Source organism: Armigeres subalbatus, chromosome 1 (genome assembly GCF_024139115.2).
Source record: "Armigeres subalbatus isolate Guangzhou_Male chromosome 1, GZ_Asu_2, whole genome shotgun sequence".
NCBI classification, from domain to species: Eukaryota; Metazoa; Arthropoda; class Insecta; order Diptera; family Culicidae; genus Armigeres; species Armigeres subalbatus.
Genome location: NC_085139.1, coordinates 296,165,952 through 296,649,404, shown reverse-complemented (window position 1 = coordinate 296,649,404; position 483,453 = coordinate 296,165,952). Strand labels below are relative to the sequence as shown.

Sequence of the window (483,453 nt, the reverse complement as noted above, 5' to 3'; positions counted from 1 at the left end):
AGCATTTTCTTTCATCACCCACCCGCCACCCAACCCACCCACTTGCTCAATGAGCTGGTTGATGTTGGATGGCTCTCTTCAAACAGCTATGCGAGGCGCACGCTAGAAATAATTAACACAAACGAAAATGCGTTGGTAAAATGATTCTAAATCAATTGATCCTATAAATAGCAATATTACCGGAACTTAAGTATTCACAATTAAAATTCTTTGGTTTAAATCGCAATACATACAGTCATACAAGCTGTTATTCAGATTGAGTTCGGATCGAACACCCTAATAAATGCTTCAACCGGCAAGACTGCGTCGCCGAGAGCGAAGAGTGTGAAAATTCGATAAAGCTCTCCGTTTTTCATGGAACACACTCACACCACTGCACCCTCGTTATCGTATTTTGATTTTGACAGAATCACATCGCAACAAAACAACAAAGGCCGCAAACGCAAGTTGAAAGTCAGAACATTTTAATTTTATTCCGCATCGTTCGTTCGTCGTCCAGTTTATCGCGTTCGTGATCCGGAAAAGTGTCACCAAATTATGAAAATTGTGATTGATCCAGTCCAGTGGGAAAACCGTATCAATTAGGGTTGATGGAAAGTGCAATTACGTCGGATAAAATCTCGGCCTCCGCTTTGTGCAGTAGAATAGTGCGGTGAAAATTGTGTGTGCCTCCCTCGCCCGCCGTTCCAGGAGGAGACGATTATCGTCACCTTGGTATCCCTTCCGTCGAAACGATTCGCGTTTGTCCGGGAACCCTCTTCCATCGTTCATCTTCATTCGGTCACCACCATCTAGCGGGCCAGATTCTGACCCGGTCAACGTTAGGTCCTGTTTTGGAAAATCACTCCATCGATCTGGTAAGTGTGTTGATTTTACTCAGCATAGGAAAATTGGTTCAAGCATTCAAAACAAAACAATAATCAAGCAAACGGAGAGAAGGGTGGGGAATGTGGTCGTGACCGCCTGAATCATTTTTGTGTCACGGTCACCGAATTTTCATCAGCCTCCTACGATGCAGACCGCGCTGACGTGAATTTGGATTAGGAATTTTAAATCGTTTACAGGGCTGGTAGCGGACGCATTGTTATGGCTCTGGTTGCCTTTTCTAGTTTGAAAAAGTTTTTATACATGATTTTTTTTTATTTAATGGATTATAAGGTTTGTTTTATTTTAATTCAAAGAATTTATTTCAAAATTTGGAGAAGTTCTTTTAAAATTTTGAGAATTTCTATCAAAATTCAAAGAATTCCTTTCGAAATTAGGGAAATTTATTTTAAATTTTGGAATTTTAATTCGAAATTCTCTAAATTTGCCATACAACAATTCTCTGGATTCATGTATACGTTCTTCCAAAGTATAGTGTAGAGCGTCTGGCTTATCCCTCAAACTGCCGGGATGAATCTTGAACCTCGCTTTTAGAGGGAGAGTTTTGAAGTGTGACGTAAGTCATTATTTGAGCAAATGCTAAGTATTTTGAATATGTTAACGTCATAACAGGTATTTTAGTATAAGTAATTAAGAGTTAATGTCAATGGTTGACAACTCAAATCAAATAGACATAAATTGGCCTCTGGATGACCACCGGAACAGGAAAATCGTCCGCATCCTTGGACATCGATCGCTGATTAACCTTCGTTCCACACTTCCGGGCTGTTAAGGTGGCCTGTAAGTTCCGTATCAGTCTGATGAAAACCTGGCAAAAAACATCGGACCAACAACAGACACACCAGGTTGGGTAGGCCAGGTGATTATGTCGCTCACTTTATGGCCTGAGCTAACCAGCTCCACGCGGAACGATTTGATGACCGTCCTCTCCCCGGTTTTCAATAGTTATACTCAGCTGGCCTCTGGACTCCTTCCCTCCACGCCAGCAGAAGTCGCTTGCATTGACGTCGGTATCCTCCCCTTTCAACATTGAGTCCTAATGGCTATCTGCAGCAAAGCTGCCTCTTTTGCGGTTTCCACTTCAGGGGAGTACAGGATCCCTCTTCTCGACGAGGCTGACCGGATCTTGCGAAACGTGGCGGGCACCAGTCTCCCCCCAGTGGCGAGGGTCCACTGGCACGGAGCAAAAAGCTGACTAATGCATCCCTCCAGGTTCGACCACACCATAGCCACCCGCTTTGAAAGTGGGGAAAACACCGACGAATTGAGAAGATCTTTCCTAGAACTGTTAGGAACACAATTCTAGAACCATGAAATCCGATACACCGATGGTTCAGTCTCCAGCCACGATGTCGGTTTTGGAGTTTCCGTGGTTTAAATATATCGGACAGTCTAGCTAGTCAGTGCAACATTTTCTCGGCTGAAGATGCTGCCATCCCCGTCACCGCCACAGTTCCGGCCAACAAACCGATTGCAATCTTCACAGCCAGCGTCATCGCTGCTCTTCAGAGCGACACGACATCCAAGGAATACTTGTGGCTATGGCACCAAATACTTGTCTTATCTGGATCCCTGGCCATTGTGGCATCAGGGAAACGAAGCCGATGCCCCTAGCAGCGTGGGCACCAAGGTCTTCTACACCGCCTGTCCGCTGGCCGACGTTAAAAGTAGACAAAGGTCGTCGGTCAGAACTGGGCGCGGATTTGGAGCAGCAACCACACACTATCCCTGACAAAGATTAAAGGCTCTACCGGCCCATGGAGGGGACTGACTTCCCAGAAAAGCAGGAGATCGCATCGAGATTACGGACCGGCCATACAAGGGTCTCCCACAACTTTGGTGGAGGCCCTTTCCGATCTCAATGTGACCTGTTCGGAGTCGATGTGCAGTGACAATGTAAAAGGATTTCCAAGCATTCAAATGGGAATACTTTCGAATGCATTTTTATTTCTCAATAAAATGCGTCAAAAATAAAACATGGCACCGCTGCCTGTTTGGTTGGGTACTACCAGCCCTGCGTGTGGACTTGTGTACAAAATCAATTAGACGACACCTTTTTCGTGCGAACGTCAATTTCCGCCGACTCACGTTTTCAGCTCGGTTTGTGTATTGCGGCACTTGTGCTGATAGAATGGTGCCAATGTCCCCATCAGCAAACTGCGCCAGAACGCGGAGGATCATTTTTTGGAAGTCCCACCGCGACCGAGGACACGATGTTGTTTGGGTTCCGATCCATGTCGGGCGCAAAGATGAAAAATGACCCCTCCCCCCATAGAGTGAAACCAACTCGAGTGGAGCACTTACGCACGAACGACTCTAAAGTCTATAGCCGATCCGGTGGTCGATTATAGCCACTTTTGGATTATCGCACGGTGCGGGCTGGTGCTGGGTTCTGATTAGTGGCCTGGTTCAAAGCTGATAAAGAGACTTGGCGAGGGTTAATGGATTCGTCTATAAGTGTGCCACTCTACTGGCTGCATTCGTAGACGGGTATTCATAATTGGCCGTCACTTTCGCGTGTTATCTTATCTGACATGGAGATAGGATGGAGCACTGATTCACTTGTCTGATGGCTACCCGTGCGAGTACACGTAAAAAAATAACCTTATGTGTTATGGCAAAAAACCATTCGAAAATACTTATACTCTTCATTATGCCACCTAATGAATGATCCCGCATCAAAAAGCTAATAACATTCATAAGTTAATGAAAAGTATAAGTTTCGAATGTATGTGAATAATGCGATGTATAAGTTTTTCTATACATGTCATTAGCGCCTGCTTTAGCAAAAAAGTATAGAAATATTAATAATAAACAACATTCATTTTTTTTACGTGTAGGTGATATGTGCTTAAGCGCCGGAAACTCGCTGCGTTGTAGGACGTGCCTCACCGAAATCGCACGCCTGCTATTAACGAAATGAGTTGCACCCATAATCTTGCAAGTCTACCGGAAAGTTAATTTCAAATCTCTGTTCACCCATAAATGGCTGAGTGTGTCACTAATCAATGTTACACACCTTGTTTGTTTTTCAACAGAATGGCGAAAATGATTTAAGCTCGTAGTGGGATGTTCTTCTTGTTGTCATACGTTGTCATACTATCGTTATCTAACTCCATTTGATTCCACCACTTTGTATTCTTTACTGGTGATATTGACTGAACTGTTCCGTTTCCATTCCATCGCAAAACATAGAAATACAGCACCATACTTGTCGCTTCTTTTGCTAACATGGGCCCTTGGAAACAACAACGATTTTCAATAATTCGAAATGCAATGTCCGATCAGGGCAATTTTCAATAGCAAACAATGGGACCGCATTTTCCGTCTAAGCAACTTGTTGCGAGTAAATCAGGTAATGCAAAGTTCCAAAAGTGTGTCTACAAAATTTGTACACATACACACACATACAGACATCACCTCGATTCGTCGAACTGAGTCGATCGGTATACAACACTATGGGTCTCCAAGCCTTCTATCAAAAGTTGTTTTTTGAGTAGTCCTATAGTCTTTCGGTACAACTTTGTTGTACGAGAAAGGAAAAACCCTGCGAATGAATAGGACTGCATGTGTATAAACAGCTGCTAGCGTTGACTCTCGAGTCTCGGTATCAGCATTGTTGCGTGCGGTGTCGAAATTGAACTTCAGCGTGGCATCATTTCATATTGCGATGAATGGATTTCACATTTTGAATTCAGGTTTCTTAATAATATGCATGGGTAGACACCTTTGCGTGATGTGTTACGGTGTAAGATCTACCTCGGTCACATTGTCAGCTACAGGCAAATCCTGACCCAACGAATACTTACTTGATATTTGATGGGCTATAGCTCTTCAATGAACCTACGCCGAATGGAGTATCCTTCTCCACTGGACTCGATCCTGGGCCAATCGCTTCCAGTCGCCCTGAAAATTGAGCGCCCTATGGTCCTCTTCAACTGCAAAAAGCCATGTCGCGGCCTTCCACGAAGCCTGCGGCCTCTTCCGGTTTCTCTACTAAATATTATCTTCGCTTGACGTTCTTCCGACCCAACGAATACCTTCCTCAATATCCAACTCCGTGGTACTTAAGTATGAGGGTACCACTGAGTCGCCTCTCGTTAAGTACTACATCACTACCTTCCCTCCCAAGTTACAGTGAAGATGGGCGTGGCAGGTAGTAATCCTCATGTTTTGTGATTTTATCCTAGATTGAAATCAAGGACCACATCCACCTTGATCTCTGATAGCAATCTGGATAAGGATTTCAAAATAAAAACATGAGTATCACTAGTGTTCAATCTATGAAGTACACCGTAACTATGCTATGCTATGCTATGCTTAATAATATGCATCTGCTTAAATAATCATCATTTATCGGTACAATTCAATCACAATTCAAAATATGAATTTCAGCTCCAGTCAATATTTAATTTTTAACGTTTGACTAGAAATACTAGAATAAGAGATCGGCGAAGACGCCATCTTCCAATCGAACCGTCAAAAGCGGTTCCAATTCGATTGTTTACTTTTTGCTTCCATAAGAAGCAAGCAAAAGTTCAAGTGCTGCCAGTATTATTTCACGATTTCATGCATTTTCATACGCTTGCCATTTCGACAGTTTTTCACTCCGCCGGTCTCTGGTTATAGGGTTGCTACGTTTGACTATCTATTGGCTATTGAGCATCAGGCGGCAAATTTTGTTATGGAGTTTGACAGCATGCTACGAGATGAGCTTGTCTGAATTCCCGATCGTCTGATCAAAACAAACACGAGTCAATGATGATGCTGTCTGTCTGCTGAGTGTCGATGCAAGTGATAGTAAAATGAAATTTTTCGTCCTTGACGAAGAATGGGTATTACGACTCGTAAATTGGATTCGGAGTTTTTGTCTACAGAATTTGGAAAATTACCAAAAGCTCTCTAGTTCGTATAATTCTGACAAAATTTCCCGACAGATTACTCGAATTTTCTAAAAAGGCCTTTTACCGTTTAAAAACATACTTCAAGATTTGCCAATTTCTCCAAGTTAGATAGTATCAGATTAGAAATTTCAAAATTCTATGGAACAATTTCCGAATCGAAAAAAACTTCTTCTTATTGGCATTACATACCCACACTGGGACAGAGCCGCCTCGCAGCTTAGTGTTCATTAAGCACTTCCACAGTTATTAACTGCGAGGTTTCTAAACCAGGTTACCATTTTTCATTGTATATCATGAGGCTAGCACGATGATACTTTATGCCAGGGAAGTCGAGACAATTTCCAATCCGAAAATTGCCAGACCGGCACCGGAATCGAACCCAGCCACCCTCAGCATGGTCTTGCTTTGTAGCCGCACGTTTTACCGCACGGCTAAGGAGGGCCCACAATCGAAAAAAAAACGAACAGTGGGTAATGTCTGTGACATAACCGCTAAATGGACGTAGGACTTGACTTGACCATGCCTTTAAGATACATAATATGTCCAAATTTCTCACATCAACTATTTTGGATAAATAATCGGCGTCGCACCAAGTACCAAGGAATGGTACTTGGCAAAATCTTCTCATTAAACCGACACAGAAATCAAATCTACCTCGAACAAGAATCATCAAAAAATATTCAGGAAGTATATGTCTGGTCACGAAATATTAGCTCGACAGTGGAAACCTTGCCACTGAAGGACTGCCTGAAATCAAATAATATATTAACAATATGATTCACTCTCACGAAATTTTGCGACCCCGCATGTGGCGCCATCCTTAAAAGGATCGATACACGCTGAAACGAAACTACCCAAAATATGAGGATCGGTAAACACACACACTTCAAAATGTCATCACATCAAAAATAGGGATGTCTTGTTTTTGTGCACATAATCGATTAAAGTTAATCGAATACCAACGGAAAATCAAATGTTGTAGCAAAATTTGATAGACATTTTTATTGGTTACAAGGTTGATGATATCTGGAAAATATTGCACGGGAAGGAAGTTTTTTCTCTCTTCTAAATTTAATTGTTTTTCTAGCAGTACAGGTTGGACTTTCCTTCTACTGCATAATTAACGCAATTTTCGATTTCAAATTTTATGATATCATACTTGATACAGTATAAGAAAAGTCCAACCCGTACTGCTTTCGTTTTAATTAAATTGCTTCTAGAATTTTTGAGAAGAGTTTTAAAAATTTCCGTAACCTTCCCCGTGCAATATTTTTCTAATATCATCCTTCGACTTCTTCTTCTTCTTCATGCAACCTTTAATCGCCAATAACAAATTAGATGTTGCGCGTTGAACCGCCGGTGCACCATATCGATACACGGTGAAACATTTGAAAAGCAAAGAGGTTGCTGTTGAAGTTACTTAATATTCTGCATTCTCATCTCGTTTTATACTCGCTCTCTGTTCTCACACTTTTTGCGGTTTTCATCTATATTGGCCCAATTCTGAGCTCGTTTGGCTGCCATATATTTTCATTTTGTGTTTTAATTTTAAAATATTTAGACAGAGGCATCAAATAATACGGTTTGGGAATTTGACAAAAAAGTCAAAGAATCGACTGAGAAAAAACAAGGTTATACTCAAGGACGAAAATCTTCGTTTACTATCAGTTGCATAGACGTTTTGATCAGACGATCGACAATGCAGGCACGAATATCTCGCAGCATGCTTCCAACTTCCATACCAAATTATCCACCGATACTTAACAGTCGATTGATAATCGAACGTAAAAATGTATATCTATCAGGGTTGAAATGAATATTTGAAATTCCGGTTGATTTGACTCGATGAATGATTATTATTTTACTTTATATACTAAACAGATTTATGTCTTTTAAGAATCTGGCTTCAAAATGTTAAATCCATGCACTACAGTATGAAATGATATTCATATTTTGAGATTTCAAATTGAATATCAATGTATTAAACTGAGATTGATTTTGACACGAGATTCGACGCTTCCGCTGTTCGTGTACATACCGTCCTATTCATTCGCACATTTAAATTTGTGAAATACTTGCGACTAGATTGTGTGTTGGATGTCAACTATTTGAGGTAGTTAAAATGACTTTTCTGTCTCTGGTTATACTTTTGGGAAGTATCAATTTGAAAAGACATTTTTATATTATATCGTACAGGAGCTCATGCATTTTACTATTTACATATATGGATTTTCGAGCATTTAGTTCAGATTACGAGCTTGTGACATGTCTTGTATTTTCTTGTCGACATTTCACGTGTCGAAAACATAATTTTCTAACTACTGCCAAAGGTAGTGTTATCATGATAGTCGAATGACATTTTGTCTGTACGGCTTATCATCCGTTTATCAACTCCCGATGAACATTTTGTTTAACTTAGTGACAAGCTAAGAAAATAATTATTTATTATTAATTTTTACTGAAAAATGATATCACGCTCTGAAATTTTCTCTTTCTATTCTATATAATAAAAATCAGATGGTCTGTGTTCGTATCCGCATAACTCGAAAACGGCCAGATGGATTTCTTCTCATTCTCTTCAGCAGTTACGTTCTTTATAGTTTCCGATTCGTATATGATATTTCTTCATGTGAAAATCATGAAAGTTAGTAAATCGTGAAAACTAAAAGAAGATTCATGAAAACTTCACATGGAGTTCACAAGCGCATTTTCGCTACTATGCAGGACAACGTCTGCCGGTCAACTAGTAACTCAATAAATTTACAAATATGAAACATTTTGAATCTATTTATTCATCTGTTTCTTCACAAAATTTTGAAATATCCTATAACTTACCTTTCAAAGGTTGTTTTCTGATTGAATCATGGTAGGATATGAAACAAAATCCAACAGCCGTGAAAACCAACACAATCGCACTCAAATTTATATAGAATGTGGCAGTAATCCAATTTGAAATTTGACAGTAGGACAGTAAAACCTAAATGAAAAAACGAGGCTAGATCTAAAACGCAATATGAAAATTCGGAATTTGGTTGACTGCAAACTAGCTATTCAGTTTGCAGTCAACCAAATGATTACACGTTTAAACATATACGAACGTAGAAAATAATTCAACATTTGGGGAATTCGTTAATGAATCAAATTGATTTTGATAGGGTAATTGTACCGGTTTCACCACCTTAGTGCTTAAATGACCAATCCTGAAAAAGCATATTTTCCAAAAAATCGATCAGTTTGAACAGTTAAGCAAAGCCCTCTAAATTGCTTTAATTGCAGTAAATAATGCGATATGTAAATGAAACTAAGTTTGGCCACAAGTCCATATGATTTCTTTTAAAGCCGATACAAATTTTTAAGGACATTTTGTCTCCCCCTCGGATTTTTTGCCAAAACATAATAATTCCAGGGAGCAACCAAATAAAATTCGTATAATTTTGAGGTTTTAAAACATTCTTTAGCAATCGAGGAGTTTTTTGATTTTTTCATCTTAATTTTTATTTTATTATACCCCCCTGACCTTTCGGAGACCAGTAGGACAAAATGTTAATTAAATATTTGTATACCATTTTGTACACCACGTCAAAGTATAAAGCCTATAAACATCCTTTTTTTGTGGTATGCCATATTGTGGACCTTATCTCAATATGGCTATCTTATCTGCAAAAAATCTGCACTTTATTATGTCATACAAAAGTTGAACAAAAAGAGGGGGGGTGGAGGCAACACTTTATCAAAATTCAAATGACCATAACTCGTGAAATATCAATAGATTTCTTTGGTTCTGCCAGGTTCGAAAAGAAAACTCATCTTGTTTTGGAAAATTTATGTTCAAAGCACTGGCAAGGATGTTATCGATCATTTAGTAATCTGCGTTCGATCACTATTAGTTTGTCATCTATCTCCAGAGGCTAATCAAGTTGTATGGTGGACTTCTAGTGCGAAGGTTTTCTACAACTAACAAGTCGATGCATGAATTTATAACGGAGCTATAGCGCTAGTAGGTAAGTTATACTAAATGATAAAAAATGTCAACAAAATTTCAATCATTTAGTATAAGTTACGCTACTAGAGCTATAGCTCCGTTAAGTGAAATTAATTGAACGAACTGTAGCCGAGTTGTAGATAAACCTTGCTCTAGAACCACCATACAACATATATTGAAATTTAGCTCTGAAGAGTTATTGACAACATTAAATGATCAAACGCATATAACTAAATGATTGATAACATCCTGGATACGGAGAAGATCAAAATTTTAGTCACATTCTTGTTGGATTCACTGCTAATTGATGATTGGGAAGCCGCTAGGCCTGTGGCAAATTAATCGCGAAAATCTTGCAAATCCGTTAAATCACTGCAGAGGATGCAGAGAAAAGCTCGACTAATTTTATTATTTTGCCTTCGTGAAACCATGGATACAAACCCATCCATAGATATAAAACTGAAATTCTAACTCAAAGGAAATTTAAGACTTTTAAGAAAGGCACTAGAAATATTAGTTCTGAAATCAATATCGATAACATATATTGATTATATTTTTAATATCAAACAAATTTAGGAAAAATATTTGGCAGGTGAAGTTGCGAATACCTTCCTGCTTAACTAACATCAAATACATTTTCGAGAAAAGTAAGAACTGCTGAGAACACCCGCATGATGCAAATTTCTGGTGATTTACTAAAAACTAAACTTGCTTTCCACGCATATGTGTTAGCACCTGGATGCTGGCAACTGGATAAAAATCTTGCGAAAAACAGCTAATGCTTGCAATTATTTTCGCTCCAAAAGAAATTGAATCAATATTTTCTAACGCACGCAAGCATTTCTTGTATGCGGAACAGTTCTATTGGAGCAGTCGGATCACAATTTATTTTCTGTATTATCGAAAGTGTGAAAAAAATCGATCTGTTGATGATCGATTTATTCAGAAAAGTATGGACATCCTACAGTCGTATGAAAACTTTTCAACAATAAGAATGTACTGTAAATTGGCAGGAAGATAAGCTGAATAAATAAGAAGAAAACACGTTTTGATTCCTCTTTGCTCGCTAGATGATGTTGTTATCACCGGCAAATGATTCGCCATTTCGTTGTATGGAAAAGCTCGAAGTGAACCATATTGTTAATATAATATATTTGCTGAAATAAACCACAAGTTGGTCTAGCAGGATGTAGACTGTATCTCAGTCCTTCCACTGAAGAGCCTCTAATCCGAGATAGCGACTGAAGGAGAACATTATTTCTAACTCTTAGAGCCTTGAAAAGGCTGTTTGTTTGGCTAACTGCAAAAGTAAGAAAAACGATCTTTTCAAATAACCCGAATTCTAGTAATGGTATAAAAGACTGAATGCTCTGCGAGCGAACATCTTTCTTTTTATACTACTTAATTTTGAATCTTCTCTGCTTCCCAATTGGTGGGCCAATCATAGTGTCTTGTATCCCGCTTCTTTGTCAGCCAAAGCGTCATCACTCATCAACGCGTTCGAGAAGGGCTTCTTTTTACGCTTGTTGCTCGCTGCTGGCGTCTATTTCCTAACGGACTTTTCGCAGATACAGGCCAATAAGCCGGGCAAGTGAGCTTAGAATTGCAGTTCAGGTGAGAAGTACGTTCTTTTCTGAGACAACATTGTTAGTAGTAGAAGGAAGAACACCTGGACATGGGATTTCGGGTGATAAGATTTAGAATTGGGACAGCAATACGCAACCGGAACGGAAGTATACTGACACATTTTTCTATCTAGGAGAAGATAACAAAGGGGGTGAAATGGCCGTTGAGAAAGAGGAAGGGTAAAGGGAAAGCGGTTGTCTTTAGAAAACGGGCAATTCAGTGTAACTCCTGACCCCCAGGACCAATTCTAAGCAGATTAAATGATTAAATCATTCAACTCTATGATTAAAGATTATGATTAATGAATTATAATTTTTGAAAATGATGACTGATAATGATTAATGATTAAATTCATTTTTGACAATAATTAACGATTATGAATAATAGATGAAAAAACCGTTGGATTATGATTAACGATTACCGATCGTGATTAAATGTTGACACACTATGTGTATGGTTAATGATTAACGATCGATATGATTAATGATTGATGATTATGAATGATCAAATTGCATAGTGATCCATAATCGAGTAACCTTTATTCCAAATTTTAAAAGGTATGATAATTATATGATAATGATTCAAGATTAATAAATAAAAGCAAGGTATGCAATGATCCAATGTTCCAGCATAACTTCTGTACCTTGCCCGATTTCAACCAAATTTGGAACAAACATTCTTTTTCTTAAGAAGGCGAAGATGACAGGGATCCGATCAACTCAAAACTTCATCGAAATCATGGTTTGCCAGTGAAAAGCAATGATTAATGTGTATCCTTCTGGATTGTGAATGTGATCCTTTCTTTAAAATAGACGTTTTTCCGGAATAAGGCATCGGTGTATGTTTTTCCTTCTTTAGAAATAGACGTTTGCCCGGAATAAAGCGATTTTGGGTTTGATCCATTTTCAAAATCAGTCAATGTTTTCAAATGTAATCTACCTTCTTTTAATCAAATGATGAAATATCAATAAGAAAACACAATTATCCTTTTGACCTATTCAATTCCGATGGTGAAAAAACTGCGAATTAAACTGGCAACTCCGAGCAAGGCCGGGTACATAAAGCTAGTAAAGAATAAATCATCAGAAGAGTTTCCCTACGGTTCTATGAAGGATTTCTAGATTAAATTTGCAAAAAAAATGTAGATGACATTAAATATTCGTTGCTTGTACCGTCTATCACCAGATTCGAACAAAAGCATAGAATTGTCATTCACTCGGACAGGGCATATTGCCCTCACTCCCACCTTCAAAAATATTTGATGACGACAGAAAACAACAGCAGAAGAAAAAAAGCTTACTCTGCCCCACGGCACCAGCTCGATGCACCATCCCCGCAAGCGACACTTCTGCCACTGAGCGTCGTCAGTTTGGCCGGCAACGGTTCCACAGCCGAATCGCACCGCTCGCACTTGTCCATCAGGGTGCGCAAATATTGGATCTCCTGCTCCATGTCCTTGGCCACTGAAATGGAAAAGACAACGACAAGTGTCAAGTGTTGGTTGAACAAGCGGAGGATGAATTTTGATTGACGGTTGTTCAAACGGAACGAATAAGAACGAAATGACAAATTTTGACTACGAAGAAATCCAGAAGTAGGAAAATGGTCTTCAACTCAAATTTGAAAATCTGATGCATTGGAAATTATTAGGAGAACGTAAAACATTTCAACGTGATTTATTGCTGATTTTCCACAATTCCACTTGAAGCATTGACCTTCAACATTTTATCCACCAACAATCAATCCATCTTTCCACCACTGACAAACGATACTCACGTCGACACTTATCCGCAGCTAGGAAAGGAAATCGTCCTCCACTAAATTTTCGGCGTCCTCGTACGCATTGGTACCGTACCGGAAAGGCCGTCCGGAAGTAATGATCGAGCGTCTCCGTATCGGCAGTACCGCAGCGTCGTCGTTCCGATAGCCTGGGCCGGACGAGGCAGATAATGGTTGTTGGCAGATCCACTTGAGGCGGGAAACGCAAAGAAGACGACCGCAACCACTAGAACTAGAGAGAAGTAGGCCATCATGGGGATAGCGCGAATCGGTCGTAGTTGGCTGTGCGAGTGGGCAGAACTGTTTCACTGACTGGGGGTTCGATGAAGGAAATTCTGCACCAGAATCGAACGGCGGAATTCGATATTGGAAGGAAATGATAAGCGAGTTTATGATGTTTTAGTGGTTTGGTTGGGACTGGATGGATAAAAAAAAACTACACTCGACAGAGCCAACCGAGAGATGCAAGCATCGGTTTGGGGGCGTTCGATTCCGGCTAAATCACATTGAAAAAAAATATGGAAAAGAAATGGGGTTTTAGTGCCAATTTGAGCATTGCCAACAAGTTCCATTAAAACTGTTTTATCCCTCATCAATAAAAAAGAAATCAATCATGGTTTTAACCCAGATGAAAAATACCTTATTAAAAAAACATGTTACTTTGGGGGTAAATTAGTTGTGTCGCCTGGTGGTAAAGTAAGCAAAGTTCTGTTAGAGCTCAAATAAATAGGGTAGAAGGGGTTGAAAGGAGGGATCTGGACATTTACACTCCAAACACATTTTCGTACAGTTTCTACATTTCTGAGCGAATATTCCCATACAACGCACTACGTTCACGGAAACGGTCATATCTCAGACGTTTGTCATTCGATCTACACTCAAAGAAAACCGCATATTGCTAATAAATGCCCTGCACTTAGAAAATGATCCAGTTAGTTTCACGCATGAAAACTATATTGCAATGCTTATGTCTTATAGTCGATTCAATCATAATTAATTTTATGTGCAACTTTATTGATTCATATGGAGAAGCTAATAATTTGTATTTTTTCACGCAAATGGATTACATTAATAAAAATATTTAAAATAATGGTAACAAAACTGCTTTTCGTTCGGACGATTGTAAATTTGGAAGTAATAAATCAAATCAATCATGTTCTAAAAGATATTGGCATAATTTATCATTTTATTGATCGTTTTCGGGAAAACTAATTTTATCGCCGTCACTGCTTATTGTGGCTTCCGTTTTTAATATTTAAAAAATGGCCATACGTCTCCATGAACACGGCTTTCGTTGAGTATTACACTCTGTGCAACTGTTGAGGGAACCGTGCAGATTCCGGACTATGGGTAGAAATTCATCCAGGATGTTTCCTGAAATCAAACGAAATTCTAGACCGAACTAAATGGAATCTGTTGCTACGGTGCTTCCTCGGATGCTACACAGCAGCTGTTAAATATCCGGTCGAAAGCTTTGGTCCAGCCGAATGACCTCCAACTTAGTCGTCTTCCGTCATTGGTGCGATCCACTAATCTGCAAAACATACATGTGCAATGCAGAAATATAATAAATTCACGATAAAATTGTTTGCAATAGTTACTTACCTTTTATAATGGGAATTGATTTTGCCGGAGATTATTCTACTGTAGAATGTTTCGCCTGGAGAGCCTGAAGATCGGTTGAAAATCGAGCGATGGTGCGAATGTCGTTACACATCGATTTTATTTTATGCATAATGCAGTTTAAAAATACCACTTATAAACTTTATCACCCGCGCATATTTTCATAACACGCACATGAAATGAAGATTCTTTGTTAATCCTGCAATCTATGTACTTTGTGCACATAAAATTTATCAGTAGTTTTAGTTTGAGTGATAATATCAATATATCAATCAACTCAGTGAAAGGTCTAGTTTCAGTTAAAAAATATATATAAATAGGGTCAATAAGTCTTTAGGCCGAACTTGTCATTAAATTGGTCGAAAATGTTAACCATAATAGACGTTTAACAGAATGAGTCGTTCGGCATAAAATGTTATTTGGTCGAACGGATCATACAGTCACATTTCACTGTGAAAAAGGAAAAGTGCGAATTGATAGATAAGAAATGAGAAGTAGAAAGTGTGGTGGCTTCTTCAATTACTAACCACTCTCGATGATGGTTGGATAGTTGAAGACGCCACCACATGACGACCGTGACTGGACCCGGCTTATTCAAGTTTGCAACCATCATTGAGTGTGATCAACAATTGAAGTTGCTACCTCAGAAGTTAAGAGACAACTCAATTCCCAGTTCTCATTAGCCGAACTATTACCAAGCATACTCTTATAGCCTATTCAGATTGGGCTATTTATGACTTTGTTAAGTGAGAGGGTATCCAATTATTACGAGGTGTTCAGACTGCAGCAAGATAATATATCTTGACGTTTTCTTGATGTTTCCTCATTTGCACGCTAATACAGGGTTGAATTCAAGGAGAGTTTTAAAATTTAATTTGCGAAATCAAACATTTGTGTGGCGACAATCGAACATTTTTTCTGAACAAATATAAAAAAAATATAAAAATATAAAAAATATTAAAAAAATATGAAAAGGGATTTTCGAAGAATATTTAAAGCTCTCATTAAGGATAATGAGCGAAGCTACATTCATTAGTTGGGTGCGCCGTTCTTCGGGGAATCAGACTATTCCTCAATTTATTTTCAAGTTTAAAAAGTATTTTGATTCTGTACTATGATCGAACGGAGATTTGATAGAAAAATTGGGAATTCTCACAAATAAATAAAAAAGGACGATTGGACCAATTTTCAAGAAATATTATCGAACTAAAATGTATTTCCACCAGTATCTCCATGTATGAAGAGCAACTCAGCAATTTAATTTTTTTTCAAAAATGGAAACTGAACCATTGCGTTCTACTCGACAATCAATGATACAGCTTCTAACAAAATCGAATCGTGTGAATGTGATATAATTTAAACTGGATTTTGGATGAATTAATGCATTACCAATCCATGTTTTATTTAAGGTTACTCTACTTTATATATACATCCCATTCAAATCGTACAGTTGTCCAACGTGAACAATTTTGAAATCCAAAGTATATTAAGCCATTCAAGGAGCAGAATTGAAACAATTTATGAAATCATGTTTATTCATCAAATATATTCGTTTTACAACCATTCCTACGTTTTAAATTGTCTTCCGCATTGGCCCTTGAACTTTGAAAATTTATTCGATTTGTTCTATTAAATCTAGGTTTAAGTTAAATACTTCATGTTAATTCTAGAGACCATCTGTTTTTTAAACAATTCATGTTGAATAAGTGGAGAATAAATAATTATCATCATTATTTTTCATCATATAAAATGCTTTCCACAAAACCATCACAATCCGAGTTATTCTTCAGCGCTCAGAAGATTTCCATCTGACTTGCATTCGACCCTGCTGCGACAGAAGTGGGCATGACTGTCAACTTCTGAAACGAAATGAAAACAGAGAGAATTTTCTCTCTGGCAAAGAGAACGTGACGCTTGTCAGTTTTGTTTTGTTGAATTTCTCCTGCATTCCAGTTAGAACGAAAGCTCTCTGGTAATAATTGTTCGTATTAAATTCTTTATGACTCTTTTAGCGGGTATCTTTTGACAGCGCAAAATGTATGGAATATTACGTAAATAATGACATCATAAAGCGTATTTACCCTGAAACGCCAATTATTATGTCATTAATGGCGTAATCTGAATAGGCTATTAGTTTAATATCTGCACTCTAACTTTCAACTATTCAGTGACTGATTGAAACTGTATTGGCGTCTTCTTTTTTCCCATGAGAATTTAATCAACTTCCGTCAAAAGCAAGATTATTCATTGTTTTGAGAAGTCCTGCTTTTGACGGAAATTGAGTAGAATTTCGGTGGGAAAGAAAAAGAGGGCAATGCAATTTTACTCAGTCACTAAGTAGATGAAAGATGGCGCGTACCTATACTCATGATGATCGTAGACTTCGTGTTGTCCGGAGCAAAACCAAATATAACATCATATTCCGCGTGCATTTTCCGCGATTGGACACTGCCAGCGAGGGCTTGGTGAACCCCGGAACCGCTACACATCACTTTTGCTGTCCTCCAAATCCAAATCCAATCCAAATCCAATCCAAATCCAATCCAAATTCAATCCAAATCCAATCCAAATCCAATCCAAATCCAATCCAAATCAATCCAAATCCAAATCAATCAAATCAATCAAATCCAATCCAAATCAATCAAATCCAATCCAAATCAATCAAATCCAATCCAAATCCAATCCAAATCAAATCCAATCCAAATCAATCAAATCCAATCAAATCAATCAAATCAATCCAAATCAATCCAAATCAAGTCAAATCAATCCAAATCAATCCAAATCCAATCCAAATCAATCCAAATCAATCCAAATCAATCCAAATCAATCCAAATCAATCAAATCAATCCAAATCAATCCAAATCAATCCAAATCAATCCAAATCCAGTCAAATCAATCCAAATCAATCAAATCAATCCAGATCCAGTCCAAATCCAGTCCAATCCAGTCCAGATCCAGATCCAGTCCAGTCCAGTCAATCAATCCAAATCAGTCAGAATCCAGTCCAGGTCAGTCAAGATCCAGTCAATCCAGGTCGATCCAGTCAAGATTGATCCAGATCCAGTCCAGATCCAGATCAGATCCAGTCCAGTCCGGTCAGGTCCAAGTCAGGTCAGTCCAGATCCAGTCAGGTCAGTCAGATCCCAGATCCAGATCAGTCCAGATCCAGTCAGGTCCAGTCCAGATCAGTCCAGGTCAGTCGATCCAGATCCAGATCCAGGTCAGTCCAGGTCAGTCCAGATCAGGTCCAGATCCAGTCCAGATCCAGTCCAGGTCGATCCAGGTCAGTCAGGTCCAGTCCAAGATCAGTCCAGATCCAGTCCAGAGTCAGTCCAGATCAGTCCAGATCGGTCAGATCCAGTCCAGGTCCAGTCAGGTCAGTCCAGGTCAGTCCAGATCAGTCCAGATCAGTCCAGATCGGTCAGATCCAGTCCAGATCGGTCAGGTCAGTCCAGATCCAGTCAGGTCAGTCCAGATCAGTCCAGATCCAGTCAAGTCAGTCCAGATCGGTCAGATCAGTCCAGGTCCAGTCAGATCGATCCAGATCAGTCCAGATCCAGTCCAGATCCGGTCAGATCCAGTCCAGGTCCCAGTCCAGGTCAGATCCAGATCAGTCCAGTCCAGTCCAGATCAGTCCAGGTCAGTCCAGATCCAGTCAGATCCAGTCCAGATCCAGTCAGATCAGTCAGGTCGGTCCAAGATCAGTCCAGATCCAGTCAGGTCCAGTCAGGTCAGTCAGATCGGTCAGTCAAATTCAGTCAGTCAGATCCAGTCCAGATCCAGTCCAGATCCAGTCCAGATCCAGTCCAGATCCAGTCAGATCGATCCAGTCAGGTCAGTCAGTCCAGTCCAGTCCAGATCAGTCCAGGTCAGTCGGTCAGATCCAGTCCAGGTCAGTCCAGATCAGTCCAGGTCAGTCAGGTCAGTCAGGTCCAGTCCAGATCGGTCAGATCCAGTCCAGATCAGTCCAGGTCCAGTCAGATCCAGTCAGATCCAGTCCAGATCCAGTCCGATCAGTCAGGTCCAGTCCAGATCCAGTCCAAGTCAGTCCAGATCCAGTCAAATCCAGTCAGAGTCAGATCAAGTCAGTCCAGATCCAGTCAAGATCCAGTCCAGATCCAGTCCAGATCCAGTCAAATCCAATCCAAATCAGTCCAGATCCAGTCCGATCCAGTCAAATCAGTCCAAGTCAGTCAGATCAGTCCAGATCCAGTCCAGATCCAGTCGATCCAGTCAGGTCAAATCCAGTCAGATCGATCAATCCAGGTCCAAATCCAGTCAAGATCCAGTCAAATCCAGTCCAAATCCAGTCAAATCAATCAAATCGATCAAATCAAGTCCAAATCCGATCGATCAAGATCCAAATCCAGTCAAATCAATCCAAATCCAGTCCAAATCAGTCAGATCCAGTCAAATCCAGTCAATCAGATCAAATCCAGTCAAATCAATCAAATCCAGATCAAATTCAGTCCAAGTCCAGTCCAGTCCAGATCCAGTCAAATCCAGTCAAATCAATCCAAATCCAGTCAGTCCAGATCAAATCCAATCAAGTCAATCGATCCAATCAAGTCAGATCCAAATCCAGTCCAAATCCAGTCAAATCAGTCAGGTCAAATCAATCAGTCCAGATCAAATCAATCCAAATCAATCAGATCCAATCCAGGTCAGTCCAAATCAGATCCAGGTCAGGTCGAGTCAGTCAAATCCAGATCAAATCAAGTCAGTCAATCCAGGTCAAATCCGGTCAATCAGTCAAATCCAGTCAGTCAAATCGGTCCAGAGTCAATCCAGATCCAGTCAAGATCCAGTCAATCAAGTCAGTCCAGTCCAGATCCAGTCCAGATCCAGTCGATCAGTCCAATCAAATCCAATCCAGTCAGGTCAATCCAAGTCAGTCAAGTCAGTCCAGATCGATCCAGTCAGATCAGTCCAAGATCCAGGTCAGATCCAGTCCAGATCCAGTCAAGATCGGTCAGATCGGTCAAGTCAGTCAAATCGATCCAGTCAAATCAGTCAGATCAGTCCAGATCAATCAAGATCCAGTCCAAGTCAGTCCAAATCAATCAAATCCAGTCCAAATCCAGTCCAGATCCAGTCAAATCAATCCAAATCAATCCAAATCAATCCAAATCCAGTCAAGATCCAGTCAAATCCAGTCCAAATCAATCCAAATCAGTCCAAATCCAGTCCAGATCAATCAAATCAGATCCAAATCCAGTCAAATCAGTCCAAATCAATCCAAATCCAGTCAAATCCAGTCCAGATCAGTCCAGATCAGTCAAATCAGTCAAATCAGTCAAGATCCAGTCAAATCAATCCAAGATCAATCAAATCCAGTCAAATCCAGTCCAAATCCAGTCAAATCAGTCAAATCAGTCCAGATCCAGTCCAAATCAGTCCAGATCAGTCAAATCCAGTCAAGATCCAGTCAGATCAATCCAGATCAATCAAATCCAGTCAAATCCAGTCAATCAATCCAAATCAGTCCAGATCCAGTCAAATCAGTCAGTCAAATCCAGTCCAGATCCAGTCCAGATCAGTCAGATCAGTCCAGATCCAGTCAGATCCAGTCCAGATCCAGTCAGATCCAGTCCAGAATCCAGTCAGATCAGTCAAGTCGGTCAAATCCAGTCAGATCCAGTCCAGATCGATCCGATCCAGTCAGATCAGTCCAGTCAAGATCCAGTCCAGATCCAGTCAAGTCAGATCCAGATCAGTCCAGATCCAGTCCAGATCCAATCCAGATCAGTCAAGATCAGTCCAGATCAGTCCAGATCCAGTCAGATCCAGTCCAGATCAGTCCAAATCGATCCAGATCCAGTCAGATCAGTCCAGATCGGTCAGGTCAGTCCAGATCCAGTCAGGTCAGTCCAGGTCAGTCAGGTCCAGTCAAATCCAGTCCAGATCCAGTCAGGTCAGTCCAAGTCGATCCAGATCCAGTCCAGGTCCAGTCAGAGTCTGATCAGATCCAGTCCAAAGTCAGTCAAGATCCAGTCAAATCGGTCAAATCCAGTCCAATCGATCCAGATCCAGTCAGATCAGTCAAATCAATCCAGATCCAGTCCAGATCAATCCAAATCGGTCAGATCAGTCCAAATCCAGTCCAGATCAGTCCAGATCCAGTCCAGATCCAGTCAAAGTCGATCAGATCCAGTCAAGTCAGTCCAAGATCCAGTCAAATCCAATCCAAATCCAATCAAATCGTCAATCCAAATCCAATCCAAATCAATCCAGGTCAATCCAATCAATCCAAATCCAATCAAATCAATCAAATCCAGTCAATCGATCCAATCAAATCCAATCAAATCAGTCCAAATCCAATCCAATCAATCCAAATCAATCCAGTCCAATCCAAATCCAATCAAATCAATCCAAATCAATCCAATCAATCAAATCCAGTCCAAATCCAGTCAAATCAATCAAATCAATCCAAATCCAATCCAAGTCAATCCCAAATCCAGTCAAATCAATCCAAATCAATCCAAATCCAGTCAAATCAATCAAACCAATCCAAATCAGTCCAAATCAATCCAAAGTCAGTCAGATCAAGTCGATCCAGTCCAGATCAAATCAATCCAAATCCAGTCCAAATCCAGTCAAATCCATCAAATCCAGTCAAATCAGTCAAAGTCGGTCAAGATCCAATCCAATCCAGTCCAAATCCAGTCAATCCAGATCAATCAAATCGGTCCATCAAATCAATCCAAAGTCAATCCAAATCAATCCAAATCAGTCAAATCCAGTCAAATCAATCCAAATCCAATCCAAATCCAGTCCAAATCAGTCCAAATCAATCTAAATCCAATCCGATCAATCCAATCCAGTCAAAGTCAGTCAAATCAATCAAATCCAAATCCAGGTCAATCCAAATCAATCAGTCAAACCAGATCAGTCAAATCAGTCCAATCCAAATCCAGTCAAGTCAATCCAAATCCAGTCCAGGTCAGTCAGATCCAATCCAAATCCAGTCAAATCAGTCCAAATCCAGTCAATCCAGTCAGATCCAGTCGATCCAGTCCAGATCCAGTCAATCAGTCAAATCAGTCAAATCCAGTCAGATCCAATCCAAATCCAGTCAATCAATCAAATCAGTCCAGTCAATCCAAATCAATCGATCCAGTCCAATCAATCCAAATCCAATCCAAATCAGTCCAGATCAATCCAAATCCAGTCCAGATCCAGTCAAATCCAGTCAAATCAATCAAATCAGTCCAGGTCAATCCAAATCCAATCCAAATCCAATCAAATCAGTCAAATCAATCCAAATCAATCAAATCAATCCAAATCCAGTCAATCCAAATCAATCAAATCAATCCAAATCAATCAAATCAATCCAAATCAATCAAATCAATCAAATCAATCCAAATCAATCAAATCAATCCAAAATCAATCCAAATCAATCCAAATCCAATCAAATCAATCAAATCAATCCAAATCAATCAAATCAATCCAAATCAATCCAAATCCAATCAAATCAATCCAAATCAAGTCAAATCCAATCCAAATCAATCAAATCAATCCAAATCAATCCAAATCAATCAAATCCAAATCCAATCCAAATCCAAATCCAATCCAAATCCAATCCAAATCCAATCCAAATCCAAATCCAATCCAAATCCAATCCAAATCCAATCCAATCCAAATCCAATCCAAATCCAAATCCAAATCCAATCCAAATCCAAATCCAATCCAATCCAATCCAAATCCAATCCAAATCCAATCCAAATCCAATCCAAATCCAATCCAAATCCAATCCAAATCCAATCCAAATCCAATCCAAATCCAATCCAAATCCAATCCAAATCCAATCCAAATCCAATCCAAATCCAATCCAAATCCAATCCAAATCCAATCCAATCCAAATCCAATCCAAATCCAATCCAAATCCAATCCAATCCAAATCCAATCCAAATCCAATCCAAATCCAATCCAAATCCAATCCAAATCCAATCCAAATCCAATCCAAATCCAATCCAAATCCAATCCAAATCCAATCGAAATTCAATTCAAACCCAATTTAAATTTCATTTAAATCAAATTGAGTGTGAGAAGTAAGTTCTTCCTTTTTACTTTTGTCATTATCTTTCTTCCTTCCTCCTAAATTATTTCTAACTTCATTTTTGTTCTTTCGTCCTTCTTGCTTTTTCCTTCATTCTTTTAAATTTTCATTTTCCCTTCCTCCTTTGTTCTTCCTTCTTCCTTTTTCGTTATGATTTTTATTTTTTATTTTTTCTTCTTACATCTTTACTCTTTTTCACTTTTTTGTTTTATTTTCAATATTTCTTCTTCCTCCTATCTTCCTCTTTCATTCTTCTTCTTTTTCTTTCCCCTTCTTTTGTCTTCCATTCTGAATTTAACTTCGTTCATTTTACTTCTTTTTTTTTTCTACCTTTTATTTTTTCCCTTTTATTTATTTATATTTTTCCTGCTTTCTTCCTTCAGTCTTTTTCTTCATCCTTTTTCAATTTAAGTTTTTTTCTTAAATTTATCATGTCTTCATGCTCTCTTTTTCAATATGGTTTTGCTTTTTTAATCATTTTTTCTTCCTTCTTCTTTACTCTTTTTTCATTCTTCCTTCTTCATTCTTTCTTCTTTTTTACTCCGTCTATCTTCTTCCTCCTTCCTTTTTGATTATTTCTTATTTTTTTCCTTCTTTTTTCTTTCTCCTTCCTTTTTTCTTTTTTTTCTACTTCCTTCTTCCTTCTTCTTTATTCCTTCTTCGTTCTTTTTCCTTCTTTCTACTTTTTTCTTTTTTCTTCCTACTTCTTTTTTTTCTTCTTTTGCCTTATTTCTTTCTCCTTCCTCCTTCCTAATAAAGAAGAAGAAGAGGAAGAAATGTCGAATGCGTTTCGTTCTCCATTCTTTCTTCTTTTTTCCCTTCTTAATTTTTTCTTCATCCTTTTTCCTTCTTCCTGCTTCCATGTTCCTTCTTTGTTCTTCTTCCTTTTCATGCATTTTCCTTCTCCCTTTCTCCTATTTCCTTTTCCTTCTTCTTCCTACTTCCTGTTCCATCTCCCTTCACTCATCTTACTTCTCACTTCTGCCTTCTCACTTGTTGCTTCTTTCTTCTCACTTTTCACTTCTCATGATTATTTTCTCACTTCTCGTTTCTTAATTCCCACTAGTCATCCATCCTAATAACCATTCGGCTTAATGACCGTTCGATGATTATTTGGCCTGATGACTTTCGGTGTAATGGCCTTCAGCCTAATGACCCAGCATCCAAGAAATCTCAATTAAACATTCAACATCTAAAACGCAATGTACATACAATAATAAATCTCAACCAATCATTCGCTCAACTCACATATTGCCATTGCCTTGACCATCGAGGTTGAAGGTCCGGTAAAGCTCCTCCACGACGTTGTAGAGTGTGTCAACGACTCCATTCCACATTGTCTAATGAAATTACCAATAAAACTCAATCCTTGTCACATTCCACAGGAGCAGCAAAATCCTTCTCGGTTTGATCCGGTCTCCTGGTAACACCATCCCGAGCGATCGATTTGCCGCGAGCGAGCGGCGTTAATCTTCAGTGACAGTAAAAGGATTTACCCAGACCCTGTTGAACTGCATTCGAATCTGTCTCCTTCCCAGTTCGTGGGTTTTTTTTCAGTTGGAAACTCTTCTCCCACTCTTCTTGTGTCGTCGACCATTGATACAGCCGGTGGTGTGGCGGCAGGGAGGAACTAGAAAAGCTCACGAGCTTATTTCGGATCACCCGGTTCCTGATGATTCGTTCGTTTCACAGAAGCGAGATTTTCTAATCCAGACAGTCAGTCAGTCAGTCAGTTAGTCAGCCGGATGCTGTCTTTGGATTGGAAAGTTCACCCTTTTCGGGTATGTTTTTTCGCCGGCTATTTATTTATTTAGTGAGAAACGAAGCAATCGAGACTGGAATTATGGCACTCGTTTGGTTTAGATTGTACGGCTTTTTCTGTACGAGTTTGATGGGTGAGATTGTCGGGGTTTTGGGGATATAAATATTTGTGAAGCCTATAAGGCATGCTAAGGAAATTGAGAATGTTATATCCTAAATAATTGTCAAGATAGTCATCCGTGATTGTGTTTTCATTCACTTTTATTACCTATTCTACCATACCACCTGTAGACTTATCACAAGACAAAAAGTAAAACATCGATGCAAATTACTTGGAGTCTGTGCAGGAGCTCTGAATTTAATTGATCGAAAGCGTGGTCTCTACAGGAGTCAGCTGCAGCACAGCATCAACACTGCTAATCTGAGCAAATTAATTAATTCAATTTTCTCATTTCCTCACAAAAAAGGAATCTACACTGAGGTCACTTTTCACGCTGTTTGCTTTTGGTTGATTAGAGCCTTTGGGTTTATTAAAACATTTAGTTAAAATCCAAGTAGTATTTGAAAAGGTATGGAAATTGATGTAGACCGAGAAATTGGTGAGATCTATTCACGTAGAAAGCAACCCCAGTGTATACACAATAGTAGACTATTCTATTTGTCTTGCTTTTTTATTTGCCACAACATCAGAAACCAAAACGAAACAAATAAGCTCCCGTATTTGATTTTCTCCCTCCGTGTATTTATTGTGAAACGACCGACAGACGACTGACGATTTACTGTTTGCATTTTGGTTTCCGTCCATTGCAGGACATCCCGCTGCACGTCGCCATGATTTCCCATTTGTTGATAGCGTGGGACCGGAAGCGCTGGCTAACGGACCCGCTCAAGGCCCGGCTGCCGGCGTTCGTGTGCAGCTGCGCCTCCTGGCTGGCGGGGATGGTGATTGCGCTGCCGTATCCGATCTACACCACATATCTGGATCTGGGGGTAAGTATCCGCTTCTTGGCGGGGAAGACGATTCGAAAATTGATTGTATATTAGAAACGGAAACGTTCCTGCCGTTATGTCGGTGCAGCAGTTGGCAACGAGTCCAATAGATACACATTTGCGATAAATTCAATCCGTTTCCTTTTTAGTTTGCCATATAAGAGTTTGCACATGTCCTTAAATCCCATTCAATTGGTTTTGAACATTCTTTTTGCAACAGTTAGGTATTAGATATACGAATTTTTCTTCTTTTTCACATAACACGAAAGGGCTTTAGGGACATGTATGAACATGCTGGGTTAATTTTGGTTTGACACCAGGTGGAGTTGCCCTAGTAACAAATCAATTGGTCATTTGTTAATTTATTTAATAAAATGGATGAGATTAAATTTGCGTTAAAATTTAGTCACAAGATAATACACCGTACGAATGTACCATGCGTCTCCATATACTTGGTTGATTCGGCAGAACATTTGATTCAAACTCCAGGACAATGTGGAGATCTTGCAACATCTCATATGTCTGGATTTAAAATTAAAGATTAGGCAAATTAAAGACAAATATCCGGAGGACATAATTAGGCTGATACCATGCCTGAGGACGTCTTGGTTGATTCGACAGACCATTTGATTCACACTCAAGTGCAATTTGGAGATCTTAGAACACCTCATATGCCTGGATTTGAGACGCGAGCAAAAGACAAATACTCGGAGGACATAATTGGGTTGATACCGCGGCTGGGGACATCAGGAAAGACTTGGTTGATTCAATCTCCAGGACGATTTGGAGATCTCATATGCCTACATGAGAAGAACTCATTGGACTACATTTAAGACGCAAGTGAAAGACAAATACTCGGAGGACATATTTGGGATGAAACCGCGGCTGAGGAGTCTAGTACATTCTTGGATGACCTGGAAAGAAATGGCTGCTTAAGGCATATTGAGTTTGGTTTAACAGATCATATAGGGCATAAACCATTTTTAAAAAGAGATAACAGCCCTTCGGTTACGCAGGTAGACCTCAAGACCTATACTCCAGGAAATTCTTGGATGACCTGGAATGGAACAATTGTTGAAGGCAAATGATTAATATATAAAGCATCTAATTTGTTCTTTGGGTTTCTAAGAGTGCCTTCTTATTAAAAAAAACACATTAATAAAGTTTAAAAAAAAATAGTGCCTTGTTATAGGCTTACTTTTGGGTGTCAATAATGTTTCAAATTCTTTTTACGTCGCGTGGCAGGAGGCAGTGAAACAAAGTGACGTATAAAAAACTGCCGAGGGTTGAGTGTATATCCTGCTGAATAGTTTTCAAAATCCCTATCTGTCGTTTCCCCTGAGAGTTCCATTTTTGCCTGAAAAACATTTATGGGACATTCAAGTATCGTAATAACTTAGTATTTTAATTTATTTATATGAACATTAGAGTAGGGCGCAGTTGTATGGGAAAAGGCAAACTTGGTCCGATCAAGTGAAATCAAGGTTTTTCTGAATCGTTTTGGGACCCCAATCAACTTTGCAAGATATGGGCTCGATTGGTTGCGACCTCGCATGCCGCATCACGTTTTAAAATTTACATGGAGATTAGTATGGGAAATCAGACTTTTCACATTTTGCTATTAGCGGCTTCAATTTAACATCAATCACGTGACTCAATAAGTTAGCATATAGTCTGGAAGATGTCGAAAGACTTTGCCGAAGAAGGTACGTAGCTAGAAGGTCTACAAGAAAATTATTACGTTTCGAAAATTGATTGTTCAAACCATATGCAAGAAACCAATGTTTCTGCCAGCACTACCGGACGACCTATGGTTATCGAAGGGCAAAACCCATCTTCCTTCTTGTCGTTTTTTTTCTTTGTGAAATGATTCAGGATAGCTCCCATGAGCTCTAAAACCCTATAAGAACAATTATTTTAAAATAACACCCAGTTAAATTATTGGTCTATGTAGTTCAGCAGTGCTGGCAGAATAAACGATTTTTTGCATATGGTTTGAACACTCAATCTTCGAAACGTTATGATTTTTTTCGTGGACGTTCCAGCAACGTGCCTTCTTCAGCAAAGTTTTTCGGCATCCTTTAGGTTATACTTTAACGCAATGTGCCACTTAGTTTACGATGAACTGAAACCTCTAGTAGTGGAAATGTAAAAATATACGTTTTCCCATACTAATTTCCATACAAACTTCAAACACAATGCGGAAAGCGAGGAAACAACCAATCGGTCCCGAATTCTGCACAGTTGTTCAGGACCCAGAATGGCTTCGAAAAACCATTGATTTGAAAAAATGACCATGACGCCCCACTCTAATGAACATGCAATCATGCAAGCATGCAAGTGACTTCAATGCCGTTAAATCGCCGATCCCTCACTTGTCATAAGACGAGTTTGTACAATTCCATTTAATTCCACTACTTTATTGTACCTTTGACAGATACGTATGTCGACCTCAACAGTAAGGTCGTCTTCAGTGTCTCGTACTTGACTCGACGCTGATCCATTGGCTATTCTGTGACCAAATAACCACGGATTTTTTTTTTGACGAGCTCGGTGGTCTAGTGGCTTCTGCCTTATAAGCAGGAGGTCATGTGTTCAATTCCAAGCTTGTCCATTTCCTTCTTTGTATTTCTATCTTAGTAATTTTTGTGTTTCACGTTCTACCAAAACGATTCCTACTGTTATAACCTTCCACACAATCCCAAAACCTCCTGTGGCACCTATGAGAGGTCGTAGAGTTCTCTGCATCTTTTTTTTTAAGTAGGTGTCCAACTAACAATCCTTCCCCTTCCTCAGCATTCGCAAGGACGTGGCCAGGACAGATCTGGGCTATTAGAGAATGCATTGTTTCCATCTAAGAGATAGTGATTAGTCCCAAATTAATATCTGTGGTAACGGATGAAAGTGATGTTACTCTCATACAAATAATCTTGGTTTGTGCCACCTACGAATTTGTGCGAATTGCTCAATGCTAATGCTAATGCTAAATAATCATGGATTTTTTTTTTCTTGTTTTATTTGCTAATTACCTAATACGTGCATTCATCTCTTAGACTAGGTGTTCCGTGTTTTCTCAACACTATCATCCTTATTTGCTATGTTACATTTTTAGTTATTATTAATACATTTCAGTTGCCTCTGGCAGTTTGAATTTTTCCTCTGGTTTAATTGAACCATGTAGGAATTACAATGTTTTGCCTTTCTCGTATACAAAGTATACGGTAAAGGCTATATGTTCGCTCCAAAAAAAAACAAACTTTTTATAGAAGGCCCGGAGACCCATAGTGTTATATACCAATCGACTCAGTTCGACGAATTGAGGTGATGTCTGTGTGTGTGTGTGTGTGTGTGTGTGTGTGTGTGTGTGTGTGTGTGTGTGTGTGTGTGTGTGTGTGTGTGTGTGTGTGTGTGTGTGTGTGTGTGTGTGTGCGCAAAACTACTCAAAAAATGTCACTCATTTTTCGGGCACTTACCCTCAACCGATTTGCTCGCAACAAGTTGCATTCGACGCAGAATCCTGTCCCATTGTTTCCTATTTGAAATTGGCCAGATCGGACTATGGGATCAAAAGTTATGGCCAAAATACAAATTCATACGAAAAAATCGCGTAAAAAATGTCACTCATTTTTCGGGCACTTATCCTCAACCAATTTCTTGCAACAAGTTGCATTCGACGCAGAATCCTGTCCAATTGTTTCCTATTTGAAATTGGCCAGATCGGACTATGGGATCAGAAGTTATGGCCAAAATACAAATTCATACGAAAAAATCGCGTAAAAAATGTCACTCATTTTTCGGGCACATATCCTTAACCGATTTGCTCACAACAAGTTGCATTCGACGTAGAATCCTATCCCGTTGTTTCCTATTGAAAATTGGCCATATCGGACTATGGGATCGAAAATTATACCATTTTTTATGGAAAAATCGCTAAAAAAACTCACTCATTTTTCAGGCACTTTTCCTCAACCGATTTGCTCGCATTAAATTGCATTCGACGCAGAATGTCTCATATTTTCTTATTGAAAATTGGCCAGATCGGACTATGGGCTTAGATGTTATGGTCAAATTACTATTTATTGTGAAAAAGAGTTCGAAAAAGTCTAGCTCACTTTTTAGCACTTAGACTTCATCTATTCCCCAAGCAACACAAGTTCAACAAATCTGGTGGCAGTAACCATATTGTTACTGAATCCGGTCATATATAAGTTACTGTGATTGATGTGCAATATGTGTGCTTCTCAGGTCGCTCGCCTAAGTTTCATTCGACGCAGAATCTTGTCCCATTGTTTTCTATTGAAAATTGGCTAGATCGGACTATGGGATCGGAAGTTATGGCCGAAACACCATTTTTGCCTTTTTATACGAAAAGGTTGAATGTTCGCTCCAAAACCAAACTTTTACAGAAAACCTGGAGACTCATAGTGTTATATACGTATAAGCTCGACGAACTGCGATGATGTCTATATGTGTGTGCGCGTGTGCGCACCAAAAGTGCGAAAAGTTTAGCTCACTTTTTTGGAACTTATCCTTAACGCACGGTGCTTCATTCACCGTTATTATGAAAATAAATATACCATTCAATCTGCAGCCGCCATTCGATTCCTACTATAATTCTACGTTTCTGGACAAATTTTCAAAAAAATCGTTGGCTAGATTTTTGAGTTATGCCATTTTTAAGTTTTTTGATGAAAAATGCCTTGTAAATCAATTAAAAATCCATAGCACAACGTAATAAATTGCAAACGAGTTTTTTTAATGCAAAATCAATTAAATATCTATCTGCCTGTATATAATGGTCGTACACTCCATGTTATCCGGAGCAAAACCGACTGTAATATCTTGTTCTAGGTCGCTCGTTCTAGGGCCGCCAGTCACAGATCCCCCGGCACGCCTACAACACACGCATTTTACGCGCATCTTCCAGGATTGCACACAGCCAGCGAGTGCATGGTCTACCCTGGAGCCAATGTCCTCTTCCAGGTTCTATGCTAAACATGACTTTTGCTGGTCTCTCTTTCGGCATACGTGCATTATGTCCACCCCACTGTAATATGCCGTATTTTAAAAGCCTGCCAATGTCTGCACTTGGCGGCTGGTGTACACTTGGCGCAATTGATTCAAGCGTCTGAGCCATTCTTAATTTTCCACCGCACTGCCAAGTATTTTCCACTCAAATACTCCTAAAATTCGATGTTCTGCATCTTTTAACGACCATGCTTCATGGTCGTACATGGCTACTGGACGAAACAACGATGTATACAGAGCTAGCTTTGTCCGTGTTTGTAGGCTCCGAGACTCTAGCTGGCTACGAAAATCATAGAAAGTTCTACTTGCAGCTGCAACACGTGACAGCTGCAACAGGTGAAAACCTCGCGGATAACGTCATTATCACATATAATGAGTATTCCAAGATATATGAATTCGTCGACAACCTCAAATCGCATCCAACCCATTCAACCTCGGGAGTAACACCGTTTGGGCTGCAACGCTCACTGCCAGCCACCAGGTACATAGTTTTGACAAAGTTCATGATCAGTCAGTCCTATTCTTCCACTCTTCCGTTTAAAAGATTCTTCCATTGCACTGCAATCTACACCAATGATGTCGATGTCATACGCAAAACCAAGGAGCATGTAAGACTTATTGATGATGGTTGCCTTTCTTTGCACACAAGATCTTCGAATTGCACCTTCCAGAGCTACGCACAGTTGTTCCACTATAGGGACAGGGGAGTAAATTTCATTGAGAAAAATCATTTGGTTTCAATCAAAATTTTATGAAAAGTTGTAATTAACATCATATTTTTACCATAATGTATCAACTGAAACTATAGTAGAGTGTATAATTACAAAACAAAATCATACTACCTCCACAATTGGTGTTACCTCCACTAAAGGTACAGTTACCCTATTACTTCAAAAGAAAATGTTCATTTTTATGTGGGTATAGAGATTTAATTGATTTTGCACAATAAAAAACTTGTTTGTTTTTAAGTTATTACGTTGTGCTATGGATTTTTAATCGCTTTTTTGGGCGTTTTTCCTCGAAAAACTTAAAAATGGCGTAACTCAAAAATCCCACCAACGATTTTTTTGAAAATTTGTCCAGAAGCGTAGAATTATAATAGGAATCGAATGGCGGCTGCCGATTGAATGGTATATTTATTTTTATAATAACGGTAAATGAAGCACCGTGAACCGATTTAATTCCAACTATAGATAGTAGACTATATAGATGAGCGAAAGCATGGCTGAGTCGATTTTTCTGCCCGTGCACTCGCGCACTCACAGCCCTTAACGTTTCCATTGAAATCGTGACGTCATGCTCGTTTGGAGACACGTTTGACAGTTCGTTTGGAGACAGAGGATTTATCTTCACTCATCTATATATTCCACTATCTATAATTCCAACAAGTTTCATTCGACGCGGAATCCTGTCGTATTGTTTCTATTAAAAATTTGGACCATGGGCACAGAAATTATGGCCAAAATATACTATGCGCTATAAAAAGCGAGTAAAAAGTCTAGCTGACTTGTAATGGACTTACCCTCAACCGATTTACTCACAACAAATTGCTTTAGACGCGGAATCCTGTTCTATTATTTTCTATTGAAAGTTGGCCAGATTGGACTATTACCTTAGAAATTATGGCCAAAATACTTTTTGCCTTTCTTGTGACAACAAAGTTGAACCGAAAGGCTATAATTTCTTTCCGAAAACGAACTATCGGATGCTTCCACACTAATACACTTCCCTCCCTCTTCATACGGGAGTTTGGCAGAAAGACGGTCATGAGATTTATATCATAACAAATATTGCCCTCCGCTCGCTTGATGGGAATGACATTTTCGTTTTCTTTTTGTGTAGTCGGAGCTTCGGTTCAATTTACATCCAAAAGTGATATCCTTAAAATATATGACTTGGTAAAATAAAACAGGGGTATGTACGTCAAAAAGTTTGGAAAGGAAACAAAAATGTCGAAATTCTTATTAGCATATTGTAGATCAAGCTGAAAACCGAACCGAGGTTTCGCGACAATCGCATTTTCTCGCATTTCCGGATGTTGCAACTGCATCGCGAGTAGTGCGCAACTGTGCCATAGTCGGGTACCACTCGCGATGCAGTCGCGACATCCGGGAATGGGACAAAATATGATTTTCGGGTTTCAACTGGATCTACAATATCTTTGCCATAAATAATCTGATTTTCATAGAACGGACAAAGAAATTTGTCTTTTTTACTCCTAGCTACTAGCTCATCTATTTTCAAGCACACACATTTTACGAAGGTCGAGAAAGGCACCATCACCGCTAGGTGGATTAATCTGGGCTTAAACTAAACTTAACCTAATTTATGCTAAGGGTACAAGGAGCTAATCGTTGCAATAGAAGATTGCAACGATTTTTGTAGAAAATTGGAAATTATTTTGTTGGACATTTGTTGCAATGTCTCAATATTAGAAATCCTATGACATTCATTGGTACTATACCAGAATCGTTTTTAAAATTTATTTTGAATCCTCTGAAGTGGCTTCTTTCTGGTATTGCAGTAACAAGTCCATATTGGCACATCATACAACATGGCTGGTCTAAAACTTTGTTTGTAAATCAAAAGTTTGTTCTTAAGACAAAGTTTTGAATTTCTGTTTATAAGCGGAAATAGACACTTGGAACATTTGTTACATTTGGCTTGAACGCCTTCAATATGACTTTTAAAAGTTAATTTTTGATCTAGCAGAAGTCCTAAATATTTAGCTTCGCTAGACCAATTAATTGGAATTCCATTCATAGTGACAATATGTCTGCTAGAAGGTTTCAAATTGAAGAAAGCAAACTGATTGGGCGATAACTAGAAGCCTCAGCTGGATTTTTGTCCGGCTTCAATATTGGAACAACTTTGGCGTTTTTCTATTTATCTGGAAAGTATGCCAATTGAAATCATTTGTTAGATAAATTAACCAAAAAGGATAAAGAGCTCTCAGGAAGTTTTTTGATAAGTATGTAGAAAATACCTTCATCAGCCTTCTTCTTCTCACTTCATCCAAATTAGTTCCCAACGAAGGGTCAAACACATTCTTTGATTGATTGAGAATGTCTTCGAAGCTCCGTGTAACCTGATCCTCAATTGGACTAGTGAGACCTAGACTACAATTATGGGCACTCTCGAACTGCTGAACAAGTTTTTGACCCTTTTCGCCATTTGTTAATAAAAATTTATTTCCCTCTTTAAGCGCTGGAATTGACTTTTAAGGTTTTTTTTAAAAGAATTTTCGTTAATTTCCAAAAGGGTTTCGCGCTAGGATCCAACTTCGAGACATTATTCTCAAAGTTGGTATTTCTCAGACTAGCGAAACGTTTTTTAATTTCATTTTGCAAATCTCGCCAAATAACTTTCAACGCGGGATCACGAGTTGTTTGGTATTGCCCTCGCCTCAAATTTTTAAGACGGATCAGTAGCTGAAGATCGTCGTCAATAATAATGGAGTTGAATGTAATTTCACATTTAGGAATTGCAATGCCTCTGGCTTCTACAATTAAATTTGTCAAAGATACGAGAGCATTATCAATATCACTTTTGGTATCGAGAGGAATATCAAAGTCAAAATTCATATCGATATATGTTTTATATAAATCCCAGTCTGCTCTATGACAATTAAAAGTAGAGCTGATTGGATTATAAATGGCTTCTTGTGAGATTTCAAATGTCACAGGAAGGTGATCAGAGTCAAAGTCAGCATGAGTTTCCAATTGGCCACACAGCTGACTTGAATCCGTCAAAACCAAATCAATTGTCGAAGGATTTAGAGTGGATGAAAAACAAGTTGGGCCATTGGGATATTGAGTAGTATAATATCCTGCAGAACAATCTTCAAATACAATCTTACCATTGGAATTGCTTGGAGCATTATTCTATGAACGGTGTTGGCATTGAAGTCACCAATTATGAAAAGTTTGGATTTGTTGCGCGTTAGAATTTGAAGATCAGCTCTCAACAAATTCCTTTGCTGCCCATTGCACTGGAAAGGCAAGTAGGCAGCAATAAAAGAGAGTTGTCCAAAAGGAGAATGGGCAAAATGTATGGACTGTGGGCCATCGGTGTACACAGATGACCCATACCTTAGTTAAAAGATCTCGAAAAAGCAAGAAAAAGTGTCTATGGGGTCAAAGTTGTACATGCTGGGAGAAAAAAGTTATGAAGCGAGTAAAATGTGGTTATTTGAGGCTTTTGTGTGGTTTTTCCAGCTCCCTCACATGAACCTAGATGGCTTTAAACGGTACACTATTGGTTAGCTGTCTCTAGTAGAGTTATGGAGGAATTCCATGGAAAAGGTTAGACTACAGAATGGAGAATTGTACATGTTGCAAAGAGCATCGCCACTTGCTGAAGAGGAGGGGTGAGGGTTGTAAATATAATTAAAGCTGTTTGCAATGATGTCAAACTCGTTATAACTCTGTGCATCATCTGTCTAGACGATTTCAATATCTTTTCAACCAATTATATTCAGAGCAAACTGGTTTTTAAGCGGTATACTAGAAATGTGTCCAGCCCATCGTATATTTCCAACTTTTCATATATTGAGTACATAATCGAGAATTTTTAAGAATCTTTATTTTAATGATTTTTTGTCTAATATAATAAGTTCATTACTCACATGATCGACTAGCCATAACAAGGTCGTAACTCCACCTTTGCACGCGCCGCCGTTCCCATTATCTTTTCGTTGTGGGTAAGTATTAATATGCTACCATTTTTGAAAAAAATCTGCTCTACTAAAATATTTAGTTATCATGCAAGACATATTGCCTTACACTACAACCCAATTCAAGAAGTGGAGTAGGGTTGGGCATACCACTGGATATCCTGCTTCACATGGATTACTGGAACTCATATGTGACCAGTTGTAGTTGTAGTTGTAGTTGAAACAATATTTTGCCTGACTTGTTCTGCTCGGGACATTGTTTCCGAATAGACGAAAAGAGGTGCACTGGCACAGGCGATACTATCTCACGGAGAGGGAACAAACGGAAGCCTTTGACAAGAACATGTTTGCGAAAGCAGTTAGATTTGGGCACAGTCTGCTGAATCCAAGTCCGGGCGAGTTGTTTCCAGTATTAACTCGAGCCTGTGATGTAACTATAACGAGAAAAGTACAGCTACAGAGAAACAGACGTCCCACTCAACACGTGTACTATCGTTCACCTTTTCAACGGTGGATTCATTTTTTTGTAGGTGGTCAATCGGCCACCGATGGCGCTTCCATCGAATTCGCTTGTGTTTGACATTTGTCCACTACCGCCATCTGGTTGCCACTTATCCACTCACAGTGCATTTAGCATTGCGAGATAATGTTTCCGTGACGATGATTTTGATTGCATTTTGTTCATAGTGAGACGTCTGTTTCTCTGTGGTACAGCCATGGCATACTTACCGTCCAATCTGATGGTGGAATAGGATGATCACCAAACTCCGTCGCAGCTATATTTGAGCAGGTAGTGGGATACATAGAGTTTAAATACAACGATATTTAAAGAGAAGATCATAGACCTATATTTCGTGGATGACAGGAGCTGCTCCCGCAAATCAGGGTTAACAAGGCTATTTGAATGCAAGAGCAAACTCATTGGTAGATGCATATAAGGTCACTATGACAATGATTGGTAGCCCAACGAAACCGCCAGAGATGTGCCCAAAAGAGCTAAGGACAATAATCGAAAGACTGTTTCCGCGCCATGAATCAACTGCCTGGCTGCCTACATCGAATGGCGAAGTTAACACTACTACGAAAGAAGACCATGTTCATGGCGCAGGAAGAGTCCTTCGATGATTGTATACCATCAGGAATTATCATGAGCTTCGTTATGACTATATCAGCTGTTCTTGCTAAGAGAATCAACAGATTTTTGCTTAGGACACGCACTGTCTTTCGCATTTTTGAATAATCTCTGGCCCGTTGGCGAGCGACCTTCAACGAAGCTGGCTTATAATCTTCCCATGACCTTATTCACTATTGGTGACAGGCGATGGAAGATCATCTGGAATATTATTTTGTAGGCGGTATTAAAAGTGGTGATCGCTCGAATATTCTCACACTCCAGCTTGTCGCCTGTTTTATAGATGGGGCGTATGACCCCTTCTTTCCACTCCTCCGGTAGCGATTCAGTTTTCTAGATTCTGATCATCAGTTTGTGCAAGCATGTGGTCAGTTGTTTCCAATCTTGATGAGCTCAGCTCTGATACCATCCTTACCAGCTTTATTATTTATTAGCTGTTGGATGTGACATGATGTGGGGGCTGGTTGGCTTCCACCGTCCGATGAACTGACGCAAACATCTCCTCTGCAGCCTTGACTATCATTGCCTGTTCTCTCAGCGTCATTTAAGTGTTCCTCGGAGTGCTGCCTTCGATAACCACAAGTTCGTTCGTCAAGATTTCTCATTCTTACACATTTTGGCTCACGGCACGAAGCCTTTGCGGGATGCGTTGAGTTTCTGATAGAATTTGCGGGTTTCCTGAGAACGGCAAAGCTGTTCCATCTCTTCGGACTCCACTTCTTCCAGGCGGTTTTTTTTTCTGAAAAAGGTGGGTCTGCTGTCTCCGTCTATAGCGTTCCTCGATCTGCCGGGTCCATTGATGCAGCACGACCGCTTCAAGTGTACCCATACGAAAATGTGTTGGAAGTAGGTGCTGCGACCCGAGTAGCACACATGTTTCAATTTAGTAGCCGGAACTTGTTTGTGACCGAATTTGTTCACAATCATGTTGTTGTAACCCGATTTGATTGTAGTAGTAGTAGTAGTAGTAGTAGTAGTAGTAGTAGTAGTAGTAGTAGTAGTAGTAGTAGTAGTAGTAGTAGTAGTAGTAGTAGTAGTAGTAGTAGTAGTATTCCTGATCTCTCGAAAATGGTACCTGTATTATACCCCTTTAGTTGGATATATACGATGGGCTGGACACATTTCTAGTACGCTGCTTAAAAAAACCCGTTTGCTCTAAATCTAATTGGTTGAAAAAGTATTGAAATCGTCTAGACAGATGATGCACAGAGTTATAACGAGTGTGACATCATTGCAAGTTGAAACTATTCGCTAAACAGCTTGAATTATATTTACAACCCTCACCCCCTCCTATTCAGAAAGTGGCGATGCCCTTTGCAACATGTACATTTCTCCATTCTGTAGTCTAACCTTTTCCATGGAATTCCCTCATAACTCTACTAGAGACAGCTAACCAAGACTGTACCGTTTAAGCCATCTAGGTTCATGTGAGGGAACTGGAAAAACCATACAAAAGCCTCAAATAATCACATTTTACTCGCTTCATAACTTTTTACTTTACTTTTTTTACTTTTTGCCACGTCCTTACGGTCATACAGGAAGGGAAGGATTGTTAGTCCGACTCTCGTTGCTACTAGAGACCGAGTATACCTCTGCATCTTCACGATTGTCTTGGGATGGATATCGTTTTAGTTACAAAGGATAATTTATCTGGATTCACTTCGGTAAGTGATGCGATCTATGGGATGGGAAATAGCACTCTCGCTGTCTGAAACTTTCACTTTCTGATTTATTCACTCACCCGGGCAAAGCTGAACAAAATAACGACGACCGGTCGATCGTTTTGCCTTTTGCCGCACAAAGCAAAACTGAATTTCGACGACCGGCCGATCCGCTTACTGGAATAACACGTCCGGATAAGAAACAAACTTTCACTTTCTCTATATCGTCATGTAAAAGTGTCTCTCAATAAACTGACCAGTCCTTGTACTGCCCATGATCGCATATTTGTAACATTTGCATTTTGGTTGATTTTGTAAATCGTTTGTCAATCCTACCCAAGCAAGATAGTAAAGCCTATTTTATTGTCGTGGGATTAGATGTAGTCAATTTTTTGGGGCTTTTTAAAACGCGTGTTTTGCTATAAGAATATCGTCTGTATCTTCTTCCGTTGTCGAGTTATATCAATTTATTTGAAAAAAAACATGATTTTAGTAAAATTGATGAAACTTGAGATAAAAAAAATAACATATCTCCAATTTTTTGACATAATAAAGAATATTAATTTCTCTTTCAGATGCCGTATGAATATATTTTTTTGGTCTGCCCTAACCGGAGATATCAACTCATGAAAAAAATGTGATTTTGACAGAAAAACGATTATAACTTTTGATCGGAAAAAGATATTGAGCGTATTTACCATTCAAAAGTTGCATTTTTTTGAGCTCTAAAAGTCACCTGAAGACGACTTTTTCAAAAAATGTAAAACAAAAAAAGGAGATAAAAAATACTGTTTTTGTGAGGTACACCCTAATCCAATTAGGTAAAATTGCTCTAAATAAGCCAACTTAAGAGCTACAGAAAAAGTTTTTTTAGCAAAATTGATTGGAATAAGCTGCGCTACAACCTTATAGAACACAACATGTCAATACTCTGAGAAATAAAAAAAATATTTTCTAATTTTTTTTATATGATGGGCCACCCTATTTTTTGGTAGAACCATAATGATGGCCTTACTATTTCGAACAATTTTGTAGAACAACAGTTTTTCCTAAAAAATATAGTTTTGGCGTAAAATTCATCTTTCCGCGTAAATCTGTATCCTGGACCATAGTGCAGTGTACACATAAAAAAAATATGAAAAATAAAGAGCACGTAAAACTCCGTTATTATAAACTGAAATGGCCCACTTTCTAACAAGATTGCTTACAACTTGTATGCAATATTTGCTATTCACGTCAAATATTGTATACATTAAGGCTAAATCCCGTGTGGAATTACGCTTATAATGGCGTTCCATTTATGTGTACGATTGCGTAAATTTCAGTAAATTTTTCTATATGTGTAATACAAAATTAATTTAATTCACCAATTTCTCGGTCCTCTTTAATCTCCTCTTTTTTTTAAACCAGTTGATTTTTCCTTCGTTTTTGCCTTTCTCATATACGTATACTCTATAGAACTGCTCCAAAACCGAACTTTTTATAGAAGGTTCGGAGGCCCATAGTGATATATACCAATCGACTCAGCTCGACGAATTGAGGTGATGTCTGTATGTGTGTGTGTGTGTGTTTTTTTTTCTTCCTAAGCAATGGAGGGGGAATCTGCTCAGTGTGGATGGAAGGTGTCGTGTGTCCCATCTACAAAAAGGGGGATAAGCTGGATTGTAGCAACTACCGTGCAATCACATTGCTGAACGCCGCCTACAAGGTACACTGGATTTTGTTTTTACACGATTTACATTTTCTCAATTTTCCGCTCATCCTAGATGTTTAACGTATATTAACTATCATGTATTTTTTCTTTGATTTATTCTGGATTTTTTAAAACATGTTGCGAAGAGTTTGGTGGCAAATTGAAGTCACACGATCAAAAATACGAGCGAAAAAAAATCGTGTAAAAACAAAATCCTGTGTACTCTCCTAAATTTTATGCCGCCAACTAAAACCAATTGCAAGAGAGTTCGTGGGGCAGTACCAAGCGGGATTTATGGGTGTTGCATAAGGGTATGCGATAACACACTTTTTCCTAACGAAACGAAACGAAACGAAATTTAAAGTGTCTATGTTGATTCGGATCGAAACGAAACGAAATATAGATTTACTTTCGAGACTTCGAAACGATACGAAATCAAGGTTCATTTAATTCGAAATTTTTCGAAACGAAACGAAATTTTAATTTTTTTTCCGCGGAATTTTTATTAAATTGGTTTTACATTATATTTACAATTCGGATTTCACCTTTTCGAAGTCAAATAACTGTTTTGCGACCAATAGAGTTATGATAACAGAAGAGGCAGTCTATGATAAATCACCGCATTTTCGCCGCATATACCATTGACGATAAGGCAATACCCCAGAATTTGTGCCGCTTTCAAAGGAATGGCTGATTTTCTACCCGCCGCTTCCACATCCAGGCGCTATCTTCTTCTTCTTATTGGCATTACATCCCCACACTGGGACAGAGCCGCCTCGCAGCTTAGTGTTCATTAAGCACTTCCACAGTTATTAACTGCGAGGTTTCTAAGCTTTTCTAAGGTTGCATTCGTATATCATAAGGCTAACACGATGATACTTTTATGCCCTGGGAAGTCGAGACAATTTCCAATCCGAAAATTGCCTAGACCGGAACCGGGAATCGAACCCAGCCACCCTCAGCATGGTCTTGCTTTGTAGCCGCGCGTCTTACCGCACGGCTAAGGAGGGCCCCAGGCGCTATCGTATATGCGCAAATAGCCAGCATGAGTTAACCGCCAGAAATTTGTATGGCGAAAGACATCTAACGCGGGTTTTCTCAAAATTAGGAACCTTTCATGAAAAACTATTTGGTACCGGTTATGAAGGATGGTGTCTGCTACTACGTCTACCAAATATTTTTTTCGATGAAGGTGCTTATTTTTGAGAAATCGAACCTTAGATGCTTTTCGCCATACTGATTTCAGAAAGTTAACTCCTAGTGTGCCGCTGTAAGCACGCTCAAAGCAGGCGATTCATTCATCGTAGAGTGTGTGCTCCCGAATATGATCAATTTTATATCAGTTTTATATCATTAAGTATACTAAAACATAGAAATTGTGGGATTTTTCATATACGGATTCAAATTTCGTGTAAAACCTTAGTTCACTTAAGAATAATGTAATTATTCTGAAGCATACCTCATATTGTCTTGTCAGCATGGTTTTATAGTATTCAGCTAAGTCAAAATTAGAAAGTGAATGCCTAAAAGAGTCCTGTGCACTTTCTTTCAACCCGTTCTGGATTTTTTTTTTGCAAATTCCATGCGAAGATGTAGAAATGCCCACAAATATTCAATGTTCCTTACATATTGTGCAAATAGTCAAAGAAGAGCTTAGCTTAATTAACTGTACACATCATACACATGATTGACCGAGAAACATTAAATATGCACAGCTCACCAATTAAATAATATTCTTGGGCTACAAAAAAGTTATTCTTATTTTATACTTGCTTCGGAGTTTCCAATTCATGTCCAATAACGATGCTGGTCACGTCCTTACAGTCAATTTAGGATTAGGAGAGGAAAATTAGTTTAACACTCATTGTTATAAAAGACCGAGGAATGCTCTGCATCTCCGTGAGCGCTACGGGAAAGGAATCGTTAGTTTAGCCCCTTGGTAAGCTACTAAATCTTTATTGTAAACGAAGATATTTTGAAAACAAGTGTTTCAAATCAATCCAAGATCAATGCGATTCGTTTAATAAGCTTCTACAATATGATCGATTCCGCACTAAATAATTTTGTGCTCTTCGATGCAGACATTAGTTTTATCACTTCACGTTCTCCTACACTAGCTGGCGTGATCTGCAACAACACCATCGATTGTACACTGGTTAAACAAATTTCTGCTACGCGATGAAGATTTTTTCAACTTCGTGTTCTCCCAGACTAGCTGCCGTCCCATGACCAGCAGCTACACGATAGATTCCGCAATCATATTGTACAAATAATAAGAAATATCACAAAATATAAATTTGAATCTTGGAAACACTGAAGACGTTTCATAGAAGAAAACTACATACGTATTTGTCGACTAAGAATAGGGTTATGTAGTAAGCGTTAAAAGAAAAAAATGTATAACCTAAAGTTTTGAAAACAACTTACCGATTTTGTTCAGCGGCGCAGCCAAAATTTTTGATTATATAAAGTCTGGTTTAAGTTCAAATTTGTTTCGAAATTCCGCGGAATTCCGTTAAATTTCGTTAGAAACTTATTTTTTTAGCGAAATTTTTGCAATTTTACGAAACGAAATCAAGAAATCAGATTTCGCAATGCTCAAATTCCGCGGAATTTCGTTTCGAACCACCTAAAACGAATGTTTTCGAAATACCGCATATGATTAGTGTTGCAGAAATGCCGGAATACAACGTGCCCACACATCATCTATTTATCGACTTCAAAGCCGCATATGATACAATCGATCGGGACCAGCTATGGCAGCTAATGCACGAACACGTACTTCCGGAAAAACTGACACGGTTGATCAAAGCGACGATGGATCAGGTGATGTGCGTAGTTCGAGTTTCAGGGGCATTCTCAAGTCCCTTCGAAACGCGCAGAGGGCTACGGCAAGGTGATGGTATTTCTTGTCTGTGGAAGGGGCAATACGAAGAGCAGGGATTAATACGAGTGGTACAATTTTCAATAAGTCCGTCCAGCTATTTGTCTTCGCCGACGACATAGATATTATGGCACGTTACTTTGAGAAGATGGAGGAAGCCTACATCAGACTGAAAAGGGAAGCTAAGCGGATCGGACTAGTCATCAACACGTCGAAGACGAAGTACATGATACTCAATAATGGCGGTTTTCCTACCTATGGATTTGCCGACGACTATCTAACATTGATAGTGGGTTTGTGCATTACTACCTTATTCGATCTGATGCAAAATGCTCTTCAGGTAGTTGAAAGTTGGTGTCGCCAATATGGTCAATCCGAATAAAACATCTATTGTTCTTTTCACGGAAAAACGTAATCGTAATGGTATTCGTCCATTACATCTCTTTGGTTCTGAAATCAATGTAACTGATCAAGTAAAGTAGGGGGAAAGACGGCTTTGGCAGGTTTTGTTCTATTATTGGCAGGGGGGTTTTTGTCGACCAAATTTTATGAAGTTTGGCCACAATATTCTTTGATATACAAAGAATGTTTAGGCCAAATTTGAGCCAAGTCAGTCATGAAAAACCCCCCTGCCAATAATAGAACAAAACCTGCCAAAGCCGTCATTCCCCCTATGTGGGTCTAATTTTGGATTCAAAGCTTTCCTGGACTCCTAACGTTGAGTTCAGAATCAAAAAGTCGTGTATGGCTTTCGGCCAATGCCGACGAACCTTTGGTAAAACTTGGGGTCTTAAACCCAAATATATCAAATGGATTTACACAACAGTTGTACGACCAATTTTGGCTTATGGATGTCTTGTGTGGTGGCAAAGGGGAAGTGAGGACAATTTAGTCTAAATTAGGCCATCTTCAAAGGATGTACCTAATGGCCATGACTGGTGCGTTCTCTTCAACTCCCACGGCTGCTCCACACTGATATTCTTCCCTCCCCCTTCATACGGGAGCTTGGCAGAAGGAAGGTCGTGTGATATGTGCCATCACAAATATTGCCCTCCGCTCGCTTTCAAATCGACTTCTATAAAAACATTCTTCATGCCTGCCGTATCCTAACGGAACTATCAATTCTATACTTTCGCCTCTAATGCTATCATGAACATGTACGTCCAAGTTTGGAAGATGATATTAGCATTTCCCGATTACAGATATCTTCCGAGCAATTACCGACGCGTTCGTCTAAATACATGGTTGACGGAAAATTGTCTGATTTTAATTTTGATTTTACGTAATTGAAGAAGTTCTTTGGACATGACTTTATTTCGTTTTCTGTTTTCGTGTTGTGTTCTTCAAATGCTACATCAATTGCTAATTTTAATTGATCGCAGATGTTCAAATATTTTTCCAAATTTTCATTCTTCTTGTCTAGCTTGTAAGTTTTATGTAATTTTTGTTTGCGATTCTTTAAATTTTTTATTTGCCTATTGTACCAAATTGGATATTTTGAATTTCCGCTCCGTCGTTTTCTTCTTTTTGGGACCTCGCCAATAATAATATCAAAAATAATGTTATAAAAGACATCAACGGAAGATTCAATATTACCTTCATTCTCTAAAATTTGCTTCCAGTTAAATCTACTTAGCTTATGTCTTATGTTGTCATAGTTTGCTTTGTTGTATTCAAGGACTTTTTCAAAGTCACAGTCGCTGGGTTTTTTTATATTCATGAACGAACACAGAGTATTCGATTGCCGTATGGAATGTTTCGTTTTTCCATAAGGGATTCAATGATTTAGTCACACAGAAATCTTCTTGAATATTCGTAGTAGGAGATCAAGGTAACAGTTCTGTTGATTTTAATGTGATTGATTTGGTTAATTCCTAGGCTACCAGTTTTGTCAAATATAAAAATTAGTGTTTCATTTGCCCCAGCGACTGGAAGTAGAATTCGTTCGTTCTCTGAATCTGGAATAAAGTCAACGGTGCGTTGGTTAAAGTCTCCGTAAATATGTACTTTGACTTCAGGTGGAAGTCCTGATAAAATTTCTTCTGCAGTTTTTAAAACTTTCATAAGATGTTGTTTGCGCATGTTCCGGTGGGAAATACACAGAGGAGAAAACATGGGTTTCTCCTGCAATGTTAGATTTCACCCAAACATGCTCAAAGTTCTTATATTTTTGGTAGTTATTATTTCTGAATCAAAATTGCTAGAGATTGCGATTAGAACTCCACCGCCAGACTTTTTTGATTCTAAGAAATCGCGATCGTCCATGAATACGTTAAAGCTGCTTCCAAAAGTTCTTCACTCTTCACGCTTTCATCCCAGCTGGTTTCAGTTGCCAAAATAACCGAGAAGGACGAGCTTAAGATGTTATTATGAATTTCCTTCATTTTAGCTGGGCTTTTCATGCGATTGAAATTTTGACAGTAAATCAAAACTTCAGTCGCATTCTGTTTTGATGAAGAAATTGTTGGAAGCACGTTGGTTGTTAAAATATTTACCCCGTTGGTCGATAAGCTAGTGCTACTTTCTTCAGCCGAAGAAGGCGTCCTTACTTGCGAAAATTTCCGGGGGAAGGAGAGTGGTACCTCGTTGTGCTCTCCCGTAGTTGTTGCAGGCGATGTGTCCGCTCGCTGGACAGGTATTGTCGGTATGACTGTAGATCAGCTGCAGCTTCTGCTGGCCCAATTCCGTATTCCTGATGTACTTGGATGAATATTTGATGTAGATGTTCTGGTGCAGTCGGCAGTCCTTCAGATGCAAGGAGCATCCTGATGCTCGTTGGAGTCATTCCTCGACGCATACATTAGCAGACTGGTCCTTCATGTATGCCAAAAACAACCAGACAACCTTCATAGTCCTCGGGTCACGTAGTCTGGCCGTCTCCTTCGATGGATTGCTGAGTCAGACGAACGATGGATGGTCTCATCGGATCTAGCTTAAATTGGTTGTCAGGATTCGGTAGTTGTATTTCCTGATGTTGTTGTTGTTGATGATGATTTTGTTCTTGTTGTTGTCGTAGATGTTGTTGTTGTTGCTGGTGCTGTTGTTGAAGGCTTTGCAGATTTCCGATATTTGGTTCACTCTGTTTTGTTTTTTTGGCCGGGTTTATCGTTTCACCTTTTTTGAAATTGATGAACGATTTTGCAGCAGGAGCAGAGAGAGCTGCAATTGGGTGGTCTGTAGATGCTGGGGGTCCAGAAAATTGATGCTTTGCCATTACGAGCAGCTGTTTGTCTGTAGATTTGTTGTTATTGTTGTGATTTTTGCTGGTCTTGTTTTTGCTTCTTATTGGTGGAGCTTTTTGTTTATGATGTCTTTCACTGTTAGTCGCCTTTTCAGTCAATGGATTATTGGTGAGGGTCTTCTTCTTCTTCTACTTCTTATTGGCATTACATCCCCACACTGGGATAGAGCCGCCTCGCAGCTTAGTGTTCATTAAGCACTTCCACAGTTATTAACTGCGGGGTTTCTAAGCCAAATTACCATTTTGGCATTCGTATATCATGAGGCTAACACGACGATACTTTTATGCCCAGGAAGTCGAGACAATTTCCAATCCGAAAATTGCCTAGACAGGCATTGGGAATCGAACCCAGCCACCCTCAGCATGGTCTTGCTTTGTAACCGCGCGTCTTACCGCACGGCTAAGGAGGGCCCAGAATTGGTGAGGGTGTTTCTGGAAATTTCATGATGCCGGTATTCTTCCAGTTTTTTCCAGTCTGGGCTCCAGCTACATTTTTTCCTGGTAGAAAGCATTTCCAACCAGCTTTATTGAGGTGTCTAACACAACTTCCCTTGACTTGCGCCATTTTTGCGCGTCGCTTAGCGAAAAGCTCTGCAATGGCATCACGTGAAATTTTCTGCCGGGCAGGAGATGGGTTTGGTTGGTGCTGTTTTACTTTGATGTTGAGTGGAGATTGTGGATTGTGAGCCCCAGCAACTAAATTATTTTCAGTGGAGTTTTGTCTTGGGATTCCTCTGCTAGTTCATCCGCCAAAGTCTTGTTTGCGAGCGTTGAGATTTTATCAGTACTGCAGTCAATATTGGAAATAGCAGCAGAAACTGACCTGACCTCCTCTAAAAGTTGCTCACTCAAATAAATTAAGTGAGGGAAGTCTCCAGTTGTGCTTCGTTTTGCTACTGCTGATGTAATTTCAGTTATTGCCGCAGTCACAGCTGACTTGATTAAAGTTACCAAGTCGCTCTTGACTGCATTCATGAGGTCCGGCAGCAAGTATGTTGAGTGTTCTGCTTCCGTTGTTGTTGTTGTTGTTGCAGCTGCTGCCGAATTGGCGGTCTTTTCCACAGTCGTACAGGTGAATGTTGAAGGTGTGTCAAGTAGGGCTGATAATTTATTTTTTATTTCCGTAGCACTATTTTTGCTGCTGTTGGCGACGTTTGAAATGTTTTGCTTAATAGTAGCAAACATTTTTTCTACGCGTTCAAGCGTTCGTCATGAGTGGCAGCGTGGCAGCTAAGCTTTCGTAGTTAGAAAGCAGTTTATGGTTTGCAGAAAAAGTGCGCTCAATGTCTTCTTGAATATTGAAGAAGGATTCTGATAAATGTTGCAGGTTTTGTTCAAAGGTGAACTTTTCCTGACAGTCTTGACATAGTGGGAACATGAAAGTCCGCAATACTTCCTCGTGATTGCGCTGTACTCCTACGCATGCTGCGTGAAATGTACGTCTGCAACTGCCGTTACAGATAAGTTGAGTGTCTTCATGTTTAATTTAGCATCGTTCAACGTTTTGACAACTAACATTTTTTTCCGGTGATGATGCAGATCAAGTAACAGGAAACCCGAGTACGAAACTTTAGAATCGTATGGTTTTAATGCTAAGTTAACATGCAGTCCCTTCGAAGTGTTGAATGGTGCTGTGGTAGAGTGAAGGACTGTCAATCACAAGATCCATAAATCGAATCCAGTTTTATATTTTTATTTTATTTTTTTTTCGCTGTAGTATTTTGCAACATTATTGCAATTTTACTGCAATCGAAGGATGTTTCCGTAAGCTCCACCTCTTGCGCTTTTTAGATTGCAAGAGAGTTATATTTGATGGCACATACGCAAAGATTGTTTCTTTCCGAATAGTTGCAACACAGTTGAATGTTCAGTAGTGAAACAAGTTGTGCTGCTTGGGTAACCTACAATGTACTTGCGTCTCCACGCACTATCCATACCAGAATGCTGATTCGCCGACGCGTGGTGCTTTGTTCCCTAGGAGCTGCCAGCTAAAAGGCGTTTTGCCTCATGAGTTTTTCGGCAACAGAAAATCACCACTTTTTTGAAATGTGAATAGTATCAATATGATTGAAATTTTTGACAATTTTTGAATGGCATCAACTAGCTATTTTGACCTAGCATAATGTAAAAATACCCACGAATAGCGTTACAAATTAGACAATAAAGCGGTGTTTGCTTAGCTAGGGCATATTGACCCCTTCCCCTACAACTTTGACTCCGCCCCCAGGAAATTTTGTTCGGTCGTAGTAAAGTCAGACCATCTGTGGGCAATTTTACGACTGTTGGACAGTACAATTTTCCCACAGACTGTTCGACTTTATTACGACCGAACCAAATTTCCTGGGGGCGGAGTAAAAGTATGGACAGTGCGTGGAGACGCGTAGTACATTGTAGGGAAGCCCCAATACGGCGTTTTGCCTAATATTATTTTGCGAAATATTAGATGTTTCATCAGAATGTGGATAATTTGTGTTTCTACCTTCCTATTTATTATTTCGACACTTTTTTCGCGTAGCCTACATCATTTTAGGTCTAGTTTTGTTTCGGCCATCTCAAACACGGTAAATATGAACGAATACCCAAAAGGCGTGTTGAATCCAGAGATCGTTTTGGGACCTTTGCCCCTACTGGTGACCTAATCAATGAAGTTTCTGTATTGTTCCTCAGCTCATGGTTGACAGCTTGTTGCGTCACACTGATTGTGGCACTCTCATGCTATTTAGATTTCCATCCAGCCCGCAGAAGCTTTAATCGTTTGCTTAATTGCATCATATTGATCTCCATTTTTCACAGTAGCATGAGTAAACAGACCTCTCAAATCAAGTGGACGGCTGCCAAGTGCCGAGCAATGTACAATAGGAAAATACGACCTTTAACCATTCTCATTTAGATGATGTTAGTTGAGAAGTTTGCAAAACATCTTACAACGTAAAATACCGAAAGAGTCGATGTCGTGGTCCAATTGGTGAGAGATGTGGAAAATTTCTTTCAAAATTGATGTAAAAAGTTACCGCTCTTCATCTCATAGTTCCTATGTCACCAAGCAATGAAAAGGAAATTCCTTATGGAAAACGGGACATCGGCATACCAATATGTTTTGCCTTCAAAACAAATGTTGCTCACACATTAGTAAATCAACAGAGTAATATAAACTTTTGAAGTATCTGATTGTCGTATAAGCATAGCAAATATTTCTCATTTACATGGAAAAAGTTTCTCATTACATGTTTCTGAATCAAAATCACGGGCCCGTCTTTCGTCCACTACGCGTGATACGGATTTTTCCTTCGTGTCCACAGCAACGTCTAGACGTGGCTGAAAATGAATAATGGCGTTACCCGCAGTAACAGACTGATGATACGGTTTGCATCCACAGATGATATCGCTTCAATCTTCATTATAGGAACGTTGCGTTGCTGACAACAACGAGATGGTCCTCTGCTCCGAGTCCGAAACGAACCATACAAGAGAGCTTGTCTCGGAATGTGCCGTAATTTATGGGAATCGATTTCACAGCGCCACACCACGCGCCGTCGTCGTCACGTTGCGTCTCAAACCAGATGGCCCTCGACATGGAACAGCTCGAGCGTCAAGTTTGATTATTCGGTCTAGCAACTCATTCGGTGTGTGCATTAGTTACTTCTGATCAAAATGGACGGAATGTGGCTGTTCATTAGAAGCAAGGTCTGGAGCGGAATTGCCGAAACAGCGTATTACATTTGTGCAAATTCGGTTCACAGGAATGCGTTCTTATCAAGTCTAACTTAGTGATTGAGTATTTTCTAATGACTGGATACCTGCTTGGATACATCCCTCAGACCCATAGTTCTCGTTCCATCTTTGTATAGAGAAAAGTTGACATTATTGGGGTAGTACAATTTACAAATATGAAAAAAGGCAAAATGGTCAACACTTTCTACTGGCTTTTTTCTTTGCTGAAAAGATGTGGAAGATTATGATTTGAAAAATGTATTGGAGGTAACTTATTTCCTTCGATGGGACTCGAACCCACGACCCTTAGTACGCTAGACTGGTGCTTTAACCAACTAAGCTACGAAGGACCTCCGTCGGCCTTCGCAACTTAGCGGCTACTAAATGAGCCCAAGATTTTCAAATTGGACGCAGAGTCGAATCACTCACAATCCATTTGTGTGTTCATTTCTCGCAATTGCGAGATATCTTGTTTTTCACTTTTTAAACGAATTAACATCGACTTTAACGATTTCTCCTATACAGATCAATAAGTTGTAGGCAAGTCTCTACGCCCGGAGGTGCTTTCAGCTTGAAAACTGTAGCCAATGCTCCATAATTGCACTTTAAAGTGCAATTAAAATTTTTAATGAAACATTGTTTATGAGATTATTTCTTCTCCGAGATACTGATACTGTGCGTGCCATGATACAAACCTCGTCTGACCTACATCGGATCGAACTTAACAAGAACCCAGTGCTGACGAGAGTGTCTAAATAAACGACAGGCGTGTCGCCCACAGACGTGCCAAAGCTACCAACCAACGGCAAACGTACTTTTCCAATCGCCTCGGTCGATGGCAGAACGACAGGACGTTGTCTTCGTTTGTTTGTCGTTTTCGTCTTGCATGTAAAACGCTTTCCATAACGGGTTTTCTCCATGAGGATGCTGCTCCGTACGTATTTCGTGGATGGCACCCTCTCACCCACTTTGCACGGGAGGCAACCACTGGAGAAGATCCACTTGGCTTTTCCGACCGCTACCGGCGACAATGGATTGAATGGATGAGTTTCTGACCCCGGGGGGTTGATATCTTTCGATAGTTTTGTTTTTCTTTCGATTTCGGTGAAAAATATCAAAATTTTATACAAACAGCAAAATACAAAACAGCTTTGACCCAATTGCGAAATTCTACCGACAATACCTTTAACAGTTCACTCGATTATTAACAGATGCATGGGATGTGAAAACCCTGTTTACCCAAACCTAAAGTACCATAAGCGTTAGAAGCTAGATAGGCGATGTACCTACCAAGCTCGACAGCCTCTTGGCTCTGACACTGACGCTCACCGCCTTCTCACCAGAACGATGGGTTGGCATAGGCCAGACCAGCTCGGTTACAAACAGCCAAAATGCCGACCGAATGATGATTTCCGTTGATTGCGTAAAGACATGAATTGTGGCCCTACTTGACTGGTAAATAATCGAGGCTTATGGGTGAAGTACTCGTTATTGAAATGGGCGTCTTGATGACTTCCCAGCGCCGACTGGTAATAGCAGTAATTGGATATCTTCATCTTATGTCTAGTGGTTGGTGCGGGAGCCAACAAGGCAATGAGGTATGGACTGGAGCAATCTTGGCGTAAATTGCGAGAGTGGAATGTAGGAATATTGAAAAGGATGAATTATGTTGGAATTTGTCGTGGAACGAATTAAAAATGTGTTTCTTGCATTTCAAGGACACATTTTTAAAATGACTTTTCCGCTTTAATGACCGAAGATTCTTTTTTTTCCTTTCTCGAATACTAAGTATAAACTACCCGCCAAAGGTACGGAAACGCAAAGATAAGTATTGCAACACCTGCTACGAATATTGCAACACCTCGAAAAGTTTAGCTCACTCGAGAACTCCCATATTCAGGATGATGTATCATCGCATCTATTCCACTTACAATGACGGAACCTTCAACAAAATCTTTAAAGATGACAAATCCATTAGAGAGGAGGACAATTTAGCTTTCTGGGATGCGTCTGCCACTGAATGGACATCCGTGTGATCCGGATTCCGGAACAGGTGTGAAGTCAGGATTTAATAAAAGCCTTTATCGTCGCGATATTTTCATCAGCTTTCAAAAACGTAATATGACATAGAAATCAAAGTAAGCACCATTCATTGATCCCTGAGGGCCATCTAGTGTAACATACGGAATTCCTTTGGAGGTTCTTCCAGGAATTATTTCACAAATTCCACTGGAGTCTAGAAATTACAAGTCGAGACAAGTACGAGACACTGAAGACGACCTTACTATTGAGGTCGAAATACGTATCTGTCAAGGTACAATCAAGTGGTGGAATTGAATGGGAAGGTACAAACTCGTCTTATGACAAGTGAAGACATTCCACTAAAAAGCTCAAAATAATTTTCTTAACAAATATCATAAAATTAGTTGATTTTCTCCGGAAGTTCCTCCTGGAAGAACTTCTGGAGGAATTCCCGGAGAAACTTCTGGAGGAATTCCCGGAGCAACTTCAGGAGGAATTCCGGGAGCAACTTCCGGAGGAATTCCGGGAGCAACTTCCGGAGGAGTTCCCGGGGGAACGAACGGAGGAATTCCCGGGGGAACTGCCGGAGGAATTTGCGGAGGAACTTCCGAAGGAATTCCCGGAGGAACTTCAGGTGAATTCGGAGGAACTTCCGGAGGAATTCCCGGGGGAACTTCAGGAGGAATTCCCGGGGGAACTTCCGGAGGAATTGCCGGGGGAACTTCCGGAGGATTTCCCGGAGGATCTTGAGGAGGATTTCCCGGGGGAACTTCCGGAGGAATTCTCAGGGTAACTTCCGGAGGAATTCCCGGGGAAATTTCCGGAGGAATTCCTGGGGGAACTTCCGGAGGAATTCCCAGAGGAACTTCCGGAGGAATTCTCGGAGAAACTTCCGGAGGAATACCCGGAGGAACTTCCGGAGGAATACCCGGAGGAACTCCCGGAGGAGTTCCCGGGGGAACTTCCGGAGGAATTCCCGGAGAAACTTCCGGAGGAATTCCCGGAGGACCTTCCGAAGGAATTCCCGGAGGACCTTCCGGAAGAATTCCAGGAGGAACTTCCGGAGGAATTCCCGGAGGAACTTCCGAAGAAATTCCCGGAGGAATTCCCAAAAGAACTTCTGGAGGAATTTCCGAAGGAACTTCTGGAGGAATTCCCGGAGGAGCTTCCGGAGGAATTCGCGGAGGAACTTCCGGAGGAGTTCCCGGAGGAACTTCCGGAGGAGTTCCCGGAGGAACTTCCGGAGGAGTTCCCGGAGGAACTTCCGGAGGAATTCCCGGAGGAACTTCCGGAGGAATTCCCGGAGGAACTTCGGAGGAATTCCTGGAGGAACTACCGGAGGAATTCGGAGGAACTTCCGGAGGAATTCGGAGGAACTTCCGGAGGAATTCCCGGAGGAACTTCCGGAGGAATTCCCGGAGGAACTTCCGGAGGAATTCGGAGGAACTTCCGGAGGAATTCGGAGGAACTTCGGAGGAATTCCCGGAGGAACTTCGGAAGAATTCCCGGAGGAACTTCCGGAGGAATTCGGAGGAACTTCGGAGGAATTCCCGGAGGAACTTCCGGAGGAATTGGAGGAACTTCCGGAGGAATTCGGAGGAACTTCGGAGGAATTCCCGGAGGAACTTCGGAGGAATTCCCGGAGGAACTTCGGAGGAATTCGGAGGAACTTCGGAGGAATTCCCGGAGGAACTTCGGAGGAATTCCCGGAGGAACTTCCGGAGGAATTCGGAGGAACTTCCGGAGGAATTCCCGGAGGAACTTCGGAGGAATTCGGAGGAACTTCGGAGGAATTCGGAGGAACTTCCGGAGGAATTCCCGGAGGAACTTCCGGAGGAATTCGGAGGAACTTCCGGAGGAATTCCCGGAGGAACTTCGGAGGAATTCCCGGAGGAACTTCGGAGGAATTCCCGGAGGAACTTCCGGAGGAATTACGGAGGAACTTCGGAGGAATTCCCGGAGGAACTTCCGGAGGAATTCGGAGGAACTTCCGGAGGAATTCCCGGAGGAACTTCGGAGGAATTCGGAGGAATTCGGAGGAATTTGGAGGAACTTCGGAGGAATTCGGAGGAACTTCGGAAGAATTCCGGAGGAATTCCCGGAGGAACTTCCGGAGGAATTTTGGAGGAACTTTCGGAGGAATTCGGAGGAACTTCCGGAGGAATTCCCGGAGGAACTTTCGGAGGAATTCCCGGAGGAATTCGGAGGAACTTCCGGAGGAATTGTTCTTCGGAGGAATTCCCGGAGGAACTTCCGGAGGAATTACCGGAGGAACTTCCGGAGGAATTCGGAGGAACTTTCGGAGGAATTGGAGGAACTTCCGGAGGAATTCCCGGAGGAACTTCCGGAGGAATTCCTGGAGGAACTTCCGGAGGAATTCCGGAGAAACTTCGGGAGGAATTCCCGGAGGAATTCCTGGAGGAACTTTCGGAGGAATTCCGGAGGAACTTTCGGAGGAATTCCCGGAGGAACTTTCGGAGGAATTCCCGGAGGAACTTTCGGAGTAATTCTGGAGGAACTTTCGGAGGAATTCGGAGGAACTTCCGGAGGAATTCCCGGAGGAACTTCCGGAGGAATTCCCGGAGGAACTTCCGGAGGAATTCCCGGAGGAACTTCCGGAGGAATTCCCGGAGGAACTTCCGGAGGAATTCCCGGAGGAACTTCCGGGGGAATTCCCGGAGGAACTTCCGGAGGAATTCCCGGAGGAACTTCCGGAGGAATTCCCGGAGGAACTTCCGGAGGAATTCCCGGAGGAACTTCCGGAGGAATAGCCGGGGGGACTTCCGGAGGAATTCCCGGAGGAACTTCCGGAGGAATTCCCGGAGGAACTTCCGGAGGAATTCCCGGAGGAACTTCCGGAGGAATTCCCGGAGGAACTTCCGGAGGAATTCCCGGAGGAACTTCCGGAGGAATTCCCGGAGGAACTTCCGGAGGAATTCCCGGAGGAACTTCCGGAGGAATTCCCGGAGGAACTTCCGGAGGAATTCGGAGGAACTTCCGGAGGAATTCCGGAGGAACTTCCGGAGGAATTCCCGGAGGAACTTCGGAGGAATTCCAGAGGAACTTCGGAAGAATTCCCGGAGGAACTTCCGGAGGAATTCGGAGGAACTTCCGGAGGAATTCCCGGAGGAACTTCGGAGGAATTCCCGGAGGAACTTCCGGAGGAATTCCCGGAGGAACTTCCGGAGGAATTCGGAGGAACTTCCGGAGGAATTCCCGGAGGAACTTCGGAGGAATTCGGAGGAACTTCCGGAGGAATTCCCGGAGGAACTTCCGGAGGAATTCCCGGAGGAACATCCGGAGGAATTCGGAGGAACTTCGGAGGAATTCCCGGAGGAACTTCGGAGGAATTCCCGGAGGAACTTCGGAGGAATTCCCGGAGGAACTTCCGGAGGAATTCGGAGGAACTTCCGGAGGAATTCGGAGGAACTTCCGGAGGAATTCCCGGAGGAACTTCCGGAGGAATTCCCGGAGGTTCTACCGGTGCGGCTCCCGGCGGGACCTCCGGAGGAATCCCCCGCGGAGCTCCCGGGGGAATTCCCGGAGGAACTTCCGGAGGAATTCCCGGAGGAACTTCCGGAGGAATTCCCGGAGGAACTTCGGAGGAATTCGGAGGAACTTCGGAGGAATTCGGAGGAACTTCCGGAGGAATTCGGAGGAACTTCCGGAGGAATTCCCGGAGGAACTTCCGGAGGAATTCCGGAGGAACTTCCGGTGGAATTCCAGGAGGAACTTCCGGAGGAATTCCCGGAGGAACTTCCGGAGGAATTCCCGGAGGAACTTCCGGAGGAATTCGGAGGAACTTCCGGAGGAATTCGGAGGAACTTCCGGAGGAATTCCCGGAGGAACTTCGGAGGAATTCGGAGGAACTTCCGGAGGAATTCGGAGTAACTTCGGAGGAATTCCCGGAGTAACTTCGGAGGAATTCCCGGAGGAACTTCCGGAGGAACTTCCGGAGGAATTCCCGGAGGAACTTCGGAGGAATTTGGAGGAACTTCCGGAGGAATTCCGGAGGAACTTCCGGAGGAATTCCAGGAGGAACTTCCGGAGGAATTCGGAGGAACTTCGGAGGAATTCCCGGAGGAACTTCCGGAGGAATTCCCGGAGGAACTTTCGGAGGAATTCCGGAGAAACTTCCGGAGGAATTCGGAGGAACTTCTGGAGGAATTCCAGAAGGAACTTCCGGAGGAAATCGGAGGAACTTTCGGAGGAATTCGAAGGAACTTCCGGAGGAATTCGGAGGAACTTCGAAGAAATTCCCGGAGAAACTTCCGGAGGAATTCGGAGGAACTTCCGCAGGAATTCCCGGAGGAACTTCCGCAGGAATTCCCGGAGGAACTTCCGGAGGAATTCCCGGAGGAACTTCCGGAGGAACTTTCAGAGGAACTTCTGGAGGAATTTCCGGAGGAACTTCCGGAGGAATTGGAGGAACTTCCGGAGGAATTCGGAGGAACTTCCGGAGGAATTCGGAGGAACTTCGGAGGAATTCGGAGGAATTTGGAGGAACTTCCGGAGGAATTCCCGGAGGAACTTCCGGAGGAATTCCCGGAGGAACTTCCGGAGGAATTCCCGGAGGAACTTCCGGAGGAATTCCCGGAGGAACTTCCGGAGGAATTCCCGGAGGAACTTCCGGAGGAATTCCCGGAGGAACTTCCGGAGGAATTCGGAGGAACTTCGGAGGAATTCCAGTGGAACTTCCGGAGGAATTCCCGGAGGAACTTCCGGAGGAATTCCCGGAGGAACTTTCGGAGGAATTCCCGGAGGAACTTTCGGAGGAATTCCCGGAGGAACTTTCGGAGGAATTCCCGGAGGAACTTTCGGAGGAATTCCCGGAGGAACTTTCGGAGGAATTCCCGGAGGAACTTCCGGAGGAATTCCCGGAGGAACTTCCGGAGGAATTCCCGGAGGAACTTCCGGAGGAATTCCCGGAGGAACTTCCGGAGGAACTTCCGGAGGAATTCCCGGAGGAACTTCCGGAGGAATTCCCGGAGGAACTTTCGGAGGAACTTTCGGAGGAATTCCCGGAGGAACTTTCGGAGGAATTCCCGGAGGAACTTCCGGAGGAATTCCCGGAGGAACTTCCGGAGGAATTCCCGGAGGAACTTCCGGAGGAATTTTCGGAAAAACTTCGGAGGAGTTCCCGGAAAAATTTCGGAAGAGTTCCCGGAAGAATTTCCGGAAGAGTTCCCGGAGCTTTTGTTTCGATCTTTTGCTCCTTCGAACTTTTTACCCCTCGACCTTTGTACTTTCCGACCTTTTGTCCTTTGGCTTAGAAGAAAAAGGGAGAAGGGTAAAAGAAGCAGGAAGAAGGGAAAAGATGACGAATGAAGAAGAAAAAAGAAGAAAAAAGGAAGAAGAAAGAAGAGGAAAGAAGGAAGAAGGAAGATTGAAACAGGAAGAAGGAAGAAGGAAGAAAAAAGAAGGAAGAAGGAAGAAGGAAACAAGAAGAAGGAAGATTAAAACAGGAAGAAGAAAGAAGGAAGAAAGAAGAAGGAAGAAGGAAGAAGGAAGAAGGAAGAAAGAAGGAGGAAGAAGGAAGAATAACGAAGAAAGAAAAAAGAAAGAATAAAGAAGTAGGTAGAAGGAAGAAGGAGGTCGGAAGAAGGGAGAAGAAAAAAGGAAGGAGGAAGCAGGAAGAAAAGAGAAAGAAGAAAGCAGAAGCAAGCAGGAAAAAGGAAGAAGGCAGAAGTTAGAAGGAAAATGAAAGTAGAAAGAAGGAAGAAGGAAGAAGGAAGAAGGAAGAAAGAAGAAAGAAGAAGGAAGAGGGAAGAAGGCAGAAGTTAGAAGGAAAAATAAAGTAGAAAGAAGGAAAAACAAAGCATAAAGGAGGAAGAAGGAATAGGGAATCAGGAAGAAGAAATAAGGGAAAAGGACGAGGAAAAAGAAGAAAGGAAAAACGAAGAAGTATGAAAGGAGAAAAAAGAAGGAAGGGAGAAAAAGGAAGAAGAAAGGACTAAGAAGGTAGAAAGAAGAAGGAGGAAAGAAGTAAGTAGAAGGAGGAAAGTTACCCTTTTTGACGTTTTGCCACTTTTTACTTCTTGTATTTTTCGACCTTTTGTCTTTCGACGTTTTGTCACTTCGACCTTATCTAACCCCTAGTAGTTCGATTCTGCCAATTGACCTTAGAGCTACCATTCCATAGAAGGCTAGGAAGTTAACGCATCGTTCGCCGTAGTTATTTGATACTATATACCAGAGCTTTGAATATTCGATTATTTTTAATGAATTTTTTGATTTTTTATGCTCTGCAGTAAATTTGTATATACCTTCAGGGGCCGCCTGTAAAATACATCACAATTAATAGTGGCAGGGAAAGCTTGATAAGCGTGATGACGAATAAAAAAAATCAAGGGAGTGTTAAAATATTAATTGAAAATATAAATTTTTCGTGAAACACATAGGAAAACAAAATAAATCAAGATTATTTCCTAACCAAAACACTAATTTTATGAAGATCTCACAATTTCTCGCGTGGATAGCGCGAGGGATGCTTATCGTATCATGGTCGTGCAAATGCCGGCAAGTACTTATGTGGCATTACAGTTGGCTAACCGTCGTCAGTTAGGTGATGATTCATGTGTGCATGTGGAGCATTCACGGGAGCTTTTGGTGCCCTACAAATTGTTGACTGGAGTGCGCACCAAGGCCTGGGTGGCATTTCCATACACGCACACGACGGCATTCATGTTTGCCTAATTGTTGAGCGAGCCGTCAACATTCGATAATTTATTGGGAACTTTGTCACAGAGTAATGGCACCGACCAGCTTAGTGAGGCGTATTTCCGCGTAATGTGTCGTGATTGCTGGCTTCCGCAATTTTTGGAATGCTTGACAATGTAATCATGTTTGGCAAAATGTATGATTTATTATTTTCATGTTATTTATTAAGTTCTACGAGGAAATTCAAATTTGCCTATGAATGGATGAAGTGGAAACTCAACCACAAATTTGTTGTTATACATTTCCTGGAAATTTGAAGAAAATACGACCCAAAATTAATGTTTGGTGACTGTTTTCATGTGTCTCACTTCTTTCGCGTTCAATTATTGTGATATCTAGTAATACAACAAGATTATATCGTTTAGCGTTTCAGTCTGGTCTGACATAGTCAAATGCAGGATCCGATCGTAATGGAAGGTCAAGGTTGCGCACCACTCCGCTACATCAAATTAATTATGAGATTTTTATTAGTGATTAAATTTTAATATTTTACGACGCATGTTTTTCTATCACAGATAATTATACAATTTAAATTTTCGTAATACGGAATCGATTTTGTTTCCAGTGTATGTAAATATGGAGTGAACCTGGAGCGAACTAGCGTTGAGTTGTCCAACTTTGATGTTCGGTAATTAGGTTCTGCAGCATCTGTACCTAACCTCAATCTGGTGAAAGATCGTAGTACTTCTTGTTGGACTCAGGGGCAGCCAACCAATCACGAGCTCGGCCGTTGTCGGAGTCAGTCGAAAGTACTACTGAACTGTCAAAAAAGTTCATTCGACGAGGACCGAATTCATTCGTGACGTCATGCTGCAGAACCTAATGGCGGCTGGCATGTGCGTAAAAATCCATAAATTATTTTATTTTTTGACATTTCTTGATATTAATTTAATTTTCCTTTTCCGGCTGTTTATGCAAGAAGTGAAAATCTGGACAAAACTACCTTTCACGAATGATAAAAATGGATTTCAGTACTTCCACAAGTGTCCTTTATCAAACGTGCTGGACGGGCCACCGAAGTAACACATCCGTTTGTGTGAGACGCCACCATTAGAAGCAATCATTTTAGCACGCATTAAAAAGCAAACAACTCCATTAGCAGCAAGAGGACTACTTTATCGCATTATCGCAGCAGAAGAGCGTCTCATTACCAGCGTGCTTCCACGCCGATTATGGACAGCTGTTATCGGCTCTAAAAATCCCCACCTACTACCGACCATGGACCGCCCCCCTGCGACGGGATGTGCCGGTTGTCTGCCCGTAGGTTACGCCCCGCAACGTGCTGTGGTTTGGTCGATTCATCACGCCGACCTAGGTTCACTTTAGCTTGATTGTGCTCCATTAGGTGCAGAGCTGGGCGGCCGTCGGACCATGGACCGACCATTCGTCAAACATTCACCCCACCCACCAGGCGGGCCAGAGCGGTCGTCCATCATTCGCCTGAAGGGGGCACCACCTGTCTCGTTTTCCAGCCCAGCTCCCTCAAGGACTCGAAGGTACGGATGGGCTCATCTCATGTCATTACACAGTAGGATAGGTTCAGTCGAAAGCTTCCATTCTATTTTTTTTTGCTATTTATTTATCTCCACCGTGTTTCATTTTTATTTCTTTTAGGTAACTTTTCGGCCACTTTGTGTCCTTCTGCGTGGACAGATAGACAGACAAAAGCAACCGTGCGTAGGTACAATGCATTGATGGAGAGGCGTAGATCCGATGTGGAGGCAGGTTTCAAGTTCCCTTCCAAGAACTTTAGTTCAAAACACTTGATTCCTGCCCTGCCTTAACGGTTTTATTTTCGCCTGAAAGGGATGCTCCCTCCGTAACAGGACAGGGAAAGGTGGAAGTGTCGTTACTCGTCATTTGTTATTTCTGAAGTTTGCTTCCAGCATTGAGCTGGACGGGACATAAATAGTCGTCAATTACTGTTTTCGGTCGTTTCGCATTGACCGAAAAACCATTAGGATTTGTCACTTTTCGGTGTCCCGTAGGGCGCCATATATCATTGTGTCGGTTCCCCCGGGAATCATGCGGTGGGAAAATGTCCAAATGGTGTTTATTGTCAAAGGTTGTGATTGGACGTGGGTTACGTGCATTGTAACATGAAAATAACAGGGTTGTAAATGCCACCAAAATTCCGCACTCTGTTTTCCTTATCAATGTCCTTATTATCAGCAAGTTCCATTATAATATGTACAATAATGTAATGGAAATTCGTATTCGAACCATGGTGAAATGTAGATGCATCAGTAGCAGACTGATAAGGTCGCTGAAAACATTGCGACTGCTATTTAATATTTGTGATATTTTACATATTATGCATTCCTTGTCCATACCAACTGTTGTTATCGAGGTCGTCGCTCCTGCTCGGGAAGCGGAACAAAAGTGAATGCAATGATGCCTGTGAAAAATTCGTATAATCGATACATATGGTGAGCTGAAACGGAGCAGGCATAATTTGCTTAGGATTTGATACAACTCGGACGTTAAAACAGAAGCTCCATCATTGTAGGAGATACAAACTATGTATCACTCAAAGCAAGAAATTTAAAAAAATCCCTTTTCCTCGAAATGCAGATTATGAATTTCGAATGAATTTAATTTGCAAATTCGAATGAATGTTCAATGGCAATCCAAATGATTCTCCATTAGAAATTCGGATTTCTAATTTAAATTCTCTCGAACTCACTGTTCAACCGCTTGAGGTAGGCGTGCAAAGAAGCGGTATCATTGTCACAAGATCGCTTATGCTCCTGGGCTTTGCGGATTCATCCATTTATTTAGTTTACATCTAAACAGATAACACTGAACCAACAATTTCACGCCACAATACACAGTTCGATGCCGTATCTCTCCATCCTCGAATGCGCCCACGCTTGCCAAGTCGTTTTGCACCTGGTGTGCCGGCCACCTCAATCGCTGCGCTCCACGCCGTCTCGTACCTGCAGGTTCGGAAGCGAACACCATCTTTGCAGGGTTGCTGTCCGACATTCTTGCAACAAGCCATGCCCATCGTACCCTTCCGGCTCTCTGCATACTGGATTCGCCGTAGAGCTGGGCGAGCTCGTGGTTCATTCTTCGCCGCCACACACCGTCTTCTTGCACATCGCCAAAGATGGTCATAAGCACCCGTTTCTCGAACACTCCGAGTGCTTGCAAGTCCACTTTGAGCATTGTCCATGTTTCATGTCCGTAGAGTACAACCGGTCTTATTGGCGTCTTATACATGACATATTTGGTGCGGTGGTGAATCTGTTTTGACCGCAGTTTCTTCTGGAGCCTGTAGTAGGCACGACTAATATGGATATCAGCCGTTAGCAAGGATCCAAGGTAGACGAATTCCTCGATCACCTCGAAGGTAACCCCGTCTATCGTAACATCAAAGACTAATTAAGAAGTTCATTTCCCATACAAGAGACCACTTTTTTAGTGCTCATGAAGTACTACAGTAGCATATTGAATAACCACATTATGATATCACCTTAATTCAAGTACGGCGCTAAGTAACTGATGCTACTTCATATGTTGCTACGGCGACTTACCAAATGTTATGTAAATCACAACAACTGAGAACAATCAGTTCATGGAGTCTGTTTTTAAACACAACGCAAATAATTTCGTTATACTGATGCTGTTCCTTGCATTGGCCTGGTTCCTGATGATTATCCCACGGCCAGCTAAGTTTGTCTTTGAGTCCTGATGCTTCTTAAGATTTTTTTTGTCGAAAATCTAAACCATCTATTGTAGCAAGGCACCTGCCGATAGCACTGGCAATATCTGACAAATGATTTGATCATGATTATAATATTGATTGTATTTCATCAAACTCCTGTATGAAGGGCCAAAAATGGGTTGGGTGGTTCCATAAGCAGATACACTTATGCGAATCCACGGGATGAATAGAGAATTTCCTTCCAGAAGAAATTTCGTACATACAATAATATAATCTAGCCCTCGTCTCCCAGATTGACCCAATAGATTTAGATTTCATTTTTTAGGGTCTCAAATTTGAAAAAGGCAAGTGCCAATAATTAGTGTTAATTTTTAATATTTGAATGAGGGACGCTCCGATACTTCCGATACATCGAAATATCGATATTTTTGTTTCGATATCCGATATTTTTGTATCGATATTTTGCTTTCAATATATCGGTCATATCGATATTTTTGCTTTCGATATCGATATATTGAATCAGAACAAAGTAAAATAAAAATAACAATTGCATTGTATTTTATGAAAAAAAAAAACTTCAAAATGGATCTGAAATGCCGTATTTTTATTGGTTAAGGTTATTTTTCTCGGTAACGCGGATGATGTGAGATGTCCGCTGCCATTCCAAATAGTTTTGGCAACTTGCACTGTGCATTGAAACATCTGTCAAGCAGCTTGCCCTTAAATCCTTACGCGAGTTCAATTATTTAATTATTTGACGTGTTCCTATGATAAATTAGATAAATTTCCTTCAAAAATTGGGGATAGATTTTTGGAAATGAGACCTTAGAATAATTTTAAAACATGATTTTTTCCAAAATTCATAAGAATTTCTCTTAGGAATTAAAGTAAAATTTCCTGAAAATATTGTGTAAATTTTGAAGAATGCCCGTGAAAATCGAATAAAATTTCCTAATAAAAAGAGCTTAATTTTTTTTCTGAGAATTTCCTGTTAAAAGTCCAGGGAATTTCATGTATGAAAAAGGGCCGGGTTTAAAAGATCTTATCTTTTTTAGTTAAGAATATTTCAATTGATTTTTCCGTAAAAATTCTGAAATTTCTGAAAATTTATTTAAAAAAAACTTCCGAGGAAATTTTGAAAATAGTTTTTTTTTGTTTTTAAGAATCAAAGTAACCCGAGCATAAATACGGAAAACTGTCGGTTGAATTTTAGCAAATTTGTTGAAGCTTCGTTGATTTTTTCGAGCGAACGGATAATAGTGAGTATCATGCCGAAAACGCCGCCGCCGATTATTGTTGGACTGGCAAATTGGATAAAGTAATAGAAAAAAGTAATTTATAATCATTATTGTAAAGGGGTAATACGGTAATACGATAGTAATTGAAAAACTACAACAAATATATTCTAAATAGTCTCATTTCTGAAATATCATATGATTTTCCGATATATCGATATTTTTATTTCAATATATCGGTGATATCGATACTTTGATTCGATTATCGTATCGAATCAAATATCGATATTTTGAAGTATCGGAACGTCCCTAATTTGAATGGAACTTGTAATGTCTGTCAGCACTCCATAATCCATTATTGCTGAAATCAATGATTATTCATCTGGAACTGATGGCGAATGTCACTCCCTATGATGTTTCGCGTGCTAGAGTTCCAGATCGTGCTCACTGAAGGTTGGATCGGATCAATTCACGTAAGGGCCATGTGCCACAGCCTGATATGTGTAAGGACATAAACGGGAACCTTCTCAAATTTTATGCAGTCGACTAGCACCAATTGCAAGGGAGTTCGTGGGGCAGTACCAGGCGGGTTTTACGGGCGAACGATCCACCACGGATCAGGTGTTCGCCATTCGCCAAATACTGCAGAATGCCGCGAATACAACGTGCCCACACATCATCTATTCATCGACTTCAAAGCAGCATATGATACAAACGATCGGGACCAGCTATGGCAGCTAATGCACGAACACGGATTTCCGGATAAATTGACACCGTTGATCAAAGTGACCATGGATCGGATGATGTGCACAGTTCGAGTTTCAGGGCATTCTCGAGTCCCTTCGAAACCCGCAGAGGGTTACGGCAAGGTGATGGTCTTTCGTGTCTGCTATTCAACATCGCTTTGGAAGGGGTAATACGAAGAGCAGAGATTAACACGAGTGGTACAATTTTCAATAAGTCCGTTCAGCTATTTGGCTTCGCCGACGATATAGATATTATGGCACATAACTTTGAGAAAATGAAGAAAGCGTACATCAGACTGAAGAGGGAAGCCAAGGAATCGGATTAGTCATCAACACGTCGAAGACGAAGTACATGATAGGAAGAGGTTCAAGAGAAGACAATGTGAGCCACCCACCGCGAGTTTGCATCGGTGGTGACGAAATCGAGGTGGTAGAAGAATTTGTGTACTTGGGCTCATTGGTGACTGCCGAAAATGATACCAGCAGAGAAATTCGGAGACGCATAATGGCTGGAAATCGTACGTACTTTGGACTCCGCAAGACGCTCCGATCGAATAGAGTTCGCCGCCGTACCAAACTGACAATCTACAAAACGCTCATTAGACCGGTAGTCCTCTACGGACACGAGAGCTGGACGTGGCTCGTGGAGGACCAACGCGCACTGGGAGTTTTCGAAAGGAAAGTTCTGCGTACCATCTATGGTGAGGTACAGATGGCGGACGGTACGTGGAGGAGGCGATTGAACCACGAGTTGCATGAGCTGCTGGGAGAACCATCCATCGTTCACACCGCGAAAATCGGACGACTGCGGTGGGCCGGGCACGTAGCCAGAATGTCGGACAGTAACCCGGTTCTCGACAACGATCCGACGGGCACAAGAAGGCGAGGTGCGCAGCGGACAAGGTGGATCGATCAGGTGGGAGATGACTTGCGGACCCTCCGTAGACTGCGTGGTTGGCGACGTGTAGCCATGGACCGAGCCGAATGGAGAAGACTCTTATATACCGCACAGGGCACTTCGGCCTTAGTCTGAATAAATAAATAAATAATTCAACTACTAAAAACGCTGCATACGCGCGAAACTGCTTTCAGTATTTTGTGTTCTAGTAAAAATCACGGTCGCTTGTTCTTCCGGGAGTTCCTCCAGGAATTCCTCCCTAAGTTCCTTCAGGAATTCCTCCAGGAATTCATCAGAGAGTTCCTCCAGGAATTCCTCAGGAAGCTCCTCCAGGAATTCCTCAGGAAGCTCCTCCAGGAATTCATCTGTGAGTTCCTCCAGGAATTCCTCTGGGAGTTCTTCCAAGAATTCCTCTGGAAATTCCTCCACGAACTTCATTGGAAGTTCTTTCAGATATTCCTCCGGGACTTCTTACTAGACTTCCTACAGGAATTCTCACGGGAGTTCCATCAGGGATTGCTACGGGAGTTTGATCAGGAATTCCTCCGGGTGTTCATCTAAGAATTCTTCCAGGAATTCCTCCGGAAGTTCCTCCAGGAATTCCTCCGGAAGTTCCTCCGGAAGTTCCTCCGGGAGTTCCTCCGGAAGTTCCTCCGGGAGTTCCTCCAGAAGTTCCTCCAGGGATTCCCCCAGAAGTTCCTCCAGGAATTCCTGCGGAAGTTCTTCCAGGAATTCCTCCGGAAGCTCCATCAGGAATTTCTGCGGAAGTTCCTCTAGGAATTCCTGCGGAAGTTCCTCCAGGAATTCCTGCGGAAGTTCCTCCAGGAATTCCTGCGGAAGTTCCTCCAGGAATTCCTGCGGAAGTTCCTCCAGGAATTCCTGCGGAAGTTCCTCCAGGAATTCCTCCGGAAGTTCCTCCAGGAATTCCTCCAGAAGTTCCTCCAGGAATTCCTCCGGAAGTTCCTCCAGAAATTCCTCCGGAAGTTCCTCCAGGAATTCCTGCGGCAGTGCCTCCAGGAATTCCTGCGGAAGTCCCTCCTGGAATTCCTCCGTAGTTCCTCCAGGAATTCCTGCGGAAGTTCCTTCCGGAGGAATTCCTGCGAAAGATCCTCCGGGAATTCCTGCGGAAGTTCCTCCAGGAATTCCTGCGGAAGTTCCTCCAGGAATTCCTGCGGAAGTTCCTCCAGGAATTCCTGCGGAAGTTCCTCCAGGAATTCCTGCGGAAGTTCCTCCAGGAATTCCTGCGGAAGTTCCTCCAGGAATTCCTTTGGAAGTTCCTCCAGGAATTCCTTTGGAAGTTCCTCCAGGAATTCCTGCGGAAGTTCCTCCAGGAATTCCTCCGGAAGTTCCTCCAGGAATTCCTGCGGAAGTTCCTCCAGGAATTCCTCCGGAAGTTCCTCCAGGAATTCCTGCGGAAGTTCCTCCGGAAGTTCCTCCAGGAATTCCTGCGAAAGTTCCTTCAGGAATTCCTGCGAAAGTTCCTTCAGGAACCTCTCCGGAAGTTCCTCCAGGAATTCCTGCGGAAGTTCCTCCAGGAATTCCTGCGGAAGTTCCTCCAGGAATTCCTTTGGAAGTTCCTCCAGGAATTCCTTTGGAAGTTCCTCCAGGAATTCCTCTGGAAGTTCCTCCAGGAATTCCTTAGGAAGTTCCTCCAGAAATTCCTCCGGAAGTTCCTCCAGGAATTCCTCCGGAAGTTCCTCCAGGCATTCCTGCGGAAGTTCCTCCAGAAATTCCTAGGGAAGTTTCTACAGGAATTCCTGCGGAAGTTCCTTCAGGAATTCCTGCGGAAGTTCCTTCAGGAATTCCTGCGGAAGTTCCTCCAGGAATTCCTGCGGAAGTTCCTCCAGAAATTCCTCCGGAAGTTCCTCCAGGAATTTCTCCGGAAGTTCCTCCAGGAATTCCTGCGGAAGTTCCTCCACGAATTCCTGCGGAAGTTCCTCCAGGAATTCCTCCGGAAGTTCCTTCGGTAATTCCTGCGGAAGTTTCTCCAGGAATTCCCGCGAAAGTTTTTCCAGGAATTCCTGCGGAAGTTCCTCCAGAATTTGCTTTGGACGTTCCTCCAGGAATTTCTGCGGAAGTTCCTCCAGAATTTGCTTTGGACGTTCCTCCAGGAATTCCTGCGGAAGTTCCTCCAGGAATTCCTGCGGAAGTTCCTCCAGGAATTCCTGCGAAAGTTCCTCCAGGAATTCCTCCGGAAGTTCCTCCAGGAATTCCTGCGGAAGTTCCTCCAGGAATTCCTCCGGAAGTTCCTCCAGGAATTCCAGCGGAAGTTTCTCCAGGAATTCCAGCGGAAGTTCCTCCAAGAATTCCTGCTGAAGTTCCTCCAGGAATTCCTGCGGAAGTTCCTCCAGGAATTCCTGCGGAAGTTCCTCCAGGAATTCCTGCGGAAGTTCCTCCAGGAATTCCTGCGGAAGTTCCTCCAGGAATTCCTGCGGAAGTTCCTCCAGGAATTCCTGCGGAAGTTCCTCCAAGAATTCCTGCGGAAGTTCCTCCAGGAATTCCTGCGGAAGTTCCTCCAGGAATTCCTGCGGAAGTTTCTCCAAGAATTCCTGCGGAAGTTCCTCCAGTAATTCCTGCGGAAGTTCCTCCAGGAATTCCTGCGGAAGTTCCTCCAGGAATTCCTGCGGAAGTTCCTCCAGGAATTCCTGCGGAAGTTCCTCCAGGAATTCCTGCGGAAGTTCCTCCAGGAATTCCTGCGGAAGTTCCTCCAGGAATTCCTGCGGAAGTTCCTCCAGCAATTCCTGCGGAAGTTCCTCCAGGAATTCCTGCGGAAGTTCCTCCAGGAATTCCTCCGGAAGTTCATCCAGGAATTCCTGCGGAAGTTCCTCCAGGAATTCCTTTGGAAGTTCCTCCAGGAATGCCTTTGGAAGTTCCTCCAGGAATTCCTCCCGAAGTTCCTCCGGGAATTCCTCTTCAAGTTCCTCCAGGAAATCCTCCGGAAGTTACTAAAAGAATTCGTTCCTCCGGAATTCCTCCGGAAGTTCCTTCAGGAATTCCCCTGGAAGTCCTCTAAAAATTCCTCCGGAAGTTGCTCCAGGAATTTCTGCGGAAGTTCCTCCAGGAATTTCTGCGGAAGTTCCTCTAGGAATTTCTGCGGAAGTTCCTCCATGAATTCCTCCGGAAGTTCCTCTAGGAATTCCTGCGGAAGTTCCTCTAGGAATTCCTGCGGAAGTTCCTCTAGGAATTCCTGCGGAAGTTCCTCCAGGAATTCCTGCGGAAGTTTCTCCACGAGTTCCTGCGGAAGTTCCTCCACGAATTCCTCCGGAAGTTCCTCCAGGAATTCCTCCGGAGGTTCCTCCAGGAATTCCTCCGGAGGTTCCTCTAGGAATTCCTCCGGAGGTTCCTCCAGGAATTCCTCCGGAAGTTCCTCCAGGAATTCCTATGGAAGTTCCTCCAGGAATTCCTCCGGAAGTTCCTCCAGGAATTCCTCCGGAAGTTCTTCCAGGAATTTCTCCGGAAGTTCCTCATGGAATTTCTCCGGAAGTTCCTCCAGGAATTCCTCCGGAAGTTTCTCCAGGAATTCCTCCGGAAGTTTCTCCAGGAATTCCTCCGAAAGTTTCTCCAGGAATTCCTCCAGAAGTTCCTCCAGGAATTCCTCCGGAAGTTCCTCCAGGAATTCCTCCGGAAGTTCCTCCAGGAATTCCTCCGGAAGTTCCTCCAGGAATTCCTCCGGAAGTTACTCCAGGAATTCCTCCGGAAGTTCCTCCAGGAATTCCTCCGGAAGTTCCTCCAGGAATTCCTCCGGAAGTTCCTCCAGGAACTCCTCCGGAAGTTCCTCCAGGAATTCCTCCGGAAGTTCCTCCAGGAATTCCTCCGGAAGTTCCTCCAGGAATACCTCGGAAGTTCCTCCAGGAATTCCTCCGGAAGTTCCTCCAGGAATTCCTCCGGAAGTTCCTCCAGGAATTCCTCCGGAAGTTCCTCCAGGAATTCCTCCGGAAGTTCCTCCAGGAATTCCTCCGGAAGTTCCTCCAGGAATTCCTCCGGAAGTTCCTCCAGGAATTCCTCCGGAAGTTCCTCCAGGAATTCCGTCGGAAGTTCCTCCGGAAGTTCCTCCAGGAATTCCTCCGGAAGTTCCTCCAGGAATTCCTCCGGAAGTTCCTCCAGGAATTCCTCCGGAAGTTCCTCCAGGAATTCCTCCGGAAGTTCCTCCAGGAATTCCTCCGGAAGTTCCTCCAGGAATTCCTCCGGAAGTTCCTCCAGGAATTCCTCCGGAAGTTCCTCCAGGAATTCCTCCGGAAGTTCCTCCAGGAATTCCTCCGGAAGTTCCTCCAGGAATTCCTCCGGAAGTTCCTCCAGGAATTCCTCCGGAAGTTCCTCTAGGAATTCCTCCGGAAGTTCCTCCAGAATTCCTCCGGAAGTTCTCCAGGAATTCCTCCGGAAGTTCCTCCTTCCAGGAATTCCTCCGGAAGTTCCTCCAGGAATTCCTCCGAAGTTCCTCCAGGAATTCCTCCGGAAGTTCCTCCAGGAATTCCTCCGGAAGTTCCTCCAGAATTCCTCCGGAAGTTACTCCAGGAATTCCTCCGGAAGTTCCTCCAGGAATTCCTCCGAAGTTCCTCCAGGAATTCCTCCGAAGTTCCTCCAGGAATTCCTCCGGAAGTTCCTCCAGGAATTCCTCCGGAAGTTCCTCCAGGAATTCCTCCGGAAGTTCCTCCAGGAATTCCTCCGGAAGTTCCTCCAGGAATTCCTCCGGAAGTTCCTCCAGGAATTCCTCCGGAAGTTCCTCCAGGAATTCCTCCGGAAGTTCCTCCAGGAATTCCTCCGGAAGTTCCTCCAGGAATTCCTCCGGAAGTTCCTCCAGGAATTCCTCCGGAAGTTCCTCCAGGAATTCCCCTGAAGTTCCTCCAGGAATTCCTCCGGAAGTTCCTCCAGGAATTCCTCCGGAAGTTCCTCCAGGAATTCCTCCGGAAGTTCCTCCAGGAATTCCTCCGGAAGTTCCTCCAGGAATTCCTCCGGAAGTTCCTCCAGGAATTCCTCCGGAAGTTCCTCCAGAAAATTCCTCCGGAAGTTCCTCCAGGAATTCCTCCGGAAGTTCCTCCAGGAATTCCTCCGGAAGTTCCTCCAGGAATTCCTCCGGAAGTTCCTCCAGGAATTCCTCCGGAAGTTCCTCCAGGAATTCCTCCGGAAGTTCCTCCAGGGATTCCTCCGGAAATTCGCCAAGGATTTTTCCGGAAGTTCTTCCTCCTCACTCGATGGAGAAACAGGCTTGTCTAATCTGTTTCTTCGTTCCTATTTCACAGCTTTCTCCTTCTTCTTCTTATTGGCATTACATCCCCCACTGGGACATTGCGTCTCGCAGCTTAGTGTTCATTCCGCATTTTCACAGTTACTAACCGCGAGGTTTCTAAGCCAAGTTACCATTTCTGCATTCATATATCATGAGGCTAACACGATGATAGTTTCATGTCAGGCAAGTCAAGACATTTTCCTAACCGTAAATTGCGTAGACCGGGACTGGGATTCGAACCCAGCCACCCTCAACATGGTCTTGCTTTATAGCCGCGCATCTTACCGCTAGGCTAAGGCCCCCACAGCTTTCTAGTACGTTAAAAAAGACGCAACTTTTCAGTGTGAATTTCTAGAATTGATTTCATTTCCAGATTTTCCAGAGTTTCTGAAGCACCACTTAGTGGCCTCCCGGGGTCAATGGATAGTTTTTGCCATAAGATGTTGCTCTGTTGTTTTGTGAACCAGTCGCTTTTTTTTAAATTCTTCTTCTACTCTGGATATTCCGGAGTTCCTGGAGGACCACTTAGTGGAATTTGGCTCTCACGTTGCTAGAGCAAATGGTGTATAAAAAGTCACAGCAGTCTAGGACGATTTCCGATTTGGTCACTACTCCGGGTGCTCCGGAACTTCCTAGAACCACTTGATGCCTATTCGGGTTCAATTTGTTGTCCTTGCAATGATTTTGCTCTCACAATGCTACAATAAGGGATCTTTGAAGTCGTGGTTTTCTAGGACGGAATTTCACAATTTTTCACTTCTCCGGATGTTCTGAAACTTCTGGATGGCCACTTTCGGAGTGGATGAATGTTCTATGCATTGATTTTGTTCTCACATTACGTTAACAATCGATTTATAAAAACCGCAGCTTTGAACGACGAACTTGTTCAACTGACCATTTCTCCGGATGTTCCAGAACTTTCTAAGAATCACTTAGTGGCTATCCGAAATGAATGATATAATTAACATCGTCCATATACTGGTTTTGCTCGCTCATGGCTACATCATTCAGTTTCTAAAAAGTCACAGCTTTGTAAGACAAATTATTGGAATCGGCCACTTCTTTGGGTGATCCGGAGCTTCCGTAAGACCACTTGTTGTGGGTGGTCCTTGAAAATGATTTTGCCTTCATATTGCTATTCAAAAAATAAAGACTGGTACGCTTTACCCAGCATTTGCCAACCAATAATACGTTTTATTTTAGATTGATTTTAGATTGTGAGACACGTGTCCATGCTTTAACTGTCATAGCTGACCTCGGGGAATTCTTTTAAATATTCTCAAGAAATGCCTTTGAATTTTGAAGGTATGTGCGTGTTAGGCTGATCGTAGTGCAGTTTGATCTGAGTGTTGTCGACTTGTCAAGATCGCTTTATATTCAAAAACTGTTTCGGTTGTCACTTTTACTGATTTGATAACTCAATTTTTCTCGGTAAAAGAAAAAGTCCTAGTATGGTATATGCACTGACAAACGCAACCACTTTTCCTGCATGCCATTCCCTCTGTTACAAAATGCACATCGAATCCACTTCATCGAATAGTTGCACAACGCAAACAGGTAAACAATACTCTGCTCGGTATAAGTACGGGATCGATTTCCTTATAAATTTATTTGTCGTCTTCGTTCTCGGGCGCGCCCACCGGTTGCCACCCGCAAGCAACAGCGAAAACGGAAACTGATGGTCCTCGCAATGGCAACGGTAATGGGATTCGATGCACAATTTGAGTCGTTGTACACTGAGAGAAATAGTCAAACTTTCTGTTTGTCGCACCATGTTCTGAAGTTGGTTATGGATTTTTTTTCGCTCTGGATATCAATGTATGTTTTATTTCATCTGTCGCTAACCTTACCTCAGAGGAACAGAAAAATAATTCAGTGGAAAGAATTCGAGACACTTATTGCGCGCAGTCAATATGTTCGTTCGTGTAAACTGCACCGGATCAACAACTAGTTGCCATCAGTTGAGCTCTCCATCTCCATTACTGCATTATTGGCTTTTGCTCAAGGAAATTGAAATCGTCGTCGAAGATGAAAACGAAACGGAAAAGTGGCTAGGGCATGAGAAGAAACGACGAAAAACGATTTTTCTTCCGACATTCGCCCCACGTTTATATGGTGGAAGGGTTACGCTTCGATCTTCAATTGCGCAACGTTACAAATTCGAAAATAATTTTCTGATGAATTTGCTTCAATATCCAAAACCAGAATGCGAACAATGCAGGGCTTGATGCAAAAATGGAAAATTATTGCATGCGGCATCGCCGATGAATGTCAATGGGATTGACGGCCGTGTTACCGATATCTTCTTCTTCAACAATAGTTCTACATTACAACTGGAACTTGCCCTGCTTTTCAACTTCCGCCAACTGCATGAATATTTATCTCATACAGCAAGAATAATTGGATAAACTGTGTTCAGGGGTGCACAAGAATCGAACTCGCCATTTTCGCCTTTGCAATCTTACGGTTTTACTCGCAGGGCTAACTGGAGGGAGACCCCAATATACTTATGCCGAAATATGTATTCAATTTTTCAACAAACCGAACAATTTTAAGATTCATACATGCCATGATTGCTGTAATTTCCAGTTGCCTTTCTCTCGCCATATAATAAATGGAACATTGAACATTGGTAAAGCGAAAGCAGGGCACTGGATTCAACATAAGATTTTTTTTCTCCATGATGCGAGGAGAATGCGAGCTCGTTTTTTTCATTCCACCATATTTCAACTCTCGTTACCTGGGCCAGGTAGCAGAGCGTAGATGATATCTACAGGTCCAAGTTCCAAGTATAGAAGCAAGTGCCGGTCGGGGAACACTTTTATCCTTTCATGAAGCCCGCGATTTGCATAAAGATCCGGCCGCTTTGGCCGTGGGTAGTCGTCGCCAACGCATTTTTATTTAGCAAAGGGTAATAACATTTTTTCCCTGTTGTTTCGTTCGGTTGAACAAGCCATCTTTTAGGAACTAAGTAGCGCAAAAAAGGACCTTCCACTTCAATGGGATCCATAAAAAGTAATTTCGTCTGGTCAGGACGCACAGCTGTTTGGAATTGTTTGTATGTGCAGTTTTTTTTGTTACCGTTGTGGAGGACCGTTTTTCGATCCATCCGCAAAGCGTCCTCATGGGGCTGTCCCCGATGTATGCGAGATGGTGATTATTCATATATTTTCCTCTCTCGTACAATTATGCACATGAAAGTTCGGAATTTTATGCTTGAAACAAATGTATGATAGGAGACACAACATTCAAATTTGAATATTGCTGCAATCTGGTTATGTGCGCAAACAACTCGTTTTTACAGCAGTAGTTTTAAATGCATTCACATTTATTTTTGTAGAAATTTTCTATTTTGCTCTGTCTAGTCAAACTGGGGAGCTAATATGTAAAACTGTCAATGTTCATCATCAATTATTCATGTATCTACGAATTGGAATTGGAATTTTTGATTGATTAGAGAAACTCCGAAATAATTTGGGCACACAATATTAATTTATTGAACTTGGCATTCGGTACATATGAATTTCTATTTTTTTTTACAGAAACCGATGCAATGCACTCAAAAGACCGCAAATAGACATATATTGAAGAAAAAAATAAAATCTATCCCCCTAAAGTGCAAATTCGACCTCTCTTGTATGTTTTTCTCATTTTTATAATGCGCGAGAAAGGTACCACCAACGCTAAGTGGATTAATTTGGGTTTGTATATAGTCATTTCTTCATATTTTTATACTTGCATAATTTCATTTTTTTTATTTTAATATTTTTATGGTTTAGCAATGTGGACAGACATTGCAGAGGATGCATGAGCATTACTAGTATCCAGTCTACGAAGTACACAGTTTTCATATTTCTCTGTATTCAAAATTCTTTTTAATATTTTAGTATTTTTAATTCCTAACATTATTATATTTTTATACTTTCATATTTTTATATTTTTATTTCAAAGCGCATCCCGGAAGGATTCCGTAGGGTTTATCCAATTATTCCGACAGGATTCTGAAGGAAACTCTGACCGGACTCCGAAGGGAATCCCGACCGGATTCCGATGAAAATCCCGACTGAACCGAAGGGAATCCCGACAGGATTCCGAAGGGAATCCCGACAGGATTCCGAAGGGAATCCCGACAGGATTCCGAAGGGAATCCCGACAGGATTCCGAAGGGAATCCCGACAGGATTCCGAAGGGAATCCCGACAGGATTCGAAGGAATCCTGACAGGATTCCGAAGGAATCCTGACAGGATTCGAAGGGAATCCCGACAGGATTCGAAGGAATCCCGACAGGATTCCGAAGGGAACCGACAGGATTCCGAAGGAATCCGACAGGATTCCGAAGGAATCCTGACAGGATTCCGAAGGGAATCCGACAGGATTCGAAGGGAATCCTGACAGGATTCCGAAGGAATCCGACAGGATTCCGAAGGGAATCCTGACAGGATTCCGAAGGAATCCTGACAGGATTCCGAAGGAATCCTGACAGGATTCCGAAGGAATCCCGACAGGATTCCGAAGGAATCCTGACAGGATTCCGAAGGAATCCTGACAGGATTCGAAGGAACCTGACAGGATTCCGAAGGAATCCTGACAGGATTCCGAAGGGAATCCTGACAGGATTCCGAAAGGAATCCTGACAGGATTCGAAGGGAATCCTGACAGGATTCGAAGGGAATCCCGACAGGATTCGAAGGGAATCCGACAGGATTCAAAGGAATCCTGACAGGATTCCGAAGGAATCCGACAGGATTCCGAAGGAATCCTGACAGGATTCGAAGGAATCCGACAGGATTCCGAAGGAATCCTGACAGGATTCCGAAGGGAATCCTGACAGGATTCCGAAGGAATCCTGACAGGATTCCGAAGGGAATCCCGACAGGATTCCGAAGGAATCTGACAGGATTCCGAAGGAATCCTGACAGGATTCGAAGGAATCCTGACAGGATTCCGAAGGGAATCCTGACAGGATTCCGAAGGAATCCCGACAGGATTCGAAGGAATCCTGACAGGATTCCGAAGGGAATCCGACAGGATTCCGAAGGAATCCTGACAGGATTCCGAAGGGAATCCTGACAGGATTCGAAGGAATCCTGACAGGATTCCGAAGGGAATCCGACAGGATTCCGAAGGAATCCGACAGGATTCGAAGGAATCCCGACAGGATTCCGAAGGGAATCTGACAGGATTCCGAAGGAATCCCGACAGGATTCGAAGGGAATCCGACAGGATTCCGAAGGGAATCCCGACAGGATTCCGAAGGAATCCTGACAGGATTCGAAGGAATCCGACAGGATTCGAAGGGAATCCCGACAGGATTCAGAGGAATCCGACAGGATTCCGAAGGAATCCTGACAGGATTCGAAGGAATCCTGACAGGATTCCGAAGGGAATCCGACAGGATTCCGAAGGAATCCTGACAGGATTCCGAAGGGAATCGACAGGATTCGAAGGAATCCGACAGGATTCGAAGGAATCCCGACAGGATTCGAAGGGAATCCCGACAGGATTCAGAGGAATCCTGACAGGATTCGAAGGAATCCTGACAGGATTCCGAAGGAATCCCGACAGGATTCGAAGGAATCCCGACAGGATTCCGAAGGGAATCCTGACAGGATTCCGAAGGAATCCCGACAGGATTCGAAGGGAATCCCGACAGGATTCAAAGGAATCCCGACAGGATTCCGAAGGGAATCTGACAGGATTCGAAGGAATCCGACAGGATTCGAAGGGAATCCGACAGGATTCGAAGGAATCCCGACAGGATTCCGAAGGAATCCCGACAGGATTCCGAAGGAATCCTGACAGGATTCGAAGGGAATCCCGACAGGATTCCGAAGGGAATCCCGAGAGGGTTCCGAAGGCAAACCCGACAGGATTCCGAAGGGAATCCCGACAGGAATCCGACGGGAAGACCGCCAGGATTCCGAAGGGAATCCCGACAGGATTCCGAAGGGAATCGACAGGATTCGAAGGAATCCTGACAGGATTCGAAGGAATCTGACAGGATTCCGAAGGGAATCCCGACAGGATTCGAAGGGAATCCCGACAGGATTCCGAAGGGAATCCCGACAGGATTCCGAAGGGAAGCCCGACAGGATTCCGAAGGGAAACCCGACAGGATTCCGAAGGGAATCCCGACAGGATTCCGAAGGGAATCCCGACAGGATTCCGAAGGGAATCCCGACAGGATTCCGAAGGGAATCCCGACAGGATTCCGAAGGGAATCCCGACAGGATTCCGAAGGGAATCCCGACAGGATTCCGAAGGGAATCCCGACAGGATTCCGAAGGGAATCCCGACAGGATTGCGAAGGAATCCGACAGGATTCGAAGGGAATCCTGACAGGATTCGAAGGAATCCCGACAGGATTCCGAAGGGGGATCCCGACAGGATTCCGAAGAGGAATCCCGACAGGATTCCGAAGGGAATCCCGACAGGATTCCGAAGGGAATCCCGACAGGATTCCGAAGGGAATCCCGACAGGATTCCGAAGGGAATCCCGACAGGATTCCGAAGGGAATCCCGACAGGATTCCGAAGGGAATCCCGACAGGATTCCGAAGGGAATCCCGACAGGATTCCGAAGGAATCCCGACAGGATTCCGAAGGGGAATCGCGACAGGATTCGAAGGGAATCCTGACAGGATTCGAAGGAATCCGACAGGATTCCGAAGGAATCCCGACAGGATTCGAAGGAATCCTGACAGGATTCCGAAGGAATCCGACAGGATTCCGAAGGAATCCCGACAGGATTCCGAAGGAATCCTGACAGGATTCCGAGGGAATCCGACAGGATTCAGAAGGGAATCCCGACAGGATTCGAAGGAATCTGACAGGATTCAGAAGGAATCCCGACAGGATTCAGAAGGGAATCCGACAGGATTCCGAAGGAATCCGACAGGATTCGAAGGGAATCCTGACAGGATTCCGAAGGAATCCCGACAGGATTCGAAGGGAATCCGACAGGATTCGAAGGGAATCCTGACAGGATTCGAAGGAATCCTGACAGGATTCGAAGGAATCCCGACAGGATTCCGAAGGGATCCCGACAGGATTCGAAGGGAATCGACAGGATTCCGAAGGAATCCTGACAGGATTCGAAGGGAATCCCGACAGGATTCGAAGGGAATCCCGACAGGATTCCGAAGGAATCCCGACAGGATTCGAAGGAATCCGACAGGATTCGAAGGGAATCCCGACAGGATTCCGAAGGAACTCGACAGGATTCGAAGGGAATCCGACAGGATTCGAAGGAATCCCGACAGGATTCCGAAGGGAATCCGACAGGATTCCGAAGGAATCCGACAGGATTCGAAGGGAATCCGACAGGATTCGAAGGGAATCGACAGGATTCGAAGGGAATCCGACAGGATTCCGAAGGAATCCGACAGGATTCGAAGGAATCCGACAGGATTCCGAAGGAATCCCGACAGGATTCGAAGGAATCCGACAGGATTCCGAAGGGAATCCCGACAGGATTCCGAAGGAATCCTGACAGGATTCCGAAGGAATCCCGACAGGATTCCGAAGGAATCCTGACAGGATTCCGAAGGAATCCGACAGGATTCGAAGGGAATCCGACAGGATTCCGAAGGAATCCGACAGGATTCAGAAGGAATCCGACAGGATTCGAAGGGAATCCGACAGGATTCCGAAGGGAATCCGACAGGATTCGAAGGGAATCCTGACAGGATTCCGAAGGAATCCTGACAGGATTCCGAAGGAATCCGACAGGATTCGAAGGAATCCTGACAGGATTCAGAGGAATCCCGACAGGATTCCGAAGGGAATCCGACAGGATTCGAAGGGAATCCGACAGGATTCGAAGGAATCCCGACAGGATTCGAAGGAATCCTGACAGGATTCCGAAGGAATCCTGACAGGATTCAGAGGAATCGACAGGATTCCGAAGGGAATCCGACAGGATTCCGAAGGAATCCCGACAGGATTCGAAGGATCCCGACAGGATTCGAAGGGAATCCCGACAGGATTCGAAGGGAATCCCGACAGGATTCGAAGGAATCCGACAGGATTCGAAGGGAATCCCGACAGGATTCAGAAGGAATCCCGACAGGATTCGAAGGGAATCCGACAGGATTCGAAGGAATCCCGACAGGATTCGAAGGGAATCCCGACAGGATTCGAAGGAATCCGACAGGATTCGAAGGGAATTGACAGGATTCCGAAGGGAATCCGACAGGATTCGAAGGAATCCCGACAGGATTCCGAAGGGAATCGACAGGATTCGAAGGGAATCCCGACAGGATTCCGAAGGAATCCCGACAGGATTCGAAGGGAATCGACAGGATTCCGAAGGAATCCTGACAGGATTCGAAGGGAATCCTGACAGGATTCCGAAGGAATCCTGACAGGATTCGAAGGGAATCCTGACAGGATTCGAAGGAATCCGACAGGATTCCGAAGGGAATCCGACAGGATTCAGAAGGAATCCCGACAGGATTCCGAAGGAATCCGACAGGATTCGAAGGGAATCCGACAGGATTCCGAAGGAATCCTGACAGGATTCGAAGGAATCCCGACAGGATTCCGAAGGAATCCTGACAGGATTCGAAGGGAATCCCGACAGGATTCGAAGGAATCCGACAGGATTCCGAAGGAACTGACAGGATTCGAAGGAATCCCGACAGGATTCCGAAGGGAATCCCGACAGGATTCCGAAGGGAGTGGCGACAGGAGTCGGGGGGGAATCTCGACAGGATTCCGAAGGGAATCCCGACAGGATTCGGAAGGGAATCCCGACAGGATTCCGAAGGAATCCTGACAGGATTCCGAAGGAATCCCGACAGGATTCGAAGGGAATCCTGACAGGATTCCGAAGGAATCTGACAGGATTCGAAGGGAATCCGACAGGATTCCGAAGGGAATCCCGACAGGATTCCGAAGGGAATCCGACAGGATTCGAAGGAATCCGACAGGATTCCGAAGGAATCCCGACAGGATTCCGAAGGAATCCGACAGGATTCCGAAGGAATCCCGACAGGATTCCGAAGGAATCCGACAGGATTCCGAAGGAATCCTGACAGGATTCGAAGGAATCCGACAGGATTTGAAGGAATCCTGACAGGATTCCGAAGGAATCCTGACAGGATTCGAAGGAATCCCGACAGGATTCGAAGGGAATCCGACAGGATTCCGAAGGAATCCCGACAGGATTCGAAGGAATCCGACAGGATTCCGAAGGGAATCCGACAGGATTCCGAAGGGAATGACAGGATTCGAAGGAATCCTGACAGGATTCCGAAGGGAATCCCGACAGGATTCGAAGGGAATCCGACAGGATTCCGAAGGAATCCCGACAGGATTCCGAAGGGAATCCCGACAGGATTCGAAGGGAATCCGACAGGATTCGAAGGAATCCTGACAGGATTCGAAGGGAATCCCGACAGGATTCGAAGGAATCCGACAGGATTCCGAAGGGAATCCCGACAGGATTCCGAAGGAATCCCGACAGGATTCGAAGGGAATCCCGACAGGATTCGAAGGGAATCCGACAGGATTCCGAAGGAATCCGACAGGATTCGAAGGAATCCTGACAGGATTCCGAAGGAATCCCGACAGGATTCCGAAGGAATCCGACAGGATTCCGAAGGGAATCCGACAGGATTCGAAGGAATCCTGACAGGATTCCGAAGGGAATCCCGACAGGATTCGAAGGAACTCCGACAGGATTCGAAGGAATCCGACAGGATTCAGAAGGAATCCGACAGGATTCCGAAGGAACTGACAGGATTCGAAGGAATCCGACAGGATTCCGAAGGGAATCCTGACAGGATTCCGAAGGAATCCCGACAGGATTCAGAAGGAATCCCGACAGGATTCGAAGGGAATCCGACAGGATTCGAAGGAATCCTGACAGGATTCGAAGGGAATCCCGACAGGATTCGAAGGAATCCCGACAGGATTTTGAAGGGAATCCGGACAGGATTCCGAAGGGAATCCAGACAGGATTCAGAAGGAATTGACAGGATTCGAAGGGAATCCTGACAGGATTCGAAGGAATCCGACAGGATTCCGAAGGAATCCCGACAGGATTCGAAGGAATCCTGACAGGATTCCGAAGGAATCCTGACAGGATTCCGAAGCGAATCCCAACAGGATTCCGAAGGAATCCCGACAGGATTCCGAAGAAATCCGACAGGATTCCGAAGGGAATCCCGACAGGATTCCGAAGGAATCCCAACAGGATTCGAAGGAATCCTGACAGGATTCCGAAGGGAATCCTGACAGGATTCCGAAGGAATCCCGACAGGATTCGAAGGAATCCGACAGGATTCGAAGGAATCCTGACAGGATTCGAAGGGAATCCCGACAGGATTCCGAAGGAATCCCGACAGGATTCCGAAGGGAATCCCGACAGGATTCCGAAGGGAATCCCGACAGGATTCCGAAGGGAATCCCGACAGGATTCCGAAGGGAATCCCGACAGGATTCCGAAGGGAATCCCGACAGGATTCCGAAGGGAATCCCGACAGGATTCCGAAGGGAATCCCGACCGGATTCCGAATGGAATCCCGACCGGATTCCGAATGGAATCCCGACAGGATTCCGAATGGAATTCCCACAGGATACTGGAGGGAATCCCGCCCGGGATCCGAAGGGAATCCCGACCGGATTGCGAAGGGAATTCCGACCGGATTCCGAAAAGAATTCCGACCGGATTCCGAAGGGAATCCCGACAGGATTCCGAAGGGAATTCCCACAGGATTCTGGAGGGAATCCCGACCGGAATCCGAAGGGAATCCCGACAGGACTCCGAAGGGAATCTCGACTTTTTTTTTTTATTTCCATGTTTTCATAACAACATAGGTATTTGCATATTATCATGTTTTTTAATTTTTTTGGTATTTTTGTATTTTTATCTTTTTATTTTAATATATTTTTTATTAAAAAAAATTGCTGTGATGATGAATTTTCGTATTTTAATATTTCAATATTTTCGAAACAGCATATCGTGTTCTTATGCTTCTAAAATTTCATATTTTATATTTTTATATCATCATATTTTTAAGTTTATATTTTAAAATTTACGATTTTCCATATTTTACGTCTTTGTTTTATTGTATTTTTTATTTTTATTTTTTCCTAAATTAACATTTTTCCAGCTTACTACGATTTTCAAATTTTTAGAACAAAGCATATTATTTAATCTGTTTTTCTCAAAGATGGAGCCATTTTAAGTTTATTTCTGGAAGAAAATAAAAAAGGTCCAAAATCGACATAGGACGCTCTTGTGAATCGCGGCAGTGTACATGCTTACCTTATCTTGACCCCTACTTGTTGTACAAATTAATATCAACATCGGAATAATTTTCAGTTATATTGCTATTCTTTCCTCTAACTACAAAAATAGGAACTTAAAGATTGAGGGCGTATGATTCGAAAGTTGTATCATGTTGAAGTAACTGTTTGAGCACGATACATTTCGAAGAATCATCTCTGTGGCGAACATCACGTAGGGGACCAGGCCGCTTTGACGTTTATGTTATACCACTGGTATGCTATATAAGTCTCAATATTGACAAGAAAGATATTTGGACGTCATCTAGCCCAATCAATTTCCAGGATGCTTTCTTTGTACTGGCTGCTTTTGGATTCGATTGGATTAGAATTCCAATACATTAAAATTTCGATTTTGTTTCCATTGAAAAATCGAATGAATTTCTTTTTAAAGGTTGAATGAATTCCTATTACAGAACCCAATGATTTTCCATTGCAAAATCAATGAGTTCCCATTGGAAAATTTCATGAATTCCTGTTCAAGTTTCAAATGACTTACAATAATTTCAAATGAATTGGAATGTTGAATGAATTTTAATTAAATTTTGAATAACTTTTAATTTGAATTTTAATAAATTTCCATTGCAAAATGAAATGAATTTTCATTTGATTTTGTAATGAATTTTAATTGTAGAATCGAATGATTTTCCAATTAATCCAATCTACTGAAATTCCGCCGGAGAATCGTATAAATATCCTAATTTAATTTTGGGTGGATTTCAATTTTGAGCTTTTCCATTTGAACGTTGTTTTGTTTTTAAATTTTGTTTGCATTTTCTTGGGAAATTGAATAACTTTACTTGTCAACAGTAAATTCGTATTCGCTATGTTCATGTACAGCACTGGTATCTGGCGTAAATTGATTGATTGGGTTAGAAAGAAAGAGGGAGTTCGTCGCTTTAACGGCTTGGAAGTTATTTTTAACTGGTCTTCTATAGGTTAACTACGCCTAGTATCAAACCAAAGTCTACTTAGCATGTCCAAGTCATTTAAGTCAATGTGTGTCATGTGCAGTTTAAATTAGTTTGATGCGCATGACAAACAGATTTTTACTGTACGTGATATGCAAGGGCTTTAGGGACTTTTATGGACATGCTGGACAGACTTTGGTTTGACCTGGTGGACCAACTGATCAGAGCTGCACTGCCGCTAACCGCAAGTCGAGCACATCTGTATATGGAGGCCCATATACAGATGTGCTCGACTTGCGGTTAGCGGCAGTGCAGGAGCGTACAACATCTGTATCAAGCCAATTTGAACTGCACATTATGTGCAAGTTTATGTTGGATTTCCGTTATGAAGTTCTTCAGAATCTGTAAAGTTTACTCATATTGAAGTTGGAGAGCATCCCTAGAAACAAAACAAACTACCAAACTATAATGATTCAATGATCGCAGTTTTCGACACGTTAACCAACAACATGTATTTCACAACATGTAGTTTAGACACAAGATGAATCATTGTGCAAATGTACCATGCGTCTCCATATGTTTTTATGCTTATATGCGGCTGGACAGTTTTGAATATCCCAACCTATCGTTTCTTCTGACAGGCGCATTTTTGCCTGAAAAATACTCATGGGGACATACAGATTTTGTAATAACTATTTTGTATTTTAACTTATATGAACATGCAGTCTTACACTCATGCAAACATGCCATTAATTTCAACACCGTTAAAGCGACAAACCCTCTTTGTAGCCAAATTGGAATTGGAATTTTCCCAACCAATCAACTAAGGGCTGTCACCAGTCGGCTTTAGAGGTCGAGAACTACAAATGCAACACATGAGCATCGCGAAAACATTTTTTTTTCGTCCAGTGTTACCAGTGAATACTCCACAACAACGCTGTTTGAAAGCAACACTCCTTAGGCCTTATCCCATCCTATTTTCTTGTTTTCCTTAATCTTGGCAAAGCCGTGAGTTTTCGGCTCTTCAGGAACTAACCGCTAAAACTATGATGAAGTATATGAAATTTTAAAAATATTTCAAAACAAAAGCGACACCGTTGAGCCGACTCGTCTTATAGTGAGGTGTATAAATATGATCATTCCGTCCCGAGACATTCCCTCGCTTTCAATGATGCAGAATTTTGATTCATCACTGCACAAACTGTTTACCACTTCTGAATACTCCAACTAATATGAGGTTGAGCAACCTGATGTGTTCAATTTTTATTTTTCAACGATATCAGAATTTTCAGGATTTTTGAAAATAAATCTTTTGTAGAGATTTGTATGTTAAGTAGTCAACAGTTGCATATGTTTTGTCTAAAACTGTAGTTGTAGTTGCTTGCTTTTCATGTCAGCTCTTTATCTTCTTTATAATAAAAATGAGTTGAGATTTCCTTCCTGACGAATTAATTCGCCATCGGGTTGACCGATTTGCAAGATTTTTTCCCCAATAGATTCGTTTTGGGAACCGCAAGGTTTGTATATATAAAAAGTTGGTGAATTTAAGGGGGAAATGTAAAAAATCATTAGGATACTATTTTGGGTCAGCTGTTGAGAAAAAAAAACAAACGCACGGAAATTGATCTAGAGTGCAGTGCTGCTAATAGCTCATTGTGACATTTTCAACACCCGGGCAAAGCTGGGTTTCTTTCGCTAGTATGAAATGAAAATTCATAAATTATTGGCTGGAAACTTGTGGGGATTAAACATATTTTGAAAGTTTTACTCCTCACATTTCTCATTTATAAAATACTGAAGGCATAATCACAATTCTTGAGATCTTTCGCATCTAAGTATTTCTTATCATGAAATCTATTTCAAGTTGAGACAGAAAAACTTTCCGACTCCTTCCCATGCCTTAAGGAATATGAACGCACAACTTCCAATCTAGCAACGAAAAGTCAAATGAACAGATTTCTTTATAATTGGGAAACTACTTCCGCCTATCCACTTATCCAGAGAGTCGTCCGTTTGGCAAAAAGGCACTCAAATAAACTCACCAAAAATATTTTTTGGGAGAAATTCAAGGTATTTAATTTTGTAACAATACCAAAAAAATTTCATGTAATAGAATTGTAATTATTGATGAAAAAATTTCCAAGAATGGTTTTAGTAGCTATTTTGACAAAAAATGGCATTTTTTTATTGCTTTAGAAGATTTTTTTTGTAAATTATTGAAGCGTTTCTTCGGAAGTAATTTTACGAGTAACTCATCAATATTCCACCGCCATCCACCATCCACTACGGAAACTCGCAGCATCCAATGATGTCGAACGCCACTAATCCCAAGAAACAATCACCCCTCGTCGTAATCTCTTCCATCGAATCTCTCCAGTTTGCCTGCTGGCTTATTCCTGACTTTTTTTTCTTCTCTTGTTCCTTTATTGCAGAAATACCTTCCCGACTTCGAAGGCGTCGGGCTTTGCGCCCTGAATCTGATCGACGACATGCAGGAGTACATGCGGGGATTATTCCTCATTATGTAAGTATCCACGGCTTCAACTTTCCCTCCCGGACGGGAGGCGCACGTCTACACAAAAAACGCTTTATTGAATTAATCATCCATAAGCTGCACACCGCAGGAGGTCATTTAGGAAAATTGTCCTTATTTAGAGTGGAATTTTTTAATTTAACAGCATGTGACAAGGGAGAAGATGGGCGAGGTTAAATTGTTAGGCGTTGAAGAAAACGGAAATTTGGAAAAGAAATGACGGAAGAAGTTTTTCGGCTACCATTACTGCCTCATTCATGGAAGAAACGTGTTCCTTTCCTATTATTAAGTGTTACAGTTGCTTTAACTTTTCTTGCGATTTCTATTTTCTTAGTATTCGATCAGCACAGTATTCAGATTAAATAACAATTCAACGCTTCCATTAGTGAAATTTTAAAGAAGCGTTGCACATAAATTAACTAATGGTATGCCACACAGGTGCTATCTATTTATTTCATACAGCGAATCTAGCATCTTTACTATCACCGAAACTGTAACAAAAATCCAATCTCCATCGTCAATGAACAAATTCCGTTTTTGAATGATTTATTTTTATTTGTACTGCGGAAAAGCATCCAACCGCAGGACTATCCCTTTCGTTCGTGGAATTGATTTTCGGGAAAACTCAATTCGAATTGTCTTCGGTTCAGTTAGATTGTATGACGATATCGGTTCGAACCGATCGACCGATTTTGCCTTCGAGGCAGAGCTAACTGTGAACCATCGCGGCGGCGAGTCCTGTCTTGTTGCCCAGTTTGGTTCCGGAATCTCGAATGCTATTATCTTCGGTTTTTTTTTTCCGAATCGGTTTTATTTGCACATCGCGCGGACCAATCGAGCGTGGCCTAACGGGATAGCATTCCACGGCCGCACAGCTGCGTTTCAAATTTTCCTTCTGCGGGCGATTATATCGAGAGGAAGCAGATTGGGCAACCAGGCCAGGAAAGGGTTTTGTTTGTTTCGGCTGCTTCTGATCCAGATTGAAAAGTAGCCTGGAGGCGATGGCAATGATTCGAGCTGGAAGCTGGAAATGTGGTGTGAAATCCGAGGAAGATGACATTTTTATTTTCAAATGTTGCGTGATGAAGAGCTCGGATTTCTTTGTCAGATCAGTGTGGCAGGTTTCGGTTTTATTTTGGATCTGCTCCTACAGTGACGTAGGACAGCTCTCTGGTACTTTTCAAGGTCGCTTAAACTTTTTCTTTCATTTGATGAAGGGCTTCATTTCTGTCTCTATTCATTAAACTGGACTCCCAACGATGAAGAAGAATATTAAATTGAAGTGTAGTGTTACCTTTCGTTATGGGTTGAAACGATTGTAAATAATTATCTCATCTGAAATAGAAATCTGAAATAGATTGACCACCTTTTCACACCACTCCCATGATAGAGACAGTCATTTATTGCAGTTTTTTTTACAAATGGGTAAGTGAGTTAGTTTGGTTTTGATTGGAGTCTGGTATTCCGTAATATGATTATATTTGGAGAAATTGGTCACTGCATTTATTATATTTATTTATTCAGACTAAGGCCGAAGTGGCCTGTGCGGTATATAAGAGTCTTCTCCATTCGGCTCGGTCCATGGCTACACGTCGCCAATCACGCAGTCTACGGAGGGTCCGCAAGTCATCTTCCACCTGATCGATCCACCTTGCCCGCTGCGCACCTCGCCTTCTTGTGCCCGTCGGATCGTTGTCGAGAACCATTTTCACCGGGTTATTGTCCGACATTGTGGCTACGTGCCCGGCCCACCGCAGTCGTCCGATTTTCGCGGTGTGAACGATGGATGGTTCTCCCAACAGCTGATGCAATTCCTGCACGTACCACGTACTCCTCCACGTACCGTCCGCCATCTGCACCCCACCATAGATGGTACGCAGCACTTTCCTTTCGAAAACTCCGAGTGCGCGTTGGTCCTCCACTAGCATCGTCCAGGTCTCGTGTCCGTAGAGGACTACCGGTCTAATGAGCGTTTTGTAGATTGTCAGTTTGGTACGGCGACGAACTCTATTCCATCGGAGCGTCTTGCGGAGTTCAAAGTATGTACGATTTCCAGCCACTATTTCTCTGCTGGTATCATTTTCGGCAGTCATCAGTGAGCCCAAGTACACAAATTCTTCTACCACCTCGATTTCGTCACCACCGATGCCAACTCGCGGTGGGTGGCTCACATTTTCTTCTCTTGAACCTCTTCCTATCATGTACTTCGTCTTCGACGTGTTGATGACTAGTCCGATCCGCTTGGCTTCCCTCTTCAGTCTGATGTAGGCTTCCTCCATCTTCTCAAAATTACGTGCTGTGAATCTTAATATGTTCCTACACAGAAAATAATAATAAAAATTAAACAGCGCGTAAAACTTGACATGCAAAAATTTACGCTATTCTACGCTGAAATGGTCCTCTTGCCAACAAGATTGCTTACAACTTGTATGCAATATTGACGATTCACGTCGAATATTGTATACATTCAGGCTATATCCCGTATGGAATTACGCTAATAATGGCGTTCCATTTATGTGCATGAATTTTAGCGTAAATTTCAGTGGATTTTTCTATCTGTGTACTTTATTATCATTGTAATTCCAGTGGTGATTGGACTAATATAAATGAGAAAATGCCTGATTAATCCACCTATCGGTATTGATGCTTTTCACATGTTTTACATATGAAAAAAATGTATAAGAAAGTTAAAAATTAGCACTGATAGGTAAATATATTCTATAATTCACATTAAATTTTATTCATAACAAGTTTAGCCGTTGAATGCAATTTTTTTGCGAACAAATTGGTTAAGGACAAGTGCTTAAGAATTACTGATAGTTTTGTACATGCTTTGCGCACACACATACATACAAATACGCATATACAGACATCATCTCAATTCGTTAAACTAAGTTGATTAGTTCATAATTCTGTAAGTCCCATTTTCCTTTAAAAAGTTCATCTTTGGGGCGAACATATAGATTTTACGTACACTTAGTGTTCGAGAAGGCAAAACCAGCCCTCCCCTAGCTATTAAGAGAATTTCTTGGGGATCTATTCCGTTAAGGTAATGAAATTATTCCACAAAAGATACTCAGAGCAATTATCGTATGAATTTGAGTTATATGTAACTACTCATCAATAACGAAGGTCAAGGTAACATGGATTTTCCACTTACCCCATCCCACTAGGGTAAGTGGAAAAAACAACTCCTAATTTTAAAATCTATTTCCATAAATTTCAAGCGACCAAAATGGTATGAATTACCGCACAGTTGGTGCAAAATAGACTTTTTTCGATAGCCCATTCTTATTGAACGCATTTAGATCTTTTAAACTGGTTTTACACTAATTCAAACATGCACTATCGATTTTTCCTTTTCCACTTCCCCCAGTGTACCTTATCATTATTTACATACTACGTGTCATATTTTTTTTATCTCAAAAAAGGGATTATATCTAAACCGTACCACACAATGTGTGTGTGTGTGTGTGTTATTACAATCCAACTCCCACTGTCTGGCAGTGGCATTATGGATAGAATATTCGTGCAACTATCAAAATTTAATATAATTGCAAGAATCTTAGATCCGGGAGCTAGAAGGTGATAGCTCTATTGTAACTCCTATAGCCCATTTCAAGAACGCAAGGATTCCGAAGCTATAGTCGTTTGCAATAAGCCCCGCGTGATTACACCCACATATCATAAGGATATCTGAAGTGCATTCACACTTCCTGGACCAAAATTAAACTTTCTGATCCTGGCGCATAATTAGTAATAAAATTAATCAATATAAAAAAAGGCATTTATGATTTATCAAAAATTACTTACCATTTTTCCAACAGTAATAGTACACTAACCATGTTTGTACATTTACATTTCTTGATCACATTATTAGTAAGGGCATTGCCCGTGCTAAAAATCGATCACTCAGAAAATGAGAAAAGTTTAGTTATAGTAAAAAGAAGAAACTAAACAGACTAAACAAACTAAATGACTTTCGGTCACCACACTCCTAAAAATAGTGCAAAAACTATACCCAATACAACTTACGACTCAACACTGAAACACGGTAAAAACCAACATGAAACTTCACCATCACCAGATTAACATCTGCATCCACAAAGTTCAAAGCCAGCAGGAACAGTGCTTTGAATTTGTTGCGCATCATTGTTTACATAAAGAGTTCACACGCATATGAGGACATTTTACAGTCGTTATCACTTTCCACGGTATCCAATAAACTCACGAGAAAGTCACTATCCAGCTGGGTGGCGTAGCCCGAAACATTACCCGCCGAATCTCACAAAACGCAGAAAAATTGGCAAACCGACGCGAAAACAACAACACGTACGTTCATAACCATGACACACTTGGATCTCTTCCTAAACCGTACCACACAATGTGAAGCAAAAATAATGTATAGAAAAATGTCGATTTTTTTACTATAATTTGGGTTGGGCGTCATGGTCATTTTTTTCAAATCAAGCGCGAAGCTGTCAAGCTTCGGCTCTCCTCAAAAGCCCAAGAAAGCAGCGAAAGGGGTTGTAAGGTAAAAAGATTCGTTTGGTCGGTCTCTTCCTTCTCGACTACCACCGGCAATAGTAGTGCGCGCCGATCCAGGAATAAATTTTTAGATTCTTTGCCAGTGTTCAGAATTATATAACCAAAAAGGTGTGTGATAGTGAATTTGGGCAATAGTGCCGCAGCCAGTGTAAAGTAAGGCTCTATATTCTCGTAACTAGTTAGTGTATTAACTGTTTTTCTTTGTTAAAATTATATTAGTTAATAGTTAACAAAAGAACAAACCAGCCCGCACCGATAGCCGGCGATTACTCAAACGTTAGAAAAGGTAATTGTTTTATCCTATTGTATGGTTAGAAGAAAATGGTGGAGTATAGGGCAAGTGAGAGAGAGACAATGTGGTATTAATCCAGTGGAACAGGCCCGTGTCTGATTCCGGGCCTTTTCTCTTTTTTGGTGGCCTCGGGAGCGATTCCCGGAGGGCCTCTACCCGTTTCCAGTGACCACGACAACCATTCGAAGCTCGACGGACGGTCTGGAGCTGCTGTTCCCCGACGTACGTAGCGCAGAGCGTAGGGTATCGGCAATCCGAGAACTGGCTACTCCGCGAACGGACACGATGCCATTGATCAAGCCGGATCCGACCTCTTCCCATCATTCGAAGCGACGAGGGTGGTGTTCCAGCGGAATCGTGCTCCTTGTGTTCAGCAAAATACCGGTAGTATCCCGCTTCAAAACCGCTCGACGCTGTTCCGTAGAAAGCCCATACCGGCATCGTACCGCTTCCAACGCCTTAGACCGGTCCGTGCGTAGCCTCCATACCGTTCAACTCGGTGGAGCCTCCCGCTATGACGCGCCTCCGGACTGTGGTGACACCATCTCGCCGTTGGTCGTCCAGCGACTAGCCTCGGTCCGTGAGTAACCGCCACAACCCAGATCCCGTTGGAGGGCCCTCCTCATCAAGCAGCATGCCAGCCAACGAGATACATCATCATCAAACCATACGCAAGTACCCTTGTCCCTCTCACCATAGAAAGGCCTAATGGCCCAATAAAACCAATAATGTTAAGCTAGTTATTGCGTATCAGAATTTCTTTCACGAACGCACTCCCTGCTTGGTTATATTTTGGATTTTGCTTTCGATTCGTGCCCTAAAACGGGTATTCAAGCCTCGGTCTGTTGTAGTCCACTTTGGAAAACGACCATTTTTTGTCCTTTCATCCTCTTTCGTCAGTGAAATCGGTTGACTTTCTCCTCCGTGACGTTACGCGGCAATAGATGCTCCTGCTAAGGTAAGTGCTAGATGGCGTAGTGAATATAGCGGTGCTAATTAGCTTACGACCCAGTGCTCAACAATTTCCTATCAAATTCTCCTTCGGAGCAGCCGAGAGGCTACACACGAAAAAAGTTATAACGCTTCGAAGAATGAGTGTTCAAACCATATGCAAAAAACCGTTTATTCTGCCAGCACTGCCGAACTACGTAGACCAATAACACAGACAAACAGACGTAACACTAGAGAAATTTCCATCGACCATGACTTCAACGACCAATTTGAATTTGATCGATTGCGCGTTTCACAACTAGAGGCGCTTGCGTCGTAATCCTTCGAGTTTAACATTTCACTCCAGCGCCTTCTGGTGACAATGTCATACGAAACCTTGTTTCGTGCAACATGCTCGCAAGATGGTGGTAGAGGAGTTGGGGATGGATTTTTCTGAAAAATGTTCAAACTGTTACGTCTGTTTGTCTGTGCCAATAATTTAACTGAGTGGTATTTCAAAATTATTGATCTTATAGGGCTTTAGGGCTAATGGGAGCTATCCGGAATCATTTCACAAAGAAAAAAATCCGACAAGAAGGAAGATGGGTTTTGCCCTTCGATAACCATAGGTCGTCCGCTAGTGCTGGCAGAAACATTGATTTCTTGCATATGGTTTGAACAATCAATTTTCGAAACGTATTAACATTTTTTTTGTAGACCTTCCAGTTATGTACCTTCTTCGGCGAAGTCTTTCGGCATCTTCCAGACTATATGCTAACGTATTAAGTCACGTGATTGATGATAAATTGAAGCCGCTAATAGCAAAAATGTAAAAAAGTACGTTTTCCCATACTAATCTCCATGTAAATTTAAAACTCGATGCGGCATGCGAGGTCGCAACCAATCGAGCCCATATTGTGCACAGTTGATTGGGGTCGCAAAACGATTCAGAAAAACCTTGATCTCACTTGATCGGACGAAGTTTGCGTTTTTCCATACAACTGCGCCCCACTCTAATAGGACAGGGTGGATTGTTTGTCTCCTCTGCCCGTGCCATTTTTTTTTCAAAATTTATCTAATTATTTGTGGATTGTGAATTGTGATGAAAATGTGAATTTTGTTTTGAAGAAATTGAACTCTGTGTTGTGAAGATGTTCAAGATTTGAAGGGCATTCTTTGGACGATTGATGGTCTGCAAAACATTCAAATGCGATCAGTGGTAGCGGCAGAACTGAAGCGGGCCCAGGCAGAATATGTGGCGACGACAATTCAAAAAGGATTACGCACAGATGGTATTTGGAAATACTTCGAATCGGGTGAGATTTTATGTTTTTTAAGTATTGTATAAGAATCTAACAATTTTGTAAGCTTTTCTGTTTTATAGCTTACATTTTTTGTATAAGAATCTAACAATTTCGCATATGCCCAGTTCTTATACTACAGGTTTTGTTAGATTCTTATACAGAATTGCTAGAAAATCTAACCACCGCCGGTTGGGTGTATACATCTTGCATGATTCATTAATTTATAAATTATTAATTCATGCTTTCATGTTTCACCAAGAGCGATTTTGAAGGGAAAAGAGGTCACATACCGTTTTTGTCGTAGATTCGGTGGATTCGGTAGATTGCGGTGCAGCCCATCGATCTGTGGCATGGTCACGGTCGGACGCGCACCCACATGAGTGCAACATTCTTTAAAAGTAGGGGTCTAAAAGCGCAGGACTTTCGGAGATGACGGGATGCGGGATGGCAAGGTACGCCGGTGTCGTCGGATTCCACAGGGAATGTGTTGTTCGCCGACTGGACCAAAATCGAGCACTCCTTGCTTTCGGATTGGCTTGCTTCACTAATCTCGTCACGCTCCAACGGGCTGGAGTGGCACGCCGGTGACGATTTTTACGATAGCGGACCCAAAGCAAACTCCACGCTTGGTATGATCGCGGGTACAACACGAGGTCCACTTAGAATTTTGTGCAGCAATTCACTTGAAACACCCCACCGGGTCAATGGTAGCACTCCGGTGACGCTTGCGGCGATTGCGGGCACTAAACGAGGCTTTCCAGTATCAATGGCGGACACAAAACGTGGATCACTTGGTACTTTCGTGAGGGTTCACCCGATCCGATGGTCAGTGCCGACTTTTTTCCCGTTGTCGCCTTATCGACGGTCACACACTTCACAATCCGGCAATTATTAGCGCACACTTGTCCGGGAATGAAAGTACACCCAGGTTTTTTTTACACGGTTTGGTTTTGGTCTTTTAAGACCTTCAGCGTCAATGAACCAATGAGTTAACCCAACGAAAAAAATCACAAAAAATCAAAGAAAATTCAGTGGGTATTTAAAAAACTGTGAAAGTTCAGGTTAACCGAGAATTAAATGAAATCCAACCGTGTTAAAAAAAACCTGGGTGTAGTCGGTTCACTAATAAGCAGACCCCACACGAGGCATATATTGACAATACTTTTTTCGTCAAACTTTTCATCAAACTTTTCTTCAATATTTTCACTGATTAGCTGGCATGGCCGTAGCTGAAGAAAAACTCAATTTTTCTTGACCTAATACGAATCAAATAGCGGTATAACGCACAAAACACGCACACACTCAACCGTCATCGACTCCTGTGGGCAAACTGCGGGGGGAGGAAATATTGAAAGGAATATCAAACTTTTCTGATTTCCCTCAATATTTACTTCAATATTTTGGGTTCGCACTCACACCATCAATCTTTTTCTTCAATAATCAAGAGTTTGTCAAACTTTTTCCGTAGTGTGGGGTCTGCTATAGAGAGCTCGCTCCTTGTTCGTCCGTTGATCTTAATAATTCTCTCCGGTTCGTGCTGATCTGAGAGTGCTGATGGACCAGTGAGACCCTGAGAGAGAGAAGCCAGCTCACTGACAGGTCGTTTATTTACTATGTCTTCTTCTTCTTTATTTGTGTGGAAACCGTTGAAACTCAACTTATCAAAGTAACATTTCATAACGTCGGAATCAACATTTTTCACTCCAATAAAAGCTGATTTTAATGATTATGAACTTCCTAACATGGAACAAAATTGATTCCTCACAAAACGGGATCATTTACATGGATAATTATAGGTTCAATTCACTGTAGCAGATATAAGAAAATTTGCTAACATAAATAATTAATTTTGGTTACGACCATTTGAAGTTGCATCGCAGTGTTTACTTTTTCGGTTCGCAGTGACTGGATCGCGGTGACATTAGGATGAACGTAAATAAAGCGAGCTGTCTTCTCTCTCTCAGGTGAGACCGTGTTGGTGAACAGGGATGCCAGAGAATATTTTCAAATGTCTTCACAGTCGTTTAAATATGTCTTCAAATGTCTTCAATATAAAAATTCCGGACTGATTTGCGATTTGGGCGTACATGCTTTTGTAAACAAACATTTGAAAGCGAATTCCTGCTAAAGCAAGCATTTCCTGAGGACACTACGATATGTATCCGACAGAATAAGCTTTCCTCTAGCATGTAGCGGTATTAGTTTTGGAGAAAAACGCTTGCATTTTACAGAATTCGTAAAACAATGTTTGTTTACAAAATAAGTTACGCCCAAATCACAAAGCGGTCCCGAATTATGATTATTAGCGAGAAATATCAAAATCCAATAGGTTTGTAAATTCAATCATGTCCTTGCTTTATTGATGTGGAATAATGTTTATTTTTTTAAACATTCAAATTGATGGAATTCAAGAGAATATTCTATCAAATTTTCACGAGATAGTGTATAACGAATTTCCCCTGGATTTTATACTGAGTCTGGTTCCAATAGGAACTGCGGGATGAATTCCGGAGGGATTTTCTGGAGAAATTTCTGAACGATATTCCTGAGGAATTACTGAAGGAATAGGGAGTGAGTGCTAGTAATGGACCCCTTAAGGACGGAAACTTACTCCAATCGCTTCGCTAGAGTAAGACTCATGACAAATTGTCATTCTGCAGCACTAGATGACAAGCAACAGGTATCAGCATCGCGTTTCGTACATAACACATGGTGAAACATTCATTTTTACTACTAAAATATGTATTTTAAAATTATGTAGCCAGGTTGCCTATTATGGCCACCCCCCGGTCCATAATACGCAACATCGAGTTTGTTTACATACGTATTATGGTCCCCCCATTTGATTTGCATGTTCCATTTCCACATGTTTCTGTTGCCTATTATGGACCCACCCTTCTGTGCTAGTAATGGACCCTCTAGCGCGTTTACATTCATAAATTAATTAATATAACTAAATTTCAGTCTCCCAGTGCAAAACATTTGTATGGAACTACTACCCTGATAAGTGAAGCAACTTTATCCTATGGAAGTTTGCAGGAAATTGTAGATTCAAGCGTAAACTCTCGGTTTTTGTTCAGGGGGTCCATTATACGCACGGGGTCCATTACTAGCACTCACTCCCTATCCGGTGGAATTCCTGAAGAAATATCTGAAGAAATTTCCGGAGAAATTCTTGGAGGTAGTTCTGGATGAATTCATGGAGAAACTTCTTGAGATATTGTTTCAGAAATTTCATAAAGAAAACCTGGAGAAAATACCGGAGAAATTCCATAGTATACTTTCGGAGGCATTCTTGGAGAAGTAGGGATCACTGGAGGAGCTTAAGCGGGAATTTTTGAAAATTCTGGGGGAACTTTCGGAGAAATTCTGGAGGAGTAGTTCAGGAGGATCTTCCGAAAGAAATCTTGGATGTTCTTTCGCTGGAATTCTCGGACGACCTTACAGAGGAGCTCCTAGAAGAAAATCCAAAGGTATTTTTTTGACGTAAACTACGTCTAAGGGGAAGACTCTGATACAGGGTGTAAAACGGAAATTTCCAAATTCGAGACCGTCACGAAATTAGGATAGATTTCAAACGCTAGTAGCTCCTTTATCTTTTAATGGATTTTCGAGATTTTATTATCAATCGAATCGGCAACTCTCCAGCAATTTTTTAAGCCTATTGGAACTATTAATTATCAACGTAAAATCATTAAAAATTCCAAATCTATTTCAAGCCAGTAAAATTTCACAGTTTCGTTACGACCGCCGTCTGCGGTTGGTTCTTGCGCTCTACTTTTGTGCGGTGATTCGCAAAAAAAGTGCAAAATAGAACCACGGCAATGATCGCGGTCGGAGCAAAAAAGTAGTGTTTATGAAAAATTGCTACAGATGCTGGACATGTGCATGAAAGCAAGAGGTGAATATTAAAATTGATTACCAGCTTTAAACAAGGTTACACTCTAACTTTTTTGACGGAAATTGAGTGAAATTTCTGTGGGATAGTAAGAGAGAGCAATGCAATTTTGCTTAGTCACTGAGTAGGTGAAAGTTAGCGTGTATCCTACTATTTAGGCAGCATGGATTGGTGTCCGATCGAACATGATTTGCGGAAAAACTACACATTACACGCGGCAAAACGTTTACCAAAACAAACCTCGTTACCTCCTGACCCCAAATATCCAACATCTCAATGGTTGTAATTTGACTAAGCACGCACGCGCGGTTTGAAGTTTGTATGAGAATTACTAGGAAAACAGTAAATTTTTCGGAAAACCGTTTTGCAACGTTGGTCATTAATATCTAAAAATATACGAGTACGTTGGCAACATAGGAAACTTATCAAGTGAATAAATCGTCTTTATTACGAAACAATTCGCTGCTTGCAAAAAAAAATATTAAGGAAATACTAAATCGTGGGAAATTCAATTGAGCACGTAAAAGAATAACATATCAATAATGAGCATTTTTATTTTCTTTATAACTTTGCTTACGAAAATCCGATCGATTCGGAACAAAAATCGTCTCACAGATTTAGCAATATTCTATAATCTTCGGGTTGATTATATTTAGGGGGAGATCCTCCAGTGCCGGATACATAAGCCATTTAACTAAAATACTTTAACTATCCAGATTATGTTTTCTTTTACACCATATTAGCAGAACGTACCCTGCGTTGCTTGGGTTTTACGTTCAACGTTCGAAATGTCATTTTTGCATTGATTGCGAGCGACGCCGCACTCTAGATCATTTTTCGAACATTAGGTTTTCCAAACTCGCCCTAATATTGTATTTGGCAATTTACTAAGCTTTTGCATATAGAAACACAGCTGATCCCAATACGAATCGATTAGTGAGGAAATCTCGCAAATCGGTCATCCTCTTCGTGAGTTCTTCTTCTTTTTTGCATTACATCCCCACACTGGGACAGAGCCCCCTCGCAGCTTAGTGTTCATTAAGCATTTCTCGCTTAACTTTTCAAAAGGACCTAAGTAACATTTTTTTCATGAATTAATTTGAATAGCGCAATCAACAGAACAACATGAAAGCTTTTGATTGCAGTACTCAAATTAATTCATGAAAAAAATGTTACTTAGGTCCTTTTGAAAAGTTAAGCGAGATTTCCACAGTTATTAACTGCGAGGTTTCTAAGCCAGGTTACCATTTTTGCATTCGTATATCATGAGGCTAGCACGATGATACTTTTATGCCCAAGGAAATCGAGACAATTTCCAATCCGAAAATTGCCTAGACCGGCACCGGGAATCGAACCCAGCCACCCTCAGCATGGTCTTGCTTTGTAGCCGCGCGTCTTACCGCACGACTAAAGAGGGCCCCTTCGTGAGTTATATTGCCTCAAAGGAAGAATAGATAGAAGAAAGAAACACAAAATATGAGTATTGACCATTGATGATTCATACAAACTATATTTGATCATTTGAACACGTTTTTCGACGATGAATTTTGGTAAAAATTTTCACGGTTCAGAAAAATGTCTCCTAGTACCGGACACTATTGCATCATGTACAAATGTGACTAAGTTCCTGTTACATGAGTAAAGACATCATTCAGAATAGTAATATTATTCACGTGCTTTAAGTTGTGAATAGTAAAATTGTTAGTGGAGCTTATTTCAGCATTTTTTACATCCTAATCCAAATTCCCACCTTTTTCAATGTCCTCTTCAATTTTCGTTTCTGCTAATTTCTGTGGCTTTCTTAGCAAGAAGAAACAATTGAACTAAAGTAAGTGTAACAAAACAGGTGTGAAGAATTTTTATTCAACTTCAAATTTTGTACAAAATTTATCACATGAAGATCTGATATTCCTTGCCGTTAGAAGCCTTTCCAATAGCTTCCTTTTGTACTTAATAAGATGAAGGAGGGACCTCTGCAAGTAGTGTCGTTTTAAGAAGTGTCCGGTATTGGGAGGTTTCCGGCGCTGGGAGATCTCTCCCTAAATAGTTAATGATCCGCCTCACGAAACGATCTCTCACATACGGGGCGATTTCTATAGTAATTTCCATACAAACTTAAAACTGCTCGTACTCAGTTATATTATAACCAATTCAGTTAAATATTTAGGTGGTACACCAAAACAGCAAATGTTATCGTTCAAGCATAAGGGAGCGCAAAAGTCAAAATTTCAATCACTCTAGGCTCTAACCAAAATAATTATCTTATGATCTGTGTTGCTAAACTAGTTCTCCGGATTCGTGAGAATCACGCGCGCAGTGTATTTTGATGTGGTTTGACCACCGAATTGAAAACGCGCCGTTTTTTATCTAAACGTGGTACACTAGACCGTTTATACTCGATTCTTTATTGAAGCGATATAGAATACGACGTACACAGTGGATGGCTTTATTCGTACTGAATTTACTCTAGACTCCGAAACTAGTGAGTAGTGTTTTGTGTCTTGCGATACTCTTCTCCGCTTTGGTGAAGCCGAAAGATAGAATTGAGAGTGAGTGTTTAAATGCAACTAACGAAATTCATTTAAGGTAATTCTAGCAATTGTGGTCTGTGCCCTAACATACCGCCCACCATTGAAATATAGATTTCAATATAATTACTTGGCCATGGTGGGTATGCTTAACTTATCTACTATTAAATAACAAAATGTTGTATAAATTCAATAATATTCCTCCTGCTGTCTTCGTTGGCTTCGTCCTCTCGATCTCGGTTGGAACTCGCACGTCAACCAATGATTGGCAGTTGCCGGGTCGGAACTCGCACGTCGACATTGATTGGCAGTTGCCGGGTCGGAACTCGCACGTCGACCAACGATTTAGATGTACAGGGTCAATTAAACATTCGACTTTAGGACGGAGAAGACAAGGTGCAGCAAACTGAAGAAATACTTAACTTGTGAGGGGACCATGAGGTCCCCTCCCATCCGACATTGCCTGTGTTGCTGGCACCTCGAACGGCTGAAGATTTAATTCTTCACAGTCAGCTGACTGTTTCTCGGGAATAGGCAAAACGCAGACTCGAGAGATGGCCCGCTTGTAGACGCCGTCCTTGGTCCGAATGCTAACAACTCGGATGAGTCCATCACTGCCGGGAAATACTTCGATGATCCGACCGAATCGCCACTTTAGTGGCGGCAGATGATCTTCACGAACAAGGACCATCGTTCCGATGCGTATATTGTCACGTTCACGGGTCCAACGGGTGCGCTGTTGTAGTCCCGACAGATATTCCATCGACCACCGCTTCCAGAGGCGGCGGAGAAACTCTTGAACCATTTGCCACTGCGACAACCTGTTGCAAGGTACTTCGTCGTAGGATGGTTCGGGGATCGCGGTCAGAGGTCTGTGCGCCAAAAAATGGCCTGGAGTGAGGACGTCCAAGTCCTCTGGTGAGTTGCTAAGCTGCGTCAAAGGCCGAGAGTTGAGAAGCGCTTCGACCTGCGTTAAGAGCGTGTGAAATTGCTCGGTGGTAACCAAGGCGTTGGCTAATGTTCGTCGAAGGTGTGTCTTGAGGGATTTGACTGCGGCTTCCCAGATACCCCCGAAGTGCGGTGACCTTGGAGGTATGAAAGAGAATTGGATGCCCTCAGTGGAACACTGACGTGTGACATCCAAACGGTTCTGCAACTCAAGATGTACTGCTTTGGTTGATAGGCAGACGAAAACTGCCACAAATGTCTTCAGTGGGGCAGCCTTCCGCGAAGGCGGGCGAAGGTAAAATGGACCGCAAAAATCTACTCCAGCGTTCAGGAACGGAAATGTTGGTGATACTCGCACGGAAGGAAGATCTGCCATTATTTGCTCGCTTGTACTGGGTCGGGTGCGAAAACATGTGATGCATTCATGAGTGACTTTTCGCACGAGATCACGTAAGCGAAGAGGCCAAAATTTTGACCGAACGATGGCGCTGAGTAGTGTTGGTCCCGCGTGTAGTCGACTCAGATGATAATACCGAACAACTAACAGCGTGAAAGGATGTTTGTTGTCAAGGATCATTGGCTGCTTTTGAGCGTACGGTATAGCTGCATTATTGAGCCGACCTCGTGTGCGAAGAACACCATCAATGAGTACGGGGGAGAGACCCTTCACCTTAGACGATTGCTTCACTTGTCCGGTTGCACGGATCGAACGCAACTCCTCGACAAAAGATTCTTGTTGGGCGAGTTTAACAAGATTGACTAACGCTTCGTCGAGTTCAACCGTTGACAGAGGTCCGTTGTGTCTTGTTGTATGATCCTTCTTCCTTGCATTGTTGAAGAATCTGCGCATATGGCCGACCATGCGAACTAGGTCCGATAGGGAAGATTTCATTGTAAAAATAGTGCTTCGGACGACTGCAGGAAAAGAAACTGACGGTTTTTCCTCTAGCTGATTATGATCGAAGTGATCATCTAATGTCGTAACGGGACCTGGCCAAAATCTGTTCGCCTGCTGCAACCATTGAGGTCCTTGCCACCATAGCGAGTAATCAACGAGCTCCTTTGCTGACATCCCACGAGAGATGACGTCCGCCGGATTTTCAATACCTGGTACATGTCTCCAAACTCCGGCAGCCGTGATTTGCTGGATTTCCGCTACTCGATTTCCAACAAACTTCTTCCAGCGAGCAGGTGAAGCTGCTAACCAATGAACGACAATCGTGGAATCTGTCCAAAAGAATGGACGACCTTGAATCTGCAAACTGCTTTCCACCTTTTCGAACAGGTGGCTTAAAAGAAGCGCTCCGCAGAGTTCCAGGCGAGGCAAGCGTACAGCAGTAGGAGTAAGTTTCTCGGTGCCTTTTGGAGCCACTTTTGATTTCGCTGTAAGTAAATGAACCGAAACACTACCATTTGACGATATGGTTCTGATGTAGATGCAAGCTCCGTATGCGCTTTCTGAAGCGTCGCTAAAACCATGAAGTTCAACTTGGGCACCATCCAATCCAGAAGCCGCCCACCGTGGAGCGGTGAACAAATCAAGTATATCGAGATCACTACGAAATTCTCTCCAACATAGATGTTGTTTTTCGGTCAGTGGAGCGTCCCAGGATACCTTTGCCTACCATAACTCCTGCATAAAAAGCTTGGCCCGTAGAACGATAGGACCCAGTAGTCCCAAAGGATCGAACAAGCGCGCCGCTTCTGATAGAACTAAACGTTTGGTAATCGTAGCGTCGAAAGACCAAACCGGAATCTTGAACCGAAAAGCGTCCTCGGCTGGCTGCCACAATAATCCCAGAGTTTTTACTGACGATGATGACGAATCAAGTTCAAGAAGATTTCGATGTTCACGGAGGTCGACAGGGATATTTTGAAGAATTTCGGGGCTGTTGGATGCCCACTTGTGCAGCTTGAATCCAGCCGACTGCAGGAGATCGATCAATTGTCGGCACATTTCGTTTCCTTCTTCCTCTGATTCTACCCCGGACAGCAGGTCGTCGATGTAGAAACTTTTGGATAGCACTTTGGAGGCTACTGGGTGAGTCAATTCACCGTCAGATGCAAGTTGCTGAAGACAACGGGTCGCAAGGTACGGTGCAGCCGCAGTACCATAAGTGATCGTCTGTAACTCATAGGTTTCAATAGGATCTACTAGCGAGGAACGAAAAACGATGCGTTGCAACATATGATCCGATGGATGCACCAACACTTGCCTATACATTTTTTGCAAATCGGCAACGATGACAAAACGAGGGATTCGAAAGCGTAGAAGAATGCTGTACAGCTAGTCTTGAACGTCGGGACCCACCATTAAAGCGTCGTTTAGCGAGACGCCGCTCTCGGTGGCGCAAGATGCGTCGAATACGACGCGAAGTTTCGTTGTAACACTGTCCGGGCGAACGATGCAGTGATGCGGCATGTAGTATGTTTTCTTGCCAGGTGGCAAGACTTCGTTGCTAGGGTTAATCAGAGCCATATGCCCTAGTTGAAGGTATTCCTGAATGAACGCCTTGTAGTCTTCCTTCAGCGGCGGGTTCGAATTAAGGCGGCGTTCTAGTGACATGAAACGCCGAATAGCGATGCTTCGAGACTCTCCAAGTTTATCGAGAACATCAAGCTTCTTAGGAAGCGAAACTACAAACCGTCCTGAAGGATCGCGAGTCGTATTTGCTGCAAAGTGAGTTTCGCATTTCCGCTCTTCTACTGAGAGCGATTCGTTCGAGTGACATGACTCTACCTCCCAAAAACGAGCAAGCTGCCTTTCCAAATCAGCATTGGTGCAGATGAGAGTGACGGCAGAGCGATTTGTCTCCGTCGTGTCGCATTTACCGGAAACTATCCAGCCAAAGACTGTTTCTTTCAGCTGAGGAAACTTTGGACCAAGATCCACAAATCCTGTTAGTAGCAGGCGATAGTAAACTTCAGCTCCAATGATGATGTCTATTTGGTTGGGCTCGAAGAAGCGAGGATCGGCGAGTTGAACAAAAGATGGAATATTCCAGTTACCTGTGTGCAACTGGCTTGAAGGTACGATGGGCTTGAATTCTGGTAATATGTGGAACTTGAGATCGACAGTATATTCCGTAAAACGTGAACGGATAGTTGCCATCGTCGATTGTTTTGATGTTGCAGCACTAGGTCCCACGCCTTGAAATGCTAGGTGATCGTGCTGCCGTTGCAGATCTAGTCTCTGTGCCAAGCGTTCGCTGAGTAAGTTGCGTTCAGAGCAACAATCCAGCAGTGCCTCGCAAACTGAATGTTTCCATTGTTGTCTTCTATCTTAATGACAGCAGTCGAGAGGAGAACGATACTACTATTTTTTGGTGCACTGGTAGGAAGAGCGACTGAAGGATGACCGAACGCGGACGATTCGATCGAAGCGGTGGCAGTGGGGGTGGTAGCGAAAACTTGCGATTGAGATGTGGAGGTATTGTCTAAAGCTGGTGCGATTGGTGGCTGACCTTGCGGAATAGCGGGTTTATTGAATTGCGATTGCGAATGATCTTGTCCCTGGCTGGATGCATTGTTGGAAACGCGCAAATGCAGCATCGTATGGTGCTTTTGGCCGCAAACACGACAAGCTGAGCTAGGACAAGCCCTTACCAAATGAGAGGAAGAAAGGCAATTAATACACAGGCCAGCTTTTTTGACTGATTCTAGCCGTTGGGAAGGAGTCATGTTGTTGAAGGAACTGCATTTAAAAGGAGAATGGAGAGGGTTTTGACAGTGTGGACAAGCTTTTCTCGGCACGGTTGTGGTAGTGAGTGTAGAGCCAAATTCGAACTTCTGCGCAGGTCTTCCATGGTCTTGGCGACACTCGGACCCAAGCAGCACGCGCAACATCTTTCAAATAGGTGTTTGTTCCTTATAAATTGCATTGAAGACACTGGCAATACATCGAGTCACATTAAAGCCACTTCCCAGTTTCAGAAAATCACAATGTTTCATTTCCGTTTACGTGGCGTCGCAATATTCTACCCATCTGACTTCTTGGGTGGTTTAAAATTCGATGTGTTTCATATCAGAAACAAAACAGATAAGTTGCAGAATTAATAACACTTCGGTTCATTGCTGTTACGACAATGTTTCTGATATGTTGCAAAACACTTTGAGCTCAGCTGAGCAGTATTTTATTTTTGACAGTCCCTGCATGTTCCGTATAAGGTACAATGAAGTTACAAATGACTTTGTTGTTTATGTAGTGCACTTGTAGCAGAATCTCCAAATAGAATTGTTGGTGTGATGGTTATAGTAGAAGGTTGCAAATCTCAAGGTCCATGGTTCGATTCCCGGTTGGTGTTTGTGTTTTTATTTTCATTGTAGCCGCAAGATGTTGCAAATAGGCTCCACCTCTTGCGCTTTTTGTGTCACAAAGGAGTTTCAAATACGACGCGTTGTGCATAAGTCAGACCTTCAGTAAGTCACATCACAGTTGTTGTTACTCACTGAGAAACAAAAGGTGTTGCTTGGGGAAGGTCGAGGCTTACAAACTGCTAAAGGTTGCAGGGTGGGCAAATGGTCGCGCAGAACCTTCAGCATATCTTCGTAGGTCGGTACTTCTCAGGAATTGTGTGTCCGCTCCCAGTGCCTTTGAGTATCGGCATCGAGCCGAGTATAGAGTATGTGAGCCAATAGATGCGACCACCCTTTCGTAGGTAGTCCAATTTTCCTCAGTTGCAGTAGGTTGCGCTCATACGAGTCGATGAGATTCACTAGACCATCGTAAGATTCCCGCTTAATAGGTTCGGAATCCAAAAAACTGTTTATCAGCGTACGGGAGATCATCTTCTTGTTTTCGAACCGTTGTTCGAGCATTTGCCACGCCACTTCAAAGTTTATAGCCGTCACTTCGATTGACTCCACCAACGTTCTAGTTTCCTTGGTGAGCACGGAAAGCAGATAATTGAACTTGTCGATCGGTGACAACGAGATATCTTAGCCGATCATATTCTGGAAAGCATCGCGAAAGCTTAACCAGTCTTTCACACTACCATCAAACGAAGGTATCTTGAAAACCGGAAGGTTAATGCGAGAGGAAGAGGTTTGGCCGGGTGAAGAGGAAGAAGAGGAGGCTGTAGCTGTCGTGTTGCTTTGGTGTGACACCAAAAAATCACGTCGAAATACCGATTTTCGAAATCTAACCGTGTCGTTCGATTCGCTGTATCCACGTCTTTCTTCACTTGCGCTTCCTTTTCTTCGGCACTTGTGCCCGTTGCTCCCAATTCTTGATCTTGTCGTGCTTCAATTTTTACCCGATTGTCGCGAAACTCTTTAAACAGAGATTCCACATGCTCCAGACGTGACGAAATTTTAAGCCGGTCGCGTTGCTCGGTGTAATTTGCAACGAACGACTCCATATTGCCTAAGGAATCAAAAAAGCCACGTTCGGCTTTTGTCAATTCACGTAATGGCACCATGCTTCTATTGTGTCAGGTACTATTCTTAATCGCCACAAATAAAGTTGAACTCACGTCGCCAGCTATTGTTCTTCTACACAAGCCACGCTGGCTTCACCACGAACAGGACGAAAAGGAAGAAGTGCGTCTCGTGACGCCGATAAGGCTCCGTGTCCGTGCGGGAAGATTCGTAGGCCGTAGATATTCCGTTAGCTTTCGTCAGCAATGGGAAATTTTCAACTATCAATGTCGATGGATGGCTGCTCTTCTAGAAGCACCAACGCTGTCGATTGTGGTATTATCACACACCATAAATCACTATCGCGACACAATAGCCACTAAACACGCACAAACCCGGTTCCTCGAAAGACCATTAAAATGTTGCTAAACTAGTTCTCCGGATTCGTGAGAATCACGCGCGCAGTGTATTTTTGATGTGGTTTGACCACCGAATTGAAAACGCGCCGTTTTTTATCTAAACGTGGTACACTAGACCGTTTATACTCGATTCTTTATTGAAGCGATATAGAATACGACGTACACAGTGGATGGCTTTATTCGTACTGAATTTACTCTAGACTCCGAAACTAGTGAGTAGTGTTTTGTGTCTTGCGATACTCTTCTCCGCTTTGGTGAAGCCGAAAGATAGAATTGAGAGTGAGTGTTTAAATGCAACTAACGAAATTCATTTAAGGTAATTCTAGCAATTGTGGTCTGTGCCCTAACAATCTGTTTTACGTAGTTTACGTCGGGCGGTCGTATCTTGCATATAACCCTTCTGATTTTTTTTATTGAAGGATTTTTCGGAGAAATTCCTGAAACTTCCGGACAAATTCGTGTTTTTGGAGGAATTCATAAAGGAATTCTCAGAAAAAAAAACTGGAAGAATGTCCAGAGGTATTTCTTGAAGAATTACCAAAGGAATTCAAGGAAGAATTTAGCGAAGGTGTGTAATAAGTTTCCTCCGGATTTCTTTTAAGAACATTTTCCTGTAGTAATTTACTATGGGATATCTGAGAAATATCTATTCAAGACACTTTCAATTTCTTGTCGACATTCGTAAGAATTTTCTATGGGAATTAATTGAGGCAAATTCCTTGTGGAAATCAAAAGGGATTTTTTTTTGGGGGCTTAGTAGAATTTCCCGTTTAATATTTGGAGTGTTTCCTTTATTTTTTCTTAACGGAAATTATTATAAATTTCCACGATAATTTTAACTGAATTTTTAATTTCAATTCTCCTAAATTTAGACACGAAATTCCTCATCGGAAATTCTCCTTATAAAATTCACGATTTTAATTTTCACTGAAGTCTTTTAAAAATCCACGGGAAATTCAAAGAGTTCTGGTTCTAGCTCAACGGTTGAATAGATTAAATCTAGTCATAGAAAAATTCAGTCAATGTTTGCCGCAAATTAGATAGGTCATTGCGTTCCGAAATGATCGAAATACCTTTTTAAAGACGCCGCCAAGAAAAATTCAAACGAATGCTACCATCGGGACCAGCGCACAGCTCAAAGTTAAGTGTGTATGAGGTTTAAAATGCGTTGCAGTTATCAACCGGCTAGTGTGAATGTATTTTATGTTTGAGATTCTAAGCTCGAGAACAGTGGCGCCGGGAGTTGGTGGGACAAGTAGGACATGTCCTACGCATGGATTTTCTTGGGTGGGACAGCCAAAGCATTGTCCTACCCATGATTATGGTAGGATGAAGTCAAGGCTGGCAAGAATCTGCGTGTTAGCGAATGGTGGTTTCAAATTTAATTAAAATATCAACCCAAGTAACCACCAGGCATTAATTATTGCATCTAATTAATCACAAATCAGCATACTAAATGCTAATGGCATTAGATCAGTTTTAACGCTGTAAGATGCATTTATTCATCAACTGTCAAGCAACGATAAACTACTTCAGCATTACGAATGCAGCAATGCATCACTTATGCTTTATTTCAACATGTCAAAGTAATTAAGCATTATTTTGGTCGTAAAAGGGCCTTTTTCCACTTTAAGTCAACTTTAATGGCTGTATTATTTGCAAGTATATATAGCTTCATTGTTACTTGGGAAAATTCCAATTATCTAGTCTAACTGACTGCAACTTTGTTGTAAATGGCATTCAAACAAAGAACTATTAGATAAAGTTGTTGCGAACCTTCGCACAAGAAGTCCACCATAAACACATTTTAGAATTCAGCTTCCGGAATGAACTGCTAAAAGATCGAGCCAAGTTTAATAAATGATCAAAAACATCCTTGGTCTAAAGGTATAATAGAAATTGTTGAAATCGGCAAATACGATTGATTAAAATTATCAAAAGTTATGATAAATAAAGAACGTTTTAACGAATTATTAGAAGCCCACTATTTTTTTTTATACAAACCTCAAAAGATTAATTGAAAATCTGAAATCTGAGTAACCACAAACTTCCCAAATCCCTGGTTGAAATCTGGACCGTAAAGGATTCTGAGTTCCCGAAAAGCTTTTTTGACAATCATGCGATTTCTCGGTAATTTGCTTTGAATCGCTAGATCAATAATCATGTTAGAAAGTTATTTTTAAAATCCTAGCATACGGCAATAATTGATAGAACCCATTGATAATTTATACCAATTTATGTGATCCGTGACATATGCTGAAAGCTCGTGAAAATTTTCGATAATCATAGGAATTCGAAGATGTATGTCTTCCCTTCATGCCTTTCCACCTAATTTTGGAAAAGCAATATTTGCAATGAAAATCGTAGAAATTTTTTCAAGTTATGTGAGTGCCGCGATAACTTTTCAAGTCCTGATTAATTATTTTTAGAATCGATTATACAGCGGTAGTATAGGTTTAACGCGCATCGATTTCTCAACACCAGAACTGTCGGAGACAAGCTCGGTGTTCTAGTGGCTATACCGCTTCTGCCTAGGGAAGGAAGTCGTGGGTTCGGTCGCAGGTTCATTCCTTTCTTATTCTGTATGGCTTAGTTCTTCATGTGTTTCTTGTTAGTTCTCTATACCTTTCTTCACTAGGTGCCCATCCTTTCCCCTAAACAGTCGCAGGCACGTGGCCAGGACAGATATCGACTGTTGGATAGTGCATCTGTGGTAACGGATGGTAGAGATGCTATTCTCATGCAACAGTTTAGGGTGGTTTAGGCTTGTTACACGCACGAATTTGTTCGAAACGCTTAATGCTAATGATTTATATTTGTCCTACCCACGACTCGGAACGTGGATGCGCCTCTGCTCGAGACAAAGACTATTATAACTTTTGTAATATTTATATACCTAGTTTACATAGAGGTCGCAGAATTTATAAGCTTATGAGTAAGTAGTGAAATTGTATTTTCTATTCGCTGGCTTATTGATTGTCTTCAAGTGTCTTCAAATAAGTAGATAAGTCTTCAAATATTTTGAAAAGTCTTCAAAATGTCTTCACGAAATAAATGTCTTCACAGAAATTCAAATGTCTTCAAATTGAAGACATGTCTTCAAATCTGGCATCTCTGTTGGTGAACTGTCGCGTTGACAGTCGCCGTCAACGGTGCGTTACGGGTGTGATTCGGGATGGGTGAAGGGATGTGCAGGATAATTTTCGTATTCCAATATTCGATGTTTCAATGTTCAGTTTTATTTTAATTCAATTCCATTACTTTTAAGTTACATAATTTTTAAGAGTAATAATAAGTAGTAGTTTATGTAAATAGTAAGTTTTTATAAATAATTTATTATGTATCGTAAATTTAGGTAAATTTCTAATGTAAACAATTTGGCAGGTTACAGGTAGACGAACCAACTACAAAATCACTTGGTTAGTGTGAGTCGCAACCGAGAATGGAGAGATGTGGCCTGATAGACACAAAATGATAATTAAACTTCAATCATTTAGTATGACTACTGCAACTAGCGCTTTGAATCCACAACAAGTGGGATTACAACATGTTCGGCAGAGTTGTAGAAAAAAACATCGTGCTTAAAATCCATATTGAATGATATCAGCCTCTGAAACGAGTTATTGATCAACTTTAGCTGAATCGAACCTAAATTAGCAATGATTGAAACCATCCTTGGTAAGAGGTGATTTTTAATTTTTGATTCGTTTCTAGTTTCGAAAGCTGCTAGATAATTTATATCATTAATATAAAGACTACCTCATTATTTTTCTTTGACTAGCTGCTATCCAATACTTGGTTTCATGGGCGTAGCCTTGATTTCGATTAGGGGGGGGACAAAATTTTTTAGGTCTTCTGAATCGTACTTTTATAAAAACACATGAATATTAGTTCTTGGTACTTTTTCGTTCTAAGCTCCAAACACTTTGAAACCAAATCCACAACCAACAGTAAAGGCTGAATCACAAGAGCGCGTTGCGCGTCAGCGTTTTGTACTAAAACGTAATGCCAATAAACGTGACGCATTCACGCCCCGATTCTTCAGGAATGCCTCCAGCAATTTCTTCGGCAATGTCTTCAGGAATTCCACCATCAATTTCGCCGGGAATTGACCAAAAATTCCACCATTATTTACTCCAAGAAATCCTCCACGAATTCCTTTATAAGTTCTGCAGGGAATCCTTCAGATAATTCTCTCGTGCTGTTTATCATAAAAAAATCTGAAAAATTGTACCTTGGAATAAACATTCCCTTCCTGTGTAAATTCCATATTTTTTTACGTGAAAGTTTCGAATAATTTCTTGGGAAAATTTCAAAGAATTTCTCCAGGAATTCCACCGAAAATTTATGCAGAAATTATACCGAAATTAAAATCAACAATGGAATTTTTGGAGGAATTGCTAGATTAATTCCTTAAGAAATCCTGGAAGAATTCCGGTGGAAACTTCAAGATTTCCACTGGACATCCTCCAGAAATTTATTCGAAAATTCCTCCGGGAGTTCTTCCGGGAATTCTTCCAGGAGTTCAACCGGCAGATCCTCCAAGAATGCCTCCAGGATTACCTCCGAGAATTATTCCGGTAGTTCTATCGGCAGTTCCTTCGGGGGCTCTCTAAAAATTCTGCCGGGAATTTTCCCAGAATTTCCTCCGGGAATTGTACAGAAATTCCTTCAGAAGCTCCTCAAGAAATTCTCCGGGAGGTCCTCTGATGATGATGATGGTCCTGCTACATACCCCTACAAAGGTTTCAGCTAGACGAGATTTGTCTATAAGATGAATTCTCCAAGATTTTTTTCCGAGAAGTCTTCTGGTAGATTCACTGGCAGTTCCTCCGGGGGTTCATTTAAAAATTCTCCCGGGAGTTTCTTCAGAAATTCCTCCGGATGTTCCACCAGTAGCTCTTCCAGGAAATCATTCAGGCTTTTTTTAGGAAATGGTTTAGGCTTTCTTCAGAAAATTAGCTAGAAATTCCTCCCGAAGTTCATCCGATAGTTTTTCTGGGAGTTCCTCCGGGAGGTCCTCTAGGAATTTTTCTCGGAGTTTCTCCTGAAATTCCTCCAGGAGTTCTTACGGGAGCTCCTCCAGCAGTTCCTACGTGAATTCCTCCGGGAGATCCACCAGCAGTTTTTATGAGCATTTCACCGGGAGTTTCACCGGCAGTTTCTCCGGGTGTTCCTTCGAGAAGTGTTCCAGAGGAATTTCTGTAGGAATTCCCAGAGAAATTATCAGAGGAATTTTCGGAAGAACTGCCGGAGGAACTTCTAGATGAATTTATTGAAGAACTAGAGGAAGAAATTCCGGAGGAAATCCTGGAGGAACTCTCGTAAGAACTTCTGGATGAACTTCCGTAAGAATTCCAGGAGAAACTCCTGGAAGAATTCTTAAATGGCCTCCCGGAGGAGCTTTTTCGCCCAGAGCCCAGAGAAATTTTTCGAGGAACTTCTGAAGGAATTTGTAGATAAATTCCCAAAGAAAGCCTAAATGAATTCCTGAAAGAAAGTCTGAATGAATTTCCGGAGGAACTACTAGTGGAACTCCCGGAGAAATTTGAGGAACAGCCGATGGAATACCCGGAGTTGAATTTCTAAAGGAACTTACGAAATCCCATTTCCTTTGATATTTCTGCCAAATATCCTCAAAGAATTCCCTCGAAAAAATCCCATAGAAATTCCTGAAGGAAGGGAAGTATTTCCGAGGAAATACTTGGACGAATTCCTGGAGAAATTCTTAGAGAAATTTCTAGAGGAATTCTTGAAGGATATTCTGAAATAATTGCGGAAAGAATTCCAGAATGTAATTCTAGAGGATTTCGCTATTGAATTTATAGAGGTATTCCCGGAAAAATTCCTGGAAGTTATCCCGGAGGAATTTAAGGAAGAGTTCCTGGAGGAATGCCCGAAGCAGTTTCTAGAAGAATTTCCGAAGAATTTTTTTATAGATTAGCAGATGAAATTATGGAGCGAAATCGGAGGATTTCCGTCATAAATTACTGAAGAAACTTCTAGCGGAATTTTGGGAGGAAATTCCGTATGTATTCTTGGAGGAACTCTAGAATGCATTCCTGAAGGAAATGCCGGAGATTTTCCTGGAAGAATAGCCGAAGAAATGTCTAGAAATAAAACTTGAAGGGAAGAAAAGAAATCTTCAAGAAACTTCCTCATGAATTTCCTAAAAAAATTAGTTGGGGGTTTCTAGATAAGGAGAAATTACAATTACAGGAGAAGGATTTTCAAACGATTTTCAGAGGAATTTGTGGATAACTTTCCGGAGGAATTTAGAAGTTCCCAGGGGAGCTTCTAGAAGGATTTCTAGGAGAATTCTTGAGCCCGAAATGTTTCGAGTTGTTTTGAACTTTCATATAGTATGGATCCTGGATACCCTTATAAGTTTTTTGGGAATCTTTTGAATTTCAAAAACCTATTTCTGAATATGATTGGATTGTAAAGTGCACATGTTTAAGCGAATTCATTTCAGTACCCGTTCAATCATTCCACCATTTAGGGGGGCGACGGCCCCCCTCTGGCTACGCCCTTCATTGGTTTTCAGTAAATCCTTTTTAAAGAAAGCATATTTTTTTGGATTCCTGATAATCGATCCAATATTCACGGTTAATTAAATCACAAATAATTGTCGAGTAATAATATAATCGAGTCCGACCGATTTAGCAAATATAATATATGTTTTTATCGCATATTAGGAAGTAGGTCATCAAGTAGATTAACTCCAAAGAAGCGCATCAGCTTAGTAATAAAACGTCTGAAAGGCACCATTACGCTGAATCGCATAATAAAGGTACTATTCCCAAAAGCGCAGCAAAAACACGATTTCAGCCACTATGCCTTGGAACTTTGCGCCCATCGTTTCATATTGTCTATCCGGTAGACGACATTTTCTATCAAAGATTGATTTTTCTCGAGATCCCACCAACAATCAATATGAAACTGGTGATTTTTTCGTGGTTCCAGTTTCGCATGATATGAACGGTCTTCGGTACCCAGACATGAAGGCGTCGCTTCAGTACGTAATCTATTGATGGCCCTTAGAACAAAATTTAGCACTGCTGTCATAGCAACATTTTCGGAAGTTTTTCTTCAAACAATAACAAACTTCGAAAACGAAAGCTGGCGGTAGGTAACTATGTCTGAAACTTGATTATGCATATGTACAACATGTGATAGATTTAGTTCGGAAAAGGTATTGGAGGGTAACCGCCCCTTCGGTGGGGTTTGATCCCACGACCCCAGTTCGCATGACAGGTGCTTTCCCTACTAAGCTACGAAGGACCTCCGTCGTCCACCGCAGCTTAGCGGGTACTGATGAAACCAAATTCCCAGCACCAGGTACCAGCCGATCTCTCGCAATACATTTTCAGAACTAACTCTCTCAAATGTATTTTTGTACACATCATGTCAACCAAGTAGGATGAGTATTTAGTATTGTCCGGCTCCTACACACTTGCTTCATCAGCAACGGCGCTCAATGAAGTAGGGTTGTGTGAGGTTGTGCCAGTTTGGTCGTCAGATCCCAACACGACCACACAAGCTGGTACCTGGTGCTGGGAATTTGGTTTCATCAGTACCCGCTAAGCTGCGGTGGACGACGGAGGTCCTTCGTAGCTTAGTAGGGAAAGCACCTGTCATGCGAACTGGGGTCGTGGGATCAAACCCCACCGAAGGGGCGGTTACCCTCCAATACCTTTTCCGAACTAAATCTATCACATGTTGTACATATGCATAATCAAGTTTCAGACATAGTAATTAATTTCCACTCCGGGTGGCTTAATACCCGGCATATAGGCAATTAACTTTGAATGTACTGGTAGGTAACTGTTAGAATGTATATTTAAATGAAGCCCTTGTGATATATTCAAATAAACTTCTTTAGGCATGCAGGGAAGCAGTGCCACATCGGCTGTTGTTTCTCTGAGAAACTGGAAAAAAATTCGCCCGGGAGCAAATACTCGAGGGATAAAAGAAATATCCTTTTAGGACCAAACACTGGTAGGAGTACCTGAATACAAATCTATGAAAGGTACACTATGCTTTTTCCGTTTTTTAAATAAAATATATAAATATATATAAATAAATTTTTGGACATTTTATCATATAGTTCCGGGAGTGATGTCGTGAAGGTTTCTCACAGGCGTTTGTCATCGGGCTTGATTTTCCGTTCCATGCACTCATCACTGGGGTCTACCAGATGCAACAGACTATCCAAGCCTCTAGAATGGGTTGTTCCGGCAGCCAGGCAATGCGCGAATAACTGACGAGATTAAGAAAGACCAACACCGACACTTTTCACATCACGAGAAGTTCGGTCTGAACAGAAAAGCATGATACAAGTTTTCTAAGTCGAAAAATCCCACAATATATGTATGTCGTGTATGTTTCGGAATATTTGGACTTGCAAAGACTTGCGTCATTCTTCTCGACCGTAAGAAGATGTTAAAAGTGTTAATTCAGCAAATGCGAGAATGGACTTTTCCAGTTTTTATATTCCTTTGAATACTGAAAGAATTAATCAATTCATCCTTTCAGATTGTTTCTATTTTGAATTGAATAATCAGAACTATTTGTAGCGATTGTAGCGAAGATATATAAATATGATACATAAATGTTATTAGACATCTCGTTTTCAAAAGTGATAAATGCCAGAAATAAACTTTATTTATTCCGTGTCATAAAGGTTACAGTCCCACACATATTATAATAGGAACACGCAAGGGGACACGGCAGGTATTTCCGTCCGTTGTCGTAGGGGCTAAAACCGACGAAAGAAACGTCCATCTGATAGAACTCCACTATAGCAGAATGTTTCTCCCGAGCTTACTATTTGGTACAGACGAGTTTGGCAAAAAGTGTCTGGTTTTCGAAACTATGATAAAGAGATGAAAATACCTGCCTTAACCCTATACATAATATTGAATCTTTGACATCTCCAAAAATCTTATTGTATCTTTTTTCACCCATCATCATTGATATCGACAAATGGACAGCAAATTAAAGTTATTCTTCATTTGGTGTGATTCCCACTCGTATTTTTGCTCCTATGCAAGTTTCCGACAACAATCAGGACAAGATGCCCAAAGTAAGTTTCCGTTCTAGCAACAGTTCTAGGCCTCTCCGGACAGTGTTCAGCAACACTTCATAAACCGGAACGTTCGCCCGATGGTTTGAAGGAGGTTGCAAAATCGTTGACCAATTCCACCATCTAGCGGCTGCAAATGCTTCAGAATTTCAAAGCCAGGCGCGACCGCATGGCCAAATCTGATGTCGACATCGATTCAGGAATGGATGATGATAGAATAATGGCGGTAGCCCGATTTGAACCGTCATCCAAGCGAATCATCAACTCAAGAGTAATTTTGCAGTTAGTTAATTCTTGGAGTTAGTTAATTAATCAATAAGGGCTCTCACAAGGTGATGATGAAGACAACAAATTTTCCTATCATACTGCGGAGGAGACGGCTCGGCATCAGAGGGTGGATTTGTTGACCTCGAACTATGACGTCCAACGCTAAGACGCAACGGAACTGGCCATTACTAAAGTTAGGTGATTATGAGGGTAAGAATGTATGTGCATTTGCAGACCAATATGACGAGGGTAAAGATAGAAATCTGAAGCGGGAAGATGAAAAATTGTGGAAGATCAAGTGCCGAAATGGATCTCTGCTGCCAAACACAAAGCTATTATCGATGCACGTGTTGATGTACTGGTGTTGGATGCTCGCTGTTTAATAGTAGAATTATATTGGATTGGATTCATCAAATACTTAAACGAGGGACAGGCGACCCATAGAAAGGCCATGACGAGTAAAAATGTTTGCAAACAAAAGTGTAGCACACTAATGATAAGATTTTTCACAGTCGATTGTCCTAGAGTGGTTTATCCGACGGCGGATAATGATGCCGAGGAAGTTCTGGAAGGACATCGGACGTCGGACTTCTGAGCTTTCAGAAGAAATTCTACTAAATTTCCCTGCAGACTAAATTTCCCTGCAGAAAATCCTCATTTCCACGGGAACCTTGACGAGAACACTTTTTTGTATTTCCATGGGAAAAACGATCAAAGACTCGCCCATTAACCTCTGCCTGACCATGCAGTTCCTGAATCCGCAAAACAGTAGGTTTACATTAGCGATGGGCTGACCATACGTACCGTTTTTAACGGGACAGTCCCGTTTTTTAGACCTTTTTGTGATGTCCCGTCGTAATCTAAAAAATCCCCAATTTGTCCCGTTTTTTCATTGATTTTACATTGATCATAGGGACACGGCAGGTATTTCCGTCCATCGTCGTAGGGACTAAAACCAACGAAAGCAACGTACATTTTCTAGAACTCCACTATAGCAGAACGTTTCTCCTGAGCTTACGATTTGGTACGTTTTACAAAGTTTTACAAAAAAGCGTCTCTTTTATTGGTTTTCGAGACTATGACGAACAGACGAAAATACCTGCCGTGTCCCTACATAGAAAGTTTTTTTCGTCCTTATTAGAGAGATTTACAGCCCTCGTCAGGCTCATCTCTCACCAAAGAAAGTGGACGAAACCCATAAAAAAGTTTGAGATGTTGTGTCATTAGTGTTGCTTTTAAAAGAATGCTATATATGCCGTTTTGTATTTTCCATATATCGATTTTACTTAAGGATTTTAACATTTAATGACAGATGCTTCTCCGGGAGATTTTTGACACAATTAATGATTTCTTCTGCTTATTCTGGAGGCATTAAAATTTGGCCAATTTCATCAGTTGATTGAACGGAATTAGTAACTTGGTGAACAAGTATTTCCTTAAAATCAGGTCACGCCTCAACGTCAATAAAATGAAGCGCAGGGACAGACATTCTTATTTTCAGAATAAGTTTATTTTGAGGGGTTAGACAAAAAGGTTTAAATAGGTAAAATTATGTCGTAATTCAAATCATCAAAACTTTGCGTAGAATAATCCGATTTTGATAAAACCAGGACCATCAGAAGCGGACACTCTCCTAGTATACAGTCCCCTTGAAGATCCTGAGATTGGTTCTTGGCCCCCGGAGATGTTCCGGGTTTTCCGAGAGTATGTTCAAGATGCATTTTTTCCATTGCTTGTTATTTTATGCGACGTTTTCTTCCATCATGTTTTATGCTTTCTCCAAAAACTAGAACTGATATGCCGACCAATTGTGGCTGTAGATCAAGAATCCATCAAAACTTCGCAGAGATATAACCATTTCCGTAAAAACGGTTCCGGGAACATAATGAAATGGTAACAGATAGGAATAATGCAAACATGAGTATCTAGCCTTCCAGGAGGGGCCGGTTTTGGCTCCGTCTGGAACTATGCATATATGGGTGTCAAAATTGATGTTTTCCTAGGACGATGCGTATAGGATATTTATTAACCCTTATGCGGCCGACGGGGTACCCGTGTTCCTTTTTCAAATTCAAGTGGTGATATTTCAATGAATTTTTATAGCTGAAAGCTGAAACTCAGTGACATCTAAGAACTCCATAAAATGTAGCATCTGTGAGAAAATCACGTTGATACAGTGAGGAGGGACGTGGGGAGGGGCATCTGATTTTTTTTACCACGTGGATGGCCGACAGGGTACCCGTGTTCCACTAAATTGATATTTTCATAACTTTACCAATTTTCAACCGATTTAGATAATTTTGACAGTTTTGGAAACAGAAACTCATATACTTTTTGCCCATTGTCAAGGTTTACAGCTTTTGTCCATGGTTATACAAGAAATCTTTGAAGTAAGGCTTAAGAGTCTACACACGTAACCGAAGGACTATCAACCAGTTTCAAATATATTACATGCTCATTGCGCTTCTTAGAATAGTCGGTGTTCACAGTATATATTCTGGGTCTCCAAAAACCCCTGGAGTAAGGCCTAAGTCATCCAAAAAATCCCTGGAATAAGATCTTATGGTCTGCTAACGTAACCAAAGGTCTATCGTGTAAATTCAAAAACGGTACATGCTCTTTATGGTGCTTAGCATATAATGCTTTCACAGTATATGTTCCGGGTCATTTGCATTCCAAGTAGTTCTTGTTGCTGTCATTGATTCCAGGTGGTCTACGAACTCCATACAGTCAAGGTCTTCGGATCAATCTCCGTAATGGAGGCAGTTATCGAAGAATAAACAAGTTGTGTGACCCCTTCTTGGTATATGTGTGTATTCCAAGTAGTTCTTGTTGTTGTCGAGGACTTCAGATAGCCTACGAACTCCATAGAGTCAAGGTCTGGGGATCAACCTCGGTAACGGAGGCAGCGTTTGAAGAATAAACAAGTTTTGTGACCCCTTCTTGGTATATGTTTGTATTCCAAGTAGTTCTTGTTGTTGTCGTGGGCTCCATGTAGTCTACGATTTGCATAGATTCAAGGTCGGTGGATCAACCTCCGTAATGGAGGCAGTTATTGAAGAATAAACATGTTGCGTGACCCCTTTTTGGTATATGTTTGTATTTCATGTAGTTCTTGTTGTTGTCGTGAGTTCCAGGTAGTCTACGAACTCCATACAGTCAAGATCTTCGGATCTATCTCCGTAATGGAGGCAGTTATCGAAGAATAAACATGTTGCGTGACCCCTTCTTGGTATATGTGTGTATTCCAAGTAGTTCTTGTTGTTGTCGAGGACTCCAGGTAGTCTACGAACTCCATAGAGTCAAGGTATGGGGTTCGACCTTGGTAACGGAGGCAGTTATTGAAGAATAAACAAGTTGTGTGACGCCTTCATGATATTTGTTTGTTTTCTAAGTAGTTCTTGTTGTCATTGGTTCCAGGTAGTCTACGAACTCCATAGAGTCAAGGTCTGTGGATCAATCTTCGTAATTGAGGGAGTTATTGAAGAATAAACAAGTTTTGTGACCCCTTCTTGGTATATGTTTGTATTCCAAGTAGTTCTTGTTGTCGTGGGCTCCAGGTAGTCTACGAACTCCATAGATTCAAGGTCTGTGGATCAACCTCCGTAATGGAGGCAGTTATTGAATAATAGACAAATTGTGTGACCCCTTCTTGGTATATGTTTGTATTCCATGTAGTTTTTGTTGTTGTCGTGAGTTCCAGGTAGTCTACGAACTCCATGCAGTCAAGATCTTCGGATCAATTGTTTGTATTCCAAGTAGTTTTTGTTGTTGTCGTGGGCTCCAGGTAGTCTACGAACTCCATAGAGCCAAGGTCGGTGGATCAACCTCCGTAATGGATGCAGTTATTGAAGAACAACTGGGAGGGACGGAAGGTAGCGGTTTTCCTCCAATACCTTTTCCGAACTTAATCTATCACATGTTGTGCATATGCATAATCGAGTTTCAGACATAGTAATTAATTTCCACTCCGGGTGGCTCAATACCCGGAACATAGTCAATTAACTTTGAATGTACTAAACTCGAAAGGCGATCTCTCTTTGCTTATGTGGTTGGGTTGGGATCTGACGACCAACTGGCACAATCTCACACAACCCTACTTCATCGAGCGCCGTTCGTGATGAAGCAAGTGTGTAGGAGCCAGATAATACTAAATACTCATCTTACGTGGTTGGCATTGTACAAGAACATATATGAGAGAGTTAGTTCTGAGAATGTATTGCGAGAGTTCGCCTACATGCCCGGTGCTGTGAATTTGATTTCATCAGTACCCGCCAAGCTGCAGAGGACGACGGAGGTCCTTCGTAGCTTAGTAGGGAAAACACCTCTCTAGCGCACTAGTTTCGTGGGCTCAAACGCCACCGAAGTTCTGTAGATCAATCTCCGTAATGGAGGCAGTTATCGAAGAATAAACCAGTTTTGTGACCCCATCTTGGTATATGTTTGTATTCAAGTAGTTCTTGTTGTCGTCGTGAGCTCCAGGTAGTCTATGAAATAGAGCCAAGGTCGATAGATCAACCTCCTTTATGGAGGCAGTTATTTGAAAATAAACAAGTTGTGAGACCCCTTCTAACAAACATACATGTATTTTAAGTAGTTGTTTTCATTGTCGTGGGCTCCGTAATGAAGGCAAGGCAAAATACGTGAATGGAATCCGTATTTTTTGTCGAAGATTATATGTCGAACTTATTAACAGGTACTCATAAATGATTCATAATAAGCTACAGGCAGTGAAAGTTATTTCATGAAAATCTCTATTGTTTGCGGTAGTGATGAGCTTTGTATCTTACTTAAAAATCACTCAAATAAAGAAATAAATAAAAAAAAAATATTGTTTGCGGCAAATTGGGTCGAAAACGTAATAAAATCGGGTTAGGCAAAATCAGGGGTAGACAAAATCTGGGAGTGACAAAATCAGGTCAACCTCATCTGAGTGAATGTACGCAATCCTAGTACAGTAGCCGTTCGATAACTGCAAAATATTTACTTTTCAGTTATCAAATGCCGTTCGATAACTGCAACGCACTCTAGACGTCAAACGGTTGTCAATCGACGTCAGATGTAATAAAGGTGCATCTAAATGTGCAGCGCAATGCAGCTGTCATTGAGTCTGACATCGGTTTGAAGTTTAGCGGTCCGATAACTGTAAAACTGTTGAAACTATCGAATTGCAGTTAAAAAGCATTGCAGTTAAATGGCTTGCAGTTATCGAACGTCTGCTGTAGTTTTTGTTTTTGCCATGGTACTAGGTAGTCTATGAACTCCATATAGGAATGATCTGCAGATCAACCCACGAATGGAAGGCTATTGGTATATGTTTGCATTTCAAGTACTTCAAGTTGTTGTCATTAGCTCTGGGTAGTTATTGAAGAATAAACAAGATGTGAAACCTCATCTTGATATATTAGCATTCCAAGTAGTTATTTTTGTCGTGTTGTTGTTGGTTCCAGGTAGTATACAAACTTCATTATATCACTAATATGAAGTTGTCTATTCTTTGAAAATGCAAATTGTAAATAAATTGGAACGATGCAACTTCACGCCGAGAACGTGAGGGAAAAAAACGGACTAATATCGCAAAGATCATGTACCATATTAAAATTAGATTAAGGACACTCCTCACGGTATCCAAGTTTCAAAGTGCTCGCGTTTTCGGGGGCACACCAATCGATACGTAGGCGGCGCAAGGAGTGACCTTAAAGAACCTCTAGATATTCGTGTAAGCCTAGAAGTCTTACTCCATTAATTTCAAGGATGACCATCAGCATATGCCATGAACGCATTTTATTCATGGACCCCAAAGGCATGTACCAAATTTAAAACAAGGTGATATATCTCTGGTGTGGATCCTAATGCCTTACTCCAGGGTTTTCTTGGATGACCATGAACATTTGAAATGGGTGCATTGTATTCTACGTACCATAAAATGCATGTATATAATAGGCCGAAAGAACTCTGGTTACGCGTGAAGTTCTTGAGGATTGTTCAAGTGTTCTCTTGGATAGCCATGAACATATGTAATGAAAGCGGTATATTCTATGTACCACAGATATCTGGTTACGTGTGAAGATCCTGAGGCCTATTCTAGCATTTGCTTGGAAGACCATAAACATATGCTATGGACGTATTCTATTCTATGTACCACAAAGGGCATGTAACACTTTTGAAAAAATCTGAAAGATCTTTGGTTACGCGTGTAGATCTTAAGGCCTTTTCCAGGGTTTTCTTGGATGACCATGAACATATGCAATGAAAGCGCTCTTTTCTATGTACCACAAAGGGCATGTACCACTTTTGAAACAATCTAAAAGATCTCTGGTTACGCGTGTAGACCTGAAGGCCTTTTCCAGGGTTTTCTTGAATGACCATGAACATATGCAAGCAAGGCGCCAGAGGACTTATCCGAGAGATTTCTTCGATAGCGCAGAACATATGTAGTGATCACATTTAATTTCAAGATGCGCAAAGAGCATGTACCACTTTTGAGACAAGTTCATAGACCCATGGTTACGAGTGTAGACCTTAAGGCCTTACTCCAGAGATTTCTTGGATGACTCGGTACATATACTGTTATCGCATTCTATGCTAAGTACCACAAAGAGCATGTACCGTATTTGAATTTGCATTATAGGCCTTTGGTTACGCGAGTAGATCTTTAGGCTTTACTCCAGAGATTTCTCGGATGACTAAGACCTCATTTCAGGGATTTTGCATTACCGAAGCATATACTGTGAACACCTTCAGTTCTAAGAAGCGTAAAGAGCTTGTAGCATATTTGAAACTGGTTGAATGGCCTTTGGTTACGCGTGTAGACTCTTAAGCCTTACTTCAAAGATTTCTTGTATAACCATGGGCATAAGCTGTAAACCTTGACAATGGCCAAAAAGTATATGAGTTTCTGTTTCCAAAACTGTCAAAATTATCCAAATCGGTTGAAAATTGTTGAAATTATGAGAATATCAATTTAGTGGAACACGGGTACCCTGTCGGCCATCCACGTGTGTTTTTTTTGTTGGCCGCATAAGGGTTAAAGATACATTTTGATGACTGTAAGACTCTCTGGCCAATTTGTAACAGGCTCCGGGTGTTCTGCGAAAGTGACATTTGTCCAGGGTGTATGACCAATCCCGTTCCGTTTTCACGAAAATGGCCATATCTCTGCGTATACCTAACGGATTTTCAATCTGTAGCCAGCATTGGTCAGCATATTAGTTCTAGTTTCTTAGGAAAGGATAAAACATTATGACAGTGAACGTCACATAAAATTACAAGCAGAAGAAAAAAAAGCATTTTAACATACCCTCGGAAAACCCGGAACATCTTCGGTGGCCAAGAGTCATTCTGAGATTTTGCAAAGGGACAGTATATTAGGAGAGTTTCCGCGTCCGATGGTCCCGGTTTCATCAAAATCGAATCATTCTACGCAAAGTTATGCTGATTTGAGCTTCGACAAAATTTTGCCTATCTCAACCTTTTTGACTAACCCCTGTACATTATTCTGTTTTGAATCTTCCGAAGCAGGTACTGTTGTTCAATCATTTGATTCTTTTCGAATCGTTCAAAGTTTTGCTGAATAATTCTGACTATTTCGAAATCATCCACTGTAAAAAACAACGGCATAAAAAAATATTAAATATCAACTGAATAAAATCGAGTTTATGGCAGTTTGAAACCGAGGGAAAATTTGGCCGGCTTAAGGGCTAGATCTAAAGTCCCCACGTAGTTGTGATTTTCACATATCCGGAACTTGTCTGCAAATTTCGCTCCCATGTGTGTGGACGAGATTTATGGGATTCCGTAATGAAAAATTAGAAATTCGGCTCCATTTAAAATACAATCCGGCGGAAATCTCCGAGAGGCCGAGCTATAAACCAGGCTATAAATTGGCCAAGATTTTTTACCTTACCGCGTCGAAATTGCATGAGCACCGCTTTTTTGGGAGCACATGGTGTGGTAATAGATACGAAATATAAATTGACAAATAAAATAATAATTATTTATAGAAGAGATTAGAGCAATTGGAACACAACCCCTTTACAGATGATACTCTATACAAACAAAATGTGATCTAGATCACTATCCTTGATAAGCTTTGGTAGAAATTCTTCCTGACTTTTATCTAGATAAGTTCTCTTTAGACCTGGTGATAGTTGAAGGGCTCTTTGGAGAGTTCTTGTAGAGTCAAAGGAAATAGAGGAAAAGATGAGTCAGTCTTTTGAGGATAGCTAACAGCGACGGACGCGAAATGGAGCACCAGGAGGAACATTCGGCTGCTATGGTTTCGGCTGGTGCATACGTTAGCATGGCCAGCCATGAAGAACGTCTTCTAGTAGAAGATGGCGTCACTTTGTCCATTCAATCCGGTTCTTCGGTCGGCGGTTACGACATTGGCTCAGCCGGTAGCGCAACCGAACCACCGAAAGCGTAAGTATTTCCAATGAGGAATAAGATTAATCTAGAAACTAAAAAACGGAGTGATTGAAAATAATTACCGGCCGGTAGTTGAAGGCCGGAAGAGGTAGAAAAAAAAGAGAAATGGGAAAATGATTGATCGGAAAATAAATGGCCGAAAAAAATAATTGTTGAAAAAAATAAATGATCAAAAATAATTGTTGAAAAAAAAAATAGTTGATTGAAAAAATACATGAAAATGTGAGAATTTGGTTGGTGTAAGCCGTGAGAGTTAAAGAGAAATGAAAAAAATTGAAAGGAAAATAAATGGTCAAAAAAATAATTGTTGGAAAAAATAGTTGATCGAAAAAATAATTGATTAAAAAAATACATGATTCAGCTGAAAACATAAGAAACAAAAAAATTGAAGTCAAGTTTTCTGAAGTATGAAAAAAAATCATAAGAAATGCGGATAATGGTAAATGTAAAAAAAAGTGAGAACGAAACGACAAAGTAAATGAAATAGGTGCACAGAAACAAACATAATTGAATTGCAACCCTTCCAAAGAAAATATATTTATCTAGAAATTTTGCTTGTTTCAGAAAAATTTCAAAAAGAAATTAATTAAAGAGTTGAAGGAGGCGGTGGAGAAGAACAATTTCCTCCGAGAACAAGTGACGAGACTATCCGCTGATCAAAGTGTGAGTAATGGTTCTATCGGCACTACTAGAGAAGAAATGACAGATGCCAGGCAAGGATCCTTGTTTCTTGCAACTATGAATAGTTGGACTCTAGGTACACTCAACGTTCCGGAGTGTGTACCAACTGAAGGCGAAACTGAAATTGATAAGCGAGCATATGAATTTTGGAAAGAGACTTTGATTGCTTCACTGCAACTCGTCAACTCAGCTGATGAGATGGCTAAATTTGGAGTTTTCAAGATAAAAGCGGGAACGAAACTGCGAGAAATTTTCAGCACAACGGTTTCAGCCCCAGGAATGCCTGATGAGAAATCAGAGCCGTTCTCGAATGCTTTGGCACGGCTGGATGATTATTTCGGTTCCAGAGCTTATATCTTGTCCCAACGCGGTAAGCTGATGAACTTGTCTCAGGCATTAAACGAAAGTAGCATAGAGTTCGTCCGACGAGTGGCTACTACAGCCAAGTTATGTAGCTATGGTAGAGAGGAAGAAATGGAGGCCGTTGTTCGCGTAGTAACTAAGGGTGCAAGCGATAGCAGGGTTCGCATACTTGCTCACAGGAATTGGGTGAAGCAAGGAACCATGAAAGATCTGATCGACTTGGTACGAGATCGGGAATTGGAGAAAGCAAATGAAGAGGAGTTCCAAAGAATCCATCGCCGAGACGAACCAGCGGTCATAGCCGCAGTTTCGCAGAATGTTTCGGAGTTTCAAACACAACGACCAACAAACTTCCAAGCCAACTGGAGAGGGAGAGGAGTGCCTCGCGGTTATCGTGGTGTCAGAAGCGCTGCCAGGATTTAACACAGGAGTACTACGTAATCAAAGCGGATCTAGTTGTTGGAGATGTGGTAGTTTCTCCCATCGATCCTTCACTTGCCCAGCAGCTGGTAAAGTGTGTCACACGTGTGGTCGTATGGGCCACATTGCTCGCTTGTGCACATCGTCGAATCAGCAAATCCAACGTAGATCTTGGAAACGACCAGCAGAATCCGAAGAGCAAGGAAGGATCAAACAAATCGCAGCTGTAGATAGCAAAGCTGAGCATCTTGAACCAGTCACCAAGGTACATGAGATTGATGAGGAACCAGAGTAATTCAGTAATAACTCATTTTGATAAATAACTGTTGAATTTCCTGCATTTGAATTTATTTTGTCATTTTATCGTTTCGCAATTTCTGAAATAAATAAAATATTCAATATTAATAAATGAACAAACTGACTTATTTAGAAACGAAATACGCTATTTTATAAAACCTGTAAAAAAAAAAACAATCCATAAATGTAGTTGTATTAACGTCGCAATGAGTTTGATCATATTAAACTGAATTACGTTGCTCCAAGGCAATCAATGGTCGAATATATGGAAACACGAAATAAAATACATAATTTGATTGCTTACAGAAAGTGCGTTTTGAAAGCCAACAAGAAGCTAGTCATGAGATAGATAGCGTACAACCACACTCGTCGATCTTCTCATTTGATGACGCTATTGTGACCGGTCGAGTAGCAGGAGTCGAAGTCCAGTTCGTAATAGATTCAGGTGTGTCATGCATTTCTACACTTTACAAAAAAAATGTTTGACCTCTTTTCTGTTATTTATCCAGGCGCTCAGGTGAACACTATAACGAAAAAGTCGTTTGATCAAATTATGACCGACCAACAAGCTGCTTCTAATATTATAGCCCTAGCATACACCACTGACAAGCCTTTGAAAGCTGCTTCTAATATTATAGCCCTAGCATACACCACTGACAAGCCTTTGAAAGCATACGCCTCGGTCAATTATATAAAAGTATTGGCCACATTTTCAGCCGAACTTTTTATTTCGGAAGAGCGACCAATCACCATTGAGAAATTCTACGTTGTCGATGAAAAGCGAGCACTACTTGGGTTTAATACAGCGATCAGGTACAGTGTGCTTGACATTGGGTTGAAAGTACCAATACAGTGTAATCAATTGATGCAAACCCAGTGTAACTCGGAAGCCGCTAGAGTCGAGCGAACGGTTCAATGCAAGGAATTCCCGAAGTTCAATGTTCCTCCGGTAACGTTAAGATATGACCCAAGTATTCCACCATCGAGGAACGTGTATACCAACATTCCAATGGCATTCAAGGAGTTGACTAAACAGAAGCTAAATGATCTGTTAACATCGGGGATAATAGAGGAAGTGACTACAGAGATGGACAGATCATTCTGTTCATCCTTGCTCGTAGTCCCCAAAGGCAAGGACGATGTTCGACTTGTGATTGATTTAAGGGTCCAAATCAAAGCATCCATAGAACCCTTTTAAGATGCCTACATTTGAATCCATTCTAATGGAACTCCACGGTGCGAAATGGTTTTCAACCATTGATTTGAGAAGTGCCTTTTCCACATAGAGTTGGATGAAAATTCCGTCACCTGACGAATTTCTTTTCGGGGATGGACTCTACCGATATAAAAGACTTCCTTTCGGACTATGTAATGCCCTGACATTTTTCAGGAGGTATTGCAAACTATTGTTCTTGCCGACTGTGAAGGGAAAGTGAATTATTTGGATGACATAATGGTTTTGGAAAAACGAAGGACGAACACGATAGGAACTTGGCGAAAGTGTTGGCTTGTTTGAAGAACCATAATGTATGCATCAACGAAGAAAAATCCATGTTTGGACAGCAGGAAGTATCGTTTCTAGGATTCGTGGTATCGTCCGATGGTTGGAAACTAGAGGAAGGGAAGATCACCGCACTTCAGAACTTCAGGAGCCCAGAGACTCTTGCTGAAGTGAAAAGCTTCTTGGGGCTCATTAACTTCATCGAGAAATTCATTCCCAACAGAGCTCAAAGGACGTGGAAGTTGCGACAATTGGCCAAGTCCGAAAGCTTCTATTGGAATGCCGAATTGGAGGAAGAATTCTTGTTCTTGAAAAACGATGCATGGAAAACTGTTACTACCTTAGGCTACTACAGCAGGCTTGATAAAACGGAGCTTTATGTGGACGCCTCTCCGTACGGTCTGGGAGCTGTCCTAGTTCAGCTGGATAAGGAAAGCAATCCTCGAGTTATAGCTTGTGCCTCAAAGGCCCTTACTCTTCCTGAACAGAAATACCCCCAGACACAGAAAGAAGCGTTGGCTATGGTCTGGGGTGTGGAAAAATTTTCGATGTACTTAATGAGTACATCCTTCACTATCTGGACTGATTCGGAGGCCAACGAATTTATTTTCAATGGTTCTCATCGTATTGGTCGCAGAGCAGTCACCAGGGCGGAGTCTTGGGCTTTAAGATTGCAGCCATATAGCTTTACGGTGAAAAGGATACCAGGAAATTCAAACCTTGCAGATTCTCTCTCCCGTCTGGTCAAGCAGAATGTGCCAGATAGATCCTTCGATGATGATGCAGATGACAAACATTTGCTGTACTACCTCGATTGCGGAGCAATGGAGATTTCATGGAATGAAATAGAAGCGCTTTCCGAAAATGATGAAGAGATTTGCAAAGTCAAAACAGCTATGGATACTGGAGAGTGGATAAACGAGTTGAAGATGTACCAGCTTCAAGCGAAGGAGCTTAGAATCATCGGAAGTATAATATTCAAAAATGACAGAATCGTTCTTCCTATAACACTGCGCCGGAAGGCAATAGTTTCCGCCCACCAGGGGCATATGGGAGTATCGTCGACAAAACGCATAATGCGTGAATATTTCTGGTGGCCAGGAATGAGCACCGAAATAGAGCTGTATGTGAAAGCTTGCGAAACGTGTCTTCTACTGTCAAAAAGAAACCCTCCGGTTCCTTTGATTAGTAGAGAACTTCCGCGCAACCCATGGGAAGTTCTGCAAATCGATTTTTACACCGACAAGGAGTTTGGTTACGGCGAGTTCCTAGTTATTGTGGACATTTACTCCAGGTATCTACATGTCATTGAGATGAAGTCGATAAATGCAGAAGCTACTGTTCAAGCCTTAAACAAAGTTTTCATGATTTGGGGGTATCCGTTGGTCATTCAGAGTGACAATGGGCCCCCATTTCAAAGTGACAATTTCATTAAGATATGGGAGAATAGAGGAATCAAGATTCAAAAATCAATCCCATTGAGCCCTCAGTCCAACGGGGCAATCGAACGTCAAAATCAAGGGATCAAGAAGGTTTTGGCGGCGTCTAAGTTGGATAAAACGGATTGGAGAAAGGAACTTGAAAAATACGTTCACTCCCATAATAAAGTGCGGCCCCTTTCACGTTTTGGTGTAACGCCATTCGAACTATTAGTAGGATGGAAACATCGTGGCACATTCCCATGTCTATGGGAAAATAATTCGTCTTCCCGACTTGACCGTGAAGACATAAGAGAAAGAGATGTTTTGGCAAAACATGAGAGCAAAATGTATGCCGATGCTAGACGTGGTGCTAAGACATCCGATTTACAGGTTGGAGATAGAATCGTTTTAGCACAATCAAAACGACTTAAATCAGATCCTAACTTTGGTCCGGGAAGGTATACTATTCTTGCTAGAGATGGTGCAAAAATAGTTGTTCGGAGTGACCAAGGCGTAGTATATTCCCGCAACATTGGAGATGCGAAACGAGTTGTGGAAACTGCTGAACCTATCTCGGCGAATCCAGAGCATACTGACGACATTGCAGCTGAGTGTATTGCACCAGATAATAATCCATCTAACAGTGAAGCTGGGAATACAAAGGATATTAAATTAGATTCCGACAATCAGGTAGCTGATGAAGCGCTTCGACTGAGACGAAACACAAAAATGCCGAGTAAGTACAAGGACATGGTGCTGTATAATGTTTACGATTAACAAATGATTAATTCAAGTTTCACACTAAAATGGTCAAATAAAATGTCATAATACTGGTGATATTGTGGTCTTATTATTACTAACCGAAACGGCGATTTACCTACTTGTACCAGACATGAGTTGAATAAAATGATGTTCCACCGAAAGCCTATTTTAAAGTGCATTTTAAACAACTACGTGATGACTGATGAATGTAAACGAAGTAAAGCAGGTAAGCTACTGATAGCCAGTTGAACCGTGAATGTCTGATGGAATGGAGATGTCGTTTACCTTGTTCTTACATATTCCACACTGTTTTTTTCGGTACGATGTTCACGTATTCCCATATTTTTCATACAGTTTTTCACGATTATTTTAAAACCGTCCCGGATGGAAAAGTCGTGCTAAAAAAAAAAAAAAACAAAAAGGGGAAAATCGTGACGTTGACCTGATTTTGACAGCGTGTGAAACGATGTGAAACGTTTGAGAGCATTCGCAAAAAGGCCTATTGGGAAAACAAATAATACACGGAAACGAATCTATAAATACACAGTGATTGATTTTTACTCACTTAAATACAATGATAACGCATAGTCACGCAAAGAACATTGCAGTCGAAACCTTGGTCGAAAGTACCATTCCGAATGGTAAAATTTACTGAAATTTCATTGTAGTATTAAAAACAGAGAAGTCTACAAAATAGTAGCTTTACCACGGATTTTTTTTCCTGTGTGTGCACACATTTTTTATTTTTCATATAGTCTCAACATGCATGTTTCTGAAGTAAACTCAAAAGCAGTATATGCTTGTAACGATTTGTTGAACAGGTTTTTACAATTTGTAATACTACATGATTTTCTTGCGCAGCATTTTCGTTAATGATGTTGTTATATAAAACACTCCACAATGATGTAGCAAGCACATGTTATCAAGTGCTACATGCTATCTGTGATGTTATCAATTTTATTTAATTTGTCTCACCCAAAACTGATCAATTTGGTGATATATTTTTTTACGTACACATTTTTTTCTAAACAAAAAAACAAACCAATTATTCAAAATACTTATATAGATGAATCATGTTATTTCCGAATATTTAGGTCTCGAGGAAATTTTTACCCAGAGTAGAGGAGAGGGGGATTGTGGTAATAGATACGAAATATAAATTGACAAATAAAATAATAATTATTTATAGAAGAGATTAGAGCAATTGGAACACAACCCCTTTACAGATGATACTCTATACAAACAAAATGTGATCTAGATCACTATCCTTGATAAGCTTTGGTAGAAATTCTTCCTGACTTTTATCTAGATAAGTTCTCTTTAGACCTGGTGATAGTTGAAGGGCTCTTTGGAGAGTTCTTGTAGAGTCAAAGGAAATAGAGGAAAAGATGAGTCAGTCTTTTGAGGATAGCTAACAGCGACGGACGCGAAATGGAGCACCAAGAGGAACATTCGGCTGCTATGGTTTCGGCTGGTGCATACGTTAGCATGGCCAGCCATGAAGAACGTCTTCTAGTAGAAGATGGCGTCACTTTGTCCATTCAATCCGGTTCTTCGGTCGGCGGTTACGACACATGGGAACAAAATCAATTGACAAGATTCCCGAAGTGTGAGGCTACTTTTAGCGTCATTGAAAATCAATTTCGATCAAAAAGGACTGTGAATTGATTAGATTGGTACTTTGACTATTGTTTGTTATTTTCAAATGTTCAGAATTGGAAAAGTTTTCGATATTGGTCCATAACAATACCATAATGCATGCAAAAAAAATCCCATTTTTTATACTGAAAGATGCGTGATTTTCTATTCCTTCGTGTTTTTGTCTGCTTTCCATTGAAGAGTGAAATATTTTTAGTTTAGTATTTTTCCACAACTAACTTAATACAATAGAAAGTTATAGTGGTGAATGATTCACTCTAAAATATTTCTAAATTCTTACAAGGAAATGAAAATTGGTACGGGAGGTCCACGCTTTCTTCTTATCCCCTCGATTCCAAGCTATTAAGTGACTTATGGTATTATGGTATTCCTGAATTCACTCAATATCTAGGAGTCATCTCTGCGGTACATACTACGTAGTTGGCCTGGTCATATGAAAAGAAAAATGACGGAATTCAGAAACCGTTATTTTCCAGGATGCGTTCAAGTAATGGCTACGAAAATTAAGCCCATACATTTTGAAATTTCCCCAGCTCTCGAATTTTTTGACATGTCCCGTTTTGCAAGCGCGTTTGTCCCGTTTTTTCACCGAAATGATCTGGTCAGCCTAATTAGCGATGATCTGGAAAACAAATAAAATATTTTAGTTTAGGAAAACCTAAAGAATCTTATTCCTTGAACATCCGCAAACCATTGGAAAATAATAAATAAACAGTCAGGTTGATAACCTTGACAACAGTATGAAATTAGAACAATGAAAATTTATGTTGATGCGTTGCCTCATTTTACTGGGTACCGAAATATTAGTACATGGAACCATAAAATGAGTACTAATTTGCTCTAAATCCAACATCTTGATAATTATATCTATGATCCCACCCTCGAAAGCAGTGCGCTAGATTCACATAAAAATGCGCTAAACAACGCATTCTTTAGTTTAACAGATGAAACTTCGCTGCCGTAATCTGAAAAAGTGACTGTAGAGTTATGAATAAGGTTGTAAGACTGCTGACTACATCCCTGAGGCAAGGATGTTATCGATCATTTAGTAATCTGCCTTCGATCATTTAGTAGTTCGTCAATAACTCATTCCAGAGACTAAATTTCCAAATATTTTGTATGGTGGACTTCTAGTGCGAAGGTTTATCTACAACTCTGCCTAACAGTTCGTTGTTTGAATTTCGCTAATAACGGAGCTATAGCGCTAGTAGCAGTAACTTAGACTAAATGATTGCATATTTTGTTATCATTTAGTATAAGTATAAAAACTAGCACCGTAACTCCTTTAATAGTGGAATTCGAACATCGACCTGTTAAGGAGAGTTGTAGAAAAACCTTCGGACTAAAAGCCCACCATACAATACATTTTGAAATTAGGCCTCTGGAATGAGTTATTGACAAATTACTAAATGATTGAACGCAGATTACTAAATGATCGATAACATCCTTGCCCTGAGGAATAAGTATGAGTATTGGTGTCGTATAGGGGTTAACGGGTTTTAATATAATGAGAGGCGGGCAGTCGTTGAAGAATACTTGAGAAGTGAGGTTGCAACTAAGTGCTTGAGACGGTAACGCGACAGTGACGTATACGCCATTTTCCAAAAATGGTGTTAACGAGTACTACTCATCGACCTCTTTAACAGAAATATGGAAAACATGCATGTTGTAACATGGATGTTACGTCACCTTTCCAGATTACGGCAGTTCGGAAAAAAGTTCGGTTCGGAAGTCCGGAAGGAAGTTCGGTTCCGAATTCTAATTTGGTGCTACGCCGACAATATAGCAACGTATGTGATAACACCTCCCGTCCACCCATTTCTCAGCACATAGGTATTTCCAACGACGTATTTTTCTTTCTGGCGTTTTTCACAAATTTATGACACCTTTGTCTCGGTGCGATTCATTTCCAATTTATTCGTGCCTTCGGGCTGCTTTCGGGTGTGATTTGCGGCCGCTGTTTGTTGGGCGTGGGACCCGGCCGGCTGGTCTGATGAATAATTCAAAGTCACGGGAAAGCATTTCCAACCGTTTAAAAGTTCAACAAGAGATCCGTCGGGAAAGTTTATATCTTTGAGTGGAGATTTGAATGGGTAATGAGTATGAAAGAGTTCAATCCAGGCTTAGCACGGATAAGTCTCTACCGTCAAAACAAATTTTCACTTTATCATATTTTGCTAGACTAGGATTAGTTGTAGACTTTCTCATAGACTAAAAAAAGAAAACTTTCCAAAAGTGTAATGGAAAAATCATGGAGGTTAATGATTGTCAACGTTTTCTTCGGATTTTACCGCCTTTGACTTCAATTAGAAATTAGCATCCATTAATTACCATTTTTAAGAAGGATGATCCCTCGTTTTAAACTTCTTTTTTACCTGCCAATGAGAGGATCCAAAATGTGAAGTACTAAAAGAGGTGGGTTGCCAACAGAGCTGTTGTATGAATTGGAATTAAATTTTAACCGTTTCTTACGGAACTATAACAACATTTTTCTTTCACTTTTATTTTCGAAACATTGGCGGTCACATTATCTAATTTTTCATATTTATTACATATGGTGCGAACTTAAGTAAACTCGAGTAAGGTCAATACGAGTCCAATGTAGGATGATGATAATCATGGAATATATTTCGATTTTCAAGGCTATACAACTAATAACGAAGCACAATTTCAATAATGCTCCCATTCTAACTTAATTTCATTTTTATTCCTTTCAATCGAGCCTAACAAGCCATCGCACATTGTCTTTCCGTTTCCTGACATTCTCATGAAATATTTAGTGGAAAATCTCATTTTTTGTCGGTGGCACTAACGACATAAAAGCGGAAATCATTCCGCTCATGGCCATAATCGCGCTGTGTCCGTTACTGGGCGGCTGTCTCTCCCCGCCGACCGATAGCCACCAACGGTAATAAATTGCGCCGGTCATAATTCACCGATTTAGAGAGCAACAACCGCCTCTCGTCTGCGATGCGAGTCTCTATTTACGCAAGGTTGGGTCCTTTCCACGCGTGCCAAATATCCGATGCCAGCGACGACGACAATGTCCTCTGGCTCGGAGGCACTTGCTCACAAACTCGAAATGATGATGAAACGAGGGAGGTTGGATTACCTTCGAGATTTATAGAGCGGGTGGGAATGCACACGTGGGTTGAGCGTTTTGGTTTGTCTTCACAACTCACACAGGAAAAAAGAAAATAGGAAACTCAAACACGATCCAACAAATGTCAAGGAAACATTTCACTGAAGCCTCTCCGAAGCAATCCGAAACGCTAAGTAATTCTTACGCCAACAGCATTTCACGCGCACACACAGAAGTTAGCTCCGGATCGATGTAAATCCGGATCCCGGAAAGCCCGGTGTGTTGTGTTGGCCATGTGTGATGCACATCACGTGGCACAGTCGTCTATTTACACACATCCCATCTTATGCGATGAGATTATCCCGAACAGTTATTTTCATCATCATAAACATGCCTTCCCGACGCGTTGCTGGAGTTCTCTCGGATTTGACATGCATTGTAACCAGGGAGGACGTGCTCAGCCGATCCGTGCGGACTCAATGTTATGCTTTTTAGGGAGTGGATGACGTTTGATGTGAATAACAAAATGCATTAACATCTTCTTTACGATTGTTGAACGAGACTTTGTGTCTTGCTGAAAAAAAAATTAATTCCAACGAAAAACTTTCACCTTAAGAATCACTATAAAAAAGGACATTACCCCATAGTCGGGATTACGTAGAATAAAGATGCAGATTGCATATTTATTCCACGTAATCTCGACCGGGATAACATCCTTCTTGGAAGCTTTCAGTTTTTCAGGAGCTTCTTATCTTTATTCAGCATTGATGATTCCACAACTCAACTGTCTGCTGTTTCGGTGGAAAAAGTCATCTTTCAATGGGCAACTTGTTGAAGCATGTTATTTTTCTGACAGCATTTTTTTCTTGATGATTTAGTAGAATTTTTAATTTAGCTGGTGCAACGCCACAGAGTTTTCCCCGATGCAGATTTCGGATATCACCCTCACCGGATATATAGCTGTAGAATTGTGCAGAATGTTGAAAGTTTGAATTAAAGCGATTGGTTTCGTGGAAACTAGGAAAGTTTCTACTTTCATCAGCTCTGTGTGGCCTCGAAATGGCCATGGAAGAATCCAACGGTGTAGAGCTTCGCACTATGGGGCGGCCCCATACAAAGTGGTGGCCAAAAATTTTTTTTTGTTTTTTCTGCATTTTTTTTATAGTATTCTAGTAAGATTAGCATACAATTAATCATATTTATGTATTTTTATCGCATCCGGAGGGTGTCACTAGTATTTAACCCAGTAATGAGCTGCGTATTCCTGAACAATAATCTTGAACGATTGTTTTTAATTTTAGGGGTAGGAATCAGGTTACTATGTATAAGAATAAATATGAGAGGTGGAGGGGGAAGTCCCCCCTCCTAGCCAAGATTTGACCCCTTCCCCATTTTTTTAAATTATGTTGTATAAGAGTATTGTTTTATCAATCAGGTATTTTGATGATGAATTATTTGTCTTCCAAACCTCCAGCTCCACCCCCCCCCCTCCTACAAACTTATCTGACCCCCTCCCCTGGAAATTTTTATTCCGATCGAAATATGGCATCAATTTCGTCGTTTTCTTTTTGTCAACATGCGTGCTCACTGCTGAAAAAAATCACAAAAATAAGAAATAAAAATCATTGCTTCGTAAAAAAGAAAACATAATTTTTATTGATAAATTGTCATAATAAATTTTATTTATTAACTTTCTATTAAAACTAAATCAAATTCATAAGCAATTCTACTCATTTTCTACATTTTCATCAAGAGCAAAATCATCATCAAGTTGGTCAACATCATTCATTAGTTCGTCTAGTGCATTGCCTTCGGTGTTTACATTTTCAGAGCTGTCAAAATATTCGAATACTAAAAGTGATTTTACAACATCTGGATATTCAATTGATACCTTCTTTCGCATTCTGCTTTCTAGATTTATTGAACTTATCGAAGGTTCAGATGAGTTCATAGCTCGAATAAAGACGTCATGGAGATTATCAACTCGTGACCTTTTTCTAGCATGATGGGTACGACATTTTTTTAATAGTTTATGTTGGCATTCTGCTGCTTCTTCAGCTAACATGCCAAGAGGAGCCTGTGAATGGATTATTATGCTTCCAGCGTGAGCGAGTACTTGATGCACTGTTGCTGGAATTTTATACCAACCATACAATTTAATATATCGTCGATATGTTTCTTTACAATAGTCATCCATTTTTTTTTAGGATTGATCGGATCTTGGCAATTGATTACTATTAAAATATTACGAAATCTAACAATAAGATCCATAAGATAAGAAACCATTGAAAACTTCTTAGTCCAGTTGGGTAGATAAAGTTTCTATATGGAATGATAATTTTCGGTTTGTTTTTACCCATTTTTATCAAAAATAATAATAAAGTGTGTAACATTTCTAAGACTTAATTTAACATTAAACAGTTCCACCAAGCAGTATTTGATTGGTACGATTTTTTTTCTTATGCTCGATAATTAGTAATTACAAAAAAATCCTTTTTGTTCGAATTCGTGCCAAAATGACGCTCATTCGCAGCTATCCGCAGCTGGATTCTCGTTCCGCAGATAGTATGGATCCTAAACTAAACTGGTGGTCTCTTGAGACAGCTCGGCCCTGCTTACTAGATATAGTCCAACCAAGGCAAAAAAAAACACATTTTTTTCAATAATTACTCATTTTTCACTAATTATAATCACGCCTGTAAGCTCAACAACATACCCATTTTAAAGTTTAGACAATTATCTTTCCAACGGTGTATTAATTCCCCAAAATTGGACCATTATTCGCTGATCGCTGAGAAATTTGCATTTGTTTGAAATGCATTTTTTCCACAATTTTCACAATTTTCATGAATATATGACAAAAGGTCGAAAGACAAAAGGTCGAAAGACAAAAGGTCGAAAAGACAAAAGGTCGAAAGGACAAAAGGTCGAAAGGGGCAAAAGGTCGAAAGGACAAAAGGTCGAAAGGCACAAAAGGTCGAAAAGGACAAAAAGTCGATCAAGAACAAGTTGATAACAAGTTGGGTGTATTCCGAAAAAAAAAAATGAAATGCATTTAACTTCGACTTCAACTTTAATCAAAGTTGAAGAATAAGCAATTTTCAAAGAAGGAGTAATTACTATGAAACAATATTATGAATATCTAGATAGTTCTGTTAGAGATAAAAATATTGTTGATTTAGGAAATGAATAAAACTTGTATTGCGCGAGACAGAGTTGTCCTATACAGTTGGCAAAAAAGTTGCTCTTTTATTTAAACTATTTTTAGCAATAAAATAAAATTCATTCAATGAGTGCAAATAATAGATGAAAATCTTGGTTTTCTGAATGTCGCTTCGATTTGTCAAAATAGTGCACTCCGCAGCCACGCAGGCGCACGCATTGAAAATACACCGGCGTGTAATATACGCCGGTGTATTTGATGTGCGGCGTGCACCGAAGTGACATTTAGAAAACTCAACATCCATCTATTAGTTGTACTCACTGAATGAATTTTATTTAACTGTGTAGGGCAACTCTGATGCTAGATTGACTCTCTCCGTTTCAGTTCCTTGTCCATTTCGACCTTTTGATCTTATTGATCTTTAGTTTCATTCGACCTTTTGTCCGGTTCGACGTTCTGTTCGTTTCGACCTTTTGTCCCTTTCGACCTTTTGTCCTTTTTGACCATTTCATTTTTTCAGGAGGTGTAATAGATACAATGGAATGCATATTGAAGCTTTGAGCGTTGAAAAAAGATTTTCTTGTAGCTGTAGATCTCAAGTCCTGAACTCCAGGACAGTTTGGATGACCACAATATCCCAAAACTATCTCACAATATCTGTTGACTACTCAGAAGATGTAATGAATATAATTGTATGTATATTGAAGCTTTGAGTACTGAAGAAAGATGTTCTTGTAGCTGTAGATCTTAAGACCCGAAGTCAAGGACAGTTTGGATGACCCCAATATCTCAAAATTTTCTCGCGACATCCGTTGACTTCCAAGGAGGTGTAATGGATATAATTGAATGTATATTGAAGCTTTGAGTACAGCAAAAATATTTTCTCGTAGCTGTAGATCTTATCTCCAAAACTCAAGGAAAGTTTGGATGACTCAGAATGTCCATAGAATGCCTATCGAAGCTTTGAGTAACAAAAATAGCTTCTAACTAGCTGTAGATCTCAAGTCTTGAACTCAAAGGCAGTTTGGATGATCAGAATATCTCAAAGCTGTCTTACGACATATGTAGCTTACGATTCTTTTAAGACAATAGTACGAATAGTTTTGCTTAGTATAGTGCAGTAAAAAAAAAGAAAGTCCAAAGTCAAACTGGTTGAACAGGATTAAAGCAAATTTCATTTTGAACTCACCAGTTGATACCCATGATCAGATTTAATAAGATTCCACAAGTTGGAATTGATGATTTGATCACAATAGTTGGGCTTCTTCTGTTGTCTGGATCGAATTAAAAACGATGCTCTCCAGTTATCTAGCACCGTTGTCCATGGAGCATCGTTGTGCATTAGCCAATCGTAAGCATTCCTGGAAGTGCTGGACTCCGCTTCGCATATTTCTTTTTCAGATGAATTTTTATTACACAGTCCCAGTTCGTGCTGCTCGTCCTGCAGCTTGCGTTTTCTTGCCTTATTTTTTAACGTGTTGATTTTGTTCGCAATTTTTCCTCCGGGATTGCGTTTATCGCCTCCTCTTGGCAAGAAATAGGAATCCTGGAAAACATCAAGTTTTGATTTTTATTGGAATTGATTCTAATGAATAATGGGTTTGAATTCGAGAAACAAATATGGGTTCTTCTGATATGTTTTCATTACTTAATCGTAAAAATCAACTGGACCCATAAAACGATGCACAACTTATGATGAGGAAGGTCCCTTCTTTTGCGCCACTAACCCGAGCAGCACAAGCCAGACAAAAATGGTTGCAACAACTTAATTGTGACTGAATCCGGTCGCATATGAGTTGCAGTAACCTATGTGAAATATGTGTGCTGCTAGGGAAGCGGAATAATTCCAACTTGTCCGTTAGATATCACCCAGGTAACCATTAACACTATATTTCGCCTTTTCGGCTATATAGGGCTATTACAGAGCCAGTATAAAGTTTGCTAGTTCTGTGCTAGAATTATAGTTGCACGTACGGCTTATTTTAGGGCTTACGGTTACCTGGGCAGTTAAGTTTGAAATTTAACCACTAGACGGCCGCAATGTTCAAGAAAATAATATTGGGTTAGGTATGTCAGGCAGATTCAAGAATTCGCCATATTTAAACGGAGTCGATTTTCAAAATTTATACCAAATTCCGAGATATCCCACCTCACAAGTAATTCCTTACAAATAAGCGTCACCAAGCGGTTGTTTTCTAACTAGGCTTGCCTCCATCACAATGGCTTTTACTACCTGAACGACATTGTATAAGATGGCAACTTTCACCATTCTCAAGCACCGCCAAGCTTTCTGAAAATTCTTCCATGTATGCTTAAATGTAAGCTTTGGAAAGAGTCGCTAAATATGCCATCTCTTTGTGTACTGTTCACTTTCACGAGATTTACATATATATGATGTATGCTCATCGAAAAACCAAACTCAAAGTTAAAATGCATAAAACTATTTATGTCCTTTACAAGTGGCGGAAAGTAAAATATAGTCACTTTGGGACAATCACATTATATACAAATAAATAAGTTACCTGTTTCTCATTTATGAGCAACAACATTATTACATGGGAATACAGCTCCAAGTCACTTTCGTGAACCTTCTTGCAGGGTAATATATGCCAATCCGCAACTATTTCCGCCAATTCCAGTTGTCTTCTTTCCGATAGGATGCCTTTTTCCGCTTGCTGGAGTATGTTTTTTCCCGTGACGGTTTCGTTGAGCAACAATTTCAATATATTAGGTGAAAACTCCAGAAATCCACTGGTCGTCCCGGCGTTTTCTTTATTCTGCTCACTACAGACGGACGAGGCCTGAAAATAACTATCGTAAACTATCGTAATATATGAATAAAGCACTTTACTTACATTCAATATTGCTGGTTGTTTATTCGGTGATATCACTCGGTGCGCTTGTGTCGTTGGTGATAAAACTGCTGGGGTCACTTCGGTTTTCGTTGCCTGTAAACAAAACCCTTTAATAAACTCATAATAAAAAACATTAAGTTAGTCTTACCGTTAGACCGAAAGCACAGTTTTGTTCTCCAGAATATGGAGGATACACGGAATCGTCACGGCTGTTCGGAACTAGTAGCTGGTCAGCAGATTCAAAACTGTTTGGATGCAGTTCACCGATAACTACGCCTGATACCCCGCCTTGGTCCAAGATTCCTGCAGGTTTGCATTCAAAAATATTGCTGTCCTCATTTCCATCCAATGGGACATGTGTTTCGGGATGGTTGTAGACAACGATGATTTGGTCATCGGTTTCCTCCACCGTTGCAACGCCCAACTCAGTGAGAAGCTTGATTGCTGCCGCCGGGTTAGATGGATCAATTCCGTGGCCTGAAAAAAACCTTTTTCATGCGCTTGTCATTAAAGATCAGTAACAATCAGTACTTACGGATAAGAATGCTCAATATTTCGGCTGGAAACGGTGATCCTTCCTGCTGCGATTCCTGATGGGAGCTTGAATTTGGGTTATTCATTTTCACGCGCGATGAGTTTACTCGTGTTGACTATTATGACGCGTAGTTTTGACGTTTACACGCAGAAGCAAAACATTTCAAAATCAATGGATGAAAACAGTGGTGCCAATCCGAAACAAATTCATTATAGGAATAAGTGATTTCACTTTGAAAATTTTCGAACGATAACTCATTATGATCGGCATCAGAATTCTGTCCAAAATCAATAACAAATCACTTCAATTGGTAGTGTGGCTTAACAAATTGGGTTGAATGCAAAAACATTTGGATTAGACGTGACAATTTTTTATCGTGTAAGTCTGATGTCTGTGGCACAATGAGTTTTCATCGCAGAGGGCTGAAAATTTGGGAATCTAGGTTTGAACTATCTGTCTATTAAATGGTATACAAAACAAGTCATTCAAAGCAAGTCAATTTTTCTATTTTTGGCCACCACTTTCCCCATAGTGCTTCGGTCGCGCCAGCACGCTTTGATTGTTCGATAGGGTAAGGGTCGAGTCATGGTGTAGTCATAGGTTTGACCATATTTTTTTCCGTAATACGGTAGATTAATGCTGGAACCATACCTCCTTGGTGAACAGACGCTCGATCAGTCGGGTCAAATTTGTTTAACACTGCAAGTACCAACCCCTGCAAAAAGCGTGGAACGACAACTTTGCTCCTATATATCTCAGGTGTTTTTAGTCCAATTGAGGTGATTCTTTCCAGTTACAAACTGTAGGATAGCAGGATTTCGCAAGTGATTACAGATTGAAAATCCGTTCATTGGCCGCTAAGAAGCAGCCGGAATGTTCCGTTCCACGCTTTTTGAAACACTTACAAGACACAATATGTTGCTTGCAAGTCATTCCGCACTGCTTGCATGAAAGCCGTTCGAGTTGAAACCAGGGATGCCAGGGGATATTTTCAAATGTCTTCACAGTTGAGTAAAAATGTCTTCAAATGTCTTCAATATCAAAATTATGATTATCAGTGAAAAAATTTCAAAATCCAATAGATTTGTAATTTCAATCATCTTCTTTTTTTTGTATCGTTTATTTTTACACACTCAAATTGTTAGAATTCAAGAGAATATTCTTTTAAATCTTCATGAGTAAGCGAAATGACTTTCCCTTGGATTTCCTAATGAGTCTTTAAATATAATTCCAACGGATTTTTCTAACTGAATTTCCTTGTGGAATTCTTCTGAATTTATTTTTGAAGAATTGCCTGTAGGGATTCGAAAAAACTCACCGTGAAATGGCCAATACCGACTTCCATAATGACCTGAAAAAAACTTCCATAAGATTTTCTGAAGAAATTTCCGGAAGAATTTCTGGAGAAACTTCAGGATAAACTCTGGTGGATTTTTCGTAGACTTCCTAAAGGATTCCCTGAAGGAATTTCCGGAGGAATTGCTGTTGGAACATCCAAAGGATTTTCTGAAGGAACTTTCAGATAAATTTCTGAAAGAACTTCCGGATGAAATGCTAATGGAACTTCTGGAGGAATTACAGGAGAAATTCCGGAGGGATTTTCTGGAAGAATTTCTGAAGGATTTTTCTGAACAATTCCAGGAGGATTTTCCTGTGGACTTCCTGAAGTATTTTCCTGATCAATTACTGAAAGGGTTTCTGAAGAAATATCTGAAGAAACTTCCGGAAGAACTTTTTGGAGGAACTTCCTGAGGTATTGCTCAGGAATATTGCGCAGGAATTTCCGGAGGAAATATCAGAGAAATTCCAGAGTATAGTTCAAGAAGTATTATTGGAGAATCTTTCGGCAACATTCTCAGAGCATCATCAAGAGGAATTCCTGGAGAAACTACCGAAAGGATTCTTAGAGGAATTTCCGAACGAATGCCTGCAGGAGCTTCGAGAGCAATTTCTGAAAGATCTGCTGAAGGAAGTCGTGAAAGAAACAAACTGAGGAATTTCTGAAGGAGTGACTGAAGGAATTTCCGACAGAATTCTTGGAGGATCTAACGGAGAAATTTCTGGACGAACTTATGGAGGAGCTGCTAGAGGTACTTCCAAAGGAAACTCTGGAGAAATTGTCTGAAAAATCTCTAAGAAATTGCTGGACGAATTCCAGGAGGAATTTCATGGGAAATTTCAGAAAGAATTCCAGAGATGTATTTACTGGAGAAATTCTTAGAGGGATTCCCAGTTAAAGTACTGGAAGAGTGCCCATAAATATTTCTTGAAAAAATATCAAAGGAATTCAAGGAAGAATTCAACCATGAACTGTAACGAGTTTACGCTGAACTTTCTACTGAGTCTTTAATAAAAACTCTGGCGGTTTTTTTAGGAAATTCCTCTGATTTTTTTTCAGAATTTTCTTCTGAACAAATAAAAATAATTTACGGTGGCTATTCTGAGAAATATCCATTTAATTCCAGAACAATTTCAATTTCTTGTAGACATTCGTAAGAATTTTCTATGAGAACTAAAGAAAATTTTCTGAAAATTTTCGTTTAAATGTGGTACATTGAAAATCCGAAGAAACATCCCTTAACTTCCAAATACAAATGATACTCCGGATTTGTATTTGAAAGACAGACAGACAGACAAATTTAGACAAATTTCTTCTAGAAATAAACATGAATTCTTTGTAGGAGTTCAGATGATTTTGCTGCAAGAACTTGAAAATAATTTTGTGGAAATAAAGATGAATTTCTCGTTTAAATTTTGGGGGAATTCCTTTACTGCCCATACTGAAATTATTATAAATTTCCAATATAAATTGAAAAGAATTTCCAATTTCAATTCTCTTGAAATTTTATGAGAAATTCCTCGGACTATTGATGGGAAATTCTCTTTATTTTACACGATTTTTTGGGCCCCAAAATGTTTCCATTTGACTCATTTGACTCGAAAGGTACATTGTATAATTTGAAATTAAAAAATAGATGACAAATGCTTCCTCGACATTTTCGGTCTTGCTTGACGTACGGAATAATATGATTCAAACGCACTATCAAAACACCGCAGGGCACTTGACTCAACCTTTGATAGTTAAAATATGAGCCTGAAGTTTTGGGCTGATGGTTCATTCGTTCTGAAATGTTGCACAGCCCAAAATTTGCCTTAATATGTCTTAAAATTATATTAATATTATTAATAATATAAAATAAAAATAATTAATATTAAAAGATTATTTTTACTGATTTAGACTTTGACCAGAATTTTTATAACTTCGGTTCAAGTATTCCTGACTATCGTTTGCAATCATAAACTGAGGTAGGGCTTTAGGACCCAATTCTCCTTATTTTACACGAATTATTTTTTCAAAAGAGTTTCATTAATTTTTTAAATCCACTGAAAAGCATCGAGTTCTTTAAAATTTATTCTTCTTCTCGACGGGTATTCTGGGAATCAGAGCTTTAAATAATCGAATATTTTTGGTGAAGCCCATCGGCCTTCTTTGTCACCCTCACTTCGTACATATTCATATTCCACTGAATATTGACAATTTCCGATCAAATATCAGTCAGTGAGTATTTATTTAGATTTCGTAAACTAATAAATTACTGTAAAACTAAACACTTAAATGATAATTTTAACAATTACTCACATAGATCTGACCCCGACGTTAAACTGAGGGGCATTTTTAGTGTAAAAGTCAACATAATCAAGGCCAATTATGTTTCCTTTAAATGCAGTGACCATTCTCAGTACCAATCAAATGAATGAATATGTCAAAATGAAAACTCAGTAAGTCATTCTACGTTTTGAATAGTCATGCGACGTTTGTCTGAAGTTGCTTCGTGAAGGTGATTATTTTATGCTCTGCTGGGAATATCGAAAAGATCAGATGAATTATAAATAAATTTAAAAAAAATGGTTCCAGCCCAACAACTCATAATAAAATTCTGTCTTTTTTTGCCGTTTGAAATAAATTAGATTGGTCATTGCGTTCTGATACAATGATCGAAATACCTTTTTAGCAGACACGTCGAAAACGCCACCGCTACCAAGGAAAATTTAAACGAATGCTGCCATCGGGAATTTTTTAACCAGCACATAACAAAAATGTGTTGCAATTGTCAACCTTATCAACCGGCTAGTGTAAATGTGTTTTTACGTTTGAAATTTTAAGAAACATTAGTCTATTATGTATAACTTTTGAAATATTTATATGATCTGCATATAGAAGTCACAAAATTTATAAGTTAGTCATCAAATTATATTTTCTATTCGCTGGCTTATTGATTGTCTTCAACACGGTCACCGCAAAATACTCTTTTTATGTGTACATTTTACGCATTTTTAGTTTATACTGTATACGTCACAAAATGATTTCTTTTTACTTGGGAGGGAGTAGAAAATACGCATTTTCATAAATTTACCATCAACTTTAAATGCGTAAAAAATAGTACCAAGCTATTTTTCATTCGTTTGCTCGCCATTTTACATTTGCGTTATCAAACATTCGAGAATCTTAAGCTAAGGTAAGGATTATTACCTTGAATATGAATTTTCCGTTGTTTTTGACAGATTATCTATGCATTAATAGGTATCTATTGCCTGGTGACCGGCTGCTCATCTTAAATTACAGGTTACGTGGATTAAGTAAAAATCCATGCCTAGGAATCCGGTTCCTCGCGGATGATCCGAATGTAAATCATTCCTTCGTGCTTCAAGCGTCTGAAACACATAAAAAATGACACCTGCCAAAACTCCAGCCACGATCGGGCGTTGATTATACTTCAAATCCGGAAGACAAAGGTTTGGAATTTAAAGACAACGTTTTTACAACGAAGGATGAAGGAGTCACGAATCCGAAGTATTTTATCTATTTAAGAATAAAGAATACAATGTTAACTTGTTTTGTTTCCTTTTACGTCTAAGATAGTTGGCCTGAAAGAAATTTATCATTTTGATGAATCAAGAATCCCGCTTATATATTTGTTTACTAAAATTGCGTTAATTTCACTCATGAGCATATTTCATGAAGGAATTAAAAGTACACAATTTATGACATATAGCTACAATACGCAATTATGAGTAAAAGAGTTTTAACCATTTATTTGGTCGTCCCAGTTAGTCACGGAAATGCGTATTTTGTACTAATTATTGGGTATTTTGCGGTTACCATGTAGTATCTTTAAATAAGAAGGTAAGTCTTCAAATATTTTGAAAAGTCTTCAAATATTTTGAAAAGTCTTCAAATATTTTGAAAAGTCTTCAAATATTTTGAAAAGTCTTCAAATATTTTGAAAAGTCTTCAAAATGTCTTCATGAAATAAATGTCTTCACAGAGATTCAAATGTCTTCAAATCGAAGACATGTCTTCAAATCTGGCATCCCTGGTTGAAACCATCTAACATTTTATGCCGAATGAAAATTAACATTATGTGTCATCAATAGTTAGTTTCATCTGTGTTTCTAAAAATCCAGTTTGTGAAAAATGAGCAAGAAAAATAAATAATTTTCTTATACCGAGAAAACGGGATTAGAATTTGGATGATTTGTGCAGTTGATAAGATTATGGTCACTGGGGGAAACGAAGTTGTATCGCGGCGCAAGTGCGCTGGACTGGCTGAAAACTGCAACCTAAACTGGTAAGTAATGACGATATATGACATTTTGGAATGTAGGGATTTGAAATTTAGGATTTTTTTTTGAGATTTGTTTTGATTTATTTAGTATGAGGGATAATCGATAAATAATAGTTATTATTTGAAAATCAACAGATTGAAAGCCGTTCGCTGGGGTACGATCTTGTATGAAGCGACAGAATATGAATGGAAGCCATAGATACCATCGATTGAAAAGCACGCAATCGAGGCTTGCCTAACGTCCGGGTTGTGAAGAATTTAGGAATTCATGAATCTAGAAACTTGGGAATTCACGATTTTAGAAATTTAGAAATTTGGGAATTGAGCAATTTATTACATCAGAGATTTAGGAATTCAAGAATTTGGGAATTTAGGAATTTGTGAGTTTAGGAGCTTATGAATTTGGGAATTCAGGAACCCTCGTTGAATACCTTTTAGACTTGTCATAAGACGAGTTTGTACAATCTCATTTAATTCCACCACTTAATTGTACCTTGACAGATACGTATTTCGACCTCAACAGTAAGATCGTCTTCAGTGTCTCGTACTTAACTCGACTTGAGACACTGTGAGACACTACGAGACACTGAAGACGACCTTACTTTCGAGGTCGAAATACGTATCTGTCAAAGTACAATTAAGTGGTGGAATTAAATGGAATTGTACAAACTTGTCTTATGACAAGTGAAGACATTCCACTAAAAAGCTCGAAATAATTTTCTTACTTTTTAGAGTTCTTCCAGAAACCCATCGTGGAGATCCTCTAGGATTCCATTCAGGAGAATCCTACAGAAATTACTGCTGCAGTTCTTAAATGAATTCTTTCAGGAGTTGAACCAGGAATTCCTCCTGGAAATCCTGAAAACATCTTTGAGAATTTACACATAAACTTCTGCTGCAGTTCCTCCATGAATAACTCCTGAAGTTCAGCCAGAAATTCCCCCATGAGGAGCCCATAGCAATTTCTCCTGCAGTTCCTGCACAATTCCACTCTGAAGTTCTTCCACAAAGGTGTCATGAAGTTCTTCAAAGATTTCCTTCTGGAATTCTACCAGAAATTCTTTTTGGAGTTCCTACGACAACTCCTGCTAGATATTTTTAAGAGTTTCTTCATAAAATCATCCTTTGGTTCCATCAGAAATTTCTCCTTTTTCCAAATTTAAAATATCGATGCCGATTGATTTTTTTTCTCACATGTATCACTAAAAGATGTAACCGATGTGAGTTATTCCAAGAATTCCTGGAATAAGAATTTCTGGAGGAACCCCAGGTAGAATTCTTAAAGGAACTCCAAGAAAAAATCCTGAAAGAACTTCACAAGGAAACCGTGGAAAAGCTCCTGAAAAATCAAAGGAGAAATATTTGGAAGAACAACAGGAGGATCTACAAGAGTAATTTCTGGAGGAGCTCCAAGAAGAATTTTTGAAGAAACTCCAGGAAAGAATCCTAGAGGAGCTCCAAGAATTCTGAATTCCCCAGGAATTCATTCTAAATTTCCCCAAGAATTCATTCTGAATTCCCCCGGAATTTATTCTGAATTCCCCCGGGAGCTCAACCTGAATTTTCCCAGGCATTCATTCTGAATTCCCCCAGGAATTCATTCTGAATTTCCCCAGAAATTAATTTTGCTTCCCGCCCGGAATCCATCCTGAATATTCCAGGAATTCACTCTAATTCCCCCTAGAAATTTAATAATTTCCCCGTGGTAATAATTCTGTTCCCCCCAGGATTATTTCTGAATTCCCCGAAGAATTCATTCAGAACTCCTCCAGGAATTCAGTCAGAATTCCACCAGGAATTCATTTTGAATTCCCCCAGGAAATCATTATGAATTTCCCTAGGAATTTATTCTGAATTCCGAAAGGAATTTTTCCAGGAGTTACTTCAAGAATGCCTTGTTGGAGATCCTTCAAGAAATCGCACCGGAATTTCTCCAAAAAATCTTCTTGAAGCTCCACCAGAAATTCCTCCTGAGTTCACCCAGAGATTCCTCCTGGGATTCCTGCAGGGGTTCTATATGGGTTCATCTAGGATATCTTTTTGGAATTCCTATTGGAATCCTTCCTGGAGTTACTTCAAAAAATCTTCTTAGAGCAGAAATTACTCCTGGAGTTCCTCCAGGATTTCCTCCTGGAGTCTTTCCAGAAATCACTCCTGAAGTTCCTCCGGGAATTCTTCCTAGAGTTCTTGCAGGGATTCCTCCAGGAGATCCTTAAGGATTTTTTAGGGATCCCGCTAAGCGTCTCTTCAGAAACTCTTCTTCGTTTTCCCTAGGAAATTATTTTTGAAGTTCCCCCAGGATTTCCTTCTGGGATTTCTTCCAAATATTACTCCTTTGATTTCCAGGAGCTCTTTCAGGAATTGCTTCTAAAGGTCTTAGAGTTTCTTTTTGGAGTTCCTCCAACAATTTATCTCGGATTTGATCCAGTAATTCCTCGTGAAGCTCCTCATGGAGTTTCTTCAAAAGTTCATCTCTGGTTTCTTTAGAATTTATTTTGTTTTTTAATTCAGAATTAATTCATGGAGGAATTCAGAAAGATTTTTTTGGGGGGAATTCAGAATTAATTCTTGGGGAGATTCAGAATAAATTCCTGGGGGAATTATGAATGAATTTATGAATGAATTTTTGGAGAAAATCATGGCGATTTCCTGGATGAGATCTTCAAAAGTAATTTCTGGAGGAGCACCAAGTAGAATTTTAGAAAATTCATCCTAAACTTTTTCCTTAAAATCCTCCAACTGTTCTTCTTTAAATTTCTCTGCTATAGGAGTTATTCTTGGACTTTAGCATTAGCATTCAGCAATTCGCACAAATTCGTAGGTGGTACAAGCCAAGACTATTGTATGACAGTGGCACTGCTTTCATCCGTTACCTCAGATATTGATTTGGAACTAATCACTATCTCTTAGATGGAAGCATTGCGCACTCTCTAATAGTCGAGATCTGTCCTGGTCACGTCCTTACGAATGCTGAGGAAGGGAAAGGATGGTTAGTTGGACACCTACTTAAGAAAGATGCTTTTGGAATTGTGTGGAAGGTTATAAACAGTAGGAACCGTTTTGGTAGAACGTGAAACACAGAAAGAACTAAGATAGAAATACAAAGTAGGAAAGGGTCGAGCCTGGAATTGAACCCACGACCTCCTGCCACCGAGCTCGCCGAGCTCGTACACTATAGGAGTTATTCTTGTACTTTCTCCAAATATTCCTACTGGAATTCCTGAAGAAACTTCTCATGGAAATCCTCCTGGAATTTCTTTTGGAATTGCTGCAGGAATTCACATATTTTTCCTGGAATTTCTTCAGGTATTCATCAACAAGTTCCTGCGCGGTAATTACTTCACCAACATCTCCCAGGAATTCCTTTTAGAATTCTACTAGGTTTCAGGAGCATCACTGAAAAATCATCCTGCATCAAAAATTCAACTGAAAACTGTTTTGAATCTTCACTGGAAGCCCATCCAGTCTCAATAGAATAAATTCCCCATAATTTCAAGAGCATCACTCTCAGATCATCAGAACAAACAATAAACTCGACAGAATTCTAGAAGGAACCCCTCGGCTCTTAGAATTTACTCAGAAGATTCTAAAGTCTAAAATTACTTCACGATTTCCGTGAATTTTTTTAAAGCTTTTTAAATTTGGATTTTTCCGTGTTTTCAGTTATTTGGGGAGTTTTGAGATAGGTACGCTCGAAGCAAAATTAACCGATTCAATCCGGGTTTTTTTTTTGTCGTATTTCAACATAAATTTTGGACATTCTGCTTCAAAAACGTATGCAGACCATGAAAAAGTAGAAATATGGGGTAATTTTTTTTTGAGATCTTCTAGGGCTTCCAAACCTTCCTTGAGTTCAGATCTTAATGATCTACATAAACAACAAAGCGTTTTACGGGGCCTCAATTCTTGTTTGAAGTTGGCATTGCTACTTGAGACATAATTAAACTATTTTTATCAAATTTCAGTGTTACCAAAACATAAACGGTACTCCAAACTATTCTTGAGTTCGGATCTTGGAGGTCTACAAGATCAACAGAGCAATTCATAGGTTCCCGAGCTTGTGTGATAGTTGGAGGAGCCCCATGGAACATTATTACAGTACATTACAAAATACAAGGCTCCCAGAATATCTACGGTACTCCAAACAATTCTTTAGGTCAGATCTTGGAGGCCTACAAGAGCAACAGAGTGATTGATAGGTTCCTGAGCTTGTGTGTTAGTTGTAAAAACCCCACGGGACGTGATTATGTCAATATATAAAAACATCCACATTCCCAGAATATCTACGGTACTCCAAACCTTTCTTGAGTTCGGATCTTGAAGTTCTACAACACCAACAGAGTGATTCATAGGGTCCTGAGCTTGTACGTTAGTTGGAGCAGGCCCTTGGGACATCATTACACCAGAAGATGCAAATCACAGCATTCTCAGAGTTCCTTGGGTAATCCAAGTCATTCTTGAGTTCAGATACTGAAGGTCTTCAAGACCAACAGAGTGATTCATTGATTTCCGAGCTTGTGTGTTAGCTGGAGAAGCCTCATGGAACATCATTACACCAGTATATACAAAACACAATATTCCCAGAGTATCTACGGTACTCCAAACCACCATCATGAGATGACAGTCTAACCAATAAATGAGGATTGCGTACCAAGAGCTGAATAAGGCTCGCAATACATTCAATCGACAATATAATTCGTTTCAGTATTGGACGGAAGTGGATGTTACTAAGACTAACATTTATATGTAAGAGTAAAGTAATTTACGTACGAATAATATCACAAAATTTCATTTCGAATGCTTTTCTCCATACTTATCCCAATATGAATTAAATGTAATAGCTAAATCATGTTGCTTAAAAAATCTCTCTCTCTCAGTTCCTCTGCAACCATTTGATGTGATTATGCGAGATCGTCAACAGAAGGCGCTTCAGTAAAACTTTCGAATCGACACGTTAAGCTCTGGTGCACTGCTGAAAACATGCAGCACACTAGGAGTAAACTTTTTGGAAGCAGTGTACCAAAAGGTATCAATAGTTAAGTTTCTCAATAATAATCTTCTTCATCGAAAAAATATTTAGTAGACGTACTGGTAACTGGTGATTGTTTTTTTCGAGAAATGCTCCTATTTTTGATGAAATTTATGTAAGATGGTCATTCACAAAGTGCGTGAAAAACTAGAGGTTCATTACAAGAAGTGGCGAAGGGTAGATTGGTGTTGAAAATAGTAATTGTACGTACTATATCGATCTTCCCTAGATGTCCTTCACCATACAATTTTTTGGCGGTAAATTCATGCTAGACCATCGTACATCTTCTTGTTGATCGATTTGAATATAAAGAATTGATCTCATGGACAATTTGTATTGTCGTACATGTTCAACGAATTCTACAATGTGTCTATAATGGTGTAACGAAGTCCAGTAGAGCTATTCCAACTCATAAAAATAGATGGGATGACGTAGATCTTCATGTTGATCGATTTGAGTATTGAGATCTGTACTCATGGATAGTTTGGAGTGTCGTCGATGTTCAACGAGTTCTGTAATGTATCTATAATGGTGTATCGAAGTCCCGTGGAGCTATTTCCACTCATAAAAATAGTGGAGCCCTCAAAGATCATCGTGTTGATAGATTTGAATATTGGAATCTGAGCTCAAAGACAGTTTGGAGTGTCGTAGATGTCGAGCGAATTTCGTGGCGAGTCTCTAATAGTGTAACCAAATCCCGTGGAGCTATTACAACTCATAAAAAAGTTGAGACATCGAAGATCTCTATGTGGATCGTTTTGAATATTCTGATCTGTACTCATGAATAGTTTGGAGTATAATACATGTTCAACGAATTCTGTTATGTATTTATAATGGTGTAATGAAGTCTCATGGAGCTATTCCAACTCATAAAAATAGTGGGGACATCAAAGATCTTCTAGTTGATCGATTTGTAAATAGGGATCTGAGCTTGTTTGGAGTTTGGAGTGTCGTACATGTTCAACGAATTCTGTGGTATGTACCGAAGTTCCGTGGAGCTATTCCATCTCGTAAAAATAGTTTAGACATCGGAGATCTTCATATTGATCGTTTTGAATATTAGGATCTGCGCTCAAAGACAGTTTGGAGTGTCATAGATGTCAAACGAATTCTGTGATGTGTCTATAATGGTGTCACGAAATCCCGTGGAGCTATTCCAACTCATAAAACTAGTGGGGACATCGAAGATCTTCATGTTGATCGATTTGAATATTAAGACCTGTACTCAAGGATAGTTTGGAGTGCCATAGATGTCGAACGAACTCTGGTGTGCCTGTAATGGTGTTACGAGGTATCGCGGAGCTATTCCACCTCATAAAATTAGTGGGGACATCGAGGATCTCTATGTTGATTGATTTGAATATCAAGATCTGATCTCAAGGAGAGTTTGGAGTGTCGTAAATATCGAACGAATTCTGTGGAGTGTCTGTAATGATGTTACGAGGTATCCTGGAGCTATTCCAACTCATAAAACTAGTGGGGACATCGAAGATCTGCATGTTGATCGATTTGAACATTAGGATCTGTACTCAAGGATAGTTTGGAGTGCCGTAGATGCCGAACGAATTCTGTGGTGTGTCTGTAATGGTGTAATGAAGAACCGTGGAGCTGTCCCAACTCATAAAAATAGTGGGGACATCGTAGATCTTTTTGTTGACCGATTTGAATATTAAGATCTGAGTTCAAGAACTGTTTGGAGTATCTTAGGTATTGAAAAAGATCTGTTATACTGCAGGACAGGTGCGGGATATTATCATAAAGCATTTCAATTTTAATTATTTAATCAGAATGTGGTAAAAAATGGTGTTGATTCCTTAGAACATCAAAATTAGAACTCAAGGATAGTTTGGATGCTCTAGATCATCCTAGTGACCATAACCTGACCTGGGCAATATTTTTCCTGGATGGAACAGTTAATTTTGAATATTTTTGCTGAAGAAAGCAAGGCTCTATCTCTTAAAACTGATTTTTGACAACTGATTTTCGTCTTGGGTCATATATGACCCATCCGGATTGAATCGGTTAATGAACGTGAGTGGAATTACAACAAGAACCCTTCTAATTTATCCCAGACTGATTATTTATGTGCAAATTGTGGTGTCTGGTAGCTTTCAACAAATTATGTGCGTAACAGCTGTTTGCTGTTTGCAATCGAGAACTTTAGTGCAGGAATAGACACGACATTACACTTGGCTTCATTCGCGCGATGTTACTAAACGTAAGGTTACGATGACATCCATTACAAAAATTGGTTCTGCTCATAAAATGATGGCTCCAGAAAGAAACTATTGGACAAGCTATTGGAAACTATTGTGGCCCGAGGTAAACAACTTTTGAGAGAAATGTGAGGTGATGTGGTCTATATGCAAGCTATTTATGCTTTTTATTTATATACTTTACTAGCAGATCCGACCCTTCGTTACCTGGCATCGACACTCGACACGTAAAATCGTATTGAATTTCTTCACAACTCAACAACTTTTAGCATATTATTGATTTTTGAATTATCCCCGTTAAAATTCATGTATTCCTACATATAAACCTAGCACATTCTAGAACGAATCGAACTGTGCATAAATCATACTAATCGGTGCATCCATTCGTGAGTTATATTGCCTCAAAGGAAATGTAAACTCATTTTTATATATACAAGAAAAAGAAAGAAAAGAATAAGAAGAAAGAAAAGAAGAAGATAGAAGAGAAGAGATTATACATTTTTGCATTTCCCAACATTTCTAAAATTGCTTGTTTGATGTTCGATCAGCACTTACACAGTTATTAACTGCAAGGTTTCTAAGAAAAGTTATCATTTTTGCCTTCATGATGTGTTAGATGATACTTTTATGCCCAGGGAAGTCGAGAAAATTTCCAAGACCGGACCGGGAATCGAACCCAGCCACCCTCAGCATGACCTTGCTTTGTAGCTGTACATCTCACTGGACGGCTAAGGAAGACCTTGTAACGAAATGTTGGTACCGAAATAAACAAATATTTTTCAATTTTCATTAGATTTTTGATTCTGTAAGCAATGCAAAATTGAATAGCTTGATGAACTAATTGTGTACCTTCTTTCCACAATTTCAATTATAATAAAAGATTTTATTCACTTTTTTGTCGGTTGTTTGCTATTGGCAATATTCAAACCGCCGCTTCCCTTCGTCACGATCTTTGCATTGATCATCTAAAATCGGCATACTTTTAGAAACGCTTGAGGCTTTGTTTTGGAAGGATCCTGGATTGAATTTTTCGGAATTTTAGTTTTAGAAATAATCCTCAGACTTTCATGGCTGAACTATAATTCATCCAAACGTTTCTCCTGCACCATATAATTTTGCATACAAGCAGTGTGACACGACTTGCATGCAACATGCTGGATTACCACAAACAGACTGCAAAAAGCGTGGAACGGAACTATCCGGGTGGTTCTCAGTTCCCGTTACTTGAAAATGTAATCTGTCTTCAGTGGCCGATTTTTGAAATCCCATTTGGTTGAAAAACGGCTGAGATCTGGGTGCTCAAAGTTGCCGTTCCACGTTTTTTGCGAGCTTGGTACTTTACGTTACAAATCTTGGCTTGGTAGTGTTAAAGTCCCACCCATGATTATGGAACGACATTCTACATTTCTTCTGTGATATATTTGCCTGCTCTTTCATGAATCATAATTTGATAAGCCGACTTTCCTAATTATTTTCCGGCTTATAATTTAATTAAAGTATTTTTTTAATTGTGTTAATTGTTAGGGAATCCGTAACCAACTAGCAGAGATTCATTTCAGCTCACATCCTCTTTGAATGCATAACATTCGTCTACATAAACTAACCCATCCATCGAGACAGCACTCCCCTCGAATCCGTCTGGAAGACACGATACGGACGACTGTGATCTGCATAACCCGACGGCAAACCTGTGAATGGAATGCACACCACATAAGGGTGGTCTTGACTATCCTGCCTGCTGCCATGCACTACACTGACTGGCAGGTGAGATTGGTGGCGACAGATAATAAACAATGCGAATCCGAATCTGATCTTCGTTCGTTTTGTTGGCAGGCATCGCTTGTCTTCTGTTGGCATCCATCGTCAATCTTGAGTCTGGGCAACATGTAAATTGAATGTATGTGCATTCCAGAGTGAAATCTGATAGTGAGTGAGTTAAACGTTGAGTGAAGCGTTTGGTTTATTGTAACTAATGATGTTAGTCCCTTGAGAAATTGTCATTGGGTGTTCCATTAGAGATGCCTGCGATTGTTCAACAAGGTAGGTATAGGGCGGCTTTCAGACTTACAGTTGACTATATTGACTATTCTTCAATTATTCTTCAATTTTCCACGAAAACATTATCGCATTTCCATCTGACATTCTTCCGAAATTCTCTCTGATTTCCTCCAAATTTTCGTCGTGGGAAACTCTTTCGAATTTCTACCGATTGTATCTTGAAATTTTCACAAAAAAAATAAAATTTTCACTGGATATTATTTCGAATTTCTACGCGGAATTGTTTTGAATTCCATTTTCCTAGAGAATCGAAAGCATCCGCTGTGGAAGTACTAACTAATTTTCTGTAAAGCTCAAACAAATCGCCCTGGATTTACGAATTAATTTTATGTATCAACTCGAAAGAAGTTGTCACGAAAATTTGTATAGAAAAAGCACTGTGGAAATTTGAAATTATGTCTCTTAAAAAGTCTCAAATTTGATACCATGAATCTCGCCTGGAGCAGTAACCAGGCGAGATTCATGGGCGAACGCTCTACCACGGACCAGGTGTTCGCCGTACGTCAAGTATTGCAGAAATGCCGCCTATTCATCGACTTTAAAGTCGCATGTGATACAATCTATCGAGATCAGCTATGGCAACTAAAGCACGAACACGGATTCCCGGATAACCTGATACGGTTGGTGATGGTCTTTCGTGTCTGCTATTCATTGCTTTGGAGGAAGTAACATGAAGGGCAGGGATTGACACGAGTGGTGCAATGTTCACAAAGTTATGTGAACATTCAAAAAGATTTTGTTTTAGAAACTTCAGAATAATGTCGTGTCAATTTTCAAGAAAATTTGTTGCAATTAAAATGAAATTCTGTGTCAAATGCACATCCGCTTTCAGCCAAAATATTCATCAGCACAACGAACCCTGCAGCAAGGCCATTTCTGCTAATTCCACCAGCATTACAGCGCGCAACTTTAAGTCCAAACAATATAACTAGGATCCTTCAAAAACTTTTTCCATTTATTCCGAGGAAGTGGACATCCAAGCAATCACCTTCCGCCGCCCAAACTTATTCTTCTTCGTCACAACACTCGACCATCATCGTTTGCTTTGATGTGTAATTTATTTATCATTCCTCCTTTGCGTTGCGAGTGCTTCTGGTTCCATCGCCGCAGAGCCCGGCAGAGAAAATTGAGCTGATGGCAACCCGAGCCGTGCCGTGATGTGGCCCACTTTATCTCTTATCTCCCGGTGTGGTGCGGCGGTGGCGGTGTCTCTGTGGGGTCCTGCATGAACGGTGGATCGGTCCCATTGCCCAGCTACTCCAGGCATGAATCACGCGTGGTTTATGAACGTTCTCCTGCGACCGAGCAGCAGCCGGGCGAAATGTCTAGCTTTAATACCATTTCCTGACGAGATGGAATTTTTGCTCCCATCAACTGCTGTAGTTTTGTAGACGTTTCCATGCATGCGAGCACATACTCCGAGAAGCGGTAATATCATTTGAGTTAATGACTTTTATCATGTAATTATTTACAGAAGCAAATGAGTTGTAAAGCTGATTTTGTTATTTTAATCCAGTTTCCGCCCTCGGTGACGGCGGCATGGGAACGCACCTTTGATTCTTTGAACTCAGAAGTTTTTGACCTTTCCAGAGATTCGCCTACTACACCTTATTCTATCGAAAAATGAAAGCAGCTTATGGCGGATGTCTGGAAAACTTGGAAATTCATAATTGATGATGACATTTTTCGTCAAATGAACCATTCCCAGAAAAATATGTATCGGTGTGTCAAATGTCATGGCAACTAAGATGCGGATTGTAACGCACTGCAACGTGAGTCAGTCTCTTTTTACTGTTTTGTACTTATGAAGGTTTTTCTCTAAGCAATGTTTTCCTTTCTTTCTAGCACTTGCAATAAAACAATCGTCTATTCTCTCGGCACTAGCTAAGCATTTTGAGGAATTTAATATGGGGGGAATGTGGAAAGAACTGACAACAAGAGGAACATCGTCTAGCCATTTGCATGAACTAAACACATTTTTTGTCAAACGATGTGCGTTTTACCCACTTCCTCTTTTACGTTTTTTTTGTGATAAGCATCTTTTGTTATAAACAACATAGAAACATTTCCGTTTCCGTCTGCAAAGATGGATCATAGCAATATGCAGAGGGAATGTTGAAGTGATATTCAAATATGATAACCAACAGGCACTATCTGGAGCCAGTGAGTGTGAGACTTGTGGCAATTTAAAACCATGCCATAGTTGATGAGCGTCGTACACGCAGTTACGATCAGATTCTTTCTCAATTTTAGAAATGAGCTCAAAATTAACCTACAAGTAACACTTCACAAATTTGTATACTCAGATGAAAAATGTCTGCTACCGTAGGTCCCAGCCCATGTGATGAGACGTCTTTCTGACTTCGTTGAATGTCATTCTGGGCAGCTGCTCGCTTTGGCCTTATCGGAATTCCATAAGACATTCTCCAAATGCTGCAATAGATTCTTCGAGGTTCAGCCGAAACTTCATCCACATTTCGAATTTTGTTTTCCGAAATTCGGAAATTTTCTTACAAAATTCGGAGCTTTCTTCCAACTCCAAACACGGAGATTTTCTTCCGAAGATTTTTTCGCACCCCGAAGATTTCAGAGCTTTCCTCCAAAATTCAAGAATATTCTTTAAAAAAATATAGGAAAAATTATTTCGGAATTGGGTTGTCTAGTGGTATCGATGGTTTACATATTGTAGATCTGCAGCAAAAACTAAGCCGAACTCCAATTTTTCAGAATTTTTGGAACCCCGAAACTATTTTAATTTGCATTTTAAATTTATCTGGGTGTTTGAGGTTATGGCTTTCAGTCTTCTTATGCTCAAAAACGGGTTTTTCGTTTTTATAAAAACGTAAAACCCGTTTTTGAGCATAAGAAGACTGAAAGCCATAACCTCAAATATCACCATCATAGTCGATCTCTCCTAGAAAGATTTATCTGGGTGTAAAAATTTGTTCTTATGCTGCATGGGCTAACGAGCCAACTGCCATTCTATGAATGTTAGTGTCAATTTCGGAGATTTTCTTTCGACATTCTGAGAACTTCTCTCAAAATTCGGAAAATTTCTCTCAAAATTCGGAGAATTTCTCACAAAATTTGGATAATTTCTCTCTCAAAATTTGAAGATTTTTTTTGAAACTCGTAGAATTTCTTTCGAAATTCGTAGAATTTCTTTCAATTTCGTAGAATTTCTTTCGAAATTCGTAGAATTTCTTTCGAAGAATTTCTTTCAAAATTCGTAGAATTTCTTTCAAAACTCGGAGAATTTTTTTCGAAATTCGGAGAATTTCTTTCGACATTCTGAGAACTTCTCTCAAAATTCGGAGAATTTCTCTCAAAATTAATTTATTTTTATTTCTCTCTCAAAATTCTCTCTCAAAATTTGAAGATTTTTTTTTGAAATTCGAAGAATTTCTTTCGAAATTCGTAGAATTTCTTTCAAAATTCGTAGAATTTCTTTCGAAATTCGTAGAATTTCTTTCGAAATTCGTAGAATTTCTTTCGAAATTCGTAGAATTTCTTTCGAAATTCGTAGAATTTCTTTCGAAATTCGTAGAATTTCTTTCGAAATTCGTAGAATTTCTTTCGAAATTCGTAGAATTTCTTTCGAAAAATTTCTTTCGAAAATCGAAAAATTTCTTTCGAAATTCGGGGAATCTCTTTTGAAATTCGGAGAATTTCTTTCGAAATTCGAAAAATTTCTTTCGAAATTCGGGGAATCTCTTTTGAAATTCGGAGAATTTCTTTCGAAATTCGGAGAATTTCTTTCGCAGAATTTCTTTCAAAATTCGTAAATTTCTTTCGAAATTCGTAGAATTTCTTTCGAAATTCGTAGAATTTCTTTCGAAATTCGTAGAATTTCTTTCGAAATCGTAGAATTTCTTTCGAAATTCGTAGAATTTCTTTCGAAATTGCAGAATTTCTTTCGAAATTCGTAGAATTTCTTTCGAAATTCATAGAATTTCTTTCGAAATTCATAGAATTTCTTTCGAAATTCATAGAATTTCTTTCGAAATTCATAGAATTTCTTTCGAAAATTTCTTTCAAAATTCGAATAATTTCTTTCAAAATTCGAATAATTTCTTTCGAAATCGCAGAATTTCTTTCGAAACTGCAGAATTTCTTTCGAAATTCGTAGAATTTCTTTCGAAATCGTAGAATTTCTTTCGAAATTGCAGAATTTCTTTCGAAATTCGTAGAATTTCTTTCGAAATTCGTAGAATTTCTTTCGAAATTCGCAGAATTTCTTTCGAAATTCGCAGAATTTCTTTCGAAATTGCAGAATTTCTTTCGAAATTCGTAGAATTTCTTTCGAAATTGCAGAATTTCTTTCGAAATTGCAGAATTTCTTTCGAAATTCGTAGAATTTCTTTCGAAATTGCAGAATTTCTTTCGAAATTCGTAGAATTTCTTTCGAAATTCGTAGAATTTCTTTCGAAATTCGTAGAATTTCTTTCGAAATCGTAGAATTTCTTTCGAAATTCGTAGAATTTCTTTCGAAATTCGTAGAATTTCTTTCGAAATCGTAAATTTCTTTCGAAATTCGTAGAATTTCTTTCGAAATTCGTAGAATTTCTTTCGAAATCGTAGAATTTCTTTCGAAATTCGTAGAATTTCTTTCGAAATCGGAGAATTTCTTTCGAAATTCGTAGAATTTCTTTCGAAATTCGTAGAATTTCTTTCGAAATTCGTAGAATTTCTTTCGAAATTCGTAGAATTTCTTTCGAAATTCGTAGAATTTCTTTCGAAATTCGTAGAATTTCTTTCGAAATTCGTAGAATTTCTTTCGAAATTCGTAGAATTTCTTTCGAAATTCGTAGAATTTCTTTCGAAATTCGTAGAATTTCTTTCGAAATTCGTAGAATTTCTTTCGAAATTCGTAAGTTTTCTTTCGAAATTCGTAGAATTTCTTTCGAAATTCGTAGAATTTCTTTCGAAATTCGTAGAATTTCTTTCGAAATTCGTAGAATTTCTTTCAAAATTCGTAGAATTTCTTTCGAAAGTCGTAGAATTTCTTTCAAAATTCGTAGAATTTCATTCGAAATTCGTAGAATTTCTTTCGAAATTCGTAGAATTTCTTTCGAAATTCGTAGAATTTCTTTCGAAATTCGTAGAATTTCTTTCGAAATTCGTAGAATTTCTTTCGAAATTCGTAGAATTTCTTTCGAAATTCGTAGAATTTCTTTCGAAATTCGTAGAATTTCTTTCGAAATTCGTAGAATTTCTTTCGAAATTCGTAGAATTTCTTTCGAAATTCGTAGAATTTCTTTCGAAATTCGTAGAATTTCTTTCGAAATTCGTAGAATTTCTTTCGAAATTCGTAGAATTTCTTTCGAAATTCGTAGAATTTCTTTCGAAATTCGTAGAATTTCTTTCGAAATTCGTAGAATTTCTTTCGAAATTCGTAGAATTTCTTTCGAAATTCGTAGAATTTCTTTCGAAATTCGTAGAATTTCTTTCGAAATTCGTAGAATTTCTTTCGAAATTCGTAGAATTTCTTTCGAAATTCGTAGAATTTCTTTCGAAATTCGTAGAATTTCTTTCGAAATTCGTAGAACTTCTTTCGAAATTCGTAGAATTTCTTTCGAACATCGTAGAATTTCATTCGAAATTCGTAGAATTTCTTTCGAAATTCGTAGAATTTCTTTCGAAATTCGTAGAATTTCTTTCGAAATTCGTAGAATTTCTTTCGAAATTCGTAGAATTTCTTTCGAAATTCGTAGAATTTCTTTCGAAATTCGTAGAATTTCTTTCGAAATTCGTAGAATTTCTTTCGAAATTCTTAGAATTTCTTTCGAAATTCGTAGAATTTCTTTCGAAATTCGTAGAATTACTTTCGAAAATCGTAGAATTTCTTTCGAAAATCGTAGAATTTCTTTCGAAAATCGTAGAATTTCTTTCGAAATTCGTAGAATTTCTTTCGAAATTCGGAGAATTTCTTTCGAAATTCGGAGAATTTCTTTCGAAATTCGGAGAATTTCTTTCGAAATTCGGAGAATTTCTTTCGAAATTCGGAGAATCTCAAAATTTGGATAATTTCTCTCAAAATTTGGATAATTTCTCTCAAAATTTGGATAATTTCTCTCAAAATTTGGATAATTTCTCTCTCAAAATTTGAAGTTGTTTTTTTAAATTCGTAGAATTTCTTTCAAAATTCGTAGAATTTTTTATTCGAAATTCGTAGAATTTCTTTCGAAAATCGGAGAATTTCTTTCGAAATTCGGAGAATTTCTTTCGAAGTTTGACAAATTTCTTTTTTAATTCGAAGAATTCTTTCTTAATTCTTTCGAAATTCGAAGAATTTCTTTCGATATTTGAAGAATTTCGTTTTTAATTCGAAGAGTTTCTTTCTTAGTTCGAAGAATGTCTTTCGAAATTCGGAGAATTTCTTTCGAAATTCGGAGAATATCTTTTGAAATTCGGAGAATTTTTTTCAAAATTTGGATAATTTTCGCTCAAAATTTTAAGATTTTTGCCTTTCTCGTATACTAAGTATACGGTAAAGGCTATATGATCGCTCCAAAACAAACTTTTTATAGAAGGCCCGGAGACCCATAGTGTTATATACCAATCAACTCAGTTCGACGAATTGAGGTGATGTCTGTGTGTGTGTGTGTGTGTGTGTGTGTGTGTGTGTGTGTGTGTGTGTGTGTGTGTGTGTGTGTGTGTGTGTGTGTGTGTGTGTGTGTGTGTGTGTGTGTGTGTGTGTGTGTGTGTGTGTGTGTGTGTGTGTGTGTGTGTGTGTGTGTGTGTGTGTGTGTGTGTGTGTGTGTGTGTGTGTGTGTGTGTGTGTGTGTGTGTGTGTGTGTGTGCAAAACTACTCAAAATGTCACTCATTTTCGGGCACTTATCCTCAACCGATTTGCTCGCAACAAGTTGCATTCGACGCAGAATCCTGTCCCATCGTTTTCTATTTGAAATTGGCCAGATCGGACTATGGGATCGAAAGTTATAGCCAAAATACAAATTCATACGAAAAAATCGCGTAAAAATGTCACTCATTTTTCGGGCACTTATCCTCAACCGATTTGCTCGCAACAAGTTGCATTCGACGCAGAATCCTGTCCCATCGTTTTCTATTTGAAATTGGCCAGATCGGACAATGGGATCGAAAGTTATAGCCAAAATACAAATTCATACGAAAAAATCGCGTAAAAAATGTCACTCATTTTTCGGGCACTTATCCTCAACCGATTTGCTCGCAACAAGTTGCATTCGACGCAGAATCCTGTCCCATCGTTTTCTATTTTAAATTGGCCAGATCGGACAATGGGATCGAAAGTTATAGCCAAAATACAAATTCATACGAAAAATCGCGTAAAAATGTCACTCATTTTTCGGGCACTTATCCTCAACCGATTTGCTCGCAGCAAATTGCATTCGACGCAGAATCCTGTCCCATCGTTTTCTATTTGAAATTGGCCAGACCGGACTATGGGATCGAAAGTTATAGCCAAAATACAAATTCATACGAAAAAATCGCGTAAAAATGTCACTCATTTTGCGGGCACTTATCCTCAACCGATTCGCTCGCAACACATTGAATTCGACGCAAAATCCTGTCTCATTGTTTCCTATTTGAAATTGGCCAGATCGGACTATGGGATCGAGAGTTATGGCCAAAATACAAATTCATACGAAAAAATCGCGTAAAAAATGTCACTCATTTTTCGGGAACTTATCCTCAACCGATTTGCTCGCAACAAGTTGCATTCAACGCAGAATCCTGTCCCATTGTTTCCTATTTGAAATTAGCCAGATCGAACTATGGGATCGAAAGTTATGGTCAAAATACAAATTCATACGAAAAAATCGCGTGTAAAAGTCACTCATTTTTCGGGCACTTATCCTCAACCGATTTGCTCGCATCAAGTTGCATTCGACGCAGAATCCTGTCCCATTACTTCCTATTTGACAATTGAAATTTCGCGTAAAAAATGTCATTCATTTTTCGGGCACTTATTCTCAACCGATTTGCTCGCAACAAGTTGCATTCGACGCAGAATCCTGTCCCATTGTTTCCTATTTGAAATTGGCAAGATCGAACTATGGGATCGAAAGTTATAGCCAAAATACAAATTCATACGAAAAAATCGCGTAAAAAATGTCACTCATTTTTCGGGAACTTATCCTCAACCGATTTGCTCGCAACAAGTTGCATTCAACGCAGAATCCTGTCCCATAGTTTCCTATTTGAAATTGGGCAGATCGAACTATGGGATCGAAAGTTATGGTCAAAATACAAATTCATACAGAAAGAATCGCGTGTAAAAGTCGCTCATTTTTCGGGCACATATCCTTAACTGATTTGCTCACAAAGTTGCATTTGACGTAGAATCCTGTCCCGTTGTTTTCAATTGAAAATATGAAAAATAAGACCAATCCACATATTGGTGTTATTTGAGATTTTTCCAAACCTTTTGAACGAGCGAGAAAGGCACCATCACCGCTAGGTGGATTAATCTGGGTTTTTTTTCTAAATTCGGAGAATTTATTTCGGAATTCGGAAAATTTCTTTCAAAAATTTTTTTTTGTAGAATTTTTTTCGACATTTGAAGAATTTTTTTTCGAAATTCGGAGAATTTCTTTCGAAATTCGGAGAATTTCTTTCAAAATTCGGTGAATTTTTCGAAATCCGGAAAATTTCTAAATTCAGAAAATTTCTTTCGAAATTCGGTGAATTTCTTTCGAAATTCGAAGAAGTTCTTTCGAAATTCGAAGATTTTCTTTCGAAATTCGATGAAAATCTTTCGAAATTCGGAGAATTACTTTCGAAATTCGGAGAATTTCTTTCGAATTTCGAAATTCGGAGATCTTCTTTCAAAATTTTGAGGATTTTTTTCGAGAATCGGAGAATTTCTTTCAATATTCGGAAAATTTCTTTCGAAACTTGATTTCTTTTCTTCGATAGTGTCTTCAGAAATACTCTCCGTCAGAGATTTTTTTAATTCGCAAAGCTTTATTCAAAATTCGAAATTTGGAAATTTCGAAAATTTGGAGAATATTGTTCGAAATTCGTTTTAAAATCCTGAATCCACCTAGCGGTGATGGTGCCTTTCTCGTGCAAAAAAAACTAAAAAAATATGAGTGAGTGTTAGGGTGGCTCAAATTAGTATGAGAAAAACTTTTTTCAATTTTTTTGATGAGCCGCCCTCTTATTCGGTTCTATTTGATGCCCTGATGCTCTGGACAAAATTTTAGCCAAATCGGTCAACGTTTGGGTGGTGCTAAACTCGTTGGAAGTTTATATGCAAAAAAGTATGCAGAAGCATCCAAAAACAGTAAAAAGTATGCAGAAGCATCCAAAAACAGTAAATTGCAGTTGGACGGCACAACTTACGATGAAGAACTATGATACTCATTCAGTTCTTGTAGAATTTAATACAGAATGTTATGCAGAAAACCGCGAGAAGATTAGAGTTTGCTCGGCTAAGTTATTAGCATTTCTCTGAAGTGGGGTTTGAGCGAATTTCGTTTCTTTTACCTTTGAAAAGAAATAAATTCACCCCTACAACACTCCAGTAAAATGCTAATATCTTTGCCTAATAAACTCTAATCTCCTCGCGGTTTTTTGCATAACATTCTGTATTTAATTCTACAAGAACTGAATGAGTATCATAGTACTTGATCGTAAATTGTGCCGTCCTACTGAAAATCACTGTTTTAGGATGTTTCTGCATACATTTTTCCATATAAACTTCCAACGAGTTTAGCACCGCTCAAACGTTGACCGATTTGGCTGAAATTTTGTCCAGAGCATCAGGGCACCAAATAGAACCAAATAAAAGGGCGGCCCATCAAAAAATTTGAAAAAGTGTTTTTTGAGCCACCCTAGTGAGTGTTTTTCAGCGTGTTTTGCGCATAGAAAATAGTATTTTGGGCATAACTTCTGATCCCATAGTCCGATATGGCCAATTTTCAATAGCAAAAAATGGGGCAAGATTGTAGAATCTACTATTTGGAGCATAAGAGAATCGCCCAATCACACATGCTGGACTTACCTGCTCGACCGATAACTTGCGAATGACCTGAGCTCAACATTACCCACGCCACCAATCGAATACGAATCACGCGAAAGTGGATACGACGACGAACTGAACGATGGTCTTTGCTTGTGGTTGATGATGTTAGTAGCCATGGAGGGGGCGTGCTGCTATATCATATGTACACTGGGAGTAAAGTAATGAGTTATTTCATTCCAGGAGTTCTCAACCCTCACAAAGATTCTCAGTCGAATGAAACTTGTTGCGAGTAATTCGCCCAATGCTAAGTTCCAAAAAGTGTGTCTACAAAATTTTGTACACATACACACATACACACACACATGCATACATATTCACAAGGGCTGCGAAATGGTGAGCTGACATCTGAGAAGGAGCGACCTACACAGCTCTGGTCCTCACAAGTTCCAATCTCACGCTTCCACGGGTCTTCCGATGACAATTAACCCCTAGCTAAGGGTTTTGTACTTAGCTGGTAGTGCAACCTGGGCACTGTTGTCCTTCTGACATCAGCTAGCGTGAGGGGGCGTTAAGCGACCCGTGCCGAGGGGATGCATGGCCAGGTGGGTGAAATAATGAGCTAGGCCTTTAACGGAGCCTGTGGGGTACCTGGGCACCCTCCACAGTAATTGTCCCTTACCGACGGCCCATGGCTTGTGGAGGCGATGAACCGCAAACGCGATGGGCTTTCGGCCTTCGAGGTGGCGACGGAACAGCTGGACGCCATCATCGACTTTGCGTCATCGAAGCATAATATCAGCAAGGACCTCAAGAGGAGCTTGCAGAAACTTCGAAAGTCGATGCTGGACGCCAAGCTGGAGAGGGCGGTCAGGACGGCCAAGTCTAAACCCGTGAAATCCTTGAAGTCGAGGGCTACACGGGTAAAAATCCGTTGCCGAATTCATGATAAAAAGTCATGAAATCATAAAACTAGCCGCTTCATGATATCATGACTACAGTTCATAATATCACGACCTAAACGACGGTTATCGTGACCAAAAATTTCTTTTTTCATGAATAAAAGTCATGACCTCCAGAAGCGTTATCACAAAATTATTCCAATTTTCATAACATGAAACCATAACGCTGTGTTGTGGAATCATAAAAATAAAATCTTAAAACCATGACTCTGAGTCATGAAAACATGACGCAGAGTCATGAAAACTTCGCTTTCTACGCGTTACGCAATACTGTTAGGTATTTTTTCATTTCAGTCTGGCGTCTGTTTCAGTCGGTGCTCTTTTCCGGTAAAATTATAGTAAAAGTTGTATTTTGTCTTGAAAAGTGATTTATAGTGCCTGAATATTTCATATTTAGTATGCCAAAGTAGGTATACTCTGCGTGTGTTACTGTTATTCAAAGGGTTAAAGATTCGTAATAGTATTGTTGTGGTACAATTCGCGTTGGAAATCTCTGGAAGTCTGCCACTTACGGCCATCCAGCATTAAGAATTTTGGGTCCGTACTGGTTATTCCGGATTTGGAATACAACGCGCACTGGGATTTACCAATAATTGTTCCTACACGCAAACACGGACGGAACAGTATTGTCAGCTGACGAGAAAACCTTACCAACTCTTAGGGAATTGAACAACAAACTACCGGTCATCCACATTCGGAGTCCCCCCCTATTGACGGAAATGCACGCAAAAAAATCCACCTTCCCGTTCGAATTTCCATTAGCAGTTGAATCCGCTACCAGCAAACGCTAGTATTTGTCGTTCCGGATGAGGCCACCTTCTATTAGTGATCCGAAGGAATCAACGCACTGCTGGTTCAGCCGAAAGAAGATGACGTCACCCGCTACCCTCAACAGAAATCAAGTTGCGCCTGTTGGATATGATGGCATACCCAAGGATTCCCGCCGATTCCATCTGAGCCAAATAACCACGGCTTCCGCTTTGATAGCTAAGGTAAATTGAGGACGGTTTTGATTCAATTAGGTAATTATTGTATATAGTGTCGAATTTCCGGTGTTAAAGTTTTATCTTCAAGTTGCGTTTTAATGTAAAATAGTATGTATTTCCAAATTGTACGCTTAAGTCAAGTCAATCAATTATTAAATAATTTCAATGTGATACCGGTACAAGAACTGTTGAAACAATGAACACCAGCTTTTTAACCGCGGTTTGATTTTCGTCAATTATGACCTTTCGCTTCATTAGAACAATGAGTTGGCCGCACGGAAAAATCTGAGAAAATTTATGCAGGAATGTAGGATTGGAAAAATTGTGAAAATTGACTAAGAAATTATAGAATTCCAAACGCGTAAAACACTGGGTTTATTTCTTCATTCGACAATTTGTTCCTTATAAAATAAATACGTTCAACCTGACCAGCAAAACTTTTATTTGTATATTTTTTTTCTTCCAAAATTCTGGGACGATGCTAAAATTCCTAAAAATGCTAAAGTAAGAGATATTCTGATAGCTACCTATTTGTCTTCATTATACTTTTAAACATGAATTTATGTTTTAAGAAATGGAAAGTCAGCGAATTTGATTCTCAAACTTGAGACGACACACTGGAAACATTAATGACATATGCGATATTCATAAATTATGTTTCTTTTTCCATGACCTAAGTTCATGGTTCCAGTGTATATGCTTCATGATATCATGACCTAAACTGCCATTTTTTGGCAAAACAGTCGGAATCATAAATGACAGATTCCAGATTCATGAATATTGATTCTGTATTCATGACTTCAGCTCATGGTTCCGGAGTGCATGCTTCATGATATCATGACTCAGCTTGCCATTATTCGTCGTAAAATATCGAAAACGTAACGCCAAGGTTACGTTACGACAAAATGAGTCATGATTTCATGACCTTTCTTTATGGTGTATTTTCATAACATAAAAAACAACATTTTTCCCGAAATCATGACTCATTTTTCCACTTTTGGGCTGCGGATTTTTACCCGTGTACCCAGACTGAGGCCCAAGGATTCGCGGACTCGGGCAAGGTCGAATCGACCGAGGGCGTGCCAGCGAAGACGGTGGTGCCAAAGTCTACCCAGACTGAGGCTCAAGTATTCGCGGGCACGTCGGGGGTGACTGCTCCAACGGAGCAGACACAGAAACGAGGGAGACAGTCTCCAGACCAGGGAAATAGAGGGGGATGACGCCCCCTGGACCCTGGTCAAGAACAAGAGGAAACCGAAGACGTCAAGGGTCGAAAAGAAGGCCCAGGTGAATGAGGGTAGCAAGAAGTCTAGGGTAGGCGCCAATCGCTTCAGGGGCGATGCCCTAGTCATCAAAATGGACGAGGCTAAGTACTCGGACGTCTTGAAGGCGATGAGGAGTGACGTCAAGCTCGGTGAACTCGGCGCCGACGTACGTCGAATAAGACGTACCGGGATGGGCGAGATGATCCTCGAGCTGAAGGGGGGCGCCTACAAGAAGTTGGCGGAGGAAGTCCTAGGTGAGACGGTCAAGGTGAGGGCACTCACGACTGAGGGTCTAATCTGGAGGAATCTAAGGGTTAAAGACCTGGACGAGATCACCGAAGTCGAAGAGCTCGTCACGGCACTGCGGCGACAGTGTGAAGTGGAGACGCCCCCCGCAACCGTTCGGCCACGGAAAGGTCCGGCAGGGACGCAGGTAGCATTGGTTCGGCTATCTGCAGCAGACGCCTCAAGGTAGTCAAGTTAGGGAGCGTCAAGGTGGGATGGTCGGTGTGTCCTGTGGGTATACACGAGCAACCCAAAGTTTGCTTCAAGTGCCTGGAACCGGGGCACAAGCAATGGGACTGCCAAGGCACTGACAGAAGCCATTTCTGCCGACGCTGCAGATTGGAGGGACATAAGGCACAATGCTGCACGAACCCTCCCAATTGTTTGATTTGTTCCAGCAAAGCTGTGAACAGCAAGCACCCCAGGGGGGGTTCGATGTGCCCGGCGTTTAAGCGTGCTGCAAAATCAAAGTGCAGGTAACGCAGCTGGCTTGCTCGGCCTCGCCCGAGTGTTTGGTGTGCGCAGGTTTAGAGGAAACGGCGGAACACGTGTTGTTCGTGTGTCCACGTTTTCGCGCAATGCGTGACCACATGCTTGCCACATGTGGTCTGGACACTACCCCGGACAACCTAGTTCGGAGGATGTGTAAAGATGAAGTTGGCTGGAACGCCGTTTTATCGGCTATCGCCCAAATCGTCTCGGAGCTACACAGAAGGTGGCGCGTGGACTCAAGGATGGCTAGTTCAGGCGCAAATAAGAGGTGGTCCAAGGGATCGGAGTCGGCTTCATGGGTCATACCGGTGGTCATGCCCTGTGGTCGAACTCGATCCTTTAATCGAACAAGTGGCCGTGCGAAGAACAACATGGTATCGTCGCTTTCGCGGCGTTGGTCAACCGGGCGGGTTCCGAACCCGAGGACGGAAAGGGGTCCTCGTCAAGGCTGGGGCAGGCGTAGGCACCGCGTCGGTAAGTCCCTCTGTGTGTTGGCGAATAGACCCTATCGCAGAGAGGTCAATTTGGGGTGCACGCGGCATCATCATTCTTGATACCAGTCGTGCAGAGGGATCCGAAGACATAGGGCGTAGTAAGGCCATCTGGAAAGCCGGCACGATGCCATGGTGTTCTTCTAAAAAGCGAGTCACGATGTTCGATGCTGCAAGGACACGCAGCTAATCTCGAGGGTGCGTTGTGCACTGGCATTAGCATTACTTTCTGGTTGTACCGAAGGGACTATGGGCCTGGCGGCAATGGAAACGGTTTAGCGGGTCGGGGTGTAGTCCTACCTCCCTCGTTTGCTGTTGGAGGTGCTCCCTAACCCCGCACTTCCTAGACAACCCAGGATGTCTGTTGAGCAGATTCCCCCTCCATTGCTTGGGAAGAGGAAAAAAATACATATTCACAAACAGACATCATCACAATTCGTTGAGCTGAGTCGAATGGTATATAACACTATGAGTCTCCGAGCCTTATATCAAAAGTTTGGTTTTGGAGTGATCATATAGCCTTTACGTATACTTAGTATACGAGAAAGGCAAAACTTTTTTTTTTTTAAATTAAGGAGTTTTTTTTTTCCGAAATCCGCAGATTTTCGGAGAATTTCTTCGCAATTCGTAGATTTTTTTTCCGAAACTAGGTTTTTTTCCGATACTCCGAAAATATCATCCATAATTCAAGTATTTTTTTTTTCAAAATTCGGAGAATATCTTTTCAAATTTGGAGTATTTCTTCCGAAATGCGGAAAATTATTTCTTCGAAATTCCAAGACTTTTTATCGAAATCCAGTAATTCTCCGGCTATTCTTGGAAGAATTTCTGGAGAAACTTCTGGAGGAGATCGCTTGAACAAGAACGGACGAATGGAATGCCTGGAAGAAACATCAGGAAGAATTTCGGGTGAATTTCTGGAGAATTTGTACTGCATGAAATAGGTTAACGCCGCCACCACGGTGCTCCAAAATGCGAACATACATGTGAGTTGCAAAATAGGAATATATTGGGGAGACTAGATCCCCTGTTCTCATTTCCGATGTATCACAGCCAAAAATGAATAAACTTACGCGGTTTTCGCACAGACTGTTTAAGAAATATGTAAATTAACTTTACTGATAAGTAACGGTCTGTAAATTCTTGTTGTTATTGATACACAATACATTTTTTGAACATTTCTTTCAAAAATCGGTTTTAAAAATATGGGTGGGGTGGTTTTTTTTAATGTTATTTATCCTTCCCTAACTTGCTTTGAAAAAAGTAGAAAAGATACTCTCTGATTTATGTTAGAAGTGTCTTTCCTTGCTTAATCGGTTATAGACCGATGTTGTTCACCAAGTTTGGATCCGATTGGTTAAAGTGGTTTTATCTTCGGAGAATAGCGCTCTTCAACATTGGATCATTGGATGTCGACTACTATAACTGGCCACCCGACATAAGTCCCAGATAAGGAATTTCAACGTGAATGACGTCAGCAAGGGTACCTGATGTTCTTAGTTCTTCGTTCTACCTCAACATCGACCAGCTTTTATTATCCGACAAAAGTTTATTTCAATGTGTTAAATTTGAAGTTGAATCTATCAATTAAGAATTTGTATTCTTGTCTTCGAAGGTCCCTTGGTTGAACTGGAAGGAAGCCGATATCAACTATTGCTAGTGGCTTTTTAGCACTAACTGGCATCACCATTGACCGAATCTGAAACCAAGGCAAAACTCACGTTAATAAAGCAATTACAAAAATAGTTCGGCAAATTTCACTTTTAAAATCAATCCAACTTCTCTTCCAGCATTCGTTAAATCCTTCCAAAAAATTAGGAATTGCAAAAATCTCCAAAAAATTCAATTTTTTTTTTATATATTGGAAATAGGGGAACGGTTCGCCACTTCATCTCATAGCTCCTATTTCCATCCTATCAAAAACAAAGCAATGAAAAGGAATTTGGTTTGTTTATTATTTTTGTGATTTTTTTCAGCAGTGAGCACGCATGTTGACAAAAAGAAGCGACGAATTTAGTGCCGTATTTCTTTGTTTAGCGATGAGATGGATATATGTACAGTGAGATGGAGATCGGAACAGTTCCCCTACTTATTTCTGATGAAAAAAGAAAACAATAATGGTTGATATCGCTTCCGAATCCGAAGAAAAATTTGATACGGCAATACACAACAAAGAACAATTTTTCGCGGAGTAAATTCAACGTTCAAGGTTCCCGTTTCCACTTGCGAAACAATAAACGCTTCGATCTTGATTTTGTTTTTCCAATCAACTGATTTTCATTATTTTCAGAAAAGCTTCTAGACAAAATCAACAATGATAAGAATATTCAGGAAGTAAATGAGTCTTAGGATGTGGGATGGGGCGCAAGCAGCGTCGAAGGTATTCAAGATGCAAGCAAATTCCCCACTTCAAATGCAAAAATGAACAAAAATCTGCTAAACGGACAGGAGAGAGCTTTGAAAAGTTTGGAAAAAATCCTTATATTTGCTAATTGGCAGTGTGTCTGGAAATAGGATTCTTATCAAACCTTCAGATTAGAAAGAAGTTAATTTATATGACGATTTATTATTGTGATATAAAATATAAATTTACTGAAGTCATATTTTACTTCAAATAATAAACCTTATTCTGGCCTTAGAATATATATTTTCTCTACTTCCGTATCCTCAGAATTGAGGAATGCACCGAATGACCGAAAATGCATCTTTTCTCGAAAATCTTGCAATACGATAATAATGATAAAATTTATAAAAAGTGTTTAAGCTGTAGATTTTTTATTTTCCATTTCTCACGGATGTCACCTTCTGAAAACTTTTGAGGCTTTTTAAAACGCGTGTTTTGCTATAAGAATATCGTCTATATCTTCTTCCGTTGTCGAGTTATATCAATTTATTTGAAAAACATGATTTTAGTAAAATGGTGAAACTTGAGATAAAAATAACATATCCTTAATTTTTGACATAATAAAGAATAATAATTTCTCTTTCTGATGCCGTGTGAATATATTTTTTTGGTCTGCCCTAACCGGAGATATCAACTTATAAAAAAAAAGATATTTTGACAGAAACTTTTGATCGGAAAAAGATATTGAGCGTATTCACCCATCAAAAGTTGCATTTTTTTGAGCTCTAAAAGTCACCTAAAGACGACTTTTTCGAGAAATGTAAAACAAAAAAAGGAGATAAAAAATACAGTTTTTTGAGGTACACCTAATCTAATTAGGTAAAATTGCTCTAAATCAGCCAACTTAAGAGCTACAGAAAAAGTTTTTAGAAAAATTGATTGGAATAAGCTACGCTACAACATTGTAGAACATAACATGTCAATATTCTGAGAAATAAAAAAAATATTTTCTAATTTTTTTATATGATGGGCCACCCTATTTTTTGGTAAAACCATAATGATGGCCTTACTATTTCGAACAATTTTGTAGAACAACAGTTTTTTCTAAAAAATATAGTTTTGGCGTAAAATGCATCTTTCCGCGTAAATCTGAATCCTGGACCATAGTGGAATGGATGCAAACTTCTGCAGAGGCTTAGTCCGAGTCATCATCAACCAACTTGGTAGATCAAATCTGCAAAATCACATCCAGGCGATAAAATCTCACGAAAGCATTTTCAGCCCCATTGACACTGCCTGCCACCCACCAAGACCTTTCCGCTTCGTAACGAATGCTGGTGAGTGGCATGACAGACCCCTACGTCTGCCCTCACTCCAACAGCCAACTCCCCGGACAGGTCGAGAAATTTAATAAAGTTCACCAAATTAAATAATACAATCAGCGTCGTCACCGTCGTCGGGCAGCATCCCGGCGCGCGGTGAAAATCTATCTCTCTCTCGCCTCGTCGCACAAACAAGTGGCACGGCGCTTCCGATCCGAGCGATGGTGCCTTTTGTTTGTTCGGTCTGGCGGTCACGGAATGGTCACCGTAGGGGACTAGCCGGACGAGCGTGCCGGTCCGACTTCCCTTACATCCCAAAGCATAGCACAGTCACAGATGGACCGAGCTCTACGCTGAAATAAATGAAACTGCCATCTGTTGATTTGTTTCCGGAAATCAATATCAGTCGCTGTGATGCATTAATCATCAGACGTTTGTAAATCTGAGTTTCAAATTGGTGTGCGAATAAACAAATAAACGTTCGTTTGTCTGTGGTACAGCTGTTTATAGCAGCAGGTGTGGCAAACAAACTTCCTCCAGCCTTCCGGCTGTTGCTCTCCCACTGAACGCACGGTCAGCCACTGCTCCCAGGCAATTGAAAGTGGTTGCTAAATTGATTGTTTGATCGAGGATTTGCCCGTTAAATGGATATTCCGCTATGTGAGCACTATTTTGCACTGCGGTCAACAACGGGAACGGGCGTTGTTGCCTGCTCCAACGGCCCGTCGATTGCCGTCAACAGATGAATTGGTGCTTATCGGGAAGCAATTTGGGGAAATGGTTTTCAAATGAAGAGGCGTCCGACGAACGCACGCCAATTACAATCACAGTTGGGGCTGGGGGTCTGGGGCATGATTTATTTCGCACTGTATGATAATTAAATCTAAAAAATAATTTCTATGACAATGGGCATTAATTGTAGACATTTCGAAAGAACACCATCGATAACTTGCACTATTTTTTGGCCTCTAACACGATGTTTCAATCAACTTGAGCTAGGATGATTGTCATTCCTCCAAGAATGTATCCGGAAGTTCCTCCGTAAGCTCCTCAAGAAAATTCTTCGGTTGTTCCTCCAGGAATTCCTTAGGAAGCTCCTTCGGAAGTTCTTCCAAGATTTCATCAAGAAGCTCCTCCAGGAATTCCTCCGCAAGATCCTAGAGAAATTCCTCAGAAAGTTCCTTAAGGAAATCGTCCGGAAGTTCCACCAGGAATTCTTCCGCGAATTCATCCTGAAATTCCTTTGGAAGCTCATCAAGGCATTCATCCAAAAGCTCCTCCAGCAATTTTTCCAAAAGATCCTCCAGGAATTCCTCCGAAAGTACCTCGAAAGTTCCGGAAGTTCCTCCAGGAATTCCTCCGGAAGTTCCTCCAGGAATTCCTCCGGAAGTTCCTCCAGGAATTCCTCCGGAAGTTCCTCCAAGAATTCCTCCGGAAGTTCCTCCAGGAATTCCTCCGGAAGTTCCTCCAGGAATTCCTCCGGAAGTTCCTCCAGGAATTCCTCCGGAAGTTCCTCCAGGAATTCCTCCGGAAGTTCCTCCAGGAATTCATCCGGAAGTTCCTCCAGGAATTCCTCCGGAAGTTCCTCCAGGAATTCCTCCGGAAGTTCCTCCAGGAATTCCTCCGGAAGTTCCTCCAGGAATTTCTCCGGAAGTTCCTCCAGGAATTCCTCCGGAAGTTCCTCCAGGAATTCCTCCGGAAGTTCCTCCAGGAATTCCTCCGGAAGTTCCTCCAGGAATTCCTCCGGAAGTTCCTCCAGGAATTCCTCCGGAAGTTCCTCCAGGAATTCCTCCGGAAGTTCCTCCAGGAATTCCTCCGGAAGTTCCTCCAGGAATTCCTCCGGAAGTTCCTCCAGGAATTCCTCCGGAAGTTCCTCCAGGAATTCCTCCGGAAGTTCCTCCAGGAATTCCTCCGGAAGTTCCTCCAGGAATTCCTCCGGAAGTTCCTCCAGGAATTCCTCCGGAAGTTCCTCCAGGAATTCCTCCGGAAGTTCCTCTTGAAAGCAGGCTTACGAGCCTCTTGATAGAAGGCAATCTAACCACTTGAAAGGAGGCTTCCGAACCTCTTGAAAAGAGGCTTCCGAGCCTCTCGAAAGGAGCCTTCCGATCCTCTTGGAAAAAGGCTTCAGTGCCTCTTGAAAGGAAGCTTTTGAGCATCTTGAAAGAAGGCTTCCGAGACTCTTGAAAGAAGGCTTCCGAGCATCTTGAAAGGAGGTTTTTGAGCCTCTAGAAAAGAAGGTTTTAGAAGGCTTTTGAGCTTCTTGAAAGGAGGCTTCCATGCTTCTTCAGAGGAGGCTTCCGAGCCTCTTGAAAGGAGGCTTCCGAGCCTCTTGAAAGGAGGCTTCCGAGCCTCTTGAGAGGAGGCTTCCGAGCCTCTTGAGAGGAGGCTTCCGAGCCTCTTGAGAGGAGGCTTCCAGGCCTCTTGAGAGGAGGCATCCAGGCCTCTTGAGAGGAGGCTCTGAGGCCTCTTGAGAGGAGGCTCTGAGCCTCTTGAGAGGAGGCTTCTGAGCCTCTTGAGGAGGAGGCTCTGAGGCCTCTTGAGAGGAGGCTTCCAGGCCTCTTGAGAGGAGGCTCTGAGGCCTCTTGAGAGGAGGCTTCAGGCCTCTTGAGAGGAGGCTTCCAGGCCTCTTGAGGAGGAGGCTTCCAGGCCTCTTGAGGAGGCTTGAGCCTCTTGAGAGGAGGCTTGAGGCCTCTTGAGAGGAGGCTCTGAGCCTCTTGAGGAGGCTGAGCCTCTTGAGAGGAGGCTTCCAGGCCTCTTGAGAGGAGGCTTGAGGCCTCTTGAGAGGAGGCTTCCAGGCCTCTTGAGAGGAGGCCTGAGCCTCTTGAGGAGGAGGCTTCCTGGCCTCTTGAGAGGAGGCTTCCAGGCCTCTTGAGAGGAGACTTGAGGCCTCTTGAGAGGAGGCTTCTGAGCCTCTTGAGGAGGAGGCTTCCAGGCCTCTTGAGAGGAGGCTTGAGGCCTCTTGAGAGGAGGCTTCCAGGCCTCTTGAGAGGAGGCTTCCGAGCCTCTTGAGAGGAGGCCTGAGCCTCTTGAGAGGAGGCTTCCAGGCCTCTTGAGAGGAGGCTTCCGAGGCCTCTTGAGAGGAGGCTTGAGGCCTCTTGAGAGGAGGCTTCCAGGCCTCTTGAGAGGAGGCTTCCAGGCCTCTTGAGAGGAGGCTTCCAGGCCTCTTGAGAGGAGGCTTCCAGGCCTCTTGAGAGGAGGCTTCCAGGCCTCTTGAGAGGAGGCTTCCGAGCCTCTTGAGAGGAGGCTGAGGCCTCTTGAGAGGAGGCTTCCAGCCTCTTGAGAGGAGGCTTCCGAGCCTCTTGAGAGGAGTCTTCCAAGCCTCTTGAGAGGAGGCTCTGAGGCCTCTTGAGAGGAGGCTTCAGGCCTCTTGAAATGAGTTTTTCGAACTTCTTGAAAAGAGGCTTTCGAACCTTTTGTAAGGAGGCTCCCGAGCCTTTTAAAAGGAAGCCTTCAAGCTGCTTGGAAGAACGCTTCTGAGAGGCGTAAACGGATGCTTCTAATCCTCTTCCAACGAAGTCCGCCATTACGCATTTTTGTTCGAGGTACCCCCTAGGGCCAGCGAAAGTACCCCCAGGGGTACATGTACCCCAGGTTGAGAACCGCTGAATTAGAACGAAAATATTCCTGGAGGAACTCCCGGAGGAATTTCTGGAGGATTTTCCGGAGGAACTTCCGGAGGAATTCCTGGAGGAACTTCCGGAGGAATTCCTGGAGGAACTTCCGGAGGAATTCCTGGAGGAACTTCCGGAGGAATTCCTGGAGGAACTTCCGGAGGAACTTTCGGAGGAATTCCAGGAGGAACTTCCGGAGGAATTCCAGGAGGAACTTCCGGAGGAACTTCCGGAGGAATTCCTGGAGGAACTTCCGGAGGAATTCCTGGAGGAACTTCCGGAGGAATTCCTGGAGGAACTTCCGGAGGAATTCCTGGAGGAACTTCCGGAGGAATTCCTGGAGGAACTTCCGGAGGAATTCCTGGAGGAACTGTCGGAGGAATTCCTGGAGGAACTTCCGGAGGAATTCCTGGAGGAACTTCCGGAGGAATTCCTGGAGGAACTTCCGGAGGAATTCCTGGAAGAACTTCCGGAGGAATTCCTGGAGGAACTTCCGGAGGAATTCCTGGAGGAACTTCCGAAGGAATTCCTGGAGGAACTTCCGGAGGAATTCCTGGAGGAACTTCCGGAGGAATTCCTGGAGGAGCTCCCGGAGGAATTTCTGGAGGAAGAATTCCTGGAGGAGCTTTTGGAGGAATTCCTGGAGGAGCTTCGGAGGAATTCCTGGAGGAACTTCCGGAGGAATCCCTAGACGAACTTCCGGAGGAATTCCTGGAGAAACTTCCGGAGGAATTCCTGGAGAAACTTCCGGAGGAATTCCTGGAGGAACAAAGGAGGAATTCCTGGAGGAACAAAGGAGGAATTCCTGGAGAAACTTCCGGAGGAATTCCTGGAGGAACTTCCGGAGGAATTCCTGGAGGAACAAAGGAGGAATTCCTGGAGGAACTTCCGGAGGAATTCCTGGAGGAACTTCCGGAGGAATTCCTGGAGGAACTTCCGGAGGAATTCCTGGAGGAACTTCCGGAGGAATTCCTGGAGGAACTTCCGGAGGAATTCCTGGAGGAACTTCCGGAGGAATTCCTGGAGGAACTTCCGGAGAAATTCCTGGAGGAACTTCCGGAGGAATTCCTGGAGGAACTTCCGGAAGTTCCTCCGGAAAATCCTCCAGAAATTCCTCCGGGAGTTCCTCCAGGAATATTTTCGTTCTAATTCAGCGGTTCTCAACCTGGGGTACATGTACCCCTGGGGGTACTTTCGCTGGCCCTAGGGGGTACCTCGAACAAAAATGCGTAATGGCGGACTTCGTTGGAAGAGGATTAGAAGCATCCGTTTACGCCTCTCAGAAGCGTTCTTCCAAGCAGCTTGAAGGCTTCCTTTTAAAAGGCTCGGGAGCCTCCTTTCAAAAGGTTCAGAAGCCTCTTTTCAAGAAGTTTGAAAGCCTCATTTCAAGAGGCTCGGAAGCCTCCTCTCAAGAGGCTCGGAAGCCTCCTCTCAAGAGGCTCGGAAGCCTCCTCTCAAGAGGCTCGGATTAGCCTCCTCTCAAGAGGCTCGGATTAGCCTCCTCTCAAGAGGCTCGGATTAGCCTCCTCTCAAGAGGCTCGGATTAGCCTCCTCTCAAGAGGCTCGGATTAGCCTCCTCTCAAGAGGCTCGGATTAGCCTCCTCTCAAGAGGCTCGGAAGCCTCCTCTCAAGAGGCCCAGGCCTCCTCTCAAGAGGCTCAGGCCTCCTCTCAAGAGGCCTCGAAGCCTCCTCTCAAGAGGCCTGGAAGCCTCCTCTCAAGAGGCTCAGGAAGCCTCCTCTCAAGAGGCTCAGAGCCTCCTCTCAAGAGGCTCAGAAGCCTCCTCTCAAGAGGCTCAGAAGCCTCCTCTCAAGAGGCTCAGGAAGCCTCCTCTCAAGAGGCTCAGGCCTCCTCTCAAGAGGCTCAGAAGCCTCCTCTCAAGAGGCTCAGAAGCCTCCTCTCAAGAGGCCTCAGGCCTCCTCTCAAGAGGCTCAGGCCTCCTCCTCAAGAGGCTCAAGCCTCCTCTCAAGAGCTCAGGAAGCCTCCTCAAGAGGCTCGGAAGCCTCCTCTCAAGAGGCCTGGAAGCCTCCTCTCAAGAGGCTCGGAAGCCTCCTCTCAAGAGGCTCAGGCCTCCTCTCAAGAGGCCTGGAAGCCTCCTCTCAAGAGGCTCAGGCCTCCTCTCAAGAGGCTCAGAAGCCTCCTCTCAAGAGGCTCAGAGCCTCCTCTCAAGAGGCTCAGGCCTCCTCTCAAGAGGCTCAGGCCTCCTCTCAAGAGGCTCAGAAGCCTCCTCTCAAGAGGCTCAGGCCTCCTCTCAAGAGGCTCAGGAAGCCTCCTCTCAAGAGGCTCGGAAGCCTCCTCTCAAGAGGCTCGGAAGCCTCCTCTCAAGAGGCTCAGGCCTCCTCTCAAGAGGCCGGAAGCCTCCTCTCAAGAGGCTCGAAGCCTCCTCTCAAGAGGCTCAAGCCTCCTCAAGAGGCCTGGAAGCCTCCTCCTCAAGAGGCCTGGAAGCCTCCTCAAGAGGCCTGGAAGCCTCCTCTCAAGAGGCTCAGAAGCCTCCTCTCAAGAGGCCTGGAAGCCTCCTCTCAAGAGGCTCGGAAGCCTCCTCTCAAGAGGCCTGGAAGCCTCCTCTCAAGAGGCTCGGAAGCCTCCTCTCAAGAGGCTCGGAAGCCTCCTCTCAAGAGGCTCGGAAGCCTCCTCTCAAGAGGCTCGGAAGCCTCCTCTCAAGAGGCTCGGAAGCCTCCTCTCAAGAGGCTCGGAAGCCTCCTCTCAAGAGGCTAGGAAGCCTCCTTTCAAGAGGCTCGGAAGCCTCCTCTCAAGAGGCTCGGAAGCATCCTCTCAAGAGGCTCGGAAGCCTCCTTTCAAGAAGCTCAAAAGCCTTCTAAAACCTTCTTTTCTAGAGGCTCAAAAACCTCCTTTCAAGATGCTCGGAAGCCTTCTTTCAAGAGTCGCGGAAGCCTTCTTTCAAGATGCTCAAAAGCTTCCTTTCAAGAGGCACTGAAGCCTTTTTCCAAGAGGATCGAAAGGCTCCTTTCGAGAGGCTCGGAAGCCTCTTTTCAAGAGGTTCGGAAGCCTCCTTTCAAGTGGTTAGATTGCCTTCTATCAAGAGGCTCGTAAGCCTGCTTTCAAGAGGCTCGGAAGTCTACTTTCAAATGGTTCGGAAGCCTTCTTTCAAGATGCTCGGCAGCCTCCTTTCAAAATGCTCGGCAGCCTCGCTTCAAGTAGCTCAGAATTCTTCTTTTAATAGGCTTGGAAGCATACTATCAAGAGGCTCAGAAGCGTTCTATCAAGATGCGACGGAAGCCTCCTTTTAAGTGGCTCGAAAACCGCCTTCAAGAGGCTCAGAAGCCTCTAATAAAGAGGCGCGGAAGCCTACTCTAAAGGGACTCAAAAGCTTAAAGGAGCTTCCCTTATAAAGGGTTCGGAATTATGTTTTCAAAAGGATTGGAAGCCTACTTTCGAGAGGGGGTACCTCAAATCATGCAAAAGTTCGAAGGGGTATCTCTCAAGAAAAAGGTTGAGAACCGCTGCAGTAGAGAAATGATTTGAATTTTTTTTTTGTTTTCCGTTTCTCAGAATTTTTGTGAAAACGGTTTCCGAATTTTGTTGACGGGATTGTGCAAATTTAGGACAAGAAAGGAATTGTTCGAATTTCTGGGCAGAAGTCATCCGAATATCTTCGAATTCTATGAAAAAATGCTTCGATTGTTTAAAAATAAATTTTTCGAAACACTGTAGAGATTTTTTTTTCATTGTGATGAAAATCACTGAATTTTTGAACTGTGAAAAAGTTCTCAGAATTCATGTGAAGCAATATTCCGAATTTCTATGAAATCTCTTTCGAAATTCTTTGAATTGATTCTTCGAATTTGGGTGCAGGAATTTTACGAATTTAAATTCTATTTTTTTCAATTTTGGTTTGATTAATTGCAGATTTATCTCTGAATTGCGGTGAATAAATTATCCGATTTTCAGTTCAGAGTTTCGTTAAATTTCGATGCAGATATGCTTCGGATTGGGATCTCCGGTTAGCCTTGCGAGCAAAGGCGTATGTTTGCTCCTCCGGAGGTAACGAGTTTGATTCTCGGTCCTGCCTAGGATGTTTTCAGGTGGAGAACATTGTCGGCTCCCTGGGTATACACTAAACCTTGTTCTAACCCTTGTACTTATCAAACAAGATGTATAGATTCATGTAATTGACGTGCATAGAAAAACTTTTTCACAGAAAAAAAATCCAGTTAGTATGTAGAGAAGAGAAGTTAGAAGAAGATTCTCTAAATTACGAAACGCATTGCAGTTATTATGACCTTAATGATATAATTCCATCGTGCAGTGGAATGCACACAACACGTTCCGTGATTTATAATCCCCTCCGGAATGTATTAATGTGTGCTCCCAGGACGCCTTATATGTAATGGTTTGGTTCTTTTGCTTACTTCTGGTTCCTTTAGCGCCAAACATTTATGCAGCAGCAGCACCGTCATCGTCTTCATAGAAAATTAACAAACATTGCATTTAGCGCAATTGCAGCTACTGATGATGTTCCTCCCTATCCTGTGGCCAACAATCCGCAACTAGAACTAGGTTAGGTACACTCCGCATCCAACTGAAGTGGCACACTCGCCCATGCAGGAGCGGGATCTCTTCCACTTCACGTCCGCCGTAAACGAGACCGGTTGGTCTCGCGTGGAACAAATCTTCGCTCGAAGCGCAAATCTGGATGTAACTTCATCATTCTCGCCGGGACCGCACCAGGCCAGGCTGGATTGCGAAAAACTTTCTCGTTTTTGTACAAACAACGTGTGCATCAGCAACACGATTTAGCAAACGGCACGAATTATCACAGAGGATCGGATGCATCACCAACGTGGGCTGCGGGATAAAGCGATGATTGGTGTTTGTTAACTTTGTCGCATTGTTCTTTGGTAGTCAAATATTATGACTAATGTACGATAAATCAAAAATGATTTTCTGGTCTAATTCAGTTGTCTGTGGTTTAATTACAAAACAGTATAGAACGCTGCGAGTGGTGGATCCTTCCGTTAAGTGAACTACTGCATTCATTTCAGACGTTTTCATTCGCAATGGTGGTGGGAGTAGTGGCGGAAAAACCGCAAACACAAGTACTCTACTCAATCCGCCGTTAGAAGTTGCTCGTTGCGTTCTTTGCGTGCACCGAGGCAATGGGAGTATGGATTATGAAATGACTCCCGTCATATCATTCATCCGCGTCAATCCGGGAAACCAAATAACCAACTTCTTGTCATCCTCGTCTCCAGACACGTATTACCAAAACATCATATTTACAGAGATTTAGTACGACAAATATTGAAGTGCTCAGTTCCTCATATTTCCACTTCTTTGACTAATATCACTCGCAGCAAGCGCTGAAAGCTGTCCGAAGCAGAAGGGTTTCGCAATCACAGCAAACCATGAAAATGGCTCACTGTTTCTGTTGCTTGCTTTCAAACTCCGCTTTGTAACTTGCAACAGTGTAATTAATTTAGCATCACTCGTAGCAAACTACGCTTCGGTTGGTTCGCCCTAGTTCCGAGCCCCTTTTCCAGCAGAGAGTTCTGCCGGAAGTTCCTGCGTTTGGCACAGTTCAGTCGGGCGGGTACTGTGTTCACTATGACAATGCTATGTATGTACAGTACAGAGACTGGCTTGTGGTTGCCCACTCGGTGCTGCTTAATGGAGCCGTGTCGTGTTCAAATTGGATGATTGGGGCATCCGCATCCACATGAGATCCAAAACGGACAATCGGTATCAGACGAAGGGGTCTGGAGGACTATTGGAAATTTACGACACCAACAACAGGCACCGACGTTACATTTTACTCAAGTAGCGGGCGTTTCCATTGGAGGGAGATGAAGTAATTTACTGACACGCAAAGCATTCACCTTTATTGACCTGTCTAGGTGGTATGAACTTGACTAGTTCTGTGCAAATAAATAAAAGTTATCAATTTTTCTCCCGAAATTCAGAAAATTTCTCCAACAGAGCCCCGTAACGCTGGGTAGATACCTTTGCGTGACGGGGCTCTGACCCAACGAATACTTTTCCCAATATCAAACTCCGTGGTACTTATGAGCGTGTCGATGAGTTGGGGGCTTCTCGTTAAGTAAGTACTACATCAACACTTCCTTTCCATTCCAAGTTACGGTGAAGATAGGCGTGGCCAGGAGTAGTAATTTTCATGCTTTTGTGATTTTTGTTCTAGATTGAAATCAAGGACCACACCCACCTTGATTTTTTATAGCAATTTGAATAAGGATTTCAAAAGGAAAACATGAGTATCACTAGTGTCCAATCTACGAAGTACACCGTAACTATGCTATGCTATGCGGAATTCAGAAAATTTCTCCAACAGATTTCAAAGAATTTCACTCTCGGATTTCGAAAAAAAAATTCCCAGAAATTCAAAGAATATCTCCAAAATTCGGAAAATTACTCTCCTCAAAATTGAGGAGTTTCTCTCTTTGAAATTAAAGATTTTTTTCCTTGCATTCTGAAAATTACTTTTCCAAAATTCGGTCATCCCTCCAGAAATCCGTAGCTCTCCCAAAATCCATTGAATTCCTCCCCCAAAACCAGGGACAGATAAAGTAATTTTAACTGCACTCAAATAGCTGACATCCAACACACAATCAAGTTGCTAGTCCTTCCCGAATTTGAATGTGCGAATGAATGTGTACGAACAGCAGCAAGCGTCGTCTCGGTGTCAGTGTTGTTTTGTGCGTTGTCAAAATTAATCTTCAGCTTGGCACATTGATATTCAATTTGAAATCTCAAAATATGAATATCATTTTATACTGTGGTGCAAAGATTCAACATAAACTCAAGATGGCTTCCCGTATCGAACTGGCGTCATTGGATTGTTTCGCGCTTTTGTTTTTTTATCTTTTCATCTAAAATTCTAAGCATTTCGCTCCAAAAATTTGGAAAAAAGGACTGAAGTAGAATAACCATCCTGATTTCTTAGAATTGCTCTCACAAAAAAATCACTCCCAAAATTTTAAAACTTTTCTCGCTTAACTCTTCAAAAGGACCTAAGTAACATTTGTTTCATTATTTAATTTGAATATTGCAATCAACAGACCAGCATGAAAGCTTTTGATTGCAGTACTCAAATAAAATCATGAAAAAAATGTTACTTAGGTCTTTTTGAAAAGTTAAGCGAGTTTTCATCTAAAATTGAAAGCATTCCTCTCCAAAAATTCGAAGAATTTTGGAAGAATTCATCCACTCCAAACCGGAAAATTTCTCTCTCAGAATTCGGAGAATTTCACTTTCGGAAATCAGATAATTTCTTATAATAAATATATTTCGGAGAATTTATTTCGGAAATTGGAGAATTTTTTTTTTCGATTATTTGAAAAATTATTTCGAAATTCAATTTTTTTTCGAAATTCGAAGAATTTCTTTCGAAATTCGAAGAATTTCTTTCGAAATTCGAAGAATTTCTTTCGAAATTCGAAGAATTTCTTTCGAAATTCGAAGAATTTCTTTCGAAATTCAAAATTCGAAGAATTTCTTTCGAAATTCGAAGAATTTCTTTCGAAATTCGAAGAATTTCTTTCGAAATTCGAAGAATTTCTTTCGAAATTCGAAGAATTTCTTTCGAAATTCGAAGAATTTCTTTCGAAATTCGAAGAATTTCTTTCGAAATTCGAAGAATTTCTTTCGAAATTCGAAGAATTTCTTTCGAATCGAAGAATTTCTTTCGAAATTCGAAGAATTTCTTTCGAAATTCGAAGAATTTCTTTCGAATCGAAGAATTTCTTTCGAAATTCGAAGAATTTCTTTCGAAATTCGAAGAATTTCTTTCGAAATTCGAAGAATTTCTTTCGAAATTCGAAGAATTTCTTTCGAAATTCGAAGAATTTCTTTCGAAATTCGAAGAATTTCTTTCGAAATTTGAAAAATTTCTTTCGAAATTCGAAGAATTTCTTTCGAAATTTGAAGAATTTCTTTCAAAACTTGAAGAATTTCTTTCGAAATTCGAAGAATTTCTTTCGAAATTCGAAGAATTTCTTTCCAAATTCGAAGAATTTCTTTCCAAATTCGAAGAATTTCTTTCAAAATTCGAAGAATTTCTTTCGAAATTCGAAGAATTTCTTTCGAAATTCGAAGAATTTCTTTCGAAATTCGAAGAATTTCTTTCGAAATTCGAAGAATTTCTTTCGAAATTCGAAGAATTTCTTTCGAAATTCGAAGAATTTCTCTCGAAATTCGAAGAATTTCTCTCGAAATTCGAAGAATTTCTCTCGAAATTCGAAGAATTTCTCTCGAAATTCGAAGAATTTCTCTCGAAATTCGAAGAATTTCTTTCGAAATTCGAAGAATTTCTTTCGAAATTCGAAGAATTTCTTTCGAAATTCGAAAAATTTCTCTCGAACTTCGAAGAATTTCTTTCTTTTGAAATTCAAAGAATTTCTTTCGAAAGTCGAAGAATTTCTTTCGGAATTAGAAGAATTTCTTTCGAAATTTCAAAGAGTTTCAAAGAGTTTCTGTTGAAATTCAATGAATTTCTTCCTAATTTCGAAGAATTTCTTTCTTTTGAAAGTCTCCTTTTGATATTCTAAGAATTTCTTTCTATTGAAATTCGAAAAATTTCCTTCGAAAGTCGAAGAAATTTCTTTCCAAATTCGCAGAATTTCTTTCGAAATTCGAAGAATTTCTTTCGAAATTCGAAGAATTTCTTTCGAAATTCGAAGAATTTCTTTCGAAAGTCGAAAAATTTCTTTCCAAATTCGAAGAATTCCTTTCGAAATATGAAGTATTTCTTTCGAAATTCGATGAATTTCATTTGAAGAATATCTTTTTAAATTTAAAGAATTTCTTTCGAAATTCGAAGAATTATTTTCGAAATTCGAAAGAAACTCTTCGAAAAAAATGCTTCCAATTTCGGAAGAAATTTTTCAATTTAGAAAAAACTCTATGAATTAAAAAAAAAATTCGGATTTCAAAAGAAATTCTTCTAATATTGATAGAAATCTTTCGGATAACAAAAGAATTCTTCGAATTTCGAAAGAAATTTCCGTTATTTCGAAAGAATTTTTTTGAATTTCGAATGAAATTCTTCGAATTTTGACTGAAATCCTTCTAATGATATTTTTCGAATTTCAAATGAAGATCTGAAGAAGTTCTCAGAACGTTGGAAGAAATTTCCCGAATTTCGAAAATTGAATAAATCTTTCGAAATTCCTAGATTTTTTTTTCAAAATATGAAGAATTTATTTCGAAATTTGAAAAATTTCTTTTGAAATTCGGTATATCTTTTTCGAAATTCGAAGAATTTCTTCCGAAATTTGAAGAATTTCATTCAAAATTCGTAGAATTTCTTTCGAAATTCGACGAAATTATTGTCGAAATTCGAAGATTTTCTTTATAGATTTGAAGAATTTCTTTCAAAAGTTTCGGAGAATTTCTTTCGAAACTTGGGAAACTTCTTTTGAAAATCTGAGAATTTCTTTCGAAATTCGTAGAATTACTTTCAAAATCAGGGAGACTTCCTCCAAAATTAAAAAAAAACTTAGAATTACATCCTTCGAGAAGGGTCATTCTGTAGATTCAAATCTGAGACTGTCACGAAAAGTGGTCAGGAAGTATGGGCTAATAACTCAGCTGTCTTTTCGACCAACTCTTTAAGATTTTGCTCAACTATCGAAAAAAATGCATTCAAGGTGCTAAACTATTGAATAATTGAATTTTACCAGGCACTGAAAAATCGGTGAACCAACCAATCTTGTATATGCATCGCAAACACGGACATCAAAATCGTGCAACTTACGGACTTGACTCTAATCCTTATAACGGGTCGGCCAGTAGCGTTTCCGGTTTAGAATTGGGCGGCTTATGCGCCACTCCTGGTAGGAGACCGCCCAACGAGTTTTAGTTGCCCGGCTCCTTAAAGAGAAAGCTGACTGGCTAACCTGCATACGTCCGTCGTACTTCTCGTTTCCGAGCGGAGACAATTGATTCCAAAAGATTTCCTCAAATAAATTCTTCCGATATCCGGCCTGGAGACAAAGTCATTCAGGCGGGGGTTTTCCTCATCGGATTAACCCAAAAAGTTACCCGTTTCACCCCGTCCAAGATTGAAAAGCGATCAGAAGTCAGAATCGGGCTACTAGTAATTACATCCAATTATAAGCTAATACACTACTCACGAACGCGAAGCGACATAAATTCTTTACAGACACCAACTAAATACATTCAAATAGCAGATTTTGTACCGGTCTAACGCTTACGATCGAGATATTTCTTTCGGCTCTGATCCCTCCCATACGTGAGACTCCAATTAAGGTTTACATGTGTATTGCATTTATCTCATTCCATGCATTCGCCTAGGCCTAGCATTTCCCACTGTTTCCCTCTGAGCTATTTGGGTGTGCGTGCGATATTCCTCTCTACTTCTAATTTGTGTACACTCTCTTCACATCTCTTCTTTCCTCTTTTCTTTTCGCCGGTGGTATCTCCGGCTACGCGACTCTCCTCCTCGGCAAACTCCGACAACTTCTCCTGCGAACTCACTCTCGCTTCTCACATACTGCGAGCTTCACACGGGAGCCGTCCTTAATGGGCTACTAAGGGACTCATATAAACAAATTGTTGTGCCTCTTATCGAGTCACATGTCCATGGACGACACAAACAATTACGCATGCATTTTACTCACGGTTTCGAACTAGCTAGTCATTTAGGGGAGGACCTACGGATGGGGCCGGAGTTGCTTTGCGCGTTACTCCGGGCCAGAAACTCACGCCGACGGACGGCGTACTGCGTCGATGTTGTGGTCACTCACTTCCTTCGGTGCGCGGGCTTACGCATTGGCGCGGTACATGCGTCCGTTCGTCTCCTGGTGCGCATAGCAAAGTTGATAAGGCGCCGTCGGTAGTTGCTGTCGATGATCACGACGACAACGGCGATCTGCTGCTATGCGGTTGGAGGTACGAAATTGATTGGATGCTGTTTGCGGTGGTTTGGCTTCGCCTGCCAAATGCGATGTTGACGGTTCGCAACCTTCTCCGGCCAAGTGTACCCCGGGAACCTTTGTAGCCGAGGCGTGGGGTCAAAAACGGTCTTGATAACAGGGGGTAGTGTGTCGGCTTAACCAATGCTGCCACGAACCTTTCTTAACACGGATCTACGCACACACAATATACAATCAACTGACTGAATTGAGCTTTTCTAACTTATGCTCGACTTACAAAACACACTACGGCACGGAACAAAATTGACCGCTTTTGCCTCTTCCACGGAACGGAACAAAGTGAACGATTCCGGGTTGGGAAAATCCTCAGATACCGCGAAATTTTAGACATTGTCTCCATAGTTCGCGAAATTCAACGAAGTTGAAATTTGCGAACCCGAGCATCAAAAGAATTTATCCACGAAATCCCCCAAAATCGTGCATCTCATTCCCACAGACGATTCAAATTAGCCAGTAAGCTTGCTCGCTAAGAATCGTGCCAAGCGTAGAATGCCGGACAAGCCAAAGGTCAACTCAACTTCAAAAGACCGGCGTGCGGGTCGTTGGCCGCAAACCACGCGCTACTTTTGGCGTCATGATGCGCTATATGCTGGCTAAACCCCATGTGTTTAATTGGTAGCTGACTGTAGGGAACTCACAAGACTCAATTCTTAGTAGCTCAATGGCGTGCTTCTTCTAGACCATTCTTGCGGTGATCCAACACAAAGATTTATTTCGCAACATTTAGACGCAACTGGACATGCAAAGTTTTATAATTTAAATAAATAACAAAATAAATATATTTACAGAAATAAACTAAACATTGAAATAAATAAATAAATAAATATGGCGTACTTGCTACATCCTCAGTTCAATCAAGTTTTCTCGGAGAGCGGACGCAACGATGACGCCAAAAGCAGCAGTCTCAGCAGAAAGCGGATCATCGAGAGGCCATCGCCAAAAGCAGCAATCTTCGGACTATCGTTTAGTTACTGTTAGTGGCGCATTGTGAAAAGAAAATCGGTTTTTCTCAGGACCAAAATTTTATGAGAAGAAAGGGCTAATTGCAAAAATGGCGTCGATTACGGTCCCCGATACCAGTAGCTTCACTGAAAATGTTTGGCTACTTAGCAGAAAATTAGCGAATGACTGTTCAACAGCAGAAGTAGTCAAGTGAAATTTTTACGCAAGGTACGGACTATCGATTGTTTGCTATGAGTGATTAGAAAGACGCATTGTGGATCATCATCGATTCTTGTCAAATCTACCATTGTACGCAAGAGAAGGTAGAGCCGAAATATTTTCTTCAAAGTGCAAATCATAACCGCTTGGCGACGGTAGAAAGTTGGAATAGGTAGCAGTAAAAGCGCGGGAAGTAAACGCTGCAAATTTATTTGCAATGATGACGTCTCATATAATTGAGTTGCATTAGCAGTCAAATGAATTTTTTTTTCGGTGTCCTTGCTGTTTATTATTGGAAAGGCGCGTCATTGGAAACAGAATCATCATTTTACACGAGAGAAGGTTGATCCGAGACAAAAATTTGCAAAAAATTAAAGTCATAATTACTTGGTGACGGGCGGAATTCCTTGTCGGTAGCAGCCCATGCGCTCCTTACAGGGAGAGGTTGCAAAACAATGAATTAGAATGGATGACGTATTTCGTGTTCCAGCGGCAAATCATAAATTGGCTGACAGCGGCATCAGTAGCAGTGTGGTGGCGTGCGCGTACGAAAACTCCTCTCCTCTTTGAGTAGGACTGTGGCCCTGAAAAGGGCCGTTTTAAGGGAGCTACGTCCTCGTTCATTCACTAGGAGCTGACTTACTTGGTGACGACTTTGGAACGCTCCGAGACGGCGGGCTTGGCAGGCTCGATACGCACAAAGATGTCGTTTACGAGGCTATTTGTAATACTCGACACCTTCGATGAGACGCCCTTGATATTGTTTCTCTGAGCCTTGCTGCCGCTGCTCGTAGCAACCATCATCGCTGTTGCCTTTTCCGCAGCCTTTCCACCGCCGGTGATGTCTGGTATGACGCTGCAATGCAATTGTCCTGCCGATTTTATCGAGAAAACCCGACTTCGGGTGGTCAGAATACGTTTGCATTGAAACCGAGGCCCCACCCATTTGGGAGCTTTCGTAAATAACCAGGACCTTTTCTTCTCCTTCTTCTTCTCCTTTTACTTCTTCAAAGTGCAAATTATTATCGCTTGGCGTCGGCAGCAGCGCAAGCGAGGAGGATGCTGCGAAAATTGATTCGCATGATGGTGTCTATCGCGTTTAAGCGATAACTTATCGAGTGGCTGACAGTGGGGTCAGTAGCAATGAAATGAAATTTTCTCTAGATTCTACTTCGGTTTTGCTGCTGCTTATGATTGGGAAGGTTCATTACTGAAAACAAACGGGTTCTTTCCAGAATCATAATTTCTCACGAGAGAAGGTTGAGCCGAGACAAATATTTTTCAAAGTACGAATCATAAGCTTTGTTGCTGCTTGTGATTGGATAGGCGTGTTTTGGAAAACAAATTGGTTTTTATCATAACCATCATTTTCTTCAAAGTGCAACTCATAATTGCTTGGGAGTCACAGAACAACGCCTTATTCAAATAAGTATGAAAATTGCTAACAGTTGAGAAAATTTTCAATCGGATATCATCTTTAATGCCAGCACCTACTAAACAGGGGTAATCATGGAATAAACATTTTTTCACCAGGCTCAACCCGGCATTCAATATGCATGCATTCTCTAGCACAGACATCACTTTCAATGGCTAACGTGATGAAATTTTCAGATTTTTTGACGTAGAATTACGTCTTTCGGTAAGATAGGGGGGTCATATAAAAGTTTCAAATTTGGGACCCTCACGAGACGTGGTCAGGAAGTAGAAGCCAATAACTCAGCCGTTTTTCAACGGATTCTGGAGATTTTGGTATGCATCGATCATTAAACTCTCCAAGATTTTATACAACTATTGTAAACAATTGGTTCAATGCATTTCACTATTGAAAAATTTAATTTCGTCAGGCGGTGTTGAAATTTTACTTTTGCAGTAAATTGCCTACATTTCGGCTATTGCCCATCCGGCATGAATATGCACAAAATGTTGATTTCGAATTTCGAATCCACTATCGCATTATATGTAATTCTACGTCGTGGCTTTGATACGACCTTTTACTTTTTTTGAGATTACGAGAATATCAAATTTGAAGAATTTATTTCGAAATTCTGAGATTTATTTTTAAATTCGGAGATTTTTTTTTGAAATTCGGTGAATTTATTTCGAAATTTGAAGAACTTCTTTCGAAATTCTAAGAATTTCTCCCGAAATTCGAATTAAAAAAATCTTTCGGAAACTTTAAAATTATATATCCATACTAGCAAATTGAATTCCATTCAGAATGGAGTGATGTCCAAATGAATGTTAATTAAAAGCCAAAATTTTTCCGCTCGGAAGCTTAAAAAAACATTAAGACACTTGGAATAATGGATTTCGGATGAAATTCTCCTAATTTTGAGAGAAATTGATTTCAGACTTAATTTACCAAAAATCTCTTAACTTCGCCAAAAATTCTCAGAATTTCGAAACAAGTGGTGAATTTCGAAAATAATCTTCAATTAACGAAAAAAAAATCTTCCAATTTTGAAAACAATTTTTAAATCTTTCGAGAGAAATCTTCCGAATTTTGAAAGAAATTCATCGAATTTCGAACGACATTCACCGAATTTTTAAGATAGTTTTCCGAATTTTAAAAGAAATTCTTCCAACTTAAGAAGAAATTATCCAAATTTCTGAGATTCTCTGAATTCCGAAAAAATCCACGAATTTCGAAAAAAAAAATCTCCGAGAATTTCGAAAGAAACTCATCGATTCTTGAAAGAAATTTTTCAAGCTGAATTATTTGAGTTTTTAAATGACATCTGGACTTCAGAACGGACTTCAATTTAAATTCTCGAACGGATATATTTTTTCAAGTTTTCGAACGAAATTCTTCTTAGCTCCAAACTAATTTCTTTTGAACTTCTGACTAGAACCAAATTTCTTTCCCGAAACTTGGAGAATTTCTCTTCCAGAATTCGGAAAATTTCTCTCTTGTACTCATCGATTATTTTTTAGAAAATAGGAGAGTTTCTTTCGAAGTTCGAAGTTCCGAATTATGGAGAATTTCTTTCGAAATTCGGACATTTTTTTTTGAAACTCGGATTTTTTTTTTTCGAAAATCGGGGGATGTCTTTCGCAATTCGAAGATTTTTCTTGAAACGAACAAAATTCTTTTGGACCTCTGAACTGTAGAGATATCATCAAACCATTTTCCACCATCTTCCCCTATACAAACATAAGCGCGAGAGAGAGAGTCTTTGAAGGAGCCCCGAGAGAGCGACGGGCAAGCGAAAACCGACGATAGCTCCCACGAGGCATTGCAAGTGTTCGACGGGCAGTTACTTATGAAACTTTGTGCGAGAAGCTTCCGAGCGAAATAATTTGAGATTCCAAAAATAATGCTTTTGGGTCCTTCATAGACATTCTGTGGGCCTCTTAACGGAATTCTTTTGAGTTTCTAAACGGAATTTTTTGGGCTTCCAAACGGAATTCATTTGAGCGGAACGGAATATTTTTAGTCGTTCGAACGGTTTCTTTTGAGTTTCGGAACTGAATTCTTTTTGGAGCTCGGAAGACACTCTTATGGGAATTCGGTTGAGCTCCTGTACGAAATCCTTTTTAGCTTCCTTAAGGAACTTTGTTTAGTCTTATGAATGGAGTTCTTTTGAGTTTCCGAACGGAATCTTTCTGACACTCCCAACGGAACTTTTTTTTCGAACGTAATTCTTTCCATTTTCTGGACGGAATAGTTTGGACTTTCGTTTGGGCCTCCGAACATTTTTTTTTGGGTTTATAACAGAACGTTTTTATGCTTTCAAACGAAATTCTATTGAGTTTTTTGGTAAGGAATACTTTTGGACACTTGAATGACATTCTTTTGGGCTCCCAAACGAATTGATTTTGGGGTTCCAAATGGAACATTCATGGGCTTCCGAACATTTTTTTTTTGAGTCTCGGAACAAAATTATTTGAACTTCTGAACGGCATTCTTTCGGGTTTTCAAACGGAATTATTTGAGTTGATGAACGGAATCCTTTGGATTTGGTGGGGTTTTAATCACTGTGAATCCTTTTGAAAGAAAGTCGTGTTTGGGCTTCCGAAGAGAATACTTTTCAATTTCCAAACTGAGTTTTCCAACGTAACTTTTTTTCGGAAGCTTTTGAACTTCTGTACGGAATTATTTGGGCTTCCGAATGAAAATCTTCCAAACTTTCAAAATGTATTTTTTTGTGCTTCTAAATTAATGTTTTGTGAGTTTCTGAACGGAATTATTTGGGCCTCCGAACGGAATAGGCCTTCAATGACATTCTTTTGGGTTTTCTAACGGAATTCATTTGAGCTTCCGAATGGAACATTTTTAAAACTCTTTCAAAATTCGAAGAATTTTTCTCCCGGATTTTGGAAAATTTCTCTCCCAAAATTCGTTGAATTTCTTCTCTTGAAACTCAAGAATATCTCATTCAAATCTAGAAGATTTGTTTCCAGGAATTCAGAGAAGTTCGCTCCTGAAATTCGGACAAAAAAAAATTATCTGAAATTCGAAGAATTTCTCACCCGATTTTTTTGAATTTCTCTCACCAAAAATCCCTCCTAGAAATCTCAAAAAAATGTAATCAAAATACGAAGAATTACTTTGTATTTCAGAAAAGTTCGTTCCCAGAATTCATAGAATTTTTCAGAAAGTTTCCTCACTCCAAATCAGGAAATTTTTCTCCCGAAATCCGAAGAATTCCTTTCTCAATTTTCGGAAATTCGGAGAATTTGTCTCCCGGAAATCTGAAAGTTTCTTTTAATAATAGGAGAGTTTCCTTGAAAATTCGGGGACTTCTTTTTCGAAATTCGAAGCAATTCTTTCAAAATTTGGAGCATTTCGTTCGAAATTCGGAAGTTTTTCGTTCGAAAATTGAAATATTTTTTCGAAATGTGGGGAATTTGTTTTGACATTCAGAGAATTTTTGGCAAATTACAAGATTTTTTTTTCGAATTTCGGTAAATTTCTTTTCCAAATCGAAAAATTTCTCTCAAAATTTGGAGCCTCTTGTTCTTTGATGTTTTAGAATGGAATTCTTTTGAACTCCCAAACATAATTACATATATGGCTTTTTAAAATATATTCATCTGGGCTTCCGGACGGAATTCCATTTAAATTTCGAAACGAATATTTTTCAAATTTTCGAACAAAACTCTTTTTAGCTCTAAACTCAGCGGTTCTCAACCTGGGGTACATGTACCCTTGGGGGTACCTTCGCTGTCCCCAGGGGGTACCTCTGACAAATATCCGTAATGGCGGGCGTACTGTAATTCCAATCAAAACTCATTTATAAACGTTTATTAAATGAAATGGTACAAACTCGTCTTATGATAAGTGAAGACATTCCACTAAAAAGCTCAAAGTAATTTCCTTAAAAAAAATAATCATTTACAAAGTTTTGATACTTTTGATACTTCAACAAGCAGCACAGTGTATGAGGGGCTGCGGAACAAAAGATCAAAAGGACAAAACTTTGAATTTTTGATTATTATGAAATTAAAAATTCTAAAGGTTCGGAAGCCTCCGTTTGAAAGGCTTTCTATTTTTTTTTTTCGAATAACTCGGTTGCCACGTTGCAAAAATATTGAAAGCTTCCATATACGTTTCTCGGAAGCCTTCTTCCAAGTAGCTCGGAAGCATTCACAAATAAAAATATGTTGTTTTTTAATGTATTTCCATGCACATATTTTACGCATGCAAATAAACGTAACCCCCGATCGATCTTACTGTTCTTTTAAATCGAATTAATTTAAATTGTTCTCACATTTAAAATTCAGTCATGGGAATGCAATTTTACACGTCGTTTAATTTTCAAAACTGTTTGCTATGTTCTTCAGCTTCGGAAGCTTCCTTTCACGAGACTCGGCAGTCTCCTTTCAAGAGGTTCAGAAGCCTTCTTTCAAGAGGTTTGAAAACCTTTTTTCAAAAGGTTCAGAAGTCTCTTTTCGAAAGGCTCGGAAGCATTCTTTCAAAAGTTTCGGGACACTCCTTTCAAGAGGCCCGGAAGCCTTCTTTCAAGTGGCCTGGAAGCCTCCTTTCAAGAGGCCCGGAAGCCTCCTTTCAAGAGGCCCGGAAGCCTCCTTTCAAGAGGCCCGGAAGCCTCCTTTCAAGAGGCCCGGAAGCCTCCTTTCAAGAGGCCAGAAGCCTCCTTTCAAGAGGCCCGGAAGCCTCCTTTCAAGAGGCTCGGAAGCCTCCTTTCAAGAGGCCCGGAAGCCTCCTTTCAAGAGGCCCGGAAGCCTCCTTTCAAGAGGCCCGGAAGCCTCCTTTCGAGAGGCCCAGAAGCCTTCTTTCAAGAGGCCCAGAAGCCTCTCTTTCAAAAGGCCCGGAAGCCTCCTTTAAAGAGGCCCAGAAGCGTCTTTTCAAGAAGTCCAGAAGCCTCCTTTCAAAAGGCCCCGAAGCCTGCTTTCAAGTGGCCAGGAAGCCTTCTCTCAAGAGCCCTGAAAGCCTCCTTTTAAGATGCCCGGCATTCTGGCTAGGAAGACTCCTTTTAAGATAATCAGGAGCTTTCTTTTAAAAGGCCCAGAAGACTCCTTTCAAGAGCCTCCTTTCACGAGGCACGGAAGCCTTCTTTCAAGAGGCTGGGAAGCCTTCTTTCAAGAGGCTGAGAAGCCTCCTTCAAGAAGCTCGGAATTCTTTTTTCAAGAGGCTTTGAAGAACACTTCCAAGTGTCTCAGAAGCGTCCTTTCAACATTCTAGGAAGCTTCCTTTTAAGTGGCTCAAAAGCCGCAATTAAAGAGGCATGGAAGCCTCCCTTCAAGAGGCTCAGAGGCCTTTTACCAAGAGGCTCAGAAGCCAACTTTCAAGAAATTCAGAAGCCCCCTTTCAAGAGGCTCGGAAAGCTCCCTTCAAAGGGATCGGAATTATTCTTTCAAGAGCATTAGAAGAAAACTTTTAAGAGGCTCAGAGGCTTAAAACCCGCATTTAAAGGGGCTCGGAACCCTCCATTCAAGAGGTTCAGAAACCTCCTTTCAAGATGCCCGGAAGCCTACATTCAAGATTTTCGGAAGTTTGGTGTATAAACTTAATTTGAATTGGAAAGTTTCACGGAATAATGGAAATTTCAGCCCAACTTACGGAGAGCCATATATCCCATAAGTTTTCAGGTCAATTTTTCATTAATCTAGTGAGTTACGCTTATTTTCATTTACAGCAAAAAATAGGGGGTACCTCAATTAATGCAAAAGTGCGAAGGGGTACCTCTCAAGAAAAAGGTTGAGAACCGCTGCTCTAAACCAATTTTTTTTCGATGTTCGGAGAATTTCTTTTGAAAATCGAAGAATTTCTTTCAAGATTCGGATTTTCTTTCCGAAACGGACGAAATTGTTTTGTCCTTCCGAACAAAATTATTCTAGATTACGAACGGCCAACTCGTGGGCCGTCGATTGACATTCTTTGGGCATATGAATGTAATTGTTGTCAGTACGGAACGGATTTGTCAAGGGCTTCCGAACCGAACATTTTGAATTCTTTTGGGAGTTCAAAAGCCTTTCTCATGGGCTTCCGAACGGAATTCGTTTATGCTACTGTATGAAATCCATTTAAGCTTTCTGAAAGGCTTTTTTAGGCTTCTGAAAGTTTTATTTTTTATTTTTTGAGCTTTTTTGGGCTCTCCAACGTTATTCATTTAGGTTTTCGAATGGAGTTGTTTTGGAATTTCGTTCGGGCTTCCGAATGGAGTTATTTTGGGTTTATGAATCGAATTCTTTTGGGCTTCCAAACTGAATCCTTCGAAAACTTCCAACGGAACTTTTTTTTCGAATGTAATTATTTGGGCTTCAAAGCAGAATTCGTTAGTGTTTTTGAACGAAACTATTTTGAGCTTTCCAAAGAAACTTTTTTGGGCTTATGAAAGGATTTTTTTTAGTTCCTGAACGGAATTATTTGGACTTAATTTTGGAATCTCCAACGACTTTTGGGTTTTCGAATGGAAATGTTTTGGGCTTCCGAACGCAATTATTGCGGTTTGGATTTTTGTTTCTCTAACGGAAATAATGATCTTCTGAATGGAGAATTTTTGGGCTTTCAAACTCAAACAACATTATTTTGGGTTTCCGAACGGATTTCTTTTGGGCTTCTGAACCTTGAAAGCCCTTTTAAAGGCCCGAACGAGATGGAATGAAACGGCGACGGTAATGGCAGGATTATGTGTTTCCGGACGGATTTTTTTTTGAGTTTCGGAATGGAATCATTTAAACTTTCGAATGAGATTTTTTTTTGTGCACTCCAACGACATTCTTTTGGGTTTCCGAACGGAATTATTTTATAGAAATCTTTCGAAGCTCTCGAAAGAAGCTTCTAAACGGATTTTTTATGAGTTTCTGAAAGGATTTTTTCAGACTCTTCAACGATATTTTTTCCGGTTTTCGAACGGAATTATGTTGAGCTTCTAAACGGAATTCGTTTGGGTTTTCGAATGAAATGTTTTCGATCTTTCGAACGGAATTTTTCCAAGCTTCCGAACGGAACATTTTGGGGCTTCTCAGCTTTTTTCTTTTGAGTTTCCGAACGGAATTCTTTTGCGTTTCCGAACGAACTATTTGGGCTTAATTTTGGGATCCCCAACGACGTTCTTTTGGGATTTCGATTGGAAATGCTTTTGGGCTTCCGCACAGAATCTTTTTGGGCTTCCGAACGGAATTATTTCGGGTTTACAAATGGTATTTTTCGTGCTTCCAAACGGAATTGATTTGATCATCTGAATGGAACGTTTTTGGGCTTTCCAATTAAAATATTCTTAATTTTGAAATGGAATTCTTTAGAGCAGTCAAAGACATTATTTTGGGCTTCCGAACGGATTTCTTTTGGGTTTCTGAACCTTGAAAGCCCTTTCAAAGGCCCGAACGCAATGGAACGAAACGGCGACAGTAAAGGTAGGATTTTACAGAAAATATATGGGCTTGCTGTCCAATCTTGCCGTTACCTTCGCCGTTCCGTTCTATTGCGTTCAGAGCTTAAGCTTCTGAACGGAATTCTTCTGAGTTTCTGAACGACACTCTTTTGGGTTTTCTGAATGAAATTATTTTGGGTTTATTCCGGAGACGAGCCAGCCTCGGGCTGAAAGTCTCCTAAATAAAGACAAAAAAAAATATTTTGGGTTTCCGAACGAAATCCTTTTAAGCTTTCGAAAGGAAAACTTGTTGGGGTTCTGAACGGTTTTTACGAGTTTTGGACGGAATTAGTTGGGCTTCCGAGCGGAATCCTTTCAGGCTCTTCAACGATATTCTTTTGGGTTTCCGAATGGAATTATTTTGAGCCTCTGAACGGAATCCTTCCAAGCTTCCGAACGGCACATTTTTTATTGCAATGGGAGTTCGACTGATCGGGGTAATTATGCTACGTTACGGCTATGCAGTCTTGGTATTTAATCGAACGATAATTTTGATTGTTATCTCAACGTTTCGACCACGAAAGTGGTTTTGGCCTTCTCAACTTACTTCTTTTGAGTTTCTGCACATAATTATTTTGGGCTTTCAATTGACATTCTTTTGGGTTTCCGAACGGAATCCTTTTCTGCTTTTGAGAAGAACCTTTTTGAGCTTCTGTACGGAATTTCTTTATGCTTCTGAATGGAAATATTTGATCTTTTTTCAAAAGCGTCACTGATAGCGCAATAGTGCATAAGTGCAAGTAAAATAATAAATTTTTATTACTGTTATGATTTTTGTAAATGTTTAGTGCCTTTTGCTTGCGATTTCTTGAGTTCTTTGAAGTTTGTTGCTTTGAACTTTGAAGCTTGTTATTAGAAGTTATAAGAACATAGTTATAAACATGTAAACCTATCTATTTTCATCATCTTGCATTGAGAAGAATAAAAAAGATCCCATTCCATTGAGTAGTTCCAGCAATTCGTGTTCCTTTCATAAGCTCAGCATGACAATCGGAATGAGAAACGAATTTTTTCCTTCACTCCATAAGATGTGAAACAATTTCCTCATTCACCATTGTCCATCCGGGGAAAGCTCTTTGTCTTCACGCATTCAACGCCCACGCACGCACCCGTCGTCATCGAATGCCGTGCAACAAACATTTTCCTAATTGAAGCCGACAACTGCCATTTTATTTCCACCGAATTAATGACACTAACCGTTTCGGTATTTTTCCTTGTCCTTCCAGGTACTGCGGCCCGATGACGCTGCTCGGCTATCTCTACATACGGACGTCGCGGGAGCTGCGGCCCCCCGATGGACCCCTCTCGATTATGATGTTCGAAGCGAGGGCCGAGGCGAGGAGCAAACAACTGTAAGTGAAACGAAACACCGAACCAATTGGGGGGCTTTTCTTCAAGATCCGATGATGATGGTGGGGTTGTGCGCTTTAATAAGCAGCATTTACCTATTTGGATAAGCATTTCGTTATATGGCGGAGCAAATAAATGGATCGGTTGCTCTGCCTATTCGTGCTCGTATCAATGAGCGAATGAGTGCGCACTTCCGGATTGATTGATTGCGGTTTGGCATGACACAAATGGGATTCGATATTATTCGAGCATTTGTGTCGTGAGCCGGTTCCGGTATTTTGGATCAGAAATTGTTCAAACAACTGTTCAACTGTGGTAACTTTATTTGTTATAGAGTTGGAGCACGTATGACTAATCGAGAGAACTGTTCTCCGGCGGCTTTGGAAACAGCTGCTTAAGATGGGATTTCAGAACCCCGTGATGGGAATCGATAAGTTGGATATTGATACTACACTTTGATACCTTTGAATGGTGGCAAAAGTTAGTACACCGGATAAAGAATGAAAGACTAAAATCTCTCTATAAAGATCCTACCTCGAAATAACGATCCATCATTCCTGTTCGTTGTATGTTAATTATTTACCTATATTTCGCCGGAGAAAAAACATAACGCATGGTGACTTTGGAGATATTCTCAGTTCTATCTCATTTGAAGAATTAAACTCAAATTAAACTTAAAAGTGATTGTTCAATAATTATCGCAGAACAAGATTATTTTAACAGATACCGAATCATTTTTGAATGATGTCTTATTGGTATTGCTGGGTAACACCAGCCATTTTTATTACCGGGTGATTTTTTAATTTTGAGACTGTCACTTTTAAGTTTAATTCGCGAAATGAGACAGATCCTCAATAATAGGTGATAAATATCGTTTTTTACGTAGGACTTTGGTTTTTTTTTCTTAACTGATTTTCACTTCACTTTTTAAAAATCGTGAACACTCCTCTTGAAAGGAGGCTTCCGAGGCTCTTGAAAGGAGGCTTCCGAGCCTCTTGAAAGGAGGCTTCCGAGCCTCTTGAAATGAGGCTTCCGAGCCTCTTGAAATGAGGCTTCCGAGCCTCTTGAAAGGAGGCTTCTGCGCCTCTTGGAAGGAGGCTTCTGAGCCTCTTGGAAGGAGGCTTCGGAGCCTCTTGACAGGAGGCTTCTGAGCCTCTTGACTGGAGGCTTCTGAGCCGCTTGAAAGGGGGCTACTGAGCCTCTTGAAAGGAGGCTTCCTGAGCCTCTTGAAAGGAGGCTTCTGAGCTCTTGAAAGGAGGCTTCTGAGCCTCTTGAAAGGAGGCTTCCTGAGCCTCTTGAAAGGAGGCTTCTGAGCCTCTTGAAAGGAGGCTTCTGAGCCTCTTGAAAGGAGGCCTGAGCCTCTTGAAAGGAGGCTTCTGAGCCTCTTGAAAGGAGGCTCTGAGCTCTTTGAAAGGAGGCTTCTGAGCCTCTTGAAAGGAGGCTTGAGCCTCTTGAAAGGAGCTCTGAGCCTCTTGAAAGGAGGCTTCTGAGCCTCTTGAAAGGAGGCTTCTGAGCCTCTTGAAAGGAGGCTCTGAGCCTCTTGAAAGGAGGCTTCTGAGGCCTCTTGAAAGGAGGCTTCTGAGGCCTCTTGAAAGGAGGCTTCTGAGCCTCTTGAAGGAGGCTTCTGAGCCTCTTGAAAGGAGGCTTCTGAGCCTCTTGAAAGGAGGCTTCCTGAGCCTCTTGAAAGGAGGCTTCTGAGCCTCTTGAAAGGAGGCTTCTGAGCCTCTTGAAAGGAGGCTTCTGAGGCCTCTTGAAAGGAGGCCTGAGCCTCTTGAAAGGAGGCTTCTGAGCCTCTTGAAAGGAGGCTCTGAGCCTCTTGAAAGGAGGCTTCTGAGCCTCTTGAAAGGAGGCTTCTGAGCCTCTTGAAAGGAGGCTTCTGAGCCTCTTGAAAGGAGGCTTCCTGAGCCTCTTGAAAGGAGGCTTCTGAGCCTCTTGAAAGGAGGCCTGAGCCTCTTGAAAGGAGGCTCTGAGGCCTCTTGAAAGGAGGCTTCTGAGCCTCTCTTGAAAGGAGGCTTCTGAGCCTCTTGAAAGGAGGCCTGAGCCTCTTGAAAGGAGGCTTCTGAGCCTCTTGAAAGGAGGCTCTGAGCCTCTTGAAAGGAGGCTCTGAGCCTCTTGAAAGGAGGCTTCTGAGCCTCTTGAAAGGAGGCTTCTGAGCCTCTTGAAAGGAGGCTTCTGAGCCTCTTGAAAGGAGGCTTCTGAGCCTCTTGAAAGGAGGCTTCTGAGCCTCTTGAAAGGAGGCTTCTGAGCCTCTTGAAAGGAGGCTTCTGAGCCTCTTGAAAGGAGGCTCTGAGCCTCTTGAAAGGAGGCTTCTGAGCCTCTTGAAAGGAGGCTCTGAGCCTCTTGAAAGGAGGCTCTGAGCCTCTTGAAAGGAGGCTTCTGAGCCTCTTGAAAGGAGGCTTCTGAGCCTCTTGAAAGGAGGCTTCTGAGCCTCTTGAAAGGAGGCTTCTGAGCCTCTTGAAAGGAGGCTTCTGAGCCTCTTGAAAGGAGGCTTCTGAGCCTCTTGAAAGGAGGCTTCTGAGCCTCTTGAAAGGAGGCTCTGAGCCTCTTGAAAGGAGGCTCTGAGCCTCTTGAAAGGAGGCTTCTGAGCCTCTTGAAAGGAGGCTCTGAGCCTCTTGAAAGGAGGCTTCTGAGCCTCTTGAAAGGAGGCTCTGAGCCTCTTGAAAGGAGGCTCTGAGCTCTTGAAAGGAGGCTCTGAGCTCTTGAAAGGAGGCTTCTGAGCCTCTTGAAAGGAGGCCTGAGCCTCTTGAAAGGAGGCTCTGAGCCTCTTGAAAGGAGGCTTCTGAGCCTCTTGAAAGGAGGCTTCTGAGCCTCTTGAAAGGAGGCTCTGAGCCTCTTGAAAGGAGGCCTGAGCCTCTTGAAAGGAGGCATCTGAGCTCTTGAAAGGAGGCTTCTGAGCCTCTTGAAAGGAGGCTTGAGCCTCTTGAAAGGAGGCTTCTGAGCCTCTTGAAAGGAGGCTTCTGAGCCTCTTGAAAGGAGGCTCTGAGCCTCTTGAAAGGAGGCTTCTGAGCCTCTTGAAAGGAGGCTCTGAGGCCTCTTGAAAGGAGGCTTCTGAGCCTCTTGAAAGGAGGCTCGAGCCTCTTGAAAGGAGGCTTCCTGAGCTCTTGAAAGGAGGCTTCTGAGCCTCTTGAAAGGAGGCTTGAGGCCTCTTGAAAGGAGGCTCTGAGCTCTTGAAAGGAGGCTTCCTGAGCCTCTTGAAAGGAGGCTTGAGCCTCTTGAAAGGAGGCTTCTGAGCCTCTTGAAAGGAGGCTTCTGAGCTCTTGAAAGGAGGCTTCCTGAGCCTCTTGAAAGGAGGCTTCTGAGCCTCTTGAAAGGAGGCTTCTGAGCCTCTTGAAAGGAGGCTTCTGAGCTCTTGAAAGGAGGCTTCCTGAGCCTCTTGAAAGGAGGCTTCTGAGCCTCTTGAAAGGAGGCTCTGAGCCTCTTGAAAGGAGGCTTCTGAGCCTCTTGAAAGGAGGCTTCTGAGCCTCTGAAAGGAGGCCTGAGCCTCTTGAAAGGAGGCTTCTGAGCCTCTTGAAAGGAGGCCTGAGCCTCTTGAAAGGAGGCTTCTGAGCTCTTGAAAGGAGGCTTCCTGAGCTCTCTTGAAAGGAGGCTTCTGAGCCTCTTGAAAGGAGGCTTCTGAGCCTCTTGAAAGGAGGCTCTGAGCCTCTTGAAAGGAGGCTTCTGAGCCTCTTGAAAGGAGGCTTCTGAGCCTCTTGAAAGGAGGCTCTGAGCTCTTGAAAGGAGGCTTGAGCCTCTTGAAAGGAGGCTTCTGAGCCTCTTGAAAGGAGGCTCTGAGCCTCTTGAAAGGAGGCTCTGAGCCTCTTGAAAGGAGGCCTGAGCCTCTTGAAAGGAGGCTTCTGAGCTCTTGAAAGGAGGCCTGAGCCTCTTGAAAGAAGGCTTCTGAGCCTCTTGAAAGGAGGCTTTCGAGCCTCTTGAAAGGAGACTTTCGAGCCTCTCGAAAAGAGGCTTGTGAGCCTTTTGAATGAACGCTTCTGAGCCTCTTGAAAGAAGTCTTCTGAGCCTCTTGAAAGGAGGCTTCTGAGCCTCTTGAATGAAGGCTTCTGAGCCTCTTGAAAGGATGCTTCTGAGCATATTGAAAGGAAGCTTCTGAGCCTCTTGAAAGGAGGCTCTGAGCCTCTTGAAAGGAGGCTTCTGAGCTCTCTTGAAAGGAGGCTCTGAGCCTCTTGAAAGGAGGCTTCTGAGCCTCTTGAAAGGAGGCTTCTGAGCCTCTTGAAAGGAGGCTCTGAGCCTCTTGAAAGGAGGCTTCTGAGCCTCTTGAAAGGAGGCTCTGAGCCTCTTGAAAGGAGGCTTCTGAGCCTCTTGAAAGGAGGCCTGAGCCTCTTGAAAGGAGGCTTCTGAGCCTCTTGAAAGGAGGCTTCTGAGCCTCTTGAAAGGAGGCTTCCTGAGCCTCTTGAAAGGAGGCTCTGAGCCTCTTGAAAGGAGGCTCTGAGCCTCTTGAAAGGAGGCTCTGAGCCTCTTGAAAGGAGGCTTCTGAGCCTCTTGAAAGGAGGCTTCTGAGCCTCTTGAAAGGAGGCTTCTGAGCTCTTGAAAGGAGGCTTCTGAGCCTCTTGAAAGGAGGCTCTGAGCCTCTTGAAAGGAGGCTTCTGAGCCTCTTGAAAGGAGGCTCTGAGCCTCTGAATGAAGGCTTCTGAGCTCTTGAATGAAGGCTCTGAGCCTCTTGAAAGGAGGCTCTGAGCCTCTTGAAAGGAGGCTCTGAGCCTCTTGAAAGGAGGCTTCTGAGCCTCTTGAAAGGGAGGCTCTGAGCCTCTTGAAAGGAGGCTTCTGAGCCTCTTGAAAGGAGGCTTCCTGAGCCTCTTGAAAGGAGGCTTCTGAGCCTCTTGAAAGGAGGCCTGAGCCTCTTGAAAGGAGGCTCTGAGCCTCTTGAAAGGAGGCTTGAGCCTCTCTTGAAAGGAGGCTTCTGAGCCTCTTGAAAGGAGGCTTCTGAGCCTCTTGAAAGGAGGCTTCTGAGCCTCTTGAAAGGAGGCTTCTGAGCCTCTTGAAAGGAGGCTCTGAGGCCTCTTGAAAGGAGGCTCTGAGCCTCTTGAAAGGAGGCTTCTGAGCCTCTTGAAAGGAGGCCTGAGCCTCTTGAAAGGAGGCTTCTGAGCTCTTGAAAGGAGGCTTCTGAGCCTCTTGAAAGGAGGCTTCTGAGCCTCTTGAAAGGAGGCTTCTGAGCCTCTTGAAAGGAGGCTTCTGAGCCTCTTGAAAGGAGGCTTCTGAGCCTCTTGAAAGGAGGCCTGAGCCTCTTGAAAGGAGGCTTCTGAGCCTCTTGAAAGGAGGCTTCTGAGCCTCTTGAATGAAGGCTCTGAGCCTCTTGAAAGGAGGCTTCTGAGCTCTTGAAAGGAGGCTTCCGAGCCTTTTGAAAGGAGGCTTCCGAGCCTCTTGAAAGGAGGTTTGTGAGTTTCTTGAAAGGAGGCTTCCGAGCCTCTTGAAAGGAGGCTTCCGAGCCTCTTGAAAGGAGGCTTCCGAGCCTCTTGAAAGGAGGCTTCCGAGCCTCTTGAAAGGAGGCTTCCGAGCCTCTTGAAAGGAGGCTTCCGAGCCTCTTGAAAGGAGGTTTCCGAGTCTCTTGAAAGGAGGCTTCCGAGCCTCTTGAAAGGAGGCTTTCGAGCCTCATGAATGAAGGTTTCTGAGCCTCTTGAATGAAGGCTTCTGAGCCTCTTGAATGAAGGCTTCTGACCCTCTTGAATGGAGGCTTCCGAACCTCTTGAAAGGAGGTTTCCGAGCCTCTTGAAAGGAGGCTTCCGAGCCTCTTGAAAGGAGGCTTCCGAGCCTCTTGAAAGGAGGCTTCCGAGCCTCTTGAAAGGAGGCTTCCGAGCCTCTTGAAAGAAGGCTTCTGAGCCTCTTGAAAGGAGGCTTCTGAGCCTCTTGAAAGGAGGCCTGAGCCTCTTGAATGAAGGCTCTGAGCTCTTGAAAGGAGGCTTCTGAGCCTCTTGAAAGGAGGCTCTGAGCCTCTGAAAGGAGGCTTCTGAGCCTCTTGAAAGGAGGCTTCTGAGCCTCTTGAAAGGAGGCTTCTGAGCCTCTTGAAAGGAGGCTTCTGAGCCTCTTGAAAGGAGGCTTCTGAGCCTCTTGAAAGGAGGCTTCTGAGCCTCTTGAAAGGAGGCTTCTGAGCTCTTGAAAGGAGGCTTCTGAGCTCTTGAAAGGAGGCTTCCTGAGCCTCTTGAAAGGAGGCTCTGAGCCTCTTGAAAGGAGGCCTGAGCCTCTAGAAAGGAGGCTTCCGGGCCTCTTGGAAAAGGCTCCTGGGCCTCTTGAAAGGAGGCTTCTGAGCCTCTTGAATGAAGGCTTCTGAGCCTCTTGAATGAAGGCTTCTGAGCCTCTTGAAAGGAGGCTTGAGCTCTCTTGAAAGGAGGCCTGAGCCTCTTGAAAGGAGGCTTCTGAGCCTCTTGAAAGGAGGCTCGAGCCTCTTGAAAGGAGGCTTGAGCCTCTTGAATGAAGGCTCTGAGCTCTTGAAAGGAGGCTTCCTGAGCCTCTTAAAGGAGGCTCTGAGCCTCTTGAAAGGAGGCTTCCGAGCCTCTTGAAGGAGGCTTCTGAAGCTTGAGCCTCTTGAATGGAGGCTCTGAGCCTCTTGAAAGGAGGCCTGAGCCTCTTGAAAGGAGGCTTCTGAGCCTCTTGAAAGGAGGCTTCCTGAGCCTCTTGAAAGGAGGCTGAGCTCTTGAAAGGAGGCCTGAGCCTCTTGAAAGGAGGCTTCTGAGCCTCTTGAAAGGAGGCTTTGAGCCTCTTGAAAGGAGGGTTCTGAGCTCTTGAAAGGAGGCTCTGAGCCTCTTGAAAGGAGGCTTCTGAGCCTCTTGAAAGGAGGCTCTGAGCCTCTTGAAAGGAGGCTTCTGAGCCACTTGGAAAGGAGGCTTCTGAGCCTTTTGAAAGGAGGACACTCTGAGCCTCTTGAAAGGAGGCTTCCTGAGCCTCTCTTGAAGGAGGCTTCCTGAAGCTTGAGCCTCTTGAATGGAGGCATCTGAGCCTCTTGAAAGGAGGCTTCTGAGCGTCTTGAAAATAGGCTTCTGAGCCTCTTGAAAGGAGGCTTCTGAGCCTCTTGAAAGGAGGCTTCTGAGCCTTCTTGAAAGGAGGCTTGAGCCTCTTGAAAGGAGGCTTCTGAGCCTCTTGAAAGGAGGCTTCCTGAGCCTCTTGAAAGGAGGCTTCTGGAGCCTCTTGAATGAAGGCTTCTGAGCCTCTTGAAAGGAGGCTTCTGAGCCTCTTGAAAGGAGGCTTCTGAGCCTCTTGAAAGGAGGCTTCTGAGCCTCTTGAAAGGAGGCTTCTGAGCCTCTTGAAAGGAGGCTTGAGCCTCTTGAAAGGAGGCTTCTGAGCTCTTGAAAGGAGGCTTCTGAGCCTCTTGAAAGGAGGCTCTGAGCCTCTTGAAAGGAGGCTTCTGAGCCTCTTGAAAGGAGGCTCTGAGCCTCTTGAAAGGAGGCTTCTGAGCCTCTTGAAAGGAGGCTTCTGAGCCTCTTGAAAGGAGGCTCTGAGCCTCTTGAAAGGAGGCTCTGAGCCTCTTGAAAGGAGGCTTCTGAGCCTCTTGAAAGGAGGCTTCTGAGCCTCTTGAAAGGAGGCTTCTGAGCCTCTTGAAAGGAGGCTTCTGAGCCTCTTGAAAGGAGGCCTGAGCCTCTTGAAAGGAGGCTTCTGAGCTTCTTGAAAGGAGGCCTGAGCTTCTTGAAAGGAGGCTTCTGAGCCTCTTGAAAGGAGGCTCTGAGCCTCTTGAAGGAGGCCTGAAGCTTGAGCCTCTTGAATGGAGGCATCTGAGCCTTTTGAAAGGAGGCATCTGAGCCTTTTGAAAGGAGGCTCTGAGCCTCTTGAAAGGAGGCTTCTGAGGCCTCTTGAAAGGAGGCTTCTGAGCCTCTTGAAAGGAGGCCTGAGCCTCTTGAATGAAGGCTTCTGAGCCTCTTGAATGAAGGCTTCTGAGCCTCTTGAAAGGAGGCTTCTGAGCCTCTTGAAAGGAGGCCTGAGCCTCTTGAAAGGAGGCTTCTGAGCTCTTGAAAGGAGGCTTCTGAGCCTCTTGAAAGGAGGCCTGAGCTCTTGAAAGGAGGCTCTGAGCCTCTTGAAAGGAGGCTTCCGAGCCTCTTGAAAGGAGGCTTCCGAGCCTCTTGAAAGGAGGCTTCCGAGCCTCTTGAAAGGAGGCTTCCGAGCCTCTTGAAAGGAGGCTTCCGAGCCTCTTGAAAGGAGGCTTCCGAGCTTCTTGAAAGGAGGCTTCCAAACCTCTTGAAAGGAGGCTTCCGAGCCTCTTGAAAGGAAGCTTCCGAGCCTCTTGAAGGAGGCTTCCGAAGCTTTCGAGCCTCTTGAATGGAGGCATCCGAGCCTCTTGAAAGGAGGCTTCCGAGCCTCTTGAAAGGAGGCTTCCGAGCCTCTTGAAAGGAGGCTTCCGAGCCTCTTGAAAGGAGGCTTCCGAGCCTCTTGAATGAAGGCTTCCGAGCCTCTTGAAAGGAGGCTTCCGAGCCTCTTGAAAGGAGGCTTGAGCCTCTTGAAAGGAGGCTCTGAGCCTCTTAAAGGAGGCTTCTGAGCCTCTTGAAAGGAGGCTTCTGAGCCTCTTGAAGGAGGCTTCTGAAGCTGAGCCTCTTGAATGGAGGCTTCTGAGCCTCTTGAAAGGAGGCTCTGAGCCTCTTGAAAGGAGGCTTCTGAGCCTCTTGAAAGGAGGCCTGAGCCTCTTGAAAGGAGGCTTCCTGAGCCTCTTGAAAGGAGGCTTCTGAGCCTCTTGAAAGGAGGCTTCTGAGCCTCTTGAAAGGAGGCTTGAGCTCTTGAAAGGAGGCTTCTGAGCCTCTTGAAAGGAGGCTTCTGAGCCTCTTGAAAGGAGGCTTCTGAGCCTCTTGAAAGGAGGCTTCCTGAGCCTCTTGAAAGGAGGCTTCTGAGCCTCTTGAAAGGAGGCTTCTGAGCCTCTTGAAAGGAGGCTTGAGACTCTTGAAAGGAGGCTTCCGAGCCTCTTGAAAGGAGGCTTCCGAGCCTCTTGAAAGGAGGCTTCCGAGCCTCTTGAAAGGAGGCTTCCGAGCCACTTGAAAGGAGGCTTCCGAGCCTCTTGAAAGGAGACTTCCGAGCCTCTTGAAAGGAGGCTTCCGAGCCTCTTGAAGGAGGCTTCCGAAGCTTTCGAGCCTCTTGAATGGAGGCTTCCGAGCCTCTTGAAAGGAGGCTTCCGAGCGTCTTGAAAATAGGCTTCCGAGCCTCTTGAAAGGAGGCTTCCGAGCCTCTTGAAAGGAGGCTTCTGAGCCTCTTGAAAGGAGGCTTCTGAGCCTCTTGAAAGGAGGCTTCTGAGCCTCTTGAAAGGAGGCTTCTGAGCCTCTTGAATGGAGGCTTCTGAGCCTCTTGAAAGGAGGCTTCTGAGCCTCTTGAAAGGAGGCTTCTGAGCCTCTTGAAAGGAGGCTTCTGAGCCTCTTGAAAGGAGGCTTCTGAGCCTCTTGAAAGGAGGCTTCTGAGCCTCTTGAAAGGAGGCTTCTGAGCCTCTTGAAAGGAGGCTTCTGAGCCTCTTGAAAGGAGGCTTCCGAGCCTCATAAAAGGAGGCCTGAGCCTCTTGAAAGGAGGCTTCTGAGCCTCTTGAAAGGAGGCCTGAGCCTCTTGAAAGGAGGCTGGAGCTTCTTGAAAGGAGGCTTCCTGAGCTTCTTGAAAGGAGGCTTCTGAGCCTCTTGAAAGGAGGCTTCTGAGCCTCTTGAAAGGAGGCTTGAAGCTTGAGCCTCTTGAATGGAGGCATCTGAGCCTTTTGAAAGGAGGCTTCTGAGCCTCTTGAATGGAGGCTTCTGAGCCTCTTGAAAGGAGGCTTCTGAGCCTCTTGAAAGGAGACTTCTTAGCCTCTTGAAAGGAGGCTTCTGAGCCTCTTGAAATGAGGCTTCTGAGCCTCTTGCATGAAGGCCTCTGAGCCTCTTGCATGAAGGCCTCTGAGCCTCTTGAAAGGAGGCTTCTGAGCCTCTTGAAAGGAGGCTTCTGAGCCTCTTGAAAGGAGGCTTCTGAGCCTCTTGAAAGGAGGCTTCTGAGCCTCTTGAAAGGAGGCTTCTGAGCCTCTTGAAAGGAGGCTTCTGAGCCTCTTGAAAGGAGGCTTCTGAGCCTTTTGAAAGGAGGCCTGAGCCTCTTGAAAGGAGGCCTGAGCCTCTTGAAAGGAGGCCTGAGCCTCTTGAAAGGAGGCTCTGAGCCTCTTGAAAGGAGGCCTGAGCCTCTTGAAAGGAGGCTCTGAGCCTCTTGAAAGGAGGCTTCCTGAGCTTCTTGAAAGGAGGCTTCCAAACCTCTTGAAAGGAGGCCTCCGAGCCTCTTGAAAGGAAGCTTCCGAGCCTCTTGAAGGAGGCTTCCGAAGCTTTCGAGCCTCTTGAATGGAGGCATCCGAGCCTCTTGAAAGGAGGCTTCCGAGCCTCTTGAAAGGAGGCTTCCGAGCCTCTTGAAAGGAGGCTTCCGAGCCTCTTGAAAGGAGGCCTGAGCCTCTTGAAAGGAGGCTTCTGAGCCTCTTGAAAGGAGGCCTGAGCCTCTTGAAAGGAGGCCTGGAGCCTCTTGAAAGGAGGCTTCTGAGTCTCTTGAAAGGAGGCTTCTGAGCCTCTTGAAAGGAGGCTCTGAGCCTCTTGAAAGGAGGCTTCTGAGCCTCTTGAAAGGAGGCTTCTGAGCTTCTTGAAAGGAGGCTCTGAGCTTCTTGAAAGGAGGCTTCTGAGGCCTCTTGAAAGGAGGCTTGAGCCTCTTGAAGGAGGCTTCAGAAGCTGAGCCTCTTGAATGGAGGCATCTGAGGCCTTTTGAAAGGAGGCATCTGAGCCTTTTGAAAGGAGGCTTCTGAGCCTTGAAAGGAGGCTTCTGAGCCTCTTGAAAGGAGGCTTCTGAGCCTCTTGAAAGGAGGCTTCTGAGCCTCTTGCATGAAGGCTTCTGAGCCTCTTGAAAGGAGGCTTCTGAGCCTCTTGAAAGGAGGCCTGAGCCTCTTGAAAGGAGGCCTGAGCCTCTTGAAAGGAGGCTTCTGAGCCTCTTGAAAGGAGGCCTGAGCCTCTTGAAAGGAGGCTTCTGAGCCTCTTGAAAGGAGGCTTCTGAGCCTCTTGAAAGGAGGCTTCTGAGCCTCTTGAAAGGAGGCTCTGAGCCTCTTGAAAGGAGGCTTCTGAGCCTTTTGAAAGGAGGCCTGAGCCTCTTGAAAGGAGGCTCTGAGCCTCTTGAAAGGAGGCTCTGAGCCTCTTGAAAGGAGGCTTCTGAGCCTCTTGAAAGGAGGCTTCTGAGCCCTTGAAAGGAGGCTTCTGAGCCTCTTGAAAGAAGGCTTCCGAGCATTAATATCGAAAGGAGGCTTCCGAGCCTTTTGAAAGGAGGTTTCCGAGCCCCTTGAAAGGAGGCTTCCGAGCCTCTTGAAAGGAGGCTTCCGAGCCTCTTGAAAGGAGGCTTCCGAGCCTCTTGAAAAAGGCTTCCTGAGCATTAATATTGAAAGGAGGCTTCTGAGCCTTTTGAAAGGGGGCTTCTGAGCCTCTTGAAGGGAGGCTTCTGAGCCTCTTGAAGGAGGCTTGAGCCTCTTGAAAGGAGGCTTCTGAGCCTCTTGAAAGGAGGCTTCTGAGCCTCTTGAAAGGAGGCTTGAGGCCTCTTGAAAGGAGGCTCTGAGCCTCTTGAAAGGAGGCTTCTGAGCCTCTTGAAAGGAGGCTCTGAGCCTCTTGAAAGGAGGCTTTTGAGCCTCTTGAAAGGAGGCATCTGAGCCTCTTGAAAGTACGCTTCCAAGCCTCTTGAAGGGAGGCTCTGAGCCTCTTGAAAGGAGGCCTGAGCCTCTTGAAAGGAGGCCTGAGCCTCTTGAAAGGAGGCTTCTGAGCCTTTGAAAGGAGGCTTCTGAGCCTTTTGAAAGGAGGCTCTGAGCCTTTTGAAAGGAGGCTCTGAGCCTCTTGAAAGAAGGCTTCCGAGTTTCATGGAAGGAGGCTTCTGAGATTCTTGAAAGGAGGCTTCCGAGCTTCGTGAAAATAGACTTCCGAACCTCTTGAAAGGAGGCCTGAGCCTCTTGAAAGGAGGCTTCTGAGCCCCTTGAAAGGAAGCTTCTGAGCCTCTTGAAAGGAGGCCTGAGCCTCTTGAAAGGAGGCTTCCTGAGCTCTCTTGAAAGGAGGCTTCTGAGCCTCTTGAAAGGAGGCTCTGAGCCTCTTGAAAGGAGGCTTCTGAGCCTCTTGAAAGGAGGCTTCTGAGCCTCTTGAAAGGAGGCTTCCGAGGCCTCTTGAAAGGAGGCTTCCGAGCCTCTTGAAAGGACGCTTCAGAGCCTCTTGAAAGGAGGCTTCCGAGCCGGGACGCCCGCAAAAAGAAAAGTGTGATTGTGGATCGGAATGATCTCAATTCTGCGTGGTGAGACGCCTGCACTCGAGAGTTTCTTCCTCTGCGTTGGTGGGACGCCCGCAAGGAGAATAGTGTTATTGTAGCTCGAAATGAGCACAATTCTGCGTGACGGGACGCGCGCATTCAAGGACTTTTTCCTCTGAGTTGGTAAGACGTTCGCAAGAAGAAAACTGTTATTGTGGATCGGAATTATCACCATTTTGCATGGAGGGACGCCCGCACTCGAGAGTTTCTTCATCTGCGTTGATGGGACGCCGGCAAGAAGAAAAGTGTTATTGTGGATCCGAATGATTACAATTCTGCGTGGTGGGACGCCCGCATTCAAGAGTTTCATCCTCTGCGTAGGTGGGACGCCCGCAAGAAGAAAAGTGTTATTGTGGATCGGAATGATCACAATTTTGCATGGAGGGACGCCCGCACTCGAGAGTTTCTTCCTCTGCGTTGGTGGGACGCCCGCAAGAAGAATAGTGTTATTGTAGCTCGAAATGATCACAATTCTGCGTGATGGGACGCGCGCATTCAAGAGTTTCTTCCTCTGCGTTGGTGGGACGCCCACAAGAAGAATAGTGTTATTGTAGCTCGGAATAATTACAATTCTGCGTGATGGGACGCGCGCATTCAAGAGCTTCTTTCTCTGCGTTGGTAGGACGGTCGCAAGAAGAAAAGTGTTATTGTGGATCGGAATGATCACAATTTTGCATAGTGCCCGCCTTCAAGAGTTTATTCCTCTGCATTGGTGGGACGCCCGCAAGAAGAAAAGCGTTATTGTGGATCATTTTTCAAAAAATGTTTCAACTTTGAATCACAAGTTGTCGCTGCTATCGGAGACTGTTCCCATACGCCATACGCCAAATGGCGGTATGGGATATTGAACAGTGGACTATCTTGTACTTAAATATCTTTGGTTGGGTGTAACCTTTTAACAGCATTTAAGTATGCGACATGCTTATTTAAATTTTCTGTTTTTCATCCACACAAAAAAAAACGACATACGCCAAGGCTGCGTCAACGATATATGAGTTGTCAAACGTACCGTGCCGTGAAGAATCTCTGAGTGACCTGGTGCTTGATTTTATGGTCCGTACTCGTTCATCATAATATAACCAAAGCTCTGAACTTTTACGCCCCAACTTGATGCCGAAGTGTGGGAATACATGTCCATCATCCACAACATAAAAACAAGCCAAAATGAAAAGCAAAAAAAAGAATGATCCCCTGGTGGATAGCTTCTCATCTGTGCTTATTACGGTGCTGGATGTGCAAGCCGTAAATCTGCTCGACCAACGTGCAAAGGAAAACCAATAACTTTCTCATTTCAATTAATATTCGCGACACGTTCGTCAGAAGAATATCAATTCACCAAGAGTCAATATTCTATGTCTTCGTCGTCTTTGTCGTCGTATCTCGATTTTGGCGTGATATCTGCTGTTTCCTGAAGATATTCGATCTCACGTGCTGACCAGCCAATAAACATGACACATGTGACACGCGCCTTCATAAGCAATAAGCATACTTTGATTTGTCCTTTGTCGGATTTATGAAGATCTTCCAAAACGACGAAAAATGAGTGGTTTCCAATTTGGCACGAAACGATAAAATTAGACCGTTTGTGTGTCGTTTCCCAATCGAATGGCAGATTATTTGCGCTCCGGCATCGGCCGACTCCCAACCAAACGTACGCAATGTGGCCCACAATTCCATCGATTGCACATGGCAGTTAATATTTAGGATAATGCTCGTGATAAGGAAATATGACCCGACCCTATCAACAACACTCGCAGCCGCCCCGCAACGCAACGAGAGGGCTCATTCAATCGCTGTTGGTATGACAGCGGCGACGGCGGCACTGTCTTCAACACATGATCGGCTTCCCACCGAGTAAATGGAACGCTGCCTAACGTTGATTACAGAGGAGAGGGCGGAATCGAGGCGCAGCAGTATTTATGTTCCATATTTTATTAGCCCACTGTCGGCGACTTAACGATCGATAAATTCAGTCTCCAGCCAATAATGTCGTATTATGTTCATAGTCATACAGCGATACCAGCCAGCGATAGTATATACCTACTACAAGTACGAAGGGCACCATTCCACCAGCCCGCCAGCCAGTCAGGGGGTTCGCGATAAGTTGTGGTACGGTTTGCCTTCATCGCAATGCACCTCATCGACTTGGAGTGGGGCGAAATTGGCAAACACAAAACTGAATTGACAGTGTACCTGGCGTTTAACGGAACGCAGCGCGCGGCTGTCAATCGAGTCCCTCTGGGGTGCGGTGTTATGGCCAATCACATTGACGAACGACACCGGCCCAGAGGAGAGGTAATAGATGTCTCATTTTACTACTTCCATTTCTTCGCTTGCATCCACCGATCCCACATGGGACATATGGCCGTGCTCTTGGCAGTAGCAACAGTGTGACTTTGCCACGCAAAGCTAGCGAAGAGGAGAACGACGCCAGTCTTTACGACCTTGACCCCCCGAGGGCCAATAAAGATAACGAAGGGATCCGGAGCCCCGCGTATGCAAGATTGCACTGAGGCTGGGTAATAGGGAAATGTGTCGTAAACGACAAATTCAATTCGATTTTTTTCCTGCGGTGGACGTGAAAAACTTTCGTTTAAGCGTCAAGTGACGCAGGCTACAAGCTCATTCGCTGCCAGGTAACGAGATTGAGTGAGGTTCATAAACCATAAAGGCACCGGAATTAAAAGATATTTCTTCTCCTATCACCATTCCCCAAAAAAATCGTTTCATTAAACGAGAATGGCAAGAAATCTGTCTAGAGCTTAGCATCCAATTATAATTGAAATAATGCTTAAATATTCTGGTCGCTGGTGCAGCTGAAAACTATGCAAACTGTAAATTGATTTGGCTGAAATTCTAAATATTTTTTTTAAAGGAATTGCCGAATGTATTTTCATAGGATAAGTAGGATAAGAATGCCTGGTGAAATCTGTCACGTGAGTCACGGGAGAAATACTAATGAAATTTTCAATAAAGTTCACAAAGGAAGGGAATTTCCAAATGGGAACGCTATGGCACATCAGTCACCACTTTGTTCGCAGCTGGCAACTTATCTACCAGCTTTTTCATGATAAGACCGCAGACGGGTTATGCACACGGATTCCGCTTAGAATCCATCCCCAATTCCCAGAATCAATCCTAGAATACAGAACTCGCTACAAATTTGCAAACATCATCGTATTAGGGGAAGGTGGGTAGACTTGATCCCCTGGGAGACTTGATCACCCCCTGTTTTATCGAGAACTAAAGTAGTTTTGTTCTAGCGTATTTTTTAGTACAGATCCTCTAGACAAATGACCTTTATGTGGTGAGTTATTTTTTTGATTGACAAACTTATTTATTCTGTAGGGCGGTTTGTATGTTTTGACCTTCCAATAGATTTTTTATTTGGCCACGCAAAATTTGAACAACTTTTCATAACAATGATTAAATGCTTTCGATTTTTCACATTAAAAAGCCATAAATATGGTTAATGATCTGTACTGATGAAAATGTCAACATTCCATCAAAATTTTAGGATATTTGGATTTGAAGTTATTGCCTAAATATGGGGACACTTGATCTTCCATTTGTCACCAATACAAAAATTTGGCGAAAAAATTCAAAAAAAATATAAATCTGTTCTCAGGCTTAATTTTTTTGTAGGTTTGACAGATTTGATAAAGGGTCGGCAGGAAAAAATATTTATTGCGTAGATTTCATAGAAAGGGGATCAAGTCAAATTATAAAATTGCATGTGCTGTCGAATTCAATAACAAAAATCGTTCATGTTAAGCACAGCAGTTCAAAAATTCCGCGTATTTTGAAGTCAAAATATTTAAAAAATCTGAGAGCACCTTTCTAATTATCAAAGCAAGTTCTTGGAGAGGGATCAATTTCCCCCGAATATTTTAAAAGTGGATTTATGACCACACTCTAAAAAAAATCGATTGTGTGTCAATATAAACAATAATTTGAGGACTGTCATACATCAGTCAAGTTAAATACTATATTTCTTAGAGAGTCTGTGTGGAAATCGCGTATGTTTATTTATTTTTGGCTGTGATACATCGGAAATCAGAAAAGGGGATCAAGTCTACCCAGTCTCCCCTACTGTTTCGCCACAACATTCGTTATCATCGTACAAGTTAAAAACTGTTAGCAGATAAAGCATCGTTGTTGGCTTTCGTAGAATAATTCCGATCTTCATATTGCGCCAGCTAAACAGCTACGGAACAATTTTATTCTCGTTGTGTTGTTTATCATAAACTGATAACAATTCCGTTCGTTTCGCCAGATGCACGTGCTTTACACCGCTTTTGAGCACTGTAAGTTGAACAACTGCTCCCCGTCATAAGTGGTTAGTCTGATTAAGCATGTTGCTCTAATTTTTCTCATTGTATGGAGTGTAACTATCACCCGACCAGCGAATGGCAAATTTCAATACAGTTCTGTATTGAAACCTTGCAAATTCTGTTTAAAATTTTGGCACATACAAATTCGAAAAAAACATTTGTTTGGAGGTTTGAACATATAAACCCCGCTAACATTTTTACCATTTGACTGAAAGATTTTCGAAATAACAAACCGTACCGTCGTCGGGTCAAATGGGGGTGAGAATGGGTCACTGTTACAACTACTTAGAATGCTTGTAGAATAGATTGAATGTATCTTAGGGCAAGTAGACTAAAATATAAGAGACGATTTTGCTGTACGACCTCCAGATTGCCGGTGAGAGCGATGACCCATTCTCACCCCCCTGACCCATTGTCACCCCCGATGGCGGTACACAAATTCTCCGAATTTTAAACAGAAATACACAAAATTTGGGACATGTTTTCTCCGAATTTGGGACCTATACTTTTCAAATTTTAGACACTACCTTTCGTACACAAATTCTCCAAACATCGAATTTTAAACAGAATTTATTTAAATTTCGAGTAAAATGTCTTCGAAATAGGAACAGAGAAAAAAAATCTTAGCTTAGCTTAGCAAACCTTATATTGATATCAATGGTTGCTATGCTACTCCGTGATTAATCAAAACTGGTGCCAATTGCACTACGATCCAGGTAAATAGAGGTTGGGCTTTATCACCTATTCTGGAAGTGCACGTTTCAGTATCTCACAAATGTAGATCAATAACGGCCTCGGCCAAGTCCTCACAGTCAGTTGGGAAAGGAACGGAGTGTTAGTTTGTGGTTATTGTTGCTACTTCAGAACGACAATACCTCTGCATCCAAACAATACCACGAAAAGGATGGAAGTTATGGTGAAGCATTGATCGAGGATTCATCATAGAAAGTGATGTTGATCATGTCACAGCCTGGGATTGTATGTGGAAAGCGATGACAGCAGCTCTCCATCGGTGCGTGTGCAAGCCAAGGAGATCTGACAAGAAGAGACCGAGTCATGGCTTGCTGCTTACCGATTGACACACTCTAATGGTAACTTACTCAAACAATCAAACCACACATTTCCTTTCTTCTCTCACAAAAAATGCAAGAAAAAAAATCTTTAGCATAGGGCGCAGTGTTTCTTTTTTAAAGTTCTTTTCGAGAGACGAAGATGAACGTTGAACATGTTGCATTTTAAAAACCGTTTGCGTTTGAAAACAGAACGCCAAAATAAACTTGTCTTAACATCGTATTTTTCAATCGGAGAATTAGTATATTGTAGTCAATAGAATGTATCGTTTAAATATTAATCTAAGTTGGTACCAAGTGTTATGATATTGATCTCTCAAGACACATTATAGATTGCAGCAACAATCTAAATAACTTATTCTACCCAATTTATCCGACTATCAGCCTTTAGTATATAGTAACACCGCCAAGCTAACCTTCAACATGTCGATGTTAAACTTCCGAACAACCGCCTAAAAATAGGAGATATCATATCTCAATTTTAGACTTATGTTAACTAGTACTATTAGCCAACAACTCCGAACTAATTGCTTTATGAAAGCTGGCAACGTTTTTTTTATCTTCGTGAATTTCGGATATCTAATCCAACGGGCAATTCCGCTAAGACTACTAAGTCAGTGAATCCCAACATAAACTTCAAGATAATCTATTTCGCCTTCCAAACAATTTCGTGGCAATGATAGTTCTTCATATGTCTCAGATTTCGTTAGAATAACCTTAATTTGTGGTCTCATGTACATTGTCAATTATATAAATTTTTTTAACCAAAATCTATGCTTCCAGAACTCACCCTGGGATTTTCTAGATTGTCAACCCTTTTTCTGACAGAAGAAGTCTCCCAGAAGCGCTTTATGATTTTCCAAACCTCAAACCATTTTACAGCGGCCCTTCAGACGCACCTTGTGAATTTCTTAACCACAACCAATTTCAAAGCGGTCTTTCAGATGCGCTTTGTGATTTTCCAAACCACAATCCATTTTCCAGCGGTCGTTCCGGCGCGCTCTTTGAATTTCCATACCATAATCAATTATTCAGCTGTCTTTCAGACGCACTTTGTTGCAATACAAACCACCTTACTTGTGATTCCTTTTAAACCACGAACTCGCGATTTAACCACTTGAATTCAACTCACTTTTCGAAATCGGCGACAGGATACAAAAAACAGCCAGTCAGGATCGCCAAAATGTGAGGATCCAAATGGCTGGAGCGAAATGCGATGACAGCAGCTCTCCATCATGGCTTGCTGCTCACCGATTGATACGCTGAGAGTGCGATCGTTCTGCCTGCTGGAGTAAACAAGGTCGGACGTGAACTCCAGAACAAGCTCAATCGCGAAATATATATTTTTTATTGTCTTTATTAAGGAGACTTTCAGCCCTATAGGCTAGCTCGTCTCCGAAATCGCGAACTATTTAATCGCCAAAAAAACAGAATTAAACCCCCGGGTTCGCGTCCGATACGAAATACGATCAATAGCGAAAACAAACAAGTTAGAAGTTGTGGTTAGAAGTTCTCCTAATTTTGAACAGAAATTCTTCGAATTTTGAATAGAAATTCTCTGAATTTCGGACAGAAAGTATTCAAATTACGGATTGAATTCCTTCGAATTTCAGACAATTATCGGAACAGAAAATTATCAAATTTTGAACCGAATTTCTCCAAAAATGAATGGTCCGAATATCGGGCAGAAGTTCTCCGTATTCCGAATAAAGATTCTTAGAATTTCTATCGAAAATTTCATATATTTCCGAAATTTTGATCAGAAACTCTCTGAATTGTGAAAAACTAAAATCCTTCAAATTTTCTGATCGAATGTTGGTTACCAATTCTCCGAATTGAGGACAGAAATTCTCCAAATATCGAACAAAGATTTATCAAATTTCAGACAAAGTTCTCCAAATATCGAATATACATTTATCGAATTCCTGTCTTCGAATTTCCGACAGAAATTTTTCAACTTCGGTCAAACATTCTTCGAATTTCGGACAGGAATTCTTAAAATTTTAGACACAAATTCTTCGACAGAAAATTTCCGGACTTCAGACCGAAATTCACCGAATCTCAAACAGAAACTTCGAATTTCGGACAAAGGAAGAGGCCACAACTCTCGGATTTTCGGGCTTAAATTCTTCGAACTTCGGACAAAAATTATTCAAATTTCTGACAGAAATTCTTCGAACTTTCGCAAGAAATTCTCCGAATTGTACAGTAATCTGGGGCTGTCCACATGCCACGTGGAGCGGTTTTGGTTGGTTTAATATACCCCCCCTCCCCCAGCGTGGACAACTGATCATATGAATTTTCAAAACATTGTATGGACCGTGGACATACACCCCTCCCCCCTAAACTGTCCACGTGGTATATGGACATCCCCCAAGTTGTGGACAGAAATTCTCCATGTTTCAGACAAAAATTCTCCAAAATTCGGACATAATTTTCCAAATTTATCAAATGTCTTCGAAAACTTGTCTTCGAATTGAAGACAAGTTTTCAAATTTTGAACAGAAAATATAAAAATACCGGATAGAGGTTCTCAATAGGAACTGTCAGAATTTCCCTCAGAAGCTCTCCATATTTCGATTCTACGAATTTTTAACGAAAATCTTTCTCCGAATTTAGGACATGAATTCTCCGAATATCGGACACGTTTATCGAATTTCGGACAGAAAGTCTTCGAAATTCGGACAGAATATCGGATGGAAATTCTCCGAATATCTCCAATAGACATTGTCCGAAGTAATCGAAGGGAAATTGTCCGAATTTCTTACAAAAATACTTCTATTTAAGAACAGACAAATATTCAGAACAGCACCTTCTCAAATTTCGAATAAAAATCCTCTGAGGTTCGAAAAGAAATACTTTAAATTTTGAACAGAAACTTTACGAATTTCAAACACCAATTCCCCGAATTTCTGGCAGGAATTCTTTTAATTTCAAACAGAAAAAAAAACCTCTTTATCGCAATAGTCGGCATTACTGTGCAATGTAATATGCGTATGTGTGCTTGCGCCCCACAGTATTGTGTACCTCGTTTATCCAATTGTTTCAAATTACTGAAGTTATTGTTTGATCAGATAAGTTAATAAGACCGGTAGTCCTCTACGGACATGAAACATGGACAATGCTCGAGGAGGACTTGCAAGCACTCGGAGTATTCGAGAGACGGGTGGACCATCTTTGGCGGTGTGCAAGAAGACTCTACGACGAACCCAGTATTAAGAAGGTAGCAAAAGCCGGAAGGGTACGATGGGCAGGGCATGTTGCAAGAATGCCAGACAGCAACTCTGCAAAGATGGTGTACGCTTCTTATCCGGCAGGGACGAGACGACGTGGAGCGCAGCGAGCGACATGGGCAGACCAGGTGCAAAACGACTTGGCGAGCGTGGGGCGTATTCGAGGATGGAGAGATGCGGCCTCGAACCGTGCACGGAAACCGATCGTTCTTGTTGCGGGACGATTTGATACTGGCAAGATAAGTTAGCAATAAAATATTTAATAGTGGGAAATGCAATTTAACACGTAAAAGAACAACATCAATATCAATAATGGGCATTTTTGTTTTCTTTATGGCTTAACAACCGACTTTTAGTTTAGGAAGTGTTCTGTGAAGTGGACGCGTTGATTATATTCAATTAGTTTATTTCCATAGTAATTTCTATACTTACTTCAAATGAGGCGTGCACAATCAAATTACATCTAAATTAGCTAAACAATTAGGAAGACTATTAAAATGGTAATTACAATCGTTTGAGCAAAGCGGAGCAAAAAGGTCAAAACTTGAATCACTCTGCTTTGCACAGTCCTCCAAGTCATAATTCCGTTCATTCGTCCGTCATAAACCGTGTATTTGTGAAGTGACAAATTCGTTGCCTAAGCCCAGTAAAACCCGACAGTGATGAAAACCAACAATCATTCCTATGTGCTTCAACACAATTCCCGAAATTCTCAAACAGAAACTCTCCGAATTTCAAACAAAAAATTTCCAAATTTCAAACAAACTTTTTCGAGTTTTGAACCAATTTCCTCGAGTTCCAAACAAGAAATTGCTAAATTTCGGAAAAAAAAATGTGCTTGATTTCAGGCTGGCAGTTTCCGGATTTTAAACAGAAAATCACCAAATTTCGGACAAAGGATCTCGATCAGAAATTGTCCGAATTTCGAATAGAAATTGCGAACGAAAATTTTTCGACTTTCCAACAAAAATATTTGGAACAGAAACTCTCCGAACGTTTTTCTTATTTTTGAACATAAGTTATTCGCATTTCAGACAAACAATGTCCGAATCTCGGACGAAAATCCTCCTATTTTCGAACAGAAATTATATGAATATTGAATAGACTTTCCAAGCTTTATTTCCGAAATTTCCGGAGAATTTTTGATCGAAATTTACTATTTTTATCCGAATTCTTAAGATTTTCAGTAGGAAATTGGAGGAATTTGATATTTGGAAAATTTCCCTTCGAAAAGAATTTCAGACCGTCATTACAAAAGATTTTATGACCACCATTCAGAAAATGTTTGCTCGAAGTTTGAAGAATTTCTGTTCGAAATTTTGAAGACTTGACAAATAGATATTCTCCGAATATCGGTCAGAAAATTTCCGAATGTTGACCAGAAACCTTAAGGCACCCTGAGGTCTGAAATTCTACGAATATTGAAGAACAATTCCACCAAATTCGAACTAAAAACTTTAAATTTCGAATAAAAATACCTAATTTCATTCAAACATTCTCCGAACATAAAATCCTCGAATTTCCAACAACAAAATTTCGGATTTCGACATAAATTCTTTAAATTTCAAAAACATTTTTTTTTCGAATATTGGGTAGAATATTTATTGATTAACCAAAAAATGTAATTCTCAATATTTAGTACAAGAAATCTCTAAATGTTTTGCAATGAATTTCTGTTGATCAGTCAGAAATTTCCCAAAAATCGAAATAAAACTCACCGAATTTTCGACACAAAATTCTCCGAACTTCGAACAAAAATTCTTCAAATGTTGGCCACCAAATCTTGTAGAATTTCGGAAAAATTTTCGAATACTGTGAAGAAATTCTCTGATTATCAAAGAAAAATTTCTTGAATCTCGTACAGAAAACCTTCAAATTTCTGAATAAAAATTAAATTCTGATCTAAAATTCTTAGAGTTTCTGACAGAAATTCTCCAAATTTCAGAAAGAAGGTGTTTTTCAAGGAAGCATTTTTGACAATTTCCCGTGAAAATTCCGAAAAATCTCCTATATAAATTCCATAGAGTTACTCGTGAAATTTATAACCACTATTTTGTTAATTGAAATTGATTTTAGGAGATAAGGAGGGTAAAATGCCTAATAGTGGACCCACTAGTAGCGGAATTTTGCTCTTCCTGTCATTAGGAGTAGAAATTTTCAACATATTAGTTTTGCTTGATATCTAATAACAAGTTCTGCATCTCCTCTTCAACATACATACATAGAACACTAACATACACTACGTTTTTCGTTGAAATTAACTTTTAAAAGCGTGACTGAATTCATCCAATCCAGCTTTCCACGCTAGCCATAATGGCGGATGCTATAAAAAATTTGACATTATCTGCTTCCCGACACTGAACTGGAATTTTCATCGAAGCAAACATTGATTGCTCCGTTACCAATAACAGCCGATTTGTTGTTTGATTTTCATCAACAAACAAAATTTACAGGAAACTGGAATTTTTAACACTTGATAAACTTCATTATTATTTCTAGTTTTAATTTAATCACAGATTACTACCGAGAGAAATAAGTAAAAACTAAGAGCTTGACGGCCAACTTGCGTGGATAGTAAGCGTACACCGAAGTGGAAATGTTGATGAATGTTGAGGTTGTTTTATGCATTTGGGAATCAAGAAATGTGTATGTACTTGGTATTTTCATACCTGAAAAGTATTACTCGTTCGAATAATAAAGGTACTATTTCCTTTCTCTTTTGGCGTTCCTGTTCCATACGTATAGACTTATTCTACGAACAGATTGATGCAAGGATGGTCAATTCCGACTTTTCTCACGTAAATCGTCTAGTAATTCAATTGGAATGTGTCCCATTGGAGCGATCTAGCACTATTGTACATACTTGTAGAATTATTTACATTGTGGCGCTAACCGTAAGTAGGGCGAGTAGGGCACATCTTTGGCGGATTTCCCTTTTAGAAAAAAGCTCTTGCTGCCAACCGCAGAATAGATTTTGATTTAAATTTTATAAAAATATTCTATTATATAATAAATACAATAAATGGTTTCTTAATTTAAATGTTTTCATTGGGTATACTTTCATTAATTTTAAACCCCTTCCAACTCTCCTGTTACAAAACCATATGAATTCTCCCTAGCCTTACGAAGCGCGAAGGACAATAATGCACTAATAAGGCTTTGGTCCGATTCGTGAATTAAAATCAAATTAAACTTAAAAGTGACAGTTCGGAAATTATGAAATCCCCCGCTCATAAGAATGGCTGGTGCTACCCAGCAAGACCAACAAAACATCTATCAAAAATGATTCAATATCTGTCAAAAGTAATCTTGCTCTGCGAGCAGGGTTATTTGCAAATTTTTGAACTGTCATTTTTAAGTTTAATTTGATTTTAATTCTCGAATCGGACCAAAGCCTAAGCAGTCACTGGAAGTTCAGATGAACGGAACAGGGGTGCTTCATAGTTCTAAAATACACGCTTTTTCGAGAATCTGTTAGGTCTCATAAAAACAATTCGATTTATCATGATTTGGATACGCAGCTACGGATACGGATAGGTTTACCAATCGCGTATCGTAAGCGATGAGTCACAGCCCAATGATCGATTATCCAAGTAAGTTAACCGCTAAATAGATTTTTCAAGTTGTTTCCCTCGGTAGTCTGTAATTAAATTAAAATTAGCAATATCAATGAAGTTCATGAAGCGTTAAGAGTTTCAAATTCCTGTGTAAGCTTGTTTGGTGATGAAAATCAAACAACAAATTGGCTGTTATTGGTAACGGAGGAATCAATGTTTGCTTCGATCAGAATTCCAGTTCAGTGTTAGGAAGCAGATAATGTCATTTTTTTTATAGGATCCGCCATTATGGCTAGCGTGGAAAGCTGGATAGTAGACCCCCTGGGGATCCATAATAGGAAATTGATTTCTTATAGTCGACACTTCTATTTGATTTTCATTTTCCGTTTCGGGACGTTCTACTGCCGTACTATGGACCCCCAAAAATATTCCTATAATGGACACTCTCGTGTTTATTTTTCATAGAATTGTAAAAAATCATCTAATTTTTCTTTTTATAGCATTTCCAATGCATGTAATCAAATCATAGGACTGTAAGGTGGGTTCTCCCGATGGAATTTTATAGCAAAATGTTTACATTGTCCTCTTATCCAGCTTTCCACGATCGCCATAATGGCGGATGCTATAAAAAGTTTGACATTAACTGCTTCCAGCCATTGAACTGAAATTTTCGTCTAAGCAAGCATTGGTGATATTCGTCACCAACGACAACCCAACATTTGTTATTTTTTCATCAACAAAGAAAATCTACACGAGTATAAAAATTGACTTTTATTTACCTCTTAGATCTGAATACATTTTAATTCCAGCAGCTCACTGAACAAAAATGAGCACCAGAAAGAAGAAGAAGAAGAAGAATACATTTTAACTACTCTACTATTTTTCAGATGTTGCAGTTTGAGGCCATTTTAATAAATAATAATTTACGAATGCAATTGAAGCAAAGGATAAAGTTGAAAGGGAATTTAAATTTAAATTTCAAAACACACATTGCATATGTATGTTATTTATCTGTAGACTTCAGAATATTGTTTTTTTTTCTACAGTTGGGCACAAAACAAAATATGTATGCATAATCGGTCTTCCTACAACAATATTCTTATTAGCGTTTTCTTCAAGATCTTCGACTGTTATTAACTATGAGGTGTTTATGCTAAGATATTCGAGTTATACATTCGTATGTCATAGGAGTATTATGCATATTAAGGTGTGCCATTGTCCGCATTATAGCCCAGCGTCTTTCCGGCAACGTACGGGAGGCTTTTTTGCCAGAAGCCTTAGTGCTCAAAACCCATATAAGGTTTGCAACGTCAGCAAGCCTGATTAACACTCAGAAACCTATATCAAGATCTAGTCGACAGACGCGTCAGAGTGTTACCGTTCACATTATAAATGAATAAATACACAAGGCAGTGCATTGCAGTAGCGCTACAATGTAGTATATGTACTACTAATATGTTTTTATCTCAATCGTAATTATTTCGTATAATGTCTCGTCAAAAATCTATACGAAATTTGTGGAAAAAGAAGCTTTTCAAAGGGAAAGTGGGGTAGTAATTACTAAGCCGAAGATTTCTTTCGAAGAGAAGAATTCGTTAGCGTTTCTACGGTACCCCCGGATATCGTTCGTGTTGCACATTTTAATAATGCGATTAATTGATTCAAGGTGGCTATTTGAGAAACTTGTCACGGTCCATCAATCTAGAAAAAGGTTCGTTATTGCTTAGTCCTTGGGTTTCTCCAGCTCTAAACGTGCTAGTCAAAAGCTCTGTTATCCAAAACCTCTTTCTTGCTTTTTATCGACAGGCCCCAATGCACCGATCAAATTCAAAATGCACTTTATCCTATCATTAAACCTTGCATGTTACAACTGAACAATTTATTACCGAAATAGACTCCTTGTCAAATGTGCAGTTTTGAAATTTTCATGAAATCCCAAGCATGAAAGTGCATTAGGGTTTTGTAATAATAATTTTGCAGCAATTTCACTTTTACGGTCTATTATATGTAGGCGTGTAGGCGTCGCAAAGTTACAATGGAACTAGAATATCTGAAAGAAAGTAGAAATTAGTGATATCAAAGTAATAATAATTGAATGTTTCATATTTCTATACAAATTTTCTTGTTGATAGAAAACAAACAATACTTTGACTGCTATTAGTAACGAAGAACATCTATGTTTGCTTGGAAGAAAATTTCAGTTCAGTGTCGGGAAGCAGTTAATGTCATTTTTTTTATAGCATCCGCCATTATGGTGAGCGTGGAAAGCTAGATAATGCAAAAATGGCTGGAGAGTCTACTATTGGTTGGGGTCCACTATTGGACACTTTACCGTACTTAATTATGTTTGGTCAGTTACAAGGTTGACAGTTTTAATTAACTGATTGGAACTACAATTTTGAAGTGATGGAGATGCATGACCATTCCATGTGTATATAAGCAATAAACTGTAATTAAAAACCCAGATTAATCCACCTAGCGGTGATGATGCCTTTCTCGTGCGGTAAAAATAGTATTTTGGCCATAACTACCAAGCCTATTGTCCGATCCGTCCAATTTTCAATAGGAAACAATGGGGCAGTATACTGCGTCGAATGCAGCCTGTTGTGAGGGAATCCGTTCAGGGTAAGTGCATTAAAAGTGAGCTAGACTTTTTTACGCGCTTTTTTATGAGGAAAAGTATTTTGGCCATAACTTCCAAGCCCATAGTCCGATCCGGCCAATTTTCAATAGGAAACAATGGGGCAGTATACTGCGACGAATGCAACCTGTTGCGAGTAAATTGGTTGAGGGTAAGTGCAAAAAAAGTGAGCTAAACTTTTTGCTCTTTTGGTGCGCACATACACACACACACATACACACACACATACACACACACACACACGCACACACACACACACAGACATCACCTCAATTCGTCGAGCTGAGTCGATTGGTATATAACACTATGGGTCTCTAGGCCTTCTATAAAAAGTTTGTTTTGGAGTGATCATGTAGCCTTCACGTATACTTAGTATACGAGAAAGGCAAAAATATATTGCCCAAAAATGGTTTGGTGAACCTTTGCATTTTTTTGACTGTATGTGTAAAAAAGGCAAAACGTTTGTATTTTCATTTAAAACATTAAAAAAGTACAGTCTGTAAATATTCAACTACGATGAGGAATCACTCGACACGGGAGGGAACTTAACACTTTCACTGCCACGGGATGACTGAGGCTTCCGATCGTGGTTTGAATCGTACCCGTGTTTTGACAGTGCGATGGACTGACACAATGAGCCGAACGTCATCATCATCATCTGGCATCATGCGTAGGGGTATGAATATGATTAAGCTTTGTATGCACCTCACACAGTCGTTATGGTCCAAAAGGTTGGAAATCAAGCTATCTAAGGTACCCCGGGGCAAGTGGGGCCTAAAAAAACGCTAGTTCAGCAAAATTGTTAAAGCATACTTAGAAAACAAGATATTTTAGAACATTAACCACGGATACATAATTATATGCTTCCATTGTTGAAGTGCAGAGGTGTTGGAAGCCATTTATTCAATTACAAAAATATTGGTAGTGCTCGAAATAAATTTACCGTCAGGACCCACTTACCCCTTCAAACGGGGCAAGTGGGACCAATTCTGTTTTCTACTGTCGAACGAAACTAATTTGAGGAATGTAGATATTATTTCTGAGCATTAGTATTTTAAGATCATGGATAGAGATTGATTGCACGTCGAACTTTATTTTTGCAACAAGAAAGGGATTATAATGTTAGCGTATATGAAAACAAGATAACAGCCGATTTATTGTTTAATTGACTGTTGTCTTGTTTTCTATCATCTTACTTTTGTACCAAATGTTTTAGGAAGGATAAGCAAACCTTTATTCACTTTTCGTATTAATAAAAATTTCTCTATTATAACACAAATTATTACATAAATCAGTACTTCAAAAGAAACATTTTTATTGATGCGCAGTGTTTTAATTTGTAACAGAAAAAATTGCCAATTTGTGTATTAAGCACTTTATTTATCTAAAAATTTAATGCGATGTTTGTAAATAACAGAACACAAGACAAATCCTGTTGACCTATTGTAAAATAAATAGATTGTTTGGACTGCTAACGGAAGAATATCACATAGTTATAGCCATTCCTCTTCTTCATGTGGGAGATAATTTTCAGAATGTAAAATACACATTTGGTAATTAACTGTACAATACTTTTTAACAACGAAATCAAACTGTATCTGATTCAGATCCATATGATATATGAATGACGAAATTATTTTTCACTAGACAACCATCTAAAAACAATTAAAATAGATTTATCGAAAATGTTGTTCAAATATCTCCCACTTGCCCCATGTATGTTAAAACTCAAGAGCAAATGAAAATTGCAGATTTTGTCTTTAATTAAAAAATTTAAATCGTTTTTGATGTCACACAATTATTTAATTGCTCAAAATATTCACTTTCCACATCCATGATAAATGTAGAAACGACTATTTAGTTTAAAATCCATTGAACTAAAATAAAAGTAATAGATTTTTCCGGTAGTTAAAAGTCATGATCAAGCAAAAGCATTAGTATGGTGCCTTAAATGGTTTTGATTCCAAATATTTTTGTGTCGGGTGAATTCGTTGATAGTTCTGCTCCAACTTCCTAGAACATTGTTACCATTAAAAACGTTCACCGATTCATCTGCAGTCATTGTACCCACTTACCCCGTATTCTCACTTGCCCCGGGGTACCTTAGTATTTTGATTAAGGTACGCTGGGGGAAGTGGAAAAAGGGGGTAAGTGTAAAAATCGACTCGAAAAATTTCAATTGTAAAGACTTTGCAGTTTTTACCACACCATAACATTGTGCAAAAATATAGTTTAATGTTCACACTAATACTATGTTAAAATCTGTGTTATACTTACACTAACACGGTTTACGCTGGAGCTTTCATTTTAGGTTTCGCGAGAAGTTAATTTTTGCATTCAAAAAATCAATTCTTACTTGCATAAATTGTCCCTTTTCCGGTGATTTTGCACCACAGGTGACCATTATAATACAATTAAACTAATCACATTCAATTTGTAGTGATTTGCACCATGAAGGCAAATAATTTAAAGATTTTACACTTACCCCTGGTATCAAAAACTGTGGAGGAAGTGGATAATGTTCTGATCACGCAAATTTTCCCTTCACTCCAGGGTTTATTTTGATAGCTGTGAATCTTAATATGCTCCTTATTTATTATCATGGTGTTTTCAGTAATGATTAGATTAATATAAATAAGAAAACGCCTGATTAATCTACCTATCGGTATTGATGCTTTTTTTGTTTTACATATAAAAAATGGATGAAAAAGTTAAAAATAGCACTGATAGGTAAAATCATACTATATATATATATATATATATATATATATATATATATATATATATATATATATATATATATATATATATATATATATATATATATATATATATATATATATATATATATATATATATATATGTAATATTACTGGTAATTCCATAATACATATTCATTTATATTAATAACAAGTTTCATGTTGAATGCAATTTGATGCGAACAAATCGGGTAGGGACAAGTGCATGAAAATAGGTGATAATTTTGTACGTGTATTGCGCACACACATACATACAAACACGCACACACAGACATCATATCAATTCGTAAAACTGAGTCGATAAGTTTATAACAATGTAAGTCTCATTCTCCCTCAAAAAAGTTCATCTTTGTGGCGAACATACAGATGTTACGTACACTTAATGTTCGAGAAGGCACAACCAGCCCTCTCCTAGCTATTTTAAGAATTCCTTAGGGACCTATTCCTTTAATCCAATGAAATTATTCAACAAAAGATACTCAGAGCAATCATCGTCTTGATTTTAATCATATATCACTATTCATCACAATTGAAGGTCAAGATACCTTGGGTTTTCCACTTACCCCATTGCACTAGAGTAAGTGGAAAAATAACTTCCAAATTTCAAATATATTTTTATAAATTTCAAGCTACTAAAAAGGTATGAGTTACCGCACAGTTGATGCAAAATGAAATGTTTTTGGGAGCCCATAATGATTGAATGCATTTAGATCATTTACATTGGTTTCACAATAATTTGAACATGAACTATCGATTTTTCCTTTTCCATTTCCCCCAGTGTACACATATTAAAGCTTACGGGTCTAATTATTTTCAGTAGAGATCATTCATACATATTTTGAGTAAAATCGGAGATTTTTTTTTACTCTATTCTTTTTTCATGAAATCGCTGAGTCAGAGAATTTTTGATAATCTGTCAGAAATTCCACGAACTTCGAGAACAAAAATCTCCGAATTGCCGACTTCAAACTTCGAACAAAAAGTTGACAAGAAAATCGTGCCAAATATCGGTCGAAAATTTTGAGAATATCGTAAAGAAATTTTCCGAGTATCGAAGAAAAATCCTCGAGTCTCGTACAGAATAACTTTGGAAAAAAAACACAAAAATTCTCCAAATTTTAGAAAGCAGTTCTCCAAATTTTAGACAGAAAGTTCGCCATTCGAAATATTTATATTGGAAATTCGGAGAGCTTTAGCTTGAAATTAGACAATGTCTGGTTGAGATCCTTTGTCCGAAATTTGGAGAATTCCTGTCCGAAATTAAGAACATGTCTGTCCGAAATTCAGGAAGTTCTTGTCCGAAATTTAGCAAATATTTGTTCTTTTGTCCAATACTTGAAGATTTTTTGTTTAAGATTCGAAAAATTTCCGTTTGAAACTCGGAGAATTTCTGTCCAAAATTTGCAGAATTTCTGTCCAAATTTAGGAGAATTTCTGCCCGAGATTTGGCGATTTTTGCTTCCAAAAAATGGGAATTGTGTCTGTTTGAGAAATTCAGAGGTTTTCTGTCGGAATTCGGAGAATTTTTATCGTGATTTCTTGTTCCAACTTCGAAATCTTTCTGTCCGAAATTCGGAGAATTTGTGTCCGGAAATTCGGAAATATTTTGTCAGAAGTTCGGAAAATTTTCGTCCGAAGATAGGAAAATTTTGATTCATATTTCAGAGAATATGTAACCAAAATTCTGAGAATTTCATGAGAATTCTCCTAACTTTAAACAAAAGTTCTCCCCACTTTGGACAGAAATTCTCCCAATTTCGGACAGAGTTTCTCTGAATTTCGGACTAAATGTCTCCTAATCGAATTTCGGACAGAAATATTTCGAATTTCAAACAAAAATTCTACGAATTTCGTATAGAATGTGCGTGCACATAATTCTCGCGTGATTTTTGAAAACGTTGTATGTCCAAAAGAGAGGCTATCTTTGTTTACTTTCTCTTTCGATTAGTACAAAGCCATACTAATATTTACATTGGATTTTTGATTTTTCCTAGGTAAGCTTGAGTGACTGTACATTTCGTAGTTGCTAGTCGTGATTGGCTGGAAAATAATAAACATGGTCGAAGGACAAACGTGGAAGGTCAAAAGGTCGAAAGGACAAAAGGTCGACGGGTCAAAATGTCGAAGGGACAAAAGGTCGAAACAAAAAAATCTGAGTCAAAAGGTCGAAGGTCAAAATGTCGAAAGGACAAAAGGTCGAAGGGTCAATAGCTCGAAGGGACAAATGGTCGAACAAAAAATCTGAGTCGAAAGGTCAAAAGGACTAAAGGTCGAAGGGACAAAAGGCCGAAATAAAAAATCTGAGTCAAAAGGTCGAAGGTCAAAAGGTCGAAACAAAAAATCTTGTTCAAAAGGTCGAAGGACAAAAGGTCGAAGGATAAAACATCGGAGGTCAAAAGGTCGAAAGGACAAAAGGTCGAATGGTCTAAAAGTCGAAGGGACAAACGGTTGAACAAAAAATCTGAGTTAAAAGGTCGAAGGGACAAAAGGCCGAAAAAAAAATTAAGCCAACAGGTGGAAGGTCAAAATGTCAAAAAGATATAAGGTCGAAGAATCAAAAGGTCAAAGGGACAAAAGGTCGACGCAAAAAAAAATCTGAGTTAAAAGGTCGAAGGACAAAAGGTTGAAGGGACGAAAGGTCGAAACAAAAAATTTGAGTCAGAAGGTCTAAAGGATGAAAGATCGAAAGGTCAAAAAGTCGTAACAAAAAATCTCAGTCAAAGGACGAAACGTCGAAAGAACAAAAAAGAACCAATGGTTGTAGGACAAAAGGTCGAAGGTCAAAAGATCGATGTATTAAGGTTAGATGGAATAAGAGGTTGAAATTATAAAAAATGAGGCAAAACGTCGAGTATTAATCAACCATTTTTTTTTGCATATTTATGTTTATTTGTGCTTCACCTGATAATATATAATTGTAAAATTATTCCTTCTTTTAATCATAGGCTTTTCTTCCGAGTTTCGCATATTTATATTTATTGGTATTTCAGCTGATAATATTACATTCTACAATTTCCACTTTGTTCAAACATAGGATATTCTTCAGGGGTATATTGTCAAATCAACATTTTCATCAAAGTGTTGCTTTATTTATTTAAATTTTAATTCCTGAAACTAGTTCTTAACTCATTTCTATCAAAATGATCATTCGAAATAAATCATTTTTAGCTTAACATACCATTTTTTAATGACAATAATTTTGTTTTTATGTGCTCAAAAGACGATACTTTTCAATGGGAGTAAAATTTGTTTTGAAATAAATATAAACGAATATGTATATTATAGTAGTTTGTGCAACTAGTTGCAAAAATATGATTTTTTTCAGCACGAGTTTTACCGAGTTTTGCCGAGTTGGATAAATACTACGAGTGCTGAAAAATCGAGTTTTGCAACGAGTTGCACACGCTATTTTTTGCAATGACGAAAAATGGGCTTTAATGTGATAAATCTGTACCAAAATGGTACAATTTTATTTACTTCTCATGTTCAATCTTGCCAAAATGTCATGCTGCTGCAGAAAACAAACATATTCCATGTTCTCGTGCCACATTGTATGCTCCTGCTAAACATCCTTCTAAACCTGCTTTTAGAGAATTTGATGTCATGTCTGTGGAGTTTATCCTGACTGTTTGCAAGCGGGAGCCACTTGGAACACCTTATCGCACTGTTTGTTCACTGAATGTGATGGACGACACATTCCCCGATTGCTTTGATTGCTGATGATGTGACTCTAAGTTGTGATTCACATTAGGCCTACTTCATGGTTTCAAAGCAATTGAATATATGATTTATGTAGTAAACGGCAAGTACTGTTTCACTGCCACACAATGTCCACTAAATTATTTCATTAAAAAAAATCCATGGACTTTAAAACGAATCGTATTAGAAGATTCAAAAGTATATCATGGGTCGAAAAAATTCCCAAGATGTTCACAAAAAAAATCTTGAAAAAATTTAGAAGACTCTACTTGGGCAGCTCATGACAAAATCCAGAAGGCTTTGACGAAAGAGACCAAAAAAAGTTCTTGGAACTATTCGATTTTTGAACCGCGGCGCATGCCTTTCGGTGTAACTTCTACTGGTTTTCATTCGACCAGAATCGTCTTTCTCAGAAGGTTTACTAACTCACATGGTAGGTGGCACTCGAATTAGGATTTGTTTTCCATCAAGTATGTTTGTGTTTTGGTATACATACGTCGCTTTTCCGATAACGAAACTCTGCTCAACTCCGTTTCTTGATTCTTCTCCATTCTGGCTTGCAAACATCGAAAAGACAGATGCCGGGCTACATTCCAGATCAAGCATCCCCGTGCCGTGCCGCATCCAATCGGTGCCAAGATAAACTTTCTGAACGAAGAACGAATTTCAATTATCCGCGCGCTTAAATTTACCGGCTGCTGATGGTGTTTTCATTCTGAAATCGATGCGGAAAACTTTCCCCATCAAACGGAACGCCAAAGTTTTCGCCAACCTTCCGAAACAGGTCTGATCTTGGCTTCCGATGAACTGAAACTTTCAGTAAGGTCCAATGTGCAGTTTCAACAGAACGTATTTTCGCTTCTGCGATCAGGTGTGTATTGTATTTTGTATTGGAAATTCGCTAAAATCCGCAATTATTTCTAAAAACATATTTATAGAAAACCCATGTACCTATTTACACGAATCTTAGGAATCTCTCAACAAACTTTGAAAATATTAGAGCCGAAGTGATCTTCAGAAGTTCCCAAATCTGCTAATCTAAAAATCAAAAAATGGTCTAATCATGTTAACATTGACCAAATGTTGATCCTTTTGGTCCGGTTCTAATTACAGAAAAAATTCCAACTGAAATCAATGTTCGCGTAAGTGACTTGGGATCTGTTACAACAGGAAAGTCGAAATCGTCTTTTTCATCAAACTTGACTTGGAAAGATTCTCTACGAAGTGAAATCGAAACCGTGAAGTTGAGTCGCGGCGGAGTTCTCATCTTCGCCATCGCAGCTCGTCGCTTGCTGTGATTGCGACTCTTCCACACCCCGCATGACAACGGCGATGGGAAACGGAAGAGGGCAAAAGTGCACCGGGGACCGGGGTTTGTTGTGGAGCTCGTTTATCATTCTGTAAATTGTGTTTTGATGATGGGTCGCTGTTGTTTGAGCTGCTGTTGCTTCTTTCTTCAACATCGGCGGAGTTATCCGGTTTCGCGCGAGATGGTGTTCGGTTCCGCATAGGCGAGGCGCGGTTACCTTCCCACTGGGTTATCGTTTATCAGTGCGCGGAGAAGTTTCAACGTGGCAAACAATCCACGGGCGTTGCTCATTTCGTTGGCTTCCTCTCCTGTTGTGGTTGAGTGAGTTTAGGGTTTTCACAAAGAAGGGTTTCGTTGGCGACATCCCGCTGTGAAGGATGGCGGCAGGTGCTTTACGAGATATGGATGAGGAAAAACTGAATGGAAAGTGAAACTGAATACCTTGTTGAACATTAAAGTGACAGATTTAAAAAGGATTTTTTTGAAATTTAAACAGAACCTTCGTAAATATAAAATGCTGATGATGGGACTCAAGTTCTGGATAACTTATAACTTATCGATAATTATTTGCCAATAATCTTATCTGTAGCATAATAATAAAATTCGTTAGAATTCATCATTAAGGTGAACCTTAAATCCAGCAGACACGGGTTTACTATAATGATGAATTCCTACGAATTTTATTAGTGGCAGAGTAATTATTTTTGTTACACGTAGAATTTCCAGCAGTTTTTTTTTTTCAAATTGGTCATCTAGAAAGAAATCACGTGCGCTTCATATTCCGAAATCCAAAACCTTGTATTCTGGTGTTGCTTCTGCTTCTGAATTCACGTTGATTTGCTTGCACTTATGAAAGAATAGCAATAAGCTCATCCAGCAACACGTGGTGAAGGAAAGCTACATTTGTATATCAGAAGATTTCCTTGTCGCTCGCCAAGCCAGATGGCTCGAACGACGCCGACCACCTCACAATAATTTATTCATGAAGCGTCCCATCTTTGACCCAACTCAAATCAGTTGGGCAGAGATTGTGATAGCAATATTCATCATTATTTTGGCGCCATGTTTTTCCCTTAAAATAAGAACGGAACCACCCAAGCAGACGACAGTCCTCCTTCGTTGCTCGTTTCCTCCATGGACCGACGACAACATCAACCGGAAAACAAATAATGAAAACACGATTTTTCACTTTTTAGCATAAGCCTACGGGGAGTTTGAAAAACCGGAACGATGGCAGTACATTACTTGCGATTACTAGTTGCGCTCGTTCTGTTCGAAGATGATCAATCATTATTACCATTATTGACGCTAATTTTGTCAATTATTGCCATTCCATCCCTGGATTGAACAATTTTGATAATGAAACTGAACAGAAGCAAAACATTTCGATAAGGAAATTATAACGGATATCAAAATGAGCTTAAGCCATCGATACAATAATCTGAGCAATTAAGTAGGGTAATGCACTACTTGGACACAAGGATCAATTCTCGGCACACAGGATAGAAATTGTTTTTTTTTTTTCAAAAACTGCTGCAGTGCATTTAAATGAACGCAAATAAACGTGAATTGATGTTAATTACTGAATCTATCTTCCTTAAGTGCAATTTTGACCTCTACATTGGAAAAAAGATGTAATATAGCGTTTATTTTGTGTATTATAACATCGCTTACACAGTAAAAAAAAATTTGTAATATCACATCAGATTTGATGCACATCATCGCCGTCGTAAATCAGATGTGATATTACATCTGTTTTGTGTAACAAAAAAGTGACGTAATTAGCATTTTCTTCCAAAATAAAGCGCTGTAAGAAATTTGTGACGTAATATGTTCGACGTAACGACAAAAACGACGTAATAAGCAGGCAAATGAAACCGCGCTTTCGGCAGCTGGGTTAGGGGTGTTCAGGAATTTTCTTTCATGCTTCTAAAATATATTTAAAAAATGTTATATTGTAATTTATTTCTCATAATTTCCGTCAGTATACAACATCATAGTGAATTATTGATTCTCATTTCAACTAACATGATTTTGAAACAACAAGTTTTTGTACTAACAATATTACAAACTTTTAGTTTAGGATTTCATGATTTTATATTCTTAGATTTTTAGTTAGTGTTTAAGGATTTGTGAAATTTTAATAGACTTGTGAGCCGATAACAATATTGTCCGCAGTGGTGTGATAGAACATTTCCAGTCGGCGGTGGCGACGTGATGGCGTCGCATCGATTACAATCAGAAGCGGCGCCGTGGATCGGCGTTTACTTTTTTCCCGGAAATTCATGCAAAAACTCCTTCGGAAATTCCTCTGCAAATTCCTGCTTGAACTCCTCCAGGACATCTACCGGAAATTTCTCCAAGAGTTCATTTATATTTTTTCGGAAGTACCTCTAGGAGTCAAGAATGAAACTACCACTGGAGTTCCTCAGGAAATTGCTTAATTGCTTCAGGATTCTCTCCAGAAATTGTTCCAGAAGTTTCTTCAAAAACCCCTACAGAAGTTCCTCCTAAAGAATCATCCAAGAGTTCTTCCAGAACTTCCTCTGGAAGTTTCACAAAAAGATCCTCTGAAAATTTCACCGGAAATACCTCCAAGAGTTTCTTAGCAAACTACTCGAACAAATTGGAAATTACTCCAGAAGTACCTCTGAGTTTTCTCCAGTAGAAATTCCTCCAGGACATAGTCCAAGAGTTTTTTTTTATTCTTCTGAAATATTTCCAGAAGTCCCTCCAGAAATTCCTTCAGGAGTAGCTTCGTAAATTCCTCCAGGAGTTGCTCAAGGAATTCGTCCAGGAGATCCTGCGGAAATTCTTCCGCATATTCCTTCTAAAACTCATCCATGAATTCCTTCAGAAGTTCCTTTAAGTATTCCTCCAGAGCTTCCCTAGGGAATTCCTCCAAAAGTTTCTTTGGAAAATCCTCCAAAAGTTCCTCAAATCATTCGTCTAGGAGTTCCGGCAATTCTTCCAAAAGCTCCTCCGGAAATTCCTTCCGAAGTTCCTCGGGAATTTCCTCTCAAAATTTCTCCAGAATTTTTTTCGAAAATTCTTCCGCAAGTTTCTTTTGAAATTTCTCCAGAAATTCCATTGCGAATTCCGTAAGCAGCTTTTTTTTTATTTCTCCAGAAGTTCCTCCGAAAATTCCTCCAGTCTATTCGGAAACTCCACCAGGAGTTCTTTTGGAAATTCCTCCAGAATTTTCTCCAGAAGTTCCTTCAGAAATTCCTCCAGGAGTCCCTCAGGAAATTCCTTCAAGAGTTCGGCAATTCCTTCAAAAGATTTAAAATAAAAATCGTTTAGGAGTTCCTCCAGCACGCAGAAAAAAGTATGGTACAAATAAACATATTTGAGGTAAATTCTAACAAATGTTCAGTTTGTTCTAGCACCAAACATAAATACGTTTGAAACAAACATAATGTTACATTTGAAGCAAACAAAAACTATTTTTAAATCAAATATGCATTTTAAGTTGCTTCAACCACCGAAATTATTGAATCAAACATGAATATTATTGTTTTGGTTCGACCGCAAAAATATTTTCCTATCAATTATTGCAATATTTATATTCTGGTAGCATTTGACTACCAGATTCCACAATTGGTAACGTTCATATTTCATTTACATATTTATTGCAAGAGCGAGCGAGGGGCTACCCACTAGTGCACGCATAAAACAAACAGGCATTAAATTTAATTTTCAAAATAAATTTGTTTAATTCAAACATATTATCAGTTTGTGAGTGAAAATGAATATTTTTGAATCAAATGGATGAAATTCGTATCCGTGAGAAATTCTTCCAGGATATCATAAAAGAAATATCTCTAGGAGTTCCTTCAAAAAGTTCTGCAGAAGTTCTTCTGAAAATTTCTCCAGAACTTACTCCAAGAAATCCTCTGAAAATCCCTTCAGAGTATTCTATGGAGTTTCTCAAGATATTCCTCCAAGAGCTCCAGCGCAAATCAATCCTTCCTGAAGTTCCTAAAATTTTTTTTCCAGAAGTTCCACCAGAAATTCCTCCAGGAGTTTCTTAAGGAATTTCTCTAGAAATTCCTTACGAAACTATTCCAAGAGCTGCTTGGGAAATTTCTTCTGAAATTGCTCCAGAAATTCCTCCAGAATATCGTCCAAGAGATCCTTAAAGAATTTTCCCAAAAGTTCGTTCGGAAATTACTCAAGAAAACCCTCAGGAAGTTCCTCCAGGAGTTTCTCCAAGACGTCCTCTGGAAACTCCCCCAGCAGTTCCTTTGAAAATTAACCAAGGAGATCCTCCGAATTTTCTGGTTTTCCTTCGGAAGTTTTTATTTTTCAAAAGTTCTCCGGAAATACCTCCAGAAGCTCCCATGGAAATTTTTTCCAGAGTACCTTCACAAATTCTTTCAGAAGTTTTTGATTTTGGAAACTCTTCCAGGAGTTCTTCAAGTAATTCGTCCAAGAGTTTCTCTAAAAGGCTCTCAAGGAAGGAAAATTAAACTTCCTTTAAATATTCCTCCACAAACTCTTCTAGAACTTTTCCAGGAAATTCTTTTAAAGGTTTCTTTTGAAAATCCTCCAAGAGATTATCCAAAAATACCTCCAGAAATTCCTTTGGAGATTCCTCCTTTGAAAAATACTCCAGAAGATCCTTCAGAAAATCCAAAATCAGGAAATTTCTCCATAAGCCCTATACCTGAAAATTCCTCTAGAAGTTCCTTCGGAAATTCATAACGGCGTTCTTCTAGAAAACCCGCAGGAGAAACCGGAGAAACCTTTGGAAGCATTTTCTGGGAACTCCTTGAGGAGAAGCTTCAGGGAAGTTTTCAAATTTCTGGAGCAATTTCTGAAACTCCTAGAAGAAATTGTGATGGAACTCTTGGAAGAATCTCTGGAGAATCCCTTTTAGAATTTTATGGAAGAATTTATGAACTAACTCCAGAAGGAATTTCTGGAAGAACTCTTGAAGAAATTTCTGCAGGAGTTCCTCCAAAAATTCCTTCTGTTTTTTCGGATTTTTCGGGGATCCTCCTAACCCAGAGATGCCTCCAAGAAATCCTCAGGAGTTAGCTCGAAAATTGAATCAAAAATTTGGAAATTTTCCACGAGCTTATCCGTCAATTCTTTTTAGAGTTCCTCCTGGAGTAATTTTTGAAGATCTTCTAGTAGAATTTCTCGATGAGCTTGTGGAGGAATTTTCGGAATAATTCTTGGGGGATTTTTTGGAGGGATTACTTGAGGAATTTTTGTGGCATTTGGGGAGGCACTCCTGGAAGGAATTCTTGATGAACTTTTAAAGGAATTTCTGGAGGATCTGCTGGGAAATTTTTAAGGGTGCTCCATGAGGACTTCCCGGAGGAATTATTAGAAGAATTGACGGATGAGCTCGTGGAAAATTCCCAAATTTCTGATTAAAATTAATCTCTGTGGTAGGAGGGTAAGGGGATCAAGCAGTTTCCGAAAGAACTCTGGATGATTTTCTAAAGATCTCCTGGAAGAATTTCCGAATAATCTAGGGAGGTTTACTGGAGGTTTTTTCGAAGGGATTTCTGACTGATTTTTTGGAGACCTTCTGAAGGAATACGTGTGGGAACTCCTGAAGGACTTTCCGGGAAAATTCCTGGAAAATCTACCGAAGAAACTCCTGAAGGAATTATATAATTATATTATTATAATAATTATTATTTATAATTAATTAATTAATTACACAAAGAGTTCACTTTGAATTTGGCTGTTTGTTCTATGATGTCTATCTGTTTTGTGTTATCAGTATTGTGTGAAAGATCAATAATTATTTACAACATTCGGCTTTCGGTGGATGAAATCAATGTGAGTCTGCGAAAATTGACCCGTATTGCTATCTCAAAAACGCGTTGAATCGGTTCTATTGGGTGTGCCCAAGGTGTATCGTGTTCTAATAACATGGTTACTTAAAGTAATGTGAAGAGTCAAAAATATGAAAAAATAACCGCATGATCTGTTTGGGAACGGACAAGCGATTGCTGGGAGCGGACCGGCCATTGATATGTGCCACATGTTTGAAGAAGGAAAGCTGTTGGATGTCAAGAGATTTTTTTAATAAAACAAATTTATGTAATTAAGGGCAATTTTCTTCACCTCCGCTCAACTCTTAAACGGTGCTTAAACATGGTTTAGGGACAAAGCGGGGGAGAAGAAATTGGCCCTAAGTTACAATATTATTCCGAATTGGAAACATTCAATTTCGCGTGGTTACGCACCTATCCGGTTTCTGTCCGAGTCTATTTATCCTGGAATTGATTTTAGTGGTATGTACAGTACATACACAATGGTCTGATCCGTCACCGTCTGTTTCCGTGGGCAGAGAGAGCTGGAAATTTTCCTCACGTCTGTTCTGAACGAGCACCCAAGAATCATGTCCTGTAGCTGTAGGTCTATTTATCTAATTATCTCTAATTGATTGCATGCACAAATTTGCATTCGACGGCGAATCCTGTTCCATTCTTTCTTTTTTCAAATTGGCCGGATCGCAGTTTTGGTTTAGAAGGTATGGTCAAAATGCTGTTTTATAATACACTGCATGGAGGATTAATCGAAGTTTTTGTTATATATTTGTAATTAGATTCCAGATTGCAGTATACCTCATTTTATCAACTACATATTTATTGTTTCCTCTCCCATTGTGAGCCAATAACCCTTAGTTAGATAACGTTTACATAAATGGTTCATTTTTAGTTTTTTCAAGCTAACACCATATTAATTTTATTATTGTCATCGAGATTGTCATGTAACATTTCCATAAAAGATTTATTCTTGTTCATCGCTGGTTCCTCCGCACTTTTGACTTTTTCAGCAATTCTCATGTGGCAGTAGGATATGCTGCTTCTGGTCCGATTGAGGCAAATTCTTCCATAATTGGTTGCGACCCAAAACTCCGAAAGGTATGAGCACGGAGTAGGTTTTGCCGGCTGTCCGTGATGGAAAACAACGTCGAAGGAAAAAATGTACCGTTGTTAATGAGTCATAACCAGCTCGAGTGACTGCTGCGGGCCGACTGGAAGTCTTCTCATATCGTAGAATTGCCCTTGTTGATGGTGGAAGGTTTGGGGATGTATTATAAATTTGTGGTGGACCACCATAATGCAGCACTTTGCTGCCCGTCAATTATTCCTGTGTTCCCTAGATATCATGAATCGCACATTCGAAGAAACTGTATACGGCGGTTCCAGATGCCCCAGATGAAGCCATGGGTGGCGAATCACTAAACTCCAGCTCCAAAATGCCTATTTTGCCTAGTTGTTTTCACCACCCGGCTCAATGGGAATGATGTTAGGCTGCAGAATTGGTTTGATACAAATTAGGCATTCTGTCATTTGAATGTACCGTCGCACAGAAGGACCAATCTTCAAAAAGACGGTCAAAAACCATTTTTTCAAAATGATCCAAATTGATTACTTGAGTCATATGGGTTGTTAGTAGAATACTTGACGATGATGTAAACATAGTTTTGAGTCATTTTATTCGGGTGGATCTTACCTTTACAGTCAATACAAGTTGAGCATGTTGTCGATTTTTAATTCTGTTAAATCTTGTAACATTTATCTTACTGCTTCATTATGTTGGCCACAACGTATACATCGCCCAAACCTATTATATTTGGCACCATTACAAAGTGTAGCCCTAAAACTAATAAAGCCACGCTTAAACGTTCGTAAATTATTTTTGATCGCGCAGAAAGTACTCGGTCTTTATTATGTATAAAATTATTATTGTATTATCTTCCAGCTGTATTCATTGTAAAATTCAGAAGGGTACCCATCGGTACCCATCAATGAAATTCACACTGAAGCTTAATTTGTTTTGTCAAGAATCCAATCCAGAAGAAATTAGGTTCTGCCACCCTCCGCCCGCTCAGTTATTTCGGTTTTACTGACGGTGGTCCTTTCGGTCTTGCCAATAAATTTTGATAAGTGCAGCAACGCACAATTTGTATTCCCTTCTCTTTCTACTTCTCATTTGCCCCAATGCAATGGTGTGACATCAGCTTAAAATTGTCTGGGGGTCGTACAGTTATTACGTGAGCATTTTTTTCAGGGGTTTTCGACTCCCCCTCCCTCATGTAAGATTTCTTTCATACAAATGTTTTTTTTTATTTACATGGTGCGTTAAAAAACGATAGAAGCCAACCAACCCCCTCCCCCATAAGTGCTTACGTAATATGTGTACGCTCCCCCTAGCACCATTTGTTCTTGGCTCACGCATACTTTTGTTAAGGAAATCCCACGTGATCATTAGTTCTTACAGGCTCCTGCACTCTGAGATTTTGAAAATATTGATAATGAAAGTAGGGTAAACTATCAAGTCATGTTATGTCTAGTCGCAATGGATAATTTCGAAAGAGGATTTTATTTTATCCCTTACTTTTAGTTTTCCAAACTTACTCTGTAAAAATATCATGAGTTTTTCACATGAATCGCAATATCAAGTAACAACTTGCGCCTCTACAACTTTACTTAGTTTAGGGACGAAACTAAACCTACACACTTAAAATAAATCGCAGATTTCTGTGAAATTTCACCGAAATCTCAACAGCAGAACTGTTCGGTAAAAATTTTACAGATTTTCTGGTAGTTTTGACAGTTGAACAAAGGAAAATATCGCAGATATCGGTGAAATAATTACCGAACAAATCTGCTGTTGAGATTTCGGTGAATTGAAGCAAAATTCACCGAAATCTGTGGAATGATTTAAGTGTGTATTCCATATGTTTACAATTTCTAACAATAAAAATGTTTCGTTAGCTCTGCGGTGAGGCGGCTGAAATCGGTAATTATATACCTGTGGAAATGCTCATAGAAACTACAGCTAGCCATTGATATTTGATGGGGCACCACTTGGTGCAAGCACGTTGTCTTAGAGAACTATAGCGTGCTTGCGACGACTGGTGCTCCACCTCTCGCTCCGGTAGTGGAACTCTAGCTACCGGGTCGGTGATGCCGAGAAGACAAACCATCTATTCAATGAAAAATCACAATATGTGGCCTGCTAGACCATTTTATTCACTTCTAACATTTATGACCGTCTTTTTTGGAATTGGTCCCACTGTGCGTCGTCGGGGTGAATATGGGTCAAATGGGGGTGAGAATGGGTCACCGTTTCAAGTACTCAGAATGCTTGTAGAATAGATTGAATGTATCTGAGGGCAAGAAGACTAAAATACCTAGACCTTTTAGAACGATTTTGCTATTCGACCCCCAGGCTGCCGGTGAGAGCGATGACCCTTTCTCACCCCCAGACCCATTCTCACCCCCGATGGCGGTATTTAAAAACTTACTGTTGATGGTGGCTGCATTCTTGCAAGTAACATTACACCACTCAAGACACCACTGGTTATTCACAAATTGATAAAATTTCTAAATAGGTATCAATTCTTCAAAAGTTTTTTTTTTATCAAAACATAAACAAAATGATTTCCCGTGATGCCATATAAACATAAAAGCCAGTGCCCCCAAAAAACTTTTTTTTCTGCTTCGGCACATTTCGGCACAGTATAAGGCACAGTGGGCACAATTAATAATTCTGGCACTGTGCCGAGTGGCTTACCCCTTGCCTATAACAAATATTTTTCAGATCAGTTCTAATGTGCCGTGAGATGGTTACCTGTTTTCTCGGATTGATGCTGGTTGACATTTGATTATCCGCTTTGTCTTCCTTTTCTCACTGGGTCCGGTTGTTGCTGTTTCGCTTTTTTCCTGGAGCACCGGACCCGTCAACGCGCCCCCTGTGTCATCATCGTGATTGTTGATCCCGCGGATTTGCTCTGCAACAAAAACGAAACAACAGTTTGAAAATGTGTCTGCGTTTCCATGCATCGGAGATAATCTTACCTGCTGGGTTCCTCTATTGCCGATGTATCCAGATTCTTCACAAAATGGGGATTTTCCGTGGCCACGAATTATTTTTTCCTTCAGAAGTGCACTCGAAACACGAACAATCAAATGAAAACTTCTCGAATGACTCAGATGACAGTTGTGATTCGGTTTCGTAATATTACATAGATTTGGCGCAATATATCACATTTCAATGTAATATTTTGTGTGTTTTTAAACTACAATGATGTGCATCATTTTGAATGTAATAAAATACATAAGTAATGAGGTAATTTTATGCTAGTTTAGCGCAGACATAAAAATATTTTCAACAATTAGATTTTGCGTCGAGCGATGTACAAACCCATCGATCTGACGTAAAAATACGTAAAATCCATTTTTACATAGAATTTTTGGGTACGTCTTGAGAAGTTGCGTCACGGCGTATTAATATTTTTTTTGCTGTGATATAAATTACACGAAAGAAAAATCGCCTGTCGAATTCACGTTGCATTTGTGTAATAATAACATATTTAGGACGAGCATATTACATACAAACAGATGCAACCAAGCAATTCTAATGAGATTGTGTAGTATTACACAAGTTTGATGTAAAATCACATTCGAAGATAATGCAATTTTGAATCTAGCAACACTGACTCAGACTTTGTTTTGTTCGGTCAGGTTGGTCGTTAAATGTCATTTTTATCATCTCAGATTTTTTTTTAAAGAGGCAGCAGTATGTTAGTATGTATCAATTTCTATTTAATTTAAATTATTTGCATAGCTTATGTAAAATATTCAGGTATGGCTTATAGTTTTTTGTATACTTTAAGCAATGTAACGAAAGTCTGGAAATCTTTCCAAGAACGCAACAGGAATCCTTTTATTGGAATCACGATTGGAAGTCTTTCGGGGTCGTAACGAAAATCCTTTTGGGATCGCTACGAGAATTCTTCTGGGATCGCAGAGAGAAAAACTTTCAACAACGCGACGAAACAACTTTTGAGATCGCGACGGAAATTCTTTCGGATACGCTATACTAGTCGCGAAGGGAATACTTCCAAGATCACGACGGGATTTTGATGGGAATCCTTTCTGAATCGTGACGGGCATTTTTACGGGATCGCCAAGCGAATTCTTTCTGAAGTGCGGGATCACGACGGGAGTCATTTCGGGAGTGCGACGAAAATACTTTCAAGATCGCGAGGAAAACTCCTTTTGAGATCGCGACGGAAATCTTTTTGAAATCGCAAAAGAATCCTTTCTGAATCGCAACGGGCGTTATTCCGGGATCATCAAGCGAATTATTTATGTAGCGCGACCGGAATCCTTTCGGGATTGCGATGGGAATTGTTTCTCGATCGCGACGGGAATCCTTTCGGGAGCTCGACGGAGCACTTTCAAGATCGCGACGAAAGTCCTTTTGAAATCGCGACGGAAATCCTTTCGGAATCGCAACTAGAATCCTTTCGGGATTTTGATGGAATTACTTTCTATTGGGCGGACTACTTTTCGGATAATAAAAACACTTAAAATCTCGAGTTATAAACCGCGTACTTTTATTTCACTGTTTGCTATCCATACAAAGATTTGGTTATGAAAGTTAAAAGAAAAATAACGCACCGCTAGTGCGCACTCAAAAAAAAACGACAAAAAGTATTGGGCACTTTGTGCGAAAGCGTTACTTACACACTAATCAGAAATTGTACACCTTATCACTTTCGCGCTTCCGAAAGAGTTCCCTTCGCGACTGCGAAAGATTTTCCGTCTATATCTCAAAAGGATTCCCGTCGCGATCCCGAAAATATTCTCGTCGCGATCTTGAAAGGATTCCCATTGCGATCCCGAAATGATTTCTGTCGTGATCCCAAAAAATAGGTACCCTTTGAGATTACGAAAAGAGTTCCCGTCGCGTTCCCGAAAGCATTCCCTTCGTGATCCCAAAGGATTCCTGGCAGAATTCCAATTGCGATGCCGAAAAGATTCCTGTCGTGATTTCAAAAAGATTCCTGCCCAGATCCCGAAAGGATTCCCGTAGCAATCTTGAAAAAAAAAATTCATCGCGATTCTGAATATATTCCCGTTGCGATCCCGAAAGGAGTCCCGTTACTTTTCCGAAAGGATTCCTGTCGCTTTCCCGAAAATATTCCAGTCGCGTTCCAAAAGAATTCCCATTGCGTTTCCAAGAGGATTCTCTTTGAGATCTTGAAACGTTGGCCGTAGTGATCCCGAAAGGATTCCTTTCGAGATCCCGAGAGGATTTCCGTTGCTGTTCTGAAAGAATTTCCGTCGCGATCCTGGAAGGGTCGCCGCTATCCCGAACGAATTCCCGAAAGTATCCCTGTCGCGATTTCTACATAATTCTCGTAGCGATCCCGGAAGGATTTCTGTCGTGATTCCGTTCGGGAACTGTTTCCTTTTGAATCCGGGATCTCTTTATTCGGAATCCGGGAATGATTCATAGAGGATTTAGAACCCTATTTCGTGCTTACTAGGGTAAATGATGTATTTTGGACATCTGAATATATTTTGGACTTTTGGCTATATTTTGCGTGTTTTTCTGCTTAGCTTCCTTTTAGTAAATAGGAATCATGTGTCTCAAAAGTCCAAAATATATTCAGATGTCCAAAATACCATCGTTACCCTACATATTTGGCCAATCATTCTTTTCGGTAGGCTTGTGGTGTCAACATTCCGAGGCTGGCTGCAATTGGTGCTCATGATACTCTACACGGCCAAATACATTTCCTTCACCCGAACAATTCAATACCAAATTTTCAAAACGACTTATCTGCTTTTGTAAACCAAGATTCAAACGTCGATTTGACGAATCTGAAAGCACTCCCACGCATACCAACACCATCAACAGATATCGGAAGCCTTCACCTTCGTACTGAAGAATATAAATAGGGAGCGTTCACAAATTACGTAACTCATAGGGGGGGGGGAGGTTGAGCGGAGAGTGATGATCCATTCAAATTTTTCAGATGTTTCATACGAAAAATGTGACATTAGGGGGGGGGGGGGGGAAAAATGACCAATTTTTGCGTTACGTAATTAATGAATCTTCCCATATTTAAATACTCTAATATACACTCTGCGAAGCATTGTTTATCCCTCGGTTTATTCTATAGAACTATATATTGAAAGATATTTGCATATTAAATAAAATATGTTGTTCTGATCTGTTTTGTTTATTATTGAAAGAGCAAAATCTCAGGATTGCTTACATCTTAATTTTATTTACATCGCTTCGTTTACGTTGCATTTGACTACATCGCAAATAATTACATCGGATTCGTGGATTACACAGGAAGCTCTCGGGTACATCGTAGAATGTAATTTTTCACAATCGATGCATTCAACGGGTTGCATCGATTTCGATGTAATATTCAACAACTTTTTTTGCTGTGTACCAGCAACCAAAGGATGATCCGAACATTGCGTGAAAACGGCCAATCGATAATTGTCTGGGTCAACTGTAAGCGGTGTCATCTTGCGACAGCTGCACAGCAAAAAAAATGTAATATCACATCGGTGAGATTTTAAGACAGACAGTATTTTAAGATTTTTGAACTTTTAGGGCAACTGTGCTCCAGAAATTCCTCCAAGAATCCTTCCAAGAGTTCTTTTGGAAATTCCTCCAAGAGTTCATCCAGAAATTCCGCCAAGAATTCTTCCGGAACATTTTCAAGGAGTTCCTTCGAAAATAGCTACAGGCTATCTTACGGAAGTTCATCCAGGAATTCCTCGGCAAATTCCTCCAAGAGCTTCTGCGAAAAGTCCGCCTGAGGATTTTTTTTTCTAAAATTCTTCCAGGAAATTCCTCCATGAGTTCCTTCAGAAACTACTACAGGAAGTACTCCGAAAAAACCGTTAGCATTCCCTCTGGAAATTCCTCCTAGAGTTAACCTAGAAGATCCTCCACGGGTTTTTGCGGAAAGTCAGCCCGGAGTTTTTTCCAGAAATTTATCCCGAAATTCCTCCATGAGTTCTTCCGGATATTCTCCTCCAGAAATCCCGTCAGCATATACTCCAAAATTTCTCAAGAAGTCCCAACGGAAATTCCACAAGCATTTCCTTTGAAAATTCCTCAAAAAAACCCTAAGGATATTCCTCCAGGAGTTCCTACGGAAAGACGGCCAAGAGTTTTGTCAGAAATTCCTCCAGGAGCTCCTCCGGAAGTTACTACAAAAACTGCTTCGGAAATATCTCCGGAAATTCTTCCTGAATTTCTTCCAGATACTCTTCTAAGAGTTCTTCCGGAATTTCCTCAAGGAGTTGCTTTGGAACTTCCTGCACGAATTCCCTGGAAAATCGCTCCAGGCGCTCCTTCAGGAAGTATTCCAGAAAATCCACCAGTATTCTTCAAGGAGTTCCTGCGGAAATTCCTCCAGAAATTAATCCAAGGACTTCTCCCAAAATTCAAATTGCTTCGGAAATTCCTTCAGAAATTCCTCCGGAAAATTCTCCGTAAATTCCTCTAAGAGTTCCTTCGAAAATTTCCTTTTTTCTTTCTGATATTCATTCAGAAACTCTTTTGGATATCCATTCAGGAATTCTTCCGGAAATCCGTCAAAGAGTTCCTACGGAAAGTATTTTATGAGTTCTTTCAGAAATTTCTCCAGAAATTCCTCCAGGAGTTCCTTCGGAAATTAATTGAATAACTTCTCCGGAAATTCTTTCAAGAGTTCCTCTGGAAAGTCAATCAGAGATTCCTTCAAAATTGCTTCAGTAGTTTTTCCGGAAATTACTACATATAGTGCTTCGAAAATACTTCCGCGAATTACTCCAGGAGTTTCTTTGGAAAATTCTCCAGAAATTTCTAGAAAGGTAGCTATGGAAATTCCTCCAAAATTTTCTTCAGGCGTTCCTCCAGAAGTACCGTCGAAAATTCCATTTCTGGAAGAACCCCTTGAGGAATTTGTGAAGCAAATCAATTTCCAAAATTCCTCCAGGCCATCTTCAGAAAATTCGTGCAAGAGTTCCTTCGGAAATTCATCCAAGAATCCCACCAAGACTTTCTGTAGCTATAAGATCACCAGGAGTTCCTTTAGAAATTTCTCCAAGAGTTCCACCTGGAATTACTCCGACAATCGACCTTCGGAAAGACCTACAAAAGTTCCTCCAGAAATTCCTCAGAAAGTTCAACCAGGAGTTCCTTCGTAAATTCCTGCGGAAATGTCTCCAGAGTTTTATCCGGAAATTCCTCTAGTAAGTAGTTTCTGCGGGTATTCGCCCAGGAGTTTCTTCGGAAAGTTCTTCTAGATTTTCTCCAGGAACTAATCCAAAAACACCTTCAAAAACATTTCGGTAGAATTCTGGGAGCAATTTCCGAATGAATTCCTTGAGGAGTTTTTGAAGAGAATTCTCGGAGGATATTCCGGAGAACCTCCTGGAGTAGTAATTTTTGAAGTTATTCCTGGAGGAATTTCTGGAGGATCTTCCGGAAGAATTCCTGGAGGAACTTGCGGAAAAATTTCCGAAGGAATTATTGGAGAAATTCACCGAGGAACGCCTGGAGAAATTTCGGGAAGAGTTCCTGATTGAATTTTTGGAGGATCTCCTGAAGGAATTTCGAGAGAAACATCTGGAGGTACTAAAGGCAGACTTTTCTTAGAAACTCTTGAGGGGAAACTCCTGAAGTATTTCTCGAAGGACCGTGTACAAGTTTCAGTGACTCTAGTATTCAAATGATCATCAATAACGGCGCCGGCAACGTCCTTGTAGTCAGTTAGGAAGAGGGAAGGAATATTAGTAGGTGCTTTTTGCTATTTGAAGACCGTGTTTACCTCTGCGTCTTCACAAAAACCACAGGAAGGATTATCAGTTAGTTGGTAGGCATCGTTCTGGTAGCATCGGATCTGGAATCACTCTGATAAGCGATACGACCGTGCCATTCTTTAAACACAGTGATTTTACTTAACCACGAGCAAACGTATATCTATTGATTTACTTCCCGACCGCACATACTACAACGATACCAGATCGTTCGACGTGTATATGAACCGAGCATGGGCAATAGTCACCATGCATGCCCAATGGCATATGCAAACTGTAAAGGATCGAGTTTTTGACGACCGAACCGACGTGCAGTATTCTGTACTTACTTGCCCTTACTTGACCGAAGCAAAGCGCAATACAAGCGCATTATCCGCCGAATATCAAAAAGATATTTTTTTTCTCCGGCTCGCGACGAATAACACAGGCACTGTACTTACTTTCCCGATGGCTACTGTAAGCTACAGACAATCGCACTTGTCTCAACCGGATCAAAGCGCAATACCTGAAACACGAGAAATCACGCACTGAACTGATTTTTATTACCGGCCGCACAATGCAGAACACAATATTTTGGCCGATCGCGCGATCGTTCTGCTGTCCGAAACAAGAGAAATCTCGCACTGAACTCTGCAGGAATTTTGGCATGAACTTGCGGAAAAATTTCAGAAGGTATTTCCGGAGGAATTGGCGAAGGAAATCCTTGCTCAATTTTTGGATATATTTTCTGGAGGAGCTCCTGTACGAACTCCTGTACGAACTCTTTCGGTAATTCGGAATTACCGAAGGAATTCCTGGAGGAATTACCGAAGGAATTCCTTCAGAAGTTCCTGAATGAACTTTTAGAGAAATTTCCGAAGGTACTCCTGGGGAAATTTATGTATGATAACCTGAAGGGATTTTCAAAACAATTTTCCTGGAAGAATTTGCGGGGGTATTTCCGGAGTAGTTTAATAGTAGTTTCCAGATGAACTACTGGAAAAATTTCCGAAAGATTGCCTTGAAAATTTCGAAAGAAATTTCTGGGGAAAAAATAAAAAGCGAAATTTTTTTCAAAAAATCAACTTGAATGAAGCACCTAAAAATTTAAATTAAATCTTAAAACATAAAAATAAAAAAATTAAAATTTAAAAATTTTGAAATTTATTATAAAAAAATAAAAAAAATCAAAATTATAAATTTAAAAAAGGAAATGTGATGAATAGCTTTGCAAATTAAAAAAAATAAATAAAAAACTTAAAAACCATTTTTGAGGATTTTTAAGTTTTTAATATTGGGTTTTTGAATTCTCATTTTATGAAAAATTTAAACCTTTGATTTTTCAATCTTTCAATTTTGAGACTTTCAAAAATATTATAACTTTTACCTTAATTTTAAATTTTAAGTTTTTATTAGTAGTTTAAATTTTCAATTTGAAAATCATAAAACTTTCAATTTGTAAATTTTAAATTTACAATTTGGAAATCTACTAGATGTAAATTTTAAATTTACAATTTGAAAATTAACTATTTGAAAATTTTGAATTTACAAACATTTTTTTTCTTTGTCTGTCATAGACAGGGCTGACAATCGTCATCGTCATAGCACGAAATGCCACAGTAGCGACGAGTGGCAGTGTCTTCATTGCTACTCTACACATCGTCAATGACGCGCACGACGTTAGCTTTCGTCGTGTAACCAAATCGTCCTGACGACATCGAAGAACGAAGACTTCATACCGTCATTCTTCAAGCGGCAGCTGCCATGCGAAGATTTTTACTAATTCTTTGTAATAATGAATTTGAAGCAACGTATGAAAGCGTTATGAATGTTATCGATACATTTACGTTACCAAATTTCCTACTATTTGTTTATTTGAGACGCTATTATGTTTTTAACCAGTCCGTCTATAATGACGTGCAATAAATTGTGTGAAGAAGTGACGACGAAAATCGTCATAACTTTTGGCTGCGCGACTATCGTCGTGGTACGCATGCGGCGCGAAGAAAACGAATAGGTGTTGCGTCGTGCAATGTTATGACGAAAACTAAATTTTTTTCGCTTTCTTCATACGACGAGAATGACTATTGTCAGCCCTGGTCATAGAGCTCGGACCTAGTTTATCCATCTCGCTCGTTTGTTGTATGCTTGTATGTTGTACATTATGCTTCGGGATTGTTTTTATCGTTATGTTGACGTGGGCGGTGGGTGGTGCAATTTGTTGTCGGGTGCTTCGCTTATAGGTGTCTTCTATCTTTAGTACATTCTTGGTTTCATATTTGTATGTGGCATTCTTGTGCGAATTTCGAGATTTCTTTCTGTTCAACAGGGTTATTATTATTCTTTAATATTGTTATTATTGGCTTTTTGTTTTGTAGTATATCGTATTTTCTTCTGTTTGTGTTGTATTTTTTGCATGTGTAAAGGGAGATGTTTAATGTTTTCTATAACGTTACATTTGTCGCATAACTCGATTTGCTCCCAGTTCCATTTTCGTTTTCTATCCTTTGTTAGACAATGTCCTGTCCTGATTCTAGAGATAATGATTTTTTCTTGAGTCGTTAGTCCCAGCTGGTTGCTCCAGATTTTGCTGAATGGCTTCTGTACAAACTGATAGTGATGTGTTCCTTTTTCTCTGGATTGTTGCGTATATGTTTCATTCCATTTGTTCCAGATTTCCTTCTTTGCTAGTTTCAGAGTATCTCCTAGTGTTAAACTTTCGTAACTGTCTTGTCTGTTTTTTGTCGCGTTGACTGCTGTTTCATCGGCTATCTCGTTCCCTTCTATTCCTATATGGCTCGGTACCCATTGAATGGTCAGATTTTTGTTTATGGCTTCTTCGTATATGTCATATATTAAGTAGTTCGTCAGTGCCTTATCTGGGGTTTTCAGTGCTTCACATGCACTTTTTGCGTCTGTCAGTATTACTATTTTGTCCGTCTGCGTGTTCTTGATCAGTTTGATGGCCTCAAGTATTGCTAGCAGTTCCGCATTTGTAATGCTAAAGTTGTTATTGATAGTCTTTGTTAGTCTTTGATTTTCTTGTGGGTCGTATACTGCTATTGCCGTTCCGTTTTGTGTCTTTGACGCATCCGTGAATATTTTGTAGTGATTTTCATATTATTTTCATATTTCTCGCTTTTAGTTTCTGTTTTGATGTTGTTCCTTTTTTCGTGGCAGTCTTATCTATCTCTGATAAGATTTGTAGTTTTGTCCACTTTTTCGTATCTTTTTTTATTGAATCTTTTTGCGGTTTCATTTGCTGCATCACGTCTAGGTGTTTTTCGACTATTTCCGTTATGTAGGTTCCAGAGTCTGCGCGTTGGTCGAGTTTAGCATATATGTATTTGAGATTCGGGTCCCTGAAGTATTTGGACTTTATGGCTTCTCGGAGTGTTAACAATTCCGCTCTGTCTTCCATTGGGGTTTGTCCTGATTCCGATTATAGTACATTTATTGGCGTGCTTTTGAGGTATCTCATTCCTGCCCTTTCTCCTATTACCATCGCTGCAAAGTCGTCTACAAATTGAACGAGTGCTACGCCGTCTTCCTGATTTACGTTCTCGTGTACGTCCGCTGTGTACAGATTGAACAGTACGGGCGACAAGGGGCATCCTTGTGGTAGTCCTTGGTTTGTTGTACGGCTCTCTCTTCCTTCTGGTGTCTGTATGATAATTTTTCTTCTTTCCAGATATTCAACCATTTCGCGATACCGCTCGGTATTTTCTTCTCATTTATTTGCTTCATTAGCTTACTGGTACTGACGCAGTCGAATGGTTTTGATATATCGATAAAAATGGCTATACATTCTAGTTTGTCCTTTTTGGCTTGGCTTGCCAGATTGACGACGTAGTTGACACACCCTATCGCCGATCTGTGTTTTCTGAAACCGAATGAGAGGTCAGGCAGCAGTTTCTGTTCCTCCACGAAGACGTACAGTCGTTCCTTGACCACCGCGTTGATCGATTTGATTAGTACACTGAGTAGCGTAATACCTCTCTTTCCTTCGACGGCTGCCGGTGAATAGTTGGCTTTTTGGATGAGAATGATTTGTACTTCCCTCCATCTTTCCGGAATTATTTTGTTGATCCATGCGTAGTTGAGTTTCCCATATATTTCAAGTAGTATCGGTCTCCTTATGTTTTTCAACATTTTATACGAAATTCTGTCGGGTCCTGGTGTCGAGTGGTCTTTTTTGCTCATTATCGCATTGTCGAATTCCTTTGTGGCGATTGGCATATCAAATATGTCGTCTTCTTCCTGATTTATGTGTTAGATCCGGTAAGGTGTCTATTGGTTCTGTGAAGGTGTTGTTCAGATATTGTCCTGCCATTCTGGTATCTACGATGTGTTTAGAATCTGTCTTCTTACCCGTCAATGCTGTATTTATTCCTCTTACTATATTCCATATTTGTTTTATCGGCGTGTCTTTATCAATTTTGGCTCGGAGTTCTTGAGTGTCCTTTCTCTTTTCTCTTCTATTCGATCTTTTCAGTATTGACTGAGCTTTTAGGAAGGCTAGCTGTGATACGAGATTTTTTTGTTTGTTGTATTGTCGCAGGCACTTTCTTTTATTGTTGTATGCTTCTTGGATATCTTGGTTCCACCATCTTTTTAGGTAGTTGACTTTTTTGTTTTTAACAATGTAGCTGCAATTTTCGATTACTTCCTCAAAGATGTTTTCTAACTCTTGCAAGTTGTATATGTATTGGGGCTGCATTTGATTTATTTCTTCAATTACCTTTTCTACATTGACTTTTTTTGTTGTTACTTCTGCTATTGGCATTTTTAGTTGGATGTCCATCTTGATGGCGAGGTGTGTGCTACCAAAAGATTGGTCCATTACTTTCCACTCCGTTTTATTTACAATGTTTCTCGTTCCGAAGGCTAGGTCGATTGCTGAAGGGTTGCTGTCTATTCTAGGAATAATAGTCATTGTACCGTCGTTCATTAGACACAATCTTGAGTTTTCAAGGGCCTGAGCTATGATTTTTCCTTTCCTACAAGTATTTCTGTTGTCGTCCCACATGGTGTGATGTGCGTTAAAGTCTCCCGTTACTAGTGTTTCCCCTGGGAGAGTTTCTATTTAATCGAATAATTCTACCAATTACATTTCAGCTTGTTTGGCGACGTTCGGGTTTGGTGGCACGTATATTGAGAAGACGTTGAGTGGCGTCTCCAGGTTGGTGATTTTGATCGCTACTACTTCTATTGGAAGAAGTGATGTGATGTTTAGTGGTTCGAAATCTATGCTTTCCTCCGTTAAAATCCCGACTCCTCCGTAGCCGTCACTCCTTCTGCTGCTAGTCATTTTGTATCCTCTCATCCTAAACGTTTCTCCTTGCTTTAGCCAGATCTCCTGCAGCGTTGCAATTTTTATTTTTTCGGATTTTAGGAAAAATTCCAATTCTTCTCGTTTTTCGCTTGCTCTCAAAGACTGAATGTTTATTTGGAGTATGCTTATCTTATTCGCCATTTTCTTCGTAGGTGTTGCTCTCGTTTTCTGTATGGTTTCTGATGTTCGTGATTTCATTTCCAAATTCGTCGATGATTTCGTTTAGAACTGTGCTGATTTTGATAATTAGCGCTTCCAAGCTCGGCGGGTCCTGTTGTTTCTTGAATTCTTATTTCACACATTGCTGCAGTTTTATTATTTTTCCGATAATGGTGATTTTTTGTGCCAATTCTTCGAATTTCCTCTCTAGTTTAGCCAGCCCGGTGGCATCCCTATCTCACACAATAGGTTTGTTTTGCAGCCAACATTACGCGACCGTATCCCACTGACAGTTCTGTATCCTAATGAGAATCAAATGTGATGCTTGTAAACAAAACACATACTATCATGAATTTTACACTGAGATGTTGGCTGCAAAAACATGGCGTCGTGCCACCCACCTGGTTGTAGCGGGTATAGTTCCAGTGCTTTTTTTTGTGTTATTCTTCTTCTTTGCATGGCTTCGTTAACTTTTGATTGCCGCTCTCGCTCCGGACATCTTCGGTCGTCGGCCGGGTGCTCCTCTCTGCAATTTAGGTATGTTGTTTGTCCTCTGCACTGCTCCTCTTTTCCATGTTCAGTTCCACATTTTGGACATTTCGTTTTCTTTCGGCACATTTCTTTCTTGTGGCCAAACATCCAGCAGTTTCTACACTGTTTCACAGGAAAAATATAGAGTTCCAGTTGGAACCTCCATCCGTACAAGACCGCTGTTTCTGACAAGACTCTCCCCTTGAATTTGATTCTGACTGTCCGCGTGTCGATGAGGTTTCCTTCGCTGTCCTTCCTTTTTAGTCGTTCGATGCTGATTACTTCCTTATCCACTTCCAGATTTGCGAATATTTCTCACCTCCTTTGCTAGTCCGATGATTTCCGTTGTTATGCGGGGCGTGTAGATCTTTAGTCCGACATCTTCTAGTTTGCAGAGTATCAATGGGCTCGCTTCTTTCGCTGTCTCAAACAGTATTTTGAATCGGAACTTTCCGATTCTTTGTATGTCTTTGATCTTTCCTATTCCTTTTCCGTTGAGCGTTTTTCCGATTTCCGCCGGGTGATTGTATCGATTTTGTTCCGGATCCGTTGTTTCGATGTAAACTGTGTCCGAATGCCATGTTTCGCTGACTTGACCGGAACTGATCTGCTGTGGTGTAGCGTTACGTTTCTGGTTAGGTTTTTGTATCCTTGCACCTTTCGGCAGGACGCCTCCTCGCCTTGCCGATGTACCTGATTTCTCGTTGTACTTATTTCTAGTTACTATTTGCGACATTTCTCCTTACGACTACCTAAATACTACTTAGCCTATAGATAATAACAAAAACTAACCCTGGTATTCTTTCTCGTCTGTCTCTTTATTTTTGGATTTCGTTCTCTCTTTTCTGGACTACTGTGTCTCGTCTCGGGTTTGCACGCCATCCGGGTGTTGACCACCTGGGGAAACTTCTCTTTTCCGCGTCCTCCGGATGCTGTTTCCGTGCTGTTTTCACCAACATTCAGGGCAGGATCCTCTGCTATAGTTTCCCGGCACTTTACTTTTCAAAATTTCACTCTTTTCACTTTCGCTCAGGCTCAAACAGAGCTCGAAATCTTAATTCCTTTTTAATTTTTAACAAACTGAAAGGGCAAAGGAATGTTTTTTCGAATTTACAAACTTTAAAATTAAAAATCAAAATGTAAACTAAAAATCAAAATGAAAATTAAAAATTAAAAATTAAAAATTAAAAATTTGAAATTAAAAATTCAAAATTTATAAATTTTTATTTATAATTGGAAATAAAAAATTAAAAATTAAAAAAAAAAATTAAATTTAATAATTTAAAATTTTAAATTAATTTTCATTTGTATTTATTATGGAGTTTGTAATTTTAGGTTTGAAACTTTTATTTTGAATTTTGAAATGTTTATTTGTGGCATATTTTTATTTCAAGTTGTAATTTACCTTTCGTGGTATGTTGTTTGATGATCTAGTTTTTGTTCTTTTGTAATGAATTATGTTCAAGCCGCCCTGTTCTATTTCATAGTCCTTGTTTCCATTCAAAGGTAATAGTTGGAAAGAAAAAACGTCGTTTGAAAAGGCAGTCCAATATAATCATTCTAATTAAGTGTCGGGCCACGTTCTCAAGACAAAACTTTTAAGTACGTTCCGGAAAGTTACGTTGCGGCATTTTAATATACTTTTTGCTGTGTGCTGTGCGGTCCTCAAATTCACTCTCCGTGAAGTTTTCATTGAACAATGGACTAGAGCCCAGTCCGTAAGTTGCACGACATTGATGTCTGTGCTTGTGATTGGTTGGTTGGCAGGTTTGGTAGGTTTAAAAAAAAATTAACAGTACTTGGCGAAATTCAATTTTTCAATAGTTTAGTGCTTTTAATCTGTTGTCAATAGTTGAGCAAATCTAAAGGGCTCATTTGATCGTTTGCTACCAAAATCTCCAAATCCTTTGGAAGACGGCTGGGTTATTAGCCCATACTTCCTGACCACTTCCTGACCACTGAATTTGCAGAATGGCCCCCCTATCTTCTCGAAAGTCGTAATCCTACGAAAAAGGTTTTTTTTGTTTGAAGCCTGATACATATATAGATTAATCTATAGATTAAAATTTTATTTAAAATTCAATAAAGCTTACAGCCATGTCGAAGAATCTAAGTAGGTGTTGAGCGGAAAGGATGTAAAAGAAAATTATCCGTCATTTTTTTGATGAATTTTCTAGCTTTCCACCTAATTTTAAATTTAAATGTTTTTCGTGTCTGTGAAAAGTGAAATCTTAAAAGAAAACTGCATAATATAACATACCATACGTCACAATTCGATAAAAGGCGAAGATGTGGTACCCGAGGTCACCGCACCTAAAGGCCAGCGTGTACATATGTGTTTGCCTTTTACCTACCGTCGGATCTCTACTACCTAATTCGGACATTGAGAAAGCTGCTGCCATCCCAATTCAGCACGGATCTAATGAAGAGCTGCTGACTGACGATCAATGTAAAATGTGTTCAAGATTGAATCGTAGTCATCAAAACTGTTGCATTAAATCAAGCGATGGCGCACCTTCTTCAGCAATATTTCCAGCAGGGTTGCTGGTGCTATGGATTTGGTTGGTCAGCCGTTTGTTTCTAAGGATGCATAAAATCATCGGAAGTCAGTTTGTATTTGGTGAGATCAATCCAATATTATTTTAAATTCTCTGTTGCTATCTTTTTTAACTATGCCATTTAACTGTCATATTCTTGATCTAATCTTTGGTTCTCAATTGATCCTTTTTCTCCATTTTTTTTACTGAATGGCTACGGTACCTCATACTCAAGCCGACTCGTAATAATACAGTCATTTTTTTCTATTGATCTTTGTTATTATTTGCTTTCATATTCAATACGTCAGGCCTTTATGTTTAATAACGTTTTAGTCCAAATCCGTTTTTCAGATTTTATTTGTTTTTTTATATGCCTAATTCTATTATAGTTTTCTGCTTGTTGATATTTTGAAATTAATCCTATTAACAGCTAAGCATACTTGAGACTGTTGAAATAATTTTGAAGTGCAATCGCCAACCCTCATAATCGAGACAACTTTTATGTTATAGTGGAACGGATACACCATGGCTGTTGTGTTGTCGAAATGATCTGTTTATATTTGTTTATGTTCTGAATAAATTGTATAATCGTTCGTGTACAGTCCAACTGAGTGGTTGATACTTTTCTTCTGTCCGTAAAATCCGGTTCACTTTCTCGGTCCGCTGTTTGTTGTTTTTCACTGTTGCTGCTCCCAACAGGTCATGGGCTCAGGTATGGACGAGAGAGTGAAAATCGCCGCGTTCGACGGATCCGGCTTCCACAACTGGAAGTTCCGGATGGAAACCATTCTCGACACATATGATCTGCTGGATTGCCTCCGCCGGGAGATGAGTGAGATCGAGGAGTTGAAAATGGTGTCTGACGATTCCGCAAGTGTAAAATCGGAGAAGAAGAAGAAAATGGTGGAACGAAAAGCCGCGGAGAAAAAGTGTAAAGCAGTGATTATTCAGGCGATAGCAGATAATCAGCTGGAACTAGTGAAGGACTGTGCTACCGCGAAACAAATTTGGGACACGCTGAAGGCGGTGTTTGAGCGCCGTGGTATTGCCGGACAGTTGTTCATCCGGAAACAGCTCCTCACATTGAAATATGTGGAGGATGCCTGTGAAAATTTGTCGGAGCACTTGCTAACATTTGATCGGCTAATTCGTGAATTGAAAGAAAGTGGTGCAATTGTTGAAGACTCCGACGCGGTTTGCCATCTGCTGTTGACGCTGCCACCGTCGTTTGACTCTGTAGTTACCGCGATCGAGACGCTTCCTGCCGGTGTAACATTGACTTTTGTGAAAAAGCGTTTGCTCGATGTAGAAATGAAGCGAAGAAATCTGATGGCCCCTGGAGGCGAAGATGAGGGTGTTGCTATGTTTAGTAGGCAGAGCTGGAGGAAGTTGAGGTGTTTTCGATGCGGTAGAGTTGGACACAGGCAGGCTAATTGTCGAGTGAATGTGTCAGATTCGGATCCGAGTGAGTACAGAGAAGCGAGAGGCCTAAAACATAAAGCAGACGTGGTGTTTGAAGAAAATCGTACCTCGGATCGCGCGGAAGTTGTCTTTATAGCGTCAAAACAAGAAGAATTGGTGAAAGCACAGTGGTTCCTAGACTCTGGTGCAACGGACCACATGGTGAACGACAGTAGCTATTTTAAAACGATGCGGCGTCTGGAACGACCGGTGGAAGTGGTAGTGGCGAATGGAGAAAAGTTGCTGGCAGAGTACTGTGGGGATGTGGAATTGTACGCGGCTGCTGGAAGCAAGAAGAGGAAATGCGAAGCAAAGAATGTATTGTATCTACCCGGACTGAGCTGCAATCTATTGTCAGTGAACCGTGTGACGAGAGCTGGTTTGAGAGTCAGTTTTGTAGGCAATAGAGCGGAAGTCATGGAGAATGGGGTAGTTGTGGCTATTGCACATTACAACAACAAACAATACGAACTAAATATGTGGAAGAATCGTAAGCAGAAGGCAGTATCTGTCTAAGAGAAAGTCCATAAGTTAACGAATTAGTAGATAGCGGAAAACGTGTTGAATAGAAATATGATTGGAAGGAACAGATATAAGTGCAAAAGAAGATAGTGATTATGTGGATTGTCAATTTTTAATTGACGAGGCTTGTGGTTAGGAGGGGCCGAAATAATTGTGATGATTGAATCTCGTGTGGAGTTTTGTTGAAGTTAAGTGGAAAAAGATATATCCGAATGGAGATTTCTGAGATTGAACTTGAGTCTGAAATCAAGTTGTCGATATTTGTTTTTTGAATGATCTGTGATATATATATTTTAAGGACTGAAACTAGGGTTGTCGACTTGAGGAGGGGTGTTGAAATAATTTTGAAGTGCAATCGCCAACCCTCATAATCGAGACAACTTTTATGTTATAGTGGAACGGATACACCATGGCTGTTGTGTTGTCGAAATGATCTGTTTATATTTGTTTATGTTCTGAATAAATTGTATAATCGTTCGTGTACAGTCCAACTGAGTGGTTGATACTTTTCTTCTGTCCGTAAAATCCGGTTCACTTTCTCGGTCCGCTGTTTGTTGTTTTTCACTGTTGCTGCTCCCAACAGAGACATGTCCAAAACTAAAGCTATTTTGACTCAACTATTGAGCAATCTCCATTTTTTTTCCTTCCTTTCTTTTGTTGCTATATGAAATTATTGCTATTGCCGCGGATATTGTGGGAGTCCCAGGTATCCGGTTCACGCTTTAGTTAGCAATGGTGGCTCTTCTCGACCTTCTATTCCCTGAGTAATTAGTACGAATAAGGGCGTCCTTGTGAATAAGTTTTGCTGTACCTGTTATGAACAACTAGTACATCCGATTCCCCACACATTCTGAAGAAATTTTCTATCTTCAGAAGTAAATCCTTTTTGTAGTACTAGTCTTCATAACAATAAGGGCACCATTACGTAGCATGAGATATGATCAAATTATTCGTAGTACTACTTGATCAACACCCCCAGCTGGGTGAGGGATAGAGGATGACACACACACACACAATAAAGCTTACAACCATGTCAATTTTAATCCGTTTTCGTCTAAATTCCCACAATATTGATTGAGTTATGCGGTTTTTTTCACGTACAAGTGAGTTGATGCATATATAAATGCGAACAATGGAGTTTGGCACTTAATCAATGGGTGTACCAACTTGATATACCTGAATGTTCAATTGATCACTCTGGCAGATTAATTATTCTCGATGGACCCTTCAATATCGTGCAGGAGAACGAGTTCACCGTTCGTGGCACACGTTAGAAACGAAAAATAATTAATGTTCCCAACTTTCTTTCCTTCCCAACTTTCAGACGGGCCAGAGGCCACGGGACGAGAAGCGGTTCCACCGGAGGTGGAGCCGCAGCCGGAGCGGATCTCAGTGCCGGATCGCGAACGTATGACCTGTACGATGCCGAGCTGGATGTGAGTCGGGAGAAGCGAACCCAGCGCCACCTGGGGGCAATGGCATCGACGCAGATATTGTGCGTCTGTCCGCTGATGATTTTGAGGTAATTATCATTCCATCTCTAATGGCTGACTAGATTTACTTACTGCTCAGTGCTCAAATGAATTGAACGAAATTCAACACTCACCGGCTTGAATCCTTTGTTGTGCTCAGATTTAGTTTTACTTTGAATTTAGCCTGCTTTGATGTGGGCAGCAAATCTCGCTTAACTTTTCAAAAGGACCTAAGTAACAATTTTTTCATGAATTAATTTGAATATTGTAATCAACATAAAAATATGAAAGCTTTTGATTGCAGTACTCAAATTAATTCATGAAAAAAATGTTACTTAGGTCCTTTTGAAAAGTTAAGCGACAAATATACTCACCCACATGTTTCGCGTGTTTACTCCCAGCCAGTAGTCCACTCCGCCCGGACCCATTGCCTACACAATTTTCTCTGTGGCATTCTTTCTAACTCGAATCGTATTGAAAATAACTTCCGTTGTTTATTGTTTTAATCGAATTTCAGCGTACCGCGTTTAATTCGCCGAGGCTAATAGAGTACGCAATGCCATACCATTAAAGAAAATTGGAAGGATCTCTTTTTGCAATTAAATTCCTTGACTGTACAGAGCTATATGCTGGAAATTAAATCTTCAAATTGTATTACCTTCGGAGCTACGATTCAAACTTGAACTCTTCTATCCAGATTGTTTTCTCATAATTAAATGAACTTCTAACGCATGACAAACTGAATGAATATTTAATCCTCAACTTTACTCGAAAATATCTGCCAGCTTTCAGCAGGCATTAACTCACGAACATACTGTTGCTGAGGCTATAAAAAGACTTTCCGTACCCATCCATGAAGAGATAACGCGAGCTCACATACCTACAGCGCAGCAAGTCGATATAATTAACTTAATTGCTCATCTAATTAGGCGAGACCATTCGACGCAATTAGCGAGCAATTTTAGGGGTTCACTTCAGTTCAGTCACTTCGGCTCGGTTGACAGACAAGTGGGCTTCCCTCGGATTTCTTTGTCGCAGCTAGTGCCTACAGCAGCGCCTCTAACTGCCGAAAAGCCATTTTATTTTTAGTGCTTGGGATGGATCGAAAAGGACCCCGAAGTGATGGTAGCCTGCGGAACCTTAATGGAGCACACCACGCTGAGGGTGCTCGCATGTCTTTGGCTTCTTTATTCAATAATTAAGTAGCAATCATCGTTTGTAGGCGCGTGCGACGCTGGTGACGTATCGTGGGATCCATAAGGTTGAATTTGACTTATATACTTATCTACTTGGAATTGGGATCACTCGACCCCTTTTAAAGATGATGAATCGTATCAAGGAATTCTTAAATATTTGAATAATTTTACTTATAAACTGCTATATTACGGGATAGTGACTCGACCTGATTAGCTCATATAATTGACAAAAACAAATTGCTTCAACTATCATGTGGCGAACGTCACATAATAGATGAAACACCTCATTTCGGAAGAAAACCAGAATCTCCACGTTCAAAGCAAAAGTACTCACCTGAACCCCCTTTTTTGCCACCCGGAAAATATGCCACATTGTGATGTAAATTGCTTGTTATTCGTTATCGTTATAATCCCAGGGAAAAAGCTACTAGCGTGATTGAAATTCTATGCATCATCCAACCTACCGGCGGAGGTCGGCACAGCACTTCGCATTATAACCACCGACTGACTCGGAGAATTGTGCAGAGTGAGTGAGCGTAATGTGGTGGAGCCGGCCCATCACCGGCACCGGCAGTGGGAAAAGAAAACCGAAAGAGGAAAACCCATCCTGCAATGGACACACTCCCACGAGCTACGAGCTTCCAACGATCAACGGTAGGATTCAGCCGGGGCACGGAAGAAAACATCTGCTCTGCGAACGACAGTGTCCATCGTTGGATGTGGTTTCAGCATCCAACTTATGCCTGGATAAATTTAAACGGTGAGGACGACAGTACCACGCCGTTAGTATGAGCTGGAATAGAAATGCCAGGAATCTGCTCCAGTTTAGGACTGTCCCGCCACTATATAAAATGATGCCTTCAACCTGCTGAAGAAAAAAAAACTGACCAAATAATTCGGTTTTGCGCACGTTTAACTCAACCTACAACGACCATTATGCAAAAACCGTTTATCTTTTTGATTCATAATCGTTTCATCTTTCCATTCAAAGGAATAAAGGATACTTTTCAGCATATCCTTTCAATTGTCTGAATTATATTTTGTCATACATAGAAGTCTATATTAAATTGGCGATCCTTGCACCACAGAAACTTTGAAAAAAAATTGTTTATCTTGCTTTTGGACTATCTGACGCTTTGGGCGTCGTACATTATATTTTTAACAAATGTTGTGTTATTGATTTCTTGTAATGTAAACTTTTTTTACACAAAATATCCTTATCATATGAATAAATAGAACAAATAGTTTTCTAAGGAATTTTTTACTTTGGCGGGAATATGCTTTCTAATGTTTGCTTATAAAATCATGTGAGCGATTTCTGCTGATTAGGGTAAGAGAGATATTTTGGACCACCAGTTCGAAGGCTCATATTTTGGACCACTGAGTGCAAATTCTTCTTGGTGGTCCAAAATAAGAGCCCCCGTAAGGGTGATCCAAATAATATCCTTTACTCTACTATTTTTTAAATTTATGATGCTGAACAGATCTTATCTTCCAAATCCAAAAGCTACTTTAATTTTTTTTAAATATGAATCAAATCCCGTAAGAATTCTGAAGGGAACCGGATTTCGAATGGAATTCCGACTGGATGCTGAAAGGAATCCAGACTGGAATCCAAAGAGAAAACTAGAGCGAATGCCAAAGAAAATCTCCAACGGATTCTGAAAAAAAAATCTCGGCCGAATTGATCGGATTATGAAGGCACTCCCGTCAGGATTACGAATGGAATTTCGTCTGAATCCCGAATGGAAACCCAAAAAAAATCCTGACAGGTTTCCGAATGGAATCATGACCGGATTCCGAACTGAATGGTGACCGGATCAATGGAATTCTAATTAGATGTTGTATTATATCCTGGCTGGATACCAAGTGGAATCCTGTTTGCATTTCGAATGCAATCCCGACCTGATACCAATTGGAATCCTGACATAATCCTGAAATGCATTCTAACCGAATTCCGAAAGAAATCCTGACCGAATTCCGAATAAAATTCTGAAAGCATTCTGAATTAAATCCTAACCGAACCCCGAAATGCATCCTGCCTGACCAAACTCCAAATGGTATTCCGACCGGATTCCAAAAGGAATAATCCCAAATGGAATCTGTGGGACATGTGTTGTCTGATGCAAAAGATGCGCCATACGCATACGCATCGAATCATATGCCATCATAGTAACCATTGCCATCACAGAGCTCGACAACGTGGCAGCCTAGCAACAGTCCTTCATTCGTTCACCAACCGTCACCGGACACGCACGCATAGGTAAGTAGCTCCGTGTAATTCCCAATGACGCCGCCGATTATTCGGCTGGTCATTCCGCTGAAGCTGCCAGCGGAACTCCACATTGGCGATCCTGCCAGGTTTGTCTCAAATGACGACAAACAAATGAACCAAAGAAAAAAGTGAATTTAAAATTTCGCTTTGAAACAGTAGCATCGTTTATATTACCACGTGAGATTTATTTTTTCTCTCGTCCAAAAGTGGAAAGGGACATCCACTAGTATGAAAATGATTGAATTTGAGACGAGTTGTGATAACTGTCAGAATGATAAAATCGATGAAAAAGCGGTAAACGTGTTGGGACAACCGTTGTTGAATGACAAATATTCACGATTTTCTAGAAACTCGAAACGGTTACTTCGGCGGGCTGGGACAACTGTCGAATAACGGAAATAAAAACATATATAGAAACAAGGGCAACCAGTGAGACGGGACATCTACTGGTAAGTTGGTTATAATTCAATACAGTAAGATGGGACGTCTACTGTAGGCTAATGATACGAAAAAAAGCAAGTCATGTGAATTATTTGGTGTGATGGGACATCCACAAAAAAAAAAAAAAACGATTATTTAGAAATAATGCACCGAAACCGAACAGTAAGACGGGACATCTACTGGTAATCAAAAATTATGTTGAACGAAACAATGTGTCGTATGATGTAAACCAGCATCACTATCAAGATGTGGCTAGTATGAGATAGTTATCAATGAGATGGGACATCAATTGATAATTACGCTCTAAACCATTCGGTAGTAGAAATGTAAAGCGTGATGAGACTTCCGCTTAAAATAGTTACAAAGGCGCACTATTAAGTAGATGTGTAATACGGATCGAACTAACGCATGCTTTTCTGTCGTCTGAATGCATCCTCTCTAGATTACGCAACGATATGTCGACCCACGGAAAGCATGTGCGAGCTCCATCCGAAGGCTCGATCTACTCCGACGAACTGCTATCGTCTGATCTCGGTGCCGTAGAGGTAGTCGAAGCGGATGACGTAGGTTCTCTGGAAACGACTGATGTTCCAGAAAGCGTTGAAATGGTAGGTGAAGAGTACCCATTCGATGATGGAACAGAAGACACGATTGTGACAGAAGCTGATAATTCAAACCTAAGTCAGAGAATGTCCAACTTGGAAAATATGATGGCACAGCTCGTAAGATCCCTGGAATCGTCTCCAAGAGATGCACAAGTCGTCAACAGAATTAACGCCCACAACAATGAGCTTCAGCACCAACAGGCTACTATGAAAGGCTGGGGAACTTTGGACGAGAAAAGTACAGCTAATCGCTCTACACCGAATATTCGTTGGGAGCAGATCCCACCTTTCCCCAAAGATTTACCAGCCAATAAACTGTGGGAAGCTTGGCAGCGCTTCTTTGAAAACTTTGAAATAGCGGTTTCGCTATCTAACACTTCAGATCCTGTATGGCGTGCCAAGCTGCTCTTCTTATCCATGGGTACAGAACTTCAAAGCATCGTTAAGGCTGCTAAACTGAGGCCAAATTTGGACAATTCGAGCTGCTATTCCACATTCGTCAAAAATGTCGACACACATTTGAAATCGATGACTGACACTTCTTCCGAACATGAAGCTTTCACAGCCATGTATCAGGAGAAGGGCGAATCCGTTATCGCTTTTCATTCTCGGCTAACGGACAAGGTCAGATTATGTGGCTACAGCACTGAGGACCAAGAGCGATTCGTACGCACCCAATTGTTGAAAGGTATGCGTAATAAAGAGTTGGCAAAAATCGCTCGTACATTCGGACATGAAACAAACTATATAGTACAGTCCGCAACCAGAGATGAGGCATATGAAGCACAAAGCAACTCAAACCAAAACCGTGATCAAACTGCTTATTCAGTGCAACGAGGCAGCAGTTTCAAACGACAAACGCAGGTTGCGCGACATCAGGCCAGGTTAACGGAACCGAATTCGAAACCAGACAGATATGGACAGGGTCGGCGATCACGATGTGCAAAGTGCAACAGGTTATCTAATGCTGGACACCAATGCCCTGCCGTAAACAAGCGGTGCAACAATTGCGGCAATATTGGTCATTTCGCGGCGGCTTGTCGAAAAAGGCGCATCAACCACGTCCAGGAAAACCAAAAGAACAAACGAAAGCGGAGCATTTCATCAGAATGGGCTGAGGATGACAATGTTCAGCAGGTACGATAATTTGATACACAAAATTGAGAAATAAAACAGATGAACTAGATATTTACACAAAAATAACACATTTTGTCCGAAACCGTCACACGTTCATTACAGGGTATCAATTCTATCACAATCGAAGATGTTCTAGTAGATTGCCATGTCGGGTCATCTAAACCAATTACCTTCTTGATCGATTCCGGGTCCGATGTGAACATCATAGGCGGATCCGATTGGGAGAAGCTATCCGAGCAATCATGTAGCGGATTAGCTCATCTACGTCCAATAAGCCTTCCAGAAAATCAAGAGCTTCGAGCATACGCAGTCAGGACACCCATGGCGGTGCACCATGCTTTCAGAGCCCTAGTTGAAGTGGCTGGAGGCTCGAAACCAAAAGTTTCCGCTGAATTCCTTGTCATCAAAGCAGGTCGCCGATCTCTTCTTGGGAGAGTAACAGCGAATGAAATGCGACTTTGGAGGTCGGTTTCGCAGTCAACAATTGCGAAGATTCATCTTTTACGGAAGTATTCCCAAAAGTACCTGGAATAAAAGTGAAGTTTAGTGTGGATAAGGCGGTTCCTCCAGAGAAAAATGCCTATTATAATGTCCCCGCCGCTTACCGAGAAGGGGCGAGACAACGATTGGACGAAATGGAGGCAAAAGGGATCATAGAGCGTGTTAGAACGGCACCTGATTGGATTAGCGGCATGTCCGCCGTGCCGAAAGGTAAAAATGATTTTCGTTTGGTGGTGAATATGCGTTCACCCAATAAAGCCATCAAACGAGAATATTTTCGCCTTCCTTTGTTGGATGAAATGAAGATCCGATTAAATGGATCTAGATTTTTTACCAAATTGGACCTGAATAACGCTTTTTATCATCTCGAACTCGCAAAAGAATCACGAGATTTAACAACATTCCTCACGGAGACCGGAATGTATAGGTTCACCCGACTGATGTTTGGTGTCAATTGCGCGCCCGAAATTTTCCAGCGCGAAATGTGTCGGCTGCTTGAAGGCGTGGATAACATTATCGTCTACATAGATGATATACTTACTTTTGCGGATTCACTAGAATTGCTTAGCCTTTGTACCTCCAAAGTACTGATAATACCAAGAGACAACAGGTTGACTCTTAATGTAGCGAAATGCGAGTACGAGAGAACACACCTCAAATTTCTCGGTCATGAACTGGACGGAGACGGCTTTCACGTGGACGAAGCAAAGATTAAGGACATCCGTAAGTTCCGGCAGCCTACTACGATATCAGAGCTTCGAAGTTTCCTGGGGCTGGCATCATTCTTAAGTGCATACATCAAGAACTTCGCTGATATTACAAGCCCACTATGGGCCGTATCCTCGGCTAAAACATGGGTATGGGGCGCAGAACAAGCAAAAGCATTCGATGATGTTAAAGAACGAATCACCAACTGTACCACCACACTGGGATACTTTTCAGAAAACGACCGAACTATTTTATATACAGACGCCTCGCCAAATGCACTTGGCGCAGTTCTGGTACAACAGAAAGAAAATGAACCACCACGAATCATAAGTTTCGCTTCAAAGGCTTTGACACCAACAGAGCGAAAATATGCGCAGAACCAGCGTGAGGCATTAAGTGCAGTTTGGGCTGTCGAGCACTTTGCGTTTTTCTCCTCGGGTGGCATTTTACATTACGGATGGATGCAGAAGGAGTCGCTTTCATATTAAAACGAACCCGCGAGGCCTCCAAACGGGTGCTCACCAGAGCTGATGGGTGGGCTCTAAGGCTGAGCCCCTATGATTACGACGTCGAATACGTGCGTGGGCGGGACAATATAGCTGATCCATCATCAAGATTGTACGTAGGTGAAGATGCCCCGTTTGACGATTTTAGGAGCCCATGGGAAATAGCCTGCTTAGAAGTGAACACAGTGGGGTTTTTAACAGAGCATGAAGTAAGAGACGCAACAGCAAAAGATCCAGAGCTCCAGGGAGTGATGGATTCATTGGAAACGGAGCAGTGGCCGGTCGAGCTGAAAAAGTATCAATCAATTGCTAGTGATTTATCCGTGACCAATGGTATTCTCGTTAAGAATGGATGTGCTGTAATACCAACACTGCTTCGTGAAAGAACACTAGAACTTGCCCACGATGGCCACCCGATGGTGGCAAAACAGAAAAGCATCCTCAGGGAACGTGTCTGGTGGCCGGGTATTGCTAATGCTGCAGAAAATTGGGTAAAAGCATGTCGAATCTGCGCCACTAATGGTCGACCAGAACGTCCGACACCAATGAGAAGAATTTTTGCCCCTCAGTCAGTGTGGGAAACGATAGCCTTAGACTTCAACGGACCCTACTTGAAGTACGGTGGCATCTCAGTACTCGTGATCGTCGATTATAGATCCCGATACGTAATAGCACAGCCTGTTAAATCCACCAGTTTTGATCACACTAAGCGAGTCCTGGAAGAAGTATTTGAAAGGGAAGGGTTTCCCAAGCAAATTCGCTCCGATAACGGACCCCTATTCAATGGAGAGGAGTACTTATCGTACTGTTCACAAAGGGACATCCAAACTGTTTTCTCGACGCCACTTTTCCCCCAACAAAACGGGTTGGTGGAAAATTACATGAAACTCGTTAACAGAGCAATGTCAACAGCAATCACTCTGAACAAAAATTTCATCGACGAACTGCGAGCCACAGTGAATGCTCATAACGCTGCCGCGCACACTGTAACGGGAATTCCACCGGAAGAAGTTTTTCTGGGAAGAAAAATCAAACGTCGACTGCCGCTATTGTTTCATCGCAAAGCTGAATTCGATGACAATGCACTGAATGCAAGAGATCGAGAAGCAAAACTACGCGGAAAGCAACATGAGGATGCAAAAAGAGGTGCTCGGAAGTGCAGTGTTAAACCAGGTGATACCGTCATCGTTGAAAGATCAACCCGAAGCAAAGGAGAAACAAGGTTTGCTCCCCAGAAGTACACGGTTCTGAAGGAAACCAACGGAAATCTTGTTCTCAGCAACAGTATTGGACAGACGATTAAGCGGCACGTCACACAGACCAAACGGGTTTTCGAATGGCGTGAAGAAAAATCACTAGAAGTTCCTCCGATGGCAGAAACTCCAAAACGCCCATCACGAGAGAAAAGGACACCAGCATACTTGCAAAATTATGTACAATCACTAGATGAATAGTATCACTTATCAATAGATTACAAGTAAACTTAAGATATGAGTAAATACCTTTGATAACGACCTGAAAATTTTGTCTTGAAATAACAACATAAGTGAACAAAATGAAGTGTCACGATTAAACGTCAGTTTACAGCCCAACGCTAAATAAATGCAACAATGAACGGATAGACCCTTGGTAAAATAGTGACATCAAACAATATTGGGCGTGCTTGTCTGAATTATTCGAATTTAAATTAATTTAAAAATATGAATTTTTATGAGTTCCTGCATAATAATAATAATAATAAAAAAACGACATGCCATGTAGTCAAAATTACATATGCAACATAAAATATATTATTCATGCCATTGTTAGCACATAATTTTGAGCTGGATTCACCATACTAACCCTACATCAACACTTAATGTTAGGTCGATCGACCTCCGATGGCGCTTCCATCGAATAGGCCTTTTCATGTGACACTGCCGAGACTGCACTTGTTTACAACCGCTGAACAGACCTGCAAGTCCGAAGCTGTCACTTTCATAGAAGAACTGTCAATTGACGATGAAATCAGCTGTTTTTGTACGTCTCGTGAAAAGGCCCATTTGCTTGTGTTTGAAGTTTGCAAACTACCACCATCTGGTTGCTGATCGTCCACTTACAGTGCATTTAGTATTGCGCGATGTTTCCGTGACGATTACATACACTTTGATTTGACCGTTTACCATCTAGGATACGGTTGAAACAGTATGTAAGGCAGTCCATTCATATTTGACTACTGTCAGTGAGACCATCGCTACAATAACACTTATTCCCTACAATTATAGCATACGTGGTCCACATATGGTTCATAATTATGCGGGTTCGAAATCAATATTTTGAATTTGATTTTCTTCAAAGTGGAGAAGAAGGGAGATGTGGGACATGTGTTGTCTGATGCAAAAGATGCGCCATACGCATACGCATCGAATCATATGCCATCATAGTAACCATTGCCATCACAGAGCTCGACAACGTGGCAGCCTAGCAACAGTCCTTCATTCGTTCACCAACCGTCACCGGACACGCACGCATAGGTAAGTAGCTCCGTGTAATTCCCAATGACGCCGCCGATTATTCGGCTGGTCATTCCGCTGAAGCTGCCAGCGGAACTCCACAGAATCCTGACCGGACATCTAATCGTATACCCTAATCGTATACCGAATGAAATCCTGAAAGCAATCTGAATGGAATCCTAGCCGGATTACGAATAAAATCCTGACTGGCTTTCGAATGAAATTCTGATCGGATTCCAAATTGAATTCTGACCAGAATCCAAATGGAAACCTGCCCAAATAACGAATGGAATCCTGCCCGGAATCAGAATGGAATCCTGACCGAAATACGAATGGAATCCTCTCCGCACTCCGCCAAATGGATTCCTGGCCGGATTCCGAATGGAATCTTGGTCGGATTCCGAATGGAATCCTGGCCGGATTCCGAATGGAATCCTGACCCGATTCCGAATGGAGTCCTGACCGGATTCCGAATGGAATTTTGACCGGATTCCGAATTACATCCTGACTGGATTTCGAAAGAAATCCTGACCGGATTCCGAATGGAAACCTGACCGGATTCCGAATGGAATCCTGAACGGATTGAAAATGGAGTCCTGACCGGAGTCCGTATAGGACCGAATGATATCCTGACTGGATTCAGAATGGAATATTGATTGGATTTCGAATGGAATCCTGACCGGATTCCGAATGGAATCCTGACCGGATTCCGAATGGAATCCTGACCGGATTCCGAATGGAATCCTGACCGGATTCCGAATGGAATCCTGACCGGATTCCGAATGGAATCCTGACCGGATTCCGAATGGAATCCTGACCGGATTCCGAATGGAATCCTGACCGAATTCCGAATGGAATCCCGACAGGATTCCGAAGGGAATCCCGACAGGATTCCGAAGGGAATCCCGACAGGATTCCGAAGGGAATCCCGACAGGATTCCGAAGGGAATCCCGACAGGATTCCGAAGGGAATCCGACAAGGATTCCGAAGGGAATCCGACAAGGATTCCGAAGGGAATCCTGACAGGATTCGAAGGAATCCGACAGGATTCGAAGGGAATCGACAGGATTCGAAGGGAATCGACAGGATTCGAAGGGAATCCCGACAGGATTCGAAGGGAATCCGACAGGATTCGAAGGAATCCTGACAGGATTCGAAGGGAATCCCGACAGGATTCGAAGGAATCCGACAGGATTCGAAGGGAATCCGACAGGATTCAGAGGAATCCGACAGGATTCGAAGGAATCTGACAGGATTCAGAGGGAATCCCGACAGGATTCGAAGGAATCCGACAGGATTCGAAGGGAATCCGACAGGATTCGAAGGGAATCCGACAGGATTCGAAGGAATCCTGACAGGATTCGAAGGGAATCCCGACAGGATTCGAAGGAATCCGACAGGATTCGAAGGAATCCCGACAGGATTCCGAAGGAATCCGACAGGATTCGAAGGGATCCGACAGGATTCGAAGGAATCCGACAGGATTCGAAGGAATCCGACAGGATTCGAAGGGAATCCGACAGGATTCCGAAGGGAATCCTGACAGGATTCGAAGGGAATCCCGACAGGATTCGAAGGAATCCCGACAGGATTCCGAAGGAATCCGACAGGATTCGAAGGAATCCCGACAGGATTCCGAAGGGAATCGACAGGATTCGAAGGAATCCCGACAGGATTCGAAGGGAATCCGACAGGATTCCGAAGGGAATCCCGACAGGATTCGAAGGGAATCCCGACAGGATTCCGAAGGAATCCGACAGGATTCGAAGGAATCGACAGGATTCGAAGGAATCCGACAGGATTCCGAAGGGAATCCTGACAGGATTCGAAGGAATCCTGACAGGATTCGAAGGGAATCCGACAGGATTCGAAGGGAATCCGACAGGATTCGAGGAATCCGACAGGATTCGAAGGGAATCCTGACAGGATTCGAAGGGAATCCTGACAGGATTCGAAGGAATCCTGACAGGATTCGAAGGGAATCCCGACAGGATTCCGAAGGAATCCTGACAGGATTCCGAAGGAATCCGACAGGATTCCGAAGGAATCCCGACAGGATTCGAAGGAATCCGACAGGATTCGAAGGGAATCCGACAGGATTCGAAGGGAATCCCGTCAGGATTCGAAGGGAATCCCGACAGGATTCCGAAGGAATCGACAGGATTCCTAGGGGAATCCCGACAGGATTCCGAGGGAATCCCGACAGGATTCGAGGGAATCCCGACAGGATTCCGAGTGGAAAGCCGACAGGATTCCGAGGGGAACCCCGACAGGATTCCGAGGGGAATCCCGACCGGATTCCGAGGGGAATCCCGACAGGATTCCGAGGGGAATCCCGGCAGGATTCCGAAGGGAAATCCCGTCAGGAATCGGAAGAGAAATCCCGTCAGGATTCCGAAGGGAAATCCCGTCAGGATTCCGAAGGGAAATCCCGACAGGATTCCGAAGGGAATCCCGACAGGATTCCGAAGGGAAATCCCAACATCCCGACAGGATTTGTTTCTGAATACTACGAATGGATCTCAAACCAGATTCTGAAGAGAATCCTGACCGGAATATGAAGCGAATTTTGAATAGTTATCGAGGACAAACTGGAGAGTATTGCGAGCGGAGTTTTGGCACGATTTTTTTAAGGAATCTGGACTCAATTCAGAGAGGAATCTCTTGAGAATTTTTTTTTTTAAATCTTCGGAAATTTCGTTTATAAATTCCTTATTTTTTTCTTAACCGTTGTTTAAGTGTTTTATTTGATAAAAAATAAGTTCAACACTGAAAAAAATATCTTTGGAAATTCCTTTAACAATTCCTCCAAATTAAAGTTCTTTCCGGAATTTGAAAGATTTTCGAACAGAAATTCCAATATTTCTCCAGGAATTTCTAAAAAAATCCGGGAAGTAATAACACGAACTCAGTTTTGACTCTAGAATCAAGACTACATGCCCCCAAAATATCGAGATAGCGGATATTCGGATATTCTCAAGAATTCCTTTGTAATTTACTGCAGGAGTTCCTTGGCAAATTTCTACAGATTTTTTTCCCTAAATACCTCAAATAAATACATTCAGAAATTAATTCGGTAAGTCATCAAGAAACTCATTCTAGTATACCTTCAAAAATTCCATCAGGAATTCGATCTTGAATTTCTCCAGGAATTCCTTCAAATAAGCTGCCCAAATGTAACCAGGGTTTTCTTATAAATTTTCCTCAGGAATTGCTTCGGAACTTTTTAGGACCTTGGGAAATTTCTTAAGGAATTTTTCTGAAAATTCCTTCAAATTTTTTTACAAGATTAATTCTGACAATTCCATCAGGAATTCCTTCAGAAATTCGTTTTGAAATACTTTTAAAAAAATTCTACCCATGTAGATGGGTACACTTCTTCACAGTTGTAATTGATGTTACGCACTCTTCCTCAAAAAAGCCATCCTTTTGAAAACTCAAGCGAATCTATTTATTAGTCTGTTGGATTACACTGTTGAAAGGAGATTACCTCTATCCCGTTGGCTTCGTGTAAAAGTCTCCGCTTACAGGTCCGCCACCTCCTTCTTTTGCCCTTCATACAGCAGTGCATTTAAAGCTGAATGGTAATTAATATGCGATCGACCCCTGGGGCTTTATTCGATTTCAAGCTTTGGATAGCAGTGATGGAGCTTCGGTATTGACGCGTGTTATACGTCGGATCTTAGGCAGATCATGCCGAGGTGGTGGTGGCCTGGCTGGCACTTGAAAAAGTCGTTCGAAGTGCTCGACCGAGTGGGTCGGTCAATAACTGATTATTCGCAGGCTTCGATGCATTCGTCTTCGCCCGCTTAAGGGCCGTGAGATATCGTAGAGGAGGCGAATGTCCATGGTTGCGGCGGCTCTCTCTCCTTCGTCGACCAGAGAGTCCGCCCACGCTCGCTTGTCCCGTCGACAGGAGCGTTATTGCTTCATTCTCCAGAGCCGAATATCGTTGACGGGCTAAGACTTTTGCTCCTTTGGTTTTTGATCGATCTATCGCGGCTTTGGCTTCTCTTCGCTCCTCTATCTTCCTCCAGGTCTCATTGGTGATCCATTGTTTTCTCTGGGTGCGTAGTTCGCCCAGATTGTTCTCGGTGGTGACGATGAAGGCATTCTTGAAGACCAATGGACGTCTTCCACGCTGCCTCCTTCCGGAATATCTTCAGCACGCGTCTCCAGTTCCTCAAGGACCGTTTCACCGTGGCATCTTCCAGTCGGTGTATGTTGAATCGTCGTCCAACTCTTTCCTCCTGCCGACGAATTCGCGCAATGCGCAGGCGTATTTCGCCGATGAGGAGATGATGATCAGACACGAATCGGCACTACGTTTATTCCGTACATCAAGAAGGCTCCGTTTTTATTTTCGGCTGATGCAAATGTGGTCTATTTGATTTTATGTACAGCCGTCACGGGAGACCCACGTGACATTGTGAACCAGTCGATGAGGAAAGAGCGATCCCCCGACCACCATATCGTTATTATCACAAAATTCTGCGAGCAGCTCTCCCTTTTCGCTCATTTCTCCGAGACCATGGCGTCCCATAATGCGCTCATGGTTCGAGTTGTCGGATCCGATCTTCGCATTGAAGTCGCCCAAACAGATCTTTATATCACCCTTCGGAATTCCATCTACGACGGCATTGAGTTGGCTGTAGAAGTTCTCTTTGTCTTGCAGATCGGCAGCATCGGTTGGCGCATAACATTGGATTATAGTAAGGTTTCGGACCCGTGTTCTAAATCTGGCAACGATTATCCTTTCACTTATAGGTTCCCACTTCATAAGCGCAGAGTGTGCCTGAGCGCTTAGTAGGAAGCCAACTCCGCGATGCCGGGGAGCGTGTTTACCTCGTAAACCAGAGTATAGCAGAACTTGTCCCGACGGCGTTCTTTGTTCTCCAATGTTTGGCCAACGGCTCTATTCTTTCATTATCGGATTCTCCAACAAATTGATGTTTCGGGAACAGTCGGTTGTTGTTCCAAGATGGGGCTGCCATCTTAGGTATAGTTGGTCGGGATGGGCTGCCATCTTAGGTATAGCTTCCAGGGAATAGCATTTCACACTCAGCCGCTGGATGCCAGAACATACGCTGTTGGAGCCGCATCTCCTTGGTGAACAGACGCTCGATCAGTTGGGTCAAATTTGTTTAAAGTCCCACCCAACACCAGAACTAGGCCAGTGCGCTTTGAGCGGTACACGGTCGCTTTGACAAAGCCTGCTTGGGGACACATGCAGCTTTTTATGGAAGTTCAACAGAGCCCACTGTCGAACCCCACCACATCCTAGGCGGACCCCACAGGACGCACTCTCCCACTCTAGCTGATGTCAGAAGGACAACAGTGCCCAAGCTACACTACCTGCTAAGTACGCAACCCTTAGCTTGCGGTCAATTGTCATCGGAAAACCCGTGGAAGCGTGAGTATTGGAACTTGTGAGGACCAGAGCTATGTTAGGCGCCCCTTCCCGGATGTCAACTCACCATTTCGTAGCCCTTTCGATGAATGCGGTTGACCTTCAAACATTCGCGATACCCCAGAAATGATCATGGCAGCAGCATCAAAGAAGAAGAATTCCTATACTCTCCTGGACCGGACGGCATTCCAGCCGTAATATTTCGTCGCTGCGTAGGAGCTCTTACACAACCCTTGTACCACATTTTCAACCGTTCATTTGCTGAAGGAAAATTTCTTTATGAATGGAAACAATCGTGGTGTGATTTTCGAGGGCACTCGAAATTACATTTCCTTTGACCAGCATGGATTTATGCAAACAAATGATTAGAAATGTAGGAAAAATGAGCAACTATGTCCAATAAATAATTCGATCTATTTTTCCAAAGTTCATTTGAAATAGACTCGGCCCCAACGGTCACGTCCATTGCTTTTACGTCGAACTATCTGGCGTCGACTGTGGCATTCAGTGCCGAGTGAGAGCGTACATGACCTGCTCGGAATTGTAAAACAGTTTCCACCGCGCCCTCATTGCCACATTTTGATATTCAACTTCACGCTTTATACTTTTCCTTCGGGTCAACTGATGCTCTTCATAGTCGTCGTTATCCTGAACTGCATCATATCTGTGAGTATCTATTGGACGCTTGATGAGGAGATGCGTCGTCCACCACGAGTCATCATCCCGGTTCTCACTTCTGCAGTCATGAATGGTGCGGACTTTTCACGTCCAATGTTGTTGTCGTCACCGTCGCTTATTGCTGCAACACAGTTCGCCCGTACGGAATCATTTTAAGGGTCCAGTCGCGTATTACGATAGGGCTAAAAGCCTGACGGCAATGCATAAACTAAAATTTCATGGCTGAATAGTTCGGATTGGTACCATAATGCGTTACGTAATTTACGATCGAACCCTTGAAACGTGATTGGTTGTGGAGAAATAGTTGCGGATGTTGTCATACATTTTTGTCAGCATCTGGTCTGCTTTCCATCAAGCATTATGAATTCAATGCATTTTCCGACGTGGCGAGAAAATAAAACGTTGAATAAATATCAGTTGTATGACATTTGATGGCGCCATGATGGACGGGATTTTAATATCATTAATCATCATATGGGTTGCTTGGATGGCTCGTCCGATATCGTGAGTTCGCATACATGTCGGGGCTTCTCACTCTTTCAGTTGACCACATTTTCGCAAGAACCAGCACCCCCAGTTCTCGCTAAATCCGGATCAGTTGAGCATGCATTCAGCACAATTTACGATTGGAAATACCGACAAAAATGTCGCTTTGCCACTACAATCTGTTCAAACTGTATAAGTTTCCACAGTTATCGCGTGGTCTCTTCATGGAAATTTCCGTAGTTCCGTGCAGATACAACACACGTATGGTTGTTCATTTCGTTCGCAAACTGCTGTGGTTTGTTTATATCATGTTTACGTGGAATTTGTTTCGCCGGATGCAACGGAGGTTTTCTATGCTCTGGTGAAATCGGATCCCAGTTTCAGCACAACCCACCACATTCGCTCATGGTTAGATGTTCGAATAAAAAAAAACTGACATTCGTGGAACCGGCAGTTGCCGCTTTGAAGCCAAATCGAGTCAAAAGACTGTACGGCTCTTTCATAAACGGCAAGAACAGTCAAACTTCATTCCCGATCCCGACACTTTTCAACTTCTATTCATACAATGTTTTCCGGTTTGATTTCGTTGCAGGTTGGCCCGGATGGCGCTGGAGGAGACGTACGAGAACGAGGCCCACTTCGACATCACCTATCTGATGTTCGTATGGATGGCGTTCCTGCCGACGGTGATAGTGCCCTGGATCTATGCCAACTGGGTGCTATCGAGGTGAGTCGTGACTCTGAATGGAATAATTCCCGGATTAAATCTCGGTTCGATGCCGAGCTTCTTGGAAACCGGAAATTGGCATCAACGAAAGTGTATCCGATTATGCTGATGTTATGGATCATTTTTTTTGACTTTGGAACGGGTGGACGGGTATTTTCAATAAAAGGTTTTAGTTATTTTAATTCGAAGATAGTTTGAAGCAAAGTAAAACCGTGACGTGAATCTGGCTAGCTCAGTTATTGCATCAAAGGGTCGTTGGACATATTTCGTACCTACAACTAGACCTGTGCGCTGGTCATATAATTGACGGCGGCGGCGCACAGTGGGACCAATTTAAAAAAAGACGGTCAAAAATGTTAAAAGCGAATAAAATGGCCTAGCAGGCCATAAATTAGGATATTTCATTGAATACATGCTTCATCTTCTCCGAATTACATCCCAAAGTAGAGCTCACTGACTCGTAAGCCAGAGGAAGGGCACCAGTCGTCGCAAGCACGCTATAGTTCTCAAAGACAACGTGCTTGCACCAAGTGGTGCGACTTTAACTATCAATGTCTGGCGACGCCTGTGTAGCATTCTATGAGCAGTTCCACAGATATTAACTGCTAGCTTTAATTACCGATTTCAGTCGCCTCACTGCAATGCTAACGATAAATGTATTCTATTATTGAAAATTGTAAACATATGCAATGGATTTTGTTTCATTGCTGATCAACGTAAAGCCGTAAAGGCTTATTACAATGAATATTGTAAATAAACAATACAATAATAATTTTATACATAATAAAGATCGAGTATTTTCTGCGCGATCGAGACTAATTTACGAACGTAAATGTGTGGCTTTATTAGCTTTAGGGCTACACTTTGTAATGGTGCCGAATGTAATAAGTTTGGGTGATCTATACGTTGTTGTCACCATATTGAAGCGTAAGATAAATTTTACAAGATTCAGCGGAATTGAAAATCAACAGCATGCTCAACTCGTACTGACTGTAAACGTAAGATCCATCTGATTGCTTGCATGCTAAATGTAGACTCGTTTATTCGTGATAAGGAACAAAGGTTTGGACACACAGACCTTGCTTATTATGTGTATAGGTATTTTATAATTTTGATCGGTAGCACCGACTTCAAAAATAGTTCTCATTAGGGAACCGAAGGAATTCCCGCAGAAAAATCAGAAAGAATCTTTTCAATAAACTTCGAAAAAATGTTCTAGGGAATTCTTAAAAGAATTTCCTAATGGTTTCCAAAAGCAATTTCCGAAGAAATTTCTTTGAATGAAATTCTGAAGAGATTCCCGTAAAAAAATGGAGAATATTGTGACCTTCCAAAAGTTACCAAAGAATTTTTAAAGGATTACCCGTATAAATTCCCCAGGTATAACTTAAGGTAGTTCTGAAAGAATTCCTATGGGAATTCAAGGAAAAGTTGTCCAAGAACTTGCTAAGGAACCCATAGAGGAATTTCTAAAAAAATCAACGTTTTTTTTTCTAAAAAAATCCGATGGAATTCCTAAAATAATCCTCCATATTAATTTCCGAAGAAATTCCTAAGTGAACTTTCAAAGACTAAACATATTTCCGAAGGAATCTGTAAATGAATTTTTTAAGGAATTTTAAGGGAATTACGAGAAAATTCCTAAAGGATTTTATGAAACAATTCCTAATAAATTCTATTAGGAATTCTTCGTAATTTCCTTTGAGAATTCTATCACAAAATCCTTCAAAAATCCCTTTATGGATTCCTCTGGAAATTCCTTTGAGAATTCTTTAGGAAAGTATTTTACCTTCAAAATCTCTTTTAGAAGTTCCTTTAGGAACTATTTTCGAAAATCCATTCAGGTTCTCTTTTGGGAATGCCTTCAAACATTTATTTGGAAATTCTTGCACTAAACCCAACACAAATTTCTTCAAAATTGCCTCCAAAAGTTTATTTGGGAACTCCTCCAGAATTTCACTTATTAAATAATAAAAAAATACCGCCCGGAATTCCATAAGATATTCTTCTAAGGACTTCATTAAAAGATTATTCGAAAAACCTCCGAGATTTAATTCGGAGATTTCTCCAGATTTTTTTTTCGAAAGATCTTCCAGGAAATCCTTTGAAATTTATTGAAAATGAAGTTGTTTGCGATGTAGTTACTTATTGAATTTTCAAAAAAAAAATCCAAAGATAAACAATAAACACCAAAAGACATTCGGAAAGATGAAGGCATTTTCGAAGAAATTCCTGCAGGAAGTTCCGGAGAATTGTTTTAAAGGAATTGCTGGAAGAAGTTCTGAAAAATTCCTTAGGCAAATTTTGAATGAATTCCTTATGGATATCTAGAAGAATTCTTTCCAGCGATTCATGAAAAAATTGCCAAAACAATTTCAAAAGGAAAAATTTCCGAAGAAATTCTTAAAAAAATTCCGAAGACATCCTCAATGAATGGAATTTTGTGAGGAATTCCCTAAGAAATTTCCGCAAGAATTGCTTAAGAAACTTCCAAAGGAATTCCTCAATGATTCTCCGAAGGAGAATGTAAGAATTCGTGGAACAAAATCCGAAAGCATTCCTTAAGCAATTTCCGAAAAAAAAGTCGTAAAGGATTTTCTGAAGAAATCCGTAATGAAAATTCTTGAGGAATTTTTGGAGAAATTTTGTAAGGAATCTCCGAAGGAATACCCAAATTCCTAATTCCTAAATAATTTTCTTAGGTTAAAAAAAAATCGGATGAATATCTGGAGGAATTATCAAATAAATTTCTTGATTTATTTCCAAACTAATTTCTGGAGTATTTTTCGAAGGAATTCATAAATAAATGTTTAAACGATACTTCTTTGAATATTCTCAAAAATTCCAGGAATTTTAAAATAAGGCTTTAAAAATACAGTATTAAAAAATTCACAGACAATACAATAAAATTAAATTGTTTGAAAATACCTGACGTTTTGCCTTTCTCGTACAACTAAGTTGTACCGAAAGGCTATCATTTCACTCCGAAAACGAACTTTTTATAGAAGTCTCTGAGACCCATAGTATTATATACCAATCGACTCAGCTCGACGAGCTGAGCACATGTCTGTCTGTCCGTGTGTATGTATGTGTGTATGTGTGTGTGTATGTGTGTGCACAAAAGCTAAGAAAAACATTAGACAACTTTTCATAAAGTAATCTTTAACCGATTTTCTCGCAACAAGTTTCATTCGACAGGGGACAAAGCCTTGTTGATCACTATTGAATTTTATAACGATCGGTCATTGCGTTTCAAAGTTATGAAGAAAATGGTACATTGGACCATATAAACCCCATACAAGGTTGATGTCTTAACTAAATGCGAGAAAGGCACCACCAACCCTAGGTGGATTAATCTGGGTTTTAACTAAATAATTTGACTAAATACTATGCAGCGAGGCGACAACGCCCCAGTTCTGGGTTACAATGGCTGTGAATAAGAAAATAAGAAGCGTTTTTAAATGAGGCTCGTAATATTTGCTCAGCAATATTTGATTTGCTGATGCTCAGCAAGTGGTTTTGTCAGTTATATTCAGAAAATTGATTTTAAAATATAAATTACTTTCTCGTGAGTCAGAACAAAAAAATCGGTAAAGCATTCACAGTTGGGAATCATGAAACTATTAATTTTAAATACAAATAAGGATCGAATCACTGCTCAGTCATGGTTAAAGACTGGAAGAGCTGATAGTTTTAAGATTTAGTGTGAATATACTGGTTTTGGGATATAATTATTTTGCTAAACCAGTTTGTCTTATAAGCCAATTGTCCTAGTAGCACAAATCTAAAAACGAAGAAAACTGATAAAATAAATTGATTTAAAATTAAATTTTAAATAAATAAAAAAATGTCAAAATAACTAATTTAGGGGAAGAGGCCCCAAAACGCCCCCCCGAGGCAAAACGCCTTTTGTGGTTTCCCTCATATTTACCGTCCGTAACAAAACTAGATCAAAAAATAAGTAGGTTAGGCGAAAAAAGTTTCAAAATAGTGTATGGGAAGGTCGGAAAAACCGAAATTTTCCACATTTTGAAGAAACATCTAACATTTTGGCGAGGCAAAACGCCCTAGTGGCAATAACCTACAATGTACTTGCGTCTCCACGCACTATCCATACCAGAATGCTGATTCGCCGGCGCGTGGTGCTTTGTTCCCAAAGAGCTGTCACCTAATAGGCGTTTTGTCACATAAGTTTTCCGGCAACAGAGTATAACAACCTTTTTTAATATGAATGTTATCAATATGATTGAGATTTTTGACAATTTTTGAATGGTATCAACTAGCTATCTTGTTTAACTGGTGCATAATGATATGGAAATGCTAATATCATCTTAACTCGGACGTACATGTTCATGATAGCATTAGAGGCGAAAGTATAGAATTGATAGTTCCGTTAGGATACGGCAGGCATGAAGAATGTTTTTATAGAAGTCGATTTGAAAGCGAGCGGAGGGCAATATTAGTGATGGCACATATCACACGACCTTCCTTCTGCCAAGCTCCCGTATGAAGGGGAGGGAAGAATATCAGTGTGGAAGCTGATATATCTCCACTGGCAAAAGGAAGGTGGTTTGACTTGCTCATATGCCATCGCGTGCGGAAGGATTTGCTATCGACGAGTACTGTCTCCGAATTTCTAATATGACATCAGCATTTAGTCGAATAGGATTTTTATTGCACAGTTCTGTTTTCTCATTGCGTCCGTCTCGTCGCAACCAACTTGGCTGCCTCGGAGAACAAAGCAGAGAAAGGCACTGCTGCTGTACCGTCGACCAATAACAGCTGAGTTGATGGATGCCCCCACCAAGGGTAGTACACTAAATTAATGATTTCGTGTGTGTTACTTCTACGTGAAGTTAAACGATTTACAATAATATGGAAATGCTAATATCATCTTCCAAATTTTAAGCAGTGTTCGCTTAGCTAGGGCATATTGCCTCCCCTTCCCCTACCTGCGCCAATGCCAGATGCTTTGAGAATGGGGACGATTTGGGTATGTATCCAGGCCCCACAAAAGCTTATGAACCACAATAAACCCATTCTGCGAGTCACCTACAAATGTAGGTTCCCGACTGGATGAAACCTTGGTTTAACGCATTCCAAAGATCAGTTTAACAATTTATGTATTATTATACTAGATAAAGCCTCATTCAAACTCTCAAACTAATCAACCAACCTATTAATTAACCAAGACAATGTATGTCACTACACCGACTTAGAGACACCATCGCTTGAAGTAGATTTGAAATTGAATTTTGACGAGATCCACCTTAACAACATTTATGAACTGTCATAAGACTAGTTTAGTACTATTCCAATTAACTCCACCACGCTGTATTTCTTCACAGATACGTATTTCGACTTCAATTATTAGGCCGTTCTCAGTGTCTCGTGCTTGCCTCGACTCGACTTGTAGGAATCGGTTTCCAATAAAACCATTACCAGTTTGGCGAATGTTTTTTTCGGCTGTATGTCGCTTTCGGCCAAATGACATTTTCAACCAAACCATTTTTGATCTAATAATCGTTTTGAACAAATCAGCACTAACATTTCAAAAGGGCGAAACTGCTTTTGTAAACAAGAGTTTCTCACGTCGCTGGTGTGCCAATTTGTGTCCACCCACGCAAGGCCCAAAGAATTGTTTGCCCCAACTGGTCTTGTCTGTAAATGCAGTTTGGCCAAAATGGCCGTTTGGCCGAAAATGTCGTTTAACCGAATAGATCATTTGGTCAAAAATCCAGTTTGGTAGAAATGGTCTTTTGGCAGAAAGAGGCATTTGACCAGAAAATGTTTTTTTTCTGCCAAATAACCATTCGGACAAACGACTTTTCCGACAAAATGATATTCAACCGAACGACACTTTCGGCCGACTGTCCATTTCGCCCAAATGACTCTTTCTGCCAAACGACCATTTCGGCCAAATGCCGGCACTTCAAGTTTCTACCTGAGAAGTAAAGTTGTTAGTTGTATAGGTAAATAAAGTAGTCAAATAAGATTATGTACCTAGCGTAGTATAAATAGTGTAAGCTGCGATTGTTTTCTTCAAGTCGAGTCACTGCAGACGGCCTCACAGTTGAGGTCGAAATACGTATCTGCAAAGATAACAAAACGTGGTGGAATTAAATGGAAAATACTAAACTCGTCTTAGACAGTTTAACAATAGTGAATGATCGGCCTTATCGGTCATTTCTACTCAAAGCATGAGGGAGTAGATAATTGAAAGGAATTCCTCCGGAGATTCCACCAGGAATTCCTCCGGAGGTTCCTCCAGGAATTCATCCGGAGATTCCTCCATGGATTCCTCCGGAGGTTCCTCCAGGAATTCCTCCGGAAGTTCCTCCAGGAATTCCTCCGGAAGTTCCTCCAGGAGGAACTTCCGGAGGAATTCCTGGAGGAACTTCCGGAGGAATTCCTGGAGGAATTCCTGGAGGAACTTCCGGAGGAATTCCTGGAGGAACTTCCGGAGGACCATCCGTAAGAATTCCTGGAGGAACTTTCGGAGGAACTCCCGGAGGAACTTCCGGAGGAGGAACTTCCGTAAGAATTCCCGGAGGAACTTCCGCAAGAATTCCCGGAGGAACTTCCGGAGGAATTCCCGGAGGAACTTCCGGAAGTAGAGGTGTGCGCCGGTCCGAAATTTGGCGGCGCGGAGTTTGTCAAAATTTTGCTCGGCAGCGGTGGCGTTTTCGGCGTCACGCCGAAAGCCAGTTTAGCCGCCGGCGGCGGCGGCGTGAATCGACGTGGCGATTTTTTCATTACGATTCTCAAAGATTTTTTTTACATTTCTTCGGGATATTTTCAAGACATTAAAAGAAAAATCTTTTGAATTTCGCATGAAAAATCTAATGAACTTCTCCAGAAAAATCTTTAAGTTTTTTTTCATAATTTGGAAAATATTTTCGAGCAATCTTTGGAATTACCAAGAGAAGGTGTAATTCCCAAATAAAATTGTTTGGAATTTCAGCAGAAAAATCGTCGCAATTTTCATGAGAAGCTTCAGAATTTTCACAAAAAAATGTTCTTAACATCTACAGGAAAAACTTCAGAAATTTACGAAAAGTTCCTGTTGATTTTCTGTTGAGTATTTTCACAGAAAATTCTTGATAATTGTAGGAGAGTGCGATTGGTAGAATGGGTGTTTAACCGTTGGCTTTCTCAGTCTAGAATAATAAAAACGGCTAGCCTGGTATGGCCGACAATATAACAGTAAATTCTTAAGAATTTCCGCGGGAGACTAAAGAGTTTTCAAGAAAAAATCTCTGGAATGTTCACGAGAAATTGTCCGTAAGTTTAACGGAAACTTCTTTAGAATTTCCGCGGAGGATTATTCAAAATGTCTCCACGAAAAATTGTTCGAAATTCTTGGGTTTCTACGGGAAATTCTTTGTACATTAGACGTTCGATAGCTGAAAGTAATTTAACTGCAATGCTTTCAACAGCATTTTAATAGTTACATCAGTTTTGCAGTTGCCGGACGTAGGAGCTTCAAAACTATGTCAATGTAGATGATAGCTGCATAACGCTGAACAATCAGGTGCACTTCTATTCTGACGCCGTCTGACAATTGTTTGCTGTCCTGAATGCGTCGCAGTTATCGTACGCCATTGGCTAACTGAAACGAAAACATGTTGCAGTTATCGAACGACTAATGTATTGTCCATAAGAAATTGTTGGAAAATCCCATTGGCCGCAAGCGACACACGGCCGAACTGGTAATTTGGCCCAAATAGTCGTTTGCCTGAATAGGTCATGAGCCCAAAAATGCTGTTTGGCCGAAATGGTCGTTTGGCAGAATGAAATATTTGTCCGAAAATTTAGTTTAAGCCAACAGGTTATATGTCAATAACTGAACGGGTAAATGATCTATATTCGGTCAAACGACATTTCCATTACTATGTCTGAAACTCGATTATGCATATGCACAACATGTGATAGATTTAGTTCGGAAAAGGTACTGGCTTTGGCACCACGACCCCAGTACGCCAGATAGGACCTCCGTCGTCCTCCGCAGCTTAGCGGGTACTGATGAAACCAAATTCCCAGCACCGGGCCACCAGCCAAACAAAGCTGCGGAGACGACGCCATTGCCACAGCCATTGCTTTCGGCCAAACTACATTTTCGGTCAAACCAGTTTTGACCTGATAACAGTTTCCGTGAAACGTTGGTACCTGGTTAGATGTCTTTTCGCCTAAAGGCCAGTACCGACTTAAAAATAGAGAGGCCACGGAATTTTGTTCAATGATCAATAGACAAACAAATTGCCATTTCTGACCATATTGCCCGTTCAGTATGAGCATCAGTCATTGAATTCTGGCCGTATTACCCGTTGGACCAAATGACTTTTTCGGCCAAATGGCAAATTCTGTCAAAAAAGAGTTCAGTGCAGGATCTCTCATGTTTCGGACAGCAGAACGATCGCGCGGTCGACCGAATTATTGTGTTCTGCTTTGTGCGGCGGGTAATAAAATTATTTATTTTAGTTCGTGATCTTTCGTGTTTCGGATAGCAGATTGATCGTGTGGTCGGCCGAATTATTGTGTTCTGCATTGCGCGGCCGGTAATAAAATTAATCAGTTCAGTGCGTGATACTTGTTTCGAAGCGGGCTTGGTAGTCATATGGCTACTGCTTCTGCCTCATACGCAGAAGGGTCGTGGGTTAAATCCCAGGTCCGTTCCATTCTCCTACTTTGTATCTTTCTCTTTATTTCTCATGTTCTAACAATCGCTAGAACTGGAAATGGACTTCCATACCGTTTCCATTACTATTCCTATACCTTCAACTTGAGTATTCTAACAGTAATCTGCTAGAATCGGAAATGAACTTATATAGCTCGTTTCCTACATCCAATTAGAAATTCCATCAGTTACCTTCTCCTATCTATCACATTGGCAGCTCGTTAACCAAGACGGACCTCTGCCTCTCCAACCTAACCCATAAATTCCAACAAATTCCGCATGAACTCGTGGCAAGTGCAGAGGTATATTCGGCTTGCAGTGGGCGAGTGATTGCATCATCATTTCCTCCCCCTTCCCTACATTGACTTGCATTCTGACGTAGCAGGCGCCAGTATGACCTAACAAATGAGATCACCAGTACTTGTACATTGAAGATGTGAGCTAGTCCCAAGCAAACATCTGTTGGTTCCCTGTGCAAGAACAGTTGATCTGATCATAATGGAGTAGCAACTACGAGCAGTCAATCAAGCTCTCAAGCTCAAGCTCAAGCAAATGGCCCATTCTGTCAAAAAACTATTTCTGCAAAATGGCATTTTTGGTCAACGATCGTTTCGGCCGGACAACCTGGTAGAGCAAACGGCTTTTCCGGCCAAATTGCCAGTTCGGCCGTCTGTCGCTGTCGGTCAATGGAACTTAGCAAGTGTTTCTAATCAAAAATAGAAAGAATCTTCTGAAGAAATCCAAAAAAATCCTCAAAAATTCCGAGCATTTTTTCGATGTTCTAAAGTTGGCTATGCCAAACTAGCCGTTTAGTGATGAATTTCTCCCTGCGAAAAATCACTCTAATAAAGGATAAAAAAAACTAACCGTCTTATATAATCTAGATTGGGGAAGTCTACGTAAAGCATCTCTTTTACCAGTCACAATTTTCTGTGTGAATTTCAAAGAATACTCAACAGAAACTCAATAGGAACATTCCGTGGATATTCCGAACAATTTCCTATTAAAATTTGGATCAGCTTCTCGTGAAAAATCTGAAGAGATTCTCATGTAAATCCCAAACAACTTTCCTTGGTAAATCCAAAGAGCTCCTCTTGGTAATTCCAAAGAGTTCTCGATACTTGAAAGTAGTTTCCGTGGAAAATCTGAAAATAATTTTCGAATAACTATTCTGGAAAAACTGGCAATCTTTCGTTAAAATTTTGAGGCGAAAATCAAAAGATTCTCCCGTTATTGTCTTGAAAATATCCAAAATGACCAATTCAGCCGAACGACACTTTCGACCGAAAGTCCTTTTCGACCAAACGACTATTTCGGCCGAAGGACATATTCACGATTTTTTTAGCCAAAGGAACTGTTCGACCAAATGACATTCTCGGTCAAATAACTTTAGGCTAGATATCCTAGCGAAGTATGAAAACATAATGAGATTATTTATTTATTTTTTATTCCTTTATTTATTTGTTAGGCACTCTGTGTTACTTAACCGCTGTACAGAATCCACACAGAATCTATTTTTAGATTTCCATTACCATTATACATGCCGGTGCCAATCCATCTTGTCGTGAGTCCATTGTATCCGTTTGTCCATGTCGTGTATCCATTGATCGTTGCATTGTTCGGTTGCCATTTATCCGGGTAACGTTGGAGGAATGCATCCGAGAAGAACAAGATGTCAGTCGTCATCAGGCAGCCGTGACGGTAAGGTGCGTACCCCAAACGCCACCGTATAGGCTGCGGATCCGGCGACTGACGAGGGTTTTGGTGGAGGGGCTGGGAATCGAACCCATGACCATTCGCTTGTAAGGCGAACATGTAGCCAACTACGCTACGGGACCCCCCTTATAATGAGATCATATAGAAAACATATTTTGATTTTGACATCAAATTGAGTCATAATTCGTTTTCAAATATGTATAAAGCATTATGATTGATTACATATTTTGATCTCATTTTGCTGTAGATTACTAAATTAAATGATATGACATCGAACTGTGTTTTATTTTGTTATCGGAAACCAATATCAAAATTAGTTTTCGATTTGCTGGAATAGTTTATGATGGAATGTCACAGTAAGATATTTCTGCTATTACGTTTTGTTATTTTAACCGTTAAAACGACCCAAATTAAGTAAACATAATCGACGATTTCGCAACATTAAAAAAAAGTTATCGGTTTGCTCGGGAAGGTTCTACAAATAGTCTTTTCGGTTAAACGACATATTCGGCCTAACAACTTTCAGCTTTGTGGCTTTCTGCCGAACGGCTCTTTTCTGTTCAAAAATTCAATTTCAATTAATTTTTTTTTTAAATTTCGACGGGAACTCCTTCGCAATTTTCACGCTTAGTTTTTACGGAGAGCTTATCAAAATTCCAACAAGATATTGTATGGAATTTTCATGGAAATAATTGGTATCTGCACGAAAAATTCTCTGGAGTTTCAACGTGATGTTATAGAGATCTATCAGGAAATTATAAACAAGTTGCACTGAATCTTTGGAGTTTCCACTGAAAATTTGAATCGGCGTGGAAAATTATAGACCAGCGGCGTGACAAATTTTAAACGGCAGCGCGCCGATGCAAAAATGTCGGCGGCGGCGCACACCTCTACTTCCGAAGAAATTTCTGGAGGAACTTCCGGAGGAATTCCCGGAGGAACTTTCGGAGGAATTCCTGGAGGAACTTTCGGAGGAATTCCTGGAGGAACTTTCGTAGGAATTCCCGGAGGAACTTCCGGAGGAATTCCCGGAGGAACTTCCGGAGGAATTCCCGGAGGAACTTCCGGAGGAATTCCCGGAGGAACTTCCGGAGGAATTCCCGGAGGAACTTCCGGAGGAATTCCCGGAGGAACTTCCGGAGGAACTTCCGGAGGAATTCCCGGAGGAACTTCCGGAGGAATTCCCGGAGGAACTTCCGGAGGAATTCCCGGAGGAACTTCCGGGAGAATTTCCGGAGGAACTTCCGGAGGAATTTCCGGAGGAACTTCCGGACGAATTCCCGGAGGAACTTCCGGAGGAATTCCCGGAGGAACTTCCGGAGGAATTCCCGGAGGAACTTCCGGAGGAATTCCCGGAGGAATTCCCGGAGGAACTACCGGAGGAATTCCCGGAGGAATTCCTGAGGGAACTTCCGGAGGAATTCCTGAGGAAACTTCCGGAGGAATTCCTGAGGGAACTTCCGGAGGAATTCCTGGTGGAACTTCCGAAGGAGGAAATTCCGGAAGAATTCCTGGAGGAACTTTCGGAAGAATTCCTGGAGGAACTTCCGGAGGAATTCCTTGAGGAGCTCATGATGGAATTCCTGAAGGAACTTCCGAAGAAGTTCCTGGAAGAACTTCCGAATGAATTCCTGGAGGAACTTATGAAGGAATTCCTGGAGGAATTTACTTTATTTGTCTTCTTTGTCTTATCAATCTTATTTTTCTTATTTGTCTAATTAGTCTATTTGTCTCATTTGTCTTATTTACACCAGCACCACTCTGCCGTTGGACGCATAAATGTCACATGTTACATTTTACCATTTTTTAATTCTATACGTATTTTTGAAATATTTTGTCAAAACAAAGGTTTTATTCTAGAAAACTCGAAAAAAAATCTGAAGTCAATTTGTCACATTCGAACAAATGGACGCATACTTGTCACACTGGGATAAATGGACGCATATTTGTCACACTAAAAAAGAGATATAACTATCACATAAAAAGACACATAGCACTGCGTGATGTGTCCTGAGGACCGTCCAAAAAATGTACTATGCTTTTAGGGTCATCTACAAACCACGTGGATAGTTTATAAGGGTGGCAGGTAAGTGTACAAGGTCTTTCCCTACTTTCAGAATTTATATGGACGGTTGTTCATGAAAAAAGAGAGAAGGTATTATATTGTCTAAAACCTCTCCAAGTATATCGTGAACGGCCTCTTGGGAGAAGGCGATATGAAACTGGGACATAATTAAAACATTCAAGACCCGTAAAAAGTGATAAAGAGGAACCCTTTAGCAAACTCATTATTTTTGTAAAACTCATAGTCATAATTATTGTAACATGTTATGGCGATAAAATTTATTCAAAGTATGAAACAAGTTCAAAGATTAATCAGAAGATCACTAAAAAGCGATTTTTTCTCTTCGGTAACAACAGTTTGAACCACTATCATTAGAGAAGTTTTCTTTTCTTCTTCAATTCCTTGAGGAGCATTTTGCCAACGTACATTTGTATCAAAAGAGGACGAATCTTTTACAACCAACTTAAATTGCTTCGTGAAAAACCACTTGAAGTATTCAAGGTCTTTACTGTTGATGATGTTTGCATATCCAAGTTCATAACGGCCTTTTTCAAACACCACTTTTCGCATGGAGTCCACGTACATGCGTGGCTTGCAGTGGTTTATCGTATACAAAACGGTGAGCTTTGAAGAAGTCAGTTGCTTTCATATCAAGTACGTCAACATTGTTCTTTACATTTCCAACCACAGACTTGAAGTTTTCATAACTGACGACACGTTCTTGGCGCATTTTGAAATCAAACGCCGCATGGAAATAGTCAGCGGCCATTAACGTATGTCCCGATTCAAAGTTCTCCAACAGTATGCACTCGACCTGAATTTCAATAACTAGTAGTAGGATAATAACCTCTGGTAGTAGTAGGGTAATGTGATGGAATAAATTCCAGTTCTTATTTTGCGAACAACAATTATCCAACCTAAAGATAATTATCTTCACGTCAGCGTACTTCATAAGACCTTTAAAAAACAGCTAAGAATTTCGTTGGCTGTGCGATCATTAACTGACTCGGACCAAATGCACGCAGACAATGGGAATACTCGTATGTAGGGGCCAACAGGCGCAAAGCTCTCAAAGACCAGCAGCATTTACGAGAAAATATTGCTGTTGAAGAAATTCAACCGTGGAAGCCGTATGACCTATAGAAAATAAGTTCATAACTTATAAATAATTGAGAACTTACTTTTTGCAAATCCACAGAAAAAACTTCTTCACCTGGTAGCACTTTGTCAGCATCATCTCGATAAGACAGTCGTGATTCCTTTAGACGTTGAAGATGTAGTGCATGTCCTTGTCCCTGGCAAGGAAACTATGCCTCTGTCACTAAGAACCGGTTGGTCAACCTCTGGGACCGGTAATGGTACGTTTTCAGGCTCCGCAAACGGAAAACAATCACCTGTGTCATTTTGAAATCAAACACGAACTCTTCCGATTCCGCGCCACTGGATTGTCCGTATCGGTTTAAATATTCTATTTTCGGTTTCACTTCTACCGGCAGCGAAAAATCACACCAAAGAAATATAATCGTCTCTCACGAAATGTAAAAACAAATTAACAATAACTATCTCTCAGTTCATGATGTGACAAATATGCGTACATTTTTCGCCTGGCCAGTGAATTTCGCGGCATAAGTGTCACATTCGGGTTTTGATTGAAAAAAAAACGTGGAAAAAATAGTTGTTTTTGGCAATGTTTGAGTCCGGCCCAACGAATATGAATATTCTTCTATAGTTTATTGCGTTAGAGTCAATAAAAAAGCGAAATTTAGCGATAATAGCATGAATGCATTATGAAACTTCAAATGCGTTTTTCTCATTTTTCTCGTTTGTAACATGTGACATTTATGCGTCCGACGGCAGCACTGTTATTACCCAAAATTGTGTGGAAGCCTTGTACACGGTTAGATCAGAAAACCCAAAATGGAGTTCAAACAACTTTAAGTTCAATTCACTCAATTTGAACCGTTGGTGGGGGAAGCCAATTTTGAGTTGGATGGCCCAACCCGGGTTTAAAGTAGTTTCCGTTCGATGCCGTATAAAAAGTACCCAAATACTAAGTTGTTTCCACCTAATGCTAGGTCCAAATAGGTTCAAAACACCAAAATTTGAGTTCAACCTTTTGAACCTAATTTTGGCTTCCCCCATCGAGCTGCTATCGTTAGGTAGTTTTCTTTCTCTGTTTTTGACATCAAAGGATGGAATGAAAGAGATGCCAGATCGAAAACAACTCAAAATTTGGGTTGTTTGATCTACCCGTGTACAGAAATCGTCATTGCATGATTGGTTGACGCTGCTGCTGTTCTCTCGCCGAACCACTGCATGCTTCATAAATTTCTTTCGCATTGTTGTCAATTCCTTTTTTTCTCCGTTTACGGCAAATTCTAAAGCAATTGTAAACTGCATAATGATGAAATAATTTTGGCCACACTGACAGCGTCATTCTGGCGGGCTGAATTGGGCAATTTTCTCTCTCAGAGAGTGCTACCACGTGCTTTTTTAACGGAAAACCCTTCCCTTAGACCTTAAGTTCCGGACCAGATGACGATTCCTCCAAAGATTGGTGAACACTGTCGAAGGGGAACGCATCAGAATGTTTCCGGATTGTAAATAAACTATATAGGGTAAATGTTCGCATATTAATAACAACCCGTATATTAGGGCCCTCCTTAGCCGTGCGGTAAGACGCGTGGCTACAAAGCAAGACCATGCTGAGGGTGGCTGGGTTCGATTTCCGATGCCAGTCTAGGAAATTTTCGGATTGAAAATTGTCTCGACTTCCGTGGGCATAAAAGTATCATCGTGTTAGCCTCATGATATACGAATGCAAAAATGGTAACTTGGCTTTGAAACCTTGCAGTAAATATCTGTGGAAGTGCTTAATGAACACTAAGCTGCTCTGTCCCAGTGTGGGGATGTAATGCCGATAAGAAGAAGAAGAATGTGATTTTTTCAATAATTTTTATGATGCACGAGAAAGGCATCATCGCGAGGCATAAGGCATAAGGCGAAAGCGGGATCGCGAGTTCATTGGTATTGCCTTTAAGGGTATGCGATAACACACTTTTTCCTAACGAAACGAAACGAAACGAAATTTGAAATGTCTATGTTGATTCGGATCGAAACGAAACGAAATATAGATTTCTTTCGAGACTTCGAAACGATACGAAATCAAGGTTCATAATTCGAAATTTTTCGAAACGAAACGAAATTTTGATTTTTTTCCGCGGAATTTTTATTGAATTGGTTTTACATTATGTACGCAATTCTGATTTCACTTTTTCGAAGTCGAATAACTGTTTTGCGACCAAAAGACTTATAATAACTGAAGAGGCAATCTGTGATAAATCGCCACATTCTCGCCGCATATACCATTGGCAATACCCCAGCATTTGTGCCGCTTTCAAAGGAATTCATCGTGGAGCGTGTGCTCCTGAATCTGATCAATTTTATATCAGTTTTATATAAGTAAGTATATAAAAATAAAGAAATTGTGGGATTTTTCATATACGGATTCAAATTTCGTTTAAAACCTTAGTTCACTTAAGAATTATGTAATTATGCTGAAGCATACTTCATATTGTCCCAGTCAACACAAGATCGTATATGATGTCGAATAAGATGCTAAAGTGGAGGCCATATAGGTACTTCCCCATATAATATGTACGTATATCGCCTCCACTTTGGCATCTTTTGTTGCATCATATATGATTTTGTGTTGACTGGGGTCTTGTCAGCGTGGTTTTACAGTATTGACTTAGTCAAAATTTGAAAAAGAATGCTTAGATTTATTTTTTTATTTAGTTAGATACTTAACTAGAGGTAACAATAAAATAAATAAATAAATAAATAAACTATGTATCCACATCTGCCAGGCGTATACGCGTACATAGAATTGATATTACTAGATCAACATTTGTAAAGGGTATACCTGCCAAAATTTATTCCTTCTTATTCCTCGTCTACATATATAGCATATATTTGCTTACTAGAAGAATCCTGTGCACCTTTCTAAAATGCACAAAGATATGTATTGAATTTCACAGACCGATAGTCTTATATACAATCAGCTCGACAAACTGAGCTAATGTGTGTCCTTGGCAGATGAGAACAGCTGTTATGGTCAGTATGTGCTGAAAGCAATCATAAGTAAAGAATTTTCAGCAATTTTAATGATCTTTCAACCCGTTCTGGATTTTTTTTTTTGCAAATTCCATGCGAAGATCTAGAAATGCCCACAAATCTGCAATGTTCCTCACATATTGTGCAAATAGTCGAAGAAGAGCTTAATAGCGTTTCTTAATTGTACACATCGTAGTTGCTAATCATGATTGCAAGACAAAATTTTCAAAACGACTTATCTGCTTTTGTAAACAAAGATTCAAACGACGATTTGACGAATCTGATAGCTCTCCGACGCAAACCAACACCATCAAAAAGTAGCGTAAACCTTCATCTACCTATTGGTGGTGTTGGTTTGCGTGGGAGGGCAATCAGATTCGTCAAATCGTCGTTTGAATCTTTGTTTACAAAAGCAGATAAGTCGTCTTGAAAATTTTGCCTTGAGTGGCCGAGAAACAGCAAATAAGCACAGCTCACCAATGAAATAATATTCTTGGGATACAAAAAAGTAATTCTTATTGTATACTTGCTTGGGAGTTTCCAATTCGTGAACAATAACGATGCTGGTCAATAACGGTGCTTATAGTCAATTTAGTATTAGGAGTGGAAAATAAGTTTAACACTCATTGTTTTAAGAGACCGAGGTATGCTCTGCATCTCCGTGAGCGCTACGGAAAAGGAATCGTTGGTTAGTTGAGAAGGTACCCAAGTAATACCGGAAACATCATTCTTAACGAAGATCTCCCAAATAGAAATGAACCATTCATCAAATCGGTAATATTATTCAGTTTCTATTCATGGAATGATAACTCTTCAAGTAATAGCGCTTTTATGATTCTATGATACAAATGAAAAATGTCAAACTATTCATAATTAAATTTCGATCATACACCAAACGATTATTATTCATAGAATCATTGAATGCATGATAAAGTGATTGTAACCTCAATGATACAGACATTTTTTTGTTCGCAAAAAAGGTAATTTTTGAATGGTAACGATACGTAACGTCCCGTTCAGTGTATCATCCAAATTCCAAAAATTGTAGAGGCTATCGTCAAAATTATTCATGGTACAATTGGTGTATAATTTACTACGATACCATAAATAATCTTATCATAAAATGTATAATCGAAAAATGATTAGTGGAAAAATTAATGTTTGATATTTTTCTATGCGGGCTAGTAGTTTACGTGGATTTCCCTATTGGATCCGACCGTTCGAAATAGTCGCTCCTTGAACGGTCGTTGGAATTGCCGTTTTCATCTTCACACCGGTTTTCATAGTAAAATCTGTCAAAACTCTGCCACGTGCTTTTTGCTGTTTCCCTCGGACTTCTCTTTCTTTTTCCGATGTTTTCACATCTGTTTTGATAGACAAGAAGCGAAAAACAAGGTAATTTACCAGACATTTAATGAGTTTGGCAAACCTTGCTGCAGAAGGGAACGTTTGAAATAGGCAAGTAAACCGACCTTCGAATCCATTCGTCAAGTAAATCCACAATAATGATGTTGCAAAAAGGTAGGGAAAATGAAATACAAAACATGTTATGTTTAAGGAAAGCTATGATAAGGTTTTTGCAAAACATACAACAATTTGATCAGAGAAGAAATTTCATACTACATTCTCACAACTTGCTGATAACATGTCGATTTTTGACATTTGTTTGTATTCGTTTTTGGTTTTTTTAGATGTTTCGTTTCACATTCTCACAACATAAAACATCTCGCGCTTAGTTTCATAGGAGCGTAACTGTATTGATCGGTTTCTTTTCGTCGATGTTTTCTTTTTATTATTGTGGCGAATTGTGCTAGTTTGTCGATGATTTAATGGTTTGGTGCGATAAAGGATAAATGTATCTTGCACCAGAATTGATAATCACGGTTGTAGCTTTTGAAACAATTGTGTTATAACCAAAATATAAAATAGATTTAAAAAAATCGATCAATACAGTTACGCCCCTATGACTAAGCGCGAGACATGTCTACAGGAAGATTTTACGAACAATGTCATAACATGTTCATTTTTTGACATTTGTCTCGTCAGAATATATACCCTAATAATAGAAGTTTAACGTAATTTTAACATCTTTAAAGATCAATGTTATAAACATTCTTCATCGACCCTGTTGTTTATCGACAACTCGCCATATTGTTTTTCTTTTGCAGATTCAAGAATTTGTTTACATACCAATTTCAAAATTATGTCTTGTCATAGTTATATTTTTCTTCAATCAATGGCGAATGAATTTAGAAGAAGTAAAATGAAAAGTTAGCCAATGAAACATGAGCCGCATATAATGTTTCGACCGAGACTTCGAAACAAATTTGATTTATTTATTCAGTTTGTATATGTTTATTAATATTATTAAAATGGTGTTCATCATTTCATGCATGCTTGTTTTCATTCGTTTTTGTATAAAAATTATTTCTTTGAACGTGTTGGTCAGCATTTTTGTTTTGGTATTCAATTTGACAGAACAATGTTGAAAGTCGGTTATTGAAAACATCCTTAGTACTGAAGTTTAGTCTTGTGAATGTGCAATCAAAAACAAGGTTGCGACTGAAAAATGTTAAAAATATCGATAATTTTTGCGCTGTTTGGGTCGTGTGAAAGTAATCAAAGCAGTTTTTCATACCAAAACGTAACATACTATATGTTCGGAAGATGTATTTTTAACACTCATACAACAAACCTGTCATGTGAAACCCCTTGGTAAGCGACCAAATATTTATTGTGAACCAAGTTATTTTGAAATCAAGAAGACGAAAACTGTGTTTCAAATCAATCCAACGCAAGATCAATGTGCTTCGTTTAATAATCTTCTACAACACGATCGATTCCGCACTAAATAATTGTGTGCTCTTCTATGCAGACATTAGTTTTATCGCTTCGCATTCACCCACACTAGCTGGCGTGATCAGCATCAGAAGATCGATTGCACACTGGTTAAACAAATTTCTGCTACGCGAGGCAGATTTTTATCACTTCGCGTTCTCCCGGACTAGCTGCCATCCCATGACCAGCAGTAACACGATCGATTCCGCATGCATATTGGGCAAATAGTAAAAAAATATCACAAAATTTCAATCATGGAAACACTGAAGACGTTTTATAGAAGAAAACTACTTACGTATTTGTCGACTAAGAATGGGGTTAGTAAGCGTTAATAGAAAAATTTGTATAACCTAAAGTTTTGAAAACAACTTGACGATTTTGTTCAGCGGCGCAGCCAAAATTTTTTGATAATATAAAGTATGAATTAGTCTAAATTTGTTTCGAAATTCCGCGGAATTCCGTTAAATTTCGTTAGAAGCTAGTTTTTTCTAGCGAAATTTTTGTTATTTTACGAAACGAAACGAAATCAAGAAATCAGATTTCGCCATGCTCAAATTCCGCGAAATTCATCGGAATTTCGTTTCGAACCACCTGAAACGAAATTTTTCGAAATACCGCATATGCTTAATTGCCTTCGCCTCACAATTTTCAGCCGGATCAGTAGCTTAAAGTCGTCGAGCCAGGGATGGGAAAAATCAAATTTTCGATAAATCGAGAATGGTCAAACTCACCAGCGATTTTACTTTTAGATTAGGTAAGAGCCACAAAGTACGTCATGCAAAAATTGGCCATTTTCAACCCCCCCCCCCCCTTAGTCACACTTTTTGTATTAAAACTCTTAATTTTTAATATGAGTGGTCACGCTGCTCGGAACCCCCCCTCCCCCCTAGGAGAGTGACGTACTTTGTGGATGGCCCCTTATCAAGTGATAAAAACTCGCCAGCGATTAAGAATTGTTTGAAAATCGTATCTTGATTTGAAGCATTTACCGTTACATTTTGAACTCTTTTTCCTTACTACCATGAAACCATAACGCCAAATAGAAGATATAACGGAACTTTTGACAATTAGCTGATATCAGTGAAGATTAATGATCGAATGAAATTTTTGAGTTTATTATCGTTTGAGTAGAAAATTTGAGAAGTTGTCGCCGGCGACAACTCGCCTACTGTTTTCACGTGAAAAGTTTTCACATGAAAATTGCAATCATGATCGTCTGATGATGATTAAGCACAACACTACGTCGACAATAATCTTGTAGTTGAATTTATTTTAAATTCAGGAATCGCAATGCCTATGGTTCCGACAATTAAATTTGTCAAATATACGAGAGCATAGTCAATATTTATCATTTTTGATATTTATAGGAATTAATACATCGAAATTCTTATAGATATTGTTTTATATAAACCCCAATCAGCTCTATGATAATTAAAAGTAGAGCTAATTGGATTATAAATGGCTCTTATGGGATTTCAAACGTCACAGGAAGGTGATCAGAGTCTAAATCAGCATAAGTTACCAATTTGCCACACAGCTGAGTTGAACCCGTTGAAATCAAATCAATTGTCGAATGAATTCGAGTGGATGAAAAATAAGTTGGTCCTTAAGGATATTGTATTAAATGATTTGTTTATCGGCTTTATCGGTCATTTCTACTCAAAGTATGAGGGAGTAGATATTCGAAAGATAATTGAAAATCATCAGATTGAAAGCCGTTCGCTAGGGCGCGAACAAGTATGAAGCGATAGAGGGTGAAAGGGAGAAAGGAAGACCATCTATTGAACAGCACACAATCGAAGCGTGAATCTTCTTGCCTAACGTCCTGGTTGTGGACGGCTTGGTTAGTGGTATGGAAACCACCGTGCCAAGACAGGCAAAAAGATCCAGGCAACGATCTCCCCATGTTTTTTATTTATCATCAGACTAAGGCCGGAGTGGCCTGTGCTGCACATAAAAGACTTCTCCATTCAGCTCGGTTCATGGCTGCACGTCGCCAACCACGTAGTCTGCGGAGGGTCCACAAGTCGTCCTCCACCTGATCGATCCACCTTGCCCGCTGTGAACCTCGCCTTCTTGTTCCCGTCGGATCGTTGTCGAGAACCATTTTCACCGAATTACTGTCCGACATTCTGGCTACATGCCCGGCCCACCGCAGTCTTCCGATTTTCGCGGTTTGAACGATGGATGGTTCTCCCAACAGCTCCTCTCCCATGTGCTGTTCTGTTTTACATCTAGTTCTATCGATCGGCAGGTTTATGCGGAATTCGCACTACCGCTCATGGAGGTATGTCCATATCGTGACGTGTTCTTCCAATCACCCGATTATATAATAACCCGCAGAACAATCTTCAAATAAAATTTTACCGTTGGAATTGATTTGAGCATTATTCCATGAATGGTGTTTGGCATTAAAGTCGCCAATTATTTCGTCTTCTTCTTCTTCTTCTTCTTATTGGCATTACATCCCTACACTGGGATATAGCCGCCTCACAGCTTAGTGTTCATTAAGCACTTCCACAGTTATTAACTGCGAGGTTTCTAAGCCAGGTTACCATTTTTGCATTCGTATATCATGAGGCTAACACGATGATACTTTTATGCCCAGGGAAGTCGAGACAATTTCCAATCCGAAAATTGCCTAGACCGGCACCGGGAATCGAACCCAGCCACCCTCAGCATGGTCTTGCTTTGTAGCCGCGCGTCTTACCGCACGGCTAAGGAGGGCCCCTCCAATTATTTCGTCCAAACTACCCTAAACCAGATTTATGCATGCATGCTATGAAAAGTGTTTGATATATTGGAGAAACAAAAATATCTTCTCTATCTCGATACCCTCTAACTCGATAATCCCTTCGATATCAAGTAAGGGAGAGTTCACTGTATCTGAAGATTTTGTATGGATGGTCACATTTCACTCAACCGCCGACTTTCTAGTGTCCAAAATGAGAACGGTCAGCGAACATACATTCTGTAGATTTATTTCATTAGAATGACAAGCGCTATTTAAGGTCAAAGTATCAAATCAATTATGCAGCAGCAGTTAGCAGAACTACTTCTCGAGTAATCTTCATACAAAAGAGGTAATTTCGAAACTTGAGCCACCCTACAAGAGAATGAATGTTCGTCAAACACGATTGATTTGCCATGCTTATGGGACTTGAATACGAAATGGGATGCCCACTTTGGTATAATCTATGACGGTAAATGATAGAAGCATCTAACTGCCATCATTGAAGAATAACGTCCAACAACGTGTAGAGCAGAGTCCTTCCTCACCTGGTCGGACGACTGTGGCATACCCACGTGATCCCCCCCAGGGACAAAGCACAAAGAAGTGTCAACTTGATTATCACTCACGTGTGCGTGACTCCCGAGGGAGGGCTGCCTTGTCGAATGTGAATGCGAGGAAGACATGCTTGGCGCGTCTGCTCGGCGGTCGGAACGGAACCCGTAGCGGAACGACGCACATATGTGCTGCACGCTCAATTGGCTCCGAGTTAAAGCTCACTGCTTGGTTGGTATGCAACATCACCATCACCGGTGCGTGGCTCAGGACCGGTTCAATTCCACCAAACCACTAGACCAGACCGACAGAAAGCAATTAACTGTGAAAGCTCAGCGCGGGGTTCCTAACGACATCGTTCGCTAGAACGTCGCCTTCGACGAACAAAGCTGATTAGTGCTGCTTTCCCTCGTCGGATCCCTCCTGTTAGGTAACGGAGAGAGATTCGTTCGGGACGGGAATTGCCGTTCCGTTCCCGGAAGCAAATAGAATTGCTCCAGTGTGTGGTCAATTTGCGTTTCTGATTCGATAGGAACAGCGAACTGGTGGCTCAGTGTTAGAATTTGAAATTTATTGCGCACTGTTCGTTTGGAAGGTGAAATCTAATTGTCGAAAGTTCCTAAAAAAATTAAAGGAATGTTGAAAATGTCTCCAGCTTCCAGGACATTCGAAATTTCAGAGCTTCCTAATATAATCATCCTAATCAATATTCTAACAGTGTGTTTGTTCTCGGGTGATGAAATAAAATATTCCGGGTTCGGGTTTTTAGGTTTTAAATTATTCCAGCATTATTTTGGTAAGGACTTAAATTTAAATGAAAATCAAGATGTGAAACCCAACCATCTGACAGAACAAATAAAGTATCAAATTGTCTATTTTCATAGGTCCATGTTTATCAACCGTGCTGGACCGTGTGTATGCGGGAAAACAAACTATTAGCACCAAGACTCACGTGAAATCAATAACTTTGAGTGGAAAACATACTTTCCTCGTAAGCATCTTTTCCTTCACGGGGCGCTTTCACAGCCTCTCATGGCGATGTTATGCGCTAAGTTTCTCACCTTGGTATCTCGAACTAAATCCTGCTTGATTTACATTGCACCTCGCCCGGCTCCTCGCAATATAGTTTGATGCGTTATAAAGGATAACGATGACAACCGGGTGGAAATGGTGATGGTGATGATGGTTATGACGCTTGGCATCATCATCGTTTGGGATCCGATCCGACCTGAAGATTGGAAGTCATAACATCCAGTGGAAAATAGGGAAACTTACGAGCCGACACGAAAGCAACCAGTAATAGCAATACATTCTGCTGGATTACCTGATGCTTGCACAACACTGAAGTTTTCCGAAGGAAATAACGAGTTCCGTTAGATCACACACCGCAACCGCACCACACCGATTGGGCAAATCGTTGAGCTGGGAGGGTTCGATTCGAGATGGGACGCACCGGACTCTGGGCTTATTTATATGAAGGTACCGTTCGATTTTCCATTTCTGTTTGGTTGGAAAAGAGATGAAGCAGTAAAAACGGTTTCTAGAGGTGAACGCCGATTCCAAAATAGACGACGGCGTTTGACTTAATATTGCTCAGCAGCGTTTTCTGTGTCGCGCGTGGCTTTTTTTGTTGCTTTTGTCTCCTTGGATTTTTTTTTTGTGAATTTTCTTATAAATGGGCACAGGAAATTTGTTCGTATTTCCACTGGACTGATTTTCACTGAACGCTTTCCCGAATTTCCTCGGGTAACTTGTCTGAGCTTCATTAAACCATTTTTTCAAAAATCCCCGGAAATCTCTTTTGAATTTATATTGAGGGAGTAGTGGGAGTGCAATTTAGAAAATCCGTTTTGATAGCGCTTTTATTGATAGGCTTCAACTGTAAGTAAACTTCATGTGATTACATATACATAATTGTTATTTAATGCTAGGTTTGGCTTTCATCTGAAGATCAAATCAACTTCCACGATTTTAACATTATTCTCCAAGATCGGGATGATAACTATGGTGGCGTTCTTCTGGGAATCAAAAAATGCTACCCTTTCTACAGAATTCCTATCCCAATTGTAAATGGCTTGGAAATCGTCGCTTGCCAAGTAAATGTAAAGAATAAAGACCTTTGCATAGCTTCAGTTTATATTCCACCAAACGCATCTCTTAATCGTCGACAGCTTTGGAGCGCAGTCTCCCTCCTATCATCTCCAGTATTGATATTGGGTGATATGAACGCACATGGTATTGGCTGGGGCGAAACGTATGACGATTATAGAGCGCCTATTTTCTATGATTTGTGTGACGATTTCAACTTGAATATTTTGAACACAGGTGAAGTAACTCGAATAGGACCAAATGGTCAACAAAGCCGTATTGATCTGTCTTTATGTTCAAATTCACTATCGTTAGATTGTACGTGGAAGGTAATCCAAGATCCCCATGGTGGTGACCTCATGCCTTTAGTCGCCATAATCAAAAATGGCTATCAACGATCAGAGCCAGTACAGGTTCTTTTTGACCAAACGAGGAACATTGACTGACAAAAATTTGCATCGGCGGTAAAAATTGGTATTGAATCAACTGATATTCTTCCACCACTGGATGAATATCGATTCCTTACCGAATTGATTCATAAAAGCGCACTAGAAGCTCAAAAACGACGCGTTCCAAGTACATCTGTCATAAGAAGACCAGCCACTCCTGGATGGGATGATGAATGTACTAAGTTGAATTTTGAGAAATCTAATGCTTTCAAGGCCTTTCGTAAACACGGAAGGTCTGAACTTTTCAAAGAGTATTTGAGGCTTGAAAGAAAGCTCAAAAATCTCCTCAAGGCTAAAAAACGTGGCTACTGGCGACGTTTTGTCGAGGGACTATCACGAGAAACCTCAATGACAACACTTTGGAAAACGGCCCGCAACATGCGGAATCGCATTTCAACGAACGAGAGTGAAGAATACTTCAATCGATGGATATTCAACTTCGCAAAAAAGGTCTGTCCAGATTCCGTACCAGCTGAACCGCTACTCCGAGAATCAATTCATGATCCCGGTGCTTTGGGTGGACCATTCTCTATGCTGGAACTATCTATGTCTCTTCTTTCATCGAACAACTCTGCTCCGGGATGCGATAACATCAAATTCAATCTTCTTAAAAATCTTCCAGATATCGCAAAAACACGATTACTTGACCTGTACAACTGCTTCATGGAGTACAACATCGTACCTCCAGAATGGCGACAGGTCAAAGTAATAGCTATTCAAAAGCCTGGGAAACCAGCGTCTAATCACAATTCATACCGACTATTTGTTTTAGTTATTTAATTACTATAGTATTACCATATTACCCCTTTACAATAATTATTGGAAACTTTTTTTTCTATTACTTAATCCAATCTAGAGTGTACCAGTCCAACAATCATCGGCGGCGGCGTTCGTCGTAGTTTTAACCGGTAGCGGAGGCGTTTTCGGCATGATACTGCCTCACTATCTCCCGTTCGCACGAAAAAAACAACTGAAATTTCGAGAAATTTTCTCTTCAGAATTTTTACTGAAGTTTTTTTTCTAATTTAATTTTCAAAGAAAATTCAGAATTATCACGAGAAAATCCATTGACAGTGAAAAGGAAATTCTCATAAGCTTTCATGAGAAATTATCATTTTGTTTCACATCAAATTCCTTTGAATTTCGGCAGGAAATTCTCTTAGATTTTCACGGGCTTTCTTCAAACTTTGCGCAAAAATTGCCATCCGAAAAAAAATCATCAAAATTTTCTTCAGAAAACCCGTAGAAATATTTAGAAATTCCTAAGAAAATTCTCTTAAATTTTTAGGGGATATTCTTTTGAGTTTTGGAAGGACATTTTCATACGACTTCCAATTCTTTGAAATTCCCATTTCCACAAATATTTTTCTAATAACTAAACAAAGTTAATTTATCTAATCTACCATAGGAACACGTCTAATATATACAGTCGACTCTCCACATCTCGATGTTCTGTATCTCGATATCTCTCCCTATGTCGATGGTTTCCTCAATCCCTTCAATCTACATACATTTGGGCTTTCTACATCTCGATAACCTCCCTATCTCCTTAGGGCCCTCCTTAGCCGTGCGGTAAGATGCGCGGCTACAAAGCAAGACCATGCTGAGGGTAGGGACGTTCCGATACTTCCGATATATCGTAATATCGATATTTTTGTTTCGATATCCGATATTTTTGTATCGATATTTTGCTTTCAATATATCGCTCATATCGATATTTTTGCTTTTGATATCGATATATTGAATCAGAACAAAGTAACACAAATGAAAATCAATTGCAATGTATTTCGTGAAAGAAAATACTCAACAAACATACGAAATGAATCTGGAATGCCGTATTTTTAATTGATTAAGATAATTTTTCTCGGTAGCGCGGATGATGTGATGTGTGCGCTGCCATCACAAATAGTTTTAACAACTCAACACTTTATATTGACGCGCCGTTGTGCAGCATCTGTCATACCGCTGGTACTTGAATCCTTATGCGAATTCAATTACAGTCGCCTCTCCACATCTCGATATTGAAGGGATGAGGTAGAGATCGAGGAATGGAAGGAAAATTAAAATGGATACTAGATTCAAAAAAGCTCGTTGCTATGAAAAACGACAACAAAACAAATGTCGTTTCCAGTTGCTGATGTGATTGTTATTGTCCAAAGATGGTCTAGTAGCCTAAAAATTTGGCCATATCGACATAAGGAGATAAAATCCTGAACAAAATATGATCAGAACCCATCGACATAGAGAGAGATAGGGATCTTCTTCTTCTTCGTTGGCATTACATCCCCCACTGGGACATTGCCGCCTCGCAGCTTAGTGTTCATTAAGCACTTCCACAGTTATTAACTGCGAGGTTTCTAAGCCAAGTTACCATTTCTGCATGCGTATATCATGAGGCTAACACGATGATACTTTTATGCCCAGGGAAGTCGAGACAATTTCCAATCCGAAAATTGCCTAGGCTGGCACCGGGAATCGAACCCAGCCACCCTCAGCTAGGGACGTTCCGATACTTCAAAATATCGATATTTGATTCGATACGATAATCGAATCAAAGTATCGATATCACCGATATATTGGAATGAAAATATCGATATATCAGAAAGTCAACCCCAACAGAAAAAAGGATGTGTAAATTTGCAAAGTGGACACTATGTTCAGCAAAATTATTTGAAATTAACTCCCCTATCAGGGAAAAATATCAGGCATGGACGATCAAGGCCCTACAACAAGCGGTACGTGCTCTCCAGCTTCCGCAGGTAACCGGTTACCCCCAGAGCTCTCACCTAGGACGGGCCGCCGTACCTAAGAATAGATACGGCAACGCCTGCCAGTAGCCTTCGTCTACTGGCACACACCTTGGAATTGTTGGACATCATCCTCGATAATGCCGCAACATCAGTCGAAGCCCTCTTGCACGCATAGTCGACATGGCTGACGAAGGTCAGCTTGTCGTCTATTACGACCCCAAGGAGCTTCAAACTACGCTTTGATGCGATCGCGACTTCACCCACTTGAATCACTGCATGTTGAACCGACTTGCCATTGTTGACGATAAACACCTCCGTCTTTTGTTGAGCGAGCTGCAGGCCTCTAGCGCTCATTCAATCCTTCACCGTGCTGATCGCGTGTGCTGCGGTCAGTTCTAACTCGGGAATTGACTCCCCGTAGACCTCCAAGGTTACGTCATCTGCGAAACTGACGATCATAACACCAGGAGGGAACTTTAGCTTCAGAACCCCGCCATACATAAGGTTCCATAGTACCGGGCCCAGTATTGAACCTTGCGGAACTCCTGCGGTAATAGGAACGCTTCTCTGACCGGCATCGGTCTCTTATAATAGTACACGGTTCTGGAAATAGATTTCCAACATCCGGTACAAGCCCACCGGCAGGCTAAGCCGGTGTAACGAGAGCGCGATGGTATCCCAGCTTGCGCTGTTGAAAGCGTTCTTCACATCAAATGTCACTAACGCACAGTATCGAAAACCTCGTCTTTTCTGTTGGATCGCTATCTCACCGGTATTTCCCACCGAGTTAATAGCATCCAACGTGGACTTACTCTTGCGAAAACCGAACTGATTGCTTGACTCTCTGAGTACGGGGTCAGCCTGTTGAGGATGATCCTCTCTAACAACTTGCCCAGACAGATTGGTCTATGTGCCGATGGGTCGCCCGGCGGCTTCCCGGCCTTCGGCAACAACACCAGTTTCTGTATTTTCCATCTTTCGGGGAATCTACATTCATCTAGGCATCTTTGCATAGCTAGCCTGAACATGTTCGGGTTCGCTATGATTGCTGCCTTGAGAGCGCTGTTCGGAACTCCATCCGGCCCTGGAGCTTTGTTCGTTACCTGGGATTTGGCTACCGCGGCTAACTCTTCGTTCGTCACCGGAGCCACCATTTCGGCCGCATCCATATTGCCTGGGTTATTGAATGGCTGGGTTCGATTCCCGGTGCCGGTCTAGGTAATTTTCGGATTGGAAATTGTCTCGACTTCCCTGGGCATAAAAGTATCAAAAGCTCAAAATAATTTTCTTATCAGTATCATCGTGTTAGCCTCATGATATACGAATGCAAAATGGTAACTTGGCTTAGAAACCTCGCAGTTAATAACTGTGGAAATGCTCAATGAACACTAAGCTGCGAGGCGGCTCTGTCCCAGTGTGGGGATGTAATGCCAAAAAGAAAAGAACAGGAGACCAGGAACTTGTGGCTCAGGACGAGAAAAGTACCTCGATAATCCTTGCCAAACTATCCGGTGACCTTTCGGGGGGTGAATAGCACCCTTTAGTCTTGGCCATCACTATCCTGTAGGCGTCACCACACGGATTCGCGATAATTCCTTCGTATAGGTTGTCGAAACACGCTCTCTTACTGGTCTTGATGGCCTTTAAAGGCCAGTTTCGCAGCTCCAAACACTTCACGGCGGTTCGCTCTTTCATCCTCGGTGCGGGCACGTTGCATCCTTCGTCCAGCCTTGAGGCAGGTTGATCGAAGGGCCGCAATCTCGGGACTCCACCAGTATACCGGGCGTCTGCCATTTTTCGGCAGGGTTTTCCTCGGCAGGGCTATCCTCGGCATGGTGGCATCACACACGCGTGATAGGACAGCTATCAACGCATCCACACTTAGACCTTCACTGTTGGCTTCCAGTACCAGGGCCGCGGTTAAAACTTCTCTGTGGAAGTGATTGGTTCTCTACCCACGGACCTGACAAGGGTCCCCGGACCATGGATGTTGCACGCCATAGTTGATCTTAAATCAAATTGCTGCCCTCGTCCACCCTCCAGTCCAAGTCTGATGCCAGACCAGGACTGACAAACGTTACGTCAATCCATGACTCGACCCCGTTCCTTCTCTGTGTGGGTTCGATCCCCGCCCCGGTAAGGAGAAAACTTTTCGTAATGCGAAAGGTTCCCCACTGGTCCACTGGGTGTTGTGTAAATGCCCTGTCCGTTGTCTAACGCTAGATGTTAAGTGTTCAGTCTGTGCGACCTCTGGTCAAAGACGGTGACCCTGTCTTTTTCTTTTCTTTCTTTTTCTTTCTGAACGTGCTAGCAGAACCATCATTGACTAGCACTGCGTCGAGCTTCGCTAGCGCCTCTAGTAACGCTTGACCCCTTCGATTGGTGCAGCGGCTGTCCCACTCCACTGCCCAAGCGTTGAAATCTCCTGATATGACGATCGGCTTACCACTCACTAGGTCGGACGATAACCTATCTACCATCTGGTTGAACTGTTCTAATGGCCACCTTGGTGGAGCATAGCAGCTACAATACAATACACCATTGATTTTAGCTATCGCGACACCCTCAGCAAAGGAGTGTACCACCTCGTGGATCGGGTACCGTCCCGTCGTGCAAATAGCCGTCATCCTAGACCCGTCCGCTACCCAATTGCCGTTATCGACAGGGACGTTGTACGGGTCGGACAGGAGAGCAACATCGGTCCTCGACTCCGAGACCGACTGCCACAGCAGCTGCTGGGCAGTTGCACAGTGGTTAAGATTCAGCTGTGTTACTTGCGCGGCTACTTCTTATTTTTCTCTCCGATGAAGCACGAAGACCCGGGTTAGGAACAAAAAGTCGAAAGACAAAACGTCGAAAGGACAAAAGGTCGAAAGACAAAAGGTCGAAGGGACAAATGGTCGAAAAGGACAAAAGGTCGAAAGGACAAAACGTCAAACGGGACAAAACGTCGAACAGGACAAAACGTCGAACAGGACAAAAGTTCGAAAGGACAAAACGTCGAACGGGACAAAAGGTCGAAAGGGACATAAGTTTGAAATTGACAAGAAACTGTAACGGAGAGAATCAATCTCTCACCAGAGTTGCCCTTCACAGTTAGCAAAAACTCTGCTCTTTTGTTTTTTTCAATTTTTAACAATTAAATTAAATTCATCATACCACTAATAGATGGATGTTTGAGTTTTCTAAATGTCACTTCGATCAAATACACCGGCGTGTACTGTACGCCGGTGTATTTTCAATGCGTGCGCCTGCGTGGTATATGACAACACTCACGAAATATAAGCTTTATTCATTTGTTATTAACAATCTTTTTTATCTATTTCAGAACTATCTAGATATTCATAATATTGTCTTATAGTAATTACTCCTTCTTAGAAAATTGCTCATTATTCAACTTTGATTGATTAGATGAGTGCGTTATTTCTGCTTAAAGTTAAATGCATTTCATAAATTTTTTTGGAATACACCGAAATTGTTATTAACTTGTTCTTGATAGACCTTTTGTCCCTTTCGACCTTTTGTCCTTTCGACCTTTTGTCCCTTTCGACCTTTTGTCCTTTTCGACCTTTTGTCCCGTTCGACCTTCTGTGCCTTTCGACCTTTTGTCCTTTCGATCTTCTGTCCCTTTCGACGTTTTGTCCTTTCGGCCTTTTGTCTTTTAGTCTTTTTGTCTTTTCGACATTTTGTCTTTCGACCTTTTGTTCTCTCGACCTTTTGTCCTTTCGACCTTTTGTCGTTCGACCTTTTGTCATAGATTCGTCGTCCACATTCGTGACCTCGGCCAGTTGTTTGCACTAGAGGGTCACTTCCGCCCCCAATGACCTCACCTCGGCGTCGTCACTCAAGACCTCTGGGGCAGCTTCCCGTAGTCAGTCTCACTAGCCTGCGCTCCGCGTTTCAGAACCAAGATCATTTCACCAGTCCTGGTGCATCTGACGCTCGCACGTCCTGACCCAGCGTCGAGAGCTTTTCGGTCACCTGCATCGATTTAAGGACTTAAACTTACTTTGCCTTATCAGTTTTCACCAACAAGGCCTCGCCTCTGTCCTTAGCTTTCTTTGCGGGTCGAGATGCGTTCGACTTCCGCTTTGCCCTACTGACCAGCTGCCAGGGGTTTTCGGTCCCTTGTGCAGATGGCACAGGCCGGCTGGTACCCACGTGCGGCCCGGCGACTTGCGCCTGGTTGGTGCCTTTCGCCTTTTTGGGCCGAGAAGTCACCTTCTCGGGTCGACGCCCTCCGGGCTCCTCTGCATCCGATCTCCTCCGTCCAGACGACGTTTGGCCATTATGGTCGCACGTTGTTTGGCTTTGTTCTGAGCGCCTTCGCCGGATTGCTGCCTGAACCGTTTCAGATTGGGCGCAGTCTTTTCTTCATTGGCCGTCAAGGCGAAATCAATCGCCTCTTGAGCCATGGTCGCTCCTCCAAGGAAGGAGAAGGCATCGGTTTGAGCACCGGCCTTCTCTCTTCCCACCACCCGCCTGATAAACGCATCCTGTTCTTGTCTTGCAACTCGAACAGCTTGGCGAGCATCCAAAAGTTCTCTTTCAGTTGCTTACTGATGTTTTGCCTTGCGTTCGCGAACTCGATGATATCATCGAGTTACTCGGTGACCATCCGCATCGCGGATAGTGGTCCGCCGAGCGGGCTGATAGGGCTATACCACTGCTGGGGAGACTCTAGTGTTGCTAGTTGCAGCCTCCGTCACTCCGCTCTCCGCCTCCCTGGGAGGAGACCTCGCCAAACCCCCTTTGGCAAAGGGGTGTACCACCTCCATGCTTAACGCATCGTCAAATAAATTATTTGATTTTGCTTCACTCATTATAAATGGGTTCCCTTTGTGGCTGCCATCGAATCCTACTGGAGCAGTCGCCTTCAATGATCCCATGGTTATCTTTACGTGCCTTACGGCATGCAGGGAGGTCATGCAAGGGTTGACGCTTTCGTGTTCAGAAGCAGATCAGCGCAAGTCAGGTAAGGGCATCTGAGCCTACTCCCACCCAGCAGGCAAAGCTTGGTGGCAGGATTGGACAGCGTGCTACAAGGCCTGCCAAAACGGCAAGCATATACAAAATTGTTGATGGCGGCGGTGCACACCTCTAATGTTTTCTTCTCAAGCGTGCCAGTTGTGTAAGCAACCGAGACTAAACTAACTTTTCCAATTACGGAGTTGAGTCATCAAATCTCATGCAGTCATGCCGAACACCCTAGAATGTAGTTATGAATGATTAAAGAAAAATGTATGTGACATGGAAGTAAAGAAATTCGATTCGTTTGAAGTTTTTGAACTATTTATAACTCCAATTTTCCCACTTTCCTGAGATAAATTCTTTACCACTTTGAATGCATCCCCACAAATCATATCGATTTGTTTGAGCTTGATAAATAATATTAGCATTTCCATATAGTTGATAAATGCGTTAACTTTGCGCGGAAGTAATATCAACTTATCAATTATATTTAAAAAAGATAATTTATAAATTTTATCCAAAAACGATAGTAATGCTTCTTTTAGTTTAAAGATATCCAGAGTTCAGACATTCAATCATAAAAAAATTCACTATCGATTTTTCCATATTATTGATTAGGTAATCGCAACTAACCAATTTAATTATCTTGCTTGCCTTACAGACCCGCAAAGGAACGCCTCCGTGGTTACCTTCGGCTGTCCTCCCGTCGCAACACCGGCACCAAGTCCGAACAGTCCCTTGACGAGAACAGTCCACCCCCCGGAGTCAAAACTCCTCTATCAACGCAGATGGCCACGGTGGGTCATTCAACGGCAGCAGCTGCGCCCTCGAAAAACCCCACCTCCAGCCACGCTTCAGGTAACACACGCTCCAAACCCACCCCTTCTACGGACCGCTCCAAATCTCCGGCTGGGGTCAGCACCAAGACCCAACAATCGACTATCGAAAGCACCGTTGCCGAAAGTTCCATCTCCGCACCTCCCGCCGCGAGCAAAACCACTTCAACTGGCCGACCCCGAAGGCAACTCCCGCCACCGCTTCGCATCGAGCACAGCAACTTCGATAGGACTCCTTCCGCGCACAGTCGTGACTCTTCGGGAACCATAGTGCAACGGTCTTCACTGAAATCAACGAGCAGTGCCGGTCGCACAAGTGAACGCACTCTCCCGCCAAACCCAAAACCTAAGACCGTGGAAAAACGCCCCGAAGAAGAAGATGATTACTGCTCATCGATTGCGGGACACTTCTCGAACCTAACCTCCAGCACAGACTGCAACATCAACGAACGCGAAGTAGTTGCCCCAGAGCTGTACGAGCCGATCCATGCAGTTCCACGACAGAACGTCATCCACAAGTCCGCTTCTCCGTACTACCAAGGAGGAAACGACTCCAACGATTCCGACTCGGATATCTACCAGAGGCGTTCCGGTCGCTATGGATCGCTCTCCAAGCAGGATTCTGGAATACGGAAGGGCACACCTTCGATCATCTCCGTAACCGAGAGTGACTATTCTTCGCGGAAAGGATCTCTCAGTACCCTGTCGCGCGACATGGAGATAATCGACCGGCTGGAGCGGGAACGCAGCATGGATATCCAGGAGATGATCCAGCGGGAGAACTACGAGTACTACCTGTCGCGACAGAACTCCAAACTGAAGTTCTCCACCAATTTTGATGACTACTTCGAGGAGGAACCGGCGGCGGGGTCAGGTTCGGGTGCACCGAAACCTCGCTCCATTTCGCCACACAAGGCCCGCAATGCGACGAACCGCCGGAGCGTTTCGAGCTACGCATCGGCCAAACGGGACAGCGGCTACGAAACATCGCTGCCACCGTCCCAACCGGCAGTGGTGGCGGCGGCGGCGGTGGCACCACCACTGGGAAAGAACGGCGGACCGGGCCATTACTACAGTGGACCACGGCGATCGCTGGAACTGGAAAAGCACCATCACCAGCAGCAGCAGCTGCAGCGGTTCAACCGGACGTACAGTGCGCATTCGGCGCGGGGTTCGACCAAGTCTAGGGATCGGGTTAGCTTTCGGGATAACGTGTAAAACGGATGCATGGGGAATGGGAGTTCGGTGCCAAAGATTATGAAGTAAGATAGCAGCTCAACGGTAGGTAGTCAGTGGATCGACGGGAAATGGTTCGTAGAATAGTTTGGATAGACTACGCACAAAACATTTCAAATTTAGAGTGATCGAAAAGTTCAACGAGAAAAGGGGGAATCGGTTAGACCAGTTAGTATTGTAAGGAATAATTATTCGTAGTTGAGAATGTCTACGTTTCAGTTCTCCATGGTTTAAATCATTTCTGTTATGAATTCGAAATAGGGGAACTGGGGGTAGGACGCCCACGTTAAGGAAAATGCCATTTTTATCAATGAAAACCACCATTTCAGCCAGTTTTCATCAGCGTATACTGAAGAACAGCATATCTGCGACTGACTACCGATAACAGATATCTAATTGTCCATTTTATTGCACAGAAATTTGATTTTTAAAAAGCACCCGAAAAAAAATGATTTTGAAACCATGCGGGGTGAGATGCGCCAGTGGATGGGTTAAAACGCGCATGTGCTTATCGTACTGATTTTCATTTTAATTGCCTACATTTTCATTTATTTAGTTAACATCTAAACAGATAACACTGAATCAACAATTTGACGCCACAATGCACGGTTCGAGGCCGCATCTCTCCATCCTCGGATACGCCCCACGCTCGCCAAGTCGTTCTGCACCTGGTCTGCCCATCTCGCTCGCTGCGCTCCACGCCGTCTCGTACCTGCCGGATCGGAAGCGAACACCATCTTTGCAGGGTTGCTGTCCGGCATTCTTGCAACATGTCCTGCCCATCGTACCCTTCCGGCTTTAGCTACCTTCTGGATACTGGGTTCGCCGTAGAGTTGGACGAGCTCATGGTTCATTCTTCGCCGCCACACACCGTCTTCTTGCACACCGTCAAAGATGGTCCTAAGCACCCGTCTTTCGAATACCTGAGTGCTTGCAAGTCCTCCTCGAGCATTGTCCATGTTTCATGTCCGTAGAGGACAACCGGTCTTATAAGCGTCTTGTACATGACACATTTGGTGCGGTGGCGAATCTTTTTCGACCGCAGTTTCTTCTGGAGCCCGTAGTAGGCCCGACTTCCACAGATGATGCGCCTTCGTATTTCACGACTAACGTTGTTGTCAGCCGTTAGCAAGGATCCGAGGTAGACGAATTCCTCGACCACCTCGAAGGTATCCCCGTCTATCGTAACACTGCTTCCCAGGCGGGCCCTGTCGCGCTCGGTTCCGCCCACAAGCATGTACTTTGTCTTTGACGCATTCACCACCAGTCCAACTTTTATTGCTTCACGTTTCAGGCGGGTGTACAGTTCTGCCACCTTTGCAAATGTTCGGCCGACAATGTCCATGTCATCCGCGAAGCAAATAAATTGACTGGATCTGTTGAAAATCGTACCCCGGCTGTTACACCCGGCTCTCCGCATGACACCTTCTAGCGCAATGTTGAACAACAGGCACGAAAGTCCATCACCTTGTCTTAGTCCCCGGCGCGATTCGAACGAACTGGAGTGTCCACCTGAAATCTTCACACAGTTTTGCAAACCACACGTTGCTTTGATTAGTCTGGTAACTTCCCAGGAGAGCTGTTCTCGTCCATAATTTTCCATAGCTCTACGCGGTCTATACTGTCGTATGCCGCCTTGAAATCAACGAACAGATGGTGCGTTGGGACCTGGTATTCACGGCATTTTTGAAGGATTTGCCGTACAGTAAAGATCTGGTCCGTTGTCGAGCGGCCGTCAACGAAGCCGGCTTGATAACTTCCCACGAACTCGTTCACTAATGGTGACAGACGACGGAAGATGATCTGGGATATCACTTTGTAGGCGGCATTAAGGATGGTGATCGCTCGAAAGTTCTCACACTCCAGTTTGTCGCCTTTCTTGTAGATGGGGCATATAACCCCTTCCTTCCACTCCTCCGGTAGCTGTTCGGTTTCCCAGATTCTGACTATCAGTTTGTGCAGGCAAGTGGCCAGCTTTTCCGGGCCCATCTTGATGAGCTCAGCTCCGATGCCATCCTTACCAGCTGCTTTATTCGTCTTTAGCTGTTGAATGGCATCCTTAACTTCCCTCAAGGTGGGGCTGGTTGGCTTCCATCGTCCACTGAACTGACGTAGTCATCTCCTCCGCTGCCTTGACTTTCTCTGCCTGTACTCTCAGCGCCATTCAGATGTTCCTCGTAGTGCTGCTTCCACCTTTCGATCACCACACGTTCGTCCGTCAAGATGCTCCCATCCTTATCCCGGCACATTTCGGCTCGCGGCACGAAGCCTTTGCGGGATGCGTTGAGCTTCTGATAGAACTTGCGTGTTTCTTGAGAACGGCACAGCTGTTCCATCTCCTCGCACTCCGCTTCTTCCAGGCGGCGTTTCTTCTCCTGAAAAAGGCGGGTCTGCTGTCTCCGCTTCCGTCTATAACGTTCCACGTTCTGCCGGGTACCTTGCTGCAGCGCGACCGCCCGCGCTGCGTCCTTCTCCTCCAGAATCTGTCTGCACTCTTCATCGAACCAATCGTTCCGTCGACTTCGACCCATATACCCGACGTTGTTCTCCGCTGCGTCGTTAATGGCTGCTTTAACTGTACTCCAGCAGTCCTCAAGAGGGGCCCCATCGAGCTCACCCTCTTCCGGCAACGCTGCCTCGAGATGCTGCGCGTATGCAGTGGCGACATCAGGTTGCTTCAGTCGCTCTAGGTCGTACCGCGGCGGTCGTCGGTACCGAACATTGTTGATGACGGATAGTTTTGGGCGCAGTTTAACCATCACCAGATAGTGGTCAGAGTCGATGTTAGCGCCACGATATGTCCTGACGTCGATAATGTCGGAGAAGTGCCGTCCATCAATCAGAACGTGGTCGATTTGTGATTCTGTCTGCAGTGGTGATCTCCAGGTGTACCGATACGGGAGGCTGTGTTGGAAGTAGGTGCTACGAATGGCCATATTCTTGGAGGCGGCGAAATCAATTAGTCGTAGGCCGTTTTCGTTCGTCAGCCGGTGAGCGCTGAACTTTCCAATAGTCGGTCTAAACTCCTCCTCTTGGCCAACCTGAGCGTTCAAATCTCCTATGATGATTTTGACGTCGAGGCTTGGGCAGCTGTCGTACTCACGTTCCAGCTGCGCGTAGAATGCGTCCTTATCATCATCAGTGCTTCCGGAGTGTGGGCTATGGACGTTGATTATGCTGAAGTTGAAGAACCGGCCTTTGATCCTCAACCTGCACATTCTTTCATTGATCGGCCACCACCCGATCACGCGCCTTTGCATATCGCCCATCACTATGAAAGCTGTTCCCAGCTCGTGTGTGTTGCCGCAGCTCTGGTAGATGGTATGATTACCTCTAAACGTTCGCACCATTGATCCCTTCCAACAAACCTCCTGCAGCGCTACGATGCCGAATCCACGGTCCTTGAGCACATCGGCGAGTATGCGTGTGTGAAGTTGAGAGATTTGCAGTTCCACGAACCGAGTTTCCAATCGCTAGTCCCTTTTCGTCGCAGTGGTCTTCGCCGATGGTTCCGGTCCGTACTCTTTTGTTGATTGTTCGTTGCTTAAGTTTTTTTAAAGGCTGGCTTGCAGGGCCTGACACCAAACCCCATAAATTTCCGGAGGACCATTCCTCCTTATTTCCGATGGACCATGGTGCACAGTTTCACTTAGAGTCCCTCGCTGGCACTTCTGATGATGATCAGCCGCCCCTAACATGGAGAACAGACGCTGTTGTGAGCCGATCCTGACATGGAGAACAGACGCTCAATAAGATTTGCACCTCCGGAGAGGAGCAAACCCCCCCTTCCCTGTCAGCATACGACCATAGTTCCCACCGGGGTTGGTTACCCGATCTTCCCTAAGGTTGCTCGTATCCCGGCCTACATTAAGGCAATTAACCGAATGTTTCAGCTGTTTCGGTCATACGAAATGAGCATGGGCGTAATGCCCCACACCGACCTCAGAAGTTTGAAGGCCCATAAAATCGTTTTAAAACCATTTTTGACGACGATTTCGTGTGGAACATAAAGTACACGAGTAAGCAGCATGGCTCATGGCTCAATTATTAATTTATCAATGTATAACAGCGACAGAAAGACTAAATTCCACCGAGCTAGAATTGCATCAAAACACGCAAAAATCGTTTTTTCGAGTTTTTCATGTATAACTAGAGAAAAATCATGAAATATATGTATCCAATGGCAATATTTTTCATTGCTTTATCGTATAGACTATTGAAAATAATCAAAATGGGGATATTTAACCTTATTCAGGGGTGGCGCGTTTTAACCCCTATGGGCGTGCTACCCCCACTTCCCCTAAGGATGTGTGCAGCTTAACAAATTATCGGAGGCGACCTTTGTCGTAATTTTGCAGCGCGGTTGCGGCGTTACGCCACAAGCATTTGGGTTAGTTGCCTCTGGATTTTACCGGAATATGTTCGGTTTGTTATCTGGCCTCGTCATCCTTGCAGAGAGATTGTTCCATAACACGTATGGGAGCCGTCCAGGTGACCGGAATCGGCTCCTCTTTGACAGCTCAGCTCAAATAAAACTTTTTTTTACAACCCGTCATAAACAACAAACATCGTCATAGATCCCGGTAGAGAGCAATTTCATCAAAGCAGCCACTGTTGCTCGGGGATATAAAAAATGAACGTGGTTGATTGATTTGTTTTCACCTCGCCTCTTTGATGCAGACATTTTGCACCGCTTGCTTCGGTTCTGCGGGCGCTGTCCGTGTGGCGGTTATCCGGTTTGTGGATGGGAACAACAGGAAGCGATTAACTAACCAATCAAATCTAGACGGCAAAAAGTTGCACTTTAACACGTGTTTATTCCGCCGCAAAAGTTACTGTATTCAGCCGTTTGCATTCGGTGATGGTGGCTTGCCAATGCGTTGAATTCCATCGATCGTTGCAGTGCTATTGAAGGTCACACTTTAATTCGCAGGAATAGAAGGAATACGGAACTATCACAACTGATGCATGAATTCTTAAACACGTGCAAGCTGCTACTATTGAACGTGAAAAGATATTTCAGAATCCATTTAAAAACGACTCGGTACCTTGATTTTATGAAATTCTCAACGAATATCCAATATTTAAATGGCATCATTTACGTGTGAAACACCTACTCTCTTTTATTTGTGTGGAAAACTAGTTTTCCACAAAATAAAATTAACAGTAAAATTAGTAAAATAGTAAAATTAGTAAAATTAACATAAAGTTTCAATTAATCCTAGTTTCTCTATTTTTTAAAGAGTTTGAACAAATAATACTAACAAAATTTTCACCTCTGCCAATGATTGGAGTCCATTGTTCGGCTGAAATACCACTCGATACAAAGTTTTAAATGAAACACAAAATTAAACATGATGTGCATCAGGGCCAGCGACATGACCCGAAATACATCAATTTAATGACCGGATGATGACCGACCATGCCCATGAGTGTCAGTGTGATGAATACACTCGAGTACATATTTTATTCATCATGGTTTTCTTCCACATTGATTAATAACACGTGGGACTTTCAATCTTCGTGGGTATTCAATTATGGATCGAACCCAATCGGTTGATTTTGTTTTTTCAGCTTCCACATTTTTCCATTAATATTTATCCAACGTTAATTCTTGTTGTGATTCCGCGTGAATGGATATAATTAACCATAATGATGTCCATGTTTCTCAATCGATCGAAGTTTCATTGGTTTTATGGGATACGATGGACATATGGATATGGGATGACTAAAATTTCACCTGGTGTTTGTTTGAAATTCACTTCTAATTCGATAATGTTGATACAAAACATTCTTAGTTGTAATTTTTGATGAAGATTCTGTGCTCCGTTTCACGTTGTCGAAATTTCATTTCTTTCTATTTCTGTAAACATGCAATAGCTGTGAGGAATCTGCCAGATAACTATCAAAAGATTTGATCACACCCAAAAGCCTTTATAATCGATCGTGGAGATCGGGCAAATAAACCAAGCACCATTTGGTTTTCATTTGAGGAAAATTTCACGTCTGTGCTCCAGTGCCTGCTCACCTCTCAGTGTGAGATTCTACGCTCGATGAAACACCGTTGACGGTAATCAAGCGTGAGAAACCCCTGAAAGCCGTTATTTTAATTTGTTCATAATTAACTCACCGAAATGTGGATCGATGGTGCTTCCTGGAGGATAAATGAATTTAATTTATGAAATATTTTCTCAATTCCTCCTGATTGGATTATGGATGGTTTGAGGATTGAAAAAATGATTTACGTGAAGTAAAAGTCTTGGTTTTCAACCTAAATCGAACTGACTGACTGAAATGAAAACTGTCGTACAAAAATACGGTATAGTCGATAGCTTCAATATATTCTAGGTTTCCAAATTCGATTTTGGCGGCTTACGGCTGTGGGTTTTCCAGTGGTTGAGTGCTGCCGAAATATTCGCTTTCCTTCATAGCTTGGGAATTCATAAGTTCAAAAGCTGTAAAAATAAGGAATTTCCGGGAAAAAAATCAAAGATTTTTGGCAGAAACATATCGTTTTATATTTCTCTATCTGCTGCATTTTTTGCATTTCTTAATCTATTCTCCATTCTGACGTTGCCGTTCAACCTCGTTTTCAAGGCTGGTTTACAGTTCGAAGAAGATTTCCGCAGGAGAGTAATGGATTGTGACACGGAAAGCTTAATAAATGAATTAAAGTGTGAATATAAACAGCGTATTTGATAAACCAATAATAAAAATATTATCAAAACCGCATAGTTTATTAGCAAACAAAAGCAAAAGTTTCCAACTAGGAACGTTTCTCCGTAGATTTAAACCAGTTGCTCTCGAATCAGTCAAGTCTTTCTATATGGAACGTGATTTAAAAAAAAATCCCGGGGCTACACACATACATGCACAAACACACAGCCGACATTTGCTCAGCTTTTTGAACTGAATCGATTGGTATATAACACTATGGAACGAAAATTTCATCACTGATGGGAAGATGCCTAAGTCCAGTATATGACAAGGAGTGTCACGAGAAGCCTCGATGGCAAGAGAGCTGAGAAATCGTTGAAAGAGGTCTTAAACTGTTCAGCAAAGAGCTCGCATTTGTCAGCTGGAGTGTCAGCACACCATTCAGTTATTTACATTAACGTAGGAAGACTATCTTCGTTCTGTTTGGACCTAAGTGTCCAGAATTGTTTGGGATTTAGACGCAGATTTCGTTGTATGCGACTGATGAATCGGGAATACAAAAACTGATTATAACTTCTGTATACACTGCTGGCACTATTGAACTGTTGCTTGTTGTACGTAGAACGATAATTGTAGTATCTACGAAGTTCAGAGAAAAACGGCGACGATTAAGTACTCGTAATCTGTGATTAGACCACGCGGGCTTTCGTGCAGGTCCAAAAATCGGAACATGGATATCAAATGCACGATCGACATTGTTGGTGAAAAAGTTATAACACGCCTTAGCGGCTACGAGGTCTCTCGAATTCGTAAACTAGCGGCTTTAGCGCCACCTCAATAAACATTGAGGACCGCCCGTCTGTTTTTGTGCCCGGCAAGAATCCAAACCTCAGGGCAGGTTTCTTGATAGAATTCAGTGGATGAGAAACGCACTAGCAAACCCGAACGGTTATGAAGTTCTTCCGTTCTTCCGTACTTCCGTTCTTTTTCGGCGTAAATTTACGATGGCTAGAGATCGTCGTTAGTCACTGTAGCTCAGATTATCATCATTGGCAGAACCAATCTTCACAATTCTCCCTTCTCGCTTTAAGGTGAAGGTGGGTTGAGTACCAAAACAAAGCTTTGAAAGTATTGGTACAATAAAAACTGTCATATACTGCAGTAATATTGGTGTCGTATTTATAAAATAAAAAATAATATTAGTAGGGTGGTTCAAAAAACGTCCCAGCTCCACCACGCTCACTCGGTTCCGTCCCATGCTCCGAGTGTCCTCAAAAAACCGATTTGAACAAAAACTGGTTGAGCGCAAGCCGGTTCAAGTTTGTATGAAAACTAGTATGGGAAACTAAACCTTTTATTACAATGGCTACGGCGCCTCCCCTTCAAACGCTGGCGAAAAGAGAACCCACATAGCTGAAAGCAACATTCCAGAGACTTCACTGAACGAAAACCGCACCGCAGGAAAAATCCATTGATTACGTAACGCAAATATAGCATTTTATACTCCACTCACCCTTATGTCACACTTTTTGTATGAAGCATCTGCCTTTGGTGCGATAGTGTAGACTAGACTAGACTAGAAGTATCTGCCCCTGGTGCGATAGATATCACAAACAAATTCTGGGTATTTAGTTGAATTGCACGTTTCACTGATGGCTTCTGAGAAGCCTAATTATCATGCGAAAGATTCGCAACCTCGATTAAAATTGACTCCCAACTATTGGAACGACCATTCAATATGGATTGTCTATGGAGTTGAAGCTCTTGAATATTTCTTCCAGTCATATGGTCCCCCCCTCGCCTCGCCCAATGACGGAGTGCCAGAATCAGAATAATGTTAAATTCAACCTCGGCATATCAACTGTCATACAAACATGAAACAACCTGTGCACAGTAAGCCTCTATTCAAACCAGCCCAAACCATTGGATGACACCCAAATTATAAATCATAATCGACTGAGCGTGGCGGAGCAAAATTATTTTTTGAACCACCCTACTTATAATTTGCTGCTGCCGGTGCTGGTGCACCGCGGTGTTTACATTCGCTCCGCGATCAGTTTTTTATCGTTTTTTTTCGGGCAAAAACAGCAGTTTGTATTAAGGTTTCGGTTTAAACAAGTGACAGATTTCGAAAAGTGATGTTTAATTTGCATTCCAATAACATTTCGGGCTGCTCATGTGCGGAGAAATGTGGGAAAACTTGTTTTTTTAATGCCCTTTGAGAAGAAGTGAAGTGCAGTGATAAACCCACCAAATCGCGAACGGCTATTAAATTCGCACGAAACTGCTGATTAATGATAATATTCGAGCCGAAATACATAGGAGATAAACATGTTCATTGTCACGGGAAGTAAATAAATATGCTGTGAGCAGGTTAGTAATTTGAATATCAAACTTTTGTTCGATGCTGTTTGATGCATTCGAATGTTGGTGGGAGAGGAGTGCGGGAGGTGTGGGGTTGACCCGTGGAAGGTCCGGTGTCATATTGACTGCCATCGTGGTACTCTTCCAACTATGTCCTTAAGAACGGAAAAGGAGGGACTGAGTTTCCCTAGCAGTCCAACTAGGAGTGAAAATCACAAATACGACAAAAACACTAACCGAACGACATCAAAAACCTTTAGTACCTAGACATTACAAACTCGTTGCATTTGGATTGAAAAACATTTATTTTTGTAGGGCAAAACGGCAATGATTAACAAGCATGCTTTTATTTGAATTTACAAAATATATCCAAGGATCATTGCACTTCCTCTTTTCCTTTCCTTTCACTCTACTTTATCTTGTCGGTTGTAAGAAGCGACTAGCTCAGGGGTTCAATACAGGGTCGACATTCTCGGGAGGACACACTTTCTATACCTTAGCTTTGTTACAACAGTGGACCAATACAAAACAATTAAGACATTTTTTCTAATAAAGACAAAAGTTACAAATACATACAGAATAAGATTAAACATATATTTATTTTAAAGAGATCGATATAAAGGTGGGGGTCTTTTAACGTTGCGGCCGTTCAGGATACGTCGAAGTTTCAGGTTGGTGCATGCATGATAGGCGAGAGAGGCATTATTGGCGGGTTACCTTGATGATGGCTTGATGTGGTATTGTAGCCGAACTGTTGGCTCTTCTTTCGTCCGAAGCTTCACGTCGACGTTCCGCGTGCTCGCAACCGGCGCAATGGCACATCGGATATTGGGTAGCAGCAAGCGGGGGCGGACCCACCGGGCCTTGCTGAACCCTCACCTCCATAGCTTCGGCCACTGCTTTCCGGGGCGTGTGGTGTGGCAATTACGGCGGCTCAGCAACCACCAGCACGGGACTCGCCGATCTATCGAGGGGGGGGGGGGGGGACTTCGTCCGTTCGGGATTCAATACTACTCCCTATACTGTACTGAACGATGGTGCACATTCCATACGGGGGCTTCATAAAAAACGATTACTCCTACGATTTATACGGCCAACTCCAATCGAATTCCCTATTCTCGGCGGGAATTCTTCCGAAGAACTCCTATTTTTTTGCACCACGAAAACTTCCGTGCCTCCGTCCTTTCTTTTTTTCTTTTCACACCCTCCTGGTTTCCTCTCATTTTTTTCCCTCTCTTCCTCCAGGTCTTCACATTTGCTCTCCTTTTCCCTTTTGCTCTCCTGTCTACCCCTTTTTCCAGGAATCGATGCTGCCAACCTTTACGACATCCGATTGTCAATTAGGTGATTAAGGGGATGTATTTTTTATTTATTTATTTCTTCGTCTTGAATTATAAAACTCCTCAGACTGCTTCTTATCTAATACTAGCAGACCCGACGAACTTTGTTTCGCCTAAAATTGATTTATTTTCTAATTAGTTATCGAGTTATGCAAAAAATTATGGTTTATTTGTATGGGAGCAGCCCCCCTTTTGAGAAGGTTTCGAACCATTACAAAAACATATCTTCCCTTCCAAAACCTCCATATCCCAGTTTTGGTTCCATTTGCTTGAAAAATTCTCGATTTATGAAGAAATGTGTGTTTCATTTGTATGGGAGCCACCCTTTCCAAAGGGGGGAGGGGTATCGAACCATCTTAAGAACCTTCCCCGGCACCAAAAACTTTTGCATGCAAGTTTTCACGCCGATCAGTTCAGTAGTTGCCGAATCTATAAGGTTCAGACAGACAGAAATTCATTTTTATGTAAATAGACTAGCTTTATGTACCCGGCCTTGCTCGGAATTGCCAGTTTGGTTTGCAGTTTTCTTTTACAATCGGAGAATGATAAAAACCAATTGGTCAACAGGGTAATTGCGTTTTCTTATCGATACTTCATCATTTGATCAGAAGAAGGCAGATTTCATTTGAAAACATTGACTGGTTTTGAAGAAGGGAGCAAACTCATAATCGCCATATTCCGGGCAAACGTTTATTTCTAAAGAAGGAAAAACATCCACCGATGCCTTATTCCGGGCAAACGTCTATTTTTAAAGAAGGGATCACATTCACCATCCAGAAGGAAACACATTAATCATTGCTTGTCACTGGGCAACCATAATTTCGATAAATGGTTAAATTGATCGATAACTAAACAATACAATAATGGGTTCAGAAGTTAGGCTGGAGCATACACACAAACATACAAACATTGAGTTTTATATATCTCGGTACTTATTCAAAAGGACGTATGTGATTTTGTAAACAAAGATGCATACGTCGATTTGTCAAATATGATGGCACTCCTACGCAAACCAACACAACGAACATGTAGCCGAAACCTCCCCCTACCTGTATGTGGCGATGGTTTGCGTGGGGGTGCTATCAGATTGCAGAAATCAACGTTTAAATTTTTGTTTACAAAATCACATACGTCACATACGTTGAATAAGTATCCGAGATATATAGATAGCTAATAGCTATATGTATTCGGCTTTGCTAGGGACTGAAAAGTAAATTATTCAATTAAAATGTCCAATGCTGTAGCACAAAACCCACAGAGGTAGATCTACCGCTCATAGAATTGTTCCTTTGTATCAATCTATTTTTATATATTTGTTTGGCCCTTCTACCTTTTCAATAAATATCTTCCAAAAATAGAGAATAAGTGTACCAAATCTGGTTGTAATTTATCCTGGGAGTTACACTGAATTGCTCATTTTTTTTAAAGACAACCCCTTCCCCCATAACTTCCCTTTTTCCCCAATGACCCTCCCACCTCCTTTGTTATCTTCTCCTTGGGATAGAAAATGTGTACACCAATTTTGGTTGAAATCGGTCCTGGGAGTTAGGTGTTACACTGAATTGCTCTTTTTCTAAATACAACCCTTCCCCCTTACCCTCCCTTTTTCCCAATGATCATACCACCCTTTGTTATTTTCTCCTTAGGATAGAGAATGTGTGTACCAAATTTGGATGAAATCGGTCCAGGGGTTCAAAAGATACACTGAATTGCTTGTTTTCTGAACAATACCCCTCCCCCCAGCCCCTCCCTCTTTCCCAAATTACACTTCCATATGATCGACTACTCTTAGTGAATATGTGTACAAAATTTGGTTGATATGGGTACTGGGGTTGGGAGTTACACTGAATTGCTCGTTTTATAAAGACAACCCTCCCCCATACCCTCCCTTTTTTACAATGACCGCCCCACCTGCTTTGTTATCTTTTCTTTAGGGTAGAGAATGTTTGTATCAAATTTGGTTGAAATCGGTGCAGGGGTTCAGAATTTACTCTGAATTACCCGTTTTCTGAACCATACCCCTCCCTCCAGACCCTCCCCTTTCAAAGATTACACTCTCATATGGGTGTCTCCGTATATTGAATATGTGTACAAAATTTGATTGAAATCGGTCCTAGGAGATGCAAGTTACACATAATTGTTCGTTTTCTAAACAAAACCCCCCCCCCGTTTCTAAATGACCCTCCCACCCCCTTTGTCAACTTCCCCTGAGGATAGAGAACGTGTGTACCAAATTTGGTTGAATTCGGCCAAGTGGTTCAGAAGTAGTTAGCGAACATACATACATAGATTGATTTTTATATATATAGATAGATTTCTTATTCTATTCTTAAAAACTAGTTTAAACACATTAAAATCAACAACAGCACTTGCACTATTAAACGACCGAAAACAGTTTTCCAGAGGGTTGTTAAAACCATATGACGTCCTGTGATTTACCGTTCAATTTGTTTGTTAAGTTTGTTTTATAAATTTAATTTGGTAACATTATTTTTAGTGTCTTGCTAACCTATACTAATTAAGTAATATTTACAACAATTTCTTCAAATAAATAGTTTGAGATTGAATCTAACAAATCTAGCCTTAAGTATTCGATATTGGATCGAACCATTGTTCCAAAGTTGTTGGTAACACGGTCTACTTCATGTGTGCGGTATTTATAATTTTAGCTAGCATTTACGTGTGTTTTTTTCCTTCCTAAGCAATGGAGGGGGAATCTGTTCAACAGACATCCTGGGTTGTCCAGGAAGTGCGAGGTTAGGGGCCACCTCCAACAGCAAACGAGGGAGGCAGGACTACATCCCCGACCCGCTAAACCGTTTCCATTGCCGCCAAGCCCATAGTCCCTTCGGTACAACCAGAAAGTAATGCTTCAAAGGGGGACCAGTGCACAACGCACCCTCGAGGTTAGCTGCGTGTCCTTGCAGCACCGAACATCGTGACTCGCTTTTTTAGAAGAACACCATGGTATCGTGCCAGCGCATTGCCGGCTTTCCAGGTGGCCTTACCACGCCCTATGTCCTCGGAAGGGTCGACTTCGCACCTGCTTCCCTCTGCACGACTGGTATCAAGAATGATGATGCCACGTGCACCCCAAATTGACCTTTCTGCGATAGGGCCTATTCGCCAGCACACAGAGGGACTTGCCGACGCGGTGCCTACGCCTGCCCCAGCCTTGACGAGGACCCCTTTCCGTCCTCGGGCTCGGAACCCGCCCGGTTGACCGACGCCGCGAAAGCGACGATACCATGTTGTTCTTCACGCGGCCTCTTGTTCGATAAAAGGATCGAGTTCGATCACAGGGCCCGGTATGACCCATGAAGCCGACTCCGAACCCTTGGACCACCTTTTATTTGCTCCTGAACTACCATCCTTGAGTCCACGCGCCACCTTCTGTGTAGCTCCGAGACGATTTGGACGATAGCCGATAAAACGGCGTTCCAGCCAACTTCATCTTTGCACATCCTCCGAACTAGGTTGTCCGGGGTAGTGTCCAGACCACATTTGGCAAGCATGTGGTCACGCATTGCGCGAAAACGTGGGCACATGAACAACACGTGTTCCGCCGTTTGTTCTAAGCCTGCGCACACCAAACACTCGGGCGAGGCCGAGCAAGCCAGCTGCGTTACCTGCACTGTGATTTTGCAGCACGCTTAAAAGCCGGGCACATCGAACCCCCCATGGGGTGCTTGCTGTTCACAGCTTTGCTGGAACAAATCAAACAATTGGGAGGGTTCGTGCAGCATTGTGCCTTGTGTCCCTCCAATCCGCAGCGTCGGCAGAGATTGCTTCTGTCATGGCCTTTGCAGTCCCATTGCTTGTGCCCCGGTTCCAGGCACTTGAAGTAAACTTCGGGTTGCTCGCATATGCTCACAGGGCACACCGACCATCCCACCTTGACGCTTCCTAACTTGACTACCTTGGAGGCATCCGCTGCAGATAGCCGAACCAATGCTACCTTTGTGCCTGCCGGACCTTTCCGTAGCCGAACGGCTGCGATGGGCGTCTCCACTTAACACTGTCGCCGCAGTGCCGTGACGAGCTCTTCGACTTCGGTGATCTCGTCCAGATCTTTAACCCTTAGATTCACCTCCGTCGTGAGTGCCCTCACCTTGACCGTCTCGCCCAGGACCTCCTCCACCAATTTCTTGTAGGCGGCGCCCTTTTGCGAGACGCCCCGCTTCAGCTCGAGGATCATCTCGCCGGGTACGTCTTATTCGACGTACGTCGGCGCCGAGTTCACCGAGCTTGACGTCACTCCTCATCGCCTTCAAGACGTCCGAGTACCTAGCCTCGTCCGTCTTGATGACTAGGGCATCGCCCCTGGAGCGATTGGCGCCTACCCTAGACTTCTTGCTACCCTCATTCGTCTGGGATTTTTTTTTTGGGCCCTTGACGTCTTCGGTTTCCTCTTGTTCTTGACCAGGGTCCAGGAGGCGTCATCTCCCTGCCGTAACCCCTTACCACCGTCTTTCCTGGGTGGACGGACCTTTCCAGGTCCTTCCTCCCCCGGTTTGGGAGGTACCAGGCCGGGGTTCAGCTTCCCAGCCCCACTACCCTTGTTCAAAGTAGTAACCCTCCGCGTTTTGGAGCGGCCCCCAGGGAGCTCATCCCCTGGAGACTGTCTCCCCCGTTTTTGTATCTGCTCCGTTGGAGCAGTCACCCCCGACGTGCCCGCGAATACTTGAGCCTCAGTCTGGGTAGACTTTGGCACCACCGTCTTCGCTGGCACGCCATCGGTCGATTCGACCTTGCCCGAGTCCGCGAATCCTTGGGCCTCAGTCTGGGTAGACCTCGACTTCAAGGATTTCACGGGTTTAGACTTGGCCGTCCCGACCGTTCTCTCCAGCTTGACGTCCAACATCGACTTTCGAAGTTTCAGCAAGCTCCTCTTGAGGTCCTTACTGATATTATGCTTCGATGACGCGTCCAACTGTTCCGTCGCCACCTCGAAGGCCGAAAGCCCATCGCGTTTGCGGTTCATCGCCTCCACAAGCCATAGACCGTCAATAACCTCTACCGGCGTTTTTTTAGCCGAGATGAAGGTTAAGTGACCCACGCTGGCGCTGCGCACTGAGCTGCCGACTATTGCCTCTGGAATCCTAGGCGGAGACCTGAACAACCCACCTCTTGCGAAGGGGTTGTCGCCTACACTACTACCACTAGTTAAAGAATTGCCTTGATTTTCCATTTTGGTCCCACGAGTTGCTCGGGAAAAGAGGTCCACAACGCCAGAGCCCAGCATGACGCAGTAAGGGACAATTACTGTGGAGGGTGCCCAGGTACCCCACAGGCTCCGTTAAAGGCCTAGCTTATTATTTCACCCCCTCCTGGCCATGCATCCCCTCGGCACGGGACGCTTAACGCCTTGGGATTAAGGGTTAGGGACGATGGTCCCGGTCTAACTCGCAGTGGCCATGGGAAGGGGTCGTCAAGCCCTTGGACAAAGTCCCTGCTGCCCCGTGTGTGTGTGTGTGTGTGTGTGTGTGTGTACAAACTAACCCCCACTGTCTGGCAGTGATGTTATGGAAGAAAGCTGTCTATTGAAATAGTCAGATTTAATCCGGGAGTTAGAAAGTGTTACTTCTACTGCAGCTCCAGTGACCCATTTCAGAATGCCTGGTATTTCATGTCCACTCCGAGGTCACTATCACTAACAATAAGCCCCGCCTGGTTATGCCACCGTTTATCAGATGGATAATGGTGTCATAATCAAACTTCCGGATTCAAAATAATTTATTTTGAATCTAGCGTGCATATAGTTCGAAGCATTATATTTGTTTTGTTGAATAGATTTTTCTTACCATTTTAATGTTCCTTACATTTACTAGTAATTATTCTCGTTTTACCCATTCATCGCTCCGGTTAATTCCATCCACGTTAATTTTCTCTTGAAAAGTTTTATATACATCAAAATAAAGTCTTCTGATGTAAAGAGCACAAATGTCGCCTTGTGCAAGGTGTTTCAGTCCTCAATGAACCTCCATTTCAGAACGTTGGTTTTGTCGCGTTCTGGAAAGTTAAACGTTGTTAGATAAAAAAAAAGGACATACCTCTAAATCCTCAATTGCTTCGATGAAGTTTCAGGATATTCGGACGGTATAATTCGCAGAAGTTGAATGAATTGCGAATTCTTCAAAACAGGATCTTGATAGAACGTCTTTCCGCATTCGATGTCCACTTTTTATATCGTGTGTTCCACTAGTCCATACAGTTGTCATGCTCATCTGTTTTGAATATTCATGCGATGTTTGTCAAAATTCGGACCGAAGTTGCTTCATGAAGAGGAATATTTTAGGCTCTGATGCGATCTATGGGATGGGAAATAAAACTAAAACGCTGTCTCGCGACGAGTAAAAAGTTAAAACATGCATGCCCGGTGGCATATTAAAACTGAGGAGAATTGCGTTTTGGACGACCGAACGGAAGCGCAGCCCTTTGCACTCACTTGCTCGATGGCTACTGCAAAGTCGGATGTGTTCTGCAATGTGCCTAACAAAAAGCGCACAAAGCTGGACATCAAAACAGTAAAGCTCAAGTTCATAGAATACGATGTTTCGAAAACGATTCGTTTGCTGGATCCAAGAAGCGAAAAAAAAAGTCGTCAGACGCGATGTCAAGTTCCTAGTGTGGTGTCCGGAACTACACCAGCGGAATAATTTCGCGACGAAACTCAGAGCAGATCCTTCTACTTCAAAACTAGCTAACAAACTGAAGATCGGGATTCTGTCGCGCGACACAAATCAACAAAGCCGATTGCATTCGAAGCTCTCGTTCGCATTTTGCATTTTGTCTTTTTCTCTCCTGTGCGTTTCATCATGGCTTCTCACGGGGTTTCACGATTAATGTCAGAGCTTTTCTTTTCTATTTGACGCATGCTGCCAATTTTACAGATCGTGAAGCTTGACAAATATTCTACACGTCTAACAGAAAACATTTATTTATAGCTTAAAACTAAACAGCACAAGTGTGACTAGCAGAATTATTAAATTTATGTTTCTTGTAATCTCATATTCTACACCGACAATGAATGGGATGTGGATAAAGAGCTATCGAATAAAGCTCAACCTGATGCCTGCCAATCTGAGGGTGTGAAAGGACCTGGGACCTGGTTGACCTTCCCGAAGGAAGGCAGTTGGCTGTAAATGGGGTTTCAAGATGAAACGGGACCAGAACGGCCAACGATCCGGTACAAGACGCGGCTGATAGCTCAAGGTGTTAGTGAACTCTGTGGAACCGACTACGACGAGGTTCTCGCGCCGGTGGTCCGTCAAACTACGTTCCGGACCCTGATGTTTGTTGCGGCGAAACAAAAAAATATTGCCAACCAGTACGATATGAAGACGGCCTTTCTCCATGGAAACCTTGAGGATTAGATTTTCATGAGGTAGCCCCCTGGATTTGCAGCTGCTGGTATGGAGAGCAAGGTTTGCCGATCGAAGAAAGGTTTGAAGCAGGCTGCCGCTCGTGAAATCATCGTCGTCAAGAGGTCCTCAAACTAGCTGGTTTCCAATAGTGTGATGCGAACCTTGCTTGTATTAAAAGCAGTTTATGAGAAGGTGGTGTTACGTTCTCGTTTACGTTAGTGACCTGCTTGTAGAAAGCAAGGATGGCCAAATTATCAAAACCTTGGAAGCAACGCTCAAGCAAAACTTCGAAATCAGTTGCCTTGGGGATGTCGTATATTACCTGGGCATTAGGGTGGAGTTAAATGAGCGTTCTATAAACCACCAATGTTTGTTGGGTTGAGACTTTCACCAAAGTCAACGCAAGTACATCGACGAATTGGTGAAATATGTTGTACTGGAAGATTCTAAACCGCCGAACATTCCTTTGGACACTGGATACGGTAAGCAAAACGAAAAATCTATTCTTCTTCCGGAAAACAAGCAATACCAGCAACGCAGTGCACACCCGTTCAGGTATAGCTGCAGCGATTTCTATTATGAGTCGGAAGGTTTCCTGCCCCACCCAGCAAGATTAGACGGAGCTGAAAGGTATGTCGAAGAAAGACTAAACGGATTTGCGGACGCAGATTGAGCTGAAGAACGCGAAGATCGCAAATCGATTACTGAAAGACCTAGGAGAAGAAAAACCTACCATTACTATGCATGAAGGCAATCGAAGCTGCCTCAAAATGCTGGAAATATTTTGCGACAAAATTCCATTTTGCCAAGAATATGAAGCAGACTAGAGCCATCAATTTTCTGTTTTTTTTTTTTCAAGTTCATTTATTTGGTAGGCTCAGGCGTGTATAACACTTCACGGAGCCACGGTTCTTTGTGGTGTGTACAATCAGTATCATCTTATTATAAGATTAGTAATACAGGGACATAAGCCAACGTACTCGTGGTGACTCGAGGTTAGGTTGACAATGTTTAAGAATGGACGGGAGAATAATATGTATTGTCCGACCTAAGATATATTGGCAGACCTGCTGACTAAACCATTCTCTCGACTTCATCTTGAGAAACTATGGATGCAGTGCGGGCTAGAAGAGCAACGCAAAAGCATCGAAGCAACCATTGCTCGAATTCCAGTTCATGTTTAAGGTCACTCCTGACAGAATCCAAGTTTCAAAGTGCTCGCGTTTTCGGGGGCACACCACTCGATACGGAGGCGGCGGACAACTGTCATTTTTGTTGATTCAGCTTTGCTGCGTCGCAGCATGCGTGAAAAAATAAAAATGACAGTTGTGCGTTTCTAAAACTCCAAGTGCGCGTTGGTGGTCCACGAGCTTCGTCCAGGTCTCGTGTACGTAGAGAACTACCGATCTAATGAGCGTTTTGTAAATTGTCAGTTTGGTACGGCGACGAACTCTATTCGATCGGAGCGTCTTGCGGAGTCCAAAGTATGTACGATTTCCAGCCACTATGCGTCTCCGAATTTCTCTGCTGGTATCATTTTCGGCAGTCACCAGTGAGCCCAAGTACACAAATTCTTCTACCACCTCGATTTCGTCACCACCGATGCAAACTCGCGGTGGGTGGATCACATTGTCACATTCGCGGCATTTCTGCAATACCTGACGTACGGCGAACAACTGGTCTGTGGTAGTGGAATGTCTTCTGTATAATAAGACGAGTTCAGTTCTTTTCCATTCAATTCCATTACGTTGTAATATTTAAAGGCCCTTCAGTGTCATTTAGTTGCAACGATTTTCTGATCGAAAGAATCCTTGTGTTAAAAAAGTACGGCTGAAATAATAAAAAGATCTTTTGGAAATCCAAAGAATGTGTTTGTGGAAACTCGGCAGAATTTATTTTAGTGTTCCAAGTTGAAGAGCGTAGCGGGGAAATTCAAACCAGTAAAAGTAACCAAGCAACGAGCATGCATTCGATTTAGTTAGATGACACAGAATATATTTTCCTGACTACATTCGATACGACAAATCTGAGATGTGTTCTTTTTAATAACCTGCAATCGTAATAAACTCATGGTCGGAAATAAATTCTCTTCCGGACATATAACTAAATGTGGCTACTACAAAAGAATGAAGTCATTCCCACTTTTCCTACTGTGACGATATTTTCTTTGACAAATCACCGGCGTTATTTGCTGTAGGCACCATAAACTCGTACTCGTACTCGTCTGCTGCGGCATCATCATAGACGAAGACGATGCTCTTGTAGTGGTTTCTGGTGATGTTCGCCTGAAATGGGGCTGAAACTCCCTGCTGAGAAACCCCATCTTTGTGGGTAGGTACATAACTTTAACGACAATACGGCAGAGTCGTAGGAATTTCCATTTTCTTCTCACAAACTTATCGCCCAGGTAAGACAACTCACCTGCCTGGTCACAGTTGGGGGGCAGCGAGAAGAGATTGAACGTTTTTCGCAATTATGAACATTCGAAAGGAGTTCGAGAGTTGACAAATTGTGCTATCAATTACAGCTTTCCGGAGCTTTTGAATTTTTTGCAGGCGTGTGCAACAAATGGAACTTTAGCTTTAACCCCCACAATCAGCAAGAATGATAGAGATTTTTCAACTGTAGTAGCACTTCAGATCAAAAAATGATTGTAAATATTGCTCTGAAAATGCGAAAATTCAGTCTTTGAACTCACCAAGCAGACTTTTCCTACGTGGAGAAAGAAATTTGATCACCCACGGTTCAACGAATGAACGCTATCTTTCCTAGAGGGAAACATGAAAAGGCTCACTCGGTCCCCAAATCAGTGGAAAACAAAAGGGAAGATGTTTGCTCGAATGAAGCGCAGCCCTTTAATGCCAGCCTCTCACCGCAAAGATTGTATTCCACGTATTAAATGCAAAGTAAATTTCTCTGTTCAGTAAAGTGCGTTCATCTACATTCTACGATAGAAGAAGGTAAAACAGCTACAATTAGAGAACTGGGTGTTGTGTAGGAATAACTGAGCAAGAGATTTGACATGCCACTAAACTTTTTTATGAGATTTTTTAAATACCACTTTTCGAACGTATAAATTATCCTCTTATATGTATTATAAAAATGTTCCAACCGGGAATCATGAACAATTTTTATGTTTTTGCGAGTTCCATTCCATTCTGGAATGATAGCCAATGACCCCACCAGTATGGAAAAATTAATCCCCGGAAAAACCTGTTTTATTCTTTTTTATTGAGGCTTCCAGCCCTTGACTGCTCCACCTCTTGTAAAAAAAGAGAACATAAAAGTCTCATCCTTTGCTGGCAGATTTCAGACCAGATTGGAGTCCTTTTGTCGTTTGCGGGAATCAAATGTCTAATCCAAAGGTGATCTGTTCTTGTTAGATGCTCTTGTAGGGGAAAGGGCCGTTCGGCCAAAAACCATTCGGCCGAATGCCATTTGGCCAAAGGCCACTAGGCCGAAGGTTATTTGACCGAATATACCATTTGGCCGAACAGTTGATTCATAAGTATAAGATTGCAAGTGTCGCTCCGGTGACGCGTGATCAACATCTAGTTTGCATCGGCCTAGTAGCCAAAGTTCATTATTTATCATCAGACTAAGGCCGGAGTGGCCTGTGCTGCACATAAAAGACTTCTCCATTCAGCTCGGTCCATGGCTGCACTTCGCCAACCACGCAGTCTGCGGAGGGTCCGCAAGTCGTCCTCCACCTGATCGAACCACCTTGCCCGCTGTGCACCTCGCCTTCTTTTTCCCGTCGGATCGTTGTAGAGAACCATTTTCACCGGATTACTGTCCGACATTCTGGCTACGTGCCCGGCCCACCGCATTCTTCCGATTTTCGCGGTGTGAACGATGGATGGTTCTCCCAACAGCTGATGCAACTCGTGGTTCATTCGCCTCCTCCACGTACCGTCCGCCATCTGCACCCCACCATAGATGGTACGCAACACTTTCCTATCAAAAACTCTCAGTGCGCGTTGGTCCTCCACGATCATCGTCCAGGTCTCGTGTCCGTAGAGAACTACCGGTCTTATAAGTGTTTTGTAGATAGTCAGTTTGGTACGGTGGCGAACTCTATTCGATCGGAGCGTCTTACGGAGTCCAAAGTACGTACGATTTCCAGCCACTATGCGCTTCCGAATTTCTCTGCTGGTATCGTTATCGGCGGTCACCAGTGAGCCCAAGTACACGAATTCTTCAACCACCTCGATTTCGTCACCACCGATAGAAACTCGTGGTGGGTGGCTTACATTGACCTCTCTTGAGCCTCTTCCTATCATGTACTTCGTCTTCGATGTGTTGATGACTAGTCTAATCCGTTTAGCTTCGCTTTTTAGTCTGATGTAGGATTCCTCCATCCTCTCAAAGTTACGTGCCATGATATCAATGTCGTCGACGAAACCCAATAGCTGGACAGACTTCGTGAAAATCGTACCACTCGTGTCAATCCCTGCCCTTGGTATTACTCCCTCCAAAGCGATGTTGAATAGCAGACACGAAAGACCATCACCTTGCCGTAACCCTCTACGCGTTTCGAAGGGACTCGAGAATGTCCCTGAAACTCGATCTACGCATATCACCCGATCCATCGTCGCTTTGATCAACCGTGTCAGTCTATCCGGAAATCCGTGTTCGTACATTAGCTGCCATAGCTGGTCCCGATCGATTGTATCATATGCGGCTTTGAAGTCGATAAATAGATGATGTGTGGGCACGTTGTATTCGCGGCATTTCTGCAATACCTGACGTATGGCAAACACCTAGTCTGTGGTAGAGCGTTCACCCATAAATCCCGCCTGGTACTGCCCCACTCTCTTGCAATTGGTGTTAGTCGACGGCATAAAATTTGAGAGAGTACCTTGTAGGCAGCGTTCAGCAATGTGATTGCAAGGTAGTTGCTACAATCCTGCTTATCGCCCTTTTTGTAGATGGGACACACGACACCTTCCATCCATTCATGCGGCAGAACCTCATCCTCCCAAACCTTGGTAATCACCCAGTGCAGCGCTCTAGCCAGTGCTTCACCACCGTGTTTAAACAGCTCTCCTGGTAGTTTGTCAACTCCAGGGGCTTTGTTGTTTTTCAGCCGGCCGATCTCCTCCTGGATTTCCTGGAGATTCGGAGCCGGAAGTCGCATGTCCGGCGCGCGTGCTCCTAGGTTCATTACCATACCGCCACCGTTGTCTGCCAAATCGCCATTCAGGTGCTCTTCGTAGTGCTGCCGCCACCTTTGGATCACCTCACGCTCGTTTGTAAGAAGGTTCCCGTTTATGTCCTTACACATATCGGGCTGTGGCACGGTGCCCTTACGTGAACGGCTCTACTTCTCATAGAACTTTCGTGCGTTATTAGCGCGGTACAGTTCCTTCGTTTCCTCACGGTCTCGATCTTCCTGCTGGCGCTTTTTCTTCCGGAAAATCGAGTTTTGTCTGTTCCGCGCCTGTTTATATCGTGCCTCGTTCGCCCTCGTGCGGTGTTGCAGCAATCTCGCCCATGCTGCATTCTTCTCCTCAACTAACTGCTCACATTCGCCGCCATACCAGGCGTTTCTCTGATCCGGGGCCACCGTGTCTAGTGCAGCGGTTGCGATGCTTCCAAATGGAGGATCGAATATCTTTCCAGCCATCTTCAAGAGATGCTGTGCCTAGCTGCTCTTCCGTTGGGAATGCCACTTCCAGCTGCTGCGCGTAGTCTTGGGCTAGTCTACCTTCTTGTAGCCGCCCAATGTTTAGCCGCGGCGGACGACTCCGACGCGTGTTGTAAACCGTCGAGAGTTTTGAGCGCAGACATACTGCAACGAGGTAGTGGTCGGATTCAATATTCGCACTGCGGTAAGTGCGTACGTTCGTGATGCCGGAGAAGAATTTACCGTCGATTAGAACGTGGGAGGCTGCAAAGTTTATGCATCGAAAAAGGAAGAAGGAGACAGGATGAAAGAAAAGGAAGAAAGAAAATAAAATAGGAAGAAGAATGTTGGGAGAAGGGAGAAGGAAGCAAGAAGGAGAAAAATAAAGAAAGATGAAAGGAGAAGGAAAAAGGTATAAGGAAAAACGAAGAGGAAATGAAGAAGAAGGAAGAAGAAAGGAGGAGGAAGAAAGAATAAAGAAGGAAGAAAAAAAATGGAAACGATTCGTTGCGTATTTCATATTTCACTTCCCAGTTGTCAGTTATCAATTTACAACTCTCAGATCTCAGTTCTCTGTTCTCAGTTCGCTGTTCTCAGCTCTCAATTCTCGATTCTCAGTTCTTAGTTCTCTGTTTTCAGTTTTCACTTCTCACTTCTTACTTCTCACTTATCTTTTCTCAATGTTCACTACTCACCTCATTTTCCACATTTTCTTTTTCACCTTTTATTTTTCACTTCTTCATTTCTCAGTTCTCAGTTCTCAGTTCTCGATTGGGTCCCAAAGCCTCGTTAATGGTTATAAACGAAAGTGAATCGGTCAAGAATACATGTACCGATGTAATTTCAATTCTGGAAATAGTCTAAGTCAGTACAATTTTTGAGAAATTTTAATACAGTGATCGTTCGCTAATTGGGGAACGACCTCACCCCAACTAGCGAATTCCGTTCGCTAATTGGGGCGTTTTGACAAGCGTGAATGTTGTTTACTTTTTGCATTGAACAAAGAAAAATTTTACGCGCTAGAAAATATCGATCCCGCCAAACACGGAAACAAAACGTCACCGCGTTTTTGACATCACATTCTGGCGTTAAGCTGCTTTTTAATGGGTTTCGCACCAATTAGCGAACCCCCAACCAAAAAGCGCCCCAACTAGAAAGAAAACCCAATTAGCGAACGTTCACTGTACTGTATTGAGATGAGCAACTGCTGTTGCTGAACGAATGAACCATCAGCCCAAAACGTCAAACCGAAAAATTTAATGTCGAGGAAACATTGTTCAGCTATTTTTAAATATCAAATTAAACAATGGTCCTTTCGACTTCTAAGTCCTTTCGACTTCTAAGTTCTAAATCTGACGCGTTCAGGATGATTAGTTTTATCGTTCCCTGGAAGAAAATCGAATAACGAATCTTCATTTTAAGACTCACTTCTCACTTCTCTTTTATCTATTTTTACTTTTCATTTTTCACATTTCACTTCCCGTTTCTCACTTCTCACTTCTCATTTCGCACTTCTCACTTCTCAACTCTCACTTCTCACTTCCTATTTCGCACTTCTCTTTTCACATTTCTCTTTTATCATTTCTCACATCTCACCTCTCACTTTTCAATTCACACATGGCAATTATGTCTACTCACTTCTCGCTCTTCACTACTTTTAATCTGAGGTAATTTTTTTTAACTATTTGGCAAAACGGCACTCGGCCATATGGCCGAATACTATGTTCAGGGGTACTACTGCCTATCCAATACGCGTTGGGATGATCGTGGCCATGTTTTTAAAGCTTCGATGAGGCGTACGACGTTGAATGTGGCGGATGTCCCTAACGCCGTTTGGGGAGGGGGGATAGGGGTGCAGCTGACTTCCTGGAGGAACCTCCGGAGAAATTTTCGGAGGAATTTACGGAGGAATTCTTGGAGGAACTTCTGGAGGAACTCCTGAAGGAACTTCGTGAAAGAACTTTCGGAGGAACTCCTGAAGGAACTTCCGGAGGAACTCCTGAAGGAGCTTCCGGAGGAATTCCTGAAGGAACTTCTGGAGGGATTCCTGAACGTACTTCCGGAGGAATTACTGAAGGAACTTCCGGAAGAATTCTTGAGGAAACTTCCGGAAGAATACCTGAAGGAACTTCCGGAGGAATTTCAGAAGTAACCTCCAGAGAAACTCCTGACAGATCTTCCAGCGGAACTCCTGAAAGATCTTCCGGGAGAACTTCTGAAAAATCTTTCGAAAGAACTCCTAAAAGATCTTCCGGAGGAACTCCTGAAGAATCTTCCGGAGGAACTTCCGGAGAAACTCCTGGAGAAACTTACGGAAGAACTGCGGAAGGAACTTCAGTAGGAGCTTCTGGTGAAACTCGCTAGCTCACTGGGTGGGGATAATTTCATTCAGGGTCGTTAATTCACCAACTTACCGTTTCGTTCATGAACTGGTCAGTCCTTATGACTTGTACCTACACTGTTGAAGCGGAACACGTGTAGAATACGGGTGCCAGTTTTGTTGACTGCATGAAATACAAAGGTTTTACACCGTAAAAAATTCTCAAACGCCTAAAAGAAAATCAATTTCTGAATAATTATCAGAAGACGAAGCTTGAAGACTCTTCTGTGAGTCCGGAGATTGCGAAAACAATAAAACATTGCAAACTGCCTTATTGCTCCAGGGATGTGCGTTTGTAAATGAATCGCTACAACCTGCTCAATTGGATTTCATAGTTTATGATTTATTTGCCCTCATTGGGCCCTAATTAGTCACACTTTTTAGATAGGGTACTTGCATGCTGGGCCTCTAGCCCTTGGATTCGTTGATCTTGGTGGCTGGCGGTCGACTACGATGAAGGAGCGCGACGGACGGTTCGCCGCAGGTGAAACTCGAAGCGACTCGTTGATTGCAGGTTGTCGATGTAGGTTGTAGCAGATGATGGGGTTCGCCACCGGCGAGGCAGTGGCTCGAGAGGTTGCTGTCGGTTCGCCACCGGCGTGGTAGGTGGCCGTGAGGTTGATGACAATTCGCCACCGGCGTGGCAGATGGCTGAGATTCTGATGACGGTTTGCCACCGGCGTGGCAGATCTCCGAGAGTCTGATGACGGTTCGCCACCGACGTGGCAGATGTCCGAGTGTCTGATGATGGTTCGCCACCGGCGTGGCAGATGTCCGAGTGTCTGATGACGGCTCGCCACCGGCGTGGCAGATGTCCGTGAGTCTGATTACGGTTCGCCACCGGCAAAACGGGTGGTCTAGAAGCTGGTCGTTGACTTCGGTCTTACAAAATGGCCGACGGTGCTTGGATGCCCCGGTGTTTGCACGTGACAGGTCCCCTTTTCTGTCGAATTTATACAAATGATGAATCACTGGTGTTTCGTGCGCAGATCGGGACTCTTTAGCGACTCGTGCAACTCCGGGTAGCACGCCACAGCCTGTGCGAAAGGATCAAAAGAAAAAGGTCCTCTGATCGGACCTGCCAGGAGGCATTAGTACCCTATCGTGTGACTATTTTCCTTTTTATAATAACTTTTTACTTGTATATCTAACAATTACCTTTTTCTTGGATGTATTTTCGTTTAGGCACTTTTTTCACAGTATTTGCTTTTGAAAAAATATTCGTACTAACTAAAATACAATTTTCAATTTATTTTTAGGTTACTTTTTGCATGTGGTTTTACTAACCGTACTATTTTTGGCTTTAGCACTTTTTTTTAATTTATCCGTACTATTAGACTAAGTAGGATTTTACACTGCAAAATTTACAAAATAAACACATCTTTAGATTAATAAGCACAATTTTACAAATAATTTTAACAAAACCTTTAAACTATAATTTTACACACGGCGCGCACTACTAATTCGTCTGATTATTTCGACAGAAAAGAAATTTTCTCAGTTGCGGCTGAGCTTTTATAACATTTAAGAAGTGTAATTTTGGAGCGCAAACTTCGTGACAAAAATACGAGGTTTGACATTCATATACTCCTCCACCTTTGCATATCATCTTGTCTTGATATAATAGCGACCCCTAGTTGTCATATATTTTTTTGTTACAAGTGTTTGTTTTGGCAACACGTCCACCTCGCTACCAATAAATACCGATAAGAAGGACTGAATGGAATTGAACTGCGTGAGTGCTGCATCTGTCAAACCTTAAGTGAGTTTCCCAGAGCAGTCACTCACTGGTATGTTAAGTGTAGTATAGGGTAAATGCGTTGGATATAGGATTTGTGGTGGAGCCAGCAAATTATCATTTTGGAACCATCGGTTACAAGGGACTCCCAGAGAAATTTACGGAGGAACCCCTTGAGGAACTTTCGGATGAATTCCTCGAGAAACTTCTGGAGGAATTCCCTGAGGAGCTCCTGAAGGTTCTTCCAGAGGGTTACCTGGAGGAACCTCCGGATGAACTTCTGGAGGAACTTCTGGAGAAACTTGTGGAGGAATTTCTGTAGGAACTTCCGTAGGAACCTCCAGAGGCAATCCTGGATAAACTTCCACGTGAACTGCTGGAGGAACTTCTTGTAGAATACTAGGAGGTGCTCCTGGGGGAACTTCTGAAGGAATTTCCGAAGGAACTCCTGGAGGAACTTTCGGTTGAATTCCTGGAGAAACTTCCGAAGAAACTGCTGCAAGAACTTCCGAATGAACTCCTAGAGCAGCGGTTCTCAACCTGGCGTACATGTACCCCTAGGGGTACCTTTACCGGGCCTAGGGGGTACCTCGGATGAAAATGCTTAATGGCGGACTTGTTACAATTCCAATCGGAGCTTATTGATAATGTTTTGATTACTGTGATTTTTTTATATTAAAACTTTGTCTTTTTACATAATATGCATGGCGATCAGTAAATCAAAGCAAATTAAACCCTGCTTTCCTCAACTAGGACAGCGTATGAAGGGCTGCGGAACAACAGATCAAACAGACAAATTTCGAATGATCAAATTAAAAAAATCTTCAATGCAATCTACCTGATCTAAACAAAATGGTGAATAATATGTTAGAAACATGCTTTTGAACTAAAATCTAGAATCTAATGGTTTGGAGGCCTTCGTTTGAGAGTCATGTAGGCCATTTTTTCAGAAAAGCAAGAGGTTTAGAAGTATCTTTCTACGCTTCTCGGAAGTCTTCTTAAGAGCAGCACGAATGCCTCCTTTCAAGAAATTCGGAAGTCTTCTTTCGAAAGGTTCGAAAGGCCTGTGTCTCCTGGCAAGAAGCCCGGATGCCTCGTTTTAAGAGAGCCGGAAGCCTTTTTCAAAAAGCTCGGAATGATGCTTTCAAGAAGCTCGGAAGCCATTTTTCAAAAAGCTCGGAAGCCTCCTTTCAAGAGGCTCGGAAGCCTCCTTTGAAGAGGCTCGGAAGCCTCCTTTCAAGAGGCCCGGAAGCCTCCTTTCAAGAGGCTCGGAAGCCTCCTTTCAAGAGGCTCGGAAGCCTCTTTCAAGAGGCTCAGAAGCCTCCTTTCAAGAGGCTCGGAAGCCTCCTTTCAAGAGGCTCGGAAGCCTCCTTTCAAGAGGCTCAGAAGCCTCCTTTCAAGAGGCTCGGAAGCCTCCTTTCAAGAGGCTCGGAAGCCTCCTTTCAAGAGGCTCGGAAGCCTCCTTTCAAGAGGCTCGGAAGCCTCCTTTCAAGAGGCTCGGAAGCCTCCTTTCAAGAGGCTCGGAAGCCTCCTTTTAAGAGGCTCGGAAGCCTCGGAAGGAGGCTTTCAAGAGGCCCAGAAGCCTCCTTTCAAGATACTCGAAAGCCTCTTTTCAAGAGGCTCCCTTTAACGTGGCTTTATGATTTACCATTTATAGGAAAGCCAATTATGTAGACTCACACGCATTAAGCTGGGGACTAAAGAGAGGTGTCACAAAACACTGAGGACGTAACAATGAACGAACGTCAAAGACGAAACACAGAGTGCACTGTGAAAAACGCATAATGCGAATCTATATAGGTGACAGTTTGTTGAAAAACTAAGTAAAACACATATTCATAACCCCACTCTTATTTAACCTCACGTTGAGATTGAATAAGAGTAGCCGATTATCTCGGAGAAGCAAAAAGTCAACTACGCCATAGCTCCGGTTAGCGCAGCGAGGGCTAAATACTGTGAAGGGGGCCCTGGTGCTTCACAGGCTTTGTTTGCGGTTAGGTTCTCATTAAACCCCCTAACTATTCATTCGTAGGCACGGTAAGCATAAAGCCGCATCACACCGATAATTTCGGGTCACCTGTATGGTGGACTTTTACAACTGGAACAGCTAATCCGTAATGTTATTCTTAGCCAGATAGCCAGCTGACGACACCACACGGCTATCTAGGCTGTTCGTGGAGAGAAGTTTACATTTACTTTACGTCAACTCTCAATGTGGCCGAACAGCCTGGAATTCTTCTATCAATAGGCTCAGAAGCGTCCTTTCAAGATGTAAAGGAAGCCTTCTTCTAAGTGGCTCGAAATCCGCCATTCAAGAGACTCGAAAGCCTCTTTACAAGAGACTAAAATGCCTCTTATCAAGAGTTGTGGAAGCCTACTTTCCAGAGACTCAGAAGCTCCTTTCAAGAGGCTCGGAAGCCTCCCTTCAAAGGACTCGGAATCATTCTTTCAAAAGGCTTGGAAGCCTACTTTCAAGAGGGGGTACTTCAATTAATGCAAAAGTTTGAAGGGGTACCTCTCAAGAAAAAGGTTGAGAACCGCTGTCCTAGAGGAACTCCCAGACAAAATACTGGAGGAATTCTTGGAGGAACTTCTGAACTTCTTCTCCCTTTTCTTTTCTCATTTTTTAATTTTCATTTTTCGCTTTTTACTTTTCATTCATCACATTTCACTTCGTATTTCTCACTTTTTAATTCTTACTTCTCACTTCTTATTTCTCATTTCTCATATCTCAATTGTCATCTTTCACTTCTCAGTTCTCAGTTTTCAGTTCTCCATTCTCAGATCTCAGTTTTTAGATATCAGAGCTCACTTTTCACTACTTTTAATCTGAGGTTAATTTCTTTTACCCTGAATACTATGTGCAGGACTACCACTGCCTTTCCAGTACTCGTTGGTTTGATCGTGGCTGTGTTCTCAAAGCTTTCATGAGGCGTACGACGTTGTATGTTGCGGATGTCCCGAACGCTCTTTGGATTGTGAGCTGGAATGGTGGTGCAGGGACAAGGACAGCTGCTCGCGGAGGTAATCGTCTTTTAGGCTAACAGCATCAAAATTTGTGATGACGAATTGTCGCTTATTCAGCTGAGGGTGCCCAGAAACCTTGATAGCGGCGCCATCAATCAGCTTTTGCATTTGGCGCGGTTTCTCAAATTTGACCTTGCTATGCATTTTTAGACTAAGGTACCTCATGTCACGGCTCACCTTGAAGGTTCCGTTGATGTTTTTTCCATGGTACTTCTCGACGGAGGGTGTGCAACGTTAGGCATAATTCCGTCTTTCTTATGCCATGGGTTGCTTTTTTTTGCGCATTTTTCGCCTAATACTTACTTATGCCCCACGGAAGAGTGGATAGAAAGAAAATACATTCATTAACAACGACCGAAGCTTGCAAACAACTCCGGAAGAACATTTTGTAAACTGTTATTTAGCAAAGAATTTGGAATAGGAAAAGGAAGGTCAATGAGTTTGTTTCTACGTACCACTATAACATTTTATAACAGAAATGAGATTGATTTGGAATGCCACTGGAGAACGAGGTAGACAAATCTGGAAACTGAAAAGTTTGATCGATTAATTGGAGGGCCAATGAGGTTTAATGCTTAAAAGTTATGAAACGTTTAAACATTTGAACAGTACGAGCAAACAAGTACAAGAGAACACTGCAGGACATTGTTATAAGATGATGAAAAAAATGTCTTTTTGAAAATTTAACCATTGAGAAAGTGTACCGTAAAGCTGGTAAATAGAAAGCATTTTTTATCAGAGTTTATAAATAGATTATTGACGTTAAAAACCGATAGAATATGATTGTTAAGGAACAAAATAGTGAAGATCAAACACCTATATGAATAGTCACTTTTAAATGTTAGATTCGTTAAGTCTAAATCGCACTTCGAAAATAAGAAACGTCAGAATCGATTTTTTTTAAAGGAACTATCTACTTAGTAGGTGAAGCGCATAGTGTTTAACAGCCAGATTAGCAAGTAGTTTCTCCAAACATGGCTCTAAGCTGTTCTCAGTGTTAGACATTTACATAGTAACGTTTATTGTCGACCAGTGGAATGGGACGCTGTTGTCCGAAATCGCTCTTACTTTTTTCTAACAATCCGAAGTTTTTCCCTTCCTTTTTCAATATGGTTCTGAAGCGGAACTCGAGAACCCAATGAAACTTGAAAATTCTTATATTTTCGATTCATGTCAAAAGCAGAGAAATTAGTAGAGGTGAAGTAATCTTGGCTCTGCCTGCATACTACATCAATAGACGAGCGACTTTGACATTACCAGCGAAGGCAAATTACGACTATTTCGGTAGAAACAACATCAGCACATTCCCTGGCGAGTTTATGTTCTTGATATTTGTATATGTTTATGATGTTTCCTCATTATAAGCGATAATGGTTTCTGACACTACAAACAAGTTAACCGCACGTTAATAACGTGACTGGTTCGGATATAATCGAAAAAAGGATACATTAACCATTGCTGTATTTTTGACAGACAAGAACAAAAGAATTTTGTAGCAAACGGAGAAATAGGTTAAGTATTTTTCAAAATCATCGTTGACAAAGCTATGATTAACAACACGGTCACGCATTAACCAAGTAAGCCGCGATCTAACGAAGGAACCACAGCAACCAAATAATTGTGATGAAGTTACCAAATGCGGAGACATTTCCCGTAGCTATGAAACGAACATTGTATAAAAGTTAATCCAGATCATATTGTAATTCGTAATCTGTGAACAAAAAATATCATATTTAATCCCAATAAACACCTATTTGAAAATTGAAAAAATCAAAAAACCAAACATGTTAGACAAAGTCGTTTTTTGTACCGTTGGTGAATGAAGAAATCATACTAATTCAAGGGGTGAAACACAATACAACATTCAAACGAAAGTGACAAGCATAACCCGATCGTTTTATTTGTATTTTACTGAGAATCGCTTCGAACTCCCAAACAGGCACTAACCAGGTCACGTCCGCGCTGGCGTACGCACTCCGTTTCCATCGAACTCCACTCCCACATTCCGGTCACGTACCACCGGTTGAACCGATTAGCCGTCAGCTTATTAAATCTCACCTGAATTCGCCCTTCGAGTGCGACTTTCTACCAAACCGAACCCCGATTGATAGGCTTCAAACTGACAACCGCCCCATCGAGCGCGCCGTTATTATCACCTCCCGTATGCGACTGTCACATCTGGTGCACGCCATCTGCATAGGCAACACAAACTCGAACGCATCGCAACTTCGTCGTAATCAATGAGCCTAGTTGCAGTAGGCCATGCTGCGTACCCTCCTTGGCGGCGTTGCATAACCAACAAACAAGACGTTCGCCCAAGCCTCAATGATATGCAATGTCATGTCGACTGTGTATTGCATTTTCCATCTATCTTTGACCACGGTGGTGATCCAATTTACGCTAATCGAAAGTGCAGTGACACGCGCCCAAATCTGTCAGCCGACCGACCGGCGACGGACGACATGACAGCGTCTTCGATCCGCTGAAATATTTGCCGGCGTGCTCCACACAAACGCGTTAGTGACGATGCCTGAGTGGAATTTGTAATTGGGAAGTGTCCCACCCCGTCTTACCTTTCTCCAATTTAGCAGCCGCGTGTGGACCTTGGATTGTTTTGGCTCCGCCACTACTCCGGCCATAGCAATGTAGCGGGAGTCACCTATGTAAGGAACGCAAGGTCATGTTTCGTGTTTGACAGCAATGGGGCAGCTTGGCATCGGCAAATATGGAACTGCATTTTGGACTATGTTGTAATCGTGTTGTAATGTAATGGATTTGATGACAGTGTTGTACTGCATAACTAGATATGCTGCAGTTGATTCTAAGAAACCAATTTTCAGTGTTCAGCCTTTGATGAATGCAAGTTCACAGAGCTTGTATGCATGTACTTTATATGTGACGGTTGTGACTGGCCGAGTTAAGCATCACAACAGCTAACAACTGAAGAGCTTGAATTAGTTCAAAATATTAGCACCGCAGATTCTCAGAAGCATCCTACCTATTCGCTGTGCCCGACGTGCTGTTCTCTGAAAATCCCACCCGTGGTGGGTAGGCAATAGGCTGCGTTAATGAAGCAACACATTGAGGTGCGCTATCGCACTCGCAGCGGTAGTCACTAAATCAGCCGGCTCGATAGCATTTGGACCTTTTGAGTTCTCCAAAGCCATAGTCACCAGCACTAATGTCACTGTGTAGGATGTTATAAAACAAAAGTGGGTGGTAATCTATTTGCAGCAAAAACATGACAAACACTTCGAGAGGAATACAGCGAAATCATACTTTCATTCATTTGGAGAACTCAATAGCAGAAACACCCCAAACACCTAGAGATTATACCCCAAGTAACAATTGCAATGCTTCGAAGACATGTGCTAGTTTTAAAGAGGTTTTAAAGTGGCATGCCCAAACGTTTATGACTATAACATTCATTTTTTCATATATTTAGTTTACATCTAAACAGATAACACCGAATCAACAATTCGACGCCACAATACACAGTTCTAGGCCGCATCTCTCCATCCTCAAATACGCCCCACGCTCGCCAAGCGAACACCATCTTTGCAGCGTTGCTGTCCGGCATTCTTGCAACATGCCCTGCCCATCGTACCCTTCCGACTTTAGCTACCTTCTGGATAGGGTTCGCAGTAGAGGTGGGCGAGATCGTACTTTGTCTTTGACGCATTCACCACCAGTCCAACTTTTGTTGCTTCGCGTTTCAGGCGGGTGTACAGCTCTGCCACCTTTGCAAATGTTCGGCCGACAATGTCCATGTCATCCGCGAAGCAAATAAATTGACTAGATCTGTTGAAAATCGTACCCCGGCTGTTACACCCGGCTCTCCGCATGACACCTTCTAGCGCAATGTTGAACACAGGCACGAAAGTCCATCACCTTGTCTTAGTCCCCGGCGCGATTTGAACGAACTGGAGTGTTCACCTGAAATCTTCACACAGTTTTACACACCATCCACCGTTGCTTTGAGCAGTCTGGTAAGCTCCCTAGGGAAGCAGTTTTAGTCCATAATTTTCCATAGCTCTACGCAAGTCGATGCTGTCGTATGCCGCCTTGAAATCAATGAACAGATGTTGCGTTGGGTCCTGGTATTTAGAGATGGTCGGGTTTCGGGTTTTCAAACCCGAAACCCGACGGGTTCGGGTTTGGAAAATTAGTACATTGTCGGGTTCGAGTCGGATTCGGGTTTGGAAAATTAGAACAATGACGGGTCTGGGTCGGGTTAGAGTTTGAGAAATATATTGAATATTTTTTTATTCGTTTCTGATAAATTTAAGGCTTATTCGTTGTTTGGGCCTATACCCTTTTGGGTTTAAAGAGAAATATAAAATAACTAGTTTGAGTTTTTCTCCAAAAAAATAGTTCGGGTCCAGTTCGGGTTTAAGACTGCAAAAAATGTCGGGTACGGGTCGGGTTCGGGTTTGATAAGGTTTTTCATTCCGGGTTCGGGTCGGGTCCGGGTTTGAAAGGAATTTCTAAATCGGGTTCGGGTTGGGTTCGGGTTAACAAAATGTGAAACCCGACCATCTCTACTGGTATTCACGGCGTTTTTGAAGGATTTTCCGTACAGTAAAGATCTGGTTCGTTGTCGAGTGGCCGTCAACGAAGCCGGCTTGATAACTTCCCACGAACTCGTTCACTAATGGTGACAGACGACGGAAGATGATCTGGGATATCACTTTGTAGGCGGCATTAAGGATGGTGATCGCTCGAAAGTTCTCACACTCCAGTTTGTCGCCTTTCTTGTAGATGGGGCATATAACCCCTTCCTTCCACTCCTCCGGTAGCTGTTCGGTTTCCCAGATTCTGACTATCTTTTTTTTTTTTTTTTTTTTAACTAATTTTATTTGCTAATTATCTAATACATGCATTCATCTCTTAGACTAGGTGTTCCGTGTTTTCTTAACACTATCATCCTTATTTGCATTGATACGCTTTTAGTTATTATTAATACATTTCAATTGCCTCTGGCAGTTAGAATTTTTCCTCTGGTTGAATTGAACCATGTAGGAATTACAATGTTTTCAACTTAAACTAAACTTAACCTATTTTATACTAAGGGTACAAGGAGTTAATCGTTGCAATAGAAGATTGCAACGATTTTTGTCTAAAATTGAAATTATTTTGTTGGACATTTGTTGCAATGTCTCAATATTAGAAATTCTATGAAGTTCATTGGTACTATACCACGGAGGCAACTTCAGAATCATTTTCAAAATTTTATTTTGAATCCTCTGGAGTGCCTTCTTTCTGGTATTGCAGCAACTAGCCCATATTGGCACAGCATACAACATGGCAGGTCTAAAAATTTGTTTGTAAATCAAAAGTTTGTTCTCAAGACAAAGTTTTGATTTTCTGTTTATAAGTGGATATAGGCACTTAATATATTTGTTACATTTGGCTTGAAGGCCTTCAATGTGATTTTTAAAGGTAATTTTTGATCTAGCAGAAGTCCTAAATATTTAGCTTCGCTAGACCAATTAATTGGAACCCCATTCATAGTGACAATATGTCTGCTAGAAGGTTTCAAATAAGAAGCTCTCGGCTTATGTGGGAAAATTATAAGCTGAGCTTTGGAAGCATTCGGGGAAATTTTCCATTTTTGCAAGTAAGTGGAGAAAATATCCAAACTTTTTGCAATCTACTACAAATGACACGAAGGCTTCGCCCTTTGGCTCAGAGGCCCGTGTCATCTGCAAACAAAGCCTTTTGACACCCTGGTGGTAAATCAGGTAAGTCAGAAGTAAAAATGTTATACAATATGGGCCCCAGTATGCTGCCTTGGGGGACACCAGCCCTTACAGGTAATCTATCAGATTTAGAATTCTGATAGTTTACCTGCAGTGAGCGATCTGATAAATAATTTTGAGATTCTGACTATCAGTTTGTGCAGGCAAGTGGCCAGCTTTTCCGGGCCCATCTTGATGAGCTCAGCTCTGATACCATCCTTACCAGCTGCTTTATTGGTCTTTAGCTGTTGAATGGCATCCTTAACTTCCCTCAAAGTGGGGGCTGGTTGGCTTCCATCGTCCGCTGAACTGACGTAGTCATCTCCTCCGCTGCCTTGACTTTCACTGCCTGTACTCTCAGCGCCATTCAGATGTTCCTCGTAGTGCTGCTTCCACCTTTCGATCACCACACGTTCGTCCGTCAAGATGCTCCCATCCTGTAACTTTCTCCTTTAACGTCCGTACGCCTGCGAAGTGGACGTCGTTACGTCTCCCTCACAATCTCTCTTTGCTCATAACTTCTCAGGGTCGGCACGATACCTGCTTGGGGGAACACACGACACATCAACCTAGCAGAAGCGGACTCGACAAGGAAGTCAACTGACTGGCATGCTATCAAGGGCTGAGTGGTTAATTTAAAAGTTTTTTTTTTTTTTTTTTTAAATACATTTTACTTTGTTTATTGTAGGTTCATTTTGGTAGGGTTAGTTTTGGGAAGGATTAGAATTCGGTGCGGCCGTTTAGTTGGGTACCTGATGGTGTAGTCATGCGACTAAGGAGATGCGCTGACGACATACCTTGTGTGGCGGGTTCATACGCCCGGAACGATGGAATAGGTTCGATGGGTTGGCTGGCCCGGAAGGAGGCCAAGATGGAGGCGACGGCGAACACGTGGCGTCGCTAGGTTGTTCACCGGAAGCGTTCGTAAAGTTGGCTGGCTGTCTCGGAACGAGGGGCAGGATGCATGCGACGGCGAAGACGTGGCGACACCTAGTAGGTCGCCGAAGGCGTTCAATGGGTTCGTAGACTCGTTACGTGGCTGGGTTCTTTCGACGGGTTCGTTGGCTTGGTTGGCGTCCGACGGGTTCGCTGGCCCGTTTCCCGGAGCAGAGGTTGGTCGTGTCGATTTACACGTTGCTTGTAGGCGTCCGACGGGTTCGTAGGCCCCTTTCTCGAAGGGGAGGTTGGACACGCAGAACTTTTGGTGGGTTGCTTGGCATCTGACGGGTTCACTGGCCCGTTTCCCGGAACGGATGTTGGACTCGCAGACTTGGTATTGGCTTGGTTGTGATCCGACGGGTTTGCAAGCACGTTTCACCACGGAGCGGAGGTTGGATATCGAGACTCCTCGTTTACAACCGCTCGCGTCAACTCTCTGCCACTGACTCCTCGATTAAACCTTTTTTCCGTCTTTCTTCGCTGCCCCTTTCGTTCAGTTCTCGGGTTGTCGCTTTTTCGCTCCAAATATGTCGGTTGCCCGATTTTATTTCGCCGGTTGTGGAAAATGTCCAGGGGTGTGTTAGTTGATTTTTTTGGATGGGATGGATTTTTTGTTTGGATGGAATCAGTATCGTTGACCATATTGTTACCTCATTCGGTAACAATCCTTATCCCTGCACATTTCGGCTCGCTTCACGAGGCTTCACGAAGCCTTTGCGGGATGCGTTGAGCTTCTGATAGAACTTGCGTGTTTCTTGAAAACGGCACAGCGGTTCCATTTCCTCGCACTCCGCTTCTTCCGGGCGACGTTTCTTCTTCTGAAAAAGGCGGGTCTGCTGTCTCCGCTTCCGTCCGCCCGAGCTGCGTCCTTCTCCTTCAGAGTCTGTCTGCACTCTTCGTCGAACCAATCATTCCGTCGACTTCGTCCCATATACCCGACGTTGTACTCCGCTGTGTCGTTAATGGCTACTTTGACTGTATTCCAGCAGTTCTCATGGCCAGGTCACGCGCCTTTGCATATCGCCCATCACTATGAAAGCTGTTCCCAGCTCGTTTGTGTTGCCGCAGCTCTAGCAGATTTTATGATTACCTCTAAACGTTCGCACCATTGATCCCTTCCAACAAACCTCCTGCAGCGCTACGATGCCAAATCTACGGTCCTTGAGCACATCAGCGAGTATGCGTAGAGATTTGCAGTTCCACGAACCGAGTTTCCAATCGCTAGTACCTTTTTGTCACAGTGGTCTTCGCCGATTGTTACGGTCGGTACTCTCTTGTTGATTGTTTGTTGCGTGTTAAGTTTAGTTTAAGTTGAATACATTGTAATTCCTACATGGTTCATTTCAACCAGAGGAAAAATCCCAACTGCCAGAGGCAATTTAAATGTATTAATAATAACTAAAAAGTAACACATTTTGGAGTTTCGCGAGAAGTTAACTTTTGCATTTATGAAATCAATTTTTATTCGCTCAGATTACCGCTTTTTCCGGTGAATTTGATTTACAGATGACCATTATAATACAATTGAACAAATCACATTCAATTTGTAGTTTTGTACCATAAAGGCGAATAATTCAAAGATTTTACACTTACCCCTGGTACGTAACACTACGTGTAGGCATCAACACCGACGTTTAAGATAGATAAAAAACGAACAGTGGGTAATGTCTGTGACATAACCGCTAAGTGGACGTAGGACTTGACTTGACCATGCCTTTAAGATACATAATATGTCCAAATTTCTCACATCAACTATTTTGGATAAATAATCGGCGTTGCATACCATTCCTTGGGGTCTCCAGTAGCCTTGCAAGCAAAGGCGTAGGATTGCCGATCCGGAGATGGCGAGTTCGATTCTCGGTCCGGTCTAGAATGTTTTCTGATTGGAAACTCTCTCGACACCCACGGATACTGAATTTTGTCTTAAATCTTCGGAAATTATAATAAAACTTAAGTGTTCAATTTGCGTACTTCCAATAAAATAAATAACGAATGGATGAATTGTAGCTTGTTGTACGTTCCAGTGATGGGACTGCACTTCATCTTGCAATACAAAGCTGTAATTTTCAGAAAAATCACAAATGACTAAAAATTTACCATTTTGTAATGTATTTTTCGTATTTTTTAAAAAGCTGGGTTGTTCTGTTTTAATGAAATCGTGAGGGATTAAACTTTCTAATTTCAAGCAAAAATATGACACAAACTCATCTACAGGTTTTACAATAGTTTCTATGTCACACCTATCCGTGGTCACCCATTGCTCAAATGATAACTGATCAATATATTTGTCTTCAAACTCAGCGAATAAAGTATTTTCCAATGATGAAGAATCTGGACAATCCGAACAAGATCGTAGATAGCAATTTGATGTTGTATTTTCACACAAAAGACTACCAGTTAACATTTTAATATCCTTTGTTAAATTGATTCTTTTCAAACTATGTAAAATAAGATTAATATTCTCATGGGTTGTGCACACACACATTATGTGTTCCTGAATTGGAAAGAAGCTTGCATTGCCTTGGCCGAAGGCTTGCAAATGAGGAAAAACCTACTTTAATATTATCGTGAATTTCCTTGAAACGTGTGTACGCTTCTTTCAAAGTCGTCATCATTAATCGTTTTTGACCAGGCATAGCTCGACTTACTTCATCATCTTCAAAATATTAAACTACTATTTCTTTTGTCTCATCTGTTAATGCCCGCATAGTTGAAAACGTTCTGCATTACTGTTATTACTATTCATTCGAATAAAGCAATATTGTTACAATTTACGAAAAAGTCAATTAAACATATGACTATATATTTATTCAGAACCAATACTATACAAAAAATTAAATCTACGACACTATATGCAATAATTTTACACCACATTGTTTTTTAACAATATCTTATATTCCATGTTTGTTTTTATTTTGAAAAAAAAATTATAACAAACCGTAGTTGGCTATCTACATACATAGTAACAATACGGAATATAGCAATGATATGATCATGTATCATCTAACGTTAGTGGTGATTCCACACAGACTTTAAAGATCATATAGTTCGATGATACACCAATGATAAACGTTTTACTACTGCAGTAAGTGTGCGTGTCGTTCGACTGACGGCTAAATTATTTTTTTGCACGGCGTCCATGTTTCATTTTCGCGAGATGAAGACTAGTTCGCTGTATCCAGACAGCAGTATATTGTTTTGTTTTTCTACATTTTTGTTTCACTGAAAAGGTAAGTATTTAATAAAAATTGCCTGCATTCTACTGAATTTTATTTACAATGAATCTAATGCAGGATCTGATGTTATTACCATATTTCCGACGGTCTGAAGGAAGATGAATCAAAGGCACCATGGAGATAGATTTCAGAAAATGTTTCAATTTTTTTACATTACTGTTCATCGGTGAGTATACGTGCATTTGCGTTTACAGTTTTATTATTTCCCTTGTATGTTTTTCGCAGCCAATTAATTTAAATTTTTTGTGTTCTTTTCAGGGATTCGGTTGATTATGATTCTCCACTCACTCCCATTCAAGGTGGCCTCATGCCCCCGCGGGGATTGGGTCCGCGGATTTTTCCCATGTATAAAATACACGGGGCTCCATATAAAATACACGGGGACCAAAATCCGGCGGAAATTCTTTCCTGACGCATGGAGCTACTTTATAATCAAGTACCTAATAGTGTATACAATATGACTAAGTTACTTTTATCAATAAATCATATTTAAAATGTAATGTGTTTGTTGTATTATATTAAATTAAAGAAAAAATAACATTTTTCCTACAAATGAAAGATAAGAGATACGGTGTGTAAATTTTTTTCTCATATCATTCTACTGTTTACATATTACATTCCTTATTGTTTCACCTAAAAACATGGATTATAACTGAACCGTATCACATGTTGTGAATCGATAAAAATGTACTGAAAAATGCCCATTTTTGTATGTTAATTATACTTAACCGCCTATTACCCATATAGTTGATTGGCCAAATAAAATATACCATGCTGTTAGAACCATTCATGTTGAGGCTAGTTTACAATTTGTATGAACAGCAATCAGTATAGTAGGTATACTGTTATATATCGGCATGAATGATATGAGAGATATTCCAATTATGGTCCACAATTATGCGGGGCAGTACTAGACCTAGTATTTTTGGTAGAAAGACAGTTATTCTTCAATTGTTTTGCCTCTTTTACTGTATTTCTATTGATTTTGAACTCATCAATGGCATCCTAAATAGACCACGAACTTGGCAGCATCGACAAAATCAATAATTTTTCTTTCCTTGTCGTGTCTGCATTCGAGAACCTTTCCTTCATATTTATAATTACCTCATCGTAGTCTGTATTTTCCACATCATCAGGTCCTAATTTAAAGAGGTTTCTTCGTACAGCTTCGTTTATTTCACGGTATTTTTTCTCCGGGTAATAAACATAGTCCATCTTACTCCATTTAATCGGAGTCACTTTTATCCCAGCTATGCCCTCGTTAAAGCGTTCGATGTTGACCTTTTGGATACACTCATCTTCCGATTGATTTTTTGAAACAGATTTCGCTGATGGTACGTTGGCAAGGCTCTCAGCACTTGATACTTCTGGCAATTCCTCAGTTGTTGTCGTTTTCGAACTTCCTGCGCTCTGCTCAACCGATGATATACAAATTGCTCTTTTGTCAACGTTTAGACGACAGGACGTGCAAATGCGTAAATTTGTATTCAATGTGGACATTGGAGCATAACCAGTCGCTTTCAGTTTATCTATGGTGCTTTCGGTGAGATTTCGTAACTCTATTGAACACTTTTTTCCATCAAACGGCCTACAACAGTTGAGAAAGCGGCTACTCATTGTTCGTTGTATTCTAATAAACAAAATCACTTTTAAGTTTTTACTGACTAGTTTGGTGTCATTTGCTTGACTGAACAAAAAAATTACCATAAGATCTTCAACAACCTTAGTGGTAGTAATTTTTTTGCTTTTTCGTGAGCATTGTCATGGTATGTACCTATCATGCATTTGTTGTTGTTGAAGATACCCGTTTCCTCCCGATCATAAAGTCTATTCTCTAAGAGGTATATTTTTTGCAGGTAAACTATAGACGTATAGGGTAACCGTACCCTTAGTGGAGGTAGCACCAATAGTGGAGGTAGTGGGGTTTTAATGAGATTTATCATGTTTATACACTTTACGATGGTTTCAGTTGATGTGTCGTGTTTTAAATATCCTGTTAAATGCAACTTATCTTAGGATTTCGCTTGAAAAACCATTGAAAACAATGATTTTCCTTAACAAAATAGACTCCCTTGCACCTATAGTGGTGCAACTGTACCAATAGTGGCGAGTCTCATAAGAAACCAATGGATAGCACCACTATGGGAACCAAAATTAATTTTACCGCCACTAAAGGAACAGTGTACCCATAGTGGTGCAAGGAATATTTGGTGATTGGTGTTGTTAGTTGACATCAATTTCATTTTTGTTAGCAAATTTACTAGTTTATCTATTGGCTAAGCTGTTGAAGCTGAATAATTTCAAAAATTGTCATTTTTTGAAAAGTATTTTCTTTTGTGGATCTACTAATACCTCCACTATTGGTACCGTTACCCTGCGTGTATATAAATCTTTGATTTTGCAGCTTTTGTCTTAAAAATAACATTTCTGATATGTTTCTTATTATCAACAGGTTTCAAAACTATTAAAAGAATTTTTCGCCAGCCACGTACGATCACAACACTGGATCGTGTCTAAGTTTCTTATATGTAGATGCTATGCATAATTAAATCAAAATATCATGAAAACAACTTATTTAAATCACGCAAAGCCCTTAACAATAAAATCTGCATCAAACTGCAATTCTCGAAATAACTTACACGGAAAAAAAATTTTTTTTTTTGCTAAATGTTAAAATTGTGAAATGTTTAAAATGTCCTTTTTTGTTTATTAGTTTACCATCACCAAATTTTTATGGTAGATAGCTAAGATAATGGACCGTTTTCCCTAAAAAAAAGTTACGTTCGTGAAAAGATAGGGTTTTGAGATATTTGAGTTTTTGTGACAAAATTATATTTTTAAAGGTAAAAAATTTTTATTTACTCTGCACATTTTCCTAAGAACTCTCATTTAGTTGTCTAACTTTGCTGAAAAAATCGTAACAATCGAACATTCCGTTTTTGCTGTGCAGCTTCTTGAATATTTTGAACCATTTTCACATACACCCTTTTGAAAAGTTAGCCGTGACTCAATATGAAGATTTGATATCGAAAAATGACGATTTAGATGAAATTGAAAAACTGTGCAAAGTTTCAGATATTTTCGAAATGGTCGCTCAGGATCGACTGGCATGCCTCCGTGGAATGCCTCTGCTGTACTGGCTAGGTTTCGGCTGATGATGGTCGCTTCGATGGTGTCGAGCCGAAAAAGCGGTCGGTGCAGACCTCATTCCCTGCTAAAAGTCACACCTTTGAAAAGTGCTGTTCAATCGATGATGCGGTTGCTTCGCTTGTCCCGGTCAGAATGAAAGGAAAAAATCGCGTTGCGCTATTTTATGGCTTCTCGGCAGAACCAGCGGCTGCTCATTCGCTGGTGTCTGCACCAATCAGAACGTGGTAATGGAATGATGTAAGAATTATGCGGTACACATATTTATAGGTTCCCTTGATCTCAATGTTTTTCATTGAAAACAGTTTCATGCCTATTGAAACAAGTTTTTCGGGTCTTATCAAGCATGGACATGGAAGGCATACTTGAAATCTGTCGATTGAGGGGCTTACCGCAGAAATTCGTCCATTGAGACGAACGCTATTAATGTTTAAAATCTTTCAACACAGCGTAACGCAGTCGATTTGAATATTTTGGAATGACACCCGGTATAGTAAAGAGAGACGTAAGTCCTACGTCAAAATAACATCGATATTTTCTTTTTTACTTCCCCCAGTGTACCTTATATAAAAAGGTGTTTATATTTCTTTTGAGGCAATATAACTCACGAACGGATGGACCAATTTGCAAGATTTCCCCACTAATTGATTCGTCTTGGGCTCGACTGTGTTTATATATACAAAAAAATAATGCATTTGACCAGGAAAGTTAGAAATTTGTTAATATATAACGTTTGTATGAGCTCTAAAGAAAGCCATCAGCTCCAAATAAAATCGATCTAGAGTGCCACGCTGCAATCAAACAAACGATTGACAGTTAGATAAAAAAAATCGCGTGCCAGATCGAGCCGGTTCGTCTATTAATTGGTACAAATATTAAATCACTCATTAGCATTTTCGAACCGCTAGCAAAATTATGACAGATTTATGTTTTAAATTTTTATTGAAAACTCTGACGAATCACAGGTTGCTAAGATTGATCCATAAACAAATTATAGTGGACACAGCATGTGTCAAAGGGGCTTATTCAAAGCATTATGACACGGTCGCGTAAAAAGTTGGATAAAGCAAGACCATGCTGAGGGTGGCTGGGCTCGATTCCCGGTGCTGGTCTAGGCAATTTTCGGTTTAGGAATTGTCTCTACTTCCCTGGGCATAAAAGTATCATCCTGTTTACCTCATGATATACGAATTCAAAAATGGTAACTTGGCCTAAAAACGTCCCGGTTAATAACTGTGAAAGTGCTGAATGAACTGAACACTAAGCATCGAGGTAGCAATGTCCCAGTGGTCCCAGTGTAATGCCAATAATAAGAAGAATAAAACTGGGCCAACTGGTTGTGACACGGTTGTATAGCGGTCTATAAGAGAATGTGAGAACTGGGCGGACTGCATGGGATGTTTTGAGATTAGGTCCTGAAGTACGCTATAAAACCTTGATACAACTAATTCATGATTTGAGTGTATTACTTCTACGTGAAGTTAAACGATTTACATGGAAATGCTAATATCATCTTCCAAACTTAGACCACAGATAAATTTCACAAAAAACCTTACACGATTGTTTTCAACAGACAATTCTCACGTTTGCTCGTAGTATAAGATCAATGTGAAAAGATTACAAGAAAACCCCATACTATTTACATGCGTAGACCATAACACTAATTGTTAAACATTCTGGTTTATGTTGATTCCAAGACTTATGCTATTTTTCCTCTCCTGCTAAGTCCAATAGAAGACTTTGATGCTTAGAAGGGATCACACCCTAACGAAGGTATAACTATGTGACTTTTATTGGTTCTAACTATGGAGCTGTTGACAAATATATAACAGCATATAAATTCCAGTCTCAATTTTTTTATTCTACTATTACTAAAGCATCGTTTTTGGAAGTACGGCATGTTTCCGTTTAGGACGCTTGCGATGGAAGACAAGGTCTCGTGGTGCATCTCGACTCACGTCGAAAATTAAAACCGTTTTGAACTTTCTATGCGAAATCCTTTGGCTTTCGCCATATTTCAAAATTTCAATATACAATAAATGTCTGTAATATAAGAATAATCAGAATAGTTTTGAATTACCAAATGAAATTGAAGGTAAAATATCTTGCGCAATTATCCTTATTGTTGGGAAAACAAACAACCTAGTGGATATTCGGTAACCAATTAACGTTCGCTGGTTTGCTTTGACGAATACCGTGCGGGACCGAAATCCGTCCAGCACCGAAATCCGTCCACGTCATGAGATATCAATAAATTAAAGGGGGTTGAAGGTAATTAACGTAGAAATAATTTATCCTATCCTGTTCAGATACTTGGCAGTAAGCTTTTAGGACATAGAAATGGAAAGAAGGCTTTGAAATTAAAATAACAAAAATCAAATGCAAATCGCCACCCACCAAACACAGAGTTTTTGCCGCCATTTTGTTTTCGGGTAGAGCATAATTGCACCAAAAGTAACTGTGTTTTAATTGCTAATTGCGAATCATCACATAAGATAAGCGGAATGTAAGTCGAAGGGATCGCTTCTCAAGGTGCGTATTGAACTATTTACAGTGGTAGTTAAGTCAATCAGACTCCTTCAATTCAAATATTTAGTTAAAAACGAACAGTGGGTAATGTCTGTGACATAACCGCTAAGTGGACGTAGGACTTGACTTGACCATGCCTTTAAGATACATAATATGTCCAAATTTCTCACATCAACTATTTTGGATAAATAATCGGCGTTGCATACCATTCCTTGGGGTCTCCAGTAGCCTTGCAAGCAAAGGCGTAGGATTGCCGATCCGGAGATGGCGAGTTCGATTCTCGGTCCGGTCTAGAATGTTTTCGGATTGGAAACTCTCTCGACACCCACGGATACTGAATTTTGTCTTAAATCTTCGGAAATTATAATAAAACTTAAGTGTTCAATTTGCGTACTTCCAATAAAATAAATAACGAATGGATGAATTGTAGCTTGTTGTACGTTCCAGTGATGGGACTGCACTTCATCTTGCAATACAAAGCTGTAATTTTCAGAAAAATCACAAATGACTAAAAATTTACCATTTTGTAATGTATTTTTCGTATTTTTTAAAAAGCTGGGTTGTTCTGTTTTAATGAAATCGTGAGGGATTAAACTTTCTAATTTCAAGCAAAAATATGACACAAACTCATCTACAGGTTTTACAATAGTTTCTATGTCACACCTATCCGTGGTCACCCATTGCTCAAATGATAACTGATCAATATATTTGTCTTCAAACTCAGCGAATAAAGTATTTTCCAATGATGAAGAATCTGGACAATCCGAACAAGATCGTAGATAGCAATTTGATGTTGTATTTTCACACAAAAGACTACCAGTTAACATTTTAATATCCTTTGTTAAATTGATTCTTTTCAAACTATGTAAAATAAGATTAATATTCTCATGGGTTGTGCACACACACACATTATGTGTTCCTGAATTGGAAAGAAGCTTGCATTGCCTTGGCCGAAGGCTTGCAAATGAGGAAAAACCTACTTTAATATTATCGTGAATTTCCTTGAAACGTGTGTACGCTTCTTTCAAAGACGTCATCATTAATCGTTTTTGACCAGGCATAGCTCGACTTACTTCATCATCTTCAAAATATTGAACTACTATTTCTTTTGTATCATCTGTTAATGCCCCGCATAGTTGAAAACGTTCTGCATTACTGTTATTACTATTCATTCGAATAAAGCAATATTGTTACAATTTACGAAAAAGTCAATTAAACATATGACTATATATTTATTCAGAACCAATACTATACAAAAAATTAAATCTACGACACTATATGCAATAATTTTACACCACATTGTTTTTTAACAATATCTTATATTCCATGTTTGTTTTTATTTTGAAAAAAAAATTATAACAAACCGTAGTTGGCTATCTACATACATAGTAACAATACGGAATATAGCAATGATATGATCATGTATCATCTAACGTTAGTGGTGATTCCACACAGACTTTAAAGATCATATAGTTCGATGATACACCAATGATAAACGTTTTACGACTGCAGTAAGTGTGCGTGTCGTTCGACTGACGGCTGAATTATTTTTTTGCACGGCGTCCATGTTTCATTTTCGTGAGATGAAGACTAGTTCGCTGTATCCAGACAGCAGTATATTGTTTTGTTTTTCTACATTTTTGTTTCACTGAAAAGGTAAGTATTTAATAAAAATTGCCTGCATTCTACTGAATTTTATTTACAATGAATCTAATGCAGGATCTGATGTTATTACCATATTTCCGACGGTCTGAAGGAAGATGAATCAAAGGCACCATGGAGATAGATTTCAGAAAATGTTTCAATTTTTTTTACATTACTGTTCATCGGTGAGTATACGTGCATTTGCGTTTACAGTTTTATTATTTCCCTTGTATATTTTTCGCAGCCAATTAATTTAAATTTTTTGTGTTCTTTTCAGGGATTCGGTTGATTATGATTCTCCACTCACTCCCATTCAAGGTGGCCTCATGCCCCCGCGGGGATTGGGTCCGCGGATTTTTCCCATGTATAAAATACACGGGGCTCCATATAAAATACAGGGGGTCCAATATCCGGCGGAAATTCTTTCCTGACGCATGGAGCTACTTTATAATCAAGTACCTAATAGTGTATACAATATGACTAAGTTACTTTTATCAATAAACCATATTTAAAATGTAATGTGTTTGTTGAATTATATTAAATTAAAGAAAAAATAACATTTTTCCTACAAATGAAAGATAAGAGATACGGTGTGTAAATTTTTTTCTCATATCATTCTACTGTTTACATATTACATTCCTTATTGTTTCACCTAAAACATGGATTATAACTGAACCGTATCACATGTTGTGAATCGATAAAATGTACTGAAAAATGCCCATTTTTGTATGTTAATTATACTTAACCGCCTATTACCCATATAGTTGATTGGCCAAATAAAATATACCATGCTGTTAGAACCATTCATGTTGAGGCTAGTTTACAATTTGTATGAACAGCAATCAGTATAGTAGGTATACTGTTATATATCGGCATGAATGATATGAGAGATATTCCGATTATGGTCCACAATTATGCGGGGCAGTACTAGACCTAGTATTTTTGGTTGAAAGACAGTTATTCTTAAATTGTTTTGCCTCTTTTACTGTATTTCTATTGATTTTGAACTCATCAATGGCATCCTAAATAGACCACGAACTTGGCAGCATCGACAAAATCAATATTTTTTCTTTCCTTGTCGTGTCTGCATTCGAGAACCTTTCCTTCATATTTATAATTACCTCATCGTAGTCTGTATTTTCCACATCATCAGGTCCTAACTTAAAGAGGTTTCTTCGTACAGCTTCATTTATTTCTCGGTATTTTTTCTCCGGGTAATAAACATAGTCCATCTTACTCCATTTAATCGGAGTCACTTTTATCCCAGCTATGCCCTCGTTAAAGCGTTCGATGTTGATCTTTTGGATACACTCATCTTCCGATTGATTTTTTGAAACAGATTTCGCTGATGGTACGGTGGCAAGGCTCTCTCTCTACACTTGATACTTCTGGAATTCCTCAGTTGTTGTCGTTTTCGAACTTCCTGCGCTCTGCTCAACCGATGATATACAAATTGCTCTTTTGTCAACGTTTAGACGACAGGACGTGCAAATGCGTAAATTTGTATTCAATGTGGACATTGGAGCATAACCAGTCGCTTTCAGTTTATCTATGGTGCTTTCGGTGAGATTTCGTAACTCTATTGAACACTTTTTTCCATCAAACGGCCTACAACAGTTGAGAAAGCGGCTACTCATTGTTCGTTGTATTCTAATAAACAAAATCACTTTTAAGTTTTTACTGACTAGTTTGGTGTCATTTGCTTGACTGAACAAAAAAATTACCATAAGATCTTCAACAACCTTAGTGGTAGTAATTTTTTTGCTTTTTCGTGAGCATTGTCATGGTATGTACCTATCATGCATTTGTTGTTGTTGAAGATACCCGTTTCCTCCCGATCATAAAGTCTATTCTCTAAGAGGTATATTTTTTGCAGGTAAACTATAGACGTATAGGGTAACCGTACCCTTTAGTGGAGGTAGCACCAATAGTGGAGGTAGTGGGGTTTTAATGAGATTTATCATGTTTATACACTTTACGATGGTTTCAGTTGATGTGTCGTGTTTTAAATATCCTGTTAAATGCAACTTATCTTAGGATTTCGCTTGAAAAACCATTGAAAACAATGATTTTCCTTAACAAAATAGACTCCCTTGCACCTATAGTGGTGCAACTGTACCAATAGTGGCGAGTCTCATAAGAAACCAATGGATAGCACCACTATGGGAACCAAAATTAATTTTTACCGCCACTAAAGGAACAGTGTACCCATAGTGGTGCAAGCAATATTTGGTAATTGTTGATGTTAAATGACATCTATCTCATTTTTGTTAGCAAATTTATTAGTTTATCTATTAGCTAAGATATTAAAGCTGTTAATTTCCCATAATTATCAATTTTTAAAAAATATTTCCTTTTGTGGATCTACTAATACCTCCACTATTGGTACCGTTACCCTACATGTATATAAATCTTTGATTTTGCAGCTTTTGTCTTAAAAATAACATTTCTGATATGTTTCTTATTATCAACAGGTTTCAAAACTATTAAAAGAATTTTTCGCCAGCCACGTACGATCACAACACTGGATCGTGTCTAAGTTTCTTATATGTAGATGCTATGCATAATTAAATCAAAATATCATGAAAACAACTTATTTAAATCACGCAAAGTACTTAACAATAAAATCTGCATCAAACTGCAATTCTCGAAATAACTTACACGGAAAAAAAATGTTTTTTTTTACTAAATGTTAAAATTGTGAAATGTTTGAAATGTCATAACTTTTTTGTTTATTAGTTTACCATCACCAGTTTTTTTTATGGTAGATAGCTAATATAATGGACCGTTTTCCCTAAAAAAATTACGTTCGTGAAAAGATAGGGTTTTGAGATATTTGAGTTTTTGTGACAAAAATTATATTTTTAAAGGTAAAAAAATTTTTATTTACTCTGCACATTTTCCTAAGAACTCTCATTTAGCTGTCTAACTTTGCTGAAAAAATCGTAACAATCGAACATTCCGTTTTTGCTGTGCAGCTTTTTGAATATTTTTGAACCATTTTCACATACACCCTTTTGAAAAGTTAGCCGTGACTCAATATGAAGATTTGATATCGAAAAATGACGATTTAGATGAAATTGAAAAACTGTGCAAAGTTTCAGATATTTTCGAAATGGTCGCTCAGGATCGACTGGCATGCCTCCGTGGAATGCCTCTGCTGTACTGGCTAGGTTTCGGCTGATGATGGTCGCTTCGATGGTGTCGAGCCGAAAAAGCGGTCGGTGCAGACCTCATTCCCTGCTAAAAGTCACACCTTTGAAAAGTGCTGTTCAATCGATGATGCGGTTGCTTCGCTTGTCCCGGTCAGAATGAAAGGAAAAAATCGCGTTGCGCTATTTTATGGCTTCTCGGCAGAACCAGCGGCTGCTCATTCGCTGGTGTCTGCACCAATCAGAACGTGGTAATGGAATGATGCAAGAATTATGCGGTACACATATTTATAGGTTCCCTTGATCTCAATGTTTTTCATTGAAAACAGTTTCATGCCTATTGAAACAAGTTTTTCGGGTCTTATCAAGCATGGACATGGAAGGCATACTTGAAATCTGTCGATTGAGGGGCTTACCGCAGAAATTCGTCCATTGAGACGAACGCTATTAATGTTTAAAATCTTTCAACACAGCGTAACGCAGTCGATTTGAATATTTTGGAATGACACCCGGTATAGTAAAGAGAGACGTAAGTCCTACGTCAAAATAGCTGTACGGATTTTGATGCTTTGATTCGAAATCCGTCCACGGTGGACGGATTTCGAGTCAGGAGTAGTTGATTTTAATCATTATTTTGTCATGTTTTTCGTAGTTTTTAATGAGTAAATGCGAAACACTTCAAAAGTAGAAGCCTTCATGCTCCTTTGTCAATGACAACCGTTTTATTTGCATTGGATTCCTATTTTCTAATGACTTTTTCATATACTAAGGTGCTTAAATGTACGGATTACGATGCCCCACGGTATTCCAGTTCAGTGCCTGGAAGCAGTACTTGTCAAAAAAATTATAGCAGCCGCCATTATGGTGAAAGTGGAAAGCTGGAAAGAAACCAAATGATGATTTCTTGTATCCTGAGTTACCAGTTTCGTAGAAAATTCGAGGATTATGACTTCACAACGTATAGGACTACCTGATAATCTGGTCTCGAAACGGACATCCCGGTATAGGTTCCTGTAGGCCCTATAGTGGCCACAAATTAATTTTTAAGAAATCCTGGCAATAGGGGGGTCCCGTAGCGTAGTTGGCTACACGTTCGCCTTACAAGCGGATGGTCATGGGTTCGATTCCCAGCCCCTCCACCAAACCCTCGTCAGTCGCCGGATCCGCAGCCCATACGGTGGCGTTTGGGGTACGCGCCCTACGGCTGCCTGATGACGACTGACAACTTGTTCTTCTCGGAAGCATTCCTCCAACGTTACCCGGATAAATGGCAACCGAACAATGCAACGATCATTGGATGCACGGCATGGACAAACGGACACAATGGACTCACGATGAGATGGACTGGCAACGACAACAATAAATGAGTAATGGAAATTCTGTGTGGATTCTGTACAACAGAATACCACAGTAGAACTCGGCACAGTAGCGGTTAAAGTGACACAGAGTGCCTATCAAATAAAGAAAGGAATAAAATAAACCCTGGCAATATACAGGGGTTAGACAAAAAGGTTGAGATAGGCAAATTTTGTCGAAGTTCAAGTCAGCATAATTTTGCGTAGAATGATACGATTTTGATAAAATTGAGGCCATTGGACGCAGAAACTCTTCTAGTATACTATCCACATGCAAAATCTGAGACTGGTCTTTGGCCACTGGAGATGTCCCGGGATTTCCGAGAGCTTTGTCCTAAAACGAGAACTAATATGCCGACCAATGGTGGCTGTAGATCGAGAATCCATCGAAGCTACGCAGAGATATGGCCATTTCCGTGAAAACGGTGAGTATAAACATTTCCAAAATGATAGTGTCCACTGCTAACCTTATAGCAGGCTCCAAAGGCCTTCCTGGAGGAGCCGGTTTTGGTACGATCTGGAACCATGCATACCGTAGAACCCCGCTCATTCGACACCATTTAATACGACACTTTTTAATCCGTACCCCGCTCGTTCGACAATTGTCGAATTAAAAATGGTTTAAAAGTCACTTTGATTTGACATTAAGAATGTCATCACAATCATCCCAAAACATTATTAACGCCAAATTCTGTGAACAGTTGTAGATACCTTCTAACTTTTCGAAGTAGATAATGAATAGCTGTTTATATTCACTCGAATCACGAAATAAGAGTGAAATATTCTGTATTACAGCTTAGTGTTATAGTTAACTTACTACTAACATCCATCGACATTGAAGGAATGTAGAGAAAAGCATAAGTGTATGGAAGGCTTGCTCAGCTCTTATCCTCTTGATGATTTCGTCGAGAGGAATAAGCAATGCTCTAGATGGGACAACGACTGGTATTTTCTGCAGAAGTCACATCCCCGACACAGGTTTAACATATTAAATAGAACGGGTAGCGTGATAGTCACACTTCTTCTTCTTCTTTGTTGGCATTACATCCCCACACTGGGACAGAGCCGCCTCGCAGCTTAGTGTTCATTAAGCACTTCCACAGTTATTAACTGCGAGGTTTCTAAGCCAAGTTACCATTTCTGCATTCGTATATCATGAGGCTAACACGATGATACTTTTATGCCCAGGGAAGTCGAGACAATTTCCAATCCGAAAATTGTCTAGACCGGCACCGGGAATCGAACCCAGCCACCCTCAGCATGGTCTTGCTTTGTAGCCGAGCATCTTACCGCACGGCTAAGGAGGGCCCCAGATAGTCACACCCTCGGTCCCAATATTATAGATACCTTTTGTTGGATAAAAAAACGACTAGATTTGTGCTTAATCAAAATACAGATTAGAAACAATGAAGGTAATTGTATTGAAACTTTTGTTGTACTAATTATTACATTGAAAAGTATGAATCAATCCAACCTTAACGTTGACGACGTTGCCACTCCGATTCAATTAGCTTGCTCCGCAATTTCCGCAGTTGAATAGATTCCGCTGCATCTCGTCTGTGATCCATTAAATCGATCAGGAAATCAACGCAATCTATTGATTTTTGGTGGTTCTCATATGCCTCTTCGTATGGTTCAATAACAAGCAACGGCTCACTAGACGAATTTTCTAACCACTCCTCATCGGGTTCCGCTTTGTTCTCATGTAGAACGCTGTCCAAAATTTCGTTGTCAGTGTACACATCACAATCACCGATGATTTTGTTCCCTTTGCTGTCACATACTGAGTCATTCAACCAGTCTTTTATGTCATCATTACTAGGATTCTCCTGGTAGAAATGTGCTGTAGCTTTCACAAGAGACAATACGTCATTATCTAACGACCCACTTTCAGCTTCTTCTAGATCGAAGAGCGGATATTCATCTAGAAGGTTCTTCCATGAACCCTCAATTGTCTTATGCGAGATTTCATCCCATGATTGATGTAACCAGTCAATAACTTGGCGCAGACTGATTTTCTTAAGCCTTTCTTCAAAGATACTGCAGTCGGTGTCATCAAGAAGCAAATGAAGCATGAGTTTTTTCTTGTACCGTTTCTTCACCGCATGGAGTACTCCTTGATCCATTGGCTGACCGAGTGAGGTGACATTTGGTGGAAGGAAAATCACTTTTATTTTCCCGTCATTGCTTTCGAGAATGTTGCCACCATCGTGGTGCGCCGAACAATTATCTAGGAGTAACAACGCTCTAGGTTCTCGTCCGTTCTGCTGTGCAAAATTCTGTACCGAGGAATGAACTGTTCGAAGAACCACTGTTTAAACAAATCTCGGTTCATCCAAGCCTTCTTCGAGCTTTTGTAATATACTGGAAGGTCAGACTTGTCCTTGGGCAGGTCACGTGGATTCTGAGACGTACCCAGGAACATCAGAGGTAGTTTATTCGAGCCGTCAATGTTGCAGCAAGGCATAAATGTAATTCTTGATTTAATCACCTTCCTACCTTCGGCAATGTCTTCGTCGTTCAAGACCAATGTGCGAGAAGGAAGTAGCTTGACGAACAATGCCGATTCATCAGCATTATAAATTTCCCATTTCTCGTAACGATTCTCCTGAATTTGTTGAATGAAATTAACTTTAAACTGTTCGAAAGCATCAACGTTCGCAGAAGCACGTTCGCCTTCAACACCAATCATCTTCAATCCGTACCGCTTCCTAAATCTGTCGTACCATCCGTTGCTCGACGAAAATTGAACATCCAAATCATAAACATTCCGAGTCTGCAACATCGAAAACAATTGTTCCGCTTTTGCTCGCACTATCTCCGGGATTAATATATGCTTCTTCCTACGCTCCTGTAAGATCCAAAGATACAGAGCTTCCTCTAGTGCAACCAGCTTTGCTGTTTTCATCGTGCGCCGTTCCGTCACGCCGGTCTCCTGGTATTTATAGGCGGTGTTCTCAATGGTCTCCCGGTTCTTGATGAAACCCAGAAGCGTAGTTCTTCCGATGTTATACTCCGAGAAACTTTCGTTACTGTTGATCCGTTCTCAACGCTCCGAATCGCTTGCAGCTTCTGTTGAAGCGTTAGCACTACGTGCTTTTTCTTTGGTGGCTCCGATACATTACTAAAATTTGATAATTTATTATACAAATCCAGTTTAAAAATATATTCAATATTTACCTGCTGTTTAGAGTTGCTAGGGGTTTCCTTTTTCCGTCCATGGAACTACCTACACAGCACTCTGCTGGGTTTGGATACCGGATTCCACGCAATAAAAAAACTTTATTGATCGGCAGAAGCTGCAGCAACGGTAACGGGGACCATCTGGCACTTTCCGCGATAATGAATATTGAAGAGTTGAGGAACCAAGATGATTTTAAATAGTAATTCGTACGATTGCGATATTCACTTCAAATATTTTTCATAACTTGCGATGCAAAACAAAAACAAACTTAGGGTTGCCATATTTGTTCGAAAAAATAATAATAGGGTTACCAGTTTGTCGGATTAAAACGTTACCCCGTTAACTCGACAGGAATCATTGTCGAATGAGCGGGGTTCTACGGTATATGGGTGTCAAAATTCATGTTTCCCCAAGACGATGAATATTATTATTTATTTATTCAGACTAAGGCCGAAGTGGCCTGTGCGGTATATAATGTCGAATTCGTTTTTAAAAAGTTCCAACCTAGGTTGGAACCAGTTCCAACCTAAGTGCTGTCAAAGTGTTTTTTTATTCGCTCAGGTTGGAACTAGGTTCGCACTAGTTCCAACCCCAAAGCTGTCGGGTTCGCACTGTGTTGTTTCACGGTTTCGCACCGGGTTCACCAATACAACTGTACTACAACTGTCAAAACCACGTGGGTGGGTGGGACTGGGAGGAATAAACAAGCAGAAGGGAGAAACGAAACTATCTGTTTATTGAAATAGAATGCGCGTTGAAAATCTTTTTTCGACGAATTTTGTGATATTTGTTATTGTAGTTTAACATGAAATTAATCCGGTAAATCCGCTAAGAATTGTCAGATAAATATATTTGAGGAATACCAAATAGAATTATTTCTTATGCAGAATTTCTCTTTCGTGCGTTTCAGAATTTTCTTCGGGAATTCTGCCAGAAATTCTTTCAATAATTCTTTCTTGAATTTTTGGCGATATCTTCCAGGAATTCCTCCATATTTTTTCCAAGGGATCCTTTCGAGATGAATTCCTTTGAAAATTCCTCTAGGAATATCTTTGAATACTGATCCAGCATTTTCTCTGAAAGTTGCTCCAGGAACTAATTTGTAAATTCCTACAATATAATTCCTTCAGGAAATCCTTCTAGAATACAGGAACTTACTCGAAGTATCCTTCAGGAATTGCTCCGCAAGTTTCGTACATAAATTCCCCCGGGAGCAGTGACGGGAAATGTCATATCGATGTCATGGGACTAATTTGTTAATAACTTTTTTCACAAGTAATTTACAATCGTATGTTTTATATAAACATAAAGCACTCAAAGGATACTAAAACTTTTTCTAATAGGTCATTGCTCTAAAACTGAAATTGGCGGCGTGAGAGCCGAATTAGTGTCAAATGACATTAATGTCATGACATTCCGTGACATTTTTTTAAATTCGTTATCATGCCACACACTCAGGGTTGGGAAAAATCAAATTTTCGAAAAATCGAGAATGATCAAACTCACTCGCGATTTTACTTTTAAATTATCAAGTGATTAAAACTCGCCAGCGATTAAAAATCGTTTGAAAATCGTATCTTGATTTGAAGCATTTACCGTTACCTTTTAAACTATTTTTCCTTACTAGCATGAAACTATAACGCCAAATAGAAGATATAACGGTACTGTTGACAATTAGCTATTATTAGTGAAGATTAATGATTGATTGAAAATTCTGTGTTTATTATCGTTTGAGTACAAAATTTGAGAAGTTGTCGCCGGCGACAACTCGCCTACTGTTTTCACGTGAAAAGTTTTCACATGAAAATTGCAATCATGATCGTCTGATAATGATTAAGCACAACACTGCACACACTGTATATTTAGAACAATGACCTGTTTGGCAAAGTTGTAGGATCCTTTAAGCATTACATGTTAATAAAAAAATCCGAGTTGTAAAAGACTTTTGAAAAAAGTTATTAGCAAATTAGTAATAGCAACCCCATGACATTTTTTTGACATTTCCCATCACTGCCCGGGAGTACCTTGAGCCATTCCTCCGGGAGATTCTTGAAAATTGAAAATGCACGGGGCCCAAAATACGGCGGAAAATTTTCCCGAGGTGTGAGGCTACTTTTATCAGGAGAGGTAGCAAGGAAAAAAATTAGCGAATCCTGGAGAATTTTTATTACATGCTTCTGAGTGTTCTCCGAAAAAAAAACTTTTGCAGAAATAGATGAATTTACGGAAATACGGAAAATACGGAATTCTTGATATAAAAATGTGCACGGGATTATTGAATATAATTAAATAGGGGAACTGTTTCGGTCTCCATCTCACTGAACATATATTCATCTCAACGGGAAACAAAGAAATGCAGCAACAATTTCGTCGCCTCTTTTTGTCAACATTTGTGCTAACTGCTGAGAAAAATCCCAAAAATAATAAAGAATCCAAACTCTTTTCCATTGCTTTGTTTTTGATGGGATGAATATCGGAGCCATGAGATGAATCCCAGGAGCAGTTTCCTGTTCATATCCACCCAAAAGTAAATTCCACTATCCGCAAAAATCAGTTCACGCACTTAAACATATTTATTTATCATGATCTGATTAGTCAACGCCAACGCACTGCCAATGCACTGGATGTCCTGGATCATATGTTTCGAATCAAAACAAACACGATGCTACGCACACCAACATATCAAATGACAGATGGAACTGAAAATGTTTTTTTATTCAGGGTTCGGGTTGGCACTGACCCAGGTTTAAAAACGAATTCGACATAAGAGTCTCCTCCATTCGGCTCGGTCCATGGCTACACGTCGCCAACCACGCAGTCTACGGAGGGTCCGCAAGTCATCTTCCACCTGATCGATCCACCTTGCCCGCTGCGCACCTCGCCTTCTTGTGCCCGTCGGATCGTTGTCGAGAACCATTTTCACCGGGTTACTGTCCGACATTCTGGCTACGTGCCCGGCCCATCGCAGTCGTCCGATTTTCATTCGCCTCCTCCACGTACCGTCCGCCATCTGCACCCCACAATAGATGGTACGCAGCACTTTCCTTTCGAAAACTCCAAGTGCGCGTTGGTCCTCCACGAGCATCGTCCAGGTCTCGTGTCCGTAGAGGACTACCGGTCTAATGAGCGTTTTGTAGATTGTCAGTTTGGTACGGCGGCGAACTCTATTCGATCGTAGCGTCTTGCGGAGTCCAATGTACGAACGATTTCCAGCCACTATGCGTCTCCGAGTTTCTCTGCTGGTATCATTTTCGGCAGTCACCAGTGAGCCCAAGTACACAAATTCTTCTACCACCTCGATTTCGTCACCACCGATGCAAACTTGCGGTGGGTGGCTCACATTGTCTTCTCTTGAACCCCTTCCTATTATGTACTTTGTCTTCGATGTGTTGATGACTAGTCCAATCCGTTGAGCTTCGCTTTTCAGTCTGATGTAGGCTTCCTCCATCCTCTCAAAGTTACGTTATAATATTAGTTAGTTATAATATCTATGTCGTCGGTGAAGCCAAACAGCTGGACGGACTTATTGTACCACTCGTGTCCCTGCTCTTCGTATTACCTCTTCCAAAGCGATGGTGAATAGCAGACTCAGACGAAACGAGAGACCATCACCTTGCCGTAACCCTCTGTGCGTTTCAAAGGGACTCGAGAATGCCCCTGAAGCTCGAATTACGCACGTCACCTGACCTATCGTCGCTATAATCAACCGAGTCAGTTTATCCGGAAATCCGTGTTCGTGCATTAGCTGCCATAGCTGGTCCCGATAGGGGCCCTCCTTAGCCGTGCGGTAAGATGCACGGCTACGAAGCATGATTTCATAGTTGACGTATCAACAATTCCAAATTTCAGCGAATTTAATTTATTACGCGTTTACTAGGATTATTTGATCGCTACAATATCGATACGTGGCACGGCAAATGCTGGGTAAAGCGCACCATTGGTACTTCGCGTACCTGAATGAATAAAATAGACCCCATCTCGTGGTCCTTAGCCTCTTACCCAGCAACTCCTATCCCTACCTACCCGTGGTGCTGGCCGGGATTCGAGCAACCTTAGGGAAGATCGGGTAACCAACCCCGGTGGGAACTATGGTCGTATGCTGACAGGGAAGGGGGGGTTTGCTCCTCTCCGGAGGTGCAAATTTTATTGAGCGTCTTCTCTCCATGTCAGGATCGGCTCACAACAGCGTCTGTTCTCCATGTTAGGGGCGGCTGATCATCGTCCGAGTGCCAGCGAGGGACTCTAAGTGAAACTGTGCACCATGGTCCACCGGAAATAAGGAGAAATGGTCCTCCGGAAATTTAGGGGGTTTGGTGTCAGGCCCTGCAAGCCAGCCTTTGAAAAAACATAAGCAACGAACAATCAACAAGAGAGTACGGACCGGAACCATCGGCGAAGACCACTGCGACGAAAAGGGACTAGCGATTGGAAACTCGGTTCGTGGAACTGCAAATCTCTCAGCTTCATCGGGAGCACACGCATACTCGCCGATGTGCTCAAGGACCGTGGATTCGGCATCGTAGCGCTGCAGGAGGTTTGTTGGAAGGGATCAATGGTGCGAACGTTTAGAGGTAATCATACCATCTACCAGAGCTGCGGCAACACACACGAGCTGGGAACAGCTTTCATAGTGATGGGCGATATGCAAAGGCGCGTGATCGGGTGGTGACCGATCAATGAAAGAATGTGCAGGTTGAGGATCAAAGGCCGGTTCTTCAACTTCAGCATAATCAATGTCCATAGCCCACACTCCGGAAGCACTGATGATGATAAGGACGCATTCTACGCGCAGCTGGAACGTGAGTACGATTTGAACGCTCAGGTTGGCCAAGAGGAGGAGTTTAGACCGACTATTGGAAAGTTCATCGCTCACCGGCTGACGAACGAAAACGGCCTACGACTAATTGATTTCGCCGCCTCCAAGAATATGGCCATTCGCAGCACCTACTTCCAACACAGCCTCCCGTATCGGTACACCTGGAGATCACCACAGCAGACAGAATCACAAATCGACCACGTTCTGATTGATGGACGGCACTTCTCCGACATTATCGACGTCAGGACATATCGTGGCGCTAACATCGACTCTGACCACTATCTGGTGATGATTCAACTACAACCAAAATTATCCGTCGTCAACAGTGTTCGGTACCGACGACCGCCGCGGTACGACCTAGAGCGACTGAAGCAACCTGATGTCGCCACTGCATACGCGCAGCATCTCTAGGCAGCGTTGGCGGAAAAGAGTGAGCTCGATGGGGCCCCTCTTGAGGACTGCTGGAATACAGTCAAAGCAGCCATTAACGACGCAGCGGAGAATAACGTCGGATATGTGGGGCAAAATCTACGGAACGGTTGGTTCGACGAAGAGTGCAGACAGATTCTGGAGGAGAAGGACGCAACGCGGGCGGTCGTGCTGCAGCAAGGTACCCGGCAGAACGTGGAACGTTATAGACGGAAGCGGAGACAGCAGACCCGCCTTTTTCAGGAGAAGAAACGCCGCCTGGAAGAAGCGGAGTGCGAGGAGATGGAACAGCTGTGCCGTTCTCAAGATACACGCAAGTTCTATCAGAAGCTCAACGCATCCGCAAAGGCTTCGTGCCGCGAGCCGAAATGTGCCGGGATAAGGATGGGATCATCTTGACGGACGAACGTGTGGTGATCGAAAGGTGGAAGCAGCACTACGAGGAACATCTGAATGGCGCTGAGAGTACAGGCAGTGAAAGTCAAGGCAGCGGAGGAGATGACTACGTCAGTTCAGCGGACGATGGAAGCCAACCAGCCCCCACCTTGAGGGAAGTTAAGGATGCCATTCAACAGCTAAAGACCAATAAAGCAGCTGGTAAGGATGGTATCGGTAAAGCTAGCCACTTGCCTGCACAAACTGATAGTCGGAATCTGGGAAACTGAATAGCTACCGGACGAATGAAAGAAAGGGGTTATATGCCCCATCAACAAGAAAGGCGACAAGCTGGAGTGTAAGAACTTTCGAGCGATCACCATCCTTAATGCGGCGTACAAAGTGATATCCCAGATCATCTTCTGTCGTCTGTCACCATTAGTGAACGAGTTCGTGGGAAGTTATCAAGCCGGCTTCGTTGACGGCCGCTCGACAACGGACCAGATCTTTACTGTACGGCAAATCCTTCAAGAATTCCGTGAATACCAGGTCCCAAAGCACCATCTGTTCATTGATTTCGAGGCGGCATACGACAGTATATACCACGTAGAGCTATGGAAAATTATGGTCGAGAACAGCTGGGAAGCTTACCAGTCTGATCAAAGCAACGGTGGATGGTGTGCAAAACTGTGTGAAGATTTCGGGCGAACACTCCAGTTCGTTCGAATCGCGCCGGGGACTAAGACAAGGTGATGGACTTTCGTGCCTGTTGTTCAACATTGCGCTAGAAGGTGTCATGCGGAGAGCCGGGTGTAACAGCCGGGGTACGATTTTCAACAGATCCAGTCAATTTATTTGCTTCGCGGATGACATGGACATTGTCGGCCGAACATTTGCAAAGGTGGCAGAACTGTACACCCACCTGAAACGTGAAGCAACAAAAGTTGGACTGGTGGTGAATGCATCGAAGGCAAAGTACATGCTTTTGGGCGAAACCGAGCGCGACAGGGCCCGCCTGGGAAGCAGTGTTACGATAGACGGGGATACCTTCGAGGTGGTCGAGAAATTCGTCTACCTTGGATCCTTGCTAACAGCTGATAACTGAACTGTTGCTGAAACCATTTTTGTCTGACATGCGCTGCTCGTGTCGAAAAACCCAGAAAATTTGCTCAGGTAATGAGTCTGCTGTATACAACTTCAACGAATCAGCAATCAGCTACCGCCCACGCGATATGAGCCGAATTTTTGCTGTTTGCGACTTTGCTCATAAAATAGACATCACTAATTATTTTCCACCACCGACCGCCAAATTATCGAAAGAAGCTTATAAATATTAATTGTCACTCATTTCACTACCAACCCTTTTCCTTCTGTTTGATCGCCATGCGGAAACTAATCCTTGCTGTGGACTTTCTATTGAATAACTTTGGTTAAGGAACATTGGGGCAAGTTGAAAAAAGTTTTTGATTATTTACCACGGCGATGTCACGGTTTTAAATCAATTTAATATCTAGGGGAAAGCAATCGTCGATAAATTTTGCATAACACCCGATAACTGCTCCTGCCACTCACCACTGTGCATCTTATTTTTAAATTTTATTACGGTTGGTCGGAAATTAAATTACGTGATCATTCGTGTCACGTTTTGCTTTGTTCCCCGCCCGAAAGGGGCCATAAAAACTTTGTACTAGATGTGTCAATACTTTTTTTGCGTTGAATAACCAGAAAGAATGAGTGTCTGCTGGCCCTAATGAAAGCAAGACCAACCAAATTGCAGACCATAATTCGCCGACCACCCGCAAATATTCCGGAATTTTGTCATCATTGTTAATTCTGGGATCCGTAGAAATAAAATTTCCCAACCCCGGAAGATGCCGTCTGCTCCGGACCCGGAAGAGCCGACTATCCCGACGCGATGGAATTTGATTGTACAATTTTAATTACCCACCATCCTCCTTCATCATTCTCTCGGATGCAAAAGGGGTAGTAATTAAGCTATTCCAAATGACACTGCACTATCAATAGACCTTTATATCGAATCTTAATGTATGCAAACTTGTATCATTATCAGTACGAATCAAACGTCATTTACATTGAAAAAAATAATAAATCAAATGAAAATAAGTTGTTTTATAACGTCTTACAGTAATGTCTATGCAAACGGCAACATAAGCAGCATAAGTTGAGAACTGTCATAATTTAGGTAAATACGATGTGAGCCGATATTCAGAGCAAGGTTATTTTAACTAAACAAAGACTAATTTAATAAAGACTGGGGAAAACAAACGTTGCAAAAATTAGAATATGATGATGGCATTTATAAGTATCAACTCAATTCGAATGAACTAAATTGATTAAATTGATTTTAAGGAAGTGATCAATAAAATTATATGAATAACATAAAACGAATCATGAATTGTAAATGTAAACAATATTACGTTCGATGGAACCTAATTTTACAAGCAAACAGAAATGTGATGAAAATGTTATTTATGCATGTGCCGTTATATAATTCTTCAACGCTGACTCCTATAGTGAAGTAAATTCCCATAGTGCAATAATTATCCGAGCAATATAGAGTAGTAACGGGATGAAACGTTTCATGACATAACGAACGCGAGGAAACGGTGAAACGCAAAAAAAAAAGGACTTGAGCTGCTGACCGGAAACATAGGTCGAGAAGAAAACGGAAAGCTCATTCTGAAAACGATTTTACGGAAGACAGTCGTGTTGCAGTGTGTCGCAGTGGAATTTTGTACAGCGTTTTCCCGTGAAATACGACATGGCGACGTCGGTAGGTGAGTAAATGATAACTAGCGATGAACCGCTATATGATGAATTCAAAAATTAATCAGGATGTGATGCGTATGAAAATAGTAATAAAAAAAAATGGAGCATAGCGAGTTGGCTACTGCTAGGGCATGCAGGACGTGTGGGTTCCTGCATGCAAAACAAAATGGAGTGGAGCGAGTGGGCTACTATTCCGGAAATTGGAAATAATTTTGAAAAGGCAGAGCGAGTGGGCTACTGCTCTCGCATGCAGGACGTGTGGGTTCCTGCATGCATAAACAAAATGGAGTAAAGCGAGTGGGCTATTATTCCGAATATTAAAAATAATCTTGAAGAGGCAGAGCGAGTGGGCTGCTGCTCTCGCATGCAGGACGTGTGGGTTCCTGCATGCATAAACAAAATGGAGTAAAGCGAGTGGGCTATTATTCCGATTATTAAAAATAATCTTGAAGAGGCAGAGCGAGTGGGCTACTGCAGGCATAAACAAAATGGAGTAAAGCGAGTGGGCTATTATTCCGAATATTCAAAATAATCGAAGTGGCAGAGCGAGTGGGTTACTGCTGTCACATACAGGACGTGTGGGTTCCTTCATGTATGGATAAATTGGAGTAAAGCGAGAGAGCCATTATTCCGAGAGTTGAAAGACATGTTTAAAAATGGATTGCTGCATGTTTAAAAATGGATTGGAGCGAGAGGACTAGTATTCCTAAATTTGATTAAATAAAAAAGGGATATAATGAATATGCAGAACTTGACTAGTTAGGCTCGATTAAGTGAATTGAATTGTAAAACAGGATTTTTTTTATTTTAGATAAACTGACTCGTACACGTGAGCAGAAGAAGAAATCGAAGGAGTTGGCTAAAGAGCTTGCGGATGAAAAATCAAAGGTTGTTGCTTTGAAAGAAGCATTAGATCGCAGCCTACAAGAGATTGCAGAGCTACAAGCTGGTAGACAGAATGAGACGGGGCGGGTAGATGTCCCAGACGAGGTCGAGGTAGAGTTCAACGCCGAAAATGGACTGAGTAGTACAAGACGCGCAACTGGAACCAGCTTCGAGGAGTCGAGATTTCTATCATCGATGAATCAGCTTTCTGTTGCATCCATTAATGTCCCGGAATGTAAAGCTACGGACGAAGACGGAATTCATCGGTGTACATATGAACAATGGAAGGATTTATTGATCGATTCCCTCAAGCTAGCAGGAATAGAAGATGAGACAACGAAATTTACCGTGTTTAAGGTAAAGGCTGGAGCACGATTGCTCGAGATCTTCAGAAATACGAAGTCGAACGCCGAGTCACCTGATCCAGTAAACGCGCCATTTTCAAATGCAATGTATCGTCTTCAGAGTTATTTTGGTTCTGGATCAGACGTGATGCTCATGCGCCGCAGGTTGGCGACGATGAATCAAAGACCGGATGAAACAGACTTAAATTTCCTAACCCGAATCGGTTCCACAGCTCGTCTTTGTGAATTCGATGGAGACAAAGAGTTCGAGCAAATAGTGGCAACCGTAGCAGAACACGCGAGGAACCGTGACGTGCGCACCACAGCTCTTAAAATGCTTAGCCGGAAAGGTACATTCATTGACTTAGTCGATAAAGTGCGAGAAATTGAGACGATCCGGCTTAACGAAGAATATGTCATGAGACGACATGGACATGCAGTGGCGGAACAATCGTTGATTGCACCAGTTACGGACTGGGATATCGCTCGTCAGCAAAGATACCCAACTGGTTTCGGGTCCCGTGGTGGCGGATATCAGGGCGGAAATAACCGAGGAAACGCCTTGCGAGGTGGTCAGGCACACCTTGGTAGAAGTTTCCACAGTCAAATGAACAGAGGACGAAGATTTCAATCACGTAGTAACAGAGGCAGCGGTTACCAACCAAGAACGTCATCGAATGCGAATTGCTGGCGCTGTGGTGGGGTATATCACTCACCAAATGACTGTAAAGTTAAAGACAAGACATGCAACAAATGTGGCCAAATCGGACATATTCAAAGAGTGTGCTTCAAGCCAGTCAAACGATCAGGTGGCGATATTTCGGAGGGTCCATCGAGTAAAATCGCGGCAGTTGAAGACCGAGGAAGATTTGATCAAACTCCGGAAAAGGCAGAGCTGGTAAGTGAGAACATCGATGATCAAAAGTTTGAGTAACGATTAAGCAATAAGTTTTGTTTCTTTGCATTAAATTTAAGACATTTTCAGTTAAAAGTTGATAATATTATTATTTATCTTTAAGTTAGTTGATTTTGAAGACCCAAGTTTAAAGGGATATGAAATAATACGCATTTAATTTTACTTTAAATTAACACATGTTCATAATTATTTAGATATAAACCAGCAAGTTTGATTCAATATCACAATAATCCAAAAGACTCATCGTATATATATATATATATATATATATAAAAAAGAATGTTTGAGATGAATTTTGTTATTTTGAAACAGGAAATAAAATACAACTCGCAATCCACCTGCTTTGTTCAGATATCTACAAGCGAAGAGAACCCCATTACGAATAGTAACCATCTTAGCCAGGTGAACGCAAAAGAAAATAGAGATCATGAATTCATAAAGGACGATTTGAACGTAATTGCTGGATCATCGTGTATGCTTGAAGAGAATCGTGTCTCAAGAATGAGTTCCGATACCCGTATGATTGACGAATCTAATTGTGACACAAGCGTCAATGTTGTAAGTATAGTTGAATTCACTTATTCTCATAAATCGTTGAAAAGCATTCACTATTTAGGTTCGTCATTCATTTCTTAATCCGTGTCACACGAACAAGCATGATCTTCAAGAGGTCGGTGACGGAGTCATCATGGCTATGGTAGCCGGAATGAGATGCCCTTTTTTAATAGACTCCGGTGCTCAGGTAAATACGTTCACTCTCGTTATGTTTGACCATATCATGGCGAATCCCAAGTACAGTAACGAGATGTTTCATGTCAATTATGAAACGGATCGTTCTCTCAAAGCGTATGCTACGAATGGAGAAATTAAGGTGGTTGCTACATTCCATGCGTACCTACAAATTACTGACGATAGGCCCACATTGTTGGAAAAATTCTACGTAGTCGAAGAAGCTCGTGCCCTTTTAAGCCGATCAACGGCATGCAGGTACAGTGTACTGATGCTTGGGTTGAAAGTTCCAATCCATCCGCCTTTTGGAACCTCGAAGCAAGCAGCGGAGCTTCGATTTGCAGGAGAGATAGCTAACATTTCGACCGAAGAAACATTTCCTAAATTCAACATTCCTGCAGTAAAGATTTATTACGATCAATCAAAGCCACCATGCAGAAATGTGTTCCTAAATATTCCATTGACAGTGAAATCTTTAGTCGAGAAACGCCTACAAGGACTAGTGGCAGCAAATATCATTGAACCGGTTGTTGATGGAATGGACACGTCGTTCTGCTCATCGATGCTGGTGGTGCCGAAGGGTAAGGACGACTTCAGACTGGTAATTGACTTGAGAGGACCCAACAAATATATCCATCGAACCCCTTTTGCTATGCCAACACTGGAGACCATATTGGCAAAACTGGAAGGAACAACGTGGTTCTCAACGATAGATCTGTCCAACGCCTTCTTTCATATAGAATTGGCCGAGGAGTCGAGACATTTAACTAACTTTTACACGGAGTTTGGGATGTTCCGTTATGTACGGCTGCCATTCGGACTTTGCAACGCCCCTGATTTGTTCCAAGAAACACTTCAGCGAAAAGTGCTTGGGGGTTGCGAAGGTTGTGTCAACTATCTGGATGACGTTCTAGTATTTGGTCAGACGAAAGAGGAGCATGATGCGAATCTAGTCGAAGTTCGCTCCAGGCTGGCAAACCACAATGTAAGGCTTAATGACAGTAAATGTGTCTTCGGAAGCCAGGAGGTGAAATTCATCGGTTTCATCCTTACACCCCGGGGATGGCAAATCGAAGAAGGGAAAATGAATGCAATCAAAGAATTCCGGAAGCCCACAAACTGCGCAGAAGTCAAGAGTTTTCTAGGACTAATCACGTACGTGGACAAATTCATAGTTCATAGAGCAACAAAAACGGAACACCTTCGTGAGCTTGCCAAGTCGATTGAATTTTACTGGACAGACAAAGAGGAGGTTGAATTCGAGTATCTGAAAGCGGAAGCATTGAAGTCAATCAAAACTTTGGGATACTACAATCCAAATCATCGTATTGAACTGTTCGTTGATGCCTCGCCATCTGGACTTGGAGCAGTTCTAATCCAATTTGATGAAATGGATGCACCGAGGATTATAGCGTGCGCATCAAAAGTACTCTCTCAATCCGAGCTTCGTTACCCACAGACACAGAAGGAAGCTTTGGCTGTCGTCTGGGGTGTTGAACGATTTAGTTGTTACTTGATATCAAAGTCTTTCGTAGTATGGACAGATGCGGAAGCGAACCAATTTATTTTTGACACGAATCATCGATTGGGAAAGCGAGCAGTTTCTCGTGCTGAAGGCTGGGCTCTACGGCTGCAACCCTATGATTATATCATCAAACGCGTTCCAGGAGAAGAGAACGTAGCAGACGTGCTTTCTCGTCTTGTGCCACAGACACAAAACGCAGAACCTTTTGATGGAGATGATGATGACAAACATTTTCTTTATGCATTAAACACTGAATGGATGCAAATCACCTGGACTGAAATTGAGATTGTATCCGAGAAAGATACTGAAATGAAATCCGTAAGAGAAGCAATGCTATCTAACAAATGGCCAATAGAACTGAAGCAATATGAAGTGCAGAGGAAGAACTTGTTTTGCATGGGATCACTTATTTTCAAAAACGAGCGAGTAATATTGCCGATAGATCTTCGTCTGAAAGCATTAACGTCAGCGCATAGTGGGCATGTCGGCGAGATGGCTACGAAGCGGATCATGCGTCAATATTTTTGGTGGCCTAAAATGTCTAATGAGGTAACAAATTTCATCAAAGACTGCGAGATTTGTACACTGTTATCAAGACGAAACCCTCCTTCACCACTAACTCCTAGAAAAATGCCTGACGGGCCATGGGAGATCCTCCAAATTGATTTCCTGACGGTTCCCCAGTTCGGCACAGGCGAATTCTTAGTCGTTGTTGATACCTTTTCGCGCTATCTTGCCGTAGTCGAAATGAATGCGATGGATGCTGGAAGTACCAATTCTGCACTTTGCAAGGTGTTCCAAACATGGGGCTTACCGGTAGTGATCCAAAGTGATAATGGTCCTCCTTTCCAAAGTTCGAGTTTCTCCACCTTTTGGGAAGAGAAAGGCGTGTCACTACGTAAAGCTATCCCTCTCAGCCCACAATCAAATGGTGCGGTTGAGAGACAAAACCAAGGAATCATCAAGACGTTATCTGCTGCAAAACTGGAAAATAAAAACTGGCGGAATGCTTTGGAGGATTATGTTCATCGGCACAATACTCTGGTACCACACTCGAGACTGAAAGTAACCCCATTCGAGTTGATGACAGGCTGGAAGTATCGAGGTATTTTCCCCGGACTGTGGAACAACTCGAGTAATAACGATATTGATATAACCGACATACGCGAAACAGATGCAAATTACAAACAATCCAGCAAACAGTATGCAGATACTGTACGTGGTGCCAAAGAATCTGGCATTACCGTGGGGGACGTAGTTTTGCTGGCACAACAAAAGAAAAGAAAAACGGATCCTACCTTTTCCACTGAACGGTATAGAGTTATCTCCAGAGATGGTGCCAAAGTAGTGGTTATGAGCTCTACGGGTGTTCAGTATGCAAGGAACATCCAAGAAGTTAAAATTGCACCGCCACATCGATCGGAAGTTGACAAGCAGCATCAGCAATCGGTGGTGACCGCAGCAAACGGGAATTTGATACACAAACCAGGACCTTCATACTCAACGGAGAAAAATCCTTCATCTCTGAAGCCACGAGATAGTTCTCCAGAAACAGTATCGTCATTCACCGGAGAATCCCGTTCGCTGCGTAACAGAGAGACAATAAAACATCCTTCGAAATTTGAAAATTTTGTCCTCCACGTCTTCCAATGAGCATAATCGACGTATAGGATGGAATAACATCGCTTAGTTGTTCGAAGGTGTATTAGAACCCGTCAGACCACAGTTTTTTTTTCCTAAAATAAGTGAGAATATTTGGTAAATAAATGTTAAATGGTTGATTTATTTAAATTTTACGTTTAAAATTTTTTTTTAAGAGTAGACAAGAAAAAGGATGTAGTAATTAAGCTATTCCAAATGACACTGCACTATCAATAGACCTTTATATCGAATCTTAATGTATGCAAACTTGTATCATTATCAGTACGAATCAAACGTCATTTACATTGAAAAAAATAATAAATCAAATGAAAATAAGTTGTTTTATAACGTCTTACAGTAATGTCTATGCAAACGGCAACATAAGCAGCATAAGTTGAGAACTGTCATAATTTAGGTAAATACGATGTGAGCCGATATTCAGAGCAAGGTTATTTTAACTAAACAAAGACTAATTTAATAAAGACTGGGGGAAAACAAACGTTGCAAAAAATTAGAATATGATGATGACATTTATAAGTATCAACTCAATTCGAATGAACTAAATTGATTAAATTGATTTTAAGGAAGTGATCAATAAAATTATATGAATAACATAAAACGAATCATGAATTGTAAATGTAAACAATATTACGTTCGATGGAACCTAATTTTACAAGCAAACAGAAATGTGATGAAAATGTTATTTATGCATGTGCCGTTATATAATTCTTCAACGCTGACTCCTATAGTGAAGTAAATTCCCATAGTGCAATAATTATCCGAGCAATATAGAGTAGTAACGGGATGAAACGTTTCATGACATAACGAACGCGAGGAAACGGTGAAACGCAAAAAAAAAAAGGACTTGAGCTGCTGACCGGAAACATAGGTCGAGAAGAAAACGGAAAGCTCATTCTGAAAACGATTTTACGGAAGACAGTCGTGTTGCAGTGTGTCGCAGTGGAATTTTGTACAGCGTTTTCCCGTGAAATACGACAGTGCTCATTTGCTTTATGGTTTGGGTTTTGAGGGAAGCGGAATTTGCCATTCGTGTGGCGCAACCAAAACAGAATGGTCATGAGTTGGACTTGAATTTGTGATTGGGGTTGGATTTGAACTTGAACTTGAACTTGGATGAGGAAAACAGCTTTACCACTTGGATGAATGAATCATTCTACGAGCCACTAAATGGCTTCTCGCCAATTTAGGTACACCATTTTCTCACGTCCACATCTCGACCCGAATTTGACCGCACAATTCGCCTGGGAGAGGGCATTTAAATTCAGCACACAAAACCGGCTAAAACAAAGTTTAGCATCCTACGCTGGATTTTTCTTTCAGAAGCTTCCCAAACGAAGCGCACTTCTTTGGAAACTCCAATATCATGGCTTCCGATTCGTCTCGTTCGAAGGAACACGGAACGATTGATCCCCAACGTGAGCCAAATCCTCTCTCCCTTGTGGATGAAAAGCGATAAATCAAATACCAGCCCAGCCGGTCCACCGGAATAGAACCGGAAAGGTTTCCTTCATCTCTGTTTTCTTTGATGGTGATGACGGTGATGATGCGGATCAGATGGCAAACTGTTTAGCAGAATCGTCACGTAGCAGACGGTTGTGATAACAATGAGGTGGCTGAAAATTTAAGAATCTTCCGCCAGCTGTTCCGAATAATAGAATTTCGTCATGCTTCAGGTGCGTCTACGTAGGTACTTATGTGGCTTCGGTTCTTAACAATATTCCACCGAGCAATCAACCGCAGCCAATTGATTGGAATGAGCTTCTTATAGCTAATTTGTGAGACTCTTTGTTATCACATTATACAATTTCTCATTGAATGTGATAACAAAGAGTTTTCTAAATAAGAGACTGTTCATTAAACACGGATGGAAGCCCATTTCAATTTCGGCAGGTGTTTATAAGAAATAAAACGGATATAGGAAATAAAACTTAACGTGGATTCCTGAAAAACCTTTAACAAACTGGGAAATTTCGATCGAATTCTAACGGAATCTGAACGGGGTGGAGGAAAATTCGGGAAAGATAACTAGATGAATCGGGACATGATTCGGAGGAGAATCGGAGGGAATCCGAACTGAATTCGAAGGAAATCCAAAGGAAATCAGACCAGGATTCCGAAAAAAATCCTACCAGGATTCCGAAGGGAATCCGACCAGGATTCCAAAGGGAATCCGACCAAGATTCCGAAGGGAATCCGACCAGGATTCCGAAGGGAATCCGACCAGGATTCCGAAGGGATTCCGAACAGGATTCCGAAAGGGAATCCGAACAGGATTCCGAAAGGGAATCCGAACAGGATTCCGAAAGGGAATCCGAACAGGATTCCGAAAGGGAATCCGAACATGATTCCGAAAGGGAATCCGAACAGGATTCCGAAAGGGAATTCAAATAGGGTTCCGAAAGGGAATCCGAACAGGATTCCGAAAGGAAATCCGAACAGGATTTTGAAAGGGAATCCGAACCGGATTTCGAAAGGGATTCCAAACCGAATTCCGAAAGGAAATCCGAACCGAATTCCGACAGGGAATCCGAACCGGATTCCGAAAGGGAATCCGAACCGGATTCCGAAAGGGAATCCGAACCGGATTCCGAAACGGAATCCGAACCGGATTCCATAAGGGAATCCGAACCGAATTCCGAATGAGAATCCGAACCGGATTCCGAAAGGGAATCCGACCCGGATTCCGGAAGGGAATCCGAACCGGATTCTGGAAGGGAATCCGAACCGGATTCCGAAAGGGAATCCGAACGGGACTCCGAAAGGAAATCCGAACTGGATTCCGAAAGGGAATCCGAACCGGATTCCGAAAGGGATCCGAACCGGATTCCGAAAGGGAATCCGAACCCGATTCCGAAAAGAATCCGAACCCGATTCCGAAGGGAATCCGAACCCGATTCCGAAGGGAATCCGAACGGGATTCCGAAGGGAATCCGAACGGGACATATGAGGCAAGAAGGAAGATGAAAGAGGGGAAAAGAAAGAAGAAAGAAAATAGCGGGTAAAAGGAGAGACAAAATAATGAAGAAGGAAGAAAAAGAAGGGTCTTTCTTCATTTCGACCTTTTACCCTTCGACCTTTTGACGCAGTTTTTTTGTTTCGACCTTTTGTCCCTTCGACCTTTTGACCCTTCGACCTTTTGTCCTTTCGACCTTTTGACCTTCGATCTTTTGTCCAACAACCGATTCCGACGGGAATCCGAACGGGATTCCGAAGGGAATTCGAACGGGATTCCGAAGGGAATCCGAACGGGATTCCGAAGGGAATCCGAACGGGATTCCGAAGGGAATCCGAACGGGATTCCGAAGGGAATCCGAACGGGATTCCGAAGGGATTCCTAAGGAAATTCGAACAGGATTCCGAAAGGAATCTTAACAGGCTTCCGTAGGGATTCCGAACAGGATTCCGAAAGGGAATCCGAACGGAAATCCGAAAGGGAATCCGAACAGGATTCCGAAAGGGAATCCGAACAGGATTCCGAAAGGGAATCCGAACAGGATTCGAAGGGAATCGAACGGATTCGAAGGAATCCGAACAGGATTCGAAGGGAATCGAACGGGATTCGAAGGGAATCGAACAGGATTCGAAGGAATCCGAACAGGATTCCGAAGGGAATCCGAACAGGATTCCGACGGGAATCCGAACGGGATTCCGAAGGGAATTCGAACGGGATTCCGAAGGGAATCCGAACGGGATTCCGAAGGGAATACGAACGGGATTCCTAAGGAAATTAACGGGATTCCTAAGGAATCTTAACAGGCTTCCGTAGGGATTCCGAACAGGATTCCGAAAGGGAATCCGAACGGAAATCCGAAAGGGAATCCGAACAGGATTCTGAAAGGGAATCCGAACAGGATTCCGAAAGGGAATCCGAACGGGATTCCGAAAGGGAATCCGAACAGGATTCCCGTTCGGATTCCCTTCGGAATCCCGTTCGGATTCCAATCGGAATCCCGTTCGGATTCCCTTCGGAATCCCGTTCGGATTCCTTTCGGAATCCCGTTCGGATTCCCTTCGGAATCCCGCTCGGATTCCCTTCGGAATCCCGCTCGTATTCCCTTCGGAATCCCGTTCGGATTCCCTTCGGAATCCCGTTCGGATTCCCTTCGGAATCCCGTTCGGATTCCCTTCGAAATCCCGTTCGGATTCCCTTCGGAATCCCGTTCGGATTCCCTTCGGAATCCGTTCGGATTCCCTTCGAATCCCGTTCGGATTCCCTTCGAATCCCGTCTGGATTCCTTCGGAATCCTGTTCGGATTCCTTCGAATCCCGTTCGGATTCCTTCGGAATCCGTTCGGATTCCTTCGAATCCTGCCCGGATTCCTTCGAAATCCCGTTCGGATTCCTTCGAATCCCGTTCGAATTCCCTTCGGAATCCGTTCGGATTCCGTCGGAATCGGTTGTTGGACAAAAGTTCGAAGGTCGAAAGGTCGAAAGGACAAAAGGTCGAAGGGTCAAAAGGTCGAAGGGACAAAAGGTCGAAACAAAAAAACTGCGCCAAAAGGTCGAAGGTTAAAAGGTCGAAATGAAGAAAGACCCTTCTTTTTCTTCCTTCTTCATTATTTTGTCTCTCCTTTTTCCCGCTATTTTCTTTCTTCTTTCTTTTCCCCTCTTTCATCTTCCTTCTTGCCTCATATGTCCCGTTCGGATTCCCTTCGGAATCGGGTTCGGATTCCCTTCGGAATCGGGTTCGGATTCTTTTCGGAATCGGGTTCGGATTCCCTTCGGAATCCCTTTCGGAATCCGGTTCGGACTTCCTTTCGGAATCCGGTTTGGATTCCCTTTCGGAATCCAGTTCGGATTCCCTTTTGGAACCCAGTTCGGATTCCCTTCTGAATCGGGTTCGGATTTCCTTTCGGAGTCGGTTTCGGATTCCCTTCGGAATCGGGTTCGGATTCCCTTTCGAAATCCGGTTCGGATTCCCTTTCAGAATCCGGTTCGGATTCCCTTCCGGAATCTGGTTCGGATTCCCTTTCGGAATCCGGTTCGGATTCTCATTCGGAATTCGGTTCGGATTCCCTTATGGAATCCGGTTCGAATTCTCTTTCGGAATCCGGTTCGGATTCCCTTTCGGAATCCGGTTCGGATTCCCTTTCGGAATCCGGTTCGGATTCCCTTTCGGAATCCGGTTCGGATTCCCTTTCGGAATCCGGTTCGGATTCCCTTTCGGAATCCGGTTCGGATTCCCTTTCGGAATCCGGTTCGGATTCCCTGTCGGAATTCGGTTCGGATTTCCTTTCGGAATTCGGTTTGGAATCCCTTTCGAAATCCGGTTCGGATTCCCTTTCAAAATCCTGTTCGGATTTCCTTTCGGAATCCTGTTCGGATTCCCTTTCGGAACCCTATTTGAATTCCCTTTCGGAATCCTGATCGGATTCCCTTTCGGAATCCTGATCGGATTCCCTTTCGGAATCCTGATCGGATTCCCTTTCGGAATCCTGATCGGATTCCCTTTCGGAATCCTGATCGGATTCCCTTTCGGAATCCTGATCGGATTCCCTTTCGGAATCCTGATCGGATTCCCTTTCGGAATCCTGATCGGATTCCCTTTCGGAAGGAAAGATTTGAAGGAAATCCGAAGGAAATCAGACCAGGATTCCGAAAAAAATCCTACCAGGATTACGAAGGGAATCCAACCAGGATTCCAAATGGAATCCGACTAGGATTCCGAAAGGGAATCCGAACAGGATTCCGAAAGGGAATCCGAACAGGATTCCGAAAGGGAATCCGAACAGGATTCCGAAAGGGAATCCGAACAGGATTCCGAAAGGGAATCCGAACAGGATTCCGAAAGGGAATCCGAACAGGATTCCGAAAGGGAATCCGAACAGGATTCCGAAAGGGAATCCGAACAGGATTCCGAAAGGGAATTCAAATAGGGTTCCGAAAGGGAATCCGAACAGGATTCCGAAAGGAAATCCGAACAGGATTTTGAAAGGGAATCCGAACCGGATTTCGAAAGGGATTCCAAACCGAATTCCGAAAGGAAATCCGAACCGAATTCCGAAAGGGAATCCGAACCGGATTCCGAAAGGGAATCCGAACCGGATTCCGAAACGGAATCCGAACGGGATTCCGAAGGGAATCCGAACGGGATTCCGAAGGGAATCCGAACGGGATTCCGAAGGGAAGTTGAACGGGATTCCGAAGGGAATCCGAACGGGATTCCGAAGGAAATCCGAACGGGATTCCGAAGGAATCCGAACGGGATTCCGGAGGAATCCGAACGGGATTCCGGAGGAATCCGAACGGGACTCCGAAGGGAATCCGAACGGATTCCGAAGGAATCCGAGGGATTCCGAAGGAATCCGAGCGGATTCCGAAAGGAATCGAACGGATTCCGAAGGGAATCCGAACGGATTCCGAAGGAATCCGAACGGATTCCGAAGGGAATCCGAACGGATTCCGAAGGGAATCCGAACGGATTCCGAAGGAATCCGAACGGGATTCCGAAGGGAATCCGAACAGGGATTCGAAGAGATTTCGAACGGGATTCCGAAGGAATCCGAACGGATTCCGAAGGAATCCGAACGGGATTCCGAAGGAATCCGAACGGATTCCGAAGGGAATCCGAACGGATTCCGAAGGAATCCGAACAGGATTCCGAAGAGATTTCGAACGGATTCCGAAGGAATCCGAACGGGATTCCGAAGGGAATCCGAACGGATTCCGAAGGGAATCCGAACGGGATTCCGAATGGAATCCGAACGGGATTCCGAACGGAATCCGAACGGGATTCCGAAGGGAACGGAATCCGAACGGGATTCCGAAGGGAACGGAATCCGAACGGGATTCCGAAGGGAATCCGAACGGGATTCCGAAGGGAATCCGAACGGGATTCCGAAGGGAATCCGAACGGGATTCCGAAGGGAATCCGAACGGGATTCCGAAGGGAATCCGAACGGGATTCCGAAGGGAATCCGAACGGGATTCCGAAGGGAATCCGAACGGGATTCCGAAGGGAATCCGAACGGGATTCCGAAGGGAATCCGAACGGGATTCCGAAGGGAATCCGAACGGGATTCCGAAGGGAATCCGAACGGGATTCCGAAGGGAATCCGAACGGGATTCCGAAGGGAATCCGAAGGGAATCCGAACGGGATTCCGAAGGGAATCCGAACGGGATTCCGAAGGGAATCCGAACGGGATTCCGAAGGGAACCCGAACGGGATTCCGAAGGGAATCCGAACGGGATTCCGAAGGGAATCCGAACGGGATTCCGAAGGGAATCCGAACGGGATTCCGAAGGGAATCCGAATGGGATTCCGAAGGGAATCCGAATGGGATTCCGAAGGGAATCCGAACGGGATTCCGAAGGGAATCCGAACGGGATTCCGACGGGAATCCGAACGGGATTCGGAAGGGAATCCGAACGGGATTCGGAAGGGAATCCGAACGGGATTTGGAAGGGAATCCGAACGGGATTCCTAAGAGAATCCGAACGGGATTCCGAAGGGAATCCGAACGGGATTCCGAAGGGAATCCGAACGGGATTCCGAAGGGAATCCGAACGGATTCCGAAGGGAATCCGAACGGGATTCCGAAGGGAATCCGAACGGGATTCCGAAGGGAATCCGAACGGGAATCCAAAAGGAATCTGAACGGGAATCCAAAAGGAATCTGAACGGGATTCCGGAACGAATCCGAACGGGATTCCGAAGGGAATCCGAACGGGATTCCGTAGGGAATCCGAACGGGATTCCAAAGGGAATCCGAACGGGATTCCAAAGGGAATCCGAACGGGATTCCGAAGGGAATCCGAACGGGATTCCGAAGGAATCCAAAGGGAATCCGAACGGGATTCCGAAGGAATCCAAAGGGAATCCGAACGGGATTCCGAAGGGAATCCGAACGGGATTCCGAAGGGAATCCGAACGGGATTCCGAAGGGAATCCGAACAGGATTCCGAAGGGAATCCGAACGGGATTCCGAAGGGAATCCGAACGGGATTCCGAAGGGAATCCGAACGGGATTCCGAAGGGAATCCGAACGGGATTCCGAAGGGAATTCGAACGGGATTTCGAAGGGAATCCGAACGGGATTCCGAAGGGAATCCGAACGGGATTCCGAAGGGAATCCGAACGGGATTTCGAAGGGAATCCGAACGGGATTCCGAAGGGAATCCGAACGGGATTCCGAAGGGAATCCGAACGGGATTCCGAAGGGAATCCGAACGGGATTCCGAAGAGAATCCGAACGGGATTCGGAAGATAATCCGGACGAGATTCCAAAGGGAATCCAAATTCGGAAAGGAATCCGAACGGCGTTCCGAAGGGAATCTGAACGGGAATCCGAAGGAATCCGAACAGGATTCCGAAGGAATCCGAACAGGATTCCGAAGGAATCCGAACGGATTCCGAAGGAATCCGAACGGATTCCGAAGGAATCCGAACGGGATTCCGAAGGGAATCCGAACGGATTCGAAGGGAATCCGAACGGATTCGAAGGGAATCCGAACGGATTCGAAGGAATCCGAACGGATTCCGAAGGGAATCCGAACGGATTCCGAAGGGAATCCGAACGGATTCCGAAGGAATCCGAACGGGATTCCGAAGGGAATCCGAACGGATTCCGAAGGAATCCGAACGGATTCCGAAGGAATCGAACGGGATTCCGAAGGGAATCTGAACGGATTCCGAAGGAATCCGAACAGGATTCCGAAGGGAATCCGAACGGATTCGAAGGAATCCGAACAGGATTCCGAAGGGAATCCGAACGGATTCCAGGAATCTGAACGGGATTCCGAAGGGAATCCGAACGGGATTCCGAAGGGAATCCGAACGGGATTCCGAAGGGAATCCGAACGGGATTCCGAAGGGAATCCGAACGGGATTCCGAAGGGAATCCGAACGGGATTCCGAAGGGAATCCGAACGGGATTCCGAAGGGAATCCGAACGGGATTCCGAAGGGAATCCGAACGGGATTCCGAAGGGAATCCGAACGGGATTCCGAAGGGAATCCGAACGGGATTCAGAAGGAACCGAACGGATTCCGAAGGAATCCGAACGGGATTCGAAGGAATCCGAACGGGATTCCGAAGGGAATTCCGAACGGAATTTCGAAGGAAATCCGAACGGATTCGAAGGAATCCGAACGGGATTCCGAAGGGAATCCGAGGGGATTCCGAAGGGAATCCGAGGGGATTCCGAAGGGAATCCGAGGGGATTCCGAAGGGAATCCGAGGGGATTCCGAAGGGAATCCGAGGGGATTCCGAATGGAATCCGAAGCGATTCCGAAGGAATCGAACGGATCGAGAACGGATTCCGAAGGAAGTCCGAATGGGATTCCGAAGGAAGTCCGAAAGGGATTCCGAAGTAAGTCCGAATGGGATTCCGAAGGAAGTCCGAATGGGATTCCGAAGGGAATCCGAACGCGATTTCGAAGGCAATCTGAACGGGATTCCGAAGGGAATCCGAACGGGATTCCGAAGGGAATCCGAACGGGATTCCGAAGGGAATCCGAACGGGATTCCGAAGAGAATCCGAACGGGAATCCGAACGGGATTTCGAAGGGAACCCGAACGGGATTTCGAAGGGAACCCGAACGGGATTTCGAAGGGAACCCGAACGGGATTTCGAAGGGAACCCGAACGGGATTCCGAAGGGAATCCGAACGGGATTCCGAAGGGAATCCGAACGGGATTCCGAAGGGAATCCGAATGGGATTCCGAAGGGAATCCGAACGGGATTCCGAAGGGAATCCGAACGGGATTCGGACGGGAATCCGAACGGGATTCGGAAGGGAATCCGAACGGGATTTGGAAGGGAATCCGAACGGGATTCCTAAGAGAATCCGAACGGGATTCCGAAGGGAATCCGAACGGGATTCCGAAGGGAATCCGAACGGATTCCGAAGGGAATCCGAACGGATTCCGAAGGGAATCCGAACGGATTCCGAAGGGAATCCGAACGGATTCCGAAGGGAATCCGAACGGATTCCGAAGGGAATCCGAACGGATTCCGAAGGGAATCCGAACGGATTCCGAAGGGAATCCGAACGGATTCCGAAGGGAATCCGAACGGGATTCCGTAGGGAATCCGAACGGGATTCCGTAGGGAATCCGAACGGGATTCCGTAGGGAATCCGAACGGGATTCCGTAGGGAATCCGAACGGGATTCCGTAGGGAATCCGAACCGGATTCCGAAGGGAATCCGAACCGGATTCCGAAGGGAATCCGAACCGGATTCCGAAGGGAATCCGAACCGGATTCCGAAGGGAATCCGAACCGGATTCCGAAGGGAATCCGAACCGGATTCCGAAGGGAATCCGAACCGGATTCCGAAGGGAATCCGAACGGGATTCCGAAGGGAATCCGAACGGGATTCCGAAGGGAATCCGAACGGGATCCCGAATATGGTTTTCGAATGGAATCCGAACATGGTTTCTGAAGGGAATCCGAAAATGGTTTCCGAAGGGAATCCGAACAGATTTCCGAAGGGAATCCGAACATGGGTTCCGAAGGGATTTCGATGCGAATCAAGACAGCATTTCAACTAAATTCTGAACAAGATACCGAATGGAAGAAAAGGGTTCTGAGGAAACGCGGAACAAGTTCGATATACGGAACATCTGAACCGGATTCCGGGACGAATTTGATCCGTATTCCGGGGCAAGACCGAACCGAATCCTTAAACGAATGAAAATTGGATGCTGAGGCGAATCTGAATTGGATTCCGTGGCGAATCCAAACCGGTTTTGGAGGTGTATTCAAACTGGATTTCAAGGTGAATCTTTACCGGATTCCGAGGCGAATCCGAATCTGATTCTGAGACTAATCTGTACCGGATTTCGAAGCGAAACCGAACCGGAACCCGAGTGGTGATCCGAACCGAATTCCTAGCGGAGTTTTAACCGAATTCCAAGACGAATCCGAACCTGATTCCGAGGCAAATTAGAATCGAATTCAAGGCGAAACCCAACCTAATTCCATCGCGAATGCGAATCCAAATCGAATTCCTGGGGTATCCGAACCATTTTTGAGGCCTGTCCAACCGGATTCCGGAACAAAACTGAACTGGAATCCGGTGGGAATATAATCCAGAATTCGGTGCTAGTCTGAAGCGGATTGCTGGACAAATCCGATTCAGATTCCGAGGCGCATCTGAACCGGACTCTGAGGCGGATCCGAACCAGATTCCAAGCCGGATTCCGCGGGGAACCCAAACTGGATGTCTAGGGAAATTGGGACAAGAATTATTTGCGAATTTGAATAAAATTCCAATGGGAATCTGGATAGGATTTAATCACAATGATTGTTCGAAATGAATCCTACGGATAATCATGGACAGACAGGACAGAATATCGAGGGAATCCAAACAAGATTCCAAAAGGAATCATACCAGCATTTTGTTGGTGATCCATGTTGTATTGCGAGAGGGAACCGATCTTATTTATGATTTTCATATCAATATGCAATGTGCGAAACGATGCGCCTTTGAACAAAAAAACTCGAGCACGATGCAAATTAACTCTCACATACAGTCTCAATAATTGGGGTGCATATGCGAATAATCTTGAGCCTCACATGATGATACCTACTCCTTCGGCATATTTTTGCTCTATAGTCGCGTATCTAATCGCTAAGATAGATGAGGTTCCAAGCTGATTTCATGCATACCGGTATGTAAAACTTGCAATTAAAATTTAAGCTTTTGTTCTAGGGGGAATGACGGCTTTGGCAGGTTTTGTTCTATTATTGGCAGGGGGGTTTTTTATGACTGACTAGGCTCAAATTTGGCCCAAACATTCTTTGCATATTGTAGTGTCTATGGTGAGGGCAAGATTTGAGTATTGATAATAACAAAACCAAAATGTAAAATTCTTTGAAAGAATTTATGGTTTAAAATGGAAAGCGCTCAATTTTATTGAGCAAGTATGATATTCCTTATATTAATTCGAATCAGTGTAGCAAATGAAACATCGTCAGTATTTACATGGGCTAGAACAGGATAAATGATTCGAAACGCAAGTGATGCGCTCCGAAGCGAATGTTCAAGTGAGAGGGAGAAATAACGTTTTGTGCTTACTTATGCTTATAAAGTTGATGCGAGGGTTGATGTATTTGTGTCTCTCAGTTGAATTTGAACAAGAAGAGCGAGATCATACATGTGTAAGTGTTAAAGATTCGGTTTGAGTCACGCGTGACGAGAATCCATCTTCAAGATGATCTTCAGTCTGTTGACGAATTTTGAAGCGGTCGGTTGTATTTATTCGGTTTGTGTGGTTCAAGCGAAAAATAATAGTTGTGATACGACAAGTGCAACAATGCACCGAATCAGGGACCTCCTAAACTGTTCTATGCAACGCAGAGTTTTACCCTCTCTTGCGTAATGTGATGCTGAAAATAAGCTCCTAATCATTTGATGGCAAAAAATAGAATAAAAACAATCAAACACAATTAAAATATTCTAGGTAAGTTTTACTATTTTGGCTGAGCATGGGTCAGCCTCCTGACACCCGCGTTGAAAAATATGTTCCATGCGTGCCTCCCACATAAAATAATAACGTGTGCTAACCACTATTGATACTATATATATATAGATTGATATATAGATTTAAATGGAATTAGGTATTGTTCCCGCTTATCATTTTAGCACCGCCAGGGGGAACTTGGCCGATACCCACTGTTGTGATACGACACATATCAAAGAATATTGTGGCCAAATTTCATAAAATTTGGCCGACAAAAACCCCCCCTGCCAATAATAGAACAAAACCTGCCAAAGCCGTCTTTCCCCCTATATGCATGCATCTATTAGTTAAAGAAAGTGTTAAAATTTTGCTCAAAAATACATACGATCTCTATTGCCAAACCACTCAAAACGATTTACATATGTCGAATATTCAGCTAAATTTCTATTATTTATGACGAAGAATAAAAGATGTAAGCCACGTATTACCACCCCCTATCAAACAATAAATACAATATTGAAAACTGATTGGATTAGTCACCGCCCCATAAACCCAGCTGTCACCCATCGAAACAAAATAAAAATTTGAAACAAACCGCGCACTTAGTAGGCCACGGTTTTCGAATGGGTGATGAGAGAAATGTAAAGCAGGGGCCAGCGCCACTGTCCCACCTTCTCCATTAATTTCAAGCGTCGGCGGCCACAACCAAAAGAAACGCCACCTTGTTTAATCGTTTATGTAAACTTTGCTGCGGCTTAATTCGGTTGACTTAGCGGGCCCGCTGCCGATTGAGCACACGTTCGTCCTTCCACGGTCACAGACGACAGAACGAACGGACTGGGCGGTCCCTCCTGCCCGTTTACGATTACGGCGGAACGCCAGGCTGTGGTCTATCAAAAACAATAAAAAAGTGAAACAAAGGACCCCGAACGGGCAGTGCAGTGTCGAGCGTTTATCGGGAAAGGTGACATCTGGCGGTGTGTTTTTTCGTTTCTTCTTTTCGAGTGAAAAGCAAACACGTTTTCCGTTCGGGCAAACGAATTTTAGAACGTAAGTGAGATAAGTGGTGGAAGAAAGTGACCTTTTATGGGTTTAGGGCGAGAATAAGTGAATAATAAACACTGAATTCATGGACACCGGTGGAAGTGAGCAGCGTTTGTGAATTGAATAAAAGTGACAACATTTAAAGCTGAAATTTAAATTGCTGAGGAGAATAATCTCGGTCATCAAAGTGGAATGATTTTGCAATGAATTTGTCGAACTTAAACTATAGGAAGCAATTCGGCCATTTAATGATAATCAAACTCGCGCCAAGTTGAATCAATTCAAATTAGGCTTCTGAACTCATCGTTTTCCTCATCTCCTGTTTTCCAAAACCGCAGATCAATCAGCGAAAATGGCCTTCCGCTTCGTTAGCGTTCTGCTTCTGGCCGCGATGGCATCCGCTCAGCTATCTTTCCGAAACGATCCATCACAGAACAGCTTCCAGATCCAAACGCCCGGCTTCCAGCAGTCCTTCACCCGCTACTTCAACGGCCAGCAGGGCAGCCTCTTCGCAGCCCAGCAGCAGCAGCAACAAAGTCAACCTCAATATGCCGTAAGTACTTGTACCAAGTTTGTTGCACGAGTAAAAAAAAAGTGAGAAAGGAAGGAAGATTTATGAAGCCATTTTCGCTTACTCGGCTCAGACAAACGGAGCGCGGAAAAAAGTTGTTCACTTCTTGCGGAAGTCGAGCATGCATTGCACTCCGAGCGGAAGCGATTAAAATTTACGAGTTTGTTTTCGATAACTAGTGAAGAAATGTGTCCTTTTAGAGAGGGAGGAAAGCAAGTGCTCTAAAAAGAAATTCAAAACGGAAAGTTCTATAATTGAACGGGGTCATTTTCCTCCAGTGTTGTGCACAGTCAATCAAGAAACCCTTTTTTTGCAAGTTGTCGTTTTCGAGTTGTATTGCTTGTAACTAGAGTTTTCAAACTCCTTAATGGTTTAAAATTTTAATAAAAGAAAGAATATTAGAGTCCATGGAACTTTGAAATATAAAACAATATTTACTCAAAGTTGAGTAAAGTACGAGACACTGAATACAGTTGAGGTCGAAATACATATCTGTAAAAATTACACCGTGATGGAATTTATTGGAATAATACTAAACTCTACAAGTATAGACATTCCACTGAAAGAGCTTAATCATTTTCTTAATATTTACCCACAAAATTTAAAAAAAATCGAATATTTCGAATTTTGAAATATATTTTAAGGAAGATCCATCAATTACGTAACGCAAAAATTGGCAATTTTCAACCCCCCCTACGCCCTATGTGACACTTTTTGTACTAAGCATCTGAAATTTTTGTATGGACTAGCTTTATGTACCCGGCCTTGCTCGGAATTGCCAGTTTGGTTTTCAATTTTTTTTTTCACAATAAAAAAAGATAAAACCAATTGGTCAACAGAGTAATTGTGTTAACTTATAAGTATCAATAATCATTTGATTAGAAAAAGGCTTTTGGAAGCATTGACTGAAAAAGGGGTTGTTGGTTTGAATACACACTTAGAATATTATACCGAACTCGGTTATATTTTAACCGAGTTTTTATCTGCTGAACGCTCGGTTGGCTGCTCGGTTCAACAAAGATTAACCGATCGCTCGGTAATCATTTTGTCAAGATTGAAATGTCAAATTAACCGAATTAACTCGGTTCATACATCTTTCTTTAACCGAGTATCGGTTTCCAAATTTAACCGAAAGCTGTCAAAACAACCGAGCTTCAGTTCCGGTTCAGTAACAACGGAGCTCGGTTCTTTATGTTAGATTTATGCATCAGGAAAAAAATGACTAAAATAAATCCATATCAGTATTATTATTTATATTTGATTTTATTTGCTATGCTCATTTTGTGAAGCGTACATTTAGCTATTCGGAAAACTAAATAGGCACGTAAAAATCACGTAAAAAGCATGCTGCAAATGCTGGAAAATGTGTCAGCGCAAATAAGTGGCAGACAGAATTTTCCAGCAATAATTTTCTGGAAGATAATACCTGTAAATGGAAATAATGATAATTACGTTACATATAACCAATTATCAAGATAACTTACATCTCACATATAACAATCGCTCCAGTGTGAATATGTACGTTATGTGGAAGATATTGATTTGAAAAATGTATTGGAGGTAACCACTTTCCCTTCGATGGGACTCGAACCCATGACCCTACAGTACGCTAGACTGGTGCTTTAACCAGTCTAGCGTACTGTAGGGTCATGGGTTCGAGTCCCATCGAAGGGAAAGTGGTTACCTCCAATACATTTTTCAAATCAATATCTTCCACATAACGTACATATTCACATATGAGTTTCCATAACATTGTAAATTAACGTCCAAGTCGGGTGGTTTAATCCCCGGAAATAGGCAATTAACTTTGATTGAACTGAATCGCTCCAGGATTTTCTTACAAAAAAATGGTAAATCAGCATCCAGTGATTAAATAAAAAACACACCCATGAAGCACACACAGGAAGCGTTCTCTCAACTTTGATTGTATCTCTGTACGTCAAAATAAATATTTACCGACTGTTCAGTTCGTGTTACCGAACGTACTCATTTCTCGTACCGAACTTGTACATAAAAATGTATTACCGAAACGATCGGTTTATTTCTGTCAAATTTATTTAGGTGAAACCGATCATACGTTTATAGTTTGAAAGCATTCGGTTAAGAACTTATTTTCAAACGAGTTGTTCGGTTCTTTACTAGGTTCTTTAGTGATAACCGATCGACTTCGGTAGAAACTGGAACCGAGTTCGGTCAAATTTTTTAAGTGTGTAGCTTTATTCCGGACAAACGTCAATTGCTAAAGAAGGAAAAACATACACCGATGCTTTATTCCGGGCAAACGCCCATTTTCAAAGAAGGGATCACACTCACCATTGCCTTATTCCGGGCAAATGCCTACTTTTTAAGAAGCAATCACATCCACCATCCAGAACAAAACACATTAATCATTGCTTTTCACTGGACAAACCATGATTCCGATGAAGGGTAACAATTATCATTGCTGTATACCCAGCAAATGCATGCTTTCTATGAAAGATCATTCTGATGCTGTTGAAAATTATCCCAAATGCCTTTCATGTCGAATGACCTTAGGCCAAATAGTGTTATGTTAATGTCCTGCTCCATTCAGGGATATGTGATTTTTAGGGAAATGTCATGTTCTGGGATATGTGTATCGGTAAGAATCATTTTTGGGAAATATCATTTTCGTTGAAATCATTTTTGGGGAAATGTTATTACCGAGAAATTGTTATTGTCGAGGATTTACTATTTTTGAGGAATTCGGGAAATTTGTTTTCGAAGCATTGTACAATGTCAGAAACCTCGAATGAACTAAATAAGAGGGATTTTAAATTAAGTTGTTTTCTAAACAATACCCATCCCCAATAACCTCCCGCATTCCAAAAGTTTCTCCCAGCCTCTCTATAATAGTTTCCTTTGGGCAGAGAATACGTCGTTATTACGAACAATTCCTTGCCTGAATCGATTATCGTTTCCAGTGGAACTTCGTCAAGCCGAACCAAGTCTGCTGCTAACGGAACACCGGGACGCTTCAGTGTCACAAGTCCTAAGGAAGCCCCTATTCCTCTCATCGCAGTCGAGCCCCTCCTGCCAGCGTCCAGCAGCCGTTCCGGTCCTGCGCATGGGAAGGGAGACGGGTTCTTCCGAATTCCTATTACCGGCAAGTACGATCAATCAACCACCGCCTCTCTTCCTGATATTATCCCGATTTCCAGAGCAACAGCCCCCCGTCCGAAATCGCACGTTACTATGTACTACCAGAACGTTGGCGGAATGAATGGTCTAATACGATATCGTAGTTCTGACCGAAACTTGGCTAGACTCTCGCACAATTTCAAGCTATATTTTCGGAACTGGGTACGAGGTTTTTCGATGTGATCGAAACTCGAATAACAGCAGGAAATCGACAGGAGGTGGCATCATAATCGCTGTAAGTTCTAGGCTGAAGGCATCAGTAATCGAAGACGATTCGTTCAACACCGTGGAGCAGGTTTGGCTATCTATTCAGCTCGGAGACCGTAAACTATTTGTTTGTGCGGTGTACATTTCTCCAGACCGAACTCGAGACTTGGAACTCATCGACACGCACTGCCGATCAGTCTTCTTTGCGTTGGAAATAGCGTCTCCCAACGATGAAATCATCGTTCTGGGCGACTTCAACCCCACAGGAGTCGCATGGGTTCCAACTCACAACGGTTTCCTACGCCCTGATCAGGAGCATTCCTCGTTTCACCCGGGAGCTCTCAGGTTGCTGGATAATTACAGTACTGCAACGTTATCTCAAGTTAATTGCATCGTGAATGAGAATAATCGCTTGCTGGATCTGTGCTTCGTCGGCGGTCGATACACCGGTCCATTTATTTCCACTGCACCTGTTCCTTTGGTCAAAGCTTCTCCTCACCATCCATCTCTTGTAATTGGAGTTGAGAATGATGACGTCCGTGACTATGTTGGTACTTCAACGGCTGTGTCATATGTTTTTCGCAAGGCGAATTATTGCAGTATTGCCGAAGTGCTGTCTAACTTGGATTGGCAGAGTATCCTCGACCCGGCCGATGCAAATATCGCTGCACAGACTTTTTCTCATGTCTTGGCATATGTCATTGACAGACATGTTCCAAAGAAGATTGCCCATACCGACTCTAAGGTTCCGTGGATGACAAAAGACCTTCGTTCGTTGAAAAGGACAAAAAAGGCCGTCCTGAAAAGGTTCACAAGGTTCCGCACTCTTCCCTTGAAGCACCATTATGCTAGGCTGAACAACGAATACAAACGGTTAAGTCGTTTCTATTTTAAACGTTACCAGCGGAGGATACAGCAACGGCTTAAAACCCATCCGAAATCCTTTTGGAACTACGTAAACGAGCAGCGTAAGGAAGTAGGTCTCCCATCGTCCATGGTCTACAATGGAGACATGGCTTCAACTCAACAAGAGATTTGTAACCTATTCTCGGCCAAGTTTGCTAGCGTGTTTGTCAATGAGCGCCTCTCCAATGACTCCATAACCAGCGCAGCGGGTAATGTACCCTTAACGAATCAAACGCTAAACGCTGTCGATGTAAGTACAGATGCCATAGCGAGAGCAGCCACGCGACTAAAAACGTCGTACAAATCGGGACCTGACAGTGTTCCGTCGGTTTTCCTAAAAACGAACATTTCCTGCCTTCTGGATCCACTTCATCGAATCTTCCAGCTCTCCCTCTCTAATGGTGTATTTCCGTCCTGCTGGAAGACAGCTGAAATGTTTCCTGTGTACAAAAAGGGAAGCAAGCGCGATATAAATAATTATCGAGGAATCACGTCGCTATGCGCTGTATCGAAGTTGTTTGAGCTGGTCGTCATGGATTCTCTAAATGGTCACTGTAAACATTATATCAGTACTGATCAACATGGCTTTATGGAAAAACGTTCTACATGTACGAATCTACTGTGTCTTACATCATACGTTACAGACAGTATGCTTGCTTGTAATCAAACAGATGTAATTTATACGGATCTAACTGCAGCATTTGATAAGTTGAACCACAGCATTGCGATCGCCAAGCTTGACAGATTGGGAATTGGAGGCAGCCTACTTGCATGGTTGGTTCGTACCTTACTGAGCGCCAGCTGACAGTTGCTCTAGGCGATTGTCGCTCGAAAAGTTTCTTTGCGATGTCTGGCATACCGCAGGGTAGTCATCTGAGACCGTTGATATTCCTTCTCTACTTCAACGACGTGCATCTAGTTCTAAAAGGACCGCGATTATCATTTGCAGATGATCTTAAAATGTTTTTGCGCATATGCTCAATAGCCGATTGTCACTTACTACAAGACCAGATCGATGCTTTCGCTCATTGGTGCGATCTAAATCGACTTGTAGTTAACCCGAAAAAGTGCTCGATCATAACTTTTTCTCGGAAGAAACAACCGATTACCTTCAACTACTGCCTGTTCGGAACGACTATTGAAAGAGTGCACTGTGTGAAAGATCTCGGTGTTCTAGTTTACTCCAAACTGACATACTCGGATCACATTTCATATGTTGTTGATAGAGCATCCAGGTCTCTTGGATTTGTGATCAAAGTGACAAAGACTTTCACAGACATCTACTGTTTGAAAACACTGTATTGCTCTCTTGTGCGATCTACGTTAGAATACTGCTCTGCGGTCTGGAGTCCAAACTATAATAATGGTGTCGAACGCATCGAATCCGTTCAACGTCGATTTATACGGTACGCACTCCGCAACCTTCCCTGGAGAGATCCGCTACGACTTCCTCGCTACGAGAGCCGTTGTCAGCTGATCAGCTTAGAACCTCTGTGTATCCGAAGGGATGTATGCAGAGCATTAACCGTCGCCGATATTTTGCAAGGAAGAATAGATTGTGTGTGACACTCTTCTGCGGCAAATAAACATCAACGCACAACCCAGACAACAGCGGAGTAACCTAATGCTAAGACTTCCTTTTCGTCGCACAAACTATGGGCTGCGTAGTGCTCTCCATGGTTTGCAGCGTGTCTTCAATAGAGTGGCGTCGGTGTTTGATTTCCACTTGACACGAGATGTCCTCCGCCGGTTCTTCACATCATTTTTTACCGACCAGAACAATTGACGCACATAGACTATAGTTAATGTATTTATGATTGTATTGTATTTTAATCCTTGACAATGTTTTTAATGTAGTGATGTGATATTGTATTTATATATATATTTTTTAAACCATCATTGGGGCTGTATCAAGTCTGTTGATGTAATAAATAAAAATAATACGTGTTTACAAATTTGGTTTGAATTGTCGCATGCGGTAAAAAAGTATATTAAACTGTTTGTTTAATAAATATACCCTCTCTCTCATTCAGCTATGATACTCCTATTCAGTCTGATATAGTCTTCCTTACACAGAGAATATGGATTCCAAATTTGGTGGACATCGGTAAATGGGCTAAGAAGTTATACTGAATTGATCTATAACTAAACAATACTCCTATATCACACCCCCCCCCCCTTTTAAAATGATCTACCCACATCCACTAAATTGGTTTCCTTAGGAAATACAATATTTGATACAAATTTGGTTCAAATCGGTCATTGGGTTCAAGACTTACATTGAGTTGATCGATTGCTGAACAATACCCCTTCCCCCATACCCTCCCTTTTTCAAAGAACATTCCTAACCACACTATCGTCGTCTCCTTAATATGAAGAATGTGTGTTCCAAATTTGGTTGAAAACGGCCAATGGGTTTAGAAGTTACATTGAGTTGATCGATATCTAAGCAATACCCCTCCCCTCTCACCCTCACGCTTTCAAAGAACATGCTCCCCCTATCGTCGTCTCCTTAAGATAAAGAATGTGTGTTCCAAATTTGGTTGAAATCGGTCAATGGGTTCAGAAGTTATGCTGGAACAGTGGAACATACATACAAACATACATACAAACATTAAGTTTTATATATATAGATTGTCACAGTTTGAGTAACCCCCTCCCCCTCTTAGCGTTACGTAATTTATGGATGCTCCCTTAAAAGATACGCCTCATGATGATTTCTGAAATAGAAGACGTCATTGTGTAAATTTTAGAATTGCAGCTTTTTTGGAAAGCAAAAAATAGATTTGCCAGCAGTCGAATTCCTTACACAAAATGCATACTTTCTGGCGACCGGCATGTCAACAGTAGAAAATTCAACTAATGAAACTCGTACCAAACCTTTTTGTTTGGATTGAAAGTTTTTTGCTGCAGGAACTGGTTTCGCTCTTTTCATGGTCCCCCAGAATGAATATATGTACACAGGGTCGGAATTCACAACAATCTCGACCGGAGAGACCATCATCATTGTCGGTGGTTGTCACTTTTCATGTCCGAATACGACGGAAAAGCAGAGATGCTGGTTCCTGATGATGGTACAGCGCCTGGAGGAATGGGACTAAAATAAAACACGAATAAAATTTTACTCTTTCCTACGGCGCTGAAAACTATTCCAGGTAATTAAATTGCACTCGAAGAGTGCCATCAGATTGCACTCATTGGAGAACCCTCTTTGCGGGAAGTAAAATTTTCCGCTGGGGGAATGGTCGGAATGGCAATTAGTAAGTTGCTACTTGGGAAGGGGGTTTTTTGCTGCAGCTGGAAAACAGACGCTTTGAAAATGTCAAATAAAATAAATTGGGTGTTTCAGGTGAGCAGGTAATGGAATAGTATTGAACAAAGGTCAAACGAATGGGAGGAAATTTTCAACCAATAATGAATTTTTCTGGTTCTTCAAAAACAACGCTTTTCGGTACCGGTGAACACACGGACTCCCATGTTATTTTGAGGAATACTCGCTGAAACTCATTCGTGATAGAAACGCACATGCTTTCAAGGAAATAAAACAAATCTATTTATTTCAGTTTTTCAAATCACTCAAATTGCGTCCGGTCTAAGAATAATTCAATTCTTTAACATGTTGAATAATGGGAAACCTCCGATCAAAAATTTCATGAATATCGGTGTACGAGAACTATTTTAAATTTGAATTTTAAATTTGAAAAACTAATAATTTCGTGTCTTGAATTCCCGTAACAAGGTTTTACTATGGGACGAGCTGTCAACTTGTGAGCTAACTGCCAAAAAGTCAAACTTTCAAAAAAATTTTAAATTAATTTGAGCAGCAAGAAAAAGGTGTTCTATCGAACAAAAAATCAACATGCTTTTCAAAATTAAAAAACACAATTTAGGCAGATTGACCAACTTGGTTCGTCAAACAGCTTTAACATGGTCAAATGTGGTTGAGGACAAAAAGTCGAAGGGACAAGAACAAATAATTGAAAATGGCAAAGTTCGAAAGAACAAAACGTCAAAAGAGACAAGAGTTCGATTGGGAGTAAAAGTAGAAAAGGAATGCCTTCTTCCTTTCATCTTTATCCTTTCTCTTTTTTTTTCATTTTCCCTTTTCTTTTTAACTTTTTCGTTCTCTTTTCCTCCGTCTTGTTTCTTCTTACTTACTTCTTCTCTGGTTTCCTTCTTCCTTCTTTGTTTTTCTTTTCTCCTTCTTCCTTTTTGTATTTCCCTTTACTTTCTTCCGTCTTTCTTCTACCTTCTTCTTCTCCCTTCTTTTTTTGTTCATTTTCATTTCCTTCTTTATTCTTTTTATTCTTCCTTCTTCCTTACTCCGTCCAACTTTTTTCTTCTTTTTTTCCTTTCCTTCATTTTTCTTACTACTTGTCTCTTCTTTCATGCTTCTTCCTTAATTTTTCTTCTTTTTTCTAATTCATTACTCTCCCTCCTCCCTTCGCACTTCTTCCATCTTTTTTCTTCTTTCTTCCTTCTGCTTCTTGCTTCTTTCTTCCCATTTTCCTTTTTACCTTTTTTTTCATCGTCTTTCTTCTTCGTCTTCTTCCTTCTCCCTTCTTCGTTCTTTCTTTTTTCTTCTCTCTTTTTCCTTTTTCTGTCATTTTCGATCCTTTGCCCCTTTCGACCTTTTGTATATTCGACCTCATGTCCCTTTTGATGTTTTATCTCTTCGATTTTCACACGATCTTCCTTCAGAAGTTCCTTCGGGAATTCCTCGGAAAGTTCCTCCAGGAATTCCTCCGGAAGTTCCTCCGGGAATTCCTCCGGAAGTTCCTCCGGGAATTCCTCCGGAAGTTCCTCCTGGAATTCCTCCGGAAGTTCCTCCGGGAATTCCTCCGGAAGTTCCTCCGGGAATTCCTCCGGAAGTTCCTCCGGGAATTCCTCCGGAAGTTCCTCCGAATTCCTCCGAAGTTCCTCCGAATTCCTCCGGAAGTTCCTCCGAATTCCTCCGAAAGTTCCTCCGGGAATTCCTCCGGAAGTTCCTCCGAATTCCTCCGGAAGTTCCTCCGGGAATTCCTCCGGAAGTTCCTCCGGGAATTCCTCCGAAGTTCCTCCGAATTCCTCCGGAAGTTCCTCCGGGAATTCCTCCGAAGTTCCTCCGGAATTCCTCCGGAAGTTCCTCCGGGAATTCCTCCGGAAGTTCCTCCGGGAATTCCTCCGGAAGTTCCTCCCGGAAGTTCCTCCAGGAATTCCTCCGCGAATTCCTCCAGTTCCTCCGCGAATTCCTCCGGAAGTTCCTCCGGGAATTCCTCCGGAAGTTCCTCCGGGAATTCCTCCGGAAGTTCCTCCGGGAATTCCTCCGGAAGTTCCTCCGGGAATTCCTCCGGAAATTCCTCCGGGAATTCCTCCGTAAGTTCCTCCGGGAATTCCTCCGGAAGTTCTTCCGGAAGATCCTCCGGGAATTCCTCTGGAAATTCTTCCTCCGGAAGTTCCTCCGGGAATTCCTCCGGAAGTTCCTCCGGGAATTCTCCGGAAGTTCCTCCGGAAGTTCCTCCGTAAATTCCTCCGGAAGTTCCTCCGTAAATTCCTTCGGAAGTTCCTCCGGAAGTTCCTCCGGAAGTTCCTCCGGAAATTCCTCCGGAAGTTCCTTCGGAAGTTCCTCCGGAAGTTCCTTCGGAAGTTCCTTCGGAAGTTCCTCCGGAAGTTCCTTCGGAAGTTCCTTCGGAAGTTCCTCCGGAAGTTCCTTCGGAAGTTCCTTCGGAAGTTCCTCCGGAAGTTCCTTCGGAAGTTCCTCCGGAAGTTCCTTCGGAAGTTCCTCCGGAAGTTCCTTCGGAAGTTCCTCCGGAAGTTCCTTCGGAAGTTCCTCCGGAAGTTCCTTCGGAAGTTCCTCCGGAAGTTCCTTCGGAAGTTCCTCCGGAAGTTCCTTCGGAAGTTCCTCCGGAAGTTCCTTCGGAAGTTCCTCCGGAAGTTCCTTCGGAAGTTCCTCCGGAAGTTCCTTCGGAAGTTCCTCCGGAAGTTCCTTCGGAAGTTACTGGAAGTTCCTTCGGAGTTCCTCCGGAAGTTCCTTCGGAAGTTCCTCCGGAAGTTCCTTCGAAGTTCCTCCGGAAGTTCCTTCGGAAGTTCCTCCGAAGTTCCTTCGGAAGTTCCTCCGGAAGTTCCTTCGGAAGTTCCTCCGAAGTTCCTTCGGAAGTTGCTCCGGAAGTTCCTCTGGAAGTTGCTCCGGAAGTTCTTTTGGAAGTTGCTCCGGAAGTTCCTCCGGAAGTTGTTCCGGAAGTTCCTCCAGGAATTCCTCCGGAAGTTCCTCCGGAAGTTCCCCCGGAAGTTCCTCCGGAAGTTCCGCCGGAAGTTCCTCCGGAAGTTCAGCCGGAAGTTCCTCCGGAAGTTCCCCCGGAAGTTCCTCCGTAATTTCCTCCGGAAGTTCCCCCGGAAGTTGCTCCGGAAGTTCCTCCGGAAGTTCCTCCGGAAGTTCCTCCGGAGGTTCCTCCGGAAGTTCCTCCGGAGGTTCCTCCGGAAGTTCCTCCGGAGGTTCCTCCGGAAGTTCCTCCGGAGGTTCCTCCGGAAGTTCCTCCGGAGGTTCCTCCGGAAGTTCCTCCGGAGGTTCCTCCGGAAGTTCCTCCGGAGGTTCCTCCGGAAGTTCCTCCGGAGGTTCCTCCGGAAGTTCCTCCGGAGGTTCCTCCGGAAGTTCCTCCGGAAGTTCCTCCGGAAGTTCTTCCGGAAGCTCCTCCGGAAGTTCCTCCGGAAGTTCCCACGGTAATTCCTCCGGAAGTTACCCCGGGAATTCCTCCGGAAGTTCCTCCGGGAATTCCTCCGGAAGTTCCTTCGGAAGTTCCTCCGGAAGTTCCTTCGGAAGTTCCTCCGGAAGTTCCTTCGGAAGTTCCTTCGGAAGTTCCTTCGGAAGTTCCTCCGGAAGTTCCTTCGGAAGTTCCTTCGGAAGTTCCTTCGGAAGTTCCTCCGGAAGTTCCTTCGGAAGTTCCTTCGGAAGTTCCTTCGGAAGTTCCTTCGGAAGTTCCTCCGGAAGTTCCTTCGGAAGTTCCTCCGGAAGTTCCTTCGGAAGTTCCTCCGGAAGTTCCTTCGGAAGTTCCTCCGGAAGTTCCTTCGGAAGTTCCTCCGGAAGTTCCTTCGGAAGTTCCTCCGGAAGTTCCTTCGGAAGTTCCTCCGGAAGTTCCTCCGGAAGTTCCTCCGGAAGTTCCTCCGGGAATTCTCCGGAAGTTCCTCCGGAAGTTACTCCGGAAGTTACTCCGGAAGTTCCTCCGGAAGTTCCTCCGGAAGTTCCTCCGGAAGTTCCTCCGGAAGTTACCCCGGGAATTCCTCTGGAAGTTCCTCCGGGAATTCCTCCGGAAGTTCCTCCGGGAATTCCTCCGGAAGTTCCTCCGGGAATTCCTCCGGAAGTTCCTCCGGGAATTCCTCCGGAAGTTCCTCCGGGAATTCCTCCAGAAGTTCCTCCGGGAATTCCTCCGGAAGTTCCTCCGGAAGTTCCTCCGAAGTTCCTCCGAATTCCTCCGGAAGTTCCTCCGGAATTCCTCCGAAGTTCCTCCAGGAATTCCTCCAGAAGTTCCTCCGAATTCTCCGAAGTTCCTCCGGGAATTCCTCCGAAGTTCCTCCGAATTCCTCCGAAGTTCCTCCGGGAATTCCTCCGAAGTTCCTCCGGAATTCCTCCGAAGTTCCTCCGGGAATTCCTCCGAAGTTCCTCCGAATTCCTCCGAAGTTCCTCCGGGAATTCCTCCGGAAGTTCCTCCGGAATTCCTCCGGAAGTTCCTCCGGGAATTCCTCCGAAGTTCCTCCGGAATTCCTCCGGAAGTTCCTCCGGGAATTCCTCCGGAAGTTCCTCCGGGAATTCCTCCGGAAGTTCCTCCGGGAATTCCTCCGGAAGTTCCTCCTGAATTCCTCCGGAAGTTCCTCCGGGAATTCCTCCGGAAGTTCCTCTGGAATTCCTCCGAAGTTCCTCCGGAATTCCTCCGAAGTTCCTCCGGGAATTCCTCCGAAGTTCCTCCGGAATTCCTCCGGAAGTTCCTCCGAATTCCTCCGGAAGTTCCTCCGAATTCCTCCGAAGTTCCTCCGGAATTCCTCCGGAAGTTCCTCCGGAATTCCTCCGGAAGTTCCTCCGGAAGTTCCTCCGAATTCCCCCGGGAATTCCACCGGAAGTTCCTCCGGGAATTCCTCCGGAAGTTCTCCCGGGAATTCCTCCGGAAGTTCCACCGGGAATTCCTCCGGAAGTTCCCCCGAGAATTCCTCCGGAAGTTCCCCCGGGAATTCCTTCGAAAGTTCCCCCGGGAATTCCTTCGAAAGTTCCCCCGAGAATTCCTCCGGAAGTTCCCCCGGGAATTCCTCCGGAAGTTCCCCCGGGAATTCCTCCGGAAGTTCCCCCGGGAATTCCTCCGGAAGTTCCCCCGGGAATTCCTCCGAAGTTCCTCCGAATTCCTCCGGAAGTTCCTCCGAATTCCTCCGGAAGTTCCTCCGAATTCCTCCGGAAGTTCCTCCGGAATTCCTCCGAAGTTCCTCCGAATTCCTCCGGAAGTTCCCCCCGGGAATTCCTCCGGAAGTTCCCCCCGGGAATTCCTCCGGAAGTTCCCCCCGGGAATTCCTCCGAAGTTCCTCCGAATTCCTCCGGAAGTTCCTCCGGGAATTCCTCCGGAAGTTCCTCCGAATTCCTCCGGAAGTTCCTCCGAATTCCTCCGGAAGTTCCTCCGGAATTCCTCCGGAAGTTCCTCCGGAATTCCTCCGAAGTTCCTCCGGAATTCCTCCGAAGTTCCTCCGGAATTCCTCCGAAGTTCCTCCGGGAATTCCTCCGGAAGTTCCTCCGGGAATTCCTCCGGAAGTTCCTCCGGAATTCCTCCGGAAGTTCCTCCGGAATTCCTCCGGAAGTTCCTCCGGAATTCCTCCGGAAGTTCCTCCGAATTCCTCCGGAAGTTCCTCCGAATTCCTCCGAAGTTCCTCCGGGAATTCCTCCGAAGTTCCTCCGGGAATTCCTCCGGAAGTTCCTCCGGAATTCCTCCGGAAGTTCCTCCGGAATTCCTCCGGAAGTTCCTCCGGAATTCCTCCGAAGTTCCTCCGAATTCCTCCGGAAGTTCCTCCGGGAATTCCTCCGGAAGTTCCTCCGGAATTCCTCGGAAGTTCCTCCGGGAATTCCTCCGGAAGTTCCTCCGGGAATTCCTCCGGAAGTTCCTCCGAATTCCTCCGGAAGTTCCTCCGGGAATTCCTCCGGAAGTTCCTCCGGGAATTCCTCCGGATGTTCCCCCGGAATTCCTCCGGAAGTTCCCCTGGAATTCCTCCGGAACTTCCCCGGAATCCCTCCAGAAGTTCCCCCGGAATCCCTCCGGAAGTTCCCTCGGAATTCTTCCGGAAGTTCCCCCGGAATTCCTCCGGAAGTTCCCCTGGAATTACACCGGAAGTTCCCCCGGAATTCTTCCTAAAGTCCCCCCGGAATTCCTCCGGAGGTTCCCCCGGAATTCCTCCGGAAGTTCCCCCGGAATTACTCCGGAAGTTCCCCCGGAATTCCTCCGGAAGTCCTCCGGAATTTCTTTGAAAGTTCCGCCGGAATTCCTGTGCAAGTTCCCCCGGAATTCCTCTGGAAGCTCCTCCGGAATTCCTCCGGATGTTCCCCCGGAATTCCTCCGGAATTACTCCGGAAGTTCCCCCGGAATTCCTCCGGAAGTTCCTCCGGGAATTCCTCCGGAAGTTCCTCCGGGAATTCCTCCGGAAGTTCCCCCGGGAATTCCTCCGGAAGTTCCCCCGGGAATTCCTCCGGAAGTTCCCACGGGAATTCCTCCGGAAGTTCCCACGGGAATTCCTCCGGAAGTTCCCCCGGGAATTCCTCCGGAAGTTCCCCCGGGAATTCCTCCGGAAGTTCCCCCGGGAATTCCTCCGGAAGTTCCTCCGGGAATTCCTCCGGAAGTTCGTCCGGGAATCCTCCGGAAGTTCCTCCGGGAATTCCTCCGGAAGTTCCTCCGGGAATTCCTCCGGAAGTTCCCCAGGGAATTCCTCCGGAAGTTCCCCCGGGAATTCCTCCGGAAGTTCCCCCGGGAATTCCTCCAGAAGTTCCTCCGGGAATTCCTCCTTAAGTTCCTCCGGGAATTCCTCCGGAAGTTCCTCCGGGAATTCCTCCGGAAGTTCCTCCGGGAATTCCTCCGAAGTTCCTCCGGAATTCCTCCGGAAGTTCCTCCGGAGTTCCTCCGAAGTTCCTCCGAGAATTCCTCCGGAAGTTCCTCCGGGAATTCCTCCGGAAGTTCCTCCGGGAATTCCTCCGGAAGTTCCTCCGGGAATTCCTCCGGAAGTTCCTCCGAGAATTCCTCCGGAAGTTCCTTCGGAAGTTCCTCCGGGATTTCCTCCGGAAGCTCGTCCGGAAGTTCCTTCGGGAATTTTTCCGGAAGTTCCTTCGGGAATTTTTCCGGAACTTCCTCCGGAAGTTGCTCCGGGAAATTTCTCCGGAAGTTAATCCGGGAATTCCTCCGAAAGTTCCTCCGACAATTCCTCCGGAAGATCTTCCGGGAATTCCTCCGGAAGTTCCTCCGGGAATTCCTCCGGAAGTTCCTCCGGGAATTCCTCCGGAAGTTCCTGCGGGAATTCCTCCGGAAGTTCCTGCGGGAATTCCTCCGGAAGTTCCTCCGGGAATTCCTCCGGAAGTTTCTCTGGGAATTCCTCCGGAAGTTCCTCTGGGAATTCCTCCGGAAGTTCCTCCGGGACTTGCTCCGGAAGTTCCTCCGGGAATTCCTCCGGAAGTTCCTCCGGGAATTCCTCCGGAAGTTCCTCCGGGAATTCCTGCGGAAGTTCCTCCGGGAAATCCTCCGGAAGCTCGTCCGGAAGTTCCTTCAGTAGTTCCTCTGGGATTTCCTCCGGAAGCTCGTCCGGAAGTTCCTCCGGGAATTTTTCCGGAAGTTCCTCGGGAAGTTGCTCCGGGAAATTCCTCCGGAAGTTAATCCGGGGATTCCTTCGGAAGTTCCTCTGGGAATTCCTCCGGAAGTTCCTCCGGGAATTCCTCCGGAAATTCTTCCGGAAGTTCCTTCGGAAATTCCTCCAGAAGTTCCTTGGGAAATTCTTCCGGAAGTTCCCCCGGGAATTCTTCCGGAAGTTCCACCGGAAGTTCCTCCGGGAATTCCTCCAGAAGTTCCTTCGGGAATTCCTCCGAAAGTTAATCCGTGTATTCCTCCGGAAGTTAATCCAGGAATTTCTCCGGAACTTCCTCCGGGTATTCGTTCGAAAATTCCTCCGGGAATTGCTCCGGAAGTTCCTTCGGAAGTTAACCCGGGAATTCCTCCGGAAGTTCATCCGGGGATTCCTCAGAAATTTCCTCCTTTTCAAGTCTGAGCAAAAAAGCAAAAAGCTGCAGATGAACATCGACTCTTCTTCTAATTTACTGGAAAAGTTTACTACTTCCTGAACAAGAACAGCCGAGCTGACATCTATACTTTCGTTGGTTCTCGCTGCCGATTTTGTAGACCTAGTCTGACTCCTCCTTGCTTTCATCGTGACTTTTCCTGGCTTTTCTCTTCTTCAAAGTTCTTCAATCTTTTCTCTTCCTTGATGGAGCTGCTTTTTTTCTCACAGGAACTATCTTCTTTGGACGACTCTTCCACCTTCAGTTTTTCTTAACCTCCAGTCTTTACAACCTTTACCAACTCCTGCATTTCTACTTACTACTCTTCTTCTCTTTCTTCGGAACCTCCGGATGTCTCGACGCGGCCGACACGATGATTTCTTCGGTCGTTTAACCCTGGTTGCTTTCGAATGCTTACACTGGAACAACTCTCCAACAGCTGTTATTGAAGCTCTTATCTAATTTTCAAATCCACTGTACATCCGAGTTCTAAATCTTATCTCGAATTTTGTTTCCGAATCTAATATAAAATCCAAATTCCCAATCACAACTTTCAAATCTGAATCTTAACGAGAATTTCTAGATTCTTCATTTTCATTCAATCCAATATGGTAAACCTAATCTAAAAACCCAATCATCAGATCCAATCTCCAATTTAACACTGCATATAGAATCTCCCAATCCGATATTTAAAATTCAAAACCTGTTCCAATCCCTACAAACAATATTCGTATTTTTGATCTGCAAACAATTATTATTGAATGCACGTTCCGTCTAAGAATTCTATTTACCTCAAGCTGCGGAGAGTTCGCTGAAGTCAATCTTTCGAAAACATTTCGCATCAACATAACCCACAAACACCTCGTGATTACCGTCGCGCTAAAGTGTGCCAATTTCTTCGGAACACAATCTTCAACCGGCTCATAAAAATGAATGGCTATTCATGAGCTGCAAATGCAACCGAAGTGATTCTCTTGTCTCGTTCTAGTTTTATTTTATTCCGACTTTCCCGCGGTGCTGGTGGTGGTTCCTTGAAATGCTTTCGAAACGCAGCACAGCATTTCCGGGCTGTCGTTTGCCATACAAGTTGCACTTGAGCTTGATAGCAGGAAACAAATTCACGACAGCATGAAACGACGCAGAATAAAGATGATGCCAACTGCTGAAAGGATACTCTTTGGCAAAAGTTTCTACCGGCGTTGTTCGTGATGTCGCAGAAGGTGTGGAATGGGAACTTAATATAGATTAGTCAGGCAGTGTGGAAAATTTCCATATTTCACTCCATTATGCTCGCTTTGATCGTGCGACATGGTGACAAGTGCACCTCGAACAAATGCAATTCAACAAATTGTGCATATCTATTTATACTTGCAGCCATTGCCACAAACGTACCAACAACAGCAGCAGCAACCCGCTTACTACCAGTCACAACAGCAGCAGCAACAACCCTACAGCAGGTTTACCTCGCAGTTTGGAGCGGCTCAGAATGGTGCGGCCGAGCCGCAGTACACTACCGTTCAAGACAACTACATCAATCCGAACATCCGACTTGCCGTTCAGCAGCAGCGATTGCAGCAACAGCAGCAGCAGCAACAACAGCAACAATATCAACCTCAGGCTCAGCCACAGCAGCAGTATTACTCACAGGAGGACATTACGGCTTATCTACAGAGCCAACAGGTATGTTGAGCAATACCCTATTCAACTTCTTAACTTTTTTTCTACATCGAGTCACTTCTTGGTCATCCAAAAGGATGTAGTGTTTTAATTTTTTTTTATTTATTTTACTTTTATTTAAATACTGTCTATCACGTCTTTCAATCTTTATTGTGAAACACAAAAGTTTTATCTTCCATTTGTGTTTAACCTGCAAATGATTGTATGTCGTTCAGTGCAGAATTATTCACTTAATATGCAAGACTATAGACGTATTCCATAATTAAAATGACTGAAGCTGAAACAAACACTGCATTTCATACATCTGTTCCGATAGTGGAGCTCCATAACCACAAGCTCCAGACTATCACCCATAAACGATGTCATCTCACATCGGTAATAACATCCTGTGTCATTGCTCCCCCTCCCACAACAACAAGTAAAGCACTTACAAATGACTTCGCCACAATCCAAACATACCGACACACATTAATTAACCTCCTGCAACGGCCACTTCACTATCCATTTGTTCTACCTTCTCCACAGGCCGCCCAATCCCAATACTACGGCCAACAGCAACCGCAAGCTAATCCTCAGTCCCAGTACGAATACATCCAGCAGCAGCAACAGCTACAACAACAACAGCAGCAGCAGCAGCAGCAACAACAACAACAGTACGACGCCAGTCAACAACAACAGCAACAACCCGCCGACGCCCAGCCCACCCCCAACAAGCTGATCGGCGTGGCCTACTCGCCCTCGAACGAGGTCTCCCAGGTCAAGTTCAACGGCAACGGGCTGAAGTACAACTTCTGAAGCATCCTGGCAGCCCTGGCCGTCAACTGTGCTTGTTTGCTGCTGTTCAACGCTTACCTGCGGCGGACTGCCGAGCGGAAAGTTTGCGCCGTTTGAAAAGTCAAACCCGAAACTAATCTATAACGAGAGGAACAGAGAGCGAGTGTGTGTGATTGAAAATTTGTTTTTATTTATCTTCGGACCCGTCGTCGTCCGCCCCCCAATGGGGCAAACGGAAAGTTGTTGAAAATAGTTTGGAAAAATTAACCCTCAATCAACGGAACAAGGGTTGCCCGCGATGACGAGTTGAAATAAAAAGGAATGTTTTTTGTTGACCTAACCGTGACTGAGAATTTTATTCCGCGAGAAACTCTTTTCCTACAGGAAGGGTGGTTTTGCATAACCGAGGGCGATGAGGCGTGGCTTGTGCCAGTTCCGATAGTTTGTGTGCATCATAATTCAGAACAACTATGTCTCGTAAGTGGATGGGCGACGATGCATTTTATGGCAAATTACGAGTTTAACGAGGTGCGAGAAGCAGCGAGTTATCTACGTGCGAAATGCTACTTCTTAGTAAAGGCTAAAATTTATAACTGGCGTGGGTACGTGGTTGGAGCTTGGGAACAGCATCTTGCATAATAAATGGAGCAGTAAAACTTTTTGATGGATTTTGTAGACATTTTGGGGCAAAGCATGGGGGGAACGAGCTTGTAGTGCCGCGGCAAGTCATTACCGGAATGAATTGTTGAGTGAAAGCAGGTTAATTTATATCACGATCAGGGAGTTTTTTCGACGTATGAAGTGATATCGCCTGAAGAAGCAGTTGTGGCACAGTGTGGTAACAGTTTGGAGTGGTATAGCGTTTGGAAATGGCAACCAGAACTGTTGATTAACAGTGAAACACAAAGTCTCTTGAGCTGTGTTACTGTAGTTGCACATTTGGTATGTGTAGGCATCGAACCCAGTGAGGGATGTAATGCCAACGAAGAAGAAGAAGAAGGCATCGAACTGAAATAATTGATACCTTTAAAAAACAAAGAATTTTGTAAAATGCCATGCAAGCGATAGTCTGAATGATGCATGCAAATTTCACTTGAGTTCGGCTGGCGCTTTCGACTGATACTCGATAATTAATCTCTGAATCGTCTTTCCAATCACTAACAGTAACCAAGCTATCACGCCAATCAACGATGCCAGCGAAACAGTTATTGGAAAATCTGAAACTAAGCGCTCGCACAAATCATGACTTTGCCATCATTGAAAAGCGATGTGAGGCCGAAGCCCTTCCCCATTTGGTGTATGATTTCATGTTTCATGTTCATGTGATAACATGTCACTGGATATTGGCATGCTGCATTTCAATATACTCATTGCACAAACAGACGTAACAGTTAGTGAAAATTCTCGTCACCGGAAAAAGTTTCAACACTAACGCCATCTGTTGCACAATCTACTCGAATCTCAATGTTTCGCTTCAACGTTTTTATAAGCAACGCCTTGAGTATCCACTTTTACGTCAACGCCAACTCGTCTGCTTTTACAAACAAAGCTTTGAGCATCGCTACTATGGTAACGCCTTGTTGATGGTTATTGATATATAATAGAGTGGCCCAGCTTTGTATGGGGAGAAAAAAAAGTTGTCGAATTCTACGGGGTACCCCCAAGGATTGTGCCTTTGGGTAAGAAAATCAATCTCTGAAAATTTCAGCTCAATCGCTTGTTGCATAAGCTGGCACATTTGATTTGAAGTTTGTATGGTGGTTTCAGCCAAAATGCATAGGAAAATACACCTCCGTCACTCTTTTGTCCAGGAAATTGGTTCGGTATGCCCGATTGAGCTCAGAATTGTAGCAAAGTCAGTTGATATGTTAAAGATCAGTTCCACAGAACATCATACGATAATTAAATGAACTTTTCTATAGTTTTCGGCTGTTCTATTGGGGGTTAGGTTGTGCACATTGGATTTCATTGATTGTCATGAAAAATGTGCGCATGTTATCAAAGGTGGCTGAGACATGTGCTATGGCGCGCGTTCCTCCGGAAATTCCTCCAGGAAGTCGTCCGAGAATTCCTGCAGGAATTCCTCCGTAAGTTCCTCCAGCAATTCCTCCGGAAGTTCCTCCAGGAACTCCTCCGGAAGTTCTTACAGGAATTCATCCGGAAGTTCCTCCAGGAATTCCTCCGAAAGTTCTTCCAGGAATTCATCCGGAAGTTCCTACAGGAATTCCTCCGGAAGTTCCTCCAGGAAGTCCTCTGACAGCTCCTACAGCTACAGCTACAGCTCCAATTCATCCGAAATTATCTTCTGGAATTATTCCTAAACTTTTTCCTGGAATACTTTCAGAAGTTTCTTGCCGAATTTATCCGGAACTTTTCTTCTGGAATTCTGCCGAAAGTTCCTACAGAATTGACCTTGAAAATCCTTCTGAATTCCTCCGTTATGATCTGGTTAATCTGTTAGACAAATTTAGTCGATTTCGGATAACTATCGAACTTAGTTGACCTGGTAGACCAATTGATACGAACTCCAGAACACATTGGAGATCCTAGAGCATCTGGTTTGGGCATATCTGAGCTGCAAATCATACGCGTAGGCTCTACGGACTTGTTTGTTCATGGCCGGTCGATTTCGGATAACTATCGAGCGCAGTTGACTTGGTAGACCAATTTATTTCCAGAACAGTTTGGAGAGCCTAGAACATCTGGTTTGGGTATTTCTGAGCAACGGACTTGTATGGACATGACTGGTCGATTTTGAATAGTTATCGAGCGCAGTTGACTTGCCAGACCAATTGATCCAAATTCCAGAACAGTTTGGAGAGCCTAGAACAGCTGGTTTGGGTATATCTGAGCTGCGGACTTGTATGGACATGACTGGTCGATTTCGGATAGCTATCGAGCGCAGTTGACTTGGTAGACCAATTTATCCAAAATCCAGGGCAGTTTGGAGAGCCTGGTTTGGGCATATCTGAAACGCAAGTCATACGGGTGGACTCTACGGACTTGTATGGTTATGACTGGTCGATTTCGGATAGTTATCGAGCGCAGTTGACTTGGTAAACCAATTGATCCAAGCTCCAGATTAATTTGTAGAACCGAGAACATCTGGTTTAGGCAAAACAAGGTGAAATATCGTACATATGGCCTCTACGAACTTGTATGGACATGACGGGTTTCCATTGGCACGAGTTTTCGTAGTTTTCTTCGGCAAAATTTGCATATTATCTTTCATCAGTCATTTAGGTCATTTTGGAGTCGCTAGGGATGTCCAGAAGAAACGTATTGTTCGTAAATGGTATCTGTGGTATGACCAATGCTACCTTAATGTTATGAAACATTTTTGGAACCTGTAAATGTTTTTTTATTCCTTTCTTCATTTGTTTAGGCACTCTGTGTTACTTAACCGCTACTGTGCCGAGATCTACTGTGGTATTCTGCTGTACAGGATCCACACAGAATCTATTTTTAGATTTCCATTAAAATTATTGTTGTCGTTGCCAGTCCATCTCATCGTGAGTCCATTGTGTCCGTTTGTCCATGACGTGCATCCAATAATCGTTGCATTGTTCGGTTGCCATTTTATCCGGGTGCGTTGGAGGAATGCCTCCGAGAAGAACAAGTTGTCAGTCGTCATCAGACAACCGTGACGGTAAAGCGCGTCTCCCAATACGCTACCGCATGAGCTGCGCATCCGGCGATTGACGAGGGTTTGGTGGAGGGGCTGGGAATCGAACCCATGACCATTCGCTTATAAGGCGAACGTGTAGCCAACTACGCTACGCGACCCCCCTGTCCTGTAAGTGTGGTTCACACTGAAATATGTCATGTAAAGTAAATTTTACTATGTTTTGGAAAATCCATCCTTACTCACCATCCCTCTAGGGAAAACAGCATCCTTAGAAACATAACTTACTATCACGCAAGAAAATTGGCCCCTTAAATGTATGTGTCATTTCTCATACTTTGCTAAAATTCTCATTCTCATCAAATTAATTTGACTCTCATAATGATCATACTTGCGACACATGCCATGTATTTGATTAAGACTTGAATTAAATGACCGACTGAATGTTTTCCTATAGCATTCACCGACCAAAAGATTTAAGCGCTAGCATCGGGAGCAAAATGGCGCATTGTGTGAGACGATTCAAAGCTTAATTTTTCGAATGTCGAATGTCTAAATAATGTCGAATGTCGTAATTAATTAGCGAACGTCTTTCAATGTTATTTGTGGTTGAATTAATTGAAATAGTAAAAACTTAACTTACTTTGAAAGGTGTTCATCATGTGCCGGAATAAAGAGATTCGAAGGAACCATCCAATTACATTAATTTCTGCCGGATCTGAAGGTGAGTTTAATTTGTTTCGACTGAAAAGATTGCAAATACTGTAATGGTTTCTTTTTTTCTCCAGATTGTAAAACATCAAAGCCCGGGGATCCGCATCACACCTCGACTTTCAAAAGTGACCAAGGGAGCTGAAGAAGCTTCAATGTGTAGATTTTCGTATTTGGTAATTGCATTTTCATCTGCCATTTCCGCCATTGCGAGATGTTAGATTTTCATTCCCACGAAACCGGTACTCGATTGATAATCTGCAGTATAATAATTGTTCAATAACCGATGAAAGTTCGAGCAAAGTGGATTTGTATCGCTAAATCTTTGAAGATCGTGATCGATTAGGTTGATTCCTTAGCCCACATGTGGCCTGAATACCAGTTTTTCGATGCCGGTGATAATTTCAAAATAATAAAAACTTTTTTTCATAACATATATGATTGTTTTATTTTGATAAACACGAAAATTAGACACGAATGAACAAGAAAATTTAGCAATAAGAATGATTTGCGCTTTGAATAAATTTTATGAATTATGCTTTTTAAAAGTATGTGTGAACTTTATAGATTTGATAGAAACATCTATTGGTGATGATTCATTTCCATCACACATACCTTCCATGAGTAAAACCCCATTGCAAAAATCCATGTAGGGCGGCACATGAATCGAAGGGGCAGTTTTTCCTACCGGTCTACCGGTCTAATGAGCGTTTTGTAGATTGTCAGTTTGGTACGGCGGCGAACTTTATTCGATCGGAGCGTCTTGCGGAGTCCAAAGTACGTACGATTTCCAGCCACTATGCGTCTCCGAATTTCTCTGCTGGTATCGTTATCGGCGGTTACCGGATGTCGGATATAATAATAGTTTACGTAGGCACAGCCGTGTAAGCACACAGGTTTCGTAGGTTTTTCTTTAGTATTGATTAATAACAGCAATAATAAACGCCTGAAAGTATATTTTACATGCATGTTGATTTACGTTTCATTTTTATTTTGATTAATCTGAAATTAAATAAAAATAGTCCTCCACTGAATCTCGGTAAAGCATTTTACCTATCAAGTCGGTAATGTATTACCGAACGGTACGGTAAATTTTGATAGCTGGGTGGTATCGCTCATTTTACGACCCTTTCGGCATTTTGAACTTGTACCAAGATTTTTACCGATATAGCTGTTGGATTCTCGGCATTTTATTTTGACGGCCTCGGCGAAAAAAATTAAGTGTGTAGGTTTCTATGGCAGAGGTTCGTCTTCGTTAACTCGTTATGTGAGCCAATGTGAGGAAGTGTATTATATTCTAATTGGATACCCAAACAAAAATTTTCGCTCATTTCGAAAACAGTTATGTATACGGACACGAGACCTGAACGATGCTCGTGGAGGACCAACGCGCGCTTGGAGTTTTCGAAAGGAAAGTGCTGCGTACCATCTGGCGGCGGTACATGGAGGAGGCGAATGAACCACGAGTTGCATCAGCTGTTGGGGGAACCATCCATCGTTCACACCGCGAAAATCGGACGACTGCGGTAGGCCGGGCACGTAGCCAGAATGTCGGACAATAATCCGGTGAAAATGGTTCTCGACAACGATCCGACGGGCACAAGAAGGCGAGGTGCGCAGCGGGCATGGTGGATCGATCAGATGGAAGATGACTTGCGGACCCTCCGTAGACTGTGCGGTTGGCGACGTGTAGCCATGGACCGAGCCGAATGGAGAAGACTCTTATATACCGCACAGGCCACTTCGGCCTTTATCTGAATAAATAATAATAATAATAGTTTTGAGTTAAAAGAGCAAAGAGGGGACCAGGGGGCATTATGAACACCCGGGGCAGATTGGACACCCCCAATATTCTTGTTAATTTAATCATTTTTCTACTTTCAATGCAGCGAACTTTATAATCCTTTCATAAACAACTAATTTATAGCGTAGAAGCCATTGTTTTATTTTCTTAGCGCATAAATTTGACAAAAAAGTTAGAATGCCTTCCAAATGGTTAAAAATTATAAGTTTCACCTCCCATAAAATAAGCTTTACTTTACCACAGAAGATGATTTCTCAATTATTGTGATCGTTCGCTAATTGGGGCACGACCTCACCCCAACTAGCGAATGCCGTTCGCTAATTGGGGCGGTTTGACAAGCGTCAATGTTGTTTACTTTTTGCATTGAACAAAAGAAAATTTTAAGCGCCAGAAAATATCGATCCCGCCAAACACGGAAACAAAACGTCAACGCGTTTTTGACATCACATTCTGACGTTTAGCTGCTTTTTAATTGGGTTTCGCCCCAATTAGCGAACCCCCAACTAAAAAGCGCCCCAACTAGAAAAACCCCAATTAGCGAACGTTCACGTACCATAGAAGCATATATATACCATAAAAGTCGCTCAAAGTGCAACAAAAAAAAGAAGTGTTTTGTATAGATTTGGCAATCTCGTTGGCAAGTTGATCGGTACAACCCATTGGAAGGATTGGCGATGCCAGTCTCGATGCCAGTAGGGTGAATAAGAGTATGCATAGATTATGCAATGCTTAGAGTTGAGACGATTGAGAAGGGGTTTTGCAATAAGTGTGAGGATCCATATAAAAACAATCATATGCTTCATACAAAAAGTTCGACATATATGTATGAGGCCGGCTTAAAGTGGCATATTTTTGCGTTACGTAATCACTTCTGTGTAATCTTCTTCTATTCACCATGGAATTAATATAGAAAACGACCATATATAACCTCGCTTAAGGTGATTATAGAATGAAGCAAGAAATCGGCCATTTTGTAAACCACGTGCTTTTCCAATATTTTTTTCAAGAGCACGAGATGAAAGAACCGTAACGCGTATGGGGCGGGAATAATGGAAGATCGTTTGCTTAGTTATGCTGAACAATCATAATTTGAATTTCGGCACTGTACGAAAAGTATTACGCCAGATTTAGGCTTTTGGAAATGAATGCAGATAAACGTGTGGTGAATTTGAAATTCACCACGGGCTTCATTCTATAATCACCTTAAGAAGAGGGAAATAGATTTTCGGATGTTGATGATCCAAACACAATTTTAGGTGTCTCATACAAAATCATGACAGGAAGATGAACATTTGGGTAATATTTATGTTGGGTGATCCATAAAATAGTTTACAATGGCATATAATCACAAGTAAGATAAATTTCTTCATTTTTTATAAGGGTGTCCAGTCCATACTGCCCCATGGGGGTGTCCAATCTACCCCGCTACCTTCCTGAGAGTAGTGAAAAATTAACTATTACAAAATCGTCCCTATTTGATCGAAATTGCCTTATTTTCAATACGATTCAAAACAGAACTGGTAGTTAACGAGTAATAGTATCATGTAATTGCTAGAAATCCGAATTATATTCAATTTTAATCACCTAATATTGATTAAAATCTTAGGGTGTCCATATTGCCCCTTGTCCCCCTAGACAATGATGCGAAATACACAATGGTGCTTATTGAAGAAGCAATATTTGTTCTGAAAAATGAAAATTTTACAAATTATGTGAAAATTATGTCCGGAATACAGAAAGTCTTTAACATTCACAATTGGGTAGGGGAACGGCTCGGCCCTTCATCTCATAGCTCCCATTTCCACATCAAAAACAAAGTAATGAAAAAGAATTTGATTTGTTTTTTTTTTGTGATTTTTTCAGCAGTGAGCATGCATGTTAGCAAAAAGAAGCGACAAGATTGGTGCTGTATTTCTCTGTTTTGCGATGAGATGAATATATGTTCAGTGAGATGGAAAATGGAACAGTTCCCCTATATGTAAAATGTGCATCGATTTATCAACACCAAAACTTTGCGTAAATCGACATGTTCTATATTTGTCCTACCCACGACTTGGAATGTGGATGCTCCTCTGATAGATCCTGTTTTAAACTTTGTTTCTGAATTGAACATTACAGCACTTGTTTGAATTCTCGTTTTGAGATTGATTTTGTGAGGAAATCCAAAAGGTTGTGAATGAGTTTTATAGATAAGTTAGTTGGGTTTTGCATTCGGAAAAAAGGTCGACAAATATTCCATTATTTGGCCAATCGTCAATTCCACCGTAATCAACCTAAACAGTTGGCACCAACTGCATAAATATTTCCGCTAAGCCCCTATTTGTTTGCAACAGGCATCTTTTTCCATTAAGGGAAATTGTTTTTCCCACAGCAAATGATCGCAAGACATCCCGATAAATCTACTTTTTATTTGTCTTTCACCCTCCCCTAAGAAAGCGGAAAACCCATCACATTTTTCTCATCACTGCATACTTATTTGGGGTCGTCCCAAGCGGGTTACAGCAGTAACGGCCGATGGCTATTCTGCTTTATGGGTCTCCTCCCACCTCCGGGTATAGGAACTAAAATATTCAAGACTTTCTTTTTGATTTATTATCGATTGGACACGGTGGCGGTAAATCCAAATGGCGCCATAAGGCAATCAATCCCTGTAACAGTTGTCAATTAGATGAGGAAATTTTTGTTTTCATGGATTTTTAGCCCTTCAAAATTTACAAGACAGGAAAAAGGGCATTAGTGCCGCTTTGGAGAATCCACTTTTTTATAAATTGCAAATTGCAACTCTACTAATAATCAAACTAGAATTTTTTATCGTATTATGATTATATTATCTGAACATTTTGGATCAATTTGAATTACAAAATTGACGAACTTGTCTACGAATTCTTTTAATCAGTGCTTTTAACAGTTCCACACATTTTTTTTACTTTCGTGGATTCTGTTTCCAAATTTTGGCAAAACATGTGTTGTTCTCTGTAAACGTTAATAATTTTGTAAACGCACAGTGTTTCTATTTTTTTCACAATGTGGAACTTGTTTTTATGCGCTTCAACTAATAACGCTTAACCGGCCATATTCTATACAAGATCCCATGAAAAGCAAAATGAAACATTAACTCGCTTTTGCATCCAGTTTGATAGGGAACCTCCAACTGGAAAAACCTCCGAATGAAAACGAATTTTAACTCTGAATTCGTTGCCCATTGTCGGTATTACATACCTCCATGGTATCACGGTATGCATCCTGTTCGGGGCACCATTTAGCAACGCAACAATGATTTCGGATGATTTATGAGTCCATTTGCTGTTTTGGATTTGTGTTTCCTTTATTCTTACTTATAGCTCAATTTTTCACTCGGGAATGAACTTTTTTTTTCATTCTTTAGTTTGTACAGTAAATATGAAATAATGTTGGGGGCGAGTGTGTGGAACAGGACAGGTCAGATGGGAAAAAAATAAATATTTACAACTTTTCTGTGCAAAAGAGAAGCGCACTTTTCCATTCGTTCGACTGGCTTTTGTTTCGCCTGCCCGAGTGGATACATTCCGGAGTGCAACAAAGAGATCGGAAAGGTAGTGAGGAAGTGAGGTCGCCCCCTCCCCCTTCTTATAAGCTCTAAAGTAGAGGATTTTCCTCCCCGATTCACGATAGCACCGGGGAAAATCTCAGTTCTTTTTTTGCGATTATTCCGTGCTTAAACTTAAAACCTAGCCTCGTCTGCAATTGCTGTATGTACAAAAGATATGGCTCCCATATTAAGTGAGCGGTTCCTTGACTGTGTGTACCCTATGTGTAATGTTTGTGGCGTTCATATCAGGTGGGGAAATCGGTCCGACAGTCGGTTGTGGTAGTTGTTGGGGAGGTATGGATCGATTTACCAAGCGTACTGAGCGCCAAGGCCAGCGAACGAGACGACGGCTCCTGGATGGGCGGCAATCGGAGCTGCAGCCAGTGGAGCCCTAAAGGAAACGGAAATCAAAACGGAAGATGGGTTAATTTTTAATCTCGAAGTGTCATGTTGATTTCGGGCGGTGAAGCGAACACGGAGGGGGCACCGTAGTGGATCAAAGCAAGCGAGCAGGCTCTTTGGTTCCGTTTAAAAGCCACCCTACTAATCAACCGAACAGAACGCCATGTCCAATCAGGTGAAAGAAAATGCTTACTTGTAGGCCAGAGGGGAGGCAATAGCAGCGTGGCCATAGGCGGCTGGATGGGCATACGCGGCTGGATGAGCATAGGCGGCTGGATGGCCATAGGCAGCTGGGTAGGCAGCGGCTCCGTAGGCTGGATAGGCGGCCTTAACGACTGGGGCAGCGGCGTAGGACACAGCTGGGTGAGCTGTAATGAAGGTGGAGGTTATAAATAAAAGAATCAGTGTATACAGTGCACTATCGTACGTAGACAGTAAACTAGATGAAGTGTAAGAGAATAAGAAAGGGTTTCTCAGAAAATATTAATTTAACGTCTGTGATATGTTGAAAGTTCCTGAGTTATTATAGCATTCATAATTCTTCATAAAAAATAACAACGCAAGAAGCGAAGAATGATTCCTTTCCACCTGGTAATCCGTTCACATTGCTTTTCAACTGACCATACGCGTCTCCTTGAAAATGTCTTTAGTGAAGTCAGTTCCAGATTTACAACTGATGGGTGAAGCTTCGTTAGGAAGTAGTCTACCATTTTCTTGGGGTGCTCCATCGCAACATACAAAGAATATAAAGCAGTGGTGTTTTCTCGACACTAGTACGATACAATTCACGCCATTAGTCATATCCCGAAAGAATGAATGCGCCTAAAACAAGGTACATAGGTTCCAGTCCCAGCAGCTGAGAATTTGACCAAAACATTCTATGAAAAATCAATAATAAAATAGCACATGATTTCACTTTTTAGGGATGCCGAGTTACGGTCGACCAAGTACAGTAACAGTTTCAAAACAAAATCAATACAGTGACCTTTCGTTAATCCTGGACAGTGACCCAGTGGTTCTTTTAGAAGATGAGAAACATTCTGAAAAATTACCATGAAGACGCAGCCGTACATCTTCCTGACAAGTCACCGTAAGCGCCCAATACTCTGCTTCGAGTGAAGACAAGACTACGCAGTCCTGGCGCTGACCCTACAAATCGTTCCTCCTCCATAAAATAACTCGTACCCAGATGTTAATCGTCTGGTACCCTCACCAAAGCCAAGATTCAGCTTGTACTCTTTCGCGGGCATCTCGTACTGCAATAGACGCTTCGCGGTGCCTCAGGAATAAACGCAGCGCTGACATCGCATCTGATCATCACCTTCTAATTGGCGAGATCAGATTACGTATTGCTCGGATTCAGCGGCGGGATGAGAGACTCGAGAGGGCGATTCACCACACGCCGACTAGGAGATCGAGATTTGAAGAGATGGTTCGGTGAAGAACTTAACTTGGTACTCGGGCAGTGGATGTTCCAGAAGGTGGCAGCCTTGTAGAGCAGAGGACGGCCATCAGTAATGCCCTTATCAAAAAAAGCGAGAACAACCTGTGTGAGCAGCGCACTCAGCGGAAGAAGTGGATTATAGATGCAATCTGGTGGAAGATTGAAAGGCAAAAGCCGCGATAGAGCGAGTTAAAGGCAACTGCAGACGGGACAAGCGAGCGTGAGATGACTCATTGGCCGACGAAGGAGAGAAAGCTGCAGCAACAATTCGCCGAAGAAAATTGCCCGAAGTCTTCGAGAGACTTGCCCGAAGCCTTTTTTCAAGAGGCTCGGAAGCCTCCTTTCAAAAGTCTCGGAAGTTGCCTTTCAAGAGGCTCGAAAGCCTCCTTTCAATAGGCTCGGAAGCCTCCTTTCAAAAGTCTTGGAAGTTGCCTTTCAAAAGGCTCGGAATCCGAAGTCACCGGGAGACTTGCCCGAAGTCCCCGGGAGACTTTCCCGAAGTCCCCGGGAGACTTGCCCGAAGTCTACGCGAGACTTGTCAGAAGTCTCCGTGAGACTCGCAAGAGGTCTCCAGGAAACTTTTCCGAAGTATCCAGAAGACTTGCCCGAAGTCTCCAGCAGACTTGCCTGAATACTCCGGGAGACTCGCCCGAAGTCTCCAGAAGACTTGCCCGAAGTCTCCGGGAGACTTGCCCGAAGTCTCCGGGAGACTTGCCCGAAGTCTCCGGGAGACTTGCCCGAAGTCTCCGGGAGACTTGCCCGAAGTCTCCGGGAGACTTGCCCGAAGTCTCCGGGAGACTTGCCCGAAGTCTCCGGGAGACTTGCTCGAAGTCTCTGGGAGACTTGCCCGAAGTCTCCGGGAGAATTGCCCTAAGTCTCCTTTCAAGAGGCTCGGAAGCCTCCTTTCAAGAGGCTCGGAAGCCTCCTTTTTAGAGGCTCGGAAGCCTCATTTCCAGAGGCTCGGAAGCCTCCTTTCAAGAGGCTCGGAAGCCTCCTTTCAAGAGGCTCGGAAGCCTCCTTTCAAGAGGCTCGGAAGCCTCCTTTCAAGAGGCTCGGAAGCCTCCTTTTAAGAGGCTCGGAAGCCTCCTTTCAAGAGGCTCAGAAGCCTCTTTTCAAGAGGCTCGGAAGCCTCCTTTCAAGAGGCTCGGAAGCCTCCTTTCAAGAGGCTCGAAAGCCGCCTTTTAAGAGGCTCAGGAAGCCTCCTTTCAAGAGGCTCAGAAGCCTCTTTCAAGAGGCTCGGAAACCTCCTTTCTAAAGACCTGGAAGCCCCCTTCAAGAGGCTCTAAAGCCTCCTTTCAAGAGGCTCAAAGCCTCCTTTCAAGAGGCTCAGGCCTCCTTTCAAGAGGCTCAGAAGCCTCCTTTCAAGAGGCTCAAGCCTCCTTTCAAGAGGCTCGAAGCCTCCTTTCAAGAGGCTCAAGCCTCCTTTCAAGAGGCTCAGAAGCCTCCTTTCAAAGGCTCGGAAGCCTCCTTTCAAGAGGCTCAGAAGCCTCCTTTCAAGAGGCTCAGAAGCCTCCTTTCAAGAGGCTCAAGCCTCCTTTCAAGAGGCTCAGGCCTCCTTTCAAGAGGCTCAGAAGCCTCCTTTCAAGAGGCTCAGGCCTCCTTTCAAGAGGCTCAGAAGCCTCCTTTCAAGAGGCTCAGGCCTCCTTTCAAGAGGCTCAGGAAGCCTCCTTTCAAGAGGCTCAGAAGCCTCCTTTCAAGAGGCTCAGGAAGCCTCCTTTCAAGAGGCTCAGAAGCCCCCTTTCAAGAGGCTCAAGCCTCCTTTCAAGAGGCTCAGAAGCCTCCTTTCAAGAGGCTCAGAGCCTCCTTTCAAGAGGCCCGGAAGCCTCCTTTCAAGAGGCTCAGAAGCCTCCTTTCAAGAGGCTCAGGCCTCCTTTCAAGAGGCTCAGAAGCCTCCTTTCAAGAGGCTCAGAAGCCTCCTTTCAAGAGGCTCAGAAGCTTTCTTTCAAGAGGCTCAGAAGCCTCCTTTCAAGAGGCTCAGCAGCCTCCTTGCAAGAGGCTCAAAAGCCTTCTTTCAAGAGGCTCAGAAGCCTCCTTTCAAGAGGCTCAGAAGCCTCCTTTCAAGAGGCTCAGAAGCCTCCTTTCAAGAAGCTCAGAAGCCTCCTTTCAAGAGGCTCAGAAGCCTCCTTTCAAGAGGCTCAGAAGCCTCCTTTCAAGAGGCTCAGAAGCCTCCTTTCAAGAGGCTCGGAAGCCTCCTTTCAAGAGGCTAGGAAGCCTCCTTTCAAGAGGCTAGGAAGCCTCCTTTCAAGAGGCTCGGAAGCCTCCTTTCAAGAGGCTCGTAAGTCTCCTTTCAAGAGGCTCGGAAGCCTCCTCTCAAGAGGCTTGGGAGCCTCCTTTCAAGAGGCTCGGAAGCCACTTTTAAAGAGGTCTGGAAGCCACCTTTCAAGAGGCTCGAAAGCCTCATTTCAAGAGTCAAGAAAGCCTCATTTCAAGAGTCAAGAAAGCCTCCTTTCAAGAGGCTCGGAAGCCTCCTTTCAAGATGTTCGGAAGCCTCCTTTCAAGAGGCTCGGAAGCCTCCTTTCAAGAGGCTCGGAAGCCTCCTTTCAAGAGGCTCAGCCCTCCTTTCAAGAGGCTCAGGCCTCCTTTCAAGAGGCTCAGAAGCCTCCTTTCAAGAGGCTCAGAAGCCTCCTTTCAAGAGGCTCAGAGCCTCCTTTCAAGAGGCTCAAAGCCTCCTTTCAAGAGGCTCAGAAGCCTCCTTTCAAGAGGCTCAGAAGCCTCCTTTCAAGAGGCTCAGGCCTCCTTTCAAGAGGCTCAGAAGCCTCCTTTCAAGAGGCTCAGAAGCCTCCTTTCAAGAGGCTCAGAAGCCTCCTTTCAAGAGGCTCAGGCCTCCTTTCAAGAAGCTCAGAAGCCTCCTTTCAAGAGGCTCAGGCCTCCTTTCAAGAGGCTCAGAGCCTCCTTTCAAGAGGCTCAGGAAGCCTCCTTTCAAGAGGCTCAGAAGCCTCCTTTCAAGAGGCTCAGGCCTCCTTTCAAGAGGCTCAGAAGCCTCCTTTCAAGAGGCTCAGAAGCCTCCTTTCAAGAGGCTCAGGAAGCCTCCTTTCAAGAGGCTCAGGAAGCATCTTTCAAGAGGCTCAGAAGCCTCCTTTCAAGAGGCTAGGAAGCCTCCTTTCAAGAGGCTCGGAAGCCTCCTTTCAAGAGGCTCGTAAGTCTCCTTTCAAGAGGCTCGGAAGCCTCCTTTCAAGAGGCTTGGGAGCCTCCTTTCAAGAGGCTCGGAAGCCACTTTTAAAGAGGTCTGGAAGCCACCTTTCAAGAGGCTCGAAAGCCTCATTTCAAGAGTCAAGAAAGCCTCATTTCAAGAGTCAAGAAAGCCTCCTTTCAGGAGGCTCGGAAGCCTCCTTTACAGAGGTTCGGAAGCCTCCTTTCAAGAGGTTCGGAAGCCTCCTTTCAAGAGGTTCGGAAGCCTCCTTTCGAGAGGCTCGGGAGCCTCCTTTCAAGAGGCTCGGAAGCCTCCTTTCAAGAGGCTCTGAAGCCTCCTTTCAAGAGGCTCTGAAGCCTCCTTTCAAGAAGCTCAAAAGCCTCCTTTCAAGATGCTCAAAAGCCTCCTTTCAAGAGGCTCAAGCCTCCTTTCAAGAGGCTCAGAAGCCTCCTTTCAAGAGGCTCAGAAGCCTCCTTTCAAGAGGCTCCAGCCTCCTTTCAAGAGGCTCAGAAGCCTCCTTTCAAGAGGCTCAGAGCCTCCTTTCAAGAGGCTCAGGAAGCCTCCTTTCAAGAGGCTCAGAAGCCTCCTTTCAAGAGGCTCAGAAGCCTCCTTTCAAGAGGCTCGGAAGCCTCCTTTCAAGAGGCTCAGGAAGCCTCCCTTTCAAGAGGCCTGGAAGCCTCCTTTCAAGAGGCTCAGAAGCCTCCTTTCAAGAGGCTCAGAAGCCTCCTTTCAAGAGGCTCAGAAGCCTCCTTTCAAGAGGCTCAGAAGCCTCCTTTCAAGAGGCTCTGGAAGCCTCCTTTCAAGAGGCTCAGAAGCCTCCTTTCAAGAAGCTCAGAAGCCTCCTTTCAAGAGGCCAGGAAGCCTCCTTTCAAGAGGCTCAGGCCTCCTTTCAAGAGGCTCGGAAGCCTCCTTTCAAGAGGCTCAGGAAGCCTCCTTTCAAGAGGCTCCAAGCCTCCTTTCAAGAGGCTCGGAAGCCTCCTTTCAAGAGGCTCGGAAGCATCTTTCAAGAGGCTCGGAAGCCTCCTTTCAAGAGGCTAGGAAGCCTCCTTTCAAGAGGCTCGGAAGCCTCCTTTCAAGAGGCTCGTAAGTCTCCTTTCAAGAGGCTCGGAAGCCTCCTTTCAAGAGGCTTGGGAGCCTCCTTTCAAGAGGCTCGGAAGCCACTTTTAAAGAGGTCTGGAAGCCACCTTTCAAGAGGCCTCAAAGCCTCATTTCAAGAGTCAAGAAAGCCTCATTTCAAGAGTCAAGAAAGCCTCCTTTCAAGAGGCTCCAGAAGCCTCCTTTCAAGAGGTTCTGGAAGCCTCCTTTCAAGAGGTTCAGAAGCCTCCTTTCAAGAGGTTCAGGAAGCCTCCTTTCAAGAGGCTCAGAGCCTCCTTTCAAGAGGCTCAGAAGCCTCCTTTCAAGAGGCTCCAGCCTCCTTTCAAGAGGCTCAAGCCTCCTTTCAAGAGGCTCAGAAGCCTCCTTTCAAGAGGCTCAGAAGCCTCCTTTCAAGAGGCTCGGAAGCCTCCTTTCAAGAGGCCCGGAAGCCTCCTTTCAAGAGGCTCAGGAAGCCTCCTTTCAAGAGGCTCAGAAGCCTCCTTTCAAGAGGCTCAGAAGCCTCCTTTCAAGAGGCTCCAGCCTCCCTTTCAAGAGGCTGGAAGCCTCCTTTCAAGAGGCTCAGAAGCCTCCTTTCAAGAGGCCTGGAAGCCTCATTCCAAGAGGCTCAGAAGCCTCCTTTCAAGAGGCTCGGAAGCCTCCTTTCAAGAGGCTCGGAAGCCTCCTTTCAAGAGGCTCGGAAGCCTCCTTTCAAGAGGCTCGGAAGCCTCCTTTCAAGAGGCTCGGAAGCCTCCTTTCAAGAGGCTCGGAAGCCTCCTTTCAAGAGGCTCGGAAGCATCTTTCAAGAGGCTCGGAAGCCTCCTTTCAAGAGGCTAGGAAGCCTCCTTTCAAGAGGCTCGGAAGCCTCCTTTCAAGAGGCTCGTAAGTCTCCTTTCAAGAGGCTCGGAAGCCTCCTTTCAAGAGGCTTGGGAGCCTCCTTTCAAGAGGCTCGGAAGCCACTTTTAAAGAGGTCTGGAAGCCACCTTTCAAGAGGCTCGAAAGCCTCATTTCAAGAGTCAAGAAAGCCTCATTTCAAGAGTCAAGAAAGCCTCCTTTCAAGAGGCTCGGAAGCCTCCTTTCAAGAGGTTCGGAAGCCTCCTTTCAAGAGGTTCGGAAGCCTCCTTTCAAGAGGTTCGGAAGCCTCCTTTCAAGAGGCTCGGAAGCCTCCTTTCAAGAGGCTCGGAAGCCTCCTTTCAAGAGGCTCGGAAGCCTCTTTTCAAGAGGTTCAGAAGCCTCCTTTCAAGAGGTTCGGAAGCCCCCTTTCAAGAGGTTTGGAAGCCTTCTTTCAAAAGGCTCGGAAGCCTCCTTTCAAAAGGCTCGGAAGCTTCCTTTCAAGAGGCTCGGAAGCCTCCTTTCAAGAGGCTCGGAAGCTTATTTTCAAGAAGCTCGGAAGCTTATTTTCAAGATGCAAGGAAGCCTCTTTTTAAGAGGCTTGAAAGCCTCCTTTCAAGAGGCTCGGAAGCCTCCTTTCAAGAGGCTCGGAAGCCTCCTTTCAAGAGGCTCGGAAGCCTCCTTTCAAGAGGCTCGGAAGCCTTCTTTCAAGAGGCTCGGAAGCCTCCTTTCAAGAGGCTCGGAAGCCTCCTTTCAAAAGGCTCGGAAGCCTCCTTTCAAGAGGCTCGGAAGCCTCCTTTCAAGAGGTTCGGAAGCCTCCTTTCAGGAAGCTTGGAAGCCTCCTTTCAAGAGGCTCGGAAGCCTCCTTTCAAGAGGCTCGGAAGCCTCCTTTCAAGAGGCTCGGAAGCCTCCTTTCAAGAGGCTCGGAAGCCTCCTTTCAAGAGGCTCGGAAGACTCCTTTCAAGAGGCTCGGAAGATTCCTTTCAAGAGGCTCGGAAGTCTCCTTTCAAGAGGCTCGGAAGCCTCCTTTCAAGAGGCTCGGAAGCCTTCTTTCAAGAGGCTCGGAAGCCTCCTTTCAAGAGGCTCGGAAGCCTCCTTTCAAGAGGCTCGGAAGCCTCCTTTCAAGAGGCTCGGAAGCCTCCTTTCAAGAGGCTCAGAGCCTCCTTTCAAGAGGCTCAGGCCTCCTTTCAAGAGGCTCAGCCTCCTTTCAAGAGGCTTGGAAGCCTCCTTCCAAGAGGCTCGGAAGCCTCCTTCCAAGAGGCTCGGAAGCCTCCTTCCAAGAGGCTCAGAAGCCTCCTTCCAAGAGGTTCAGAAGCCTCCTTCCAAGAGGCTCAGAAGCCTCCTTCCAAGAGGCTCGGAAGCCTCTTTCCAAGAGGCTCGGAAGCCTCCTTCCAAGAGGCTCGGAAGCCTCCTTCCAAGAGGCTCGGAAGCCTCCTTCCAAGAGGCTCGGAAGCCTCCTTCCAAGAGGCTCGGAAGCCTCCTTCCAAGAGGCTCGGAAGCCTCCTTCCAAGAGGCGCGGAAGCCTCCTTCCAAGAGGCTCGGAAGCCTCCTTTCATGAGGCTCGGAAGCCTCCTTTCAAGGCTCAAAGTCTCCGGGAGGCTTGCCAGAAGTCTCCGGGAGGCTTACCCGAAGTCTCCGGGATACTTGCCCGAAGTCTCCAGGAGGCTTGCCCGAAGTCTCCGAAAGTCTTGCCCAAAGTTACAGGGAGACTTGCCTGAAGTCACCGGGAAACTTGCCCGAAGTCACCATAAGACTTGCCCAAAGCCTCCAAGAGATTGCCCGAAGTCTCCAAAAGATTGCCCTGGAGACTCGCTCGAAGTCTCCAGGAGACTTGCCCGAAGTCACCAGGAGACTTGCCCGAAGTCACCAAGGAACTTGCCCGAAGACTCCGGGAGACTTGCCCGAAGTGTCCAGGAGACTTGCCTGAAGTCTCCGGGAGACCTGCCAGAAGTCTTTATGAGACATGTCCGAAGTCTACGGAAGACTTGCCCGAAGCCTTCTTCCAAGCAGCTCGGAAGACTTCGTTCAAGAGGTTAGAAAGCCTCCTTTCAAGAGGCTCGGAATCCTTGTTCCAAGAGTCTCGAAAGCCTTATTTCAAGAGCCTCGGAAGCCTTCTTTTAAAAGACACGGAAGCCTCTTTTCAAGACTCGAAGTCTCCGGGAGGCTTGCCCGAAGTCTACTGGAGCCTTGCCTGAAGTCTCCGGGAGACTTGCCCGAAGTCATAAAGGGAATGTCTGGCCAGGGCATTGTTGAGAAACCTTAACCGGCGTAAGGAACGGGAGTACGACGAAAAAGTACTCTCGGAGATGGAGAGAAGCTTTTATGATGAATGACAGTTTCGGAAATCTGCAGGCATTTCGAGCAAGGGCAGCTGCGGGGTAGAAGAGGCGCTTTGAGTTATTGTTGAATGGACAGTCGGACAAAGAGGACACAAACAGAATTAGGATTGAGGATGATGGACAAGCAGTGGAGCCACCCACGCTAGACAAAGCGGTACAGGCTGTCCGAGATCTAAAGAACGGCAAGGCCGATGGGAAGGCCGAGTTTTTAAAAGTTGGGAACGTCCGGCTGAACAAAAAAATCTACCAAGTGATTGAAATAATTTGACTACCGAGGCACACTCCTTAAAACCCGCTACAAATAGCTCTCTCGGATTCTGTTTTGAAGAGCTTAATCGGTGAATATCGAAGCGGTTTTCGAGAAGTACGATCAACAACGGACCATATGTTTATCCTTGATAAATTCCGGGAATATAACTTGCGGACTCATCATCTGTTTATGGACTTTAATTCACCGCACGACTCAATGAAACGGAAATAATGTGGCTTATAATGCTAGAACATTGCTTTCCGGCAAAACTGTTACGACTGTTACGTGCGACGTTTGATCCAAATCAAGCGTCAAACATTCTGATGAAATACCTGATTCGTTTGTGATGTTAGAGTTAGATGGACCTCTGCTGTCCAACATTATTCTGGAGGGTGCTACTCGAAGATCTGGTGTGCAAAGAAACGAAACCATCATTAACAAGTCTTACAAGCTCCTTGGTTTTGCGAATGACATCGACATCATTGGTGTAGAGTGCAGAGCAGTGGAGGCGTTCGTGCCTTTTAAACATGGGACTTAAAGAATAGGGCTGACCATAAGCTCTGGCAAAATTAAGTACCTGGTGGCTGGCAGAGTACGTGGCAGTTCGAACGGTGTTGGTCCTGAGGTGGAAATGTAATAATGACGTCAGAAGCGAGGTGAAAAGACGTGTTGCGGCAGCAAGAAGGACTATCTACGGTTGCGTAGCCAGCTAAAGTCTCGCAGCTTACAGACACGAACAAAACTAACTCTGTATCGTTTACTCGTCCAGTATCCCTATACGGTCATGATGCCACTATAGAATTATTTGGACTTTCCTAAAATTAACTTTCCCAAAACTTCAAAAAAGAATTCCGAAGAAATCGCTGTAAACCATTTAAGTCTCTCCATATTTACTCCAATGGTCTTGGCGCTCTTTAAAGCATTTTTGGACTGAGCCTAGTCCATTATTTAAAAGTTGAAATTCATGCTTGGAACCTGGGACTTGGAACACATTGCTGAACAAACTAATCGATGGGAAAAAACGTTTAACGTCCCAACTTTTCCACTTACAACTTGATTAAAAACAACAAATGAAACCTCTGATAAAACAAAGGAACTACTCACCGATAGCTGGGGCGGCGTACCGAATGGCTGGGGCGGCAATATGCGCTGCGGAAGAAGCAAAAAAGCAGATAAATCCAAAAGTTAGTTCGCACACTCTGTCTGAACTGCTGCTTCCCTCCGTTCTCATATCCGGGGGAAGAAAAAAGAAAACACTTCCTCTGCAAAACGGGTGCCAAACCACGCGTTCATAATAGAGAGATAACTCGGGTACGGACAGCTTTTGCTACTTTCGTTGCATCATCGCGTCATCATCATCGTCGTATTAAGACCATCACGTCAATGAAAGCAGAAGCAACCGAACGGAAGCACATTCAACGCGCGCGCTGGCTGCATTGAACCGAAGGATTAAAATACCCGTCCGCTTACGACGACGACGACGACGAGAAGGATGATGGGGCAAACGTGATACCCTCGAGAACGAGGGATTCCGTTCCGACACGATGATGACGATGACAAGATGAAAAAGTTCGACACCTTACCCGATTTTCAAATGCATATTTAACGACATTACTCTTTACTCATTTCTTTTCGATGTCAATCATTTTTCCTATCTTGCGAAAGCTTTAGTGGACATCTACCAGAACACTTGTTCGTCACTCAATTCCATTCCCATTGGCAATCATTCCAAACTCACCAGCTGGGTAGGCGGCGGCAGCGGCGTAGTGTGGAGCATATGCAGCGGCGGCGTAGTGCGGGCCATATCCGTACGCGTCGTTGGTCAGACGGGAGTTGTGCACGCGGACCGACGAGTGCGGCGAGTCCACCGCCTTCGAGTACTGGGACAGAACATTTTGGCCGTACAGTCCCTTGACGGTGTGCTCGTGACTGGCACCGACGGAGTGGTAGTCCAGGCTGGGGGCGGCAATCGAGTAGGCGGCTGGGGCGGCGGCAGACACACACGCAACCACGGCGGCTGCCAGAATGACGAACTACGAAAATGCCGAATAGGAACAAAAGATAGGCAGGTTAGCATCATTTGCACATCATCACTCCCGAAGCACTATTTTCAACACAGGATCCCAACTGCACCAGCCGTACCTTGAAGGCCATTGTAATCGCGGTTTGATGTATTTTTCACGTGCAAAATCGGACTCAACAACCAGCGGGCTTATCACGAATGCACTTTCGGCAAAGAACTGTTGCTAAATCTGGGCCCGCAATTCTCTTTTATACGCAAGTGCAATTGTGGGGTTCTAAGCGGCTTAGTGGTCGGCCCAGCCGCCCAACGCACCGTACGTTTGAAAGATCGAAGAATTATTCTCCAAGCTGCCGCCGCCACCGGGCCACAGCATCACAGTTGGCGGCGCTGCTGCTCCACCAAACATGTTTTGTCGCTTTTTTTTGTCTTTTTGCGAATTCGTCGTCGCTGCATATTTATCTCGCGTTTTGCGTTGGGTCGCCCATCGAAAGGGTGTGATCCCATCCAAGTGGGCTGCTGCATCGTGCTGGGGGTCGGCTGCTTACTTGGATGCAGTTTTGGCAGGCAGCAGCCAGCAGCAGAGGAACGACGCCCAAGAGAACGCGACTATCAAACGAAACGCCGTTTCATGTCGTTCGTCGCCGTGCAATGGGACGACGCGACGTTCGGCAGAAGGGGGCTCCGAGATTTGAAAGGTTCTAAAACTGCAAACAGCAACGCTGAATGAAATGCCATTAGGACTGTGCTGTTCTTTCGGTTGGGTCGACATAGACAATGGCTAATGGGGAAATATGGACATTAAAAATGATTTAGCGCAGACCGGATAGTCGAGGTTTTGAATGTGAAAACACGCTATCTTAGGTCTGAAATGGTTGGCCCTTCAAAGAATAAAAATAATGTTTAGGTATGTTCTCCTTTCTCGTGAAATAATTTTATTTCAGAAGGCAATTTGGACCCCCAGACTGACAAATTGATTTACAATTCTTCGTATTATTATTGTATGAGATTACTCCCAAATTCACTTTTTTATGAATTGTTTCTCATGTAACGTATCTAATGTGTTCCAGTCAATTTTTAGAATCAAAAATTTTATGCGGATTGATAATTAGAACCAGTGTTGGGAAATGTCATTGATGCCACACACGTTCCGTAACATTTTTGTAATATTGCTCTCATGTCTCCCATGTCATGTCATGTATTTAGAACAAATCAAGGGATTTTTTTCAAATGGGCGAATGTAACAAATGTAAAAAAAAACTGAGTTTTTACCATTACAAGATCACTTTCTTCTTTACACGTTGGTATGTTTTAAACTCCATTAAAAATATGCAATAATTCCGCATAAAATTGAATTTTTCATAAGGGCGTCATTGTTTGTTGTTTAGTTTCACATGAGAGTGTAATTTCGCCTGTTTACCTGTATATAAATAAATTGAGACATAAGGGCTCAACTGTCATGAGCTTTTTATTTTGGCAATACAGAGAGTTTGGTAAAAAAACATATTTAAATATAATGAAATATTGTAAAAAAAATCGCTAACTATTCCCGTGACTATCTGCAAGTTTGTACATCATTAGTCGTACCTTGATGTAGCAGGCAACCCGCTGAAATCCGCAGAATAGCTGGCACTTGGCTCTATTGAGCACCGTCTACCAACCGGAAGAACAAAGTCACTTGTCAAATCGACAATGGACTTCACCAGATATCACCACAATTTTGGTAAGTTCTACATATGATATTATCGTTATGAAAGATTTTACCTGGTGCAAAGTCAATTTTTGAAAGCATAAGTAATGAAAAGTTTATGTAATTTCATACTTCTGTTTTATAGGTGTCCCACATATACCAGGCCAATATGGACAGCGATGGCAAAGGTTTCCGTATGATTATGAAGATCATCTAAGTTCCCAGGAATCTCAAAATGCACATTCGCAGCCTACGTCTGATCCTTTGGCTATCACAATGTATACAAATTCCCAAACAAATTCACAGCCAACGTCTGACCCTTTGGCTATTACAACGTCATATGATCACCTTTCATCACAAAGTATTAACAAAACATCATCGCAACTCTACCAACCGAAAAACGATCCACTTGCAATCACGTTGACTGCTTCGGAGAACTTTAAAATTATGGATTCCGAGGTCACACGTCAGTCATCTGATCCTCTAGCTTTTTTCAGGTAGCGTCTTTTGCATTGTTGGTCATGTTCAGTTTTAACATATTCTATTTAGGCCGTGGTTGGAGGACAGTTCTAAAGCAACTGGGGAATATAATGTGCTAAATGTATCTGCTCATACAACGAAGGACGTTTCTTTTGGATTACCATACCATGAACAACATACCGTCGAAAATAATCATTCCACAACTGTTTTTGGGTAACCAATTAAAATCCTAATTGATATGCGCCATCCAGACTCTACTGCTTTATATCATGTGATATAGGTAACTCGTAGTCTGGACGGAACTACTTTAAGTGAGCAGAGACAGGGGCAATATGAATACATAACTCCAACACTCTGCGTCCTAAAATATATTACAATGTCAATTATATACTAAAAAATCTATATATTTTTTTAGATCGATGCACAGCAATACTCCTATGGTAACAACTTCGAACAACAGATCTGTCGTTACTAATTCTATTACTTATGCGAGAAAGCCCTCAAAAATTCGGACATAAGTAAATTATCATTCAAAAACGTTTCCACCTCAACTCCGAAAAAAGCTCGTTTAAGGAATGAGATTGAATAAAGCAATCAACTCTCCATTGGAAAAAAAATCTTTGTTCAGGTAATTGTGACTTCATAAATCGTAATAGCTGTTTATTTTCAAATTAAATTCTTTTTTTTCAGACCATTTCAAACAGAAAACTTAGACCAGAATTCTTCTCCGCATAATTCACTATTATCGATCGAAAACGTGCCAAACGATCAGATTCAAAATAAGAAAGCATATCCGGAAAATATACAACGGTAGTGATTATAAGACCTTTATTTTAAATGTTTTGTTATAAATGAGCAAATGATTATATTTACAGTTCATCGTTCAAGGAAAATGTTCTTGCCAGTTCAATATATTCTGGCGACACAAGCCGAACTGTGTCATGCATCAGCAGCTATTCTAATGTGCATAGAGATACTGTTGGTCAACAACAATATTTATCGTTCAACCCAGGAGAAAATTCAAAGAACTTCGAAGACACTGACATTATTTTGCCACGACGCAAGAAAGTTGCTAGCACCCGTTACAGTCATCAATTCCGAATAACAACTTGTCATCGAAACACAGATACGAAGGAAGCGTATCTGCTAAGTATGAGAGTAATATTCACAGCGGTTCTCCAGCTCACTCTGGCCATGTACAGTTTAATAAAAAGGTGTCGTCAAACCAATTAGTTAAAGACGAGAATTAACGATTAACGAGAAAAACAGTTCTGCAGACGATATTTCGTTGGATAACAATCATCGAGCCCTACCATACAACGATCGAAACGATGCAAGTTATTCGTCATCTATGCTTCGGTCTCGGAATAGCAATCCATGTGGATCTACAGAATTTTCCCGACTTTCTCGCTCTGGTAGTGGCCAGGCTTTCAACAAAATATTCAACCAACACAACATGATCAAAGATGGCGTGGAGGAAAGTTCCATTCTTCATCACCTTCGAGAAGTCCAGAGCAATAACTTGATTCAAAATCATCGAACATTAGCACACATCGATCAACCAATAAGGTACGTATTTGATAATACTCTTCCATACTATGCAAATGATTTATGGACAACCAAATGTTTTAGGTCTCAGATTAGCAATCCTTACGGATCCTCAGATTTGTATGTCATCGAACAAAACACCAAAGCAAAAGCAAACCATGGTGAATAGTGGTGTTAACAAATGTGCAGAACGGGGAGAAGTACATCTGAAGGAAGTGCAAAGTAGTTTCATCAATCAAATTCGTCACACAACATCACCCAATTCAAGTGGATCTCTTGATCACTCTCGCAGTAGAACCTCCGAAAACAATAAGTCCTCCTATGAACTAATCAAACAATCTGAAATGAGAAGCGGCGATAAGAAAAGCAACACAACTTACCAGCATACTGAAGAAGTAAACAGCTTTTCCGTAGATTCCGAAAAACGAACACTATCAAAAAACGATCATCCGAAAAAATATCAAACCCATCAAATGATTGCGCCCGATTCAAATTATTTGTTGTCTATGAGAAGCATGACAATCAGATCGCAGCTAATCAATCCCTACGATTCTCTGGATCGATCGTCTAATCGTACTCGTGCATCGTCTAACGAAAATATGTCCTCGGATGAACGCATCAAGCAACGTGAACGTGAATATCGAACACTATCAACCGTCAGTCAGCCAACAGAGTGTCAAACTAACCAAATAAAGTACGACGTCAAATGTTCGTTGCCTATGAATCGCACGACAGTTAGGTCCCAGAGTAGTAATCCATATGGACCTCCTAGTAATTTTCGTCAAGTCCTGTTGAACAAAGAACAACAATCGACCCAACGTATCATGAATAGTAGCAGGTTGGAGACCAGTTATTTAGATCATCGTCATGGGGAAGCACAGGACAATTCTTCGGATCGCAATTATCAAATGCTCACGAACAGCGAAGAGCCAGCAAAGTATCAAACGATTCCACATGATGCATGCAGTCCGTCGCCTACGATAAGCATGTCGGTTAGGTCTCAGAGCAGTAAACTATTTGTATCACAGGAGAACTCCCGCCGAATGCTCTATGATAATGGTCAGTCTTCTAATATGCTTTAAAAGTGGTCCAACATGAATCGCGGTGATGTAAATAGAATATCAATCGAACAGCACCGAAGTCCCGTAGAACATGAAGGCATTGAAGGCATTCTTGCATCAAGATCAGCGGCCACTGTCGGAAAATAATCAGCCAACAGTAGTGACAAGTGTGGTGAACAGCTCAGTTATCTTGGAGAATAACGTTAGCAGTAGTTCTTCGAAGTATCCTTACATTATGCTGTCTAGCGTAGACAAATCAGCCGATAAAGTACAGGTTCATAACGATGAAGATAATTCTTCCGTGCATGTGCCTCACGCTCTCCCTATAAAATATGATCGACCCACTCGACAACGACATTTTCCTGACAAGCAGACTAATCATGATGTCCTTGGAAATTTATATGATTCCGAAAAAGAGGATGCACTGAATCATTTGGACGAATTTGGTAATGCTATTGAGAAAGGTGATGATACAAATTTGAACAATTTCTCAGTCAACGATTTTTTTGAAAAGTATCGAAATATAACATTACTTAATGATGATGAGCCGAACATCATGGAACGGAACGAAAGTGGTTCGGTAAAAAATGGTAAGATTGATTGTTTTTCTGATAGATCAGAGATTCCCAAACAAACACACACACACACACACACACACACACACACACACACACCGTGGTCCCGGGGGGATCGAGGCAAGGAAGATAAGGGACCCGGTTTATCCGGGAGGCACATTTTTAGCAGGTCGGGAGGAGCCCATCCCTGTTCGCCTTCGAGCATAGTGTGGATGCTCGAGGTGTCTGTCGCGCAGATTTTTGATGGCCTTTAACCCTTGTAAAAAAAAAAAAAAAAACACACACACACACACACACACACACACACACACACACGTGCCTCATAGTTTGAGAAATTGTGGAACATTCATGCTTTACGAATTTTAAATTACGAAAATTATTTTGAGCTTTTTAGTGGAATGTCTTCACTTGTCATAAGACGAGTTTGTACAATCCCCTTGAATTCCACCACTTAATTGTATCTTGACAGATACGTATTTCGACCTCAACAGTAAGGTCGTCTTCAGTACGTATTTGACCTCAACAGTAAGGCCGTCTTCGACACTGAAGACGGCCTTACTGTTGAGGTCGAAATACGTATCTGTCAAGATACAATTAAGTGGTGGAATTCAAGGGGATTGTACAAACTCGTCTTATGACAAGTGAATTTTGAATTGTAGGAGATCTCGTATTCAAGGAACTGGACGATGGACCAACAAAACCTAAAAAAAATTAACCAAAGAGCTATAAACCGACTAGCTAAAATGAGGGGTGAGAGCTACAAACGATCTGATGGAACCATTGTTCCAGCTAGATGCATAAAACCTGCATGCTCATGTGTAAGGCTGAAGTGTTACGAGAAGTTCACTTGTGATACGCGATCTAAAATTTTAGCATCATTACTTCAGCTATCGTCTTCTGGACAAAATCAAGTCATTAGCAGTAACATGGGATTGAAAGTTACAACTCAAGAAGAGTTCAGGTATGCAAGCCTATGTTTATGGCTACCTTTGACGTGAAAGACAAGAAACTACGTGTGTTGGTGGCTAAACAGCTAGCAGGTATTGGGATAGCATCGGATGATATGAGGTTAAACAATAGAAATCCTCGGATGATAACAGAAGATCATCGGCGGTATGTATTGGAACATATTCAATCATTTCCGGCGTATTCATCGCATTATACCAGGGAAAGCACTTCAAAAAAGTACCTCAGCAGTGATCTCAACATTGTAAAAATGTATAAGCTATACAAAGTGAAATGTGCGAATGACGGCTTAGACCCTGTACACTTGACAACGTATAGAATTCTGTTCCGTACTCAAAACTTGTCGTTCCGGACACCGAAAGCCGATACATGCAACACTTGTGATAAATTATCTACACGATTAAAGGTTGCGAAGTCCGAAACAAAAAAATCTGGAATCGTAGAGGAACGAGATAGGCATCAGCATTCAGCATCAAGTGAAAGCATTCGGACAGTATCTTTTGACCTGCAAAAATGTCTGCCAACACCACATTTGCAATGTGGTACAGCGTTCTATTGTCGACAACTTTACACATTGAACTTTACCGTGTTCAGCTCTGAAAAGTCTGGAAATTCAGTTACATGTTACATGTGGGACGAGTCAAAAGCGCGCCGCGGCTCCCAAGAAATGAGCTCCTGTATTTTCGATGACCTCAAGAAAATGCGGCCCGCTGTTCGCGAAGTGAACTATTATTCCGATAGATGTGCCGGTCCAATTTTATTTTGTGCATGATGTTTAGCTTCTTCATGTATCGTTGCAGTGTCGAAAACCGAAGTATGACTGTGCGGCATAAATTTATGACTTCAGGGCACAGAAAAGATATTTTAGTTACCAGATAAAAATTGTCGCCTCTGTTCCCTTCACGGAAGAAAAAAAGTACCCAAAATTGAGTATTTTTAAACTTACTTTTGAGTTATTTTTTCTCTTCTCTTTCATCCACTCTTTCTTTTGTTGTCAAAAACAAAAGAGCCAAACAATCCAACGACGCCAGTTCAATACGGGAAGCCAATTTTGAGTTTTATTACCTGCGGTCGAAATTGAGTGAATTAAACTTAAATTTGGGTCAATAAATTTTCCGTTGAGTACTTTTTTAACATGGGAGTAAAGGCAAACTACTTCGACCCTACTTACTCAATTTTGGCTTCCCGTACGGATGTTCGAGGTTGGGTGAATTAAACTCACTATTGGGTAGTTTATTTCTTCCGTGTTTGTTCTGCTGTCCGCCGAAACATGTGTGGTACCTAACTGTCAAATCGTATGTGTTTTTCCTTCATTGACATTTAGATCCCGTATCCTCGCAGGCAAAAGATGTTCCGGACAGCGACGACAGCGACAATCTTTATCTGGTAACTAAAATGTCTTTTGGGCACAGTCATATGGAGGTTGATTCGGTGCAAGTAAAATAATTGTCAATGTGCGATTTATCGTTAAATTCTTAAAAATCAGAAGCTGAACATTTGTAATAAATTTGCACGCTGAGATTTCTTTAAACAAGTTGTTCAAACAAAGAAGCTTCGATTTCACTTGTTACTACGATGCACTCAATGTTAAAAGCATGCAGACATGTGGTGAAATTAACAAAATTTGGAAATTGTTTGTTGTAAGCATCAAATATCATATGATTTGATTTATGTTTTGTTCGAACAACTTGTTTGAAGAAATCCTAACGTGCAAATTTATGACAAATGTTCAGCTTCTGATTTTTAATAATTTAACAGTAAATCGCACATGAGCATATTACTAAAATTTTCAGGGAAAAAAGAGGAATAATAATATAATAAATTAACAATCATTTGTCATAAACTCAAGAATTTTGTAGAACAACGACTTTTGGGGGAAACAGTATTTTTATGCACTTAAAAACTTGAAAATCACCTTAACATGGACAAAACGTGAACGGAACGAACCGCAATGTTCACAAGACTTGTAGAGCAGACCCAAAGCTTCCGTATAGAGGTTGTTGCGATAGTTTTCGACGTTTATATCCCTTGTTAAATTTTTTTCAAAATTGAAAATAGCCCAAAAACACTCAATCGACTTGAGCCACTTGATCCGAAATTTTATCCGAATTCGCTGAAAATTTGGCAGGAGACTAATTTTAGCATAAGAATTGTGATTCTCGGTTGACCGGTTGAATTTTTGATACTTTTTGAAAACATGAAGAGGTCTAGTCTACATGATACTCAGCAATCGTATTACTTGCCACAAGACCTTCCTCCAATATCAAATGATCCCCTACCTCTTTCCAATGAAAAGCTCGCCGATCTGCGAAAATTGATGGATTTTGTGATCAATAAACCATATTATGCTGCTCTATTAGGACAACTTGCGCCGAAGAAAAGGGGACGAAAAAGTAAGAAAGACATGGATGATCATTTTGAAGACGACCTTGATATAGATATCGATGATGTAGAAACGGGTACCAACTGAGTGTACATTTAAGTATCTGTATGTGAACATTCACGAATAAGAATAATAAACTGTTAGTATTTAGCATAACTATTTTGGTTCAAATTTTATTTTTCTTGGAGAAAATCTATCTACTATATTCACTCGATAATCATTTATGTGAAACCCGGATTTATTCATAGTGGCGATGCCTTATTTGTAAGTAACTAAAACACTAACCGAGTTTTTAAACGAGGAATCTGTGCTGATACACGCCAGCGAATCATGGTGTGTATCAACGGATAATAATTCGTGCTTGGTGGCCTCACAACTGGATCTTGTCGTTGTCAGCAAAACCGATAGCAACTAAATTTTAGGATCGGAAATTTGGTTTTCCTCGTCGAAATTGTTGGGAAGACGATTCCTCCTACATACTGCAAAAATCGGACAACTACGATGAGCTTGGTATGATAGTGTGAATTCTGTTCTGGTTGATACTGGCAATGTGCAGACGTACAAGTATTCCGCAAAGAACAGATTGGATTTTGTGGAAATGAAGAAGCCGAATGGCAGTAGTTTCCTGTCCAAGGCATTATTCGATGCGATCCTAGGCTGTTCAATTCCATCTGTTTCGAAATAACCGAGGAAATAACACTGTTAGACAATATTGTATTTCATATTGCTTAATTTTACTTACATTTTCTTTCAACAACTCCAAAACTATTCCATTTCCTATTCTTCCAGCAGAAAGGCGCAATTGAAATACTGATTATGCAGGAAGGCTCTGTCAACAGGCAAAAATGACATCAGATTTTCCAATAAGAAAGAGTCAACGGGCGAAATTGAATTTATATATTTGATATATTATGGAAAACATTCTGAAGGGCGTTTATGGAAACACATAAACTAAAGGGTGTATTTCTATTTTTCTTTAATTACAATATGAAAATCGATTTATATATTAGCGGTAATTAACAGTATGATGGAAGAAGTTAACATTAAGAACCTATGATGAAGGGCACGATAAAAAAGCTATTTGTCGTAAATAGAGAATATTTTTTTGAACTCAAATTTTCATCTTTCGATTTCTCGTTTTGTCTTCGACGCTAGTATCGCCTATTTGAAAAAAAAAAATCCCTTGAAATATCTGTTAGTCTTTTCTCAACACTTATGATAACTATGCATCACAATGACAGCAATCATTTGCTATTGAAAATGTCAGGAAGGTATGAAATAGTAACTTCTACCTTTATTACCACACCTGCAGCAGTATCATGATGCGCCTACAAAATTGTTCCCAATAGCAAGAGTGAAGCTTTCCATCATCATTCTTTCCCCCGAAGCCAAACGCCTAACCGGGGCGGATGCTCCCAATGTAAACTGGTCTACACCTCGCGTGGAGCTCCACGTTCTTATACCCAGCGCAACAATCGACGGCTGACAGTCATCCACCTGCAGCGACATAACCCTAAATTAGCGCTCCAAAGTACACCCGTGCGTGCGACTGTTATTATTTAGTCGCAACCCAACTACGTACATAGTACCAAATTAGCGTTTAGTTAGTGCTCTAGTGCTGCCGCCTTCCTGCAGCTTCACATGCATCGGAGGTGACGATTATTATAATAAATCGATGCATAAATGTTGGCGTGAAATGTTGTTGCCATTCGTTCGGATATTGCTCCAACCCTCCAAGCCAAGTTGGGGATTCGCCGTGCGCAATCAGCCCAACGGCGACCTCGTCTGCCGAGCCCGGCCACCGTGCGTCGTTAGGCCGTGATTCGACACGAAATTTATGCTTGATGAACGAGGCACATAAAATCGCATATTCTAATTAGTCACATTATTCAATGCGGCCTGGGCAACTGAACTGACATTTTCATTCTATACGGGGTGCGCAACTAGTCGGTGTGCAGTGTTTTCGCATGTTATGAAGGTCCTGCAAACGTGGGACGCGATGTAATGCTGAATTAGTTCTATTTTGGTTCTGCTGATGCTGAACTCTTATTTTCAAATTTATATCTTGCTTCTCCTCTCTTTAAATCGCATATTTCACGTATTTCTACATCTAGCTTCTTCTCTAACATTTTCTGTGTTTTGAATTATCTGTTTGATTTTTGTTTCAATTCTATTAAGTTTCACTCTCAACGAATTTTTGCATGGCTCGTTCAACAAGAATGTTCAACGAAATTTTTTGGGGCCTCATTCATGAAGCATAAATTTTCTTACCCTGTCCATTGCATTTTACGTACTTTCCTCTCGGACACATTCTTTCTATGACATTCTCCTGATTCACATCGTGCATTTCCTTTCGTAATGCCTCAAACTATAGACATTCAAAGATCACGTGCCCCGGCATCTCCTCGACATTGTCGCACTCCGGTCACAATATCGATGAAGAGATACTAGTGGAATCATACTAGCTGGCAGACGCCACGTGCTTTCGGTTATAATCATAATCGACGTGGCTATTGGAATTTAACCGTTTTTTTTTCTCAAAGCAATTTTGGCGAATATAATTAAATTTCAGGGAAAATACTCGATTTGGTGGGTCACGTGCCCCATGTCCTTCGTGCGTGTCATGCACCAAGACTCTACTCTGAAAATAGTGTTTCAGTATATGATACGGACAGTCGGGTACATACAGTGCAGCGCTGTCGCAATGGCTTCAAAGCAGCCGCTGTTGAATGCATTTTCACGTCTATTGTGACCACTGCGCAGTATCGATCTCCTTTGGACGCCTTTTCAGCGCTCTCGAGCATTGTCTGATACTGCTTTACACAATCCCAGAGGGGATTGGAACGATCCCCCTCTGTACATTGCGTTGGCCTATTGAGGATAATTCTCACCAGGAGCTTCCCAAACGACTCTAACAGGCATATATGTATATAGGTATAGCTATGTACGCGACTGGATTACCGGGAGAATTTCCTGGCTTTGGCAGCAACACCTGATTCTGGATCTACCACATTTTGGATCTTTCCACTTTTGCAGCGCCTTCCTGAGCATGTCCGGATATGCCAGGATCGCAGCTTTTAGCGCCACGTTTGGCAACACATCCGGACCGGGGGCTTTCTTCGCTTTCAGGCGTTTCGCCGCTTCTGCAAGCTCGCTATTTGGACACTTGGCGATCTACGGTAGCAATTCTAGATAGGTATATGAAAAATGGAACTATAAACAAACGAGATAAATGCTGCTGTGAAGCACAAACCAGTTCCATTTGTATATGGATGCCATAAACAAATGAGACTGACTGACGGCATTTTTTTATTACGTGGAGCATTCCAATTCAGGGGCTTCCGAGCCTCTTGAAAGGCTTCCGAGCCTCTTGAAAGGAGGCTTCCGACCCTCTTGAAAGGTGGCTTCCGAGCCTCTTGAAAGGAGGCTTCCGACCCTCTTGAAAGGAGGCTTCCGAGCCTCTTGAAAGGAGGCTTCCGAGCCTCTTGAAAGGAGGCTTCCGAGCCTCTTGAAAGGAGGCTTCCGAGCCTCTTGAAAGGAGTCTTCTGAGCCTCTTGAAAGGAGGCTTCTGAGCCTCTTGAAAGGAGGCTTCTGAGCCTCTTGAAAGGAGGCTTCTGAGCCTCTTGAAAGGAGGCTTCCTGAGCTCTTGAAAGGAGGCTTCTGAGCCTCTTGAAAGGAGGCTTCTGAGCCTCTTGAAAGGAGGCTCTGAGCCTCTTGAAAGGAGGCTTCTGAGCCTCTTGAAAGGAGGCTCTGAGCCTCTTGAAAGGAGGCTTCTGAGCCTCTTGAAAGGAGGCTCTGAGCCTCTTGAAAGGAGGCTTCTGAGCCTCTTGAAAGGAGGCTTCTGAGCCTCTTGAAAGGAGGCCTGAGCTCTTGAAAGGAGGCTTCTGAGCCTCTTGAAAGGAGGCTTGAGCCTCTTGAAAGGAGGCTTCTGAGCTCTCTTGAAAGGAGGCTTCCTGAGCTCTCTTGAAAGGAGGCTCTGAGCCTCTTGAAAGGAGGCCTGAGCCTCTTGAAAGGAGGCTTCTGAGCCTCTTGAAAGGAGGCTTCTGAGCCTCTTGAAAGGAGGCCTGAGCCTCTTGAAAGGAGGCTTCTGAGCCTCTTGAAAGGAGGCTCTGAGCCTCTTGAAAGGAGGCTTCTGAGCCTCTTGAAAGGAGGCTTCCTGAGCCTCTTGAAAGGAGGCCTGAGCCTCTTGAAAGGAGGCTCTGAGCCTCTTGAAAGGAGGCCTGAGCCTCTTGAAAGGAGGCTTCCTGAGCCTCTTGAAAGGAGGCTCTGAGCCTCTTGAAAGGAGGCTTCTGAGCCTCTTGAAAGGAGGCTTCCTGAGCCTCTTGAAAGGAGGCCTGAGCCTCTTGAAAGGAGGCTTCCTGAGCCTCTTGAAAGGAGGCTTCTGAGCCTCTTGAAAGGAGGCTTCTGAGCCTCTTGAAAGGAGGCCTGAGCCTCTTGAAAGGAGGCTTCTGAGCCTCTTGAAAGGAGGCTTGAGCCTCTTGAAAGGAGGCTCTGAGCCTCTTGAAAGGAGGCTTCTGAGCCTCTTGAAAGGAGGCTTCTGAGCCCTCTTGAAAGGAGGCTCTGAGCCTCTTGAAAGGAGGCTCTGAGCCTCTTGAAAGGAGGCTCTGAGCCTCTTGAAAGGAGGCTCTGAGCCTCTTGAAAGGAGGCTTCTGAGCCTCTTGAAAGGAGGCTTCTGAGCCTCTTGAAAGGAGGCCTTGAGCCTCTTGAAAGGAGGCCTGAGCCTCTTGAAAGGAGGCTTTGAGCTCTTGAAAGGAGGCTTCTGAGCCTCTTGAAAGGAGGCTTCTGAGCCTCTTGAAAGGAGGCTCTGAGCTCTCTTGAAAGGAGGCTCTGAGCCTCTTGAAAGGAGGCTTCTGAGCCTCTTGAAAGGAGGCTCTGAGCCTCTTGAAAGGAGGCTTCTGAGCCTCTTGAAAGGAGGCTCTGAGCCTCTTGAAAGGAGGCCTGAGCCTCTTGAAAGGAGGCTCTGAGCCTCTTGAAAGGAGGCTTCTGAGCCTCTTGAAAGGAGGCTGAGCCTCTTGAAAGGAGGCTGGAGCCTCTTGAAAGGAGGCTTCTGAGCCTCTTGAAAGGAGGCTCTGAGCCTCTTGAAAGGAGGCTTCCTGAGCTCTTGAAAGGAGGCTTGAGCTCTTGAAAGGAGGCTTCTGAGCTCTTGGAAAGGAGGCTCTGAGCCTCTTGAAAGGAGGCTTCTGAGCTCTTGAAAGGAGGCTTCTGAGCCTCTTGAAAGGAGGCTTCTGAGCCTCTTGAAAGGAGGCTTGAGCCTCTTGAAAGGAGGCTTCTGAGCCTCTTGAAAGGAGGCTTCTGAGCCTCTTGAAAGGAGGCTCTGAGCCCTCTGAAAGGAGGCTTCTGAGCCTCTTGAAAGGAGGCTTCTGAGCCTCTTGAAAGGAGGCTCTGAGCCTCTTGAAAGGAGGCTTCTGAGCCTCTTGAAAGGAGGCTTTGAGCCTCTTGAAAGGAGGCCTGAGCCTCTTGAAAGGAGGCTTCTGAGCCTCTTGAAAGGAGGCTTCTGAGCTCTTGAAAGGAGGCTTCTGAGCCTCTTGAAAGGAGGCTTCCTGAGCCTCTTGAAAGGAGGCTTCTGAGCCTCTTGAAAGGAGGCCTGAGCCTCTTGAAAGGAGGCTTCTGAGCCTCTTGAAAGGAGGCTTCTGAGGCCTCTTGAAAGGAGGCTTCTGAGCCTCTTGGAAAGGAGGCTCTGAGCCTCTTGAAAGGAGGCTTCTGAGGCCTCTTGAAAGGAGGCTTCTGAGCCTCTTGAAAGGAGGCTTCTGAGCCTCTTGAAAGGAGGCTGGAGCCTCTTGAAAGGAGGCTTCTGAGCCTCTTGAAAGGAGGCTTCTGAGCCTCTTGAAAGGAGGCTCTGAGCCTCTTGAAAGGAGGCTTCTGAGCCTTGAAAGGAGGCCTGAGCCTCTTGAAAGGAGGCTCTGAGCCTCTTGAAAGGAGGCTCTGAGCCTCTTGAAAGGAGGCTTCTGAGCCTCTTGAAAGGAGGCTCTGAGCCTCTTGAAAGGAGGCTTCTGAGCCTCTTGAAAGGAGGCTCTGAGCCTCTTGAAAGGAGGCCTGAGCCTCTTGAAAGGAGGCTTCTGAGCCTCTTGAAAGGAGGCTTCCTGAGCCTCTTGAAAGGAGGCTCTGAGCTCTTGAAAGGAGGCTTCTGAGCCTCTTGAAAGGAGGCTCTGAGCCTCTTGAAAGGAGGCTTCTGAGGCCTCTTGAAAGGAGGCCTGAGCCTCTTGAAAGGAGGCCTGAGCCTCTTGAAAGGAGGCTTCTGAGCCTCTTGAAAGGAGGCTCTGAGCCTCTTGAAAGGAGGCTTCTGAGCCTCTTGAAAGGAGGCTCTGAGCTCTTGAAAGGAGGCTTCTGAGCCTCTTGAAAGGAGGCTCTGAGCCTCTTGAAAGGAGGCTTCCTGAGCCTCTTGAAAGGAGGCTTCTGAGCCTCTTGAAAGGAGGCTTCTGAGCCTCTTGAAAGGAGGCCTGAGCCTCTTGAAAGGAGGCTCTGAGCCTCTTGAAAGGAGGCTCTGAGCCTCTTGAAAGGAGGCTTCTGAGCCTCTTGAAAGGAGGCTCTGAGCCTCTTGAAAGGAGGCCTTCTGAGCCTCTTGAAAGGAGGCTTCTGAGCCTCTTGAAAGGAGGCTTCTGAGCCTCTTGAAAGGAGGCTTCTGAGCCTCTTGAAAGGAGGCTGAGCCTCTTGAAAGGAGGCTTCTGAGCCTCTTGAAAGGAGGCTTCTGAGCCTCTTGAAAGGAGGCTCTGAGCTCTTGAAAGGAGGCTTCTGAGCCTCTTGAAAGGAGGCTTGAGCCTCTTGAAAGGAGGCTTCTGAGCCTCTTGAAAGGAGGCTTCCTGAGCCTCTTGAAAGGAGGCTTCTGGAGCCTCTTGAAAGGAGGCTTCCTGAGCCTCTTGAAAGGAGGCCTGAGCTCTTGAAAGGAGGCTTCCTGAGCCTCTTGAAAGGAGGCTTCTGGAGCCTCTTGAAAGGAGGCTTCTGAGGCCTCTTGAAGGAGGCTTCTGAGCCTCTTGAAAGGAGGCTTGAGCCTCTTGAAAGGAGGCTTGAGCCTCTTGAAGGAGGCTTCTGAGCCTCTTGAAAGGAGGCTTGAGCCTCTTGAAAGGAGGCTCTGAGCCTCTTGAAAGGAGGCTCTGAGCCTCTTGAAAGGAGGCTTCTGAGCCTCTTGAAAGGAGGCTTCTGAGCCTCTTGAAAGGAGGCCTGAGCCTCTTGAAAGGAGGCTTCTGAGCCTCTTGAAAGGAGGCCTGAGCCTCTTGAAAGGAGGCTCTGAGCCTCTTGAAAGGAGGCTGAGCCTCTTGAAAGGAGGCTTCTGAGCCTCTTGAAAGGAGGCTTCTGAGCCTCTTGGAAAGGAGGCTCTGAGCCTCTTGAAAGGAGGCCTGAGCCTCTTGAAAGGAGGCCTGAGCCTCTTGAAAGGAGGCCTGAGCCTCTTGAAAGGAGGCTCTGAGCCTCTTGAAAGGAGGCTCTGAGCCTCTTGAAAGGAGGCTTCTGGAGCTCTCTTGAAAGGAGGCTTCTGAGCTCTTGAAAGGAGGCCTGAGCCTCTTGAAAGGAGGCTTCTGAGGCCTCTTGAAAGGAGGCTTCTGAGCCTCTTGAAAGGAGGCTCTGAGCCTCTTGAAAGGAGGCTTCTGAGCCTCTTGAAAGGAGGCCTGAGCCTCTTGAAAGGAGGCCTGAGCCTCTTGAAAGGAGGCTTCTGAGCCTCTTGAAAGGAGGCTTCCGAGCCTCTTGAAAGGAGGCTTCTGAGCCTCTTGAAAGGAGGCTTCCTGAGGCCTCTTGAAAGGAGGCTGAGCCTCTTGAAAGGAGGCTCTGAGCCTCTTGAAAGGAGGCTTCTGAGCCTCTTGAAAGGAGGCTCTGAGCCTCTTGAAAGGAGGCTCTGAGCCTCTTGAAAGGAGGCTCTGAAGCCTCTTGAAAGGAGGCTTCAAGCCTCTTGAAAGGAGGCTTCCAAGCCTCTTGAAAGGAGGCTCTGAGCCTCTTGAAAGGAGGCTTCGAGCCTCTTGAAAGGAGGCCTGAGCCTCTTGAAAGGAGGCTGAGCCTCTTGAAAGGAGGCTTCTGAGCCTCTTGAAAGGAGGCTTCTGAGCCTCTTGAAGGAGGCTTCTGAGGCCTCTTGAAAGGAGGCCTGAGCCTCTTGAAGGAGGCTCTGAGCCTCTTGAAAGGAGGCTTCTGAGCCTCTTGAAAGGAGGCTTCTGAGCCTCTTGAAAGGAGGCTTCTGAGCCTCTTGAAAGGAGGCTCTGAGCCTCTTGAAAGGAGGCCTGAGCCTCTTGAAAGGAGGCTTCCTGAGCCTCTTGAAAGGAGGCTTCTGAGCCTCTTGAAAGGAGGCTCTGAGCCTCTTGAAAGGAGGCTTCCTGAGCTCTTGAAAGGAGGCTTCTGAGCCTCTTGAAAGGAGGCTTCCTGAGCCTCTTGAAAGGAGGCTTCCTGAGGCCTCTTGAAAGGAGGCTCTGAGCCTCTTGAAAGGAGGCTCTGAGGCCTCTTGAAAGGAGGCTTCTGAGCTTCTTGAAAGGAGGCTCTGAGCCTCTTGAAAGGAGGCTTCTGAGCCTCTTGAAAGGAGGCCTGAGCCTCTTGAAAGGAGGCCTGAGCCTCTTGAAAGGAGGCTTCTGAGCCTCTTGAAAGGAGGCTTCTGAGCCTCTTGAAAGGAGGCTTCTGAGCCTCTTGAAAGGAGGCCTGAGCCTCTTGAAAGGAGGCTTCTGAGCCTCTTGAAAGGAGGCTCTGAGCCTCTTGAAAGGAGGCCTGAGCCTCTTGAAAGGAGGCTCTGAGCCTCTTGAAAGGAGGCTTCTGAGCCTCTTGAAAGGAGGCTCTGAGCCTCTTGAAAGGAGGCTTCTGAGCCTCTTGAAAGGAGGCTTCTGAGCCTCTTGAAAGGAGGCTTCTGAGCCTCTTGAAAGGAGGCCTGAGCCTCTTGAAAGGAGGCTTCTGAGCCTCTTGAAAGGAGGCTCTGAGCCTCTTGAAAGGAGGCTCTGAGCCTCTTGAAAGGAGGCTCTGAGCCTCTTGAAAGGAGGCTTCTGAGCCTCTTGAAAGGAGGCTCTGAGCCTCTTGAAAGGAGGCTCTGAGCCTCTTGAAAGGAGGCTTCTGAGCCTCTTGAATGAAGGCTCTGAGCCTCTTGAAAGGAGGCCTGAGCCTCTTGAATGAAGGCTTCTGAGCTCTCTTGAAAGGAGGCTTCTGAGCTCTTGAAAGGAGGCTTCTGAGCCTCTTGAAAGGAGGCTCTGAGCCTCTTGAAAGGAGGCTTCTGAGCCTCTTGAAAGGAGGCTTGAGCCTCTTGAAAGGAGGCTCTGAGCCTCTTGAAAGGAGGCTTCTGAGCCTCTTGAAAGGAGGCTTCTGAGCCTCTTGAAAGGAGGCTTCTGAGCCTCTTGAAAGGAGGCTTCTGAGCTCTTGAAAGGAGGCTTCCTGAGCCTCTTGAAAGGAGGCTCTGAGCCTCTTGAAAGGAGGCTTCTGAGCTCTCTTGGAAAGGAGGCTTCTGAGCCTCTTGAAAGGAGGCTTCTGAGCCTCTTGAAAGGGAGGCTTCTGAGCCTCTTGAAAGGAGGCTTCTGAGCCTCTTGAAAGAGGTTTGACCCTCTTGAAAGGTGGCTTCCATGCCTCTTGAAAGGTTGCCTCTGAGCCTCTTGAAAGGAGGCTGCTGAGCCTCTTGAAAGGAGGCTGTCGAGCCTCTTGAAAGGAGGCTCTGAGCCTCTTGAAAGGAGGCCTGAGCCTCTTGAAAGGAGGCCTGAGCCTCTTGAAAGGAGGCTTCTGAGCATCTTGAAAGGAGGCTTCTGAGCCTCTTGAAAGGAGGCTCTGAGCCTCTTGAAAGGAGGCTCTGAGCCTCTTGAAAGGAGGCTTCTGAGCCTCTTGAAAGGAGGCTTCCTGAGCCTCTTGAAAGGAGGCCTGAGCCTCTTGAAAGAAGGCTCTGAGCCTCTTGAAAGGAGGCTTCTGAGCCTCTTGAAAGGAGGCTCTGAGCCTCTTGAAAGGAGGCTTCTGAGCCTCTTGAAAGGAGGCTTCTGAGCCTTCTTGAAAGGAGGCTTCTGAGCCTCTTGAAAGGAGGCTCTGAGCCTCTTGAAAGGAGGCTCTGAGCCTCTTGAAAGGAGGCTCTGAGCCTCTTGAAAGGAGGCTCTGAGCCTCTTGAAAGGAGGCCTGAGCCTCTTGAAAGGAGGCTCTGAGCCTCTTGAAGGAGGCCTGAGCCTCTTGAAAGGAGGCTCTGAGCCTCTTGAAAGGAGGCCTGAGCCTCTTGAAAGGAGGCTTCTGAGCCTCTTGAAAGGAGGCCTGAGCCTCTTGAAAGGAGGCCTGAGCCTCTTGAAAGGAGGCTTCCTGAGCCTCTTGAAAGGAGGCCTGAGCCTCTTGAAAGGAGGCCTGAGTCTCTTGAAAGGAGGCTTCTGAGTCTCTTGAAAGGAGGCCTGAGCCTCTTGAAAGGAGGCTCTGAGCCTCTTGAAAGGAGGCCTGAGCCTCTTGAAAGGAGGCTTCTGAGCCTCTTGAAAGGAGGCTTCTGAGCCTCTTGAAAGGAGGCTTCTGAGCCTCTTGAAAGGAGGCCTGAGCCTCTTGAAAGGAGGCTTCTGAGGCCTCTTGAAAGGAGGCCTGAGCCTCTTGAAAGGAGGCCTGAGCCTCTTGAAAGGAGGCTTCTGAGCCTCTTGAAAGGAGGCCTGAGTCTCTTGAAAGGAGGCCTGAGCCTCTTGAAAGGAGGCTTCTGAGCGTCTTGAAAGGAGCCTTCTGACCCTCTTATAGCCTCTTGAAAGGAGGCTTCTGAGCCTCTTGAAAGGAGGCTCCGAGCCTCTTGAAAGGAGGCTTCCGAGCCTCTTGAGAGGTAGCTTCTGAGCCTTTTGAAAGGAGGCTTCTGAACCTCTTGAAGAGGAGGTTTCCGAGCTGCTTGAAAGGAGGCTTCCGAGCCTCTTGAAAGGAGGCTTCCGAGCCTCTTGAAAGGAGGCTTCCGAGCCTCTTGAAAGGAGGCTTCCGAGCCTCTTGAAAGGAGGCTTCCGAGCGAAGTTTACCACATGAAGATCTGATATTCCATGTCGTTTAAAGCCTTTACAATAGCTTCCATTGTACTAAATAAAATGAAGGAGGAACCTCTGATAGTGTCGTTTTGAGAAGTGTCCGGTATTGAGAGGTGTCCGGCGATGGGGGATCTTCCCCCAAATAGATAATGGGTCGCCTCATGAAACGATCTGTCACATATTTACATACTGCTCGTTCTCACTTAAATTACAACCAATTGCAATAAAATTTGGGAGGTTCATTTAAACAGCAAATGTTATCGTTCATGCATAGGGGAGCGTAAAAGTCAAAATTTCAATCGCTCTAAGCAAATGAATCATCTTATAATCTGTTTTACTTAGTTTAGGTCGGGCGGTCGTATCTTGTATATAACCCTTCTGACTTTGGCAATAAGTCTTAATTCCAGATTTAAAACAGTATTTTGTTTTAGGGTAGATCCATAAAGTACGTCACGCAAAAATAGGCGATTTTTGACCCCCCCTTCCCCTTCGTCACACTTTTTGTATGAAACCTCTGAAATTTTCGGTAAGTTTCTGTTCGACTAACAAGCATCAATGATGTAGACATTGGGACAATAATATCAAAAATTATCTGTAAATATAATTAATTTTTACAGAATACCTTAAAATTCCTTACATTTTCAAATTTGACCAGTAAAATATACTTAGTGCCCTTCTGTAGAAACCACAGTGAAAAGTTAAACATAATTTCAAAACAATATTTTAAAAATACAACGATTCAAGATGATCTGCGGCGGTGGCGTGCCAAAACCGGTTGGTAGCAGCGTACACCTACGCGTGGCGGGTCCTTTCCAATCCGTCTTTCTTGATAGTCCATTATATAATTCTGTAAGTATTTTTAAGTTTAGAGACCACCAGCCTTGGACTGCTAAATATCTCTTAAATAATATCAAAAAAGTTCGGCAAATTTGCATACTCTTTTTTTAATATGGGAGTCCATATTACTCCCTGACATGGCCGGATTTAGCCAGAAGGGGGCCCCGGGGCCGACAGCTTGTGAGGGCCCCAAAATATACAGAAAAGGTTGATTTTATATACCCTATACATCCGGCCCTGCTTCCTGCATTCTGTAATCAGTGCCCGTTTCAGGCCTAATGATGTAAATGCAAAAAAAAAAATTCTATTTTTTTTTCACAAATTAATTTTGGAATTTTCTTGATTGAAAACCGACATTTCTGACCTCAGTAGATTTTTGTGGTTTGAGATTTATAGAGAAACCAACGTTAATTTTTTTTTCTTCAAGGTCGAAATTATATTTGAAATATGAATTTAAAAACTACTGGAATAAAATCCTGGAACAATTGAAACACGATTATAAACCGATTACTCCAAGAGTTTCTGGTCTCCAAATCCTTATATTCTATCTCCAACACTTTGCTTTTGTGTGCTACTTTTCAGAGGGTCTCATTCAAATCCATTCCCTCGGGCAATGAACACATCAATAAAAATTGGGTTATCTTTACGTATTTGCTATTGTTGCTCAAAGGAACACATCGCATGCATATATCTATGCCTTCGGTGGTTTCAAATATGTTTTCCTATATCCTGCCCGTCCGCTAGAGAAATGAAGAGTGTAGTCACAATTTCGTGCTCAGAACGTGTGCTCATATGCATACGGGCATGAGACACCACCTCGCCAACAAGGACCAACCAACGGCAACCGTACGAATAGTCACACTTTTCATCCACGGGCAACGATAGGAACCGCATCGCACCGCCACAACAGCGCAAAGCTGTGCCAACACTTCGTGGTTGTGTTTTGTATGTTTTCCCTTGTGCCGTCGTCGTCCACCTCCTCGAAATGACTCGATTCTTCCATGTCCTATCACCTTCATTCCGATGCCTTTTTGTTAGTCAGGCGGAGATATCGGGACGGGCGGGCGCGTGGATCCGCTGTTATGCAACGAACATTTCCCAGCACTGAAGTGGCGCGTGGCGAGGCTTTGCATCCCTGATGCTGGCCTATGACACGGCGGCGTTCATTCGCTGCAAAGGGCCCTATCACGACTGAGCCACTGCCTGCGCTGGAAATTAGTGCACGGTGGGAGAAATGGGATCGAATGAGCCCATGCCAAAAAGGCAATCGCGAATAAATAAAGTGAAAATTGAACACCGAAACGGCTATTTAGTTTTACTTAGTTAAGTTGTACTAAACCTTTTTATGGTTTGATTTAGGCCAAAGAGGAAGATCATTTCGTGGGAATTGAGTAATGCTTATGAAAATGTTCGGACGAATTCTCATACAAATGTTTGAATATACTCCCAGTTGATACAATATCGGAAAGGATTTAAAAGGGATTTTTTTGCAATTTTAAATCTAATTTTTCGCACTGTTCATTCCATCGCCCCCAGACTATTATTGGGATTTTGTTTTATGTGCGGATTTGCCATTTTCTCGATTAATATAATTCATTGAAAAGTGCAAGGCGAGAGGATGTGATTGAGCAGCGCCTGCTTTGCCGCCTCGAGTGGCAGTCAGTGGCGCGGCAGCAGCCGGAGTGCGTTTGACGTTTGCAGGGCGTGTCTCTGCCCGGTCCTATGCATGCAGGGCCTTGTTATGCTGCAAATGCAGCCAGTAATGCTTTTTCATTCTATTTATCATCACCGAGCATGCACCTAGCCAGGGCGGGCAAGCGAAAGCGAATGTCGAGACCTGCTGACAGTGGCAGTGACTTCAGAACCAGTAGGTGACCTGGATTCCTTTCAATGTGCGAGACTTCGTAGACGCGCACGCACGGTTACCCCATCAGCTGATTCGAATTCGGCGCGACGCGACGGACAAAACGGCCGACTGGCTTCGACATCTCATACCGACCGACCAGCAGGGCCCAATTGAAAATTCAGAAATGATTAATTGGCAAAAATTATCCAACAGCTATGCTAATGAAGGCGTTAACTTTACAAAATGTCAACGGCGTGGGCCCCCTCTGTGCCTACTAATGGCTCATGGTTTACCGTTTAAAGCCGAGTATTCCTTCATAAAGGCAGTTGTTTCTATTTTAGAACGGGCTGCTAGGACCTCGGCAAGACGCATAAGAAGCGAAAGGTTGCTCCGATTATCGCTCGGTAATTGGTGTCTTCGACCTAAACTTCAGAACCGTCTATCGTCGTGCGTTTTCCTATTGGGCCCTGCCTTACATCAGACTCGACGGGCGACCTCGGGGAGGTTTCGTTATTTTATTCTGTTTTTGGTTTTATCAGCGATCTGGGGCGCGAGGCTGCGCCTAAGGAAAAGCTCCCGAGCATTTAGTGCTGCGGGAAACTGGTTTCCACGGTGGATTATTCTCATTCAAATGTGCGTCGCGTTGCCGTGTGGGTTGAATGCAGTGCGGGCAATCGAAGATCAGAAGGGGTGGAGACAAACAGTGCTCTTGATTAGAATGTAGTGCGCATTGATTGCTGACCATTGGCATTTACGAATGCGCACGTACAGTATGTTTATCGCAATGTTGAGATTCATGTGGCCATTATATCATATGAGTTCGAAGTAAGGTTGCAAGGCTATAGGCTTGTCGTACATTTCATGTAAATAAATATAGCAGTAATTCAGTGTATCGTGGATATATCACAAAAGCTTGAGTTAAAACTAATAAAGAGCCCAGTGCAGCGACGAGATAATTGTAGGTCTCTGATTGAACCAAATTTTGTGATTGATGAGCATAATCATTAGAGTGGGGCGCAGTTGTAAGGAAAAACGCAAACTTCGTCCGATCAAGTGAGATCAAAATTTTTCTGAATCGTTTTAGGACCCCAATCAACTGTGCAAAATATGGGCTCAATTGGTTGCAACCTCGCATGCCGCATCACGTTTCAAATTTACATAGAGATTAGTATGGGAAAACGTACTTTTTCACATTTTTGTTCTTAGCAGCTTCAATTTATCATCAATCACGTGACTCAGTACGTTAGCATATAGTCTGGAAGATGCCGAAAGACTTTGCCAAAGAAGGTGCTTTGCTGGAAGGTCTACAAAAAATGTTATTACGTTTCGAAAATTGATTGTTCAAACCATATGCAAGAAATCAATGTTACTGCCAGCACTACCAGACAACCTATGGTTATCGGAAGGCTGAACCCATCTTCCTTCTTGTCGGATTTGTTTCTTTGTAAAATGATTCCGGATAGCTCCCATTAGCTCTAAAGCCCTATAAGATCAATTATTTTGAAATAACACTCAGTTAAATTATTGGTCAACGTAGTACGGCAGTGCTGGCAGAATAAACGATTTTTTGCATATGGTTTGAACACTCAATGTTCGAAGCGTTATAACTTTTTTCGTGGACGTTCCAGCAACGTGCCTTCTTCAGCAAAGTTTTTCAGCATCCTTTGGGTTATACTTTAACGCAATGTGCCACTTGGTTCACGATGAACTGAAACCTCTAGTAGTAGAAATGCAAAAATATACGTTCTCCCATATTAATTTCCATTCAAACTTCAAACGCGATGCGGAAAGCGAGGAAACAACCAATCGGTCCCAAATTTTGCACAGTTGTTCAGGACCCAGAATGGCTTCGAAAAACCATTGATTTGAAAAAATGACCATGACGCCCCACTCTAATAATCATGAATATGAGAGTTCTGTGGGGGCCCTGTAAAACAGCTCTCTTGCTCTCTATATATGCATTCCTAGTACTGCCACGCTCATATACGGGCTTGGTGGTCATATGGCTACCGCTTCTGCCTCATACGCAGGAGGTCGTGGGTTCAATCCCAGGCTCGTTCAATTCCTCCTACTTTGTATCTTTTCATATATTTCTCATGTTCTAGCAATCGCTAGAACTGGAAATGGGATTTCATACCGTTTCCATCTTCTATCCCTATACCTACAACTTGATTAGTTCTAGCAGGTAGCTGCCGTAAAACCTAACCCCAGATTCCAATAAAATTCCGCAGGAACTCGTGACGAGTGCAGAGGTGTTCTCGGAACTCATCAATTCCTTTCCATCCCGGATGACTGTGAGGACGTGGCCAGCGCCGTTATCGACCATCCGAAATACTAGAGCTCTCGGACTGTGCACATTGAGGTTGGAGAGCAAATCCCATACTTCACCCCATTGGTTCCCTGTACAATTGCGATTGTTCTGGTCGATCACGGAGTAGCAACTACGAAATGCACGGTCATCATGCTCATGATCATGTTCATGCTCCTAGTACTGCCACGCTCATGATATTCACCTTAATGACAATATTCTTAATGGTGAATATACGTATTCATCAGTCAGCTGCTCGTCAAAAGTAAGAAAATGATCATCCAAACAGCACTAAGCGACCAGTAGATTACTCTGCTTGTACTGCTGATGAAAAATTACTTAGAGACACGACAGATATCTCCGTCCATGGTCGTAGGGGCTAAAACCAACGAAAGCAATTTACCATTTGCTAGAACTTTTCTATAGTAGAACGTTTCTCCTGAGCCTACGATTTGATACGGATGAGTTTGGCAAATAAAGTGTCTCTTTTTTTGGTTTCAAGAGGCTCGAAAGCCTCCTTTCAAGAAGCTCGGAAGCCTTCTTTCAAGAGGCTTGGAAGCCTCCTTTCAAGAGGCTCAGAACCCTCCTTTCAAGAATCTCGGAAGCCACCTTTCAAGAGGCTCGAAAGCCTCTGTGCAATTCAACATCGCGCATATTAATCACCCATCATGTTTGCACTACCTGCACTCGCGAGAAAGATGGGATCGACTGACTGCGAATGTGTATACTCACGATGACAAACAGGTTCTGTCATTTGACACATGCTTGCTAGGCCTGTTTATGATAATAGGCCTGTCCAATGCCACACAGCCTCCTTTCAAGAGGCTCGGAAGCCTCCTTTCAAGAGGCTCGGAAGCCTCCTTTCAAGAGACTCGGAAGCCTCCTTTCAAGAGGCTCGGAAGCCTCCTTTCAAAATGTTCGGAAGCATCCTTTCAAGAGGCTCGGAAGCCTCCTTTCAAGAGGCTCGGAAGCCTCCTTTCAAGAAGCTCGGAAGCCTCCTTTCAAAATGCTCGGAAGCATCCTTTCAAGAGGCTCGGAAGCCTCCTTTCAAGAGGCTCGGAAGCCTCCTTCCAAGAGATTTGGAAGCCTCCTTTCAAGAGGCTCGGAAGCCTCCTTTCAAGAGGCTCGGAAGCCTCCTTCCAAGAGGCTCGGAAGCCTCCTTCCAAGAGGCTCGGAAGCCTCCTTTCAAGAGGCTCGGAAGCCTCCTTTCAAGAGGCTCGGAAGCCTCCTTTCAAGAGGCTCGGAAGCCTCCTTTCAAGAGGCTCGGAAGCCTCCTTTCAAGAGGTTCGGAAGTCTCCTTTCAAGCGGCTCGGAAGCCTCCTTTCAAGAGGCCTGGAAACCTCCTTTCAAGAGGCCTGGAAGCCTGGAGGCTCTGGAAGAGGCCCTTTCAAGAGGCTCAGAAGCGTCCTTTCGAGAGGCTCGGAAGCGTCCTTTCAAGAGGCCTGAGAGCCTCCTTCAAGAGGCCTGAAGCCTCCTTTCAAGAGGCTCAGGAAGCCTCCTTTCAAGAGGCCTCAGGAAGCCTCCTTTCAAGAGACTCAGAAGCCTCCTTTCAAGAGGCCTCGGAAGCCTCCTTTCAAAATGTCTGGAAGCATCCTTTCAAGAGGCCTGAAGCCTCCTTTCAAGAGGCTCAAGCCTCCTTTCAAAATACTTAGAAGCCTCCTTTCAATATGCTCGGAAGCATCCTTTCGAGAGGCCTGGAAGCCTCCTTTCAAGAGGCTCGGAAGCCTCCTTCCAAGAGATATGGAAGCCTCCTTTCAAGAGGCTCGGAAGCCTCCTTCCAAGAGGCTCGGAAGCCTCCTTCCAAGAGGCTCGGAAGCCTCCTTTCAAGAGGCTCGGAAGCCTCCTTTCAAGAGGCTCGGAAGCCTCCTTTCAAGAAGCTCGGAAGCCGCCTTTCAAAAAGCTCGGCAACCTCTTTTCAAGAGGCTTACATGCCTCCTTTCAGAATGCTTGAAAGCATCCAATCTCTCATTTCAAGAGGCTCGGAAGCCTCCTTTCAAAGACTCGGAAGCCTCCATTCAAAAGGCACGGAAGCCTCCTTTCAGAATGCTTGAAAGTATCCAATCTCTCATTTCAAGAGGCTCGGAAGCCTCCTTTCAAGAGGCTCGGAAGCCTCCTTACAAGAGGCTCGGAAGCCTCCTTTCAAGAGGCTTGGAAGCCTTTTTTCAAGAGGCTAGGAAGCCTGCTTTCAAGAGGCTCGAAAGCCTTCTTTCAAGAGGCTCGGAAGCCTCTTTTCAAGATGTTTGGAATCTTCCTTTCAAGAAGCTCGGAATCCTCCTTTCAAGAAGCTCTGAAGCCTTCATTCAAGAGGCTCGGAAGTCTTCTTTCAAGAGGCTCAGAAGCCTTCTGTCAAAAGGCTTGGAAGCCTCCTTCCAAGAGACTCGGAAGCCTCCTTTCAAGACGCTCGGAAGCCTCTTTTCATAAAGTTTGGAAGCCTCCTTTCAAGATGCTCGGAAGCCGCCTTTCAACAGGCTCGGAAGACTTCTTTCAAGAGGCTCAGAAGCCTTCTGTCAAAAGACTTAGAAGCCTTCTTTCAAGAGACTCAAGGGCCTCCTTTCAAGAGGCTCAAAAGTCTCCTTTCAAGAAACTCGGAAGCCTCCTTTCAAGAGGCTCGGAAGCCTCCTTTCAAGAGGCTCGGAAGCCTCCTTTCAAGAGGCTCGGAAGTCTCTTTTCAAGAAGTTTAGAAGCCTCCTTTCAAGATACTCGGAAGCCTCCTTTCAAAAGGCTCGGAAGCCTTTTTCAAGAAGATTGGAAGCCTCCTTTCAAGAAGCTCGGAAGCCGCCTTCAAAGGGCTCGGATGCCTTCAATCAAGAGGCTCAGAAGCCTTCTTACAAGAAGCTCAGAAGCCTTCTTTCAAAAAACTTGGAAGCCTTCTTTCAAGAGGCTCGGAAGCCACCTTTCAAGAGGCTCAAAAGCCTTCTGTCAAAAGACTTGGAAGCCTTACTTCAAGAGGCTCGGAAGCCTCCTTTCAAGAGGCTCGGAAGCCTCCTTTCAAGAGGCTCGGAAGCCTCATTTCAAGAGGCTCGGAAGCCTCCTTTCAAGAGGCTCGGGAATCCTCCTTCCAAGAGGCCTCAGCCCTCCTTTCAAGAGCTGGAAGCCTCCTTTCAAGAGGCTCAGGAAGCCTCCTTTCAAGAGGCTCAGAAGCCTCCTTTCAAGAGGCCTGGAAGCCTCCTTTCAAGAGGCCTGGAAGCCTCCTTTCAAGAGGCCTGGAAGCCTCCTTTCAGAGGCTCCTTCAAGAGGCTCGAAGCCTCCTTTCAAGAGGCTCAGGAAGCCTCCTTTCAAGAGGCCTGAAGCCTCCTTTCAAGAGGCTCGGAAGCCTCCTTTCAAGAGGCTCGGAAGCCTCCTTTCAAGAGGCTCGGAAGCCTCCTTTCAAGAGGCTCGGAAGCCTCCTTTCAAGAGGTTCGGAAGCCTCCTTTCAAGAGGTTCGGAAGTATCCTTTCAAGAGGCTCGAAAACCTCCTTTCAAGAGGCTCGGAAGCCTCCTTTCAAGAGGCTCGAAAGCCTCCTTTCAAGAGGCTCGGAAGCCTCCTTTCAAGAGGCTCGGAAGCCTCCTTTCAAGAGGCTTCTTTCACGAGGCTCGGAAATCTCCTTTCAAGAGGCTCGGATGCCTCCTTTCAAGAGGCTCGGAAGCCTCCTTTTAATAGGCTCGGAAGCCTCCTTTCAAGAGGCTCGGAAGCCTCCTTTCAAGAGGCTCGGAAGCCTTCTTTCAAGAGGCTCTTCAGAAGCCTCTCCTTTCAAGAGGCCTGGAAGCCTCCTTTCAAGAGGCCTGGAAGCCTCCTTTCAAGAGGCTCAGAAGCCTCCTTTCAAGAGGCTCAAGCCTCCTTTCAAGAGGCTCAAGCCTCCTTTCAAGAGGCTCAGAAGCCTCCTTTCAAGAGGCTCTGGAAGCCTCCTTTCAAGAGGCTCAGGAAGCCTCCTTTCAAGAGGCCTGGAAGCCTCCTTTCAAGAGGCCTGGAAGCCTCCTTTCAAGAGGCCCGGAAGCCTCCTTCAAGAGGCCTGAAGCCTCCTTTCAAGAGGCTCAGGAAGCCTCCTTTCAAGAGGCTCAAAGCCTCCTTTCAAGAGGCCTGGAAGCCTCCTTTCAAGAGGCCTGGAAGCCTCCTTTCAAGAGGCCTGGAAGCCTCCTTTCAAGAGGCTCAGAAGCCTCCTTTCAAGAGGCCTGGAAGCCTCCTTTCAAGAGGCCTGAAGCCTCCTTTCAAGAGGCCTGGAAGCCTCCTTTCAAGAGGCCTGGAAGCCTCCTTTCAAGAGGATCGGAAGCCTCCCTCCAAGAGGCTCGGGAGGCTCCTTTAGAGGCTCGGAAGCCTCCTTTCAAGAGGCTCGGAAGCCTCCTTTCAAGAGGCTCGGAAGCCTCCTTTAAAATGGCTCGGGAGCCTCCTTTCAAGAGGCTTGGAAGTCTCCTTTCAAGAGGCTCGGAAGCCTCCTTTCAAGAGGCTCGGAAGCCTCCTTTCAAGAGGCTCGGAAGCCACCTTTCAAGAGGCTCGGAAGCCACCTTTCAAGAGGCTCGGCGGCCTCCTTTCAAGAGGCTCTGAGGCGTCCTTTCAAGAGGCTCGGAAGCCTCCTTTCAAGAGGCTCGGAAGCTTCCTTCCAAGAGACTCGGAAGCCTCCTTTCAAGAGGCTCGGAAGCCTCCTTTCAAAAGCCTCGTTTTATAGAGGCTCAAAAGCCTCCTTTCAAGAGGCTCGGAAGCCTCTTTTCAAGAGGCTCGGAAGCCTCCTTTCAAAATGCTCGGAAGCATCCTTTCAAGAGGCTCGGAAGCCTCCTTTCAAGAGACTCGGAAGCCTCCTTTCAAGAGGCTCGGAAGCCTCCTTTCAAAATGTTCGGAAGCATCCTTTCAAGAGGCTCGGCGGCCTCCTTTCAAGAGGCTCTGAGGCGTCCTTTCAAGAGGCTCGGAAGCCTCCTTTACAGAGGCTCGGAAGCCTCCTTTCAAGAGGCTCGGAAGCCTCTTTCCAAGAGGCTCGGAAGCCTCCTTTCAAGAGGCTCGGAAGCCTCCTTTTAAAATGCTCGGAAGCATCCTTTCAAGAGGCTCGGAAGCCTCCTTTCAAGGAGCTCGGAAGCCTCCTTTCAAAATGCTCGGAAGCATCCTTTCAAGAGGCTCGGAAGCCTCCTTTCAAGAGGCTCGGAAGCCTCCTTTCAAGAGGCTCGGAACCCTCCTTTCAAGAGGCTCGGAAGCCTCCTTTCAAGAGGCTCAGAAGCCTCCTTTCAAGCGGCTCGGAAGCCTCCTTTCAAGCGGCTCGGAAGCCTCCTTTCAAGCGGCTCGGAAGCCTCCTTTCAAGAGGCTCGGAAGCCTCCTTTCAAGAGGCTCGGAAGCCTCCTTTCAAGAGGCTCGGAAGCCTCCTTCCAAGAGGCTCGGAAGCCTCCTTTCAAGAGGCTTGGAAGCCTTTTTTCAAGAGGCTAGGAAGCCTGCTTTCAAGAGGCTCGAAAGCCTTCTTTCAAGAGGCTCGGAAGCCTCTTTTCAAGATGTTTGGAATCTTCCTTTCAAGAAGCTCGGAATCCTCCTTTCAAGAAGCTCTGAAGCCTTCATTCAAGAGGCTCGGAAGTCTTCTTTCAAGAGGCTCAGAAGCCTTCTGTCAAAAGGCTTGGAAGCCTCCTTCCAAGAGACTCGGAAGCCTCCTTTCAAGACGCTCGGAAGCCTCTTTTCATAAAGTTTGGAAGCCTCCTTTCAAGATGCTCGGAAGCCGCCTTTCAACAGGCTCGGAAGACTTCTTTCAAGTGGCTCAGAAGCCTTTCGTCAAAGACTTGGAAGCCTTCTTTCAAGAGACTCAAGGACCTCCTTTCAAGAGGCTCAAAAGTCTCCTTTCAAGAAACTCGGAAGCCTCCTTTCAAGAGGCTCGGAAACCTTCTTTCAAGAGGCTCGGAATCCTCTTTTCAAGAAGTTTGGAATCCTCCTTTCAAGAAGCTCGGAAGCCGCCTTTCAAGAGGCTCGGATGCCTTCATTCAAGAGGCTCGGAAGTCTTCTTTCAAGAGGCTCAAAAGCCTTCTGTCAAAAGACTTGGAAGCCTTACTTCAAGAGGCTCGGAAGCCTCCTTTCAAGAGGCTCGGAAGCCTCCTTTCAAGAGGCTCGGAAGCCTCCTTTCAAGAGGCTCGGAAGGCTACTTTCAAGATGCTCGGAAGCCTCATATCAATAGGCTTGAAAGCCTCCTTTCAAGAGGCTCTGAAGCCTCCTTTCAAGAAGCTCGGAAGGCTTCTTTCAAGAGGCTCGGAAGGTTCCTTTCAAGAGACTCGAAAGCCTCCTTTCAAAAGCCTCCTTTTAAGAGGCTCGGAAGCCTCTTTTCAAGAGGCTCGGAAGCCTCCTTTCAAAATGCTCGGAAGCATCCTTTCAAGAGGCTCGGAAGCCTCCTTTCAAGAGACTCGGAAGCCTCCTTTCAAGAGGCTCGGAACCCTCTTTCAAGAGGCTCGGAAGCCTCCTTTCAAGAGGCTCGGAAGCCTCCTTTCAAGAGGCTCAGAGCCTCCTTTCAAAATGCTCAGAAGCATCCTTTCAAGAGGCTCAGAAGCCTCCTTTCAAGAGACTCAGAAGCCTCCTTTCAAGAGGCTCAGAACCCTCTTTCAAGAGGCTCAGGAAGCCTCCTTTCAAGAGGCTCAGAAGCCTCCTTTCAAGAGGCTCAAGCCTCCTTTCAAGAGGCTCAGAGCCTCCTTTCAAGAGGCTCAGAGCCTCCTTTCAAGAGGCTCAGAAGCCTCCTTTCAAGAGGCTCAGAAGCCTCCTTTCAAGAGGCTCAAGCCTCCTTTCAAGAGGCTCAGAAGCATCCTTTCAAGAGGCTCGGAAGCCTCTTTTCATAAAGTTTGGAAGCCTCCTTTCAAGATGCTCGGAAGCCGCCTTTCAACAGGCTCGGAAGACTTCTTTCAAGAGGCTCAGAAGCCTTCTGTCAAAAGACTTGGAAGCCTTCTTTCAAGAGACTCAAGGGCCTCCTTTCAAGAGGCTCAAAAGTCTCCTTTCAAGAAACTCGGAAGCCTCCTTTCAAGAGGCTCGGAAACCTCCTTTCAAGAGGCTCGGAAGCCTCCTTTCAAGAGGCTCGGAAACCTTCTTTCAAGAGGCTCGGAAGCCTCTTTTCAAGATGTTTGGAATCTTCCTTTCAAGAAGCTCGGAATCCTCCTTTCAAGAAGCTCTGAAGCCTTCATTCAAGAGGCTCGGAAGTCTTCTTTCAAGAGGCTCAGAAGCCTTCTGTCAAAAGGCTTGGAAGCCTCCTTCCAAGAGACTCGGAAGCCTCCTTTCAAGACGCTCGGAAGCCTCTTTTCATAAAGTTTGGAAGCCTCCTTTCAAGATGCTCGGAAGCCGCCTTTCAACAGGCTCGGAAGACTTCTTTCAAGAGGCTCAGAAGCCTTTCGTCAAAGACTTGGAATCCTTCTTTCAAGAGACTCAAGGGCCTCCTTTCAAGAGGCTCAAAAGTCTCCTTTCAAGAAACTCGGAAGCCTCCTTTCAAGAGGCTCGGAAGCCTCCTTTCAAGAGGCTCGGAAACCTTCTTTCAAGAGGCTCGGAATCCTCTTTTCAAGAAGTTTGGAATCCTCCTTTCAAGAAGCTCGGAAGCCGCCTTTCAAGAGGCTCGGATGCCTTCATTCAAGAGGCTCGGAAGTCTTCTTTCAAGAGGCTCAAAAGCCTTCTGTCAAAAGACTTGGAAGCCTTACTTCAAGAGGCTCGGAAGCCTCCTTTCAAGAGGCTCGGTCGGAAGCCTCCTTTCAAGAGACTCGGAAGCCTCCTTTCAAGAGGCTCGGAAGCCTCCTTTCAAGAGGATCGGAAGCTCCCTTTCAAGAGGCTCGAAAGCCTCCTTTCAAGAGGCTCGGAAGCCTCCTTTCAAGAGGCTCGGAAGCCTCCTTTAAAAAGACTCGGAAGCCTCCTTTCAAGAGGCTCGGAAGCCCCCTCTCAAGACGCCCGGCAGCCTCCATTCAAGAGGCTCAGAAGCCCCTTTCAAAGCCTCCTTTCAAGAGGCTCAGAGCCTCTTTCAAGAGGCTCGGAAGCCTCCTTTCAAAATGCTCGGAAGCATCCTTTCAAGAGGCTCGGAAGCCTCCTTTCAAGAGACTCGGAAGCCTCCTTTCAAGAGGCTCGGAAGCCTCCTTTCAAAATGTTCGGAAGCATCCTTTCAAGAGGCTCGGAAGACTTCTTTCAAGAGGCTCGGCGGCCTCCTTTCAAGAGGCTCTGAGGCGTCCTTTCAAGAGGCTCGGAAGCCTCCTTTCAAGAGGCTCGGAAGCCTCCTTCCAAGAGATTTGGAAGCCTCCTTTCAAGAGGCTCGGAAGCCTCCTTTCAAGAGGCTCGGAAGCCTCCTTTCAAGAGGCTCGGAAGCCTCCTTTCAAGAGGCTCGGAAGCCTCCTTTCAAGAGGCTCGGAAGCCTCCTTTCAAGAGGCTCGGAAGCCTCCTTCCAAGAGGCTCAGAAGCCTCCTTTCAAGAGGCTCGGAAGCCTCCTTTCAAAATGCTCGGAAGCCTCCTTTCAAGAGGCTCGGAAGCCTCCTTTCAAGACTCAGAAGCCTCCTTTCAAGAGGCTCAGAAGCCTCCTTTCAAGAGGCTCAAGCCTCCTTTCAAGAGGCTCAGAAGCCTCCTTTCAAGAGGCTCAGAAGCCTCCTTTCAAGAGGCTCAGAAGCCTCCTTTCAAGAGGCTCTCAGAAGCCTCCTTTCAAGAGGCTCTCAGAAGCCTCCTTTCAAGAGGCTCGGAAACCTCATTTTAAGAGTCGCAGAAGCCTTCTTTCAAGAAGCTCAGAGGCCTCTTTTCAAGCGGCTCAGAAGCCTTTCAAGAGTCTCATAAGCCTTCTTTCAAGAGGCTCTCGGAAGCCTCCTCTCAAGAGGCTCGGAAGCCTCCTTTCAAGAGGCTCGGAAGCCTCCTTTCAAGAGGCTCGGAAGCCTCCTTTCAAAATGCTCGGAAGCCTCCTTTCAAGAGGCTCGGAAGCCTCCTTTCAAGAAGCTCGGAAGCCTCCTTTCAAAATGCTCGGAAGCATCCTTTCAAGAGGCTCGGAAGCCTCCTTTCAAGAGACTCGGAAGCCTCCTTTCAAGAGGCTCGGAAGCCTCCTTTCAAAATGTTCGGAAGCATCCTTTCAAGAGGCTCGGAAGACTTCTTTCAAGAGGCTCGGCGGCCTCCTTTCAAGAGGCTCTGAGGCGTCCTTTCAAGAGGCTCGGAAGCCTCCTTTCAAGAGGCTCGGAAGGCTCCTTCCAAGAGATTTGGAAGCCTCCCTTCAAGAGGCTCGGAAGCCGCCTTTCAAGAGGCTCGGAAGCCTCCTTTCAAGAGGCTCGGAAGCCTCCTTCCAAGAGGCTCGGATGCCTCCTTCCAAGAGGCTCGGAAGCCTCCTTTCAAGAGGCTCGGAAGCCTCCTTTCAAGAGGCTCGGAAGCCTCCTTTCAAGAGGCTCGGAAGCCTCCTTTCAAAATGCTCGGAAGCATCCTTTCAAGAGGCTCGGAAGCCTCCTTTCAAGAGGCTCGGAAGCCTCCTTTCAAGAGGCTCGGAAGCCTCCTTTCAAGAGGCTCGGAAGCCTCCTTTCAAGAGGCTCGGCAGCATCCTTTCAAGAGGCTCGGAAGACTTCTTTCAAGAGGCTCGGAAGCCTCCTTTCAAGAGGCGTGGAAGCCTCCTTTCAAGAGGCCTGAAGCCTCCTTTCAAGAGGCCTCCAGCCTCCTTTCAAAATGCTCAGAAGCCTCCTTTCAAAATGCTCGGAAGCCTCCTTTCAAGAGGCTCAGAAGCCTCCTTTCAAGAGGCTCGGAAGCCTCCTTTCAAGAGGCTCGGAAGCCTCCTTTCAAGAGGCTCGGAAGCCTCCTTTCAAGAGGCTCGGAAGCCTCCTTTCAAGAGGCTCGGAAGCCTCCTTTCAAGAGGCTCGGAAGCATCCTTTCAAGAGGCTCGGAAGCCTCTTTTCATAAAGTTTGGAAGCCTCCTTTCAAGATGCTCGGAAGCCGCCTTTCAACAGGCTCGGAAGACTTCTTTCAAGAGGCTCAGAAGCCTTCTGTCAAAAGACTTGGAAGCCTTCTTTCAAGAGACTCAAGGGCCTCCTTTCAAAAGGCTCAAAAGTCTCCTTTCAAGAAACTCGGAAGCCTCCTTTCAAGAGGCTCGGAAGCCTCCTTTCAAGAGGCTCGGAAGCCTCCTTTCAAGAGGCTCGGAAGCCTCCTTTCAAGAGGCTCGGAAACCTTCTTTCAAGAGGCTCGGAAGCCTCTTTTCAAGAAGTTTGGAATCCTCCTTTCAAGAAGCTCGGAAGCCGCCTTTCAAGAGGCTCGGATGCCTTCATTCAAGAGGCTCGGAAGTCTTCTTTCAAGAGTCTCGGAAGTCTTCTTTCAAGAAGCTCGGAAACCTTCGTTCAAGAGGCTCGGAAGTCTTCTTTCAAGAGGCTCAAAAGCCTTCTGTCAAAAGACTTGGAAGCCTTACTTCAAGAGGTTCGGAAGCCTCCTTTCAAGAGGCTCGGAAGCCTCTTTTCAAGAGGCTCGGAAGCCTCCTTTCAAGAGGCTCGGAAGCCTCCTTTCAAGAGGCTCGGAAGCCTCCTTTCAAGAGGCTCGGAAGCCTCCTTTCAAGAAGCTCGGAAGCCTCCTTTCAAGAGGCTCGGAAGCCTCCTTTCAAGAGGCTCGGAAGCCTCCTTTCAAGAGGCTCGGATACCCCCTTCAAGTGGCTCGGAAGTCTCCTTTTGAGAGGCTCGGAAACCACCTTTCAAGAGGCTCGGAAGCTTCCTTTCAAGAGGCTTGGAAGCCTCCTTTCATGAGGCTCGGAAGCCTTCCTTCCAGTGGCACGGAAGCCTCCTTTCAAGAGGCTCGGAAGCCACCTTTCAAGAGGCTCGGAAGCCTCCTTTCAAGAGGCTCGGAAGCCTCCTTTCAAGAGGCTCGGAAGCCTCCTTTCAAGAGGCTGAAAAGCCTCCTTTCAAGAGGCTCGGAAGCCTCCTTTCAAGAGGCTCGGAAGCCTCCTTTCAAGAGGTTAGGAAGCCTCCTTTCAAGAGGCTCGGAAGCCTCCTTTCAAGAGGCTCGGAAGCCTCCTTTTAAGAGGCGCGGAAGCCTCCTTTCAAGAGGCTCAGAAGCTTCCTTTCAAGAGGCTCGGAAGCCTTCTTTTAAGAGGCTCGGAAGCCTCCTTCCAAGAGGCTCGGAAGCCTTCTTTCAAGAAGCTCGGAAGCCTCCTTTCAAGAGTCTCGGAAGCTTTCTTTCAAGAGGCTCGGAAGCCTCTTTTCAAGAAGTTTGGAATCCTCCTTTTAAGAAGCTCGGAAGCCGACCTTCTGTCAAAAGACTTGGGAGCCTCCTTTCAAGAGGCTCGGAAGCCTCCTGATCACGAATATTATCGTTTTGTTGCAAGGCACAATATGTTCAGTGAGATGAAGATCGGAACAGTTCCCCTATGTAATGGTTGAAATGGTACTGATTTGAAAATGGTTGAGAACCGCTGGTTTAACAGATATTTTTTCTGAATAAATGTCGGGTGGCCAACTCGCCCTGCATAAAAAATTCAACAAGAGAGATCCTTATTTAAAAGTTCAAAATAAAAATCTGAGGTTTCGTGAATAAGACTTTATATATTTTTTATCTTGGGAATAATAATAATAATGCGTAATAATAATCTGGATTGTGAAACTCATTCACAAGTGCAAGATTAAGGTCTCACAATCTGTGAGTTAGTAACTGAGGATTAAATATATCCACCATCTGCTAGAACAAAGTTTCCAAATCCCTTCTATCCCACTGAGGCAATTACACAAACCCCACATGGCGAAGTAATCGAGTCGAGTGAACTGCTGCCACCATGGCCTACTTGTCCCAAAATCTCACAAGTTGAAAACAAAAAAAACTTTCCCCATAAACACGTGCTTCTAGACTCAAGACTCAAGAGGCGCGATATCCCTTCGCTCCGACACCAGCAACAACAATCGCATGGCAAAATTAAATTCGAACGTGTCGGAGTCACGCGACAGGCGTGCTTTCGTGAAGCTCAATTTTTCACGTTGTTGCTGTAGCTCCCTACTTTAAGGCGCCTGGAAATGTTGATTTTGTCGGACTATGGTGCTGCGGCGTGAAAACTTTCAACAATCATAAATTATGGCAGAATAACGACATATACATGGGGAGCTTGTCGTCGTCATTGGTGGTAGGGTTTCTTACGACTTGTGCTGATTGTAGATACTGTCGTTGTTATAGATGCGCGGATAAATGGCTGTTCAACCGTTCAACGTTGATAGACCTCATTTCATTGATTAGATGGATTGCAATCATGACCTTTGAATTAGTCATCAACCAACCGCACGCAAAACCTTCGATTTTGCCCATCTACATATAGTCAACAGTGTCTAAATTGCTGGATGTGTCTTCGGCATCCCGCTGAGAGAATGCTGGCTGCTCATAAAAGGGTGGATGGCTGTTGGCTTGTTGCGCTGGTTCTGAAAGTTATTTAGCGTCGCATATTGTCATGAACTCCGATAGAACAGTTTGTTAGTTGCCTGGGAAGACGCCCGTAGACAATGGCGTAGACGGACGAAGTCATGTTGGATATTTTTGAACTTGCTAAGAGGCGAATTTGTAAGTTTATATGAGCGAACAGCTTACGGGAGGATGAACAAATTTTCGTGCACTCCCGTTCAGTTATCAGTTGTTATAAATGGTACAAAAGTGCTGTACACCGAGGATAGACATTCAACATCAGTTTGATATATGTAAAAATTAAACAGCTAACAACTTCACTAGATTGCCGAACAGAATCAGTTTCTGATATAAAAAAGAGTAGCGAAAATGATGGGAAAAAATACGAAAATTGACTGTATAAATCTATTTTCCATCCCTATTTATTCGTGAGCAGCTTTTTCAATGAAATTGGTTACGAAGTTCATAACAAATGATTTTGAAATCATTCCACGAAAATGTAATTTAAAACAACAACAAAAAATAACGAAGGAGGGCGCTACCAAGAGCAAGGGATAATGATTTCCCACTAATTTTTAAAACAAGTTCCACTGCATGGAACGATTCGTTCCTCTCGGAATCCCGGAACCTAAATGCTGTGTTTCTACGAATCGACTGTTCGTATCCAAGTGTAGGGATTTTCCACCGGGTGGATCATAAATCGTGTGGGAAAATTAATTTCACAGCTGATGCGGAACACTTCCGGGGAAAATCCCAAAACAGTTAATTTCCTACCATGTAGCTAGATAGCGACCGCAGATATCACGACGGGGCAGCGGAAATCGTGAATTATTTCGTGGAAGCAACCAGCGCAGAGTGCAAGGCTATCACAGGGCCAATAGCCCTCGGAGGGAAAAACCCCCAACGAGTTAGTGGGGGAAAATATCACGCCGCGGCGGTTCTGAGAAATGAATCCGATTGAAAGCGGAAAAATGGCCGTTGGCGACTGGAAGATGGGTTTTCTCGCGAAAGGGTTAGCAATTGAATGTTGAACATGACTGTAAGTGATGAGTTTGAATCTGGATTGCTATTAGTTTTTGGCACGGCAAATGCGGGGTAAAGCGTATCATTGTGTTGTTTAGGTAGTCGATAATGGGTTCTAGGAGGGACGCCATTCAATGAATAAATGGTTCATTCGCGGAAATGTGTCTAGTCGTTTTTACCTATTGTTTGCTCTGAACTGGAAAATCTTGACAGAGCAGGGGGACTACCGACGGCGGTCGCAAGAAAACTTGCTTACCTTAACGGTCTTCAAAACCATTATTTGCTCTACAAGACTTCCATAAACCATTATAAAACCTGAATACTACTGGGGTAGTTTCACAGTCAATAAAAGTGTCGGAGAAATATTGAAGATTCAGTCTATTGGGCGGTCAGGTGACCCTACCTGATCTCCGCGGCGATTCTCTATTGGGTCTCTGGGTCACCTGTTCTCTGTTGAAGAATGGCGGTCTTGAATCCGGAGCAGCAGCGATAATTTCATTCCTTGAAGCACCGTCGTCTTGCACTGACGCGTCATGACGGTTTGATAGAAATCATCGGACTGGACATCGGAACATCAGTTGAACAGAACACAGTGATGTGATTGGTTCAGCAATATCCAAAAGTGCAGCTTCGGTAGGTACATTTTTGGTAATAACTGGTGCATGATCACGTCCACTAAGCAGTTTTGGACCAACTTTCCTAAGCTGATCTTTATGTCGCTTCCAAATTCTGTCATCGTCGAGTTGAATGTGATAATGCAGCTTACCGAGCTTCTCGGAAATTACGCTGTACTTCCACTTCACTTATAACTCCTTTATAACGTGTTACCGGTCATTGACCTTGAACAATCACCTAAAGGCTGATATGTGTGTTTTTTCCCAATAAAATATTAACCTTAATTAGAAAGCTAGATTTTGTTTACTAACCCTGAAATTCAAGTCGTAATTAGTCTTTAGGAAAGCTCCAATTTCATTAAAAAAAAATAAAAAAAAAACATTTGAATTATATTCGATTTTGCTTTTGGTTTATACTATATATGAAAAATTGTTAAATTTTGTTTAACACATATGCACTAACCTACTAACTGATTGAATTTGTAAAACTAAGCATGAAGTTTAATTAGACACAACTAAAAAAACGTAAAACGCGCTTGTGTAGTTTTTTTAGGGGTCATTACAAAAAATAATACTAAACCTATTCTAACTAGTTACTAATTCGGTTGCTGAGTGTACGGGAGCACGGCTAGCATCCCCAACGGATTGGAATGGGAACGTTTACCCATTTCCGGAATCATCGGGAGTCGACGGTCAGGGGAATGAGAGAGAGAACGAAAGAGAGATGAGAGCTAATGGGCAGAAAGGTTGGACGATAACCGATGAACGGGGAGTTGGAGAAGAACCACGAAGCAAGTCAGACGGTTTGGTGTTTAACGCCGCGATTTGATAAAAAGAGACAACGTGTGTCGTGGAAACGGAGTAGTGGTCCTAAGTATTTGGGAAATCGGAATCTAAAGGGTTCGTACAGATAGTTCGGGAGAAGTTATATTCCCTCCCGACCCAACAGAAGCCTTCTGGTTGGTCCAGAGAATCGGTGAGCCGTGTTTGCGCCACCAACCAGTGACCCCAGTGTTCCAGAGCCATATACCCACGTGTAAGACACCTGTTCCGCGTGTGTTAGAAGCTAGTGGCATTGCTCCAGGGAAGACAGCAGCAAGTTACCAGAAAGCGTCGTCGGAGCCTTATCCAACCCCCGATGTTTCGGAAGTGAGTGTGCAGATAGTTACCCGAGTCCCCCACGTCATTTCGGGTGGCTATACACGGTCTAGGTGCGGGGAATCGGTCGACAAGGAGGTGGCATCTTGGCGAGGCCCGGCTGGGTTCGCCCCCGCTCGTCAACGACTGCTACCGATGTGATTTCCCCCTACCGTGAGCACTGAACGCTGACCAACGTAATAGCAGCCAGGACGAAATTTAAACCGGTGGCCGAGCTCAGAGGATTCAAGCAGAGTATCGTCGAGAACGCGGGAGAAGAATTGCCAAGTCATCGAAAATACCGAAAGTGAGCGTGCAGATAGATACCCGAGTCCCCCACGTCATTTCGGGTGGCTATACACGGTCTAGGTGCGGGGAATCGGTCGACAAGGAGGTGGCATCCTGGCGAGGCCCGGCAGGGTTCGCCCCCGCTCGTCAGTGACTGTAACCGATGTGGTTTCCCCCTACCGTGAGCACCTCTTCGATCGGTACATTGCCCGAAGATCCAGGTATGTCAATGCTCTCAATCTCGTTCCCCGTCGCATGTTAAAGGGCCCCAACAGTAGCTGATCGGCCGCATCGTTCCCTTTATTCCCCCTCTCCCCCCCCCTACCTTTCCTATGCACGTTGAATAAAAAAAAAGGTAAAATGAAAATCTCAAATTTCTTATTATTTATCAGACTATGAGCCTTAGGTATGCATGCAAGTCCGTCTCTATGCGATTGTCCTTTGATGTGTCGATGTCCACTTTGCATATCTGGAGTCCTCCAAGTACGTGAAAGCCGGCCCTGAACCAAAGAGTAGCCCTGAGCTAGCCGTTACTTACAAACGTTCCTTGTTTATTATTATTTATTCAGACTAAGGCCGAAGTGGCCTGTGCGCCGTGCGGTATATAAGAGTCTTCTCCATTCGGCTCGGTCCATGGCTACACGTCGCCAACCACGCAGTCTACGGAGGGTCCGCAAGTCATCTTCCACCTGATCGATCCACCTTGCCCGCTGCGCACCTCGCCTTCTTGTGCCCGTCGGATCGTTGTCGAGAACCATTTTCACCGGGTTACTGTCCGACATTCTGGCTACGTGCCCGGCCCACCGCAGTCGTCCGATATTCGCGGTGTGGACGATGGATGGTTCTCCCAACAACTGATGAAACTCGTGGTTCATTCGCTTCCTCCACGTACCGTCCGCCATCTGCACCCCACCATAGATGGTACGCAGCACTTTCCTTTCGAAAACTCCAAGTGCGCGTTGGTCCTCCACAAGCATCGTCCAGGTCTCGTGTCCGTAGAGGACTACCGGTCTAATGAGCGTTTTGTAGATTGTCAGTTTAGTACGGCGGCAAACTCTATTCGATCGAAGCGTCTTGCGGAGTCCAAAGTATGTACGATTTCCAGCCACTATGCGTCTCCGAATTTCTCTGATGGTATCATTTTCGGCAGTCACCAGTGAGCCCAAGTACACAAATTCTTCTACCACCTCGATTTCGTCACCTTCTCTTGAACCTCTTCCTATCATGTACTTCGTCTTCGACGTGTTGATGACTAGTCCGATCCGCTTAGCTTCCCTATTCAGTCTTATGTAGGCTTCCTCCATCTTCTCAAAGTTACGTGCCATAATATCTATGTCGTCGGCGAAGCCAAATAGCTGGACGGACTTATTGAAAATTGTACCACTCGTGTTAATCCCTGCTCTTCGTATTACCCCTTCCAAAGCGATGTTGAATAGCAGACACGAAAGACCATCACCTTGCCGTAACCCTCTGCGGGTTTCGAAGGGGCTCGAGAATGCCCCTGAAACTCGAACTACGCACATCACCCGATCCATCGTCGCTTTGATCAACCGTGTCAGTTTATCCGGAAAACCGTGTTCGTGTATTAGCTGCCATAGCTGGTCCCGATCGATTGCATCATATGCGGCTTTGAAGTCGATGAATAGATGATGTGTGGGCACGTTGTATTCGCGGCATTTCTGCAGTACTTGGCGAATGGCGAACACCTGGTCCGTGGTGGAGCGTTCGCCCATAAAACCCGCCTGGTACTGCCCCACGAACTCCCTTGCAGTTGGTGCTAGTCGACGGCATAAAATTTGGAAGAGTACCTTGTAGGCGGCGTTCAGCAATGTGATTGCGCGGTAGTTGCTACAATCCAGCTTATCGCCTTTTTGTAGATGGGACACACGACACCTTCCATCTACTCCTGCGGCAAAACTTCCTCCTCCCAAATCTTGGTAATAACCCAGTGCAGCGCTCTAGTCAGTGCCTCACCACCATGTTTAAATAGCTCTCCTGGTAGTTGGTCAACCCCAGGGGCTTTGTTGTTCTTCAGCCAGCCAATCTCCTCTTGGATTTCTTGGAGATCCGGTAAAATTATGTCCTGCACACGTTCTCCCAGGTCCATCACCATACCGCCATCTTCGTCTGCCACATCGCCATTCAGGTGCTCTTCGTAGTGCTGCCGCCACCTTTGGATCACCTCACGCTCGTTTGTAAGAAGGTTCCCGTTTATGTCCTTACACATATCGGGCTGTGACACGTGGCCCTTACGTGAACGGTTCAACTTCTCATAGAACTTTCGTGCGTTATTAGCGCGGTACAGTTCCTCCGTCTCTTCACGGTCTCGATCTTCCTGCTGGCGCTTTTTCTCCGAAAAATCGAGTTTTGTCTGTTCCGCGCCCGTTTGTATCGTGCCTCGTTCGCCCTCGTGCGGTGTTGCAGCAATCTCGCCCATGCTGCATTCTTCTCCTCAACTAACTGCTCACATTCGCCGTCATACCAGTCGTTTCTCTGATCCGGAGCCACCGTGCCTAGTGCAGCGGTTGCGGTGCTTCCAATGGCGGATCGAATATCTCTCCAGCCATCTTCAAGAGATGCTGCGCCTAGCTGCTCTTCCGTTGGGAGTGCCACTTCCAGCTGCTGCGCGTAGTCTTGGGCTAGTCTACCGTCTTGTAGCCGTCCAATGCTTAGTCGTGGCGGACGACTCCGACGCGTGTTGATCATCGTCGAGAGTTAGGTAGTGGTCGGATTCAATAAGTGCGTACGTTCGTGATGTCGGAGAAGAACTTGCAGTCGATTAGAACGTGGTCGATTTGGTTTTCCGTTACTTGATTAGGTGATTTCCATGTGGCCTTGTGGATATTCTTGCGGGGGAAGAAAGTGCTTCGGACTACAATTCCGCGGGAGGCTGCAAAGTTTATGCATCGTTGGCCGTTGTCGTTCGATACGGTATGCAGACTATCCGGTCCGATGACCGGTCTATACATTTCCTCCCTTCCTACCTGAACGTTCATGTCACCATGTCGTTCATGTTACACGATATATAAATATTTTAATCCAAATAAAAAAATTCAATATCGAAAACAAAAAAGGTTCACCCATATCTGAGTAAATTTCACCTGTAATAGAGTACTCATAAATAGGTAAACATTACCAATATTTCTATGAACCAGTTGTTCTCAAATATGGGTAAATAGCTTTTCACCCATAAATACGTATGTGCACTTTTTCGAGATTATAGGTACTGTTCACCCATATTTGGGTGAACTGAACTAAGCGTGTGTCCTCCATAACCAGTACAATGGATGAAAAGATGTGGGACAAAAGATCAAAAAGGCAAAACCTCGAATGAACAAATTTTAAAAATCTTCTATGCAATCTTCCGGGTGAAAACATAATGTTGAATAATATGTCAAGAATATGATTCTTAACTAAAATCTAGAGTCTACAGATTCGAAAGCAGGCTTGTAAAATGTCATCTGAATGTCATTTGACTAATTTGTTCATAACTTTCTTCAGAAGCCAAATTTATTCCATAATTTTAGATATACTCATAACGCTTGAGTAGGGCTATATTTTTGTCCAAGGGTACATTTCTCTAAATATTACATATGAGGCTGGATAGTGAAAACTCTCCAAAATGTCACGTGTCATTTGACATAATGTCATTTGAATGACATTTTGCCTCCCGCGCCTCAGATTACATATTTACAGCAATGTCTTGTTAGACAAAGTTGTAGGCACATTTAAGCGCTATAAGTCGTCATACCTCAGGAATGATGCCTACCTTCAGAAAAAAGTTCTGGGAAAATTATTCAACCGAATGCAAATGACATTTTACAACACTGTTCGAAAGCCTCCATTTGAAAGACATGAAGACTTTTTCCCGAACAGCTCAGTTGCTTTGTTGCAAGAGAATTGGAAGCATCCTTCTACGCTTCTCGGAAGCCTTCCAAGCAGCTCGGAAGCCTCCTTTCAAGTGACCCCGAAGCATCATTTCAAGAGGTTCGATCACTTTCTTTTAAGAGGCCCGGAAGCCAAGCTGTTTCTCTAGAAATTTCCTTTTTTTCTGCTTCTTTTAAAAGCCTCGGATCTTTTCAAGGGGCTCGGAAGGGATTTTTGAACAGGCTCGACAGCCTCGGAAGCCTACTCTAAAGAGGGTTGGAATCCTCCTTTCTAGAGGCCCGGAAATCTTCTTTTAAGCTTTCTTCTGTAAACTTTCTTTTTTTCTTTTCTCCTCCTCTTTCAAGAGCTTCGAAGCCTCGGAAGCCTCCTTTCAAGAGGCTCGGAAGACTCTTTTCAAGAGGCTCGGAAGCCTCCTTCCAAGAGGCTCGGGAGCCTCCTTTCAAGAGGCTCGGAAGCCTCCTTTCAAGAGGCTCGGAAGCCTCCTTTCAAGAGGCTCAGGCCTCCTTTCAAGAGGCTCAAGCCTCCTTTCAAGAGGCTCAGGAAGCCTCCTTTCAAGAGGCTCCAGCCTCCTTTCAAGAGGCTCGAAGCCTCCTTTCAAGAGGCTCAGAGCCTCCTTTCAAGAGGCTCAGAAGCCTCCTTTCAAGAGGCTCAGGAAGCCTCCTTTCAAGAGGCTCAGGCCTCCTTTCAAGAGTCTCAGGAAGCCTCCTTTCCAAGAGGCTCAGGAAGCCTCCTTTCAAGAGGCTCAGGAAGCCTCCTTTCAAGAGGCTCAGGCCTCCTTTCAAGAGGCTCAGGCCTCCTTTCAAGAGGCTCAGGAAGCCTCCTTTCAAGAGGCTCAGAAGCCTCCTTTCAAGAGGCTCAAGCCTCCTTTCTGGGCTCAAAGCCTCCTTTCTATAGGCTCAGAGCCTCCTTTCAAGAGGTTCAGAAGCCTCCTTTCAAGAGGCTCAGGCCTCCTTTCAAGACTCAGAAGCCTCCTTTCAAGAGGCTCAGGAAGCCTCCTTTCAAGAGGCTCAGGAAGCCTCCTTTCAAGAGCTGGAAGCCTCCTTTCAAGAGGCTCAGAAGCCTCCTTTCAATAGGCTCAGCCTCCTTTCAAGAGGCTCAGGAAGGCTCCTTTCAAGAGGCTCAGCAGCCTCCTTTCAAGAGGCTCGCAAGCCTCCTTTCAAGAGCTCAGAGCCTCCTTTCAAGAGGCTCAGGAAGCCTCCTTTCAAGAGGCTCAGAAGCCTCCTTTCAAGAGGCTCAGAGCCTCCTTTCAAGAGGCTCAAGTCTCCTTTCAAGAGGCTCAGAGTCTCCTTTCAAGAGGCTCAGGAAGCCTCCTTTCAAGAGGCTCAGAGCCTCCTTTCAAGAGGCTCAGGAAGCCTCCTTTCAAGAGGCTCAGGCCTCCTTTCAAGAGCTCGAAGCCTCCTTTCAAGAGGCTCAGGAAGCCTCCTTTCAAGAGGCTCAGAAGGCTCCTTCCAAGAGGCTCAGCAGCCTCCTTTCAAGAGCTCAGGCCTCCTTTCAAGAGGCTCAGAAGCCTCCTTTCAAGAGCTCAGAAGCCTCCTTTCAAGAGGCTCAGAAGCCTCTTCAAGAGGCTCAGAAACCTCCTTTCAAGAGGCTCAGGAAGCCTCCTTTCAAGAGGCTTGGAAGCCTCCTTTCAAGAGGCTCAGAGCCTCCTTTCAAGAGGCTCAGGCCTCCTTTCAAGAGGCTCGCAAGCCTCCTTTCAAGAGGCTCGGAAGCCTCCTTTCAAGAGGCTCGGAAGTCTCCTTTCAAGAGGCTCGGAAGCCTCCTTTCAAGAGGCTCGGAAGCCTCCTTTCAAGAGGCTCGGAAGGCTCCTTTCAAGAGGCTCGGAAGGCTCCTTCCAAGAGGCTCGGCAGCCTCCTTTCAAGAGGCTCGGCAGCCTCCTTTCAAGAGGCTTGGAAGGCTCCTTCCAAGAGGCTCGGCAGCCTCCTTTCAAGAGGCTCGGAAGCCTCCTTTCAAGAGGCTCGGAAGCCTCCTTTCAAGAGGCTCGGAAGGCTCCTTTCAAGAGGCTCGGAAGCCTCCTTTCAAGAGGCTCGGAAGCCTCCTTTCAAGAGGCTTGGAAGCCTCCTTTCAAGAGGCTCGGAAGCCTCCTTTCAAGAGGCTCGGCAGCCTCCTTTCAAGTGACCCCGAAGCATCATTTCAATAGGTTCGATCACTTTCTTTTAAGAGGCCCGGAAGCCAAGCTGTTTCTCTAGAAATTTCCTTTTTTTTCTGCTTCTTTTAAAAGCCTCGGATCTTTTCAAGGGGCTCGGAAGGGATTTTTGAACAGGCTCGACAGCCTCGGAAGCCTACTCTAAAGAGGGTTGGAATCCTCCTTTCTAGAGGCCCGAGAATCTTCTTTTAAGCTTTCTTCTGTAAACTTTATTTTTTTCTTTTCTCCTCCTCTTTCAAGAGCTTCGAAGCCCTCTCGAAAGCCTCGGAAGCCTCCTTTCAAGAGGCTCGGAAGACTCTTTTCAAGAGGCTCGGAAGCCTCCTTCCAAGAGGCTCGGGAGCCTCCTTTCAAGAGGCTCGGAAGCCTCCTTTCAAGAGGCTCGGAAGCCTCCTTTCAAGAGGCTCGGAAGCCTCCTTTCAAGAGGCTCGGAAGCCTCCTTTCAAGAGGCTCGGAAGCCTCCTTTCAAGAGGCTCGGAAGCCTCCTTTCAAGAGGCTCAGAAGCCTCCTTTCAAGAGGCTCGGAAGCCTCCTTTCAAGAGGCTCAGAAGCCTCCTTTCCAAGAGGCTCAGGAAGCCTCCTTTCAAGAGGCTCAGAAGCCTCCTTTCAAGAGGCTCAGAAGCCTCCTTTCAAGAGGCCTGAAGCCTCCTTTCAAGAGTCTCAGAAGCCTCCTTTCAAGAGGCTCAGGCCTCCTTTCAAGAGGCTCAGAGCCTCCTTTCAAGAGGCTCAGGCCTCCTTTCAAGAGGCTTGAAGCCTCCTTTCAAGAGGCTCGGAAGCCTCCTTTGAAGAGGTTCAGAAACCTTCTTTCTATAGGCTCGGAAGCCATCTTTCAAGAGGTCCGAAAGCCTCTTTTCAAGAAGCCCGGAAGCCTCCTTTCAAGAGGCCCAGAAACTTCCTTTCAAGAGGCTCGTATGCCTCCTTTCAAGAGACTCGGAAGTCTCCTTTCAAGAGGCTCGGATGCCTCCTTTCAAGAGGCTCCAAGTCTTGTTTCAAGAGGCTCGGAAGCCTCCTTTGAAGAGGTTCAGAAACCTTCTTTCTATAGGCTCGGAACCCTCCTTTCAAGAGAGCTTCCTTTCAAGAGGCCCAGAAGCCTCCTTTCAAGAGGTTCGGAAGATTCCTTTCAAGAGGCTCGGAAGCCTCCTTTCAAGAGGCTGGGGAGCCTCCGTGCAAGAGGCTCAGGAAGCCTCCTTTCAAGAGGCTCCAGGAAGCCTCCTTTCAAGAGGCTCAGGCCTCCTTTCAAGAGG

General features: G+C 42.4%; 4 protein-coding genes and 2 long non-coding RNA genes across 8 annotated transcripts; 4 read left to right on the top strand and 2 right to left on the bottom strand.

Annotated features, from left to right (window-relative positions):
• Positions 1 to 25,450: 25,450 nt before the first annotated feature.
• Positions 25,451 to 313,649, top strand: LOC134207482 (uncharacterized). The gene is made up of 6 exons (XM_062683196.1): positions 25,451 to 25,609; positions 84,788 to 84,879; positions 198,429 to 198,554; positions 260,821 to 261,018; positions 277,997 to 278,131; positions 311,749 to 313,649. Exons 1-6 carry the CDS (start codon positions 25,451 to 25,453, stop codon positions 313,139 to 313,141), a joined length of 2,103 nt encoding a protein of 700 aa, XP_062539180.1. The 3' UTR covers positions 313,142 to 313,649.
• A 39,808-nt stretch (positions 313,650 to 353,457) lies between these two features.
• On the top strand, positions 353,458 to 354,176 carry LOC134216095 (uncharacterized). The gene is made up of 3 exons (XR_009980482.1): positions 353,458 to 353,571; positions 353,635 to 353,743; positions 353,836 to 354,176. It is a non-coding gene; the product is annotated as an uncharacterized LOC134216095 (long non-coding RNA).
• Positions 354,177 to 360,844: 6,668 nt separating this feature from the next.
• Positions 360,845 to 361,259, top strand: LOC134216086 (uncharacterized). The gene is made up of 3 exons (XR_009980479.1): positions 360,845 to 360,909; positions 360,973 to 361,082; positions 361,175 to 361,259. It is a non-coding gene; the product is annotated as an uncharacterized LOC134216086 (long non-coding RNA).
• Positions 361,260 to 366,879: 5,620 nt separating this feature from the next.
• On the bottom strand, positions 366,880 to 368,625 carry LOC134207481 (jerky protein homolog-like). The gene is made up of 4 exons (XM_062683195.1): positions 368,585 to 368,625; positions 368,438 to 368,528; positions 367,904 to 368,378; positions 366,880 to 367,700 (listed from the first exon to the last, which is right to left on the bottom strand). The coding sequence occupies exons 1-4, from the start codon at positions 368,623 to 368,625 to the stop codon at positions 366,880 to 366,882; spliced, it is 1,428 nt and encodes a 475-aa protein (XP_062539179.1).
• A 26,658-nt stretch (positions 368,626 to 395,283) lies between these two features.
• Positions 395,284 to 415,405, top strand: LOC134216058 (putative uncharacterized protein DDB_G0271606). 3 transcript variants are annotated; one of them, XM_062695087.1, is made up of 4 exons: positions 395,284 to 395,470; positions 396,853 to 397,067; positions 413,989 to 414,294; positions 414,817 to 415,405. In XM_062695087.1, exons 2-4 carry the CDS (start codon positions 396,867 to 396,869, stop codon positions 415,084 to 415,086), a joined length of 777 nt encoding a protein of 258 aa, XP_062551071.1. In that variant the 5' UTR covers positions 395,284 to 395,470; positions 396,853 to 396,866; the 3' UTR covers positions 415,087 to 415,405. The 3 variants fall into 3 exon arrangements, with proteins under 3 accessions (XP_062551071.1, XP_062551073.1, XP_062551065.1); XM_062695089.1 differs by lacking the exon at positions 395,284 to 395,470 and adding an exon at positions 396,128 to 396,447; XM_062695081.1 differs by lacking the exon at positions 395,284 to 395,470 and adding an exon at positions 396,141 to 396,520.
• Positions 415,406 to 424,513: 9,108 nt separating this feature from the next.
• LOC134216046 (cuticle protein 21.3) lies at positions 424,514 to 436,515 on the bottom strand. Its single transcript, XM_062695077.1, has 5 exons — positions 436,383 to 436,515; positions 435,979 to 436,273; positions 435,345 to 435,389; positions 425,369 to 425,543; positions 424,514 to 425,164 (listed from the first exon to the last, which is right to left on the bottom strand). Exons 1-5 carry the CDS (start codon positions 436,392 to 436,394, stop codon positions 425,080 to 425,082), a joined length of 612 nt encoding a protein of 203 aa, XP_062551061.1. The 5' UTR covers positions 436,395 to 436,515; the 3' UTR covers positions 424,514 to 425,079.
• Between the last annotated feature and the right edge of the window lie 46,938 nt (positions 436,516 to 483,453).

Coding starts and splice junctions, on each gene's coding strand:
- LOC134207482 (XM_062683196.1), top strand. CDS start 25,451: ATGATTTCCCATTTGTTGATAGCGTGGGACCGGAAGCGCTGGCTAACG. Junction 84,880..198,428: donor CGGGGATTATTCCTCATTAT/GTAAGTATCCAC, acceptor TTGTCCTTCCAG/GTACTGCGGCCCGATGACGC. Junction 198,555..260,820: donor GAGGCGAGGAGCAAACAACT/GTAAGTGAAACG, acceptor CCCAACTTTCAG/ACGGGCCAGAGGCCACGGGA.
- LOC134207481 (XM_062683195.1), bottom strand. CDS start 368,625: ATGGACGGAAAAAGGAAACCCCTAGCAACTCTAAACAGCAG. Junction 368,529..368,584: donor CTAGCAACTCTAAACAGCAG/GTAAATATTGAA, acceptor ATCAAATTTTAG/TAATGTATCGGAGCCACCAA. Junction 367,701..367,903: donor CGACGAAGACATTGCCGAAG/GTAGGAAGGTGA, acceptor TTCTTCGAACAG/TTCATTCCTCGGTACAGAAT.
- LOC134216058 (XM_062695087.1), top strand. CDS start 396,867: ATGGCCTTCCGCTTCGTTAGCGTTCTGCTTCTGGCCGCGATGGCATCC. Junction 397,068..413,988: donor AAAGTCAACCTCAATATGCC/GTAAGTACTTGT, acceptor TTATACTTGCAG/CCATTGCCACAAACGTACCA. Junction 414,295..414,816: donor CTTATCTACAGAGCCAACAG/GTATGTTGAGCA, acceptor CCTTCTCCACAG/GCCGCCCAATCCCAATACTA.
- LOC134216046 (XM_062695077.1), bottom strand. Junction 425,544..435,344: donor GTACGCCGCCCCAGCTATCG/GTGAGTAGTTCC, acceptor CCTTCATTACAG/CTCACCCAGCTGTGTCCTAC. Junction 425,165..425,368: donor GCCTCCCCTCTGGCCTACAA/GTAAGCATTTTC, acceptor CGTTTCCTTTAG/GGCTCCACTGGCTGCAGCTC.